Source organism: Colletes gigas, unplaced genomic scaffold (genome assembly GCF_013123115.1).
Source record: "Colletes gigas isolate AHSC1104 unplaced genomic scaffold, ASM1312311v1 Colletes_gigas_Sc00006, whole genome shotgun sequence".
Lineage (NCBI taxonomy): Eukaryota > Metazoa > Arthropoda > Insecta > Hymenoptera > Colletidae > Colletes > Colletes gigas.
Genome location: NW_025106635.1, coordinates 7601651 through 8178366, shown reverse-complemented (window position 1 = coordinate 8178366; position 576716 = coordinate 7601651). Strand labels below are relative to the sequence as shown.

Sequence of the window (576716 nt, the reverse complement as noted above, 5' to 3'; positions counted from 1 at the left end):
CTTTCTCCGCACGATTGGAAATCACGAGAAATACTGGATCCCGACAAACGGAGAACGTGAACTTTCGAATGCGTAGGTTACTTCTGCGTCACCTATCCAGATCGTTAACTCGAATGGCGTGCGCTCGATTCACCTTCGCTGCACTTCTAAACGCAGTCAAGCACTTGTGCCTCTTGATTTCAACTTTAATTGACTTCTTCCCAATTGTATTCCCTTCTACTTTCGTGAGGACTTGGACAGAGGCTTTGTGGAGCGAAAAGTGCCATTTTTACCATTTCTGAAGTTGGATATTTTCGCCAGCTCCATTGAATTATTAGATCATCTTCATATACATATTTCCATTTTATGAAAAGCTGTAATCTTCCTCTCGTGTATTAAATGTATCTTGATTTCAACTTTAATTGACTTCTTTCCAATTTTATTCCCTCCTACTTTCGCGAGGACTTTGACACAAGCTTTATTGCGCGAAAAATGCCATTTTTACCATTTCTGAAGTTGGATATTATCGCCAGCTCCATTTTATTATTAGACCATCAAGATTGTAATGAACTTTATTTTTTATTTCAACTTTAATTGAGTTTTTCTTAATTTTATTCACTCCTACTTTCGCGTAGACTTGGACACAAGCTTCATGGAGCGAAAAGTGCCATTTTTACCATTTCTGAAGTTGGATATTTTCGCCAGCTCCATTGGATTATTAGATCATCAAGTTTGTAATGAACTTTGTTTTTTATTTTAATTTTAATTGATTTCTTCAGAATTTTATTCCCTCTTATTTTCGCGAGGACTTTGATACAAGCTTTATGGCGCGAAAAGTGCCGTTTTTACCATGTCTGAAGTTGGATATTTTCGCTAGCTCCATTAGAGTATTAGATCATCAAATTTGTAATGAACTTTGTTTTTGATTTCAACTTTAATTGACTTCTTCCCAATTTTATTCCCTTCTACTTTCGCGAGGACTTTGACACAAGCTTTATGGAGCGAAAAGTGCCATTTATACCATTTCTGAAGTTGGATATTTTCGCCAGCTCCATTAGAGTATTAGATCATCAAGTTTATAGTGAACTTTGTTTTTGATTTCAACTTTAATTGACATTTTCTCAATTTTATTAACTTCTACTTTCGTGAGGACTTGGACAGAGGCTTTATGGCGTGAAAAGTGCCATTTTTACCATTTCTGAAGTTGGATATTTTCGCCATCTTCATTGGATTATTAGATCATCTTCATACACATATTTTCATTTTATGAAAGCTGTAATCTCCTTCTCGTGTAATAAATGTATCTCATTTTGTCTGGAAAGCTATTATACAGTCTTTATAAAGCTTCTTTGATATTTTAGATGCAAACTATAAATAGGTGCTTCAAATAAAGAAAAGAAATGAATATAATTTTCTAATTACCCTCCACGTCAAGAACCACTGATCTAGATCACTGAAAGCATCGAACTCAACAATTGCAACACAAAAACAATAAATCAAAATTTGATATTTTCAAATTCTGCAAATGCAAACTATAAATAGGTGCTTCAAAGAAAGAAATAGAATGAATATAATTTTCTAATTATCCTCCACGTCGAGAACCACTGATCTAGACCACTGAAAGCGTCGAACTCAACAATTGCAACATAACAACAATAAATCAGGAAACGAAGGAGCAAATGCAATACGACTTCTACGCACTCGATTGCGTTCTTCGATTTGCATTAGAACGAGAATGAGTAACGCGTAGACCGGGAATTCTGGCAGCGGAGAAAGTTCGCGTTTGCTTATTAAATATTTCAAGCGCGTTGTAATTATCGGCTCGCTTATGAGCTGTTTCTTACGTAAACGATCTGGACGAACTAAAATGGAATATATCTGCTGATCGATCGGTTAGATAAAGTGGCTCGAGATTGTTTCGTACGTAATAAACGTAACCGCATAGCGGGAATAGCTCGTTCGAGTTCATAACAGACGTTTAAAATTGAAGTGACGCAATGGAAGGTCAACGAAATGAGCGAATAAATCGAAATTGAACATGACTGCTCGACGATAATCCTAGTTATTGTACATGCTCGACTCTGGAATGACGCACTGCGGGCACGATGAACCCAAGTTTATTTCTTCGAGCTTGTATCTCTCGTAAAGAGTGACGTTTGAGTTTCTAGATACACTAGAAAAATTGTTTAAGCATTATTTTTATTTCACTTGCAACTTTGAAAAATGTTTCATTTAGTATTTTTGTTTTTTAGCTACTGCAGTGAACACCGTGTTTTTTATATAATTATTAATTTCTGATTCCTTAGAATGTTAATTAAATAACATTCCATAACCATTAAACCAAATTCGAGGACGAAATTTTGTCGTTCGGAGCCTAATTCGATAGTCTTGAATATAATAATGAAACGCCGTTATTTACGCGGAAGATTTTAATATTGTAATACCGGTCTTCGAGAGTCGGTTGTGGAAAAAGGACGCCAACGATGCCGGTTGAAAGGAACAGTTGTAAAACGAATTATTAACAGCGAAGGGAAGAAGTCGAGCCGCAGGAAGAAGGAACGAAGAAGACTGGAAGCAGAAATTATTTGACAGGAGGGTTCCCTGCGATCTAATCTAAATAAAACAAATGGTAGCAAAAATGCATACGAGAGGCATTCTCTAAGCTGCTCCGCGGCGTGTCTTCATCAGTTTCGTTCTTGGGAATTTTTGTTCTTGTTTCGAACCATCATCTTCTATTAAACAGAACCATAGGAGTGTTTGCGGGTCGAGCTCCATCATCGTGCAGTGTTGTCTGATATTCCATGGATAGTAGATACCCATCAGTGCGTAAAATAACGAGACGTTAAGAAGAGTCATGTAACAAAAGGACACAAAAGGATAATGAAGATTTCCACTTGGATAAAAAGGTGCGTTAAAGGTGACGCTGGAGATTTCTGCGACGTTTCAGACATTTTGTGAAACAAACGCTTTAAGAAAAAAATCATATTTTGGCAATGCACAGTGCTCCAGAGAACTTCTATTTTTCTATGGTTTACTTTGTTTTTTTTTTGTCTTCTTGTCTCCCGAATTTTGCTACGTTTAGTACATTTATTGAAAAGGAGACTCGAGGTTGAGAATAATAAAGACCATACTAATCTGATTTCAAATTCCACAAGCAATTATCTTTGAAATCCTAAACCCTGAAGATTCGTACAATCGCCATTAAAATAATTCCTGTTTTTATATCCATTTTCGCGTCGTTAAATTCCAAGTCTAAGGAATCCTGGTAATTAATTCCCACATAAATGTCTTTCCATAAACGAACGACGTCCACAGTTGCGAGATGTCTCCACTTTCCGGAGAAGCTAAGCAAACTAATTCTCAAGCTGTGACTTACAAAAATCGACAAATTTTCGTTCAATCTGGCATTGGTCCGGCGATCGACGCTGCTGGACAATTAAAATCTCAAAGGAACGAACGATGATGGCACCCGCCGGTGAGTAGGAACAAGATCGTCGGGACCAGCGGTGGACTATGAAAAAGAAATGAAGACGGTGTAATTTATACCCGTAGAAGTAAAGGGGCGCCGATATCGCCGTCGAGTCGAATCGAACAAGATATTCCTCGCGCAAAGGGTAAGCGACTGGGCTCTTCGTCGCTCCCGTTTCAAAGCTTGACTCTCGGCCGTCTAATTCGCCGGGGGCGAGAAGATGATCCCAGTCTATTAGCCGAATTTATAGGGGGCTTCGCGGAATCAAGATGCAATTTCGAGTCTCCTCCCGCAGCGTGGAGCGCGGCCACGAAGAAGTATCCCGGAGAAAGCACGGTTACAGGGGGCGCAGAAACGGTAGGAAAGGGAGAAGAAAGAGAGAGGAAGTCGAGGGACAGCCTGGAAAGGAAGAAAAGGAAGGACCGTGGTTCTAGGAACCGTCGTGCTCGCGCATCTTCATTATCCTCGTTCAGGGCCTAAGGGCATCCGTGTATACAACAGTAGAACCGTGCTTGGACTCGATCAATTAGCGTACAGACTTCGTGATCCGAAAGCGCAAAAAGGACCAAAACGAGATGCACGTACCGATGCACTTTCCGCTTATGAAAGCAGCCTCCGACGTAGCCGTTCCCCCGTGGCTTCGTCCGCGGTAGAGCTATATAGGGATGTTTTGTGAAGCTGTTTTCCACATACTGGTACGCTCGATGGACGAGGATCTACGGGGATACTTGTTAAACGTCCACGGTGAAAACGTTGGATATATAATTAACAAATTTCCTATATAGAAACGATGTTATTGTTAAAATAGAGAAACCGAAGCAACGATGGTTAATGTGATTAATCTTTCTCGTTGCTGTTGCACAATAAAATTGCTGTCCTCTCCACAGTTGTTCCTTCTTTTCGACAAACTTGTTTAGCGATATTATGTTGAAAATGCTTGGCGTCTCGTCTAGGAATGTTGGCGGACTCCTCGATAAGGCTAACCCAGCAAACCTTGCCTTAGACGCGACCCGATATAGCGACTGCTTCGTATAAGGGAATGCTAGTTTATCTTAACCGTGAGAAACGGTTCACGAATTAAATAATCCGTCGATTAAATGTTACAAAATGTATTACTAAAGATACTGTTACACTGACCATGACGAAAAGTTAATTTTAAATTACAGTACTTGGCAAAATTGGTGAAAAAGACATCCTACCTTTTTGTAGACCCTCAGAATTTGAATATTTTACAAAAAAAAACAAAAAATGTTAATTACTACACTGACCATGACGAAAAGTTAATTTTAAATTACAGTATTTGTCAAATTTGGTGAAAACGACGTCCTATATTTGTTAAGCCCCCCCAGAATTTGAATATTTTACAAAAAAAACAAAAAATGTTAATTACTACACTGACCATGACGAAAAGTTAATTTTAAATTACAGTACTTGTCAAATTTGGTGAAAAACACATCCCACATTTGTTAAGCCCCCTCAGAATTTGAATATTTTACAAAAAAAACAGAAAATGTTAATTACTACACTGACCATGACGAAAAGTTAATTTTAAATTGCAGTACTTATCAAAATTGGTGAAAAAGAGATCCTACATTTGTTAAGCCCCCTCAGAATTTGAATATTTTACAACAAAATATTAACGAGCAAGTATCTTAGATAAAGGATAATGAAAGAAGTCATTTCGATACAAACGACTGAAATTTCATATTTCCAATGTTTTCCTAAGAATAGACTAACTAGGAAGCTTCGTTTCCAAGTTCCCTCATTCCCAAGATACCTCTTTGCGGAAGTTTACGGTTTTTACAATTACGCTCGAGCACCACAGCTGTTACTTACGTCAGCGCATATAATTGTCTCGATGAAAAAAATCAAAACAGCAGTTATTTTTAAACGACGTCCATAAAAAGTCAGCGTGATTACGCGATGGCAACTCGCAGACGGAAAATTGCTCGCTCGAGTCGGGGATCAACGCGTGTCGCTCGATGAACTGGCTTACGGTCGTACGAAATGAGTCACGGATTCACGTGTTCTCTGAAACACACGGTGTACTTAACAGTTTACACGACACTGACCGCAATGTGAATCGCACACGACTCCGGTGACAAGGGACTGTCACAAAGAACGTCCTCGTGCCACATAATCCCGAAGAGAAACCATATTTTCACTCGCGATAATCAGTCGTTGCAGACAATCGTGAAGTAATAAGTGGAATTTGTGTAATACGCCCAACTAGTGTAATTGCCAACGAAGTACGGCGATTTATTTATTAAACGATAAACACTTCTTACCTTCCGACCGATAAAAGAGAAATCAGATCGTAAGAAAGAGAATTTTTGAATAAAGTCGAATCAAGAATCTTTATTACTAGTGATAGAGCTACTTTTATTAGTAATGAGAATAATGGCTCTCATTGTTTTACACGGAACAGAAATAATCGTGAAAGTTTGATCAAAGAATGCTCCTACAAGAAACGCGTTCGGAATGTCAATGGATACAGTCAGACCCATGATGCATCGATGAGCTCGGATAATGATGATATTCTACTCGCCTCGTATCATTTAAAATTCATAAAATAAAGTAGCGTTGATTCAGTGCTGACGTATACCGCGACATTTTTGTACGAACTTTCCGTTCTAAATATATTAAGTGCAATTTCAATTCCGTTTCATCGGTGTAGTTTTCGATTCAAGGACTCGACTATCCGCAAATAGAAAACAATTAGGTGCGCCACGTTCTTACATGCCACCGCGGAAAACAATTAAAACACTTAGGAAGCTTGATTTTTCTGTTTTCCATGTTTGGTAAACGATCGCGTGGAACGCGAGGCTAAAAATAGTTTCTTTGTAACGCAAACAAATAAACCCATATAAAGAGGACTCGATAGAAGTGTCTTTGAACCCGTAAGTCTCGATACTCCTCTACGCGAGGAACACAATACGTGTAATCCCGACTTTGTGGAAGTCGATACCGATGACTTAGGACTCGTGAAACCTGATATGGTCGACTCTAAATTCGTAGGGCCCCGATACGATCGACCGCAGCCTCGTAGGGCACAATAGCAAACTCTATAGACTCGAGAAACCCTACACAGAGACGACGATGAACTTTGATACTCGATGCAGACATAATCCCTGATGTCCACTGAAGAATTTTACTCTCAACAAACAAACAAACAAACAAACTAACAAACTAACATACCAAGAAACTATTAAACTAAGAAACTAAGAAACTAAGAAACTAATAAACTAATAAACTAATAAACTAACAAACTAACAAACTAACTAAAACTGCTATAAAAGTAAGACTCTCTAATGGAGACGATATTGAATGATATTCAAAGATATTTAAAAAATGACTATTCCTGATTTAATGAAATTTATATTATATTAAATTTTTTTTATGCTTTACATTTTTTCCATTACATTAATTTATAACTTTCGATTTAGTATTCGATCCTTTAATGTAAAAATCGCCGATAAAAGCAACTTGTCTGCAATTTTTCGATGTTCTATCAGTGTACTGAAGGTAATGAAGATTGAAAATTGTCAATTGAGCGATGTTACTTGTGAATCTGAGGGGTATTACGTATTCAGGGTCGTCATTGTCATATCCCACGATCCTCAGATTATAGTAATCTAATTCGTCTTTTCCGCAAGCATCTGCACCTAATCGCGTGACTCCGTAATCATCAATATCAATTCCACGTAGCCACAGTGTCAGAAATCGTATCCGCGAGACCTGCTATTCGTCATGGATAATATTGCACGCACATAATCGTGAGCACATTCCTTTCATTCATTTAAAATTCCAACTCACAAAGTTAAATCCAGTTAAAGAGATACTCTCTTCAGACTAAGTTTTTAAACCGTACCAATTTTGTAAAATATGTAAAAAATAAAAATCGACGTTTTGAACCCAAATAATGAAAATCAGTGTATTTTAATTATTTTAAAGTCATGAAGGTAGTGGCGGATCTAAACGACTGATACGGCATTTACCTTGCTATTTGGCTGTCTCTACCTTCATGGTCACGTACCAGCACGGCACGCATAGACCTTTTGCCCCTCGTGCCGATAATTTTATGAATCGCGATTCTACCTATAGACAAATAACACGGTCCAACCTTTGCGGCACCGCAACACGGCGATTTAAATCCAGCGGAATCGTCCAAGGTATCGAAAAGGAACGCCAAAACCTGAACTATCGATTGCAGACACGCTCTATTAATCTAGGAAGAGATCCTGCGAAGAATTACTCGGAGAAAATATTAAATGCAACGCTCTTGAACCGAACGATAACACAAGCTTCGATCAAAATATCTATCTGAATTTAAAAAGGTGAATATTTAAAGATTAAAAGAAAAAAATTTGATATTGCAATTGACAGATTTCTATACAATGAGGACCAATTTGAATATCAGAAAAGTGCTCTGTTTCCTTGGTAGTTAATTTATAATGATTGTTCAATCAATTTCACATCGAAAGATATTAGTTCAAAGATCTACAATTTTTATTTCATTTATTTAATTCCCTGGTACATATACGATAAAACCAACAGCCTGGTAGACGCGATCGAGTACGTTTTCCGGCAAATTGATTTTAATCGCTGATAAGTAGTACAACGGCGTACGCGACCGTAACATTACCGATGTCGCAGCCGCTTAAATTCAATGCCGCGGATATAATTATCGACGTACACCGCCAACTATTATTCACGCCGTCGTTGCCAGGCGTATGTGCGTGCGGGACTCTCGTTTCCACGCACTGTATTCAAGTTTAAATCAATCAATCCGACGCGTGTGCCACTTAGCTATAGCAATATCCCGCCACAATGAAATATCGATACAGGGACACGTGGGCGTATTAACGGCGCAGTCTCACGGCAATGGGGACCGTTCAAAGTCAATTGGCCGTTTCTAGAAACAGGTAGATGGATTTCTCGTTTCGAGCACGCGTGACCACCACGGACAAACGGGATCGATGGACATTGTTTAACACTGCGTTGCGTCGACGTCGATTTCATAATCGTGACCGCGTTAGCAGGCTCCTGGTAACTTACAATGGGGTATTCGAACCGAAAATAGTCGATTTTTTAAATTTTAATCGATCCATAAAACAATTAGTTAAATATACGAGGAATGATGTACTCGTTAGTTTTTGCCAGTTAAAAAATATGAAAGAAAGTTTAATACACGAACTTCAAGCTCTAAATGCCAATTTCGATAGAAGAGTTATTGAATGCATTCATGCAGTTTTTTATTTATCAAAATCGAATGAATTTTGAACAGAGTTACAGCAGCAACATACCTGCCAGTAATCTCTATTTCTTGTTATTACGCGTGTGTTTCAATTTTGAACAAAATCAAAATTGTACAGACCACACCGTAGTTTCGTAGACCACCGTGGCAAAGTACTGAATATCGAGGAATTATTCGTCGATGACGTGACTATTGAAATATGACCGGTATCATTACATCGCAATCTGTTGCAACAATGTACTTACGGACTAAACTCTTATTTCAATCTACGGTTCCCTTTCAATCGCCGCGCTGTAATGCACAATTACGGATCGATAATGCCGAAGAACCGATGACAAATCACAGAGCCGGGACAAGACACGACACAATCACTGGCCCTCGATGCCGACTTCGAATCTTTCGGTGTGCAATTGTACCGGTTACGGATTTGCAAGTACAATTCGTTGATAAATTTCCCATTTTCGTCGTAAACCAGCGAATGTACATCGAGAAATTCACGTCTGTAATTAACAATTGATTTACTGGAACCGTCAATTTGACGGATGTCTGGTTCCATATTTAAAATTAACAACTTATGTTGAATTTGTTTGATGCAATAGCATGAATACAGATTCTAATTAAAAGAAAAATCGTCAACATGAAAGGTATCAATGCCCGTAAATCTAGTGTTAAATAACATCCAAGGATGGATATACCAGTAATTCTTGCACAAAGCTACAATAAACTAGTCGATAGAAACATTCAACGATTCAACGATGTATCTGTTATTTAATAATATTAGGATTTTTTATAACCAATTTTAAAACACGCTATAAGATTGAATCGAATTTAAATGTACTCTCAAGACAAAAACTTTGAAATTACAGCCTTGTCACGGATGAATAATGCTCCAGCTAAAATTGTTCTATTAAAACGATACGTTTCGAACAGCGAAGCGTCAGATTAACATAGTTTATTTGGTCAATTAAATAGCCATTCGTTATAAAATAACATTTCCCTGGCAACGGGTGAAGCTTTTTTGCGATTACAAAATTTTTTATCGAGAAATTTATTCGGCGTTAATGACTCTTTAACGGCTTCACGGGCCCGCGGGTTTTAACGCAGCGAAAGCGAGAAGTTCGCTGAAAACCGAAGGCAAGAAAATCATAGTTTTCTCCATTCTTCGACGATGATAGACTATTCGCAATTTAGTTGGATGGTGTACCTCGCGGTATAATGATATAATTATCGTGGACAACTAAGAGAAACCGAACTTTAAATGTGCTGGTTGGTTTATGATCCTGAAATTGTAAGGCGCGAGGAAAGTACTTTCGTTAGCGTCGTCTTTACGGTCGTTGGTTACGGTTATGAATGTTAGAATTATGAGAGAACCGTAAAAGCCTAACTGAACTTGGCACGATGTGAAAATGGGACCAAGTATACCGAAAAGAACAATTTTTATTCGCTTCACAATTAACCTGAACCCAGAAATTAATTAACCTAAATTTTTGGTTTAGAATTTTGATAGATATTAAATTCGCGAAATGATAATTGTATAGGAGGGTAAATCTTGTTTCTGCACCTAATTGAAGGAGCGAAAGGAAATAGTCACCGTTGATTCAACCAGGAAACATGGTTCACTGTCGTTTGATTATGTTTATTTCCCACGAATACTCTGTTCCTGCTCGTTTTCCGGCGTGGTTTTTTACGAGCTCGTGAGATGAGCCTTGGCTCGGACGGTGGTGCACGCGTGCATACACGTCGGCGCGCATATTCGCGGTGCATCGGTGCATACAACCGTGTCGGAGGAGCTGCAACGCGCGGCGGCGGTGTAACAGCGGGCCCGTAGGTGGCTTAGTGATCTCATGTTTCATATTTATACTCTCATCTGCATATTACGAGCGGGGTGTGCCTAGGTGGCTGCTAGCCGCTCTCGAGCGCACTGACAGCTGGAATGCGCTGGATTAGATTGCCCAGAGCGTTTCTGTTATACCTGCTGCGAATACTGTGTTCTTCGCTCGCCATGACAGCCATATCCCCGAGGAGGGAGGAGGCAGTTTTCTCCAATGACAGCTTCGATGATAAATCTATTTAGCCTGGTCGATTCTAAATTTGAAAATGGCCCGATAACCACACCAGTCAGCGATCAGGTGTTTTGCGTGGAAATAAGAAAGGGTGATTAGTAGACTGCGGATGTTTATGCATTCATGGGGATCACTCAAAAAACTACAGAATGCATTTAATATGCAAAAATATAAGAGATACTTAAAGTAAGATACGAATTATTATATTTAGGGGTTGAGACAGCCCTCTGCGAAGCTTCCGTTTCATTAATTCTATTAATAAAAATGTGAATTTGCATAAAGATCCGCAGTCTAATGATTAGCTTTATCTATCGAGGACACGTACCATGGAAAAAACAGTTAGATATAAAATATCCTGATAATTGAATAATAAAATATTCATGCAATGGAAGATCTATTGGGCATCTAAAACTGTTTTTCCTTGAACCATATTCCCTGGAAGCTTCTCACCCACCAAAGGTGGTGAACTTCGCGAAAAGAAAAAAACTGAAGATCATCCTGCCCTCAGACAATAAAGACATAAACTCGATAAAAAGTCGACGCGTTTTATTAAGCGGTCAGACCCGATTTGTACGACTCCTAGGAACACTTTTTCCACGTTAGTTCGATTCAAGGAAACGCAGCGCGCGTTCTCGTGTGAGAACCATATTCTTAAAATGGTGCTCGTTGATGTTGCGAAACGTCAGTCGTCGACAAATTCAACGCCGCGTTTAATTATTTTCTGATTATTAAAGCATTACGGTTGCGTTTCCCTCTCGTTTCTCGCGACTAACGATTAACCTGTTTTCCACAATTAACGGAACCGTGCCGGGCTTTCAATTAACGGTCGTAGCAAGGGTAAGACTCGGTCGTCACGCAACCGGATAGACTTCGTAGCCTTAAAGGGAACACAATGTCGCGAGAGACCACTCTGGCCACGGTCTACGCTTGTTTACCAAATGAACGCATATCGCGTGCAATTACATCGCAATTTGCTGGCGGCGATATTACCACAGATTCATCCGACGGCTTCTGCTGTCTTCGATTTCAACGAAAACGAACACTCAGCCAGCATCGACGCTTCCGTTCGCGCGTATCAATTAAGACGAGAACAGACATTTTTATTTCGTCAACTTCTGCGAGGAGCAAAACTTCGTTCTAACGATAAATAATCGAGTCGATCTACAGCAAATCATTCGTGACTTTTATGAGGAGTTTGATTCCATTTTTATTAAAAATTATTTCGAACTTATTTAAAGTACCTTTTTCTGTGAAATTAACCTAAGAATTACTGGATTAAAATAAACTTGTACCAGATGAAGTATCATTGTTTATCTGTGCATTGTATTTCTCGAAAAATGAAAAATTTAATTCTTTTTTATTAAAAATTGTTTGAAACTTATTCAAAATTCTTTTTTCTGTCAAAACGAATTACTGGACTGCAACAAACTTGTATCAGACGAAGTGTCATTGTTTATCTGTTCATTGTGTTTCTCGAAAAATGAGAAATTTAATTCCTTTTTATTAAAAATTATTTGAAACTTATTCAAAATACCTTTTTCTGTGAAACTAACCGACGAATTACTGGATTAAAACTAACTTGTACCAGACGAAGTATCATTGTTTATCTGTTCATTATATTTCTTGAAAAATGAAAAAATTTAATTCCTTTTTATTAAAAATTATTTCAAACATATTCAAAATACCTTTTTCTGTGAAATTAATCTGCGAATTACTGGATTAAAACAAACTCGTTCCAGACAGAATATCATTTTTTGTCTGTTTATTGTATTTCTTGAAAAACGAGGAATTTAATTCCTTTTTATTAAAAATTGTTTGAAACTTATTTAAAATACTTTTTTCTATGAAATTGACGGTATCTAGGAATTATTCGATCGCAACAAACTTGTACCTGACGAAGTATAATTTTTTATATATTATATTTCTTGAAAAATGAGAAATTTAATTCCTTCTTATTAAAAATTATTTGAAACTTATTCAAAATACTTTTTTCTGTGAAATTGACGATATCTACGAATTATTCGATCGCAACAAACTTGCACCAGACGAAGTATCATTTTTTATCTGTTCATTATATTCCTTGAAAAATGTGAAAGTCCCTTCTTATTAAAAATTATTTGAAACTTATTCAAAATTCTTTTTTCTGTGAAATTAATCTGTGAATTACTGCATTAAAACAAACTCGTTCCAAACAGAATATCATTTTTTATCTGTTTATTGTATTTCTTGAAAAATGACAAATTTAATTCCTTCTTATTAAAAATTATTTGAAACTTATTCAAAATACTTTTTTCTGTGAAATTGACGATATCTACAAATTACTGGATTAAAACAAGCTTGTACCAGTCCAAGTGCCATTTTTTATGAAGTGTGCAACTGTTACGTGGCGTGCAACTTGTCCGACGAATTATGTTAAGTTATTCAACGCTGGCGCGTTGCGTTTAGACTGAAATCAAGACGCAGAAATCGTGGCCGAAATCGTATTAATGGCGGATCCAATTTCTGACGCGAGAAACGATTGCATCTAGAAGAATCATAAGAATATTACGGTCCGCGGGCGACCAGTGCATAGACCACAACGATTTTTCTGTTGGACTCGTTGAACCGGAGTGAAATGTTACCTCTCCCTTGGTCGCTCCTCGCGCTTAACCGCGGTGTAATGTTACTACGCAAAGGTGCACTCCATAAAGTCTCGTAAAAGTTCCTGCAACTAGCCTTTCGGAACGTGGATGGAAAATATTTTTTATTAAGCTGAGACGTGACACGCGCAGGAATCTTAAATATAGGTTGCAAGAGCGGGCAACAAATTTGCTTTAACAAGCATATACAATTAAGATTAGGTTTAAAAACAGCAATTCACATTCCATTTCTCTATACATCATTCCTGGAGACAAACAATATGATTAATTGTGATATAATGATACGTAAAGAAACAAGATATAGAAGAGGTGAGAGAACAACAAAATTAAGGCTTGTGTCACAAAATAAAATATAAGTAGTCACGACTAAAGCAATGCAGATTAATCATACTCTTCTAAATTATAGGATCAGACACAACGTTGATTTATTGTATTTTTTCAAATTTATATTATAATGGTAATTTGGGCTTATTGATATTCGAGATTAATGGCATAATATGTATATAAACTATCATTAGTATATTTTACTGTATTTTACTGTAATAAATTGTATAAAAATGATAATGAGATAGATTAAGTGAAGGTACACTGGAGAGAATTATTATATTTACAAATGGAATTCTGGACAGTAGGAAGTAATAAGATAAATACGATCTAGACAGATAGAATTTCCTCGACCAATAAGATACGAGGCACGTGAACCCTAATTTCCTTGAAACAGCATCGTCAAACGAAGAAACGGGCAATTAAAAACCATTAAATCCCGCGCTTGCCGTCCGATAACATAACGACGATTCCACTAACGATCGTCTTACAACTTAATTACCGTGAAAGACGGAATCCGAAGGAGAGCCAGACGAATATCGCGGAGATTGGAGAGCAAGACTGTCTTTAGCTAGAATCCTCGGATACGGCTATCCTCTCCCTTTCTCTCGCTACGATGACGCCGGCAGACATTTCTCTTTCATTACTTCCGAAACGACTGTAATTACGCGGAGAATATCCTTTGAAGAAGGAACAGTTCGAGGATAAAGGTGGATGCTGATTGTCCTCTCGTAGATTGAACCCTAATGCGTGTCTGTTGATCCGACTCTTAAAGGTGAATGCACTCGTCGTGAGATACACGGGAAAGAAGGAAGCGTCGAGAGTGGATATAGATAACAAAAACAGGAATCATAAATTACAGCGATTGCAAAGTGAAACGAAACATCGATCGAATCTGCGACGGAATATAATTTATAGAAAGTAATTCGAAAGGTAGGGGTATCTCTTGTTCTGAAACAAAATACCTTTCATCGAAGAGGTTATCAAAGAAAGTGGAAATAAATTAATAGAGGATCCCTCGAGTACTTAAAGCAATTTGCAAGAACGAGTAGCTAATGAAAAGATAAACCAACAAAAGTGCCGTTACACAAGGCGCTAACAAAGTTGAGAAAATTAACTTAATGGCCAGGTTGTTTCTGTTGGGAACAGGAAACGCGCGAGATAAGAGAGAAAAACGTTGCTGCGAATTCCAATGAAAAACGAAGATACGCCATTCCCCTTCGAACGAACCGCATTAATTGCCAGAAGCTGATGGAATTCTTTTCTTTCGCGACGCGTTCGCTGGACTCCGGTGATCGTCGCGGGAAAGGCCCGTTGATCGATCGCGCGAAATTAACGTGCTGACACGATAGATGCAATCGAGCAAACCTCTCCAAACGAGAGGATCCCTTTCACCGCGAATGGGATGAAAGTGTAACCTTTCCAAGCCTGTACACTCCTGGATATTGTGCTCCTGATGATCCACTTTATGCGCCATGCCTTCCTTTCTAATCATTTTTCGTTTTGCCTACCAAGCTGAACGTTATGCTCCATTTCGCCACTGGGTAAATAGAAACTGGGTTCTTCCCTTTCAGGTTCAAGCTTCAGAGATCTTTCGAAAAAGAGCTATTCTATAAATACGAGGATCTAAATGTTTGTAACAAGGTTTCTCGTTATGAGGTTGAAAGGTGCACTTTGGAAGTGAATAAATCGGTTCAAAAGCGATCGAACAGAGGTAGGTTACCGATATGCAACGTCTGAGGCGTCCAATCGAGGTTTCCACTCTGGAAGCTCGCATTAACGAACTGATTGTAAGCGACAGGCGAATTACAGTCGAACAAATCGTTGAAAAGGGTAACGCAAGCATTCGTCTCGTTATTCACGGCAAGTTATGCTTCCGTAAAACGTGTGCAAGATGGGTACACAGACAGCTTATAATCATAAGAAAAGATTTAATAAATTGTTGTTTTATAATCTAACCCTAGTTTACAGTAAGACGTTTCAATGGTGGAAATAAATTTGTTGATAGGATTAAACAGGACGTCAGAGAGGAGTAAAAATCAATGAGCAGAAGACGGAGGGGTACGAGTCAGAAGAGTCGAGGAAACAGACGACGCGTCGCGACGGTAAAATGTGGAGGTGTTCTTGCTAAGCAAACCATGTCAAGTGTCCTACGGTGGAACTAATGGCGGTACCATTAATATAACTTCGCCTCAGCTTACATTGGTGGACAAGCGTAACAATAAATGAATAGGACACACTCTGCACGCGTTACACGGAAATGAGAATATCGAAACTGTGGGAAGAAAAATGACACCGATGAACGTGACCATTATGCAATGAATTTTGTAAAGTGCTTCATTTAAAACAAATTGGTATATCGAAATTGTAGAAAGAAGAATGGAAGACACCGGTGAACGTGACCATTGTGCAATGAATTTTGTATAACTTACTATTTATAATTTCTAAAATACATTGTAAAGTGCTCCATTTAAAACAAATTGGTGTATCGAAATTAGAGGAAGAAAAATGGAAAATACTCGTGAATGTGACTGTTGTGTAATGAATTTTGTATAACTTACTATTTATAATTTCTAGCATATATTGTATTGAACTCGAATTAAATTTTAATTACGATAATGGTAGGAAAAAATTTTGCAAATTGCTGTTTTGTAATCTTACCCTAGTTCATAGATAGTAAAGTGTTTCATTTGAAATAAATTGGTATATCGAAATTGTAGGAAGAAAAATGGAAGAGACTGGTGAACGTGACCACTGTGTAATGAATTGTGTATAACTCATAATTTCTCGAATAAATGATATTGAATCCTAATCAAATTTAACGAATTACTATTTTATAACCTTACCCTAGTTCATAGTATACTAGATAGTGAAGTGTTTCATTTGAAACAAATTGGTATATCGAAATTGTAAGAAGAAAAATGGAAGAGACTGGTGAACGTGACCACTGTGTAATGAATTTTGTATAACTCATAATTTCTCGAATAAATGATATTGAACCCTAATCAAATTTAACGAATTGCTATTTTATAACCTTACCCTAGTTCATAGTATACTAGATAGTGAAGTGTTTCATTTGAAACAAATTGGTATATTGTAATTGTAGAAAGAAAAATGGAGAATATTGGTGAACGTGACCATTGTGTAATGAATTTTGTATAACTCATAATTTCTCGAATAAATGATATTGAACTCTCATCAAATTTAGTGAATTTTTTTATAATGTTACCCAAGTTCACAGGCAGTAAGGCGTTTCATGGACGGAAACAAATCGTTACGAAGACTACGGTAGCTTGGATCGATGAAGTATAGGACTGAAAATCAATGAGCGAAGATGGAGGAAGTGGAGTCGGAAGAGTCGAGGAAATGGTGGACGGTAGAAAGCGGAGGTGTTCTTGCTAAGCAAACCATGCCAAGTGTCCTACGGTGGAACTAATGGCGGTGCCATTAATATAACTTTGCCTTAGCTTAGATGCAACTGCGGTTTGTGTACATACGCATTTCGTACCAGCGAGGAGTGATGCATGGCACGGCGCGATTCACGGTCTTCTTAAACGTCACAATGCAACCCGTAGGATGGGGACATTAATCCTTTCGCCGACTTTAGCGTTCCGTTCCCGCGTTCCCTATGGAGTAGCTTAGACTGTTGCACGGTCTCGCGCAGTCCAAGAGTAAGGACTCGCTCCCGGGGTTCCGGAGTCTCCCGTATAAGAGGATAAGAGGAGTTTCGTTACTCGTTAACGTTTAAGCGCGTCACGAGAGTCCGGGGGAGCTCGATTATTCATCCTTATTATCCTCGTCAGGTATGATAGGCGTCCCCTCTTTTTCGGGATTTATCGGCCCACCTTTCAAACCATTTGCCCAATTACATTGTCTGATGTTTCAAACAAAAGATGGTCCCTCGGTTCAGTTTATAAAACTGCTCAAAAAAGAGAATTTTACACCCATAAAATCGTCGTAGACCCAACCGGAGACCTTTTGTGATTTTTCTGGATTTATCGATGCAATTTTCAAACCATTTGCCCAATTACATTGTCTGATGTTTCAAGCAAAAGATAGTCCCCCAATTCAGTTTATAAAACTTCTCAAAAAAGAGAATTTTACGCTCATAAAATCGTCGTAGATCCAACCAAGACCTTTTGTAATAATTTCATTAATTATGTGTGTTTCTGATTACGTACGAATAAAATTTGGTTAAAGCAGTGAAACAGAAATGTTCAGAAATAAATAAGGATCTGATATAGTACGTTTAAGCGCGTCACGAGAGGCTGTGGGAGCTCGATTATTCATCCTTATTATCCTCGTCAGGTATGATGAATTTTTCTGGATTTATCGGACCAGCTTTCAAACCATTTGCCCAATTACATTGTCTGATGTTTCAAACAAAAGATGGTCCCTCAGTTCAGTTTATAAAACTTCTCAAAAAAGAGAATTTTACGCTCATAAAATCGTCGTAGATCCAACATAGACCTTTTGTAATAATTTCATTAATTACGTGTGTTTCTGATTACGTACGAATAAAATTTGGTTAAAGCAGTGAAACAGAAATGTTCAGAAATAAATAAGGATCTGATACAGTAAAATTCTACACGTTTCCGTTTTAATATCGCCGTGCATGTAAACGGTTCCAAAATACTAAGATGGTATCCGGACTTTCGAGGAAGTCGGTATCTAGATTGCAGAACGGACGAGACACGGCTGAGAATACGCATACATTTCGTCTACGAGAGGATTTAATTCCCGGTGGGACACGAGTCCAACGAAACGACCAACACCGAATTGAAAAAGAAATCTCAGATACATCCTCGAGATAGAGCTTTCGGCGCGACATTTACCTCGCGAACCGAGCGTGAAATCCCATCGTGTACATGTCCCCTTGGTTAAACGTGCTCTTCTTCGGCGTCCCGTCCACCTCGAAAATCAGATAGAAACAAGTAGCCGCGTCCAGCGGAGCGTTTCAGCGAACCGTGAAAGCAAAAAGTTCGTCGACGACACGGCAGGAATTTCGTTTTCGGGACGCTTGACGCTAAAACCCTGAAATAGCGTGTCGCTGCTAGCCCACTGTTCACAGTTTTTTTAGATCTTGTTTCGCTCATAGACGTTTACGCGTCGTGGATGGCCGTTTAGCATCTCAGTAAATTATCCGTGTCGCCGACGAATGGCGAAATAATTCAACTGTGCAACGAATGGGCGATAATTATTGGAATTTCTCGTAAAAAGTTCGAGGAATTCGTACGTGAACTTTCACGAATATATTTACTGACTTTTAAATATATATCTGAATATTTTAACGCGGTATAATGAATATTTTAAACATTCCAAACTGCAATGTATTTCACGAAGTATAGTGATGATTGTAAATTTTTGAAAATGTCTTTAAACCCAAGATTATTCTGTAGTTGTCAATTTGACAAAGACTAGAGGAACAGGAGTAACTCCAAGAATAAAAATAAATCGTTCCTCGTAACATTTTCTCGCTAAGTCGTCGCCTTCGTTCGAAAGGAGGCACAATGAAAGCCTGATAGCGTCTTCGAATCACGTTTCAATTAACAATTTCGCGCAGCACGGGTACACGTACCTACAGAAAGATAATCGCCGTGTGTTCATTCCTAGAATAACGCGGACGACGATTCCCAGTCGTTGTGAACAGAACGCCGTCCGAGAAGAATCGGGTACCCCGCTATTACAAGAGAAGACGCTCCAGGCAGAAGGAGATATCTCTTGCATACCTAACCTAGGACGATCGAGTTCATTGTTGGACCTAACCTTCGATAAAGCCTTTGTCCCTGTCTCTTCTTTTTCAACGTCCGTTCGGAGCCATTGTTCCGAGTCACCGTAATTAGTGGACCTTGAGGGATAATCTCTTCGTTCAACGACTCGTGTCTTACGGGAGACACGATCCTTCATTCGTGACTGTTAAACCGTTTGACGAGGCAGATAAGCGCGATGGGATGGATGGAACTCGTAGCCTCGGGCTATCCGTTATTAGCAAAAGCACTGATTTTAATTTCCACGCGGGAAACAAACGCGTGCAACGGCGAGGAAACGTGTTTCATTCTCAGCGACGTACGTACGCATTAAAAACGATATTTGTTAATACTATTTCTCAAGCTAAATAGAATTTACACACAAACGGAAATTAATTATTTCAGTTTCGTGGGACGAATCGTTAACGAGGCGATTCATAGTCGCGTCGTGACAAGCGTGAATCGACGACGGGTGCAAGAATGTTTGGGACCCCGATAGAGGATCCGAAATCTGTGTATCAATATTCAGAAGTATTATTTCATTCGTTATCGGCGGTCGAATCGCCGCGTCGATGCACCGCCACCCGCCTAATTGCATTCTACTTTGTTCCTCCGCATCCAAAAGTATCCCGGCTTTGTACCCCGCTTTTGGATGAAAATAATCTATTCGCGGATCTGCGGCACGGTCCCACGATTTCTACATCGTCCGCCGCGTTCATTAGTATCAAAGATCCTCGCCACGAGCACGGTGCCATGAGAAAATAAAACGAGATAACGAAGGAAAACGGAAAGCAGATAATAGGGAGTCGAAAGAACGCTGGAAGGATCTGCGAATGGAAAGGAGAGTCCTGCGTGGAGATAACGCTGAAACAAGCCGCCTGCCACCGTATTATCAGGAATAATCGAACATCCTTTAACGGAGAAAACGATTCACAGAAGTTTATTATCTGGCTGAATCGCGCTGTCGTTCAACAGAAATTAACAGACGGAAACTTTTTGGGAGATTTCTTTACATTATACAGTCACAGATAAGATTCATTTACTTTATCTTACCGAATGTTTCTCAAACATTTAATGGGAGATTCTGGGGGCCAAAATAAGACGAAAATCAAGGATACTAATTTGCTGATTGGGGTTTCGTTAAAAAGTTATAAAAATATTTCCGGCCACACAATATATTTTCGATAAAGAATTTTTTTCTCGAAAATACGTAAGATTTGGGGGGTATGTGTATTTACCAAAAATGATTGTAATTGATCCCTGCAAGTAAAAATAATTTTTTAGAACGATTTGAAAATTTTTAATTGTGTAGGAAAATTTATCCAATTGTCGAATTTTTTTCTCGAAACTGGTTAGGATTTCGGGGGTATGTGTATTCACCAAAAATGATTGTAATTCAGCTCTGCAACTAAAAATAATTTTTTTAGAACGATTTGAAAATTTTTAATTTTGTCGGGAAATTGATCCAATTATTTAATTTTTTTCTCGAAACTGGTTAGGATTTCGAGGGTATGTCTATTGACCAAAAGTGATTGTAATTAACCCCTGCAACTAAGAATAATTTTTTTATAACGATTTGAAAATTTTTAATTTTGTCGGAAAATTGATCCAATTATTGAATTTTTTTCTCGAAACTGGTTAGGATTTCGAGGGTATGTCTATTGACCAAAAGTGTTTGTAATTAACCCCTGCAACTAAGAATAATTTTTTTATAACGATTTGAAAATTTTTAATTTTGTCGGAAAATTTATCCAATTATTGAATTTTTTTCTCGAAAATGCGTAGGATTTCGGAGATATATGTATTAACAAAAAATGATTGTAATTAACCCCTGCAAGTAAAAATAATTTTTTTAGAACGATTTGAAAATTTTTAATTTTGTCGGAAAATTTATCCAATTGTTGAATTTTTTTCTCGAAAATGCGTATGATTTCGGTGGTATGTGTATTCACCCAAAATGATTATAATTGACCCCTGCAAGTAAAAATAATTTTTTTAGAACGATTTGAAAATTTTTAATTTTGTCGGAAAATTAGGCACCCCTTGTCGATTTTCCTCAAAAATTCGTTTTTGATTTTTAATAATTTTGTTAGACGTCCTATAGAAAAATTGTCTAATACTGTTTTGTGGAATGAGCTCTACTTCAGAAAAAAATTTCATTGATATATATTCACTATTGTAGGAGTTATGGACGTTTGAAAATTGGGCCATTTTTATGGGTTTTTCCGAACATTCTTGGAATTTCTACATATTCTCCACTAAAATACGCGTTGTTTGCCGTTTTAAACATTAAAATCGACCTATCCGTTCCAAAGTTATGACGTTTTAAAGATACGTATGAAATTTCAGTGAAACATGTCAATGTATGGTCAGACATGAAATTTTCGGCAATGAATTTTTTTCTCGAAATCGCGTAGGAATTTGGGGGTATGTCTATTCACCAAAAATGCTTGTAATTGACCCCTGCAACTAAAAATAATTTTTCTAAATCGATTTGAAATTTTTTAATTTCGCTGAAAAATTCCAGCACCTACTCGAATTTTTTTCTCGAAAATGCGTAGGATTTCGGGGGTGTGTCTATTCACCGAAAATGATCATAACTGATCCCTGCAACCAAAAATAATTTTGGCCGAACACCCTGTATATATTTTATTATAATTTTAATTTTTAAATACAAAAGTTGAACAGCCAAAAATAGAATTGTTTCGTTACACAAATTATCTTTTATAGAATTAATATCAGGACACTGCTTCTGATTGTCTTATTAAAAATAAAAATATTCCAAATCTGACTACTTGGATTTTCCATATTTTATCTAAGACTCTTTGTCTAGATAATCACTAGTTGATCGTGTAGAATATTTTAGATTGTTCAATCAATTAATAATAATCTCTAAAAAAATGTTTAATCTCCATTAGAAATTCCTTTCATGAAATATGTATTCTCTAATAGTTTCTGTAAGAACAAGAATAAGAGGCACAATTTTGTACCTGACGCGTGTTCAAGCTCTCCTGGTTAAAACTCGTACGGAATTCGTATAATAAAGCCTCACGCGCATATAATAAGACCCATAAACCTGCTTCCTTGATCCGCATCTCCATAATAATTCGTTTCGTGGAAGCTGACCGGCTCGTTCGCAATTAATACTCGCTCGGCAGTCTCGGGTGAATAAACGATCCGTCCTAATTTAGCAATTTATCGAATACACGCGCGGCGTTACGTGTTCGAAAACAGCGCGCAAAAAATACCACAGATTGTCGAGTGCCCATTCACTGTGCTATTCGTACGAAAAGATCGAAGACGCTCCTCGTGTCTCAAAAAAAAGAAAACTTATAATAATATGCTTGGAAAGATATGCAGACACGCGATTAAATCCTGTCAATTTTTTAGAATAATCGTTCAAAGCGCGACAGCTTTATTAAATGAAAAATATTTTTAAAAAAGAGTATCACGCCACGAGACTTTATTTGTAAAAATGTACGTAACTAAGAAAGGTGAATTTCATGCAAATGACTCTTTTGTTTTCCGTTTTAATTGAACAAAAGTTGAGGAATGTTTCGCGAACAGGTTCGTTGGACGAAACAAAGGACTTTCAGCCAATTTAAAATAAATACTTTCAATATCGCGACCCTTATGCCCGCACAAAGAACAATGCTTACCAAGCAAAAATGCATCGTCGATCATTAATCAATGCCCTGAGAAAACATTCGAACCCATTGTTCGGTACCGCACAAATGAACTCGTTGGTTCGAAAGAAAGGGACGAGATAATGCAGAAAAGCATCAGGTAGTCTGAACAAACCTTGACTGATTTCGACGCGCGGATCGTCAAAAGCTTGAGTTACGAGCGTTTCGATGGGATTTATTGCAGTAATCGATCGGATATCGTCGATTGTTATAAATGAGCTACAATTCAAATTCTCGCGTTGGTTATCGACGATCGTACACTACTATTCAAAAGAGCTCGATCCTCATCCGATGCAACGAACAATTATTTACTAAAATATTATCTACGCGTCTTTGGGCTCACCACACATTTTTATTACGAACATTTACAAACATTTACAATAAAATTTTGGGTGTAGAACTTCAGATCAACATCCACAGCAGCGGAGCAGATCGAAGTATTTTAATAGAATTCATTTTCGATGATAATAAATTGAGTTCTCACAAATCACGGATCAAATCAAGATAAATTCCTGCGAACGAACGTAAACGTTAAGTTGCAACAAGGCACGGAGATATATCAGCGACGAATACAAATTGCAACGATTGTCCAGACGACACAGGAAATACATATTCATCTTGATGCTGCTTAATGCTGATACACGCTGATATATTATAATGAATTTGCAAAGAAATATGATTATAAACGTAAACATCGTAACTTGGTTTGGACAAGCAGGATTTTTAAAATGTATAAAAAATGAATAAATACCATGTACTCCAATGCGTTGTTTCGTGGGTTTCTATAAATTACGAGATTTATACGAAATCAAAAATTCTAATAATTCAGGAATTTGGATTTAAAAAACAAATGGACAAATTTTTCGATAAAATGCTTCTATGGTTCACGCTGTAATTTAAACGAATTACGAACAGTCAACGTGTCAAACGATCCGAACGAAACGATCGGTCTGGACACGAATCGATCGTTCAACTTGGATAATCGAACTGTTTCTGAATCATTAACAGCCACTTCTGAGACAAAATGCCAGGCGGATTATTGCGCCATCCCAACCTTCGCAGCGCGATGAAAGGAAGACGCGCGATCGAATCTCCGCGGAGGATCGGTACAGTATCTTGTTGCCGGAATACGGTGAACGGAAGACAGCTTTGCGAGAATGGAGTAGATCCTTGGGAGTTAATGATATAATCGAAGCTGACGAGACGATAATTGCGTGCGCGTTTGCTTCGCGGGGGAAATATCATTTATAATTTAACGATCGTTATATGATTTAATAGGTGTAACTGCTGTTGCAAAATGTTCCGAAGCGAAAGCCTATTTCTATGAAAATATAAATAGAATTCTCTAAGCGTTTACGATCGTTCGGGAATGTTATTATTCCAGGAAGAAATTTCGAATAGGTTGTAAAACACCTTTGTTCGTTAAACCTCACCTTTTCAATCTTTTTTTATATTTTTTACAGTTGTTAAATACAAAGATATCGAGTAATAGGTTTTCGTAGTATTGCAAATTTCTCGCGATGTTCTAAATCGAGATCGTGATATTTTTAATCTTTTTCTTTTTAACACTTTATACACCTTTGTTCGTTAAACCTCATCTTTTCAATTTTTTTTATTTTTTTTACAGTTGTTAAATACAAAGATATCGAGTAATAGGTTTTCGTAGTAATGCATATTTCTCACGAGGTTCTAAATCGAGATCGTGATATTTTTAATCTTTTTCTTTTTAACACTTTATATACCTTTGTTCGTTAAACCTCATCTTTTCAATTTTTTTTATATATTTTAAAGTTGTTGTCTCACGATGTTCTAAACCGAGATGTTTCTTTTTAACGAGCAGAGCAATTTTTATTCGGTAATAGAACGAAGGAGACGAAGCACAGCTTACGCGTCGTGAGAGTAGATTTCCTATCGATTGTTCGCCGAAGGAATGCACGTTTCCCTATTTACCGTAAGGCAATTTCCCAGAAAGCTTGCAGAAAAGTGCGCTCGTCTTGTTCGCGTCAAGCGTCGCAACGCTCCGCGATGCTATCGATTGAATACAATATCCGCGATTGCATTATCTCACGAAGTTCGTCTCGTGCAGTGTGAGCTGCATAGAACGCGTAAGATGCATTACTACTGGTGCAACACGCCATTTTTCGTGAAGGGATTCCTGACAAAGCAGTGGTTTCCAAATTCTTCGAAGAGCAGCAAAATTACAAATACAAAATTCGATAATTATTTACCGAAAGCAACGTTGAACAACATTAACAGAATACTTTAATCCACAACGATTTTAAAATAATAATTTTCACCAATAACAGTACTGAAGATTCATTAATTTGTCTATTTTCCCTTGATATAGAGAATTAAGAAATAAGTTTTCTATAATTTAAAATAAAATAGGAAAATTGATGAATCTTTTATATTGTTGTTAGTTATATTATTTTGAATTATAGAAAGCTTCTTTCTATATGAATGTATTTATTTATTTCTCAATATTCTATATCAAGAGAAAATAGACAAATTAATAAATCTTTTATACTGCTGTTAGTTATTTTATTTTGAATTATAGAAAGCTTCTTTGTATATAAATGTATTTATTTATTTTTCAATTTTCTACATCAAGAGGAAATAGACAAATTAATAAATCTTTTATACTGCTGTTAGTTATTTTATTTTGAATTATAGAAAGCTTCTTTCTATATCAATGTATTTATTTATTTTTCAATACTCTATATCAAGGGAAAATAGAAAAATTAATGAATCTTTTATACTGTTGTTAGTTATTTTATTTTGAATTATAGGAAGCTTCTTTGTATATGAATGTATTTATTTATTTTTTAATACTCTATATCAAGGGAAAATAGAAAAATTAATGAATCTTTTATACTATTGTATTCAATACAATACATAATTGATTTCAATTGGGACCCAAAAACAAACTGTTTTAAAGTTCACACAAGCCTGCTAGGCAAATGGCGTCGCTTGTTACGGACCGCTCCAGGCGCCAAAATGCCTAAAGCAATGGCCCTGACTACGTATCACGATAAAAAATTAATGAATATTTTATACTGTTGTTAGTTAAAACTATTATCAACGAAAGTCCAGAGAATCTCTGTCGTTGATTTCAATTGGGGCCCAAAAACAAACTGTTTTAAAGTTCACACAAGCCTGCTGGGCAAATGGCGTCGCTTGTTACGGACCGCTCCAGGCGCCAAAATGGCTAGCAATGGCCCTGGCTACGTATCACGGTCCACTTTGATCGTTCCCTCGCCACTGCTTGAATCCCTGGAGCGTACGCGAGCCTCGACTATCATTAAATGGTTGAAACATTACCATGGAAACGGCATGAGATCACGGTTAATTAGTAAGCGCGGCACGTAACGTGTCACGTTTTTCCCGGGAAATCGGCGCGCGCGTTAGGCCTGCCGATTTGCAATTCCGATCCGCCCGCCTCCCCCTCTGTCCACGTGACTCTTTTGCAGCTGGAATCCTTCTCTCCCTCTCGGCTCGAGGGGCCCAGAGGGGGTTTCGAGCCTCCCGCGGACAGGATCCCGGCGTTCGTCCATCGATCACCGCCGATTATGAAACGGTACCTTCTCCTACGATGATGGTTTCGATCCGATCGGCGATCATTAAACACCCCGCGGTAACGTCGCCCATCGTGGAACGAAAGCACCGACGCGATCGAACTTAACTCGAGGCATTAAGTCCCACAAATCAAGCAACGTATCATCTCGTTGCTCTTCCGCATAGTCAACGCCGCGCGATTCGCATTCTCGATTCCGTGCTTGCGTTCTTCTACGTTCCAGAGGGGGGTGAGGGGGGGGAGGCGGTCGCGACAAAGTATAACGATCACGAAATGATTTATCGACGCCGCGAACCGACCGACCGCGGGTCGCCGGAACCGAAGCACGAGCCGGGACGAACACGTCGGTTTGTACCGTATTGTCGCTTGTTTGTTGAGGGAAACAAGAGGAATGGGAAACGAAACGGCGAACGGACCACACATAAATACCCGTTAGACAGGGAGAATTTTGTCGCGTCGGTGAACGACAAAGCGAACGTCGGAGCGCCTCGGGTCCGGTAAAAAGATTAGAAAATCGAAAAATCGTGGGGCCCCCGTTGTAACACGGAGATTACAGAATTCTGACTGTAGGACTCTGCGGGAACCGTCCAAAGGAACCACAGAGTAGAAACTATTTTCATGATACCTATATTCATCATTAGTTCTTTTTATTTCTATTTTCTTGTTCGCAATATCCTCGATTTACTTTGATTTACTACTAAATCTCAAGCTTGTTCTATAATTACTTTCCTATTTTTCGTTGATACTGAATTTTTGTTTTCTTCCTGCACTTTACGGAATCCTTTAAGTTCTAAAATAGCTCTATTATTCGCTGAACCTCTTCTATGTACATTATTTTATTTGGAATTAAACTCAATCTTTGAAATATTAACATTTCAAATATTCAGTACTTGTTCCAATAACTACATATCTCCGATACGTTTCGTAGAAAGAAAAAACCAGAATTGTTGTCTATTAAGATAACAAAGAAAAGCAGTACACCTACTTTAACCTATCGTTCGAGATCAGAAATATAACGAAATATCAGCTCCGATGAAATGCCTATAGAATCTGATCGTAACGCTAAAGCAAGGTAACCTTTTCTACTTTTGTCGAGGCCAACAATGGCGATCGAAAGAATCGATCGATCAGGGCCCGTTGTTCAGCATTCGATTGCTTTGCACTAGCCTTCGACGAATATATTCCGAGCCTCGCTTTCAGAATCCTGTATTTTCGACGATCCTTTCTATTCATCAAAATTCAACGCGCACGGGTGAATGAGACTCTCGAGCTACCGTATTTGCTAACCGTGATAATTCTTGGCTGCATGAACGACATTCAGAACGCGAATTCCTAAACCGTTCCTCTGTTTAACTAATGTGTACTGTTTGAAAATAAATCATTACAAACCGTGAGAAAGAGCACTCGCTTCTCAACAGTATTTAGAGTGGACATTCGTATCTTCCCGTTCGCGAGAATAAAGTTTCTCGCTCAGTTTTGCATAACTTTCCTGTTCAGTACACCACGTGTAATAAACTGTTACGTCACTCTCGACACCGTGAAAGTGGACTCAACCTCGAATTGTAGTATTTGAAAGAATAACAGTATCCATCGTGCAATGGGTGGAGAATGTCTATTAATTTTTATCGATCCTGATTAGAGGATTTAACATATTAGTCAGGTTTTGCCACCGCAAATTAAGGTAAATGGATGCTATTAGTACTTCTTATGCAGGTGCAATTTTCGTTCCAACGACCCCATTCGTGTACATAAAAAATCACGACACCGTTTCGGGATTAATTTTAGTATAGCGTCGAAGAGCGAGACGGCCAATAACACCCAAACATGCTATAGCGTTTCTTTAAAATTACACGTTGCAGGGCGCAAAAAATAACGTGGTCCGAAGAAGAGCAGAAAATGGCTGGACGTACGTGCAAAGCTACCTGACGCAGGTGATTCACGGCCACTCGAGAGCTAATTTAGATCAGCAGATCGATAGGTTGCTCAGCCGAGGTGGACCTCACGTGCACGTTATACTGCTTTCGCTTTTTCGAAGCTGATCGCTGCGTGAGATAATACCTTTCGTCGGGAAAGAGGAGTCACTATTTGGAATAAGGTATCCCCATCTACGAAGACCCAATCCATCAAAATATAAAACCCAGAAACACATGCATCGAATAAAAGTTCTTTAAATTAAATCGTATTATCGAGTATTTCAATTTGAAACCATTCTGGAGTTGTAAGCACTCAAGTAGCATTGCAATATTAATAACAAAATAAGATATCACCCAAAATATTTAAATTTAACCTGTAACTATGCAAAATGTTACTCCACAATTTTATTCTTTTCTAGCCCCAAAAATATTCATTTTCTGTGTTTACACTTGAGATTCCTTAATTCTTGAAATTTCCCTGAGAATTTTAATTATCGTCGACATATTTTTCCTGCGATCCGTCCTGTTATAAAATTTAACTCTGACTCTCGAGACTCTCCATTCAAAATATAAAGTCCAAAATCACATGCATCGAATAAAATTTATCTTTTTTAAATTAAATCGTATTAACCTATTGAGTATCTCAATTTGAACAATTTCTGGAGCTATAAGAACTCAAGTAGCATTGCAATATTAAAAACAAAATAAAATATCACCCAAAATATTAAATTTAACCTTGAAATATGCAAAATAGTTATTATTTTCTCGTCCCAAAGATAAGAATTTTCTGTGTTTACACAAGATTCCTTAATTCCTGAAATTTCCCTGAAAATTTTAATCAGTATCACCATTTTTAATCTGCCCTATCATAAAATCTAACTTTGACTCTGGAGACCATTTTTCATTAAGTAAAGGATCACCGAACCCGTGATTAGAATCGTCAATGGAGTCGCAGGGGGCGCGAAATCTGAAAAAGAAAGGCCTGGACGTTGACCTTGCGACCACCCGTACGAAAGATCATTTTTCTACGATTACCGTGCAAGCGTTCACGGTAGAGCGGTTGCCGTTTCGTTCTCTCGAAATAAAGAGCGACGACGAGCGAAATTTTTTGTTCGCCTGCCGGTTTATCGCGATCGGAGGAGGCGGCTCGTAACCTCGCTGTTGCAGGAAAGAGCACGTTTCTCGAAACGGGGACGCAAACACAATGGATTACAAGCGAGCCACGCTTTCGGCTGCATTGTGGACGACGATGAAAGCAGCTCTTGCCGGATATGGGTGCCACTTCCCGTTCCCATCCAGGACTATTTCAGCGCGGGAGGTCATCGGAAGCGCCGCCATACCGGCGCTCGCGCGGGCGATGATGAACAGCACGGAATTAAATAAAAGGGAATGACCTAAACTGGTTTCGCGCGGGAACCACCACTCGACTCTTTGTGGAACGCCGTTCTTAATGAGGTAACGTTAACGCGTAATTACGCTGAATCGCGGCCACGAATCAACGAACCGCGAAACATTTCCAGGTCGATTTCTTCGCCGACAAATTCTGCGAACTGTTCTCTTTTTTCTTTTTTTTTTTTGGCAACAATAATGAAGACGAATGCTCGTAATATTTTATTTCTAGACGTCAGGGAGCAAATTAAGAACGTCTCGTCTTATCTTTTATTTGAGGATCGTAATAGTTTTCTATACACGATGGTCGTACGAAAACTATCATACTTGATTATGATGTGAAGATTTATACTGTATTAACATGTTTTAGTGATGATCTTTACTTGTTTCATCGGTGAATGTTACTTATTATTAATATATTCACACAGAAAAATAATCAAAATTAAATTGAAGACCTTGAAAAGTTACCAATAATTTTCAACGTGTTAACAATGACGACGACATCGAAAATGGATGTGCACAGTTTTTCGCATTTAAAGAACCCCAACATGGTACTTCAGAGGATTGTAATTGCTCTCTGAACAATGGCGAAAAACCATAAATCGTCGATGTTGAAATTAAGTTTTATTTCAGCTATTACCCTCTATATTAACATTTTCAAATACTCTAATAGTTGCATACCTACACATTATTTGCATTAATTTCGTATAAACTACAATTTCCATGCAATTAAAAATAAAATTATTTACTAATAGACAGGATGTCAATTGTTTTCGTTCATGGATCTTGAAATTGATATTTGTTTCACAAATTTAGTATATCTGTATAGTACACTCAAATGTGAGTAATTACATATGAATACGACCATGCAATTAAAAATAAAATCATTTACTAATAAACAGTATGTCAATTGTTTTCGTTCATGGATCTTGAAATTGATATTTCTTTCACAAATTTAGTATATCTATACAGTACACTCGTATCAAATGTGAGTAATTATATATGAATACGACCATGCAAAATAAAATCATTTACTAATAAACAGGATGTCAACTGTTTTCGTTCATGGATCTTGAAATTGATATTTGTTTCACAAATTTAGTATATCTGTATAGTACACTCAAATGTGACTAATTATATATGAATACGACATGTCATCATTATTTCCCCATACTCGTTACTTCGTGCAAGTACGTGCGTAGGAATCGAGGTGCAGCAAAAAAACGCTACAAGATCTAACCTCATTACAGTATTCGTAATGATCACGTCGCGAATAAAATGGCAACGCGCGATCGGAACGGGGCACAGAGAAGTAATTACATTGACCTTCGTACCATCTGACCTGACATCAGTAACGAGACAATAATGCAACGATCGTGCGAGTGCCACATAATTCGTGACTATTTCTCTCTCGGAATGATCGGAGCGGATCTATTCGGCGAGCCGATTTATCTCGTGCAACCTCTGACGATATAAATTACGAACATTCTCCGCGGAAGATTATTTATAACGCGACAGGCATAGCGGAGGACGTGATTAATGCCGCTAATGATTTACACGGGACGTCGTGAGAATAAGTCTCGTAAAAAATCCTGTCACTCGTATTCAGATCGTCTGGACATCGTTAGAAATCGCAGAAAAAGTTTAACGGTCAGCGTAAACGTGGGAACCTGCTATAAACACCTGTACCACGTACGATTTCGTTTTATCTTCTCAGCGTTGGACGTAAATAAAAATCGAACTCGGGATAATTATTTGCTCGAAAATTATTTACGACGAAAGGGTGAATACAGTGTGGAATTTATCGATTATACGAGCAAAATATATGACAGTAAACTAGTTACCGCCAATTTTCTTTTAGGTTCTTTTTAAACCTTTTACTTTCACATTTAAGTCCAATGATGAACTCGATTATTTAATCGAAATTGGTTCAATAGATTCTGAGTTAAAATAGAACGAATTAAGTGAACAAAGTGATTTGATTTAAACACCCTCTGAACTATACAAATTTTACAATTATTAGAATTGACTAGAACAATTATATATTCACTACAAAAGAATAGAATCTAATTTTTGTATGTATCTAAAGAGGACCATTCGTTAATCGTCGAAGTATTAATTGAAAATAAATATCGTACATTTGGTTCGTGCAACCAGCAAATTTTACATTGTTCCCTACGAATTAAATATAAGTGTTAAGTCATCGCCGCGTGTAACACCGCCCTATATTTTGTTCGCATTTGCAAAATTATAAGGAACGTTAACGATCACGTCCAGCAAGAACGCGATGCTCGCTGTTTATATTTTAAAATTCCGTCCGGGCTGCGGGCGAAAGAATTATCGCTTCCAAGGAAACACAGGAATCCCGCGTTTCCCAATTCGGTTACGGTCGATCCCATTACTTCGCGCGTATTTAATAATGGCGGTTTAAAACCGCCGGCCCGATGGAATTCCACGCCGCGGCGGTGAATACGAAATATCGTAAAAATTAGAACCAGTTCCACAAAGACCAATACCACCGCGGTATCGAGCAACGTACTATTCATAATATTCCATCACTTGGAAATACCTCATCCATTCCCGTCTTCCCTCGGGCGCCTCCATTATCCTTAATTATCCGTACCTAGCGACCGTGCAACAAAACTCTGAGGAACGCCACGAAGTACTTTGGCTTTTCCAGGCCCTTTAGCTTGCTCATCGTGAATGTTGAAGCCACGCCGCCGATAAACCGTGTTTCTAAGCATCGATAAATTTCGCCTCGTGAGCTCGAAGAATTAGCATTATTAGATACTCGTTCCCGAGCTTAATTGACGATTCTAATAACGCACTCGCTGGGATCGTTGCTATTACTTTTACCATCCTCGACGCTCGTACAGAGAAATGGCGATGAAATATAACGAGATTACGATTCGTGACTATTTGGAAAATAATTTTCGAATTGACCCCATTGTTCGCGCTTAAAATTTATGTTTACGCGTTGCTTCGAACTTGGAAAGTCCAAGCGCGTGTCGTAAATATGCAGAACCTCGAACGAGACTGTATTAAAGACTCAGCGACAATAAACATGTACGGATAATAATATGCTATAGGGAACGTAATGTATTCTACTGAATATTAATCGATATCGACCGTTGTTAATATTACCCGCGATTTTTAAAGACTGTTGAGCGTTTAAATCTAAAGATAAACGAGGCATAGGCGAGGCTTATCTTCCATGGCACGAGCACCGATGTGCATACGCGCGGTGTGCACAGGATACGCTTAACGATTATTTACAACATTTCGTTATTCCGGAACACCTTCCCTAACAGCTTATTCCCTCTTGCGCAAGCTCATTATTCTTAATTATCTACAACCAGTTACCAGCATAGTAAAACTTCGAGCGAAACAGGTTTTTCGGGAATACTGTAGCCTCCGTCCTAACTGAATAAATTAAAGGTCTGTATCGGTGATCTGAATATTTAAGGACAACCAGATCGAACGATAGCGGAGCAAACATTTAACCTTGACATTACCGTTCGAACCACTTCACATACATTGTCTAAAATTAATTATATCGTTCGAGTTGATCGATCGTAACAACTAGATTCATTTACGTAAAGGCTTTCGATCAAAAGCTTCTCGACGAATGCAACGTTACCAATATCGAAGCGGTCTCGAATCGTTGAATAGTTCCTTGTTCCAACGCGCGTGCACGCTAACGATCACCTTAGGTGTCGGATCGAATCGGAAAATACAACCTACTCGTAAGATATACATGTCTCGCTTTTCGCGTCAGATCATACTATCTCCGTGTAATGTATACTTTGGAACCGGGGAGTCTGGATTAACTCGTGCGTGCGTTTACTATACAAATTTTCCTCGACGCGGGTGTCTCGCCCCACGTAATGTCGGTAGTTACGATCAATTATTTTGTCAAGTTGAGTCACGTTGAAACAGTAAATCTCGAGTTAATTGCGAATTTTTACGAAATTACTACTTTTACTCAAACAAAAATTGGGTAAATAAAAAGGCAATCGTGTAATACATTTGAAAAAGTATCGATGCAAATATATTAACGATATTTTGCAATCCAGATTCTGATGTTCTGTATTTTAAAAAATGTTTTAGAGAAATCTTCTATTAGATATCTATAGATAATCAGAGAAAAAATTTCAATCTAAACTGTAAATATAACCACATTAAAGACTTATTTTTTTCTACTGGATATCTTTGGCATTTCAATTGAGCGTCGATGACATTAAATATGAGTTTTAAATAGATAAATTATAATAAATGATTGTTTCGAAATATTTTACGAGGGTTAAATAGCATATTCGTAAGAATTATTTCCAAACAATAGCTGTAACTTCAGGTGCAACCATTTTTCGACACCCTCGATGATACAATCATCCCTCTATCAGCTCCTATCATTTATTTTGTTCAACAATAATGTTCACAAACTCAAAACTTTGAAACACCAATTCTAAGTACAAGAATGGCAGTAAATGATTGTTTAGAAATATTTAACGCGGGTTAAATACCATATTTGTAAGAATTGCAGAATGGTTCGAGGAGAGTTCCCTCGGTCTTTCTAGGGTTAATCAACGCGATCGGGAATAGCTGTGGCTTCATTCAACGGAGTTTCAGGCGCAACGTCTTCGCGTACGGGGCTGCAAGAGTGCATCGCGGAGGAATCCCTCGAGTGTTACCATTAGTTTTCCGCGCGCCAATAAATCTGGCCGTGGGATCAGGTAGGCAGCGGTCGTGGCAGTTCCTTACTGCTCGGTTCTCGCAGGAGCGGAGGAGCGGCTCGATTCGAACGAGAGAAACCCGGCGAGTGTCTTTCTCGCGGTAACGAGCTCCCATGTACCACGTCGCTTACTTTCTAGGAGCGGTCATCCGTTTCCAACGCGCCTGCCGTGCCTGTACCCGTGGTACTGTTCGAATTATAGCGGCGGTCCGGCCGTAACGCTATCCTCGTACGTACGACACGAACTGACATCGCTCACGGGTCAAAGGTGGAGCGGGAATCTCGGGTTGTAATGCACGCTGTACTACGCGCGCGTCGCGTGCATCGCAAGAAATGATGAGCGGGTATGACGCGGTGCACCAACGGTCAAAGACCAGCGACATACGGTTGACGTTTACGTTTTCCGGGCTGGATTTATGGCACGAATTGAGACGTCTGTGTACCGGACGACGTGAATTTACGAGCTTTCGGATACAACGGTTCTAACTTTGACGAGAAACGTTACGATGCACGCCGATAAACTGTTTCACTCCCTGATCCACCAATCGCCCGACATGGACCGTGCAATATTTGTTGTAATCTTATCACAAATATATTTAACTCCCATCACACGTAGATAAAATGGAATTAGTATACGAACTTAATAAATCTACAGTTACTTAAACTTCATGTCTCAAAGTTATACTCTGATAAAATTAGCGGTAAGATGATGCTGATATATGTATATATTGAAACCAATTGTCCTAGTAATATAATATTTTTAAAAATCATGTAGAGAAACAGATTCTAGAGATGGTTATTTAACGATCCCGAAATTTGTCTACAAAAATTAATATACAGGGTGTTCAGCCACCCCTGGGAAAAATTTTAATGAGAGGTTCTAGAGGGCAAAATAAGACGAAAATCGAGAATACCAATTTGTTGATTGAGGTTTCGTTAAAGAGTTATTAACAAAATTAATGTTAAAAATTATTAATACAATTTGTCCATCTATCTAGATGGAAAGTGCCTAAGATTTAGAGGGTACGTCTGTTAACCAAAAATGATTGTAATTAACCACTGCAACTAAAAATAATTTTTGTAGAACGATTTGAAATGTTTTAATTTCGTCGAAAAATTTATCCACTTATTGAATTTTTTTCTCGAAACTGGTTAGAATTTCGAGGTTATATGTATGAATCAAAAATGTTTCTAATTGGTCCCTGCAACTAAAAATAATTTTTTTAGGACGATTTGAAATATTTTAATTTCATCGAAAAATTTATCCCCTTATTGAATTTTTTTCTCGAAACTGGTAAGGATTTCGGGATTATATGTATTAATCAAAAATGATTCTAATTGGTCCCCACAACTAAAAATTATTTTTTTAGAACTATTTGAAATGTTTTAATTTCGTCGAGAAATTGATCCACTTATTGAATTTTTTTCTCGAAACTGGTTAGGATTTCTGGGATATGTCTATTCACCAAAAATGATTCTAATTGATCCCTGCAACTAAAAATAATTTTTTTAGAACCAATTGAAAGTTTTTAATTTTGTCGAAAAATGTATCCCCTTATTGAATTTTTTTCTCGAAACTGGTTAGAATTTCGAGGTTATATGTATGAATCAAAAATGTTTCTCATTGGTCCCTGCAACTAAAAATAATTTTTTTAGGACGATTTGAAATATTTTAATTTTATCGAATAATTTATCCACTTATTGAATTTTTTCCTCAAAACTGGTTAGGATTTCGGAGATATGTCTATTCACCAAAAATGATTGTAATTGATCCCCACAACTGAAAATAATTTTTCCAGAATGATTTGAAATATTTTAATTTCTTCGAAAAATTTATCCACTTATTGAATTTATTTCTCGAAACTGGTTAGGATTTCTAGGATATGTCTATTCACCAAAAATAATTGTAATTGACCCCTGCAACTAGAAATAATTTTTCCATAATGACTTGAAACTTTTCAATTTTGCCGAAAAATTTTCCAGTTGATATGGAACTTTAAATGTTAATAACTTTTTAACGAAGCCTCATTCGACAAATTGTTATTCTTGATTTTCGTCGTATTTTGGCCTCTAGAATCTCCCGTTAAAATTTTTCCCAGGGTTGGTCAAACACCCTGTATATATTAAATACTTGAAAAAAGGAAAGAGTATATATTTTTTGATATGCTTCGTTCGTTGAGGATTTTTGTTCCAATCCCCTTGACGTGAAGTTCCAAATTAATATTGGGTAACTAATTTGACCTACCAGTACTGGAATCTAGTTTTGATAAACGTGCAATTGAAGATATATCGTCTCGAATTTTCTAAGTTTAATTTTCTGACAATGAAGGACGGCGTATTCTTCGAGAAAAAACGTATATGGAACATTTTCGCTAATTAAAAGGGCCGATTTCTAGAACTCGCCGGGCCGGTTGTCGGGGCTGACTCGCCCAGGGTGACGTTTTACAATTGTATTGTTCCGCGAGTCGAGAGGCGTACTCGATGGAACAAATATAATGACTGTCGTAAACGCAGCGGGGAGCCAAGACGATACAGCCCGTAAATCACTACTCCAGAACCGTGTCTAACCTTTCCGCAAAAAGCCTTTTCACACCTGTGAAAATTTTACTCGAACGCAAAGAAGTCACGCTATTCTCTACAAAATAAAGTTATTGTTCAAGGAAACGTTCTTTCAACCTTTTCAGAATTCTGCAATATTTATTCGTAACGTCGATGCATTCTTTGGACATAATGAAATCGTTATTTCTATATTTCTGTATTTACAGAACTTTATTACTGTCTACTGTAAGTAATACACACACCTAAATTCCATAACAATCGTTTCATCGTGGCACATTCTCATGATTACTAAACAGGAATACGAACGACTCAATATTACGATGCACTATTTAATCTTTTCCTCGTGTGTGCAACGAACTGAATAATTTACATAATGTTCCACGATCGATACGGTGTTACAAATTATACGAGATCATGAACAGCATGGAACCTACGATGCCCTGACGTGGAACAAGAGTTTGATCGTTGTCATCCATAATGCATACGTCACGTTTCATGCACGGAAACGAGAGTGATGCTACATTTTCATATAAGGCACGAGCTGACATCGGTTCGCGCGTCGAAAAGGCGGGGCAGTAAAAGTCAAATCCAATTTGAAAATCGTTCGAGGGAACGATAAGAGACAAGTTCTTGCGAAAGTAAAGGCCGATTTGTGCCGTGGATAACGTCAGCATTAAGTCAGCGGCGCGTCAAAGTAACTGCAAATATTCTCCGGTAGCAAGCGTACGTGTTCGCGTTAGAAATAAGTACGCGTGTATCTACTCGCGAACTAACAAACATTTTAGAATAAATCCGTCATATATATTCTTCTCCACTTATTCAATAGATATCAAAATTCACGTTCGAACCTTTTGATAAATAAAAACAATGAAACTCGAGAGGACTTTCTATTTACAAAATCATTTGCACTGCTTGAGATCTTCGTTGAATGTTGTTAAACGTGTTTGTTCGTAATTTGTGTTTCATCGAGAATAATATAATTTTGATGTAAAAAACCTCAGGAAAATGCAATCATTGATTCAAAGGAATCGGGGACACGACAACTCATACTGTGATTTTCGTAATGGCAGCATTTCCCAAGTAGCGTCTCGGCGGAAAGAAAGTACGCTGGATATCTTCTTCCTTCCGCCCCGGCAAGAAACTTTCACGGAAGTTTAGATATCGATTACCGAAAGGTAGTAGCAGTTTTCTAATAGAGACCTCTCGACGTGATTGCAACATGCTGTAATCACTGCGACAAATTCGCGTGTAACCGGCAATAAATGCACGGAGCTAAAACCGCGCGACAGAAATGCCAATGTTTTTCCATCGTCGCGATTACCTGTCCCCGTCTGTCGATAAGAAACTTTCACGGCAATTCTGGAACGAACAGAGCACAAATAACATCGATCCACGAATTTCTAAAATTCAGCTCGAGCAATGCTGCTTTTTCGAAACGAAATTAATCATTCAAGACTTACATACGTATCTCGTCGACACACTTTTTAAGCTGATTTTATCTTCTAACGTAACAAGATTCTCATTACCTGAAACAAATAAAAAAAACACACGTTAGATACGAGTGTTTCATCGTTTCGAACTATCGCGATTAAACTCGATCGAAGCTACGTGAGTTTCGTTTCTAAACACATTCGTTTGCAGCTTTGACATTGCAGTAATCTCAAGCGTGGAATTCCTATTATTATCGTCAACGTGCTTTCTAGTTAGCTCAGCGTGCACTTTCCATCCACTTTCTGAATTCGTGGAAAAAACATTTCCAAAGGCCATCTTTGGCCCAATTTAAAGTTATTTTTAATAATTAAAAATAATACATCAAAATATATACGTAAAATTTAATATGGTTTAATTGAGTATACAAAAGATAAAATTAACATTTTTAATAAATCGTTTGGTTAAGACTTTGATCGAAGGCCTACGAGCCACGCTAAAAGCGTTTCCAATTGGGCCCCACAATTTCTGAGGCCCGCCATGAACGTATCGTGTAATCTTCGTGCCCTCTAAATTCAGATTTCATAGGTCTACAAGAGTCCCTGTTCTTTCGACTTGTTCGCAGCTCCCTCGCCCTTTAAAAGCATACTTTATGCTGTCCAAGTCGTATGCAGAAGTTTAGAAAAGAGATGTGCATGGCATACCAATAGGAACACGATGCGAAGTCGAATAAATGTCCAAAGGGCTTCATTTATTCATAAGGGATTACTGGACAGCTGTATATCATGTGCATCTAAAGATTAGCATCAGCCTTTCTAATAATAATACATTTAAGAATAGAAAATTATCAACGTAAAGAATTTCGTAATATCGTGAAACTGAATTTTTAATTTCGAACTGTTTAAGATAATTCTATTTTGTTTGTACGTTAATTCATTATACACCAGTACCCAGTTTGTAGATTATTCAGAAAAAAAATAATACTGGTTTTAAAATATATTTTAAATTAAATTGATGGATTATATATCAAAAGGTAGAATTGAAAGCTAAGTTCGACGACAGGCTGGTCTAGTGACTGGTATGTATATCTGGTTCGGTAATTGTCTTTCAAGAATGTGTCAAAGTAGATGCATGTCTGCAAGACAAAACACTCGTCGATCAATAGGTGATACTGTTTATGATTTCCGAACAACGCCCACGTGAACAAAGGCGGTGTCAAGTATTCGAGACCTATTCTACTCCTACTGATATTTCTCCAGATCTCCCTACAATAACTTCCATTTCTTTACACTGCCAGACTGTCTCACTCAACACGTCCACGTAATTACAAAATTACATTTACCTCAAAATAAAACCCGACAAAATTACCAGTACACCTGAATACAATACCTAAACGCTTAAAATATTTCTCTAAATTCTCTATTTCCATTCCATTTCAGAGGTTATTCCCAATCGCATTTTTCTTTCTCAGATTCTGTATTACAGTGATTCCAAACGTCGAATTCCTGTTATTATCGTCTAGGTACTTTCTATTTAATTCAACGACCACTTTCCATCGACTTTCCGAGGAACAAAAGTCCGAGCTGTAATCCGCGAAGCTGTTGAAACCGTCCAGGCCTCGGTCGTCCCCTGTGTAGCTGCGTCTGGTTCACGGGCGCCCTTGCCCTTTAAGAGCGCAGTTTATGCTGCCTAAGTCGTGGGCAGGAGTTTAGAAAAGAGTTCCACATCCGGTGGCGATGCGATAGGAACGCGACGCGAAGACGGATGAAGGTCCAGCGAAACCGAGGAGGACGGAGAACGCGCGGTTGCCCTCGGCATCACCGCTTCCATCGCCAAAGAAACGGATGCTTCGCGTAGAGGCCCCGGTATTACCATATTCACGAGGCTTCCATCTCGAAGTCAATGTCATGGTCCGATGGAGGCCCCGGGCCTCCGCGAGACGGTCCTTGGAGAATGTCAGTGTCAGGGTCCCATCGGCCCCCGGGCGACAACGAAACCAGTTCGCAGTCACGTGGACCACCGTCGTGTTTTGAAACAATATTAATAGCCGCTCGCGATATTACCTGCCGGACCGAGGCCTCGGCGAAAACCGACCTGCGGGGCCCCCGCTAATGGACCTCTGTCGTCCTTTTCGCGCTACGGTCCCTCCATTGCGCCTCGAGAGCAACGCACGTGTGTAAATAACGAGAGCAATATAGGTTAACACGTAAAAATCATTTCAATTATTTTGTTGTACACGAGCGGACTTGTATCACCGAGAGGCGTGACGATTTTTGCGATGGCTTTATAGGACGAGTCGATCGAACCATTTTCGAGATCTGGACTACAGAAAATTCTAAAATTCGCTGCTAATGGACCTCTGTCGTCCTTTTCGCGCTACGGTCCCTCCATTGCGCCTCGAGAGCAACGCACGTGTGTAAATAACGAGACCAATATAGGTTAACACGTAAAAATTATTTCAATTATTTTATTGTACACGAGCGGACTTGTATCACCGACAGGCGTGACGATTTTTGCGATGGCTTTATAGGACGTGTCGATCGAACCATTTTCGAGATCTGGACTACAGGGTTTATCGAATGGTCTAAAATTCTTGGAAATAAATTGTAGATATTAGACGAGTGGCTTAGAAATGATTTTAACGCTGAAATAGTATCACAGCCATTGTAAAATATTGAATATAAATATTCGTCATAAACGAAGCAGACAAATTTCTTAGGTCTACTTAGGTATCGAAGAGCTCAGAAACGAGAGACAAAGTCGAAGAAACCTGAATTACAAATTGATTTAAACGACCGATCGATCATCGAATTAAATGCAGTTGCCAGTTATGGTGTAACGCGATTCCTTAAAAATATTATTGATCGTCGGCTGAACGAATCGAGTTCGACTGCTCGCGCATAAACGAGCCTGTCAAGTTGGTTCAAGGAGCACTAGAAATTGCGAAATTAATGTAGGAGACGTGCAATTCGAATTTGTTCATAAACTGAATACGGATAAACAAGATGCTCGTTTGCTCGAGAATAATTTTAGAAAAAGTTAAACAAGAGCGACAGAACGAAATAATAAGTCAGCTCGTATGTAACATTAGACCAAAAGGAAAACTACTGATCTATTAGCAGACAGGTTGTCATTAAAAGTAGTACTCAATACAAAATTTTATGAAGCGTCGTGAGACGTAATGAAAGTGAAAAAAGCGTTTCTACTCGAACAATAAATGATACATGTTATCGAGACTCTGATTGCTCTGATTTTGCTCTGATTAATATCAATTTTAATCTCCTTCTATTTCAGAGGTCACATCCACGTGGTCGTACTAAAATTGAAAAAACGATTATTCTTGACATTGGTCGCGGCTTACGTAACATTTTTCTCGCCTGAGATCCCCGCGAATATCCAACACGGAATATTTCACGCCGTTAGGCACGAAGAGAGAAAAAGTATCCAACTATTTGCCACCTAATTATCCTCGTTATAGTTGGCGAGGCTTTCTAACGCCATGTATGTGTACGAACAATTAGCTTGCGCCAAGTGGAGCGATCGGGCCAGTCAATATAGATAGGAATGCAAGGAACGAGGAGCGTGCATCGGCAGTGAACAAGAAAATCGGTCATAGCCGATCTCTAATTAACGACTCTCTACGCGCTTTTCCGAAGGTAACGATGAGCGTTAATAAAGTGCACGGAACCGAGAACTTTCACTAACGCAGCCGCTCTCACGTGCGTCGACGTCGGGACGCCTTCGAGAGCTGCACGCGTCGTGGCTCCGTGTTGTACGAGCCTCGCGTCACGGACAGCGGAGAATTCAATTTTTCTCTCCTTCGACCGGAGCTAAGGTCAGATCCGCGGTTCAGCGAAAGTGTATTACGAGAAAATGCGTTTCTCATAACCGGACGGGCAGATCGTGATATTTACGAAGTTACGATCGACCAATTATAAATAAATCAACCGTACGTTGCCGCGATTACGTAATCGCGTTCCTTTCTATGCTCGAGATGAAACGCCGGGACACGATATCGATTTACGAAACAATGCAAGAACTGTCGTGCATTTCGTACGTGTGGCATCGAAATTGAAGAGAAACGCAGAGGACAATTAATATGGTATTTGCTTAATTATTGGGTGACGATAATTGCAACGAGCGTTGGATAATAACTGGAAAGTATGCGTTAATCGTGACTTCGCGCTCGAGTTTCTAACAGAGAGTAATTACTCCGAATCACTGATCGAATGGTGAGAGACACTTTGCGAAACTGAGCACTTTTAGAAGCATCGAAATAAAGCAAATTTTCGAGGAAAACAATCTTGTGAATTTAAAGCGAAACAAAGATAAAACGTTTAAGTATTTCCAATTGAAAAATCTACTCAAAAGTGTGATAATTAGAAGTCAACATTTTAGAGTATTAATTGCTGTATTTAGTCATGAATTTAATGTATTCCATTTTAGGAAACGATCGCAGAGAATTCTGTAAGTTTTAATTTACTTCATTGTAAAATAATTGTTTCGTTTATTTTATGGAATTCTATTAATGCGATAAAATGTTTACTTGATGCATTCTTTAAATTTCTAAAGACTGGTCTGAGACTACAGTGCAAGTGAAGTATCCTGTCTGTTAACTTCTATCCTATACTACTGTCGTTGAGTGACTGGCGAAAGCAGTTTCAGTTTCATGCCAGTTTCACATCGTCCTCTCCATTACAATCCCTGTAATCTCTTTACAAGAGAAATAAAATGCCGAGTAATGCTCCATATTCCTACGCGCTGAGAAAAGCCATCGATGATCGTTTCAAACGTAATAAACAATTTAATTGGCTGTAAATATCCCTTTCTTTAGTGGAACTCTCGTAATAACCAACTCGTCAACGCTATGTTTTATCAGGCATAGTCGAGTTAAAAACAATTAAGAGACAGGGGAAAAAGAAACGCGTTGCAAATATTAAAAATTCAGTTAAAATAAGTTATTTTTTATATTTTGTTATATTAATACTGTCACGTGCGTATATTTTCACCGTGTCCGTTTCCCTCGAACGTGTTACACGCAGAGCGTAAAGCAGTCGCCAAATGCATCCTACTTTCGCCGGGGATGTTGTTTCTACACACTTGCGTGGGACATGAACGTCAAACGAGTTGTAAAAGTGATTCGCCACGAGATACGCTTACTCCCCGATGTCATGCCATTGAATTCGACGCGCAATTCTGGTCCGCTCGGGATTAAAACATGGCGACTTCGGTGGACGACGGAAAATCGCGACAGAGGCTGCTGCAGGACTTCGACGGAGATTGGCAAAATTTGAATTTAATTGTTCGATCGAACGAACGTTGGTGTGATTCGTATCATTCAACATTTTTCAACCCTTTCTAGTTCGAAACAGAGACATTGCTATCACCTGAGGAACGTCGTAAATAAATCATCGTTGAACCGAATTCGACTTACACTTGTGGTGATTGTCTCGATAAAAGATTAACAAGCAAGTAACATAAATAAATTGATCCATAATACCATCGATTACGTGCAAATTGTCCCCTTTGTATTTTCCTTGAAATAAAATTTTCGCGAGCCACTGTATTTTGAACTGTCCAATTTCAACTCTCTTGAAAGTTCCAAATATTCCCGAGAAACTCGAAGTTTTGAACGCAGCGGAGAAAGTGTACGTTTCTATGGTTTTATCTCGTCGCATATAAAGAACTTTCAATGATCCAGGAAGAGATATTTGCAACTGGGGATGCATCTTCAACCTCCATTGAGGATTCTACCTAATGTCGGGATCGTAGTGGACGGTGATTACTTCGAGAACACTCGGTATAGATTCCAAGAGCAGCTGAATCCAACAAACCATCGTAGAAGTTGCGCACCGTGAGAGAGTTGGCCGACCCGTTTACTTTCTCGCGCGAAGATGTAAGCCGAAGGAAAAAAATCGCGAGTCGCTGGCGTCTGCGGAAAGGAAACACGTCGAATCACTGTCCAACATCTTCAGACACGTGTTCGTCTACCGTGCAATTCGCGGAGAGGAAATATTGAACGCCGCTGACGATTTCTCCGCGGGAAAACACCTACGCCTCCAACAATCCATCCGTTATTAATATCAAAGTCTTAATATTAAAATACAATAACGATCGAAATATCAAAGAATTAACTCACAAATGCAATGGAAATAGAATGTGGACTCCGATCTCTTCCACGCTGAATCAAAGCTTTTTAAACTTTCTTCTCTCGTGGCCCCCTTTCACGATTATTAATGAATCACAGTTTCATCAAATTTACGAGACAAATTAATTTAATTTTGTTATATACTGATAAGATTTCCTACGACTTCTATGATTTGGAAACGTCGGTAAAGAGTGTTTATTCGTCATAATATTTGAAACATATACTATTTAATTTTGTTTAAGTTCGTGCAAGGAATGTCCACGAGAAAGAATAGAAGAATCTTGTGACATGTCAGACTCGTAATTGTGAAACAAGGGGTTAAAGAAACCACCACGTGTGATTATTCCAGCAAAGTATATACCCAGGATTCCTCTACTTTAAAGCTGTTGGGCGAATCGCGGCTTCGAACGATGCCAAACACAGCCTCGCGAACGTCAACACCTAGTCAACCTTAACTAACTCCGTTCAACGCTACAACCCTCTAAGCCGATAGTTCCATAGCCACGCCTATCAAAGACACGTTCCAACGTCGGACAAGCTGCACGGCCGAGCCAATGGAAGCAGCAAAACGTCCAAGACAGCTTCTCGCTGCTCGATAATCAACGAGCATCGCGCGAGTTTAAACTCCCGGGGGTCTAAGCGCAGATTCCTGTTTTCCCGGCCAGAGCGACCGACGACGATGTAATTCTACGAACCGCAAGAACGTGGCCTAACCGCGTACACCGGGACGAGGAGTAGTACGCCGGATCCTGATTCAGTGCAGCAGCGTAACAGCCCGATAGGGGAGCACCGTCCTTCCTCTTGTTCGTCCTTTTCAGCCGCGTTGCGTTTTTTCTTTTTTTTACGACCGCGACGATGCGTCTAGAAAGAAGCAAACGCCGGCTAGAAGCCGCCCGGCCGACTCACCGAGTCAATTTTACTCATTAAGGCTAGATTCCTGCACGAAGCGTGTGGCGAGCGCTGCGAGAAACTAGATCCCGTGGCGGGATAGGCCGCGGTGCCTCGACGTTGCCGCCCGTAAACAGGAGCGAGTAAACGATACCGTCTCGCGAGAACTCGCGTGAATTCTGTTTCTACGCTCGCAACGCGACCGGCAAAAAGGCAGCGCACGCGAGTTCGATCGGTACGACCTCGATTGCGCTCGGGAAAAATCGGGAGACCACGATGGATCGAACAATTTTTGGGGAACCAACCTTTGGAAGATCTTCTGATTCGTAAGAAGAGGCTACACACGATGATGACGATGACTGTGATTTAAGGGGGGCACCTGAGAACTACTCCAGAAGACCACTGTTGTATTTTTGATTATAATAAAGTGATGTATTTAACAATCTTTGAGTTGTACACTTTAGACTCTGTACTGTGTGTTTACCTCTCGGCTGACGAAACGAAAGTGAAGGACAGTACAGAGCTACCGAAATTTCCGTGCTATTTAGAGATCACGTGACACATTGAGTTTACGTTCATGACTATAAGAAACGATTGGCTTGATTCACAACAATCGCTTTGACCCGTTAACACTCGTGCCTCGAGTCTTTTAAGAACATCTGTTTAATCTGACCATTTGAGGGATGAAAATAGTTGTTTCTCTTGTGATTATTTAGCTTGGAAAGTCTAAGTCTTTTTACTGTAACTTGGAGTTGATAAAATTAAAATTTTGTATGAGTGGAACTTAATAAAATGAGAGTGTTACCTTTTGGAAAATTAATAATGGACAACACAAGGAGAAAATCATTTCTGCTATTTTTATTGTAATTTGGGCTGGATGAACTTAGAATTTGAGAATTATATAACCGCGGAGGAATCGATAAATCCCGCAAAAGTGAACAAAGATGTACCATTCCTCTATAAAATAATACGACGAGTCCGCGTATCTGCGCCTCTGGAATGAAATTGCTATCGAGAGGGGACGTACAATGGTCTTATCCGAGTCGTAACGTCGCGCGGAATGGTCGGTCGCTTCCTGACCTATCCCATAAAAAGGAAGACGCACGAAGTTATCGTCGAAATTCTGTTTTGTTTTTGCATTCGAGCGCTGTAAAAATCCTCACGCGTGCGGACAACCCACGATTACCGCGGACGAAAAGAATCGTTTTCGCCACGCAGGGGTCAGATATTACCGCTCCGGGAATCGTAACGCGAGACACAGAAACCGGGTTAGATAATAGGAGGCTGAAAGCGGAACGAAATTGGCCCACCGTGAAATCCGACTCGATTTTATTTACTGGAACTGCGCTCGCTCGAGGGTGAACTCGTTCGAAACCGATTTCAGGGCCTAGACTCGCGCGTAGGATATCTCCGACGCGAGCCCCCCCGCCGTAAAAACTTTAAGGGACGATATAGTCCGAATCGGTATTGCGCTTCTGCCTACTTTGTTTCAGGGGAAACGAAACGATACGCGACAATATCGTGTTGTGAACGATCTCGCGTATCGTGTAGGAGAGGAATGGAAAGAAATAGAATACGCAGCTGATAATGGAGCGCTACGTTCCGGTCGAACGAACAAACAAACTTGCTAACTGGAAATTACTGGAAGAAAGTGTTCTATTTCGGTCTGGTTACGTTGATACTTGCAACGAAAGTAAAGGTGATTTGAAGATAAAGGAGATTTATATCCAATCTATACAATTGCAATTATTATTATTAGTTTCTGAAATAACTTAATTTTCACGCAGCCTTCGAACTTATATTTGAAAAATGAGAATATTATATTGGAAAGTTATTCTATAATGTGTTGACTCTAGCGCCAATTTTTTTGAACAAACAAAACTATAATTTTCTGAATATTAAATTTGTAACATTCAACGCCTATTACAAGTTAATCGCAAAATAGAAACTTGAGTTATTTAATTATGGATACTTTTCATTAACGTTTTCATTGAACAAAGTATAATTTTGTAGCGAATCGTTACATGTTTATATGTATTCGGGCCATAATCATAAAGCATGTGTTTATTGAATCTGCTTTGCTACTTGCATTGACGCAACGTTGCACTGTAATTTTCTCCAAGCCGTTACGCAGGCATTAGAATTTAAAAGATGCAACAGACAACTGGCACTCAAGCACGTCATTGAGAACAGAAGTTCATGAATGCAGATAAGTGCTCCCTGCGCTCGGCTCAGCGACCATAAGCATATTCTATGGAGCCAGTAGCCTTCGTCTCATTTCCTTATTTGCTCCTGTACCGATTTCTTAGTTATCTTTCCTGTCTAACACACTACCATCAATATGCATGCCCAGTTTCCTTTCGTTCTTTCGTACACAAAATACGTTTTCTCATTTTATCTCGGGTATTTCCATTGAAAGTATTACACAATTCAACTGCTCTGTATTCAACGCTAAACCTACCACGACACTTCGCGAGAAAACAATTATTTACGAAAAAATGCTGGTATAGTAATTAGGCAAACATCCTGTTTACAAATTTCAATTCATTTTCAATTAAATAAATAATTTATAATCTAATTTTATCGCACACCAGTTTTATGATCAATAGGAAATGCTGAAACTTCCTTGGGTATGTAGCGTCAAAGAAAATGTTAAAATAAACATAAATTCATTTTCAATTAAATAAACAATTTACAATTCAATTGTATTGCACATCAGTCGTGTGATCAATTACTGAAACTTCTTTGGATGCTTGGGGTCAAAGCAGATATCAAAATATATATAGAAGATAGCATAAATTATTGTAGTTGTTACGTATGATCAATAGGAACTGCTAAAACAGCTTTGGATACATATCGTCAAAGTAAATGTGAAAATAAACATAGAAAGCAGCATGTATGATAATAGTTGATAGATTCATAGGATAGAGGATTAAATGCCCTTTAAAATGAGCGTTTGTACGAGTCGATAGCGTAATTAGTTCCGGAGATATGAAAATTTTTGTTTCGAGTCGAGGGTCAAAGTAAATGTCAAAATAAACATGGAAGATAGCAAAAATTATAGTATGTGATATGGTCATTGGATAGGGGATTAAATGCCCTTTAAAATGAGTGTTCGAATAAGTCGATAGCTTTATTAATTCCGGAGATATGACAATTTTTGTTTCGAGTCGAGGGTCAAAGTAAATGTCAAAATAAACATGGAAGATAGCAAAAATTATAGTATGTGATATGGTCATCGGTTAGGGGATTTAATGCCCTTTAAAATGAGCGTTTGTACGAGTCGATAGCTTTATTAATTCCGGAGATATAGCGATTTTAATTTCAAGTCGATGCGGTGGCTAGTTTCTGAGATAGGGTTTGTTTACGTTTCGTAGTGCGCTCGCGCGAGTTCATTCATCTCGACGCGTGACAATAGTAAACAGTGCGTAGTAAATTCTTGGAAATACTACGCCGGAACTAGGTCACTCGGTCGCGTCTCACGTGCGACAAAGAGATCCAGCGCGACGCGTCAGACGAAGACAGAGATAGTCAAATTAAGAAAAATACCCTTTTACATAAATTACGATATCTCGAAAACGGAAAGTCCGATCGACAAAAACCAAAAACCATTTCAAAGAGGAGGCTTTGCCGCTGCTAACGACGGCTCGATCATGGAGAAAATGCTAATAGTTTCGAAACTGCAGGTAATTAAAGTTTTTAGTAATTTAATGCGCGTTAGTAGTCTGCCGTAACACGGGAAGCGCCGTAAGAGAATTTTCTAAAAATTACCTATTTACATAAATTACGATATCTCGAAAACGAAAAGTCCGATCGACAAAAACGAAAAACCGTTTCAAAGGGGAAGCTTCACCGCTGCCAACAGTGGTTCAATAATTAATAAAACCCTAGTAGTTTCGGAACTGCACGGGTCTAAAGTTTTAGTATTTTTAATACGCGTTGTTAGACTATTCTAAGGCACTGGAAATTGAAAATTCTCTACTTTCATTTTTGCTATACATATATTTCCTATCTACATCGGAAGCTAATCATAATTTAATAACAAATTTTGTCCGGTTTGTTTCCAAAAAAATTTAAATCGTCCATGATAGATTTACTGTTAAAGTCTTAATAAAGAACTAAATACTAAACAATTATAAATTTTAGTTGTGTCTATCCGTTTGCTCATATATAAAATAAACCAACTTGACAGCTCGAATTTGTTGGAAATTTAATTTACACACATTACATAAACTTACGTATTGTATGATAAAGAGTTAAAGAACAAAGAAATCATCTCGTTCGGACCACCCACCTTAGCAACGGTAGCGCAAGCGTTATCAACTTATCTATCATTTAACGCGCATCTATCATTATTATCATAGAACGCACGGCGTTATTAGTTATAATGAAGCCACATCTGAACGCAAGAAACGTGCGTAAATGATGCAGAGAAAATAAAGGACCCACGCGTAGCATATGCGCATAAGCGAACGTGACTGGAATAAAGTTTACGTCGGCACGTGAATCAGATGGCACAGTTCCCCGGCGAAGGAAGACGTCTACGTCAAAAACGAGGTAGCTTCGAACAATCTCGATTTCATATCGGCGCACATAAATCTGTTCGGATGCGCGGCATTATTAAATTCGCGGATCCTAGACGCAACGGGAACCGACTGGCCAAATATGGCATCGCAATAAAACGCGAGCTCGTAATACATCGACGTCCGCGAATAGCAATAATAACGTTGCTTGGAAATGGGGCTCACATTCTTCGAATTGTTTATTCGAATATTTGCAAATATTTAAATGATGTGAACAAAAGTCGAAGTAACAAAAGTAAGTAACACTATTCAAATATTATTAGTCATATATTTGTGCAAGGTACATGCGATAGTTGGGATCAAGACGTGTCCATGGAAATAATTTTAACAATCGTCTAAAAAAATTCTGATAAAATTTTGCTCGAACGAAGAGATTAAGAACTCGTTCAGACTTCTTTGGGTCGAGAAAATAGATTTCTTTTGTACTTTCTGAAAACGTAGAGATTTAAGAATACTTTCCACGTTGTTAAGCATAGAAATTTAAAATATTCACGAAGATAATGCACTTTTACCTGAGTGCATATCGTGCGATAAAGATGAATATACTTGCAATTTCTATTTGAAAATAATTATTTAACTTCACTGTTCCCGAAACTTATTTCTCGTGATTATTATTAAGCCATATTATCCTCACTTTTATCAAAATTCTTGAAGCTATCTTCTTTTTCTATTTTCTTTTGCTTCCACGTTTCATCGGACGAAAACTCAATAATTTACCAACATTTTAAGCATATCTTTAGACTATAGTTTCCAAATAGAGCACCTGTTGGGGGCAAGGAAAATTCATATCCAATAATTTTTTTAGGAATAAATCTCGAGAATCGTTTAAGGTGAAATCGAAGACCGCTTAATTCATCGCCGCAGAATGAGCATGCAAGGACCCCGATCTTTACACCTACGTATCCAAAGGCATCTTGTCGGGTATACCAATGAAACATAATCGAAACGACCGCGAAGATATCGTGATAAAACTCTGTATCGTTGGTTCGCGGTCTCGACCGGAACATTTTGTACCGAGTTTCAAGAGCAGCGCGGGCTGCTTCAGACGAGATCGTTAGATACGAGGTACCTAGAAATACCAGGGGAAAGAAACGGCCAAGGGGAGAGGGAAAGAGAACAGTGGTTGCACTATAAGCCACCTGCAAAAACCTGGATGGCAACCTGTTCTTCGAGCACCAATCGCGCATCTACTCGGAGAGCTCTCTCGACTTCTGTGATGAAACTCGATAATACGTGCACCGGTAGGAATCGCACTCGTCGTTGGAGGGAAAAAGGAAATTCCTGTTTTTCGTTCCGTTCCGTTTCTTCGAGCTTATCCTTGGACCGGCGGTTTTCACTGCAGCCCCGTAGAAACGAGACGCGAGCCAGAGCATAATTAGGTGGCTATTCTTAACCGGTTGTTTCCTACCATTCCTCTGCTCAACGTTTATTTATATACTTATTATTAATATAAACCCTCCGACACTGTAGGAAATTATATAAAATGAACGAAATCGAGCACAAAAACAAGAACAGGCCAAAGACGATGCTGGTATCAATTTTTTAAATAAGAGAATAATTAATTTGTATACTGTTTAGCGATATTCAATTTAGAATTTCTGTTAATCTTAGCAAGCTCCTCCTATCTTGATAAAAAAGAAAACACTTTAAATATAGACCTAACTGAATGCAAAATAATGTAATAAAATTTATTCTTGTTCGAATTTTTTACAGAAAGCATGTTAAGGCATTTTGGATGTAAGACTGTTCTTTTTTATACTCTCAAAGCAACAAAAACCAAGTCTTTTATTAGATGTTCTGACTATAACACACACAATCACAAATTGAATTTATCACCAACCCTTTTGTTAAATCTGTTTAATCATCGCTAATTCCTAAAACATTTGTACCCTCTAAAAATCAGATTTAAGAAAGTACTATCTAACAGATACGATCGTAAACTGCAAATAAAAAATACAGTAATACTTTTGGACAATTCCAATCGTCGAAACTCAACGCTTTATATTTTGAAGGAACATTGTACTTTCAGCGAGCATTGGGATTCCCGAAGAGTCCCTACAACCTGGACTCGGTACTTTTTCTCTTTATCCTTCGACTAGCATCTCCCGTCGTGTTCTCCGTTTTTGTATCCCCGTTCCTGTTCAGAGGAAAAGGACATAACCTTCGGTATGATTGCTGCTCGAACGCCGGCTTTTTCTTACATTTGCGTGGTATTCCGCGTCGTGCTCTTACCGGGAGAAGAGGTTTTCTTCGAACAGAGGATTCTACGAAGTCCTCCGTGGTCTAGCGAGAGTAAAGAGCGATGCGCGACTCGCGTACTTGCTGGTCGTTTTAAATTCCGCTCTAATTTGAATAATTAATGAGGAACCGTGGACGAGCTTGCTCGGATCGTTAGCATCGAAAAAAATATACGAACCGTTTCCGTAACGGCTGCGAATGATTCACGGCGAATAAAATGATTTTATGTCGGTGATTTAGAAAAAAAAAAAGACAAAAATTCACGTTAATTTTCAATTGTCGGACGCTTCTTCGGAATATACGACACAACTCACTCGTAACTTAAGTTTGCCATTTCGCAGGTATTAATGTCCGAATGATGGAAATACGCATGGTTCTTGCGTTTATGAATATAAACTCCATAGGAAACCAGATATAGACTTCAATTATCGCAAGCACAGTAAATTATAATACCTATATACCATCTCTGGATCGTATAACTATATCCGATATTAAATGTATAGTGTACGACCAAACTGTTTAGAGTGTAGTAAAGCGAAACAAAATAATTAGATATTTCCCATTTTTTAAGATATTTCAATTATTATACTATTATAGCATACATAATAACGAATTAACTTTTGAAATAACTTCTCAAGGAATTACCTTTATAAAAACATGTTTAATCGCGTTTAATTTGATGAATAATCCTTGCACGTCGTACTTGAAATAATAAATTGAACGAAGAAATTGAGTAAGAGCAGATATTCCATTAGAATGGTATTTGTGTCATTCTTCGAGAGTATCATTTGTTAGACAGCCGGGGAAAGATCTAAGGCCTTGTCAACGTAAACACGATCGATCTACGCGGATTTCCCCGAGGCCTAAGTTGCACGACACGAAGGACGTCGGTTTAATTATCTGGAGACAACTCGGAGAAGATGATCACGTTCCTGTCTAGAAAAGTGAACACGATACGCTTCCTATCGTATCGGTTGGGTGCATGCTTCGGTGAAACCTAATCTAAGAACGATTGCGTGCCACGGGAGATCTTAATCAACCGCTGAAAAATTATGCGAGCGCGGCAAATTATTTATGCACCCACCTTGGAATCTAACATACTTTTCGAAATCTCAGAATGCGTTTGCAAATTGAGAATTACGAATTATAATAATAATGAAGTGCTTGTGATAAAAAAATAAAATTAAAATTATGTTTTTATGTTGGTATCTTTTTTAAATATCATCAAGCTGAATTTTAGTTTGCATAAAAACAGACAAGATCGAGATATGCACGTAGACCCTGACGCTCTGCTCTTGAACCGCGCTTTGTAATCTCGGGTTAGCAGCTTTCTCCGGTCTCCGGAGATCCTCATCTCTTTCCACGTCTCTGTAACGCTTAAATACACAAAGGTAATTCGTGTGCCACTTTTCGAACGCTAGTAACACACAAACGGGGAGACCTAACAGCCGCGATTATGAAATTTACACGCAACAACGAATCCAAAATTATAAAGAGTACACGTGGGACAAGTGTATATGACCAAAAGATTTGTGTGACTCAATATAGGCAGCTTTAGGTCTATTAAATTAGGTTGACACGTTAATCAAACCGAAAATATAGAAAATCAAAAAAGTCACTGTCTCAAGATTCCAAATACAAACAGTCAACGCGTTGAAACGATTCTGAACTCGCAGAGCTTGAAATTACATATTTGGTTCACAGTCGATGCAGAAAAATCGCATAATTCCCCTCCAAGACATTCCAGATTCGTAGAATCCTACATGGCCAACTCGGAAAGGCTTGGAAGTTGTCAGAAATTCTATGAATACAGAGAGATTTTACCTGTCTGGAACATGCTATGCTCCCAGAGTGTTCTAGAGATCTTAACAGTTGCGAGAGATCTTGGTCGTTCCGGAAATTCCATGTGTCTTTGGCGTTCTAGAGGTCTCGAGTATTTAGAAATCCTAATGGGAACTAGTATCGAATCTTGAGACTTGATTTTCGTCAGTTGTACACCGAGTTGCGTATATCGAATCTCAAGAATTCGTTTATACCGAGTCCTACGAGTTCAAAGCTTGTGTCAAGTTTAATCTGGAGTTATCATGCTCCACAGATTGGGAAATCTAATCGAAGAAGCTACTCTAGAGACCCTATGTTTATCTCCTACGAATCTATAATCGCCTCTATCGAGTCTCTTGCATCCATAGTCATCAGTTTCTAGCCCAACGGACCCAGGGACGTGTACATGTACGTTAGGTTTCGAGGATATTTTGACACTAACAAGTTCAATAAATCCGGGAGTAGTGCCTAGCCCCGTAGATCTTTCCACGAGTCTCTGGGTTCACCAATACCCTCAGCCCCACGAGTATATCCGGTGTCATCCGTATCGGGTAACAGAGTTTAGAAGAATTCCTATTTTTACACACCCTGGCACAATACTGAATCAGCGTGTCGCATAACTATAATACATCGAGTCTTCGAGTTACACGTTTATGGCCCACTTAACCCTTTATATACCAAGTGTATTTTAAGAATAACTAATCTATTACTAGATTATGTACTCGATGTCTCCCCTATTAGTGGCAATAATTATTTCTGCTCCAAAAAATAATTAACCGAACTCATCCCCAAGGTGTCGACGAGTACTCAAATTCGAAGCCCGATATAATCGAAAGAAAGCAAACGCGACTCGAGAAAGCTGCATCCGCGTCGTTTCCGGTGATCCAGAGAGATTCCCCGAGTGCTTGTTTAAATGCAGGCTGCATTCGGTCGCCTTGAAGCCACGTACCGGTTATGTCATGTCACCGCAAGTGGGCCACACCGTCGTCTCTTCCCTCGGTTGTTTTATTTCCACCCGGCCAGGATACTGAATATACGCATCGTCACGAACTTAACGTCTCCTCCGGTCGGTCTTTATCTCTTCTCGCTCCGAGTGGCTGGCCTTTTGTACGTAAGAGTTATTCCGTGGTTGCGGCCGCCTTGAAAAACCTGATTTCCCTCTTGTGTCACCGTTGCGACGTCGCGGCTGTCTTAGTTGCAGCAATGTCCAAAGGTCAGACGCACTATGTTTGTTTGTTTATGGGAAGTATAACAAAAGAAACGTCCCGCGGGACGTTTACGCGTGATTACAAAGGCTGAACTCTGCACGGGGACACGCTCTACCTCGACGCAGCCCTTTAAATTACTCTTATCGAATAGAACCGCCGCGACATCCTCTAGCCCCCTGTAAAATACCAGTTTGAACCCTTCCAAACAGAATGGATGACGTATCGAACCAGCTTTGGAGTTTGGTTTGCAATCTTGTAACACCCTGGGTCGATGGAACTAGAGAGATTAATCGATTACCGTGGGACTCTGTCTGTTGTTGGATAGCAACTGCTGATACGTTCATCCTCGACGCCTCGAATCCCTACCCCCTTTATTTGGTTACCCGACCTTAATCTCGGCAATCATCGGCCAGCGCTGTCGGCGTTATTACGTTACGAGCGAAATAATCATCCGCGGGCCCTCGCGCCGACTCGGACAACAATGTGATAGACATAACCCGTGACCCGAAACCCTAATGAGAGGACTCGAAGGCTCCGAGGGCTTCTACGCGAGATCTGGCCGTGTAGCGATGTAATCGGGACCGTTGTGTTCGGTAAATTGGATTCGATGATAGAGGGCTTTCTGCATTGTCCGCTCGTTGCCTTGGCTGAACCTTTGCGGTCACGTGCCCCGCGCGAATTGCATCGAGTTAACTCACGGCTTCGCTTGTAGGCGGTATTTGACACGTGCTTCCACCCGATGATGCCGGGTTTCGCGCTTAGGAAAGTGTCCCGCGACCAGCCGGGGTACACGGCTCCGTAAATTGGAGAAATTTTGAAATACACGGTTTCGACACGATCCTGGATAGAGCCGACGCGTGGAAAATTGCACGACGTGGAAGAATTTCTTACGGAAAGGTCATAACGGAAAGTTTGTACCATTGTTACGGACGATAGTCTCTGGTAACATCGTGTTCGAAAAAATTTTTTAGTATTTCTTTCTTATAATTTCAAATTGACGAAACGTTAGTCTTGCAAGCGATTCTTATTTATTAATTTCGACCAAAAAATAATGTATGAATGTAATATATAATAACGATGAATGAAAATCAAGATTCTGATCCGTATTCTTTGTTTACCCCAAAATCTGAGTGAACGATGGTCATTGTTGTTTTCAAATATTATTTTAGCCCTGGATAAAAATAAACCGTTTCGTATCTTTCGAAGTAAATATCTTTTCATGGTAAACATCTCCTTTTACTTCTTCCTATAAAAAGATATCCTTGGACTGCATTTTCACCGGGGGTAATCAAAAGATCATTACTATCGGTTCTCACATGTTTGAAGGCGATTACTGTTAAAGTCCATCAAGGGCGTAATCAGAATGTTGTCTAGATAAAAATAAAAATGCTAGTCTAAAATTTAATCAACATTTATTTAAAGAAAAAACTGAAGAAGGGGCCAAGCGATCCATGACTACGCCCTTGAAATACTGTTCGAAAAAATTAGGGAATTCGATTACTCGTAAAGATTGTAATCACCCTAAAAAGTGGTTGTCCATTTTCGATTACTCGACGCGTAAAAAACGGGGAATGCGTATTTGACGAAGAGATATTACTCTTCTGCGTATAATGTACTCTGAAAATTACAAGTCCAACAATCAATCACGGTCGTAAAACACCATTCACTCGCATACTCCTTTTGTCTCGCTGCATTATCTGCACGTAATGGAGTAGTTGATAGCAATGCACCTAATGTCACAGGTATTTGACACAGTCACAGCTATCCAGCCGACCGCTATCCGCCTACGCGGACGATGTAATGGCGTCGAAATCAGTCAATTTACTCCTTCTCTTATAGGGTATAACATTACACCCACATTCTGCACCGTCAAATAATAACGCAACGGGAATTATCTTGATCTTTAAACGAAGATAATGCACGCGTTGTTTATTTGTTTATTATCTAGGCATCGTGCGGCTGCGCTCGACAACGGTACGGCTAAACGGAGTTAGTGTTTACGCCATTGTTGCACTTCTAATGTAGGTGGCTTGCGAATGGACCGTGTCGGCATCAAATGCCTGCGACATTAGGTACTATTATCTATCGGCTACTACATTATTCCGAGCGATGAAGCAATATGGTTGTATTTCTCCGATTATTCTCACTCTGTTAAATGGTACTTCATGCTGCGGGATAAATATAGCTGGTGCCGTGTACGACGCGTCGATCGTGAAAGTTATCGACTTAAATTGCAAATTAGTCTAACAGAACTATTAGACTAGACTTAGTATCATTTTTTGTACTTGTGTATCAATTTCTGTTAGCTATGCGTTTCCTCATATTTTATAAGTTTATATAATTTTTCATTAATTCCTACTTTGTACCAAAATATTTGTATTGTTTTTTTTTTGTGAAATGTGCATTCGTATACGTCCATATAACCTCATCGTCCAACGCTGTGCAAAATAAATTATACCAAAATGTTGTTTCGCCTTTCCGGGGTTTGTTAAAGCAGTGGAAACATGGTAGCGTCTAACAATAAGCATAATTCTTCCTAGAGGCATGCGGAAGTCGTTACACGTGTGAATAAAGAAACCGAAGGAACTGCTGCTACTGACGCCACTGTCGTGAAGTGAATTCCAGTGGTTATGATTATGAAGAGCGAGGTACCTGCTCGGTAAGGACAACGCGTTGCACGTCATCCGATGCAAATCACGATTTATCCTTTGCCAGCGCCGTCTGGTCTTCCCAATTGCATCTCTACGGATTACCTCGCCATTAATAACAAACTTGCCACGAGAGCTATGAAATCGATGTTTCAGATCGTCCCATGGTTAAATCGATCGTGACGAAACAACAGAAATGTATGGAAATTCCTTTCACTCGAATAAAATTTTGCCCGTTTCGACATATTTATATTAAAAAGCACAATAATGAATTCGACAAGTTTAGATCGCTATACACAAATTTGTCACGACTTGAAAGACATTTTATTTCTGTTTTAAGCAATAGATATTTGTTGCTTCCCGTTTGCATGTCTTCAATGAAAAATCATTTCTATTGGAAAAATTGTTTTTACGTTATTGTCCTTCGTCTGCTATTTCTACCGCCAACGATCATTCTGTTAACGCAATGACATTAAGAAACGCATAACTAATACGGAATGAGATATTCCTGAACTATATTGCAAAATCACCGTGTCGCAAAACATCGTGTCCAATCAATCTTTTTTACTTCTTTGTAGCAAAGTTCAATAAAGAAATCATGGGACGACCTCATCAGGATCGTAGCATTAAAATAAAAATCATTGCTTTCTTGCGCGATTTTACCTTGTCCCTTTTTGCCGTTAAAAATCGTCCCGCAAGAAGCGTAATTATGCTTGAAACTGATTTCTCGCATCGCAGAAATTCAATAGAAATCGCCCGAAAAACATACTGTCGAACACACTTCCATTTTTATTAGACTCTCCGAAGAATATAAAAAGGAAGGATCGATACAAAAACTTCGATGCTCTCGCTCACAAATTTAAACTGTAATTATCAGCGTGAAAACATTAAATTGAAACTGTGTTACACCAAAAAATTCAAATAAATTATTCTACGTTAAATAAAATATATTTCCTCGCAAACTACGGACTCTTGCGATTACGATCAATTGTACGGATAACGAGATGCATTTAATAATTGATAACCGCCACTAGGAGCGAAACCGAATGCTAATAATTCGAACGACGTTCATTTGCCGAGCGGGATCTTTAACGAATCATTTTTGTGCCTGCGCGTGTACAACGAGACAACGAACTGCGTGGGTTACATGGGTGGTGAAGGATTATGGCCACAAGAAGGAACAGCAATTTGGGACTCCCCACGTCGCCTCTGCACTTAACATCGCCATTTCGTGTTCTCTCAGGCCGAGCCATAAATCAAAGGAGACCGCGGCTCTGGAGCAAAACCCTTCGTCTACTTGATTCCCAGCGGACTCGGTAATAAATGCAATTCAAGGTTTAATCATCGTAATCGTTCGCTATATTAGAAATCGTCGAGACGGATGGATAGAGAGAGAAGGTATCGATGAAGAAAACAGGAACAAGGAGGAGGATTCGCACCGTTAGGCAGCCGGGTTACAAGAACAAACATCGAACAATTTTCCACGGCGCGGCACGGGCAAAGAGTCGAGAACCTATTCATCGAACTCGAAACAACGAAGAAGCCGGTGGATAAGCGCGGTATACGCGTAGATGATCAATCTCGAGCGTAGGGCAAGAAGCGGTGGAACCAGGCCTCCACCGAGCTTGCTAGACTAGTCTAACGAGATGTTATCCTCCTTTCCTAGCATTTTCTACTATCCTCCTCTAACGATCTGATCGGTCCTCCCTGTCCCTCCCAGCCAACCGTGTTTTTTCATCCTGCATCCTGTGCTTCTTGTTCCTTCGTCCACGCTCGTGGACGTACTAATGCGCAGTCTCTCTCTCTTTATATATAGGGTGTATCCTAACATGTGGGAGCCACGTCAACGATGGACTGGGAACACAAAAACAATGGAAAAAGTTCGTACACGACGTTCATTATTAAAGCGACGATGTCCATTCATCTTTGCTACGGGATACTAAAGGTTTTGCATTTGGAACGACTGGAAAATACTGATACGTGTTAATTGGATCGTTGTATCCTTTCGATGATCGGTGATTAAGCAACGTAAATACTTTATTCGAAGAAATATTTGTTCTTTGTAACTGCAAAGGGAGTTGTACCACTTTCGTAATTATATTGTATATTTGTGTTCAATTTCGATGTTTTTATTCCTTCGTTTGTATCTTTTATTATCATCGTTTACCATTCAGATCAAACTTTTTGAAATAAACAGATGATATGTCTAGTAGTCTTTATATTTTGCTAATTTGGAAGATCGAGACACATTTGCTTGTATTTGGGTCGAATATGGCTATTCGAAAGCAACTTTCAACTAATTCAGGAATTCAGAAATTTCCAAACGTTGAAAAAGAGGCTCAAAAAAACACAACCATTAAATTGCACATTACCGTAATGCAAAAATGGCTGTAACTGAAGAACAAGATCAAATGGGGAGCAAGATTAAATGAACTTGTTTCATTGCTTTTGTATTGATCGACCGATGAAGTGGTTCCGACATGCGATACACCCTATGTACAGAGTGAGTCATTTAATCAGAGAACACCAACATAAGTGCATGTATTACATCCGACGATCGTATCCGTGCCTTAATCATTTTCTTTATGGTGCAATCTGTGCTTTGTTTGTATTGATTTTTAATTTATTTAATACATTTCTTTACGTATGTATTGTCAATCTGTGAGGTGGAAGGGAAAGCACTAACTAAGCTAATATTTGTGATGTTTTCAAGAAAGTTACAGTAATTTGGAATTAAAAATGATTCAAATGAAAGTCATATAATTTTTAGGATAAGAAATAACGTATAATTAGATTTTTTGTGGGTGAATAGAAACCATATGAATATGATTTTTTAGAAGATATTTTATCTTCAATATTGCAAACTGGTATTAATAATATAATTATTTTTTAAACTAGAAAACATGGTCTGAACACAAAGGCTCTTCTAACATGTCTGTAAAAATTTGCAAATCAAATCACAGTAATCTTTTCATTCAGCAAGAACACCATTTGACTAAAACCACATTCATTGTATGAGATAACAGACTCTACATAATATACAAAAATAGCCTAACCCAAACCACTAATATATTAAACAATGATACCAAATATTAAGGAGCCATCAACATTATGGAATCATAATCTTACTTATCTCATCTTGTCCTGTATCGAACTTGCAAATGAAGTACCATTAATTTCGATATTTTTCACAACTTCTTAATTTTAGTCACGCTGTCAAGGTGTAAACAGAAAAATGCAAGACACCCTGTATGTACATATGTATATATCTCCCTGTCCCCGTTCGATCTCGATCCTTTCGGCCAAGCGACCAAGTGCATGCTCCAGATCACAGCTGCTCGATATCGGCAGCAAACGAGAGCGCGCGGCACAGGAGAAACTGATATCGCGAGTAGAACGAGCGCACGGTCGTACGTTTAATGAATATCATCGAATGGAACGCCCACGAAAAGGTCCCTCCTCTCTCTCTTCCTCCGATTATCCGTTCGTTTGGGCTCCCCGTCGGTCGACAAAGACTGGTAGGCAACGACACTTCGTGATCGGATCACGCGTTAAATTGTGAACCTCTCCAGCCGTTCGATAAATCATCTTGAAAGATGGCCACTTTACGGGGACACCCTAATAATCGAGGCGGGTTCGCCAAGCATTTATAACCGAACGGAATTGATTCCACGGGGCGCGCGGTATCGTCCCAACATTTTTCAAGGCCGTGACAGTGACGATTCCAAGCATAATTTGACTTGGTATTCCGGGGGGCTCTTAAGTCGTCGAGCGCAATTACGTCCGGACGACTGGAAACGCTTATGTGTGATCGAGGTGGACGCAAAGAATTTCAGGGATGCGCAAAAATCTCATTTACTCGCGGAATAAAAATTGAGAATTAACTTATCTCGTTTGAGAATCCTATGGATGAGATGTTCTACCAATAATGGTGGTCTGCGAAATGTTTTATGGAAACCTGCGTCGTCCCTGAGCGTCGTTTCTGCGTGTATGGGTGAAATGGATATCGATCGCCGTTGATGATCAACAGCGTGAACGATATCACGCTGCTGATTGGCGGCACACGGCGCGATATAAAGCTCGAAAAGGCGCTGCTCGCGGTTCTCCGAGTAAGCAGACCCCCGGCGAGGTGGTGAATAACGATTGGACGCCCACCAGCTCGCCGTGAGGCGCGCATCGAGATCGGACGCCGCGGCGGAGCGCGTCAGACACCTGAACTTTATGACGACATTCAATTTTATGACACGCACTATCGCGAGTGAGCTAGAAACTATCGCGAGGGGGGAAAACCGTTTCGGTTAATTGAATGTCCGTTTGAAAAATAAACCGCGGACGAGAAAGTGTCAGCGACGTCATCCTCGTTCGAGCGGCTGAAAGAACCTCGTATCTCGTCTGGGAATTGTGAAATATTGAACCGGAAATCACAATCAGCCAAACAACGAGGAACAAAGAATGGAAGAAAATATTACGAGAGTCGTTTGAAAAGTTTGCAACCTCTCCCACTGATAGAGGACGATTCTTGAGAGACTTTACCCCATTTATCTCCAAACGATTTTCGCTTCTTTGTTTAACAGTTTCCTCGGAGAAAAATAATTTAAGAGACGGGGAAATATCGAGAACGCCTTTCAATAGTGTCTTTTTGTCAGAGATTCTAATTGGGAGAAGTTTATAGAACACTAGAAGAAACTGTGTTGACGTAAAACGTATAACTGGGATCTAACTACAGGGAGGCAGGATGAAAAGTAAAGCTAAGAGGAGCAACGTGCTCTCGGTACGATGCACTGAATTATGGCAGAGAGGAATTAGCGAGATCCCCAGAGGATAGAACGCCCACCGGTGAAAGATGCATTCCAGGATTAGTCTCTGCGAAAGCATATCTGACATCTCGCCGCTCAGTTCCCGTGGTAGTCAATTTCATAATAAGAGGGACAGCAGGGGAAGTCCCACGTTACTATCCACATAATCTACCGGCGTCTTACAGAATTTCCATTAACGTCTAGTTAGAAGATCGACGATCGCTGATGAACGACAATAAACGACAGACAAGAAAGGAGAACAATGCGTATACGCGGACCAACAAATTCACTGAAAAGGAAACGACGATTGCACGGCCACCGACGAAGCGGGCGTATCCTACTACAATTTAAGGAGGTTCCCTGGTTTAGAATACTAAAAAGAGACGTAATTTCATACATTTATTTCGCGAACATCTTATTAAAAAATTGTGTACAGGATTTAAAAAGTTCTTTGAATTCAAAGCGAAAAAATAGCATGGCTCTTTGCTCGATATGAGTGTGGTCATAGTTGACACTGTGATCGATCAAAAATATTAAAAATTCTTGAAGAGATGATGAAGAAATGCTAGTTGTAAACTCAGAAATAAAAATATATTTACTTTTTATGTGTACAAAATTTCTATTTTTATTTTATCATCAAATGTCTATCATAACAGTTTAGGAATGTGTTTAAAACCTATACTTATAAGAAAATAAAAATCCAAACTAAAAGATCTCCTTAACAAAGCTTGCCAGATTTTACAAGAATCTAGGATCTACGAGCTGTTTCGCAAAATCGTTTTCCACTTTTACGAAAATTCTATAAGCAATTCTATAATACATTCCAATCGTACATCGTTCGAAACGAGTTTCTGGAAGTTGGATCGAGACGTTCGTGGAAACAGCCTCGTAAATCTTACGCAAAATTGGACAAACTTTATGCCATTGCGACAGAAAGAATTGCACAGAGAATTCTAGAGACTGCCTTTATTACTCCACTATTAAATAAAAACTTTTATTATTGAATTAGTAAGAAAGTAACCAATAGTGACTACAAATGTTGATTTTTACCCATCGTAAAATTCTTTATCCAATTTTTGGTCGAGACAGATCAATAATTGCATAATTCGTATGTAATTTATCTACCACTCGTAACACAACAAATCAAATTTCACACACACATTACATTTTCGAAAAAGATTTTTTTTCTCGGAAGTACGTAGGATTTCGGGGATATGTGTATTCACCAAAAATGATTGTAATTGACCCCTGCAACTGAAAATAATTTTTTTAGAACGACTTGAAATTTTTTAATTTCGTCGAAAAATTTATCCACTTATTAAATTTTTTTCTCAAAACTGGTTAAGATTTCGGGGGTATGTGTATTCACCAAAAATTATTGTAATTGACCCCCGCAATCGAAAATAATTTTTCCAGGACGATTTGAAATTTTTTAATTTTGTCGAAAAATTTCGCATCTTCCTGAATTTTTTTCTCAAAACTGGTTAAGATTTCGAGGGTATATGTCTGAATCAAAAATGATTCTAATTGGTCCCTGCAACTGAAAATAATTTTTTTAGAAGGACTTGAAATTTTTAAATTTCGTCGAAAAATTTATCCACTTATTGAATTTTTTTCTCGAAACTGGTTAAGATTTCGGGGGTATGTATATTCACCAAAAATGATTGTAATTGATCCTCGCAATCGAAAATAATTTTTCCAAAACAATTTGAAATTTTTTAATTTCGTCGAAAAATTTCGCATCTTCCTGAATTTTTTCCTCGAAACTGGTTAAGATTTCGGGGGTATATCTATTCACCAAAAATTATTGTAATTGACCCCCGCAATCGAAAATAATTTTTCCAGGACGATTTGAAATTTTTTAATTTTGTCGAAAAATTTCGCATCTTCCTGAATTTTTTTCTCAAAACTAGTTAAGATTTCGGGGATATGTGTATTCACCAAAAATGATTGTAATTGATCCTCGGAACCGAAAATAATTTTTTTAGAGCAATGTGAATTTTTTTTTTTCGGGCACCTCCCCCCTGTCGATTTTTCTTTAAAATTTGATTTTCATTTTTAATAAATTTGTTTGAGTAATCGAAATGCTTCCAATCTATTACTAGCCAGTCAAACGGCGTCCAGATATGTTACGAACGCGCGTCGCGGAGCAAAAGCAACGAGCAAAACGCTGCAACAAATAAATCAAAGATCGGCCTCGATTCTCCGACGTGCCGTACAAATGATCACGCAACTACGTGGGCAATGGACACGAAGCCACCGCCACCATTAGATTTCCATTAATGATTGCGTTTAATAGACCCTTATGTAATTATGCACCGAACCACCCACGCGATGTCGCGCGAACTTCTCGAGCTACCTTCCGATCCTTATTCCTCTCTTTTGCTTTGCCCTCTCGTCCCCGTCTCTTTTCCATTTACTTTCGTTCATTTTTACACCTCACGCTTACATTTTTACATTTAAATCGAAAATTCTCTCCATTGATACTAAAAAAATTTATTTTTGAGACTTCATAGCTCGCGAATGCCTATTAATATAATTAATTATATAATATTTGCACATTAAGTGCACTCTGTAGTTTTTTGAGAATTAAAATTTCCCATAAACATTTTTAAAACTCGTAATTTGTACCAATCTCTATATATAAGTCGTATTCCCAATAAACGTAAGTGTTTGTCTGACCCAAGTTACGACGTCTACGTTTATAATCATATTTCTGCGCAGGTTCATTATAATACATCGGCGTGTGCCAGCATTAAGCAGCACCAGGATGAATATGTATTTCCTGTATCGCTTTACCAAACACAGAGATCCTGGACGACCGTCGTAATTTGTATTCATCGCTGGTACAGCTCCGCGCCTTGTACCAACCTAACGTTTACGTTCGTTCGCAGGAATAATATCTTGATTTGTGAAAATTAAATGTATTATTATCAAACGCCAATATTTGTAAAATACTTCGTCAAGAAACTTTTCTAACGAATCTTCTTCTGCTTTAAAATTTATCATTAACTCTGCATAAATTCAAAATGGAATGTATTGGTTCACCTGTAAGTATTTCTTTCAATATTTGAAAAACGAGAATATTCAAAAATTATCCGAGTTTCCCCTGTGTGCTTCAAGAGGCAGAGAAAGAGGTCTTTTTCTCGTTTAATTTCCTTTTTGTACGTCTCGTCTTCGTTCATTCTTCACGGTGAATGTGTTTTCCGCGCGGTGTGCTCACGCGAGTCGTTTGGTGAGGCCAAAGAACGTTTCGTGCCAGACCAAGATCCGGCGAGCGTCCATTGATAAGACGATGGGGGCTCCTTCTTTCGTCGGCGGGAATTAATTAAGACGATCGATGCGCCCCGACGACTAGCGCCCTTGCGATGTATAAAGTCCCGGGCTTAAGCGTGCCATCCTGCGTGCCTCTCTCCACCACCCTTATCTGGATCTACGTGAAATGCGACGTGCGGTGTGTGTCTTCGTCGTCAGATGACCGATCGCGAGGATTTACGTCGTTCGTTAAATTAAATTACGCCGACTTGTCTCGCGAGACTCGTATATCGCCGATGAAAGAAGTTACATCGACGCGCGGATATATGGCGTGCGTGCAAATCATGACCGCGTGATCGATGCTTGAGAATTTTTCTAACGATCGTTGGATTAATAACATTCAGAAATCAAAAGGGACCCATTTATATAATACTTCAAAGACCGCCATCTTAAGTCTTAAAGGCGATTTATATTATCCAGAATAACGTGTGTTTTTCTGTTTCCTAGCTTTGATTGAAATACATGTGTACACGTCAAAGTGGAACGAGATATTGAAAAAATCATGCATCAAATTTTAATTTGTCACTGGTTATTCAATGGTCAACAATGGTCAGCAATGGTTTAGTGAAGGTCCAGGGGTGGACATAACATTCAAGGTAGCTGACCACTAGTGACCACTTCTGACCAACTGCTAGCCACAATTTATCTTTAGTGAACTCTCTAACCGCTTTTGTTATATCACGAATGTTTTCTTACTTTACAGCCAAATTTGACGATCCACTGGTAACTGTTTGTCATCAAGATCGAACGATCATACTCGAAAGAAGTTAAATTCCTTCTACCTCCTCGACTTAGTCGTTTCTGTTCTAAGTGTAAGTAAAGCGAAACGAAATCGAAGAAACTTGAATTCCTTTTATCTCCTCAGTTTAGCACGTAAAAGGGAGATCGAAGGAAATTGGATTCCTTCTATCTCTCTTCGAGTCTCCTTACGCCAGCAACCTCCTCGCGGTGAGACCTGGTAATCGAAGTTGAAGTAGAGAAAAATCCATTGTCGCGAGTAACACCTAATGGCTGCGAACTTAGATTTATTTCTCGAGATACAAGAGAAAATCGTACGTGAATTGTAAGATTTAAGAATACATGGAACGTATTAACTACGTTAAAAATCTCTGCGTCCGAATGTTTCAATAAATTTATTCCTGCAAGTGGAGTCCACGGGCGTGGAAATTGCTTTTAGGATAAGACCGTCGAGCAGAATTTAAACTCAACTTTGATTTAGTATAACGGACCCCGGCCAACTATCGCGAACATGTTAAAGCATCTCACGGTCAATTGCTTCGGTCCGCTGGAAGGTTAGTACACCCCGAAGACATAAAACTTTCATGAATCTGCGATACCTGAAGCTTTACAGGCGGCTTCAACGAGAGACTGGTTTAACTTACACGTTCGTGCAATTACTTTTAGTGTTATAACAGTCCCAGCGTTGACGCGCGTATAACGCACACTGGGCTACCATATCCGACGTAAAAAGCTAGTTTTCTCCAGCAGCAAGGCGAAGCGAGCCGAAAGTGTGGAAGGTTGTAATACTCCGGGACCGTAAAGCAGAAATCATTAAGTGGTTCGTAAAGACAAGACCGGTGCACGGTTCGCGTTCAAGAACAAAGCCTTTATGCTACGTAAACCTCCCACTACTGGATCAGAATCGTTACTTTGCGGTCATCTGTATTATAGAACGCGATGTTACGTTTACTTTTGCTGTATTTATTTTTAATAATAATAAATATTCATTATTGCACTTATCATATTTCCGTTATTTTATTCATTTATCTAAATCTCTCTGAAATCAATTTTGTACGAATATTTGAAGTATTGTTCCACCCCATTGCCAATATTGTATTAATTGTGGTTTTAAAGCATTAATAAACAATCTGTTTGCAACAACTATTTTACAATTTATTACACCAGGGTACACTTGGAAGTTCAATTAAAATTAATTAAACTTTTCTTTCTGAACTTTATTTATGTATTTCATGAACACGATATAGTCTACTTAATGCACAGATAGTGGAAAGATTTTATAACCCTATGTGTTGTAATTTTGTGGCCTCAAATATGATTGAAACTGCCTTGACACGCGTAAATTTAATTCATTAAAAATTGAAAGAGAGAAAAGAAAGAAAGAAAGATCGATTAACTGGTTAAATTTCTCCATTGTATCGCATATTCGGTCCATCGGACCATGAATATTCAGAATCAGGTTTACGAAAGAGGGACGACTACGTACGCTTCCTTTGAATTCAAGTTGCTCGACGCATCGAAGATGCAATTTTAACGCGTATAAACAGATTGCCTCTATAGAAAAGAAAGCAAATTGACTAAACAAGTAGCACAATTTATAAATAGCCTGACGATAAGATTGGGTTAGTGGAGCAGTGGTTGGCGGACGACAGAAAAAGCAGTCCCCGGCAATTCGTTCTGGTTTTACTCAACGACTGGATGCTGCTGCATCATTGTCATTTAACGAGTTACTAACATCGAGAAGATTATAGAGCGAACTCAGCAACGTTCTTTATTTTTCCTCGAGGTTTCATTATACTAGACATGCTTTCATGAAACGAAAACATCTCGCGTGTAAACTATCCCAAGAATAGAAAACTATTTTCATCGTTTGAAAAACTGGATATTTTCATGGAAAGTTTTTACGATTAATTGGGTCGATTATCGAACGAATGGTGTCAATGGAATTTTACGTCAGAATGTCGAGGATGCAAGGAATGTACGAAATTATGTCATGATAATTGAAGTGTGACAAGGTGTTCAACTAATTAATTCACGACACCGGCGGCACGCTGCGTTCAATTGCTATCGAATGTGTCATCGTATAAATTTCGTATAGAAATATGATCGACAAAACGAGGATTCGAATCGAACATCTATAATATAAACTTTGGTACAAATTAGGCGTAATTAAGGGGGTTAAACAATAATGATGGCTATTCTACTTAAAATATTCGTTTCAATATTACGTTTCTTCAGAGTCGTCAGGAAATATTGTAAAAGCAGTTGCGAAAGTTATCAATGAATTTTAAGCCCGTTCCGTGTATTTTGAGAGGATTCAGCGAATCGTTCCCGCGTTACGCGATATCCTTAACAACGTTAATAAATAATAAACCGTTCGAAAGGCAAGAGTTCCGTAACCTCTTTTTCTTAAAGCGTGACGAAGAGGCATGCGCGGATGTCGAAACGAAATATTTAATGACGGTGTTGGTACACGATGACACAATTACACATACAATTAACTGCAACGGCCACGCGACGGGGAAGCCGTCGGACGGTCAAATAATAAAACGTCCGCGGAAAACGTTTTCAAAACCGTCGCTTCTCGGAAACGTATCGCCGGGACGTCGAAGCGAATCGACGCAAGAAAAATTGCACAAAACTGTTTCCATACGAAACGCGCAATGGACAGGACAGTAATACCTTTTTACGTCGCGAAATGATAATAAGCCGCGGGTCTACGACAGCATTTTCATCTTGCGTAAATGGCCATTGAGCGGCACTTTAGCTCGCTTCCATGGCTCTCGTAAATAGTACGTACAACCGCAATGCTCCTCGGAGGGGGGAAAAGTTTCGTTTAGCTACGCGTGTAACGCGAATCGCGCTTCTCACGCAACTCGCATGATGAAATTAACCCTTCCGATATTGCGAGGATGGCACGGTTTAATTAGCAAATACACTGAATCGATAACAGTTTAGTAGCAAACTGTGTCTATGTTTTCTACGTGACAAAACTTAGTGTTATTATATGCAAGTTGATATCTAGTTTCGTGTGTTATGTATTCGATTCATATACTATGTATCGTTGCTATTTAACTTTCTGAATTCATTCTATTTTCTATTGATAATATGTTTTATATTCGATGTGTGTTCAGACGTAATCTAGACTTCACTGTTTGAAATAAATTTTGATCGTGTATGGTTTAATTTTTATCTTATGGTATAGAAAAAAGTTATTTAATAATAAGAATATTTAGTTTTCATTTTGAATTCTTTTAATAAAAATTAATATGTAAATTTTTTAACAAAATTCCTCGGAAGACTCATTGTATATACGAATGATTAAATCTCACGGATAATAATATACAACTTTAATATCCAGTTTTTCTAACAGAATAATTTAACTACCACTCGCATTAAAGAAACTAGTTTTCATTGAAAATGATGGCGTCTTCGAGGTTTTTCTCGATACAAAAAATGTTCACCGCAGAATTATATAGAAACTAAGACTACCCCCTCCTATATAAATCGAAAAACAAGGACAAAACTTTTTAATTGCCCCTTATGTTCGTGTGAGCAAATTTTACCCGCGAAGAAAGCGTTATTTGCAGACATCTTCATTAAAGGGCGACGAAATGCGTTAATAGGATGGTCTGCTGATGGATACTATAAGAGAAGCTTTCTCACAGATGCGTCTTCAAACGATATCCTATAATTATCTTCTATATCGCGGTGGTTACGACCCAAAGCCAATTACAAACGGCGTTTACAGTCGCCATGAAACGAGAAACACTTCGAACGAACGCTATTTTTACACTCGAATATTATTCTTTGCGAAAAATTTCACTATCACGCTCTTCGCCCTCGAAAACGAAGGTCTCCGCAGTACAGAAGAGACAGAATTTTTTGCGTGCTAACAGTAATTTTAAACTCGTTCTCAGTAGCACCGTGTCTACATCGCAACTATTACAGAAGGAACGAAAAATTAGACCTGGGTTACGGGGAATGCAGTACCATGAGTAAGTAGAATGTGGATAATGTCGAGTAATTGTTGCATTCAGTCGTAGGTCTTACGAAAGCTAGCTAAAACGTCCGATTCGACACGCAGTTCCTTTCAGAACCAAGAAGCCATATGGCACCCTTTAAGAATCACTGGTCCGAGCAACGCTCGAATACCTTCCGCAACGCGAGAATCTAAAGCTTCAGAATGTGTCGGTGTGAACTCCATTCGCGTCAGCCAAACCATCCTGGGAGATAATTCACACGCCCTTTCGTAGGTCGTCCTACGTAGGTTTCATAAAATGAACGTAAACGCTGGGGAAAAAATCGCGTATAATTACGGGTCGTCCGCGTTGCGTTTTTCGTGTCAGCCACGCGTATTGATGCACAGTTATCCCTAATTGCTGGCCCATAGAAAACACTAAGCTCTTCGGTAAATTTGCCTGCGAGATTTTCTTTGACACTCTTATTCCCCCGACGAGAGTGCTAAAGGTCGTTACGACGCTCCTTTTCCTCCCATTCTCCCCACAATAACGTGGTCGAAACGACAACCATCAATCCAGATATTTACCACGCGTAAAAGAAGCCTACATTCCAAGAAAACGACATCGATAATAAACTTCCAGTATGCCCGGGACACGGACGCTCGCATACAGCCGATCCTATCTGCGTTCCTGGACACGCGTTTGCCGCGGACCGCGCACGAACCTGACGCGAGAAAAATGCCCGCGAAGATGTACAGAGTCGCGGGTTATCTGAAACGAGCGCGTCCGAAGTGAACCGTGAGACCCGCTCGGAGCAATCGGTTTAGACGAGTTTGAGCTTTTTGCTCGTCTGCCTCGATCCGGTTGATGGATGGTCCCCGGGCGTTGCTATAATATAGTCGCGTCCGCTAACATCGGCCCACTGCCCGTGCAATCGCGATCCTTTTTTACAAGGACTGGAAACGAGTCGTCAGTCTCCGCTCAAGGACGTCGAGCTGAAAAAAATTCCACCTCGCGATGAAAACACTGACGAGCATCGAATTAGGAGTCCTATCCCCCCCCTGGGATACCTGCGTTCCGAGGGAAAATTGTTTTCACGGACACCAAAGTTTGATAAACATATGTGGCTCCAAAACAAAGCTATTCTGAGTCGAACACCCTCTGTTAGTGGTGCACCAGGTGATTGAGAAAACTTGTATCAAGATATAATTTATATTATATTGCTAAAAACTTGTGATAAAAGGTTTTGTCTAACCAACCTAGTAACCGTTTGTCGTCATCTGGAATGATTAATCGTCCTAGCCATTTGATAGTTGTACGAGTTAAATCTTATCGAGTGTATTTGTCCAGGGAATTTTAGTATCGAGTCAAAATTTAAATGTCACGTATTATATTTTGAAGAGTGTTAGTCCTAATCTAAAAGCCTCGTGTTAGTGGAGGTTGAACATATTTGTGGACTCGGGGCTAAAGTGGTCGCAATGGCTTCTAGTCTAGGTACTTCCGAACGCTACGGCACTGAAGTGACACTCGCTGACGAGTACGTAACCTGTTTCTAGTTGTGAAACTCCAGAAAAAGCCACGGCGGAAAAGAGCACGAGGATCGCGAGTGCGGCGCAGCCAGTCTCGATTTCAAGTTCGAGTTCGATCGCTCGTGGATTCTGAGAAACACGCCGGTGTCGCGGTGATTTTTCATCCCGTGTCGCCTGGAAACCTGTTTAGAGTCGCCGCGATTATAGCCAAGCGTACCGGTTGACGCGCGACAGTCCTCTCGGGGAAATTGCCAGCCGATATTCTGATTAAAACACCACCGAGCGCGCAAGATAAGGTCAAACACGATGCGTCGTGATCCATATACAATCTGACATGTGCTATGTTAACGAAAAAAACAGGCAATGTTGCTACAGAACTGCTCCAATATTAGTTTGGAACTTGTCAAATTTTAACATGAAAAATTAAAAATAAAAATCTCTTTTCTTTTGTAAGTTTAATGATCTCAATGCCCCCCTTGTACAGAGATCACATTACAAAATTTCATGGTTTTCTAATAAAAAATTCTGAGATATAGAGCAATACACACACCAACCAATTTTAATTTCAGATTACACCAGAAAATCACCACCCTCGATAAGACTATCATTTTGAATAAAAAGATCAACTTCAGGTTGATACATAAATATTTTTTTAGACACAGTGTGATACGTTTTTTTAATAACCATGAATATTTTACACCTCCTTAAGTAAAAAGGAAAGCGAACAATGTAATACTTGAACTTTAATGTACCCGAGGAAGTTGCACGCAAGAAAATTGAACAGCCACGAATTCCACAATGCTAGAATTCCACAAAGCTCTGAAATTGTTGGCAATTACCGTTCCAAGAAAAATAGCTACATTAAAACACGCACATTTACCGTTCCTTTATAACGCGTACGGAATTGTGCCTTCAGTGTTTATGGCTTGTAATTTCTTCACGGCTACGAAACCTTTTAAAAACCCACGAAGGTATACAATCAGAAAGGGAAAAACTGTTTTTTAAATAATTATATTGTGTTCCAAAACAAAGGGATTCTATCTGAGAGAAACATCTATTTCTCTAAGACTTTCCGCATTGAAACGATGTTTCTTAATTTCTCTCCTGGGTAATGCATAATATTAAGATTAACGACTTTTTACAATCGCGGTCTAACCTTTTTGCGCTAATTGGCGGTTACTACACAGCGCTGAAAAAAGACACCTGTTGCGATTTAACGTTTAAATTTTTATTAAAAACGACTGATTTTTTCCCCCCTCCGGTTAACGCGTTTAATTGCACGCTCGAAATAAATCGCGCGCGTGAAACGCTTGCTTGACAGATACTCCAAAGAGCACGCCGCGGCGAATGAAATATGTTTACGAGGCGAATCTCCTAGATTCCCATTGCTCTTTAAATCTTGTTCAATAAATTTTCCGAGAAGAACGGAGGCCTCGCGAAAATAAATCTCCTAACGCCTGAAAGCCATCTCTGCAGGCGTTCTATTATAGACATACTTTATGTTGCAATATATTACAATTAGCGCTACCAGAAAAATGTCAGTTAAATCTCACTTCTGGATACTATTTCCTGTTTCACTGTCCGTGTTTAGAAAATATCCGAGTTACTTTATCGCGTTAAGAAGCAAAGCCCTTCATATTTTCGCGAAACATTGTGATGCAGAATATAAAACAAATTCCAAGCAATAACAGAAGCTTAGATTCATGTTTGACCAAATAAAAAAGACGTCCCCAAACAATTAATTGCAATCCGTTAGTAATAAAATATAAATAAAACTCTAACGATCGGTAACTTTACACAAATGGCTGCATATGGTGCACGGTACTTGCCAATACGTGATTCTACTAAGCCTTTCCCTTCTCCGCCTAAACCGTGGATTCGCGCAGAGCAACCTGCAACTAAGGAATCAGGAAAATCGAAGTACCTTCCTTCTGTGGATCTCAACGTTGCAAAAAAAAAGTAACGAACACGAAAAAAACGTTCACCTGACCAACGCTTAGCCGGAAAATAAAGCATCCACGGGAGTAGCAGACCCAGTCTGGCTATCTCGGCTGACCGAGCTGGTTGGTGTAATCATCAGTACCCCCCATATACCAGCAACCACCTTCAACAGCGGGACGTAACAAGTGGTAAGCCAACCAGGAGGGGGATATACCATGTAAGAGACTTTAATGCTTCGTATCACGAGAAACAGAGACCGTACGCGTGTATACAGCCGGGTATTTACGGACCGAGCGTTATCGCACGAATTTGAAGCGTTGTCGCGATTAAGCGGAAACCCCACGGTATAACGCGCTGACCCACAATGTAATTGAACGCGAAGGAAAAAATACTGAGACGACGAAAACACGAGAATCATTCGACCCCGTCGTATCGTAGATCAGTCCCATTGTTCCCAGAAACGGTGCAAGCATGCTGCCCGGAGACTTTAATGCGCGCACAGGCGGTGTTATCCAAGGTAACTGCAATATTACTGAGAGAAAAATACATAATGCTTGCTCGTGGGTACCTAAATGCATCGACTATTATTACTTTTTCTAATACACATCGGTATGGTTTTCGTAAAAAGATAGTCATGCAATTTGCTGATCAGGATTTTGTAATGGACCAAGCCAAAAGCTATATAAGAGGCATTGTTTCGAACGTTTTATAAAAGTGTTAAAAATTAAAGTTTTATCACATCTAATTTGAATGTAAGATATTGGTGGAGACACTAGGTTCTTTATAAACATTAAAAGTGAATGTAATTGAATCGAAAACGATACACCGAGGAGGCTCGACTCTCGATGGTTCGAACCTTAAACACAGATATGCGTGCGAGCCACGGAATGCACAGAGTTTCGTGGAATAAATGCATCATTCGTTTATTCGTACTCCGCGAGTCTAGCTGAATCGCGTAACCAGTATCATTGCGAGGATTCCCGGGCCCGCCAAGATGAATAAAGTAGACGACGGAAAAAGAAAGGAGGAGGAAGAGATTTTACACGACACCGCGGACCCGACAGAGGCTATTCCTTATCGTTGTCCAGGTTCGTAATGATGGATAATGACATAGGACGCGAGTGACCGGTATAAACCTTGCGCGTATTCAGCAAGAGGACCACGACGAAGGTAACCCGTATCATATAAAATGGCGAACGAGAAAACGGAAAGAGGGAGAAAGAGAGTGGCATCCGTTTACCACCGAGATACCGCTCCACCTGTGCAGCTTATACGCGTCGTGTACTCGGCCGCGCACGCTGTGTTATACAGCGTACGTAAGGTGCGCCGCATGGTCAACAGAGACCATCCTCTCCCCTTCGAACCCCTCTCTCGAACAACCAACACAGCCTTGCCAGGGCTCAATCTCCGTAACATGGGCGGAACATGTCGCGTGGGACCATTTTCCGTCCATAACTTAATTTTTTAAACTGGAAAGCTGTTCGAACCCCTCGAGACCCCGGGGAACGTTGAAATACTCTTTACAGCCGACCGTTGAGAATAACCCTTCAACGCGGAGCAAACGTGGCTGATAGGGCCTCGAACGTTATAACGTTAACCGGAGGAAATCTTCGTGGCTGTAATCCGAGGCAAATTGCAACGTTTAAAACACTCGTGGCAATTCAAGTCCTTTCTTCGTATCAAAATTCGAAGCGTGAATGGTTTAACGACGTCCCGCTAACCACGAAACGCGGATGGGTTTATAGTTTATTAATCGCAGTGATAAAAATCGTGATCGTACCATCAATTTCCCCGTTTAAAAATCGATTTCACGGGCGCGCGGAGAAAACCTGGAGCTCCTCCCCTTTGAGCGTCCGACACGCCAGGTCGACGTTTACCCGTGCACGTTCGTGATACCGACGATCTTTGTGTTTTATTCTTAATCAACGTGCCTGGCGTACGTCCCGGTGATTTGCCTGTAGCTTCCACGTCCATCGCGTGTCAGTGAATACGGATCGCGGATAATTGTAGTGTTTTAGCACATGGTACGGTTCTTCGTCGGTTTAATAAATAGGAAGACCTTGACGTTGCACCGGCCTCAAGAAACAGGACTGGTTATTATCGCGAGTTTATTATTTTCGAGTTTAATTACGTGCATGCAAATCGAAGATAGATCGACATTCTTCGTAGACACGGATTTCCACAAATAGAACGCAGCTGCGAGTAATGGGTGTAGTTTTACAGAAACTCTGTCGTTGGTCGTGTTTAATCAACACCATCGGATACTGTCTGTCGCCTAGACTTTTACGTCTATCGGTTATCGACCACAGAAACTAGGCGTGGATGTTGCGAACGTCGCGGCAGCCAAACACCAGAAAACCTAGACTTCGGTCAGCGTCAGGAATGCTATCGTTCGAGGTGTCCAGTTTTGCAAATCATTCGTCGTCTCGATTTATCCAGGCTCGAATAATTAACTTGTTCGTTTACGGTGCAATCATATCTGCCCTTTCGCGATACTAGAATTTTAATAGAATTCGAACCAGTCCCGACCGTCGTTTCATTTCCCCGCGATAAAAACTATCTTCTCGATAACAATGGCGATAAGCTATTGTAACGTAACGCTGAAAGATTAGCAGATAAAATGTACTCGTTCCTTCCCTACCTCAGAGCGAAATGCGGTCTCGCGAGCCGGGTATAGCATACTATTGCAGAACGTCTACCCTGCACGCCCATTTCTTTATAAGTATCCAGCCGTACGAGATTAGCGGGCATTACATTCACCTGTGCATACTCGGGTTGCAGCGCCGACCGATAATCGTCATTTTGCCTCCCTATCTTTTTAATTGCTGTCGCTGCCGTTTCTGCAAATCTCGTTCCTTTTAATCTCACTAATACCCGCTGCTATGCCGACCGGAATCGCAAATTCAGAATATCGAGAAACACGAACAGACGTGAACCATGATATACTCTTCGTCTCGTTTTCAGGTTTTCCTGGTTTAAAAAATTTAACCGTAATAAATTCTATAGTCACCGACCTTCGAACGAGTTCGGCCAACAAAGTATCGAGGCTTCACCGAATCGAAATTATAGTTATTACAATAAAATTCCGATTATCCGGCATACTCGCGACTGGAACAATGCCGGATAATTGAACTACACCTACACAGGAAGTGATAAAAACGAGGAATATCACAGACGAGATATACGAGTACACCTTACATCCAATGTATTGTTTACCATTTTTATGTTGGAGTCAAGGAACATTTACGGGGTTAAGGAACAACTTTCCCAACATTCTAAGAATTTCTACATATTCTACACTAAAATACGCGTCGTTTGCCTTTTGAAACATTAAAATCCTCCAATCCGTTCAGGAGTTATGATTTTTTAAACGTACACATGAAATATTAGCGAAATCATTCATTCATGGTCAGACATTGTATTTTCGGTAATGAATTTTTTTCTCGAAAGTACGTAGGATTTCGGGGATATGTGTATTCACCAAAAATGGTTGTAATTGACCCCTGCAAATGAAAATAATTTTTTTAGGACGATTTGAAATTTTTTAATTTTGTCGAAAAATTTCGCATCTTCCTGAATTTTTTTCTCAAAACTGGTTAAGATTTCGGGGATATGTGTATTCACAAAAAATTATTGTAATCGACCCCTACAACTGAAAATAATTTTTTTAGAACGATTTGAAATTTTTTAATTTCGTCGAAAAATGTATCCAATTATTGATTTTTTTTCTCGAAACTGGTTAAGATTTCCGGGGTATGTGTATTCACCAAAAATTATTGTAATTCACCCCCGCAATCGAAAATAATTTTTCCAGAATGATTTGAAATTTTTTAATTTTGTCGAAAAATTTCACACATTCTCGAATTTTTTTCTCAAAACTGGTTAAGATTTCGGGGATATGTGTATTCACAAACAGTTATTATAATTGACCCCTGCAACTGAAAATAATTTTTTTAGAACGATTTGAAATTGTTTAATTTCGTCGAAAAATTTATCCACTTAGTGAATTTTTTTCTCGAAACTGGTTAAGATTTCGAGGGTATGTGTATTCACCAAAAATTATTGTAATTCACCCCCGCAATCGAAAATAATTTTTCCAGAACGATTTGAAATTTTTTAATTTTGTCGAAAAATTTATCCACTTATTGAATTTTTTTCTCGAAACTGGTTAAGATTTCGGGGGTATGTCTATTCACCAAAGATGATTGTTATTGATCTCTGGAACCGAAAATAATTTTTTTAGAACGATTTGAAATTTTTTTTTTCGCCCAAAAATTTGAAAATCTTTGATTTTTAATAAATTTGTTTGACGCTCTACGGAGATGTTATTTAAGGTATTTATCCATAACATTCGACAACATTTATAACTTTCCCATGTCTATACGAATATTTCTATATCAAGCATTCAAGTAGGACGAAATGACACAAATAATTAGAAAATTATTAATCTAATTTCTATCCTCGTTTCTATACACACTAAGCTGGTTTCTTTGCTCGTACTGTTAAACTGAATTCTCAAACAGCACCATACGACTAAAACGATTCTAAAATTAACGTCCATCCACTGTATTTACTATTTTGCCATGTGCCTGTAATCGTTTCTATACTCGCTGTTTCCGATAGGATCTTAACCAACCTCCAGAATAATACGCTATTATGCGGAGTATAGGCTCCACACCTTCTCCTTAATAAGTATCGACGGTGTACCCGCATTTGCGTTCACCTGCACACGATAATCGTCATTTTGCCTCTCAGGTGCTCCGTACCTTCTCGAACGATACTGGCGAGTCGCCTCGGATTTCCAACCGAGGAATTTATTTTTCGGCTGTATCTCGAGAGAACGAGAGAAACTCGTCTCCCGATTCGCATAACGATGCACGCGTTGCTATGACGGCAGAATGTTGGCGGTGTTCGCGCGAGCGTCATTGTCCTGTCAGCGTTCTTAAAATCTTTAACGGCCCGCCGCGCAACGAGTGGCATCGAAACGTCAAAACGACGCAAGAAACGCAACATTCCGAACGAACGGGACCCGGCGGTAAATTACAAGGGGGCGAAAAGTATCACCGGGAACGATAATTACTGTCCACCGATGGCGATTTATTGCCCGACGACGGCCACGTAACGCTGGAAGTCGCGCGTTTTTCCCGCCCCAAGTACGTGTTTATTTACCAATTATACGCGGCGAAGGTGTTCTTTACGGTTTATACAGAAAGAAGTTTTATTTCCGTGCGTTCGTGCAATGTGCCTCGAGTTTCAGCAGGTGCGATCGACACTGAGTCATAATTACCGCAAGAAACGCGTGCAGGTAACGGGAGGACAGATTCGCGATCAAAATTCGAACAAAGACACCTTCTTTGGGTATTTGTTCGAGGAATCGTCTCGTTGGTCGAAAGTGTAAGCTTTCTTTATGTGGAACATTTTATAATTCTATTTTTTTACACGATCAAAAAAATTACATAAAACTAGTGTGTAAGATTTACAAGAAAAATTACATATATAATTAAGAAACTCGTGTCATGGTAGAGAAATGAAAAGTACCCTGTAGGCAGAAATGAGTTTGACATGCCTGTATTGGAGCGCTGTTAATTCCTTTGGTGCTTAATAATCACCGTTGTAATTAGTTTCACCTTCACTGGTACTTTCTCTCGAGTTAAGTCATTTCTTCCGACCAATTAACAAGTTCCTAGGCGCACCTATTTTGGGTGAGTTTCCATTCAAGCTTCGTGTGACACCGATGGTCCACTCTACGACTTTAAACTTTTCTAATTTATGTCTTATAATGCTTGCAAGAAATATTACCTAGCATCGAAAACTAGCTTAATCTCAATATAAATATCTCGTTTTGTAACTTCGTGGATGACATTTTAATTTGCTTACATAAGGATCATCTCAACCGTACGATGTTTTTAATATCAAACATGAGATGTTAAAATTCATAATAGTATCAAATTAATTTTCTTGATATTTGTACTTTAAGTATTATTTTTAAATGATAAGCCTAAACCTTTGCAACGCAAAATAATTTCTGCAAAAGAATGCGTTTTTAAAACTAAATACTCAAGATTATTGTGCTCGAATCGTTAAATTTTAATTCATCTAGAAGTTAACGACACTCTTCTCGATCGTGCAAATCAAAAAAATGAAGAAACACAGTAAATTCTCGGATTCCTCGAAACAAATACGAAAGATGAAACACCACGTCTTCACGAATCTTCCAAACGTTTCGAGGAACTGGCAATTCAGCAATAAAGAGATTTTCGGTACTCGTTGTTCTACGTACGATCAGGGACGAAACGACCATGAAAAATGCAAGCAGCGTTCGCCTGGCAAAAGAACTCGAACGAGTTAATGTCCCTAATCGTGATTGGTTGTAAAATTACACCCTTCGAATCGCGAACGAGCGAGCGTACGTATTCCGAGCAGCTCGTAAAGTCCACCGAAAAAGGAGAACTTTTCAGACGGGCTGAAAATGCGAACACGCGAGAAAAAGCGACCACTCGTTGTCAGCTTGTTACTAAAATACACCGCGAGAAAATGGTTCTTTCATGAGTCCCTCGTTCGCGCGTGATTTTCTGCGAGCTAATACGAAAACACGACAGTAAACACGGAACAAACGTGTAAATTGAATCATTTACAAGTTTACGCAAGCCTTCGATTACGATATACGCGTAATTCCGATGATGGAATCAATACATTCAACGCCTCGGGTAATATCTGTTTATTTAAACATTTCAATGTCAAGTAATAATTAAAAATTTTCGAGAAACCTGTTCAGAAGCAATATAACGTTTTGCTACTCGAAACACTATAAAACTTCCCATGATTCGAATCGAGTACCATGGAACGACAACCTTGCAAATGCTTTCGTGAAATAAGCGTGGTGAATCACTAACTAGCAAAATGTGCTGTAGAAGTAGTCGGAGAAATTTCGATTTCACGTATACGGTACGATAATTAGACCAATAAAATCATTGGGGAAAAAGCCAATAATGCTAGAGAACTGGTTTTGCCGTGCAACATTCAATGGCAAGTATGCATGATTTATTGCAGCTTCGTTTAAATCTTGTTCCAACCGTGTCCATGTGCGCGACACGGACGAATGGCAAAGCTGTCCATACCCATATGGGCGAAACCTTGAAATCCTTGCGTCGCGTTACACGACCATACACGTAACATGTACCGGGCAATACGCAACGGTTTAAGGAGCACGCCGCGACCGTGACAATTATTATCCTTAACGTTACACGCGTATGAAGCAACTACCGATTAAATTATTCAATTTTAATAAACCCGATCTTCGACGTTCACTTATTCCAAAGATCGAAACGTTCGGTTTTCTGGTCGTTTTTTAAAAGTTACTTAATTCATCATTTTTTCTTGGATGCCCTTTTCCAAAATATTCTTTATCACTAAATACTTGAAGAAATGTTCATTCATTCTCTTATAGAAAACTACGGAAAATTTTCAAAAATTCAGTACAATTTTTACAATTTTTATTAGAAATTACGAACGGGTCATTTTGTCCGCTTTTAAATTACTTTATAATTTAAAAACATTTTTTAGTTCGTCCAGAGTTCAGTTTTTCGCGGTATCGAATGGATCTAAATCGTAAACTTGTCGTTGCTTCGAGCAATTATTTATACTTCGCAGCTATTTCGTTAATAATTGCGAGCCGTGGTACTTCCTGGACCCGAGAGGACGAGATTACGATAAATCATATTTATTCCATACAAGTGCAACACTGTGTACCCGCGAATTAGAAGAATCATCCAACGCGGCGGGGTTAATCTTAATTAAATCTCCCTCGATCATTTAACATTGCGTGTACATTAATCTTCGAGGCTTCCTAGACCCCGGCACGAAACCTGCCCTTTTATTCTATTTTGCTTCTCGCGTGTAACTAGCTTCACATACGGTGAAAATAGATAAGGGCCCCGCTCACAATCTTGTACGTAGATTCTCTTATCAAATCGCAGGGGAACGTGACTATACACCGTGGTCGCATCACGGCGTTTCCATGGTGTTTCTTTTATTTCACTTTTGGCGCTTCCAAACACATTTTTTATCCACGATATAAAACTGTACCATACAGGTGGCTTTTTTTTTAAATAATTAAAGTCTAAAACTCGAATTTTCAGAAATTTGTGTTGGAAATCCAATAAATACAATACAAAACTGAAACGACTAATGTTAAATAGGATATTCTTATAAAAGAATTCACCCGATAGATTCAGGAATATCCAGAATCTAGATACGTATGTATATGTTTAAAAACAACAGACAGCGTCCTAATAACCGCTACAGCGAAGCGTCATTACTAATAAATGTTTAATATAATATCCAATAATTTGAAACGTAACATAGGCCAAGTGTTGACCGCCAACGTTCGTTTAAATCATTGAAAAGTAGAAATATTCGACGATTATTATTGTACAGCATCCCTGCTGATAATAGATTTATTTTTAATTTCACAAGTATATTAGAGTTTTTAGAGTTTAAAACAGGTTGTAAACTTTCTACACTGTTTCATTCTTGTTAAAAAGAAAAAACAATCCTAACTTTTAGGAAAGTTATTGAAAAGAAGAAGCTTTAATTTTCAAATTAATTGTGATTTTAGTCGTGAAAAAAATTGTTTGAAGACTTGACAACTCTTTAAAGGCGTTTGTACGATTATTTTTTTACAACAGCAATTTGAAGATTGTGAGCGTTAAGGGATAGGCTAATTTACTATATTTCACCTCGAATCTAATAAAAACTGTCCCAGAAAGAACTTAAACACGAAAAAATCTAGTCAATGGCTATTTTTTTATAAATACAAACCGATTATTGAGACTTTTCTTTTTGCAAATTCTACTCATACGATAACGCAACGGATCACGCAGCTGGAAAGAAAATTAATTGTAACGTAACGATACGGTCAAAGAGGAACAAAAAAACAGTCGCCTGTTATTGCCCGTTGGGTCTGCTGAAAGTGGTCCCGGAGTGATTTATTAACCATCACGGTTCGAACCGTAAATAATATTAACGATTCGTAAATTCCGTACCGTTAAACAAATCCTCCGGGCGTATCAGTCTCGGCACAGATAACCGTTGGCCACGTTCACACGATTCCTTCCTCTTAACAACAGGCTCGACACGTACACAGACACCATTGGCACCAAGGTTGAAAAAGAATTCTACGTTGGCAGCGTTTACCATCTCTACGTTGGTGCATGCATATGCATCGTATGTACCCAGACACTGTCGCAAAATTCTAAAGTAACTCGCGACGACCGATTCCGTTCATCGTCCACGGACGGTGTGCACATTTTTTTAATCGCGAATTAATTGGACACGCCCAAAACTCAAACTCAATTATTTATCTTCGTGGACCTTCTTTCTCGCGTACTCAATGTTTCAAGTTTTCTATAGAAAATTATGAAACTCTAAGACGAAAGGAACGAAATTTAAAGAGACAGGCGGGAACCTTAACCCTTAACCTAAGTCGAGTGTGACTCGACATCAATTTTTATCTCAGGAGCTCCTTTGTCGAGTCAAGGAGATATCATACACTCGAAAATTAAAAAATACAACAATAATGTAAATAAAACAGATATGTAATTGAATTTGTTTAAATTTGCCCTACTTTTTAGCTAACGTAAATTTCAATCAAAACACTTAAAAGCGTTGGAAGCTGCTGGTAACAAAATTCAAATACAATTCGGAGTGCAAAGGGTTAAATTTTCAAGTCCAAACCAAGAAGATATCATACACTCGAAAATTAAAAAATACAACAATAATGTAAATAAAACAGATATTTAATTGAATTTGTTTAAATTTGCCCTACTTTTTAGCTAACGTACATTTTAAACAAAACACTTAAAAGCGTTGGAAGCTGCTGGTAACAAAATTCAAATATAATTCTAAGTGCAAAGGGTTAAATTTTCAAGTCCAAACCAAGGAGATATCATACACTTGAAAATTAAAAAATACAACAATAATGTAAATAAAACAGATATTTAATTGAATTTGTCTAAATTTGCCCTACTTTTTAGCTAACATAAATTTTAAACAAAATGCTTAAAAGCGTTGGAAGCTGCTGGTAACAAAATTCAAATACAATTCGGAGTGCAAAGGGTTAAATTTTCAAGTCCAAACCAAGGAGATATCATACACTTGAAAATTAAAAAATACAACAATAATGTAAATAAAACAGATATTTGATTGAATTTGTTTAAATTTGCCCTACTTTTTAGCTAACATAAATTTTAAACAAAATGCTTAAAAGCGTTGGAAGCTGCTGGTAACAAAATTCAAATACAATTCGGAGTGCAAAGGGTTAAATTTTCAAGTCCAAACCAAGAAGATATCATACACTTGAAAATTAAAAAATACAACAATAATGTAAATAAAACAGATATTTAATTGAATTTGTTTAAATTTGCCCTACTTTTTAGCTAACGTACATTTTAAACAAAACACTTAAAAGCGTTGGAAGCTGCTGGTAACAAAATTCAAATATAATTCGAAGTGCAAAGGGTTAAATTTTCAAGTCCAAACCAAGGAGATATCATACACTTGAAAATTAAAAAATACAACAATAATGTAAATAAAACAGATATTTAATTGAATTTATTTAAATTTGCCCTACTTTTTAGCTAACGTACATTTTAAACAAAACACTTAAAAGCGTTGGAAGCTGCTGGTAACAAAATTCAAATATAATTCTAAGTGCAAAGGGTTAAATTTTCAAGTCCAAACCAAGGAGATATCATACACTTGAAAATTAAAAAATACAACAATAATGTAAATAAAACAGATATTTAATTGAATTTGTCTAAATTTGCCCTACTTTTTAGCTAACATAAATTTTAAACAAAATGCTTAAAAGCGTTGGAAGCTGCTGGTAACAAAATTCAAATACAATTCGGAGTGCAAAGGGTTAAATTTTCAAGTCCAAACCAAGAAGATATCATACACTTGAAAATTAAAAAATACAACAATAATGTAAATAAAACAGATATTTAATTGAATTTGTTTAAATTTTCCCTACTTTTTAGCTAACGTACATTTTAAACAAAACACTTAAAAGCGTTGGAAGCTGCTGGTAACAAAATTCAAATACAATTCGGAGTGCAAAGGGTTAAGTTGCTATATCCGCGCGTAGATCAAATTCGGTCGTCAGGCGGGAAGGGACAATGCAATTCTGTACAATAGACCGTGTCCGATCGCAACGACGCACAGGCGTGTACGCGAAGTTTCGTTTTACCGAATCAGAACACTTTTGATTGTTCGTAATCACTCGGTTAGAGTGTCTCCGAATCGGTCCCGTTGTAACCGAAGTTTCGACACGTTGCTCGTTGCATCACATCCTGTATTGTTTCGCGCCGGCGACCACGTACGTAGTTGAGCTACCCGGGCAAAGAATGCCCGACTGTCGATTATTCGCCGACGAATCGATCAGAAAACGTGCCCGGGGAAGCGAGTTTAGCGACGCCGGGCGTCAAATTCTATTTAACGCGACGCGTTTGGCCGCCGATAGAAAGCGCGATCGCGCGCGTAATTTGCACGCACAGTTAGACGCCTCTTTGAGGGTTCGTCGAGTTGGCACACGGGACACCTCGTTCGACACGCGCAGAAACGCATTTCCGCCTTTCTAAGCGAATGCAAATTAGGCGAGCGCGATTAAACCGATGGACACCGTCCAGCGACGAACGATCGACGCTGTGGGAAATTTTTATCCTACGAACGCGACCTCATTTTGGAAGAAGACTGTTCGATCGTAATAAAGGTGCATTGCATTTACGATTCTCAACGCAGCAAACGTGTATATAAGTATATTAAAGCGATTAAAATGATAGAATGTTTAGCAGGGAGTCCCAAGATTATGTTAGCAAAATTCAAACATGAATTTACGATAGACTCGTGGCTGATATTCAATGAACGATGTTTCTAAATGTAAACAATACTTCGAATCTTCGATTGAACATAGGACATCGTTTCGTACGAATATGACGAAGTAAAAATCACGAAAAGTATCGTGAGAAGTAACTCTACAGTGCATTGTTGATGTAACAGAAAATTTTGAAAATCAAGTAACTGTTGTACAAAGATTTCAACCGCAAATATGTATGGAAGAATGAAATTTAATATCGACGAACCTTTACGTATAATTTGAAACTGTATTTGCATTTCTTGCAACTGTTATTTAACGATATTTAATACCTGGGTATATACGACGGTCTACGTCCCACATAGTGAAGGAAAAATGAAATTTCCCCCTTGAAAACTAGGCGTGCGTTAGAAGACAACTTCGGAAAGGCACAAGGCCTCGCTCGGCGAACGTATAATACTTTCACAGAAGCGTTAGAGCAAAGGTCATTCTTCCTCGGCAAATCCGAGACGAATAACAAAGTTCAAGCATTCACCGTCGCAGTACTGATTTCGAGAGAACGCAACTGCGGCGAGCAGAGAACTGCAAACGTTTTTTTCTATTGTTTTTTTTCAACGAAAACTGCAGAATTTGTCGCGAGGAAATTGTCAACGTTAACTTCGACTTTCCTTTCGAACGAAAATGCTACGGGGCGATGCCGTATTTGTAAAACGCGTAATTAAAGAGGAAATATGTTATAGAAAATAGTTGATTCGATTAACATTGCTAATACCGCGCCAATAGTAAGGTCGTACGTCTCATAGAAGCATCGTGACACACATTGTGCAAGAAGCATAAACGACACTTTCGATAATTTAAATGAGCGGCGACATTCAATGCAAATCGTGACGCGTATAAAACCAACGCTGCGCAGACGTGTCGGATCTTTGGTCCGTTTCGTTTGTTTATAAACCGGGAATTGTAACGATGTAAACAAAAAATAGTAATTTCTATTTGCATAAAATTTAATAAACGCATTTTATCTAGATTTCATTTGTCGTGGCAAAAATTAATTTTATAACTCTATAGAAATGTTTCTAAAGATAACTTAATTTATCAGTATTGTCTAAGAAATTCTTAGGTGTGTACATATTCCTGTTTTTAGATATATGAAAAGAATGTTATGTATTAATATTATTATATAATAATTAATTTATCAGCGCGACATTAGATGTAATATACAAAATAAACGTGGTCAAGTTACTATAAAATACTCCAAAGAAATATTTGAATTTACTTCAAAATAATTTCAATATTTAAAAAACAATTTTCATCAAGATATTATTCGTGTCTTCATTTTTAGCACAGGAAAACATTTAATAATTATACCAAAAATAAGAAAACAAAATCTAATATTGTTATATTAATACACAGATAAATTAAATCCTTATCTAATGAAGCCGTAAATAAAGGCGAAATCACGTTTCTAAATTACGAAAGAACTAAATATAATAGTTCCTTACACATTGCAAAATTATTGGCACATTTCATCTAAGTTTACATTTTATTATAGTTGACATTTAGGTTGTCCTTTTTGTCTAGTTCAAATATTTGTTAAATGTCTAAATAATACATTCGAATAGTCCCAACACTAATTTAATAACAAATATTAAAATTCTTTGATCGTCAAATTATTACCTATGCCAATCATTTTGTTAATTGTGCTTCAAATCGTACAAGAATGAACTTACAAATCGAAATAATGTCTACGATTAACAAATTACTTAAAATGTCAAAATGGCGGGAAGCCATCGAGGGGAGAGGTTAAGCACCCCTAGCTCGAAACGCAAAAAGAACGAAAGAAAACAATGCGCACCTGTATCGACGCGATGCCGGGCGTTGGTCTCGTTCGCCGGAAGAAGGTCGTCGTACTCCAGTGTCGTCACATCCTTCGCGTGAACCAATACGATCACGGTGGTCACCAACATCAACACCATCGTCACCACCGATCGATTCACCGTCATTGTAACAAAAAAGCAAAAAAGACGCACTCGCCCGGCCACGAAGTATCCGTCGCGCGACAGAGGACGCTATCGATCACATTTTCGCGAATCGCGAATATCGACGCTTCGAAAACGAAAGCTCGAAATCGTCGAGCGCTCGAAGCGGGAATTTCGAATCACGGGGTGGCGTTCGTGCCGCCAAGTATCGCATATCATTAAAAAGAATGAAGGATAAATCGTAGGGAAGACGACAATCGAGAGAACTCGGGATCCCGGCGCGTTCAAACCGATCCGACGCGAAGTTAACCTTTCGAGGGTGCGTGCTCGATGCGTGCGCAGATCGGACGGACTGTCATAATTACTGCGCACGCAGGACCGCGTTCACGTTTGAGAAACGCAAGGGTCGACGAAACTTCGCGAATCCTTGTCGTTCCGTCACCGTCCCGCCACGTCCCTTCGTAAGGCTGTCAGTCAGCTGACATCGCACTGTCGTCGATTGTCACTCCCGTGATCGTAACCGAACGCGGCTCGCGGACGCGAAAATAAAAACAATTAGCCGGGGTCGCGCGTGCTACCTGTTTTAAAAGAAGTGTGCGCCTGCCGCACAAGTCCATGCCGCACTGCTAGGCAGCGGTCAGGTGTTTCTAGCAGCCGCCACGCGACATCCCCGCCATCTGTCGACCTATCACCGAACAAGCGCCGTCGCGCGTAAACCACTGCCGCGCTTTTTACGCACGCGCTCCTTACGTGCATCACGTGGTCGCTTCACTTCATTCATGGAGTCCACGGGTCCTTTTATACTACACGCGTAAGGGTAAACAGCTGCACACCGGAGCTGGACAAAATGACGATGGTAGAAATTAGAGATTATGGTTTTAAACGCGTACTGCATCTCGTGTATACGAAACCCAATGCCACGTGCATTAGCGAATTAAAAATTCGTGTTTTGAATACACGTGTAATTAGGTATTTTATTATTCGTAAACATAGACGTGATAAATGGGAATATTGTGAAAGCGTTAGTATTTTGTATCTATATCAAGATAGAACGTAAATTGAATAAAACTATTTTTAAATAATTAGAATACATTACTAATACAGACACTTGGTCGTGAGAAAGTTGTAACGATTAAGTGGAGATATCATACACGCTTGTTAACGCATTTTATACTTTTTGTCTGTTCTCGACTACGGTCGCAGTTTAACAAATATTGTATAAGAGGTAATACATTATGCATTTACTTGACCCGCGCGGAAACGACGTGTTAATAAACCGATTTCGATGCCCTGCAGGATCTCTTATAAGAATGCACGCCATATAACCAGCGTTTCTTCGAATCCGGCGACCAATGGGAAAAAATCGGTTCAAGAAGAAATCCAAAGTTCGCAAAACCAGACAATGGAAATACCGTAACGTGCAATACCGTGACTCGAACAAACGAATTACAATAATGGCGGCCATGACGATTGAAGATTTTAAAGGTTTCAAAGGTCAATTTCGAAAAATGACCTACGCCAAAATTATTTGGCTTGGAGGCTACTGGGAGAAGCGGATTGGAATCGCGTCTTACCACCTCTTTACCAAGGTGACCGTCCTTTGCAAGGTAAAATCACGGTTGCAGTCACGTAAGCGCGGCCCTCCGCGAAGAGGACACGGATGCCTCCGTCTACCGGTATTTAATTAAGCCCGGTCACCCGAGAAAAAAGTCGTTGGTACAGGAAGCGATGGGTTTCGAGTACGCGATCAGCGGACCGTAGTTCGAGCCCCGTTACGGGACAAACTCATTGGCGTAGCCGTAATCGGCCAACCGGTGGGCCATTTCGCGAAACGTCACGACACGATGTCGTACCGACGCTGTTGAAGAATGCCGGTGCAACTTCTCCCCGGTATTCCGAGGGATCGCGAACTATGTCGACCTTAAAAATTTTCGACACGCTGCGAGAGAGTAATGGTCAGAGCGGTCACCAGCCCCGTCTCTCTCGCGCGTCTCCCTTTTACGTTCCGTCTCGTTCTATCTGTCCACCACAAAAGGCAAACGATCTCCTGTTTTTCACCCCGACAAGGAAATGGACGGTCGATGCACCTGGAGTCGTAGGTCGATCGCGATACATGATCTGTGTTCGGTGGACTGTTCGGGTCCGGGTGCACGGAAGCGATCCCGCTGTATAATGCCCGCGTCACGACGAGTTCGTGATTCTATTGGGTTGGTCAAATAGTCCCCTCGCATTTTTTCAGGAAGAAATTCGAACATAAATCTTGCATACAGAGTGATTCTAGAAACCGGGACAAGCGAAGATACGAAAAGATTTATGAAGGAAAAACTTAATTTTTTCACGTAAATCGATTGCACTCATTATTTTGCACATAAAAGTGTAAAGTCACGACCATTGAAAACGCAATACTTTACGAGATATGTTATAAACGTATCACCATGATCGTTTAAACATTTCATTTGCACTAAACTTGAAGATGTTATGCCTACGTAAGCCCAATAAAACATGATAAAGAAATGATTTTTTATGCTGTTTTTTAAATCAATTCATATTTATCGTATATAAACAAGAGACGCGAAAATGCAGAATGAGATAGAGGACTTGTTTTGTATGGAAGTTAGGGTCACGCAATTTCGGTATAATGTCTAAACCCGATGCTACGTACCACCGAAATTCTTCTATGCTTCTTTACTTTACTCGGTTCTTTTTTCAAGCCTTGGGGGACATATTCTCCCGAAATCCGGTTCTACTGGTTTGGGGTTAGATACGAAGGTGAAGTTTAGCTGCCGTGGCACGAGAAATCGGTACTTCGACTGATTACTATACCGCATTACACCGTAATAGACTAGGCTTCCTACCAAGCTCCCATGTCGCAGATAACAAGACTTAGAAATTAATTAAAATCCCGTAATAACTTTAAATAACATTCTGCTTGAAGGACTGTTTATAGTATGAATTATAAATGTCCACGATATATTTTATAATATGCCATCATACCTGAAAACTGAATAAACATCTAACAATAAGTTCTAAACCACTTAAAACAACGTAAAACATATACTCCACGCTAACTCCCAAGGAAAATAAAAGTATCTTGTTTTTTTAGACCAAAGGGAAAGTACATGAATATACAAATGAAACTACCCAGTACATGCTAATTAACGTAACCCACATAGTCAAGACGCGTAAAAGCTTCGTGAATTAACAGAGAAATGATATGTAATCAATCATCCTCGTCGTTGCCTCGAACCTAATGTTATTTAAAATAAAAAAGCTTCAAGGAACATACACGAATCGTCAGGTGTATTTGTACGAAAGAAAAATAAATGAAATCGAAAAAAGTATTTTCTAACGCGGTTATCCGACAAGAATCAGTCGTTCGTTTTAAGATTCCCTTTCTCATTTTCGCCTGGAACGTACGAATAAATGAAGGGACATTAGCGGCGCTCACATTAGAGGTTGTCGTGTGCGTCGAAGGGGTGAAATTTATTACTTAAAATTGGTTACAAAATACGCCATAATTCTCGTTTAATTTATGACCGTACCGGCAGTGTTGACGACGCAGCCTGTGAATACTTCTCCCTCATATAATATTATACATACGAGGGCAATACGCGGGACCAACTGCGTTTAAATATTCATACGCGATGCATCATGATACCATGCATCAGTTCGCGGCTACGGCCATTATGGACACGAATTCTACGCAGTGTGTACACACTGTTATCCGTTTCTTTTAGTAAATTCTCCGGTTACCGTTCCTATTAATATTCTTAACGCGCGATCTGCCTAACTCTTGCATCGATGCAATGAAAAGAACATTTCAAACATAACGTTAACTTGCACCAGATCGATATAAACTTTACAAAAATTATTCTCACGCTTTAAAAAAAAAAAGGGGGAAACCTCGATTAACTGGTATCCAATTATTCGATTATCTAGGTTCTACTGTATTTACTTATCAGAATTGTCATTAATATGTAAATATTACACTTTTAATGTCACGAGACAAACGTTTCACCCTGTATACGAAAGCTTCGTGCAACGAACAATTTCTCCTCCTCAACAGGTTGTTAATTCCTACCTGTGCGTCCCTGCGCTGTAGGTTTAATTAAAAATCGAGCTTGTCGGAATATCAGAGAGAAGAATAAATTTAACGCGTACGAACCATTAATTAACGTCCTATTCGCCGACTCTCTTGTCGTACAACGTGAACGTTCGTGTACGCAAAACTTGCTTCCAAAAAACGTTTTCATAAGTGAACCGATTTGTATATTTTATGCTCGTATAGTATGTGAAAAGCGACAACAGTAGTGTGTAAAACATGCTTAATATATTTTCATTGGCACGGCAAAACTCGACTACATGTCTCTGCGAAAATTTTAATTACTCGTAGAAAGAAAGAGAATACGAACATAAGATCGTGTCTGCCTTTGTTTAGACTCGAATAATAAGGCTTAGTAATTAAAATCGACGTCTTAATTCTCCAAAACTATTGAGAGGAAATAGGAAAATACAAACACAAACTCTTTCTAATACATACAATGGCGACCATTTACTTACGTATCTAATTATAATCGACTAACGTAATATGATTTAAAGAAAGAAATATAAGAAAATCTATAAATTTTCGAAAAATATCAATGTACAATTACGTAATTACATAAGTACGTGATTTCAACTTGAAACAGGAAGTGGATACGGCGGACATAATCAAAGAATTTGATAACATACGGAAAATAATAACAAATGTATATAATAAAATATTTTAAATAATCAGTTCATTTCTCTGCATTTAAATCATTATTTTAAATGTTCGTGATTTGAAGATATATGTTAATATTAAATACATAAAAGTCATTAATTGACCTTTAATATGAAGATTCAAATAATCAGCAGATCTTAAATTACATAATGTAAATACTTATTATATTTGGTTTGCATTATCCCATGTATAAGAAATCTCTAGTTACATAATTATATGGAACCTTAAAACATCAAATTAATACTCAACAATACATAAAACATAATTAACTTGCAATATACTCAAAGCATATATGTAACAATGAATTATAATATGTGGCACTGACAACGAAAGCACTCTTTAGTACATTTATAAGATTTCATAAATTTAAGTTCTGGAGATGATTGTGCAGGACCTAAATTCAAAGAATCTTCACTTTCTTCGCTAAGTTCCTCGATGCTAAATGTATCAGTCAAATCTTGTTTGTGCTTTGAAGAATCTTTTGACTTGGATGTTGGAAAGAGGGTCATTTCACCTTCACTATGAAATAGAGGCATTATATTTAAAATACTTAATTGCTAATACTACACATGTATAAGCCTACGTTTACCTTTCACTATCACTATGCCAGTATTCGACAAGAGGAAGATGCTCTTTACTTTTAGTTGGTACTGGAAGCCTTTGAATTGATATCAAACCAGTAGTACCATTACCATCACCACATCCCTTATCATACTTTGACAACTTGATATAATCTGATTTACGCTGAATACGTTTTGCCTGCTCGATCCTTGCCTCTGTCCAAGACAAGAAATGTATAATAAAAACTACAAGCGACAATGTGCAAATAAACAATAAAGAAGCACAGTAACAGTAATACCGAGTTTTTTTTGTAGCTGTTTAGTAGTGGAATTATGTTGAGATGTTTGTGTCTGATTGCTGCTACAGCTACTATCACTTCCCTAAAATATTATGAACTATTTATTTGTTTACTAACTTCTATTCTGTTTATATCCTTTTAATAACTTTAGTTGTAATAACACGGTTGCTTAAATTTAAATACATATAAGTTATAGCAAATTATATATTTACCAAAAAAAGTCTTTCATCTTCTATACGACTAACACTTTTTGGGTCACTATCAATTCCGCTATCTTCCATCACAAAATAAAACTTTATATTAAACTAAAAACTTATTCTCTCTACTCATCTGGAATTAAATGCAAACCTTTTAACATTCAGATTCAAAAATTTGTTACACATAACCATATACAAGTATAACAATTTTTTATGAAATAACTAGAAAAATAATACCTCTGAACATTTAAACATTTAATAACAATGCACAAATTTCATTTATAGTTCACACACTGTCATATTTTGTATACAGATACATTAAGAAGGTACTTAAAAAACAGCAATTTATTCTGGAATATAATATAATGTACAAATATTATATGTTCTATCATATAATAATATACTTAATAACATATGGTTTCCAAATTTTTACTCACAAGTATTTGTAAATTATTCTGTCTTATCTACAAGGAGCAAGCATGCTTATATTATCATGGTATGTTCTATTATTGATTTTCTTTCATCTATATAACTACACAGAGTATCTTAACATTATTGCCTACAATTTCAAAAAAATGCACACAAACTCATAATTATTAAGCAATATTTTATACTTCACTATATATGAAATATATGTTAAACAATTTTTAAAATTTTAAATAACAAAATATTTTTTAACTTGTGATTAAGATTATTAGAAATGATTTTAAAACTTGTAACTTGTTTTGCAAATACTAATAGTATAATTACAGTACATTAATATGTTATAACATTTTATTTGAAGCAAATATTGTACAAATGCTACTATAGCATTGTTTCCTAGGAAACCACAACTCATTTCTTTACATTTTCTAGAAATAAATAAGACATAGTGAACTTCAGTTTATTTTTCATATACCTACATGTTTATTCTATCCAAACAGTGCTTTCTATTTGCTAAATATAAAAACTAATTTAGTACATACAACAAACAACTAAAAAATTCCATAGTCTCTTACACATACAAACATATTAACACTCTTTTTTTCAAATTGTAAGAATTTTAACAAAATCTATTTTTAATACAGAAACAAACATTCATATTATTGTAAAAAATATTTGAAATATATGAAGGCATAGATTAAAATACATTAGTGTTTTTTTTTTTTAAACTTAACGTTTTGAATAATCATGACTGTAATATGTGCATACTGAAGGGTGTTATATTTTTATATGCAGTTGAGTAATAGATAATTTGCAAAGTAAGAACAATGCGGTCATCATCAACTAGGAGAACAACTTCCAGAGCAGTGTCTGACACTCACAAAGACCTACCAAGAGTTAGTATTTCATAGTTTTTGTATAATTCAAAATTTGTATACTAATACATTGTACATATTTAGCACACAAGTACTATGAAGAGTCGTTATGAATTAGGTGGTGGTGATGTAGATTGGATGCGTGGAAGAGTTTATCTTAAGCCGGAAGATCAATTACAGTTATCAGAAGAAGTATGTTTAATATCTTAATGATCAATAATACCAATATGGTTTAAATTTTATCTATACTCTTAAACAAGTATTATAGTCTATCTGAACATATTTTCTATAATATTTATTATTAGTATCTTTTATTTTTTGTATGTGCTTATTATTAAAAAATAAAGTAACATATGATATTATAAAATTGTAGGAATTACAAGAAGAATTTGCAAGAGTTCTAACTATACATAATACGCGAGTTCCAGATTCTTTGGTTGAATGGTCATGGAAATTAAAAGAATTTATAAAATTACCTCCTCCACCACACTTAGTAACTCTTTTAAGTGTGCCTGGAATAATATTACATAAAGATTCTGAGGAAGCAAAAATACAATTAGCAGGTGGACTTGTTGGTAAGACTATAAAACATAGAAATCATTTATCATACTCATAATTTAATACTTTAGTAAACTATACAATTTTTTCTTTTTATAGTTGAAAGTCATCATGACGTAGTACCTGTACTACATGAAGATGAAGAAGAAGAAGGTGAAGAAGATGAAGAAGAAGGGGAGGAAACAGAAACTATGAAAGAGAAAGATGGTGATTTGAATGGCCTAAAGCATAAGAGAATGTCACAAATTTTAATATACATTTCTTACAAAATATTTTATAATTACAGATGAATTAACAAAAGCAGAAGAAATTGAACATGAAGAAGAAACTGTACAAGAAGAAGAACACAAAGAACCTGAACCTGACATTGAACCAGATGAGGAAGAGATGGAAACAGTAAAACCTAAAAAGATACCAAATCAGTTTAATTTTTGTGAAAGGGCTGCTTTGACTTATACTAATCCCATGCGAGTAAGTTTATAAAAATATAAATTTAATAAAATATACTTTCTATTGATTCTATACTAATTTCATAGGAAATGAGTACACAAACTGTACCTCCACCAACAGCATTATTTAATGCCCATGTTTTCCAATGGACAATCTTTGATGAATATCAAGTATGTATTTTTTATTTTAAATTAAACACGTTAAAATACATATATGAATGATATATTTATGTCTTAGAAAGATTATGCTCAAAAAGAACGTGAAAGAGAAAAAGAAAAAAGAATTCCGCTTCTACCATCAAAAAAGGAGGATTCCAAACAAAAGGCTCAAACAGAATCCATGGCATTAACATCAAGAATGTTACAAGCTGCAAAAACTTTAGAACGAATGGTGAACCAAAATATTTTTGATGATATAGCTCAAGGTCAATATTTTTCTTAAATAGTTATATTTCGTTGAATAAGATATACACGTACATATTTCTAGATTACAGATATTGGGATGATCCAAGTGATGAATTTAAAAATGAAGAAGGTTCATTATTGCCCTTATGGAAATTTAGTTATGAAAAGACTAAAAAGCATGATGTCACAGATTTATGTTTTAATGGCAGATATTATGATTTGTTTGCAGTATCTTATGGAACAAGTTAGTAAAAGTTAGGTAATTTTCAATATGCCATAACTACATATGTATACATGTATGATGTTTCAGTGTCATTTAATAGTTCAATAACAAATGGAAAAGTGTGCCTATTTAGTTTGAAAAATCCATCATATCCAGAATGGATCTGCCCAATAGATTCTCCAGTAATGTGTTTATCTTTCAGTGAACAACATCCACACCTTCTAGTTATTGGTAAGACATTCAAAAGACTCAACATACATATTTGCATAACAATAAAATTGATCTCCATTTTTATGATTAAGGTACCATGGATGGTGCTGTAGCTGTGTATAATGTCATGTTACCACCAACAACTCCACAATATAAGAGTAATGATGTTACTCAAAAACATGGGGGTATAGTATGGGAGGTTTGTTACAAACATACATAAAAATAGTATACTTTTTTATAATTATTCAAAACTTCTATTCATTCTTTGATTCAATATTTAAGGTATGTTGGGCACCAGATACAGAAGAAGGAAATTTGGCATTCTACAGTGTCAGCATTGATGGAAAAATAAATTACTGGATATTAAACCAAAATGATCTTGGTTTGACAACAGTAATGACACTGTTCTTAGACAGACCTCCAATAGCTGGTCCAGATGGTACTATGATTACACTTAAAGGTAATAATATTTAATACAAACATTCTTATCCCATTTAACACTATAAGTCATACAAACAGCACTTCTATATTTTTTCAGGATGTGGAACATGTCTTGCATTTCATCCTGCAGATCAAAATGTATTCCTTGTGGGAACAGAGGAAGGAACAATTTATAAATGCAATACAGCATATAGTAGTGTTTATATGAAGACTTATAATGAAGCACATAACATGCCAGTATACAGAATAGTATTTAATAAATTTAATTCTAGCATATTTGCAAGTTGTTCAGGTGACTGGAGGATAAAAATATGGGAAGATAATAGAATGTAAGTTTGTATTATTACTTAGCATAACATTTATTAAATTTAAGTTGACTATATCCTTTGTACATACAATAAAATATTCAGACCATCAAATATGAAATACTTCTAATTTATGCTAATCAATGTACACTAACAATATCATGTATGTAAAATATATTTTCTATAGGAAACCTTTATTTATGTTTGATCTTGGTGTACCAATTGGAGATGTTCAATGGGCTCCATACAGTTCAACAGTATTTGCTTGTGTTTCAAATGATGGAAAAGTTACAGTATTTGATTTAAATGTAAATAAATACAGGCCAATATGCAGTCAACCAGTTGTTAGTAGAAAGAAAAATAAACTGACCCGTATAGCATTTAACAATGATTTACCATTTATTATTGTTGGTGATGATAAGTAAGTATGTTCTAGATACAAAGTAAAATAATAACTTAAACCTTATACTGCTCTATTATCTCTTGATATATTTACACTCCTTGTTCATTTTACATTAACAGAGGGACAGTCACTACATTAAAATTGTCACCAAATCTCAGAATAAAAGTGAAACCAACAAAAAGGCAACTTCATCTAACACATCGAGAATTAGAAATTATGAAATTGGAGAAATTATTAAGTTTTGTACGAGAACCATCTATATTGGTACCACCAGAAGATACAAGAAAAGCAAGAAATTAAATGATTTTTTAAGAAAATAAAAAAGTTGTATGTACGTATATATTTTGTTTCGGCTATTCTTCCAAATAGCAACCGCGGCCGATCGACATGAAATTTAAAAGGAAATCTAACTACAACGATGCGAGGGTTATTACGCAATGAAGTTGTTTGTGTAGCGTATTGTATATGTTTAGGTGGTGGTATAAACAATTTCCAACATTTTTTTTTATTAATATCTTAGAACTATTTAATTTCTAAAGTTTATATTTGGCGACTATTCTCTCTGCTTCTTCGCCCCACCCTACCAAATTTCATATCGATTGGCCATGGGTTTCATTTGGAAGAATACCCTTTGTTTCTCATAATATATTTTATTTGTATGTAGAAATTTTATAGTTTTACTTATTTGTTGATTATATCTACGATTATAACATGTACATTTTTTAGAGAACAATAAGAAAACGAACATATGTTCGTTTAAATATTTACTTGAAAAAATAGTTCTCTAGCAAAAAAATATACAATACTCTCTTTTTGTAAACATCAACATTTTATTAACATTTGCTATAACAGAAAATACATGTTAATAATCTATATCTTTATAAACAAATTGGCACTAAATTTAGAATACATTAAAAATATTACTACAATTTACAAATTTAAATTTAGTATCTAGATTTACTACAACATGTGTTTCCTAAACTAGAAGCAATTATTAATGATTATGAACTACTTTAATTTACTGCTTTGTAAATAGAGTTATTTATGTTAATGTTTCTGCAATTCCATACATATACCGTATAACAGTACTGGCATAGCTTCATAATAGAAGACTACTTTAAAATATCTTTAAAGAATAATTTCGTGATTTCGAAAATGGCTTATACGAATTATATGCGAACAGTAAAATCGTTTACATATATCTAAGAAGGAGAACAAATGAAATGTATGTATATATGTAAATATAGAAATATAAATTTAATAAGAAAAATTTGTAATAAAAATATGGTAATGGTAAAACTGTACTGTTTTTTTCAAATAAAACAGTTTTGTATATGCATAAGAATCTTAAATTGGTGACACAAATACTTTGTATAAACTTAATAATATCAAATGTTATCATTACATAAATCTTATTTTCTGATATTTCAGATATAGTAAACACTGGTTATCACAGTGTCTCTCATCTCTTTTCAAAATATTAGAATCGTTATTACATAGTTATATAAGTTACAATCATACACAAATATTTGTTATATCTTACAGCAAATCCACTATAATCAAACTTTAAATATGAAATTATCTGATATTCAATTTAGATATGTGTTTAAATTAAATACTTTTTAAAAGAATGACATATATAGAGAGAAGAAGAATATATCACAGTAACATCAATCATCAACAGTTATAATTTATATAATTAGATATTAAAAGTATAAGATATAACAAAATTAATAAAATAACAAAATGTTTTTTATATCATTGAATACTGGTGGTTGTTATCAGTACTATGAAAAATAATACTTATGAATTATATAAAATAATATGTGCAACAAATTGAACTAAGAAACATATAAAAATATAAAAAATAAGAAATATCTTTTATAATATAAGAGATTTTTATATTTTTGGCACACCTGTGGTATAAAAAAAAAATTAAACTGAATAATTTGTTAATATTTTAACTAGTAATATACAAAAATGCATTTGCAAAAAATTGTAAATAAAATGCTACATTTCAAAGTCTATCTTTCTTATTACTTGTCAAATAACAAATTTCAATATTATGTTTCAAATAATATAAAATTTTTTTTAGGAACTTGTGACAATATCTGACAATTTATTATTAATAAAATGAAGTAAAGTGTAGTAAAAGTATTTAAATGCAATTCAAAATTTTAATCAATGCCTACAGAGCAATTATAAATCTGGGAAAATATATAACACCTACATTTTTAAGAACATTTCATTAAACCTTCCTTTTATTTTTATATTGAAAACCTTGCCAAATTAGTAATAACTCTTTACTTCGCGATACACTTGTATCACCTTTTATAAAATATCGGAAAATAATAGTTTTCATCTGAAAACACTACAATGCAGTCCTAACTTCATTTCTTAGTAGAAGATATTAATTCGGATATTTAAAGTGGTACGAAAAAATTGTAAAATCTTATTATATTTGTAGATAATTACTGCTTATATGATTTAAATTACATGTTAAGTAAAGAATTGTTTTGTATTTCTAGCTGCATTCATATCGTTTGCTATAAGATTAAATTTCAATAAATATAAAATCTAGAAGGAAATTTTCCCAGGGAGTTCTGGATTTTCTATCACACCTTTGAAATACTTCAATTCTAAAAAATCTCTAATATTGTTCGGGCATGGCACTTGTCTACCAGCAAATTCAATACTCGACATTGGATGAAGAAATTGTTCTGGAAAATCCCTATGATTTAAAAACCATGCATCTTTAACCATAGAACCGTTTCTTGCATAATATGGAAGTATGTTCACATTCAAATGATTTGTCTTTGAATACTGCACTTTAAAAAATTCTCCCTCTGTTGCCTTTATCCAGACAAAACCATGATTATCAACAATGGGTTTATTCATGGCTTTAATTAACCATGGTGATCGTTCGAGATCATCACGATTTACTCCTATTTGTACTTCATGATCCCATGGTAAAATATCACCGTTTCTCATAGCACCAAGTAAAGATCCTCCCTCTAACCAAAATCTGATACCAACTTCTTCTAAGTTATCAAACACGTGATGAGCAACTTTTCTTAAACCTGAGAGGCAACAAGGTGGTGTATATCGTTTTTGATAAATATATGATGGTACACCATTTATAACTGAACCAAAACATCTACTACTTTCCCTCGAACAACCATACCATTCTATGGAATTAGAATCTCTTATAACCTTCTTAATTCCCAAATTTTCAAACATTAATCGTTCGCGATTTAGGTGCAACTGTTGTACCTTCCATTGAGATTGTTGATTTCTAAACAATGACTTCCCTTCATCGAATTGATAATTTGTCAGTATATGAATCTGGTAACACGTAATATATCAAATAAATTGAGCCTTGCTTACTCCAAAATACATGTATGGAGTGTTTCCAAATAATATATAAAAGCGGGCTGGAGGCAATTCCTCATAGAAAAATAAGAAAAATAAAAATTTTTATTTTTCTTATTTTTTCAAAAGGAACCTTCACCCCGTTTTTACATATTATTCGGGGACACCCTGTATTGTATACAAGAAGTCCTCAACTTACAATATTAAGTCGTTCTGAAGTTCATTGCATAAGTAAAATTGTATGAATACCAGAGTACAGTTGAATTTTATTCAAATAATAAAATCCATATAACTCGAGGACTTATTGTACATATATAATAAAGTATATGTTATTATATACTTTCTATAAACTATCAGCAATCAAACATAACAAACACAATGTAAAGACAAAAAAAACGAATAAAAATGTTAATATTATCTAACATAATTTAGATTCAAATTTTATTTAAATTAATAAAAATGTTAATTTACGTTTTAGTAAAAAATATATCCATCTTATCATCCATTGACCATATAACTGACAAAAAATATAATTGAAACATTTGCATTTAAAAAATATTTTAAAAAGTAACTCATTCTTCATGATGTATATAAACAACAAAAAAAGATAGGAATGTGTAATGAATTAAAAAATAAAATTGAACATAAATTACAAACCTTTGCACCTATTGCAGTTGTCTGAATATATAATGCATCCGTGAATGGTAAGAGAAAAGGATCAGTTAATTTCCTTAATAGTTTTGTCTCCAGCATTGTAGCATGCTTTCCATTCACGCCATCGCATTCAGTGCCCTTAACTTGTGAAAACTTGAGACTCCATTCTCTTATTTTTAAATCTATGCCAATACAATTCAAAGTTATTCTTCCTACTGGTACAATTACAATGCCTAATTTTGCTACATGTGACACAGTCTCCTACAATAAATTAATTTTGTATGAACATTTGTGCACATATCGATAATTTCTTTTAGATTACAGTTTAATAAAATTAACAAGTTTCTTACTTGTATGACATCTTTAGTAGAGAGTCGACTAGCATCAGGTAAAAATAAAACATACTTTGTACGCACATAAAAAAGTGGATTTCTTTCATCGTATGAATTATTAAATTCTGGTTGTAAATTTATTAATTTAACATTTTGCATGCTTTCATTGGCAAAGTCCAGTCCCAAAGGAGGATATGGTAACTCATTGCATATTATTAAAATTGGTATAGTAGGAAAGAAATCTAACACAGACTCTACAGTGGAAGTCACATCGTTTTCAAAGGTTTCAAATTGTCGTATAACCACAGTTACCAAACGCGCTAATCGGCGATGAAATTTTTGCGGAGGATCAGGTGTTACCATGCTTGGTGTCAACAACCGCAATGTGTTTTGTGTTGCAAATAACCTCCATATTCTATGCCATAGAATGATATTACCTAATAGTGCAAGCACTAACAACGTTTTTACAAACTTAAAGCGCATAGTTATCGCGTAATTTTCAGTATCATCGTATGTCAAATTTTCTTTCACTTAATTTTCTTGTCATAGCACTTCTAAATAACGTTTGAATATTTGACAGGCCACGATACTTCGTACATGCTTCAATTTATTTTCACCCGGTGTTGCCAACTCACTTTGTACATACATGTATAGAGAGTTGGCTAGAACTGCTACTTGTGATACGAGCACTAGAGTGAAGTAAACCGCAGTTACTAACGTTAAATTGCTTCAGGTCGGTCGATTTCGCATTGCGTCCAAAGAAAATCAGAAAAATGTCGAAGAGGAATCCGGAGGACGAATATAGAAAAGGTTTTATTCATTTTATTTATTATCGTATCACTTGTATTAGGTGAAATAACATTTACTTTCTAATGTGTTAAAGCTGTATCGTGGTCTATTTTCAATTTCTTTTCTCTATTGATTTCGTATCTACAATCTTTAATGTGGATAAGGCGAATTTCGAATACATAATTTATAGAATCGAAGCAACACGGGACAATTGTAAGAGAAAATTGTACGTTCGAAGTGTATTTCACTACCTAAATCTCGTTTCTTACTTTTCATGTACCATTTTTGGGTGCACGCATCCTACAACCATGTGCCAAAGGATGTATCACATTAATAAAAACGGAATGAAAGTTAGCCTTATCTAATAAAATTATCAAGTAAATATGTATTGTATGCTGTATCATTCTAAATAACTATAGAACATGTATGTCGTTTATGAACTTATTTCTCTTCGTTTGTCTACTCAATTTATTTTAAATTTAATTCAGATGGCTAGAATTACAAGGATCTTGTACTAAGCATGCCGCTTATATATTTCCGGTTAAAGAAACAATGTTGTTTAACTTGATCTGAACTTTGCCAGTGTTTGACGTTGTCAGGGTCAAGTGTCTACAGAGCAGAGGACTCCAGGGGGGATGACAGAGGAAGAGATCGCTCTCCACTTAGATCGGATGACCGTTGCGAGACTACCAGCTACAATCAGACTGATGCAAAGAAGCAAAAGCTGGCATTTGCATTTGGGAAAAAAGGTGGAGCGGAACAAAAGAAGGGCATTCAAATAAAATTAGGTTCAACGTCGGTAAGTAAATAATATGCAAGTAAAGTTCTTCGTATGCATGTTGCATGTTAAAACAGTTCAAATATTTTTTTTCTAGAAACCTACTGTAAAACCAACACCAGTACAAAGGCCAACAGTGGCATCAGTATTTAACACTGACGAGGAAGATGAACCTGAAGAAATGCCAGCAGAAGCAAGAATGAGAATGCGAAACATTGGTCGAGAAACACCAACCTCTGCAGGTCCAAATTCATTTGGTAAAACAAAGCAAGGATTTTGTGACTCTAAAAAGATATTTGAAAAAACGCTCAAGAAAGCAATGGAAGAAGCAAATAAATGATTCCTTCCTTAATATACTATGCAATTATTGTTAATTGTATATTAATTTTACATGAAATGCAACAATTAATAGTGAGATTCTTGCTACAGTTATATGCAGAATATTTTTATCAATTTTATGCATCTTATTGGCAGAAACTAGATACAAAGTCTTATTTCTCATCTTTCACATTTCTCGTCCCGTTCTAAAATTCAATTGAACATTAGCTACTTGCTGGTAACAGCTAATATTATGTTTGCACTTCAAATGTATTGTTTTACCATGTAAATCGTAAACAAGTATACATATGTAATAAAATTATGCTACGTAATTTGTACTGTTCATTACCATCATGTTAATTCTGAATCAGGTAATAATTAATTAAAAAAGTTGATAAAAATGACTTCTTTAGATATAGGAAAGTAATGAAATAATTTATCTTGTAACATGTAGGCATATACAATACAAATAAAAGAAACCCCAAGTCGATTTTACTTTTTTATTTTTACTTAAAATTTACATGGTCATTACTTCCTGTTTTGCTGTCCTTGACGTAAATCCTATACCGAAGAACAAATACTGAATTAGTTCAATGAAGATTAACTGCTAAAAATGATTATTAACACTTCGAAAAATTAGAACAAAACCTTAATTTCTATATCAATATATTTCTAATAATTACCCTTGGGAAATTGCGGACTGGAGGAGTTCTAATGCGACGATTTGCTTTAGATCTATTACGGACCACTTTAGAGTGAATAGCACAAGAAACACAGTAATGTAACTTGGCATATAATTTTGGAAGCTGATATGCAGAATAAAAGCTTGCTTCTGTTATGTCCCTAACAGCAGCTGCTTCCACAATGTTACGAATAACAAACTTCTTGATCGCTTTATCTTTTGGCACACATCGTGCACAATTAGTACAACGAACAGGATTTACATGGCCACGACCATGTTTAGCACGTCCACCGTTTCTGCGCTTGCAGGTCTGAAAAATAAAAAAAAGCCAAGCGCGTCAAGTGTCTTGTTAAAACTTTGCAATTGAATATTTTTAGCGGTATTGCACATGGAGGTTAGGATCAGTAATTTAATGGCGTTTAATATTTTTTGGCAAAAATATGAATAACATATATGATATTCTATAGAAATTAAACATTATATTTGTATAATTTATAAATTCATGTTGAAAAAAGATATATTTTATATAAACACAATGACAACCACATGGTTCGCGACCATTCAACACTTGTATTTCATAAATGTGTCACAATTAATATTAAACATATTCTTCAAAACAGAAACTTCTTAATATTATATCAATAAAACTAACTATCATAAAACTATACTATGCACAATACGATAAACTAATGAAATTACGAACGATAAATAACCGTCAGTTACCATTTTGTATCGTTAGCTACAGAAGAAGGGTCAGGATCGGAACACGTTTAATGGTAATACTGGGTTTGCGAGTCAAATCAGTGTACTTCCGTTTATAAAAAATGTTAGTATTTAATTTTGAATTATTTAAACACATCATTCGTATGCTTTAATTGCATTTAAAGTAATTCAGTATAATATAAGACATTTGGATGTGGTTAAAATCTTGAATTATAAATTTAAAACTCTTCAATAATATTTTTTTATTATTAACACTACATTTTTAAATACATGTATATATATCTTTTATCAACAAAAAATTTATGTTACTTATTTATATTTATATATTATGTAATTAAGCTAAGGCATTTAAAATAAATATTGTGGGTTGCTGATAGTTGAAATGATTCGAATCTTCCGCCATTTTACAGATTCGAAGCATCAATCGAGTGTTGCTTCTGTATGTTACTTTGGGTCTTTGTCGTGATTCACGACTCGTGAATTCTAAATTGGTATATTGGGAGCTTATGTATTGAATTAGGTAGTTTTATATCGATCAAATAAAACAGAATTACAGTAATCGTGATTTTTTAGAATTCATTTATCTGTGTTTTAATTTTGCTTTGTACACTTTTACAATTAAGAAATTCCAAGTACTCCTTTAAAAAGGAAAGATCATGGCATTATTTTTTTGACCTATGTTTGTATATTCTTACAATTCAGTTTTGATTGCTCTAATTTGATATCTCGGTTTTTGAACATAATGGTGGAAGAAGTAGTTAACTCTACTAATAAACCGAAGGTATGTTAATTTTCTTGCAATATTAAATGCATAGAAATTTTTTTCAATCCCATTTTTGTACTTATTCAAAGCACTTTTGCATTTCTAAATACGAATTGATTTTATATTAAATATAAGCATCAAATATTGCAGAATAAAACTGCTCGACCTCGTCCAGTTTATCTGTGGAATGTGTTAGATGTACAAAAATGGTTAAGGAGGCACTGTAGTGATTATTACCAATTGTATCATGAAAAATTTTTATATGTAAGTATTTTGAGGGGAAAAATGCATATGTTCAATATTTGCTTCAAATACATTTTTGTATTTCTGACAGTAAATGTAAGATTAACATTATACATGTTTATTTAAGCATGACATCACAGGTAGAGTATTGTTAAGAATAAATGAAAATATTTTATTGAGACTCGGAATTGATAATGAGGAACACAGAATGGATATATGGCGGGAGATAATGAAATTGCATCTTAAGACTGATATGTTAGAAATTAAAGATATTGAACGACGTAATAATATGAATTTTGATTAGTACGATAAATTTGAGATCAAATATGGGCAATAATTTGAACAATGAAGCTTTATTTTTTATATTAATTTATACTAAGTGATATTTTATAACTTGTATTGTTAGTACTATACAATTAGCAATATGTAGAGAACTAAAATTATTGTATTAAATAAATAATTTTATACATATTTATAGGAAAGTATATTTAATATCCTAGTTATAGTTTGATTTCCAAAAGTATAAGTAAGAATGTATAGTTAAATATGAAAGACTAAAAGAAACATATTTTTGATGCCAAAAAGAAATAATAATAAGTAGAAAGTAATTAAAATTCGAATTGTTGTTATTTGTTCATAACTGGATCATTAAAATACTTAAAAATATGATTCTTTTTAAACTGTTGTAATTGTTTTATGTATTTTTTGCTATTTTTTTGTTTTCACTAGTGTAATATGTTGGATGGTTCTTGGTGTGAATGTGACAAGATGCGAGAGAAAGAGTGGTGTGGAATTGGATGACTCAGAAAGTGAATTTCAGAGAGTACAAGGGTGAGGTGATGCATGTCGAGGATGAGTGAAAAGAATGTAAGTAAATTAAGTTTGTTAATAAGTAATATTGTGTAGTAATAAGAAAAGAGACATGGAAAAGGAAAATGAGATGTAGGAGGTAATGTAATATACTTCATTTACGTATGTTGTTATTATGAGTTATTGATATATACTTTCCAATGCAGAAAATTTATAAAAACAATATATCAATTGTTTATTTAATAAGAAATAAAGTCTTTAATATTACAAATTTCTCACGTAACAATACAATATTTGAATACAAATTGACTTCTTGACCAGAAACATTTATTTATTACTTTAATGTTGTACATTTTGTCCTATCGATATTTATTTTCTATATTCGAATGATATTACATACATGTTATTTGTTATTTTTGTGGTATTTATGGATATTTGAAGAAGTAGATTTATACATTACAATCTACATTACCCTGTTCATTATAATTTTATAGAAGATGTGAATACACGAGCAATTGGAATACATTTGATAGTATACATATAATAGATCTTTCATTTGTTATGTAACATTTACCATTCTTTTATCATTATCATTTTATAACGAATTATATTTGTTGTAGCTACAATAATGATAATTTAGTTGCCCTATAATTTTTTTTACTGTATTATGAAACAGTTTTAAGATTATATCACATACATTGATAATGCTTTTTAATGTTTTTTCTAACTGCTAACTCGAAGGTGGAAAGTAATTCTGATATTAAAGATGTGTGAAGTATGCTGGAACATGTGAAAGTAATTTTTGAAAATTTGCATAACTGTTTAATTAATAACTAGGGGTGCATGAAATCCTAAAAATATCACCCGGAATTTCGAGAAGTGTTTATTTCTTGCTATTTTTATTCTAACCTCTATCTTGTCATAGCCTTGTGACATTTTTTCATTCACTTAGGTATTCGTCTCGATGATTCGTTTTCTCGTTAAATATAGGCGCAGGAAAGAAAATTGAATACATTATATAATACAAGCTTAAAATAGTATAATTTCTTTAAAAATTTTGCAAAGGAACATAATTACAATAATCCGTCGTATATAATTTTTGTATCCTATTCGTTATATCTTTCCTGCAATTAAATATTTCTACGTGTTTTATTATTATAGTCCATTGTCGAATTTTTGGTCATTTTACGTTAAGTATGAAGAGCGACTTAGATATAAATATTTTAAGTATTTTAATAAAAATTTCATGATATTCGTGATATTCACATATGTACAGGGCAAGTATATGTTATTAAAACAATAAGTACGAAGTAATTGTAAGTACAATTAATAATTATTAGTCGATACAAAAATTTTGTTTTTTTTTTGTCAGTGATGAGTATAAGCAAGAATCAAAATAAGTAGAATAAAATAATGACAAATTAATTTATTAATATTTCGTTAGCTATGGAAGAGATAATTGATGTATTTTTGTGTATCCACAATATGAGCCTTTCGTTACAAAAGTGGTGTAAAAATATAAAATTTTATATCGAGGGTCACCTATTTTTTCATAAAATCTCCGTTCAAATACATTCGATTACCTCACAGAGAGTGTAACAAATTACATACAACCTGCACCAGTGTCTTGGCTGAAATATTGTTGCAAGTTCACATTTTTAAAATTCGATAATCATGAAAGTGGCTGTAACTCCATTTGTAGTCACAAAAGACATTATTTTTCTTAATGTTTATACTTTTTAAACACTCGATCAATTTATTTATCTGCGATCGCCAAACGCATACAATAAGTAAATTAGCAGTCACCAAAACAGAGATAAATGGATTTACATCATTTTCATAACGAATGGCTTACATACACAAACGAATCACGGAGTTCACATTTTTAACATGCCATTTTCTTTTGCCACTGGCGCTATTTCATTCAATTGTTCGACTCATCTAATTTCTAGTTCTACAGGCACAATTCTTCCAAATCGGGATTTTGTGGTTGTCTCTCTGATGGAAAAACACATAATTCTTCGTTTTTGTTCGATGGCATCGAGCTATGATTCTCTTGGCTATCACGCGTATGATTGCCGATACCCTTTTTTCTTTGTACAGACGTTTGATGTTCATCGACGAACGAATTGTTTGATTTTCTTGTCGGTACGCCTCTTGAAAAAGATGACACGGTCGGATTACTGCCTAAAGTTGCGCGTTTCCACTCATATCTGTAAGGTTTTAAGGGTGGCTGTGAATGTATCACCTACATTGAAATTTCAATATCGAACATACCTAATGGAAGTGCGCGTGCTTTGCGTTTTATTCGTGTCTGTGTTATCGTTCGATGAATTCGTTGACCATTTAAGCAATTTGAAAGGATATCTTTGTTTGATCTCCATCTTGAATTTTTTCTGAAATATGCGTAATGGGATGTAGAAATGGGATCACGGTAATGTTAATTAATACGTACGTTATATATGCCATAGATGAATGGATTGTAGCAACTGTTCGACATGGCCAGCCAATGAAGAAAAAACCATATGTAATGGATATTTTCGTATCTGCAAATTGATTTCTATATGACATGTTGAGATATCGTGCAACGTGTTCTATATACATTAATATGATTAGCATTTTTAAGAACAATTTTCGTTACAATATTAGATCGTAGTGTATATTCGTCCCGTTTTTGTAGCGTTCCTACAATCTGTTCTACATTATTCAGAAATAAGTTTAACGAATTAAGTATGTGCCATTTTGCTCGATGGTCTTCTTCTATCTTTCTGGTAGCTGCATGATTTCTCTCTTGTAAAATTCCTGGGACTTATTAGTGAAGAACTGACCCAAGTGGTTTTTGTAAAACTTCGTGTTTGATGAATTTACGCTAAGAGTTCTACAAAAACCGAAACGTGTTAGATCCGGACTATACATGTTCGAAAAAAATCGTAGCGATCGTTACGACGAATATCCAGTATGAATATATTTATATTTTGCAAAATGTTAAATTTTCAATGTATTTCAACAAAATTTGTTACTTTATCGCAACGAAAAATTAGCCCAACTTAAATAAATAGTCAGTATGCGCGTAACGTGCGTTTATTTTCTATAACCAGGATTGTGGTGTAGTTTTCTGTAGCTCTTTGTAAATTACTCACAGGGTTATTTTTGGAAACAGATATTGGAAAATGCTGTACATTTGTTGAGGCAGCCAGCAAATTGCGAAAAGGGTCACGATAATAATCAACATTTTGATGACCTGAAAATGCGATAAACAACTTGTTTATTTAATAAAAAATGAAAACTGGCTAAATGATAGTAATTTAGTAAATATTTTAAGGAATGATTCTACGGGTTAAAATTAGGCGAAGGTAAAAAATGATGAAAATGCGTTTGAGGTTTAACATATCAGGAAAGTATTGTAATTAAGAAAAAAAATGGCATTTTGCATAAATTAAATTTAATCTCGTAACATTGTTAGTGTTATTGGTTTGGTATCTCTCGAGAACTTATTCGATTCAGTTTTTGAAATTTGGTATTCAAACAGCTAAGCCCCTGTGTCAGTTTCATTTATTTGTGTTGTTTCTCACATTTTATGGACAAAAATCCGAGGGGCCCTAAAGTGTACAGTATGACGTTACAGTTACTTTCACTCTAACTTTTGCGTTTGGAGATTTCAAACGAATGCAAATGTTCCAAATTTTCGTACCCTCATTTTATTCCTCAGCAGATTTGCATCTCGAGAATCTTCCGCGTTTCCAGGTGCTTTGTTGCCCCATAGTTTCAATACCACTCTTGCATAGACGTAGGATATAATTGAAAGCGGTATTAGATATTGCAAAACTATCAATGCTCCTGTGTAAAGTGTCATCAAAGGCCTGGAGATATTTATGTCCCGGCAGTACGGTTTCAATTTCTCTACATCTTCTAAAAAATAAGAGAGATTCATTAAGCACAAATGCTGGCTAATAATTACGCGACTACCCTGCGTGCAAGTTTAAATTCATTTTCAATTGAATAAACAATCTATAATCCAGTGTTTGTCAACATTAGGTACACAGTGTCAAAGTAAATTTTAAAAATAAACTAAGATGATAGCATAAATTATAATAGTTGGTATGTTTATCGAATAGAAGATGAAGCGCCCTTTAAAACGAATTTTGTTTCAAGTCGATCGCGTAATTAGTTCCGGAGATATAAAGCTTCGAAGCATTTCATTGCGCTTCATTCATGAACGTAGAACACTCGTCGAAATTCTTAGAAATACTACGACCCTCTTTACTCGTAGGAAATGCGTACGCACGCGTAGTAAGTAGTAAATAGTGTGCGTCGTTGACTACTGCGCAGGTCACGTGTTTGGGGTAGGTCAGCACGATGCACGTGCGAGAGAGAGGTCCGACGCGTTAGACGGAGACGGTGATAGTGGAATTCGAAAAATTATGCTTTTCTTTACACGACGATATCTCGAAAATGGAAAGTCGGATCGACGAAAATCAAAAACCATTTCAAAGAGGAAGCTTTGCTGCTTCTAACAGCGACACAGTTATTAATAAAACACAATCGACTTTGGAATTACACGAGTGTAAAGTTTGAGTGCTTTTAACACGGCTGTTTTATCATCGTATTATTGTTGAGAATAATTCTTAAAAGAAAAAAAGAATACGGCGAATATTAAAAAGTTAAATTCAACTTTTAGATATCTGGTAAACTTACCAGATTCATGATCTTTTATCATAATGACACGATGTGCAATTGCCGTTGGCACTGCCAAGCTTCCCGCGAGTACCCAAATTCCGACGATGATTTTTTTGGCCGTTAATTTGCTTGGCTTTGCTCTATTTGGAACAGTAATGTGCTTGAATAAGAGGAAAAAAATGATTATTAAGTTCGATGGTGAATTCTTCAAAAGAAGAATCGATACCCATTAAATGACAATTTCAAGATATAGTACATCTATATAATCTTCGTGAAAAATTGTTAATATCGGGGCTGCATTACTCTTGTCGCGAATAAACGATATGTTACATATTTCATATGATTGTAATTTTTCGCAGTAAATATTTAAAGAGGTAACACAGCTGAGTCATAATAAAGATTGACATTAATTAATGGTTAAATCGACCGGACGAAAGTAATGAAAAAGGGGAGTAAAAACAGTAATGCCGGTGTTGTGTTGATCAATAATAAATAGTAATGGATAATAACCATACCATGTTAAGCCGACGATGACTAAACAATAAATGGAATCATTAATCAACGTACCTGAGGGGTTTCAATATTGCACGATGTCGATCAATTGCGATTGCCGTCAGTGTAAAAATTGAAACGTTGATAGAGAGAGTTTGCACGAATGTACAAAAGGGGCACATAAAGTAGGGTAGATTCCATCTTTGTAGCAGGGCTGCTTGAAACTTGGAAAGAAACGACGTTATACAATTATGTTAATATGTAATATCTTTAATTATTACGATAAATTCAAAATTAAATAGAAAATTTAATAACATCTTTACTATCGATCAAATATCAATTTTAGCTGTTTTTCTTTCATTATTTTATTTAATTGATCGAATTGTAAGCACTGTTTATTTAAATTAAGTGATTCCTTATTGCTTAAAAGTTCGTAGTGAATAATTTTTTTTAAATAAATATACCTATGCTCAAGTGAATCTCTTACCTGAAATGGAATCACGAACAAAGCTATGACGATGTCCGCTAATGCTAGGTTCCCTATAAAAATGTTTGTGACACTCTGCATATGTCTAGTTGTTGCGATTATCCACATGATAAGAAAGTTTCCCAATATCGCTAAAATAGATATACTCCCGTATAGCATAATGAAAATGGCGAGATTAAGAGGTGTTACTTTGAAACCGTGCTCTGAAACATCAATGGAACATTGATATTAAATTAAATAATCGTGCAAAGCAATTGGGAGAATGTCAATTTCGTTATTTTTTCATTTCATTGAAGTTTAGTCACAAATAATGTAATTCGTACCAGGTTCCTCTTCAAGGTCCTCCCAGTACTCTCCGTACTCTGTAATGTTAATAGTAGTAGTCTCCATCTGCAACAAGCCCAAAAGAATGACTATTTAAAATATCTATATTAGTATAATAATTAACACAAATTTCCTTGCAAAACCATTGCTTTTGATTAATGTTTATAAACAAAATTAATTATTGCAGATAGTAAAAAAGGCGGTAAAATGAGTTCGATCGTGGGACAATATAAGCGACGAGTGGATTAAAGTTGAGAAGGCAGAAAACGTCGAAGGCATGATTTATTCATTGAAATCGCGTTCGCTTCGTGTCAGCAAAGTTTAGTAATTTCGAAACTGAAATAATTACTTTTATTTAATTCGTTTACTTGTTTTAAAGTTAGTAATAATAATTGGAACATTGGAAAATATCATTAATTTTATATTGTTGAAAAACCTTAGTCTTTTGGCTTTTCGACTTATATCACTTTCATAATCACAAGCAAGTGGTGTGCAATGAAGAGAAATTGGCTAGTTGGTCTGACCAGTTATAGTATAATCTCCTTGCTATAAACTCGAGAAGACCTAGCTCAATAGAAAGTAGATTATACTATAAATAATCAGACTTCGTAGCGAATTTCTCATTTCTGGACCGTAATTACACCGTAAGAGAGTTTAGTGTGGATTAAATTATAACATAAATGACGGAACAAACGAGTAGGTAGTGCTTGATACAGAATAGAACAGAAGAGGAAAATCGATTTATTTTCTGTTGTGCTATTAAATTAAAACTGCAGAATACAGAGTGGAACAAGTAATTAGAACTACTTCGATTTAACACTAAACCTATTACGACCGGACAAATGACCATTTTTTAAATTTCGTTTAGAATTTCTAACATACAATGTTGTTTTAACGCCATTTAACATTGCAACTTTCCTTGTAGTATAAATTAATTTTTTAATATTCATTTCTATTCTTAGCGTTTGTTTTCTGAGAAAAATATGTAGTCTGTCTTGCCTACCATGATCGATCATCTAACCGGTTGAACGATTTATATTTTTTGATAAAAAGCCGAACAAAATTTGGTATTAAATTCTGGTTAAAAGTACAAAAACTTTAGATACGTGTAGTTCCGAAGCTATTAGAGTTTTATTAATAATTGAGCCACCGTTAGAAGTAGCAAATCTTCCTTTTTAAAAATGATTTTTGATTTATGTTGATCCGACTTTTCGTTTTGGAGATATCGTAATTTATATAAAGGGGTAATTTTTGTTCTGTTTCGTGACCGAGTGACCGACTGACTGACTGACGTAACTTTTACTATTTACGAGGTCAATGCCCTCGCGACGTAAACAATGAAAAGTAAACAAACCCTATTTCCGGAACTAATTAAGCTATCGACTTGTATAAACAATCATTTTAAAGGGCTTTTCATCCCCTATCCAACGAATATATCAACTATTATTATTTCTGCTGTCTTCTATGTTTAAATTAGAAATACGTTGCCTCGTAAAAGAGAAGAAGAAAACCTCAGTTTCAAAATGGCTTCAGTTTTAATTACAATGGAATTCCCCAAATAGTTTGCATCTTAAAACGTAACTCTGACTGTATTTGTGACACTTGGAATGCAATTAAAATTACTCTGCTTTTACAAATACCATAATGTAAAAGTTTCGTAAATATCTTTTTATTCTGCATAGATGTTAATTAATTTCAAACGTTTATTGTTTACTTCTCTTTACAAACAGGATTGACAAATAGATTCCATTCAGCTATCGTTATATAAATAACTGTGATTAAAGTAAAAATACATCAGTAACTGTTCAGTGGCTGCTATTGTCATGTTCATTTTAATTTTACGATACATTGACGTATATGTTTCCAATTTAAGGGCGATCCATTTATATTGCTTTAATTGAAACCCGATCGAGGGATGCCAACACGAGATACTGCACATTTACGTTTAATAATTACTTCTATCGACGCGGTGCTGTAATTATGCAAAAATTACGAAACCATTTTTTACGTATATCTATAGTTATGCTTCGCAATGTATTACGTTGTGTAAAGAAATTTTTCAACTTTTTAGTCTCGATAATTTTTCGAGACTGGCTTGGAGAGCGCAGATATAATAGAAAATTAATGTGAGTTTTTTCTTCCCGCATAAAAAATGAGAAATTCTGGTATAAACTGAAGCAATTTGTCAGCTTTCCTTACAAAGGGATATGAACGGCAAAATGTTTATTTTATAAAGATTTTCCACGATAATATCGGTGAAGAGTCTGAGGGAGCCGAGACAAGTTGTAATTTTTCTCTAAGCGAATATACGAGAAATTCATACAGCGAAATGAAATTTAAATGCTTACAACTAGAGAATTTATGCACAGTAGTTTTCTACATCAAAATAAACATGCTGCATATCGTATAGTTGATAAAATGCCTTGAATAAAAGTGAAGTTTGAACGAGAATAATGAACTTGCAGAATTTGATTTGTAATTCACAATTTCTAGTCGTTTAGAGTTTAGTAAATGCAATTGATAGTTATTATTTTGCTTTGTAAAAATTATCTTAAGGTCCAAGTACATTACAATGTGCAACAGGTCTATAGATGTTAAGGAAAAATTCGTTTATGTTTTCGTTTAAGGGACGATCACGAAGAATGCAAGGTAAATGTAAGAAAGTTATGTCGATCGCAACATAATCGTCGCATTGGTCCGCAATGGTATGAGTGTAGAGTGTATCACGGTCACCAGAGATGCTTTGACAATACCTTGTTACTGCCATACCTCCTGTGCACAATATGCACTTTGTGCTTGATAACGTGATTATGCCATTTGGGCAACGTAACACGAACGTGCAAGGGCCACTTTAATATGTGCGACGTCTTGTCTAAACGGACCACGTAGAAGAAAAGAGATTGGGAGACTCAGACGTAAATAAGATCACATAGATCGCCTGAAGAAGTTTTTTTTAAACAGATTCCACGCGCAGAAATGAAAGCGAGAAAATTTGATACATTTGAAAATAATACTGGTAAAACGTTCTTTATTTTACTGAAAAATACCATCAAAAACTGACATCCAAACTAACGAGATCGGTAGTTTTTTCCTCACTTTCTTTTCAATTTTACGCGTATTCCTTTCGTAGAGTTTTCTGCCACGGACAACCCTATTTTTGCGTTTAGCTTTTCATAAATTCTTGAATTTTAGTAGGTTAATGGAAACGTGGTACCTGTTTCAAATATACAGGGTGTTCGGCCATTCCTGGGAAAAATTTTAATGGGAGATTCTAGAGGCCAAAATAAGACGAAAATCAAAGATACTAATTCGTTGATTGAGGCTTCGTTAAAAAGTTATTAAAAAATTTCAAATCATTCTGAAAAAATTATTTTCGGTTGTGGGGGTCAATTACAATCATTTTTGGTTATGTCATATACCCCCGAAATCCTAACCACTTTCGAGAAAAAAATTCCAGTAGGTACTGAAATTTTTAGACGAAATTAAAAAATTTCAAAACACACTAAAAAAATTATATTTAGTTGAAGGGGTCAATTACAAGTATTTTTGGTGAATACACATACCCTTGAAATCCTACCCACTTTCAGGAAAAAAATTCGAGTAGGTACTGAAAGTTTTAGACGATATTAAAAAATTTCAAATCACGCTAAAAAAATTATATTTAGTTACATGGGTCAATTACAAGTATTTTTGGTGAATAGACATATCCCTAAAATCCTACCCGCTTTCGAGAAAAAAATTCATTACCGAAAATACAATGTCTGACCATGAATGAATGATTTCCCTAATATTTCATGCGTATGTTTAAAAAATCATAACTCCCGAACGGATTGGAGGATTTTAATGTTTCAAAAGGCAAACAACGCGTATTAATGGAGCACTAGAGCCCCCGAAAAATGGGTCAAAAAAATACACTGGATGTAAGGTCTACTCTTACTTTGACGTTAATAACTTTTTAATGAAGCCTCAGTCAACAAATTCGATAGGTAAAACGAGTCAAAGTATATATTTAAATATCTCTGCTTTCGTTTACGAGTTTTTGATATTGGTGAATTTTTTAACTGTTCGTTTAATCAGTGTATGCGTTTTGGAAAAAATTAATGACCAAATCAACGTTATTCCATAATTTATTTCTAATTCGATTGCGACATGTTAAAATCTGCATACGTAACGAGAGGCAATCGAGTGGAAAAAACGAGGAAAATGTTACGTGTATCGATCGATTATTCTTATCACATGTTTCGTAATTTGTGTAAATAAACAGCATAGAAATTTTATTGATTTGATTTTCACCTTTAATCGAGCATTAACTAGACGCAGTCGATCTTCGAATCTTAGAAAGTTCTTGTTGCTTCTCTCAGAAAACATTCAATTGCGCGGTTTCGAGTAAATGGAAAATTTGAGTTTACGGGTATCTGTTATTCGTAAATATTTATCAATCCACATAACAATGCACGAAGGTTATTCAGTGCACGTGGAGTGACGCGAAACCTCACGCGTCGAATTTCCAGTTTTGCACGTTCCGCTTTTATTCCGATGAGAAAATTTTTATTCAATTTACACATACAACCGAAAGTGTACTGTAATTGATCGTTGAATCCGAAGTATGAACATTCCGATTTATCAATATTCACTGGAATTTATTCTCCAGCGTCTAATAATGATTTAGATTTCGTACTTCGCAGTTTAACTTTAGCAATTTACGAATATCTATCGCTATCACGTAATTATGCATAATTTTACTATTTCAGTCGCTATATCATCGTTTCCTAAACTCAGTGGCGTAGCTAGAGCTAGTGCAAATTCGCCCCTCCTCAAAATACGATACAATAGAGCATCGATTATTGCACGAGAGTTTCGATCATTGTATAGCGTCGACAAATGGAGGCAATAGTCACTAACAAGGAGGGTTCGAGAGCTACCGATTTAATTGAAGACTGGTACACTGGTAGCTTTCGAAACAATTTTTACGAAAGTATACTACGTTATGTAGGTAACGTGCAACGCGATGTTAGCATTATTGCAACCGAAAAAGGTAGTATAATGAAAAACATTCAGGTGTGCAGTTTTTACGACGCGTCTTTTTATGGTGGACATTAGGGACATTTGCATCAACCATATTACGATTCCCAGACTTACGAAATTACTTGATTGATTCAACATTGTATACACATTTTTAACGTTCCATTGTCTGCGAAACGGTGTCACGTATATAAAAAAGAAACCAACGAAAAATTAAATAGGCATCGATTTATCTGCGCCTTTTTACAAACGAATGTAGCGTTTTCCAAACACGTTCCCTTGCGATACAATAGTGCAATAATCGACACGACCGTGGAAAAATAAGTTTGATCCGATTGAAAAGATTTAAATCGTATAAGTCGCATAGCCTATGGAGTTGTCAGATTACATATGTATTCTTTGTGCTTCGGGATATTTTTAAAGGCGGGAGTTGCAAAGATTAACAAACCTGTAAAACGAACTTGATGAACTAGTTTCCTACAGTTCAAAGAGCGCCCCCTTAATAATCCTTAATCCTCCCTTTCGTTTTTTATTTGTGTGCCAAAGCATTTTACGGAATAAAAATGGCAGTTCGGAAGTGGTATTAAAAAATCTCGATTATCAAAATAATGAGGCTTTGCCCGAAAGCTTAACTCTATTGCAATCTGATACGTATACCTATTAACTTCACTAAAAAAATAATTATATATTGTTCGTTCTGAATACAATTGCTAAATAATTGAACTGATTAATTTCGCGAAGAGTTTAGAGTCTCGAAGAGAACTTCCTTCCAGCCTTCTGTCGTCAGTGCTCATGTTCTCTTACCCAGATCTACCGTTTCTAATTATTTTCTTTACGAAGATACGGCTTACTCGCATTAATTATGTTCTTCGAACGCAGTTTGTTTAATTTAAACGTCGTTCCATCGTTGCAACGGACAAAGGTTTATTTCTCCGTAAATTTAATTTCCGAGTAACTATTTCTCTCACTCTTTTCATCTTGAAATTAAATTTAAATTCCACTAAAAATTGTTGGGCTTTATTCGCGGTTTGTAAGTTTCTCAGAGATCTATATACATCATAATTTTAATAAATAATCTGCAACTTACTATTACCTTGCTTATTATAATTTGTAAACTATTAAGAACGGGGTGCTCTTTCGTTCTTAAAAGTTGTAATAAAATCTTGCACATTCATATTTCACGTTGTTTACAAATATTTCGTTTAGGGTAGAAACCAGTCAATCAGTCGTGTTTCTGTTGTTTCGCAGTACCATGGTACTCGAGTTAAAACGTCTCTAACGAAGGCGCCTTTACTCAAACGGTGTTACGGTTTATTATAAATTTAGATGGTGTTAAACGTTCGTGGGCAACGAATTTAGATACCTATACAAAGTGACTTTATGCACACTGGTCGCGACATTCTGGAAACTCGGCAGTCAGTATTGTTGATCTTAAAATAGTCTCTCGAAGAAAAACTGGAATCATAACAATGGTAATTGCCCAGTCACTCGAGCAACAGTTATCGTAAATTATACATATAATGTTATTTCATTAGCACAGTGAGTGTTCGCGTATCGACGTCTTGGTGTCTATACGATCATAATCCAGAGACCACAAGCACGTAATCTACATACGCTTTAGTCGTTTCATACCGAGTGGTGTTTAGATTCAAAATTACTAGCTCTCTCAGGGTATTTAAATGACCCAATCTTAACTCGAAATACGTTTTCTCTTCCTAGTTCTCTACTGACCTGAATCTATATTATTCCAGAAACTAGACCCGGGATTTCTTCTTTACAGTTCGTATTTTCTCTAAAAGCACAGCATTTACCTTCCGAGATGAATATTTCTGGCCCCGCGGTCGCTCGAATAACAGGAATGCAAGAAGTGCGCGTGTTTTATCTATTCCATTCTATAACTTCTCATTGCCATTATAAATTGAACTGTCACTCACTTGTTGCAGGTTTCAATAACTCAAATATTACGCTTTTTTTACATTAAAATAAGAGTTCGTAACATTTGCAAACAAGTAACAGCGATGCATGTTCTTCGTACGCGTGGAAAAAGAATATTATTTTTACGTTTTGATTCTGTTTTCGTTTAAAAATACATTTCTTTCTAAAACTGCGTGTGAAAATAACGTGCACATTATCGTCGCGATACAAGTGCAAGCATGAGAGAAACATGTGCACGTATCGAGGCTCATGTCCTTAAGTGAACAAACCACATCAGTCCGTGACAATCTCGCGTTAGACACTTGAGCAGTTAGCAAAGGAAATTTGATTTACCCCATTGAGGTCGATAAGATAATTATATAAAACTTGCACTCCTAAGCACCGAGTACATAATCGTAAACACAGTACATATATATCAGAGCTTGCAAACGGGACAAACAACAAATTTTCGCTTTTCAGTCGAATATATTGAAACAGATTAAAGTTTTAAAAATATCATCAATTCCGTTCCTCTTTCACTTCGATAATAATTCCATTCTATTAAATAAAATTAGACGAAACAATGAAATTCCATTTTATTTCAAACGCATTCTGAAAATATACGCGTAAACAAAATAATTAGTCCAATTTTGAAATGTGCTGTCTTTTTGTCCTGCGGTGTGTAGCGGATCCCGGTTTAGTCACGTTTTATCGTACGATCGGTTTTTATATTTCGAAGAGCTCGGAACAAACGAACGGTCGGAAAAAGGTGGTAGAAATTTCAAATAACTATGTGCAAAGAATATTTTTCAACGAAGTCTGATGCTGTATGAGACCATTAATAAATGTAGGGCGAAACACGATCTTCTTGTTAACGTTTATAGCCCGGTGGGAAGAATATATAAGGTTGTTCCTAGAATTTATCATGCGCGACAATAATTTTACAACGAAAAAAAACACTCGATAAATTACATCAGTTAGTGTTTTCGTAATTTTAAAATATATTTTCCCTGTTTTTTTATTATTTTTAGATTTAAAAAAAATAATTTCCTCGTATTATTTGCTTATATGAAGTGAATGAAACAAACACACGAAAAAAGCTACTCACGGTGGACTTCTCTGGATGCTCCTTCACGGGCGAGTATTTTCGTACAACTGCAACTTACGGTTTGTGAGTCTGGCACGTTACGAGCCCGACATTGCTTGCACCGTCGGAAGAAAGAATTTCAATTACGATCAATTGTTCTTTCACGATTTTCACTATCAACAGCGACTACACTCTCGTTCCTGTTACATTATTACCCGTTCCCAAGATACTGCGTTCAATCTACGATGTAAAAACGTTCGGAGCCGATTCATCAAGCGACACGCGTTACTGCTTATTTATTTACGAGTCGATCGCGAATGAAAGAACAGAGGATCTCCGATCTTGTCGCTTATCCCGCGCGACGTCAGCGACGTAATCTCCGGGACGTGCAAAAATTTCGAATACTTTTATTACGAGTCGCGGCTCCGATTCGACGCGACGACTGAGTTTCACGAAACACTGACTCGCGCGGGGTCCCCATTTGAGCAACGTGGTTGCAACGCGACTAAGAAATTCCGTAATTTCGCCCAAAGTTTCGAAAAGTTCGCCGTCAGTGTGCTCCAATTACACACGCGCCGCGTTGGCGAACTTCGTCCGCAGAACACACGTGCTCGCCTTTATTAAAGATGTGTCAGGCGAACCTGTTCCACTCGATAGAAAAAATTCGTGACTCGATCGGTTGTACGCGACGATTGAACGTTGACGGCGGAACGATCAAAGGGCTGCGACGTCACATCGATCTCTCAAATCAAATCAAGTTTGTTCGACCTCTGAAGAATGAAATTCCATTCGTTTAATTTTCTACGCGAAAGCTCGGAGGTCCCCGGTTGTCATTTCTGTTTATTTCGTCGTTAGAATTTAGATGTACGGGATAAATTGGATTTTTCGTATCGTACGGACGAAATTCGGGGCGTTTCGCGTCATTTCGATCGATGGTCACGATCGATCGCGATCGAAGAGGAATTCGGTAGATGCGCGCTTTCCGAGCACTCGCGACGAAATGCCGTGGATTTTCAGGATGTCTACGGTGGGGCGTGAAACCTCAGCGGGCTTTTCCCCGTGGAAGGAGTCCGTCGTCGAACCTGCGCGCTCTGTGACCCTTTTGGTATCGCGCATTGTATCGTGTGCAATTTGGTGCACACCTCGTGAACCTTCACCTTGCTATTTTCAGACGCACATCGGTTTTTCTACTCGACGATCGTTTTGCTTGTCGAGAGTATACACTCGAAAATGTACAACTTTTTCGATGGATGGTAGAACGATGAACAGTAATTGATTGCTCCATGATTACTTGTCCAATTATTTAGAAACAATATTTACAACTGTTATCGACACGATTGTCGCTAGAATATTTCTATTCGATAAAAGAATTTATCTCTGTAGAATTTATATTTAAGAAGAATTTTTGCAAAAGTGAGGATCTTTGTTAGAGTTACTTGTAAGTGCACCAAACACGAGTGAATTGAATCCTTCCTCGTTTATTGTATTTTATTGTTGAAGAAGAATTTAGATAATAACAGGCATCCATTTGTACTCATTTCAATACCTCGATACCTGTGGATTTAATTTTTAATAATCGCTTGGGGTCATTGAAAAGTTTATATTATGTTATGCTGTGGAAAAGCGTATGCAGTTAGTCGGATTTAGAGAACGGTACGAGGGTATTATTGCCTAACGAGTTCAACAAGTACGAATTGAGAATGCTTTAATAGATTTACGTATATTTTATCTAGATAAGTTAGAAATATAATCAGCTAGTAACCAGAGTTCGTATTATCTATCTAATAAAACAATTGCTATAGTAAAAGTTTGTTGTACCTCTCATAGGATCAAAAAGGGATCAAAAAAGGATAATGTTAAAAATAAAAAGAATATAGCAACAAGCCTAGTAAATGTTTACTGCTAAATTTAAACCAAAGTACTCTTCCTTATTTGGATCTATGCACAATATGATTATGGCTTTCAAAAAAGGGAATAGTTAAATTTCTGCTATTAATTCGTTTCATTCCCAAAATAATATTTATTTTTATCGATTTTATTTGTCTCAGAAAGTTAGTAAAAGCATAAAATATATGTCAGAACGTTAATAAAACTGTTTAATATGTAAAATATAAATAAATGATAGGTACATATTAGTTTTCCTCCATCGTCGAATATACACTTTGAGGGGATCAGCTATTTACATTGATTTATACAAACAAACCGACGAACAAGAAACTAAAGAATTTTTAATAATCATTGTTTGCAGAATGTGTTCTGCTTTGAGTCCAAGCGAGCATAACAAAGTTGGCGTATGAAAATAAAATATTGAAGTGAGGTTTAAAATGTCATGTAAATTCTGGAGCAGGCTTTAAAGTACGCGTATATTAAGTTGCGTGTGTAAAAAACGTATCAAAGAGCTAGCTTTGACCCATATGCATATATAGATAAAAGAATTGTAATATGAAAAATAAAATATTCTTAACATAAAAGTTCATACGATTCTAAGGATTTTTATGTTTGAAAGCTGATGTGCAAGTACGTCACACACCTCGAGCTATAAAATACACACACCCAAATCGTTGAATTTTCACATTTCGAGCGGTAAACAATCTTTCTGTGTTTTCCCCCATTTAATATAGCTAATTGAAATGAAATCTAATTCATCCACCATGTTCGTAAAGCTTCGCAACCACAGATTTTTTCTTGTTTTTTAGCCTGAATAACCGCATGAAAAACAAGACTTTTAAAAAGTTATTAAACCGCCAGCGGGAAGTTATAAAATATGAAGGTCCACACTATTACGATTATATTTATTTTAAAATAAAAATGAAAACTAGTACCCGAGTCCTAAATACCTGACATTATCATTCCAGGGTCTTAATTTTTATTAATTCAGTTTTTAGAGATTTTAGAATCCCCTTCCTATCAGAGACTAATCGCAATTTCTATGGGTTTTTCAAATTCGGATTCAAACGTGGAAGTTTGATTAGCGTCCAGTCACGGAGTTCCAATTTGAGAAGTAGTAAGGCGATTCAGGTAGAATCAGATTGGTAATCGAAACACTTCGGATAAATTGAGTGTATCGGGCTACGCCCAAACTCGAACTCAACATCGGATATCTGTACATGTTTCTCCAATATTGTATTAATATAAAATGAATTTTGTCCTAGCAATATCACATTTGCGCTTCCAAACTTGTTCTGTTATTAAATTCTACTAACAAATCATATCCATTGCGGATTAAATCAAAAGGGTAACTTAACTTCTTTAATTTCTGCATACGGACAAAGTCTAATTGTGAATTAATCAAAATTGATCGATCGACTTTACTTGCATTTCACCTGGGTTGCGTATTTTAGTTCAGTTTCTTCTTCTCTTGGTTTAACAACGAGCCTACTATAGTATTATAGTATTTGGAATCGAGTCCACTTTCGAATAAACACTTTTTTTCAATGAGGAACTCTTCTTTATTAATAATCGAGCGATTCATTTAATTCTTTAGCAATATTCCACCCGTGTAGAGATTTATTTTTATTTACCTCGAAATAAAATCATTCTGTTCGGTTTTCAATTTTTCTGTTAACAATATATTTTATTGTGGACTGTGACTTTCCAATCACTCCGAGTGATTTTTCTCGCTTAAATAGATTAATAATAATTAGCTGCCCTTCGCGTTCATATTTCCAAGTTTATTTTTCAAGATTGATATAACTCACTTTTTCATTTCTTTTTACATTTGAACGTCTGCAAAATTGTATTTTCTTTGCATGAAAACTGTTCTGTGCCAACGTCCACTCAAATGAAAATTATTTTATTCGATTCTTACCTGATCTTATTTTGGTTATTACGAACTTTCGTGTACGAAGTCTTTTGTCCTGTACATAAAAATACGAGTATGAATGGTATTGCAATCGTCGTATGGATGAAAGGTGTGCCCGTGTCATTAAATCTTGTACCACGATGTCGTTTTTGTAGACATTGTAACAATGACCTTATTTAGAGAGTGTTATCGCTATCGACTAAATGCTTTTTCATTGTAGAAAGTGGCCAATTTAGGAACTTAGACCTACTTTCCACTATACAGGGTAGTTTAAATTTCAGCTCACAAAACCGTTCGGTTTAACGAACTTCTTATGTCTCACAGAATTAATCGAAAGAGTGTGAATTTGCATTGCGAACCAGTTTTTACATTATTTCTTTGTCACTTCGTAAAGTGAACGATGCAAGTTAGCAACGAATAAAAAATATTCTTTAAACGATCTTTTGTAAAATTTCGTTAAAGGAGTAACTTTTTAATTAGATTTCTGTCACTTTAGCATATTTAAATGTTAAAAATACATAGATTTTCTGGTGTAGAGGAAAGCTTTGGTCTTCAAAACAATTACTAGTAATCAGTTTATTACAAATTGTAAAAGACAACGTTTCGATTATAGCTAAAATAGTGGATCATAAAATATAAGGTTTAAACTAACAGAAAAACAAATTTAAGACATTTTAATTTCGTGACAAATCTTTGGGTAAAGACAAAGATACGAATGAAACTCTTTAAAACAATTATCACTAATAAGTTTATTACAAATTGTAAAAGACAACGTTTCGATTATAGCTAAAATAGTGGATCACAAAATATAAGGTTTAAACTAAACAGAAAAACAAATTCAAGACATTTTAATTTCGTGACAAACCTTTGGATAAAGACAAAGATACGAATGAAACTCTAAAAAACTTATCTTTTCTCTGTATACGATGTTATAACAATTATATGTAAGAGAGAGAACAGAGTGAGAGTGTAAAAAAATAGTCTTATCTATTAGAACTTTCTCTTTCGCAAACACCAAGTCATCCATCGACGTTATTCAAGACCTTCGAAATCTTTATGTAAATTCAAAGAGTAGTCGGCCATTTTACAAAATTAACGTCTGATAAAAATATTAATAAACCTGATCGGGTATTTCATTATTAAGAATGTGGCGTCTCGAAAATATTCTTTAGTAGAAAGGTACAGTTGATGGTTTCTTGGTTCTCGAGGTTTTCATCAACAAACGATCAGCTTCCTTCATAATAACGTGGACAGCATGGTTAACTTGATCGGCTTGAAACGGCTTTAGCAGATCTAACTGGCTTAAACTTCTAGCCAGGATCGACTCTGCTGGTGCTGTCTTGGCATTCATAATAATTGTAACTTCAAGCTTGAAGTTAGTAAGCAAAATACTAACTAAAACATTCTTCTCAAAGGTAGTATACTGCAATAATTAAAACGAACACTTTTTCTCATCACAGCAAATTATTCATTAATATTATTTATTCAGATTAAATAATGACAAATGTCTTCATCACTTCGTCATGTTTCTACGAACGGTTTTTGGAAGCTTAGTTTTAAGGTTGACAGAAGTTCGTCGTTATTATTTTTAAACGTTTCGAGTTGTCTTGCTTATAATAATTAAAACTCCAAGCGAGAAGTATTAAGAAAGAAAACAAAATTGCCAAAATTTCTAACGGTCACAACTTCACTCATATAAAGTGAAGCCTTAATTATTAGTATCGATGCTAATAACCTTGTAAGTACTTGATGCAACTTTAAACATTGCTTAACCCCTTCTACGAAAGCCTCTCACGTGTCCATCGATATCTAAGAAAGGCGTATATACGAACAATAAATTTTTGTTATTTATTTTCTTCTTACGTGTATACAGTTATGAAAAGCTTCGGTAAAGCGAATCTCTGTATTAATTGGTTGGGGGGCGGAGGGCACAGATCGATACGAAACAAAGTATTTTAATTATTTGACTGGCCGGTGTTACCTCACTGCCTTATTTTATTTTTGCTCGATCAGCACGGTTCGTGAGAATTTTTTCTATTGTCGCGCGTGTCGTTTGAGTAATCGTCTAGATTGCAACAGCCTCGACCCGGTATTAAAATCAAAATGGTATCATTAACAAATCATCGAGGATCGCGTCCCCCGCGGAAGACTCTACTGATGCCCGTCAACTCTGTCCCGCCGATCTTGGACTACTTGAAGTCAATTTCACGTCCTCGTCAGATGACGTAGCCGAAATCGAAGGATATCGCGGACGCCGCGGTGTACATTCGAGTGCATACACGCGGACGCGTGTTCTGGAAGAAAGGAAACGGTGGTTTCCCATGAGCATGAACGCGCCACGCCAATCGCGGCTGGTTACAGGCGTGTCATGCAGAATGTCGGCCGATTCTCTTCAGCGGCCTTGTCAACGTCGTCTACTGAGTATGGCTCAAGCTTAAACAAACCTAGCCTGGCCAGGAAGACGAGGAGGGATACGCGAAACGCGTATATAGAGGTTTCGAATCGCGTTGCTCGAGCAGAACACCTTTGTTTCGTCCGGTTAAGGTGTTTCGGTGCAAAATGTCGATGGTGGAACCGAGAAAAATGGACGCATTTCTCCTCGTAAGTATAGCAATTCTCTTCTTCGGGTCGTGATCGCGTTTCCAGGACCAGGCGTGTGTATGGAAAAATAAATACTAGGAATCAGAATTAAAATTAGGATTATCACCGAGGAAATTAGCGCATTTTGTAAATCATTGAGCACTGTATTTTGGTGGAAAAGCTGACAAAATCTTGTATCAGGATCAGGCGTGCGTATGGAAAAATAAATACTGCCAATCAGAATTAAAATTAGCATTATCATCGAGGAAATCAGCGCAATTTGTAAATCATTGAGCACTGTATTTTGGTGTTTCTTTTTTTTTTTTGGAAAAGTTGACAATATCTTGTATCAGGATCAGGCGTGCGTATGGAAAAATAAATACTGGGAATCAGAATTAAAATTAGGATCATCACCGAGGAAATTAGCGCATTTTGTAAATCATTGAGCACTGTATTTTGGTGATTCTTTTTTTTTTTGAAAAGTTGACAAAATTTTGTATCTTTTAAATGTCTCTTTTTTAATATAGTGTGATAGAAATTTTTGCGAATGAACATTGTAAACAGTCAAGAGAAGGATATAATTTAGTGACGATATGTTTTACCAGTAAAATGTGCAATAACGAATGAGATAGTTCTGTTGGAAAAATCTTGGAGCCTTTCAATGGCAACTTTTTTATTCGATCGGCAATGCGATTGCAATTAATTATGTAAAAGGTTCTTACAGCAGTTCGTTACGTTACTAATAACATTAAAAAACTTCTTTTGATCGAATATGCGTGCATTGAAGGAGGGTCAGATGATTTATATTCTGGGTCTTTAATGAAAGTTCTAACGATACTTTTAATTTTTTTATAATTATGAATCCATAATGTTTGTGTGTAAATATTCATGGATATCGAATTACGTTTAAAAATGACTAAAATAGTACGAGTACAACTTTAAGTTTTTGTCAAGAATAATTTATGTAATCATACTTGAAGCAAAGAAAGAACTAACAATTTACCAAATACACTGGTTCATTTTCTTCGTACTGATCTCAATCCTAATTTTGTTTTTTATTGTTAGTATACACTTTCCGATATTAGTTTAAAATTTCTAAGTAGAAAGACACAATATTGAACTGTCACTTCGATCAAGTTAGTGTCTAATTATTTTAAAAGTAAAAAACATAGGAAACTCAGCATCTTAAGGCAGCTTGGAGCACTTTGCTTGCTTCTGATAGTGTTCCTTGAAATTATTGTACATAATATACTATATGTATTTATATATAATATATTATGTCTATATATGTATATAATATATTTTGCACTTTCTTGTTTCAGTTATTAACTTTCGCCTGTTTTTTCGCACTCGGCAGTAGTACTATCGAATCACCAGAGGCAAAGTTAACAGCTAGTATAACGCCAATAAACAGCGGAACATACGCAGATAAAGCCAAAGATTTACTAACATCTGCCAGTGATCGAAGTGAGTCTAACATTTCATTTTTAATGTTCGGTTGGAACGTCAATTCTTACGAAAATACAATATTTCGAAAGAAACCCCAACCCATAAGGGCTATTTGCTTTTATTAAATTGGGAACTTTGTGAAAATATTTAAATCACATTGTTATACATCTCTAATCTTCTTATATTATGCAAGAATTTAATTAATCCTATATGTATACTAAAAAAAGGAAGAAAATATAATTTATTGGGATGGTTTCTCTTTTTTATATACACATGTTCCTTTGATATAACTCTTTTCAAGTTTATCATATAATAATATTTTATAATTTAATGAAAATACCTTTCGTAATAACTATCATTTGGTATGGAGAGCAAATATTAAGTTTCCTTTTACCTAATTTGTTAACAAGTAATTTCAAAAATAAGGAAGTGAAATATGGGTTAAAATAGACATTCGTTAACGAGAAACTAAAAGCCCCGTCCATTGATAAATTCGTAAAGTCATATCGATCGATTCAATATGGGTAATCGATGAATCACGTATGGAAATGTTGTTTTCCCGTTATGAGGATCATTATATCAATGATCTAATGCAGAACAGTGATCACGAGTTGCACTAGAAAGACGCCGGCGGAAGTCGAAGGACCTTCGGGAGTCTCGCTGCATTAGCATGTTATTATATCGAATGTCACAGTTGAAGTCTGTTTGAAGCGTTCGATCGTGGGAACGGTAGTGACACACTTATTTAATACACTGGCGAGTGAAAATGTTGAATAACGATCGATTATATCTAAGAATAGTCGTAATTCTGCACGGACAATTAATCCACCTTTCCACGTACATGTTTAAGCAGTTACGAACATCCCCTCAATTGCACCAAATAGCCAGTGGAAGTACCTAATCTAGATCTGCACCCCCTTAATCAATACTTTCTCGTAGTATCGATCTTCTTTAGTATGAAATTAAATAATTAGATTAACCATCAGTTTTTGTACGAATTTATATTTATTTCGTACACTTTGGATTCCGTTTATCGCCAATTAAACGCATTCTCTATTGTTTACATTCGTAAATCACCCGACTCTATCACGTCACTCTATTCACAGACACTGAGAACTTCAGCAATCACTGTTAATTGAAGTTAAATTTGCGTTAATTTGCGGATTTTCTCCCGCAAACAGTACAGTACAGTAACCGATGATTCATAAACTCACCGTGCAAGAAAGCGTCATTTCCGCCACTAGGAAACGAATGGGTGGAGGACGCGTATGTGTGAAAAACCGAACCATTCACTAGCATTTGCCAAGGTTTAACTTATTACCTATTCTTCTGTACACAATGAGCCGCGTAAAACAATCTGTTTGAATACAGTATTTCTTATATTGGTAAAAGACGTTTCGAGACTTAGAGAAAGATCGTTAGTCAAATAAAAATGCTATTACCGTTTTTTATAATTGAGAATGAACATCAATGATAGAGATTGAACAATTAGTGGGCCTGACTGGCCATGTAACAGTTTTGAAACGATAGGGTATTTCGTGTATCGCGTTGAAAATTGTTTCACAGAAATTAGTTCCGTGATGTGGCTTATTGTTAGTATAATGTGTATGTAAATCGTTAAGAAATTACCATGCACGTGCAATAATACGTTCATCAGCCTTCGACCTTTTACAGTCAGTGTCAACGTAGACAAATATTGAAACAGTAATTCTCGCTTTCAAGCAACAAAATCAGGATACAGTTCGTTCGAAAGAGTGGTTCGAAGATAGCGATATTTGTTTCCAACCGGAGCTCACAAAGGGAAGTTATGGGCGTGGAAATTTCTTTTGGAATGACACTGTGTGGACATTGTTGTACTCGTGTAGCGTTACATAAGACTATTTCTTCGGAATGGACCTTCGTTTTTAAGATATTTTGATTTAAACTTTGCATAGATCTCGTAACACAGGATATAGCACGTAACTGTCGTCACGATTTCTCAGACAGTTTCGATGATCTGACGAGAAGAATGTTTCGAATTAAATCAATTTTGTAGCAGTCGATTTAAACGACTTAAGGTTGGCTTCAATTCTCGAAAGTTATTACAAGCATAAAAAATTGGACTATACTGTTTAGTTGATCATAAAAAACAACAAAACTTTTCTTTTGACGCGAAAAACAATGTAAACACCATCACAGTAATTAAACTCTGGGTAATCATTGTTTGCCCAGGGAAGAGAAAAACACTTCCCCGTTCTTCTTCCATTGTTCCTCGTAACCTTTTAACTAATGTTTCTTTCAAATATCTCGGATATTGAAGTCCTCAAGAGAAAGAGTCACTGTAGTTCGTGAGAATCGATGTGTTTTTCAAATTTGAAACGTGTTAGTAACAAAAGCATGGTATCGACATCCGCAAATTCACTGAAACTTTTGATTTTCTTAAAAGTTTCTTTGGTTCCAGCGTTTCATATTAGCAAAGACTATGGCCAGCCAGGGGGATACGCTGGTAGCTATCCTTACGGAAATTATTACGGTTCGATTTATGATTCTACGCGAGGATATCGCGGATCGAGCTTGAGTTCGGGATATCCCAATTTAGGATATTCGGTGGGTACGCCTGGTGGAATTGTCGGTGGCGGTCTTATTGGGTAAGTAGTCATACAACCTCGAGTAATGAAATTATAAATAAAAATTCAGACAATAGATTTAATGGGGTGAGGAAGCTTACGCTTCTGTAGTCATATTTTGAATTTAAAGAATCGAAGAAGGCAAATAAAAAAACTGTAGATATGTTATAAACAATTTGTGAACGTTAACGCGCGAAAGTTCCATTTACATCGCGACTGTAAATCCCACGAGATGGATCCAAAACATTTGCAACGAGATTCGACTTAAACTTTGAATTTCTTTATGTAACCAGTTTTATTTTTCGCATGATTACGGAATATCATCAGTATCTCAACTAGTTCGTAACAGTTTCACGTATCGCCTTCGTCAAACAGCTAATCATTCAGGTATTTCCGGTGACGACACTATTTGCTGTTCAGACGACGTTGGTGGATTTTAAAACAGAAATCATTCCAGGAAACTCGTTTCTGTTTCCATTATTAAAATAGATGCTCCTCCGAATAATTACATTTTATTCCAGAGAATCAACTACAATAGGTAGTCGAATTCAAATGTATAGTCGATAATCGTTTGATCGCAGGTACGGCTATTACGGAAATGTTGGATATACTCCGAGTTATGGAGGGTACGGTGGATCTGGTGGATATGGTGGAAACGGAATATATAATGGATATGAAGGATACGGTGGATATGGTGGGTCTGGAGGATACGGTGGATACGGTGGGTCTGGAGGATATGGTGGATACGGTGGTTACGGGAATGGAGTAGGCAGTTATGGTGGTTATGGTGGCAATTACGGGTCTGGAAGTTATGGTACAGGTGTTTACGGTGATAGATATGGCGGACGACCAAGTTATGGACGCTACGGTGGCTCAGACTATGGATACGGATACAATGGATATGGGGGTTCGAATTATGGATCCGCATATAGCTCGAGAAACACTTACGATCCATATGGTTACCGTGGAAACAATTATGGAAACTATGGTACAAACTATCCATCAGGGTACAGGGGTTACTCTTAAAATTTCCATTAAAGAGAAACTTGGAACTGTGCTTTTCATTGACATAACAAATATGAATCATTGCAGCAGTATTTCAGGATACTGATTTAACTGTACATGTGGCAGTCAAACTTTCATCTATTTCACACGATATATTGCATTAATATATGTAGTTTTTATAATGTTTAGTTATTAATAATGTTTCGTACAATGTATATAATATATTACTGATAATAATAAATAATACTTAATACGTTATTATCTCGTTCGAGTTTTGAATTCTATGATTCAAGGCGATCACGCTGTATTACCAGAACATTCATTTTTTAATGAATGTAAGCGTTATTATATTTAACTATAAAAATCAATTGTGTATTTTGTGATTAGTTTTATTTAATAAAAATACATGATTCATGCTCGTAAAGGAACATTGGATGAACGCAATATTAATATGTACAATTATGTATAATTTATTGGAAATTTATCGATCTCTACGCTAAAAGAAGAAGAATACATATTAGCTTAGCTTATATCCAATGTACAAATATAATCATTCTGTTATTCAAAACACGTGTCGAGCACGTACAGTTTCGCACGGACTGTTATGGTCAGTACTATACATAAATCGCCGAACGCGAATCCGATAAATTTCCATTCGGCTGAAACGACTTGTAAAACGAATTACATTCCGTATGATTTATGTAAAATATCTCACGAATCTTTCGCCCTAAGCTTTTTAATAATTCACGGTCCGAAAGTGTCTTAAATACGACAGCCGTTCTGTACGCGCTCAATAAGAATTAAAACACGTATTAGCACTTGTACGATCAATATTTAATCTCAAGCATACAAAATGAAGACGCGCCGTATCGTTTTCATTCCTCACGATGTTTTCATAACTTATATTAAACAATTTGCAATCGGATCGTGCAGGATACGTTACCCTGTTTTGAAATTGAAATTAAATACCAGCTAATGACAATGGTGTAATGAACTAAAATTTCTGTCGCGACGTAGTACCCAAATAAGAAGAAGAAACGTTACTAAAAATTTTCAAATCCTACATAATGCTCTTCGAAGCAACGATTTTTACGAAATTTGTCCGAAAGTAAAGTGGTCTCTTTTCCATGCATTAATTCTTGTAATAATTATCAAGTTGTTACAAATTTCGATGCAATATTACGCTTCTAAACCGACTCAGTAAAAACGAAGATGTAAACCCCGATTTCCACCGACAAAACACAGTTACCATTTAATCATAATAAATCTCGTACGACGGAAACGCATGGAAAAAGCATTACATTTCCCGCTATGCTACCTCCGAATAATCGTAGTCAGTCGTTCCGAGCGAATTTCACGAATCCCATTCGAGTGCAAATCGTTCTTTTCGCGTCGATGTAAGAACGCATACTACAGATTACAGTCACATTACAAGACGATGTTTCCGCTTTTCGATCGTGTTCTCTCTGGCCATCCGTCAGCTGTCCAGCAGCCGATAGACGGGCAGTTCGTCATTACGGGCTTGTTCCCTGAAAGCGAGAAATTTTCGTCACGGTCGCGTCGTGACTCGACGACCGTGTGTTACAATTACATTCTTCATTTGACGTTCCGGCTCTTGATTCTTCGCCTTTCGGTCCGGCTTCGAGCTGAAACATTCAAAAAGCCAAGTTTCGCTTGACGCAACGCCTCCCTTAGGTTCTCGATGTTGCCAAGCTGATTCAGGCTGAGAAGCTTCGTTTCTATTCGTCCGCTCTGCGCGCCACATGCATTGCATGTGTAGGGGACAGGCATTGCGGAGGGGAACATGTCTTTCATGTTTTGGCCGTCCGTATCGTCGCCCGGGCAATATGGTACAAACACCACGGGAATAAAGCCAAGCTGACCAATGAGAGGAATGGATGTCGTGCTCGTGGTGGTGACGGTATCGTTACCCGTATCGAGCAGATAACAAGGACAGGTTTGCGGATCTGGCCCTATTGATTGCTGGTAGGGTTTGTTGATTGGACTTGGAGGCTGAACCCCGATAGCAGCGAAATCTCGATTCGGTTCTAATGGTGTCTCAGACAATTCGTTTACCTGTTTGATGAACGTAGAACTACCTCTGCTCGACGACTGATACTTTACGTTCGCCTGCGCGTTTGCGTTCTGATACGCCGCCTTCTCCGTCTCTACCTCGACGATCGGATTGGTTTTATCAGGTTGGCTCAATTTCGTAACCTGTTGAGAAAATTTACGATGCCCGCGACTGGTGTGTTCGATCTGTTGCTGGCCAGCGTACTTCGCGTTGCTCGATGTTTTCACTTCGTTGTACGTGGTTTGAGGTGCAAGCTTCGTGACGCCAACGTACGCGTTTCCGTCTTCTTCGTCGGTATATTTTCGCGACTCCTTTCGTTGCATGTGCAACAAAGAATTAATTGCGTCCGCGTTTTGATTCAGTTGTTCTTGATGGTATCCAAGTCTTTCCGATTGATCTTGATATTGATTGTCTTTTGAACCAAACGGGCTGCTTATTTTGGTTGGATATCCGAAAGCAGTGGATTCGACGTTTTTCTCGTAATTTCCATCGTACGTTCCATTTTTCCTAAAATCTGAATTAAACTTGGAACTGGATGTCAATCGTTCTACTTGTTTCTGTCCGTAGTCTCCATAGTATGGTTCGTTGTATGAACTCGGTGTCGTAGGTTCGTAATACTTCAGTGGATATTGAAGTTTGATCGGTCCTTCGTATCGAGGTCGCGTTGTTGGCTCTGCTCCGGGTACGTAATCTGGATCACCAGGCCATGGACCATCTGGTCCTGGTGAACCTGTCGGCCATGGGCCGTCTGGTCCGTCTGGTCCAACACCTCCTTCGCCACCTACTCCTCCAACTCCACCAACAGGACCTCCAGGACCTTCCGGACCGCCAGGACCGCCTGGACCTTGGGGACCATCGGGACCATTGGGCCATGGGCCGTTAGGACCATCAGGTCCAACACCACCTACTCCACCTCCATCGCCACCTGGACTAGGAGGTTCAGTGGGATATCCGGGATACGAAGGATGCTGCTCGTTACCTGAAATTGCAGATAGAAATTGCAACTTAAAATATGTTAACCCACTATGATTTTTAGCTAATATAAAACAGTTGAAACCATCATAAATATACTACTTGGTACTATTATATTCTAGTATTGAGGTCATTGTATATGTGTTTATATGAGGTCATTGTATATTGTATATTGTTCTATAATATTTGTGAAAACCTAACTTAAATGCAATAAACCATGCAAAATAAGTAGTTTACATACCTGGTGTTGAAGTTCCAGGATGTGAATGATGCCCAGGGGAACCAGGTCGACCAGGTCTACCAGGTCGACCAGGTTTACCTGGACGTCCAGGGTGTCCAGGATGCGGTGGTATTGGCGGGGTTCCAGGTGAACCAGGAGTAACAGGTATGCCTGGTGTACCAGGAGATCCAGGTGTTCCAGGATACCCCGGTTGAGGTGGGTACGGCGGTATGCCAGGAATACCGGGAGTGCCAGGTTTGCCGGGTCTACTTGGACTGCCTGGCGTACCAGGAGTTCCAGGAGAACCTGGCGTCCCAGGAGCTCCAGGATATCCTGGGTATGGTGGATAAGGAGGAGATCCGGGCGTACCGGGTACACCAGGAATACCGGGCGAGCCTGGCGTTCCTTCTAGACCGGGAGCTCCTGGATATGGAGGCTGTGATGGAGGAGATGGACTGCCAGACCCATGGTGACCAGGCTTGCCAGGTTTGCCAGGTTTACCAGGTCTACCGGGCCTACCAGGTTTACCTGGTCTTCCAGGAGTACCAGGTTGGGAACCATCTGGGTATCCGGGAGTTCCAGGTGTCCCTGGGTATCCGGGTGAACCAGGCGTTCCAGGATATCCAGGATATCCTGGGTAGCCAGGTTGTGGTGGTAATCCGGGCGTACCGGGCGATCCAGGGTATCCTGATTGGGGCGGTATCCCAGGAGTGCCAGGCGATCCTGGCGTTCCGGGATATCCTGGGTATCCCGGTTGTGGCGGACTGCCTGGCGTACCAGGTGTTCCGGGCGTACCAGGCGATCCAGGGTATCCTGGTTGGGGCGGTATTCCAGGTGTGCCAGGCGATCCTGGCGTCCCCGGCGTTCCGGGGTATCCTGGGTATCCTGGTTGTGGCGGACGACCAGGTGTACCAGGTGTTCCGGGCGTACCAGGTGATCCAGGGTATCCTGGTTGGGGCGGTATTCCAGGTGTGCCAGGCGATCCTGGCGTTCCGGGATATCCTGGGTATCCCGGTTGTGGCGGACTGCCTGGCGTGCCAGGTGTTCCGGGTGTACCAGGCGATCCAGGGTATCCTGGTTGGTGCGGTATTCCAGGTGTGCCAGGCGATCCTGGCGTCCCCGGCGTTCCGGGGTATCCTGGGTATCCTGGTTGTGGCGGACGACCAGGTGTACCAGGTTTTCCGGGTGTACCAGGTGATCCAGGATATCCTGGTTGGGGCGGTATTCCAGGTGTGCCAGGCGATCCTGGCGTTCCAGGCGTTCCGGGATATCCTGGGTATCCCGGTTGTGGCGGACTGCCTGGCGTGCCAGGTGTTCCGGGCGTACCGGGTGTTCCAGGGTATCCAGGTTGCGGCGGTGTTCCAGGTGAACCAGGCGATCCTGGCGTCCCCGGCGTGCCAGGTTGTCCTGGGAATCCTGGGAATCCTGGTTGAGGCGGAGCTCCAGGGTATCCAGGATGCGGCGGTCTACCAGGTGTACCGGGTGTTCCAGGCGATCCTGGGGCTCCAGGCGTGCCAGGCTGACCTGGGTATCCCGGTTGTGATGGACTTCCAGGTGTCCCGGGTGTTCCGGGATAGCCGGGTTGTGGTGGTCTGCCAGGCGAGCCAGGAGTTCCAGGGAATCCAGGTTGAGGTGGTTTGCCAGGTGTACCAGGTGATCCAGGCGTACCTGGGTACCCTGGGTGTGGTGGACTACCAGGCGTTCCGGGTGTTCCTGGATATCCAGGTTGCGTCGGTGTTCCTGGTGTACCAGGCGTTCCGGGTGTTCCAGGCGTTCCTGGCGTGCCTGGGTATCCTGGTGTTGGTGGACTTCCAGGCGTGCCTGGTGTTCCGGGTGTTCCAGGGTATCCTGGCTGTGGCGGTCTGCCAGGTGTGCCAGGTGTACCAGGGTATCCAGGTTGCGGTGGTTTCCCTGGCATACCGGGTGTTCCGGGCGTCCCAGGCGTACCAGGATATCCAGGTTGTGGAGGTTTTCCTGGCGTTCCAGGCGTCCCAGGCGTTCCGGGTGTTCCAGGCGTGCCTGGGTATCCTGGTTGTGGTGGTCTGCCAGGCGTTCCGGGCGTTCCTGGTGTGCCTGGGTAGCCCGGGTATGGTGGGATTCCAGGTGAGCCAGGTGTTCCGGGATATCCAGGATGCGGTGGTGTTCCAGGAGATCCAGGTGTTCCAGACGTTCCTGGTGCACCAGGATATCCAGGGGTTCCGGGGTATCCAGGTTGTGGTGGAGTGCCAGGCGAACCGGGTGTGCCAGGTGTTCCTGGGTAGTCAGGTTGAGGTGGACTGCCAGGCGAACCGGGTGTTCCAGGTGTTCCTGGGTAGCCAGGTTGTGTCGGTTTTCCAGGCGTTCCCGGTGTTCCAGGTGTTCCAGGTGTACCGGGTGTACCAGGATATCCAGGTGTTCCGGGATATCCAGGCGTTCCGGGATATCCCGGTTGTGGTGGACCGCCGGGTATTCCAGGCGTACCGGGGGTACCAGGGTATCCAGGTTGAGGCGGTTTTCCAGGCGTCCCAGGTATTCCTGGCGTTCCGGGTGTACCAGGGTATCCAGGTGTTCCGGGATATCCAGGTTGTGGTGGCTGTCCAGGAGTTCCAGGTGTTCCTGGCGATCCAGGGATGCCAGGCGTCCCGGGATATCCTGGGTATCCTGGTTGTGGTGGACTACCCGGTGTGCCGGGTTTCCCAGGCGTTCCGGGAGTACCGGGGTATCCAGGTTGAGGCGGTTTTCCAGGCGTACCAGGTACTCCAGGTGATCCTGGGGTGCCAGGCGTTCCGGGATATCCCGGATGACCCGGTTGTGGTGGACTGCCGGGTGTGCCCGGTGTTCCAGGCGTACCGGGGGTTCCAGGGTATCCAGGTTGAGGAGGTTTTCCAGGCATACCGGGTGTACCAGGGTATCCAGGTTGAGGCGGTTTACCAGGTGTGCCAGGTACTCCGGGTGTTCCGGGAGTACCGGGGAATCCAGGTTGCGGCGGTGTTCCAGGCGTACCAGGTATTCCAGGTGATCCTGGGGTGCCAGGCGTTCCGGGATATCCCGGATGACCCGGTTGTGGTGGACTGCCGGGTGTGCCCGGTGTTCCAGGCGTACCGGGGGTTCCAGGGTATCCAGGTTGAGGAGGTTTTCCAGGCATACCGGGTGTACCAGGGTATCCAGGTTGAGGCGGTTTACCAGGTGTGCCAGGTACTCCGGGTGTTCCGGGAGTACCGGGGAATCCAGGTTGCGGCGGTGTTCCAGGCGTACCAGGTATTCCAGGTGATCCTGGGGTGCCAGGCGTTCCGGGATATCCCGGATGCCCCGGTTGTGGTGGACTACCGGGTACGCCTGGCGTTCCAGGCGTACCAGGGGTTCCAGGGTATCCAGGTTGGGGCGGTTTTCCAGGCGTTCCAGGTGTTCCAGGTGATCCTGGGATGCCAGGCGTTTCGGGATATCCTGGGTATCCAGGTTGTGGTGGACTACCAGGTGTGCCAGGTGTTCCAGGCGTTCCGGGTGTACCCGGGTATCCAGGTTGAGGCGGTTTTCCAGGCGTGCCCGGTGTGCCAGGCGTACCGGGGGTACCAGGGTATCCAGGTTGAGGCGGTTTTCCAGGTGTACCAGGTGTGCCAGGTGATCCTGGTGTGCCAGGCGTTCCGGGGTGTCCTGGGTATCCAGGTTGTGGTGGAGTGCCAGGTGTGCCAGGCGTACCGGGTGTACCAGGGTATCCAGGTTGGGGCGGTTTTCCAGGCGAACCAGGTGTTCCAGGTGATCCTGGTGTGCCAGGCGTTCCGGGGTGTCCTGGGTATCCAGGTTGTGGTGGAGTTCCAGGGGTGCCAGGCGTACCGGGTGTACCAGGGTATCCAGGTTGAGGCGGTTTGCCAGGCGTACCAGGTGTTCCAGGTGATCCTGGTGTGCCAGGCGTTCCGGGGTATCCTGGGTATCCAGGTTGTGGTGGAGTTCCAGGTGTGCCAGGAGTACCGGGTGTACCAGGGTATCCAGGTTGAGGCGGTTTTCCAGGCGTGCCTGGTGTTCCGGGTGTTCCAGGTGTGCCAGGCGTTCCGGGGTGTCCTGGGTATCCAGGTTGTGGTGGAGTGCCAGGTGTGCCAGGCGTACCGGGTGTACCAGGGTATCCAGGTTGAGGCGGTTTGCCAGGCGTACCAGGTGTTCCAGGTGATCCTGGTGTGCCAGGCGTTCCGGGGTATCCTGGGTATCCAGGTTGTGGTGGAGTTCCAGGTGTGCCAGGAGTACCGGGTGTACCAGGGTATCCAGGTTGAGGCGGTTTTCCAGGCGTGCCTGGTGTTCCGGGTGTTCCAGGTATGCCAGGCGTTCCGGGGTGTCCTGGGTAACCAGGTTGTGGTGGAGTTCCAGGGGTGCCAGGCGTACCGGGTGTACCAGGGTATCCAGGTTGAGGCGGTTTGCCAGGCGTACCAGGTGTTCCAGGTGATCCTGGTGTGCCAGGCGTTCCGGGGTATCCTGGGTATCCAGGTTGTGGTGGAGTTCCAGGTGTGCCAGGAGTACCGGGTGTACCAGGGTATCCAGGTTGAGGCGGTTTCCCAGGCGTGCCTGGTGTTCCGGGTGTTCCAGGTGTGCCAGGCGTTCCGGGGTGTCCTGGGTATCCAGGTTGTGGTGGAGTTCCAGGTGTGCCAGGCGTACCGGGTATACCAGGGTATCCAGGTTGAGGCGGTTTGCCAGGCGTGCCTGGTGTTCCGGGTGTTCCAGGTGTCCCAGGCGTTCCGGGGTGTCCTGGGTATCCAGGTTGTGGTGGAGTTCCAGGTGTGCCAGGCGTACCGGGTGTACCAGGGTATCCAGGTTGAGGCGGTTTTCCAGGCGTGCCTGGTGTTCCGGGTGTTCCAGGTGTCCCAGGCGTTCCGGGGTGTCCTGGGTATCCAGGTTGTGGTGGAGTTCCAGGTGTGCCAGGCGTACCGGGTGTACCAGGGTATCCAGGTTGAGGCGGTTTTCCAGGCGTGCCTGGTGTTCCGGGTGTTCCAGGTCTGCCAGGCGTTCCGGGGTGTCCTGGGTATCCAGGTTGTGGTGGAGTTCCAGGTGTGCCAGGCGTACCGGGTGTACCAGGGTATCCAGGTTGAGGCGGTTTTCCAGGCGTGCCAGGTGTTCCGGGTGTTCCAGGTGTCCCAGGCGTTCCGGGGTGTCCTGGGTATCCAGGTTGTGGTGGAGTTCCAGGTGTGCCAGGCGTACCGGGTGTACCAGGGTATCCAGGTTGAGGCGGTTTTCCAGGCGTGCCTGGTGTTCCGGGTGTTCCAGGTGTGCCAGGCGTTCCGGGGTGTCCTGGGTATCCAGGTTGTGCTGGAGTTCCAGGTGTGCCAGGCGTACCGGGTGTACCAGGGTATCCAGGTTGAGGCGGTTTTCCAGGCGTGCCTGGTGTTCCGGGTGTTCCAGGTGTGCCAGGCGTTCCGGGGTGTCCTGGGTATCCAGGTTGTGGTGGAGTTCCAGGTATGCCAGGCGTACCGGGTGTACCAGGGTATCCAGGTTGAGGCGGTTTTCCAGGCGTGCCTGGTGTTCCGGGTGTTCCAGGTGTACCAGGCGTTCCGGGGTGTCCTGGGTATCCAGGTTGTGGTGGAGTTCCAGGGGTGCCAGGCGTACCGGGTGTACCAGGGTATCCAGGTTGAGGCGGTTTTCCAGGCGTGCCTGGTGTTCCGGGTGTTCCAGGTGTGCCAGGCGTTCCGGGGTGTCCTGGGTATCCAGGTTGTGGTGGAGTTCCAGGGGTGCCAGGCGTACCGGGTGTACCAGGGTATCCAGGTTGAGGCGGTTTTCCAGTCGTGCCTGGTGTTCCGGGTGTTCCAGGTGTGCCAGGCGTTCCGGGGTGTCCTGGGTATCCAGGTTGTGGTGGAGTTCCAGGTCTGCCAGGCGTACCGGGTGTACCAGGGTATCCAGGTTGAGGCGGTTTTCCAGGCGTGCCTGGTGTTCCGGGTGTTCCAGGTGTGCCAGGCGTTCCAGGGTGTCCTGGGTATCCTGGTTGTGGTGGAGTTCCAGGGGTGCCAGGCGTACCGGGTGTACCAGGGTATCCAGGTTGAGGCGGTTTTCCAGGCGTGCCTGGTTTTCCGGGTGTTCCAGGTGTGCCAGGCGTTCCGGGGTGTCCTGGGTATCCCGGTGTTGGTGGAATTCCAGGCGTGCCAGGCGTACCGGGTGTACCAGGGTATCCAGGTTGAGGCGGTTTTCCAGGCGTACCAGGTGATCCTGGTGTGCCAGGCGTTCCGGGGTGTCCTGGGTATCCAGGTTGTGGTGGGGTGCCAGGTGTGCCAGGCGTACCTGGTGTACCAGGGTATCCAGGTTGCGGCGGTTTGCCTGGCGTGCCTGGTGTTCCGGGAGTTCCAGGTGTTCCAGGAGTTCCAGGTTGTCCTGGGTATCCCGGAGTTGGTGGACTTCCAGGTGTGCCTGGTGTTCCAGGTGTTCCAGGATATCCTGGTTGTGGCGGACTGCCAGGCGTTCCAGGCGTTCCGGGTATTCCAGGATATCCTGGTTGAGGCGGTTTGCCTGGCGTGCCAGGTGTTCCGGGCGTTCCGGGAGTTCCGGGTTGTCCTGGGTATCCTGGTGTTGGTGGACTTCCAGGCGTGCCTGGTGTTCCGGGTGTTCCAGGGTATCCTGGTTGCGGCGGCTTGCCAGGCGTGCCAGGTGTTCCGGGCGTTCCAGGTGTTCCAGGAGTTCCGGGTTGTCCTGGGTATCCTGGTGTTGGTGGACTTCCAGGCGTGCCTGGTGTTCCGGGTGTTCCAGGGTATCCTGGTTGTGGTGGTCTTCCTGGTGTGCCAGGTGTGCCAGGCCTTCCTGGTCTACCAGGTATGCCTGGATGTCCTGGTTTACCTGGGATTCCAGGATGGGCTGGAGTTCCAGGTGTTCCTGGTGTCCCAGGGGTACCGGGTTTACCTGGTATACCTGGTGTGCCCGGTGTTCCTGGAGCTAATGGTATTGCTGGTGTTCCAGGGGCACCTGGCTTTCCGGGATATCCTGTATTTTACAAATTTGTTATAAATTTGCCCTTATTGTCTTGTTTACTGTCATTTAATAGTGGCAAATTTTTTTTATTTTGCAGTTGCAGATTTAGGTAGACTGTGCTTTGTTCTTTTAGAAAAATAATACATACCAGGCCTGTTCGGATATCCTGTTTGTGGTGGATATTGTGGTTGACCTGGTTTCACAGGTGTCCCTCCACTAGCGGAACCGTCCGTGCTTGGTGCTGTACATAGTATTTTATACTTTAATTTGACCTGCTTTGATATATTTTTCTGTTGTAAAATCATATTATACATACTTTGGCCGGGCGGGAAGGTTGTACTTGGTTTCGAATTCGTTCCATCGAATTGACTACAAATATCTGGAAAATATAAGTCGGTCCATTGCGTAATAACGCCATGGTGATCGTGGTGTTCGTGGTGTTCATGGTCGTGTTCATGTTGATCTGATTCTTCAGGATGATGATGCTCATGTTCATGTAAGAATAGTTCAATTGCGTTGCCTGGTTGAACGACTCGGTATCCCCAACCATCACTTATGTAAAACGTCGTTTTCAATTTCCCAAATGGATCTATATATCCATAGCATCCATAGGTGATTTCGTCAGGTCCACGTGCTTCATGGTGGAATTGCCCATTTGGACTGATTTCATAACCGTAATTGTATGCGTCTGTAATGTAGTATATATTAGTAAATATATCACATCTTCGTAACAGTATTCGAAGTTACGTTCTGTAATACTTTTCTACACGTAGTGCATGATAAACGCATTCTCATATATTTATATTTTGTATCATAATCTTACTGGAATAGAAGTCTTGGTTTAGATATTGTGTTTTCTGATCATCACTGATGTTCAATATCACTTCTCTATTCTGCCTGCTTCCTTGCTGCTGAGTGTATTGCAACAGACATGTGGCAATCACCTATGACAAATGATCAATCGATTAGACGCGCGTATAATAAGTACTTAATTTTAAATAATTTCAAAAAATCCCACGTTTTTACAGTTGGTACAAATTTTGCAATGGATACATTGTAACAGAAGGTAAAGAATATTATATGGTATAATAAACATAAAATATTTAATTTTATGTAAAGTACATAACTCTACGTGTAAATATTTGTGTCACGTTGTGTACTCTTATTGATTCATACAGTCGTTTTCGTTTATTGATAAATAATAAATTCTGTGAAATGTTTCATTCCGTTAATATGATATACATATATGCATCCTAAATCATTCTGCTAACATTATGTAACGCGTCAGTTACATAGCAAATTAGCCAACATGGTATACTGATTTGTTCTTTGGGTAGCTACCTTTAGCTGGACTAATCTTGTTCACCTTTTAAAAGCCTAGCAAAGATTCACTAACAACATAGCATGTCATCTTAAATGTCAAATCAACCACTCAACCTATCTTGCTTGGAATATTCATGCAATAATATTCGTTCTACTCCAAAAATCGCTACTCTTATATTTTCAAATAGGCAATTGACGAACAGATTTATTTCGGTATGCTATGGCAAATATCTAAAATACATACAAATTTTAATCGAAGTCAAATATTTAAAAATTAATTATTACTTGAAATTGTCCGGTACACTTTTATTCTTTTTCATTGCATATCCGACAAGGTTTTTTAAAATAATATATTACACGTAGCCATGAAGCTATTAATGAAATGGAAGTTCTATCGCTTCTAGATAAACTTTTAATCTAGCATATATTTTCAATATTACAATTTTTCATTCTAGTGATTATACACGTAACAGAGAATTAAATTGTATTTCACACGTTCAACGTTTTCTACGTGCGTTGAGTTAAAAATGATGTAACAATGTTTACATAGAGATTCACAGAATTTCACGACCTCGATGCTCGCGAAAGATCGAAAGAAACGGATTTCTGGTCCACACAATTTCAAACATGTGTCACGTTTCTTAAACTTTTCCATTGCATGTATCAGTCGTACGGTCACGTACGAAACTCAGCCGTCATTGATCGTTGAGTATTACTCCCGAATGAAAAATTTTAATAAATTCGAAAATATCTTTCGCTCGTTACGAAACAGTTCCCCTTTATAAGCGTCCACGCGGTACCGTTTTATCGTTTGACGAGAAGCGAAAAGAAAAATGGAAATACTACGATTGTATTCGCGATCATCAATTCTACTTGTCTACTCTCTATAAATAACCAGTCCCATATTGGCGTAAGTGAACAGTGTACGACTTTTTGTAGCACAGCCAGCGTTGACGTGGCTTTTAATCTTCCCATGTCAGAGGCCCCGTAAAAGTCAGTCTTAGGAATCCCTGAGTTATTTCTCAGATGATTACACGAATGAAGCTTTTTCGTTCGCAACGCCATTTAGGGTAATTAAAACTAAAGGTCACGTACTCTTATGAGAGAGCATCGGAGCGTTTCGTAATTGAATGTCCGACAGATCTGTTACAAGACGTCGGTTATTGGCTTTATCGTTATCGTTACGGGGCCCCTGTCACTTACGGTTCCCCGAACGAATTTCATTTTCGTATCGGCGGATCATTGTCGTGCAAGATCGAACGATAATCCATTATAAGAAGCGGCGGAAGAAGAAGGAGATTAATCAATTTTATTCCATAACACTCCTTATCTTTTTATTCGACTTTCTTCGGGGCGCAGCCGCGCTTTCACGTCTTGTTAATATATTTGTGGTGCAGGTTTACGACCAAGTACCAGCGATGTATAAATTTTAAATAAATTCAGGCTTGACGCGTTACGGCTTTCTCATTGTGGCGGTACTTTTATTTAGTAGCTTTAGAGAGTATGGACTCTGCCAGAATTAGAACCATTTAATATTTCTGATAAAAGATAGTATCGAAGGAACTCTTAGGTGGGCAATTTGGTATCCAGATACCCACTTTCATATTTTCTTTAAAAATTGTTTGTGTTTTTGTGAAAATAGGACAGAATGCATCATATAAGCAAATTGTCAATATACAGGGTGTTCGACCATCCCTGGGAAAAAATTTTAATGGGAAGTTCTAGAGGCCAAAATAAGACGAAAATAAAGAATATTAATTTCTTGTCTGAGGCTTCGTTAGAAAGTTATTAAAAAATTTCAAATCACACTAAAAAAATTATATTTAGTTACAGGGGTCAATTACAAGTATTTTTGGTGAATAGACATACCCCTGAAATCCTACCCACTTTCGAGAAAAAAATTCCAGTAGGTACTGAAATTTTTAGGCAAAATTAAAAAATTTCAAATCACACTAAAAAAATTATATTTTGTAACAGGAGTCAATTACAAGTATTTTTGGTGAATAGACATACCCCTGAAATCCTACCCACATTCGAGAAAAAAATTCGAATAGGTACTGAAATTTATAGACGAAATTAAAAAATTTCATATCACAGTAAAAAAATTATAATTAGTTACAGGGATCAATTGCAAGTATTTTTGGTGAATAGACATACCCCTAAAATCCTACTCACTTTCAAGAAAAAAATTCCAGTAGGTACTGAAATTTTTGGACGAAAACAAAATTTCAAATCGTTCTAAAAAAATTATTTTCGGTTCCAGATATCAATCACAATCATTTTTTGTGAATAGACATATCCTCAAAATCCTAACCAGTTTCGAGAAAAAAATTCAATAAGTGGATAAATTTTTCGACGAAATTAAAAAAATTCAAATCATTCTAAAAAAATTATTTTTAGTTCCAGAGATCAATCACAATCATTTTTTATGAATAGACATATCCTCAAAATCCTAACCAGTTTCGAGAAAAAAATTCAATAAGTGTCTAAATTTTTCATTGAAAAAAAAAATTTCAAATCGTTCTGGAAAAATTATTTTCGAATCCGGGGATCAATGACAATTATTTTTGGTGAATAGACCTACCCTCGAATTCCTACCCACTTTCGAGAAAAAAATTCAGTACTGACGAAATTTTAAACGTTAATAACTTTTTAACGAACCTTGTATCAACAAATTAATATTCTTGATTTTCGTCTCATTTTGGTCTTTAGAATGTCCCATTCAAATTTTTTCCTGTATATCCATTATGCCTGTGTCAGATTTTATTTTGTAAAATTCAATAATATTTTCTTCCTGGTCCAGAACCAGGATTAAGGATAAATACAGTTGTTTTCACTCGTTACATTAGCACTTAACGTGCTTAATTCAGAATTACAATCTCTGTTTCATTCACTTTACTCAATAGTGGCAGAAACGTTATCTTAATCTCTTCGAGAACTGTCGGCGGATCTGCTGAGTCGGATGAACGCTATCTCGAACATTTGCAATTCCGATTTCGTTATCACAGGTGGAATGATTTATATGCACACGAGGGGAAACGCGAAGGAGCACGTTGGAATGTATTTAACAGAATCAATCAATATACAGCAACTGTATACAAATTCGACGAAAATATTTTAATTGCTTTTATACTCTTTAACTCTTTAACGATGTGGAATTAAAATTGAAAAAAGTATACTTTCCATTAAAATACTTTAGCTTCGAATATTACTTTTCAATACTTTATCTCGCGTAAAATCAAATGTGAATTCCAACCTGTTGGAACCAGCGACCGTAAGGTGTACGGATACATTTTTCACCGATTCCACGATGCAATTGGAACCGACGTTCTGGAGAAAAGTACTCGTAAAAAGTTTTCTAAACCCCTTCGACGTGTTATTATTCGCGCGTCGAAGGCGGCCCGGAACAAATTGCTTTTCAGTCGCTACCTTCGAGACGTGTTCGAGAAATCAATCGATATGGTTTTGTAGTTCTCGTCCATGAATATTAAAAACGAAACGTCGAGAACGAGCCTGTCCGGCAAGTGATATACACGTGGCGCGAAACGCGCTGTCAGAAGTGGCACGGTCGCGCATCCTGCTCGGTTAGGATCTCTCTGCCGCGATCGATGATCTCAGCCGCCCTGCCGTTCCACCCACGAAAAGGGAAAGTGAGATCCTACGGAGCTCTTCTTCCCATTCCGAGCTGATGGACGGTCGTTTTACACCGGCGACTTTCGTTTGTGTAGGAAAGGTTAATATATGCTAACGCTCGACCTGCCCTGTGTCATGAATCAACCGATGCTGGCAATGGTAATCCCTCTGGTATTCGTGCCACGATATTTTAGTGGACAATGGTAAATCAGCGACAGACCCCAGGCGGTAACCATACGCTACCACGCGTACCAATGATTCTCTGGATCACCATATCGCGTCGACGTTACCTTGACGATCGTGCAGGATCCACCCTGTTCCAGAACTCACGGATCAACCGAAACGAAACACGAATTTCTCGAATAATCGCTGTGAATCATCCTGAGGAAAGTTTCTGGAACGGTGTGTAACTTAGAAAATTTTGTTTCATTGCCTCGATCGATTCAAATTGAGGTTGTCTAGTCACAGGGGACCTTGGTCAGGTGTACACGTGGTTTGTGGAACGAGATTCGTTGAATTCTTGGTCAAGAATTGATGCATTGATGCAAGAATCAAATATTATAATTAGACTGCGGATGTTTATGCGTTTATAGGAAATTTAGATTTTCAAAAAACCACAGAATCCACTTAGTATGCAAAAATATAAAATTATTATATTTAGAAGTTCACTAATTCTGTTAATAAGAATATGAATGTGTATAAAGATTCCTAGTCTAGTTTTGACATTCGTAAACTTTATTAACTAAACTACGTTGAATATTAGAAGGATATTTATGGTCAAAATTTATAAATTGTTTCTTCATTAACACACTAGAATTATTCAGAGTTAATATATATATTTAATTGTTTTTTCTTTGACGATACTATGAATTGATAATACACTATGATTAGAAGCCCTAATATGTCCAACAGCGAGAAACATTTAAATTCTTTCTCTTGATCCATTGTAAAGTGCTTGTTCCTGTAAAGATCACTTGAAATTGCACCTAATATGACATTAGCATTGTCAAACTATCTATTATAGATTTTACAACCGCGAAGTAGAAATTACAAGTATACATATTTGACAGGGCATCTGAAATTATACATGTTTTTGATATTTCTTAACGCGTGGAACGAATGGTTTCAAAAGTTAACGATGACGAATTAAATTTGAGAAAACAAAGGGAAATTGATCGTGGATAATTTTCTCACAAACAAGTTTCGAATGTTTCGATTCATCTCAGCCCTTTCACAAACGCAAAATGTTAAATATGACGCAAGTGGCTAAGATTACGATCAGTAATATTCATAGATCGTGTAAAATCCGCAATTAGCTCTCGTACTGATAAATTACCCGTAATGCCATTTTACGGTATTATATTACCGATTACTTGACTTAATAAGCTCGTGCACTTTTTACTCTCAACAAATATTCATGCACGTGTCTCTTGTTTAAAAGTTCATCCAAATGTAAATAAACGTATTTCTCTGATTACGGATTAACGTTTCGTGCAAACAACAAATGAAACATGAGATATTGTTTTAAATACTCTCACTTGCATCTCTGTTTTACTATCTTCGATGATGCATTGGCGCCAAACAATTTGTCTCTCGACAAATATTACCAATTATCGTATAGCGGATACGTGACATTTATTACTTTGCGTTAAACAGTGATCATAAAATTAAAGCGCCACGCATTACGATCGTGCAACAGGTCTAAACAGGTCGAAAACTTGTTCAGAATTTTCGATGACGAAAATCAGAGCCTTCGTCGAGGTAATTGGACAAGGTAATCCCTCTTAATCGCTCCGGGGCAACCCTCATTCGATCCGAGCCTGACCGATGATCCGTGCATCGCAACACTCGAATCAGTTCATCATCTCGTCAGTGAAAGTCACCGACTGGTTGCGTAATATCGCGTCGATAGCACTTTGGAGCCAGACTTCTAGCCCAGCAATTACATATGTTTATTATACGATACCGTCGATTCGAGCAAATAGCTATTACTAAGATTTTAGAACGATTTAGATTAGTTTCTATTCGAAGATAATTCGTTCAACACTAGATTCACGGACACTCATTGCACGAATTTTTATTGAAATTTGTTATGTTGACAGTTACATTGAAATGTGGTTTTTTTTTAATTAGGACATTCGTATCATTATTTTAATCAAATTCGACATAAATCTTAGATTTACTTGCTCCTGATGATCTATGCGTTTTTCTTGTGAACATGAAAGTTATATTCAATCTTCTTCTCATGAATATTAAAATCTGATATTGTCTTAATTATATTATATTCAAAATACTGGTGAAACAAGTATTTTACTAGCCAAAAAATTCTATTTTGAGCTGGACTCGACATAGGATCAGGCTAGAATGAAATACAATGTCGAGTCCACCTCGATGTGGGACCTCAAAGGGTTGAGGCACCTCATGTGAAATGATAAAACGAGAAGTGACATTTGGCAATATGTTTAAAGCATAAGGGTTTGATGAAACTTTTCGTCACTTTTCACATACATTCCTCAACATTTCAAGATACAAATATTTTTCTTTTCGTTACATTTTATCGACTTTGGATGAAATAATAAACGTTATTCCTTACATCGACGTGCAGTCTAGCACCTTTTTCCTTTGATCCAAAATAAAAAATCGAACGACATTTTGGACTAGCATCCTTCATAATAAGAATTATTTAGACTGTGTTCATTGCATAATTGAATTAAAAATTTATTGTAAGAGCCGTGTATCTTCGACAATTTTGCATTTTATAAGGAAACAAAATGATTTGTATCTGGAAATGTTAGCCCTTATGCTGTAACAAAATCGTCAAATATCATTTATCGTTTCACCATTTTACACAAGTCTCTTCCCTTAAGCTCCCAGATATATCGCGTCCACGTTTATATTAGAGAGACTGTATCTTCTAAAAGTGATCTCCACATGCGATTGAATCACGCCTGTATTCCCATATTGTGTCATTCCGTTCCATCTCGTCCTTGAAACAGGAGAGCGTCGTTCCAAACATCAAGATAATTCGGGATCTCGCAATCGACTGTTTGAACGCGACACTTACAATTCACCCACACTGGCCCTCTTGCGCTCTTTTTCCCCCTCTGTCCGTCTCCCTTTTTCCTTGTTTCATCAACGTAATCGTACTAATTGCTCGACGAAACAATGGCCGGTTGCAGGGGGAAAAAGCAATTTAATATTAGAATGCTAGAATAGAAGAGGGGGTGGGGGTGGGGGGGATATTACTGAAACCAGATGGAGGCGTTTGCATTATTGGGAGGATTACGAAAAGAAAGTTGGCTCGATACGATCTACACGGATTCATTGTCAGGCTGGTCCGGAGGTCGTAGCAACAAGTGTGCGAAGGTTCGACGGTGTTTGCCAGCTTTGCTGTTTCCCCTCAATGAAAAGGGAAGACGCGAGCGCGAATAGGAACGTCCACCAGTCCAGACTTTCTTGTTTTCTAACCTTTTAACAATGTTGCCAGCCTGGACTTGCAGTCTCGCGGAATTGCTTAACGCGTCGTCCACTCACGTTATTGATCACGGCAAATTATGTATTCCTCGATAAGCTGCTGCCTTTAATAGGGTTTTGCGTAAAATTAATAGGTAACATCGTCCGCCATTAATGGATCGGTTACGTATAGTTTCCATCGATTGAATTATCTATTAGTTTGCTTCTAGTTTGAAATTTATAAGCATCGGGCTTGGTAAATCATTCACGTTGACGATCGATCGTTTCGTAGTACATTTGTACAACAGAATTGCAATTTAAATATTAAAGAACAAGTACGTGTAACAAAATTAAGCAACAAGATCAACGTATAGCAATTCATTTGTGAAATTTTATTCCTCTAGTGGTTATTTAAAAATTAAAAAAAATTTTTTTATTAATTTCAACGGTATAAAAGTATCCATAACTTTCATCAATGCTGTCGATTGTTCGTTACAAATTGTTCGTGAGAACGTGGGTGACATTAAATATAGAAATTCATGTGCACAGTGGATGGAACGTATTTATAGTTGTCTTCCTACGCGACGGAGGTATTAATTAAAAGCCTGCTTACGGTTTCGTTATGTTCGTTGGCAATGAAAACCAACCATCGATTACGATAAGCCGTAACGCGATAAACTAGACAAATAGAACCGCGATGAAGTTATTATCCCCTGTGACAAATAGCGACAAGTTGAACTAGACTGTCGTAAGGATTAAACGATTACGATCAATCATTTTTTTATTGCATGCACTCGGATAATAAAATTGTCGTAATATTAAAGTCGCGACGTGAAGTAACGATAGCTGTATCGTTATGAAATATTTCGGTGCAACGTATGGTCGACAATGCCCGATTTCCTGCTCGCGCTCGAGAGATTTCCAAAGCAATTTTTCAATTTCGCTGGCTTCTGAACCGTAATTACACCTTACCGCGAAGTCTTCGAATTCCTACGCTTCGTAGCTAACAGTGTAAAGTTCAATGCAGTCATTTCGTATTTTCCATCCAGGACTATACGCGAATCGATCATCCGTTACTCTATAAATCATAAAACGTGATTACTACCTCTCGTTATTAATCGACGCATTGACGTGCTCAGCGAGCGTTTCTTAAAGCCTCTTTCATTTCACAGCAGTGGAACAGGTCACGAATCTGTCATTCCATTAACACGCGAGCACGTTTCTTCGAGTGCTCGTCGCATAAGGATACGCGAAAGGCTCTGATAAAAGATTAGCGACCTACTCCTTAAATCGTGGAATAAAACCAACGTGCAGTGATTTATTCCTGACGTTCGTTCAATTTTAAAAGTTAATATTTTTATTTGAAATGTTTAATTCCATCGGTCGGACTCTAATTTTTATTTCACGAATAACGAAGGATTTATCTTTTGTCCGGGTTTGTTCGAAATTCATTGTGCACGCGTGCAATAGAGCGGATAAGTAGAAACAATGGGTAGCGGTCAGACACGCCAGAACAAGCTGTATTTTCAAATTCAATTATCCCAAATGAAAACATTTTATCCTCGATTTTCCATTTCCATATTCGCAAAAAGTCCGAGAGATATCCTTTTTTTTTATCACAGCGAAAGTTATTGCTTTATTTTTATACGTCGTTAGTCGACCCTGTGCGAAACCACGTGTTTGTTTGCGGGCTGGCACAAAGCGCGTGAAAATTAAAAATTTTTTAATTAAGATACTGAATTAAAATTTCACGCGTCGACGGAGAACTAATGATGGCGTGCTCGCAAGCTTCCAATTCGTTACTCGTTGTTAAAGTAAACCGCTCCGCCCCAATTATCGTCGCGTTTCGCGGCAACTTTGTTGTTTTATCGTGGCCTAGAATTATATTATCACGTTATTTATAAAATTATGAGACTCTAATGTACAGACAAACAGCAACGTCTCAATATTCTACTGAACGGAATCTGATACTTTGGAAACACATAAATCGAATCGTTCGTCTGTTAAAAGTTCATAATTGACCAGGAATTCAATGGATCGTTGGATAGTTTCTGTAATACTGTATTTATCAAAATCAAACAGGCGCCGAAACGACGGCCAGGCGAATTTGCAAATTGCCACTAACGCAGAAGCGCAGCAAACGAACAGCCGCGGACCGGAACAAATTAGCTGAGCTTTTGTATTTAACTAGCCGTATCACAGCGTTAAACGCTGTATCTCGCCGGATTTGTAAACAGTACAAACGGATTGCATCTGGAGATAATTTCTGCAGATTGAAGATAGAGCGCCGGGCACCTATAGTTCAACCGGTAGTCGTCAATCATTGCCAGACTTTCGATAGAAGGGGCTATTCGTAATGGAAGTACTCCGACAGATGAGCAGATCTTGTGTTAACCATTGACTGACTATCATTTCACAAGTCCCTTCTATTATGTGTATCCGAACAACCGGCTGATGGCACGCTGGGATATTTTGCTCGATCTCGCTTGGCCAAAATTATTTTCACATCGTTAGGAATCGTTAAAAAGTTGCCACATAAAATAAGGGGAATTTGCTCAGCAAAAAGGTGACTGTGATTTATAAAAGTAGAAACGAGGTTTTTGTCTATTTTGTCCGGCTGGTCTCGTTGGACGGAGCCGTAGATTCTATTTTTTCCAACTCTGGTCTGCCATGGCCCCGAAGAAGTAAGGCGTTAGTCACCGAGGGGGGCAATATGGCGCCCGTTAAGAGTCCCCGTGTGTCCTCGTGACAGTTTAACTTCGTTGGAAGCGTTCAGTAACAGCGGAAAGATGCTCGAAACGGTCGATCGAATCGACGAGCTTTAATTTATGCTCCCAGAAACAATAGCGCCCCGATGGTTTCGTGCTATTGGATTATCTCGATGGCTCGCTACCGATCGACGTTCGAATGTATCGAGGTGTGCACCAATGCCGTTGCTCGCGATGAAACATAATAGCTCGACGGCGTGGCATTGAGAGTTATGAATGAAATGTAGTGCAACGACATTCTGTTCGAGTGCCAAGATCAATGGAACTCTCGTGCACGAGCGTCCGCGAACACGATACACCGGCTATTATATTACGTCGATGCAATCATCGTACGCTTCGACGTGTTCGAATACAACAATACGGGAAATCCTTACATTAGCGCGTATCGACGTTTCGTATAAATCGAAGAAACGACCGTCGCCGGTACCGCGATTATATCCACGCTAATTGATAATATTCGCAATCAGTGGCGCACCCAGAAATTTAGCAAGGTGGACTGGCAATTAAAAATTAACAAAAGAGAATACGTCGCAATATATCCTGACACTTTATTAAATCTCATTAGAGAGGATCGAGGAGGAGTTTATTTAATACTAACGTATGAAATAAATTGTAGACAATAATATATTCTTTGTTTTTTAATTCCTATTACTTTTACTTTCTAATGTCAATGATAAACGCAGCGATGGAATTCGAGAATCCTATCCCTTGATTAATCATCGTAGCACTTTGTATTAAATTATTTTATAATGATTTTAAATATTTTTTTATCACAAAGAAAAGAATATGATAGAGGGTTGTTATTTTCGCGAATAAAAGTAAATTTAACGTCGTTTCGTTTAGATGAATTTGTCACGATACATCGTGAACGAAATAACGAGCTTGACGCGAACATTTTACGACCTGTTATTAAGCACGGTAGAGGTGAGTTTTTGTTTTGGATTAAAAAATGAATTTTTGTGTCTTGTGAAGGGGGTTGCAATTGTTCCCTTCAGGTACGTTACTGCTCATAAGGGAATTGTGCGACACGTTACTCGTAAATTTTAACGTGAAATTGTATAGCAAATAGGCAGAGAATCGAAAAATATTTTACAGCCGTTCGATCGTGCAAATACTCGTTAGTTTTCGAGATTATAATTTTCCATTGTTGTGAATTTGTCCTGTAATCGAACCAACGTTTAAACATCATTAATTTTTTTTAAAAAGACGATTATGAATATAAAGAAAGAAACGATTGCGTAATGTTATTCTGTGTTATCTAATTAATTCAATTTCCTATCTATCTACGGAGCCTAATTAAAATCGACGCGTAACACGTCATTTGACTTCCTTATCAGAGTGTTTTATAGATGTTTTCCAATTGAAAAGCATCATTGATACGTATTGGTTTCGTACAAATGAAATATATATACTACAATTTGTTTCTTACTATTATGAACTTTACGACTACATCAGTTTCAATGATTCATATTAGATTCATTCATAAGTTAAATAAATTTCAGTTAGGAAATGTTTGTGAAAGTCATATTCTTGATTTTTGTTCCCTGAAAAGTACCATATATAGTCGAAGTACTGAAATAAATAAAACTCGAATTTGGAAATTCGTAAAGATAATAAATATACGTAATGTTATAAATAATGTGAACCTCTGAATAGGACGAGAAAGTTGTTTGCAGATAAGAGCTAACCACATTTGCAAGTCTTAGAACAGGTAATACAAGAGCAACCCATATTCATCTCGAAAGGGCGGATCCACTTAATTATGAAACATGCTAGACCCGGCTCATGGTTAAACATATATGTACTGAGTGAATACAGACGGTATGATGCATCATGCAGGTTGATTCTCAGACAGAAACCGAGCACGAAGGATCTACTAACCACGGAGGTGACCAATGAAGGTGCTCATTAAATTCCTTAAAAAACATTAAACTGCCAGGCCCTGCAGCGAGTTCTTGTTCTCTTTGAAGGGCGTAATTAAAGTATCTTTTAATATATGTAATCAACCACTCTACAACGTACACGAAGATTATATACTATTTATAAACAAATTTTTTTGCTTCAATCGAGACCTTAGATTGAACGAATAATTCGTTGAAGAAATATCTGAATAGCATTATGAACAAAGAAGAATTTCTTACATTTTTTTAGCGTGTAACTGTTTGTATTTTTCGTATCATTTATATATACATTTGGAGTTGCTTCTGTTGCTTTTTGACTAAGCTTTTCCACTCGACATTTGGAGATTTTTTCACGAAAAATTAACGATTACTTCCCTTATCGTAGAAATGAAGTATTGCCCAGATTCTATTGTTATGCGACGATTTATTAATCCCCAAAATTATGGGAAGGATTAATAGTGGGCGACATTTCCATCGGTAAATAAATTACGACAATATTAATGAATTACAGGCTCGGTAAACTAGGACACCGGGAAATGAATATCGAATTACGAAATGCAGGCTGTGCCAGAAGAAAATCCAGAAGAAGACTTTATAATATGTTTGGTAAGTCATTCTGAATTAAAGAGGCTATGCACACTACGAGTCTTGATCTCCTCGTCCTCGAGATAATTATTATTTACTCAAGTATTACACAAGCAGAAAATTGTTTATAATACACAATACCAAACCAAGCTGTTTCTCGTAGATTCGGTCCAGCAATTCAACTGCTATTAAATACCTCGCTGGACGTTTAAAAATGTGTTTAAAAAATTGCAAAAAATTCTGTTTCGAAATATTCATCGAATTGAACGTCTCTATAAAGGATAAGAGACAGATGAAAAATAAAAAACCTACCAAACATATCGATAAAGTTGAAACTGGAAAGCTTCGTTTGCAGAATCCTATGAGAGATTCGATACTAAACACGCATTAGTATACTTTGCAACAAAATTACAGAATGTTCTGTGTCAAAATCGTTTGGAATAGCTTCGAAGTGACGCTTAAACGAGTTTGGTTTTCCCCTGCTTAGCGCGTACGTTGGAAGTAACAAGATTCGAAATCGATATTTTACGTTAAAATGGTTTGCGGCTTCGCGTGTCGACGATTCTCGTTCCGATTGTTGCGATTTTCTATTTGCAGTCGAATCGGTGTACGTCTCTGTTTCGCAATTCGTTGGTATTTCGTCGCGACGTGGCGTGAATCCCGCTTTCATCCCACAGACCGCGCAGGTGTAAACGCCTATCATCGCTATATTTACGTTCTGGCTACCGACGGAATATTGTTGCCGGGCGCCACCTGTGTGCCCAATTAATATATCCCATTTTTGTTCGTTTTAACAGGAACCGCGTGAAATCAACGAACGAGCATCGAAACTGACCGATCCTCGTCAAACGTTACGCGTTAAAGATCGTTTCAGCCTCGATGCTTCTGCTCGAAACGAAAATTACAAATGTCATATTAGAATGGATTCATTCGATGGTATATCACGCTGAACGGTAGTTAACGTCAACTGACCTTTCGATGATTTAAGCTTTTGCCGGTAACTTTGAAATATTATTCTTTGCCGATTCGTTGCGTTAAGAATTTCTTTTCAATTACGTGTACATTTATTTTTTTTATCGTCGCGTAAAGTGGGCAGGATTTCATAGCAGAAAGTTTGGAAACAGATGCGACTGAAAGTACGTCGATGCTACGTGCGCGGATTACAATCAATACGCGCGATGGGGACGTCTCTTTTCCCTATTTTCGGAATCAACAGACGTAGCTTCAATTTGCTTGCCACGACGTTACGTAAAATTGACAAAATTACTGTTACTTTTCATTTGAGGCTATCAGTAACTTATCTAAAAGAATAATCTCTATTTTCAATTGGTCTAAACACAAAGAGCACGTCGGTCTAAAGAGCGTTTCATTACCGGGGTTGTACTCGACACGCAACATTTTGTTTGCGTTCGGAACAACGGAGAATCGAACACGTGGATTCACATTGTACGAATCGAGTTTCCAATTAAAAAACGCGACGTCGGTTTTCAAAAAATCGCAGTTAAAGGCACCTTTCGACAAACGTTCGATGTTATCGGGCAATTTGCTTTCCGTCGATACGTGTTACAACCCTACGATGAGACCTGGGTTCCAACGCTAAAGCGGAGATAACGCGAGAGGAGATCCGATCGAACGTGTTCGTTCGTCTCACATGTGCCTAACCGCGTAACGCACTCGAATCTGACGCACTCGAAACGTAATCCTGACCGGTTCGGAGGATGTATATGGGGCACGTACCAGGCTGAAGAAAGCGGCGCGCACACGGCCGAGCATCCTGGCGCGTTGCTTCCGCTAGCAAGAAGGCATCGTCCCGACGATCTCAGTTTCGACAGATGATGATCTTCGGATTGTACACGCAGTGTGCCGTTCGAACTGTAAGACTGAAGACGTTGCCGGCAGAAGAAGGCTTATATAGAGGGTGGGGGTCGGCAACCAGACCAACCGACCAACTTGGTGCCCATCCTCCTTGGTGTCCTCTCTTTTCCCCATTCTTCTCCGTTTCGACTCTTCAGGGATAATTCTTGCGTGCTCTGGCCCCCACCAGGCCCAACTCTGTTCGGTGTCGTGATCCTTGCCTCGAGATCCGGAGGGCCCTTCCGTTCGGATCGACGATCGAGAAGGAGCAGATCGATCCTATCGCCCGGTCGTTACCGCGCGATCTTTACGATTTCGTTGCCGGAATGAGCTGGTAATATGGAAAGGTTTGCTGCCTCGACCTCCCTCGTTCCCTTTTTATCCTACTAATTAGAATCTCCGTAAAGAGATTATTTTAACGTGCAACATTGTACGATTAAAGCTTATGTAACTAACGCAAATCGTTATCCTCGCGTGGCATCTTAATTAGGAGCACGATGGTCTTAATGTCCTTAACCCGACCACGCACTTCGGGCCAAACCGCGAATTCTTTACCAACTTGTACGAGATCGTTTCAAAGGGAAGACCTGGTTTTTCGAAATCGTGTCGGTGTGAATTGCGAAAGAAATTTTTTTTAATTCTTATGGTCGTAAGAATGGTCTACAAATTTTTTGTCATTTAGCTCATTTTATTTCTCGATTATTTTGGCTCAAATCTACATATGTTATTATTCTGTACACACACTAACACTGTTAAAGTACACGTTTTCTTGTTTCGAATCGAAATACTAGAGTCACGATGAGTTTAAGTAATATTTTATATAATTTGGCTCTTGAAAGTAATATTATGATATCGAAAATATATTTTGCTATCGTAATTTAGTTCATATTATTTCTCGATTATTTTGGCTCAAATCTACATATGTTATTATTCTGTACACACACTAACACTGTTAAAATTCATGTTCATTTGTTTCAAATCGAGATACTAGGATCACGATGATTTTAAGTAGTATTTTATGTAATTTGGCTCTTGAAAGTAATATTATGATATCGAAAATATATTTTGCTATAATTAATTTAGTTCATATTGTTTCTCGATTATTTTGGCTCAAATCTACATATGTTATTATTCTGTACACACACTAACACTGTTAAAGTACACGTTTTCTTGTTTCGAATCGAAATACTAGAGTCACGATGATTTTAAGTAATATTTCATATAATTTGGCTCTTGAAACTAGTGTTACGATATCGAAAATATATTTTGCTACTGTAAGTATATGTTCCTCACCAATAATGAAATAAGCTTATGAAAAACTCTAATCGATAAACCTGAATTCTATGCATTCTGTTCGTTTCTCTGATCTTCAAGAAATTATCCAATTTGAAACTAACTTGGGGGAGGGACATATAACTTAGGAATGCACCGAGGGCCCTAAAATTCTGCTCGTTAAACTCGAAATCCGTTAAGTCGGGGTCCGTTAAATCATGGTTTCATTCTAATAGGAACTAAGAATATCTAAGAATTTAACGGAAAAATCACTGACTCTGAAAGAAATTTTTGTTGAGGTCTCCTGTTTTTTGGATGTTTTTAAAAAATTGAAAAAGCAGTATACTACATTGGATTTAATTAAGATCGTTAGGATTTTTGGCAAAATCCCCCTACTGGCCAGCATTTCTGTTTTGTTGTAATCAATCGCTCGTTTGGTATAGTGATTCTAGAATTCGCGTTGATTAATACAGAAAATAAAAAGAAACGCGAACACAAATATGATTATTAAAAATTAAATAGAAAAAATCGAATTATTTCTTTTGTGTATCTCGATTTGAAAACAACATTTTTATCATTTTCGCAATCCTCATTTATTTTTAATTGAAGAGCCTTTTTTGTTTAAATATTACTGAATAATTTCATCATAAATTCTTCTACCTACCTTACTATCATAGATTTAAACATCATTAATGGATCACAATTTGATCACAGTTTACTTAGTTATTCGCGAAAACAATTCTTAGACTAAAGATTGCTCGAATTTGATTCGATACCTCCAAACGAAAGGGTTTAACAAAAAGTCCATTTACATACTAGATTTCTCATTTTAAAAATAATTTTATTCGCTACATGTTTCTCGATTCATTTAAATAACAGTTTCTCAAGCTTGTTTATAAGTTTAAGTAAACGATAGAACCAAAATAATAGCTTTCTCCAGACCAGGAAACGGTCGATGAACATGAATGTCAAGGTTGGCTTATGCTCTTGATCTTCGGATAAAATGTGACGTAACGTGTCTGTAAACAAAGAAGAACAGGATCATAAATTTTCCATCCCTGAGTGCCATCGACAGAGATACGTAATAAAGACGATAATTAAGGCAATCTGGATGCATAACGAAGCTACAGTACAATAGCGACGGAAGATACATCTGCAACAGGTTAATCGTTGAAACATTCTTGCCATGTGAATGATCTCTGATATCGTTTTTGTCGAAGCAGCGTATTACCTGTTGCATACGATTAATTTATTCCCAGATATTACTTTAACTCGTTGGATATTATAATCTGCCTGCTGCAAGAAAGGCAAAATTAATTGTGCAGCTTTGAAAGTGATATACTATTTCACACTTTAATAGTTTAATTGTATACTTTAATTGTAAACTGAAAAGGTACACAATTTATTCCAATTGATACACATTAATACTTTCGTAGAAGCATCAGAACAGTTTCACACAAACTAAGTATTGTATCATTAAATACCATTCGATCCTATCGTAGCGATACCTACTTAATATTAGATATTATTGGTATCGATCAGTTTTCGTTTCAAAGGAGTCGATTAAACTTATCGACTATACTATCGATTATTACTTATCGACTATACTATCGATTCTTACTTATCGACTATACTATCGATTATTACTTATCGACTATACTATCGACTATACTATCGATTATTACTTATCGACTATACTATCGATTATTACTTATCGACTATACTATCGATTCTTACTTATCGACTATACTATCGATTATTACTTATCGATTATACTATCGATTATTACTTATCGACTATACTATCGAGTATTATCGATTATACTATCGAGTATTATCGATTATACTTATCGATACTACCCACTGAATATTTCAGTATCGAAGTTGATCGATTATCATCGATAAGTATCGTTTATACTAGAATCTTGAGAATGCAACGCTTTCTGCTCGAAAATTAGTTTTCTCACAGATTCAAGGATCCATGATATTTACAATAATGTCCAAGAATTGTATATAGAATTATGATAATATATTTAGCAATCCCCAAGTTTTAGTAATTTCTGACGATGAAGATCCGGCTGGCCTTATCGCGCGACCTATCAGCCAAACGTATCGGACGATTCGATAGCAAACACGGTCGATTATAAAAGGTTGATGACATCGCGATTCCCCCCAGGCGGTCCCTGATATTTACCCGTAAATCATTGACTTAATGAAGGCGCGAGGTGTGTACGAGACGCTTAGAATTATTACAGTCCCCTTCGAATCAGGGCGCGAAAATTCATACTTCCACTTCGAATCGAAATAAAGGAAAGAAATTACAAAGATAATTCGATACCCATTTTCCATTTGGTGGAGGAAATACAATATACCATAAAGCTTTTAACAAGTTTCACATTGCAACATATTACAATGATAATGGACTTTTTTCCCCTTGGGGAAAATCTTCGAAAGACTCCCTCCCACCTCTTTGGGGACCCACTAAAAACCCCACGGTGACCCTTCTGCACGATTTGGGAGGATACCCGGGATCGCTCGAAGCATACTTCCGGTATCCTCCCCAATGATAATGGGACTGCAACATAAGATTGAAACGCGAGATTTTTTACAAACTTATATTTGCAACAGATGCTGGTTTTTCTTATTCTTCTAAGGGATTTCTGAAAGTGGGAAGTATAGACAAAATTTAGAAGATTTCACAGAGGATGAGGGTGATTGGATGACGCAGAATTGATAAGGCAGTGATGACACGGTGTTTTCAGGTTTCTAGGTGATAGAGTTAAGTCGATTCGGTTCAGTAATGGAGGTCTAGGGGCCCTGAGGGCGAATCTGGCGGCAGTTCATCACCGTGCTCTTGACAGGTTGGGTGGGGGGGCTCGACTCGTCATTGCACAGCGGCTTGAGACGGTGGCGATGTGTGGGGTTATACCTTGAGGGGGGAGAATGTCATCTCTTCCCTCGGGACAGACACATTTTGAACGCGGAGAGGGACACTGGACGTAAGCAGCTGGCTATCCCCAGAGTCTCCCGAAATCGCCCGGAAGTAGGTCATCGATCCTCGAGAGTTCGATACAATCAAGATAATTGTTCACGAGGATCCTCCATAAGTGAAATAAAGAAAAACGAACTCGAGTATCGATAATAATTTTAAAACGAGAATTCCCGTTTTAACATCGTCCGAGCCAGATTATTAGTATCAGCAGATCGCATTATCGAGTACTTAAACCGTAACGAAGTAAGCGTGAACGCGATCAAGTTTTGTCATTCAAATTTTCGCTGCCTTCGACGCGGTATTTCGCTTCTCTTTGACTCAACTTTCGGTTAATTGCGCTTGATAAAACGACCACGCTCGGGGGATTTGCAAGAACTTGGCTCTTCAGTCTGTTGAAATTGCAACGGTGGAGTTATTAAAGTTCCAAGCGACAAAGATCTGAGCTTCGAATATGACGGTGAATAATACTATATATTATTTTCATCGGGAACTCGATATACCTTAAAGTGTTCAAAGATTATCTACCAAATATATTACTGCCGTGAGAAGATAATTTCTGTATATAAGGATCAAGATAAAAATAATGGTAATTCTAATGTAATAGAAATTGTCTCATTTTCTGATTGTGCAAGGTATACTTAAGGTTGGCAAAGCTCCGCAAGATCTTTTTTGCTTTCTGATTTTTTTTAGATAACGAAAACATGTTAGGTATGCGGTTTAGCCCTGCTCTTCCCTAGAAGAGATTTTCTAAAATTTTGTTATCCGTGGATATTTTAATCCGTGAGTTGTGGATATGTGACAATATGTTACGGAGGAATGCCCGGGGCATAAATTAAGATACACGCGAGCCACATCGACGGATCGACAAATTAAAATGCCATACATCGCTCTTTGGCGCATGTAGTAATGACTTGGCGGCAAGTGAAGTTCAATGTTTTGCGTCGGTAGTGCCCGTACTACCAGGTGTTCCCGCAACGAGTGGAGCATTAGAAAGTAACTACTATTCATTGATGTTCCCATAAGGTAATCGTTTCAGCAAATACCTTTCGATTTCTATTTGCCTCAAACTGCTGAACGTGTCAATTATCATAAATTGACGACGTACTCAATAACGTCGGGACCGTGTTATTTAATCATATTATCCGTTCATACACAAATCAATTCGAACAGTGTTATGACGAATAAAATAAGTTTAATATATGTTGTTGAATAAATATTCCTTTATTAAACGTTTCAATCAATTCAGAATGTAAATATAAATACAAACATATTATATTAATTTCGTGCAAACGAATTTATAATATGTAATTATTGTTCAGCGATAATTAAATTCCATCAATTTGAAATTAAACAATTTGAGAGAGTAACATTAAGCTTACAAATTGAAAATAATTAAACAATGTAATACCGAAATTAGTATAATTTGTTATAAAATAAAAACTAATAATAAGGGCATAATGTGATTAGGGACGTTTATATAAAATCTTACGATTAAGCAGTTGTTGCTTAAAAATTAAAATCAATGTCAGATCGTATCAATCTGTTAATTAAAACTGAACCCATTTGTCGTTTTATTAAAAACATTTAACAGTGTTTTGTAATTGCTTCCCCTAAGTGAACTCGATTTTAACGTTTTTAAATAAAATTTTGTAGCAATACTTTTTAGAATAGAGTCTGAACGCGAATAGAATTTGAGCTAGCTAACAATCGTTTCTTTACATAACTGTGAATCGTTTAATCGAACGAACTAGCAAGCAAATTTAATTCCCTACATTTTGTTCCGTTCTTTGACGTCAACGCAACGCGACGAGTAGTTTATCGCGCAAAAGTCGCGAAACCTGAAGTCCCAGATTGTCCGAGTTCGCAGGTTATTAAGAGTCGACCGATCGAGATAACAAATCAGAGCTAATTAAGATTTCGCAGAAGCACGGGGACAGCAAGGACGGCTCTAACAATTTTACGGAATCATTCCGCGCGAGTGAACAGTTCACTGACTTTCACCCTAAATGGAGATGTTCTTGAGAGGAAGGACGGTAAAAGAACTGTACACAACGACCTTAGGTATGACCAAGCGTTTAACGCACGTCACGGCCGTGATTTGTCGTTGCCATAATCAGGTGAGTTTATTATTACCGTGGACACGGCGAAAAAATGCGGGATCATTTCGGAATAGAATACCGGATCGTCGTTATGCCCGACCCTTTGTTATGCCATGCACGCATAACTCCGCGGTGCAGTGAAAAATACTTTGCATTGCGACTGACCTCGTCCGGATGTAGTTTAATTTCAGGTAGCCCGTGAGCACAATACTAAACCTCGCCAGAGAAATGCACTTCTGAAAATTGAAGGGATACTTTAAAATCGATTCGAACATTCTGTAATATTGTGGAAAGCATTTTGAAGCTTTAAGCTTTAGCTTCTCGATTCTATGGAGCAATTTTCTTGATGATGTTTCTGCATTCATATCGCTTTTAACCACAGATCATCGCTAGAACTATTAGTTTAATGTAAATGTAAATCCAATTCGACATAATTACAAAGATTGAAAGATTAAATTGTTAATTGAAATTGTTTGAAGTTCCTCAAGTTTTAAGTCATGCACAAAGTTTCTTTTTCAATTTTTATCAGTGTAATATTGAACATCAGAGTTATACTTTTAATGGTGGCTTTTTTTAGGGAAAAGTTATGGCGATTTAAAGCTGGACCCTGTATTTTAGGAAATCTGATTCATGCCGTTGGCATTAGCGTTACTCAGGGTATGATGCTACGAAGCGGTTGCGTGGTCGATTGGACTTATCACCCCCGAGGGAAACGTATGGTAGGATATGAGTGGAATGTGGAAGAAGCTTGGAATGAGTATGCATTGCTTAAAATACTATAATTTGTAAAAAAATTGTAACCTTGTTGAAAAAAGAATTTTTTTCTCGAAAACGCGTAGGATTTCGAGGGTATGTCTATTCACTAAAAATGATTGTAATTGACCCCTACAACTAAAAATAATTTTTTTATTATGATTTTAAATTCTTTAATTTCGTCGAAAAATTTATCCACTTATCGAATTTTTTTCTCAAAACCGGTTAGGATTTCGAGGATATGCCTATTCATAAAAAATAATTGTAGTTAACCCCTGCAACTAAAAATAATTTTTTTAGAATGATTTGAAATTTTTTAATTTCGTCGAAAAATTTATCCACTTATCGAATTTTTTTCTCAAAACCGGTTAGGATTTCGAGGATATGCCTATTCACCAAAAATGATTATAATTAACACCTGCAACTAAAAATAATTTTTTTAGAATGATTTGAAATTTTTTAATTTCGTCGAAAAATTTATTCACTTATTGAATTTTTTTCTCGAAACTGATTAGGATTTCGAGGGTATGCCTATTCAGCAAAAATGATTGTAGTTAACCCCTGCAACTAAAAATAATTTTTTTAGAATGGTTTGAAATTTTTTAATTTCGTCGAAAAATGTATCCACTTATTGAATTTTTTTCTCGAAACTGGTTAGGAATTCGAAGGTATGCCTATTCACCAAAAATGATTGTAATTGACCCCTGTAACTACAAATAATTTTTTTAGAACGATTTAAAATTTTTTTTTTCGTTACCTACCCCCTGTTGATTTTACTTAAAAATTCGTTTTTGATTTTTAGTAAATTTGTTTGTCTAATCCTTTTTTATAGGTACCTGTGAGCTCTACTTCAGAAATAAACTTCAGTATATACATACATTCACTCCTCCGATTTTTCAGCTTGAATTTTCCTGGATTTATGGAAGCCAGATTGGTCCACGAAGGTTCATAAGATGTAAGGTCTACTCGTATACGTCTGTGTTTCTACCACAGTAGAATGTTTATTAACGTTATGAAAATCTCACCGTCTCCATGGACGTTCGAGTCATGTTCAGAATTCGTATTGCATTTACGCTCTTTCCCCTATCCAAGTTTTCTATCGCCAAGCTCATTCTCTCGAAGATGCTGTTCTGAATTATTGCAGTAAAATTCGAAGTAATAACGGAGGTATAACGTGGAAGTTTTTCTCGCTGGGCGTTTCTGAGCCCTCGGGTAAGTCATCTGCGGTAATATAGAGACTATATAACGTTACGACTCCTCGTACGAGGCTTTTAACAAAGAAGAAATCTACGGGGCCTAGTAGTACAGAAAAACTTCCTGTGAAATTACCTACCGATACTGGTTGAGTTTCTGGAATAATATAGACTCGAACCAGAAAGAAAAAATCCAAGAGAAAGCGTCCTTGCATGCAATGGTACATACTTGTAGTCAAGATGGTGTCATTTACCCTTCTTCGATGTTACAAGGACACCCATAGTCTTTCTAAAAAATAACTCCGTGAAATCGAATTTATTGCTTCGTTCTATAATGCATCTTCCTCCTGATAATCACGATTTCTGCGTCAAAAGCAAAGCTATCAAACGTCAAGTTCAAAGATAAATCGCACAGATGACCTTAGTTTTCGACACCGTCGCGTCGATTAACCCCCTCGAGTCCCTATTACCGTCCGTCACGTTCTCGAATTAATTATGCTTTCCGAATAACTTACAACGTCGGTTGGTCCACGACACCCATAACTCGTTCGTGCCGTGATCGTCGAACGCTTTGCGCGCGTCAGTCTTTGCGTACCGTCTCTGACGCATCACCGAGGTTCCGGGCATTCCAATTCCTACCGGTTACGAAAGCCAACAAAATGACGGGAAATAAAGAAAATGATCGTCGGAGGTTCCCGATCGCCGAATGGAAATCGGCTCGCGGGTGAAAGATAAAAGGAGTGCTCGTTTCGGTTCACGAAACGAAGAAACGAACGATTCTAGGAGGCACGTATCGAGGTCGTTAAAGGTTCTAGGGGAAAAGGTTAATTATCCCGAGTCACCGCGAAGAATTCCGGAAGATGTTTGTGCAACTGTGCCTGCCGTGGAAGCGAAAGTCTTACTCCCATTGGGCTGCTAGAATCGGGGTTACTGGTCAGGCCGCAAAACAACTGTTCGATGCCTCTAGCCGGCCTTTCGGCGTGATATTGAATAATACTCGCGTTAAGCGTATACGAGTTAATTGTCGGTAATGACCGTGTTACGACAGCTTCCGCCTTCTACGGCGGACTTGCCTTACGCCTATCTCCGCCGCCTCTACTTTCCCCCCCTTTTTTTCCGCGCCGACGTTTCGTCGATTGTTTTCTGGCTGGTTGTTAAACCTGCACCCTTGACCCAAAAGTTCGTCCGGGTTTAGAAGCGGCCAGTGCAACAATTCTGGACCCCAAAAAACCTTTCATCTGGATTAGGGGTCTTCCTAACAGAGAACTAGATCGTGCTGTGTTTCAAATTCAAGTTTAACGTTCAATGGCGTGACAAAGTTTAAATGCATTTCTTGAAATAAATCGTTAAGCTTCGATCACGCAATTGAAGCCAAAGGAAAGATTAAATGAAGGCTATCGTACCAAATATTGCATTAAAAACAATTCTTTATGCTTGCACGATTGAACAGAAAAAATCCAATCATCGATAAGAAATTTAATCGATGTTTGGAACGATTTGATTTTGCAATATGAATAATACAGCATCAGAGAAAGTAATGTAAGTGTTTGAAGATTTGCAAGTTAAATTATAAAATACCAGCTTTGCCCTTAAAACTCGTGATAGATATTCTTGAATCGAGAAATGTGTTGGGAATCCCGGAGTCGGATCGACGCGAAATTTTCATGTTTCCGTACACCTCCTCTCACGCGCCACGAAATTTCTCACGAAGGTACTACGTAGTTTCGACACTGATATACGTGTATTGATATTTCGACTGGCGACAGTTTGCCTCGACATTGACATTTCGATCGTCGAATTTGGGTTGACCACGTAGGCTCGTTCCGAAAGCACCGGCCATCAAGTTCAGCGGTCTGTAACCGTGGGGTCAATAAACCACGTTTTATGCGGACACACACGCGGCGAATCGGGGAATCTGTTTAAGTTTGTTAAAAATTCACGCACGGGGGTCAAACGTGTACGGCATATCGCGACGTCTAGTAAGAGTTCTTTCCGGTAACGAAAACCAGCTATCCCTTACGACCCAACAGCGCCTCGTTGATCGACGAGGCATTTGTTTGTTTCAAACCAAATGTAAGCAGCGTTTGCAAATATTTTTTTTTAAGAAAATAATTTCCTATTACTGCATAGTGTTTATAGAAAACTGTAGATAAACATCTTATACAATTACTGAAATATTCTTCAGTGAAAGGTAATAACTGGACTGTGGATATTCATGCAAATCCATATTCTGATAAATAACAATGGTTAAAAATGTAAATATATCTTCAAGAAAAATCCTGGATTTAGTATACTATCTACATAAGTGATGAAACTACTGAAATGAAATAAACGCAGAATATAGAACATTTTTGGCTTGCAAATTAATTCTATTTGACAAAGGCACTAATTGACAATCCAGAATAATGGAAAAAATAATCGTAACATATCGTAATACAAGCAGTAGTAACTAGTGTAAATAACAGAATGATTTGCATGTAGTTTTCGTATTTTTTGTATATATTTTCCGTACCCCTGAATGTATTCCAGATTAATTTTGCATAAAAATTCACAATCTAGTAATAACTATGAAACTGCTGTTAATGAGAAATTTGTGCATTTCTAACTGATCCTCGAAATTACTGAAATATTCTTCAGTGAAAGGTAATAACTGGACTGTGGATGTTCATGCAAATCCATATTCTTATAAATAACAGTGGTTAAAAATGTAAATATATCCTCAAGAAAAATCCTGGATTTAGTATACTATCTACATAAGTGATGAAACTACTGAAATGAAATAAACGCAGAATATAGAACATTTTTGGCTTGCAAATTAATTCTATTTGACAAAGGCACTAATTGACAATCCAGAATAATGGAAAAAATAATCGTAACATATCGTAATACAAGCAGTAGTAACTAGTGTAAATAACAGAATGATTTGCATGTAGTTTTCGTATTTTTCGTACCCCTGAATATGTTCCAGATTAATTGTGCATAAAAATTCACAATCTAGTAATAACTATGAAACTGCTGTTAATGAGAAATTTGTGCATTTCTAACTGATCCTCGAAATTAAACGCGAAATGTTTGTAAACATGGCTGTTGTGGCGATCCAAGTTATTACGACCTAAACTAATATTAGTTTCGACGTGGAAATAACCATGGTAGGTAACCGTAATAATGCAATGCAGTAATAATGAAATGTGTGGTATGTTTCTCGTGAATGGTCCGTGCGGGGAAAATTTCGTGAGAGCGGAACGTTTGTATGCGGTAGACTATCCAATCCAAATGTAATCATCGCGTCGTACATCGCGGAGGCTTCATAAAAGGTTTGGATGAATTGGTAGCTTCGACACGGAACGCAAACGACGGAAACCTGCATGAAATGCTAAAAATACGTCCGCTGTTGATCACAATCCATATATCAGCACATGGCAAATATATCGTGGTTCGAAAATGGGTCACGGAGGTACACAAAGTATTTTATGGATTCTTCTATCGCGGAAATTTCATCCTTATCACTTTCTACTTTAGGAAAAAATGTGTGAAAAAGACTTTGAAAACAGCGTGCAGTTTTGACGGTGGTTCTTGAACGAAGTAAATAGAATCATATGTACTGATGAAGCTACATTTTAGTAATTTTTATATTTTATTTTATGGAAATTTCTGTAGAATAAAATTGATAATAAAGCGTGGGCACTTTGTTTTAAAACTTTTGATTCTACATCAGAACTCCTGGAAACTTCTTTCCTTGGAACAGTGTCCCTCTTCCCGAAGTTTGTCAAACTTTTGGCAATTTCCACGCCTGGACACTATTCAAACTGTCTTTAGCTGCCTCGGTGCTAAAGCTTTTGGGATTTCAACGTTGAAGATGAAATGTACAAATTAATTCTGGACACGTTATTTGAAAGCTAAAGTAAGATTTGTTATCTAAAAGCGTTATCAAAAGATGTTGTTTACGTAGAGTAACGTTCAAGTCTTGAGAATACGCATTGTAGAATATGAATGCTCGTGCAACAGTGAATACACGCTTCTTTGACTGAGTTTCAAAGAAGTTTCGAAGAAAGAATACGGAAGTGTATCGAAGTTCAAGAACACCGTTCCAAACAATTTCGAAATAACGAAAATAAAATTACAGAAAGTGTTCGAGCTATACAAGTTTGTTATTCACGAGAACACATCACTATTTGCACGAAAACGATTTAAAATTTAAAAAAAGGAAATTTATCTTCGAAATATCCAAATTGCCCTCCACTTTATATCGTTTCGACACGAGCGACGAATTTATTTCCCAAATTAGAAGTGAATGGACTATTCGTAAAAATGTCGAACGAAAGTACACGAAGTTATTTTACTTGATATTTTTGGAAGCAACCTAAACGAAGCTGCATTTACGCAGAGTATGTAGGGCAATCAGCACAGCAGGAAAATGCACACTCGCCTGCAGCATGTTAAAATATGAAATCAGAAGAATTCCTGCAGTTACCAGCATAGAAATACACGCATTTGTTTGTTCCAATACAAAACAGAAACCATACATTACGTAGAACTTTGTAATATTGACTTTATAGCTTACATTACAAGATACAGGATTAGATTATCAGATGTGTAAATTTTTTAATCATTTCTCGCTTAAAAAAAAAATCTTCTTCAACGAGGACTTTTAGAAAACGTGTTGAAAAGTGACTGATTTAAGAAAACGATTAGACAAGAAAAAAATGTGTTTGTACTGTGTGTGCAGGTTCGTTGGAAATTTTTCGAGGGAAAACAGATTTTTATAGGATTTCGTAGCGCAGAGGCGCACGTTTTAGGATATCTTCAGCCTTCTCGACGCCCGCATTCGCAAGAGATCCGGCTTTCTCGCGTTCCCCGAAAATTTGCGTGCTTGATGGCTAGCAGAGGAACGCGTAAAAGCAAAGGGAGAGCTCGTGCCAATACATACGAATCCCGCGACACCCGTGGGTCGAAAAACGGACCTCGTGAATAAAATCTTATCCGGGTCGTGAGACGTAACCTCGGAACACGCGGCGAATACCAAGCTAGGCCATTGTGATTTCCCGTGATTTTTTTGTTGAGGTTCGAGAATTCCTGAATCTCTCGTTTATCGGTTCCCGGAAATTGGCAATCTCGTTTGGGAACCGTTAACGTTATCCAAACAAGGAAATGTTATTCGACGAGACAAATAACCTGTAGCTTTTTAAACGTTGCTTTAAAAGAAAATATTTACTAATGAAAAAGAATAATCTACGGAGACACTCTGGTTAATAGAACGATCGAGTAGTAGAGCGCTCGGATAGTCGAACATTCGGATCACGGAGCTTCGTATAATGGACGTTCTACTTACTATTTGAAATGTAACGTGTCAAGATTGCGGAAGTTAGAAAATTTGGTCGAAAGTTACGCGTTAGCTGACTCGATACAATGCTTTCGGGCATATTAAATTCCAGGCTGTGGCTGACTGCTCGCGAATAAACTTTTACACGCGTTCAAAACGCAGATGTGAAAATTGTTGCGTGAGTTTAAGTCCAGATCAGTTAAAATCCAGACATTTCACGAATTCAGTAACTCAGATGGTTTCATTGTTAAATACGAGATCCTCGAAATATTTGAATAGCGTGGAAATGATACCCAAAATTACTTCAGTGGTACGTAACATCAAATCTAATCTAATCGAACGGTTGTATTCAAGACCAAATCTCGATAATCGCACAAACGCGTGGATCCTTGCATCGCAGAGATTTCTCTAAATTCAATTTACGTGATCTTTTGTCAATTTGAATGCTTGCTTTTAAACTGCACGCCAGCTAAAATAAGCTAAGGTATTTATTACATTCTCTTGTTTCTTCAAAAACAAATGTCCATTCTAAAAGTTTCCTTTAAAAATTCTTTCGAGAGATATGCTTTATGACGTTACGTATGTTGTCGCAGAGTATATATATTTCTTTTTTTTTTTACACATCGACAAATTGTAACTGAAGAGTTAAACTATGCTTGTACTACTAGCTGTTATTTATTTGTTTTCCACGAAACATTCAATCCTCATTTGAATTTTATCGCGCCGAGATGTCGCCGCGATTGGACGCCTATAACACAAGCACAGGATCTCTAACATCGTTGATGTTCGTTAAATCGCAGATTGTGATCCGATCGAAGTAACGGATTCGTTCACGGGACACAACGTAACGACCTAGAGTTACAAGAGATCGGGCGGTAAACAACATGTACCATTTCAAACCGGAAGAACAATCACGATAAAAAAAAAAAATACGCCCGCGAACTATTCGAAGCTGTGTTCGATCCTGGGAAGACACGAATGTAACGGTACGAGTATCTCCTTATCGTTCATCCTACATTTTTCTTCGATCTCGATAACAGGATATAACATTCGAGATTAACTTGCTACATTACAACGAACTTTGGAATCCTTTCGCGCCTAAACAACGTCGCATTCCGGGGGTCCCTTCGAATCGATAATTTATAGTGATATTTAGCGGTTAAATCCTGTTTAGTATACGGGAATTCACGAAAGAATTCGAACCTTCTCCCATCGTAATATCTGTCCCATTAAAATAGATAATTCTTCCTTTGGGCATATCCTTGTAAACAATTATTCTTTCATTTATTCGCAACATGTCCAATCTCAAAATAAAGTAGCGATAAAGTAGACAATTCCATCCCTACAGTTAGTTTTTTCTAATGCAAAAGTGTCACATGGAATCACGATGATCAACTCGACCGTGTGTTTGGATCACGGTGTCGTGTAGTTGTGTAATTGCTAGCAAAGTAACATTTCTCCCTAATTGTTCGGCACGCAGCATCGGTCGTTAAAGGATTTCTGCATTACGACACTTTAGTCGTGCAAACGGCTATTTGTCATCGAAATTGCAAATGAAGATCCTCCGCTAATAAGGTGCTATTCTGAGATCGACCACTTCGTAAACAATTTCTAGGGCAGATGCTTTCTGTGCATGACAATTGCATAAATAATGTACAGCAGATCTTCGCTATGCAGTATGAGTCTTGTAAGTTATTTATATGAAATAGAGTGTCAAACAAAAGTTGTGGATATCGGACGTAATGTCAAAAGTAACAGTTTTGTCAAGAAACAGAGCTAAGGTATTAATTTTAGTTCGTATCTCGATAAAAAAGCAAAGTTAAAAAAAATGAATTAAACACCTGTACGATTTACGTTCGTTCACCCTTATCAGATTGTCCTGTTATTCGTAGTTTTAATGGCGGTCGAAAGTGTTCGATAGAAATATGTAATAAATGGCCTTTTACGATCGCAACGTTATCCATCTTTTATTGGATGCTAAGCCAAGTCGCTTAGTCCACTGTTAATGCTACATCAAAGTGAACATGAGCTCGGTTCGCGTTCGACGTGGCCCTTCAAACGCCATGGCGTGGACATGAACATGAAATTCAAGATATAGACGTAACATTCATTGACATGTGTCGTTGGAATAAAATTCTGCAAAAGTCTAGACATGACATTTTAGAATAATATAGAAAATACAAGACGTGAAATTATAGAAAAGGACGAGGAAGATATAGAAGAGTGTGCAAAGAAATAGAAATGAATAAAACTGGTATTAACTAGTGCAATATTTATATTCATTATTGTCATTTTTATGTTTCTTGTAAATTACTGCCAATTACTTTTTCTCTTCAATATAAAGTTATTGGGTTATTCTTCAGCGAAACGTGATAAGGATAACATTTCTGCAAAGCATCAGTAACTCTAGTCTGATGAATCCCCGAATTCAAACAGGAAATGTTTATAAATATGACTAGCAAGACGGAAGTTATTTCTATCGAAACTAATATTAGTTTAGAATTTACACCGATATTACACTGTGGAAACGAACGCGGGTAATAACCGTCACGATGAAATTTAATAGTATTGGAAAGCGAAATACGATCTTCATCTATGGTCCATGCGTATATGGAAGCATATCCAAACTGAAGCCAACCATCGTATATATTTTAGATGTTTGGAGGAATTACAAACAATAGAAACCTTGTAAAGTGTGGGAAAACGAAGTAGTGTTTTACAAATTTATCATATCTTATGGATAGATCATTATCTGCACATTAGGCACAACAAGCTATTACAAAGGCAAATTCATAATCGATAGATCAACTGTGAAGATAAATTTGATGGCCATCTTTTAATCCGTTGATCTTCGTTATTTTCTTTAGAGATCTTTTTTATTTTCTTATCGAAAATAGATCGAACTGTAACGTTAGCGATCTATTTTCTTCGGGTGAAAAAACTAGGAAGCCATAAAAACAAGTTACTCTATAGTCTACAATTTATTCAGAAGAAAATGGGAAACAGCATCGAAAACCTTTTAGTCGTAAATTTAAAAAAATAAGCATTACTTTATTGGTAATTATTTGGTAGAAAATCTTGGTGATTTCACCCCTGAAACTAGCTTTTCGTCCTTCTTTTCGCGCGATTGGCACTGTAAAGAGTTATGCTCATTAAGTTAGGAGAATCGGTTGGATTGTGAAATCGTTTGCCACGTTTTGATCGCGATGTCACGTATGCAGCTGTAGAATTGCAGGCGACATTTTCCCCTAATTGTTCGAACTTGCAGCATCCATCGTTATAGGGTTTCTGTATTGCGACACCTTGGAAGAGCAAATGACCATTCATCATCCGAATTGCAAATGAAGAACGCCCTCCAATAAGGCGGTACCCTGGAAACACTGATTCGTAAACAATTTCCAGGGCAGAAACTTTTAACAAGGAGAGCGGCGTCGCTGCATTAATTACTAGAAGAGACACTGGCGTCTTTAATCGACTGTCGTAGAATCGAACCTAAAACCATACAGAGCCAGGTCAAAAGAGGAATGATTGGACTCGATTTGTGTAGTAGATTGATCAATCCCTACCACATCCGTCCTTACAAGTAGCGTCCTCAACTCGTCGTGACGCATCTAATCCGCGAATTCGCGTAGCTGGATTCTTTTCTACGACTTTTATCTCGCATGCCAAGAATACTGTCTCGAACAGAAGAAGCTGCAGCTGCTCCAAATGGCCGACGACCCGCATGCTTTATGATAATTTTGCTTTATGTCAACGCCGGTTGCTCTTCCATAAGAAGGTAGCGTTCGTTAGGGAAGGTGATGGTACACCTTTAAAAGGACAAGTACCTTCTTCGTTAAATGATCCTGCTAATTTTGTCGTTGAAACAGAATGTTTGCACCATAGAATTGGATAAGGGTAAACCTCTTTTGTTGTCAGGTCAGAGCAAAATAACTTTTTCTACGTGTAATTGCTTCACGTCCTTACAAATAGCATGTTTAATGTTTGAAGCAAATAAATTCTTTTAGATTCTACAGATTTTTAGACTGTTCAAGTCAACCACACGATTGGAATTCTTGCAATAGGAAACCTAAGGTTGTATGCCACCCACAGAGTTTTACAACGTTGGCGTGTTGTTATGTAACACTACCAAATATAGAGACTATAATTTAAAAATTTTAATATTGACTGATATTTCAGATACTTTTTAAAAGACACTTCTTAGATTTTTTATAGTGGAAGGTTGTGTAATTTCTGTGTTACTTGACTACAACTCGATTTATATTAAACTGCCCTACTACCATACTGAACCATACTTATTCTGGATTGTAACAACGCCATTTTATTTGTAGTCAATTTACATTACTATTTTCAACGTTCTTCTTCTATTTAATTGTAGCTTCTTCAGTCAACCTAATGCATTATGGATTTAGAGATAAAGAAAAGTATAGTCATTGGTAAAGAATGAAGCTGTATTTTTATTAACTATAAAAGGAAACAAACTTTGTAATTTGAAAAATGGTATTATAGTAATTGTAAGGTTTGAAAAGGTTAATATTCGTTATCTTATAAATTTTGAGAAACGTTGGATTAATTCGAGTCGCAATCCTATCCGTCGATACGACGATCGAGGAACAAATTGTTTAAAATATTTGGGTGTTTGGCGGATCGTATTGGTTCTTCGAAAGATTTCACCGAACCGGTTCGCCCACTTGGACATGCTGCCGGGCCTTAACCTTCCCACAAAGGAACACTGATTTAGGCACAGTGATAAGTCGCCGCGATACGCCAACGCATGCCCCGAAATAATCTCTGACGTCATATCAGCGAATTCCGTTCGCGCAGAAAAACCGTCCACGTGCACTCGTCAGGGGGGAAGTCGTAAATTCGTGACTTCGTCGCATTCAGGTAGACGATGAAGCATAAAAAAGAAATATCTCGACGGCTACCGTTCGGAGTTTCCGCGTGCCTCACAGTGTGACCTTAGCGATCGTAGTTATACGATATAGCTATTACCGGTAATACTCATTTAGTACGTAATACTCATTTAGTATCTCTTTTTATACCTACGCGAAAGTATCGATACGTGTTAATTGCAAGAACGTGTACATTTGGTATCAATGTTCGATACCAATCGATCGATTGTTATATCGTTTGGTAACAGTGTTCGATAACAATTGATCGATTGTTATATCGTTTGGTAACAGTATTCGATACCAATTGATCGATTGTTATACCGTTTGATATCGAATTATAACTCGAAAGTATCGATTGTTATATCGTTTGATATCGATTTATAACTCGAAAGTATCGTTTCTTATATCGTTTGATATCGAATTATAACTCGAAAGTATCGATTATTATATCGTTTGATATCGAATTATAACTCGAAAGTATCGTTTCTTATATCGTTTGATATCGAATTATAACTCGAAAGTATCGATTATTATATCGTTTGATATCGAATTATAACTCGAAAGTATCGACTGTTATATCGTTTGATATCGACTGATAACTCGAAAGTATCGATAGTTATATCGTTTGATATCGATTTATAACTCGAAAGTATCGTTTCTTATATCGTTTGATATCGAATTATAACTCGAAAGTATCGATTGTTATATCGTTTGATATCGACTGATAATTCGAAAATATCGATTATTATATCGTTTGATATCGAATTATAACTCGAAAGTATCGTTTCTTATATCGTTTGATATCGAATTATAACTCGAAAGTATCGATATACAGTGTTTATCATAGTATATTTCAGCGATGGAATGTGTATTATAATAATACTTATGACAATTTTAAGTACAATGATGAAAATGATTTCATTTCTTTATAGTGTTGCAAACGAGCTCTGTCCTGTAACGTCTCTGTAGCAGTGATTTTCTTATTTTGGTCGTGCGCGCATAATTGCACGTCAGCTCCACGGTTGGATAGTCTACTCATACGTTCAGGGAATTCCTGACCTTCTACTTCACGTGCAACAATGATTCTTCGACGGCCCGCGGCTATTAATTACCATTAACCTGCATACGCGCACAAGAATTGGTTTGAAGAGATTCAGGGCAGCGATTTAGAGAATTGTTTTTCACTCGAAACGTTCTTTCTCGGGTGACCATTAAAATTTAGTATAAAAAAAGGTATGAGATCTGTGCATTTTAAATTTAACACACGTATGTTAGCATACGATCATGTTTGAAGAAAAAGTACACAATACTGCACTTTGACTGACGCTATCACGTATACGTGACTTTGCCAGCTAGTCGATATCAATCATTGTCGCGTGTATATGATTTTACCGTTTCAGTCAACTTGGTTTGTTTGTTAAGATTTAAATTTCATCTCGTTCGTTCATTACGGTATCCCAATATTTATAATCCCCTGTAATAATGTTCCTAGCATCTTTGTGTGCCTCACTTTGGTCTACAATGTTAACATAGAAAGTTGTGCCAAGCTATTAAATTCTAACATGATGATTTTACTTAATATTAAAGTCTCATATTTTACGTGCACTTCAACAATTTTCGAAAAAGTGTGATATGAAAATATTAATAATTTCTCTTAAGAGATCGTCGTTACTGTATTCTCTCTTGCATACGCATAATAGATAAATAGAAGATCTTCGCTTGTATTGTTACAGTTGCAGTTACGTAAGTAAAGATCCAGTAATTGTATCCAACGACGTATTTCCCTATTACTTTCTCGAAATTCTTTTTCCTAGCCTACTGTCAATGAACACATTCACACAAAGATTATATCACAGTAGTTACAATGTCAGCAGCATGTCGAGGAAGCAGAACGCGCGCAACAAGCGAGTCACGATCACTGCGACTGGTTCTTTCCACTATTCCATCCGCGAAAGTTACACCACCGGCCGCGACAAACCAGTTAGCTCATGTAAATTACGTCTCCGAGCGTTATCAAGAGGATTCACGCGGAAGGTATTATTTCATTTGACGTTCACCACTCAGAGAAAGTGATTTGTGTCACATTGACTGATCGTTTGTGATTCACGTTGATCGAGAACCTCTTTCACTGACGTTCGTCTCGCGTTGCTTTTCCACTCACACCTACGCTAACAATCTGGGTCGAAAAAAACGAGGAAACAGAGTGACGAGCAAATACAATGCTATTATAACCCACGCTAAATGATACAAGCTATATTTAACAGAAGCATATGCATTCTATATTGCCATATATTGAATCTTCGCTTAAAAGAGAATGTTATAGAGATCTATCGACCTTTTCCTGCGAAACGTTTGCACAGTTTCAAGCAATCAATGCACTTGAACTAAAGTTTTTGTCTGTAATCTCATTAAGCTCAATGTAACTTCTGAATCGGTTCGAGAAGTTCTGCACGTCTCGTATTGTTATCTGAAACTTTCGAATTGAAATCCGATGTAAACAGCAAAGGAATGCCTTTTAACCATTTAGTAATTGAAGTCACGGACGCAGGAAGCAAATTTTTATTTTACACTAAATTTTCTTCAACGAGTCACACCTATTTTAAATTCGTCTTCTAGAAAATGTCTAGATACTTTTATATACAACGTACAGAGATGGTCTGTGTTAGGTATCTTTTGCTTTGAAAAGAATTATGTCTTGTCTCAGTTTTTAAGATCGCCCTCTGTATCACCTTTTTCGATCGATCGGTTCAGCGTTTCACAACGGAGATTTTTAATAAGAAATAACAGGTCCTCGACGGGCCATATTTCCGATTTGTATCGCGACGAAGTGAAAACTGCATTTCAGAATGTCGTCCGATCCAATCGGCTAATGAAAAGAAAAAGAAAGTGATTTGTTGCCTAACCGCGCCAACCCGCGTTGAGCTCACCTCATTCCTCTTCTCCGTTATTCTTTTTCTCCGCTTCCTTCTTCGGTTGCTTCTTTTCGCAATCCCCCGTGACCATCATCAATTTTCAGTTAAAAAAGGTAACGTGCCGCGAAAATCGGGCATAAATAAATAAAAGTCATCGCGGAGCGTACGTGGGATTTCTGTCGAGTGCAGATATGTAATTCTTTAAAATGTCTGAAACACGTTTCACGATAGGGAAGACTTTTCTAGTTGCATTTATAAATCGCTCGAATCTACATAGCTTCATCTACTTTATTCTACTAATGTATGAATTAACATATGTAATAAGAGTAGAAGAAGTAATAAGGGCAGAAGAATAAAATACTAAATTAAGATTGTAATTAAAAGAACTTCTCCAACGTTTAAAACAGTAAATTGAACTTTTAGTCGTAATCTAAAAGTATCTGGTGGTTCCAATTACAATAAATAATGTGTGAATTCTCAGTATATATTCACTGAGAAAATAAATAGAAGGAAACACCGAGAATCGATGGTTCTTGACATGGACTGCATTCTAAATTAATAAAGAAAACACTGTTATTATATTTGAGTGAGGCTTTTCATGGAAACTGATGGAAACAGAGACTAATACAATTATTGACGAGCTTTCTAGCTTAAAAGCAGGGAGTAAGTCAATTTTCAAAGAAATTTTGTTCCTGCTTGGCAAGCAATTTATACAATAATATTGTTATGCAATGTTGCAATGTTATTCAATACGTATTACTTTGAATTCAAAAACTTTAGTTTTTTTTTTTAAATTTGCATAAGAGTTAAAAAAGTGGCGCCAGACTTAAATCTTAACCAGTTAGAAACTCTAACGTAGTATGAAAATTTCATTGATTTGCATATTAAATAGAGATTATAGAATCATTCCTAATACTTGTTTCGACTTCGATTCTAATTTAGTAGCGTTTATTATCAAACGATTGAGGAGGTTAGAGGCAATAATTTGGCATTAAACTGTATTATCTTCGATTAGACATTCCGAATAAGCTGTTGACCTCTTGGATATTTTAATAGGCGGTTCGTCAGCATTCGCGAAGAATAATTTTCGAATTAACCGAATAGACAAATTGATTTGCTAATATACGAGCAGAATCTTTATCGAAATGGATTTTTGCGGGTAGATTTTAATACAGGAGAAAGTTGTCGCAGATATTATTCTTTTCAAATTTCTTTCTAAATTTATTCGCGTTGAACAGTCATGGCGAGCAGTGAATTTCGAATTGTGTTGTGTTACGCCCACGTAATTGTAGAAAGTTAATTCCTTTTTTCATTTAAATAAGCATACAGTGAAATCAAAATTAACTATTTGAATCTATTTTCTTGTCTAGATTATTATCCATGTAAAATTCGTGCAAAATCTTTTTCAAAGCATTTAATCGAATAAATATTTTGATAATTATAGTATGTTTTATAATAAATAATAAAGAAGGATGAGAATAATAAACCTGAAATAATTTTTAATGTTTAATGTATGCGAATAAAATTTAGATAAAAGATGTAAATAATCTTGTATTCGCCCATTTAAATATAGCGTGTTTATTTGTGGAGAAAGATTCTTTCGTTACTCATCAATAATTACCATTCGATACTAATTTGTAATTAATATATTCTATTGGTTGCATCGATGGTGGTTATTATTCCAAGAAAAAAGAACAGTGCTATTGCTTTTCATAAAATTACTGCAGTGTAATGGCACGCCATTTGGCTCATGTTTATTAATGAACGTTTCGAACACATTGTTTTTTGGTCCTCCTCGACGATAATTAATTTCACAATATAATGGAAGTTTTATCGGTTTATAGAAAATAAAACTGTACGCTCGATAAGTTATGGTATGCCTACCAAGGTGTTTACAATAACTTAATTATCACTAAGATACAAAATTTTATTAAAATTGGAGTCTTTGCTTTGCTTTTATTATTGCCTTTTCTTTGTCGACTCCGTGCAAAAACCGTTCGATATATACGTTCGATTAAAACGTATCAATTTTACCCACACGATCTCTGGCAGAGATACTCGTTTAAAATTTCCGTTTGTTTCTCGTTTGGGGACGCGTTAGGAAAGTGACCTAGCCATCGTTCGCTTCGCCACGCCGGTAATCGTATTCCGAGCAGGATTTCCGATAACTTAATTTGGGCAAAGCCGCGGGAAGGAAATTGGGACGGTTCGATGGTGCTTTTTTGATACCCAGTTGACTGCCAGGTGACTTTTAAAATGCATTAGTAGGGACCGATGAGTTTCATCATTTTTTTTCAAACTTTTTGGCCAACGTAATCAAATTCGAATTGGAAAGTTTTTCCAGTCTCGTCGATACGTGACCCGATACGTGATACGTGTATTACGTGCCTACTCGCGAGTTCTTCAAATAGCGATAGGACAATCGAGCATGGATGCATGTCCAATAAAATCGTCGAAGTCAACAAGAAATTGCGCGTAATGTTATTGTATTAAATCATTTCCACTTCCTGAATTTTAACCAGTTTTGCAAGAACGAAATGTGGTAGAACTCTATCGTGCATGGAATCACAAGTTACTTCTGATGTAGATGTATCTCTAAAAAATTCCAGCCCTTTGTAGAATTATTTGGCACGTTGGATGCGGTCGCGTAACTCTTTCAAGCTATTTATCCGCAAAGAATGCGCTGAATATGCTTTTCAAGTATCCCTATAAAGTTCAAAAGATTGGAATCAGGGGTTTGAGGGGTTCGTGCAACCTGTTCGCCACGTTCGATCCATTTTTTATCGACCACCGTGTCTAAGTGCTTTCTCACATTACATACAAAATGAGCCAGACCTCCGTCCTGTACCACATTGGTAATCTTTCAGCGCAAAATGCATTTTCTAAAAATCGAGGGGATGCATTCAACGAGGAATTGAGATAAGCACCGCTTGAAAGCCGATTTGGGAGAATTATAAGGCCTTCAAACGCGACGGAAGCTTAAGTCGATCGCGATTACTCGTTCATTTACTCCGCGTTGCCTGTTTAACTTTGTTTAATACCTCGAATAGAGCTTTCAACATTTTATTTTATTTCAGTCATTTGAGCATAAAAGTCACGTTGACTGTACAACGTTACTTGATTATGTGCATTTAAATTTAAGCGAGAGAATACTTTGAAACTGCTTGCCTTTTTGCTGCCCCACTTTGATAGAATAAGTGTCTGTGAGCGTGATTTATGACACCACAGCGACATCATTACTGTTCCTGTAACGCTTACAGCGCAAAACGGAACGGTATAAGCGGCGCTTATAAGATCTTAAAGTTGACTTTACAATATAGAGACAGCTTAAAGTATGCGAAGTGAAATTCAGCAGTTTGAAAAAATCATTTTTAAAATACAAGTGGCCTCATAGTGAGAATCATTTTAAATTACGTTAGAATTGCTTTGAAATATACAGCATTTTTATAGAAAGTCGTGTCTGCCCAGTTACTAGAATTAATCTATATTCTTTCACACATTTTCAAAGTTACTTCATAAATTTAATTATAATACTTAAAGAAGTTGTTCTTGTTGATTTTTATTATCATGGAACTTCCTGAAGAGTTACACCCACAGAAATTCTTTATTCGGAATGAAGATTGAGATTTTTACAGAAAATATTGCTTTCGTTCGCTTTCCAATCCCATGAATTTCGAATAAAACAAGACGAGAATGAAAGAAGTTATGTGTTTTTTAGAGATACTTTTTAATTCGATGTATTTCAAAATCGTGTCGTGATGCATAACAGAAAGTAAAATTATATCTAGAAGAATCTAATCTATCTTACTAAATTTAATTCAATTTTCTTTCGAGTATAGATGGTCCTAGCTTTAATCCGGAAGATAGCACTTAAGGTGATTGAGATTTAATGGGTATAAATTTTTTGGCAGTTACCCGCGAAAGAACATAAATTTTGCAAACTAAAGGCATAAAAGTTATATATGGTGGAGTGAACGTTAGAAAATTGCAGCGTTAAAACACAAAGTTCTAATGCTATTTCCAGCTTTTTCGTTCTAACCGAGAACTTCCTTTGAAGATTCTGAAACTAAATTTGCATGGACTCTACGCCCATGCATAGTGTAGATTAAAAACTTTGTGTCTGTACCCATACAATCTTTCGCCCTCGTTCACATCATGAACTTGCATAAGAAAATTATAAAAATTACATCCAATTTACAAGTCGAAGCCACAAATTTCACTGTTCTAATCAGTGACTTATTAACAATATAATAAGAATATTTGGATATCCATTTATAATATTATATGTTTGCTCTTCTCTCTATTTTGCTCATTACATGTTTGATCCCTATGCAACGCAAGATATGCATAATTAATAGTTAATATTGGAACACTCTAACGCACACGCTCAGCGTTAATTCCCTTACTTACGAAGAAAGTGCAGTTATTGGCGACATGCTGGTACCAGTTTTAAAGTCAAGGTTTACGTATTAAATTTCAATTATGCAAGACGCATACACCAGCGCGTTTAAACACCGTCTACAGTCGCCTCACTATTGAGTCACATCAACGAGTATCATTGAGCATGCTATGCACAACTGTTGACTTGTTAATTAACTCCTCAGGTACGAAATCTATACATCATATAGACCTTAAATCGGCTATCATACGTGGTAGAGATCAGAGACTTAGTTTTCAGTTCTTTTAAAAATTATTTAAAGCGAAAGGTGCAAATAAGATTGGTGGAATGACACTGGAAATTCCACATTCTACCAATCGGGAGTCACCAATGTCATTCTAACGATCGAAAGACTGCGTCTTGCAACAGATTCAATGACCTCGCGTACACATTTAATTAATCAACCGAATTTTTAGTCTAGCTTTCGTAAAAAAAAATACATAAATTCAAATTTCCGGGAATTCCGACGTTGTTAATTTTACCAAGGTCCTCGAGCGGCGCCTCATCGTCGCGGTCTATGAGAAATCACGCGCGACGATCAAAGATACGATCCGGCGCCATTTTTGGTACCTACTAACAACGTTACTTCCCTTGAGTAATGGGCATCGTCAATGGACTGAAACCTCAGCTTTGTCGGCCATCAATTGATAATTGATCTTATAAAAACGTTTATTCGTTGCTCGTTCAATCTCGTTTACCTTTGTTCATTGATTCTTTGCTAATTGTATTGGGAATGCGTTCAGTTAGCAGTCTCCTTCGACAGATGCAACAAAAACGTCAAAGCAATATCTCAATCGGGATTTAATTAACGATTAATTGTCTCTTGTCTACCCTTTGTCCGTTTGTTTGTTTACCCGTTTACGGCACGACATTTCCCACGATATTGTAACTATTTCATGGACGAATTGTCTCGAACCGTGAGACACTCGGATGCACCTGTGCGCAGAAGCCTCCGGTGTGGATCACGTCCGCGCAGAAGAATGCGTTCCTGTTTACCAGGTGAGGTCTAATTCGATCGAAGGTCGGATGTATCTCCGGCCTTCCCCGATTGCGTATCCACGAAACCCAACGAATCGATTACAATGTTCATATTATTTGAGAATCTTTAACAAGATGATTCATCCTCGACTCGCTTCAACGAAACTCCTATTCATGCGAGTCATGAAAGACCGCGTTGCGGGTTGAATTGCGAATCTTTTTGCAAGATCGAAGAAAAGAATCCTGAAGAAGTTCGAGTCCTTTTTATTTTGACCGATAGATAACTTGAAAATAACATCGAGATGTTCGACTAATTATTTTCGAAATTATTATCTGAAAGAAACAACAACGATTAACCTCTTCCCGTACTTTGAGACTCGCGAACAGAAAGTCGGGCCAAACGTAAACATCACGAGCCAGGCTCGCGGACAGCAAATCACGTTCGAGTTTTAGTTCCTATCAGTACGCCACAAGAGTCGGTCACGATTCTTACAACCTCTGTTACAAAGCAGTTTAGTATCAGTCTGGTCTGTTTACCCTGTATTGAAATTTCTGTCCATTCGTTGCTGATAAAATCATACTGCGGAATTAAACTCGTTTTTGTTGTATGTTTTATTGTTTCTGTCGCACCATCAAAATGATTCACATTCACACAGCTTATCATGTTCTAGAAAAGGAAGAAAAGGTAACTCTTAAAAACATATCAACCGAATTGTTCGATATCCATCTAAATAACAGTATGAAGGACACCGCATAAGTACCTTCCGATCCTATTCTGAGAGTTTGGCCCTTTATATGTGGTTAACTTTATCTATCAAACTTTATTCTTAATAAAAATGAAAAACATCATATAGATAAAGAAGATTTCGAAGTGTACCACAGATCGGACATCTGTGTGATAGATCGATCGATATACCGTAATTCTAACCATACATACGTACAATGTGTAAATATTAACTTTCGATTTAAACTTTAATCAATGTTTCTCTTTTTGTCAAGGACAGGAGACGAAATGTTTAATAAGTTAAATATTTTTCGTCTTTATTATTTGGTATTTAGTTTATATATTTTACTTAATAGTAAAAATTACCAAATAAGAATGCTCGTTTGTAGTGCGGCAAGCATAGCCAAAATATGGTATAGATGTCGCAAGCAGTGTTTTTTCATCTTAATGGCACAGACGATGAATACAATAGACATTACCGGCAGTGTTTTTGTGTCACTCGATACGAATTCGTAAGCCCATCTACAAGGTTAGGTCGAGCACGCGGCAGATGTGCATGTAAACACGGCCTGATCGAGTTTTCAAGATATAACAAGTGCATTAGACCCTTGCCACTGGCACAGTAATATCAGCTTAATTAAGAATAAAATTACTCTTACAAATATTCTAGAACACTCAAGGATTAAATGTAGACAAGTGATAGGTTAGAGTAATTATTTACTGCGAGTTAGTGTTAAAGACCTATTGACAATTTCGCGACTAATAAGATATATATTTTACACCTATTCACATCTGATTGCTCCTAATTGCTATTATTACTCTTATTCGCTCTGTCAGTGCCTTTATTCGTGCATTCTTATTACAAATTCAGTTGAAATCGCGATAAAAGTAGAATTCATTTTGGCGGTTTTTTCCCCATATCTAATCGGCATCAATTATCATATTTCTGAACAAAATTACGATCCTATGCGATATATTTCAAGTACAGTTGTTGCTTAATTACAAAATAGATTCATATTTTCATGCATTTGATCGAAAACCGTGGCGTATTACTGTTACAGTTTTCGATTGCAATTCGTGTTCAAGAAGTCGTACTGCCGCCTAGCAAACGACGCCATAATGCTGCGAAATATGGAATCGAGCGAATTTGAAAGTGAGTATTGGTAAAATCTAATCATAAAAAGTCATCGATGAATATATGATTGCATTATTTTTATTTTTTCATTGACTTGCTATTCGTTGTAAGTATGATACGTGATATAACAAGTGAGTGTTAAGACGAAATCGGAAAAGATTTAATCGAAATTTTATCCATCTTGAATTCTAACGGTCACGTAATTTCAATTGCGCGGGAGATTAGTAATGGCGTCGTTAGTGCTAACGTATACCTGCGTACTGTGAGTTTGAAATTTTTTAAATTATTAAGAAGCTACGATTAGTTTCGAACGTAGTCTTTTACATTAAATTAAAAATCCCTGTAATTTTAAGAACAAATTATCATTTTATCTAACTTTTTTCACAGTTTCTTTGTGTCTCATCACTGCACTCGTGGATGCAATAGGATTTTTGGACTTCGGGGATTTCGCCGATGACCTTCGCTGAGCAACAGCTTCATAATCGACTGATCATAGCAGCACTACTTCATCAAATTCAACAATTGGTGAGTTGCATGCAAAATTTTATTCTCCTCGTATAATTTCTCATAAATATAGTTTCTTCTCCAAATCCAAATGGATCAGCATTTCGATTGTTTTTCAAATCGTTAGTCTTGTCATAGATAATCGATCATTCCACTATACTCAAATTTAATTATACTCGATGCTTCGTAAATATTACTAAAATAACAAAAACAGCGACAATTTTAATTCTTCATTGTTTTTATGTTATGTCTCCGCTGTAACAAGCCTCATATTTTTCGATTACAGTTTGTATATCTTCTATCATAAAATTCTAGCTTTAAAATATCGTCAGGTCCTGAAAGATAAAAGCTTGAAGATGTATCGATTCTTGAAACGTTTCAAACGGTCGATGGAATACGTAGTCTCTTCAGTTTGTTGGATAATGCGTCGGAAGAAAAGAAGAATTCATTTGCCCTTGTTCCATGTTCAGCGATAAACCCTTGTCGCCGGTTCCGAATCGCGGCAAAGAGATCGTAAAAAGGAACTCACGACCGAAACCAGTTTGGTACAGGAAAACTCGCGACCAAGTGTTCCTTGCCGTTGCTTTCTGTTGGTTCGGATAAAAAAAGGACACGGCGTTCACTACCGGCCGGTGACCCACGAATTCGAACGAAATCTTATGATTCGTACCGCGAAACCGGTTAAAGCTCGTCCGCGTTGCTTCACGCTGCATTCAAGGTGTTACGGGTCCATCTGGAACCGCAACTTGCAAATTATTCTATGAACCGTTTCCACGTATTCTAAAAAATTCGTAGTTATATGTTATATGAGAGACGACTATTTTATACGACTTCGTCATCAGGCAATTTTTTATTCTCGTATTCATTCCATTTGTGATTCACCTATGTTCTAATTTTTCAGGATCTTCGGTACCTCTGGAATTTAAAAAATACGAAAGAGATTTGTTAATTCGTTGAGCTCAGTTCAATTTGTTTTCGTAAAGAACAAATTGTTATTTTCAACGAAATTGTAAAAAGTATGATGTTTGAAAGCGTGGGTCAGAAGTGGCCCGTCTTCTCCAACCGACCATCCACAATCCGACTGTTAAAGAAGAAACGTTTCAGAGTTGTAAATGCCAAACGTGCATCATACGCAGCTTTAAAGGATGTCGACCTTGACTTTTTACAATCTGACAATTACATTGCGATTTAAAAGACACGAATTATTAGCCGTACACTTGCAAAGATAAGGTCAAACGGGAATGTCGTAAACCTCTCAGGCCCGTGATCGATGCTAACTATCGATCGACATTGCGCGCTGGCTTCGTTTAATTGACAATTAAAATTGCAAGTGATTGAAAAGGCGTAAATTTTCTAACTAATTGCGCGGTAGTTTACCTTCGCCCGTTCGCGAATGAACTCTTACGCAAGCGCACAATAAACGCGTACTAATTTTAGGGTTTCATAATACAGCATTTATTTTATGACGCTTTTCAAACATAACCATTATTCTAATATTTTAATTTTCCAATTTGAAAAGAGCTCTTTATATACTATTTATATAGAGTGACTCACAAAAGTATTTAGTTTGAAAATACTTTCATTATAACAGTAACATGCAAGTGTGAAGATTTAATATATACAGAATAAGTTTTACATTGACCATAACGGCAAATAAAAGTATTTAAATAATTCAATGATAACAACTCATTTTTATAAGATAATTGAGTTGTAATGTTTGATTAATAACTTTGTGATATTTGTGCAGTTAATGTTTCCAAAAAATGCGTTGCAAAGTTTAGATATATAATTTTAATATTTGTGTGTCACTGATGCAATCAAAGTATTTTAAAAATAATAATACAAGTCCCATTTCTTCGAAGCTTCGTACAAAAGACTGTAGCGCACATTTTCAATTTCTTTTTCGACAAGAAACGACCATTTTCTTGAATTCTTTAGAACACTGTAATCTTCTAATGCTTCTCAAACGGCAGTTTGTATGTATATGGGAAGGTTCTATTTGTTTCCATTATTGCACAGCAGAGATGTAATTACTTCACTCTAGAGAGGAAAAAATATAGTCTCCGGGATTACTACACTGGGATTCGTACCCGGATCTTCCGTTTATCAGACAGTTCTTCCATTCAATAAATTATCCTAACCTTTGGTAAAATCTTCCTTATGGCTCGAATCCGAAATGACTATCCGCCCACAGCTACGCCAACATGACAAACGCGACATAAAATTCAAAATTAAAGGAGTATAAAAATTGAAGCTCGAAGCAGGAAGACATTTTCACTTCTGGACATCGTGTGGAAAGAAAGAATTCGACGACCAAACGGTTGGATCATTATTCAAACTCGAATCTCTCGTCCATCGTATGGTTCATCCATCAATTCCACTATCCAGACCTTCGACAAATTCTTTCTTCCCAAGTCTTATCTAATAATGGCTCTTCACTTTCAAAGTTCTTTATTCTTAATTTCTACTTTTAAAAACAAGATTATAAATACGTAACCAATTATTCTCCATTCGTGTCTTTATAATTTCCATTAGATAAAGTGAAATATTAAGTAAAGATATTTGTTCCTAAAATTATATTTCAAAGAGCATAATATTATTTAGCTCCATAATTCTCTTGAGATTCTCATGAATTATCAATTCCAAAAATTCAATAAAAAAAGTTCAGGAATTCCTGAACGTCAGTAAACAAAATATCCTTGCAAAACACGATCACTAATCTTGCTCAGACTCCTTTCGACGACTACTGAAAGACCGAATGTAACGAAAAGACGTTTTTTTATTTGGACTGATAGGACCATGTTTTTTAATATTTACATCCAGTCAAATGTTTGCATACTTTAGAATAGAACAATTCGTTGCACGACAAACGCAAGATACGACTCTTAGAGCCTCAGGGAGGTTTCTATTCCGATCTCCGAAATCGATCCGTTTCTGGGGGATTGGAAGTCTCATCTGCGTTGAGGTAACTGAAAACTGGCCGGTGATTAATCGCGAGGCTCGCGAAATGGCATTAAAGTATTACCAAGAGTAGAACAAAGAAGGGTGTACATTAATGTCACGAAAGAATGGGCCGCCCACCGGCTTCGATACAACGTGAACTATTGCAAAATCGTTAGGGACACAGTGCATATCCTGAATATCATCTTCGTGATGGAGATCGTGTCGGTCGATGAGACACGGACCGCTTGGGACCGAATTAATCACTGGCCTCTTATCAGAGAACAAATAAATTGCCCCGCGAGCGAACCTCCATTTAACTCTGTCCTTCTTTTTTCCCCCCCGTTGCCTCTGAAATGCTTAAAAGAACGGCACATGGTGTAAGACGGAACGAATAATGGTAATTAATCGAATGATAAATAGCTTTTTCGGTCACGTTACTTTTTATTAACGACGTATTCTCTTTCTTGGTAATGGGTCCTTGTAAAAACAGCTGTTTATGGGGAATGATAATTCTTACAGTGAATTCAGTGGTGGATGTTTACCGCATTCTTTGTTTATTAACGATTATACGGCAGCTGTGGCTACTTCCTTTTTCAGAACATTACGAGAAGAGTTGGTTCGTATCCGAACATCTAATCTTGATACTTTATCAACCGTGAGTTTCGAAACTAAATCCTGTCATCAATTCGTGTTGGGGTTTTTTAATACATCTGCACGTTGTATAAATAATACTGAAAATACGATATTTACAAAAGAAAGATAATAATAACATTATGTAGTAGGGTGTTTCCCTAGAGAGCCATTCTACGTGTCCAAATAAAGTTTCTTTAGTTCTTTTATTTTGCAACTTATTCAGAAGGTGTTGTAATCAAACAGAATTTTGAAAAACTTGTTTTAAAGATTCATTGAAATTCGTACTTTTAATTACGATGCCTTCTTTCCATATAAGTTGAGAAGTAATACTGTACAGGAGTAACGTCGAAAATACTGAAAGAAAAAAAGTAAAATTTGCCAAGCTCACGCTACGAAGCATTAGCTAAGCGCCATTAATCTTCAGCGTTAAGACTTCAACTTTTCTTTAATGATTTCGCACAACTCCACGGACGATGTACCAATAAATGAAGATAAATTTGACAGTCTTAATTGAGCTTTTACTACATTTCTATCCGCCAATTTGCTACTGCCTTAACAAGTACAAGAATAAATTTATAAACAGACAATAACCACTGAATTGGTTACTCAAATTTCATTTTCATCGAGATATAATAATTCTCGTGAAAAAGTTATTACTACAGTAAAGTCAACAGAAACGTTTTAGTTTGATAAATTCATTTCCGTGCTACGGGAATATATACATATATATTATTTGCCGTGCTGTTTGATCTGTGCTACAGATCGCAATAAAAATCTGCAGAGTTCAAACATTGAAATCACAGTAAAATAAATGGGCTCGTTACGAGAAACTCGAGACAACCTTTTTGCGGTTGTCCATCGCGCTAAGAGAATGGCGAAGAACGATTATCCATAAGAGTGCGTTCTACTAACTCTGGGACCACCTTGACACGGTTGTTCACATTTCAACCGAATGGGCTGCACTGCTCTTTAGTATCGTTATAAATAATTACGATTAAAGGATAATGTCATACTTCATATCGGTCGAGATCGAACGCCAACAGCTTAGGCACAGGACAATTCTCTGTATTAATTTAAATGTCATGCGTAAAATGAAAATCTAATATTCCGTTTGTCTAAACGTTATTCTATTCTGTTCAACCGGTTTCCGAACCCATGTGATCCTAAGCAATGCAATTACATAAACGTTTCTCCGCAAATATAATTACCTAAAAATGCACATATTGAACTATAAATTAAATTTTATTAAACACTGATTTCTATACAAGTTATGATCAGCTACTAAAGCAAGGAGGTTTCTCAATCAGTGTTGCTAAGGTTTGCAGAAAGGTATTTTAGAATAATTCAGAATATTACTAAAGTGTAGCAATGCTTTTCTAATGCGAATCACATGGAAGACAAAAGGGGAGAAGAATGGATGTAGTGTTTCATGTGTGAAATATGGGTACATTGTGAATGTGCTGAATATGACTCCGGAAATTACACCTGTGACTATTGCAAGTAAACTGAGACTTAGAACTGATATTTATCTAAGGTGCTTGTTTCTATGCTGTAATTTTCATGTCTGATTAGATCACGAGAGAAAATAATTTGATTATCTGCTTGAACGTAGACAAATTAAAATACCATTATTCCAAATTACTTGCCAGGGTGACATAATCGTTGCTTTGTGCCATTTATCAATCACCCCAAAGTTTCAGATATTCTTCTCGTTATCACTGAGAGTAAAATATAGAAATTTATTGGTCCCCATATTTTACATCATGCAGCTTTATTTGTTCCTATTTTTTACTCTAATTTTGTATTCATATTAAACAAGTGCAGCGTATCTGGAATACCAAAATTACAACAGAGAATGGAAACAAATGTGTACACATATCTATATCCAATTCAAGTATTTAAATAAGATTCTTAGATTTTTAAATTTTATTCACAGATTTTGAATATTTCTCAAGTACCTGAATAATACATTTTTTATCAAATAGAGAATTTCGAACGGTAGATTATAGCAAACTAGCAGTTTCGGTAATTTCGCAATACACTCTGTTTATTGTTTCGTAATTTCTCGTTATCGTGCAAGGAATTTTCAAATTAAGTCCGTTTTGAACGAGTTGCTTAATAACCACGGATACCATCGTGTATCCGAATCGATCATTCGTGCAGATTGCTCGGGGGATATGTAACAGGCGTCCATCATAAATCCTAAATAGAGACGGCTGGCCTTAATTTCTTTCACCGGAAGTCTTTCCACCGAAACGCAGAGTAAAGCCTCTCATGCGTGCATATCTCGCGCACAGGATGCATGAACACTTTACCTTCGTTAAATTAACACCGACTTTCGACGATGTCGTGCGTTCGAGAACCGGACGAAAAGCGTCTCGAGTTAAGCGATCGCGTTCGATGTGCACGCAAGAATTAATATCATCGACGCGAGCATTAATTAACCGGTGTTGCAAACCAGTTACGCGTCGCCTGTCCGTGTTTCGACGATTGGAAATCATTATTGCTCAATTTTTATTCCCCCTTAAATATCGTATCTTCCCGTAAGTACCGTTGCAGGCAATATTTCTGCATAAATTCGACGTTGCATCGACCGCAGATAATGTTTATTGACCGTAGAACATGCCCGGATCAGCGATTATCGTGTAAATCGATTTATTTTAGAACGGTTACACCGTTGTAAATTAATTTAACGTCATTAAAATTGTTATTAAAGTTTACTGCATCTTATTGAATAAAATGTTGCCGAATCGTAATTTCAGTCCTGATCCTGAATAATAAATCGAAAGATGTCGAGGATAATATTCAGTTCTCTTTACTTAAATTCTGGCCTCTCGCTGAAGAAAGTCTCTTTCGATCTTTTGAGTATGTGTTATTGCAGTGTGTTTCCATTCAGAGCAATCATTTTATAAGTTGAAACAGCAATGTATTGTGAGGCACGTAATTACGAATAAGTAAACCGATTACAGTGGAAGACAAAGTGTGCACGTTTCGTCTCTGATCAATTTCCCGGAATATGCATAGTTGTTTCAAAGCTTTGCAAATGCATGTACGATAGCAATTAAGTTTACTTACGGTGGAATACGTCCCAAATATTACCAGCGTTCGCTGTGGAAACAAAGGAAACGCTTGTATGCAAATGACTAAACAGGTACTTGAATACTGACGACACAATGCGTAGAAGCGCGGTCTAATGCGATTCAACCTATTATTTTGTTGCAATTGAAGCGACGCGACTACTACCGTTAAACATTGTCAAGTGTCTTAGACTCAGCACCATACGAATTGCAACAAGAAGCACCGTTCCAACTACGATCATTACATTATTATTAAATCCTTATACGTTAAACGAAAGTTAGAATTTGAATTACATAATGAAATTATATTTGAAGTCGAACGAATAGAAATTGATGTAACTCTGCAATCGGACGAGAAAATCTACTATGTCATGTTTTTTAAACATGGTCGTATGAAACAAACATTAATCGAATTATCATGGAATTATAGAGCCTCGTGCTGGAAAAGGGAAGGTGAAAGTTTCAAATCTCAGCCTGCAAGGTAGACCTTAAAATATGGTAGAGACTCCATCATAATATGAGAGTGTACAACATATGTGACAAGTACCATTCGTTGTATTAATGGCATTATGAATCAACATATGCGTAAAAATATTTCACAATGCTATTTTGCCAGAAATGGTAGAAAATGCGCCGCCCTCCGAAGATGAAATCATTATTCAACGAGACAGAAACTTCAAACAAACTCCAAAATCGGTTAAAAAGTGGTCAATGCTCATTGGAAATTTATGAACTCGTTTAAAAAAATATTACATTATAAATATTAATTCCTTTAGTTAGAGTTATGAAATTAAAAAAAAATATATTAATTACTCATTTTTTATTACATTTTATAAACGTTTTCGTGTATGCACTTGTGCAAATAAGTAATCAGTGAAAACTTGATTATTTAGGTTTTTATAAGATAAAAATATTATTAGAAAGTTATAAATAAATTTCTTCGTCCCTCGACTAATGCTTCTGGATCCGCCCCTGGTTTTACTCATCACTGTAAATAGAATAGATTTGCAATAAGTGGTGAAATACTCCATCCATCCTATTCCTCGTATAAACGCAAGGAGCGACGCGAATTATTAAAAATCAATGAAGAATTCATACTTGTATTGACATATGAGAAAAGTGTTACACTACGGGAGCTTCTTTCGCAATATTCTACAAGGTAATAATATTAATGACTTGACATCTAAATTAATAAATTACTAACTAGTAAAATATTATGCAAGAGGCCTTGGGATCGACAAATTTGAAAAATTTCCTCTACCGAGATAAAACAAACGAAAAAATAACAAATAAAGTTGCTAAAATGCAAAAATCGAATTTGAATAATTGAAAACCGAATTGAAACGTGATTGAAAGTACATACGTGGCATAAACTAGAAAATGGAATTTTTTGTTGCAAACAAAAAGGTAAAATGGATAAAAGTCAACGAATACACAGAAGGTTTAATAAAATTGTACAAACAGCTAGTATACAACAATGGAAGCTGTGCTTTTATTTATGAATGAATCGCAAGGGTGGTATACTTCCACTTCGATTCTTGATGATCAACACTGGACCATACACTGTACCGACATAAATTGATTAACTGATTAACGGACAACGGCTGCAGCGCGTAGTAACTACCAGTTCGATAATCGAAGTTAAACAGTGTTGGGCATGGTCAGTATTTGGATAAGTGTTCGTCGAGGAACTCCCGGTGTGTTGTTAACAAAATTAGTGGTAAAACTATAGGTCACCGCGTAATGATAAACGACTGGAAATGCCTTAAAAGTTTTTATTTGTTTCTTGAAATATCGATAACAAATGTACATAGAAAATAGAACAACAGTTGATAATTCAGTAAAAAGAAATTTACGTCCAAACGAATCAAGCCCTATGCCGTAAATGCTGCAGGAAAATATGTAAACGCGTGTTTCAGGCACATTACTATACATATAATTTCTCTAACTTGGACATGTGCCACCTCACATATACATACAGGTATATATCTACCGTTCGGATGAATTAGCTAATTAGCGGAAACATTTGAGATCCACTGAACGATTAACTGTTGATCCGGTTGCTTTTATATGCCCGATACGATGCAAAGTTTCGTCGTTCGAGTAAAGAAATAAATAAAAAGTATTTATACAAATACACCGTGTTCGTAAATAATACTAAAATTACAATGTAAAATTCACTACTATTGTATTGGCTGGTCTACCAAGTCTTTCGAATAGAACGTCACGAGATGAGTCGTAATTGTGAGCAAATTATACATACATACGTGTAACACGCGTTCCGGTAATAATTACTGTTTCGTCGAATGTTTGGAATAAATCAAAGGGTAAAAGTCAGTGCACAAAAACCGCGTCGAATTTGAATATTCAACGCGTAGAGAGCATCGGGCAACGACTGAATCTAATTAAAGCGTACACAATCGTTTGGTAACATTCTCGAAATGAAACGTACAAAAAACAGAACTAATTCTTCGTTAATAGTATCAACAGTTTTTAATAGAATTTTACAATCGATATAACTTGTGCAGAAGTTATTGTTAAACTTTTACACTTTAATTTATCAATTATTCCCCCAATTTTACAACAGTTGCCGGAACTTGCATATAAAGTTATACGTATATCACGATGCAAATTCTATGCGATGAGTATACAATACACGTATATTGGTATATATGTTTGGCGTTACAAAATTGAAAGTAACTTCTCGTCTTTCTTATTGTAAACACACATTATTGCGACCATAGCGGCAGCGAACGATAAAAAGCCCGAAATTGCTACTTTGCAACGCGAGGGGAACGCTTTGCTTCGGTTTGCAACGATAGAAGCACACTAATATATATATTTTAACCAGTGCAAGACCAATTGGTAGCTCAAGGCCACTAAGGATTCACTCCCACCACAGTATTTCGTTAAATAGATCAACTAATCAACCAAGTTATCGAGAAACGACCAATTTTATCGCGACGTCGCGCTTAAAATTAAGTAATGCTGCAGGAAGACTGTGAACCGACGAAATTGTACTTTAAATGTATTGTATCGGTGGGTTTTTTTAGTTTTGCGCAAATACGCAGGGGCGGATCTAATGTGAGGCTAAACAAGCTTCGACTTAGGGCCCCCGCGTAAAAGGGGTTTCCAAGAACACCGTATTTGTTTACTTTCTAATTCAACTACCATTCAGAAGCATAAAAGAAAAAGTTTGTACGTTTCTGAAAAATGGAGCGGTTCCTGTAAATGACACCCTAATTTTATTTACAACTTAATATTTGTAAAAGTATTGTTAACGGTACCAGGCGAATTTGCCTGGTTTAATGAAAAAGCGGAATTTTTTTATCAAATACGCGAAAAATTGTTTACGTGCTATTTTTCTCTATCTGGTACTGTATTTATAATTTTCGAAATTGATAGTCGCAGGACGGTCGTTCGCGGTTTTCATATTTTTAACATATTTCCTAAGAAATAGCTCGCTGATTTAATATCTTATAATGGTTGATTAGCCCAATGTTATAAAGCGTGTTCTCTTTATGCAGAATAAAAGCTACTTATAATTTTTCTTAGATACAATTCAGTTGATTTTATAATTTTGCGCCCTTGAGTCGACATCGTCTGCCAAACTTCATCATGTAAAGTGTTTTCACTGAACTCGTGGCACAGTTTCGGGTCGAAGCTGTTCCATCGATCAGTGTAAATTTATAACAACGACAATGCATCGAAAAGACAACTAATAGAAAGATAAATATATTTTCCCTTCAACACTTCAGAAAAGTAAAGGGCACAAAAGTAATTAGCATCAGGCTCCCGATATGTCTAGATCCGCCACTGCTAAGACGAATGAAAAATACGCTTGAACAACGATACATCAATTTTGCTTCTTGTATCCACTACTTCACATTTAATCGATTTTTACATTCCGCTTAAAATACAATATATGTATACATTGAAACTATACATATATCCTAAAAGTAACAATTTACGTCTATATGTACCAGCTTTATTTATTCATTTTATAGGTGCATAATTCGTGAATATATATACACGTAATGTATATACATATATATGTATGCATATGTATATATATGTGTATATACAAAAAATGTTCGACTGCAGGTGTAAAAAATTTTTAAGGAGCGAGTCTACATGCCAGAATATAAGACAAATTAAGAATGACAAAAGCGTGTATGATAGTTTTTTTTTACCATCAAACATACAAGAATGATATATTGGAACAGTATTTTGTATATTAAAAATACTATAGTAGATCAGTGTTATGTTTGAGTAGATATGTAAAAAGAGATTATCAACAAAATATCTTTTTTGAGAAAATACGTTTTTTTATACATGAATTTCTTTCCTTTTTATATAAATACATGTCGATACTTTTTTCTATAACATACTTGCTGGTAGAAAACTTGTAAGTTTGCAGTGGGGAAAGCATCAACTGTTTAAAATTCAGTTCATATTCAGTGATTACGCTCTGCATTCATTTCTGTGGGTATTACTTCGTTAAATTTACACGATACTTAGATTTAATAAATTGAATAAGTGTACGGGAGCCGCAATAAGAGTCTAAACAAGCCGCATGTTAGTATATGCGTATACACTTACATATACATATAGATTTCAAGAAACTTTATATTTAAGTTTTATATATTTTAACAAAATAGTACCATGAATAATAAAGGCTACTTTTTATAGTTCTTTGGTTTTTCTGATATACATATATTCGTCATATATAAACATCATTAAACGTATTTTAAATAAATCATCAAGCGAATTACATTTTACATAATAAAGTTACTTCTACAACGAAGAAGAAATTAAACGAAGTCTTAGTTTTCTCGTGTATTTTCAGCAATTAATAACTCGTATACAAAGCTTCAAAGGCAATTTCGTCGTTTTTTTTTCGTCTCATTTTGGCATGTAGAGGTATCCCTTAAAGATTCCCACACCTGTTACGAAATCCTCTGTATATTACACAAATTACACGTAAAGAACCGCGATGTATACACAAAAATATATTACATTACGTTATAACAATAATTTAATATATTCGTAAAACCGATTTCTATCGTAGAATCAAATCGTATATCGACGTTTTAAAAAATAAGTTACCGTATCGTAGGATTCGCGCAAATTATTCATAAGGATGAGCAAAAATATAGCGGCCGGTGTCGATCGACGTGAAACATTTAACCCATTCACCTAAATACGTTAAAAAAAAAAAGGAAAAACGACTACAAAAAAAATATCTTCGAGAATGTAAGCGTAATCGCGTGAGCAGTAGGTATGAAGAGGATTCTCCTTGAAATAGTACGCGCTAAGAAAGCTGCAAAGTTTCAAGCTAGAAGCGAAAAACTTCTATGTATTTCGTATTTAACGCGTACGATTATTTCGTGTTTTCCTTATCTAGGCGCGTAACTTCTTAAAACGCTAAGAACTGTACATAGTACGTACATAAATGTAATTTATAAAATTCTAAAGCTGAAAACTCGTTATCGAATACTACATCAGTACTGAACATGGAGATTAGGTACAGACTCACACCTGAAACGAGAAAAGGTGCGAGTCTTCACCTGGCCTCTCCGATACTGAACTAAATATACACGAAATGCATATCGATCACGGTGATATTTAGTATTCAATCGTGAACGATCGTGAGAACGAATTTTCGCTTTTAAACTAAAATTCTTGATATTACCTTATGAAAATATAACGAAACGTCGTTGAACGCTATAATATGTATACATTCTAACGCTCGTTGATGTGCCCTCGGCGTTCTGTGCAATATCTAACACGTTCGAACGGAATATTGATGATTATAAACCTTTATCTATAATTTAATGTACAATTGCTTGATAACAGGTTGCATTTTTTCCTAATTACACTGCATACAAATATCCTCTAAAACGTGTATGCATTGAAAATATTAGTTTCTTCGATTACGAGTTCTTCGTTTCTTACACTGAGAACAATCTGTTACAATGATCACTTTGGTTTCTCCCCTCACTGGTAAATTCGTGTTAACCAAACATTCACTTTACGCAATATTAGGAAGAAGCTTGGAGTACCGTGTATTATTATTCTTGCTTACCAACCTGTTGAAAGAACTTTATTATATTGGACGATTATTGTACGATTTCACTTTTGAGTCTGTTCTGCTGCCCGAATTCAATGTTTTAACGGCTCTAATGATCGCTTTTATGTTGTAATAATTATTTATCCCGTTTATGCTCTTTCTGCTCTTCCGGCGATTCTTCTCGAACGGCTGAGACCATTCTTAACATAAGAATGGCTAATAGTTTGTCCAAAGGATCCATAAAACCTCGTTGAATCCATTTTGGTATCGTTGTACGAGCATGAGAAAATCCTAACTTCTGCAAGATGTAGTCTATGCCATATGGTTCGATGCTTTTACCGGCCCATGAGAGCAATCTTCAACGTGAACAATAAAAATTAATGAATATATACAAACAGTAAATATTTTTCGTATAGTTCAAGATTAGGTGGTAGTTTTTCACTTAGAGACACTTGTTACGAGTTATGATACTGTAACAAATACTTTCCTACACTATATTATATTAAAAATTTCTTTTTTTAACGGTATAATTTCATAATGGAATGATCACGAGAATATTACCTTACGGTGGGTTCTAAGTGCCATGTTTTACACCTGTAGGATCGCCAGTCTTTTATAAACATTTCTGACGGATCAAATTGTTTCCGTTTCTTTTCGTCCTCAGAGGTAATCGATGTTGCAGCGAAGCTATTGGCCGTGGACGCAGTTCCGCTTCTTCTTCCATGAAGATCGGTACTATGTCCACCCATATCCTACAATGTATGATCAAACAAGATCAGAATTAATAACATAAATCTTTCTGATATTTAGTTTCTTAAAAGGCGTGTCAAAATTACCATTTCTTCCTTCACATATGAAGTAATCAAGTCGTGCAAAAAGAAAAAGGCTTCTGCATCCACCGTAACAAAGATATGGTCCTCGAATTCCGTTATGAAACTACATTCAACTAATGGCTTTTCACCTGTGAAACAAACACTTTTTGTATAATATATTTCACATAAAATTTCACCTAGTACTAGTCATAACATTACATTACAAATACGAGTTAACACGTTCAAAGTAATACATAAGTAATACTTTTCAATTATTACTATATTATAGTATGAATGGTATGATACAAGAAGTATGTTGAGAATGTGTTAATATCGTAAATGTTCTATCTAATGAATTCTCTATACGATTGTAACATTAATGATGTTTTGCATAATGCTGATACTTTTACAGTGAAATAATTTATTACACTATTCATACATTCACACACTGGTCTATTACATTCACCACAAATTGGAGGGCTTACTTTGGAAATTAAATATAAATGTATGAGTCTGATGTGACCGGTTCTGAGTTCATTTAATACTGTTTCTTCTTTTCAAGTAACTTTTCTCATGGATTTATCTTTATTTATTTTTAAATCTAAAGCAAATGGGGGCTTAGAATTGGTTCAGTAATTGTTCTACTGATTCAAAAGTTTGTACGTGTACAAAACATGTGCAATAAATAAAAGTACAATTACATAAAAGTGACTATAAATACTTGATAATCTTTAATACTTTTTGAGTATTTACTGAATATTTCATGCAGAGTAGTTTGTTATACAACAGACTATAGAAAACAAATTTAAACTACATCCAGTGTAACACATTCAAAAACCTAGTATATACTACAAATCATAATTCAATTGAATGAGAATTGAGTGCTTCTTACCAGACTTCAAATAAATCAATTTTCACACTGTACTTACTATATAAAATATGCTTAGGAGCTCCTAAAAATATAGGAAGAAAATAGTTGCAATATACAATTCAGTGAGAAATAGTTTCTACTTAATAAGATTGAGTCTTGTACACTCGTGTATAAATTACATGATTAGAAATGATTACATAAAATATTTTGTTACGGGTAGTTGTATATTGTATGTTATAATTCACAATTGTGATTTATAAGAAACATGTATGATGTGCACTTCCGTGAATATGGATATTCGTTAAATTTATGTAATATAAAAACTATTACTTACCAATGACATCGGGAGTTTTCGCCGTTTGAAGGTGTTCAGTTTTTAAATGTAATTGCAAAGACGGTAGTGCAAATATAACTTCCCTTGCATGAGAATGTTCTTGCAATTTTCCGGAAGTCGTAGATGTACTTCTTCCACGAGTCATGTTACCACTATCTGACGTACTGTCTGTCCGTTCCCTTTCAACGCATGGAAACCGATCTACAGCTATACATTTAAAAACTGATTAACGCGTTGAATTAAAAAAATTGTCTAATAAAATAGAAATGTCTAGTACACATATATCACATACCATCGATTTCACTACTAGCAAATGCATAATGAAACCATTCTTGTAACGACTTAAATTGGGGTGGAAATAACAGACTGCGACTCAATCTACAAACAGTAGCCATAGAATGATGCCTTGCATGTTGTTCCTGTTGTTGACCTAAACTAATAGTCAAAGTTTGCACAACATGGACGTCACATGTATTCGGTGCTGCAATATGCATATGATGGTTATATAATTTTCAGTGAAACCAGAATGTGAATTAAATGTTCTCAAACAATAACGTTTCTTACATTCAACGCTTGGAATCTCTTGAGCTTCTGTGGCAAAACTGATACACGGTTCCTTTAACGAGAACAGTGCCCAACTTTTGCTCTTAAAGTTTATCCCGTGGAAACAAGCTAAACTAATGTTGCATCCGTGAAGCTCCATTGTTCCACCGAGTACAGTCCCCGTTGATGGCAGAGAGAATCTTAAACTCCCCAATTGAAGACCTGCTACTTGGGCTAATACACCTTGCCAATGCCTGTGATGACGGGCATCTGATATCGTGGTTTGATTTATGTTGCACGGGCCTGAAACATGTCTTCATTCAAATTATCTACACTTCATACTAAAGGCATGTGTATTAAAAATTACCTTCACAGGTAGACCTGTGTTTCATCTGCCTCTTTCTGAAGCTACTATTATTTACTCTTTGATGTTTCGGTTGCAAAGAGCTAAATACTCGTTTGCTACTTTTAAATTGTTGATTGGAAAATTCATCTAACTTATAGTACATTTTTAATAAATCAGCTGTCGTTGATTTACTGATCATAACTTGCAGCTGATCCCACCCTAAATCTCCATGCATGAAGATTATTGCTGGCCTATATTAATTAATCAAGTGGTTAATAACTTGTTCAGTAGAAGCCTAAAAGACAGAAACATATGTATAAATGCAACCTTCTTGTTGGCATGAAAGCATCTCCGCTGTTACTTCGGTTAATTTTCCATTCATCTTTTAACGATACGTCCAATGAAGACACTCTGGACATTAGCACGCTCGTACCCATATAATCTAATCGCAATTCCAATGCAAACAGTCTCAAACCCAGTGTGTGATCAGGTTCTATTCCAGGTTCTTCTCTGATATGAACTACAAGCATGTATATGTGCAGTGTAGTTTACTTAAAGTGAAATATTCCTATTTTAATACAAAAATTATTATTGCTAACTTACTGAACGTATCGATTTTACTCAATTCTATGGTACCACCAACAATACCACCCTTTGCATCTAAACTGGAGCCTCCTAATCCGACACTTATATACAGATTTTTATGCCCTGTACTACCTATCGATAGTCTTCCATCGGACCTAAAATCTTTCGCCATCCACGTAACATTGCCCATCACGTTACTCATGTTCATATGAACATTTAAACGGGTGAAATTTATGGCAAACAATACCAGTGTTTCCCACGCGGCTTCTCTTAATTTAACTTCCGAGGACGTTTGTTTATCAGAGGTGAAACTCCATCCTCTGCCGATATCTAATACAAAGATAAATAATACAGTTAAAATGATATTGAAACCGGTAATTTAAGAAAATTTTTACCTTTCAAACGTGCATGTCTGGGTATATCACTTTCCAAACTCAATCTCAATTTATCTCTGTTCAATGTTGGACTTCGTTCCGGGGCACTTTTCGACAGCCCATCGGTACCGTGTCGATCGTAATGCTTTAACAGAGAACTGCCAATGACTGCTTCGTCTTGATTTAGGGAAGGGCTACAATCGCCTTCAGAATATGCGGTACCTGAGCTTAAATCCCCCAGAAATAAACGACGCATTATGCTACGTCTGTACCACGCTTTTGGAAAAGCCAAGATCTCACTTAATCTACGCATATCATATTTAAACGACGCGGATCCGATATCGACAATTGCTATAAGATTTCAAAACAATATTAATAAAATACATAAATAACATTACGCGTTACTTTTGTATGTTTGTTTGGTACTTACTAGAAAATCGTATAACCGCGCGACTAGTATCAGACATCTTTTTCGATAGCTCGCTATGAAAATTTATTTTTCGACTTCTCGACATATGGAATTTTACAAATTCAACGTTGATGCTTAGAGAATCTTTCCTTTCGCTGTCCGATAAAGGCGACCATTGTGCTTCTTTCAAGCCTGTCTTTTTCCCACCGCCATATGGGTGAAAGATATAAACGGAAAAGTCAGCGAGACATCCAGTGACGGATAATCCACCGATCGCTGAACTTGCTTCTTTCCCCGAGGACTGAATACCTGGGGATTTGTACTCTCGAAATTCTATGAGCTCTTCTTCCGCTCGCTTGGACGAAAACACTATGTCAAGGGACGGCAATTGAAGCATACATTCCACGCGAGAAACCGGTAAACAAGAAAACCTGGAATAATAAACGTCTCTTGTAACAATTAATATTTGCAAACGTATGAAAATCATTAAGGACTTACCTGAATGTAGAAGGTTGCATATGAAAATATACTATCACGTCAACAGGGAAACTTGCATAAACGTAATTGCTACTACTTGCTGCGGTAGCAGCCCAGGATGTGCTCTCCGTATTTTCCAACGGGAACACCGCGTTCGTATGTACAGTGTTGTGGAAACTCGTTTTGCTTGGTATCGGTTCTAATGTTTGTTCCAAAAATTCAAGAATATGCGGACTAATTATGGTTTCCTCCGGTATGCTCTGGAGCGTCATCCAAGCAAATAGACTAGCCTTCTTGGTGCTGGACTTCCTGAGCGAGGTTGTCGATGAAGGATTGAGCGTACTATTTTCTGACGACACGCGAGGAGACATAGATTCTTCAGGAAGCGTTTTAGATTCGTAGTGCACCTGAAAAATATGGTAAAAAAAAGATGGTGAAGCTAGAATATCAAAAATCATTTATCTAATGCAATGTTTTTACCTTCACGTCTAAACCGGGAATATGAAAAATTGTTAAATCGACTAAGGGTACATTCGTGTGTTGCAAATATCGCAATCGAGACGTGCTTGTAGTCGACGATTTCTCTTTACTACTTAAATGTTTTCTACTACTACTAGGACTGCTTGGTTGAAATTCAAACGTGCCTCCTGAGCACGATCGCTCTTTTTTCATTCTACTCATACTGCAATAATAGTAATAATTATTTTCGTCACGTGAAATGCGATAGAAAATTTAATAGCACAATATACATGTACATTTTAATCTCATCGTCTTTCCCTGGATCCTTTGTGTGAAGCACACATTTGCCACTGTTAATCAGAACTTTCACGTCGAGTTCGAAGTCTATATTGGGCTCTTGAGTTTTCTGTGGCGTTACATACGGCGACGAAGTCGACGACGATTGTTCTTTCCCAAACGAGTCGAGCAATGGAGCACTATAATAGGAAATAACGTAACAAAAGATACGTATTTTATGAATATAAATTTCGTATTTAATTCTCGTACGTACTTCCCTTCCATGCTGTCGTAACTTGAGGTACAACTAATGTCTCTGTTCTTCTTTCTCAATTCAACTCGTTCTCCTTCTATTTCAATAGTCTCTGGCCATTCTAGTTCCCCTTCCGGTAAACTCAATTCTGATCCAGCGCTTGGTAAGGACGATTGCCTTCGTGATAAAATAATATTACTCATCTGTAATACAAGAAATGCTAAAATTGTTCAAGGAACGTACCTGCCCATTGTATGTGTGTCACTGAAAGTAACTCGTGGTCCACTGAGTCCTCTTACACGAAGGGAAGCAGATCTAAAAATTAATATCCACATTCGAAAATAAAATTTATAAATTAGCATCTCATATCGAAATAAATATATATCCTACCGGCTTGGACCACTTCTAGGACTACTTTCGTAGCTGGCAGAATTTGCTGAATTGACTTCCATGTTTAGATCTTCGGGACTTTCAAGCTGATTTTCAAGCGTCGGTGATGGTACAATAAATGAACGTGATCGATACGTGTTTGGTTTACCACCAAGTCCCAATTTCCCTTTTATTCCAGATGCTTTAACCGACTGCCTTCTTAATTTCTGAATCATATCTCTGCATAGTTTATATAAAAGTATCAGTATCGATGTTTCATTTCATTACAATTTATTAACAATTATTTAATACACTTATACCTTCTAAAATCTTTAAATACCATAGCTTCTAATTCGTGTAAACGCTTCATTTCTTGTTCTATAGTCCCGTGAGAGGCACCTAGCGACCGTAGATCATTTATGATCTTCGCTTGTTCGTTCATTTCTTTTTCAATTAATTTCGATCTCTTTTTCGCGTCGAGCGTAGGATCAAAAACGAACGCTGGTAAACTGTCTGTCCAATTCTTTGACTTCTTCATTAGTATACTCTCCTACAAGCAAAATTCGATTAGCGAATAATACATACAATGGTATGCATATCTAAGTAACGTAAAGAAATATAAGGACACTAAGAAACAAATGAATTTTAGTTTATTCTTATAAAACTGCCTTGAAAACTATTATGTGGTTTGAAATACATTACCAAACCAAAGGGCCGAAATAGTATTATAGGATAAAATAAAGATAATTAAACCATACTTTTTTTTTAACCTGGCTAGTACTATTATCTGGCTGATCCGCGTCATCGCTATCATAGTCCGCAGGTACATGAATATCATCTTCCTCAGAACCAGTTAACATTGTCAGCGTGTGTCCAAGTGCTGACAATTGTTGCCCCACGTTAACATCCAAATGAATATCAACACCTTCCATTTGCCACTGTACGTTTAAAATCCATTTAGCGTTATCTGAAAATGGTTAAAATAAATTATTTATATTCTACAAAATTTCTCCACGGTGTAATTATATGGTTATTACCGGATTTGTCCTGTTTTTGCGCGATCGTTCTACTGCAGACTTCATAAGTACCTTCCGACACTATGCACAAATTCATGATACTACTATCAGTTGTGTCAGGTTTCCAATCATCCAAAGAAGTTTCAAAATCTTCAGCAAATCTTAAGCACAAACCCATAAATCTGCACAATATGATTAAAACATTTTGAATTTAGCTCATGAAACTTGTTAAGTATGCAGTGAATTTAATAGTAACATTCATACCTTCCTTTGCTAACTAAGCTACCACTGCTACATGCAGATATACTTGTGTTTTCCAAGGTTACCACCACAGCATCCCGTGATTCGCCATCATACAATCCTCTGTTCATGCCCCAAGTAGGTGGTAGAGGATTGAGGGGTAAACAAATACCCATATCGTCGACAGTTAGTTGCAAAAATAATGTTCCTAGGTGAGGAGCGCTAAGCTGACTCGTTATTTGGCCAAACGGTACTTTTTCAAACACTTGCTGTGTAGCCGTTAAAACCTCTTTATTCAAATTGGCTCTTTTCTCGTTCCAGTACTCATACGCGTTTTTGTAATTTAACCAAACAAGAATGGCTTTGTCGATAGCCACTGGTTGGACATATATCAGAGGACGCTTTAGTGTAATTAAAACTACTTCTTTATCTTCGCCCTGTGCCATCTCTTCTCGAAAGGCATTACGTAATCCCACTCTAGTATTGAAAAAAGCGAATTGCTGGAATTCCGGTTCTGCCTCTTCAAATAAGACATTCTTCAGCAACTGACCAAGACTTAAATTGATATCAACTTGTGCCTTTCCAAATAATTTCATGTACGGATTTGGCTGAGTAGCGCCAAACACATTTTGCACTCTGTTAGATAACTGAAGCTCAACAGCACCAGTTTCTAATCGTACTGCCGAATTTGTGGGAGTTGTTGCAGTCAATTGTATTCTCTACATATTGAATGAAAAGTGTTCAAAATCTTAGAACACGTGGTTTTATAAATATGAATAATAAGAAAATATCATACCTTGATGCGGATAATTAATGAGAATAATATTCTTTTAATAGTTGTATTATTGGGTTCTTCATCCTCTAGCCACAAAGGAACAGGTTTCTCCCCACCATAAACTTTCTGTACAACTTCGTTTACTTCCTTCATGAATACCTTTTGTACAAATACTAAATGGTTAAGAAGATCCGTAGTCAAAGAGTGTTCAAAGGTACCAATATCGGCCGTAGCACTAAGATAACTGCCTTGCCTTAGCACAACACCATCTGTGAATTACACAAAATTCATTTAAGTTACTTTTGTATAGTAAAATACTAGCTAACGGGACAATTTAAAAATAACACTTCTGTAATCGTAATACAAAAAATGATCTCTTACTCACCAGCTAATTTACTATCGTTCATATTACTACTGCCATCTTGAATATACTCTGCAGATACATGTACTTTAGGAAGTTCGATGCTAGCTTCTGAAGGTAAATTTGCTTCAATCACTTGAAGCTTTGTCGTAAAGCTCAACGTGTGATGAGGTAGATCTATCGTAAATTTAGCTTTGCTACCAGTTATACCGGAACTAGTGACCTGATCCATTTTATATTGAGCTTGTAAAGATGGTAACAGGGCTGCTGTTATACTCAAACTTTGAAGTATTATATTAAACTGCATGACAATAGGTTCTAACAGACTAGATACAACTTGTGGTTTTTCTAAGTCAACCGATGGCGCTGGTGCATAATGATGAGGACTACCAGGTGCGGCTATATCCGCTTCATCCTGCTGTTGACCTCTGGACATTCTCGAGGATGTCCTTGTTACTCTAAGTTCCTAAATAAAAATTGTTATTTGAGATCGCAACAAATTTAATTAGTACTAGTGGTATACGCAAAAAGAAACGTATATTTACTTGTAAGGTTGATGATAATTGTTTACTGCCTCTGGTCATCATACCATGTAGAGCTACTGGATGTTGAGGAATATCTATATTCACAGCGCCGACGGTCAACAAACCGCTATTCTTATCTTTTTGACGTCTACTAATACTAGAATATAAGGCCTGTGACTTCCCTACAGTTACTCTTACAACCGTTTGTTGACTAGGCGCTACCCCTTCCAGTAAAACAATCATGGTTCTACCAATTTGTCCAGTTAAGCTACATTCCAAGCTTGCGGGTTTTGACTTTTTACGACATGTTAAACTGGCATGAAGACTTGTTATTTCTGCCTCTAGTTTTAATCCACTGAGAGTAGCTAATAGTCTAGTTCTATGTATTCGGGCAACACCGAAGATAATTAATCTTGTTCGTTCTCCCGTGACAATACCTGCAATATAGTGTTGTTAAAGTATTAGCTAAAATTTAAAGATATTTATTAGAGATACATTATACCTCCTGGGAAAAATTTTAAAGGGAGATTCTAGAGGCCAAAATAAGACGAAAATCAAGAATACCAATTTATTGATTGAGGCTCTGTTAAAAAGTTATTAACATTTAAAGTTCCGCCTGTAGAACGACAACCACTGTCACGCGTGCGCAGCTGTTCGCAGATTGCCGTTCTACAGGCGGAACTTCAAACGTTAATAACTTTCTAACGAAGGCTCAATCAACAAATTGGTACTCTTGATTTTCGTCTTATTTTGCCCCCTAGAATCTCCCATTAAAATTTTTCCCGGAGATATGACTTTGAAAAAAAATTATTGTTTATCAAGATATTTTGTCCTCTCAAAATGAACAATCTTCTCCAAACTAACTTAATTCTCGTGGAAGCGGCACCGGTGTCGAGCTATTTTCAGCGTTCAATCCTTTCTCGATATCAGCATCTTTTGTTTCATTTAGTAATTCATACTTTCTGCCACTTTTATACTGTTCCGATGCATCCGCAGGTATAGAGAAACGATGAGTAATAGTTTTAGTCTCTGGTCGCGTAGCATACAGATCCAATAGATAATAAATTGTTTTCCAACAACGTGGCGTCATGTGCGGCGTGTCTTTACGTTTATCAGGAAGTACGCAAAATTTATCTAAGCCAGATCCACTAGGACTCGCCCCGAAATTAGGAGTTATGACCCCCTCGCTCAAGTTGATATATCCTTTCACGCTTTTCCCAGTGCTGCATAGTTTTTGAGCAAAGCTTTGTGGTCGAGATCGAACGTTCATTCCAGGTGAAGTAACTTTGGATATATCGGGTTCGAAACTGTTGCGAAGTAAAGGGACATCCATCTTTTTACCACCCAATAGAAGCTGTTCTTGTAAATCGGATGCTGTTGATCAAATACGAATACATTAAATTCATGTAAGTGTTATTTTAAAAAATGTATAACATGTGATACTTACTTGACGATGATCCATTTTTTACTGCTGTATCATTGACAATTAAGTTATTGTTTCGTTTACTTTCTGGTTGCTGTTCTTTCAGCTCCATTTGTGTCTCTTTAACGTTCTGATACATATTACTAATCTGATGCAATAATCTGAGAAGAGGCATATTTACTTGTTGGCTAATGTATCGTATATTTAGACTAAAATTCACAACTGTACTTGTATGCTTTTTCAATTGGCCCCGAGATATGTACAAAACGGTTTGCTTTTGAATCATATCGTCTACTGTCATATCAGCCATTTTCTTAACATCTATATCAATACCAATTTTCTCACATAAAAATGCCGGAGTTTCCGGTGGTATATCCAAATGGAATTTATTTCCTTTCTTCGTTTGGTATTTGTTTCCTAACATATTTAATAAAATTTATATCAATGCATAGAGCGATATTGTTCATTGAATTTCTTACTGGACATTTGTCACTGTACCTTTCTTCTTGTCTGTTAGTTTTCCAAATTCACTGACCACTATGTCAATACGCATTGTCTCCATACTTCCTACCAGAGACAAATTTGACCCTAATGATTCTAAGGAAGACACATTATTTACATTTCCTGAACCAATTGCGGATAGCATTTGTTGCGGCATAACGGATAAGGAAGACAAAAGCGGCTCAAAAATTAAATGTGCATCTAACAGCCTGAGGGAATCTTTCATTGGATATAGAAGAGTACCACTATGAACATCAGAGTCTTCCGTGTCATCTGTTGTCATTGTGTTAATTTTAGAATCCTGAAAAAAAATATGAATTCATTATATTCAAAGGTGCATTGAAATACACCCTAACGCGCACAGTATGAAATAGTAATTGCACGAAGCGGCAGATCAAATTCTAAAACGCATTTCAAATACCTTTAAAGATTTTTGCTCTGCGCGAAAGACCTAAGATAAAAGGTACAACAAAAGTAACCACTGTATAACAGATATTTTTATCTGATTCTTGTTTTAAACTGAAGCTATTGCTTACCCAATTTCCTTTCAAATTGCCTTTCTCATTGTCTTTTATAAATTCTTGCTGCTTAGCCATCCAACTGTACAAATCTTCACCAGTATTTAGAGGTTTATTGGAATGATGACTTGTGGGTGAAGTCACTTGATCCAAACTTCCAGTACTATGTTGACTACCATGCCCGCCTCCGGAATATATACTTGGATTGGAACCAAGTTGATGAGAATGAGAAATGTGAATTTGCGGTGTCTTTTCTTCGCGTAGCGTGCCATAACCTAATGCAAAACTTCATTTGTACTTACTTTAACTATAACTGATTAAAAGATTATAAGATTAGTTGAAAAAGTAAAATCCAAAGCAATGTTAAAGAAGAAATAGAAATACAAACATGAGACAGATGCCTAATGAGTGCTATGGTGAAATAATAATTAACAAGTATGAAGAAGGAAGTACTCAACACATACAAAAACATGTAGTGCTGTAATTGAAGTGCGAAGCAATACAAACTGCAGACAAATCCAATGTTATGCATAGTTGATATAGTTGAAGCAGTCTGCACACTGGAGTAATCATTAATGTAATATAAATTAAACTGCAGATAATTCTATATGTACCTTTTCATTCAATTTAATGGAGTGAAATGATTTCAATTCGGGTATACTATACCAATGTGTAGACTGCCAATACATAGTCTATGAAGTTTGATTATCTCGCACTTACTTATGTTATTTGGTTCCCGAGTTTGATTGAATAACCCGCCACTTGCAAGCAATGGGAAAACAATACTTGCTCGTGTACTAGCAGGCACTTGCGTGGGTTGTAGTGATTTTCCTTTCTTTGGATGAACTACTGGTGGAGAGGGGGAGGTTAATGAATCCGGACCTGGAACCGGTGTTGTTATAGGGGTTGTGTCTTTCCCCCGAGGAGAACTTACAGGAACCGTCAAACCATCACCACAAATACCTGGTCATTCCATATCAAGCCATGTTTTTTGTTCAGAAAGCCCAAGATTATATTATCAAAGTGTGTTTGAAGAAAGCATGTTACAGTCACAATGGTATTCGGTACAATGTTATTTACAAAATGCAGCTGTTATATCAATTTCTACAGATAGTAGCCTCAATGTGTGTTCAAAATTTAAGTACTGGAAAGACTTATATGCAGAGTCGCGTATAAGATCCTTTAAAGAATCTTTTCAGCCTCTCAAATATTTTTCAAACACCAAAAAAAAATAAATTACACCATTTAAAATATATTACGAGTTTATTAAATAATTATTAAAAAATTTTTAATCAAAAAAACTCTACATACAGGTCTAATATTTTACTATTACTGGTACTCAGGACAAAATCAGAGAATACTAGTAGAAGCAAATGGATGTTTATATAGCATAGAAGAAAATTTTTAATAGAATATTGATACTAATGCTTGTACAAACACTAATCCTAAAGGCACATGCTATAATGTGCCTGTACGAAAATGCAGAATAGGACATGAAGCAATTATTAAAATTACAATTTAAAGCAGATGCTAGAAAGCTGCAGGTGTATTAAGTTGAAGTTTCATAAAACATTGGATAATCCAATAAAATTGTATCAGTAGTACAGGAATACTGTCCAATGTATTTTTTGTTTCAACCTATTGTGTCACGGATAATGTAATTAATATTTCTGTTGAGTTTAACATATAGTACCTGTAGTTTTTTCTTGTCCACTCTTGACATGTGTATGCTTATGCATGTGGTCCGTATGAATTAACATAGCACATTCATCTGTGACTTCCTGATCATCAACCTCTCCTGCACTACCTTCACCATCTGTCAGCAAATTTTCCTGTGGACGAATAAGTCAAACCCGAAATATTTATTCAATATCTTTACCAGTGAAAGAGAAAATTCTGTATGTAATCATAAATAGCAATAAACGAAGTAAAAATCAATGTTTTCTACGTTTTTAATCAAACATGATAAAGTAAACGAATGATTTAAATAAATCTATTAGTAAATAGATGAATATCATTTTGGGAAGATTTTGGTTTCAGAAGTTTTGAATTTCACAGGAAGTCTTAAGATTATAAGAAAATTTGTGCATATATTTGTAATATTATAAATTGTACGAAATATGCACAAGCATTAGAGAACCTCCACCAATTACAATTTATACCAAAATGAAGTGTGAATTAACATTTTGTATCACATACAAAGTAGGACAACCATATTTTAGTCACAAAGTATGTTAATGACAACATGAGTAAGTAACTTTCCTTATTAACAAAGACATATATGCATAATAGCACTAACGTATTTGTTGTTAGAGTAGAGTTAATGTTTAGTTATATGATAAAGCTTGTGCGTTTATTAGTGTGAAAATATATTTAAGCTCTGTACTCAAGTATGAAAAGAACTTTTGAAGATGTTGTGTTAGGACTATTGCTGTGCATATATTTTAAAAATTCTTACTCCATTTTATATCGAAATCATCCTTCTGCATTTCCTTGCTTATTTGCTGAAAAAAAAATTGTCTACCGAATTATATTCCCCATAAAATGTGTTATGAACTTCTGAATGAAATAAAAAACTTCCTCTTTAATGGCAATATTATGCGATTAAAATGAATGAAATATTATTTAAACTGTTTCCATGAAAGAAAAATAACATAACTTCAAACCAAATATAAATTGTTAGAGAAAGAGATATGTTAATAATTATATCAGAAAAAATTAATAAGAAAGTTCAAAGTATTAAGGAATTTAGTTATTGTTATTTTGCATGGAATTGCATAGTGCTTCATTTAAAATATTTCTATTCTTATATTTATTATACAAATTTTTAATTTGCATAAGAAATAGAATATATTCATACCTCATCTGGATCTGAAACAGCAAAAGTAACATTCAATGGTTTCACATGTTTTGTTTTATAATTGTGTTCCAACAACAATGGTGTATAAAGGACATTTTTCCATTGTCTGCTCAATACTATGACACCCTAAAAATAAAAGATATACGCAAATGGATATGGTTTGAAAAATGAAAATTCTTATGTATATCATGTTTATAATACAACTTACTTGGCGAAGTGTAGACAACAAAGGTAAATCAGATTCTTTTAAATTGGCTTCGATAATTATTAGATCGTTTAATAGAACATAATTTTGTAAAATTGTACATAATTGACACGATGGATCTTCTTGTAGTGTTTTTGCCAATGGAGTCAATCTTCCATAACGACTCTATAGTACATAGCAATAATATAAACAGTTTTTTAAGACACAATTTTTCGTTATATAAAAAAAAACATATTAACACTAAACCTACCGCGACCGGTCGAATGATTTTTTTTTTTTGTAAAAAAACTGGACAAAATTTAAGACAAAATATGCGACTTCAAAACACAACTTTCTATACATATAATGAAAAAATTAGAGAAGAAGAAAGAATGGTCATTTGACCGGTCATGGTAGGAATGGGTATAGATGAAGTACCGGTAGTTTAAGTGTTAAATACCTTAGCAGGCATGTGAATGGCCTGCACATCCAACGCCTCTGCCATAAGACAAGCAACAATGGCGGTCGATCTTCTGTACATAGTTCTGAACATGTGCACGATTCGCATCGCGAACTTATTACTAGGATTCATCCAAGCATTAATGGCGGGTGATGCTGTGCTCAGTAAATTCCAGTCTAATCGAGTATAATCAATTTTTCGTGTTATTGGGGTGCGTGGTGGTGCTGCAAAATTGAACCATATTGTTTTTAATTCTATAATACAAGAGACAGTATTTCCATTCCCAGCTTTCGAAGCGAGGCTAGCACATGTGGCACTCGTATTTATTTGCGCTCCGTTGGGTACATTCGTTGATGTTGTTTCTGGTTCAGCTGCAGGCGCAGTAGAAGCTTTAATACGACAAATACAATACTTAGACAATATGTAAACGGTCGTGAATCATTTAGTTACGGATATTATATACCAGTAGCGTTGTCTAATTCCTCTTGACTTTTCACACTATCCGTATAAAATAATTCAGCATCGACTTTTTTATTATCGCTCCCGTTCTCTCCTGTTTCAAATTGAGATCTCTTCAGTACCTTTAGTTTGATACCTTCTAATCCACACTCAAACATTATAAAACCCAATCTATCCTCCCCACTTCCCAAAGTAAATTCTTCTGTTGCTTGCGGGGGACCAGTTTGTTTCTGTAATAAATATCGTGTAGAATGATTTAAACATTATTCACGTAATTCATATAAATAGAAAAAATAAAGAACATACACATTTTTCTTTATCATCCATAAATTGATGCAGATAATAATCGACGCATTTCAATGGAGAAGTTATTCTGGTGCATGTAAATAGTACTCTAGAATAATGAGCGGGAATAGCTGTTATAACAGCATCTTTCAATATCGAAGATTCGTTTCTAAGTCTACGTAACTGTGAATGAGCTTTGCCTGTTACAACAAATAGTTGAGTTAGTCCTTAGCAATAGTTGAAGCTTATATTGATACACGGAACAGTGTACAATTTACCTATATTTAATGTGACTACAATTTCTTCTTGTTGTTTCTCTGAAGTCTCTATATATACTGTCTCGCCGCTTCCAATATCGGCAACTACTGCAGCTGTTTGATGACCAGGTAAAAATGCCTTGCTGATTTTGTTAACTTTTTTCTGATTTGGTAATACAACTGGTTTATGAAACGTTTGCACCACTTCTCGAGCCTGTTTTCCGATGTAAAACCTTGCTGTTACATCGTCGAAGCAAACAGCAAACAGCGACACGCACGTTAAATCGCGAATATTCTCGAGCGCGGAAAAGGATATGATTTCTTCAACGACAGAAGCTTGTAATAAAGTTATGTTCATCTGCAATGCATAATAACATGTACTCAATTATACTGATGTAATTAATTTATATCATTAATTACCTTTGGTAAAATAATACTGCCTTGTATCTGAGTCATAATACTTTCTTCGTACACGTTTGTTTGTAGTGCAATTTTACCTGGTGTCAAAAAATAAAATGTTAGCAGCACGTTGATAGAAATACGAAGGGAATACATTCCGTATAAACTAACGTTTGTCGTCACCTTGACCATTTTTAATATTTTTCTCGGCGGTGGATCGTTTCGAACTAGTCTGCACTTGACCCCAATAAGACAAACTCTGATCCTGTTTTAAAATATTAGCATCCTCGACTTTCCCGATACACTCATGATGAAGATGATTCAGGATCGTTAACGGATGTAAAGTGGCCAATGTTGGTATGATAGCATCGATGAAACGTTGCAAAGATTCTAGCACCATAGGACTTAGCATAATATCTACATCTCCTTTAAATTTTACAATAATCGTTGTACGTGAACCACTTTCATGCTGTACTGTTAATAATTCTTCCTCATTATGGGCTGTATGGTCTTCTTCGCCTACGTATAATACAATTTTTAATTTCGTCACTTGTTTCATTATACCTAAATAATTATCAAATATTTTACCTTCCATTTGATTCAAAGTTGCACTGTCCCAAAGATACGGATGGGTAGGTGTTTTATTGGACGAACTAGCCACAGGCGAGCCATCGGATCGCGTGATCATTTTTAACGATGTAAAACCTTCGGTGACAGTTTCAAATTTTGGCACGTATCGCCCGCCAACGTAAACTAATCTACCATCCTCGGTACGCTGAAAAAGCGGCGTGGTAAATGCACCACCTCCAGCTGTTATCGACGATTGACTCCAATTCGAGCAACGTACCTAAGATCGATCATCCACCTCGTGTTAGTTAGAAAGGTTAAAAAATACAATACACGCAAATTTTATACTACCTGAGTTAGATGACTAACGTAGCTCGACAGCAATAGTGGGGAATCGACAATGGGTTTATTTACTTGCATGTGCAAATTAACAAGAGTGACATCTTCTTGCGAGGATACGGCGGATATAAAACTCGTGGAAGAAACGGAATGACTGTCGGACGAATCTCGTAATCCGCCGTTCTCGTTCGAATCGATGTCATTTTGAAAACTCGTGTTTCTGTTCACTCTGGGGCTTCGTTTCGTGCTTATCGTTTGCGGTTTTGTTCTCTCTAAAGTGTGAGCTTTCTCAGACACAGGAGCGTTTACATTCGCTGAACTTTCTACGATAGACAAGTCCGACGAGAATTTCTTTTTCATGCTATCGTTTCGAGCCAATACGGAACCGGATCCGACGATAGATTGGCGCAAGCTCGACGTACGACTTCCGCTTAATCCGTGACTCGTGTCTTCGTCAGCAGAGTAGAAAGCCTCCGAATGATTTTCCGAAGACATAGATATCGTCCGCTGAACCTGCAAATATAAAAATAATTTATAACGTCCACAAATATATTTGACCACGCTTAACAAAAAGGTAAATCACACGACTCTAAATCATCCTACCTCTTTCTTTAATTTTTCATCAGACTCTGATTTTATGTATAACGAATGGCGAGAGTCAGAGATGGTAATACCATCGATAGTTTTTGTACTTGTTTGCATCGAGTCAGACAAATTTGTTTCTGTAGATACAATTGGTAACGATTGGGGACTGTTTGACTCAAACGGTTCACCATCCGATGCATTGAAATAATCCACTGCTAATTTAGAATCAGACACGCTGCTTTTCGGAGCAGCCTCGATTTCAGGAACATTTAAAATGGATTTACTGCGCTCTGTATGCAGCTTCGAATCCGAATCTAATTTTTGTGGTAATTGCGCAACAGGACTCGCATCGACTAATCGAGAATATGGGACATCTTTTACACTGTTTCCACTGTAATAAAAAATATAGAGATGTTAGGACCTTTAAGATAACAGACATAAAAAATTAATAGTAAATATTGCTTGTTAAAAAGAAAATAAACGTCATAAAATAGCTAAACAATCATTGTTTCGACCATAATAGGTTTTGGTCCTCTTCAGTGATAATTGATTGATATTTTTCTCATGAAGAGATAAAGAAGTAAACAAATAAATTTTCAATATACAAACAAACAAAAATAGATCAATTGTTCAGATTTATTAAACCTCAGATAACTTATTAAAGATTAATTGTTTAGTTATTTTATAATTGCTATGTAAAAAATTTGTATCTAATCCTGCAAAATAAGGGACTTTGTCACGTATTTTTATTGGAATTGATGTTATGTTTTGTCATGATGCAAAGTACATTAAAAACAAACGTTTGCAAATAATAATTTTTTATGCAAGAAAGACGTGAAAAGCTTGCAAAAAGCAACAAATTTGTGTGAAGGCAGAGTCCACTTAAACTTGGGATACATTTAGAAAGTCACATTGACGAATAGCAGTGTAAATCATATGCAATTTTTACACTTTTGTTAGTGCGATTAATGTTTCTTGGGATTTTTATAGTTAAAATTGTAAATATCAGCATATTATACATTTCAACGTATTTGTGCAATCATGCAGTATTTAAAAAATCATTCAAATCATTAATAAGCCGGTTCAAAGCTATTCCGAAGATTACCGCATTGATGTATAAGAAAATCTTCTGCCCAGCAGTTTCCTTTCCCCACTGCATGCGAATGGACTTGCTGATGCAGTAATTAATTTTTTACTACTATTCTCTTCAATACCGGAATCTTTATTATGATCTGTCACAGACCTTGGACGTTCGACACCCTTTTTCGAAGTGTGCGATCCATCTTGAGTAGTGGTTAACTTTCCTTTAACTGGATGGTCTTGCAAAGATACATCTTGCAAATTATAAGGCGAAGTATGAAATACCAGTTGACCGTCGTGTAAAATAGACTGACCAAATCCTTTCTCTTTTCCAGACTCGTTAATTCTAAGATAAACAAATAAATAATGTATGCAGTTACTTGTTTATTTTACCAAGTGTAAGTTAGAAAACTTATACGCAGTTTTAATGTTAAATATTATATACAATTTACCTATACGCAGCGACATTAATACCGTCTTGAAAATCATGGTAATTTGGTTTAAAAAATCTCGGCCCGTTTCGATTATTTCCAAAGAATGCGCATCCACCTATACAACCACACTTTGTCGGCTTTATACCACTCTCTTGGGGCCATAAAAACCATAAGCGTTTAGTGGCCTCGTCGTGCAATTTTAAATATTTATTTTGTACTAGGTGTAAATTGTGTTCAGGGGTCGGAAGTGAAATTGCAGCTTCTAAAATAACAGGACCTAAAGCTACAGATCCTACTTCCAACCAAATGTCGGATCCATCGCCTGAAATAAATCAGAGATCAATAGAATAAATTGTATTTAATTTTGTGCTTTTGCTATTGGATATTGTAATTGTACTAGACATACGACTGCTTGCATTATTATGTGATCGTCCACTACCAGTTGTGTTTGTGTTACTTGTGTTTGCAAAATGATCAGCGACTGATACGAATTGTCGTATTAATATTCTGGGTAGTACACCAGTTACGCCAGATTTCACTTGTTGACCATGAAGATTACACGTTGAAACACGAATTGGAGATATCCAAAGATGTACTGTAGTTCCTACCTCTTGAAAATACAAATCAACTGCATCTATTGCTATTCTTGTCATTCTATACTTTATATCCTCAGAACTAGGACATCTATAACAATATCACAAGCGTGTTAATGTTTGAGAAAACAATGTATAAACTTAAAAAGTTATTGTGTACCTATAGTGATTATCAATGTCACTATCAGGACATTGCAATGGAGGAATGCCATGATGGCAATGATGCGGTAGATCTGGTGGTCGTAAACTATTTTCATTATTTTTCACCATCAATAAGAACGTTTCTAGAGACGTGATAAGGTGATGTAATTGAGGAGAACTCATCTTTCCAGTCAATTTTCCTAATTGTACTTCGATTAACCACGCGTACTCTAAAGTCTCTTGATCCAAACTTCTTCCTTCGTTACTGAACATTGCATGTCCTCTTACTTGCAACGCACTTAACATTAAATGTCCTTGATTTAAATGACGCTCCTTGCTCGACCGAACAACATTATCAGTAACTAACGCAATTGCAGGTGAGAGAAGCAATTGAAGTTCCGTTTCCTTATATCGTTTATTCATTTCAAATCCAAATCGTTCGAGAATTATAACTGGACACGGTGGATCATTCTCGCCGCAATTTTTTACTAGGTGAGCCTGAATATCATGCATAGTGATTCCAACCGTTACTTCCAATGGTCGATAATCTCTCGGGTCGAATGATTTTGATTTTGCATCCTCATCTTCTACAGACTCGATACTACTGTTTTGCACGTCTTTGTCTTTGCTTCTTTCCGTACTTATAGACGTCGGATTTGTTCGACTTTGTTGCATATCGGTAAACGTTTGATAATCGCCAAATAAATTTTCTTTTAAATGTATAAAATTTTTCAAGAGCGATCCGTACACGATCAATATAGACGAGCCGATTTCAAGATCTAAACTAACTTTGTCAGGAGCTATAGACTGTGGATCAAACTTTTGACTACCGTTTCTAGTCCACCGAAGTCCAGGCGACTTTCTACATCGAGGAATTCTCATTGGAGATAAAAGAATCTCTTCTTTCTCCGGGGTTGTTATATTTGCTTGCGGAGTGGGTCCTAAAGGTGGACACGGATGATATGTATAATTAATACTTAACGCCACAATAGGTACAGACCAACAGTCAACCCAGCCTGCTCCCTTCTGGCAAACGTTCCTCCATTTCTTAGTTTTATTCAATTCTGATAAATATATGTGTGAGCCATCGCGTGTCATAATTTTAGCATTTTTGTTCAAAGCTAACAAAATTGTACGACTTGTATTGACTTCAGGTAAATAAAAGGAAAGATCGACGCTTTCGCCTTGAATCCAAAAACGTAAAGGTATCGTGACAGGCAAATAATCCACAAATGGAAGATCAAACGACAATTCGAAGAATTCCCCGCAAAAAGCAATGTGCGCATTTTCTTGATTCTGTGATGAACAGTCGATCCAATTATATTCATTACATAACGTGATCAATTCAAATTCTTTCAATAATAAATTAAACTTCCACGTATAAGGTACAAAATGTAAAATATCAGGCCTGGCTTTACTGGCCCAATCATTAATCATATCTTGAAAAAATTCTTTGTGCGAATAAACTAAATTAGCAGTGGCTTTGCATCCAGTTAAATTTAACGTCCATTCCTGATGATCGTTCCATCTTATCGGATAGTGACATTTAACACCAAATTCTAATGTTTCGCTTTCAACTAAACTTCGATATTGTAAACTCGTAGTTGCTTCTAAGTGCAACAGTTGACCTGTTATCTTTGTTGTGTATCCATCTTGCAAAACTATCCAAGGCATGGTAATTTCCAGATAAGATCCAGGACCTACATTAATATGAACAGCGTTTGTTTCCCTGTTCTTGCTAAAGAGTATATCGATTGTAGCTTCATTCAATGTTGATAATCTAATGTCAAACGATTGAACTTGTCTTTTCTCGCCAGACACGGGTGATTTTGTAACTTTCAGTGGCTGATAATCATTAGGGAAAAAGAATTTAAATAAATGTTCTCTTTGTCTATCGGCCCAAGGCCCGTAACTAAAGTCAGTGCCCTTCCCGCATTTAACATCAATACCCCAGATTGGTGGCATAGCTTCTACCATATCACCATTTACCAGTTGTATCATTTCTGGATGCTCGGGGACAAATCCTGGTTCATCCATATAGTAGTAAACCTCCATATTGTTTGAGCTTAGAACAACAAATCCTTCACCCATGTATCTAGGTGGATCATCTACCATTCCTGTATATTTTGGACTAGGTGCTAAAATAACTTTGAAATTTTCTGCTTTACACTTTGTGAAATGCATGAAATGGTCATGTCGAGATGCTGCTGGTTTTGTAGAATATACGAAATGTGCTTCCTCCACGGTTATTGACAAAGTTGTTGGTACTAATCGATTACCGAACACCAGTCTCCCCTGAAGTAACAAAATGTTTTAAGCAGAGAGAATGATTGTTATCTATTAGGGGTGTGCGGGATTCCCGAGAATGTTCGGTAACTCCACACACACCTATTATTTATAGAAAAATAATGCGTAAACTAACTGTAGAAACATCTAATTTAATAACAGGTATTAAATCTCTCCAAGTTCGAGCTATAACATGAGCTTCTTTTTTCCTAATGTTATCAACATGACGTGAAACATCCATTGCATTTATTTGTTGACGAGCCTCACAAGCAGCATTACTATATGACTCTGGATCACGATCATCTATATTAACAGTATGATCTTCTTCGTCGGAAAACATTTGAGGTGTGAGGCCAAATGCTTTTTCTAGTTGTGCATATAGTTGACAGCGATTGTAAACGTGTAATTCAAAGCCATTTAACATGACGGAAAGTCGAGTGTCTGAATGTGAAAGATCTAAAAAGAAATATTTTCCATTTTTATAAATTCTTTAATGTTATTTTAAAGAAATATATACAGGGTGCTGGGCCACCCCTGGGAAAAATCTTAATGGGAGATTCTAGAGGCCAAAATAAGACGAAAATCAAGAATACTAACTTGTTGATTGAAGATTCGTTAAAAAGTTATTAAAAAATTAAATTAAAAAATTTCAAATCATTCACGGAAAAATTATTTTCGGTTGCGGGGGTCAATTACAAGCATTTTTGGTCAATAGCCATACCCCCGAAATCCTACGCACTTTCGAGAAAAAAATTCAGTAAGTGGGCAAATCTTTCGACAAAATTAAAAAATTTCAAATCGTTCTGGAAAAATTATTTTTGGTTGCGGTGGTCAATTACAAGCATTTTTGGTCAATAGCCATACCCCCGAAATCCTACGCACTTTCGTGAAAAAAATTCTTTACCGAAAATATACTGTGTGGCCGGAAATATTTCTATAACGTTTTAACGAAGCCGCAATCAACAAATTACTATCCTTGATTTTCGTCTTATTTTGGCCTCTAGAATCTCCCATTAAAATTTTTCCCAGGGATGATTGAACACCCTGAATAAATACCGTGATTCGTAAACAATTACTAACAGTATAAATATTTATGAATTATAGCTCTGTGAAAACGGAATTCCAAATAAAATAACATAAATTACATAATTGTATTCATTGTGTAGAATACCTTCAGATACATCTTTGGGAACATAACTCCTCCACCACCTAAATATAAGCCATCCATCCTGAACTCTGATACTATAATCTGTTGTGATATAAACTATATCTCTAAACATTATTTTTCCGCTTAGTGCACTTAGAGTAAAAGACCCTAAATGTAGAAAAACATGTTAGACATAATTGATGAATTATAAACAAAAACACATTAATATGAAACAAACATACATACTACAAGCACTTACCTACTTTAACATATCCATCTCTAATAACAAATCGATTTAATAATTTTGTTAATATATAACCAATAACTCTGCTATTATAATAGGCTATATAAATAATCCAGGAAATAGCAGATACTAATGAGCAAAGTAAATATATAAAACTACTATCCATCTTGAGATCATCAAGGATGACATGATCTGAATAATTCCAAAAGGCTGGTTCAATTCCAGAGAAAGATGGAACTGTAGCATTGTACAATTCATTCTCCTCCATGATGATGATGTTTAATTTTTTTTATTAATTGTGGAATCCAAAACTACTGTTCATTTTGTCATTCAATGCTAGAATCATAAAGAGAAATATTTATGAAAATAATAGCAATCCATTTGATTTTGTTTAACATATTCCAAATTCATTATTTATAATCATACATATGCACAAACCATGATGTATTATAAATTATTACTTCTCTTCAACTTTTATTATCCCAATCAAATTAAATATAATTTCTTACTAATTATCAATAGTTGTTCATAAAGTTATTGTAAGAAATATAAAAAGTTAGAGTTTGTAAACATAACCTAATCAATAAAGTGTATTTCAAAAATACGCTTATTAATCGGCTATAGTAAATAATAAAATACAGTCCATTACGTTTATCGTTGTTACTCATATTACTAATTGAAGAAATGTTATTTATTCTTGATTGGATAGGTAAAAATTTCTTTAAAAAGCTATTATCGTCGTAACAAAAATATTTATTACTGTTGACAATAAAAGACAGAAATTATGCTCAATTGTACATTTATTGACACTTTGAACTATTTAAATGATTATCTACTTATCAACGATAGCAGAGTGCCTATACTGTGTGTAATACAATGAAATGTATTTTTTTAAAGAAGTACTTTGTAAATAAATGCAAAGTCAAACTAATTTGTTTGACTGATTTACCTTTATTCGATACTTATATAAGAATTACATTCAATTTTTGTTGTGTCACTCATGGTTTTATGTTTATTAGTATATCAGTTTTAATAGATGTCATAGAACTGTCATCGACGGACAGCAACATACATAACCACTCCATAGTGACTACTGTCATTGACTATAAATTTAGTAATGATACGTTTCGATACGCTATTTTTTGTTACTATAAAGAGTTTAGTGTATTTCGGTTACTTTGAGAAAAGTGACATCTATACTGCTTTTTAGTTATTTTATAAATCGTTTAAATGGATAAAACAAATCAACTCTTTGCAAAATAGTACATATTCCGTCATTTCTTTCGTATATCCTTTGAAAATTATTACTTTTGACATATTTTCTATATAGAGTTGTACGTCTATGTTGTATATAAGCCGTGCACGATAATGGTACGCGCTTCAATGAAATTCAATTATACAGAATATAATCCTTACTTCGATAATCGTTTCTGTATTATCTTTTTTAATGATTCATCAAACAATTTCTAACGATTCATAATGTTTTAACTCGTACAAGTGTTTATATTTATTACATAGGGCGTAGTTTTTTAAATATTTTGTAAATAATGGCTGCATACACTGTAACGTTTTCTTCGAAATTAGTTTGAGTAGTCTCCTAAGTTTCTGTTATATTTATTAATGCATTAATCGCACATTTTATTGTTAATTGAAATTTTATAATCATGGAAAAGTATATAGACACGTTTGCATGGGGACATAATTTAGAAAGAGATAAAACTAATGTATTTTAAATCAAAGATAATTTCTTTCAAATGCTGTTACAACTTTCAAATAAATCGGGGACATAAAATAAGCAATATATTATATTAGAAATATTTCTCTTGTATGTGGTAAAATGTATAAAATAGTACATATTGTCGTACATATTAATAAAAATTACATTGTCTTGTATCAGTAGATCTAGAATTGTACATTTCAGTCAGGCAAACATCATTCACATTTTCATTATCAGTACAAAAGTAATGAATTTTGAGCTAATAGTAGATCCGTATTTTCGCATTCCTCTGTACACTAATACTATATTTTATTTGAAAAATTGTTATTAAAAATTACCTTTAAGGTAAGGAACTCTGTATTTGGTATAAAATTTTAAAATATGGCACAATATATTTAGCGAGGATTTCACAATATATTACGTAAAATGCCATGTATTGTAATACTATATTATGTTTTTTTATGTATTTATTGCAAGTGATACTTCAAAATGATATTGAAGCTTTAACTGAGTTACTACCATTAAATTCGACTTTCATGAAGGTGAATATGACTTTCATCACGTGAATGGATAACGTAATTATTTTCTACGATGATCGTAGAAAATCAATCATGTGGCTGTCGACCGAGAAGGTTATCGTTCGTTCCCAAGTCTTTGGATGCTCGCGCGAGTGTTTGCGTAGCGATCATCGATTCCGTCAATCTTTCCCGACAAGCTCTCACGTAACAACACATACCTATTACAAAACACACCTAAAAATAACATAATAACGATTGAAAATAATTCTTTAATTTTTTAATAAATTTAAAAATTATACTCTTACCTGTAATAATACTGCACACAATGCGAGTAGAAAAACGTGAAGGAGAATCGATCTAGTACGATTTATTACTACATGTTGGCAACCCCTTGCGTACATCGTGGCACAGATACCTTTATTATCATCAACATTTGAAAGTAGCGAGACGGTATCGCAACAAGACCAAGGAACTGCATCGTGATTATGATAATCGACAGGTCCGTTTATTCCACAACAATGTAACTAAAGAAAGGACAATTTTAACGTGTACCCAAGCCTCCTACTGTTAAATTAATAGTAATAATAGTAAATTAAATTGTTAATTTACCTCGGAGTGCATGTGATCCCAAAAAACTTTATCATCCGATGTAGCTAGGGCGAATGCTTTTTCGAGATACAAAGTTGGTAATATGTCCACTTGTTCGTGTCTAACAAGAGCCCAAATACCAGCGCTCGCGTTAACAATCGTAACGATTATTAACGCCATGGAAAGCTGCATGCAAAAACAAAATGTCTTTCAACACGTATCGTTCTTCCGCGAGAAAAAGGCGCATCGTGTTTGCATCCCCACTCTTGTTGCAATCCGCTGATTGGCTGTCGCCGATCTTCGTCATTCGACCAATACCTGTGAGTCAGCGGACTGCAACAGGAGTGGGGATGTAAACACGCTGTGCCTTCTTCTCGTGGATGCACAGTACATACTTATTTTGGCACGATAAAAAAAAATTCTTTGAAAATAACAATGATGATTGTATTTCTTACAATCGTGACTTGACTCGTATTCGTAAAATCTATGAATTGCCAGGCACACCATGCTATCATACATGTCATCAGGCCCGCCACTAATAAAGTTATCGATGAACCGCACACATTATTAGGCGTGAGAGGTGAATATTCGTACAGTTGATATATGAAATAACCAGCGAATATGCTCTCTATGGCACCGCATATCTGTGAAAGAGAAAAAATTTTCTGTCATTTTCCAAAGACAATGTAACGTCCAGTCGCCTATCAGGAGCAAGAATTCCGTCTTTAAGAAAATAGGGGGGGAGGGGGGGGCTTCGAGACGGATGAGAAACTTTTGTTGAGTAGATCGTCGTTGATATTTATTATATTAAACGTATCTGTTTGAACAATTACGCATAAGTTACATCAATTGTATTGCATGATTTGTCGGCATACTTCTGTAGTGCCGATATCATGGACAATATACTGTACGTTATCGACATCGCGGATCTTTTTCGATACACAGAGATATAGATAAGAAGCAAACGATAGAAGTTTATCTGATCAAACAAAAGTATTTGATTGGTTGTTACGAGTTACATAAATTGTATTGCTTATAATAATAGAATTGATTCTTTTCGACAACTGAAACGAGCATTCGTAATTTGTAGTGGAATCAAATCGATAAGCTTTTTGTACAATGTAAAATTAAAGTAAAAACTACAAGTTTACATATGTTGATAGAAATCGTCAACATTAACAGTAGTATCAATCAATAACAAAAATGAATAATAAATTGTTGACATGGGAGAGGGAGAGCAAGACATTATTCAATTACGATTCAAATACCGGAATATCGTAATTCTTGAAAGAACACCGTTCTAACATAGTATATTGGCGGTCGTCCAATTTTGCGACAAATCAGAGACCAGTCACCGGTTGCTGTACTTTTAATAATAGAACGTCCAAGAATCGAACAGAAAAGAAACATAATACTCTATGGTTATTCTGATAAGAGGAATGAAACGAATTCTCTTAACTGCGCCGAATACGTGGATCGTTGGGTGTAAACACTGAATAGTATCATTTATATGTAGTTAGTGGAATATGCACTTACACCGACGACAATAGCACCACCGATGAGAAAGTATCGCAAACAAGTGAGCATCCGTGCCATCACAGATTAAAAATTTTTTAAAAGAAGTATCACTTGAATAACATGTACAAAGAACAAACTTAACTGTAGAGAAAACAAGAAACGTCACGGTTGAACAACCATCACCACGGTTACCAAGCGCAAACCTCTGACTCGGACAGTCTTTCGTTGTATAGGGCACTGAATCACAAAATGCAACCGACTGCGTGCTATTTGCTTTATCGATAAACCGTGTTTAGTCTTCGCGACAACTCCTTCGCATGCATCCGACACCGTATTAATTTCCCTTTGATTGTTATTCTCATTTCAGCTACTTTCGTTTAGTGTGAATATAAACGCTATCGATAAAAGCGCGTACGAACTTGAGAACAAAAATGACGAAGGCGATAGCCTATTACATAGGCTTTTTCTGTGCTTGAACTACTCTAGTATCCGTTATCAATAGGCTATTTTATTTATAAGATTAGATAGTTCCAGTGAGATTAGAAGTAAGAAGTTCTAATGAATTATATACCGAGGGATCGACAGTTTTATTTTATTGTATTATTTTACCAAGTACGATAACCTATTAATATTGGGCATGTTCATCCACAGGAATATAAAAGAGGTAGGAAAGACGTAGATCTATAACAGAGATTCTCTGGTAATGCATACAAGGTTGAGTTCAAGTTACATTGTTGGTAACCAAGTTTTAACTAAATGATCGATAGAGTAGGTGGCCAATATCAATTCAATGCATATTCCACCACAGATAAGATACACAAGAGACGTTTCACACACATGTGACTGGTTCATTCGTTCGTACTTGTACGTTCAATGGCATATAAATCTAATTTTACGATGAATTTTATTTAATAAATAATAATTTACTCATTGATTTGATAACATGCTATAAAGGCTAAATAACGATGGCTAGTATAATCTAGCATTACAATCGCGCAACTACAGATCATAAGCTAAAAAGAAGGAGAAAGGATTACATTTAATTCCATTGGCATTACGTATTTTCCTAAAATGGAGTGAATTAGTGTACATATTCGTAATTACTTTCTGTTCGAATAATTCACCATTAAGTTTCGAATAACTCAAGCTCATACAATTTGTATTTCTATCTTTGGTTGATGTCCCAGATGAGATCTGTCAAAGTGTTTGTAAATAATCCTCTATAATTGCTACTTAGAGATTTTGCAAAAAATCGAATAATGGCCACGGATCCAGAAAAAATTGACGTTTCCGACTTATCTGACGTTGTTTTAAACGAAAGCAGTAGTACTGATACACAAGTATGTAACTTGAGAAATTGTATTAGGACTTTGTATTTGTAGACTTACGAAATGATTTTAGGGTCTGAAACCGAAAAAACGACCGAAGCGCATATTGCATTTTTCGGATGGTGATTTGGAAGAATATTCCGAAGACGAAACAGATGCTCCAGAAGAGAATATAACAACCAGTCATATAGACCCAGTTAAGTTTTGTTTATAACCACGCATTGTATTAACATTTCTAACCTTTACAATGATTAAGAGTTCCTGTAATATATCCCATATCGAATTACAAAATGAAATTTGCAGAAGACACTTAATTGGATGCCCTGGGCTTGGTATCAAACATCATGGTTCGGTACTAAACTGTTGGATGGTTGTGATTATGCAGGCGAATGGTTGGCTAACTTCTTTGGCATTACATCTCCAAAATATCAATTCGAAATTAACGAGTTCTATAGACTTCAGGCTCTTGAAAATGAAATGACACACAAACAGGATTTAGAAATGGGTGGATGGAACGAACAAAACAAAAATAATCTTATACATGATAATAGCAAACAGTGAAATAATAATTTATATTTTGCAATATTTATTCATAGAATTGTTCACTTCGTATTAATTAACATCATTTTGTTTTAACGTTACGTGTATTTAAAAAACGTTTCACTTTTTTTGAAGCTTCATAGGTATATCAATGTTGTTACATACATGTGTAATAGTATAAAAGATTTAAAAAATACTATCAAAATGTATTTGATCAATCGAAATTAATATCATAAACACATGTTCAAGTATACAAATGTTTTATGAATAGCTTAACAATACTGTGGAAATTTAAATCTTGAAAAAATATACAAGTTAGACTGAACTGCTTAGTTGTTTCATGAAGCAGCAATATTATTCTAAGTATTACTGAATGTATAAAATTATATCGTTTTAAAAACTTTTAGTATTAAAATACCCTTTTGTATAGATTTTGAATACATATTTTGACATGAAAGTCTTGTGTAAGTAATTAATATATTATAACTCGTTAAACACATATACATAATCACTAAATTTACTGGTATTTGAACAAATCAATTTTATAACTGTAATTATCACTTTCCACATTATAAGTTGGCATGAACAATACTTTTTTATCAAATTTCGTTAGACCTTGAGTATGTTCCCTTAGTACCATCTTCGTTTAACCCTCTGCACTCGAAACAATTATTTTTCTAATACGAGCGACTAGTAACTTCAAAACAATTTTATTGTGTCGCTTCCGAAAATCGAAAGCGCTCATTTTGCCACAAAAATGTGTAAATGCTTATAATTTAAATTTTACTCGTTTATTTCGTTAATTCAATTTTTATTACCAATAAATAAGTGCAAAGGTTTAAGTACTAAAAATTATTGAAATATGAAACCATTCGATCAGGAAGAAAAATTGAAATAGTATTTAAAATAACAGATGTGGCATGATTGGATTATTCTGTATTAACGAGTGTACTTTTAAAGGAACATTCATAAGCTCTATATATAATTGCTTTTAGCGCAGCACGTACCTGCAATCTTGTATAGCAGGAACTGACATTTATTACATATAAATATGAAAAGTCTTTAAAATTTTTAATGTTCAAGAAATTATTATTCTGGCACGAACCTATGTAAAGCACTAGTCAGAACTAATAAAGAGCTTTGAAGGCCCTGAGGTAAATGCCTTTGTAACCACGAACCTTTATATTGCTCTATATGAGCTAACATTTTATTCGCTACATCGGTTCTAAATGTAGGCGGCAGATTACATACTCCTAAATTAATTACTGCAAGACCCATATTGCTATTAGGATTAACACCAACGCCAATCAATGTCCTTCCGATTTTGCATGCCGTTAACATTAAATCAGCGGTTAATTGAAGTTCTTGTATTTCCATCGACGCAAATTTGGACGATAAATTGGCTTCATACAACGAATGCGAAATGCGTTTAATTTGTTTTGTTACTTTCTGTTAAAAATATTATTTCTTCTGTGTTTATTCTGAACTTATATTTCCTTTAATATTTATAGTTAGAATTTGTATACTTACTGCAAATAAATCAGCTGAAAGATACTCCAAATTTACATTATCCGGATCTGTTAACAATCTGTACAACGTTGATCCTCGATTATCAGGGATCTGTTGTAAATATTTTGTTCCTTGGTTCTTACTTAAAGTAAGTACTAAAGTATCTAAACGTCCCAATTCTAATATTGCGTTTCCGATCTTACATTCTGAATCTTGAAAAATATGAGTATCCAGCAATCTTGTAATACATTTTTGTCTAAAAAGATAATGATTTTATTAAGACAGTGATTTCTAAACTATTTTAGATACGCCTCTCGAATTATCAGTATTTAGTTAGATTATTACTTTGATCCAAAGACTTCGGACATTTCATAATTGTCATCGACCCCCATATCTATCTCACTGGCTGGATTCCATGCCAATCCTGCTGCTATTAAATATCCAATCCAAGCAAAAGGGTGTGGAGTAAGATGATGGCTCCCTGACCAATGTGCTACAATTATGCCCACCGAGTCTTGTTCAAGAGAAGTTTTTATTGCGTTCTTTGTATTTGCGTAGGTTGATGCAGGGCATCCCGCTAAACTATTATAACTGGCTGTTCCAGAACTAGATAAAACATTACCACCTGCTATTCTGAACGCTTCCGTCCACTCAGAGAAATCATAATCTGCCTGTACCATGAAATTTGATTAGTTAAAGTAACAGAATCACTTAAAATTTAATATTTCATAACAAAGCGAACAAATAAAAAACCGTGTTATTTACCTGAAATCCATATTCAACAAGAATAATGTTGTTGGGTATGTTATGAAATTCCGGCTTGGAATGTAAACCATTCGAACAAAGTAACAAAGTCGTACTCGAGCTCAAATTCAAAGTATGCCATAATTCTTGAAGACAAGAATACGATTTGAATACTTCCGACATATCTGTTTCTATAGTTTCATTAATTGACAAATTCAAATCAAAATTATCGGCTTGAACTAGCAAACTAGCTAATCTGGGCCCAACATGAACATAACTCAAACTTGGAAACACCGCTAGTAATTCTTGGAATATAGGCCACATTTGTGATAAATGATGTTGACCCACGTTGGCATCGATATCCAAAGTTGGAACTAAATTTAAATGTCGATCCCTGCAGTAAGAAATACACGTTTTAAAGTAAATGTCAGTGGAGGATATATTGTATCGTAAATTGTTACAATTTATTATAGTAATGAACGAACCTGCAGTAACGGTCAAGAGTAATCATTTCTGACTTTGAATAACAAAGTTGCCAATCACAGTTTGGAGTGAGTCTTGAATAAAGATGCAAATAGGATATTTTAAAGGATGACCACAAATCGATCATATGCAGTAAATATTCTAAAGTGGGGATGCGACCTCTTGGCGATATATCTAACAATATACCGCGATGCGAGAATCTTGGTTCATCTTTTATAAAAACGGGCTCGATCTCGCATACTTCCGACTTGCTATGACTTTTGCTCAATCGCAAAATCTGTACAAATGTACAAACTGCGTAATGTAATCCAGCTAAGCTTCCAGCACCAACTTTTATAGTGTTTTGTGAAATATGTAACTGATATCCATCAGGTTTATTAAATAATTTTTTATTTACTATACATTCGATTCTATTGTCGTTAAGTAATTTGCCAGAGCTGGGGTGTACTTCGCCAATTTTTACATCGTGTCCCAACTCTAATAAATGAGTCCTGCTAATTTCCCAAACATCTAGTATCTTGTGTATAGATTCACTACCCTATGTAACAATATATCATATAACAAAAAAATTCACGAGGTGCACAATATAACAATAATCATTATTTAGTTACGTTATATATACCTGTGTTATAGATATAAAAAGTTCTTTCCCAGCAATAAAAGACGCGGACAAATTTTTTAACTCGACAACAGTTTTCGGTTGTGGCCAGAGTAAACTATAAAGCCCATCTTTCTCTGTACTTTTAGTCGGGCTGTCTTTACCTGATTCGCGTAAAGGTATATCATATACGGGATCTACTGACTTATTGGATTCAATAGAAAGTTGACTCATATTACTTGAAATACTTTTTTGACAGAAGTTTCCTTCTGTGAACGATGCAGTTGGACTATGCATTGTTTCGCCTTCATTCGATACAAAGTTCGATAAGTAACTTTGAAGAAAACAGTGTAAAGGTTGTTTCCCTCTAGAAAGATCATATGGACTTTTTCCTGCAAAAGTTCTGTAAAATATTTCTTTTGAGTACGATAAAATATTTATTATCAGCAGGAGTGTGCGGGATCCCGAAAATTTTTTTCGGGATCGGAAGAATATCCGAGATTCTCAAAGATATTCGGAAGTTTCTAGAGTACTCGATAAAAATTATTATAAATTTTTTAAATTGTAAAAGGAAGGAAACAATTAGTATAAATCTTTTATTTCAAATTTTCGTGAATCCTCTCGAATTATTTCCCGAATATCTTCGGGAGACCCGGGCATTTCAGGATCTCCGATTTTGCGAAACCCCCGATTATTAGTATAGTATTGTATTATCTATATACCCTTTAGATGCTCGTACAAGAGGATTTGCACCTGCTTGTAATAATTCTTGACAAATAGCAACATCACCACGATTTACTGCATCATGTAATGGTGTAGCGCCGCAACCGTTTACAGCATTTACATCCGCTCCTCTATCTGTACAAAAATTTTATAATTTTTTACACGGTAAAAAATATAATCATTCTACTAAATAAATTCCAAAATTTTACCAATTAAATATGCGACAATATCTTTGTTTCCATAACAAGCTGCCCAGTGTAAAGGTGTATTTTTACTGCCATGGGAATCCCATGAATTCACATTTAATCCTGCATCTAATAATTGCACTACCCTGTCTATCCTTTAAATACAATAAAATAATACAATAAATAATACAAAAAACATCAATTACTAATAGAAAGACAAACTTATTCAAATATTATAACACATACTCAGATGCTGCAGTTGCTCTTAATAATTCTTCAATGTACGTACGACGTATTGCATCGCTTGATGCAACATCTACAGCATTGTGCCCATTACTGTTTTGAATAGCAGGATTAGCTCCACAACTTAATAACGTTCGTACAATATCTGGTTGATTGGTCTGTATTTTTAAATAAATTAATGAAAAATTCTTATTCTTTATAGTACATTTATATGCATTATCATTTTACAATCGGATATATATGTAGTTACCTTTGCAGCATATGAAAGAAAAGTACCTTCTTCTAAGAGTGGTTGATTTAAGATCTTGTCTTTTGTTATACCTTCGGCTGTATTGCCATTTTCGCCTGTCAAAAGTGAAGTAGAAAATTGAAACAGTTGTACCTACTTTAAAAGTTCCGTTACACGAAATATATCAAATTCAATGTGCCATGTTTTAATCTAATTTTCCAATATATTTTAAATACAAGTACTTATAGCATAGCATTATATGACGGATAATAAACAATTTTAAAGTAATATTTCTTACACGTACATGCATCTAAAAGGGATCTAATTATATCGGTACGTCCATGTTCAATAGCTGTACGTATATTTTCGCAAATGTCTTGCATTTCTGCTTGTTCTTATGTCATATCAGAGTTGTATATTGTACAACATTATACGGAAATTATTTGAATGTCAGCTACTGAAAATTATCGCATACATATCACTGAACTTGCTCCTCATATTGCTGGCGCTGGCGTTAGATTTTACATACTACATACACCGATGCAATGCATCGTGCATCGGATGCACAGATGTATCCGTAAAAGTATCGATACAATGATCAGTGAACGTATCGAGACATCGTTTATCGATTCAACGTAGTTTTCAAATATCATTCTTTGCAGTTTAGATTTTGCCAATCAGAGTTTAAAATAATTAATAATTTGAAATCCACTGTACAGTAAAAACAATAAATTGGCGACTTTATGATTAACAGAGTTTTTATTTGATTCTTAATTCTTTGAATTTAGGAGCATTCTTGTAATAAGCGCCATTTTACTTTACACTATACGTTATATTGTTGAAAGTTTATTTACAATAGCGTAACGTTAATAATAATGAAACAAATATGATTTAAAGTTTTTGAACGCTGAATGTTCACCATAGTAGTCGACTACAAAACATTACATAAATACTTGAAAACAGTGGTTGAAGATAATACGCGTCATGTAAAGTTCAGTGAAGTCGATGATTTCGTAAAATCGAAGAGTATATCGATTGCGAAGTGTATCTTTTGTGATTTAAAATAGGATTCTTCACTGATAATAATGACTTCAGAATTATTTTTAGGCTTATATTTAGACCCTGAAACATTTACCACGATTAAATTAAATGATGTTAGTTTTAAAAATAAAGTTAAGGAGCTGAAATGTGAGATAGCTGGAAGGGTTAACCTAACAAGAGAATCGTTTGGTAAAATGACATTTTACTTTTCAGTTTTTATCCTTTGTTTTGATTTTTACTATTTTATACATAACCCTCGAGTTTTCTAATACATAAACAACTTATGATATAAAGTTATCGTAATTTCGTTTACAGTATAATACTAACTATAATTTGAATAAAAATAATTATTGAATTATAGTCTAATATTCGTAATTTCTTTTACTTTTCCAGAACTGATTTATTGTGGGAGCATCCTTGAAGATGACCTAACTCTAGAATCTTATGGTTTAAAAGGTGGTGCAGTGGTACATGTTTTAAAAAAGAAGGAAACAGAGACATCAACAGTACCTAAATATATATCAGAGGATAGCATTTTACAGCTTGTATCTGCATTTAAGTCTATTACAGATAATCCTGTACTCCAGAGTACTTTGCATGTAAATGTCATATTTATTTTTTATAACATGTAAAACATGTATAACATGTATCATAAACTATATTTATTAATTTTAGCGTTTTAGCAAAAAGCCAGAAGTTTTAAGCAATATTATTTCATCGTTTCCTGGATTACACGAAGACACAATAGCAATTGCTATATTACAAAATGCTGACTTAATGGCACACTTTACCGATGTAGATACTGTTAGAAGGTAAATATTATTTTATATATGTATTGCAATTAATATCATTTATAATTAAGTTGTATATTGTTTACATGAATAGGTTTGCAGAGGTACATCCACTTTTAGTAGAAGCTGTGCATAATATAGCTGTTGCTGTTCACGAAGAGGCACACAACAATGCAACCGTTAACTCCAACAATTCAGTATCCAACTCACAACCTGCTACTTACTCGTATAATTTAGATAATTTGAGCGATGAAGAAATGGCTGGAGATTCTTCTCAATCCTCAGATTCTACGCAGCCACCAAATTTGAACACTAATTCAACAAATGCTACAATCATTGCTGCAGAACTTGCAGCAGCGGTTTCCAGAGCAAGAGTTAGACGTTTTCCCCTTTCCAATTCTTCCTCCTCTACTTCAGGTGGTGGTACAAATGCTGGAGTAATAACTACCGAAATGTTCACGCAAGCTATGCAACAAGCTTCTGCAGCAACACCAGGTTTAATCAGTGATCCTATATTGCCACCAATTTTACCACCCGTTTTACCGCAATTTACAGACTTGCAAAGACAGTTAGCACAGATGCACGAAATCGGACTGCAAAATGATACATTGAATATTCAGGCATTGCAATTTACGAACGGTGATGTTCAAGCAGCAATTGAACTTGTGTTCAATGGTTTTAGTAATAATTAGTTTATTAAAATAGCATTTAGACATAACAAAATTCGCAATTACATGTTTTATTTTTACGAATTAATTTATGTCTGCTATATAAAGATAAATAAGTGACAAATTTGTTTAATGCATTGAAGAAATTTTTAATTCTGTTTGTTTTTTGCCAATTCTAAAAGCATTTTGCAAACATGCTTAGTCATCAAATTCCAAAAGTAATAATATTTAATATAATTTTTGTATTAAATTAAAAAAAAAAATCGTTTACAGTTGTTTATATACTTTTAATATTAAAAAATATATTTTATACAATTCTGTTGATGTATATGAAGTATATACATAGTAAAAACAATAAAATTACATAATTAACAACACTTAGTGACACAATTTTGGTCGCGTAAAGGGAAAGTTACGAACAACTTCGCTTGTTGTAATCTGTCCTCCTCTTTCATAATACGCACTGTGGTTTCGCGTCTAGGCGCTTTATAGTTGCGCGATATGTATAATAGGTACGCAGCTTTAATACGCGTAAAAATGAAATAACAATGATGTCTTCGAAATATGTAAAATTCAAAATATCATTTATTAAATATATTTCATTATGTTTGTAGAATTAATTTTGATACGTGCCACTATATTGGGTCGTAATGAAATAAGAATAATATAATTATTTTATTGTTTAACATGTATACGGTTGCATACGAATAGTAACTTTGTATAGGCGCACTTTACACTGCAGTGCTTTATTAGTGTTCGATCGTATAATTTGTTTCAGAACCAAATATAATTTGTTTTATAGAGGGTTAAATCGTCTGTTATTTAAAATATTCCTGCGCATCTATTTCGCGCAGCTGTCAAGTGCCATGGCGCGCGAAACCAAGATGATGCCGCAAGTAGCCCCATACGTTTGGAGGATTATTGGAGATTTATTCACGGTTTTGATCGATTCTCTTTCTTGTGGAAAAGACGGTTGATCGAATTTACAAACATACATCTTGCAAATATCGATAGTCTGTAGATCGTTTAAAGTAGAAGGTATAGCGGAATTGGTGATTTTCCCCTTACGCGGTCAACATCCATTTATCGGATTACATGATGCGCGCGCGGCCGTGTACGCGCGCTCAAGCAAAAGGGAATTATGATTCGTGCGACGTTCCGTCAGTAGTACACGGGATATAGTGACGACTGGACGCGTCAAGCAGTGGCGAGTCTCTGAAATCGCACGAGTACGTATGACAGGAGTCACACGTGCTTGTGAACGCGTAAGTAGTGTGCTCCGGCTCCAAGAAAATTCTCGTTCAGTGCGAGTTCAGTGAAAAGGGACACGTTTCCATCGTGCGATCGTGGAAACGGGCTGAGAAGGCACCGGCTTTCATCCCACGTTGCCCCGAGATGCCGTTGGACATGTTTTTGAAAAGCTTCGATTGTTAGAGTCGTCAAATACATCTCGCGGGCAGATGTGAAACAGTTCGAGAGGCGTGAATATTCATGGCGTGAGGTTATGGGGGAATCGGATACCTTACAGAAACCCTGTTCTACTCGAAAGGACCCTTAAACGGGACTGGGAGGAAAGGTGAAGGATCAAATATTTTCTTTCTGTTTCGTCGGTTGAATACGACGCGTTTTTTGTTGGGAAAGACTCGTATAAAGACGATGTACCTATACATATACCGGTCTTCCCCCTCGTGCGAGAATAATGTAACGAAACGTAGGTCCGCGTTTGTAGCAAAGCACGACGACCGGAACGAGACTAGAACTGACTACCTACTATATTACATTTCTAATTTGATAAAGAAAAACTAACGCGTTCACTCTTTTTTTTTTTTAAATCACTATGTTCACAACTGTGGCAAAGACTCTTCCAGCGGGAACTAAACTAATAATTTCTATCATTTTAAGGGATGTTCGTTGTATGTAATTGTCGAAATAATTCTATTCGAATACTCAAATTGTAGTATTCGAATAGTATACAGGGTATTCGGCCACCCCTGGAAATAATTTTAATTGGCCCGCGCAATCGAAAATAATTTTTTCAGAACGATTTGAAATTTTTTAATTCTGTTGAAAAATTTCACACCTTCTCGAATTTTTTTCTCGAAAGTGGGTAGAAATTCGAGGGTATGTCTAATGACCAAAAATGATTGAAAATGATCCCCCTAATTAAAAATAATTTTTTCAGAACGGTTTGAAATTTGTTTTTCATCGAAAAATTTCACACCTTTTCGAATTTTTTTCTCGAAAGTGGGTAGGATTTCGAGGGTATGTCTCTTGACCAAAAATGATTGAAAATGATCCCCTTAGTTAAAAATAATTTTTTCAGAACGATTTGAAATGTTTGAATTTAATTGTTAATAACTTTTTAATGAAGCCTCAATCAAAAAATTGGTATTCTTGATTTTCGTCTTATTTTGGTCTCTAGAATCTCCCATTAAAATTTTTCCCAGGGGTGGCCGAAAACCCTGTATAATATCTGTTCAATTATTAGACCAGTCCAGCTATGGGTGAGGCAGCTGCATTCCTAGGCAACAATATCTTTTAAAATATACTCGCTTGTTGCGTTCGTGAGATGATAGACTTTATATAGCGTTGCGTCCAAGTAGTTTTCTAGAATATCGTACGTACACAATGTCGTTTTGAAATTCACAGCTTGTTTATTGAAAAAGAATTATTTAGTAGAGAGAATATTATATAGTATTTTGAATTTTAATAATAGAATTTCCAATAAATGCAAACATCTAATGAAATAGTATAAAAATGTGTATTTTGCAGTAGCTCTTTTAAAAACGCGTAAAAATGTACAATATTACTTGTAAATGCATACTGTAATGAAGTTCGAAAAAAATAATAGAAGATACGAGAATAAACATTCTTTCGACTTATTAATTACTAACTATACAGTTCTGACGACGTTAACGAATATTCGAAATAAAATTAATAAGAATATTGATTAATATTCATAAATACATGCACGTGTTTTATGTACCCAATATACGAAACAATATTTCTAGCAAAAGTTTTAATAAAAAGTTCTATTACGTAGGCGTGGTCCAGCAACAGTATTATATAAAGCACCATAAGGAATTTCATAGAGAATTTATTTGCTATTCCCGAAGTCTCATGAAAATTTCATCGTTTCATAAAATAATGAACAATCGATACGAAAACGAATAAAAATTCATCGTCGAAGAAACGGAATTATAATTGCAAAACAATGTGTTATTTTAGACAAAGCAAAGAGTAGTTAAAAGACACGAGTACGATGACTTCCGTTCGTTTCTCGCGGCAGAAGCCCGCAAAGGAAGACAACAATTTTCGATTAAACAGGAAAAAAATTATTTTTAACGATCGTCAATTGGCGGTACGGTTGAAATATTTTCTTTATCACCGTTGAACAGGTAATCTTTGGTGCCAGCGAGCGAATATTTTCTTAAATGTTACTAAAACAAACCAACATTTAAATTAATTTTTATTGGCCATTTGAAATTTCGTATTTGATTTTTTTATCGAATACGATATTTCATAATAATTTTACTGTACTTGATCAACTAATTTTTTATAAAATGATCGTGCATATGAAAAAGATTGTTTCTTCTTTTAAGTATCTGATTCTTTGAATCTCTGCGTTCGCTCTCGCGAAGAGAAATAAAGTTTCTCGTTCGTTCAAGCATCTTCTTTTTTTTTTTTACGGCGTTACGAGAAACAATTAATTCGATAACTGGATCACCCATGCATTAACCCGTCGAGAGCCAGTAATTATGTGTGGAGTGTTGTAAACAAGGGTAATTTCATAATTGACAAGCCTACGCGGCAGTTGTTAACTAATTGTGACTCGAGAGCCAAGGGCATCGGGCGCCGATCTTTTCCAACACGAACCGGTTATAGGGGATGGAACGACCGCTGACTTTGCTTTCAACGTCCACTAACGTCAATTTCGACTGTAATCGTCGAGAAAAGATAGCGCAGAGAACTATTTATATTATTCTTTCACGTACTTGTTCGGAACTCTTGGCGATTCGATCACGGGAGATATCGACGATGCAGGGACTTCCTTTACTACTTCGATTACATAAACGTCGCGAATATAACATGCTCATTCTAGAAAGGTTGAATTTTTATCAGTGTTTCGAATGATTTATCTTTATGTCTCGTATCATGGATAAATCAATTGTAGAAAATATTCGATAATATTGATACGTACAGTGGAGATTCCCATATCTGAATACAAATTATCCGATTACTCCGCCATTCGAAGATTACTGGCGTATAGGCATGGGAGGCTGTACTGTTATTCTGAAACGAAAAACAATATACAAAGTAATGAGAGATTTTTATGAACTATATTGCTTAGCATTGAAAACAATGGATACTTTATACAGGGTGTTTGGCCACCCCTGGGAAAAATTTTAATGGGGGATTCTAGAGGCCAAATCAAGAATACCAATTTGTTGATGGAGGCTTCGTTAAAAAGTTATTAACAATTAAATTCAAAAATTTCAAATCGTTCTGAAAAAATTATTTTTAACTACAGGGGTCAATTACAATCATTTTTTGTGAATAGACATACCCCCGAAAACCTACCCATTTTCTAGAAAAAAATTCGAGAAGGTGTGAAATTTTAACGAAAAAAAAAAATTTCAAATCGTTTTGGAAAAAAATTATTTTCGGTTGCGGGGGTCAATTACAATAATTTTTGGTGAATAGACATACCCCCGAAATCCTACCCACTTTCTAGAAAAAAATTCGAGATGTGAAATTTTTCGACGGGAAAAAAAAATTTCAAATCGTTTTGAAAAAATTATTTTTAACTACAGGGGTCAATTACAATCATTTTTGGTGAATAGACATACCTTCGAATTCCTACCCATTTTCGAGAAAAAAATTCGAGATGTGAAATTTTTTGACGAAAAAAAAAAATTTCAAATCAGTTTGGAAAAATTATTTTCGGTTGCGGGGGTGAATTACAATAATTTTTGGTCATTGCACATACCCCCGAAATCCTACCCACTTTCGAGAAAATAATTCGAGATGTGAAATTTTTTGACGGAAAAAAAAAATTTCAAATCGTTTTGAAAAAATTATTTTTAACTTCAGGGGTCAATTACAATCATTTTTGGTGAATAGGCATACCCCTGAAATCCTGCACATTTTCGAGAAAAAAATTCGGTAAGGGCAGAACTTTAAACGTTAATAACTTTTTTAACAAAGCCTCCATCAACAAATTGTTATTCTTGATTTTCGTCTTATTTTGGCCTCTAGAATCCCCCATTAAAATTTTTCCCAGGGGTACCTGAACACCCTGTATATCATCGTAGGTCAAATAAAGATTTTTGTTGAGAACTAACGTGATTTCACGTCAGGTTTGCTAAAAAAAGAATTCAACAAGGTCAACAATATTCGAAGAAACGGAAGGGCCTCTTTAAGCCCTTTCTACCAAGTATCAAAGATTCGTAATCTCTGTTCCTTATTGTCACCGGAACAAATAACCGCACCCTACAGTTTAATTAACATCTTTCGTCGTACAACGATTGTTAACAGGAAGCTCCTGCCCGAGGCTGTAATCGTTAGATCGGTGAAATCGTCGGATCCTTTGATCGTCTGCGGAGCAGTTCTTTCGATCGACAAACTACACCCGGACAGATCGAACTTGGGAATAGCGACGAAAGGATAGAGGGATATAGTTTGAGTAGAACAGAGGAAGCGACCAAGGAAAGCGAAAAAATGGCTCACGAAAACGGTATCAGCGGAGACATCGATCCCGAGACGGTGGAACTGAATCCCCTGAGGAGAACGAGGTTCCACGTGAATCGTGTCGATAGTCTCGAAAGTCGTGCGAGTCTTCTTGGCGAACAAGAGACGAAGAAGTCTCTCAGGCATATGACCAGGGAGGCGCTGCCCAGGCTGGACAATTACAGGAACATCATGAGCATCCAGGCTGCTCACAGGCCATCCTTGGACGAGCTTCACAATCCCACTCTGCTTAACAAGGTAAGGATGATGATACTTGACCATTAATAGGACCACTAGTTCTTTGTTTTACGATGCGTCGGTAGTCGTACTCATTACGCTCGCGACGGTGTACGTTGTTACGCGCTTGGTATTCTTTACGGTTGTAAAGTTATTCGAGCACGCGACGCGCTCGCGCGTGTTTCCTTTCTGTAATTTTTGTGGGAACCGGACATTTTTCCACCGCGTACCATCGATTTCCTTCACCCCCCAATCGCAATTTTATTCTTCCATTTCTTTGATCATTTATACGTTTTCGAGCTGATTAATACCGTTAAGCATCATTTACACTTTTTGATCACCGTATAACAGCTTCTTTATAATTAACCATTGCTTCATTGTTACAAAATGCACTTTAATATCGAAGATGACTGCCGGATTCCAAATCGGTACAATTTCTCGAGTGCTTCGCGTAAACTTTGCAGAAAGATTGATCGCGCGATCTTTGTTTATTCTGGCGGATGGTATTTCCCAGCTAACTGCCAGGCATTGTTATAACAAACTTGAAGTTATGTTCACCACTTATTGTAGAACCAGAAGCTACGATATCGACAAAAGAATGAATTATATCTTGCTTCAAATGAATCAAAACTGATCTCTATAATGTGCAATTAATGTCGCTAACGAATCAATCTATGTTCTTATTTTTCACGTATTATTCGAATAACATTTTACCCATTTCTACGAATCGATATTTATTGTGCCTGATTTCAGTCTTAATTAAACATTCAAAAATTAAACAAAAATTTTCATTCTTTAATTTATATTGAATTAATTTGAGATGTAATTACCAACACAGAAATTAAGAAATAGAGAAGAACTAATAAAGTCGTGTGAATGTGATCGTATTAATTCTGCCTATGAATTGATCGAAACGAGCCCGATTCGTAGAAGACACAAAGAAGGAAGTACCGCGTTCCACGAACTGGTATTAAAATTAATAGATAGAAACTAGAGGAGTTGTAATTAAATTACATCGTACGAATGTTTCGAAACTATTCACGCTCGAATTGTTCTCTAATTCGTATCTCCGAGGTCCAACATTATTGTTCCTGTTTGACAACAGCTAATCTGCGCCAATTGAAGAATCCTCCGACTCGGCTTTATCCGTTTCGACCCAACGGCGACTGTCGGCCACCATAAAATGTTTTTATAGAATACGATTTTTAGAAAATCCCACGAGAGCTAATTGTGGGCCCAGCTGAACGATCATTGGTTCAGAAATAAATAGATATCACTTACAACAGTTACTCATTAGCTACCCACCAGTCTCAACGATTATTCATTTCACTCATTATCTACTCAACACTATCATCAATTACTTATCACTTTTATCAGCAGCAGATGCAATGCCCCACCCCCAAGTGTTATGAAATCTTAAAATTATTAATTTTATATTATACAGAGTGTTCGGCCAATTTCTGGGAAAAATTTTAATGGGAGATTCTAGAGGCCAAAATAAGACGAAAATCAAGAATATAAATTTGTCGATGGCGGCTTTGTTAAAAAGTTATTAACAATTAAATTCAAACATTTCAAATCGTTTTGAAAAAATTATTTTCGGTTGCGGGGGTCAATTACAATCATTTTTGGTCATTACACATACCCCCGAAATCATACGCACTTTCGAGAAAAAAATTCGAGAAGGTGTGAAATTTTTTGAGGGAAGAAAAAATTTCAAATCGTTTTGGAAAAATTATTTTCGATTGCGGGGGTCAATTACAATCATTTTTGGTGAATAGACATACTCCCGAAATCCTACCCACTTTCTAGAAAAAAATTCGAGAAGGTGTGAAATTTTTCGACGGAAAAAAAAATTTCAAATCGTTTTGGAAAAATTATTTTCGATTGTGGGGGTCAATTACAATCATTTTTGGTGAATAAACATATCCCCGAAATCCTGCGCATTTTCGAGAAAAAAATTCAGTTTGTGCGAAACTTTAAACATTAATAACTTTTTAACGAAGTCTCCATCAACAAATTGGTATTCTTGACTTTCGTCTTATTTTGGCCTCTAGAATCCTCCATTAAAATTTTTTCCAGGGTTGGCCGATAAATGTGTTTGAACAATTGAAGTATCAATAAATATAACTATACTTCAAATCGTGCAAAAGAAAGTTGAAACATATACTTTCACACATTTCACCCTCTCCTATCCCTAAGCCTTTCGAATTTCTTTGAACATCGACTACACAACACTTTGGCAGCCACTGTCACGTGCACGTGACTTTACTGTTTCAATCGCCATATCTACTATTTATAATTCCTTACAAATGTTCCTAGTGTCCACATATGATTCACTGTTGCTCGTAATGCCCACAATGCCAACGTAGAAAGCTGTCTCAAACTGTTCGTATCGAATCGATCGACTCCAAAAGCTGTTCATCAAGTTACATTCACACAAGTTAACCGCCGCTGAACGAAAGGTCGTCCACGTTCGGAGGGAAATGGGACGGACACGTTTCACACGACGAAATAAAAAACTTTCCGTTAGCACGGTCGCGGGGAATCTTGTTTGAAGAAAATTCGTAAAGGTGTCACATAGCACGAGCAAGTATTGTGCAAGTGGTTACGTGTGACACGCTAGTGTCGCAAATGAATTTCATTAAAATAAGCAAGTTTCATTTCTAACTATACGCCGGTTCTAATAAGTTGCGTAACCGTTACGATCGTTATCTCCAGCAATTAACCAAACTAATCAAGTGCACATCTTTCCTAACTCTTTCTCCGTTCATCTGAAAAAAAAGCAAAAGTAAATTTTTATTTGCAAAACGAAAAATTAAAATTTATAGATAATAAAAGAAGCACTGAATTTATAATCTTAACTAATTTGCATAGTTATGTAGAATTTTTATAGGACGGGAAAACCACGTATCAAGATCTTAGAATATCTCGGGAGAATTAAGTTTAATTTAGCGAAAATTCACGGTTTATAACAGACTCAAATAGAGACCCCCACGTTCGGTTGGACAATTAAAGCATCACTTGAACAATCATAAATGCCACAAGTCTGTCTCATCCGCTGAAATATTTGTTCGAGAAGTTGGTATCGGGCACAGCCAACATTCTTGGCTAGCGATGAATTATGAATCGCGCCGGTGTTAAACAAATTTGAATAAATATATGTTAGGATACGCAACTATACTATTGACAGGCATTGTAATATAAATGTTTACCAACTGGTTGAATAATTCTACAAAGGTGGTCCCCTTGACCCGTGGCCTAAGTCGAGGTGCCACGGTTACAGTTAGGAAAACGTTATGCTCGAGAGCTGTTACGTAAACAATTTACGATTCGGATAAAATAGGAAATCGAAGGATGAGAAAGAAGTAGATTCGATAACGATCATATAAAAGTAAATGTATAGGCACTCGCGGGGCACTGAACTGAATCATAATTCCAATGAATTGCTATCATAGTCGAAGAAAGTTCTTTTTATACTTCTATGCTGTTTTTAAAAATAAACTTGTTAAGATTGTTATATTTATCTCAGACGAAATGAAAGAAATGAATTCTTCTTTAGCGATCATCACTGTGCATGTCTGTTTCCCTCGGTGAGAAAGGATATTTTAAAGTTGGAAACCATCGATCGACCACATGTCGCCAAAATCGGTCCCCCACATGTTACCAAAGTTCTGAGTATTATTATTGCATGGAAACTCTGAAAGGAGGGAACCTGTATTTGGTTTACAAAAGAAACGGAAACTTCGATTGGTCGCAAGAAACCCAAAAAGAATAATTATTTATGAAACATACAGGAGAAACTATTGTGTTGGACATCACGGTTACGAAGACCTTTGACATCGTAAAATACAACCGATACATATTTAGTTGTTTAAAGTTAACTACTTGGTCAACTCGAGTTTATAGAAATTGACCTCCACAACTCGAAACACGATTCCCCGATTTCTAACAGTTTAGATATCAATTTGTTTCTGTTCTATAAACGTGTAGGAATAAAACTGCGTTAAAGATTTTCTTCCTTTTGGTCCGTTCTGAGTTTTTATAAGTTTTCAAAATGGACGAGGATCTTATTAATCCCTTTCGCGACCGTACCGAAGACAGAGTCACGAGTCTACGCTTTGCATTAGTGGCTGTACAAGATTGAGCCTCGCTACTTAGTTGCATTATGCAATTTATTAGTAACTTATTCTCTCTCCTTACCAATGCAACAGTTCCTCGAGGCGAATATGTTGCGGCCGTCCATTATAACCATTATAGGGGCTGCTTCGTACGAAGTGGTTGCCTCGCTCACGGCCACTGAGCACACACGAGGGCACTGAATCTCTCTTTGGAGTCCTCCGTTTGGTGGTTTTACATCGAATAACGAAAATAAAACACGATCCATCGAGATTATTTATTACCTTTCGGTTTTATAAGAATTTTCGAGCGCTCTTCGATGTTTCCAAACGCATATAGCGTTGGTGTCGATACATTTATTTGATAAAACTCTGCAATTTCATTCGTTTTTTGCGCCTTACGCGTAAGAGTATCTTATCTGCTCGCGAAAGAGTAAAGTAGATAATTTACAACGACACGATCGGAGATTAAATCCCATCGAAACGGGAATTGAATACTAAGCCGTCCTTCCAACCTAAGCCACGCGATAGCAACACGAACGAAAAAAAAAATTATCAACTGACAATTGCCTATATGTATAGCAAGCATATTATGGTCGAGCGATAAAAGTCAATTTATATAAATTCAAGTTATAGGGGCCAAATAGTTTGCACAGGTTCTAGTTAACTGTTGTTTATTTTTCAAATTATCGACGATTTATCGAGCTGTGGAACCTTATTCGTTGAACTACTTATCGAACAATGAAGCAGTCCCAATTGTTATTCGGTTTGAATGTATGCGTTTTGGAGTGGAAAAATATAATAGAATATACCTGGAAGGGCCAGAGGGGTCTGGTAGGACCCTATTTCTAAACCAGAAGCCACCAACAATGGACGTCGAGTAAAATTTTGGGGAAAATGTACCTATGGTTCGTTGCTAGCCCGACACTGTTCTCTTCGAACGTCTAAAACTCCGTCGATTCTAGAAACTCAAATAAATCCTGTTGCTCGGATATTTTCGAAGACGTGTACATCTATATAATTGATAAAAAAATCAAATGTGCCGACGAACAACTGAATATTTCGATTATATTATATATTAAGTCCCTTTAGTTAGCTTTTGTAGCTTATATTGTATATTCTATCACGATGAAAAATTGAAATAAACAGTCCTCTTGTATAAAAATGATAGTTTGCAGGGGTTTCGTACGGTACAGTTTGCGACATTTTATTCAGCTCACGCTGTTATGTTCAATTTTCCTTCTTAATAATGGAAATCGCCTACGTCGATGCGAGAGTCAGACCATGGAAAATGCCCTTGGCGACGAAGAACGCGTTGAGAAAAGAGAGACTTGACGAAACGCAATTTGCTTCGATTGCACGGGTCCAATGATAAAAATCGATCGATCAAAACTGAGTAAACGGGCTCGCGAAAATCGAAATATGAATCGCAAATCCGAATTGTGGCTCATGCGTGGCTCAACGAGAGTGTCAATAGGACCAGTAAAACGCGTGCTCCGAATACATTACGAGTCGAGGGATAAGCGTTTGTTATTATTTGACTATTATACCACGTATTCTGTCTACGTGTTGGTGCTCACACGAGCGCGTGTAACAGTGCGTGAGAAGCGCTCCTTTCCTCGCCGTTCTTTTCTTTCATGCAACGCGCTCGTAATTCACTTACGCCGTCGCATGTACTTACATACGTGCATTCGTGGATCACATCCGACGTATGATCCACAGCAGCGTACGAGAGTCTCGTGAGAGTTCACGAGTCTGCAGTGCGCTGATTTGCAAACGGTACAAAATATCCCAAACGATCGTATCCGTACAATAGAACGCAGACATCAATTTTGTGAGAAATACGCGTATTAAAAACGCGATGTCATTTTTTTAAAATAAATTTTACTAGTTCAGCATCTGAACTATTTCTCCGTACAACGGATTGTAAATTTCTTCGTCTCGAGAATTTATTATACGACGCGCTTCTGGTCGAGGGAAGATGTTCAAGGAATCTGAGAAATTTTTCTCATTAAATTGTTGTTTACGCTTCTAGAGATACCTACGCGTGACATTATATTACTAATTAGTGCCTGGTTACATCGTTGCAAAACACGTATACATAATTAGCATATAAGTTTCCTCGGCGACGGTGAAAATAATAAAACGGATAAAAAGTTTCGTCGAGACACGGGAACATCGATTACAAGAAAATCGCGTTGCACGTTTCATGGATTTTCTCGCCATTTGCACGGTCAGATTTGTTTTTAGCGAGCAAAAATCTACCGTGTAGTACAGTAATCTATGTTCTATTGTATTTCTGTTAAATTATTGTTAAATTTGCAAAACGTCGATGAGTTTCCTTTCCACGGAGGGTAAGCTGCCGCGAGATCTGCTCCGCGCAGACGTGTAAGAATAATTTCGCAATTATAGCGGAGTCCAAGGCACGATATTCGAGGATATAACGGGGAATAATGGGATGAAATAATCGTCTCTCTAAGAGTTATAAGCCAGTTGAGAAGGCTTGCGTACCCTTGAACCGCCTGACGGTCGTGCTCCTCTTCTGTAAATGCAGTTTTCGTTGATCAAAGGGACCGGATATTCTTTCCTGCGAGAGAAATCGCGTTTCCAGTTTATCGAAAGCTTTGGAGAATCGACCTTGAGATTACCTGAATTTTATACGAACGATTCTCGTACCCCTAATCTCGATGACTTCACCATGACTTCTGTGAGAGCGTGATCCGATTATTTTCTACACGTTCGATCGTTTCTAAGGCTTCCAGAAACGTTTGTTTGGTCAAGATCCAATGCGTATTTAAGATCCATGTTGACTCGCTGAACGTTGCTTAACTCTCGCGCGAACCTTGACACTGAAAACGTTAAAGCTATCAATATTCTATCGATCGTGATCTTAATTGAAATACTTTTTATCTAAACTACTACCATTACTTCCGTGAATTTTAATTTTTATTCCAATTTTTTCCCGCTGCAATTTGGTGGTTCCTTGGCGTTCGTTTTTTCTGTTTTTCCGTGTAAGAGGAAAGCATTTCCCTTATAAAATTCAACTATCGTGTCGATTGCGTCGTGTTTGGTCGCGATCCCGCGAGATTTCCAAGTCGAATTCCTAAAAAGTATCTCAACATTGGGCGACGTGTAATGTACGACATGTGAGGCATTGTTACGTAAATCGTTAGTCTTCATTGGTCGACTGGCGACCCTTCCTCTAGACGAATCACCTTCAATGCCGATAACCACCTCTAAATCTCAATTTACGCGTAACGCTTACGTAGAGAGATCTGCAGATCTCTCGGGAAGTTCTGCAGTTTAATTCTATAAATACTTGTTTATCCGAATCATCGCCAACCGGACGAAAGTTTATACATAATCGTAACGAGCTTTCCTAGCTGCGGCGTGTATCTGGAACAATGATTTAGTTTGAACTTGAATGGTCTAGATCAGCGTTTACCAATCTCTTTTAGTCACGGAACACTTTCAATCTCACAATCTGTTCACGGAACGCGTACATTCTTTCGTCGCCATTTGTTTTTTAAGACGACGAACAAAATGAAAACATACGCTTACAAATGATGAAATCGTTCGAAATTCGAAGAAAAAATTAGTAAATATATACTTGCATATAAAATAGATTCTTTCGTGGCTAGTTGCTTTTTAAAACGACGAACAAATGATATAATCGTTCGAAATTCGAAGAAAAAATTAGTAAATTTAAAAATTTAATTTTTCTTTTATTATTCAATAATTTACTTGCACATGTTAATAAAATAAATTGTAAGTTTAATGAGGTGAAAATAGAGTCGATCTATTAACTTTTTAAAACGACGAACAAATGATAAAATCGTTCGAAATTCGAAGAAATTTCAGTAAATTTAAAAATTTAATTTTTCTTTTATTATTCAATAATTTACTTGCACATTTTAGTAAAATAAATTGTAAGTTTAATGAGGTGAAAATAGAGTCGATCTATTAACTTTTTAAAACGACGAACAAATGATAAAATCGTTCGAAATTCGAAGAAATTTCAGTAAATTTAAAAATTAAATTTTTCTTTTATTATTCAATAATTTACTTGCACATTTTAGTAAAGTAAATTATAAGTTTAATCAGGTGAAAATAGAATCGATCGACACATTTAATCATGAGTCTACGAATTTGTAAGTTTTAACAGCATTCTGCTGAACATAGATGAATACATCTGCAACGTTTGAAATATGTTTAATAATTTTCTCCAGAAAATTTGGAACGTACCAAATTAAACAAATGTTGCTTCTGACCAGTGTCGCGAGTCATCTACGTAGCCTAAAACGCGTTCATTTGTATGTCTTTAAGTTTACGATTACGAAAGTAGCAGCAAGTAAAACATCAGAAAATACAATTAGTCTTTTTCAATTGGTTATTCCAGAGCTCAGGCTCGCACACGTTGCCCATAGCACAACACGTGAAGCCGCCGACGTCAGGATTCAAATTCGGATGGATACAGGGTGTACTGCTGAGATGTCTTCTCAATATTTGGGGGGTGATGCTGTTTCTGCGGCTCTCGTGGGTCGTTGCGCAGGCGGGTATAGGTAAATTCTAATTCCCTTCGCAATTAATTCCGAGATCATTTTACGAATCGTTTCTCTATTCGTGCCTGGGCGCCATAAGCGAACGAAACAGTCCCAACGCACGAATACCGGGAAAGATTCATTGGTAAATTGAACGCGATCGACTAATAAATTAATAATTCATCATTTTTTTCCCCCCCCCCCGGGTGGTTTTAGGGCAAGCTATTTTATTGATTTTCACAACGACAGCAGTGACTACAATAACATCGCTGTCGATGTCGGCGATTAGCACAAACGGACTCATCAAAGGAGGTAAATAACACCGAATCGTTTGCTTCGAGGGAGCAATTTGATAATTTCGAATAAAACATTTTTTTTTTTTATTTTTTTTTAATTTTAATTTTTAAGTTCGCGTTGGTCGTTCGACGAGCATGGCGGATTGCAGTCGGAACAGAATCAATTGGTCTTTCAGGGTCACTGAAGAGCTGTCCCCCACTACCGTGTCTGGAGTCTTGCGCAAATCTGCACACTCACACGCGTTCTGTCGTCGTGTGAGAGCAGAGGTTCGCGTCTGGCACGGATTCACGGTCAGGGTGATGGCCTTGAGCGACCAAATGAGTTTGGACCGACTCTAATGAACTCGCGTCGTTACGGGCCAGATCGATGGGAATTAATTAAACGTTTCCCGCAGGTGGCACGTATTACATGATTTCCAGATCGCTGGGACCAGAATTCGGAGGAGCCATAGGGCTAATATTCTCGCTGGCGAACGCGGTCGCTTGCTCCATGTACGTAGTAGGCTTTTGCGAAAGCATGGTCGATTGTCTGAAAGCGAACGGGATCTGCATCGTCGATTGCGATAACACGGATATCAGAATCATAGGTCAATATATAGAAAAATCGTGCATTGCCCGGGTGTACGGGGTTTTCATTGTTTTCTTCCAACAGGTTGCGTCACGATAGTTCTGCTTCTGGTGATCGTGATGATCGGTTTGGAGTGGGAGGCAAAAGCTCAGATTGGTTTGCTCGTTATACTCCTGGTAGCTATTGTCGATTTCATGATCGGCACTTTTATTGGCCCCAAAGACGACCAGGAAAGAGCGAAAGGATTTATAGGATACAATGGTAATGGCTGTGATAATCATACACACGCGCCAATGAATCACTCTGTGATGTAATGATATCTTTGCTTTGATTCGACCATCACAATTTTATATTTTTCGCATGGACTGCAACTCCAACAAAATTTCTACCGTATTTCCTTCGATGTTTGCAGCCGATCTATTCACGGAGAACTTTTATCCGGACTATAGATACTTCGAAGGGGTGGAGCATAGTTTCTTTTCAGTCTTGGCTATCTTTTTCCCAGCGGCAACAGGTATCCTGGCAGGTGCGAATATATCCGGTGATTTGAAGGTGATTTAGTCCTTTCGACTATAGGGTATATCTTGACACTGTTATTATTAAGATTACGCGCGATTAACGTTTAAGATCAAGTAATTATTGTGTACTGCACGGATCGTTTAAAACAGGCCTCGATGTATACTTTCGCTCATCCGATTCGTTTCGATTTTTTAACAGGATCCGCAAACAGCTATCCCCAAGGGAACGTTACTGGCGATTCTCTTGACGACAATTTCTTATTTTCTTATGGCACTTATGGTAGGGGGATCGGTTATGCGAGACGCCTCGGGCGACGTTAACGATTTGTCGAACGTTTTCAATAGTTCGTACACTACCATATCTCCATTCAACGCAAGTAACGAGACCACAGAAAGTAGCACGATTGCCATTGTAAATACGAGCGAAATTGTTTGGAGCATGTACGGTACGAAATTTAATTGTACTGGCAGTTGTCCTTATGGTAGCCACAACAGTTTTCAGGTATTTCTTGCGACATCTTATAAGGAATAAACGCGTTATTATACTTAATAAATATTCCTTGATAATTGTTTAGGTGATCGAACTGGTTTCTGTGTTTGGCCCAATTATTTATGCCGGCTGCTTTGCAGCCACACTGTCAAGTGCTTTGGCGTCGTTGGTATCGGCGCCTAAAGTGTTTCAAGCACTCTGTCTCGATAAACTATACCCTGGGATAGCATGGTTCAGCGGTGAAAAAGACAAAGAACCGATTCGTGGCTACATCCTTACGTTCGTTATCGCCGTTGGTTTTATTTTAATCGGTAAACGTCACGATTCTTTTCTTCATTTCGTTGGTTAAATAGTTTCTCAACGTATAAACATGACTTCCGTTTTAGGGGAATTAAACGCCATAGCACCTTTGATCTCGAATTTCTTTTTGGCTGCCTACACTCTCATTAACTTCAGCACCTTTCATGCCTCGCTGGCCAAACCGATCGGTTGGCGACCAACGTTTAAGGTAAATATAGTTTCTTTTTTTTTTAATAAAAATAATCACGCTGACAACGACTTTCTCTGGTTTTAGTATTATAATATGTGGCTGAGCCTCGCTGGTGCTATTCTCTGTATCTCTGTGATGTTTCTGATCTCATGGTGGACAGCTTTAATCACTTTATGCGTAGTTTTAGCACTTTACCTAGTAGTCTCGTATAGGAAACCAGGTAATGATTTACATATTGTATGTGTTTGATGTTCCGTAAGGTGCATGAAAATGATATGTTTTTAGATGTAAATTGGGGTTCGACTACACAGGCCCAAACATACACTAACGCTTTAACCGCTGTCCAACAATTAGACAGAGTCGAAGAACACGTTAAAAATTACAGGCCCCAGCTCTTGGTGCTCACTGGTAGCCCAAGCACGAGGTCGTCGCTCGTCGATTTTGCGCATCACATTACCAAGAATAATAGCTTATTTATTTGTGGTCATATTATCGAGGTATGATTCGTATCGATTATTTAAAAAAAATTACAGTTACACGAAGCTCAACGAATTTTCTTTGGTTTCAGACGCCGATATCGTATAAAACGCGCAATTCCATGGTCATAAATTGCACCTCTTGGTTCAGAGCAAATAAAATTAAAGCATTTTATTCTTTGGTGGATGGGGCGAGTTTTCAGGATGGTGCTACTTCCCTTTTGCAAGCTGCAGGTTTGGGAAAAATGAAGCCCAATATTTTGTTAATGGGCTACAAGCAAGATTGGATAACGTGTCCACGGAAAAATTTGAATATGTACTTTAACGTGATGCAGTATGTACCTTTGCTTAGTATAAATTAGCATAAATTATCCTGCTCCTATTCGCGAAGATGAACATTTCGTTTTTTTTTATACAGTAAAGCCTTGGATATGCACATAGCAGTAGCGCTCCTACGAATAAGCGAAGGTTTAGATTACAGTGCGGTTATAGGAGACATTGAAGAGCAAAAAAAAAGTATGCCGATCTCGCTGCCAGGAAATCAAAGTTTCTCTCAGCTTAGTCAAGGTTTGAAAACTGTTTGTGACATCTTTTTGCATTTGAATAAAACGAAATTAAATGTAAATGATTGAAATTTCGCTGGAGTTTATCGTTATCGCGACTAGTCACTGGTAATTGATATTTATTTGCGCAGCTAGCAGCACATCGGACATTTCGATTCCTGGCAGCCCGGCACCAAGACGTTCCAAGATGATCAACGAGTACCCTAATCCAACAGCGGAGGATCAACGCGAGAATCGACAAAATATCATACCGATAGCGAACGATATACTTAACGCTGTAACAAAATTTCAACGTAAACAGAAAAGAGGCACGATCGACGTATGGTGGTTATACGATGATGGCGGTTTAACGCTTTTGTTGCCATACATTATCAGTATAAGGCGCAATTGGTCGAATAGTAAATTGAGAGTTTTCGCGCTCGCAAATAAACACTCTGAACTAGAATACGAACAAAGAAAGTAAGTAATGAAACATACAAGGTGTTAGGCCAACACTGGGAGAAATTTTAATGAGGGATTCTAAAGGCGTTAAAAAGTTATTAACAATTAAATTCAAAAATTTTTAATCATTCTGGAAAAATTATTTTCGGTTGCGGGGGTCAGTTATAATCATTTTTGGTCATTACAAATATCCTCGAAATCCTACGCACTTTCGAGAAAAAAATTCCTTACCGAAAATCTAATTAGGTGCCTTTTTTCAACGAAAAAAAAAATTTCAAATCGTTCTGGAAAAATTATCTTCGGTTGCGGGGGACAATTACAATCATTTTTGGTGAATAGACATAGCCCCGAAATCCTACCCACTTTCTAGAAAAAAATTCGAGAAGGTGTGAAATTTTTCGACGGAAAAAAAAAATTTCAAATCTTTCTGGAAAAATTATTTTCGGTTGCGAGGGTCGATTACAATAATTTTTGGTCATTACACATACCCCCGAAATCCTACCCACTTTCTAGAAAAAAATTCGAGAAGCTGTGAAATTCTTCGACGGAAAAAAAAATTTCAAATCTTTCTGGAAAAATTGTTTTCGGTTGCGGGGGACAATTACAATCATTTTTGGTGAATAGACATACCCCCGAAATCCTACCCACTTTCTAGAAAAAAATTCGAGAAGGGCGGAACTTTGAACGTTAATAACTTTTTAACAAAGCCTCCATCAACAAATTGGTATTCTTGATTTTCGTCTTATTTTGGCCTCTAGAATCTCCCATAAAAATTTTTCCCAGGGGTACCGAACACCCTGTATACCATCACAGACAAGGATAGATTGAACAAATTATTAATATCGCAATTATATCTTCTAGTATGGCAAGTCTATTATCGAAATTCCGGATCGATTACTCTGATTTGAAAGTTATATCGGACATTTCGAAACCGGCACAAGAGAACACGAAAAGTTTCTTCGATTTGTTAATAACAAATTTTCAACAAACAGATGACCCTAAAGCGACAGACGAGGGTATAACTATTTAAATAATATTACATTAGTTCCGTAATCAATATCGTACGTAATTTACCATTTATTTGCATTTCTTTCAGATGTCATTAAAGATTCCGAACTGCTTGCTATGAAAGAGAAAACAAATAGGCATTTACGTTTACGAGAATTGTTACTTGAAAATTCGATGGAAGCTAATTTAGTTGTTATGTAAGTGACGATGGATTCTTAGATTTTTATTGTTAAAATATTTATGAATTTATTGTATATGTTTCAGGACACTACCAATGCCTCGAAAGGGGGCTGTATCAGCAGCACTGTACATGGCTTGGCTAGAGACTCTAACACGCGATATGCCGCCATTTTTACTCGTACGAGGGAACCACACTTCCGTTTTAACTTTTTACTCTTAATGACGCAAAAGAAGGTAATAATAAGGAGACTTGTATATAATGAAACCGATGATTATCGAAATTAGTTAAAGTGTTCTATCAATAATGACTTAAACACTATAGATGCATTAAGAAACGACTCAATAAAAATAGAAAAAATTAAGTTGGTGATATACAACAATAAACACGTGCCTTTATATATATAAAAAGCACACGTTTGAATGATTATTCAAGAGCGTGTGTTTACCAAGGACCAATTCCCGAATATATTTGAAAAACAATAAAAGTCCAAGGATGTGTGTTTTTTTTTAAACACACGTTTGCTACAACAATTGTTCCTAAATTTCGAAATAACGTTTTCCATCCACCAAATATAAAAAGTAATTATATCTTCTTAAATACTTAAAATAAACGACCGTGTCAGCCATGTAATTTGATGATCACCAATAATATGTTCTGCATATTTGCTTACAATTATTTAAAATTTAAATAACATGACTCGATAATTTTACGATATTTAAATTTATATGACTATATGATCGACAATCATTTCACTTCATGTAAAATATTTTTAACGAAAATACTTTGAATAATTTTAAGCAAATGTGAATATTCTTGCTATGAAAAATTAAAAAAGGGAAGAAAAACAAAAAAAAAAAAATACTAGTCCCAGGTTTAATATTAAAATGAAATACTGGTATGTATTTGTATTAAACAGTAAAAGTATGTACAAAAGTTTAAATTTTGATTACATTATAGTTACTATATTAAGTCATTCATATAAAGCATCGTGAGTGTTTTGTGAGAACGTTTTTAAATAAATTAATTATTTTAGTAATTAAGTTAACATTGAATGTTTTTACACACGTTCTTCCATTTATATAGGTAGGGAGAGTCAAGTGGTAAAAACTAGACTATAACGTCTAGCATATATCTTTTATTTTGTTTACAACTTCGTAGCCTTATACATTTTGGAGAAATTGCAAAAGAATTACACAGAATGACGCTAAATCTAATGCTACAAATTGTGAAATATGTGCCATATCGCTGTATTCTTAACATACTTTCATATTAGAAAATAGGTCAAAAAATTACAGAAACTAAAGGAACGCTTGAATTAACGCGAAAACATGCATATCAAAATGTATAAAACTATAATAAAATTACTTAAAAATATTGTTATGACTTTAAACAATATTAAAAAACCACTTCATTATATTATTGCATTAAAAATCTGTAGACAATGTAAATTTGCCAAAACATTTCAAGCATGCTGTAATACATATTGTGTATAATATCAAGTTTATTATACAGAAATCTTGTCTTTTCTGTTTAGTAGACTCTTAATTGCGTAACTTTCTTTAATGTGAATCAGCACATTAACTCTTAACTATCAGTGCTTTTACATATCATTAACTTTGTAGTATATTATTGAATCATAGAAGAGCTCTATTTGAATTAATTAGGTGAACACTTTTTATAGACTAGTAGCAAATGCATTCAAAGGTGTCAGAATACTGATTATTAATTTCTAATTATCGATTCCTAATTATATAACATAACATATCAAAAGTAGAAGACATTAATTATATATTGTTATTGTACCTTATTAATTTTATGATTTTGTTTTTTTTATGCTATATTAAAGTCATTTTGATTTACTTGTACAGTTTATGAATCAATGTTTCATTGTGATAAATTCTTGTAAAGAAGAAATTTTGTGCAGTATTAATCACGATCATATTTTGATAAAGAATTTATAGCATGTGGAAGTTAAATGTATGAAATCAACGTAAAGCATAAAATATAAAGTCATAAATAAAAAAAACAATAATAGAATATGTCTGAAGTCATGAAAAAATATAAAATATTATTAACAGTAAAATATTATTATGTCATGTATCTACAAATGCAGTCAATAAAATTGTAGAATGTAAACAAAAAAAAATGCTTTTACATAAATGGCAAGATATAAACCATGATTTTACATAATATAGATCTACAAATTAGGTAAATTATTGAAGTCTCAATATATTATCTTTACTGTAAATATGTTGAAAACAAATATATTAATCTTTTTTAATTATAAAATCTCTTCTATATTAAGATAATCTTTTTATAAAATAATTATAAAATAATCTTTTCTGTTCATTAAAGTAATTATTAATGTTTTAAAGAGACGTAAATGCTACGTCATATACATATTATAGTATTTTTTTTGCACAGCATTTTGGTAATATATTTCTCACTAGAAATATTCAAACTCTTGATTTTGTGATTCATATCAATAACCGCTAGCAATTGAACACGTTTGCTAGGTATGTTATTTCCGGCTTAAATACTGCGAATATGTCTGGGTCTGCGTACCAATAAGCAACAAGAAGTTAAACCGGAACTGACCTTCGCTAATTCGGACATGTGCAATGATCTGGTCGGAAACTCGATTTTTTCTGCAAAAACTTTACTCGATTGTGGAATTTCATCTTCTGATCGATGAATTAATGTCCCATTCACGTAAAGTACATTAGCAGCAGCATCTTCAGGCACAGTTAATGTTTGATAGCCGTATGTTGCCTCCCTTTCGATTCTCTGCAATTACAAACAACACGAAAAAATTACAAATAATTTCAAGGCAATGTTAAGTCATAACACAAAGCAAAAATTACAATTAAATACCTTCAAAACTTCTTGAGATTCCTTTCCAGCACCAACACAAATAATGTCTGGGCCAGCCATTGTAACTAAAGCTTTAAGACGCTTAGATTCAGCAACCTGGAAACAAGAATTAAATAAGAAATACATGTTCTCAAGAATTATAATACCAAATGCATCAATTAATTTTTACTTTATCTTTATATATATTGTATTATTAGTATTTCTATTATCTTAGTTATATCTTATCAAAGAATTTTAATTTTAGTTGCAATAGTATAGCTATACAGGGTGTTGGGCCACCCATGGGAAAAATTTTAATGGGAGATTCTAGAGGCCAAAATAAGACGAAAATCAAGAATACCAATTTGTTGATCGAGGCTTCGTTAAAAAGTTATTAACTTTTAAAGTGCCGCCTGTAGAACGGCAATCTGCGAACAACCGCGCACGCGTAATAGTGGTTCTCACTCACAAAACTGTAAGGCTGTCGACACGTCACTAAGTACAGTTTCTCATGCTGAGTGAGAACCAGTATCGCGCGCACGCAGCTGTACGCAGGTTGCCTATCTACAGGCGCAACTTTAAACGCTAATAACTTTTTAACGAAGCCTCGATCAACAAATTGGTATTCTTAATTTTCGTCTTAGTTTGGCCTCTAGAATCACCCATTAAAATTTTTCCCTGGGGTGGCATAAGTTTTATCATAAGATAGTATTTTTATTTATTTAGGCAAGATGCACAAACTAAGGAATAAAAAGTATTAAATGAATCCAGCTTTTTGTGGTATTATATTGAAAAGAAATAGTTAACCAAAGTTGGTTTAAGTGCACTATTTTCATTTTACTTCTTTCAACGTATTTGTATATGACAATAGCAAAGAACAGTGTCACCTTCATCGATCATTAAAAGTATTTTCATACGAAAATAATTAACTATATTAAAATGCAGTCGAACCTCGATAATTCGAAAACCTCTTTAAGACGAATATTTCTCTATTGAACCTCGTTTAGTCGAAATATTGGTAAGAAAAAGTCCCTATAATTTGAAAATCTTTTTCTTTCCTAGTTACCAAGGTTCGATTGTATACGCAAAAATTGTTCGCAAATTGCAATATATCTTGGACAACAATCGATAGAAGTTGCACTGTACAAAATTCTACAACATGATACGTCTATGCAAATAAATACAAATTTGAATCACGTGCGGAAGTGAAAGAATGTGTCCTGTATATATACATGTAAGTGTGTTCCATGTGCAGAATTGCACCAAGCTATAATTTGCATACTAACACACTTCGCACGAAAGCATTTTGTTAACGTTTGTAACATAAAACAGCTATTCTGGAATAAACTTATTGAAATTGTGCCAAGTTGTGTTTCTAAATTGTGAACTTTTTTCAATGTAATATGCAAAAGAGAGTCAGTCTAGTACACCCAAACCTGAAGTGGGGCTGAGGTAAGACTTTCCACTATCACCTCTTCACCACCATCACCCACCTTAAATGAACATTAAAAAGTTTATTTAAATGTATTCTTTATCAATGATAGCTTGAACCCAGTGTATATACATATATGTAAATTAAATATGTAAATGCATATTTACATATTCAATACATATCAAGTGTGCTGTAAACGAGTTGTATTAATATTATACATATGGTAAAACATGTAAAAAATTGTTATTTAAATAACTAGAGAAGATACAATGTAACCATAAAAAAAATTGGTGGGTCATGATTAGAGTATCAGTTTTATGTTAGTAAATGTTAGTTATATCATTTTACATATAAATTAAGAGAAAACTTTAAAAGTTGAAGCACAATTAACTTACTCTTTATATTTACAAATGAATTTTATACATATTGCTTCTATTTTGTATATTATATGATCACATTCATTTACATATTTTACATATACACATTCGTAATTCTTTGATCATATATATACTTATTACAAATTACAGTATGTAACAAAAAATTCTGTAAAATTTTGAAAGAAAATATGCAAGGGACATGAAGCTAATATTTTAACAAATACTTTATTAAATGGTTCATGCATTTGTTTCAACTCTTATGTAAACATTTGGCAAAACAAAATGCTCATACAAAGATAAAACAGACTACTGTTTCTAGCCAATGAACATTTATACAGGTACCCCTCGAGTTACGCGGTTTTGGAGCAATTTTATATAAAAAGAAAATATATATATAATTATAAATGAATGTTTTTAAATAAAAAAGATAATAGGTATTTCACAATAGTTTGTATATATTTCAGAATATTTCAGAGACTAATTCTGAGTCGCGATTTACGCGGAACCAATTAACCGCGTAACTCGAGGAATACCTGTACTACTTTAAAACGTTTTCAACTTAATTGTAGGCCCTTTTTAGTGAAAAATTCTATAATTTGAATAAAAGTTTATCTGAAAGAATTAGGCCTCATAATTAGTAAATTTATTTGTTTTTTATAAAAAACTTGTTAAATAGATTATTATAATTATTTCTCCTATTTATTAATTTGAAGAAGACCTGCAATTAGATTGAAAACATTCTAAAATTTAATAAATTGCCTATAAATATGAATCCATTTTATTTATATCTTTAAAACAGTTTAAAAATTAAAAATTATTTCGTATAAATAGAGCATTAAAAAAGTAGTTTTGTATGGTACAATTTCATAAAGCAGAAAGGAATATGAAGTATATTGAATATTAAATACTCTATTTAATAATTAACCAACCTTGATAGGTACACATGGATATTCTGGAAATGCAGCTGCAACTGCTCTTGCACCTGCTTCATTTGTATAATGAGACAGTCCAACAAAAAATTCACGGCCTGAAATAATAAATATAGATAAGCAATTATTAATTCTCAAGAGTGAACTTCCAAATTACAAGTTGAATTCTGAAAATTGCAATTTTACCCGTAAACAAGACATCTCCACCATCCAAACGTGCATTTTTATCTGCAATTTCTATAAGTGGAATCTCCAGCTCCTTCTTTAAAACAGCTCTAATTGTCTCAATCTGAAATTAGATCATCACCTTTTAAGTTACCCGTGCACTTGCAATATTACCTAACACAACATGTAATAATACTAATAAAAACTAATCATTTAATATTTTTCGCTATATAAACATAAGTGACTTAGATAAACGCAATTGATAAATATATGTTAACAAACGTAAAGTATAACAAGTATACCTCCTTTAGGCGCGATGACTCGTTTGGTCGAGCTATTAGCGCGATGCCATTACAAACAACTGCAATGTCTTCTACAAAAACGCAAAGCGGCGAATTTTCATCCGGCGGCATTTCCACAACATCAATGTCCAGTTCCCGCAAAAGTTGCGCTAGCGCCAAATGTTGCGTTCTAGCTTCATCTAATGTGACCTCGCCTCTTGTACGAAGCGAAAGAGGAATTCTGCATAAAACCGCATGAGTATAACGGTGGAGAGGCATGACTTATCGATGTAACAGTTTTCGTGTAAAAATATGTCGAAAGTCCAATGTTTTTCCTTTTTCAATTAATCGGGAACAACCACCAAATAAATTACTCCTTCCGGCTAACTTTAGCAGAACGCCAAGTGCCCACAAACGAAGACTTTGATTTGACGTTCACATAAAAACAACAACCAGGCAGTATGCTCAACATTTATATTCATAATGTTTCTAGATTGTATATTGGATGATAACTGAAGATGGCGTAAAATGTCACTAACAGTTATCTATCACGGTGATTGTAAAATCACGATCACGGTTGTTAACTTCATTTACGATCATCATCGTGATTCTTTCGTTCTAAGTTACAACATGTTAGCAAATCTTGATCTTGATTGAATTATTTTTCATGAAAACTTCAATATAAACTTCTACATACTATAAATTTTTAAGTATGTTACGTTTTCTAACTTTTTAAATTAGCTTGATTTAATATTAAAAATGAAGAGTAATTCGATTCTTTTTCTCTTGTCTCATATCAGTATTTTGAAGAACACAACTTCATTATTCATATGAAGTGTTACCTCTGGTTGTTACTCTATGGCTGTACCACAGACAAGGTATTCAAGTAGACCTTACATCCAATGTATTTTTTTGGCCCATTTTTCTGGGGCCCTAGAAACCTGTTACCATTTTCGTATCACCCGTAAAATTACCAACAGGTTATAGAAATGAACTACAACCAAAAATAATTTTTTCAGAATGATCTGAAATTGTTTAATTTCGTCTAATTTGTAATACGATTTCAAATCTCGACTGGGACACAAACGGTTAATACAATTGAAAACATAACTTGCGCATTTATATCATAGTCCGTTTTTACTGTTGCATCCCGAGTTCTAAGTATCTCTAAGAAATGTCTTCCTTTCTCTCTACTTTCCCCAGCATGATCACTCACGTTGAAAAGCATACAATTGCATTGTTCATTATAATACGCTGTTCCGTTTAAATTTCGCTCTTAATTAGAATGCAGATGGCTCTGCACTCAACGGTGAGTAATCGGGTTTCAATTAATTCCCGTTGCGGCGCTATATGCGTTAAACCTACATTTACGTGATAGCGTAACACAATAAAAGTTTTTTTAGATTAGGCTGCACCGCTGCACCTAGTTTGACATGATCTGCCAGCCTGGCATTGACTGCCGCTAAGTGCTTTTGCACGTGAAGCTGAGTCACGAGTTGTATATCGTGACGGAAAAAATAGCCGGACCTCGGTGACTTTCCCCTTAAATGGCTAGAATTCATTTAACCTATTGTACAATGTCTGATACTGTGCTTGCATATATTTATTGAAATATTTCGGTCGAGGTAAAATATTAAAAGTCATTGAGAAAATTAACATTTAATGAAAATAGTAATAATGTGGGTGTTTGGTTATGGCTCGCTCATTTGGAAAGCCGATTTTCCGTATGAGAAAACTTTAGTTGGTCACGTCAAAGGATACGTTAGGCGATTTTATCAGAAAAGTACAGACCATAGAGGAATACCCAGTAGAGTATGTACTTCATTAATTATACGTCGAATTTTTTTCGAAAATTTTTATTTCCTTGGAACACGTTTAATCCTTTATAATAACATAATGCACAGTATAAAATAAATTATTATTTTGAAACATTTATGTACCTTCGCATTAGTCGAACGAAACAACTTTTTGTTTTCAGCCTGGGCGTGTTGTTACGTTACTATCTTCCGATGATTCTAACGATGAAGTATGGGGCATTGCATATAAAATATCATCACGAAACATAAATAAAGTTGTCAAACATTTAGACTACAGAGAAAAAGGAGGTTATGAAAGAAAAAGCGTTCTTTTTTATCCATCTTATTCGATAGAAAATATTGGATCACATTTGTTAGCAAATGATGCTCCCCAGGGCAATTTAAAAAATACAAAACTGTTGCCAACAACTTTGGACGACAAGCCATTTTACATTACAATTTACATAGGTGGCAAAGATAATCCAAATTATGCAGGCATAGAAGACATACCTACAATAGCAAAACAGATACTTGTATCTCATGGTCCTAGCGGAGCTAATACAGAATATTTGTACGAATTAGCCTCTGCGATGCGAATAATTGCACCAGGTATATACGACAACCATTTATTTACCTTGGAGTCGACTGTAAGAAAACTAGAGGCAGAACAAGATACAACAATAAAATAAAATTAAAATTTATATAAGAACAAAGACAAATAAGATATCTATTTATTAGAAAACTAACTTATTTATTCCTTAATAAATAATGTGATAAAATAAGGTTTTGTATTTAATGTGCAATAAAATAGACGAGTTACATGTACTATGTATGCAGCTAAGTACGAAGAAAAGTATTTTATGGTATGAAATGTGATATTTCTCCTAATGTAATTTAAATCGAAGTAATTATTGTAAAAGAAAAACATTATTGTATGTACTTTTTCTAATGTTATATTACATGTAACGATTGTTTTTATAAAGCATAATAGGTTTTTTTAAATGTTTTTTTATTTATGTACAAAAATGAAAATATATAAACAATAATATTGTGATAGATATACGGATTCACGGTTACAATTATTTTCATTTGCTGTAGTAACTGATACATGTAGTTCAACATCATCATTGACTGAAATTAGCTTATGAACTGTAGGTATTTAAATTTGAATAATTATTTGTATTTATATTAACAAGAATGCTTTAGTATTCGGCCTCGACTGGAAAGAAGCTTTGAACTCACTGTGTCGAGTCATTTAATATTCATTAAGTTGTTATACATTAATAATTTATGTGTCGTAATTTTCTAAAAATACAATAACCAATTAAAATAGTGAAATTGTTATATCAACACGTTGCTAACAGTTCTTTTTATTGTATAAAATTGTCGAAAAAATACATATAATTTCCGTACCCGTAACTTGAAATTCCTGTAATATTAATAAAATTGAAAACATAACTTGCGCATTGATATCACGGTCCGTTTCTACCATTAAACCTAAAGTTATCAAATTAGATTTTAATTCAAGCATAATTAGCAAAAGCGATAACATTTAATTGCGTACGAACTAATCAGCAGAAATAGCGTACAATAACGATAAGTTAGTAAATATTTTGGAAATGTTTACATTCATAAAGGGACTACTTGTTACGCACGAGCGTGCTTTGGCGCGTAATGATCAGCTGAACGTACCTAACTCCGCCATTTCTTATTGTCAGAGCAACTGTCAAACGAAGTGGTTCGTACGCGACCCTATTTCCTATCTATACCGACGAATACGACAAACAAGCCAAGATTGGGTGATCCATTGACGTGAAAGCGTTTCGGACGCATCCGGGTAAATGTTTCTTTGAAATTTTATTATGGTTTAGTACCTGTTTACCAAATACGACGTTCAAATGTCTAACTGAAACAAAATGGTGGTGAAACGAGAGAAGTAGATTTCATGCATTTTCGATTCTTCCGTAATTAACAATGCATTGTTTATAGAAATAATTGTGAATATGTAGGTTAGATTTAAATCACTCTATAATGCTATTACATATTCAATAAACGTGCTTACTTTTACACAAATTTAAATTATCAATTCAACAAATCATTGTGCATCTTGCGTCACTCTTTTCGTTGGTAAATATTGACAAACTCGAACAACATGAATTACATTTTCGTATTGTAATTTTGTTTAAGTAATATGTATATTTTGAGTACAATAATTGATAATTAAGACAAACGTAATATGAAATGAAGATAGAAGCAAATAAAGGGAAAGTACTCTACATTTCAAAATTCATTCGGCATACGAATACATTACACTTTATGAATCATCCATTGCGAAAATTTTATATTAGCCGCGGTGCAGGTAATCGATGAAACAAAATGAATATAAATTTTTAAAGTTTTTAAATATGTGTTTCCTATGGAATTTTTCAATATTTTTTAAAATATGTATCAATGATAAAAAGTTATTGAACCGGTATTATTAAGTAAATACTTGGAATCAATATTTATTATGCAGAAACGAAATAATGTTTGCAAAAGTAATAATATTTTTAAATGAAGTCCTTATCTATACTACCTTTGTATACATATCATTTCACTCTTTGTGCGAGGTCGCACGCGATCGTAACAGTTCGGGTATTGCTCATCTGTGACGATTTACAAAGTGGACGCAAGATCTGAACCCTAGTACAATCATCACACAGTCTTGTTCGAGTCGTGCGTAAATAACGTGTTTTGCTCTTCGCGAGAGCTCGTTGTTCTTACGTAAAGTAAAAAAGAAGTGTGTATAGTGTTTTTCAATAGTTCAATGATCTAACAACAGAGCGTTACTTGGGATAAATTGTACGTATTTTACATATATGTGCGCGTTTACAATTAGATACGAATAATCGGACTTGAAATATTTCCCGCCAGTAATAGTAAATTGGCCGATATCTTATAAAATTTTACCGTGTACATTATCGATAAATTCGCGCGTATCTACTGATCTGAAAAAATAGTAGAATAATTGAATTACTTTCGCGTTTAAATTCGAAAAAGAACACTATATTTATTCTATACGAGTTTAATTAATTTTAATAAAAACTTAAATTATATTTACGTTTATTTTACTTAATTTTTAACTCAGGTGTGACACAAATATTCGAGGGCAATCATAATGAATTTTATTACTTATCTTCAATTTTGACAGTTCGTTGCATCAGCCATACAGTATCCTCCTATAGCTTTCTTCGTCGGTACGAGACAATACATATAACTTGAAAGTTGTAATTCAATGCCATTCGTTTTTTTCTTTGTTTCTTATGCAAAAATGTTCTCTGGAAGGCCATTGTGCAAAAATGTTTTTACATCGTTTTACGTAGTAATTATATAGTTGTATTGGTAATTTCTTTCTTTTTTAATGTATACTTGAAATTTTTCATACATATGTATAATATAAATAAGTTTTCTATTGTTACTCTTATTGCAATTAAATTTATACGTATAGTTTTTAACATCATTTTTCTTAAATTTCGTACTATTTCGACAGGTTTCTAATGATTGCTTTAGTAAATTAAAATTTTATAACATTTCTATAATGTTCAATAACTTGAAACAAGGTATTCAAGAAATGAAAGTTATTCTCTTTGTGTTGGTTTCTAGACGTTTCTATAATCTACTAGTAATTATGTTCGATACCCGTAGTATCTAGGTTACATCAGATCATAATAACTTTAATTGTCACGGTATATTATAAGCAAAGATTCAAATTATTGAATTATATGCGATAACTAAATTTTGATTTGATTTCTAAACATCGGAATATGTTAAAATGATATCGTAAATATATACGAAGAAATCGAAATAATGAAATTGCATTTTTTCGCTTGAAACGCATTAAAATATTTTGTAACACTTTGATAACTAGTATATTTGATGTTAATGTACTGTTCAGAAGTAATGACACGATGGAAAAAGATTAAATACTCTAAATTATTTCTAATGAGTCATTTTTCTAGTACGTTCTTTAAAACTTCCGAGTTATCCGTTGATCGATATGCAGATGTAGACACGTGTTCATAGATCAGTAGATCATAATGAATGTGGAGAACAGACCAAATGTTTTTTTCAACGATGATTGTACATTTTATTAATCGATTAATCAATCAAGATTCATTATTAAAATAATAGTTATTTTATATTATAATAAAAATTTTTGATATCATATGTTATTGTTATTCTATGATATATTAATATTGCTGAATAACATGTAAGTCATTTTCATTCAATGTTTACTCATTGAAATATTTTTTAAATATATTTTATTGTAACTTGAACAAATTTTTCCCTTATTTATAATTGTATAAAAGATATATTTCTAATAATTAATTGACTAATAACAGTTAGAACAAGATTAATTTATACAATTATATTAATATCAGTATTATTTTATTTTTGCAGATACAAGGCTAGCCAGCTGCGCCATTCTTGTTGTGTGACACTCATATCATCAGCCACACTACACATTTTCTGTGTTACATTATCATTTCATTGGTGCTGTAGTTAGCTGCTGGTCACACATTGCAGGAATGGACACATCGGGCTTGCCTGTACCGGATGCAATCCACCCGCTATTGGAACAATTGCAAGAAGCTTTAGTTCTTGAAGTAAAATATCAACCTAACCTTCAACTACCTAGTATATCACAAGTAAGTGTACGAATTGAATTGTAAAGAAGTTAATATTTGAATTTACTATATATGACTGTTAAATGTACAAATAGCAGAGAGATCATTAGGTATTTTCCTTATATATAAAATATATTATATATATATATATCTTTATTTTTTAGAACGATGAAATAACAATTGGGGCTCGTGATGGATCAGCTCATGTTCTAAGATGTTTGAAAGTGTGGTACGATTTACCATCGGATGTGTTTTTTATTGCTATCAATTTAATGGACCGCTTCTTAACAAAAATGAAAGCAAGACCAAAACATATGGCTTGTATCAGCGTGTCTGCTTTTCACATAGCTGCTGTCCAATTAGCACAGTCCTTGGATGCTGATCACTTAGTTTCTATTTCCCAGTGCAAATGCACTGGTGGTGATCTTAAACGTATGTCAGAAGTAATACGCAACAAATTAGAATGGGCACCTGGCACCCAACCTGTTACATCCTTGACTTTTCTTCAATTATTCAATGCAATGTTCCATTCGGTTGCATCTCAGTTAGGATTGGGAAATATATATAACAGTATTGTTACGGTAAGATATTTTCGTGTAATTAAATCAGATACTATTGAATTAATGTACCAGTGTTAATTTATCGCGTGTTTTACTTCAGGAATCCGAGCTTTTTCTCAGGTTAGAGATGGTTGCTTGCGATGGCAATTGTGCAAGTCTAAGGCCATCAGAAGTGGCACTTGTTCTACTTTGCACATACTTAAATAGTGCAGTTAATCGGCTGGATACTAATGCAGATTCTATTGTAGCCACAACCACTATTCCTAGTTCCTCCATCATCAATACATCTATATCATCAAGACAGCAGATGCTTAGACTTTTAGAATTCGCTGTAGAGCTTCAGAAAATATGTAAGGTAATATTAGAATGATTTAATTATCATTAAATTTTTGTATTATGGTTATAAATGCAGTAACGTTCATTCGGTATGTTCTTTCGTATATAGATTCCAGATGCAAGTTTCTTCTCTACCCATGATGCTGTAGGTGCTATATTGAGCAAATATAATGCTCAAGAGCAAACTCCTCATAAACAAAGACTGATATGGAGATTGTCCTCTCGTACGGCGCGCCTTTTACGTCCAACTGATAAATTCACTTCTGTATTACCTGTTATCGCCGAACATGCTCCAGTTCCTTCACCAAGTAAAATTAGGTATATTTTTATGCCATATGCTAAATGTGTATATGCATAACTTCTCTACATTTCAAAAAAGATATCTATGTTAGCTAATTTTACAATATTATATGTGCGCTTTCTTTGTTTACAGAAAAAATCGTAAATTTGGTCGACGCTATGGGAACAAGAGACGTTAAGTGGCAGTATCGAGGCCTTAAAGTATGTTCCTATTCTAATAATTACAAATACAAGTAAGAAACAGAATGGAGTGGATTGGAATTAATACTGTGTTAAAATACTGTGTTTTAGCTGCTGGATTAGAAGTTTAGTGTTTGTCCGTCATACCAAGCAAGAACGGAAGTTTGATTTTAGTTTGAAGTTAGAAGTTTAAATAGAAAGTACAAATATTGATGTATTTACGTCGTATGAAGAACTGTCTGATTATCCCTTTTGTATTATACGTTGAAAAACAAAAGTCGCAAGAAGTGTAAATTCATATTTTCATTGCATTATTCCAAATTTTTTAAATGGAATTTATATTAGATACGTTACATATAAATTTTCTTTTAAATTGTACCATACGTTTTGTAAGGAAGGACGAGAATTTCCGTTCTTAAATTAATATTTTAAAGCGATTGCTATCATACAAAGCACACGAGTGCTGTGAAAAACAGAATTGAAACAGCAAATCGTATTTTAGTAATATTAAAGTTAATGTGATATAATGTCCATTGTAATTCGTATATTACGAATAGAACATCGTACTATATGCGTACGTTTGTGGAACATGTTGGAAACGTGAAGAAATCGATTATACGCGAGTATAAATAAAAAGTTTTAAAATTATTTAAAAAAATGAATTATAAAAATTAATGAAGCTAATTAGGATAATTAAAATGTTCAATAAATCTTAGTTCTTAAAATTATCGAAATTAAATTACTGTTTAACGTTTTGTCGTAAGACTGTATTTAAATTATGTTTTGTTTAAGAAAAGAATATGGATAAATGTAAATAGAATAATCTTCTATCACATGTTTTTATATGTCGATTGAGTGAAAGATGCAACGCATTTATATTAAATGATCAAAACTGCTTAACTTTGTGCACTTCGATTGTACTTAGTTTTAAAATGAGTACATTTTCCTCGGATCAGTATTTTCTCAATTTTTTAAATGTAGTTAGCTCGTAATATCTACACAAATTTCGAGTCGAATATACAGCAATTGTCATTAATCTAGATAATGTTTAAAATAATCTGCTGGCGAGTTAAATTTATGTAATGTTTGTATAAAGTTATTAAGGGAAATTGAGGAATATGGCACATATATGTGATTAATTAATACAAGAGCGCAAAAGGTTAATAATAATCTTAAATGCTTCAGACAAACTTCATAAAAAACGAAACAAAAAATGTCAGCTGTGAAAGTATAATTATATGTAAAGGTAATTTAAGGTATATAGTATTACATAATTACTTATAAGAATAACACTTACAAGCCACAATTTGTGATAGAATTTTTTACTAATGTAGTTTTCAAATGTGGCCATTAAATGGTAGCGAAATTGTCTAGAGCATTTGAGAATTAAATATTTGTCTATAACTATTTATTGTCTATTTCTCTCGTATGTTAGATTTTGTGGTAATCTCATGGTGTTTAAAAACACAAGAAAAATGATACAAAAATACTCCGAAATAACTATAACTAATTTATTATTTCTTAAATGTAAAGAATTATACAAAAAAGATTGATTGTAAAAAATATGAAGGCATTATATTATTATTCTATATGAAACGCCTAATTTTTAAATTACATACGTCTAGTTAATATAGTTATTGCTTATTATTTCAAAGCGACGAGTGACTGAAAGACAGAAATTCAGTTTTAGATGTCTGTGTCCTTAGCCAGTTTATGCTAGTCATAAGTCCATGTGTATGCTTAAAGTTTTTATTTCATTTAACTTTATTAAAATATTGTTTAATACTATGTTAATTTGAACGAATAGTAAAAAATAATTGAAATTACATATCTTAAAATAATACGGGGACACCAAACTATCATTCAAAAGTATATTCAAACAGATTATAAGTCAAGGGAATTATTGTAAAAAAAAAGAAACAGTAAATAAGAGACATTGATTCTCTTGCATTTTTCCTATTAGTACTTATTAACCAGTATTACATGCAATTCTTAAATTTTTCATGAATTTCTAATAAATCTCTTTTTGTGATAAAATACCAAACTATACAAAAAAAAAAGTGTAAAAATATTTTTTTCGTATAAAACGTATTGTATTTACGTGCAAAAACAATAAGACATTCGAATAGACGAGAATGTCGAATGTTCTATGGACCATCTAATCTTGAAATGTAATAATTACAAATTCATGATTTAACGTGTGTGATTTTATGAATTTCTTCATCTATTTTCATCTCCTTTTTCAAGTTATAATAGAAACGTTAGAAAGAGTTTATTATAATAATGTTCTTAATCGCATTGTTGTGAAAGGATATAAATAACATAGAAATTGTTATATTGTAGAAAACTATGAACTTCTGTTGTAGTTTAATCTTAACAAAATTAGCATAACAAATGCTGAAGGGATTCTATTGAAATTGAAATGTGTTAGCATTAAAAAATAAAATATGGAAATTGAATTTCTAACATACAGAATTTCTTTATAATAAAAATGAAAAGACATGTGCATTGTAAATTTGATTGTTAATAAATTTTTTTATTGATATAAGTTCCTACTATCGTCAAAGAAGTTTGGTGGTGGGGGTAAGCTAGTCGAATGATTCGACTCGAATCCACAAGTTGTGGGACCACAACATTTCTTGCACAGCGTAAATTACACCGCGATCTGTGCAACATGATGCTGTCTGTATTTAGTCTAATCGTGGATGATGTTATTAACTATGTAATCATGTTAAATGCTTACGATACGCATAAAATTTAGAGTATGTGAAGTGAGCAAGTTTCAGTTTCGTTCGAAAGCTCCGAAAAAACAAATGGTGTCCATATGTCAAAGCATTTACATGGGATAGTACGTGTTTCTTCTTCTATACTTGGTTGTGCACATTTTACAATTCGTGCTATGTCGTCTGTAGCACAAATTGATGGAAGCTTGGGTGTATGTATGAAATTTTTATTTCGTGAACAAAATTTTCTTTAGGTTAGGTTACAACAACAAACTTTTCAGCATAGTATGCACTACTACTAGAAAATCTACTAAAGAAATAAAGAATACCAGGTGTAAATGCTGCTAATGATATTTTGGACACCATTTGTGTATTTTAGTTAATAATTTTGTTGGCCTTAGAAAGGGATGTTTCTAGAATTAAACTTGGAAGCCAAGAGCTTACTCGTCATACAGAGACCGCTATAAAAGTGTTATTGTTTTCATTTCAAGTTGTGTGAAAACGAAGATATTGGTGACAATACTTCTTACACTTTAGATTGTGTAGGTTGTAATTATCAAAGCAAAAGTATGATTTAAATAATTGTATGTTTGATACAGTAATCAGTACTATTTAAATAGAAAAAGTATATGTACATATATTGATATGTATGCTACATTCGTGTTTTCATTTATTTTTTTAAATAAATTATGCATTAAAAATTATATAATGTCTGTTCCTCTGCTCCATTATCTCAAGTTATATTTTTAACTTTTTTGTTGGAATTGATTGTTCTGTGGTTTGATAGTAGCATGAGAAATGAATTAAAAAAATTCATTATTATTCGTAAATTGTTAATTTGAGATTAATTCTTTGTAAGAAGCAGTCATTCTTGTTTTTGTCTAAAAAACGGTTCTATCGTCCGTAAGAATTCCGTTTCAAATACTTCATCCGAAAATCGACTTACAGATGCTCTAAAAAAAGTTATTTGTTATTAAACATATTATTTACGAAATATTTCAGCAGTAACAGTAACGTTGACGTAAAAGTGACAGTACCTAGCAGCCATTCTAATTTTATTTCTGACTTCTGGACTCATGTATATAATATGTGATATAATTGATGCATATTCCTCAGGGTCTTCAGCTAAAAACCCGTTTTCCGATCCTGGCTGTGTTTCTATTATATCGGTTCTGCAATTATCAATAAAAATATTAACCGTTTTATTTTTGTTTCATAGATTAGACGATTTTAATAAGACTTTTACCTTGGACCACCGGAAGCATGGGCCACTACAATTAATCCTGCTGCCATACATTCAACAATACTGATACCAAAATGCTCATTCCACATTGTATGTAATCCTATTGTTGCTTTTTGAAGTTCCGAGAGAAGCTCGGAGTATGGTATATTTAATTTAAACTCCACATTTTTATCCAGTGCAAAGTGTTTCGATAAATCTTGCATGTCTTTTACACGCACTTCATCGTCCGCATTTCGACAAGAGCCAATAAGAATTAGTTGAATCTGACATTACATAATACTATATAAACATTTTTGTTGCAGATATTGAATTAAATTTTTATCAAACTTACTTTCTCCCAAATCTCTTCTTTAACGAGCGACCTAAGTTCATATATTACTCTCAACATTAACGGGTGATTTTTTTCTGGTCGAAATTGTGCAACCGAAACTATACGAATCTTATCACATTTTTCATCGTCGCTGAGAAGTGGTAGTTCCGTTAAGTGCTTTACATCGCACGGCGGATAAATTCTATGAGTTTTCAACGGACACTTCCAAATCGCGTTAATGTGCTCTTCGGTCCACGAAGAATTAACCATGATAATCTCTGCACACCTACCAACCCAACCATACATCTGAAACGATCGTCATTAATCATAATATCAAATTATAATTTTTTTCTTTTTAATTTTACTCAGCTTACAAACGCAAAGACTTTATAGTAAGCAATTTTGGCCGCCGATAAAAATGGATTTCTAGCTATAACTCGTCTATTATTATGCGAAACAACTCTTCTGTAAATATGCCTGAGCATATCTGTTGAAATTGTTGGGTAGTGAGTATATGTTGCTACTCTACATCCACCGATATATCTGAATAACGGATATGTAAAAGCATAACCCATGGTGTCGATGTAAATATCTGAAATAACATTTTACACACATGTTTCGATGATACATGCTGTATCTAATATTTAAAATAATTACAAAAATTACATAAAAAATTCATACCTGGCACAAAACTATTTAAAGCTTCGATGCCCAACCAAACTGATCCTAAGCTTTGTCCTAAAAGCGTAAAATAGGGGTACATCGAAGCTTCTACCCATTTACGCCTATGTAAGTACATAAATTCAATTTTGTGTCTAGCTTTAATATTAAATACTTTCTCTGTTTTATTGAGAATTTGTTCTGAATCAGCATCTAGGTCTCCTGTATAAACTATTATGTGTACATTGGAATATCTGCGAACAAATATTTAAACATTTAATTCTTTGGCATTCCAAAAATAGAGAGAGTCAGGACTCTAAGGTTTAAAGATTGTAATATGTATATGCATTGTTAATTAGTAGATTCAATTAAACACTTTATACCTGGTTTGTATGGCACTGATCACAGCCCAAAGTACTCTTTCACCACCACCACCAGCATTACAATACGGATGAAAGATGCCTACTACTGTTTCTTTTCTTAATCTCTCTGCCCGCTTTTTAGAATACACTTTTCTCCATGTAATTAATAAGATAGGCAAAGCAATAAACATACACAATAGTTTACAAACAATTATTATTAATAACATGTTTAACCATGAAAGTGCATGCGCTCTGAAAGAGTAAAATCATTAAATGCATATAAATTATTTACAAAAAATGCTGTAGGATATAAAATTTTTTACTAATAAGTATGAATCTTACGTGAAAATATCAAGATTCATGTCTTTCCTCTCAAAATGGCTCAAAATTGTACAAAGTTATTCTGGCACATGTACTTGTGTACTTTTCTGTAAAATGTTATTTATCCAAATTAATGTTACAAAGTTTCTAGATCTAATAAGCATTTACATAAAGGTGTTTTGTATGTATGATTAGAAGCGAAAATGTAATATGTTTTAAAAACGAATTTATTTAAATTTTATTTTTATGTTTACGTTACTTTACACCCGCAGAAATCGAATTGGTGATCGATATAGTTCAGTAAGTGATACGTTTAATTAAAATGGCACATACCAAACGATTATTTGCAACATACGAGTCTATAATTTCATTTATCGAATTATTGATTGGATTAGCGAGAATAACAGCTGTTAAGAGCAGTGAATTTTTCTATCAAATCGTGTTCAGGGCTGTCACGTTAAATTTTGATGTTTATTGGCGAGGAGCGTGTTAAGATTCATCCAATCTACGCGAAGCTCTAGAAGCTCCACATAATGTTACATCCCGTTCACATGACATGGTTTTTTGGTTGTTCGATCGTTCTACCGAATTGATAATAGCCAAGCCGAAAGTAACGTTCATATATTTCTGTATTTTCGTCACTTATTCATTTAAAAAAAAGAACAACATTAACTGCCATGTCGTCTATAAATGAGTGCCAAGATTTTTCACTATAGAACCAAAAAAGTTAATTCCCAAGTTGAGATAGAAATAAATGTAATGGGATTCATGAATTTTAGTGAGGTTACAAGAATAAGTGCAACGATAAATTTAAGATTACGTAGCTTACAGTTGTCTAAAATTAAAATTTTTTTCTTGTACAAAATTGTACTATTTTGAACTGGTTTTCGAGTTGCAAAGGTCCACACTGCGAGATCACGTACACGTGATCTATCATTGTGTTAAAAAAATGATAAAAAATACTTGGCGCCATCTAATATCGTGGATTCGAACTGCTAAAATCGTGCCAGGATCACAGAATACTAAAGGAGGTACGCGAAGTAAAGGTTCCTTGTGTTACACATAGCTTGATTATTCATTAATTACTCCTTTCTTGGGATTAAGATATGGATTTTTAGAATTGAAGAATATAGTATAGACCCTTGGCAACATTCAAGGATAGTTTTTAGAACCATTCCGCCCGTAATTAAGACGTTATTAACGAATATCGGAAGTCGGAACATTTACATTTATTTTTCAACAATAACACCTATATTTTCGCTATTGGAGAACCAAGTAGACATCCCTGGCAATATTTAAGGACCGATTTTGCTACGCTCCTTGCTCTGATTAATTCGTTATTAAAAAGTTCGAAAACGAGTGCCGACTTCCCGGTATTGACTAATAACTATTTAATAACACATGGTATGGTTAGAACAGGTATCCTTGAATATTGTCAAGAATCTCAGCTATATTATTAAATTCTAAAAGTTCATGAATTAATCCCAGGAAAAGAGTAATTCGCAAATTATCGAGCAGTAGTTCATTAAAAGCCGCGATTTATTGCAATGGCGGACGAATATCTATTGTGGTTCCACCTAGTGGCAAAGCAGCGTAATATTTCTCGACAATTTTAACGCGTTGCCGTAGATGGTGCCACAATAATGTATTCGCGCTCACTTCGGGCAGTTTTGGAGAATCGAGAAGTGGACGAGTGTCAGTTCGCTTTCTCGACTTTCCGAAACTGTCGAATTCGCGTATCCGTGACCTGGCGTAGTGTGGGAAAGTGGAATGGGAAGTTCTCGATGCACCTGGTGCCCGATTTGGTAACATTGTCGTAGGTTTCGATTTTGTTCCGCGTACCCTTGAAACTAACCAAACCTTAAAAGTTCGTGATGAAGTATGAAGCGTCTCGGTGAAGTATGTAATTTGTATACCAGTGATTCAGTGCAGACGCGAACAGAAATTCATTGTGTTTCCGTTGCTTGCGTAACGTGCACGTACCTCGTTATCTCTTAAACTAATTGTTCCTTTTCGGTTTAAAAAACCCTACTTAAGTTATGTGAAATTTACCAAACATAAAGTATCACAGTATTGTTGCAATTGCTGGTTCGACGATCCCCGACAAAGCACTTCGAAATAACAAACAGGGCTCTCAATCGCTATCTTTTTATGAACGTGCATTTATTGTGTGACTAATTTGGAGCTGATCTAAACTCGATACTTAATCGTGTGATTGGTGAACGTGAAAATCGTGCAAGTGATGCATCCTCTTTCGATGCTGGATAGTGTTCGTGAAACAGTAAGAAGATCAAAATATAAGTTAAATTTTTCATTTTGATAAAAACGATTGGGTTCGATCTGCAAGAGTCACTGGTACGTATTCTCTTCTCAATGGTGACAGTTATACACACTCCATGTCAATGAACATCACATTAGGAGATAATATATTTCGTGAAATATTTTTTATAACAGTATAAATATATTCTTAATACGATCGAATGTGAAAATATAAAAAAAAATATATACATGTACATATGTATGTATGTATATTTTGATGTATCATAAGTCATATGGCTTGCATTGTTTTTGTAATCTATGGTACATACAAGGTGGTCCACATAACTTGTGTAGCTTAATACTTTTCAAAATATGCGTTGCACAAAAATATTTTGTATACAAAAGTTGCATGGTTTAAAGGGGTACATTTATATAGTGCATTTATTTTTTTTTATTGGTAGAGGTGTTTCTAAGATTTGAACTTTGTTTTTTTTTAAATAGAATACTATATTTTTTATACCAAAATATGGAAGAATATCGAATTCTGAGTAAAAAAGTATTGACCTTTATTAACCCTAAACCTAATAGCTAACGAGTAGTTTCCCTTTAAACCATGCAACTTTTGTATGCAAAATTTTTTCGTGCAACGCATATTTTGGAAGTTATCAAGCTGCACGTGTTACCACATGAACCACCCTGTATATGCATCTATTTACATTATTATTTTGTAGGAAAACATGGAGATGGTTAATGCCAAGGAACTCATAGAGGATGCACGCCAACTTGATAAAATAAACACAGGTATTTTAATATTTTTTTAATAGTATTTTATTGAAATTCCATTAAAATTTATTGTATAATTTGCATAGGATGTAAAACTCACGTTTAACTATTCGTTTTTTAGGGCAAACTGATAGAGCAACAGTAGCAGATGTTGAGCTGATGTTTATAAAAGAAGGGTGAGTTTATATTAGCCATATCAATACCAAGATTTATATTTTCTTTCTCAATTTTCTAACTAACATCAAACATATGTTTTTACTTCTTTAGATCATTTTTTAACACATACTTGTTAACAGTATATTGTTAAATAAATTTCTTGATGTTACATGTTACCAAATATGCTATTAGAACATGTAAAAGGTATACTCTATTGAAAAAAAAAGAATTTTAAACAGTGGGTGCTATGCATGCACAAGGCTATACAACAGAGGTTTAATCTGTTAATTTATATGACCAATATTAATATTGAAAATTAATCAATACTGTTGCTATAACAGTAATTGTATCTTTTTGAGGAAATATTTATTATTGATAAAAATACAATAAAAGATAAACGCTTCATTATCAGCGGGTAAAATATCTCGTGAAGCGAGATTTTCTGAGATTAAATTTAAATAAAAATGTTGGCATACCTCATATTGGACGATTTAAGCGTTTCAGTGTCGTCGCCATTATTATCACACAATTTTAATTTTTTCAGCTATCATTATCGAAGGAAGGTCGGAATAATTTTCCGTCGAAATTGTGTATTGTTGTATTCATTATCAGTTTGTACACGTTCGAAGCTAGCGGAACAAAATACTTACATGAACCGAAAAGTATAAGAAGCGTATAAAACACGATCGAATTCGAGAAATCAATTACCGTATCGTTGTTTTGAAAATTGTACGGCGATTGTTTGAAAGGAAGACAGATTAGAATAGAGGAACGTCACCGGAGCGATCGTGTTTCAAGATGCATGTTAACTCACCGTAGCATTATTTTCTAATCAAACGGAGGGTGGATCGATTTTCGAAATTTGATCATCGCCGATCGATAGTTTGAATCAAGGGGAACCACACGGCGAACACGCTGTCTCTGCTTTTACTTTCAGTGTAACACCGTCTTTGCTGTGACCAATTCGTGAAATCGTGTTCTTAACCCGGTGCCTTTTAAAAACGGGCCGCAAAACGTGTAACCATTCGAATTTACTGTGCACTGTGTTTAGAAACGTAGAACGATATGACTATAAACCCATTTCGCTCCATAATGGAGAAAGTTCGGAATACCTGGAAATACAAATTACTGAATTCTACTAATTATGTTTGGTAAGTTTTTTTACAATATTACATTGCATATATCATGTAATGTTGCATACAGGGTGTTCGATCACCCATGGGAAATTCTAAAGGCCAAAATAACACGAAAATCAAGAATATCAATTTGTTGATCGAGGCTTCGTTAAAAAGTTATTAACAAAATTAAATTAAAAAAATTTCAAATCGTTTCGGAAAAATTATTTTCAGTTGCAGGGGTCAATTACAATCATTTTTGGTCGATAGACATACCCCCGAAAACCCACCCACTTTCGAGAAAAAAATTCAGGAAGGTGGACAAAAAAAAAATTTCAAATCGTTGTAAAAAAATTATTTTCAGTTTCAGGGGTCAATTATAATCATTTTTTGTGAATACACATACCCCCGAAATCCTACGCACTTTCGAGAAAAAAATTCAGGAAAATAGACAAATTTTTCGGTGAAATTGGAAAATTTCAAATCGTTCTGGAAAAATTATTTTCAGTTGCAGGGGTCAATTACAATCGTTTTTGGTGAATACACATACCCCCGAAATCCTACGCACTTTCGAGAAAAAAATTCTTTACCAAAAATATACCGTGTGGCCGGAAATGTTTCTATAACTTTTTAACGAAGCCTCGATCAACAAATTGGTATCCTTGATTTTCGTCTTATTTTGGCCTCTAGAATCTCTTATTAAAATATTTCCCAGGGGTGGTCGTATACCCTGTATATTAAATAAATTGAAAGTAGTCGGATTTGTCTTACGTTTGAATTCATTCTGTCGGATATACATAACTGGAGCACACCTTTCTCCCTCGTCGACGTGATATTCAGCCAAGCCGTGTGTAGCGGTATCTGGCCCCGTCGAAACTCCCATTTTCTTCGTAACGTCTAACCGTTGAACGTGTTTCATTATCGCGCGACGCAAGCTATAAACTCGTTCTACTATGAACACTTTCATTCGTTATCGACGATACTTTTATACGAACCACACAAAGTCTAGTGTCTTTTGATTTGGGTCAGCTTATTGTTTCATGTTTCTAATAAATGTGGCTTGTCAAGAGGAATACGAGGAAGCAAGATAACTAACGATTTATTAAATTATCGTCGATTCGAAGCAGTTCTATACAACAACGGACGCACGCGGTACAACAGTTAAATATCTGAATATAAAGTGCTCGTGAAATTCAACAGGTTGCGCTTAATTTCCATTGAAAGTAGAAAGCAGAAAATAATGTAATCGCGAATGACGAGAAAAGAACAGATAAACACCCGTTGAAACGAGAGAGACGACTCGAAGAAATGTTTCTTTTATATTATGACCGGAAGGTACACAGTGATTAATAAAAGTTTCGATCAATAGAGGATGTGTCCGTCTAACGTTACTACCAGAAGTAGCTTTCCTCAGTGTGTTTTTTGTGAAAGTGTTAGCCAATGGCAGCCATTTTCAAGGTCCAGGCTTTGGAAAGGAGAGTTAAGCGATTCGATTGATCTAGCCCAGTGATTTTCAACTGGCGAGGTATCGAGGTGTGACGTGAGTTTACAATCAAGTATTGCTACTACAGTTACGCTAAAACAAACAGATATCGATGGAAAAGTATCATTTGCATATCTTAACGCTACGGAAGAAGAGAAATTAAGAAGAGGAACGTTGTTTGCCAATTTTTCCAAGAGTTTCAGTTCGATGGAAATTTCCCAAGTGTTTTTCGATACGTATATACAGGGTGTTCAGCCAATCCTGGGAAAAATTTTAATGGGAGATTCTCGAGGCCAAAATAAGACGAAAATCAAGAATACCAATTTGTTGATGAAGGCTTCGTTAAAACGTTATTAACATTTAAATTCAAAAATTTCAAATCGTTTTGGAAAAATTATTTTTGATTACGGGGGTCAATTACAATCATTTTTGGTGAATAGACATATCCCCGAAATCCTACCCACTTTCTAGAAAAAAATTCGAGAAGGTGTGAAATTTTTTGAGGGGAAAAAAAATTTCAAATCGTTTTGGAAAAATTATTTTTGATTGCGGGGGTCAATTACAATAATTTTTGGTGAATAGGCATACCCTCGAAATACTGCGCATTTTCGAGAAAAAAATTCGAGGAGGTGTGAGATTTTTTGAGGGAAAAAAAAATTTCAAATCGTTCTGGAAAAATTATTTTTGATTGCGGGGGTCAATTACAATCATTTTTGGTGAATAGACATACCCCCGAAATCCTACCCACTTTCTAGAAAAAAATTCGAGAAGGTGTGAGATTTTTTGAGGGGAAAAAAAATTTCAAATCGTTTTGGAAAAATTATTTTTGATTGCGGGGGTCAATTACAATCATTTTTGGTGAATAGACATACCCCCGAAAACCTACCCACTTTCGAGAAAAAAATTCAGGAAAGTGGACAAATTTTTCGGCGAAATTGGAAAATTTCAAATCGTTGTAAAAAAATTATTTTCAGTTGCAGGGGTCAATTATAATCATTTTTCGTGAATAGACATACTCCCGAAATCCTGCTCATTTTCGAGAAAAAAATTCGAGGTGTGAAATTTTTCGATGGAAAAAAAAAATTTCAAATCGTTTTGGAAAAATTATTATCGATTGCGGGGGTTAATTGCAATCATTTTTCGTGAATAGACATACCCCCGAAATACTGCGCATTTTCGAGAAAAAAATTCAATACGGGCGGAACTTTAAACGTTAATAACTTTTTAACGAATCCTTCATCAACAAATTAGTATTCTTGATTTTCGTCTTATTTTAGCCTCTAGAATCTCCCATTAAAATTTTTCCCATGGTTGGCCGGACACCCTGTATACGTATACTTTAAATAGTTTTATATATTTAATTAAAGCCTTGCATTGAACAGGAGACAATTGTTCGTAATTGTCTCGGCGAACGAGACGAGTGCAACTTTATTTCCGCAACATTAAAACGTTTGAGCAAATAAGAAACAGCAGGGGCAGACGGTATAGTTCGTTCCGTCGACCGTACAGTGCAAAAGGGACGACAAACCGAGAACAGCCGTTCTTTACTTCGAGTGTTTCGTTAACGATCTCGAATCCTGCGAGATTTCCGTCGGCTGTGCAACGTGTCCCGAATCAGTCTCGCGTCGCCGGTTACACGGTAACGAGCAATCGATGCCGGAAGGTTTCCAAAGGATCACGAAGAATGAATCGAACCGGAACGACGAGACACGCTGTGCCTTCGGTGCACCGAGGGAAATCCGTGCGACGTATTTCGCTTAATTTTCGAGGAGGATCTTTCTCTTGGTTGCGTGCTCGCGAACACACCGCGAACGAAGGCATGAAACTGCTGATCGGGTCAGTACTTTTATCGTACTTGCGATATCCGAAACCTTTCGATTAAATATTTTATAAATATTAATATATTAACTCTACGCATCATATTATATCGTCGTAATTGTTAAAACTATTTAACTGAATTTTAGTCGATCAACCACCAGCTGCAATTGAAACGCGCGTAACCGCGTTATAAATCAACGGATGTTGACGAAACTGACGTTGATTAATAGCTTAAGCGGTCGATCAAACACCGGTGGAAATTTCATTTGCGTCGCCCGGTGCATTAAAATAATTCCAACGATCCGAAAATGCGAACGACAGTGACGCGAATTAATCGGATCGAACGGAGGTGAAAATTGGTCCTTGTTGGTAAATAACGAAGGTTTTTAAAAGGAAAGAATAAATGATGTAGCAAGAGGATATAGCCAACAGATCCATGCACGTAAATCGAGGAACGTGTCGCGGGCAGAAAGTGTAACGATGCGTTTTCCTTTCTAAACCATCGTTGTTCCGTTATTTTCACGAGATGTTTACTTTTCGAGCGCTCGATCGGATCTAGAAGCGGAGGCGCGCGAGAAACGGCCGTGTGCAACTGTATTATGCGTGTAGAATTGGGTTAGTCCTTATGAGTGCCGTGAGCAAAAAGACACGAGAGCACGGACCACGCGATTACACGAGTTATCAGTCGGTCAGTGATATCAAATCGAGCGGAGCACCACGCGGTTTTACGTCCCGTGGCCGAGAAATCGGTGCCTCGATTTCAACGAACACGTGTTTCTTCGTCCCCAAACCTTTGCATCCTTCAGACTCCGGCGATCTACGGAAGAACCTCGTCGAGCTGTCGCGATCGTTACGCGCGTCGTCCATAAACCTCACCGCTGTACCGCGGCGTGCTCGAATTAATAAACTTATTTCACGTCGCAGATAACAACGATGTAATATCCCGTTTCATAAACATTTATCGGAACAACATAATCTCTGTAGTCTATCGTTCGCGAACGTTCGTTCTTCTCGATATACATAACCGTGTACTTGCCGCCGGTTTCTATTAACGGCTCGTGGCACTTATCAAATCTCTAGGCGACCGTGGAAAATTCGAAATCACTATAGAGTCGCTTTAGAAGCGCGTTAGTTTTCGTTGAAAATGGACGAGGATAGGCGACCCCTGATCAATGGAACTTACGGTACGATGGATAATCTCTGGTAAGCTTCAAGGACTCTCCGGAACGTACTTCCACCCGCTATAAATGTTCTAGCTTTGACGATATCTTTTCTACATCTTTTCGTTATTTAACATCGGAGCAAGTAATTCCGTTCTATCGATTATTCGTGGCAAAGTGTAAGCGTAAATACACTGTATCAGGCCACTTAGCTAAAACGTTGTACATTCGATAGTTACGCGCAAAATAGAATATCATTTAAACGATCTACGCCACGATTTCGTTCGATGGAGCAAATAAACCCAATTTTTATCATATTATATTGCAATAAACTAGAAACTCAGCAAGATCTTGGTGGTCGAGTTAACAACTGCATTTCTCGAAGTAATCTTATCGTTGAACTTCGATCTCAATGGAGCGATAGTTTCAACGGAAGCATCTAGTAAAAAAACGTTTCACAGAAAGCTTTATTACGTTTGGGAAACGTAATGGCTATTATTATATGCATGTACAAGCATGAAAATGTTTCCTCTTCGAGGGTACGCGTCTCGATACGAAATATTCGTACGGATTAAAGAAAATCGTGTTGTTTAACGTTTGGCCGATCGAGTAACCGACGTAGGAGGAAACGAACGCGTTTCCGCGATCGTGCCTTGGTATTCGTAGCGTGGTTTCGAAGCTAAACGTTAACCGATAACGAGCAATTGTTTTTCTTCGCGTATGTAAAGTTACTGATAAGCGATTCATATTCACGGGGCCCTTATCTGCGGCACGATACTCGATGGCGGATAACGTATACCGTTCTCGATTGCAAATTTAAAGGGTAAAGTTTTACCAACCAGATAAAACTTATTTCAATTAACGAAAATTGTAATAGTAAAAAGTAATAAATATACACGTATTTCCATTATTTACGAATTTTTTACGAAACATTGGTCAAGAACAACAAAGAGAAATTGAGTTAAAAAAATATCGTCGTGGATTGTTTAGGGGTGGCGACGACGACGACGATGATTACGAGGGTACGACGCACCTGGTCCGCGTTCCACGAACACAGGACAATGATTCCTCGAGTCCCGTTTCCACGGTGAAGATTAACATCGAGGGTATGAGTTGCCAAAGCTGCGTGAAGAACATCGAGGGAACCATAGGCAGCCGATCGGAGATCGTGAATATCAAGGTCGTTCTAGAAGAGAGGATCGGTTACATCGAGTACAGAGCGAACGAGATCACGGTCGCGGAATTGATCGAAGCCATAGAGGACATGGGATTCGTGGCTTCTTTGCACCAGGACGATAGCAACCGTGACGACAGTAAACGGAACGGTTCTCCGTTAGAATCCAGCATCGGTACTTGCAGCATACACGTCGACGGAATGACTTGCGCGTCTTGCGTGAAAAGCATCACAGGTGAAAATCCTAAACCCTGGTTCGTACGGTAAATTTTCAACGTAAACGATTTATGCACCTCTTTCTCTTTGTCGCAGGCGTTTTGTCGGAGAAGCCGGAAATAAGGAAAGTAAACGTCAGCTTAGAGAACAAGGAAGCTGTAGTCTCTTACAATACCAACGATATTACGGCTGAGCAGATAGCACGGTGCATCGAGGAGATCGGTTTCGATGCATTCGTCAAGGAAGTGAACGGCAAAGTTCTCGAGACAGCGGTGACGATCGTGTCCAAGAATAATAATGTCAAATACGGGGAAGTTTCGTTGCAGCTGAACGGCGCCGGCGACGTTAATGTTAACGATAAAGTAGCAAAATGTTTCCTGCACATTACGGTGAGCGAAGAATGACTCGCGTTTATCGTACAACGCTTTGAGCTATCATTAATTCTGATCGTTTTCCATAGGGAATGACCTGCGCTTCCTGTGTTGCTGCCATAGAAAAGCACTGTAAAAAGTTGTACGGCGTAAACAATATTTTGGTGGCGTTGATGGCCGCCAAGGCAGAGGTCACGTTCGACCCAGAGAAAATAAGAGCAGCCGATATTGCCTCCAGCATATCCGAATTGGGCTTCCCTACTACTTTGATCGAGGAACCGGGGACTGGCGAAGGAGAGGCTGAATTAAAAGTAAGCAATGTCGACAACGAGTTCTAACAGGCCGACTCTCGTATAACGATTTTATTTTACGGCTTAGATCACAGGTATGACGTGCACGTCTTGCGTAAATAAGATAGAATCGACCGTGAAAAAGCTGCCAGGCGTTCATTCGGCTGTGGTCGCGCTGGCTACTCAACGTGGTAAATTCAAATACGACGTGGAGAAAATTGGCGTCAGAGACATCATCGAATGCATCAACAAGTTGGGTTTCACGGCGACGTTGTTCAGCAACAGGGATAAAGAAAACAGGGACTATTTGGATCAGAAGTAAGCACTAAATACTTTGTTCGTATTAAAACTAGGACAGTAAGACGTGTAGCATCTACATATCCCACTTTTTATTTTCATAGAGAAGAAATAAACAAATGGCGAACAGCGTTTCTGGTGTCTCTAATCTTTGGCATACCGTGCATGATAGCCATGACGTACTTTATGGTCGTTATGTCCGCCGGCGATAAATCACACAAGGACATGTGTTGCGTGATACCTGGTCTCTCTTGGGAGAACTTAATTCTTTTTATATTTTCTACGCCTGTACAGGTAATTATAAATACTGTCTCGTGGACGTATTGGGAGTACAAATTAGTTCGATCTGTTTTTTTTTGTAGTCAAGGATGCATTTATTCCATAAAAAAATCAATGAACAGATTGATCAAAGTTTTGTCCATCGCTGGCTACTACTTTTCCCCACCTCTCAGGCAATTTTCGAATTCCATCTCGTTGATGTTGAGGTCGATGGCAACGATTGACCAGGGATCTCTTGGGATTATCGTAGAATATCCATTTCTCATCCCCAGTTACAATTCGACGTAAAAAACCTTTTCTTTGTTGCCTTCGAATCAGCTGCTCACAGGCGAAAAATCGCCTTTCAACGTCTCTCTATTTCAATTCATAAGGCACCCAATTGCCTTGCTTGTGAATCATTCCCATGGATTTCAATCGTACGGAAACTGCTTGTTGCGTAACTCCTCTTGCGTTTGACTCGGATCTTCATCGAGTAATGCCTCCAATTCTGTATCTACGAATTTTTTTGGCTGTCCGGAGCGAGGCTTGTCCTCAACGCTGAAATCACCATTCTTGAAACGTCGAGACCATTCCCTACATGATTTATCAGTTGGAGCATTGTCACCATAAACTTCTACAGTAAAAAACAAAAGTTTTGTATGAAACTCAAAGCGACATACATTGAATAGTATTGGTAGATGTCTAACTTCTCTGAAACAACCGAAATCAGCTGTCGCTATGAAACACACATAACAGTCAGAGTCATCTTTTCAAAACGGACCGAACAAATTTGTACTCCCAATAATTGCTAACCGTTTGTTGATTTCGAACGATATTTATAGTTTTTCGGCGGCTGGCATTTTTACGTTCAAGCTTACAAAGCTTTGAAACACGGTACAACCAATATGGACGTTTTAATTTCTATGACCACCACGATATCTTATTTGTACTCGGTTGCCGTACTTACAGCGGCCATGGTGATGCAAGAATCCTTTAGCCCACAGACATTTTTTGATACTCCTCCGATGTTGTTAGTGTTTATCAGTTTAGGAAGATGGCTGGAGCACGTTGCGAAGGTTGGAATATTTATCTACGAGTACTATTTGGAACGTGACTGGGTGTCTTATTAAGTAATCAATCTTTCCAGGGCAAAACTTCGGAGGCCTTGTCGAAGTTATTGTCGCTGAAGGCAACGGATGCAGTTTTAGTTACCTTAGGTCCGAACAACGAAATATTGTCCGAACGTTTGATCAGTATAGATCTGGTGCAACGAGGGGACATATTGAAGGTAGTGCAAGGTGCCAAAGTTCCCGTTGACGGTAGAGTCTTGTCAGGGCACTCCACATGCGACGAAAGTCTGATAACGGGAGAAAGTATGCCCGTACCAAAGAAGAAGGGATCGATCGTGATCGGCGGTTCGATAAATCAAAATGGTCCGCTTATGATTACTGCTACTCATACGGGAGAGCACACGACATTAGCACAAATCGTTCGATTAGTAGAAGAGGCACAAACGAATAAAGCGCCTATTCAGCATTTGGCCGACAAAATAGCGGGTTACTTTATTCCCCTCGTTATAGCTGTCTCTATAGTGACTTTAATCGTTTGGATAATAGTTGGATATTTAAATATAGATCAATTGCCGATCGCGCACAACGGTTACATTAATAAACACAGCATGAACAGGGAGGAGACCATATTCCAGTATGCTTTTCAAAACGCTCTCTCTGTATTGGCGATAGCCTGTCCATGTGCATTAGGATTGGCCACGCCAACGGCTGTTATGGTCGGTACCGGTATTGGTGCACTGAACGGTATTTTGATCAAAGGTGCTGAACCGTTAGAAAATGCACACAAAGTTAAGTGCATTGTATTTGACAAGACTGGAACGATAACACACGGTATGCCAATGGTAACAAAAATAAGTTTGTTCGTGAATGAAAGAGTCTGCTCGTTAGCAAAATTATTAGTTATCATTTGTACGGCTGAAACGAATAGCGAGCATCCAATTGCGTCCGGTGAGTTTTAATGGTTAAACGATATCGTGTTTCGCGTAGTTTTTAATAACATGTTTTTCTTTTTTCTCCAAGCAATTGTTCGTTACGTAAAGGAAACGATTGACTCCGAAGCAGCCGGAAAGTGTTCCAACTTCCAGGCGGTCGCCGGTTGTGGTCTCAAGTGCAAAGTGTCGCACATCTCTGCTACATTGAACGATGCTTTAAAATCAGAAAAGATCGTCAACTATGTGAATCAGGCGAAAACATTGTCTTCCGGAACGTATAATTTAAACAATGTGCCTATCGACGTGTTGTCGATCCCGAGCATGAGCCAAGAAAGACAAAATTTAAATCTAGAATTATTGTTGAGTCCCGATTTCCACGGTGACCAAACCAGTCCCGACGATGTGTACGAAATATGCATCGGTAACAGGGAATGGATGCGAAGAAACGCAGTAAATATACCGCAAGAGGTGGAAGCGAGAATGACTAGCGAGGAAGATTTAGGTCGTACTACGGTCTTAGCAGCAATAAATAATGTATTAGTGTCTATGATCAGTGTAGCTGATACGGTCAAGCCGGAAGCCCATCTGGCAGTTTATACTTTAAAAAAGATGGGTTTAGAAGTAATTCTTTTAACAGGTGATAATAGGAAGACTGCCGCCTCTATTGCCAGACAGGTAAACAGCTATTGGATTACTTTCGGTTGAAAATCTGCAGTGGAGATTATAGATATGTACTTCTATATATTGTATAGGTTGGTATTACCAGAGTGTTTGCAGAAGTATTACCTTCGCACAAAGTTGCAAAAATTCAGCGTTTACAAAGCCAAGGCTTGAGAGTTGCAATGGTAGGAGATGGTGTCAACGACAGCCCTGCTCTTGCCCAATCAGATGTTGGTATCGCGATCTCCTCTGGCACGGACGTTGCTGTGGAAGCTGCCCATGTAGTTCTCATGCGTGTAGGTTGAGACAAATACTTATCTCGTTTAAGCAGTCTGACTTGAAATGTTAAATTTAATACTTAACAATAATTCCTTTAGAACGATCTCTTGGACGTTATTGCGTGTCTGGACCTGTCTAGGAAAACAGTTCGTCGAATAAGACTGAATTTTTTATTTGCCAGTGTTTATAATCTACTAGGTATTCCTATTGCTGCTGGAATATTCAGTTCTTTTGGATTCTTTTTACAACCGTGGATGTCATCGGCGGCGATGGCTTTGAGTTCGGTCTCTGTAGTTGGAAGTTCTTTATTGTTGAAATTGTAAGTATCGAAGGAGTGGCGTTTAGCGCGTTTGGTATTATATTCTGGTATTTGTACAGATATCGTAAACCAACAAAGGCTACTTTAGAAACTCCCGAGTATTTAACAGCGATGCACGCTCATTCCACGGCAAGAATGATCGATTTAGACACGATATCCCTTCATCGTGGTTTGGATGATTCTGTAATACCAATTATGCATAGATCTACCTCGACGCTGTCCAGGTACGCTCAAACGACTACAATGTTTTCAAAATATGTACGGAATTGTAATAACCCTACTGCTTGATGGAATTACAGTACAATTATCGTAACACCAAAAGGCGTTGTTATCTCCTTAATTGTAAAAATACTAACATCCAAGTTTTGGCTTTGTTTGATCTTTCGCGCTTGTTGTTTATCATTTACATTATTGATATTGTATTATACTAACATGGATATTACAAATTGTTAATTTAACTAATTAACAATAGTACGTAATACTACTAACTCAGTTGTAATCTGGTTAGCGGTTTAAATAACTCTTTCTTTGTTGAATCGGAATTTAGGTCATCTTGCAAGCGAATAAAATAACTCGTGAACTTAAAGCAGCTTTTACTGTATGCGACATTTATTTCGATTTTAACGAACAAAAGTTTATCATAACTTAAAACATAATATAAGACTGAACAAAATATTTTAATAGAAGGAAGAGCAGTTTTGGAAAATAATACATTTTTTTAAAGAATTGTAGATAATTTACAGGGACAATTGCCATTTCATATTTTTAATCTTAACAAAACAAATTGTAAATATTGTATTAAATGTAAAATAGTTGATGTAATGTTAGAGAAGGAATATTGGTTATTGTTAACTATCGTCGTATGTCTATTTCAATTATTGTACAAAGAAATTTTGTAAATAAATACTTACACTTTTTCAATAGACATGTTACCTGCTAGACACGTGACCTGATCCTGAAGATTTGCTCATCGTTTGGTTTTGTGGTTTGTACATATTTTTTGCACGTATTTGCAATACCTGTTTTCTGTATTATACATGTATGTTAATAATCTTAATTTTTTCGGAGGTTTATAATGTTAAAGCAATGTTTCAGGAAGCACCACTTGTAAATCTTCCTTTTCCTTAAAAGAGAAATGTTTCGTAATTATACTTTCTTCTTATCTATGCTACTTTGACAATTTGCCTGCTTCTATTTGCTTTCAGCAAGTAGTATTTACGTATGAAGTAGGTTGTAACTAATTTAGCTACTGGGATGGTTTATGTTTAATATGATATGTATGAGCATATGTTCACTTTCTCTATTGCTTTTCACAAATATTTGGTACATAGGTATTTGAATTGTTAGATGATACTGCAATGGTTACTTATTAATAATACTATATCTAATATTATGAATTGAAAACAAACTCATTTAAAGATTAAACAAGGTAATACGTGTTTCGCTATATATCGATGTTTTAGTATTTTTCAAAGTAGTTTGACAATGTCTTTGTATTACAAAATTTAATTACAGGCTGTTCAGAAGATCTAAAGACGATGTGGAGGGTCGACTACTCGGTGATGATGTAGACGAAATTGATCCGGTAACGGATTTCTCTGGATATCGCAAAAACGTAAAGGACCATACAAACGTAATACAACCCTTAAATACACCATACAAAACATAGAATCCTTTAGAACTTGTAAGAATGTCTTTCATAAAATATTTCGCTCGCCTATATACAGGGTGTTCGGCCACCTCTAGCAAAAATTTTAATGAGCGATAGTAGAAGCCAAAATAAGACGAAAATCAAGAATACCAATTTGTTGATGGAAGCTTCGTTAAAAAGTTATTAACGTTTAAAGTGCCGCCCTTACTGAATTTTTTTCTCGAAAATGCGCAAGATTTCGGGGGTATGTCTATTCACCAAAAATGTCTGTAATTGAACCCTACAACCGAAAATAATTTTTCCACAACGATTTGCAATTTTTTAATTTTCTCGAATAATTTCACACCTTCTCTATTTTTTTTCTCGAAAGTGGGCAGGAATTCGTGGGTGTGTCTAATGACAAAAACTGATTGTAATTGACCCCCGCAACCGAAAATAATTTTTCCACAACCGATTTGCAATTTTTTTTCTCCGTTGAAAAATTTAGGCACCGAATTGGATTTTCAGTAAGGAATTTTTTTCTCGAAAGTGCGTACGATTTCGGAGGTATGTGTAATGATAAAAAAATGATTGTAATTGATCCCCGCAACCGAAAATAATTTTTTTAGAACGATTTGAAAAAATTTTTTTTCGCCGAAAAATTTCAACACCTACTCGATTTTTTTTCTCGAAAGTAGATAGGATTTCGAAGGTATGTGTACTCACCAAAAATGATTGTAGTTGACCCCCGCAAACGAAAATAATTTTTCCAGAACGATTTGAAATTTTTGAATTTAATTGTTAATAACTTCTTAACGAAGCTTCCATCAACAAATTAGTATTCTTGATTTTCGTCTTATTTTGGCCTGTACTATCGCTCATTAAAATTTTTGCTAGAGGTGGCCGAACACCCTGTATGTTTTGCCACTGACGTAATGATTTTACATTTTACGAATATTCCATTTTTTGCCAGGAATTAATTTTTCATAATTAATTCGGTCTGTAATTTTTAACTGAGAATCAATGTTACGAAAAAATCAAGGTGAATGTCGAAAAGAATTATAATGGTGCTTTTATTATAATTTGCATTATTTCTTTTACATAAACTACAATAATAGTATTGTGATATTTATGTCTTTTATTTAATTGAAATGGAATTATTGACACTTTTGTATATTTTACTGTATGTTTTGTACTTAATGCATTTTACATACAAAATGCAATTATTATTTCGCGAAGAAAATATTACGAGACACAGAAAGTATTATGGAAGGTGATATATAGGTAAAAAGTTTACAGGGACCATGTTTCAATTCATGTTCATATAAAAGACTTAATTAGTTAATAAATATAATTTATTAAAAAAATATATATAGTTTATTTGTTATAAGCATCAATTTTTCGTAGCTTGTTTAAATTATAGTTAAGACTCTTAAATATAGTTCATGCCATTTATAAGTGAAAACAATAGACTGTAACAAAATAGTTAAAATAATCAAATTCGGTTGTACTTTTTACCTATTATAAATATCCTTAAAACATAAACTGGTACGTTGTACATGCTACAGCAATTAAATATTTTTGAACTTTCACAGGAGAAAATATAATATTTGTGTATATACTTATATTGCTTGTGCCACATCTTTAACATATATTAATGTATAGTAAATATTTTATATAATATATAATATATATGGTGATTTTGTTATAAGCAATTTAGTATTATATTTTTATAAAACCTTAAAAAGAAATACTTATAACAAAAGTAGAAAATTTGACATAGATTTAGATCACAAGTTTTGTATAGTGCCTTGCATATATTAATTTATGACAGCATATGGTAGAACTGAATTTGCTTGTGGAAGACAATTTTCAGATATAGCAGTTGTGTTGGAGGGGTAAGTATTAAAATCTTGTTGAACATTAATGTTATTATTGTTAGCAGCATACACCAAGTGTTCATTATTTACGAAAGGATACACATTTCTATGAACGTGTGGATTGAACATATCTTCTTCTGAATAATTTTTCACATTATGATAGAATTTCAAATTACTGGCTTGAGGAACTGAAATCGATTGTTCACTCTTACATGATTCATAGTTGCTGTTTCTGTTTATCAGGGATGTATTTTTATCCCACTCTTTCAAATGAAAATCGTAAAGGTTTGAATTTAACAATAAATCTTTATATTGGGCTGCACAGTGTGTATCATTTTGCTTTGTAAATTCATTGTTGTTCTGTAAATGTTCATATTGTAAAGGCGAATCAGATACATTCAAGATTAAATTTTTATTTGCATATCCTATATTCTGATGCCCCTCCAAATGACTGTTATATCCATTAATTAAATTGTGTGAAAAAAATTCTCCTTCCGTGTTAGAAACCTTATTAACATTTAAATCTAATTCTGATTGACCAATATTTTGTATGTCTGTAAATACAGTTCTGTCATTACATGTTTGTATATTATGGTTTGTTAGTGTATAATTATAATTGGGATCGAATGTAGGACTTCTTTCAGCATAAAGGTATTTATTTCTATCATCCATGTTATTTTTCCATTGATTTATTTTAGGCTTCCATGTCTCTTGCTTCAAAGTCTGCTGTACATTTCTGTACATGCTTAAGTTGTCCTTGGTATATTCACTTTCACTGCCAGAATCAAGATATGAATTTCTGAATGTATCTTGGTTGCTTCTACATTCTGGTCTTTGTACATTAGGAATGTTTGTATACTGTGTTTTATTATAAAGAAAATCACTTTCTTTAATTGTATCAAACATATTATCCAAAAGAGTTGCAAAAGGTGGTAAATTCTCATTAGTTCTGTAATGTCCATCTAATTTATATTTCACGAATAATAGTTTTAATTCATCCTTTGTAAGCATTGGTTGTTCTAAAGGTTGTTGTAAAATCTGATTCAATTTTTGAATTTGATTCTTACACATTTCTTCTTTATTTTCTAGCTGCTTGTTTGAAAGAATCTTATGCAGTTTTGTTGCTTTGCTTTGTTTTCTATTTTTTTTCAAACTTGCCTTCTTCTTATGCTGTAATGTGCCGCATGATTGTTTTTTTTTCATATTCTGAAAATGCATATTACATTAATCATTAGGATTAGTCTGTTTAATAATGGAACTTTTCAAAACATTATCTTACCATGCTTGTAGTCCTCTTTGTTATATTAATAATTTTATCAGTCTTGACCTTTGCTGTTAACTTCAACACTTTCTTCTCTTTAACCATTCTAATGTCTAAATAGAAAAGAACGTTTATAATGAAATAAACAATAATATTCAGTTTATTACATTAACTTACGAATAACGAATTTCTGAATTTAGATTAACGAATGTTTTACGTAAACAAAGAAAATGGAAAAATTTAATGTTCAAAATATGTTGCATATGCAGTATCTGTATACAATACGAAACGTGTAATGAATATATTCTTCCTAACATTTTCTGTTTAAGACAAAACTTTGTTTCTTAAATAACTGACTTACTTTCTGTCATTTGGAATCTTAAGACGTCACACGTGGGATGTACGATATTAAATAGATAATCGTCAGATTAATGTATGTATCTATAATTTTAAGAGATCGTTACGATTCCTTTATTCGTTTACAGAGATAAAATTCGTTATAAATGATTATTGATTTTCTGGATCATTTTGAATACATTGAAATTTTGATACTTCGTGCTATATAGTTTCCTAAATTTTACCATTTCGATGGAATTCAGTAACAACGATATTCTTTTGTTTCCTATTATTTTCGTCCTAGTGAGTTGACCATCATAACTTTTTTCGAATATTGTTGCAACGTTAATAAAGTAAATTTGACTTTACCGTTAAAAACATGAAAGAAGAGTGAAACGATTATGTTCTTTATAAATTAAAAAATCGTTTTGGAAACAGACATTATAATTGAAAATAAATGGAATCAAGTATTTATGAAATAATCCTCTTATTTTGTAGAAGGAGGGAATAATTTCTTCTAAATCATATAAAACAATGTAATTTCAGTTTCTTTATTTAAATTAACAAAACTGCATGCATAATACAAAAACTTATAATATATATATAGGTTGCGAAGAGATTGTATAAAATATAATTTTATTTGTAACAATTGAGGCACTTGTTTCGTTCTTCGTAATCATACCTGGAATTAAATGAACAGAAATAAAACCATAATGCTTTAAGGTATTGAAACAACGTAAACATATTAAGCTCGTAACTTACACAGGCAATGAACAGTTTTGACAAAATAATTGTGTGCAACCAGTGCATTCAAACAGGCAATAATTACACAAGACTTGATCACAGTAAGAACATTTATTAAACATAGTTTGGTCTATTACTCTACTACAGTCACAAAGATCATACTTGGGTCGATCATCCTTAAAAGAACATGTGAAATACAAGTTATTAATTTTATATTGTTATAAAATTCATAGACAGAATAAAATAACCAATGTTTAAGAATTGGAAACATTATTACGAGGATGTAATTTAAACGAAGTATATACTGTTGATAAAAAAATAACTTACTTTTATAGCTTCATCTGTTTTCAATAATTCTAACTTACTGTTCAGTACCATTTGTTTCGAATTACGTTCTTGTTTGATTTTGCAAGAGGACGATGCTTTCGGTGAAAGTATATCGAGATTCATGTCCATAGATTCGTTCAATTTGCGCGATAATGATTTCACACCGTCTTTTAATAACTCCATTGTTCTACCTGCATGGAAACAAACAAGTTCAATAAGAAAGTTCGCTTCGCTTATTTTTATAACCTTTGTACCGTAAACAGTTTTCATTCGTTCCTCTCGGCAAACACCGTTGTCAACTTGTTTTTGACCTACATGTATCTTTAGTTGGGGTGGTAAATCGTCTTCGAACATACACGGCCGTTTTGGCATTCTTTAACGATGTAATTATTAACAGATCTATTTCACGTGAACTAACGATTTCGCGACATTATCAACCGACGTGTTCAGTACAACCATGCATATGTTTTCATATTTAAATACTCACTACTCTATAACGTACGTCGAAGATACAGTGGCTCGAAGTAAAACTTGCACACTTACGTTTTTATACTTAACGAAGGGACTAATAATGTAAGGAAACAATTTAAACAAAACGTAAGATTATGTTCATTATCCTTATTCTAGTTTATATAAATTCATTAAAAACAGAAACAAAGACAAAAGTTACTTGTATTAATTTAAAAAGAAAAAGAAATGTTTTAAAATTAATGGAAACTAACTTCAAGCTAAAGTTCGGACAGTTGGCAATACTTCTTTATAGTTTGATTCTTCGAATCCAAAAAGGTTGGTTTATTAAACTTGTTCTAGTTTTACTAATTTTTCTTCGAAAATATATGTACAAAGTCATTTGATTAGAGTTATTTGGTTAGATTATACAGTTTCCAATCGTGTAAGAGCACAACGTTAACCTCTCGTTGACATAGATTTGGCGGGAACGTGTCAATCGACGTGTACAATTAAGCAGGAAAGGCATTTGTATCGTAAGTAGGATATTAAGTTAACAAAGAAGTTAGTAATATTTGTTTATTAGTAATGTTGCATTATTATTACTTTTATACATATTTGATATTGGCCATCAACAAATATGTTACAATTTTTATCTCCCCACCGTCCTCGTGTTTAATCGTTTCGCATGAAAACTAACGATATATTTTATAATAATACAGAATAATTCATAGTCATTGCGTGACAAGTTCCAGTAGTAATCGTTGGTACAATAACTGTACACTGTATAGCTCGCTTACACAAGTAAACTATACAAATGGCAATCGAATCATTGAAATAACTTGATTAAAGTATGTATAATCGAACGAAACAATCACAATCAATGACAATTACGTACGTAGGTGTAGCGACTGTTATTTCCAATACAATATTTATTCAAAGTTATCAGAAAAAAAATGACCGTTTGATTCGTTCGTGGGACCGTGAGATACTCGAATAATCACAATAGACGTATACGACGTTGCTGCGGTTCCAGGAATTAAACGATACGTTTCAAAAAGAGGCTAGTTTTTTTCGCTACGCGGATTACAGGGTTTCAGGTCAGATCATGATTTTTTTTTTTTCTTTTCTTTCCTCGTAAAAAAATAGTTCATTGCAAGCGTATTCGATTCTGGGCGAATCGCCAATCCCGCCAAAAAATCCCGCCAAAAGCTCACGTTTCCGATCAACAGATCTGGGCAATTTCGTAACTAAGCGAATCAGAAGCAACGAATTAGAATTTCAAACGACATTATTGCAATTAAAAGACTGGTGTGTTATTTGAAATTGTTGTCTTTTTATGTAATTTCAAACACGATTCACCCAGCTCTGCTGGTCAGTCGATTTTACGATCGAACCTTCGTTAACGTTTAAAGCTGCTCTATGGGATTCGCTTGGCGTATGGTTACGTCGTCGAGCGACATTTTCTAAATAAAACGAAGTATGTATTTTGAACGAAATCGTTAATGTTCCCAATGTGAATTGGGAATTTATCGTTTAAATCAATCGAAATTAATATCGCCCGTTTCGACGCAACCATATTTCATTGGAAGTGTTCTTTATTCATAAAATAAGCGACAAATGTTTTTATACATCGTCGTATTCGGCTGGACACGATGAGTACCTAAAACAGGAGTGACGAACCGAGTAGCCCCCTCCTCTACTTTTCTGTTCCGCGCATGCGTAGAACTGTCCCCAATATGGCTACTTCGCAGAGTCGGGACAGAGATCGTGGAATTCTTGTGGCTTTCGGCGGAAAAGAAGTTCGTCACCCCTGGCCTAAATCATTTGTTATACACGCATGCACCGCACCGGTAACATCGACCGAACAAATCGTAACTTCTGTCTTTAAAATTCTTCATGGACACCGATTATACGAACAGTCTGGAACAAATCCGTTGATCGACAATATTGTTTACGGAATGCATCGTAGCAAGATGCGCGAAGAGGTTTGTAAATAGTTGATCTTGTCGTGATCTTTGAAATAAAATTACTTTCGTGGTGTACGCGTATACGTGTTCGTATAGTCGCCTTCCACTAGAAATTTTCGATAAACTGAAGTTCGCATAGGCAAGTCGAACGAAACGATTTGCATAATTCTATTCGAAGCTTTGTGTATGTGTAATGTCATTTTAGTACGTACATACGCGAGCATTGTGTAGCTGGTGTCGTGTTATACGCACCGATTCGTTAAAAGCTGTCATTCGAAACGATCGTTTGTGCGATGATTTGAAAAATAATTTTTTACTATCGGTGTGGTTTGTCGAATAGGAAAATTGTATACTTCGTGTAGTCCTTGGACTACAAAAAATTTCTTCTAACGTAGTTTTATCCTAAAGTTACCGGATTAAAAGTTTTCTTTCAAATGACAGTTTTTAATTTTGATCCCACTGTACACGAGCTCGATGCAAACTCAGTACAGCATGTATAGAGGGAGACAAAGTCGTATAAGAGGCTCCACCGTGTACAGGACTGGTTTAATGAGAAATATTCTTCGGAGAAAACATCTTCGGACTCACAGCCGTTATTGTCAGTTGTCATGGACGTTACTAAATATTCGGTACATACAACGCGCAACTGGTAAATCGAATCGCTGTACGCCTGGGATCCTTTAACCAGAATATTGATTATGTATCTTTGATATGAACTGTTTCACTCGAGAGTACCGGGGGTCGTTATGATCGACCGAACACTCGGTTGATAATAACTCGTTCGCACGATGTAGTTTCTTGACTGATTCGGCGAAAGCAGGGGTCTACACAGGTCCACAGAGTTAGGGAAATTTTATTTCACGAATAACCAACAAAAGTGTTTCATTTTTAAGCAAATTGGAATTAGCGGTTAGCTTGTATAATTGAACTTGATGCAAATATGAGCCGTTTTCGAGTAAGATTCGATATTGCTTTCTATACTGACATTAATAGGAACATTATTACAGTAAAGTCTATTATCTATTCGGTAAAAATCACCGAATCGGTAAAAAATTGTGTCGTGTGAACGAGGTGTAATGGTTCACATTTCCGTGCGTCCATTATAATTATCGACGAGCATTCAATTTTTCTCTCTCGCAAGTTTCTTTCAACAATTTAGTCATAATAGTGATTCGAAATATTACGAATATTATACGAATATAAAAATGTTTGAAAACCTTAAAAGATTTAATAACATTAGCGAATTCAAAACGCTTCCAAGGTTTTGAACACGTCACAACATGGAATTTATTAAGAGTTTCTGTACGATTCTAATACGCGAATGATACAGTAGAACGTCGATTATACGAACTAACGGAGACAAATCCAAAATATGTGTATAATAAGTAAAATAATTTTGAAAGAAACTTTTTCTTTTATTATTCATATCGCGAATAGAACGTGTAATTTTAATAATTCGAAGTATAGAGAGTGTTGGCTCGTTACACTTGCGTTTCGATAATCGACCTTCTACCGTATCGAAATACCTCGTTAAAGCAATCGCGTTACTCGTTGATTCGTTCGAATGCTGTCGAAATTCTCTATCGCTATTTGGAAATTGTGAAATCCTCAACGTGTACTACGATACTTACCGCCCTCTCTTGGTCACTATGTTTACGAGCATTGATAATTCGTCGCTAATGTATTGCAATTTAAAAGCGTTGTTCGCTCTGTTGTTCGTGCAGCAAACGAACGATAACGTGTCGAGTAACGATTGCGCGGTGACGTTTCGTTATCTAGCAAGCAGAATTAGGATATTAATTTTAGCTGGTCGTTTACGCGCAGTCCTGAACATTATTTTCTGCCCGCGCTATTCTTTATTGCTTTATTATCCCGTTGTTTATCGCGAGTTGCAAGGCTGGTAACGTTTCGCCGAGCATTTCTGCCCAAAATCATCAGGACATTTTGAAAACTAATAAGCATCTCACGTTCACTATCGATGATCATCCAAAGCGAACAAGTGTGAATTGGGCTTAACAGCACACCTAAACAACTTTACCAGGCAACGTTTCTACCGTAGGGCAAATTGTTCCCTTCTCGTTGCTTATATTCTAGCGAATAATGCCGATTTCTCGATTTCGGATAGTTTCGTTACCAATGGATGGGATCGTCTACGACGCAGGGACTGATTCATTGAGTTTATTACTAGCCGGTTTGCGATTTAGACCTAAAACGAGGTACGCGAACATTTGCTTTCTGCTTTCTAGGCTCTGTTTCTTCGATAAATGAGATTGCGTTTCGAATCGTGGTGGATCAACGCGTTACTTATCTTACCGGTAGCGAATGAAACAGTCAAACTGGGAATATCGGTCGATCGAGTTCTGTTTACACGGCGGGGCGTGGGGCGAGGGGCGAGGGACGAGTGGTAGCGAGAGTGGGTGGAAGCAAAGCGGTAAAATTGTTCGAAATACCAGCGAAACGAAAAAATATGACGCGTATGAGAAGGCATCGTGTATAGTTTCGTAATGTTTCGTTTCTCTGCAGCTCCATAAAAAAATAACAATTTGGTAAACGTTCTTGTCTCGTTCCTCGCGGGAACATTTTGATCACAGTGTCGCGTTTTCTTTTGTAGTGATTCCCGTTCGTTCGCCAAATCGACTAACTCCACAGAGAGTAATGAAAGTAACATGCATACATACGTATTCTTTAGAAAATTTTTCTCTGTGGCTTCTTCGAGTATGAGATCCAAAATTGGTAAAATTGACTGGTTTTATACATAGGAAAAATGTTGAAAAGTAGAGTTAGTCGGTTTGCAAGTGGCTCGTGTGTCGCTAAGGATAAAGAAATTTGAAGGCGAAGCGGGTGATCGAACAAGGAACGAGGTGTTTCGAGGTGTTGGCGAGTTCTCGAAAGGTTCGCAGAGATTTTGTGCTTCTTGTTACCAACATTACCGATGTTATTTATTGGGAATCAGTTAGCATACGTTTTAATTCGGCTAAACGGATTTGTTGAGCAAGGCTGTCGCGATACATGCTCGAAAGCACAATTCGTCCGTGCGTGCGTATGCGTGCGTGCGTGCATTTGTGTGTGTCTGTGTGTGTTATGTGTATATAACAAAATGTCAACAAGTAAACGTGCGATAAATCAATCGATTGCAAATCGCCTTATAAATTGTATAAAAATCTCCTCTATCTGCCTAGCTTAATGCCTTAAGGATACGATGTGTCGGGAATCTGTATAATTCCTACGATTCTATGCCCGGTCAAAGGGATATTCTTGCAGCCTCTGCTCGTAGACTTGTTTCTATTCACCGGGTAAAGTACATACGCGTGCCCTGTGGCTACTCACCGACGACCATACGCCCAGAGTTTACGGGAAATTTAATACGCGAACAACGAATAAACATTTTAGATTCGTTCGTGAAGTAAACGTTCCCCGTTTAAATGCCCCCTTCTAAAAATACCTTGATGCATCCTAATTTACGCGCACACTTACAAAATGAAACGTAAACGGTAGTTGGTCGACGAGCGAATTTAAAAGTTTTATTGGTTATTCGAGAATAAAATTTCCCCGACCCCGACTAATTTTCTTCCTTTAATACTGCTGTTGGTATGCAATGTAATCTTAGACGAGGTATACGAATAGACCAAATGTAATTCTGGCCACACATATTTTCGCTAAGGAATTTTTTTTCTCGAAAGTGGCTGGGATTTCGAGGGTATGTGTATTCAGCAAAAAATATCGCAATTGACCCCCGCAATTGATAATAATTTTTTCAGAACGATTTAACATTTTTTTTTCACCGAGAAATTTAAGGGGAATAGATGTACGCCTGGTCAGGCATTATATTTTCGGTAATGAATTTTTTTCTCGAAAATGGTTAGGATTTCGAGGGTATGTGTATTCAGCAAAAAGTATTGTAATTGACCCCCGCAACTGAAAATAATTTTTTCAGAATGATTTGACATTTTTTTGCGCCGAGAATTTTTAAGGGGAATAGATGTACGCCTGGTCAGACATACTTTCAGTAATGAATTTTTTTCTCGAAAGTGGATAGGAATTCGAGGGTATGTCTATTGACCAAAACTGATTGCAATTAACCCCTGCAACTAAAAATAATTTTTCCAAACCGATTTGAAATTTTTGTTTTCCGTCAAAAAATTTCACACCTTCTCGAATTTTTTTCTAGAAAGTGAGTAGGATTTCGAGGGTATGTCTATTGACCAAAAATGATTGGAATTAACCCCTGCAAATAAAAATAATTTTTCCAAACCGATTTGAAATTTTTGTTTTTCGTCAAAAAATTTCACACCTCGAATTTTTTTCTAGAAAGTGAGTAGGATTTCGGGGATATGTCTATTGACCAAAAATGATTGCAATTAACCCCTGCAACTAAAAATAATTTTTTTTGAACGATTTGAAATTTTTTAATTTTGTCGACTTTCACACCTACTCCGTGTCGTAAGGTCTACTCGTACATCTCGTCCGTGACGTAACCCTAATCTAAAACAATGGTACCCTCTATAATGGTGCATAACAGATCAGAGTTGGAAAATTCTTGTTCCAAAACAACGAATAAGAATATTTGTTGAAAAGAATCCGTTGATAGAGTTTATTTTATAAAGGAATTTACGAACGAAACGTGCATAGAAATCGATCGAGAATTTCAACTCTGAAGTATGTCCGTAAAAGAAGAAATTTGCGGATTGGAGTTCTCCGTAGAGATCCAAAATGTTTTGGGGGGCGTTTCGCGTCGCCACAGGGTCACGGATCGCGCAAAAGCGAGTCGAAAAATAAATCGGAGACACGTGTGAGGGGTAGCGAGTATTGTTAATTATCCGTGCGGGGCTGTACAGGGTGTAAAAAATGGTCTTCGCCTTGTACTGTCTACGATAGCCGCGAGAAAACCTTTTCTTTTACACTTTGTACACGCGCGACAGTGAATTCGTACGCGTTAACACGTTGACCGGCCTGCGGAAATCGAATACATTAAAATTATGCTTTGCCTAAAGGAATCCGTGAACTTTTGGTAAGCAAGTTAAGAAAATACACTATTAACGGCGTTGATGAAAAAATGAGAGAATAAAAGTCTTCGGTACAGTGTGATGTGTAATCGTTTACTATAAAACACTGTTACAGATTATGTTTTAAAGGCCCTGGTAATCATCGAGGCGGCGGTGAACGTGTTAATCACGACGGGAAAAGAGGAGGAAGCGGTCCCGAGGTCGTTCGATGCTCGGGTACCGTGATCCATTCGTGTTCGCCGCAGATACCTTAAATTTCTCTTGATCCTTAAATTCGCACGATATAAAATCCTAGCTTAGTATGGCCGGTAATCTGTTTCACTTGCGTTCTCGTCTTTCTCTCTCAATCGGGTCACTTTCACCACTTCATCCCCTCGATTCTCTTTTCCCCCATTTTCTTCAATCATAACCCCCATTACTTACGTCGTACGAGTAGTTTTATTTTATTTTATTTTTATTTTTTTTTTGTTATATTTATCGGCAATCGGTAAATAGATAACCGCAAGCTTACGCCTATCCTCAATTTATAAATTAGTGTTTGTGTTATGTACGTGTGTAGCATATAGCGCCGAAGATTCTCGACCGTTTAACGACCATATTCTCTTCTTTTATTACCTCGCTCGCGTTACACTCTTTCCCTTGCTTACGGTCGCTAGTGTTTCTCGTTTATTTAGTATTGCAAAGCTCGTTTCGCAACATACGATCTCGTACCTTCCCTTTATTCCTATCTTTCTACGAATTATGCGCGCGAGGGATGCTGTCCGTTCAACGATTACAGCGCCTTGTTTATTTTCTACCTGCAAGCTTCTTAATGGAATGCTGTTATACAAATACGGGATATCGAATCCGTAAAAACGACTAACTCTAATCGCCTATCGATCCAGGCTTGATCCATTTTTTTCTCTATCTACACCGTTCGCGTTGTTCGTCGATCTCGTTTCATCGCCGACAAATCTTGGATTCCCGCGCGCGGAAACCGAGAACCGAACGATTCCCTCTCGAATCCACATTACGTAACGAACGTGACCGCCGTCGCGATGCTCTACGTCACTTTCTGTTGTAATCGCGATTTTTCGTAATACCCTGTGCGATACAAGAAAATTACACGAGCAAACGGGATCGTTGGTCGATCAAACCGTACGACTAGAAAAAGAATTGTGATACATATCTAGGAACGAGCCGCTCCGATGCACGGATATCGTACGTACGTACCTAAAGCGAGAGCGATCCGGGACCAACGAGACTTCGAAATTGCAACTTTTTTATTCGAGCGAACATTTACGGAACGAATCCTCTCGCCTACGTCTAATTAGCCGCAACAACATTAACGCGTCTCCTTGACTGCCGGTAAGACTCTTCGGATCGAAATAGCCAGAACGATTTGCTTTTACGTTTTTGGATTTTCTTGCCAAACGCCTGAACAACGAAAACGCAAAACGAAGTGTTTTCTGGAGCTAGATTCGTCTCGTTGTCGAACAACGTTTTCACCCGTGCGAATTGTTTCCGATAGATAATTAATTACGAAACAAAATTAACCCAGAGTTCGAGGATCGAGCTGTTTGATAACACGCTTTCTCAGCTGTGCTCTTTTGGCAGTTTTCTTTCGCGCAAAACGGACCCGCAGAGTTGGGCAAAGTACGATCTGACGTGTTTTTTTAATTATTACGATTTTTTAAGGAGACTATCACTCGTTACTAGTCGAATAAATGATTCTAACTTTGTTTGAGACCCATCGTTCGATAAACTCTTTGCAAATGTAACGAATCAAAAAAAGTAAATTAAAGAGTCGAGAAACGATGCCAGAGATTGATCGGTGAAATGTTGGAAACGTTCAGACAATTCCTGTGGATACAACGGTTTAACATTGCAGAGCGTAGCTCGTTCGTTGTATTTCTGGATCGAAAACAGTCTTGGCGAAGATTCTTACGATCGGCAGGATTCGACTTTGGTTACATTTATAACGAGCCTTTTTGTTAAAAATCGATGCTAATCGCGCTTACAATGCGTTCGCTGTTCCACTAAGAAGCTGGGACAATTCTCGAGATATGTCTCTCTCTTTCTCTCTGTCTCTGTGTATACTTGTGTGTGTGTGGGTGTGTGTACGTGTTGCGTGTCGAGAACAACGTGTTACGATAAGTATACTCTTTTATCGCTTAACTTGATATTCTACGGTTAGAAACTCCTAGACTCTAGTTTTTCCCCGCCAATGACTCGATTTTTCCTTCGTTTCCTCTATCTTTTCCCCCTCTCTCAAGCAGACAAGAAGCCGTACGCTCGTAACTGAAACCTACTTATTTATACGTGTACGCATGAAATGTACATATATACGTGTACATGTATATATGTACATTTAATTTATTCATTTATTTATATATATATATATATATATTTATATATATATTTATATTCGTATTTATATTTTTATATTAGTCTTTCGAAATGTTTTCCTCGTGCGTGCAAAAAATAAATCTCTCGACGCGATCGCTGCGTCGCGAGTGAATTTTCTTTTATTTTTAAACTCGTTTCGTCTCCCGTTTAGTGTCTTTGATCGTTCCTCCCGCGCGAAAGTTACGGTAACGCCGAGGGGCACACCCTCGATCGCTCTTGTTCGTGAAAATCGTCTATCCACGACGATACTGCTAGGAAATAAGGAACCGTCTCTGGCATTTCAACGTCGCGCTCTAAACGCGATAGCAAGATCGACGATACGAAGATTCGTTCGTCCCTCGAGGGTCCGGACCGTTTCAATTTATCCGCGAGCTTTTTCTTTCCTCCACGTTAAAAGAAAATTTGAATTTCCTGTTGGGTGAGTGAGTGTGAATCCCGCGGGCTGAGAATGGAAATGCGTCCGGTCGCTTTGGTTCACTTTACCACTAAATACGCCTGAAAGTTTCTACGTTTATTGCGGGGAGGGTGTAAAAATAGCGTTGCTGAAAACGTCGATCCGTCGCGCTGCTCCGATGTTTCCATTCTCATCCCCGCACGGATCGGCGGGAAGCTGCGTTTACGAAAAAATTCAACTTTTCCTTTTAATCGTTTTAGTTAGTCGCGCGTTGCTTAACTGCTCGATTAAGGCGGCTTGGGATCGAGTATGGCGTATTCTCGCGTATAAGGCATATCCGGCTGTTCGCTGTTCGCAATAAAACGTCGATCCTCCAACGCGAACAGAGAAACGATTCTTCCAAATCGGTTTTCTCGTCCGAATAATTCTATCTAATTTTTTAATTTCTCCAATTAATTTCAAGCAGGCAAACGATCTCGGAAAATATATTTTATCGAGGTTAATAAATACCAGATATATTTGTTAGACCTCGATACGGGAAAAAGAGAGATTACATGTATGTGTATCGTATTATACACGAAACGCAAGCTTTCACCGTCGAATATCCGCTTAAACAGGGATCAGAAATAAAATTTCCAAATCGATTGGTGTTTCATTCGTCGACGTTCGGATAATCGACGTTTTACCGTGTTTCGATTTCTGAAACAACGAGAATAATCGAGGAGACAGTTCGAGCCCATGAATCAGAATCGTTCACGATCGAATTTTTGAAACTTAACACGCGCGTGCAACAAAATTTTCTAAAGGATCGCGTGTAGGAGACCTCCGCGCGACGAGACTTGCCTCGATGCCTGGCGACTAGCGATGGGTTCGATACCGTTTTCGAAATTAGTTCGAGCCTCTAATTTCTGTACGTGTACAGTGTCCAACCGTGTTTACGAATCAGCCTCGTATAAAATTACGATTCTAAACGGTTCGAAACCCATCGCTGATCGCGAGATATACTTTGAGACGAGTCTCGTCGTTGAAATCAGGGCTGCTGAACTTATTCCCTCGGCGATCACTCTGGGATCTCGCGTACAGAGCCTGTACAAATTGGACCAGATAAATTCTATGCAAGATATTCGAGGGGATTCGACAGCCCTGATCCAGAGGCTCGTTAACGATGCAATTAATCGATGCCTATAACAAACAAAACCCCCTTGTCGAGAAGCGGGAATAATTCTAAAACTTAAAAATCCGGAGAGGTTAAATAAAAAAAAAAGTGGTATTTATCGGATGCAAGGCGAGCGAAACTTTCGTCAAGTTGTCGACGAGACTTGGTCGTCGGTTTAAAAAAATACCAATGCGAAACTTTGGCCACTCTTCCAAACGGAAGTCAAGGCTGTTTGGCGGCGATGAACTTCCGCTTGAACAGACAAATGCACTTGGCCGATAAGAACAATCGTACCGCGTCGAAATAACGAGGGAAACGTTGGAATAAATCGTGACTTTGAATACGGATTGTTACATTTACGAACGGGGGGGTGAACGAAACCTTTTTTAAACACCGTACGACTGATCTTATCGACCGATGTATGTTCCTTTGTTTATGGGATATATTATATATATGTATATATTTAAGGCGCGAATAGAAAAATACGCAAAGATTGATTTTCACTTAACTTCTCCGGCCTTAAGGATAGGCGCGATCCCGCGACGGTCGATTGCCAGTAATTCTCAAGATAAAATTTAGAAATCACGGTACGTGCTTTCGTAGCATTTATTTACACCGAACTCAATCTCGAAATCATACTCGGCAAAGATCAACAACGAAGAAGTAAGAGAGAAATAAATTCGAATCGCGTGTAAAAAAGTGCTGGAAAGATATGAAATTTCGTGATTTTACGCGAAAGATCGTCGTAGGATCGGCCGGCCTTGACTGTTCTTTCGTCGTTTATACGCTAGGTGAACAAAACGGCTAATTGGCGGTACACAACAGGATAATACGTACCAATTAAAACACTCTTGCAACGACACGATCCGGCGGTGTACACCGACATCACTATTGCACTATAAATTTGCGTACGCGAATACGAACGCGATCATCACTGGAAAACGGAATGCGAAAGACGAACGATCCACACGGTCGCGGCACACACGTTTCCCCCGTCGGTTTCCGGTCGGGCCATTCTTTGTGCACGAGACGCCACCGGTAGTCGAGTTTTAGGTCTTCGTGGCTCCGGAAACGCGTGGACTCAGCCTCGTTGCGAATCAGTTGCGTGTTCTCTCGCAAACGTTTCCCACCGATTTTCTCAGTCTTGTTTCGCTCAGAGGCGAATCGCTAGGTCCGCCAGCTCGTTCCCCTCGTTAGTCCTCCGGCGAAAGCTTCTTCGAACAACGAACGAACGAACGATCCTCGATAACGGAGCTCTCCACCTCGCGTTCGAAAGAACTTCGTCGGATCGGTTTCCATCGAAAGTTTCATTTTAGTTGTCGGTCGAAGCATCGTTTCAGGATTCTCCTCGTTTCCCGTCCCCCGTACCCGTGTCCCCGGCCGGCGTCGATGGCGACCATGGATCGCCTCTGCCGTGCAGGCTACATAGATATTCACCAGAATCTCTGAGCGCTGTCCCACAGATTCTTCAGGCTGGATCGAAACTCGAAACGAAAGTTCTGGTAGTATCACGCTATGTTGTTGCCGCTCATCGTCGTCACGCATTTCTTCTCCGGCGTGTTCTGGCTCTCCGAGTTGCTGCGCACCGCCTTCGTCGGACTTCCGGGCGTAGGCGTCGCGTCCCCCGGTAACGGATTATTGTTGTTCGTCGACGTCGAACTGCGCCGGCCGTTCTCCCGCGTCGGTGATTTCACGTCGAACACGGACGTGTCGGACTCCATGTCCGAGTCGATCTGCAATTTCACGTTTCAATTAGATATTTCTCTTTCATTTTATATGCATACACTTGGAATGAAAAGCCCCGGGCCTCGTACAGAAATGTCGCGGCTAATATCGAATCGCGTACATCATCCTTGGGAACCATACTTTAGAGGTGATTAGTTCGTACTCTCCAGATCTGTCCCCCAGCGATTATTATTTGTTTCCAAACTTGAAAAGGTTCTTCCAGAGAAAGAAATTTGGAGGACCGCTGAGTTAAGTGTATACCGAAGAATAAGAACGTTTTTACGGCAAAAAATTGATCGTTTCCTTGTCAGGCCCGGGACTTTCCGTTCCATGTAGTATGCAAATAGGGTGAACAGCTTGTACGAATAGCGAGGAACGGGTACGATGAATGAAATTGTGACGTCGATGACACGGAGATGAAAGATGATGCGCTACCTTGTTGAAACAGACTACCTGTCTGGTAGCTGGATGGGGGCTGACGAAGAGTCGTTCGCTGGTGTCGCTTCCGCAGCTGGAACTTTCGCTCATTTCCGTGGCGAATTTCCGCGAGGCACGTGGACTCGGCGGCGCCGCTCTGCTCTGGCCCCCTAAGCTTATCCCTACGTTTCGCGAGCAAACCTGCGACTGAATGTGCTCGCAGACCCTCCTAAATCTTCGTATATTCCCTGAAAAATCAGACAAAATTGTCCATTTATACAGTCACGTGGTATTAACGGTGGGAAAGAGCAACAGAGAGCAGACGTTGCGTAAAACAATTGTTCGCGAGAATAAAAAGTTTGAATGCAATAAATGCGACGGCAGGGCGTGAACACGAAGTTCGACCCGAGATTATACGCGCGCGTACATGCGGAGAAGACGTAAGGTTCGACTTGCCAAGGTAACATCGATCTAGTTGCGCTTGGAAGGTTGCCAAATGCTAAACGCCACCACCTTACGATCTACCGTTGTCCGTGGTTTGCTTCCGAGGGTGCTTTGTACCTCGAGCTTTTTTTTTGTCGATGCTCGGGACGCGTATCTCGGAAACATTCGTCCCTCGGAGACGCCAGGAACGTTTTTTCGAGCGCGACAATTACGTCGGAAATTGATATCGAAGACGAACGTGTCCCCGGTGGAGAGTTACAAAATACTGTGTAAAATACTCACCGCTCAGCAGAGTAAAAGTAATGGCGAACAACGGTTCGTTCGGTTGTTTAGAAATGGTACTGATGTCGACTTGGAAGCGGACCTGTCGTTGGAACATCGCCGGTGCCGTGCTTCCCCTTTTGTATTCCACTCTGAAGGACATAGGCGAGCTCACGCTGTGAGACAACTCCGCTATCTGTCGATCGAACCTTTTCGTTTTTATGCGCGCCATAATCGAGTAAGCGATCGTTTGGCACTCACCGATAAAAAAGCGTGAATCAAATCAGCCTTTACGCTGGCCAAGATCTTCCCCTTTACGAGAATGGTGAACGTTTCGTCCTTCTCCGTGGTCAACAGGCTACCGAACCACGATTTCTTCGTGAGTTCCGGGGACGAATCTGGCGTGAGGTGTACCTGCGATTAAGATCAGATCGTACCGTGACTCGCGTTCGTTCTTCTTGCACGAGGATTAAATTTTTAAATAATTTATGGGGAATCAGGGTTCGATATTTTTTTGGTTCTTACGTAACTGATTTCAACCCTTGATATACAGGGATGCGGGTACGTACCTCCTCGGTACTTGTGAGCAGCTTGCGACGATGAAATCGAGGACTACCCAGGAACGAATTCTTGATGGTGGTCAGCCTGGATCTCCAGTGATGGGCGCCAGAACCAGCTCCGGTGTGCGGCGATCCCGGCGGCGTAACACCGACCGCGACTACTGCGAAATCAACCGTTTTTTACGACTAACACAGCAGCGGTAATTGGTAAGCAGAAGTCATCCGAATATACCCAAACGAGCATCGTGTATCGTAACGCGAGAAGCGTTATTTAGAGCGTAACGTTAGAAGGTATCGTTTTAATAAATTAATAACAAGTTACAGCGATCGCGGCGTCGATCGATCGATCGTCCGGGCTGCGGCGTCGGTTTGCCGTGTGCAGCTTGAAACGAGAGCCAAGAAACGGTCGAACGCGTCGCATTGTCCCGAACAAAAGAGACGTATTTCCCGAAAGTCGGGGAAAATAAAGAAGAAAGAAGGAAAAGGAGCACGCAGGGACTTTGAGCGACGGATGGAGGCGCATCCAGCTGCATTAGTCCCTTTAGCGATGATTCGCGAGCGGGTGTGTGTGCTCGTTACTCGTCGTGTGCCGTGAGCACCGAGGTCAGTTGCATTTTTTAAAACCGTCCCAGCTAGCCCAGCAGCCCCTTGAAAATGCGTGCTCAGACATCGACGAGGGTTCCCGATTACCAAAGCCTTTGTTCCGGCTCTGTAAACACTACGGACGCGTGCTTCTTCGCTCGAGAAATTTTCTGGACAGTCGAACCGGTATTTGTCTCGTCGTAATTTTTACGCGATAAAACTGCACGTTTTGAATATTAATTTAATGGTTTTCGAGCCGAAGGGAGGGACCGCCGCGTGTTAGAGAGAAGTAGGTATTCGACTCACCCTGTTGAACATCGTTTATTTCGATTCCCACACTGGCCAGAGCGGGTACTGGAGCGACGACCGGCGGATTGGTCGTGTTTCCGTTGCCAGCGGCGGTTGTGATCGCGGAGAGCCTCTGAGGGCTTCCCGTCTGGGTCAGGTGAGAGGTCGGTGGTGCCCTGTGAGGACTCAGGAGTCCGGCGAAGGCATTCGAGCCGTGCAACGGCGAACTTCCCGGCGTCGAGGCGTGCGATTGCGACGCGTGCGTGTGGCACCCTGTGCTTGGCGATCGACGCGCGTGGTTCCTCGTGCTGCGAACATTTCACCCATTTTTTAGCCTGATCGAAACGCGCACAGTGGCAAGGAATCCCTAAAAAGCTTGGTCGAACCATACTCCGGACGTTCTGGTCTCTAATTCTTTCGTTTCGTAATATAATTAACGAGCGTAAAAATGGATAGGCCATTAATAGATCGGCGGTGAAGCTCCCGGTTAAAAGCACAGTTCGATCGATTGCTCGGATGAACAGAGAGGTTCGTCGCGGCTTAATGTAAGACGGTTTTAATCGACTGGCCGTCGAGAGCTAATCGTCCGCATAGAAAAGAGTAGGGGAGCGCACGCGACACGTTCAGAGAGTGCTATGCCGTTGTCACGCGATCGGGAGTACTCGACGAAGCCTACGGATAGCTTACAAGACTATTCACCAGGCCGTTTAACCGCTTTGCAACTCGGAACTTACCAGGACTTCCTCCTGGGGGTCAAAGGAGACCCGTAGCTGATTTCCCCGAGATTGAGGGCAGTGCTTCCGTTTACTCGACACGTGTCCACTCGTTTCCTCGGAGGATCCGCCTCCGATTGTCCCGCGGTTCCCCTCGTGCCGCTTCTCATCACTTCCAGCTCGTCCTCGCACGCCGGTCTTCTTCGTTTCCTCTCGAGCAACAGGAAGTAAATCACCTTCTCCGTGTTGTGGCTGCGTTGGACAAATCGCGGGATTTATTTACGAACCGTTATCGCTAAAATGCGTGATCTTACTACTGGCTGAGGAGCTCCTGAATAAGTTTGTCCCGTTCCTTGAAGCAGCCTAGGCTCGCAATCGCCTGCAACACGTCCGGATCGATCGCGTCCACGGACGGAATAACGTGCGTCTGCACCACGTCCATCATCGACAGTTCTAACTCTAATTCGCCCTTGCCCGCCGCTGTCACCCACACGTGCCTGTTTATCTCCGCCAGCTGCGGATACGTATCGGTTGGTCTCGATTTATTAGCTCGTGCACAGCGTTCTCTGTCTTACCGTTAGTCTCTTGTCCGGGTCGACCTCGATCATCCCTTTGAGCAGATTTTGGCACTCCGGCGGCACGAAATGCGGTATGTAAAACACGCCGCGTTTCACCTTCTCCAGCAGCTTTCTCAGGTTGTCGTCGTCGAAGGGCAACGCGCCTACCAGAAGCGCGTAAAGTATCACCCCGCACGACCAAACGTCCGCCTTCCTGCCGTCGTATTTCTCGCCCTGCGAACGCGCAATCCTTCCATATTTTTTTCCGTTCCCTTTTATCTTCCGCTTTAATTAAATTCCCCGCGAAATAATAAATCGTCGCGGTTCCTCAACGCGCCGCGGAGGAATACGACCGTTCTCGAATTCAAATCGGTCAACGCGCGTTTGGGTGCTCGATTTAGTCGGATCGAAGATCGATTCTTACTCGAATAACTTCGGGGCAGGCGTAATGAGGAGAGCCGCAGCTGGTTTCCAGCATGGAGCCGGCTGGTTGCAGCGACGCCATGCCGAAATCCGCGATCTTAATGTTGTTCTTCTCGTCCAGCAGCAAATTTTCAGGCTTCAAGTCTCGATGACTGGAAAATGAGAATCGCGATTCGATTACGTGCACGCGCGGGTAACGGATTAGCCTAGTCGCGTAACGAGGGGTGAGCTAATTTCGATGCTCGATCGATCGGGAGCTAAATTAGGTCCGTTTTTCTATTTATTCGATTGGGGTAGGTTTCCCTGTTGCAAGCGGTCGAGAACCCCTCTTGTTTTCTCTCGTCTCCCGTTATCGAGTCGTCGAACGCGTCGCGAAATTAACTAGAAGGAATTCGCCATATTTCTTCGCCGAATCGAGGCAAGAAGAGAACCTTGAAAGCAAGTCGATGGATCAACTTTCCCTCTAATACGCTCTCCGCTAGTTCTATGTAAGCACAAACTACGTTAAGTCGGATACTTTTGCGAGTTTCTCGAGACTGTATAAACGACCGTCGTGTACAGGGTGATCCAGAATAGGATAATGTTAACGGTTAATCGTTAGGTTACTCACCATATACTATGACTATGGCAAAAATCTAACGCGGAAATGATTTGTCGAAAAAATCTCCTTGCTTCCTTTGGCGTTAGTCTACTCTTTTTCACTAAATAGTCGAAAAGCTCCCCTCCCGAAACGTGTTCCAGAACAAGATATCTGAAAGGAAAAAGTGCAATTTCAGTCGGTTGGCATTCGTATTTTTTCAACCGTGCATTTCCCTGTCCGCCACCGTGAGTAATGGGACCCCGAGTAAAACACTTTTGTCTAGCGCGTGGAATTCGCTGCGTTTTTTCTTTCTCTTTACGACCAATTTTCTTTTTTTTTTTTGTCTTCACAGTGCAACGGATACGTTCGCCTCTTTTCGAGCCGAAAAAATAAAGGTTCAACGGACTCCTCGAGGTCGACGATCGGTCGAACTTTGTCCGGGAACGTAAAAATAAAGATAACTGCGTTTACTCACAAGTATTTCTTGTTCTCGTACACGTCGGAGAGGCCAAGCACGTGAGGATGGTCGATCAGTTTCATAATCGCGATCTCTCGCTCTACTTTCATCAGCACGGAATCCGACAGCTTTTCCCTGTTGATGATCTTGATCGCTACCTTCTTGCCCAACACGCAGTGGACCCCAAGCTTGACCAATCCTGAAGCAAACAGAAGGATTCCGTTCGTCCAACACGCTTGTATTTTAGTTCGAAGCCTGCAGAACGAATAAACTTTTCTCGAATCGGACAGATCGCGTTTCCGTTTCCGTTTCCGTTTCTGTTTCGAGGCATCGAATCACCGCGAAGTAGTTCGGCTCAAGTAGTACAGTCGTTTCTCGCCGGACAATCTCGCGATAGAAAATTTGTAAAGGCTGGTTGAATAGGGTCGTGGCAAGTGGCGGTTCTTATACGGAGAACGGCTCGTTGCGTTTGCCCTGGATCAGCGCGATCGCTTTTTCTTTTCATGGTTCGCCTTTCGTAATTTCTTCTTTGTTGACAAATCTTTTTGCGTGCAAAATGGAAAGGGACACTCGACTCGCCGACCGTGAAAACCGTTTATTCCATTAAGCGAGGTTCCGTTTGTTTGCTCAAACAATACACCCCGTTTATCGATTGTCAGTCGGTTTATAGAGCAGGTTGTTTTCTATGTTTCGTTTTATTCGAGTCACTGTACTCTTTGTAGCTTTAAATACACTCGTTTTATTTGTTCTTTCTTTCATCGCGATAACGCGTTGGAAACAAAGTATCTTTTGGAATTGATCTCACGCGACGAAGAAAGTTTGGCGAATCGAACGAAACGAAAACGGCGAAGGGAATGGACAGGTTGTACGGGGTGGGACTGTGTTTGAGCTGACGGAGATCCTCTTGGAGGTCTTCCGAGTCGCTCTTCGGGGACATCGGAACGTGTACATACACTGCTACTTCGACGAGCAAACACACAGTGGCTTTACCCGAGTGGTTTCGAGTTCCTTCCACTTGGTAAATCGCGGAAAGTTTCCAACCAAGGACCTCCACGCCGTCTCGTCGAGTCCTTGTTAACATCATGCGCGACAACTCCGATCTAATTTTTGCGATTTCAACGGGAACGTTCCTATCCCGACGCAGATCGATCCTCGTTACGGACTGAAGGTAGCAAGAGTAAAAAGAGAAAGAATAATTTGTTGGGAACGGCTCGAGGGGGTTCGCGTGGGTTTTTGGCGGAAGCAAAGGCTCGAAACGTTTCGACCCTGGAACCCTCAATTACCGCTGTTTCTCCGCGTATTTACCTACTCTCGAGATATCAAACGACCACCCGGACTCGCTTGCAGGGCGCATAATTAATCCGCGAGTACGCCCTCGTCCGTAAAATCAGTTTTCAGTCGAGAGATACGTTGGTATTAAATACTGGTTGGAAGCAGTCGAGTGGCCCGTGTCGTGCTTAATTTTTGCTTTTCGAATGTACGCCGACTCGTGCTCTACAGCTCGAAAGTGTCCACGAGTGTTTCGCGATTACGCGGAGAACAGTATTTGTAATTCTAGCGTTCCCGTGGCTCGAAAGCAATTATTACACGAGCAGGACTTTTTCACTATTTTCCCGATCGAGCGTTGCTTCTGTTTCGACGATCAGAGATGAACTTTTCGATTTCCTCGTTAACGCTTTAATGGCTGCTCGTTTCGCATCTCGTGTATTTTAAATATACTTTGGACGAAACTATCGATCGTTATCAATGTTGAAATAAAGAAGAACCGTTGTCGCGGGGGTTGGGTTGAATTATCGAAGGTCTCGATCGAACGGATGGGGGTCCTTGGAGATTTAGAGCCGCGGCGCGTGCTATTCGTAACGGGCGAACAAAAGGAGAAAATATGATGAAAGAGATAGGAGAGAGCGGGAAAGAAAGCAGAATTTATAGGAGCGAGTAAATTGGCTTAAACCGTCGCCGAAGACCGCAGCGACGCGATGTCTTTATCCATTTAAAAACGGCCGTCGCAGACTCTTCCTACCTTTTGTTCCCTAAGTAGATAAACGAACAAAAATAAAAGAAAATGGTAAAAGAATCCGAGCTCGTTGCGCCGGCGATGGCGCAGAAGAATCGAGCGCCCTTCGTCGATTAATTAATCGAATGCCCTTTCCGCGAGGCAGCTTTTACGATTTTCCCGGTGATTACAATTCCTCTTCCAATTTATTGAGCATTTCATAACGCTCCAGACGATTTTCCTTTGTACCTGGTATACACGCCGTGCGTTCGTTACGACGATGCACCACGCTAACGGATTAAAACGTTTCTCGAACGCGATGAAAAATTTTTTGATAATTCACGCACGATTCGGCAACTATCGTTCGAGTCAACGGTACAAAAACACTGGAGATAGAAAAACGAAACGCAAGCAATTGTTTTTATTGTAAAGTAAACGTGAAACGACGTTAGACCACCATGATGGCGATGGAGAATTTCGACGACTGTCGACGTGAACGAAAATTCCGCGAAGGGTGTCGACTGGCCGCTCTTCCGACAGATCGCTGGATAGGAATTGCATTACCATCGCTGTACGACGTTAAAGTGCACTTTCCCTAACGACTTGCATCACGCACGATTTACCAACATCGACGCTAGACGTACCCTCGTGGAAATCAATCGTTCGCGAGTCTCTATCCCGACCGTTTTGTCACGGTGTCGAACCCGACCACGCTCGATAATCAATCGTTTATATAATAACCAGATTCCCTAAAAAATTGTCAACGTTTGTTCGATCGAGTTGTTGCCTTGCTGTCTTCTGAAATGCTCTGTATAATAGTTGTGTTACGATGTAGAGCAGAGAAGCCCCGTTCGCGATCCTACATCTGTCAAGGTGCTCCTCCGATCTAATTCGGTGAATCTGTGTCAAACCATCGATCATCCGTGCTCGTTATTTACTGCTAAATTTGTAGATTATCGTACTGGGAACTAGAATCGATTCGACAGGGGTGGGTGACCAGCGTCAGGTTCGATCCATCGAGGCTCGAGACGATGGCGAATTCGAACCTGGGGAGAAAATTAAAAGAAAATGTTTCCCTTTTTCCCCCTCTCTCTCGCGAAACCGGAATTGTTTGATTCGATTTATTCGAGGAGCGAGGTTAAACCAATAGTACGTTCGGATTTTACATTATGTAATGTTTGCAGCACGAACATCGTAACATCAATAAGAGCAAAGATCCTATAAAGTAATTATTTGCTAAAACCAACGAAATAATAGCGGAACAATTTGCTTCGAATCAGACCTCTCGGTCGATGACCCGCGTCGATATGCAAATGTATTCGTCGAAATCCATTTTTCGCCGAAACGAAATCGAATTATATCGTCGTATTTTGCAGATTGCACCGCTTCATCGAATTCTGTTGCATTCGGCGAACGACAGGACCGTCTCCAGCGTCTGTTGGCCCGTCATGGGCAAATCATTTTCAACGCGAATCGGACGTATTTCAATTTCAAAAGACGCGTTCGCCACGCTTTATGTAATAGGAACCGAAGCAGAAAGTTTCTCCGTCTCTAGTTTGTTCTTGGAAAGAAATTGCTTGTGCTACCTGGCAGGAGGAACGTTTTAAATAAGATCAGCATTCGATTAGCTGAGAATTTGTTGATTCCAGAATACAGTTTTCCGCATTGCTTTGGTCCAGCGGTTCGAAAATACGAACGGCCGGTCTTTCAAGGATTTTTGGCAGCTAAAGTAGGTTGAACAGTCCCCCATGGGACGGATTTGGCTAGCAAGCAGATTTCATAACGTCTCGAAGCGTGCACAGTAAATCACAAAAACTTTCCGCGTATTCTATCATTCGAAATTTCCCTCTCCGTAAAAGAACCGTCGTTCCTGAACTTTCCAACGAAAACTTTTGGAAAATCCACTCTGTATGTCGCGCGCAACGAACGCGGAAGATCGTCACAGAACGCGTTGCGTCGTTATTATCTTTTATCGAGCGTTTGCAGTGCGGGAAACTAGTGTCACAGTTTTCACGTATCTTTGAAATCGTCGTTAATCGATTTGTTCGAACGAGAATAAGTAAGAGAAGACTTTACTTTTCCGGTAGCCAGCGTTTCCGGCCCGATTAATATTTCGCGCAAAAGTCTATTTCCGGATCGAAGATTGCATTCGTAATTAATGGCGGAAACTTGATGGAACTTGTGAAAGTTTGAAGGGTCGTCTGGTTTTATTTTTACGGTTCCGAATTTAGCTCGGATTCCGAATATAATAGTTTGAATAGGAGGCGGAGAGTTCACCGAAGAACGGAGTGTCGAGGTTAATACGGTAGCAAGGCTGGCGTTTGTTTACGCGGTGCTCCTTTGAATCAGAAAACGCTCATCAAGTATTCATCTCCCGAATACGCCTTCTTTACCTTGGAATTAGACGCTAATGGGGGACACTTGTCGTACGCGTGTGGAGATATCGAACTGCACGTAGCGCGGTGAGAAGATACAGCGATCGGGAAAGAAATGGTCGTTGGCGTGTCGCGAAACTCGAGGATTGTCTCTGGAGCTCGGTTTGCTCGCTTTGTTCGCTCGGGGCGAGTTCGCGGGAACGGTCTCGCGGAAAACTGTGCACACGGCGAATGAAAGGCGCATTCTTCGCGTTTCTGGCCGCTTTGGGGCCACCGGGAAACGTTGAAGCGCCGCGTAAAAGCGCCGAGCCGAACCGGAGGCCGGGTTGGCTCAGTTTCGCGGCTCTTTTCACTTTTCACTGGCACCCGGGACCCCGTTTCGAGCCGACCGACTAAATTCTTCCGCGTTGCGCTTCCTTCGAACGCGATCCGCTCGATGAATAGTCTCCCGACCGATTTTACGATCAAGCGATCGCGTAACTAGCTTCCCGTGAAATTGAAATTTATATTGCATTGTCATCGTTCGTATTTAACGCGTTTCAAGTAGAAACAGTGGTTCGTGGTCAGACGATTGCTCGAGTACTGTAATTCTATTAAATCACGATTTACATTAATCATGATCGTCGATCGAGTATAACGATTGGCGAACGAACACGTACACGCGGGTTTCAGCAACACGTGCAGTAATCGTTGAACGTCGAGCGCAAGAAGTAATTTAACGAACAACGCGGCGCGTCGTTTCAATGTTCAATAGAGAATCGTGGAAATCCTCTGAATAAAGGTACGGACGAGGAGGAAACGGTGTTTCAGATGATCGTTGCACGGGGATTGCAATTCAATCGACTCGTTACAAATTCATCCGAATTAGGGATTGTTAACGATCGTGGAATCGTAATAGGAATAATGCGCAATTATGCGTATAATAGTGGTATTTATCGATGGATTCGAAACGCTTGCGACCGTTTCGGTACGCGCGATAGAAATTGTTAATTGCTCTCGAATGTATCGTTCGAAATTCATGGCTCTGCGAATCGCGTTAACGATCTCGGATTCGAACAACTTTCGGTATTGAATAAAAGAGAAACCGTATTTTAATACGGACGAGTAACGTTAGGATTCGAACGATGCGAGTTTAGAGTATTAAAATATGGTTTGGTTAATGGTTTCTCCAGGCGATAGGAGTAAGTAAATAAGTGAGAGTCCACGCACCGGTCTGGCCCTTTCCCAAGGTTTTCTCGAGCCTGTAAGGGCCGACATACTGATGGGTCTCCTGGGTGTTGGACCCGACGGGGCTCTCCTTGCCCTGCATCGCCGCCGAGACAGCTTCTTCCTGGTCCGCCAGGTTGCTAGATTGTCCTAGAAAAAGAGGCTCGTTTGGGTTGGTTCCAGCCGCCCCCAGCCGGTCGTTTCTTTCACCTCCGGTCCTCGGTGTCGTTCAGTTTCTCGGGGTCGTTTCGTTCTGGGAATCAGTCCGACGTGGGGTTTGGTCGTCGGTTCGCGGCAGGAGAATGGTGGTTTCGCGGCATCGCGAGGCGACCGGGAGGATGCCTCGGATACGCCCGTAGGAATCCAGCCGGAAACTGAGGCAACACTCGGGTCTGGCACATCCACGCACTGTGTCACTGACACGACCGTTCCTTGATCTTCCGCGGCTGTCTCTTGCGGATCCTTTTCATGGTGGTTCGTCGCACGGGGACGAGAAGGAAGCGAGAGGATCGCGAGGAGGGCCGCCTCGATGGAAAGAGAAGGACCGCGAGGAGGTGTCGGAGTCGGTGTCGGGAATCGGTTCGATCACGAGGCGAGACGACGGGCTCGGTTCGTACCATGGGGGTGGGCTCACGTGAACCTCGCGGTCGTCCAACCGCCCTCGAATCCGCTCGAAACCGAGCTACTCCTCGGCGAAGGAGCCGCGTTCGGCGCCATTGCGACTCCGGTGACTTCTGCCTCGACTTTCCGAAACGCTGCAGTGCACTCTCGCGCGCTCCTCCACCCTACGGGCTCTTCGACTCGTCTCTCCGGCACCCCGAGACTTTCTTTTCCCGATTACACCCGAAACCTGCCTTTTGCCCGTGTCTCCGCGACCTCGTGATTTTAAAAACTACCAAGCATCGAGACGACCGCCTCTGCTCCGCCACTACCTCCACCCTACGCACTCGCACTCATGCACCACCACCACCGATATGTCACTACGTCGGCCAAACCGACGTTCCTCGGTCAACCGGAGACTCTCGACGCGGAGTTTTCGGACCCGTTGCAGCCCCAGGCTTCGATCACCACCAATTTTCCTTTCTTTCCACGTTCGCGACCGATTATTTATCCCCCCCGTTTCGCTCGCTCGTTTTTCCTCAAAGATTCAGAGCCCTGTCGTTCGCGGATGACGGAGCTGACAACGAACCGCGGCGCTCCCAGTTCGATTACGTGTTACACGGCCCTCCACGGAGGGGGTAGGTTGCGCGCGCACCTCCACACCCGCCACCAACCCTATCGCGCCCCACTGGACGAACCAGTGCTAGCGATGGCTTTCCAACGGCCACCCGAACCACCGAATCGCTCGTACCTAACGATCCTATCTTTCCTCCTCTCGCTAATTTACACCTAGACCTTAAACATCGCCAACGAAAGCTTTACTTTATCGCGGATCCAACGGAATATTTCGTTTTTGATCCACCTTCCAAGGAACAGACAGAGTCGAGGTGGTCCAAGGATCGAACCCATCGCTGAAACCGAGGGAGGGTAGTAGACTGGCTCCCTTAGTTTATCGTATGTACTAGAGGTTAGGTCTGTTCTCGTCGGTACCAGGGTAGCTGTTCGTGGTTCGTGTCCGAGGTGAGAACAGGACCGTCAGCGAAAGATTTCCAGCTACGACTTGACCGAATAGAAATTTAAATTCTGAGGGGAACTATCGTTAATTGATCAAATTAGCGACTCGATCGCAAATTGGTCTCCATTTGTCCATTCCTAAATTTACGAAACTCGTAATACGTAAACGTACGTTATTTTATCAACGTTACCGTACCGAAAATCTAGCGTGAAACGGACGCGGAGGATACTAATTTTAACGCGTGAACTTGAGAGGGCAAACGATACACGGTAGGGCAGTGTCGAATATTACGATAGGAGCAAACTTACAGCGACGAGATAAATTATTCGTGGCGGAATCAGACAGGTTAAGTCAGTCAGTTTGACCGGTCGGATGCTGGTTAATCATTCAATGAATTAATTATTGAGAGACCATCGTCGTCCCTGCCCTTATGTACTGAAACTTTCAGTCGGGGCAGATTCCTGCACCCGTTATTCGACAAATTTCGGCCTCCAGATTGCTTTAAACCAAATTTATCGAACTCATCGATACGATAATTGATCGCGAATTTGTTACGGACACGAGATATAGAGTTACTGGTGTATGTTTATTAATTAGTCGTTATATACTGTATAGAAGAATCGAATGTTTCGAGGATCGGTCGAAATGGTTCGCGATCACAGAACATCGAACTCTCCGGTAACAGGAATCTATTAAACGATGTGAACTCCGTACGAACGAGGAGGGGGAGGAACAGAGAGAGACGAGAAGAGAAGCATTTAACAGAGGCACTTTTCTCGATGAGACGTGCGTATAAATATGCAAGGAAAATTACCCTGAGCGTTATGGCGCGAGGACACCTCGCGCAGAGGGGTACGAATGCAATATAGATCGGGCCTGGAGGGACGAGGAGGACGAAAGGCAGACGAAAAGAGAGAGACGACAGTCGGATGGCACAAAGAGGAGGGTGCAGGCCGAGGATCGATAGGTATATAGAGCCAGATAGGAACACAGGAAGCGTCTGACACCGGAAAGCTCCTAGGGGATGGCTTCTTACGAGCTAGTTGCGACCGATTTACGAATCCGACGTTTTTTCGACTCCCCTGTTGATATTTTTAAACCCTTCGCCATCCGCCGTGGCGCTTCCTCTTTCTATCGATTCGGTGATAAATTTCTTATCGATAACCGGGACGCTTTGGTCAAGATAAATAAAATAAAATCTATTTAAATCTAGAGACAAGGAAAATTAAGAGTACATCAAGTTAAAATGGGTAAAATTATTCTTTATTAGCGTATAGTGAATACATAATATCAGGCCAATATACATAAACCATAAGACATAACAGACATTCTTCTCTATTACAAATTTTTATAATAGTGGTCGATGATGGAATTAAGCTGGGAGGTGCTTGATTCTTCGCTGTCGTGTACAGCCACCAGACGGCTAAACAAATTCGAAGAGGCTGCAGATAAGATTAGCCGTCTCTGTCCTCGGCGAACAGCGATTTCAATGAGCGAAACTCCAAGAATGGTGTAAACACCGAGGCCAGTCGTGGGTCGGGCACCATCTCCTAGTGCCGGTGGATGTTCCTGATCCGCGTGTAGGGCCGCGTTCACGGTCTACGGGGGTGCATTGACCTTTAAACCCTGGAGATTTAATGACCGACGCGTTGCTGGCTCGATCGCGGCTTCTCGGCTCCGAGTTTCTCGCGTCGACGCGTTACGATTTACGCGCCAGCTAAACCGAGTCTTCGATAGACATTAGAAAAGCAACCCCCGAAGAAGAAAACGTTCTCTTGCACGAACGATCACGACGGGAACCTTCGCGATACCAAACCACTCTGGAGGCAATGACCACTTCCGATGGTCCTGTGTCTCTGTAAAAATGATTTCGCTTCTGCAAAAGAAGCAGATGATTTTTCTCGCGGTTGTGATCGACGCAACGTGTTGCACCGGGAGTGGAATACTCTGGAGCAGGTTCGGGTCTATCGAGCCGATGGAAGTTGCGCGGCTGGAACGAGTAAACAGTGTTCGAGGTTGGCACTTCGCCTGAGCCTATTCACTGCACCGCAGACGACGCGAGACGGCCCGTGCAAAACTCCCGGAGACCGGAAACCGGAAAACGGAAACCGAATGCAGTCTGAAGCGTCTTGCGGGACGGCAAGTCCCCTGGGAATTCGCATTGTTGAATGCCGCCGCGAAATCTACCGTTTAATATCGACCTGATCGTCGAATAACTCGTTCCAGCTGTTTATTTCCTTTGGCAGTCGTTGTTTAATTGATATTAACGGAACGATGAGTCTTGCAAGGAACAGAAATCGATTTGGTTCTCCGTTTTTGAACAAAAAATAACACCGTTGGAGCCGAGAAAACTTATCGATCCTCTTCGGAAAGAAACGTCTTTTCAATGTTCGCCTATCGGAACATCCGCAGTGCAGAAGAACGTTGACACGCTGATAGAACGACATAACTATAAATAATAATTCTGAAATTAGAACAGCAAAACTTTTATCACGTTCGAGCGTATCTGCCGATGGAAAGAGTTTGAATAGAAATGTCTTCGGGAGTATAATTTGATCCGCGAGCGGAAGGTAGGAGGAATTTCTAGGGGTTTGGAAGTTTTTTCATTTGAACGGTGCACGGGCGTATTGCGTAAGAGCAGTTGCGGCCGTATTTTATGACTCAGACCGTCCAAGTTCATGCGAAACTTTTTTAAGCGGGGGTGGTAATACGTAAAAGGGAGGCGTGAAGTGTTAACACAGGGCAGAACAGCAGCAGACACTCGACGCACCCTTCGTCCTATCCTCTGGGCTACCTTCTTTTTTTCATTTTCGCCTCCCTCTTCCGCCTCCGTTTTCTTCGACCTCTTTGACGGTTCGTTCTCATCGGCGTTTTTGCTTGTTCATTCGTTTCTCCCCGGTCTCGAACCGACGTTACTTAACAAATTTTCCTTGATATTTCTTTTCTTGGGGGGGCAAACGACGTTTTTGTCAAAGCTCGAGCTTCCTTTCCTCGAAGACGCTTTTGCCCCAGAAAGCAGCGCGCGTCTAGACGTCTGCGAAAATATCGTGCGATAATTTTAAACGAGGAAAATTAAAAATACACGCGGAGGGTGTGGAACGTGACTCTTGCCACGATTTTCCAGCGAAACGTATGAAAAGTTTTCGGGAAACGTTGGTGGTTTTAAGACGGAATTGACCGTGCATCGACAGTCGCAACAGACGGGGGTGGCATTATAGTGGCGCATGGCGGAGGGATGTTTGCGACAATGCGAGATAGAAGAACGAGAGGCGAGGCTGACGTTGGAACACGGCTAGAGTACGGCTCGTGTGTTCGTAGTTTGATTTATGCAGCTGTAAATGCGATCTCTATTAAATGTGTATTCCGTACATGGACCCCGGAGCGTGGTAAATCACGAGGGTCTGCTGGGCTGTTCCCGCGGGGCACGATACAACCGCGGTTTCCTTTAACTACACGAACTTCGTCACGGTGTATCGCTACCGCGGGTTTATAAATAAATTACCACCGTGATTCCATTTAGAATAACGGTGATCGTAGAATCGCTCGCGAATTAAACAGCCGCTGATCGAATTAGGGGTTGCGGGCACGGCCCAACGAAAGTAAGTAAAAGTAAAAATTGGAACGTTGAATCCCGCGGTCTTCAAATTAAAAAGTAAAGTTCTCACTTTCCCCTCTCGACGAATTTCTTTAGCAGAGAATAAGGGAGTTTGGCAGAAGAAAAATGTCCGCCGCCTCGTTCGCGATGATTGAATCGAAATTGAACGGTTTCGCGACGGTAACGACCACCGAATACGGCCGCAATTACGCTCGTTTTGTAATAACTCGATAATTAGAGGCGTGCGAGCGTAACAAGCGACGAACGTACGGTAGAAAAACACGAGGCACTCGAGATGAAAGTAATTTAGTACGTTCTACATTCCGGTGTCTCGCATCTGCGACCCCCGAAACCCACCCCTTCTTCTCTTCCTCCCTCGGTTCGTCCGTTTTGCTCGTTCGCGTCGCGCCTCTTGCCAAGAAACAAACGTACCGAGTGGCCAGAACCTGCGAACGAATTGCAAAAATTGCTGTCGAGGCCTTTCCTTGTAATTTCTGTTTATCCAATACCGGTACCGCTGAATCCTGGCCGGGTTCCTTTTAATCGCTTGGCGAACGGTGATGCATCTCGAATAATCTGCAACGTTACGACATCGGTCTTCTACTTAATTACATTGGCGACGTTAACGTTATTTATTTATTAAAGGATTTGCACATAATACGGTTGCGTAATACGTGTAAAACTCTCATTAATTGCGTATGTTACGAGATACAGTGAAATGATCACAGATCTCTAACCACGCATTATATTTACCGAAAAGAATTCTTTTTTCGAAGATTATTCATCAATCATTCTCCACCAAAATACGCGTAATTTGCTTTTTGAAATGAAATTTCGGGGAACCATTTCTGGCCTCACATTCGATTTTCGGTAAGGAATTTTTTTCTAAAAAGTGGCCAGGATTTCGAGGGTATGTCTATCGACCAAAAGTGATTGTAATTAACCTCTGCAGCTAAAAATAATTTTTTTGGAACGATTTGAAATTTTTTAATTTCGCCGAAAAAGACACGGATAAGTCTAAATCGACCTTTATAGTTATTCGGATAACCGGGTGCCGGATAACAGGAACACTACTGTACCAGTTTTCTCGATTCCCCGATAAACCATTCTTGGCATAAAAAGCGTAAGATCGGTCCGCGACGACACCTTCTGCACTCGACTTCCTTATTAGTTCGGATAACAAGGTCCTCCGGTTTGATTTCTGTTTGAAAGATCGTAAACTGTAAGAGGTTTGAAGAAGGTTTGCCACCCAACGAGCATGTGTCGGCCTCGTCTGCGCCGGATATCGGAACCGTTGGAACAAAAGGGGGTCGGGTGTTCGTTGTAATCTTGGTCCGTTCGTTCGTAGGAGGGTGTCAAGGAGTAAGGAGAGTTTTCGAGGACCGAATCGGCTGGAGCCGTCGGCGAATCGACGAAGAACTGGAGAAGAGAGCGGAGAGGAGAGGAGAAGGTGGTTCTCGCGCGATAGCCCTAACACGAACGCACGAGACCTCGGGGAAATCCTAATATTTTAACCACTGGCGAGGAATGAAAGGACCCGGGTGAGCATGAAAAGGGAAAAAGGGGTGCGCGAATCATCCTTGCGTACCCTTAAACCCCTACTGGATGGGGTGGAACCTGCAAGGTGGATGGAACTGTATAACCCGTTGCGGTACCCCGAGGGAAGTACTTGCAATTAACGCGGTAAGACTCGGCTCTTGCATGGGGTAGTACACCCTTCGTCACCGTGTCTTTCTCTCTTCGTTGCTCCGGCGATCTTCCCTCGTCGTCTTTGTATACCTTTTTCTCTGTTCGCGGTCCTCCCTCTCTCTCCCTCTCTCTCGCGTAAGGTCCCTCGCGACCCCTTGGAGCGGTCGTAGGGGACGCCAGAATGGCTGTGTTCGGTTATTTGTCAGGGATACGCGTAATCGCGCGCACGCGCGTTCTTGCAACTCTTCTGAGAAATCTACCCTCGTTTGTCACCGTGTATTTACCTAGCCGCTCGTTACCTCCGCGTTTGTCGCGGAACACGCGCTTCGATGGCCCAGATTCCTCCAAACGCCAACCAAATTAACGACACAACGATGCTTGGAACGTTCAACGTCCTGACTCGTTAGTTTTCGTTGCAGCGTCAAGATCTGTTCCTTTCGACGATTGATTTCCCGTTTACGAACAACTCGTGGCCGTTGGTCGCGCGAGAACGTCGAGTATCGCTCGGAAAACTATCTACGAAAAGAATCGGGAACGTGGAAAGACGACATTCTCTCCCCTTGGGATCGAAAAATTAGGCCCGAGGATTTTTACCGAGCAACTGTTCATTAATCACGCGGTTGTCGGTGGAGAGCTGTACCACCAAGAGAATAGAAGATTTCTTCCGTATCCTGGAAACGGCGACGAGTGTCCATTGTGCTTGGCCGAGTGCACGTTCGTGTAAAATCTAATGTCCGGACAGCTCGTATGGCGTCCTGTCCGTTGGATTTCCCCCATAGAACGTGGTTTTGGGCCACCATTAGCATTCTACACCGTTAACCCGCTTCAAGAGAATTTCAATGCGTACGATTCGTATCCAGAAAGTGAGTCTCGATCTATTGTTAAGGAGAAATCAAAAGAAACGGCTTTACAAAGTGTCAGCCTCCCAGCGAACGTGGCTGATTTACACCGACAACTTAGTTTCTTTTGTTTATTTTGTATTTTGTGAGGTTCTTTCTCTTGGTTTACGAATTATTAATGTCTGCTAGAACTCTGGGGGCTATTCTGTGCCTACGTTGCGGTCAGGGGACCGATCGTTGACCGAGAAAATATTCGGCAGGCAATCTAGCGATCGATAGAGCCGAGAGTTTGCTATTCCTACGCGTTAGTTACGCGCGAGAGGGTGGAGATCTTGGGCCCGCGAATATCAACGAATTTCGTCTAATTAGCATCCGACGCTTCTATCGCGATTTCGAGCCGGTGATCCGTGAAACGCCGGCTCCGTCCACCGATTGCCTTTTCATCGATGGAGTTTGACGGCTGTCGATCGGTTTTTCCGTACATCTGCTCGTCGGCTCGCTGCTTTCCCGTAATTCGGGCACCAAAAGGAGCCCTATTCGCCGGCTGAAATCAATATCGGTACGCTTTATTAGGCCAATGCGACTCTTTCCGAGACTGTGAAACTTGCAATCGACGCAAGTTCGAGCGAATAGTTTAGGTCAGGGTTTCTCAAGGTTTCTCGTAGACTATTCGGTTCGGATCGATGAAACGAATAAAGGAAAGAAACGCGGCTGGAATTTATTAACAGAATAGGCGTCGTTTTCCAGCCGGATAATGGTGATCGAAGGGAGGGGAAAATTCATTATCGTTAGGATGGTAGAAAGGAGCGTCTTCGGATCTTGGATTTCCCTTTGGAAACGTACAAGCAACGCGTAACGAGGCGCGGTGGATCGAAACGAAGCGGAAACAGCGCAGATACGGAGTCCGATAGGATTGATTTGCCGCGCGGTAAACCGATACTTTGACCTTTATAGGCGATCATCATTCGACGTACCCTCGAAACGGTATATCACGATCGCTGTTTCCCCGCGAAACGGCCGGGGACGAGAAATACGAGCTATCGGAAGTCCCTTTCGAAGGCTTATTCCCAGGACTCCTTTTCCCGCGCGCGCCTTATCGTTTCTATTAAAGAATGCTCGAGATATATCGAAGGAACGATACCGAGGATCAACGTCGTATCTACGGGGCCATCGACAAATCGAACGGGAACACTGGACGTCGAAATGGCAAATGCGTTTTACCGAACGACTCTAATGATCTTTGGTTTGTTAGAAGCCTTCGACGTAGGAAAGTACGGAATTTAGATGTCACAGTTTTGCAAGACCGTTCGCCTAATTGTCCCGGACGTTCCTGTCACCTGCACACTGCTGATCCGTTACCCCGTCACTGGAGGGCCGCAGGCGGGGGCGGAGGGTTGGCAGAATAATTTCGGCTCGTGTATTTCGACCGATACAAGAACACAGTCTGGCACAGCGAAACGACTAGATTACACGTGGCAAGAGTATGTCACCGAACTGTAGCTGTTAATTCCAATGTACGATGTCTTAACCACTCGACGTACGATTTAAATTCGAATAATTTTTTAAACGTGTACCGTTTAATTTTGTTTAAATTTGCTCGTACAAGAAATAGCCACGAGAATGTAACGAGTCAGACTCGTTGATTGCTTTTCTATTATTAAGAAGCTCGGTTGATTTCGCGAACCGACGCTGGACAGTACGCGTTTAATATTTCGAGACCTTCGAATCCCTCAAGTATTTTCAAACTCTCTCCGTAAACACGAATAATGTGCCAGGCAATTCGAACGATTGTACGTCTAAGTTGCTTGGAAGTTTGCGGCCGGAGAGAATACGGACTACTCGTCGGTGGTCGACGCCTATTGTTCCAAGCGCGTATTGTTCCCTGCAATTTTCCTTCGACTTCTGAATAAAGTACTCGCGAAGTAGCTCAGCCCGGCACCGGGAAATAATGCGCTGCGAGCGACAAGTCGCCGGGAAAAACACCGATGATAAATGTTTGTTAACTTTACCGCGGCACCGCGATCGGCCCTCGAGACTTTAATTTGCATTTATTCGGTCGTTTGGCAAGCTCTGCGCTCGTTCCAAGTAATTACGATAAAATAGATACGTAATGGAAAGAAGGGAAAGATAGGCGTTTGACCGTGCGCATCGGTAAAACTGACGCAAGGAGGAAAACCGCAAGGAGGACGATGATAAGAGGCAGGAACTCGACGGTATAGCGTTAATTACAGTTTGTTCGGTAGTCGGCGGGCGTGACAGAAACGGCCTGTCGGCCCTAACAATGGAAACTGGGTTAAAAAGTGAAAGGATACAGAGATTGGAGGAGAAACGAACGACCGTGGACTTCTATTCGGTGTTCCTGTTCGGCTACAGACACGCGGAATTCGGTACCCCCCGTCCATTTCCTGCTTCTTTTCCCTATTTTCCTACCCCTTGTCTTCGCGATCGACGAAACCCCGATACGGTTTTGTTTCCAACCCCTGTTTTCGCGCCGTTTTCACCGTCGTTGAACAATGGCAGGCGATTGTTTCGAATCGAATGGTTTTTATCGTACAGTTGCCGTACGACGAACGATGTAAGCAGAGACCATAGGAACAAAAATAGCTCGTCTTTAGAAAGACGAACGAAAAGGATAATGGCCTGTGTCGAAGGTGTGAAACGTCTAAGCACACGGATTTTTCCGCGAGCCGAGAGCCTTGAAGTTCGTCTTGTATCTAGCGATCGTTAGTCAGGAATCCGCGAGGAATGATTAATAGAAATCCTTGACGCTCCTTCGCGATTCTTGGAGCACGCCTTCGTTCTTGCTACCTGTCTCCACCGCCGCCTCGTTTATCCGTCGTGGGCGTGTTTTCGTCGTGGTTCGCGCAATTAGCCTCGCAGTTCCTATCCTTTTTTTACCGCGAATAAAAAGCCCGGAAACTTGGGAAAGATTGCTCAAATTTGTACTATTATTAACCACGCATTTTACGTGGAAGAACAAGAATTTTTTATTACGCGATGCATATTATGTTTAAATATTATTTACAGCAGATAAAGTGAGTTGTATAATCGCGATTATACAATTTATCCGCTGGTCATCGGTGACCACCTGTAGACCGTTTTTGCGATTATCAGTTTTTCAAACTGTTGTGCTCCAGTTGCTAAGCAGCTACTCTCATTTAGTCTTGATTGAAAGCAGCTAGGGAGAATAAAAGGAAAGAATTGTACTGGTTCACCTTTTCTTTACCTAGTGTTTCGATGTAACTCATCGATATTCACTCTAATTGTGTATTTTTACTATTAATCACATCGCCGGTCACCGGTGACCCCCACGGCAGTAAACGCGTTAGTTAGTTTAAAGCGGGTTTTCTTTCGTGATCGAAGGACCTCGTTTCACCGTTGGCGGTATCTCGCTAGAAATCCCGAAGCTTCGAGCCGCCAGGGAGCGGCAATTCTGTTGTTTATCCGCAGCTTTCCCCACTCGTGGCAAGTGTTTTCACCTCTTTGGTGTTTGCTCCGCGTAGTGTCGGTTCAAACATCGCCAAGACAAGTAACGGTGCAACTTTGTTCCCGCCAGTTCGCGAATCATGTCGCGAATTTCGACCGTCTCGATCGTTCTTCTCCTCGCGACAATCGCGATCGCGATTGCGCACGCGAAACCGACGATATACAAAAGGAATCAGGACAACGTGTTCGAGCCAGGTAGGCGTCTTTTTATTAAATTCAACGAGACGAACAATCGCAGCGATTATATCGGTGAAACGAGTGGTGATAAAAATGACGGTGTTGCTTGAAAATGTTATTATACAATTGCAAACTAAACTGACTCTCGTTAAAGCACCGATTTCCTACGTGGGAACTTTAAAACGACCGAAAGATAAGAAGCTGCTCGGGGCGGTTTTAAAAAGATCGAAAGTCTCGGTTTCTCTTTCTCCGGTGCTGATGCAGATCGAGGTCTTGGTCGCGCGTGGATCTCCCAGAAAAACTTTCACCTTAATTGCTGGCATCTTCCATTGTCGGCGATTATGTTTCAAGGGAAACCTTCGTAGCCACGGAACCTTTGATTAGAACCTCTTCTCGACGAGTCCCCTTTAAAATTTCTACCTTCTAAACGATTTCATATCAAACTGAAAATAAATCATAATTCATATTCTTGCTACATAGGAATCTAAAGAGTATTCTATTTATACGAATGCGCGTATACTAATCATTTGACATTTTGCGCGCTTACGCATACTTCTCTGAATACGGTGAACAGGTGTCTCGATGACTAATTCCCGCGGAACATCGAGCCTTTTTTTTTTATTTTCTCGATCACATCTATCTTCGAGAAAAAGAGAGGGAACGGACGCGTATTTGACCAAATAAAGTGCGATCACGAAAAGTCCGAATTTCCTTGAGGCAATGTTTCACAGGCGAAAATAACGGGACGATGGCGTCACTCGCGTTCCGGGTGCGCTTCGCTTATGGCGGTCATAAGTAGATCGTATTCTCGACGTAGCGGCTCCTAGACGAACCGACAAACGATCATTTTTGCCTCTCATTCGTCTGATCCTAGTTTTCTACGATTAACACACCCCCTCGTACGGCTTACGTTCCTGTAAAAAAGATATTGGTTTGGACGTGTACTAAGATACACGTGGCACCCTAACCTAAAATCGGTTCGGTACAAAAAAAATTATACAGAAATGCCTCTTTTTAGCGTTCTGATCTACAAGATTCCCTTAACGCCATTAGTACCATTCAGTCGTCGGGTTAGGTATGAAAATTCAGTTATTGGATCGTTACCACTATCGAGTTACTGGGTCATTAGCTATATCGAGTTATTATCGGTTTCTTAATAACACCGAGACGTTCGATTATCAGCAATGTACATAGACCGCTGCACCAAAAACGAACACGGAATAAAAATTACAATCGTGTGACCGAAACGATGCTTCGTACGCCTTGTACCCTAACCAGCAACGTTCAACGTCTCAAAAAACTAATCACACGTAAAACGATAACAGAATTTTCGACCTTGACTGCCGTTAGAAAGCTGGAAAAGAGAAAATGAGAGACCGGTGATTGCGGCAAGGTGTGTGTTGTTGCACAAAGTGCAATCGCGTCACGCGATTCGAAAGGATATGCGTACGTTGCACTACGATAGCGGAACATACTGACATATGAAAGATACTCGTATTAATTTTTACGAACGCCCTTATACAGGGTGTTCGGCCAACATTGGAAAAATTCTAATGGGAGATTCTAGAGGCCAAAACAAGACGGAAATCAAGAATACTAATTTGTTGATGGAGCCTTCGTTAAAAAGTTATTAACGTATAAAGTTCCACTAGTACTGAATTTTTTTCTCAAAAATGCATAGGATTTCGAGGGTATGTCTATTGACCAAAAATGATTGCAATAGACCCCTGCAACTAAAAATAATTTTTCCAAAACGATTTAAAATTTTTTTTTTCCGTCGAAAAATTTCACACCTCGAATTTTTTTCTAGAAAGTGGGTAAGATTTCGAGGGTACGTCTATTGACCAACAATGATTGCAATAGACCCCTGCAACTAAAAATAATTTTTCCAAACCGATTTAAAATTTTTCTTTTCTGTCGAAAAATTTCACACCTCAAATTTTTTTCTAGAAAGTGGGTAGAATTTCGGGGGTACGTCTATTGACCAAAAATGATTGAAATTGACCCTTGCAACTAGACATATTTTTTTTAGAGCGATTTGAAATGATTTAATTTTGTCGAAAAATTTCACACCTACTCGAATTTTTTTCTCAAAAGTAGATAGGATTTTGGAGGTATGTATATTCACCAAAAATGATTGCAATTGACCTCCGCAACCGAAAATAATTTTTCCAGAACGATTTGAAATTTTTTTTTTCGTCGAGAAATTTAGGCACCAAGATTTTCGGTAAGGAATTTTTTTCTCGAAATTGCGTAGGATTTGTGGGGTATGTATAATGACCATAAATGATTGTAATTGACCCTTCTAGCTAAAAATAATTTTTTTAGAATGATTTGAAATTTTTTAATTTAATTGTTAATAACTTTTTAACGAAGCCTCAGTCAAGAAATTGATATTCTTTATTTTCGTCGTATTTTGGCCTCCAGAATCTCCCATTAAAATTTTTCCCAGGGTTGGCCGAACACCCTGTATAATCCGAGTAAATACCAACTGGATACGTTCGAGAGTGACATTCCAACTGACGGAATAGTTGCACGAATGAAAACCTTTCGAATGAACCCCAATTTTCCTGAATTCACAAGGTCGTTGAACTACGATACGCTGCATCGAAATTCGTAAAATTCAGACGATGGTCCATCGTGGATTTAATCGAGATTTTACGCCGACAGTGAGACAAGAGGTGTTCGATATAACATAGATTTTCACGAGAATGCTGCTTCGCGACCCGATTTTCACCCGACTGCCAACAGTCCATCGAGAGCCAATAATTAAACCGATCGACGTCGACGCGAACGCCGGGGGCCGCCTTGTATAATGAATCGATATTCGATTAAGAGTGATAAGCAAATATTTCCCATCGAGTCTGGGGCGGGTGAACGTTTGATAGATAGAGCGATATCGTTACGCTTCGAATCGTTTCTACTTTCGCTGCTATGTACACACGAGCGTGTATCGAACTGTCGAAGCATCGTGCACAGTCTGTTATCGTACGATGCTTGAGTTTTCCTCCCGCCAAATCGATAGATCGCGTTAAACTTTTCAATTGAAATTTTACTTCACAAGATTATTCCTTCCTTTTTCAGTGATGGTGCCAGTCTCATCCACGGTGATTCCTCTCCCCGTGTACAGAGGAGAGTACAGTTTAAGGCCTGTATCGAAAGATAAAGACGCGTTTAACCCGAACGACGGAGCGAAACTGATAACGAGTGAGTTGATCTTAAACATCTCGAGTTTGGCGGTTGTGCTTGAAAACGTTGTTTTTTGCAGTCAAGAAAGGCCAAGATAAGAAAACGTAATGTCGTCGACGCCAACGTGGACAGATCCCATCGGCGAACCGCCATCGATCGAACGGTGTAAATTTATTAGTGTCACGTTGTAGCATACGAGAACATTTGATAGCGTAAGCTGACTTCGTAAGTTATGCTTTTTACAGAGCCGCAGAAACTTCACACCAAAAACTGATTTACCTCTGTTACTTACTGATTTACGTTAGTTGATTAATTTTGCCGTTAGGAATTTATTAGCACATCGTAATACATCGCAGTAAGATCAAACGTTATGAAGCTGAACCATAGTAAGGGTGAAAACGTGTTAAGTTTTTGTATTTAATTCGAAATATAAAACATCGTTTCTCATATCGTGTTTGCTCGCAACACACTTAGTCGATACTCTGACAAAACTCGCTGATATTTCAAAGGAACATTATGGAATTCGAAAGCAAGAAATTGCAACGTATCAACGAACTGGCAGGTAATTAAAACGAATAATTTATCTATCTACCGTTACGATATTTCCATGGCTTCTTCGGCTGAAACAGAGGTATAAATGTAATGATACGAATTCGCGATCACGAAGAAATCGATCGCCGCAAGAATAAAAATTTACTTACGTGTTTCGTTGAACATGAAATCATCCTGATATTCTTTTAGAAATTGCGTAGATCTATTTTCATCGAGAAACAGCGAATAGACGCGTTTCACATCGTCGATATTCACCTTAAAATAAATGTCAACGAGTTACGTGGAATTTATTACTCTCGTAACAATAGAAAATAACTGTCCAATTATCGTACTTACCTTGGTACTCTTCCTTCGTCGACAGACAAGAGACGCGGTTGTAATTAATTGAATCGCGTATCTCAACGACGTTTCTAACGCGATTCTTGTAAGTACCGTTAAAGCATCGTCAGCCATTTCGCAGTCCTCTTCTTCGCACCTTATGTACAAAATTTCTCTTAATTCCTTTTCTTGGTACGGAGTCGTCGGAACAATGATCATACGGTCCAATAAATCAATAGGAATACCGTGTGGACTTTTATAGTTCGTTCCTCTGATCCTTGTAACACCTTTGCAATAAAAAAAATCATCCCTCGCATTAGTCGAAGTAAATTGTTACGAAACGAATACGTTCTACATGCGTGTATACCTCTGTTTGTAGCCATAATCACAACAGGTGCCATTTCGTTTTCGAGCGCTCGATTCAAGAACGAGAAGCATTCGATGTCGAGCATGTGAACCTCGTCGATGAAGAGGACACCCGGGACGATTTCCGCCTTGCCCTCTTCCCGCCATTCGGCAACTTTCGCATTTATTTGATCCCGTACTTCCGACTTGATCTCCCCCGTGTCGCCGGAGAACAAAGCCAGGAACCCGTGTGTTCTACTGTTTATAACGTCTACTTCGTGCAACGTTACTGTGTGAACCACCTCTTTGCGTTTCTGCAATTCACCCTCTGGGCATTGTACAAAACGTGTCTGGGAACCGGTAGCGTCGTAATCGCGAGCCCTGGTGAACGACCGTCCGAGTCTGTTAATTTTTCCCGTAGCCTTATCGATGGTAATTACGTCACCCGCTTGTACCTTGAACAAATTTATAAATTTACGAAATCGGAAAACAATATTCGGAATCTAGGTACCGGTTGGTTATTCCTACTAACTTTCTCCTTCATTAAACTATCGATCATTTTATTTCCCAAATCGTAGATCGTTTCCATCTCCGTCGTTTTCAACGTTAATTTACCAACTTTGGCACCGATTCCCGTAGCCGGTCTATCCACCTGGATTTCAACGACCTCGCCCTCTATAATTTCCGTTTCCTCTTTGATCCTGACACCTATAGACTTTCTGATAGCCTGTGTCAAAGCTTCTGTTTTACTCATCTCCAATGAGTATATTTCAGAACCTGCCATCGAAGTGAACGGAGTATCCAATCCTAAAGCTTGCGCCATTGCCATAGCAATGGCAGTCTTCCCAGTACCAGGTTGGCCTGCTAACAATACAGCGCGTCCTGCTATCTTACCATCTTTGATCATTTCCAAAACAACACCGGCCGCGCGACGTGCCATGAGCTGACCAACCATGCCCTGAGAGATCTACAAGATTACATTTTATTAATAAAATTAAATAGCAAAATAAATAAGACCTTTCGAGTCTTTTTTAATCTGAATTTATTAAAGTTAGGACTATTAGATCCTTCTAAATAAGTTGTATATCTTCCTAAAAAATATTTCAACAGTTTGGTTGATGAATTAATGTATTACATTACGAGGTTCCAAGCTATCGTCTAATCCTAAGCCTCTAATGTGGGAATGGGCTCCGATTCTTTCTATTCTAGTAATCTCCCTGACCTCTTGAACTTTTGCAGCTGCAACAGCCTGAAACAACAATGTACTTTTATTAATACAATGCGATATATATTTATATCCTATATATATTCCTATGGATACAAGAATGGATCAAGCAACGTGTTACCATAGCAACTTATCTTGCTTGTACTATAAAGAGAAACGAAGAATCAATTTATGGAATCAAATTGTAGTTTTTATTGTAACATACAATACAATGGACCGAAACAAATGCTTATTTTAAAATATATGTCCAACGTGTATAGGTTAACCGACGCAAACAAATTAAAGCTACGTGTGACACGAGTGTTGATGCCATTATTGACAATAATATTGTAAATTAACAATAGATGATAACATTAATTTTCATAAATATTATTTACCGCCATGTTTGTTGGTTTTCTTTGAACCCACGCCTGTTTATGTACGACACACTGCTTTCGTCGCACATGCGAACACTGATGCTAGACGGAGCCCTCGTTGCCAGTGATGCCAGATTGAGCACCGGGTGCACTACTCCACACTATGCCAGATCACGCGTACGTGAGCTCGTGGAGTTTCGGAGAGTCGACAAAGGCAAACTGACACATGCCCCCTTTCTCGATTCTCCGAAGCTGCCCGAAGTAATTTCGGACCGTCTCATGGGAGTCGAGAGAGGAAGGCTCATTTGCCTTCTCGCGCTTGAACAACTGAAATTCGACCTCACGTCGACGGCATACGATTCCAAGTCTCGACTGGCCAGGTATTTTTTACTTTCCGACCTATGTATGTAGACGAACATAAGCAAGATACTATAATGAACAAAATTTTGTGAAATTTTTCTTACGGAAATACACGTTTTATGATTACGATTACTACATGTTACTGCTTGCTCCTGCTGGTCTCTGCTTGCCTCTGCTTGCCTCTGCTGACCCCTGCTGACCCCTGCTGACCCCTGCTGACCACTGTTGACCCCTACTGACCCCTGCTGACCACTGCTGGCCACTGCTGGCCTTTGTTAACAACTTCTGACATGATACATATGTATTAAAACATTGTATAATGTAAATCTATGGCAATAAATTATATAATTTCAAAGAATTCTATCTGTTCTCATCATTTCTACACTTCTTTTCCTCGCGAAATCATTTCCATAGTTATAAGATACGTGCCCCCTCTTCCCATATCATGTCCTCCTAATAACAAAGTCTAAAATGAACCTAAAACCGTCACCAAAATTTTTGCTCGAAAATTTCGCCGATTTCCAAAATTTCAAGGAGTTTCAGGACTTTCCAGCTGTTTCAGGACTTTCCAGCTGCTTCCAAAATTTCAAGGAGTTTCAGGACTTCCGAGTTGTTTCAGGGCTTTCCAGCTGTTTCAGGACTTTCCAGCTGTTTCAGCACTTTCCAGCTGTTTCAGGACTTTCCAGCTGCCTCCAAAATATCAAGGAGTTTCAGGGCTTCCGAGTTGTTTCAGGACTTTCCAGATGTTTCAGGGTTTTCCAGCTGTTTCAGGACTTTCCAATTGTTTCAGGACTTTCCAATTGTTTCAGGGCTTTTTGAAAAGTTAATTTTTGATTTTGGCAGCAAGTACAAGAGCTGGACACTTCGGGAATCCAATGTTAACCGGAAAAACGGTCTCTTAAAACTAAGGCAATGATTTGGAGAGGAAAAGAAAGGTAAAAATGATGAGAACACATAGTATTCTGTTAAATTATATCATTTATTGGTATAGATTTACATTATACAAGGCTTGAATACTTATACATCATGTCAGAAGTTGATAACAAAGGTCAGCAGTGGTCAGCAGTGGTCAGCAGTGGTCGGCAGGGGCCAACAGAGGCCAGCAGAGGGATGCAGAGGCATGCAGAGACCAGCAGTAACAAGTAGTAATCGTTATACGTTGTCGGAAGCATCAGGGGTGGTCAGCAGAGGCCAGCACAGACAGGGAAAGGCTAGCAGTAGCCAGTTGTAATCGTTATACGTTGTCAGAAATACCAGGAAAGATCAGCAGCGGTCAGCAGAGTCCAACGAAGGTTGGCAGAAGTCGTTAGTAATCGTTGTGCGTTGTCAGAAATATAAGCGGTGGTCAGCAGAGGCCAGCACAGGCAGGGAAAGGGTAGCAGTAGCCAGTCGTAATCGTTATACGTTGCACGAAGTACCAGGAGTGGTCAGCAGGGGACAGCAGGGGCATGCAGGGGCAAGCAGTAACAAGTAGTAATCGTTATACGGTGTCGGAAGTATCAGGTGTGGTCAGCAGTGGTCAGCTAGGGCCAGCAGAGGCACGCAGAAGTCAGCAGAGGTTGTGAGAGGCTGGCAGTAGCAAGCAGTAATGGTTATACGTTGCCAGATGTATCAGAAGTGATATCTGAAATGATATACATATGTCCGCTCATATATAGGAATAATAAAAATGAATTTATTTTTTTTCAATAATTCAAATATGATCAGGGGGTCATAAAACGTGTATTTCCGTAAGAAAAATTTCACAAAATTTTGTTCATTATAGTATCTTGCTTATGTTCGTCTACATACATAGGTCGGAAAGTAAAAAATACCTGGCCAGTCGAGACTTGGAATCGTATGCCGTCGACGTGAGGTCGAATTTCATTTGTTCAAGTGCGAGAAGGCAAATGAGCCTTCCTCTCTCGACTCCCATGAGACGGTCCGAAATTACTTCGGGCAGGTTCGGAGAATCGAGAAAGGGGGCATGTGTCAGTTTGCCTTTGTCGACTCTCCGAAACTCCACGAGCTCACGTACGCGTGATCTGGCATAGTGTGGAGTAGTGCACCCGGTGCTCAATCTGGCATCACTGGGTGCCCCACAGACCCCTCACCCCCCTGCTGCACACTATGCCAGATTACGCATACGTGAGCTCGGAAAGTCCAAAAAGACAAACGAATATTCTTTCTCAATCCATCACATGCATTTCGAACCATCTGCAGACGAGAGAGAAGACAAATGGAAGCATTTTCTTCTTGCTCTCGAAACAACTGAAATCCAACGTGGCGTCAACTGCATACAATTTCGAATCCCGCCTGTCCAGGCATTTCTACGTTTCGACCTATGAAGGTAGATATGCATAAGGCAATTACGTTTTAAGACCCTCTGATCTTGATTTAACTGTTGTACATTACTAAATTAATACAACAGAAATGATTCATTATTTAGGGGCCTCACTGTTATCTGTAGTACGAAAGCATTGCGTCGAAAACGCAAGATGTTGTTACGAGGCACTTGAAATGGCCGGTCATGCTTGGGTAAGATTTGTAATACATTTCCAAATCTCAAAAAATTCTTTTTACTATGCCTATGTATGCAGGAGTAGGAGGAGTGACCTCCTCACACATTTTGTGATCCTGGCACGGTTTTCTGAGTTCCAATCCCTGATATTAGATGGCGACACTATACTATGGCACTTTTTAGCGCAATACTGAAATTAGAATCGCTTCCAGTGATCGTTTATAACTTATTAATTACATTGAATAACGTATAGAGAAATGGTAGAATAACTTAATTAGATTCGAATAATATATTTAACTTTAGAATTTATAAAAATTAAGGAACTGCTGGGATAGGTAGAGGAGTATTTAAATAAGATGGAATATATGTACTATGATTTTTATTTTTCGTCAATATAAACATAAGGAATGTTTTACACGTTTCAAACTTTGTTAAATAAAAATATGCGTCGAAATCTTGATAGCACGTTTTATAAATAAATTAAATTGATGAGTAATATGTTTTTATAATAATTGTAAAATGAAGGTATGGTGTATACATATGTACGCTCATACATAGCCATAGTAAAAAGAATTTCTTTCAATTACGTTAAAGATTAAAACAAACAAAGAAAGTAAGATGTTCGTTAGAAATATATCATAATAAATGTTATGGCCCGACAATACAAATTCGGGCCACACGAGTGGAAAGTACACATAATAAATCCTATATTGTCTCTTTAATTAATATCTTAGACGATGCTATTTAAATATTATACTTTATTACAAAGTGTAGCAATAATATGTCTGGTTTACAATTAGCGTAATTGTCGCTTTGCGTATGGTGGCAAGGAATGGTCAACAGGAAAAGACGATTGACCAAACAAATATAATAGATTTGTTTCAACTTTATTAAAATATTGTTCTTTGATTATTGAGATGCGTGTCGTATTCGAAAAATGCTCACAGCAGCCGTAAAAAGATTACAAATAAAACGCAAATATAATTAAATTACAAGGGGAAGATATCGTCGTTTCGATATAAGTCGAAACTGAACTAACCGGATGTTCATTCGTTGACGACGGTCAGCACGGTATTCTATTTTTCATTTTCTTACCTGAATTAGTTTCCGGTCGTGCAAGAAAAGCGAGATAAGATAGTTAAATAAGTACATGCATGCGCGTGACTCGATGGCGAGAACACGGATTCGCTGATTAGCGTGAAGCGTAAAAAATTTCAACGATATTACGACTATGTACAAATCTCAGCTATACATATTCATATGTATATGTGGGACACGCATAAGCATGTATGTAAGCATGTTATGTATACATATATATGGATATCTGTACATGTACATACGCATAATATGTTTAAAAATGGTAAGAACATCCAATGGAACCGATTCCTAACATCAGACTAAAAATGCCAATAGCCGAACTTGGAAATTGAGCAACTTTTCCCTGAAAAGTTTACGGCGTCAAAATATTGTTGTACATGTCTTCTTTTATACTTATCCTATATCACATTTGTAATTCGTAAACCAACGTCTTTCCCTTTTTTTTTTTTTTTTGTCGACTCTCCTTTATCCCCTGTTACACCCGTCCCCGTCCAGCTCTTCCCTTTCTCTCTATCCCTCCCTCTATCACTTTCCTCCTAAAGATCATAAAACACGTATCACAATTTTTGGTAATAAAATAGCGATACACCGCAATACTCTGACAAGATAATCTCGAGCACGTGAAAAAAGTAACGAGCAAACTTTTTCAGATTTCGCAGAGGAAACATTCGATGCCGTAACAGTCGAGCACTCGGTCTTCTCAATCGAGCACAGTTATCTTTCTATCGGTGAGGTCGTTGTCTATCGTCGGTGGACCGGATACTATGATCTTCTCTTTTAAGTATTGATAGTTTTTTAATCTAGAAACCGCATAATCCTGCAAGAAACACGTTAGTTACATCGCGAGTTACTGGAATCGTGATTCTATATGTGATATTTCAATACTATCGACGATACAAAAAAATTGTTTGTGTTTAAGGTTATGTTTAGGTAATGTTTAGGTTATTGTATACAGGACGTTCGGCCTGGGATTTTAATGGGGGATTCTAGAGGCCAAAATAAGACGAAAATCATGAATACCAATTTGTCGATGGAGGCTTCGTTAAAAAGTTATTAACAATTAAATTCAAAAATTTCAAATCATTTTAAAAAAATTATTTTTAGCTAGGAGGGTCAATTTCAATCATTTTTGGTGAATAGACATACCTTCGAAATCCTATCCACTTTCGAGAAAAAAAATCGATTAGGTGTCTAAATTTTTCGGTGAAAAAAGTTTTTTTCAAATCATTCTAAAAAAATTATTTTTAGCTAGGGGGGTCAATTACAGCCATTTTTGGTGAATAGACATACCTCCGAAATCCTATCCACTTTCGAGAAAAAAATCGGTTAGGTGTCTAAATTTCTCGGTGAAAAAAGTTTTTTTCAAATCGGTCTAAAAAAATTATTTTTAGCTAGGGGGGTCAATTACAGTCATTTTTGGTGAATAGACATACCCTCGAAATCATGCACGTTTTCGAGAAAAAAAATTCTTTATCAAAAATATACTGTGTAGCCGGAAATGTTTCTACAACCTTTTCGTTTACGCCAAAATAGAGATTCCATTTTATCCTGCAATTTACATGTACACAATTTTTTCGTATGATCAATAATTATTGAAATATCGCGTGGACGCCATGTATAAAAATCGAAGGCGCCTTACCCAATATCCAAATGGAATTTCTGACAATTTGGCGTTGACGATGCTCCACAAGCCCCAAAACAAGTGGCTAGCCAAGGAGAATATCTTGATTTCCATCATGATTCGCTCTTCTTCCGACGATCCCTCTTTCCCGACCGTCCTCAAGTAACTTTTTATGAAGTTGAGCTGCCAAAGAAAGAAAATTGTTAAACCGACGAAACTAAACGGGACTAAAAAATAATTAAACGATACGTGAAAAAGACAAAGATAGGTGGTACATGTACGCGTATGCATACGTGAATATATTATAAAATAAACAGATGTAGAAACGAATACGCATCGCAGGCAGACGGATACGGCTCGTGCCGTGAGTCATATGCACGTATGGACACGTGTATATGTATATTTATTAACGAAAAGATTGGATAAAATTGAAAAGAAGCTTTTCTGAAAAGGAAAAGTATAGAAATATCGCGAGAATGGTACGCAGTTACCATTGTTGGTATCTGGCGGTCCGAAAAATCGAGACAATTGTGTAATAGGAATAAATGCACGTTCGTAGGGGCATATTATACACATAGTATATACAATATATATACGTATGTACATACATACGTGGATAGATACGTACGCGTATATAAATTGTACATATGTATATTCTAATACGTAAAACAGATATTTAAATGCGGTGAGTGAAGTGTCTTAATTGGAAATAACGCGGTTTTACCACCCATAAGACACTGTACATTTATAGAGTAATGCAGATTATGGATCGACTATCGAGAGTGCGTGTAGAGGTACTCTAGGAGTCCTAGATGCGCAGGTACGAGACTGATGTTGCAAAGGTAGGTGGTGGCACCGGTCGGTTCTGGTTCCACAACGTACGGTGCGAAACAGGATCCATCATCGCACCGGCAGATCGATATGCCGCCCATTATTCCGATTAGCCGATCGCAGGCATCAGCCTTGTCTCATCGAATCGTGGTCCTGTGAAACTAATATATACACACGCAGCACACGCCAAGCAGTCCTCGATCAGCTCTCGGTATAACTCTCAAATTCGCTCGACCGAGTCAGTACATATAGCCACGTACGTACGCACGTGTGTTTCGCGCGTTCTTACGTTCGCGATTTTCCGATCGTCACGGAAAGAGCCAACGAAAGAGGAAACAACGGGCGCAAGGGCACGAGCAAGTCAGTCAGAAAGACAGAGAGAGTGTATACATGTGTGTGTGTGCGTGTGTGTATGTGTGTAGGTGTGTATGTGAACCGAAATTTCATCGCGGATCTACCATCGAACAACGCGTACGAATTTCGCCAAATATTCGAGAATTCTTTTTTTTTTCTTTTTATTCCGGAACCGGTTTTCTATTAGCATCGTTTCCCCCCTACAAAAGTAATCGTAACATCGGTAACTAGGTATATGTATATGTATATGTAGGTAGCACCCATCGTCGATCGTTTCAACGAACTGCTGATCAACCGGGTGTCATGGCAGCCGAAGCGGAATTCATTTCTAATCGATCGTTCCGTAAAAAAATTTAACCGCGTTGACGATCGTGTGTTCTTCCGTTCTAATTTGTCTCTACTCGAGGGCGCAATACGACTTTAATGATATACGTATGTATATGTACTAATATAATGGAGGATAGTGAAACGCAATGTCTTACCCGTGCTCAAATTTCTACGAATGTTTTGGGAGTCGTAGTCAGTATCCTCCGAAACATACCTTCTGTTCGTTCGTAGGTCCAGATCCAGCGCGCTCGTGAAAGAAGGGATATTCGGCTGCCGTATAATCGTACTGCCATTCCACAAAATGATTTGCTATATCGAATCCTCGGTAGTTGTAAGAACAGTATTCGAAGTCAATAAGAACCAATTCCGGTTTTCGCGCGTTTTGTCGCAACAGTATATTACCTTCCTGCATATCGTTATGACAGAAAACTACCGGATACTTCTGTTGCGTCGCGAGAGATCTGAAAACGAGACAAAAAATGAACATTTTTCTCCTTTACAGCAAATTAATCGTAACCTTAAGAGGCCAGTCTACTTTGTAGGCAAGAAAAATACACGTTTCTTTCTGATTGTTTTTTTTTTTTTTGGGTGTTGTGGATATACTATTGGCCACCCCTGGGAGATTCTAGAGGCCAAAATAAGACGAAAATCAAGAATACCCATTTGTTGATGGAGGCTTTCTTAAAAAGTTATTAACGTTTAAAGTTCCGACAGTACTTAATTTTTTTCTCGAAAATGCGCAGGATTTCGGGGGTATGTCTATTCACCAAAAATGATTACAATTGACCCCCGCGACCGGTAGTAATTTTTCCAGAACGATTTGAAATTTTTTTTTCCGTCGAAAAATTTCACACCTTCTCGAATTTTTTTCTCCAAAATGCGCAGCATTTCGAGAGTATGTCTATTCACCAAAAATGATTATAATTGACCCCCGCGACAGAAAATAATTTTTCCAGAACGATTTGAAATTTTTTTTTTCGTTGAAAAATTTCACACCTTCTCGAATTTTTTTCTCCAAAATGCGCAGGATTTCGGGGTTATGTCTATTCACCAAAAATGATTATAATTGAACCCCGCGACAGAAAATAATTTTTCCAGAACGATTTGAAATTTTTTTTTTCTGTCGAAAAATTTCACACCTTCTCGAATTTTTTTCTCAAAAGTAGATAGGATTTCGGAGGTATGTATATTCACCAAAAATGATTGTAATCGACCTCCGCAACCGAAAGTAATTTTTCCGGAACAATTTGAAATTTTTTTTTTCCGTCGAAAAATTTCACACCTTCTCGAATTTTTTTCTCAAAAGTAGATAGGATTTCGGAGGTATGTATATTCACCAAAAATGATTGTAATCGACCCCCGCAACCGAACGTAATTTTTTACAAGGCCACAAAGTAGAAAGGTTCCTTAAAAAAAAAAAACACGTGCTCGTGGTCCATTCTCACCTGAACCAATTGATCTCGTGATCCAAATCGATCGTCCGTATCGCGTTTACGTTCTTCAACTGTCGTGCGTCTATATCTTCCGTGTTTTCTAGTATGTCCGTGGTGGTGTCCAACCACTTGGCCATGGTGTCCCATAGCCAAGTTGGTTCTTTGCTTATCGGGACCTGCATCGTATGGATACGTCCCATTTTTTCGGCGATCATCGAGCTCAAGGTCGGATCCGCCAGTTCCTTGGTGAGCAACGGTCTGGCGGGTATGTATTCCTCTATGCGACCGCCGGGAAATATGCCGTGCAACTTTGGCCCGAGTCGTCTCTCCGACAACAACGTGAAAATCACCGACTCGGTGATCAGCCCTTCCAAGGCTCGTTCCCCGTGCACCTGACCGTACAATCGTAACAAAACTTGTCGCGGTTCCCCGCGAATCGGTACAGCCCCGTCCGGTAACTGGACGTTGTACAACCAATTGCTCAATCCACCGCTAAAAGAAAAAAAAAAAAAAGAATTAAACTGGCTCGTGTATACGCGAAGAACAAAAGAAAAGAAAAAGTAAAAGACGAGATCGACGTCGGGCGAAAGTCGTCGTTATTATGCACCTACTAACCTGATACGTTTCAGCGTGATGTTCTCCGCGGTAACGTGCTTCCAGACTCCGTGAAGGTAATCGCGACATATACGTGCTGCCATTTCACGCATCTCTGGATTCTCCTCGGACATCTGTTGGCCAAAACATCCACGACTAATAAGCTCAACGATCGTCGATGACCAAACGTTTTTACGTTAAATCGTATATTCGCGTATGTAAAGCGAAGAAGATAATTAAATTTCGGTCAGCGGTTAGTCTTGGAACGCGACCAGGAATCTCGAAAGGCCGTGATACACATATGCATACGCGCGTACGTATATCTTACTTGCCATTCGATCGGTTCATTTTCCAAGATCCCCGATCAACCGGCTTGTTCGCGATATCTACGCGGACCTATTGTTCCCTTACCAATATCGATTTTATGAAGTTTAGGAAACTCGACGATCCGAGTCAAAGTCTTTACCTTACGGCGGAATAAAAAAAAATAACAACCGAGTAAAATAGCGAGTATTTAGGAATTTCAGTGTATTCACGGTGGCTCGATCGACGCGGCTAAAGTACCGGGTGTCCGCGGATGGACGTGCGACCCGTTCGCGAAACTTCCATTCCATTTCTTTTTACTTTACTTTCCTTCCGAGTACGCGCGCGCGTACACATCCACGGATCGTCTCCTTTCCTAATTCCTTCAATGTTTACCGACGAGCATCCACGTTTTTTTTTTTCTCGATACGATACGTGGTGCGTCTCGTGACAACGGATTCCACGGATGCACCTTTCGAACATACAGCTACGTACGTGGTAAATGCACGCTCGCGAATATTGGATCGCATCGGCTCGTTGTCGTCGCTGGCCGACTCTGCCGAACAGTTCTCCCGAGACTTGCGCGAAAATAACGATCGAACATTTCCTCCTGTCTATACATGCAATACACCTTCGTATATTACACGCAACAGCGTCGTTCATCGTTCCTTGATAAACTTTATCCTGCCGCGAGCAAATGAAAAATCGAACCGCTGTCGACGATTCATCGTTCGAACAAACAAATTTACTTATTTGCGAACAATTACTTCCAAAGTTCTTCGATCGATCAAATTCTATACGAATAATTCTATTCTACGATTCTCTATTACTACGTACTATACGTAATGGCTCGAAAAATTGGCCATACTATCGCAAATATGTACGTCGACGCACGATACGTAATGTATGTATTTGAGCAAGTGGTTTTGAAACCAGTGTGCAAACCATACAAACGTTTTTCACGTAATCTCGTATATTTATATATTTTCCATAACCTATTCCGCCCGAGCGAGTGTTTCTAGTCCACCTAGAGATCGTTTTTATTTATGAATGCAGACTCTATCTGTTTCTTAGTGTTTACGCGACACGCATTGTGCCATGGTCATTGTTGAATCACTGGCCTCGTCGTGGCGACGATCGTGAAACGAGGTAACACGCGACGCATGCGCAACAGCTACGAAAAAAACAGTTGGAACAGTACAATTTCGTGCAACGGTCGATCGTCCTCGTGGTTATATTTTTATATATCGACTATCTTTATTGCAAGTCTATTTCACGACCAAGACGGTCGTTGAAACCTACGGACGAGCTTCGCCATATAAACCTCGAGTCTTCCTTTCGAAAATTATTTTAATTACGTACTACAATATCATCAAACGTTTCCGAATGTCTAACGAACAAGTCTACACGTATATTCGCTCGTTATCTTGTTTGCGTTGCACGCTACAAACCTTTCGATTTTGTTTTGCAAATAACAAAGCGTTCATTCTTGGATTACGCGCGTTATCGTTATCGTAGATCGTGCTTAGGAATCTACAAAAGTAGTCGACGTATGTCTTCGTTCCAGTTTCAAACATTTTTCTACCAATTACCATCTGTCAATTATGTAATCTTTGGACCTTCCTGATAAGCGCCCGAGCTCTCAGATAGAAATACCTGTTGTTCGTTGAAAATAACGTCGAGACACTGATACGGTACGAAAGGAAAAGGGTTTAAAACCGAACGCGACTATACACAGCACTCGTAGAGGGGAGGAAAAATGCTCGGTAAACCTAAATCAACCCTTTCGATTAACCCGTTCAATTAAATCCTTAAAAGGTTTCGATTGTTCGTAAAGATTAAATATTTTCTAAATGATTATACGCGAAACGTTACGATCGAACAAAGAAAATAATTTCATCAGCACAGGTTTTTAACAACTCGTACAACGAAACATTGGTGCGACGCGAATCGTTCCAGACTTTCTATTATTTTGCCCCCACATTACTATATTTTATATTTGTTCGAAAATTTCTAAACCAAACACGAATTTACATCCATTAAATAAGTTGGTTAGGTATTCGCGAAGCCTGCTTGTGTTGCTACTCCCCGCGCTTCTGCGATCAAATATGGAAGAACAGATTTTTACGAAACATTTAAAAATATTTTCTGATAAAACAAGTGACTTTATTCCGCAAAACTTGCACGTACGTACGCAAGTACACGCTATCGTTTACGTGACAAAACGTTTGTGTGTATACATGTGCCAAGGCGTACTTATGCGAGACCGTGACCCGTAAAACACGGAGGACATTTTGTGAAATGGGGAAAAACGAAGGAAAAAAGATTTAACGATCACATTCTGACAAAAGTATCGTTTCACGAAGAAAATTTACGTACCTTATTTCCCAGACCCATTGTAGAATTGGTAAGCGACGTATGAAAATGTATAGTGTCGATAGATCTTGCGTAGATCCTAAAACCACCAGGTACTCTCTTACAGACGCTTTAAAAGCCGCTTAAACGGTTCAAGCGTCGACTCCGCACTAACTCTCGTTGCTTCGTTTCCCAGATATGCCTCGATGCAACGAAAGCGAGGTTAGAATCACTACCGTGCACGCTCGTGCAAGTAGCTTTAAATAGAAACGATTATTGTATCGGAAGAAATTCACTGCTAATTCGAGCAAAAATGTGTTTCCTCGTATTTGTTCGATTTCGACGGTCGATCCTCCGCCGCTTATTATCAAGAATAAAATATTTTTTCGACAAACGGTTTACCTAATGTATTAACTTTTGAAGGAATTGCAAACAATTATCACAGCTACGGAATAAGTGAATTTGTTCGTAAAATTCGCCAACACTGCATAAACGTGTGATTTGCAAATACGCGCTACTTCCTCCCACAAATAAATAATTATTCTTAATAGAATGCTACACTTCGTGCGTGTTGCGAATACCCTAGATCACAGTTACAGAATAGTAACACTAACGCGTACGCAACTTGTGTTTATGCACAAAATTAATATAAATATATCAAGTAATCCACAAAACGATCTGTGACACGTAACGTGTGCTAACCAATAAGCATCCGAAATTCCCCTACCCCTGGATCGTGTTTCAACGACGACGGCGCCGCTACGGATAAATTGCGCACTATGATTGTTGTGATCCAAACATTGTTTATAACTACCAAACAAATTGGTTTCACGAAAAAAAAACTTTGTGTACACGTGCCATTTATTATCCATTCTAGTTTATTACATAACAGACGCGATAATAATGTAAATAAATACACAGAATAATAAGGGAAAATTGTATGTTATTTGAGCATTTTATAAATAGGCTAAAGTATTCGCACAGAATAGAATAAATAATATATCATCGACCTTTTTCAACGGTTAATTGAATTTACGCCGATGTTATAACATCAATGTATAGAGAAAAGCATTAATTTTTTTACTGACTAGGAGAAAGTTACCAGCTCCAACACTAACCAAGACGCCTATTCGTTTGGTGCTCGAATTAATGCATTTCTTTTGGAGTGGAAAGATGAATACTTCCCAATGTACATCGATATTATAATTTCGTCGTAAATTCGAACGGCGTAAACGTACAATTACCGAGTTGTAGGGAATAGCGGAAAATTATCGTGGCAAATTATACGTTTGTATGATCTTGTGCGGATACGTGCTCGTGCCCACACATGCACTACACGCGCATTTAAATGACGCATCGATAGAAATTTGTCGGTACATTTCTAGGAAACTATCGCGGTAGTATCAACGGTTAATTATTGTTTATTCAGAATTATGCGACATATGGTATCTTCCCTAAAGCTGGTTAACTATGATAATTACGAAGAACGAAATTACACGTTATCTTGAGAAGCAATTTAATGAGGTCATACCAGATGAACTATAATATCGAATTGTTATTAATTACTAAAAATATAGAATCAGCAATACGTACTTTGATTTAACTTGTTCCAAACGATAAAGTTCGTTTTAGCTAAATTCATTTTGTTTTCTGTCGGATGAATACGACGAACGCGACAATAACGTTGCTGGGCATATTCATCGAAAGAAATTTCTTAGGAAAATTTTAGGATTCCGTAGATAAAAGAAATTCGATGCGCAAAGATATCGTGAACAGACTGCGATACGTATCTCGCGCAGTGGATAAGAAAGATTAGATAATTTCACCTTTTTTTTTTTTTCTCATGAATATAAACTAAGCTACATACACCAAAAGTACAAAGAGCGATATAGGTAATATAATAAATTTATTTGGCGAGCTTGTACGAAATTATGAATCAAGCAATCTGTTCTTGTTTCTCGATTGTACAACCTTTTCCTCGAAAAAAAAAATGTATGCATCTTTTCTAAAAAAAACGGTGCAGATCGTGTCGATTAATCATGCACAAGTCTAACCGTACGAAGGACAGACGAGACGTTGCAACTACAACTTTCATTTTCAACAGATTTGTCGTGCTGCCGCATCGTGTCAACATACAGTTCTTTAGTTGCGTAGCGATAATGGCCTTTTGTTTACTCGGATAAGATTACTTAGCATTTAACTTTAGGGACATAAAGATAAGCGAGAGAAGAAACCGTAATTAATTACAGAAAGTGGGAATACACGTTAATAAGGAATCGATACCGAGAACTTGATACTACTAAAGTAACATTAAATCATGTGTTACATTTAACATGTGTCGGCGATAACGACGACAATGATAACAGCAATGTTTTGTAGCGCGTTATAGATCAGTGGTTCGCGAGACCATCGATACATAAGTTTCCTTTACGTTTAAAATTGTACGTGCATAGTCCTGCGGAAGAGGTATACGATAAAACGCCCAAGTTGGTCGAGAAATAATTCACTTTTTGCACACTAGATGGTGTCTCAATTATTTACGATCGAGTACTAGTTTTAATTTATTTATTAATATAACAATAGAGTACTCGGTAATTTAGATCACTTATAAATGCTACACTATTAACGCCAAAGGCTCAAACTTGTCAAGAACACTCTTTGACACTGCAACACATCATCCTAGTTTTTACGTTTCTTTGAGCAAAATATGAGACTATATGTACGTCAGTCTAAGTAATAAACAGTGTCTAAAGCTTATTATTATTATAATAACTACAGCATTGGCCACATAAGTGGCTGCATTTTTGCCCACTTAAGTGTCCGTTTAGTTTGCCCATTATCCCGAGCGCGGACAATTAAATGGGCACTACTCACGTAATTCACTGTATGTCTACAGATATCAAAACGACATCAACCATAACCGCTGCTGACCACTCCCGACACTTCTGACAACGCATAACGATTACTACTGGCTTCTACTTGCTTCTGCCGAACTCTGTTGGCCCCTGCTGACCACTGCGGACAACAGCAGTGCATTTCTGATAACTTCTGATAACATATATATGTATTAAAGCTTTGTATAATGAAAATCTATGGCAATAAATGATATAATTTCAAAGAACTCCATGTGTGTTCTCATCAGTTTTACTTTTCTTTCCTTCTCCTAATCATTCCCTTAGTTATAAGAAACAGTTTGTCGTGGAATAGTTCGTTACATCCAACGCTAGATGGCGCTCTTTTTCGACCTCGGGCCCCCTGGTGCTAAAACGCCCAAGTTTGTCGTCGAATAGAGCCATCTAGCGTGGACGAACTATTCGACGACAAACTTGGGCGTTTTAGCACCAGGGGGCCCGAGGTCGAAAAATGGCGCCATCTAGCGTTGAAAATAACGATTATTCCACGATAAATTCGGGCGTTTTATCATAGATGTAGTCTTCATTTATATAGATATACATTGAATCACTTAGTTACTATAATAATAAGAAGCTTCAGACACTGTTTATTAATTAGATTGACGTACACATAGCCTCAAGTTAATTTTATTAACAGAGACAAGTTCAGATACTAAAAGAAATACTGGTAATCGATGCTGTTAAGAAAGGTAATATCACAGAAATTTTCTGTAAAGCTATTCTTTTTCGTATCGTTTGGATCGATTATGGCTTCGAGCGAAAACAAGTCAATAACAGTTACACAATGGGGATCTATCAACGGACGAACCATAGATAAGTACACACTGAAGAACAATGCGAATCAAGCAGTGGATATTATAACATACGGTGCGACAATAACCTCGATCAGAACACCGGACAAACAGGGTAGCATAGCAGACGTTGTCCTAGGTTTCGATAAAATTGAAGGTACAATTGAAATAAGAACCTACCAAATCAAATCTCATTGCAATGATCTACAGTAACTTACTCTTTGGAAATTCGTTCCAAGAAATGCATCTAATATACATATTTCATTCACAGGCTATCTATCTACGAGCAATCCCTATTTTGGCGCGACGGTAGGACGAGTTGCCAATCGTATTGGCAAGGCGGAATTTATAGTGAACGGAAAAAAGTATCGCGTATCAAATAATGCAGGAAGGAACACTCTTCACGGTGGTTTCAAGGGCTGGAGTTCGAAAATATGGAACGCTGCAATTCAGGACGATTTGCTCGTGATGACGCTATTGAGCGAAGACGGCGATGAAGGTTTCCCGGGTGCTGCTATAGCTTCGATCAGTTTCAAATTAACCACCGACGGAGGGCTGCGCATCGATATGAAAGTTTTCGTTACAAAAGCCACACCAATCAATTTAACCAATCACAGTTACTTCAATCTAGCTGGCCATGTTCGTAAATCAATATTAATTAATATCTTGGATTTATATACACGTGTTAAATTTACAAATTTTCATAAAAATGTAAAATTTTGTTTATTTTTATAAAACGATAAAACGTATGATTCAGGGAGGCAACTCTACCGAACTGTACAAACATCAAATCACGGTGAATGCGGATCGTTGGACGGTCACCGATTCGGAAAGCATTCCAACTGGCGAAATTCAATCGGTTGAGAATACAATCATGAATTTGAGAACTTTGACTATGTTGGGAGATGTCATCGACAAAGTGCCGCGTGGCGGTTACGATGATAATTTTTGTTTACCGATGAACACTGTGAATGAGACACAGTTTGTCGCTAAAGCCATACACCCATCATCCGGAAGGTATTTGGAGGTTTATTCCAATCAACCTGGTGTACAATTTTACACTGCAAATTTCCTACCCCATCAAGATGACATAGGTATTGTAGGAAAGAATGGAACCGAATATTTTAAGCATGGAGCATTCTGTTTAGAAACACAGAATTATCCAGATGCTGTCAATCATGTAAGTATATCGATATATTGTTTCTTGCTTGAACAGTGTTAAATATCTTCCTTGAAATTTAGCAGAGATCTATGGTTACATTGTCTCAATGTTTTTTTTTTAACTTTTGCAGGAAAACTTTCCAAATAGTATACTTGAACCTGGGGAACACTATCGCCATATTGTTATTTATAAATTTGGTGTACTAATCTAGACAACCTATGCATATTCTTGCATACTAACTTGACACTGAGTTTTGCACCAACTATATTGTAATAACTTGATGTAATCTACATTAACCTACGACAAAGGTTAAAATAAAATTTATATAATGTTATCTTGTCTTAAACTGTGCCTCGAAACAATTACATGGATAATGAGGGGGGTAAATTAATTTCCAACGGTCGGTGTCCTTTTTTGCCTGGTGTAGAATCTATGTCCTCCAATAGCCTTTCATCGCGTTGCTGTTTTACTGGCATAGCCATGGGTGTATAACGATCAGATAACCATCCTTCGATATGATACCCAATAAAGCCAATAACACAAACAATAGGGAGTTGTATTTTAGTGCCATATCTACCTAAAACTCTACCCAAGAGTTGCCACATTGTCTGAAATCAAAGTATGACGAAAACTTATTTCACTCTTCTTTCATAATTATTTGTCTAGCTAAGATCAGAAACAGTAATAAAGCATCCATATTAAATTTATAACCGAATTTAATGTCTGAGTCTGTTTTTTTTTAATACTTTCGTTTCCTACGTCCTTGAATTTTATTTCGCATTCCACAGAAATAATCGCGTATGAAATCCAACACGATTGCACGGAAGGTAGGTTATAATAAGTTCACATAACGTAAAAACAAAGAATCGCGTACCTTTGTGAATACGTAGCAATTCTGAATTTCTATCGCCGTTTAAATAATATGTTCCGTACTTACATAAGCTGTTTTAAGTGTTTTCACAAAATACTTATCTACAAGATATACTCATATATCGGCGATTTCATTTGAAAATATAGCACGCTAGTAATTAGAACGCCAATTCATGAGAAATACAAATTAATGGTATAACTCCAGTTTAAGCGTTTTCTCATTTATATTTTTAATTGCAGTAAATAACACATAACACACTCACAAAGTAATAGACAGGCGCGATACTTCTGTCGAATTGTTTGATGTTCGAACTTCGAACCAACAGCTGCATACCATAGACAAGGTACACGAATAGACCTTAAACCTTATGGAGCTTCGTAGCCCAAACTGACTGCGATACAGATTTGAAAACTCGGAAGTTAAACAACATTTCCGTACAGCGTCAAACAAATTTATTAAAAATGAAAGACAAATATTAAAGAAAAGTCGACAGGAGGTACCTGCTGAAATTATACGGCGAAAAAATGTTTCAAATCGTTCTGGAAAAATTATTTTCGGTTGAGGGAATCAATTACAAGAATTTTTGGTGAACAGACATACCCCCCAAATACTACCCATTTTTGAGAAAAAAATTCGAGTAGGTGGACAAATATTACGACAAAATTAAAAAATTTCAAATCATTCTGGAAAAATTATATTCGGTTGCGGGGGTCAATTACAATCAGTTTTGGTGAATACATATACTCCCGAAATCCTACGCACTTTCGAGAAAAAAATTCTTTTCCGAAAATATAATCTGAGGCCTGCAATGATTCCCCGAAATTTTTGGTGGAGAATATGTAGAAATTCTAAAAATATTCGAAAAGTTATTCCTTGATCCCATAAAGTGAGAAAAACTCCCTAAAAATGGTCCAATTTTCAAACAGCCATAACTCCTATAACAGTGAATATATTTCATTGAAACTTTTTTCTGAAGTAGAGCTCATAGGTACCTATAAAAAAGTATTAGACAACTTTTCTGTACGGCGTCAAACAAAAGTACTAAATATCAAAAACGAATTTTTAAGACAAATCGACAGGGGGTAGATGCCTAAATTTTTCGGCGAAAAAAAAATTTCGAATCGCTTTGAAAAAATTATTTTTAGCTGCGGGGATCGATTACAATCATTTTTGGTGAATAGACACCCCCTTGAAATCCTACGCACTTTCAAGAAAAAAATTATTTTAGGTTACAGGACTTAGTTCACTGATGGATGGTAGGGAATCAATAAACATTGAAAAACAAACTGATTTGGTCACAGAGGAAATACTTAGAGGTTCAAAACAACGTTACAAGATTATTTACATGGAATGGTTGCAAGTGTTGATCCCTTGGTCTGCCTGCTAACTCCCGATTACTCGGGCCACAAGGGGTTAAAGACATCTTAACGCTAAAATGAACATTTCTGACGAAAACTAGCGCGTTCCAATCCCCTTGCAATGAAGTTCTTTTAATGGCTTTATACATTTTGTGAATAAGTCAGTCCTATTTGTTCGTATTATAATGCAATATAATGTTCTTTAATGGCAAAATCTCATTTCATTTAATTCAAATCATTGGAAATCAAAAATGGAAACTGTGATTGATTTTGATTTTTGAGCTTTAAATGACATTCCATGAAGGTCCAATAAATTCATTTTGTGCGTAGATGTCGGTAGCCGGGAAAAATGATCAGTTTCAATACAAAATTCTGCTAGTATATTCTTTCTCATCAGGAACTTAGTTTTGTTCCTAATAGCTGTGGTCTTAAATTACGTTCAATTTTTTTTTGTTGCTGCTCAAACAATCGTTGTTCTCGTTCTCTTCGTTTTTGTTCTCTTAATGTTCTTGTAGTATCTCCGAACTCTTTTGATGTTTCTTCTTCCCAGCCAGCAGTATTATCTTCCCACTCTCCAAGTTCATTCTGTACGAATATTAAATTTGTCTTTTACATCAGAAATAGTTATAGTGTTCCATGATAGAATCCAGTAGGCAATAATATTATTTTCAAATAGTACAGTGTATTATGTAATATTGTAATAGCATATATAACATGTACAAACTTACAGATGGTATAAGAACATCGGCAACAGCAAACTTCGAAGCATTCCATGATGCATTATCCGATGCCTTGTCTTTAACTAGAACTTTTGTCTGCATGGTGATTTTTGGTGTCATGTTCTATGGCAAATATGAAAGATCACGCGTGTATAACTTGATTTCCTTCTTAAAGTTGATATGAATAATTACCTCAAAGAAATTTGGTTGTTGCTCCTCCGTCAGTTCCAATGATTTAGATGCTTGCTGTCTGTATTGATCGATTTTAGCCTGTATTGTATTAACTGGCCTATCTGGTACGACCACAACAGGATTTTCCTCCCACTGATCCCACTGCTCTGATTCCTTGAGCAAGCATCTTCAGTGATTACTATTATCGGAGTCAGTGGTACAATAGGGTTTACACAATCTTAAAATCTTTGTGAATTATCGAATCGAAAAGTTAAATGTCGCATTTGAGACTCACTGTTGTGTTCAATGTGTTTGGTACAACACCAACTGCAGAGAGTGGAATGGAATCGCAGGATGACCTACGTCGACGACGAAGACAGCACATTGCTCGTCTGAATACGCTCAGAAGAAGTACGACAAGAGCTTTCACGCGGTTCACTATAAATTCAACTGCCATCGTAAATTACCGATAGAAACCTAACCTTGTCCTCAGTGGCTAACAAACTTTGTTTTCTAATGTGAGAAATTGAGACTGGTCAAATGCCATTTTGTGCAGAAATGCCCAAAACGAAGTGGTTTTGCTTTCGTGCCGTTTTGTTTCACGTGTAAACACTAATAATACTTTTCGCTCGGGTTGCAATTCTAGCCTAATAATAAAAAGGTTACGGAGAAATATCGATTAAAGTTACTCCGTCGGTTGTCGGCTCTCTCAACAGGTTGTAATCACTACTAACAAAAATTCGTTTGTCTCGTAAAGATATCAGTGGATATGTAGCAGCAGAGGCGAGATATAGGATAGAATTTGGTAAAAAAAAAAACCTCCAAAAGGAAATTTATCAACGGGAGTAAATACGGTATAACTGTAATACAGACAATTTCTTATCGCAGTACTTTTATTTCACAGACGTAATATTTAATCTACGCATTTATGTGCGTACGCATTTTTCCCGCTTTGTCTTTCGATCGAATTGACATTTTTGATACGGTCCGCATTTTACGCCCGCACAGTAAACGCCTTCTGAAATTCAAGAAGTTTCCTGTAGCTTTAAATTCGAATTTTGTATTATATTAGGAACAGGTTTATATGCGCAGAACTTGTGACAAAGTATGTCAATTTCCTTACCAGTCTCCGACCCTTTGTAACCATTACCAGAACTGACAGGACTGGCTTCTACGCACGACTCGCCTCCGCATTTATTTGGGCAGCATTTTTCATTTGCGGAACATTGATAATCGGTCACGCATCTAGGAGTGCACTTTGACACACTGTTTCTCAGTGGGCAGTGTCCACCTTTGCCTAAATTAATATACTATCATTGAACCACGAGCGACGAACTCGGTACATAATTTTTTATCGATATTCGCCCGTTTCTCTGGAAACAATTACGCATTCGAGCGATTGACTTACTAGATAGCTGAGCGACCACTGCGGTGATCAGCAAACAGACCACAAGCGACAGAATTGTTCCTTTCTCTGCGACACAAAACGATTCGTTAATTGCGAAGCGTTGCTACGAAATTATCGAAATAAAAATAATTTTGAAAAAATAAAAAAACAATCTTTCTTTATTATATTTGGTTTAAAAAAAAAGAGATTCTTATTTACGATTTACGTATTCGACAGAGACAAACAGTTATTTAAAAATATTTCACGATCGTTTTTGCAGAAACACGTACTAATCATTTTCGATTTAACGTTAGTCCGTTTATCACCGATTTTGTTCACCTTCCAGCGCAACTACCACTTTCCACGTTTGTTTCAGTTCGCGGATGAATCACGTCTAATCGATGCACGATAAGAACTCAGCTTTTTAAATCCGTCTGTCTCTCTTTCTCGTTTCCACCTCCATTTTCAGGGCGGCGAAAGGATATTCCCGCTGCAGAACACACAGGAAACCAAACGACTGGTTGATTCAATCATTTTTCCGGACACCATACCGCCTCGTGCGTACTTTAGCGACCGTTATTGACATCTTTTCTTGACCTATGACTCAAACGGATATTCGGGGAATTACGTACTTGGGTATTTCAGTTAGATCTGTGGATTGAAGTCGCCAATGATTCATACTGTCCTCAAGTTTCAGTACTGCACCGTGACTGATGCAAATTGTCATTTATGTCGAGATGGTTTCTAAGTAGGGACGAGATCAAGACCAATATGTATTCATGAATCCCCGAGTCAGTTTCAATAACCAAAGTTCGCTTCAAGAATTCGACTACTACTCATAGGGAACCACGTTTCATTTGTAGTAAAAATACTTGGTTCATTTTTATAATCAATTCCATCGAAACGACACAAGTACGTAGAATTATATTAAATCTTAAGAAAGATAATCTTTCTTTCAACATCGTTTTATGGCGATCATCCGCGATTTATCTGGAAGATTTTCGAGAGATTAAAACGATTCATCTTCTCGTCGCGTATACGATTTATCCCTTTTTGAATCTGCACGTGTCGCTGTATTCTTCAAGTTTCTATGCAAATGAGGTTCAATAGGTTAATTACGCAATATGTCACGTAAGCCTGTTTGCCAATAAAAATTGTTTCTACGAAGGAGCCTTTACGTATATTTATAAAATACGAAAAACGAGAAAATTAACAAAATTTACACGATATAATTTATTATTAAAAATTAGTTTCAGATTAGTCATATTATCGGTAAGGGTACGAAAGAATTAAAAGTAGGGGAATATGGCACGAGTTCAGAACTTGCGTCAACATGGCAGTCGTTGAAGACCAAACAAACATCGATCCTATCGAGTAACGATCTATAATTGTTCTATTCATTATTGTAGAAATAAAACGGATAGTAGTCCCTGGGAACGTCGTAAGGATTCCTGGGCGGGGTGTAAGGATTCCTAGGAACGTTGTAAGGATTTCTTGGGACGTTGTAAGGATCTTCCGGAAGCGGAACAACCGGAATATCCACGGATTCGACCACCTCGACGTCCGGTTTCTGGCATGCTAGGGCGCCGCAGCGATTTTTACAGCACTTCAGCGTTCCTCTGCAATCGTTGTCGACGCTGCAGGTCGGCGAACACACCCACCTTCCTCTCGGTACCGCTGGACAAGAGCCCGGTTTCTCTGAATCCGAAAAATTAAAATATAATTATAATAGAACCTAGTTCTCGTACAATCAGGGTTCTATTGTAACTGTTTCGGTATTTTAAATCAATCGGTTGCTCACCGGCCGAAACTGGTTGTCTCATGGTGACAGGTTTCGAGCAGACGGTTCCTCCGCAATTTGTCGAACAACATTTGCCTATTCCCTCGCAATGCGAATCGGAGAAACAGGACTGACTGCAGATCTGGACAGGCAGAGCCGGCGGGCAGGAACCTGGCTTCTCAGCAAACGGTTCGTATCTAGAAGCATTCCGTTAATTTTAGAGAAATTTTAGTCTAGACGGTTCGTATCCGTAAACGAAGCAAAATGTACCTGGATTGGCCGACAGCGGCGGCTAATGCTAGCGTCAGCACAAACGCTGCTGCAAGCAATTTCATTCTTCGATCGATTTTCGAATATCCACAGGAAACTGATACACACTCCCGGTACCGCTGGAAGCGAAACCAATCGATGCTTCACTGCACAAAACGAAGCTCTCAACTGTTCGTAACGAGATGTCACCAAAAGGTTGTCTTGCTTGAATGTAACCGACGACACCACGAAGAAGGTCTGTTCTCACTTTACCAAAGGTAGAGAAATTGCTCTCCTATATAGGATCGATCCCCCACTTGGACGATCGGGCGTGCGAAACACGTGGTCAATGCGCGGATCAGAGACCTCAGACTAGGGATCGCAGGTTCTGCCTCGGATGTCGAACCGCAGAGGCAATTAGTCAGGAAAATCCAATTAACAAGAAATCTCAATTGAGCGGAAGGTCGATAAGGAGTGGGAAAGGAATGAACGGTCGACCGGAGTCTAGACGATTTCCGGATCCCTCTGTCGGGACGTCCTATTCTGTTTTATCGTAACGCAAACCCTAGATCCACCGTAGAACGATTGAATTTCAGTGACTTTGGATGGAGATTCTTTTAAAGAAATTTTACTTAAACCATAGAAATTTCAATGACTGTACCTCTTTGGAACACTTTGACGCAACGGAATCACGGGCTGTCTGCCAAAAATAAGCGTGTCCTTCGGGTCCGTTTTGTTAGTCACCAACGCGAAGCTTTCGAGGACTTGAGAACGATTGGTTTTTCCTGCTAGTGATGCGAATGCTACGCGAGACGCTACAATACTGACGATGAATACACAATCGTATGATTTATTCAATAATGCAAACGAAAGTGACGTCATATATTGTTTAATAAACGTTCGTGCTTTCTCCGTTTCATAGTGCATTTCCTCCAATAACAATTGCCTGCCTTAAAAGTAATTTCTATATTAAAATCAAGCCAGGAATCTCCTACGTTCGCCGATGGACATCAGAATTGACGAAAATGTTGCTCGACGATGTTTCTTCTCACGGTTTTCGAAATTTACATAATCCACTAGAGTTTGTTGCATAATTCTTTGAAGCACACAATTTCCGAGGACGACCGGTTTCTGACGAGAACCAGGCAGTTCGTTTCTACGATTCGAGCTACGATTCCTAAAAGCAGTTAACAACCCTTAGAATATCTCCTAAAAAAAATGATTAATTAGATTGTTTTTTGTTGGATATGATCGGTGCACGATCAATGGTTTTTCATGTTTTCTTCTTTATTGCTGTAAACATAAATATAAAAAATGGATCCCGCAGACCCGGTAGAAAAAATTACGTGTAGCATAACGCGTTACAATTACGATTATAAAACGATAAATGCATTCTTGGTACTTGCAGCACATTCTGTGCGACAACTGTTGCCGAGAATTCGACGCCTGTACAGAGTATCATTTATTCTAACGACAGCAACGCGTGCAATTAATTGCGCGATGATTTAACGCTATTCTTCTAACGATAATTATTACCACGCGCGTCAAACTTGTCGCATTGGTTCCGCTTAATTTTAAGACACGACGATGTTGATAATAGATTACAATAGTTATTAGCGATTAAGATAAAGAGTAGGATAGAGAAACGCATATTTACAAATTCCATTTTGGCATTCCGCCAAAACGATGAAACTTTGATTTGGCGCTCGCTAGCATTGTATTCGCTGTTGGATCGAGATCCGAATTAATTAATTAATATACAACTTAACGGTGTAATTAAGGAGCCTCGAATGCATCTTAACCTGTGCTTTCCTATATTTCATACTTACATTTAACGCCATTTTCTAAAATAGATATCGATCGAACGTTCGGATGCAAATGAAATTCGCATCTCTTAATTATTCTTCTACAGTTTCTCGAAACGAGCGTAGAGACTTTTAAACTTTAAATCTATTTTCTTTCGAACTTCGTAGTTCGCGGTACTTTGAATAAATACGCATATACTCAAAGTAAGAGGAAATGTTAAACGATTATGTTCAAGAGACTCGAAGTTGTTTAAGGATCGTCGAATCCATGAATTGTAAAACGGATGCAAATATTTTTGCGACAAAAGGAATTCGCAGAAGCCTCCATCAAACCACTCGAAACATCTTTAGATTTATTTAAGCTAGAATAATCCATGAAAACGATAAAGCACGTAGGGTCTCCTAATTTTCATCTACGCCTCAATCGTCGCAAATATTTATTTGTTTAACTGATGTGCCACGAATATTATTACTAACGCATTCGAGGCAATTTTAGAATAATAACGAGTAAAATTATCGTAGAATCCTACCTAACGCGCGGTTGCATATTAACATAACAAAAGAAGAAAACGTATAGATTAAGTCGCATCTCCTTGAGTTTCTCGAACAGATAAAAGGAAACAAAAACTAATGTACACGGGAGGCACAAGTATAAAGAAATTGAGCCGTGCGCAGAATTAATTGTATGGCCTTCCTCTATTAACTGTCGCTTTAATACGAACAATTTACATTTAAATACGCTACTAATACTAACGTTTACGAAGAACACTGACGTCGTTCGATCATTTTAATTTACGTTCGAATATTTTCGCCAACGAAAAAAGAACAATCGTCGAAGGCGCGTTTGCGATCGACCCGTCGTTTATGTCGTGGACAAAACGAGGAGGAATTATTGTCTACTTCTTCGTGGACGCTGCAACAAAATAATTAACAAAATAATATAAAATTACTGCGTTTATTCCATAACAACGAGTATCATTATGTACCGCAATAATTAAATAAAAAAATAAAACTTTTAACGTGTAAAAGAAGGACGTATATTTTCTCTCATTTTTAGTTTTAGTTTCCGTACTTCCGTTTTTCTGTTTGATGCAATTTGAATGGATTCTATAAGAATATCAAGGAGTCGGAAAACAACCCCCGTCGAAGCGAGAGGTTGGATCGAAGAGATTGCTAAAGTTAAAGAAACTTGCCGTTTAAAGCCGCTTCAAGAAGGTTTCGAGAAGCAATACCGATGAAAGCCCGATTAAGTAACCAACCTTCGTGAATTCCCCGAGTAAAAGGGAACTGAGAGTGATTAGCACGAGAGGAATGTCAATTTGCGACGTGGACTTTGAAAGAATCTTTTGAATCACCCGGCTCGGACCCAGCTACTTAAGGACTTGCTTCTTTCAACGATTTTCCGAGTACGCTGAAAGCGTTCACCACGAATCACAAGAGGAGAACGATCTTTTTGTAATCGTCAACGGGATCTCGAGGGGATTTTAATGGCCTCGGTTCCAGAGCATCGAAAGAACCGCTTAATATAATATAATTGCGTTCCTCGAACAACGCTGGAGTATCCGCGTCTCAGAATGATGCAACGATTTCGGAATTACGTTACACCGTGCTACGAGAGTACTATATTTTCTGAGTCTTTCTAAATATGTATAAAAAAAGTTTACTCACGTCGCGGGGGCACGGGAGGCGCAGGCGTTTTCTTAGCGGCGGCGATCTTGAAATCCTGAGAGACGTCGACGTTCATGTAGTCCGGCATTTTGCTGCTGTCAGTCACGTCCACGTCGCGGCAGTTCACCAGGTCCGTTTCCACGTACTCCTCGCTGCCCTTGCTCGCGATGTTATTGACGATTTGACCCTGACCGTCGGCGAGGTCCTGCGTTTCCTCCGATCGAGCAGGCGTCTCGACTTTGGCCGAGTTTTTCGAGGATTCCGAAGCCGGTGCAGAGTCGGCCGGGTGACCGTGAACGTGTTCCCGGAACGTGGTTACGGAGGCGGGCGTCACGTTCACGTAATTCGTGGGAATGCACATTCCAGGAGGCGGCACGGGCGTTGAATTGAACGCGGTCGGGTCGATGTTGGCGTAACTGTTCCCCGGATGCCTGGGCACGTCCGGTTCCGGGGTGTCAGCGATCGCGGGGGCCGAGTTCTGAATCATGTCCAGGTACTTGGGATGGTCGCACGGTGAGCTCGGTGTCTTTGGTTCTTTCAGCGAGCCTTCCGTTTTGAAAGCTGTAACGGATCGTAACATTACTTCGTTCTATAACTGTTATTTTCGGATAGCAAATATTATAAAATGCATTTACAGTGAACGGGCAACCCCGAGGGTGGAAAGGCGATGTAATACTCGGTGTCCTCGGCCCTCGAGGGTGGCTGCGACGGTCTTAGATCGAGATCATTTCCGGTCGAGGAACGAGGCGATGGGGAATACCTGAGCGCCGGCGAATACCTACCCGTGAATGGTTTCGGAGCAGGTGGTACTTCGTAGGACATTACGCCTGGCTTGTCCTCCCTTGCGTTTTGAAGCTGAAACGATTTCGAATTTCATGGTTTCACGCGGTCGTAATATTAATGTAACGGAATCTAAAGACAGTTCGATGCGTACTCTTCTGTCTTCGGTGTCGGAGTGGGTTCCACTGTCGCCTAGACTGGTCCCGCTGCATCCACTTGCAGTACTCATTCTACCGGACGAAGACGAACCTAAGAAAACGAAAATATAGACTTTGAACAATGCTCACCTACGATTGTTTATATGTAAAACTGAACTATCGAGGTTCTTACTCGAAACGCTTCGAAGACTCAGGCTACTGACTGGTCGACGATCCGCCAATCCACCGTTAACGTTTTCTGGTTTGCTAGCCGTGGATGAATCGTCGCTTCCGTTCGCGGAGTCCTTGGTATCTATACGAACAAAAAATCAATTTCATAAGCGAACCTATTGATCGAAGATGGCGTGGAGCAGTTTATAAGAGATATTCACCTTTCTTCCCTTTCGAGAAGAATTTTCGGATCCTGTCGAAAGGAGTAGGCGCCTTCATTTCATCTTTGATCCTTCTCTGTATCCTTTCGTATTCCTCCCTCATCGCCGTGAGCTGTCTCTGCTTGTCCTTGAAGCTCTGCTGGACATCGTTGCGGTTCCTCCAGTTCTCCACGAGCCTCTCGACCTCGGTAATCGTGAACACGTTGTTCTTGAAGTCGTTTATGATCTCTAGAAGCTCGTCCTGGGGGCCCGAAGGCTCCCTCGACTTCGTGCTGGAATTGGACGTTGCTCTGCCATACGCGCACGACGATTGACTGTTCTCCTCTCGAGCAGAAATCGGGTGCTCATGACGATTCTGCGTGGGTGTCGCCGTTCTGGATGGCTGCTGACTCGTTACGTTTGACGTGGGTGTTTTTGGCCCTTGAACGTTCAAATTTCGGACACTCGAATTATACACTCGTCAATTTTATGTACTCGCTATCGTTGAAATTTGTTCGTGGGTCGAGTGTATATTTCTGATAGCAGATCACCTACCGGCTGGATGCATTTTCATGTAACCTTGAAGAGGCAGCTCAAGGCCGTTCGGGGCGGTTGTCGTAGTCGTAGGAGTTGATGGAGTGACAACGACAGGAGTCGGTGCTGGTACGATGGAGTAATTTGCTTCAATGGGGTTACTGGTGGTCGGACTAGGGGTTACTGGTAATTGGCCTGGCAAGATTAAAGACGTTATTGGTCTTGCGGCTGGTGGCACCGAATAAGCTTCGCTCAAAGGTCGTGGACGACAATAATCTTCCTTATCGTTATTGGTGTCGCTCGTCGTGTTTGTCGATGATGAGTCCGCGTCTAAAAATCGTTCGAATCTCGTCGTATTATCTCGTCAGGCACTAACGTATAATGCTTGAACCGACTGTAGAATACATCGAATCGTAAAATCGTATAACGATAAAACATTGCGTGCATCACGAATATATATATTTATGCTCACTTGTCGCATGATCTGCCGTTGTCTCGCTTATAACTTTCAGGTAGCTGTACATGTTTGTGAACTCGTTCATTTGCTGCGAACCCGCGGATGAGGATTCAAGGGGACGCCCGAAACATGCAACGCAAAAGCAAAATATCAGTTAGTTCGCTGAAAATCCTCCGAACGATCATTGCAAAACCTTCGTAAACTAATTGTTTGATACGAATATGAATGTCAAGGGCATAGGAGCGTGTGAAATTTTATTATTGCAAGCGGAAAATTATTCGATCCTCCAAGTGGTTTGTTATAAATATAGAAAAAGAGTAATATCGCGGAAGTACCGATTCCGCTGGACTAACTGTGACGTTGCTTTAAAGGTGATGTTTTTGTACCATGTAGCCACGAAGCTGATGCGCCAGTCTCGCGTGCCCTGCTTGTTCCGCGAGATCTGCCGGGGTCAGTTCCGCCACGTTCCTCAGGTCACACGCTATGTCGCCGCCTGGGCACTCGAGCAACTGCCACGCTAATCTCTCCAGGCCGAAACGAGCAGCGAAGTGCAGCAACGTCGGATTCTCCTCGGGACCTGAATCAACCAAAGCCTCGATCAACTTCACTTCTTCTATTGCATCAGTTTCGTTACTCTACTCCACGAGACATTTCATTATTCAAAGGCTGAAGGTGGTTTACAATTATATCAAAATAAATTCTTACCGACGAGCCTTCCTAACGACGCAGCAAATGCAGCGAACAATTATTTAAACAGAAACGGTTTAGGAAGCGAAGTCTATCTGTTTTCCTATTTTACTCACTCGAGTGAACTTTTTGCGCCGATACAACCCCGCTGGGCGTGGAGAGGAGATTGAAGTGCGGCGGGACGTTTCGTTGAAACGCGTGTACCATCCAGTTGTCCAACTGTTCGCGATCGCCAGGATTGAATCCAAAGGTCTGTAAACAGATTTCATCGATTGCATCTTATCCGGTTGGATGTCTTTATCGATCCTTACCTGGCACATGTACTCGAGAGGATTGTCGTGAGCCCTGAGAATCTGATCCAATTCCCGGAGTCTGCTTTCGCATTTGACCTGCCTGACACCGAGGGGACAACCGTTCCTGGATATTCTGACGCCGACCAGCATCGACACTTCCAGGCACCTCTCGGGAATAGAGAACTGCAGGGCGTAGGGATTTCTTCTTTTCACGTGGGCGATGTCGATCGCCTCTCCGCAGCGATCCACGATCACCGAGACATTGTCCTCGGGATGCAAGGGATCGTTCAGCAAGGCGATTATTCTGTTGTGGCCCTGAAACGATTATGTTTAGGTAATTTTCCCCGCGATATCGTGACGTCTAGACGTTCGAGTCGTTTTCTAATCCAGCATACCAGCTTAACTTTCTTCGGGTGCACCGAAAACGAGGTCTTGTCGCTCCTTAAAGCGGGGGGTGGCGTTGTCCCGAGGATGCCGACCGCTGCGCCCAACAACTCGCCGACGAACGTCTCGTCCTGGTCTTTCACGAAGAACTTCCTCCACTGATTGTACGACATCAGAATCGACTTGTGGGCATCGTTGATGTGGCTGTCGTGGACGCCCAGCATCATAGCCAATACCTTCTCGGCTACCAGGTGCCTGGAGAGATTCATCGCGTGTTCCGGGCGACTCTGAACGCGCTCCAAGAGAACGGGACAAACGACCACGACCTGCAAACGGGCCGATCTGATCCGGTCCTCCGTGCCCGACGGGATCGTTTCTTCGATCGTGATATGACGAACTCTGAAACGCGAACCTGCAGTTTAGGGAATGGGATGGTAGATAATCGACGACGTTCTATTGTGTTAGAACACACTGAGCGTTCTGTCCACGAAGCTGGTCGTCGACGCGTTAATAAAGATGTAATTACTTGAATGGCGGCCGGCCCTGCTGCCTGCTAATCTGTTCGAAACACGCAGTGAGATAGTTGACCCACAAACTCGAAATTTCGCTGTCCTTGCTGGACACGAAGAGCACATCGTCTTCGGGGTGCGACTCGACCTTGGACAGCCCCGTTGCCGAACGGGACCCTGAAAAATTCCATTTCCAATCAGCCAAAGGTTCGATAACAAACGACCCTCTAATATCGATCTAATTTTTGTTTAGTCGACGAAGGTTTAATCAACGACGCGGTTTATTTCCGCGAGCTATTAACGTATTACCGCGGAGACACACCTTGCTTTAGTTTGCCACCTCCCTCGTACCTCGCACGCGAGAACAGCAGCGTTCAATTTCATTTAATGCGACACGAGACACACGAGAACGCCCTTTCCCGGCGAGGTTAATAAAATAATGGCCCCCTAATGCGTTTGTTCCTCGTTATTCGAGAAAACGGTATCACGGAGATGTCTGAATACACGCGAGGGAACACGGAAAGCCAAACGTCGAAGAGGACTCGTTGGAAGCCAATGCCAGGATAATATTGCTGCCCTTGTTAAATCGAATCAATTGCTCGTTAATTAACGCACCGCGGATTGCAAGAATGGTCCGCGGAGGAGAAAATTTGTTCTCGCGTCGAAAAAGTATGAGATTTTCGATAACCTTGAATGCTACGCGAAGCCGTGAATGCACCAAACCAAGACGCTTAGATAAGCGTCTGAATGCAGCCAGGACCGCTCGCAAGTTTATCGAGCGTACAATGGTATAACTAATGGGGTCGTTCGTTTTCCATAACCGCGGTCTTTCTCGCACAACGGAGCTTTTGTGCCGGCGATATCGATATCTACCAGCAGCCGACTGGAAACACCGAGGTTCACGATCTCCGCAGCCCAAAATAACCGGAAAGAGTCACACTTCCCCCCTCCCCCCTCATTACAATAAACTCTCCATTATCAGCCACCGTTTAAGAAACTCCTCGAAATTGTGCCTTTCTTAGTAGTTCGATAAAGTATATTACAAAAAAATATTTCTTAGTAACGTTTTCGTCTCAATGTAGGCGAATAAATAGGTGTGACGTTAATGTGATAAATAACGTTAGATGCACAGCGTGTAGAGGTTGAATTTCTAGTAGAATTATAGGAGAGTTAAAAGGTTCATGATCTCCCCGGGGTACGCGGGTCCAAAAATAACCGGGAACGGGGTAAACTTTCATTTTCTCCCTTGATTCTGTACGTCCACTGTTTTCCGTGAAAACCGCGGATAAATAAACGCGCTGTTAAGAATAGAGGAAGACTATAGTCGGCGAGAAGGGTTCGTTTCCGGGTTCGTAACACGTGGTTTCCATCCGAAACGCACAGGGACCGAAACGTTTAAAGTTTTTACACCGTTCTTCATCGATCACTGGAAACCAAACTTCGTACTACCAACGGAAGGAAAATAAGTTTTGTTCGAAAAAAATCTGAACAGATTGGAGTTTTAGTTAAGCTCCTGTAAATTTCTATCTAAACGGACGATCGACGATCAGAAAATCTTCCTTTCCGTACTTGGGTTCCGTAGTCGCCATGGCGACGGCTCCTGCGTTTGCTACGTGACGCGTGTGGCTTCCGTTTTCGGCGCATCCGGTCTTATACCGAATTAATAGTCGCGAACGACTCAAGCCGCGACCCGTTATCCGTACTCTTCGTAACACGATTCTCGTCCCGTTGACAGGAAACGCAACGGCGATTCATTTTTCACAAAATAATTTCACGATTTTCCCTGTACGATTCCTCAGTGCCTTCGCGGAATTTTAATTTAATCGTTACGCGTACGTATGAACTTGTCAACGTTTAACAACATTTAAAAACATCGTAAAGATGTTCGTTCCATGGTGCAAAAAGAAGTTGTTCGCGTCCGTTTGAAAGAAGCCGGGTTAATAAAATACCACGAGTATAGGCTCGGTTCGTATTACGGGACGCAGGGGCACGAGGGAAAAGCAAGTAGAAAGAAATGTACATAAATAACGAATAAAACGAGACACTCACGGGTGATGTTGGACAAATCCAAAAAGGTTGGCCGGTTCCGTCGTCGCGAACGAGGCGTTTCGCACGTGTTAGCCATATTTTTCTGGGGGACAAACTTTTCGACCATTTCGCGCATCGTTTTTTCCGTCGAAATTTATACGCGCGTTAGCACTTTGAAAATCCGCACGGCCGTACCCTAAGAACGATCCGCGTTTCCTTTCATCGTCGCCAAAAAGGTAAGTCCACCGGTCGGGTTAAACGACACCTTCGATCGATCGTCGTCGACTGACCGGGGCTCGATCGGATCGATCGCCGATTCGATATAACTGAACGCGGAATGCCCATCGTCGAATTCGAAACGCCCCACCACCGACGCTCGCGTCATTGTTTTCACGCACAGACTCAGAAATCGGACGATGCCCATAATTAAGTTGGACGAGACTCGAATTTTAATTGCCGACCCGTCCTGGACTCCGTTTCATTTGGATTCGTTCGCTCGTGAATGCCGAGGACGCGTCGCGTCGTCGCGACGAGAGGTGTCGTGATATTTTTTTGCAACTGGCCACAGTGGTGAAAATACAACGCTATGTAGTAATTTTGCGTTTTTACCCATTAAACATTTATATTTATTTTTGGAATTATATTACAGAAAAGATGTTGCACAAGAAACAATTTCTTGTACCCTAAAATTTCGGTCCAATAGCAATAAGAAATGTGTCCAGTGTGACTGTGACTGGAAAATGTATGTCTGAACGCTGTTAACTAGAAAATATGTGAGAAAAATATGATAAACCGGGAAGATTAGTGGCAAGCGATTCGAAAGGGAAGAAGAGGCTAGGATGGTGCAAAGATGGTGGTAGCTGGGCCCCATTTGTATTCGGCGCGGTGCAACAGACCCCGCATACGATTAGCATACTGCATATCCTGCACATCGAGTGCATCAGGACGACAACGCGCTTTCGAATGCACGAAAATGTCTCTGTCGTGGAATTCTCGAAGGACGCTTTATAAATAATCCTCGCTGTTTCATCCCCCCCGTGTACAGTTGTTCTTTTATTTAAATTTCGGTGTTCGAATAATCGTTCTCAATACTAATCCGATCGATACGTTTATCTATACATTTTTCAACGACGCTGCCGCGATACGTCACCTATTCATTAAAATTTTTAATCCTCCCATTGTTGCGCACCGATCTCAGATATATTTTAATCCGTCCTTAAAACGATATATGGAACACTGGAGCACATTTGTAAACAATGCGCTCTCCGATTTAGTCCGATTGGAATTTCGCTCGATCGAGCGGCGATTAATTAATTTTTTACTGATTTGGATTAATAGGTTTAATAATTGTAAACTTTAAATACATACATGCAATAATTATTACTATACACGAACTTACTATTATTAAACTCTATATAGATATTAAATAAAAAGGGAATATTACCGAAATATTCGAGGCTTCGTTTCGCATAGTGGTTCTCCTCCTTAATCTTCATTTTTGTGAGTATTCGTCACTGAAATTACCAATCTCCGCGATCGTTGGATCTCAGCACGAACATTTCGCGAAAACTATCCTGCACTTAGGGCAAAATTTACTCTTCAAAGCGGTCGTGAATGTTGAACGACGCGGTGAAGGTTCGCGATGACGAGATACCGAAGTAGGAAAGGATCTTTTAACGAGGAGGAGAAGAGTCGGTGCAACGGTAAAAAAATGTTAAAAACAACGTCCGGCTGGAGCGCGGCGCGCCTCGTCACTGAACATCTCGAGGGTTGTTTCGGAAGATGCGTTCGGGGAACTCGGTGCATCACGCGCATGCGCCGTCGCGTACGCGGTGATCTGCGCAGATGCGGCGTTCAAATATTTTGGGAATCCACGTGTTCGCGGCAGACGCGGCGTGAGAATCGTCGCACGCGACACGAAAACATAAGGGACCTTTGCGCGTATGGTTTCCAATTATGCGAAACGCATTGCATTCGAAACCGCGTGAAATCAGTTCGATCATCTGCTTCGAATAGCAAGGTAAAATTTACATACGCTTAAAAATCATTATCTCGATTATAATGCAAGAAATTGAAGATAGCACGAGCGTTATCTTTTTGTCTAAGAGTATAACTCGCTGCTTCATACATGAAAGATGAACCGTTCCGTAGAATGGGCCGAAAGAAACGAGAAACCGTGAACGTAGCATTTAGTTCTTTGGCTGATTTTTTTTTGCCCCGCTTTATCGTTATTATCATGGACATTTTATACACGGCTTCTTCGCCGTATTAGATGCTCGATAACTTTAGAATTTCAGGGGCAACGATTCTCGAAAGATTCTCATCGACGTCCAATTAGTTAAAAATAACGAGCGATGCCCGATACGGTTAATTCATAAACTCGTTGAAAATCGCCGAGCGGGTATTTGAACCGTCTTTTCTAAAACGCGTGTCGATAGTCATCGCGACTTTTGTTGCATCAACGGGGTGGCTTAATTAAACGTTAATTGAGTTAATTTAAAAGTTCACGGCAAAAATTCCGCGCCATCGAGACTCGCTTTTTACAGCGAGTATTTTAAGTTTAGTTTTCTATCTTAAACAAACAGCAATTCCGTCGAGTAGAAGTAGCGACCGTAATCGCTGCACAAACATCCTTCAGGAATATATTTCCAGATTTTAGTATCGACGAAGGAAGGAAAAAGCAGGAGAACTTTTTCCCGAAACAAAAGTTACTTTCATGTTGGACACAGGAAACGCTTTCGCTAGTGACGAATTTGTTAGTCATCGCGGTTCGTTCGGACGAAGAAACGATTTCTAATTACGATCGGACAGTAATTTTTCTATGTTTTTCTGGAATCGAGTGCTGTTCGGGGCACTTGACACCGAACGTGAGTCACAAAGAGTCTCCAGTCGAAGTGCAGACCACTTTACGGGGAATTGTCGATCGCGAAGACCCCGCGACGAGATTTTCTCGGCGAAAACCCTCGAACAGGGGCCCCATTCACGAAGAAATCGAAATTCCAGCGAGCCGGTTTTAGGCGGCTTCCTTTTACGCGCTCCTATTTCCGCCGCCGCTTTGGGATCCGTTTACTAACAGTTCCGAGGCCGTTGACGTACGTACTATGTTTTTTTCGCATACGAACGACACGATTCGCGTGGTAATACGGATTTTCGTATGCAAGCCTCGTAGACGCCTGACGTACGATCGTCTCTCCATTTGCAGCTACCAGGTGTTGTTAACTATCGTTATAAATGTTTGTACCTCAAGGTCGTTAACACCCTCACTGACACGGTGGTCACTGGCGACAGGCGACGAATCCAACTTTCGAATCAAAATTTTGAAAATAACGTTAGAAACAGAAGAGAGAAAGGATCCTTTAACGACGCGGTTCAAAAGAATTTGTCCAATGTTTTGAAGGCGGCAACGTACAGATATACAAAGAAACGCGTAAAACGAACGTAAAAGAAGGGTTCAATGGGGGGAGAGGGGGGAAATAAAGATTCTAGCCAGTTTTTAATGGGCGCCAATTGCATTATATTGCTTCCGCTCGAAAGCGTTTCCCTCCATAGAAAATAAGCGGATAGATCGTTCGTAGTGTGCGCGCGGAATAACAAAGGACGAAGAAATAATTACATCGAAGTCCACGAGCCTTCGATGGACTGTACTATTCGAACGAAGGAAAACTTTATTCTGACCTCGGAGGTCGCGACGCGAGAAGTAATTAGGACAAGCCTTCTGTTGTTACCTTGAACTTAGATAAGCGCCCTTTGACCGGACCTAAACGCGTTTCACGGGCTGGGAGAGACGACTATTTTATTTGACAGTCGGAACGCAACGCGATAGTAATTCGTTTATGGTCTTTGGGTTGACCCTGGCGTGCCCTCTAATACAGAAATTGGGCTTCTCCAATTAGAGAGAGAGTCGGTACGATGGAAGAGGAGTATCGTCTCTCGTTCGGAGATTTCGTAAGCATTTTTAACAAACAGCGTGGGTGATGGAACATTTTAATCGAGGAAATAGCGAAAGCATCGACGCGACGGGACGCTGGAAAACTGTCTGGCAAACGCGATAATTTCCATTGCGGCGCATCGGCGCTTATAAACGATCGCGTGTAAACGTGACGCGTGTCGCGGTTGCGTGTTGCATGTTGCAAAACTGCACTCCTGTCTGCGCGGCGGACCCTCGCGAGGATGAGAGCCAGACCTTCGTCTGCCTGTTCCACGAATTCGCGATTTATATCTCCCGACGATGCTAAATATGACTAATTGCCACTCTCCCGACGCCGACCGCCATTCACCGTCCCCGGCTTTGTGCACCGTAATTGTCCCGACACTTTCGTTTAATTGCAACCAGGTAACGAGACGCGATTCTCGATTAAAGTATCTCCTTCAAAGTACGCGCCGCGCGCTTTGGTCAATCGCAATTTTCGCGAAATTTATTTCCCTCGGCTTTCCGTTTTATTTACGAGCCTCGTACAAGATTATTGGCAATTTGCATATTGCCGTACAGGTTGTCCCACGCAACGGAGACAGTATCTTTGAAATGTTTATAGAAAGAGAGCATTTCGCGTTAGTGCAACCGCATCGTTTAAGTAGAATAACAGATAAATTGCTCGCCGTTAATGCCTCGTTGATCGTCGGTTCCGCGTAAAGTTGCAACAAGACGGTGTCAAAGATGACACGTATCGCCTGTAACGTGAAAATTTATCTACCATTATTCCTCGGCCGGGACGTTCCGTCGAGAGATTTCCAAGAAATCGAGGAAACTCGCGACGTTTTATCGCTTTCAGTCCCTCGAATGGATTCATAAACACCGCGTGGTCGTGGTCGTCTACCCTCGTTAGAAACGCCGACAGTGTAATCGCGGTAATCGCGCAGACGTCCAACGATCCCGTTCTCATTTCGTTTTCCTGCAATCTACGATCATGAGAAAATCGCCCGAGACTCGAGCCGCGAAATCGTTCGTCGCCCCGCGCAAATCGACGAGACCGACAGTGCAACAAACAGTCCATACGAGACACGACTGTCGTCTAGAATGCAATTATTTTGCTGAAGTTTTGTTTATGCAGCAGGAACAATTAAAGGCGTTCGAAGCAAGTTTCAAACGCGTATTCTCTTGAAAATAATCTTATCCATGCTATCGACCCTTCCCGATGGGCGAAACTTACAATCTTCTTATGGGTTCCTAGCGAGCAACGATGCTTTCGTTTTGTACATAAAGCGTTATCGGTCAAGAATAGGCGACACTTCTGAAACGCCTATGAGAATAGTTTTAAAATATTCGAGAAACGAGTAACAAATTTGCCGTTAGAGAAAATGTATTTTCCCCGGGTAATAAATTCACGGTAGCGGCGTTTCAGGAAAAAAAAAGTCACATGATCGATGAGGAAAGAGACAGCTGATGTAAATTAGGATTATCTCGTCGCCTCTGATTGCGCGGTCGAATTGAACTAAAAATTACCGCGGCCCTTATTTGTTACAACTATCTCGCACGGGACGTTTAGATAATTTATCTTGTGGCACCCATAAATTTCTAACGCGATAATAAAGGGGCCAATCTTTCACGAGGGCTTCTATCCGTGACACTTTGATGCTGGCGCGCGATTACGTGAAACGAAATAACGCGTTTCTTCGTGTATAAATTCGATTTTGAAAGAAGCAATTTGCATTAACGATACCGCGTAAGCGCGTGTAGATATTTATTATAATTGTTTTCGCGACGCAAGTAAATCGCTCCACGAAACGAGAAGTTAGAAGGGAAGGATTGATTTAGCGCAGAAACGCGGAAGAAATTTTTACATCGTCGGAGGAAAGTGGCTCTTTTAATGGACGGTTTCGACCGCAAGGGTATCGAGTTACGCGTTCCACGATTAAACTCCGCCTGAAAATAGGCAGCCGAGCAACATCATTGTACAAATGCTCTGCTTCGTAAGGGGTTCTCTTTTTGCGATCCGCAATTTACAATGCATAACACGTGCGTTGGAAATAAAAGATCGCAACACAGACGCATAAAATTCAATTCCGACATCCGTTGACCGACATCCAGCGACAGGAATAATTAATACACTTCGCGTTGATCGGCTTAATCGACGATAATCAATCGGTAATTATCTCGTCGGGCCAGGCGACATCTGTTTCGACGAGGGATCAATAAAATCGATTGTCTCAACGTCTTTTGCATTAGAGACTTTTCGTGCTGGACGGTTCTCATTTACTTCCAAAGGAAATCGAATAAAAAATATATTTACTAATTTCAAAAGTTCGAAAGACTTCTATTTTATATGCCAGGAACTGATGGAGACGTTTCCATCGAATAAAAACTTTTCGCCTTCGAGTCGGTGCGCGTTAGCGCTGTAAGATTTGAGAAAAGTTTCCCAGGGGAGGCTGGAAAACACGAACACAATTTACGAGACTTGCGGACGAAGGTGCGTGGGATTGGTTGCCCTGAAACTTCTGTACCCTTCTTCTTAACGAGCTTAAAACTTCCAGAGTCATCGTGTCCGTGGGCGGTCGGCCCTTTACGGAAACAAAGGAAAGACTAGGATCGTTCGATTAGCCTCCGGACAGACTAGGTTCGTTAAACATGCTAATTCTCACGGCTTATGTTCCTTCTTCCATCATTTTTACAAGTAGCTATTATACTTTGTTAGCAAAAACCAAAATTTCGCGATATTCTTTTCGCCATTTTCGAAGACCCTAGAGTTCGAACGAAAAGATACATGGAAGAAAATAAATAGGTTTTTCCTATCGTGGAGGACCCTGAAAGAGCAAATATCTACGACCGTATGGATTTACCGTATCGCTCGGTCAAATATTCCTTCTGGTCGAACCACGGAAACTTATCAAGCTCTTTCTTCGAGGAACGGAATCATCGAAAGCGTTTCCACGACGCGAAATCCGAAGACGCCGAGGGTGGCATCGCGCGAAATTCACGACCCATTCGGGGACACTTTTTCACGGATGACGTAAAAATAGAGAAGACCCGGAGAATGTCGACGCACCGTAGAAAATGCATACGAACACGAAAATAAGCAGCCGGCCGCCAGATAAAAATAATAAAGGGGCGGCTGTAAAAACAGAAATAGGCACGACTCCGTCCACGAGCGACGCTTGCTGCACCGACATTTCACGCGGTATTTACTAATAGCAATTGCTGTTAAATCGCTTCGCAAAACAGGGGACCGATGTTCGTCGAGTTACTTTCTTCTCGTAAATTTATCACGAAACGCAACATTTTCAGATAATTGCCAGGGTTCACCCGATAACCGAGATCTACAATTTCTAACGGGGATAGAAACAGATTCGAACCTGCATTTGGTAATCACAGGTGTTTGATCTAAGCAGACGTTCAATTTCCTGCGTAGCTTCGTTGCATAACAGTGCCATTTGTAACGAGTTGCAATATTTGAACAGTTTCATTAATTTTTCCTTTTTCGAATATATTTTGGAAAAGTAATTCGCGAGTCGGATTAAGATGGGTGTAGATTGTTGAATCAAATCTGAGGTAAATTATTTACGCGATATTCGTACGAGAGATATCGACAGAGGAACAACAGTGAACTTCCGGTTCACCGAATAAATCGCAGTTGCCGGACATCGCGTATTGACCAATCAGGGTTCGTTTAGGTACTTGATGACCGTTCCAACTACAATCTCGAATCCCTGTCCAGGGCACAAATAAAAATTGGGTCTCGAAACCATTTTCAAACAATTACTCCCCCCTTCTCGCGCAATTAACCTTCGTTTCGAAGGGCCGTGTCTTCCGTAAGAGAATAACGAGGATTTCATAATTCGATACGAGCAATTGGCCGCTGAAAATAATTGCAATCACGATCGGAAAGAGCGGGCCACCTTTCGTGGAAAGAATTCCATTTAAAATAATACCTTAAGACGTATGAATTTCGAGAAAGTACTATTTCGAAGATACTAAAACGTTGGAAATGTTTACGAATGTTTATTTTAATCGCACGTTAAACTCAGATCTGGCAAGAATCACTCGATAAGAGAATTTACGGGCCGTTAACGCGTTATCCGGATGTTTGCGTAGCTCCTGGTGTATCGATAAATATTTTCTAGTAGGAAAACAAATCGGACACGATCGAAATAATTCTACGATAGACGGGATCGAAGGAGAGCGTAATAATTTTCGATTAAAATTCTGGATCGTCGTCGATGTGTCTGAGCTGGCGCGATTAATAAAGTCGGAGGTCCGTCGGTGGCTAATTAAGAATAATTATCCGCAGAAGGAAAAGTTCTTCTTTTTTTCCCCCTGTCGATCTTAGCATAAAAAGCGGAAGACGGCATCCGTCCCTAAGAGAGAACATTTAATTTCAACGTGTCCGGTGCAGCCGGTGGTCGTCATTAACGACGATTAAACGACGATCAATTTAAATTAATTAGCAGTCTAGCCGGCTCACCTACTGCCACGAAGAACTAGCCAATTTCTTTTAACGCGGAGCTTTTGTTTTGCGCTTAGAAGCCACTTGGAAATCTCGAAGACTGTTTCGAATACCAGGAAATGGTTAAAAGGTTAACAGATTGATTGGCAGACCAAACCCCTGAAATCGTACATGAGGTCGAAACTTTCTTGTCGCAGTCCTTCTCTATATGTATAGTCTCGTTAAAATTCAAGACTCTTATTTCGATTTATTTTCTTTGATACTAATGAAAAGTTACGTTTCGTTCGTGTGGGTCTTCACAGAATACGGAGCAGAAACAGAGGATGTTGAGTTGAAAGCGAACTGGGCAATCGAAAGGGAAGGAAATCGAGTCGTCGCGTTGCGGAAACGATGGCCCAGCAAGGGTGGGACCGGAAATCGTGCTCGACCAGCACCAGGAAGTATAACCGGTAAATATATACGCGGATGGAAAGCGGACTGTGCCGGCGGAATGCTTAATTTCACGGTTATTGACCGGCATCTTCCGAACAGATCTATACGACCTGATCTATCGTCTGCTTAACATGCCATCGGACGACCATCCTCACGCGAAACAGAATCATTAATTATTATCCCGCAACTTTGCACCTACCAGAGAATGCCGATCTCTGTTTACAAACCGGAGGTTCAAAAGCTTTCGAACAGAACTGTTTCAGATCGTTGTATAATTTTGTAATAATAAATAAAGAATTTTGTATACGTTCGATGGATTTTACATAGGCGAATAAGTGGGTTAGTGGACGATTTTCAGTGTGAGTCTACGAGCAATTTTCATTATCTATTACGTAATATTTTCGATTCGTTTGCGCCGGTAAATTTCAAATGTGGCCCACTGCGGGATCAATGGGTTAAGGCTGTAAAACGAATGAGCGACGCGTGTCAACACAGTTTGTTTTAACGACACCGAAGACAACGTGTCACGGCACTGTCTCGTCCGGATGCAACATGGCGCGGTTCTACATAGCCGGATGCACCGGTTCTTTCGACGGACTTGTATACAGTTTATCCTGCCGCTACGTGCCCTCATAGTCAGCCGAGAAAAATATAGTAAAGTGGAGTGTATCCTTTCGACGGCTCGTATGGATCGGACGACGTGACAGTGTCAACAAATGAACGAAAACTTCCGGTACGATCGCAGAACGACAATCTCGTCACCGCTGGCGTTAAACGGAAGCGTCCCGTCGTAAATTCTTCGCTCCTTGCCGCTAACAAATTCCAGCCATTTAAACGAAACACTTGGCCCAGCGTCAGATATAGTACCGATAGTATGGAACAGTATTAAACTCAGAAAATAATTTTAAAAGGGCGTCTTTTGATACTTTTTGTGAAGCTAGAGTTAAATTAGGCGAGATACAATGGTAGATGGAAAAAGAAGAAACTGTAGCTTTTATCCACGTCCACTCGAGCTTGATACCCAACTTTTTTCCCGACTTCTCGAGTTCTGTGACTAGAAACGCCGCTCGGGGAATCGACGATTCTCGAAGTCCGAACGCGGGGATATTCACGGTTCATTTCCGGCTTTAATTGAAAGCAGAAGGAGAGAAGGGTCGCGAGGTCGCCGCAGAAATGTCTCGAGTCCCAACTCGAAGCTAGTTCTCCGCTTACAAAAAACCAAAGCTAAATCTTATTTATTCTCGAGAATAAATGTTCAGTTCGTTCAAATTGATTCTAAATAATTAGTAATCGTGGTTAGCTACGCAGAGAACGTTCCATTCGTGTGGTTCGACTCGTGCTCCCAGGGAAGGTACCGTTGTTAATTAATCGACGACAAAGTAACACAGCCACGTGGACGACATAAGTTCCAGGGTCGGAATTAACGAACATCGGTGCGCGCCATCGACGAATCACGTAACGCCGTAAATTTTACAATCCGTCTACTGCGTTTCGGATGACACGATCGGCTACAGGTCGGAAAGCGTTGCTCGTTCGACGGAATACTAAGAGTACAGGGCTTCCGGGGACGTTCTGTGTCGTCTGTGTCGTCGACACACGTCCATCCAGGGCCCCGGGGATTATCTGCGAGCCGATCAAAGATCACCGGATATCCTTTAGGGTCGCGATTCCTAATTCGAATTTCAAGGAGAGCCTGGCTCGCTGAGAATCTCGCGGTCCTCTTTTTTTTTTTCACCACCGACGAGAATCGACGAATCTTTTCGAGTCGACGACCGTTCGATGTTAACGTAAGACGATCCACAGTCCCGAATTTTGACGCGTTCGAAAAAAAAAGAGGGTGGCCGAAGCTGGCCGCGGATCACGCGAGTTTCGTCGATCCGATCGACATCGAGTCAGCGGCAGGAATTCGTAACGAGGCTTTTGTACGTGATTCGGACGGTCATGCGGGCGTGTAAAGCGAAATCGGGCTCGTGGGAACGCGACGGTGACCCTGGCGTTCGAGTGGCGGCGATAATTATCGCGATTGATCGACAAGGAGGAAAGAATGGGCGCGGATTCGGTGGAAATTGGGTCCATTGGCAGCGACGGTCGTGAGAATCACAGGCGACATTCAGTCTTTCATTCTGGCATCTCAATCGAGTCGATTCCGAGCACTCTTAATCGGCCAATTAAGTTTCATTGCGTGCCCCGCGACGCAGTGCTTTCGCAATCAAAATAGGTACAACCACCGTGCACGAAATTTCTGTAAGAACGTTTATTTGCCATGATTTACTACCAAACGTTCGTTGATTATTGCGTATATACAGCGTGGTTGCTAATAACCCCGATGTTACCTTAAACACTAAATAAACGAAATTGTAAATGCCTAATCTTTCCTCGGTTCCAAGCGACACTGCTCACGCTTCGCCAACGTGCCCGATCGTTCGGTCATTCCCTAAAATATTCTTTGGTTATAATTGTTCGGCGCTGTGATGTAATTGGCACTGTTTATCGAGTTCTGTATCGATCTTGCTACTCGTACTCGAGCACGTTCTCGAAAATTCTCACCCCAATAATTAAGCAAACGAGGTTCGTCGACTCACCCCTGCTGGAGGAACTCCGATGCCGTCTACGCCTGGACCTGCTACAGGATCTTTCTTTCCTATCTTCGACGTGGACACCATCCACGGTGTCTACAGGCGCGGGTGGTGCTATGGTGTCGGGCTCTACCAGGGTGGCTGAACTTTGGGGTTGTCTCCTGGCAAGATTGTCTTTAGCGGAGCCTCGATCTTTGCCCAGAAACGTGCCGATCGAGTGTCTTCTTCGACCTGCTGCCGCTGAACCAGCCGCTGGCAGAGTGGCCGAGAGGTTGTAGTACCTGGAAAACGTCGGTGGTGTTAATTATTCGAATTTTTAAACAATGACCTATCGAATAATAGAAGCACACGGGTTACAATTTTCCTCGATGCATACAGGAGTATTTACGATTAATTTATACCCTTTCATTGAAAGTAATAGCGCGTTGAAAACGGTGTCGTAACACGACCGAGCGAGAATTCAGTTTGATTCGTTTCGATCACTGACCTAGCGTCATCGACACCGATGAAAACCTCGCTCGAATCCGGGTCATCGTCATCATCGTCGTCATCGTCGTGACGGTGGCTGTCCCTGGACAGCCCGCAATACACCATATCGTTGGAGAGGAGCTCGCTGGCAGATTTCAGAACCGCTCTGCTTCGTCCTGGCCGTCTCCTGTCATTCTCCGAGTGAGAGTGAGACCTGTCGATGACAACAAATTTCCTGTTACTTTACGATTCTTGAATTATCTCGAAATTTGAAACGATTACGAACCTGTGGGGCAGATAGGGCGAGGGGGGCGCGACGTCGGAGGGTCGTGGATCTCCCTTGAGGAACTGTTGCGTTCTCTCGTTCTCGGCGTTCGCGCTGACGGACCTGAAGAGGTTCCTGAAGCTTCGTCTTTGGTTGGATCCACCGTTGATGGCGTTCCTCGCCAACATCGGGGCGCGTTCCTCCGTAGGCGTCGAGGGCGTCGAGGCGCCGGATGCGCTGCTTCGATTGCTCTCCTGGTGCATCAGGGTGCTGGTCGTGGAGGCGGAGAGGACGCTCGCGGACGAGGTGGTGCCCATTTTACAGGGCCTGCGTCGGAACAGGGCCGTGAGGCCTGTGGGCCCTTTAGAGGGCGGCGAGAAGGCCACGCTCGTTGTCGACGTCGGCGTCGTCGCGGTCGACGACGACGCTGCACCGCTCGACAACGAGAAGTAAGAGGGGTTGTCTGTGAACATACGGACTCACGGTCATAGAGTCACTTTCCTCGATTCGGGGACCGAAGACGTTTTCGTCTCTAAACGTTTTGATTCCTGCGCGAACTCATCGGCCTACCGCTGCACTATCTGTACAAAGTCTTCGGGGAAGACCGTTTGAAGTCTCTGTTCGGGGGTAAACAGCGCAGGAAACTAAAGGCGGTTTATAAACACGACGCGATGCATCTTCGTTTGAACGTGTACGGTGGTCAAACACTGACTTTTATCGCGGGAGACCCGACACGCACTCGCAGTCGATCGTAAAGATTGATTTTTTCGTCGAGAACGGTGATCGTCACTGGATAAAACGAACGAACATCGCGCAAAATAGAGAAACGTTCGCGACTAGACGAATACGAGGTCCACCTGAGACTGCTCGGTCAGAGATACGCGATGTCTATAGGACGCCATGAACGAATCGAATGGTACTTGAAAGTGGGGGGATGGACCGGACGTTGTATTGTCCCCCACCCCATAAACCAGAAGCGAGGAACGAAGCAGACGTACACGGCACCGGAAGTTCGCCACCGTCGTTCACGATCCACGCGTTATTACTCTTCGAAGATGAATCGACTTCGCGAAGACGAACGTAGGAGCTAGGCCGAAACTTACGAGCCGAGCTTCCTGCGGACGAGTTTTGCCGCCAGCTTCCCGCTTGTGAAAATAGTTTTACGAACCACCGACCTTTCGACCCGTTTCTACCACTCTCAGCTGTCACAATATTGATCCTGCTCGGGTATCCTGGGGAGAAACCGATCACGGATTTACGAAATTTTACTTCCCATTTTTTAATACGGATAAAAAAATATCGTGTACGTATTTGAATGGGACGTAGCGGGTCGCTGAAAATCTGTGAAATTTGCCTGGTCGACGAGAGTTACGTGAGAGGAGTGTGAGAATCGAAACGGGAACGGTTCCCAAGTAGGTACGTTCGTCGACTACGAATTCAAGCCTCATCGATCGAGATCTTTCGACAGATTCCTCCTGTTTTCCCTGCATTCGTCGAACGCTTTAAAAACTTTCGCCAGTCGTTTTCTTTTACGTAAAGATCAGCTTAATTTATTTAAAAACAATGTGTCCAACAAAGAGAAAAAGAAATTTAATAAGCCGTGGTGGAACGAAGGACGCCGTCTAAAATGCGCGACGTTCACAAGAAAGAAAAAAGGTATAATATTTAAAATTCATAACAGTCGACAGAAACGTATTTTTAGCATGCATCGAGAGGTCGATTTCGAGAGGACAATCGAACAGATCGATGAAATTTATCGCCAGCTTACGCTACTGACTCCTACGAAATGAAAAACGAGAAACGCATCGTCAGGGCGGAATACGCGGTAGCCAGGCCCGCGATACGTGGTCGCGTGATTATGCGTGATTATGCGTGACTCGGGTGCGAAAGCGTCTACGAGATACGTGGCTACGGATTGGTCCAACAACGGGTAAAAGCTTACCGACTGCCATGCTGACCCCTTGCACGAGAAACCGCTGGTATTCCGGGCCTCTGCAACAACAGAAACGATCGTCAAACAATCTTAAACAGTAATTTTTTAATTTTAAAATATCCACGGTATCGAACAAACCGATATAATCGTACGTATGAAATAAACCTTCGCGCAGTTTTCGAATGTATATATCCGTTCTTCGGACCGAAAGAGTTAATTGTCGGAAAAAAGTCCGGAGCATTCGTCAATTTTCACGCGGCATTCCAATCAATCAACGGTCGCGTCAATCAGTTCTCAATCGAACCGAAAATTCGAGCGGAATTCTGGCGTCCGAGTCTCGACGCCAACAGTGGGGACGGAAGAGGTAAAAAAAATTGATCGTGCGAAATAAAATTGGTCGGGAAGCGAATTTTCATCGTGATCGAACCAGCGCGTAGCATCGTTTCGATTCGCCGGCCCGTGACGCTTTCATCGTTAGTTTCATTCATCGCTGAAAATACGCTCGAATATTATATTTAGCACGAGTGCATGGAGACGCGTGTCGCGCGACTATCGTGACAGGTTTATGGTGGTGGGACGGGGTGAAAAAGGGGGATGGGATCGTCTCATTCATGTTTTATCTGCGCGATATTGGCGTGCGATCTTGCCACTACGCCGTCGTCCGTGCGACCTGGCTTCCTACCTCGTGTTTCGTAATTTTCCTCCGTAATATTCCTGGCTATTTACGGGGCCGTTCTATCAATTTTCACGTTGCACGTACCGGACGGTATTCGCGAAACGATAGCGCTACCAAGTACAGGCTGATCCGAGAATGGTCTCTCAACAATTGACCCTCGATATTCTCTTCGAATAACAATACCAACATTAACGCTAAGGCGAGCTTTTAGAATCGACGATAATAAATTCACATTGTCCTCGAGGCTGAAGACCCAAATTGTAAACAGTAGACTCTCTTCTATAGTAAAAATTTATTTTAATGAACAGAACCATCTTCTTCGAGTCTGCCTTCCACGGACAACGCTGTACTAATTTCCGCAATTTTCTTACGGCACTTCCTCCCGCTCGGAGCAACGCTTCCCAACGTAACGTTGCTAAGTATAATTATTCCCAGATATGCTACGGTAGCTTCGTGCTAGGCAGTATTAAATGCACGCGCAACTGCACTTGCGCGGAAGGATACAATTTCGGTTGTTCCGGTTCTGCTTTTTCTACGTCCTGGATCGCTCTTCTCCCGAGTGCTGTAACGTATTGTTCCCCGACTAAGCGCAGAATTTTTTTCGCTTCGCGGTTAATGGCTGGTCCAGAGACTCCACGGAAATTCGTTTCGTCGAAACTCGTTCGAATTCCGGCTGCGGGTTCTGGTTGTTGCAGCAACCAGAAGTTGCTACTATTTTCGTGTGGCTTCCGACGAAGACGGAGAGTGGCGTGCCAGGAGTGGTAGGAAGAGAGGGAGAAGGAGAGACTCGGGTTATCGTTCCCATGAAAGCTCGAGCACTCTGATTTACTCCCTTGTCCAAATGGATCAGCTGATGAGACGAATCACGGCGTAGCGATGCGCGAGCTTCTCGCGTTCGTTGCAATGTTGCGACCACGTTCTGCATCTTCCTCGTCGTTTCTGTTTATCGTTGCTTCTTTTATCCGCGGGGTCTATTCAAAGAGGTATCGCGAGCAAGCATTACGCTCTAGAAACAATCCCTTAAAAACATGTTTTCGATATCGTTCCTTTTACGTCATATTGTCCAACGCGTTTCTTTTTACGCGTATAATTTTGTTGTTTCGATACTCGTTCCCGTGTCCGACGCGCGGTTAGGTGGTTGTTTCTTCGTTAACTAGCTTGATCCGCAGAGTGCAGCTATTATATTGTTTGAATAATCTCGACGATAGAACGAGACGTTTGTGGATGGAACTGTTGCGCGGAGGAGGCAAACACTTTGATTAACGAGCCTTTTCAAGGTCGTTCGTGTGGTTTCGAGCCACTTCTTTCAAGGTCGACGATTATTATATTTATTCGATGCGATTTTATAGTTACCATCGAGAGGAATCGAACGACCCACGGCTCCCGTACGGTCGTCGGTTTCTCGAGAAATAGAAAAGTGTCGAGAAATCGGGAACAGTGACGCGGTGAAATGGACACGCGCGTAAAGCGGTCGAAAACGGTTCAGCCGTGGCTATTTCTGCCTCAAGGTAAGAAAGAAGTTCGTCGATCGCTGGTGGGTCAACGAGAACTGCATTTAACTCATACGCGATGCACCTGCTTTTGTGCAGGATGAAAAAGGGAGTGCATCCGGCGGTGCACGTGCCCCCGTAAAGTACCGTGCACGCATTCGCTTTTTTTGCGATCGCGCGGGTCCGTTTAAGGGGGGAGTCTGATCTGAGACCACGAAAAAATCAATTCCTTTTTTATTTCATTTTTTAAAAGTATATATATTTAAGAATGTACTGTTAAATTTTGAGAGATAAATGTCAAGTATTGTGGTCTGTAAAACATTTTTTGTATAGTCCTTGCGGACATTACTGACATTACTGTGTCGAAAGGTTTACGACAGGGTCAAGAGACATCTGCTGTTATTAAAAGTTGAAATTTGAGCGTTTCTGTCATCTATATCCATATGTTCTATATGGAGATTGATGAGTATGATCTTGCTTTCTCTCGAAACGTTACTTTCTTAAATGGCGTAGGTAAAATCTCAAAAGCTATACGTTCGATTGTTCCACATATTAACAGTTCTCGACCGTATCAAAATCAAATTGTTACAATGAGTTTATCTTTTTTATTAAAAAGTTGCAAAAGAAACGAAATTTTGCAATTTTTACTTCAAGCTTTCACCATTTTGTCAATTTGCAACATAAATTAATTATTTTGGTACTATAAAAATATTTTTTGATTTACACAATCTTGAGAGCTGCAATCACCTACGCCAGTGTTTAAACACATGTTTACTGTGGACGTAATAACAACATTAAAAGTTATTAAAAAATTATCTTATACTCCCAAAGGATAGCTAAGTAAACTTCAAAAATGAATCATAAGATGTAACATTTCCTTAAAAAAAAAATGAAGAAAAATGGTTCAATTTTCCATCACTCACACGAGACTCCCCTTTTAAACGCGGCGCGCCCCGTGGATCGTTAATTAACACGGGACAGGTAAATCAAGCCGATTTGCAAATCAACGAAGCGTACTTATGCGTCTTACCGTGTTTTTCCCCTTTCGTAACACATTGCCAACCGCTCGGGAAGACCTAACGTAACGAGTCACACCGCATAGCGCTCGAAAATCTACGCTACAAACGTGTAACTAATTTATTATTTAATAATTAATTATGACTTGTAAATCTAAATCTTTTCATTCTACGCGCTTCCAAGGTGAAAATAGCGCCAGGAGAGTTTAACGATCGAGAGATTAACGACGTAACGAAGCGTTCTGTTAATTATAAGCGGCATCGGTACCTTTCGATTCGCGCGCGACGCGTAATTTTACGCGCATTGTTTGCCGCTTACGCAACAGATGGACGCTTATGGCACCGACGTCGCGGACCAACGGAGTGCACATGCACGTTCAATCAGACTCGAATACACCTTCCTTGCGTCTCTCTTCGCATCAAGGTCTGTCGAACGTATTTCTCGTAACCGTCGCCTAGCCAAAAATTCTACTCTGCGCTTTAGTTTCTCTTTTCGTACCGTGGTCGCTTTCGCCGATTCTGACGCTTGCTTAAAAAGGATCCCGATACGCTTACGTGTTCCAAGATTTCGAACAAAACGAATCTCAATCGTGCAAAAGACTGGTTTTCATTCTAAATTGCTAGTTGGTCTACGAGAAATAATTCACAAGATTTTTCCCTGTATCCTCGGAGTTTCCTCGTTTACGTCACCTAGCGTGCTATTATAGCTTGGAGTGTAAAAAAAGAAATTGCGGGGAATGAAAATAAATGTACAAACTTACGCAAATAGAACTCGCATCGAGGTCGAAGTTTGAAAGTCCGAAGGAAAGCGCGGGGAACGATTTCGCGCGTAACGTACCAGCGTCTGGTTAAGTTCGGCTGTCAGGTTCGATCTATTAATATACACGGTGAGCTGCCTGCCTAATTCCTAATGGAATATTCGTACAGATTTCTCGACGTGGACGCCTTAAAAGTATTCGTTGCCGGATCGCGCGCGGCGAACGCCCGTTTCAGAAATCGCTACCAAAATACGCCGAGGAAAACTCGCGAATAAAAAACAATATTCGAGCGTGGAGCGTAATTCTCATTTTACGTTCCACCAATATAGACTAACAGGGACCATCCATAAATAAATAATATTCCAAGTTGCGATTACTCGGAAATGCAAAGAACTTGTACGACACCAAGGTATGCAGCTTTCGGAAAATTGATAGTCATTCGATCAGCTGATCCGTCCACGTGCTCGATATTCTTCGAACAGTATTCTTCTCTAGTTCGAGAGAATGCTTTACGTTCCCGTACATTCCTAGCATCGACGAAAATAAATTCGTCTTAAGGCACTGTCAGAGCCGAGGAATTTTGATTCTAATTACGAAAGTGATCGATAAATATCGAAACAAATTCACTCTACCATAACACCATATTCGTCTTACCTTCTATTTTTATTTTTTTTACCAGCAGCAGGTCCAACTTGCATCCATTTTTTCTTTCAACATCGTCGAATCCGCTTCTTTGTTTCAACGATGTTTCTCGGTTGGATTCTCGGTTGCCTTTTTCTTCTCCTCGATGCACACTCGCCGGCCCGAAATGGCTATTAATCAGCCGGACAAAGTTCGCGATTGAGTCAAAGCGTTTCCTCGGAAATAACACTTTGAATCGCGGATGGTTTTATTTCTTCGAACGTAAGAGAAGAACGTATGAAAGGTGGCATTATTCGCCCGTAACGAAGCCCTACGCATGTTTCGATAACTTACTTTTTATTTCCTCCCTTCGTTCTCGAGGGAGCACGTCTAAGTACACTTCGGAGGTACGCGTTGGATCAACATTGAACGATGTTCCTGTCAGTTTCTTCGAACGTTCCGATTCCAGCTTCTCAAAGGACAGGTTATCATTCTTATTCCGAACCAAACTTCTTTTCTCTAACAAAACGTAAACGAAAATGAGTTCAAGGATATGTTCTCCAAGTAAGTTCTAATAACTTACGTTCGAGGTTCCTATTCCATCCCCGTCGAGCGTAAACAGGAAGTCGTGAGATATGCTTTCGAGGATCTTCTCGAGTCGTCCATAATCTTCGAGGGCTGATTCTGTTTTCTTGGACCGTTCAAGAGTCTTGGAACCTCCGTTCGCGTATATCAACTAGCTTCTTTTGTCCTCGTCCTTCGCAACATATGCAGCGCGTCGTTGCACTAAAACTTTGTAAGGTCGATTAAATCGGTCGAAACACTTTTGTACGGATGGAGTTTGGCTCGCGTTCTGGTTTGAACTGCGTTCGGTACCGTGGCGTAAAGTCGCGCGGGAAACGGAGCAACGACGAGGCGAGGATTTCCGAGCGGTTTCGCGGTCGAAAGCCACCGCGTGTTGTACGGGGTTGCGCTCGAAGGAGGACCGACCGCTGGCACGGCACAACACTTCACGGAATACTGACAAGCCAGGGCAGAAGAGGAGTCTCGCGACGATGCCATGTGACCGTCATTCCTGCTCTCCTTCTCTTCTCTTCACTGCCACCACCCACGCATCTGGCAATGCCCGAAGAAACGCCCATGTGCGCCAGCAGCGTTATTTCGAGATAAATAAGGAGGGCCCCCGTCGTAGGAGCAGACACTCTGCCGGCGCACGGAAACCGTGAAAAGGGAAACCGAGGCTATATTCCTCTAACGCGACAGCGACTGCACCGTTTCGAACTAGATATAATTAACCGCGCGATTCCGCCATTGGCTCGATCCGAGATGCCCGCCAACGCGGGAAAATCCGAAATCGTGCGCCAAGGGTTCAGTATCTCACCCGGTAGTCCATACCGTGGCTGGAGTTATGGTCCCAAAGGCTTGAAAGCTCGCCCCCCAAACGAGAATACGACCAGAGGAAAAAACTGTCGGCGTTCTTTCAAGATGCACTTGACGATCGCGAAGAAGAGGGACGCGTCGCGCGTGCACGAACGGCTGCAAAGAATTTTTGTTGGGGTAAGGTTAGTGTTGCGCGCGTGCACGCTTGCGTGTCCTGTCACGCATCTGCGTACGGAAACAGAGCGGATCGTGTATTTCCTCCGGCGAGGATAAGCGCGTTTCCTTTCGGAGTAGAGCAGTGTGACCCTTTCGACGTGTTCTCCATCCCCCTTATCGGCAACGAGATCGGCGAACCTCGGTAAAAATCTCTAACAACGCCCCTGCTTCCAACAATATTCAATCGCGCTTAATCTTTAATTCCGATAAACCAACGATAACACTATCCGTTTCTTTCATCTCTGACATTTACGGGGGACGAGCCTCCCGAAAATAGAGCGATCGATTTCTGGAACACCTGCCCTCTCAATCCTCGCGGATCGGTATGACGGTGGTACACGTGTACTTTAAAGCGATGCATTACGATTATCAACGACCCATTAATTTACGGGGCCTCGAACGTTTCGGTGACAATGCAGAACACGGAGAACAAAGTGTTCGAATACGGGACATATTCCGAGACTCGTTCGCCATGCAAACTATCGAAATCCGAGCGTGCCTCGCCTAATCCCAGGTGATTGACTAACCCGGTTAGGATTGACAGAAGTTGCGGAGACGTAACGCGACGTAACGAACTGTTATTCGATTGTCGCGTCTAATTGGGACTAATCCACTTTCGAATGCAATTTGAATGATTTTTCTTAGAATAGCAGAATTATTTATTAATATTAGAGAAAGATATCGTTAGGAATAAGAAGGGATTATTCTTTGCAATAAGATTCGTGCAAGGAATAAGGCGAAGGGACCACAGAACGATGATTTATTGTTAGCAGCTGTTCGAACGTCGCCTTTTCGAAATGTACTTCCATTCTTTCCGGAGGAGCAGAACACACGTTGAAGGCAGAAAAGCGAAATGGTTAAGCGACTCTCCTGAATTCGAAGAAGAAGCCTGACCTCTTGCGGTCCCGTGGCTCGTGCTGTCACGTGCCGGTTCGCTGAAAAATGTGGCCGCTGCCGGTTGCCGATTTACCGGGAGAAACGTTGACATTTGGCCGACACGTGTTTCACACGTTTCGACGTCGAGCCGTCTGTTTCCGGCAGTACTCGCCTGACAGAGAAATCCATCACCATTTTCTACCGAAATCCAATAGTGGAAATCCTTCCTTCGAAACCGATCGGGTATATAGTTATTCGAGCAGCATATCGGAGTTTCCTAAAATTTTGCAATTTAAACTGTTTCGAGGGAGCGTCAACTTATTTTCCCAACAACGATATATCGTTGCATTTGATACGTACCAAAGAAATACTGGCAAATTGAACGACGCGTTTTCAAGGAGGATAGACACCAATGATACACTTTGTACGAAATTGAAGCAGCGTAGCAAACGCCTCGTTACCGGGAAGCTTTCTTCGTTAAAAAGCTCCAGGGTTTCCCAAGACAATAGCTTTAACAGCTGTAAGCAGAGGTACCGATAATCAGTGCCGTCTTCAGGGGAAGCGAGACGAATACATAATGAGCTTACCGCATTCAGTCACGTTTTGGTGTCTTCTTCTCCTGTCCTCTCCCATAATCCCGTGGAAAATTTGAATTTCTAATGACGTACGAGGTTGGAGAGGATTATCCGCGAGACGTCGCCTCTTCGCGCCTTCTCGACTTCTGCAAATGTGTACCTTCCACTTGCGTCGAATTAAATCGAGTGGTTAAATATTTGCCAAGTGGAACACCTCCGATAGGAGTTTCTAGCTTTTGAAACAGGCTAACCGAGAGACGGTCTTTTCCCTACGTTCGGTTTCCTCGCGTTCTGCGACTAGCATAGCAAACGGAGACCCAATCCTCGACTTTCAAGATGCAATACATTCGCTAACGAAAGTGTTCCAACGCTTATATTTCTGCCTTTTCGCTTTAATACGAAGGCTGTAGTAGGAAAATTGGAGGATAATTCAATTCTGTATGTTGCATTTACTATATAGTCATTAGAAACGTGCACCACGAATAGGTAACAATAGTACTCGAACGCTGTTAGGTTGTTGATGTTTCTGCGTATATCTTAATCCTGAGTGTAAACATTAGCATCGAATGTAAACAATAGAACATCCGGTTGGCCGTAGGACTTCGTTTGAGCAATAATAAAATAGAATTGTGAGGCGTGATAATGGGTACGAATACGGAAAGGGTTGGAATAAAAAAATGTGAATGGGAAATAATACCGAAGCTAAGCAAGAATAAACTAACTAATGAAAACGTGTCGGTGTTCGAAAGAGGCCCCTGAAAGCATGCAACCTGTTTCCCCGTCCGGCGATGAGCATATGATCGAGATCTAGATCACTCTGTCGGTAACGTCGCGAGATAATGCTCGAGGTCAAGCATCCGCAAGTGAAAGCCACAAGTCTGTGGAATCTCCAGAGCCAAGACGCAGTTATGCGTCGACATTAATTCCAGTCGATAGTGTTCCACGCGATACATCTACCTTCTTCCGTTGAAAATCTTCTAGATCCCAAACAGCATCGAGAAAATAATTGTCGCGCGTTCCCAATTACCGGATACTCCATTAGGAGCGTTTGTGTCCCCCATAAGTGCATTTGAATCAGAGGAATCAGTGTGCCAACGTTTCAGGATGTTATCGGAACCGAAATTCAAAGGTAAGGGAGTTTAATCAAGTTATGGATAATCGTATTTAGCGATCGATTCGACACCATCTTCGTCGAATTTCGGATTTCAATAAACGAAATATAATGCGCAACGTTTCGTGCCGAATACATGACGTGGGCGACCGAATTTCGATTCAGGAATGTTAATTAATTAACTCGAAGTACGACCGGTCAATTAAGGGAGACAGGACCGATGCTATTATACGAATTTACGAATATATTAGTCGGGTAATTAAGTTAATTGAATTCTTAATGGTAATACAAAAGTATGGAAAAATTAAATAATAAACGCAGTGTTTCGGCAATAATAGTAATGATGATTGCTTTGAGATCGTCAACGGTTTGTTGACGAGGAAATCTAAGAGGAAATCAATGGCGTTAAATGGCAAGATCATGGTGGCCAGTTGACAGATGCATTTCTCAAAATAATCTTATCGTTGAACTTCGATCTCAATAAAGCGATAGTTTCAGCAAACGCGTGGCACGTGACACCATCTTGCTGAAACCACATCTCAGACAAACCAAATCCATGCTATCCCTCTCATTGCAAAACTCTACAGCAATTGTAACATTACTTTCAGAACTTGAGTTTAAAAGTTTAAGTGTTGGTACTATGTTTGATAAAAGTAAGGATTTCGAAATCGCGAGTTTTTCCCACTGTGCGTCGTTCTTTATATCCGAATCAGAAATTGCGCCCATCTATGAACAAAAACTACACTCCCTCGACAGGGATGACCGGCTGAGAGTGCGCAGGAGCTTCTGGAATCGACTCCCACAGGGGTGGAGAAGGTGGTAGCGGCTGGTTTGCGCAGACGCTCGAGATTTCCCGGGAATCGGGTCTTTCCGGGTCTCCGACACGGTTTTCCCTCGTCCGGTTCACTTCAGCGGGCGACGTGCGACACGGCAACAGGTGACGAGGACCAACTCCGCGCGAACATCCTCGAAACGAGCTGAGAAAGGATCGCGGAACGAGTGACGTGACGGTGACGTGTGGGGAACCACGCGCGTTACACTCGAGACCAGTCGACCGATATCCACGACACCGGCCAACACTGTCCCCCAGGTGTAACCGTACGAACCGCCAGGAAGAACACCGTCCGAGAAACAATCGAAAAAGAACCGGAATTAACGAGGGAAAATGAGCGTCGAGGACGCCATCAACTATAAGCCCAGCGAGGAGGAGGATTATTATGCTCTCCTCTCGTGCGACGAATACGCAACGGTAAGCTTCCGTCATTTTATTCGGATTCACCTCACATTTTCACCCGTGCAACGAATTTTTCACCAACTACCTCTCAAATTGCTTTTCTGTTTTTCTTGCTTCTCGTTAAATTTTTGAACAGAATTTACGATATCTTCTTTCACGTTCTCCGTGGCTCTCGCGCGCCCATAAAAACATATGCTATTGTTTACGATGCTCTGTTCCATTTCGTAAAAGGAACACGATTTTTCGTCATGATGCTTGTTCTTTTCAAAAACAGGTCATTTTGATCACTCCGGTAGAAGTAGGCAGATGCCAATTATCGGTAGTTGCAACGTTAATTCCCTCGGCGCTTAATTATTCGGTATTTCGCGCGTAAATTATCCGTCGACGGTGGAAATATATCGAGAACATCGCGGCGTATTGCATGTTTTATACCCGTTTGCACGAAAACGCCGACGAGCGCAATTATCCGGCATAATATCAATAATTGATGTTTACAGAAGTTGATCCTACCGGCGAGTCGATAGTCCGAATATAAACAGTTTTCTGACAGCGTGCATATTTAGCTTACCTTTGACTTTTCGTATTCGAGTGCCCCAGAAAATTTCAATTCTCCGAGTCCTAAAAATACGGCTTTAAATACGATCTATGGTCATCTGTTGTCGTTTTGGAAACAATTGCATTCTCGTTTGAAAAGTGCATCTTCTGTTAGAAACGATCGGTGAGGGACTGTAAACACTTGACGTTATAGTTTAAAACAGTAGAGTGTTGTTTGCAATAATTGCACAACCGCGGAGAAACTTTAAGGTTCCCCGAACGAATGAAACGAACAATGAAAGCTGAATCAAATGCAAGACACGTTTTTCGCGATCGATCCAAGAAAAGCTTTCCAACAATATATCGTAAAGTAACTAGAGTGTGCAATATTCTCTTGAACGTCCTGGCACAATATTGGATAAGTGCACAGTAAAATTTCCATATCCCTTGTTTCTTGTTCGACGTTATTGACAGAGAATACACATTTTAGCGGATATTTTTCCGCGATCACGATGGAAAGCGATGGAACAGGAATATATGGAATATTTTACGACCGTTGTTAATATTGTATTTATCAATCGTGGATGAAAATATTTGTAAAATTTGACTGGCAGATATTCAAATATCGCGCGTGCATGGATATTTGCATACGTAATAGCCAATGAATAATCATCGTGCGTTGTTACTTTTACTTCGTATCGCCTTGACATTGGAATTCTTGTTAATAGAATGTATGCATTTGATACGGTTTCCGAAGTTATGCAAAGTTAATTAGCTTCAGTGTCAGCCTCATCACGGGAGACTAACTGCATCAGTCGCAGGCCCAACTTTAATTAGTACTTTGTTCGAACTTCTCGATGTACATAGATCGATCGCCGTCTCGTCATCGAGACTACGCACGACGATGTCATTTTTTTGCTCGTCTACGATTCCACGAATGCAGCGGAAGTAGAATTTAATAATCAATTTGTCGACGTTTAATTCAATAGAGTATCGATACATAAAAATATTCCAGGGTTCTTTAAGAAATTAATTCGAGTTTGAGTTTCAAGCGCTCGGACAGCACTAAACGATATTGCTTGCGACGTTGGAGGACAGTCTGCAGAACAAATACGATAGTCAATGTCTACTCCCGCTATGGTTAACGTCAGTGTCAAAGTCGGTCGATGCGTCGATGCAGCGACAAATATTTTTTTCGAATGTTTACACGATTACTTTGAGTCAATCGACGCTTCAAAGTAGTTGTTAACACGTCGGGAATCACCGATGATCGACTTTCGTCGCTTTAGTTACACGCCCGAGCGTTTCTATTTTCCACGAAACGACGCGAAGAATTTGCTTGGCATTGAACTCGATAAAATGGTCGATCTTCTTTAAAAAAGGTTCGAGGTGAATCGAGCATAGAAGCTGTTTGCCCGCAATCATGTTAGAAAAGTCGATCGCGCATCGTTCGGAGCACTCGCCGCGCCCCGTGGTCATTAATGTCGCGTAAAAGTCATCGCTGACCCTTCCCAAGGAATTACGTTAGCGGTTATCTTGTTTTCCCATCTCTTCGTCGTCGTTCTTGACGATCAGCTAAAAATAACGCGGCGTCGCTTTAAATAAAGCGCGGGAGTTAATGAGCGATCGTGTTTGCTTGTTTGCCGACGGACTGCTCCCAGCGTTCTCCCATTAAGAAATTTTACGCCTCCCCCCCCTCCACCATCGCCACCCCATCCCTCCCATTAGGTGAATTCATTAAATTGCCTGACAAATATCGTTCGTTTCCATTAGTAGCGAAATTGATGACGAGGGCAATTCCCGTCTCGATTACGCTCTCGAAACGAGCGGACGCGCTACAATGCTGTACCGGAATCATGTTCAATAATACTTCGATATCATCTCTTCTGTCGATATCCAGACGAGCCGCGAAACTCTAGATCCGTATCGCGAGGATAAAATATCTTCAGCGACGGTTTGCTTGCCTTATTGCATCGAGTATGGCGCTATTTTTAAATGTTACTCTTCGCAAGTTCTATTAGCGAGGTAAACGTCGACCTATAATAAGTCAATGGCTCGCGCAGAGTTATTTATTTGTTGGAAAATGATCCAAGCCACCTGTTGGTCGCGCCGATAACGATAGTTTCGGATAAAACCAAGTTTCATTGCCGGGAAGTAAGTTAATGATCGTAGCACATAGTTCACTCATGGTTCCACCCACACATAATTGTGGCATCTACAGTTTTAATAGATACGTCATTGACTAAGTTAAGAATATGTGGTTTCAGATAGAACAAATCACAGCCGAGTACAAGGTCCTGGCTCTTCAATACCATCCTGACAAGAACGAAGGCGACAAGGAAGCTGAGAGGAAGTTTCAGCAGCTGAAGGTTCGTATTTATTCAGTTTTTACGCGGTCAGTCGATCGTCGCGAGTCACCGGGACGCGATTACGCGACTGGTTTTTTCCCTTTAGCGTCGTTTCGCCTTGCATTAAGACGCAGAGTCTCTGCGCGTTACGATCTATACCTGTTTCCGCTGAACGTAACGCGATTTCATTTTTATCGCAGCACGCGAAAGAGGTTCTCTGCGACCCTGAACGGAGGAGCAATTACGACAAATGGAGGCGTAGCAAAATCGGTATCAGTTACAAGCAATGGCTCGGGATGAAAGAACACGTTCACCAAGTGAGTACGGTTGATCGAAATCTCTGAAAGATCGTCGTTCGCGGGACAATAGAGAACAACGGAGAAATCCCAAGGCGTCTGTGCGAGAAATTTCCTGGCCCATCGATCGAATCTTTCGGGGATACGAAATTCTTTCTCGATATTACGAAACTCCGGAGTCCCTTTGAGGAAACCGTATACAATCTGTCGATAATACGCTCGAGACTCCTAAAAGTTTAATCAAACTACAAATTGACCGCGATATCTGGTCCGTACAAACTTTGTCTTTAAATTCAAGTTGGAAATTGTTATTTCTAACCGCGGAGTCTTCTCAAGAGGCTTTCCGTAACAGGATATTTTTAAATTTTTAATTTATCGTTTATTTCGCGCTCGTAAAGAGCAGAAATTTCTCGCAAGACGGAGGACGTTGTTGAGTCGCGTATGGGAGTTTGGACACAAAGGGCAAGGGTATAAATTTAATAGCGATTCTCGAGGCCTTCCGCCATTAGGGGAACTCGCCGTAGTTTGATAGATATTGTAAAGTATGTCGGATAAAAAAGCAATCGAATACGTCTTAGTCGATGCACTGGAGCACGCCGAAGACGAAGGATCGCATGCTTCCGGACGCGTCCGGGGAGGCTGGTGGTTCTCCGGGTCACACCGTGGGCCAACCACCGAACGCGCACAGGAGAGCCTCGGAGGGTGGTGCAAACATTTACTATGGTGCGCGTCGCGACCTCGGATGGGATTCCAAGGCGCCCAGCGAGGTCGCCAACAAGTTCCGCAACTACGAGATCTAAGTTAGTCGACGGAGGTTCGAGGGGGGATTCTTCGGAGTCCGCGTCGCCAGGACCAACAATCACTTACTGCGTGTCTACCTTGACGTATATCGAATGGAAAAACCATAACACGTATTATAATAACATCATCTCAGCATGAATTAATCGTTCGTCATTGTCCAACCGATGGGAGGAAGAGAGATATATTACGGAGTCCTGGGGGGGAAGATCCGGAATCCAGGATTCTCCGGAAATTATTTTTTTCGTTATAGAGAAGAACGGAGGAACACGGAGAGCTCGAAATTTTGAATGTTTCGCGAGGACAGAGACATAATTAACTCAGAGAACAAGTCGAAGAGCGTGTGCTGACAAGGTATGATTTACTTCGTGCAAATCTGATTTTGAGATCATCTTTTAGAAAAGTTTGGACGTTCCGGCGGTCGAGGGAAACCTTGGCTAAGGGACTATCGGACGACGGACGGGTGTCGTTGTTTGCCGCCTTTTTGTTAGATTTCTTTTCTTATTATCGTCGCGTTGTTGCGTTCCGATTTGCGAGAGAACAGGTACGGAAGATACGCGGCAGTGCTGCCTGGAGAAATCGGGGACGTCGGGAAGTTCGTTCTACAATCGGTTGGACGGTGCTTTGATGTCGTATCGAGAGAAGTTAAATTTTCACGATTCCACGAAGGAATCCGAACGTAAGAGAATAACTAGTTGTTTCTACTTGTGCGTTACTCGCAACGGAACACTTAAGTGGTCGCGCAGCTTCGTTCGCGAACAATCGACGCATGTTTTTTTACCATTGGTAGATTTTTGAAAGGAGAAGCAAGCGTCAATCCTATTGTTTTTTCAATTTTACTTTACTTAGAAACGATCCTCCTTCGTTAATGTAATTAAAACGGGGTGTTGTTTATACGGAAACAATGAAACACGAACTGGGATCTACCACTTAAGTAGTTCTTTCATCGTCGAGTAGCTAGAAGGATAAAAAAAGTAACTCGTTATTTCTACATTGAATGCTCCTCAGTGGAATGTTTAAACAGTTTAGACTTCGACCGGTATGCCTTTCGAAAACTTGTTTCGAAGGTCTGTTTTCAGACGGGATTTCTGGCGCGCTGAGGTAAACGAAATAAACTGTTTAAAGTTTAAACAATCGCTATTGTCCACTGTCGAGTAAATCGATGACGGCGCACTTGTACCTGTGTCAAACGCAAGATGTATATCGTTCTTTCTCGACGATATTTGAATGTTCGAAAGTCCAAACACTACACCATAGATTTTGCATCGCCCACTTCTGTACTTCCATCAACCCCTTCGTTGAACAAGCAAATCAACCCTGGTTCCCGTGAACAATGAATCTGTGGAGAACAAATATGGTTTTACCGGTTTAGATAAATGGATATACGCGACGGAGAGTGATTTATTACAAAGACAACAGGACGTATAGCTTCCTAATTAGACGAATTTACGATTAATGATACCGAAAATCTCATAGAAGGCGGTGTGCATTGTTTCTACACGATGACCACCGTCTACTTCCCGTGACAAATAGGTCAGCATCCGCAACAAAATTGCTATGATTTTAAAATAAACGATCCATGCCGTCCCAGCGAAGGGGTTGATCGCAAACTCGTCGTACTTTCATCGATAGAGTCCCTTCTCGCAGCAGCGAGTCACGTCATTGAATTTTGTTGTTAAACAGCGTACTCTTATCGTTGTATGGTTTGTTTTTCTCATAAAAGATCGCGATAGCTAGCGTCGTTCGGTGAATAATTTTCCAATGTAATAAAAATCCTTCGGTACGTTGTGTTCGACGTAATTAAGACATGCAGCTGTAGCAGCTGATGATTGATACCCCAAAATAGCACAGCTGACTCGTGTGTGTATCGATGTGACCTTTCGGTATTAATTTTAAGGCTCGGAGGCACGGCTTGACTCGAAAAGTCTCGTTTCTCTCGAATCGTTTATCCCTCGTGTCGAAAATATAATCTCGCGTGCAAATTTCGCTTTGAAAATTTTCACCGTGGCGAAGCACGCAACAACTACTCGTGAAAACCCTAGTTCGACATCGATTCCTCGCCCTCCCCTCACCCTCTCACCCACGACGTAAATCGTAAACTAAGAATGAAATGCGTGCGAGCTCTATGCATATCTACAGCGACGGTGCAAGGTTTTCGCAATAAAATCCAGAATCGTAGCAATACTCCATCGTCGGGTGTACTCGAAGCTACACCCACGCGCCCCATCGATCGCGGATATCGAGATCGGAGTTTCGAATTTTAATTGCGGTGAAACGAAACGCGATAGTGCGTACGCGTTGAAATTAGAGTAACGTCGGCTCCACTCTCGATATTTTTCGGTGAAAATTCTCCGCTAAACTAGGAAAGGGACGCCCAATTTGTGGAGCGCGTGGAGCCCCACGGCGTACAAGTCAATATCGCATCGGTAAAACGAGACAAGCTCGAAGGGCTTGATTGTTTTTACTAATCACTTACGGAGTAAAAGGGACAACAACCGAAGCAAGTAGAACATCTTTGATGCAAGGATTTCCTCAAAACTACGATTCCCTTCGAATCCCCTTGCAGCAAACGTGTTCTATTTTCAAGATTCACGGATCAACGATAGTTAGACAATTTTCACCGATCGACTAATAATTTCTAACACACCGAACCAAGTCGCGTGCATTTTAAAATGTCCATTAGCGGCGTGATAAATTGTCGAGTCCGGGAGAAGTTTGAGAATGAGCCTGAAGAATCTCGTCGCGGACGAAACTTCCAAACAATACTGCACCTATGTGTCCTACATCTATATTTTTCTAGACGCGTCTGCGAACCTTGTACCTATAATCTGTTTATCATTTTCGCGCGATCGATCTATCGACGATATCGTGCATTCGAGAAAGGGACAGGGAGAAAGCGGTCGCTCGTTGAATTTTCGCGAACAGTATTTCGCCTCGCGTGTCCAAGGAATTCAGCAAACGAGAATTTCTCCAGTCCCTCCGAAACGTGTGAATCTCTGTTACGTACGTATAAATATATAAATATATATATACACATATGATGTATAAAATATATATTCGTCACGCGCTGGACGACGCGACGACATGTATTCGTACCATTAAAGGTTCAATAAATGTGTTTAATTAAGAACAGTTTGCATCGTGTATTTGTTTACCCGCTCCTTAATCTTTTCTTACCGCAGGAAGGTTGGTCACACGATCGTCGCGCGAATCTTTTTACGATCTTCACCGAGTCTTCCCAAGATCGAAAAAACGATCGCGAAAAATAGAATTGAATTAACCGAGCGTAAACGCGGCGAACAATGGGCGCGCGCGATCCTTTGTCACCGTGAACAAACTTTCGCTATCTCTTGGGACATATTCACGGACACTGCACGGAACCGTGGCCCAATTTACATCACGCGAAACTTAATGTCGTTTACTCGACGAGCGAGCATTCACAGCGTTATCCAACGGGGATGCACTTTTTATTCGTTCTGCAAGCAAACGCGCGATCCGTCTTTGTCATTCTGTTTCGATTAACGAGAAATTAGTCTCATTTTTTCAAAAAGCAATTACCCGAACATTAATAATTCGAAATGTTCCCACGAGGTTACGCAAGCTGTTAGAGAGATAAAATGCGAATCTGCGTTATGATAGTTTCGAAACTGGTTAATTATCGGTGGAGGGAGACGGGGGAGACTTTAACGAAGCGCTATAAAGTTTAATTGGATTGATAGGAGGTTTAATAAATATGCGTTTAGGGGCCGGCATTCGGCACGTTGCTCGATTTCGACGCGAAACCGCGTTTACCGAAGCTGTCGACCATATTTTCCGTCTTTCGAATGAAACCGCAGCTGATTGGTAGTTCAGTCGGTCGAAATCACAGCGAACCGCACGAATTTCCCAGTTTATTTCGAGAGCCTCGGTCGTTGAAATGTAAACGAGGCAATTACGAGCGTGCGTAAACGTTCGATTCCTGTTTTCTAACGCCTTTGATAGACATTGACGCGATAATTCTAGATCCGCGCATGAAATCTTCGCGAAGGATCCTGCGCCTAAACGAGGAACAGACCGGCGATTTGTTGGGAAACGTTTTAATTAAAAGGCAAGGGTGAGGGTGGAACCTGTGTCGACGTATTTTATTCGCGTGGTCCCTCCCTGTAAACCATCTTCACGAACAAAAGGATCACAAACAGCAGGCTCTCGTTAGATAAACGACCGAAATTGTCGAGAAATCTTTGAAGCGCGAAACGAATGTCTCGCTCCAGTTCCCAATCATCCACCGGTTGGACAATATTCTGTATTGGGAAACAAAATTCTCCATCGTAAACTGCGACGTGTAGAACGCGTCGAATCGGCCAGAGCCACGGTTCAGGGAATAAAATAACAATTAGCTGCGAACTCTTTGCATCGACTGTACCGACTTCGGATCGATACAACCTCGTAATGTTCGTTATTTTGGTGAATGCAAGCTTTATCGGTTCCCGGGGCAAAAATAATTTTGTATATTTACACGTGCGACATTTTTACGACAAAAACAACATTCATCTGCCGCTCGATCGTCGTTCATTACGCAATATCGGACCGTCGATCTAACCCAGAGCTGGAATTCTATTAACTCTGGGTCCCCAGGTGTCCCCTACACCCTTTCCCGATGAGTCCTAATGTAATCCAACGCGTTGTTTGCTTGGACACACGAACCAGCGCGAATCCATCAAACCGAGATATAATAAAAGCGTTAAATTTAGCGATTTCGAGATCAATACTGTAGAATCTCGATTGACCGGATTCGTCGGGACCGGGACAGCCCGGACAAATGTCTTTTTATAGTATAACGTACCCGTCGATATACTTCTGCCTAATCGTGGAATTTCCACGAAATCGTTTCCTCCACCTTCGATACCCTTATTAGACTACGGCAGGGAATAATGCACGGACCGTTTCCTTTTATTCGCGTTCCTGCGGCCATTAAACTGAAATATCGGACAGCATTTTCGGGCGATGTGTGTCAGTGCACACCGTGTGGCGCGATCGCTCGCGTACAGAGCACGTAGATGCAGGTCGCGATGCACTTGGAGGTCCTTTAGGAGCCATTATCGTGAATGCATTCACCTCCGGTGGCCGGTTCAATTCCCTAATACGGTGAGCGTTGGCTGCGTTCGCCAGATAACGAGAGATCGCTGCCTTTCGACCGGCCTCAAGCATCGACGGTGCTTTAAACTTTGACCTATTGGCGTGTGCAAAGACGGGGATCAGGTTCGGTACACACTTATGAATTTCAATGGATTCGCCGCTCAACCATTCACTACGCTTCGTTACTATCGAGTGCTTGAAACGTTATTCATCGCGGAACGTTCGCCCGACCGAAGATATTGCGCGCGCCATTTTCTCCGGCGAAGAAGAATACCCGAGTTAATTCTCGAAGGAATAAATCCCGGAATGGTCGACGAGTTTCCTTTCGACAGCGCGTGAAAATAAAAATAACTCTTGCAAGTCGGTTCACAAGCTTAATATCCTGCGAGAGGGGACGCAGATGGCGGAATCGATGATCGACCAGAGTTCTCGAAGCAACGGGAAACTTGTTTCTATAATTGCGTTACGGGAAGTTACGTCGGAATCGTAGGCGGTCGGTTAAAATTTTAATAAGGGAACGCGGGGAGCATCTGTCCCCGGTTCGCGAGATCCCCACATTCCTCTATTTACTTTGGTCAACTCTATGCATGGCTAACTAACGCGCTTTAAATTTACAAAATGGAGTTACCAGGAAACGACGTTCTGTACGACGAAAGTTGAACGCGTCCCGGAGTTTAACATTTTTAATACGACGAAAAAATTACCGTGTTTCGCGAATTCCGTTTCGAGGTAATTATTCAGCTCGAAACTCCAAATTTAACGCTTATTATTTACGATGCTCCTCGCTGGATATTTTAATTATCCATAAAGACTCGTTTCCTGATCCCTTTCATCACCGTACTCATCGCGTGGCATTATTCCATTTACGAAACAACCTGAACCGTTTCGTAACGATGATTGTGCAACAGATCGCGTAACCCGCGCGTTTGGAAACAATTAAATATTTTCTATATCGGGAGCGACCGCGTTCGAATCTGTGCGCCGGTTCCCGTACCCTTGCGTTTCCTGCTCGTTCTTTTTATCAAATACCTTATTAAAAAAAAGTTTATTGAAAGCGTCAATCTCCCAGGTAGCGGCCTCGCCTGGCGAGATGAAAGGCTGGATAAAAAACGAACAGGAGCGAAACCAAAAAGAAGATTAAGAAGGATCGCAGCATGAGTAGCGAAAGTGGCCTGATCGAGCAAAGAACAGCGGCGAGATAAAGGGAGTAGCGCGTAGGAGGGCAAGAAAATATAGATTCACGGGGACGGAGCGAGACCATGATAGAAACGAGGAAGACGAACGGATATGCGGATCGATCCGAAAGACCATTCCGTGGGTGTTCGAGCTTCGTCTCTCTCCTACCGATGGTTCTGGCCGAGGATCAAGCAAGATAACAACCCCTACGTCTACGTAACTCGGTTTCGATAGGAAATTGCGATCTATGCATGCATAAGAATACTTTGGTACTCTGTAACGGATGGCTTCACGATTCTACCAATAGATGATAGAGCTTGCTGATTAGGGGTGCCATTTATCTCGTCATTTCCCCTGGAGAGTGCCGTCAATTTCACGGACAATCACTCGTGATCGTAGCGTGGAAGCTCGTGCATAAATGTCAAAGTTCACCCTGTGGGGGTAAAGTCGGGCAACTCCGTGATAAATTTACATTTCGTTTGTGAAATCCTAATATCAAACTGCTAGGGGGGACAAGTAATCGATGTAAAGACCTTTATGCGGACGGTAAATATAAAAAAAAAGTATGCTTGCATAAAAGAAAACACAGTTGCATTTTCAATTAGCAAATGAAAAGTTTTTGAACGTCCCTTTGTAAGAATCTAGGAAAGGATCTAGCATGGTATGTAGAGGCTAGCAACTTTATAAGCGATCGATAAATCTATTAATACGTCGCGTTTAGTTTGCTACGGATGATATTATAACATGAATTTGCGATTAAGGGGCGCAATCGGTGACACGAAACTTATTTATGCTATTCCAGAAGCATGGAAGGCGAAAGGCTTTCGATTAATAATTAGCGTTGCTTCGCGCGTCGACACCTTGCTGTACCTGAGGCTCTTTTGACCTTATACCATCATGATCCGGAGATCACAAGCATGTAATCTATCCCTTGACCGCTCCACACCGAGGGGTTTAGACCTACAATTACCAGCCATCTCAACCTTCTCTGTATAATCGTAAAAGGGTACTTACATACCACCACCATGATTTAAATTACCTGTTGATATCAACTATTATTGCATGTAAGCACATCTTCTCTTGGATCTTTTTTTCTGATCTGATTGTTCTGGCAACTCATCCAGAGAAAGTGCAAACATAGATTGCTACATCTAGGAATGCCCTATAGTTAGTATGGAAGCCAATGTGTTGATCAGAAACTTCTTTCAAAGAAATAGTACATCAAATGTTACAAGACTTGAAACTATAAAATCCAGTCATCACTCTGCATACCATGTTCTGAAAAATGACAAGCTTAGATATCTGTTTCTTTATTGGTTTTATTCCAACAAAAGTAATTAATTGTATGAGGAATACAACACACTTTATTTGTCCTTATAGTTTCCTTTTATCCAAATGGTAACACCAATATACAGATTTATAAACCTTTTATATAATGTAGCTATAGTTTATGATCGACAATAATAATACAACTACCAGAAATGTACAAATACATAACAAGTTGCAATCAGACCTACCAATCATGCCACCCCATGCAAACACAGTTTCTGAGTTGAGGAGAACATATTAATAATAAATTGATGTAAGATTCCTGAATAAAGTGTTTCTCAAAAATTATTACATTCCCTTATAACATTGAATTTACCTTTTAGCTTGTGTATCTATCATAATCTTTCATTCTATTTCATAAAAAGACCAATAAGAATTCTGCTTAATGATTGGAAAGAAACTTATGTTAAGGATGCAATGAGAAAATCAAATGATCTAGCAATTAGTATCAGAGATGTAAAGAAAAGTATTAGCAGAGGTTCTGCTTATAGATCTATTTAAAATATATAAATAATTTGCTTCTGTGCAACAGGACACCATAACAGGGCTATAAAATGTATCAACAAAACGACATTTCATAGTAAATAGGAGTTGATTTGATTATTTCAGGCTGATTAAATATCCGGTACTGAAATTTCGGGATTTGTAAACATTTATTGCATGACATTATATTACTATCAGCAGGATGAAGTAACGATTGTTATAAACAAACTTACGAGCTACACGTTACGTAGGAAATACAGTTGACTTTGTGATATCGTAACTTCGCGATTAGCTGATTGAGAATAATCGCTGTGATGTAAGTTACTTCAGCCTAATAATGATCATTAGGTGCGATAACAATGAACCGTAACAATGCGTGTTTCAACGTTTTATTTGATCTGAACGCAGATCGATGGTGTTTCCGATCTAAACAAAAATTGAACATCAAAACGAACGATATGATTCTTCAGACTCTTACAATAATTATTTACATCGCACTTTATTCATGATCCGTAATAAATTTCGTGTTTTATCTATTGACAGTTACAAACAATAAAGAGCTTACCAATCATATTTTATGAATTTAATTAGTCTGTTGTGCCACGTTGAATTCTATTAGTCGTTTAGTTTTCTTAGAAGGTAGCTTTCGAGTACAACAACGTGGAAGTCACGGGAATTCTTTCGAAATTGAATCGATCATCTTGTTAATCAATTTTCGTCTGCACTACCGACCTCACACTAACAATTATTATTAAAAAAACGTACGACGAAGACGAAAGCTTCTGGACACTTGATTCTTTTCAAACGCTGTTTCGTCACAGCCGGGCATCGATTACGCGTTTACGCGCCAAATTTAGTAAGAATAGATCTGATTGGTTCCAAACTGCAGTTGGTAACAAACAGACCAATCAGGGAGCCCGATATACCCGCCATATTTAGCGAGTCTACGTAGCGGATCTTCCTCCATATTCAAGCGATACGTGCGCTTACGTGTAAATTTTTATGCTTAAAAGAATTAGAAAATATTGTTCTAAAAAGAAGTATTTGATTATAAACATTAGATTTTTACGTTCACGTGCGGGCTGAACTTTGATAATTAAATATTATTCGTCTTCGTCGAAACGTGTGTCTTTTGTGCTCGACGTCCGATGTTAAACGGAAAGCCTACTAAAAATTTGAAACTGTAAGTAATTTCGCAATTGTTCTCAAACGTTCAAGTATCCAAGATTCGGGAAATAAATCTTTCGCAAGAAAGTACACGTGAATTTAATTGCTGTGCCCGCATCTGTTCAAATTTGTCACTCGAAATGGCTTTTTACGTGCCAATGTTCGAAAAGAACGTACAAGAAGAATTTGGGCGTAACAAGTAAATGTTTCAGGAGGATTTTTATCCGACGAGATCTCGAAAGAACGTTCGTCGAATTTCACGTGCATAGGGGATTGAAATTGCAGATGACGCAGGAATCGTGCGAAGAACGGCGGTGACATCTAAGGTACGTGTAATTATATAGTCCTACTCGATTATTTGAGTATCTTTTCTACTTGACACTTTCTATCAGATTTCTCGTCTTAAATGACCACTGATATTGAAGCTCACGAATAACGGCTTACATGCTAAGGTCAATATCACCGGTAATAAAGAAACGTGCATTCTCGTCGATAAACTCTAATACTTTATCTGTCATTCCTCTTCTTTTATTATTTTTTTTTTTTTTTTTTTTACAAGCGATTCGTATACAAGACGCTGTGGATCTCCAAGGAATCACTGATTCACTTCTCGATTATATCACTACTATTTACAAAAAGACCCGATCGAATAGGCGAAATGTGTCCGTAGAAGAAGGAACGATACGGCGAATATTTAATTAGAATACTCTTTGATGAACACAGGAATGTTTAATTCCGCTTCTTTTTACTCTCCGCCGAGCGAACTCAATTACGCCAATTAATCACGGTTCTCGTGCCCCGATACGTTTTTACTCATTTTCACGCGTGTCCTCGTACACGAGCATGAGAACCCTATGTCTAGGATGAACGAACTGGCCCAAACGTGCAATTTGTTATTGCTTTAATTTCTAACATATGCTATACCTAAACGTTGTGCTCCTGTAAAAATCCTACGGCTACAGATAGTTTATAATGAGTGACGCGGCGACGTTAGAACGAATTCATTCTGGAAACTGCCTCCTTACTTTGCCTCCTTACTTAAGAAAACGGGGGGAAAATGAAAGCAAGTCGAAGTTTAATTGCGATCGTAACGATCGATTAGTTTTAAACGTGTATAATAAACGGTGGCAGTTGTTATTAAGTTCTGCAAATATTCAAGACCATCGACATCCGTCCCTTGATTATTCTAACATTGACGTACCCAAAGGTCTACGTGACCGATACAAAAAATGTACCATTGTCGTATAATAATATCGTTTAAAATTTTTTGCGTAATTCGTCCACGTAACACATCAAACAATGTCCTAAGTTGTCGTTTCTTTTTTTTTTTTGCGTTTGAATGGTCGAACGGAGATTAACAAATTTATCTCTTTCTTTGTTCGTTTCCACTAAGGTTGCCGATTTGAGATCGACCGGTCGATTCAATGCCGGACATCAGCCTCGTCTGCCGCTTGGTTCTCGAGGGTGCAGGGTCTCAAAAACTCTTGACCTCTTTCGTGGAGCCATTTGTTCGCCACTGAAAAATAGCGCGTGACGATAGAATCGAACGGTTCCCTATAATCAGACTATTTTAATTGCTTCACGCACCCCACTTGGTTCCAGTGAGCACCGGGCAAGCCGCGTGTCTGGTCTTGAAATCTCCTTCCCCGTTGGGTTTCAGGTTGTACCAAAACGCGGCACTGCCTTTCTTCGGGCACAACGAAATGTTAATGGCCGTGAAAACAGTACCTCCGCCTTGTTCCACGTCACTCATCTGGAAAAATATGGAAGTAGAGTTTCGTAGGATCGAACAAACGTTTAGAAAATAGACGTAGACTTACGTAATACAGAACCGTGGCAATACGGTTCCCAGTCCCTAAGCTCTTGAACGCGTTCGTTTCCTCTTTCTAAATCGCAACAAATGGGGATCAATCTTAATTTAAAAACTGTTGTATTAACGTAGCTATAATGATCGTTTCGACTAACCCTCGCGAAGTCGAAGTGTGGCTCGTAATGGCCGCCGATACCATAATTGACTACTTGCAATTCCTCGGCGGTGTCGACGGTCATGCCGGTCATCAGTTCGACGCGTCTGCTCACCGCCTCCACGTGCTTGTGCTCGTGCTCTTGCAGCCATGCACTTTTACTAATTCTATAATTCGCTATCTCTAAGGCACCAGTTTTGTAATTCTGTACTGTGGCGCGTTTGAACTGCAACACGAAACAACACGAACCTCGCAATTAATCCTGCGCGTCGCAAAGTTATTTAAAATCGCAAAACGGTAGTTCCGTTACCCTGGGTTGCGCCAATCTTTTAATCGTCTCGATTTCCTCGTCGTATATCACATTATGATAAATGACTATCCTCGGGTCCAGATACGCCTCCTCCTCCTTGAACGGGCCCAGTTTCAGGAACGGATTTCCGTGGTCCACGTAGCGGCATTTTAGATCCTTTTTCATTTTCTGCGTGATCGAGACCTCGCCACGGCACAGCATCTCGTACCGTTCCGTTTCCGTCATCTCCTTCCACGGTTTCACCTTTTCCTCCGTCACGGTGAAGTGCTAAAAACCACGAGTTAGTCGAAGGTTTATAAACGTAACGATTTATTTAAGCGGTGGATTACTTGTTCGGGGATCGCTGTATCGTCTTGGCCGTCCTCGCCGCGTTTCTTCTTCGACTGACTCGCCTTGCTCTGAATTTCCTTTTGGTAATAAGCTCGGTTCCCCAATGCTCGCTCGTGAGTCGGTACCAGTTCCAAAAGCTCGTTCGTCATGCTTAAAGCCCGCGCTACGTTCCCTGTACAATAGAATAAATTTCATTAGCAAATCGAGTTACTCCGACTCGGGCCACGAAAATGTCGTATTTACGCAACTTAATATTAAATTCCCACCGACGCGGCGAACGGCAGGTATTATTAACAAACGACTACTTTTGTAATTCTAGGATTTCGGGGGCCCTCGGCGGGGGGGTTGAACGTCAGCAATTTGAATTCGGAAGATCTCGGAAAGGCAGTTCAAATGCGATGCATCGGGGAAAGTTTTAATGGAGCTTTAAATAAACTAACCGGCGAACTTGGTCGCCCGCCACGCAAAATTTCATGCCAATTAAATGCTCGTCGAGCTCTTTTTTTCCACCTATTCCCGCGGATCGTTCAAAGTAGATTTTACAAAAGAATTTTTCGATCCTCGCGAACTTGGTGCAATTTAATTGTTCTGTTTGTCTGTTTTTTTTTCTTTTTTTATATCGTGTGTCATTCAATTTCGCGAAACAATTTCGCGCTTCAAACGGCAGCGCGATCCCATATTTTTGTTATTTAATTTAGTTCGCGTCACGCGGCTCGAAGAACAGAGAACAGAACTGAAAACAGTCTCGAAAGTTTGTAACCGCAGAGTAACCGGGCGGAAACGCGAGTAATTTAGCTCCTAATTTATAATGCGCGAATTTTACGAAGCTGTAGAATTTTTCCTCGGGCTTCCCGCTCGCAAATCCTTTTCTGCCTGGCAACCGAAAGCCACAAACAATTGTTATTTTAATTCGCTAACAGAATTACCCCGGCGCGGACGGTTGTAAAGCTGCATTTGTCAAACGCTTTTACTTCTTTTTCAAAACGAATAATTAGAGTCTCGCCTCGTGGCATTCGCAGATATTCGGTTAAATTCGAACTTGAATTTTTGCTCGATAACTAGCGTATAAATTTGCCTTTAGTATCGAGCAGAATTTAAAAGTCCAGTTGCGAAATAAGTTTAAAGCTGGTATTAATCGAAATAGAAACCTTGCATGTACGTCGAAAACGCTAGGTACTCTAATATGTCCGGTTTCGAAGTCGTGGTCGCGTTTTGTTCTTCCTGAAGCCGATCCATGGCTTCCTGCATCCAGAGAACCGTATGATAGTAATCACGGTTGTGATAAGACTGCCGTCCCAGCTCGAAGCAATCGCCGGCTGAAAAGTGAAACGAATCACCGACTAAGAGCGGGAACAAAATTTAATTTTTCACGCGGGGAGCTTAATTCCGGGGAAAAATTATTCCCCGTCCATCTTACCGAGATTTTCTGATTTATTAAATCACTTCTTACTATTGCGTAGCGAAGAAAGAAACCTTGAAACGAAGGAGATTCTTCTCATAAAGGGACAAACTAAATAAATCAGGGTTTATATTTCTGAAACTGAAGCGAAATAATGTTTCCTCTCTTATTTTCTATTTCAGTGCATAGAAGTAAGCGAGAAGAAACCTTAATTGCAAAGAATACAAATCGTTGTTTAGAATTTGTTGACCCGCGTAATCGGAGCTTCCGTCTTCCAGGAGGGATTCCGTTGCCTCGACTGAGTTTCAAAGTTGTTTTTCTCGAAAATAGAACTCCGTAGAGAAATTTATTCCGCGATTTCGACTTATTTTTCCACGAACAGTCACCCTGTTCTTGATTGTTCCACGATTCTGAGCTCACTCTGTATAATTCATGACTCGATTATCATAATTACATTCGTAATAACAGACGGCAGGGGTTAGGGACGAAAGGATATCGAAGGCGTTGAGAATTTGAAAGTTAAAATTGAAAAACGCGAACGGAGGCTTCCGCGTTCTCTTCGAACTCTATGCCCGTGACTGAATCGAACGGTCCCGCGAGATGCGAAGTTTTAGCGAAAGTTTAAAGGTTTTTCACTGCCTTATTATGTATTCTAACTGGCTTCAAAGCGCGGAACTTCCTCCCCTTTCTTTCTTTTTCGTTTCTTCTCGCCGCTGGCAGGGTTTCCACGGGAAACTTGGTTCGTTAATTAATTTCTTCGCGTTTTTCGCCAGCCACAAAGGTTTCCCTACCCCTCGCGTCGCATTTATTCGAAGAGAGAGTTGTTTTTTTTATTCACTCGCGAATCGTATCGCGACTCGAATCGATCTTCGTAAAACTACACTGTCGCGAAAGTCGAACAAAATTCTCTACCCATCCAAGTCTCTCCATTTGTACGAACCAACCGTGGATGGTTCCAAGATGTCGATTAATGGATGATATGAAAGATAGAGGTACGCGAACAGATTATTTTCAAGCCATTTGGTATTCTTCCATTTCTCATCGTTTGGCTTTAAATGGACGGCGGACGTAAAAATCACTTTCTTGTCGCGGCAAAAAGCGAAAGCCTCGAGGTAATAAGAAGCATGGTGGAGCAGAAGGGGGGGTTGGAGAAACGATCGCGACATCAGAAGTTGCGAATTGCTGCGGCAGCATGAACCGCACGGCAGAAAATCAGAGGGGCCAGTCGCACGGAAACGAGGACAGGATCCTGATAAAGGAAATCGCGTAAATTATTCATACCAAGGATCTTTAAGCGTAGGTAACATCGGGGCCAATATTCCTGTCGATTCGCAACGTTTTGCCTCTTCCGTTAAACCCGCATAAATAATTCACGACGAAAAAGCACCGTGGAGCGAAGCTTCCATCCCCCTCCCTTCCAATCCCTACCCTTTTTTCCTCCCGCGTTTCTTTCTTTTTTTTTTTTTTTATTTCGGGGGCTAGACCAACACGATAGCGGGACGCGGATGGCCCGTAACGAACCATTTCTTTCCAAACACTTTGCATGCTGTGCGTGTGTCCTACTTTGCAATTCGTCGTGCGCACTGTTTAAAAAAAAAGAGGGAAATTCAGGCTTTGCGTGCATACGACATTCGGAAATTCATTCATAGTTGATGGACAGTTCTCTTTTTAATCGCAGCTTGACTCGACGTGCTAGACTGCTAAAATGGTATCAAATTTTAAAGCCTCTACTTTTGGTGTAATCTTGCGTCCAATAACACTCGCGTTGTTTAAAAGTTTGTAAGCGTTAGAGAACGTGTTAAATAATGGAACGATTCTCCCAACGACGGGAGAAAGGAGATGAGTTTGTTTCATCCGTTTAATGCAAGGCATTTTTCCAGCGGATAAATGGAATTAATAAATAACGAAACAGAGGCAGTGAGAAAAGTATGCGCCCACCGCTTAATCCTGTGCTGTACTGAACTCCATTCAGCACGCCTCTGGCGACTTGTGCAGTTTCGAGTTTGTAGGTGTCCTGCAGCCTCATCAGAGCTACGGCGGCGCCATTAAGGTCCTCGTCAGTGGGGAATTTAAGGTCGCTTCGTGAGCTCGTGATATTTGCGACGAAGGACTTGCCCACGTCCTGGGTTATCAGCTCCTCGACCCGTTTCCAGTCGGTAGTCAGTCTTTTCACCAGCAGATAAGCGTTGATTGGATTCGACAGGTACTGCTGAATGTTTCTCGACGCTTCCTCGTGTTCCCTCGCGTAATCCTCCACGTTCCTGAAACAACCAACGTTTTTACTATCATCCCTTTCCCATCAGATACTTAATTAACGCGAACGAGCAGACGCTGATTTATATTCGCTTTAATAAATTTCGGAAACTCAACGCGAGAAGGAGTCGTAGATTTTAATTTAACCTTCCGCTGCAAATGTTTCTCCGCGACCGTCTTGTCATTTTTCCAGGCCGCTTTAAAACAACGACCGTTTCATTTCGCGCCATCCCCTCGCGCGTTTACGTGTTAGCGTTATTTCGGGAGGAACGCGCCGTGCAATTTAATTGGCTCCGTAATTCGCGAACCGTCCTGTTATCATTTAACTGTACCTCGAAGAACGTCTACTCTTGGACCTTTCTTTCCTAACGGAGTCTATTTCGTATGTATTTGCAACTCCCTCGGGAGATCCTCCGATCTAGAACAGGAATTTCGGATGCGCGGCCACCGCGAGTCCCGCGGTAAACATGAAATGTTTTGGTACACGAACACGCGAAAGTTTGATTGCGCCAGCATGTCTGAAAGACGATCCGATCGAGGAGCCGCGGAGAGGTTGCAAAATAAGTAAAAGGAGCAGGAAAGTTGTTGCTTTCGGGAATTACAGCGCGCGAACTTTTCAGCGGTCAGGAGTCAAAAGTTGAGCCGCTCGAACAGCACTATTCGACGTCTCTCCGAGCGCAATGCGAGGCATTGTTAAGAAGACAGACTTCTTGCTTTTCCTGTAATTTAACTTCGTAACTTTGGCCAGGAAGCTTTCGCGTTCGCGGGATCCGCGATAGCGATAACTTTCCTCTTCGATCGCGAAACTTTGCGACCCGCCCCCGCTGGCTAAAAAGATTTCATCCCCGTCATTTGATTAATTTTCTGCTCTGTTTTCATACCGTGAACGACCAGTTTGTCCGAGGTCTAAGGCACTCGGACGGAATTTGTTTAATTTGCAACGCAAGCGTTTTCTCTCCAATCGCGATCGCGTTTTCCGACAAAGAGCGATGATCCACGCCGCACGACCACCGCCCTCCCCTCCCCAAGCTTCGTTTCCGGGGTTTAAAGAGAAACACAAAGGACTTGGCAAGATGACGAGGGAATTATTCAGTCCTGTTCTCCATTTGGCCGGGCAGTGCGCAATAGGCAATAACTGGCTGCCATAGATAACGACCAGCGGTATCCAAGCCCGGTCCTTCCACCCCCCAGAAGGGACAGAGATAATTCGTGAAGATCGTTCTAGCGCGCGGAAAACCCAGCGGGGATACCGGCTATCCCTCCTCGACGTAATAATACGTCGCTCGACGGGTGAGGCGCGTGGCTCGCATGCAGATTCACCGGGACTCGATTAATTCTCGTACGATTCCTTTCGACCCTCTTTTTGCCGCGTCGCCCGGGCGTGGACTCGAATTCTTGCGCGTTCGAACGTTTTTGCTTTCGCCCCGACCCTCTGGAAAATTCATTTCCGATGGTAATTTCGATCGATACGAAGCTCAACCGTGCGTTTTCGGACCTTTGGGTTAATCCTCTGTTTTTATTTCGTCACGATCGGTGTTTATTCCCCTGCCTTCGAGACTCCGTGAATTCGATTACCTTTTTCGCCAAGCTTCTTCCGCTTGGCTACTGTTTCGGGTTGTTGGTCAACGTAGCCAATTTTAAACGACATCGGGAATCAGAAATCGTCAGGATCGAGACTAACCGGCAAAGAGATTAGGGTGCAGTGGAGGGAAAGTTAGGAAGAAACCAGAAGGAGAGAAGATAGTGAAAGGGGTCGGATGGACGATAGGAAAGGACAATTTCATTTCGAGAGCCACAATGTATTCCCGGATTGGAGATCCCTCCCGGCGATGAAGCGGTACCGCGCGTTTTCTTTCGACTCTCGTTTTATCCGGTCGTTCAACTCCGAGATTGAGGACGGTGGAAGGGCGTAGAAGGGCCATTTGCGTGATCGGTTCGGCCGAGATAACGAGGGGAACGTTCATGCAAATGCGATCGAAATGGAAACTCGGTCGAAACAGTATGCTTTATCGGGACTTTAATTCGACGTAATTCGTATACGAGATGATGCACTGCTCTTGACGGACATCCAACCGATCGGTCAGAGCGTAATATTCTCCCCAACGTTCCCGTCATCTTCCGTTCTCGGTGAAATATCGGCTCGTTACACACGGAGATCGATTACCGGCACCACGAAACGGATCATTCCGAGCCAAATCGATCACTTTCTTCCTCGATCGAAGATATTTTCTTCAAATTTAAACGCACTGCAGTATATATGGTAATCAGGGACACTAATTGTCTCTTATTCACGGAGTCAACATTTTCAGCGCGAAATAAACACAAAAACGAACGCGCGGGCGTCTCTGTTGCCTCTGAGCGGGGAAGAATTAGTTGCATAGAAGCGAGGTATATTGTAGCTCGTAGTACGCTGCAACTGGAAATGCGGCAATTGTGATTAACGGATTCTACGTGTCTGCGATCCCATTCTGGTCGATACGGGCTACTCCAGGGGGGATAAATTTCTGTTTAAGTACATCTGCGTGCCAATGGTTCGCGCCTCGTCTCGTAATTCCCTTCGTGGACAATACCGCTCCATTTTACCCGAGAAAAGACGGGCACGCGATTTTCGTCGCAACGATTCCTGCGGAAATTGCAGAGAAAGGAAGCACGGGAGTGACAAATATAGATGATTGCGACAACGCCTCGTGATAGATGGTAACGTTACCCGTGCATTTACAAAATGCCACTTAAATATGATGCACCCAAGGGAATCTCTAAAGTGCAACGGAATAACAGGATTTTACAAAATATTCGTCCCTTCAACGATATACGTTGTTAAATATATCACATTATATACTCGGTATGGAATTTTTTTCTCGAAAGTCTGTAGGATTTCGAGGGTATGTCTAATGACCAAAAACGATTGTAATTGACCCCCACAACCGAAAATAATTTTTTTAGAACGATTTGAAATTCTTTAATTTCGCCGAAAAATCTGTCCACTCATTGAATTTTTTTCTCGAAACTGCGTAGGAATTCGAGGGTATATGTATTCACCAAAAATGATTGTAATTGACCCTGGCAACTAAAAATAATTTTTTCAGAATGATTTGAAAGTTTTTAATTTTCTCGAAAAATTTCACACCTTCTCGAATTTTTTTCTCGAAAGTGGAAAGGATTTCGAGGTTATGTCTAATGACCAAAACTGATTGTAATTGACCCCTGCAACTAAAAATAATTTTTCCAAGACGATTTGAAATTTTATAATTTTGCCGAAAAATCTGTCCACTCATTGAATTTTTTTCTCGAAACTGCGTAGAATTTTGGGAGTATATGTATCGACTAAAAATGATTGTAATTGACCCTGGAAACTAATAATAATTTTTTCCCAATGATTTGAAATATATGAAAGTCCATAAGGTGGTGAAAAACATAAATCGATCTTTCGAGCTGATCTTCGAACCACGTTGCTTGGCAACCAATTAGCCGTCGATGTCGCGGAAAGTTGGCCATTAGTTGATTTTAGTTCCGGGCCGGTCGCGGGCTGGTAGCGCGCCATTGAAATTCCCGTGCAAAATGTTCAATCGCCTCGGGTTGCATTAAGACCGATGAATAATTCCGACTGGCCCGCGGGCGATGCAAATCGACCGCGTCGAACATTGAAATTCTCCCGGTTAGGGGGTGTCGCGACGCGGTCAATTCGTTCTTCTTAAAGATAATATTTCAGCTGGCTCGCGGGAGGACAAACGGATCGGGCGAGGGGGGGTTCTGCGAGGTTGCGTTAGGCAGGAAGCAACCGAGAGAAACGCGGAGACGACTCGGCCGGTCAGGTTTAATGGCGGTTACAATTCTAATTAAGATAGTACGTATTCAACCAGCTTCCTTTCGAGGCATCGCGTGGGAGGGGTCGCAGGGAAGCCGTGGGAAAGTCTGCAAAAACCGCAGGCTACCGAACGACGTCGTCCCGGTCCTTACCAATGTCGTGCAACGTCTCCACGGAGTTGTCCTGCGACTCGTCCCCGATGGAAGCAATTAAAATAATGGCGTGTTCCACGACGACGACCTTTTCGACCCGACGTTGCAACGTGGGCTACGCGAAAGTGACCAAACCGTGCTCCAGCCACGGCTACAGGTATTGAAAGAAACGAAACGATCCGAAACGTTTGCGGTTCTTGTCGAGTTAAATTGCCACGATACGAGGATGCGTGTGATCGCGTCAAGCGGGACACCCTGTATAGACGGTTTCCGAGTTCGAAACAGTATGGCAGATCCTTTCATAACGGACCGCGAGAATCGATGGGCATTAATGGTCCCGCGGGTAACACGCTAGCACTCTCCGGTGGAACATAAATTACGATAAATCAAGGTAATCTGTACGGATAGATGACGGACGTGTCGCTCGGCTAAGTAGTTCGCGATGTTCGCGCCTCGGCTGGAATTGGCCTTGTCGCGGCCAATCCCACGATGGGATCCGCGCGCTGGGAGACCGCACCGAGTCTGGCTTAATAATCTAGGAAAGCTCGGCTCTCGAGCCCGATAAATTATTCCCCGCCATTAGATCCCGGCAGAATTATTCGATTAAATCTTGATTCAACCGGGACGCGATCTTCCTTGTACATCGGCCGCGACACGTGCTACCGCGCCGTCGGGTTTGCTTCCGCGAGAGGAGGCCTCGCCCCCTGTTGATCGGCGCACTTACGAGTGTCACGGGATAATTGACTGGACCCGGGGAATCGCTACGCGAGCGTCAGCTGTTTTTCGACGATGTTTCGAGGGTGAATTTTGACGATCATGCACTCCCGCGCAACGCACCCGCCGAGCATCGATCCGAGGGTAGCGTTTTATTATTATTTCATTGCCTCCGCGTTTCGGTGTTATTGTTTTCCACGTTGCTCGTTACCAACCAAACAGCTTTAATCTGATTTTTGTATCACAACAGTTTTTTCATTTAGAAACAACTATTTTATCCCGAAACGTCGTTTACGTTTCCCTCGCCTTGTTTCCGTTGCGGTGAAAGGTGTTCCGATTCCTGTTGTTTTTATCGGTGTCGTCGTTGTCGATATTGCTATCGTTTTCATTTTTCTCGAAGCAGTAGTCGGCGTCTGGGGTTGCCGGTAAAACGTATAGTCGGGAAATTTTCATTAGGCGACGCGGCCTTGCGAAAGCGTGAAAGCGAGGACGGAAAGGGAGAAAGTCGCGGAGGTACCCGCGGCGCGAGATAACGGAACGCGAGAAACGTCCGCGTCGGCGGCCATTGTGTTCCATCGAGGACAATAGCGTCGGGGATGTCCCTATCTTCCGCCACGAAGTTGATATCGCGATCGAATCGCGGTCCAATTGTAATTGGATACTCCCCCAGACACCGAACTGTCTACGAACAAAAAGAAATCCTCCTTCGAAAGCTGCGGCGGCGAGACTTTCGCCGCCGTCTTATCGATTCCAATTTTCCGCAGTAATTGAGAGTCACACGATGACGGACCAGACTTTATTGAAATATCGGCTCGAGATGGAAAACGGACGAGCCTCGCTCGAAATATGATTCGAACGTTAACAAATATCCACCATCGAACGCCGTACGTAACAATAATCGTATTCACGGATCGTTACGTAACGCGACGCGCACAAGATCGATCCTTACCAGTGATTTCTGTAGCGTATCGACTCTTAGAGTTCCCCACGGACGAAATTTAGTAGCGTGGGATCCGGTGATCCTGGACCTATCTTTGACGATAACGCGAACGTAGCCATTCCGTAATATGCAGAACAGCCTTGTAATTGCGTTTGCGATGGCGAGCAAACAATGGTACCGTTGGTATTGGTCGAATTTTATCGTACGGAGTAAATTTCAAACGTACTCAGAAGATCGAGGGTCGAAAGTTCCGGAAACAATAAAGCTAAACGAAGAAAAGACGAGGTGGATCTGGGTGCATTTCAAAGGAAATTCGGCCCAAGGTTCCCTTGCGAATTGGAAATTCGCGGACGACTTTGAACCGAGCAACGGAGCAAACAGACGCAAACGGTACAAGCGGGTGGATTTCCTCCATTGAAACCGAATCGCCGGTCCAAGGAGCGCAAATTTAACGTCCAGGTTGACCGATACGTACACACATCGATACGAGGGGAGGTATTACGGAATCGGAGGCGTTTCGGGGATCGCGCGATAATGCTGGCCCCGGGAACGATCATTAGGATCCATCGGGACGAAGCAACGACAGTCCGGTGACGTTCAGGAGTTGTCCAGGCCCGATTGGTTTCTACCGTAACAAGTGGACCAATCCGGCCGCGGCGGGATGTAAGCCTGTCGCACTTTGCCGCAGCTGCGGATGTCAGGTGAACGTTGTCGACCGTAGGGGGAAAGTCAAGCGCACCTGGCTCGTTTATTCCAGTAATTTATACGACGCCTCGTCACTTACGCTGGTCCAGCATGAAATCGATACATCCTTCCGAGCCCCCCTTCTACCTGTCTCAGTTACAACGCTTCACTGCCCGTTTCGGCAATTATTTACTTTGGCGATTCTCACCAATTTCGATGACCTTGATATATGTTGTGAAGGTCACTGTTATGAAGATTTTTTTTCTATACATATAACCGCGCCGCTTGGTCTTAGTTTCCTAGATTTTGGAAAACTCGATTTGAGTAGAAAGAAAATTTGACCCAGACCTAACTATTCTACCTAGTAATTAATATAATGGATTAGGTTTAGGTTAGATTTTCATCTTCTATTTCAATTTCCTTTATTAATATTATCCGATATTAGCTTGACACAGTATACATTATTTGTCATTGGTCGTCATGATTTTAATACAAGAATACCTGCATTTCTTGATATAATGGCAGACATTTTTCCAATTTCTGTTAACAATACCGATAATAATAAGAATAATAATAATTAAGAATAAAGTTTAATATTTTCTCTCCAACTCAACCCGAGGATAATTCAGATGGTATATTTCAAGGACATTGAAAATGGTGAGAAATCCCCACTTTTCACCTCCACCTCGGAGAACACGGTTTATATCACGCAATGACGAAAGCAAGACGCAGTTTGAACCCCCCGATTCAATTGGAAAATTGCGAAAGAAGACGCTAGTCGTCCTCAACGAACATCGTCGATTCGGTCTCAACGGTTTTTCTATCGTACATATTTTTCTTGTGCGCGGTAGTTATCGAAACGTGTATCTTGGAAGCTTTAAAAACACCGTCTGCGATCGAACGAAAACACGCCGCTCGCCAGAGTTCGAAGGAAATATCAAACGATTGCGGTGGCTCGCGTTCTACCTCCAAGGAATACTTGGGGGACACGGGAACAATTAACGAAATTCGGGAACGGGGGCGGAACACCGCTGCGATTTAAATTGCAAACCGGCTCTTTCTCGCCTCCCGATAATTTGCGACCGACGAAGGAGCAATTACCGCGATCTTGGATCATTTTTTTAGAGTTCGCGGAGACGTCGGAGTACAAGATTATTACGACGATGGTTGCGCAAGGGGTCAAGTATTTTGATATCGAGTGGGTGGGGAATATATTCGAGGGGTAATCGGATCGGAGCAGTCGCCTCGGTAGGTTAGGCGTCGTTTCGAAATACCCTCGGAGCGGATCAACCGCCCCTAACAGAAAATACGAGACAGAGGGACGTTGGAAGGGGAAAAAGAGCAGATCCTAATAACTGACTGATACCGAGAGCATTTGCATTTCAAGTCCCCCGGTCCGAGTGGCACGAGCGAGAACGTGTGCCACGAGACAGCACGGAAACTCGATTAAAAAGCTGACCGAGCTCCGGGTACGTATCCGCCCGCGCTCCTATCGCGCCCGAGGGACACGCCTCAGGCGCGATAACGACAGTTCTTTATATTCCACCTCCGTCCAATAACGAATCCTCTCGTTAGCGCGATTTCAACGTTTTCCCTCGTTTCTTGCTCCCGCCGTTCCCATTTCTCCTGTTTTCGATGATGCTGGACGCTCGTCCCCTCCCTCACCTTTTTTTACTTTTTACCCTCCTTTGGTCCCACCCTCGCGCTCCATCCCGTATACGTACGCGACAGATTTTAATTAGCGATATACGCGTACCACGACCGATCGAAGCTCGTGCTTTTTTTTTCACGCTCCCTCTGTTATGTTTTCGCCATTCTCACCCCCTAACTCCGTGCGTTCTTCTTTCTCCCGACGCCGATCCCCTGAAAAATGTTATCTTCGCGCCGACGACTCTCGCAGTTCGTTTTTAACCTGGCCTCCATTAACTCCGTCGCGTTTAATCGCGAATCCGAAACTTTTTCGAAAAGTAATACAACTTGCTCCAGTTTCGTGGACCACTTTCGATAAAGGGGCCTCGCATTAAAAATGCAATGGAAATAAAGACGCGTTTCCGTTCGATCGAATAGTTTAATTTGATAAACCGATCGCAGCCGCAAGGGCGAAACGTTGCGTGGAAAAAAACAAAAGGGCGAGGAATCGTCGAGCGTTGTTGGGGGGGTAGTATAAAGGAACCCTTTGCAACAGCGTGCCATCAATACAGACCGGTGAAACGAATTCACCACCGTGAACGTCGTATCAGATTTCCCATGGGGAAAGAGCGTTCGAAAACAGACAAATAGTTTATCTCGCGCCGGCCACGTTGGAAACTGGTCAGCGTCCATGACTGCCAGATTCTACGGCATTTTTTCCCCACCCCGTTTCGCGCCCGTCGAGGTAAATGGAATAGCCCGGTATCAAGGGGAATACCTAGAGCAACGCACGAAATGGTCGACGATTCGAAAGCTTTCAACCCATCGGGGCTAACCGCGATCCCACTCCTACGGTTCTGCGCTTCGCCCCCCTCGCGCTGAGACTCTTCAAACCCACCCCCCTCCGCTATCCTCTCTTCTCTATCTGTCTCTGTCCCTGTCCCCTCGTTCCCTCTCGCTTCGACTTCTTCGCCAGGCTGCAGGATAATGGCGATCGTCATTTAGCCACTTCCGGTGGTTCGATATCGTTGCGCGATTTACATGAGAATCTTCCCTGGAATTTCCACGAGATTGCGTGCCAGGAGAGGAGACCGTTCCGCGTCAGACTCGGCCGCCGATCGTTTTTCTCCGCTTGTTTATTTCGTTCTCGGCCTCCCCAGACCCCCCATTCGACGATCGTTCTTTTTTAGAACAGTATTTCCAACGCAGTTTCCTAGACCCGTTCCCCCGATAGATTTTATCCCACCAATCATATTGACAGTTAACCCTTTAATCTATAGGATTTCCCAATAAGAGTTACAGAACCGCCGTAGCAGACGTATTTGTTATTCGTTTGTTCGAGGAGCCATGATTTTCCTCCGTAACGCGTAATAACTCGACCCGAAATAGAAATATAACGAACTGCCAGACAAATCGACCGATGAATCATTTATTTTGTCCATGGTTGCGGAAGTATTGGACTTTTTAATAGGTCTCGGCGCTTTTAGCATGTATACAAAATGTAAAACGTGGGCCGGAAATGCTAAATTTCTTGAAAGCAAAGTTCGTGATCTTCGTGCAAACTGCGAACAAAAGCTCGTAAATTCTTATCGGTTGATAAACAACCATATATGTATAAGGTGTACGACTACCCCTGGGAAAAATTGTAATGGGAGATTCTGGAGGTCAAAATAGGACGAAAATCAAAAATACCAATTTATTGATGGAGGCTTCGTTAAAAAGTTATTGACGTTTAAAGTTCCGCCCGTACTGAATTTTTTTCTCGAAAATGCGCAGGATTTCGAGGGTATGTCTATTCACCAAAAATAATACTAATTGACCCCCGCAACCGAAAATAATTTTTTTAGAACGATTTTAAATTTTTTAATTTCGACGAAAAATTTATTCACCTTCTCGAATTTTTTTCTCGTATGTGGCTAGGAATTCGAGGGTATGTCTAATGACCAAAAATGCTTGTAATTGACCCCTGCAACAAAAAATAATTTTTCCAAGACGATTCGAAATTTTTTTTTTTCACCCAAAACTTTCACTTACTTGAATTTTTTTCTCGAAACTGAGTAGGAATTCGAGGGTATGTCTATTCACCAAAAATAATTTTAATTGACCCTCGTAACCAAAAATAATTTTTTAATAACTTTTTAAAGAAGCCTCAATCAACAAATTGATATTTTTGATTTTCATTTTATTTTGGCTTCTAGAATCTCCCATTAAAATTTTTCCCAGGGGTGGTCGAACACCCTGTATGTATACGAGATAAATAAAAAAATCGATACTGCGAACGATGGACGTTCTGGGCTTTGGCACAGGTTCTGAAACCGAATCGATGGCCAAAAAATTATAAAAACATTTTTGCATCGATAATCTAAGCAGACTCGATGCACATTTTTTCAAAGTTGCTAGACTGCTTGGAAATTGTTCATCGTTCTGTGGCATAGGTACTGCAACTCGTGCGGATTATTTGGTACCCGGTGATGCGAACCAGGCATTGCGTGCAGAACATTCCGCTTCTTGATGCAAATGGCTTAACTGCGGAACGCATCTCGTACGGAGAATATTGGAGAATCATAAACTGCTGTGGAACGCATCACATGAGCGCATGCTTTACATTTCTTGAGTAATTAGTTGTCCAACTTCTCGCGTGAAGGTTATTCGAAGATTTATAATTATACAAGCGTAACAACAAGTATGCAAATTTAATGACGCAGTCGTTGTTGGGCAAAATGTAATTTAATTAGAGCAAACATATTTTAAAAATTATTAAAATGTTATTGGAATATTCATTGGAATCTAATAATAATTTTATATTGCAAGAAACTTTGTTTAATTAGTTTACCAGAGACGAGTATTGTTTAAAAAATTTTACATTATTAATCCTCGTATTCTAAAAGTTGTAAAAGTTTAATTAAAACCAAGTACTAGCGTATAGTTTATAAAAAATGGGCGGCTGAGAAAGCGTTGATATTTGAATCCGGATCTTCTTATCCTCATCCGTCGATAAAGTCGCAGCGCCCCCGTAAATGCACGAGTGCAAAACTTCTCGCGAGGTGGCGATGAATGCATCGAACCTGCGCGTGCGATGCGCTTGCGTAGGTGGCATAGTGTTCTGTCAGAAGCGTCTCGCGTTCGTCGTAGATCGGGTGTAGCGTTAAAATGTAATGAGAATATTATTCGTTCTTTGTTTTGAAAACGTGAAAAACGCGACCGTGGTATAATGTAGCAACAAGTGTTCGAATTTCCGCGAACGTTCGAAACTTCAATTGGCGGCCATGACCGACAATCCGCTTGCGATCAACGGAGAGGTTAAGAACCTGTTTCCTTTCAGCTTCGCCGAAAAAGTGCACCGCGATTGGATCAAGTCAGAAAATCCTGACAAGATTGTCACTTGCAAACAGACAGAGGACGTACAATTTTTCCACGGTACGAATCTTTGCTGTCGGTCGAAGAACAGTGATACTGTTTTCGATTGGAATTTCCGGATTTTGGCGCGCGGTAAGTTCTAGTACATTGTGGTTTTTGGCCGTGTTTACACTCGTTGCGATTGGTCATAAGTCGATGCGCGAACACAAATAGACGATTTAATGTTACTCGACCTTTCTAAACGATATTGTGTTCCTAAACAATAACGATATTCTTTCGAAAATATTTGTCGATTCTGCGGCTGTTGTTATTTCGAACGTTGGCGTTTCTGTGGCGTTGTCGTAACGTGCGGTATTGCTTTTATAAATTGGCACAATGAAACATAGTACGTATTATATTTATCTAGGTAAAACTTTACAAAGGGTAGCATTAACTTTAAATCAAAATCTCAGAAATTTTGTTTTGAGATCTGTGCGCGACAGCACCAATGAGATTGGGATTACAAATGGTCAGGAATGGTGTAACGTAGAATTTAATGCAGCGAGCGAAAATGAAAGTAACAAAGTATATTTTGTGAAAATATGGTTCGCTGCCAATCAATACGGCACTTACCGGCAGAATATTATATTTTACTTTGGGGAGTATCCTGTGATACTACAAAGAATTTGTATGGATTGTTTACCCACCGAAGACTTCTTAAGAATTTACGCAGCTACGGATTATCAATTTTCTCAAAACCCAAAGACATGGGTGAACGAATCGCACATACATAGATTCGAATCGCCGTTTGTACCGCCAAAAGACCCGAAGGAGGATAAATTATCTGCGATATATCCATATCCTGACAGAACAAACTTTTTCTTGACTCAAGAAACACTTACCGATCCCCATTTAATGCCAGAAAATTACAGAGGTCGTCTCCACGAATTGATTACCGTGGAGGAGCTAGCTAGACACGAACAAATCGCCAGATACAATGTACTTACTTGCGTGCGTCTTGTTTCTCATTATATTTTGGCTTTGTCTGGCGATGGGTCTACCATTGCTAAGTATGCACCGACCGGTGAGCTCTTTGCCCAGGTGAGATTACCATTAGCAGTTATATATTTGTTTTTCTTTCTCTGCACCTTTCTTATACTGGAACTTAATGTTTGCTTACCACTAGTCGTACAACTATGCATATATAAGTTAATGGTAAACATACTTGTTCATTGACCAAATTCTCAGCAAAACCTATGACACATTTTTATCATAGATGCCACTAAGTCGAGGTGTCTCGGAAGATACAAAAAGTGGTAGATTATTCTTGAGAGGTTGCACTAGCGTGCTTCTCAAGAGTATAGAGAACAAATCGAACTTACATGCGATATTCGAGGGCCACATAGAGGACAAATGTACTCAAACCGTGTATATTAGATTGTCGAAAAATTGCGTGGATGCTTTAAATTTGGTAGCTAATACAAATCTGAGAGTGCAGGTACAATTTGTGTTAAATCGTTTGCCATTTTGCGAATGGCACAGAGCCGTAGATAGCCTTCCAGACATAGGACTAGTATTTTTAAACAAGGCTCACATGGAAATAAAAGATGCAGAAATTTTAGATCTACTGAACAGGGATACGTATACCGCTAGACAAAATTTGGATTGGCTATTACTGAATTCTCTATTGAACATAGAACAGAAAAGAGCTCTGGCTATTATGACAGCTTCCATAGAGGTTCCTTTACCACCTATTTTGCTACTTGGACCATTTGGAACTGGGAAAACGTTCACCATTGCCCAGGCTCTTCGTATATTGCTCACGAAAAACAGCGAGCATAAGATTCTGCTTTGTACGCACAGTAACAGTGCGGCGGATCTATACATTAAAGAGTTCTTTGACGTTTGGTACAGAACAGAGAAGTATCCACGATTGAAGCCTGTTAGAATCTTTTACAAGGATCGGGCTAAGAATACGGTACGTTCTCCATCGAGATGAAATAGTTAATGTTGGTCGAAACACTCCTTTCGCTTTCACTGCGCGATTTCAGGTACATCCGATAGTCCAAGGGTATAGTCTGATGAAGGATAACGGTACTTTCCGTGATCCAACCGAGGAGGATCTCCAAGATTGCGGTATAATCGTGACGACTTTAGCGGCGTCTAGCTCTCTAACGTGCTTGAACTTATCGTTCACACACATAGTAATCGACGAAGCCGCTCAGGCGTTAGAATGTGAAGTCCTGATACCGCTGGCGTTAGCCACTAGACAGACACGTTTGATTCTAGCGGGTGATCAAATGCAACTCGCTCCAGAAATTTATAGCGACCTAGCCAGTGAGCGTGGCCTGAGCGTGAGTTTTCTCGAGAGGATCTATGGAATGTACCCGCACACCCATCCTTGTAGAATACATCTTTGTCAGAATTACCGTTCTCACGAGGACATCGTTAAATTTACGTCCGAAATGTTTTACGATGGGGTCGTAAAGCCTGCTAATAATTTATTATTAAAGCATCCTGTATTAAAACCATTGACCTTCTATGCTGTTCAGAGCGAAGAAGTGCAGGTACGTTCGTCATCGAAACTGACTGGCTGTTGGAACGTTTAGGTGCAGTTGATATCAATCTACTGCTCCTTCGTTAGCACGAGTTTCGATCGTTTAAACTGCTTCGCGCGCTTCAGGGCTCTTTCAGACGATACGGTGATACTATTTTTTCGTTGTTTCGCTGTCTGATTCCTCGATGCGGTCGATTCTGAAGTCCGAAGGAGCCTCGAGAGCGCGCCGGAGCGTAATTTATATCGAACCGTTTCCTTTTCAGCGTAATCCTTGGTTTCTTTATCGACAGGATATACATTCAACGGGTTATGTCCACGAGACGGAGGCATACGAGGTAGTTACTCGTGTGCTAGAGTTGAAAAACAACTGGCCGGTAGATCGTTGGGGACCATACGGCGAGGAATCGATAGGAGTGTTGGCTTATTACGCGGAACAGGTGCGGAGGATACGCACGGAACTGCGGAAACGCAAACTGTCCGACGTGTCCGTCGAAAGGGTGCTGAATGTCCAGGGGAAGCAATTCACCGCAGTCTTTATCAGTACCGTTCGAACCAGAAACTGCTGCAGATATTCCGCGGAGAGGAACGTGAAAGATTACGGGTTCCTAACGAATCCGAGGCTCTTGAACACGGCCATCACGCGGGCGAAATGTTTCGTGGCCGTGGTCGGCGACCCGGTTGCGCTTTTAACGATAGGCTCTTGTCGAAAGCTCTGGCAAAGGTATCTGGAGATCGCTGATCTTCACGGCACCGACCGGGAAACCGTCAAGTATCATCTCGATCTTGTCCGCGAACTTCCGTTCACCACGCCGTTGAACCCACTGGCGGAGGAGTTCGTGCCCAGGAATCGACAACGACCTTACTTCGTCGAGTACGTGCCAGTATCGATTATGTATCCGGTGATTAATTACACGAATTACTGAAAGTAGTTATCGTCCGTCGCAAACGCTACCTTAATCTCGACTTTCAGTATTTGGTTTTGATTTCCATTTCATTTCTCTTTCTCATCAATTCTGTACATACGTATCAACCTTTTTTTTAGACCAGCCGTTTTTCTAGCTCCGTATTATCCTCTCCGATGAATTTTGTTGCTACGATCGGTGGAAACGATACAGTGAATTTACCCAAGGTGCGCTAGTGTGACGAAACCTTTCTTTTGGTCATTGTTATGCGATACGATGCGGTGTGTATTATAAGAATGTGATATACGCGAGTTGTAACAGAACTGAATATATCGATGCAATAAAAAAAAAGAAGAAAAAAAAATAAAACAAAATACTCCCTGCATGCGTTGTAATAGAAGAGCGTGGGCTCCGTCGATTTAGAAGAGATCCCTAAGAACGTGACCAGAGTATGATGTGCGTGGGGCGTCCTGCAAAGTATGAGTTTCGTAGTTGCAACGATTTTCAAGATATTGAACGTTGAAATTTGTAAAATTACTTTTAACATTTTTAAACCTGGCTGTAACCTTTAATACCTTGAAAACTACCACGGAGCAAAACTGACATTTTGCAGGAATTGGTTGCTTCAACGGTACACGGAACTTACCGCGAGGAAACTAATGGCGAAACTTGAGTTCTGGAGACGCGGGAATGGGACCAGGGCCATCGTTTTTTTTCTCCACGACAGAGATCTGTTCTACGTGATTCGTACACGTTTCGATTGGCGTTTCGACTGTCCTTTTGTATCGCGTACGCGCGAGATCCGATTTCACTTGAATGTTCAACTTCGACTATCGACGCGTTTTAAATGGTTAAGGCGGATGTGTTCGTAGACGATTAATAAATAGGCGTAATGTTAGGCGTTATTCGTGGAAGGTCTTTGTACTCGTCGTCCTGGGATTTCTCGATAACATTTGGCGTTCGCGCGAAACTTTTAAACGAATCTAGGAATCACCGATCGACGATGTATGCTCCCAGGCATCTTGCGAACAGCTTTGCTGTATCTCTTCCGCCGATTCTAGAACCGACGATCGATCTGTCCCATTATATATTAAGCTGGGCTATTGCTTTTTCGTTGTTACATTTCGAAGGTAGATCTGTTTAGAGACGATTGAGTTTTGTATTGCTACTCGATATCTATTATAGAAATATAGTTTTTAAATATATACTTTCTCAATTTTTATCGTTTAATCAATGGATCATGCACGTTCGGCCGGGAAATGTTCGTTTACTTCAGATTTAATTGTCGATCTTCGAACATTGTTAATCTTCGTTGTATAGAACGAAATTTTGTAATAATCTATTTTGTACATGAACAGATTACATACTTAAATACGTACATATACATATATATATATATATTTTTTTTTTCACCAAGCAGAATACGACTATTGCCGTTACTTTCGTCGTGAGTGTTTACATTTGTATGAAAGCCTTGAAATAAAGAAAATGTCTGTACGTAACGCTTCGCTTGTGGTTTGCATCCGCGACAGGAAGAGTCAAATGGTCACCGACGACCCTCGAACGGTTGAAGGGAGAACGTGAAAAGTGCTCTTGGTTTTTCTTTTGAAAACCACGCACTTTCAGCTTCGCGCGTCGAATGAATGCGGCCGACGACGGGTCGAACAAAGGCGCGCCCGTTTGCTTTTATTTCTATAATTAAGGACCACTCTGCCGAGCATTACGGCGAAGCATCTTCGGAGCAAAATAATTAGGAAAAAAGAAATATATACTCCCGCGTACACGGTTTTACACGCAAGCAATCTTTTGTTCGATCTTTTTCAAGAATCTTCCGTATTTAGAGAAATAAAATTATTCAACGTTTAACAGAACAATTTACACTTTGTAAACAATTTGTTGGACCGCGTTTATATTGAAAAAAAATTGCGCTTCTTAACTATTGATTGGATCAGTCCTTTGATCTTGAAACAACGCGTGGGAGGATCTTTGCGCGACGGTGTATAAAAGATCGAAAATAAAATGGAGGAAAAAAGGCAGTGATAAGGTCCCGCGACAAGAAGGGACTAAGCGAATGGGGCACTTTCAGTTAAACTCAATTTTCTACTAACAAGGGGTATATCGCCGAAGGCATCGACGGAATTCCAGCAATATTCTTGCTCCCTTCGATGGCTGGGGACGGTAAATCGACCAAGCGTATGGAATTTATAGTAGATACTTCCACGTTCGTGACATAGTAAGTTTTTAATTCCACCGTGCCTCTATATTAAATCCGGTGGACCGTGTCGAGGGATTTAAGACAGTTCATCTGGGTAAGTAGTTTATTTCCAACGACAGAAACGAACGTTTCCAAGGTAGGTGCGTCAAGGTTATTCTTCATTTTAAACAGAAACGATTTTATCGAAGCGTCCAGTCAACAGTTTCAGCTTCCACAAAAAAAAAAACGCGTTCGAAACGTAGAAACTTGTCAAGTTTTTTTTGCACGGATTTGTATCAGTAATTGGCAACTAGTATTACTACGCTCGATAAACATTTGCGTCCATCTGGATCGTTAGTCTGGTTAATCTAGCGTTTTCCGCGGTGCACGAAACCGATATCTATTTTTTCAACCGTTAAAATTTCTATTCGGTTAGACATCGAATAAAAAATTCTCCCAACGAATAGGCACGGAAAATTTTCGGTACCATCGATGCGTAATTAGAAAGAAAAAAACTACTTTACGAGAAATGGCTTCGATCGGCGAGGCAATAGATATCCCAGAAGGAGGAGATGCACTACTACGCGAACAATCTCAGAAAGCAATATTTTGGTCGTTTCCAGTCGATACCGAAGTAACGGAGAGATATTACACGGCTGCATTAGCGTGTTTCCAGTCGCTGGCGTATCGTTCTTTCTTATTGCGCCGTAGGCGGAAAGTTATATCGGCGACATTACGTCGTTCCCATCCATATTTATACGGGGGGGTTTGGAGGGAAAACGGATCGCGATATATCGTATCCGTGGCTGCAATAGTCCCCCGTGATTTCTGTTCCCCGCGAGAAGGCTCGCAAGACGCGTCCCGGTTAAGTCAGCCCGCGTGGCTGGCCGTCGTTCGTTTATAAGAGTCCATCGGTTTTCACGACCCCCAACAGCGGCGCGTAAATACCCGGGATTCGATTCGCCCGCCCTTTGTAACCTTTAATGTATCGTATTAGGCGAGTTGTACCGCGGAGCCACCGTTTCCGTCGCCCGGCTATAACGACGCGTATCCTCCAACGTTGCGGAAGATTGCTATACAATAATTTTCGTGGCTCGTTGCTTCGACATTTTCCAGCGGTGGGCGGCGGCGACACGCGATGGATCGCCGCCCCCGGCGACGGAACTCGATTATAACCCAACAATTTAGTCGGATCGAAATGCGCTACGCCAACAAAGATCAATTCTAATGCTCGCTTACCCGGCAAGGGACGAAGTGGTTTAGCTCACAAAAATCGTTCAATGTCGTCTTTTCACCGTGGGGGAAAAAAGATAATTAAAATAAAAAAAATAGATGGGGACGAGTTTACCCTGAACTAAATTCTAATGCTCGCTTACCCGGCAAGGGACGAAGTAGTTTAGCTCACAAAAATCGCTCAATGTCTTTTCACCGTGGGGGGGAAAAAGAAAATTAAAATAAAAAAAAATAGAAGGGGACGAGTTTACCCTGAACTCAATTCTAATGTGCTTACCCGGGAAGGGACGAAGTAGTTTAGCTTACAGAAATTGTTCGATGTCTTTTCGCCGTGGGGAAAAAAGGAAATTAAAATAAAAAAAAAAGAAGGGGAGAGAGAAAGGCGGGGGGGATGAGTTTGTCCTGAACGATAAGAAGTGGGGATTAAATATTAATCGAGAGGTAATTAAGGGCCGTTGGGAGGCGTAGGTGGATAATTGTATCAGGCAGCCGGCATTTCGGAGTTAATACCGTGGTTGATATCGGTCTCGAGGCAGATACGGCGATGACAGCCGCAGGCTGATATACATCCTGGGGCATTGTCGCGAACGCGGGACACGTAGAGAGGCGGCCAGGTCGGGGCCGGGGCCGCACACGGACGCCCGCTAATGCGCATCTTCGATGCACGTTTACATCTGTGTGTACATTTGACCGTAACTCCGTCGACACAGCTTGCGTCTACGGATTCTACTTGCACCGGCGATATTGTCTCGCTGCGTGTCAGCGTGTTGTTACCCCCGCGAACCTAGGACCGCCGACGATAAAATTATGTGCAAGACGAGTTACGTTAACGGGCCGAACGGGGACGTCGCGATACCGTTGGATTATGGTAATTTCCCGTCACGCGGAAACCGGGAACCTGGGTGTTCGTGGTACTCCCGGCGATTTCGGCTAATAGCGACCGGTACCGAGTTCGACGGACGAGTTTTGCGTGGGAGGACGCGATTTCGACCCTTTGCATTGCCTGAAAGATTCCGCCGGAGGGAGAGTTACCCTAAAACCGAACAGTAGATCGTTATTTAGCATAAACGACAATAGGGATAGAACAAACAATGATCGAGTTTCGCCATATTGTAGTCAAGCGTACACGGATAGAAAAATCAGTTGATCGTTGCGTCTAATTTGAAGCTAGTGTATCGTACAAATTATAAACTGTTAAAACAAACTTTTTTTTATGGCTTTGTTGTCCCCTGGTTACGGAGAGATCATCGTCCCCTATTACCGGGCACTACGAATCTAAATTTTGCTTATTTGTATTCGTACTAATATAATGGAGTTTATGCAGGTTGTGAAGTGACAAATATTCCATAGGAAGAAATGAGGAATCAGCAAAATCTCACTTCCACGATGGGATATGAGCAGCCATCTACTAGTTTTGCTGAAAGTATTACCCTCACCTAATGCCAAGAAAAAGGGAACTGAAGAGCAAGAAGATGCGAAAGTAAATAAATAAATTGACCAAGTAGAAAGTGAACGAAAGAAGAATGAAAAAACAAAGAAAAAATTCAAAGAAATAAGTGTCAATGAAACTGTTGTGTTACGTTCTGAGCTATGTTCGGTACTAGTGGACACTTAATGATCTGTTTTTATACCAAAGTTTAATAAGTATTATTTGTTTTGTTGCTTTATATTGTATTCTAATATTGTTAAATTATAAATAAAACAGTATAAAAGGCATAAAATATGTTTCTAATGATTTGAAAAAATACCTTAACCTCCCCCTAATCCTTTTCAAGAATTGGGTGCGATTGGAGCCATCGACGATACATCGAATTTTGAAAATGTACCCGGTAATATTGGGATTGTAAAATGCAAGGTAAGTTGGCTATGTCGCATCAGACAAACGCTATCGATATAAATTCGTAAATCATCTATGACGCTCTGTCGTTTCTACGGTTGTAACCAGAATTGCTTTTATTTGCCATGAACAATGCTACGTGTAGTTTTCAGATACCGAATACACCGATATTCGTTTACAATGTTTGCAATGGCTGGACCGTGCCATTTTTTGCTACTCGACGCTGCACACCGTGTTCGCTGCGGACACGGATAGCGTTGCGTTTGCGGGTGAATCGAATCGAAGAATATGTTTAAACTCGCAGGGACAACATATTTAACCGTGAATAAAATCGCGCGTGTCCCTTGAATACCGTTGAGAATCGATGTTTCAGAAATTTCGCGTCGCGAAAGAGCAACGCTGAAAAAAAATGTACGTCAAGTTAGTTTCGAGTGGCAAATTGCTGATACGTGCTATCCTTTTCGCCGTTTTGAAATCGCCAAAGGCACGGCAAATTGTTCATCGATACGTTCGACCGTCCGTAACGGAGCGAAAATTACGACGCAACGTGGCTCCGTTTCGCGCGTTCGTTCATTAGAAATTGAAAATCGAGGAAAAAGGAATACCGACCAACGCGAATGCACACTCTCGCTTTTACGTGCATCGCGCACCCCTCTTTGCCCGTTCGATCGTTGTTAACCCGTTAACCGCGAAAAACGAAACGACTCGTTGGCAAAGTTTCGTAATTACGGATCGTTTAAAAATTTTTTAATCGTCTGTCCCCCTTTCTCCCTTCGTATTCGTTTTCCCTTTCGCATGTGTCTTCTCCTTTATTTCATACCCTTCCTCCATCGTTTTCACATAATTACTGCTTCCAGTAATTATTATTTATACTCCCTTCTTTACTATCTTAAACGAAAGCCAAGATTTTCATTTTATACCCCAGTAACGCAGCCAATAAAGCGTTAACGCGCCCGAACCAATTTTACACGCCATTTCGGCGCTTTGGCGGTCGCGAAAAATCAACGAGGAGTCGACGGGGGAAAAAAAAGGAAATAGAAGATACGATCGTGTCACAGACCCCCCCTGGTACACGGGAACAACTTCGTTCGACCTTTGTTCGTGCAGTGGGGGGGGGGGGTGGTCGGTGGGTGGGAGGGTGTTCGACACGCGTTCCCAGCGAGATTCGAACGGCGAGTTTAATCGAACGCGTGTAAAGCGCGCTACAAGCTTCGGAAAATTTCAGCGGGCTGTCGGTCGCTGCGGGGAGGGAATTGACTTCGGGTATCGCGTCGAGAATAATTTGCGATCGATCTCGCGGTATATCTGTTCCCGTCGGGGACGACCAAGAGCCGCGTTCGTCAAATTTTTACCGGCGTCGAAATTTCCAATTAAGCACGGCGGTCCCCGGGGAGGGCTCGAAATTCGAAAGAACGCGTAACTGCGACGTCGATTTCGTTCGATCGCGATGACAAGGGGAGCCTACGATCGTGGAAATCGCTTGCAGGATAAGATCGAGTCGCGATAAGAGTCGATCGTCGCTCAAAATGGGCCTTCTTTCTTTTTGGGAAACGTTAATGGTGGTTTCGAATATGTACGTATAGAATGATTTTTCAGTTTTGGCATTCGGTCCGTGTACTTTTAATTACACAGAGTGGCGAACCAGCGGCAAGGTCGCTTTTGGAGTTCCGTTCGTTTTCGTGTCCCGTAAATTACCGTCCATATCGAAATTGAATTGAAGTTGCGCCGTTGGATAGTTTGTAACGGATCCCGCGTTAACATTCGGTCACAATTTTAACGAACGCGTAACAATTCAATTAACACGCGCCGCGCGTTTTCGAAATATTTCGAAAACGGTCTTTCGAAATTTGTCGAATCAACGAGCCGACGAATAAATACGCTCGATTTCATTGCGTTTCGATTCGATCATCGGTGAATCGAATTAAATTAAATTCCCCCTCTCTCTACTCTGCTTTAATGCGACGTATAATTCGTCTGTAGTACGATAATGCAATTGCAGACGAAATTTCTTCGATCCTTGGGGATTCCATCGTGTTTTTCATTTCACGCGACTACTTTTGCTGTATTCGCTAAATGTTCCGAACGTTCGATCGTACAGCTGTATCGAGGAAATAATAGTTATTGTTACGATCGTTCCGGACCATAATAAATACAAAGAGGTTATTATTAAAATACGAAGCATTGTGCTAGTTCCTCGCTTTGTGAAACCGGATACTATTCGCCGAAATAATCGTTTAAACGAAACAACGTTTACGTAAATATCAAATGTTTATCGTCTACACATTTTCAAAGAATTGATAAATCGGTATGAATTACGAATCGACGAAGAAATGCACAGTTTCTAAACTTATCCCTCGCGCTCAATTGCATCCCGATGCTTTAAATAATTAATAATTATACAGAAATTATTTCGCGACGAAGATGTTTCAACGAGTTCTTAATAAGGATGTTCCGCATCAAGTTTGCGTCGCAATCGCGTCGCGTTTAATTGTTCCTTTCTGGTCGAGAATCCGGTCATTCGGAAACTCGATTCCGCCTTTGATAAGGATAACGTTGAAACTGAGATTCGAGGAATTGGTTTCGAATGTTTCCTCCCAAAGGACTTATTTCGTATTAACCCCCGAATGGTCGTTATTATTATTGATTAAACGCTATCGACGGTTCGATTTCTCTTTGGAGGCACCCTGAGAGATTTTAATGCCGAATATAGCCATTTTGTTGGACGTAAGGCGAGTCGGACACGTTAAAGAGGAAGTACCGAGCTCCGATTCGATCAAACCGCGGATCGATCGCCGCGCGTTCCCCGGGGAATATTGCTCGGCTCGAAGAAAATTTCGTAGCGCTCGCCGATCAAGAGATAAGTTATCCGACGGCGTTAGTCGGCATTAACGCCAGTTGGACGCTTCCGATCGTTTCGCGAAGTCACGCGTGAAACTTTCGGACACGAAATTCCGATCGGAACTCGGACGGTTTCCTGGATATTAAACGGGAATCCGCTGTTGCTAGCAAGTTTCGAAGGAATCTGTTCTACGTGGCGTAGAAGCTACCCCCCTAGCACGAACACACTTTCCAAACCGAACCTCCTTCCATTCCGCGCGATCTTCTTCGATAGTTTCGCGATAATTTTTAACCTCCGCCATTCAAAAATCCTGGAATCATCCAAACAACACCGTTATCGTTTTACGATTCGCGAAGCAATTTTTCTTATTCCCAATTGCGATATCGTGAATTGCGATTTAATATCAATTTCACTCGCGAACCATTGAATTCAACGTCGTCCTCAACAATTTATCCGATAAACTATTGGTCGCTGATTTTCGCGCGACTGTTCTCCTTTAATCCCTTACGGCTTACAGCGCTGCGTGTCACACGATTGTTTTTTTGTTATTTTATTTTATTTCTCGTGCCTCGTTTTTCAAAGAAAATTTATCGCTCGAACGTATCATAAAATATTATACAACAAGTGTAATGTACATTCGCGACTGAACGAAGATAGAAATTTTTATTATTTATTTCCCGCGTACTGCAATCGTTCGTTCGATTTTCGAGCGCGAATTTACGCGACACAGTCCATAACCGTCGGAAATATATATCCTATTGAACGTAAAAAATAATTATTTCGGTATCGATATTTTCCACGCCTAGGAACGTTCTTCTTGACGAAACAAAAATTCCTTCGTTCGACGTTTAAAAGCAAGAATTATTCCGAGTAATTTTTATTTTCATGTGGATCGTTCGTACGGAAAACATCCAGCATCGAGCATGACGCGTTCTAGTGCCCTCCAAAGAGGTACAGAGGACCTTTCAGAAACATTCTGCACATTTTCAATCAATGCTCCGGCAAAAAAGAATAATAAAAAAAAAAAGAGAATCGAGAAGGGAAACGTGCATTCAATAAAAATCGTGAAATCCTGGAAGAAATATACGCGTCGATAGTACATGCTGGTTCGATAAATTCGTTTTTCAACGGCGCATACTTTGCTTGAGCTTCGGTTTCAATGCTTTTAAAGAAGCCAGCGTACGCGTTTGACCTATTTAAATTGCTACGTCCGCTTTAAAACAGTTTTCCGAAAGCGTAGCTTGTTCTAGCGAATTGAAAAATTTCTTTTCTCTAAGAGCGTTTAATTTTTTCCTCTTTCATCGTTCGCTGTTTATACAGAAAATTTAAGCGAAATTTCCCCCACCGTTCTGTTCTAAGCGCGCGCGTACAGCGGGGCCGCAATTCGACCCGAATGAAGCATAATCGAATCGCGTTTCGATCAAGATATTTTAAACACGATATTAAAAAATTCGTGGCAGCCTTTTTCGAAATACAATTGCTTTTGTCATTCGGTGATTTCTATTTAAAAAATATACGAGGAATTACATTTTTACTCTGTTTTTTTTTTAAATACTCGTAACATTCACTGAAATTACAGTACTCTCGTTACAGGGTAAATGAAACTATTTCGAAGTAGACTATGGTTCTATTATGATACGTAATATGTAATACTGTGCATAATATTCGTAAAGGGTTCTAGCCCTAGGGGCTTAACGAGTCCAAAACCAACATTAGAACTATGAAACGCGATTCGGACTTTGTTTATTTATTATTATATTCGAAAACGAGATCATTTTGGAAAAAATTCAGGAAGGTGAACTAATTTTTCGTCGAAATTAAAAAATTTCAAATCGTTCTGAAAAAATTATTTTCAGTTGCCGGGGTCAATTACAATTATTTTCTGTGAATAGAGATACCCTCGAAATCCTGCGCATTTTCGAGAAAAAAATTCAGGAAGATGAACAAATTTTTCGTCGAAATTAAAAAATTTCAAATCGTTCTGAAAAAATTATTTTCGGTTGCCGGGGGCAATTACAATTATTTTCTGTGAATAGAGATACCCTCGAAATCCTGCGAATTTTCGAAAAATAAATTCAGGAAGGTGAACAAATTTTTCGTCGAAATTAAAAAATTTCAAATCGTTCTGAAAAAATTATTTTCGGTTGCGGGGGTCAATTACAATTATTTTCTGTGAATAGAGATACCCTCGAAATCCTGCGTATTTTCGAGAAATAAATTCAGGAAGGTGAACAAATTTTTCGTCGAAATTAAAAAATTTCACATCGTTCTGAAAAAATTATTTTCGGTTGCCGGGGTCAATTACAATTATTTTCGGTGAATAGAGATACCCTCGAAATCCTGCGAATTTTCGAGAAATAAATTCAGGAAGGTGAACAAATTTTTCGTCGAAATTAAAAAATTTCAAATCGTTCTGAAAAAATTATTTTCGGTGGCGGGGGTCAATTACAATTATTTTCTGTGAATAGAGATACCCTCGAAATCCTGCGCATTTTCGAGAAAAAAATTCAGGAAGATGAACAAATTTTTCGTCGAAATTAAAAAATTTCAAATCGTTATGAAAAAATTATTTTCGGTTGCCGGGGGCAATTACAATTATTTTCGGTGAATAGAGATACTTTAAACGTCAATAACTTTTTAATGAAGCATGCATCAACAAATTGGTATTCTTGATTTTCATCTTATTTTGGCCTCTAAAATCTCCCATTAAAATTTTTCCCAGGGTTGGCCGAACACCCTGTATATGTGGTTTGTCAGGCGTAAATCAGGCCGTTGGTAAAGTGTTAACTATCACTGGATCGAAACGTGAACATTTTGGGCCAGGGTTTGGGTAAACCTGCGGCGTATACCTGCACGTGTCACCGCGTTACGCACCGCATCGTCGCGCTTCTCTCGCCACCGAGCAATAACCGATCTCGTCAAACCTTCAGTTCCCCGAACGGTATAAAGTAGCATGTCAAGAACATTATTCGACTTTATCACCGCTAGCGTTCTATCAACAACTTTACGAAGTACTTTGCCTCCAAGACAGGACTCCCCGTTCCAAGCGATCTTATCAATCGAACCGACTGTTCTCGCGCTCCACGTATCGTATCGCGTACACGTTTCAATACGCGGGGGGTGGATAATCATTTCGAAAACTTTAATGGATCGGCCATCCATCGATTCGAAACGCGTTGGATAGAATTTTAAATGTTATTATATAGAAGATATTTCCTAATACCGAAATGAGTTTACCGTTCTAATCAGTGGTATCGCGAGGCGCGATTGATAAACGTCTCCGATTATTTCCGGCCTCGAGAAAGGAGAAAGAAACTGAGTAGATGGTATCGTTCTTTGCTCCTCGGGAAAAGTAATTACACCGTTAGCGGATTAAAAGTAGAAGGGACGGCCCCGAGCCACGGAAATATTGCACCTGCGAGGAAGAGAACGAGAATCGTCGCGGCGGAGCCGGTTTCCTCGGGAAATTCAAGATAGGGTGCGGCGCCGCGTCGGTCCAAGCCACGTTCTTAACGTTTTTCGCCAGCCACCCCCCGGCCCTCTTATTTCCCCGTTGCACCCTCGAAATGGCCAAGGCATCGGTATCGGGCCGGGCAACCTGCCAAATCACACCCCGGGGAAGATAGAGAAAAAATGAGCCCCTGGAAGAAGAAAGTCGGCCGACGAATAAGGGTTGCTGCTCGGCCTCCGGAGGAAGAAAGCGTCGGGGAAATCTTTTTTACGCTCTTGCCGGCTATTTCCTTTTTTTCTCTTCGTCCACAACCCCGGGGCCGAGGAAATATCGACGGGGACGCGACGCGAATACGAAATTGCGGATCGTCGCGCTGACGGCGCGGCAAAATTGAAAGGAAAGCGTCGCGTTGTTTCGATTAATCGTTCGTTTACGGGGTAAATAATGAAAAATAAAAGGTATCGACGGAGTATAAGTAGAGTAGACCTTTCACCCAATGTATTTTTTCGACCCATTTTTCTGGGGCTCCAGAACTCCCATTACCATTTTCGTGTCGCTCGAAATATTACTAACAGGTTACAAAAATGAACACGAGAGGAAGTGAGACAGAAAATTTAATTCCAGTTATTATTTTTTAACGGAATGAAAATCTCTGCGCCTACTCGAATTTTTTTCTCGAAAATGCGTTGGATTTCGAGGGTACATGTATCGACCAAAAATGGTTGTAATTGACCCCCGCAACCGAAAATATTTTTTTCAAGACGATTAGAAATTTTCTTCTTTCGCCGAAAAATTTAAGGAGAACAGGTGTACGTATGGTCAGACATATTTTCAGTAATGAATTTTTTTCTCAAAACTGGTTAGGATTTCGGGCGTATGCCTATTGACCAAAAATGATTGTAATTGATCGTTGCAACTAGAAATATTTTTTTTAGAGTGATTTGAAATTTTTTAATTTTGTCGAAAAATTTCACACCTACTCGAATTTTTTTCTGGAAAGTGGTTAGGATTTCGAGGATATGCCTATTGACCAAAAATGATTGTAATTGACCCTTACAACTAAAAATATTTTTTTTAGTGCGATTTGAAATGATTTAATTTTGTCGAAAAATTTCACACCTACTCGAATTTTTTTCTCGAAAGTGGTTAGAATGTCGAGGGTATGTCTATTGACCAAAAATGATTCTAATTAACCCCTGTAACTAAAAATAATTCTTTTAGAACGATTTGTAAGTTTTTAACTTTGCTGAAAAATTTTCCGGTGATTATGGGAGTCAGATTGGTCCACTTTCAGTCCATAATGTGTAAGGTCTACTCGTATACCTTTATAGGGTCCATTGAATCTGGTATACCGGGGCAACCGAATCGAAGAATCTAAAAATTGTCGAGAATTTTATCGAAAAGCGATACCGTGACATAAAATTTAATATCGGTCTGTTTCCAACAGCATCCTCCAATCAGTTCGGAATAACCGAATCCGCGAAAATCTGCGTCTTTGTCGCAGCAATGTTTTTAACGATTATTAAAAATGGATTAGTTTTGATCCACCGTTAAATTAGAACGATTAGCGATTCGTTTTGTGAAAGGACGCCGCAAACAAACGCGAGGAAAATGTAAACGATTCTCGGCGTATCCGTGGAAAAATCGCGGGGCTACATTGCCGCGTTTCAATTTGCCCTGATTCGCGAGAGATTAAAACCGTCGAATCCCCGGGCCGGTGTTCCATTAACTTTTTAGAGCGCGGCGGGTAGGAGCAAAAATCCGTAAAGCCGTAAATACAAAAATCCATCCGGCCGTCCCCTGTGTTGACCGAATTAGGTTTCTTTCAACGCTCCGGGGATTTTGGTTCACGCCGTGCGAGCGCGTGCGTCGTCGAGTGCTCCGGCCGTTAATTATTTCCCGGGCCTCGTTCAAACGCAAACACCCGACGGTCCCTGGAGCCCGCAGAGATATCAGCGCGTCAAAGACAACCACTCAAAGGACTTGGATCTCTCATATCCGGAACGCGCAGCGAACGAGAAACCGCCAGGACGACTCTCTTTGGCTCGAGAGGACGCCCAGACTCGTCGAAATTTATTGGAAACGTAAGAGCGCGAAGAAAATACAGAGACGACTCGGTCACGGGTCTCCGGGTCCCTCGGTGTTGAGCAAACCTCGCGCTTCGACGGTAAAACATTTTCACACCGGTCATGGGAAGTCTCTCCTCTCGCGTGAGAAACTCCTACCCTCGATTTTCCTTCCTCTCTCCGCTATTTAAGATCGCAGACGTCTCGAAAAAATTTCTTCCCTTTTCTACGCTGCGTTTTAGATAGTCTACTTAGTATCTATATCTCTGAATCCATTGAAAATAAAGTTATGTTGGCTCTAATCGATACTTAAATTTAATCGATGCAAAGAATGTCGTCCGGAAACGCAAAAAGTGCGCCTGGTTGGCGTTGACGTTCGATATGTGCCCTTTGAAGGTTGTCGAGTTAGTTGTCTGGTTACCGGAATATTTGAAAAAATGAAGTTATTCGAAAAAGGAAAGAACAGAATTAAAAGAGTTTCCCAGCGGAAAGAATCCCTGCAAAGGACTCGTAGGTTTACGTTGAACATTCTTTCGTGTTAACAGTTGTTAGTCTATCTAGTTCGAAGATTTAAGGAAAAGAAAAAATGCATAGAATGAGGAGACAGAGGTTTGGTCGTCCTACAGAAATGGCCAATGTACTGGTTGCTCCGATATATATTACATTAAATCGCTAGAATCAAGTTTCTAATGTAAAGACTCGCTGTACTCACCTTCTGAGGGTAGCCAGACGATGCTCCTGAGCTTTAATGTAACCGTTGAGCGTGTCTATGAGGACCGCCTCGGTTTCCAGTAGTTCCTCCATATCCGCCAGCGCGGTATAGAGCTCCGCGACGCAATCGGGGAACGTTATCGTCGATATCAGGATCGCGAGGACGATCGTCAGTATCCTCCTGGCCTTCATCCTTGGCGAGCTTCTGCAACCGAGAGGAAAAAAAGATCGTAGAGCAGCTGCGTGTACCGGAAACGGTAATTCGTTTCATGGATTAATCGCCGCGATACTCGATCGATTCTCGTTTCCCGTTGTTTTTGCTCCTTTTTCGTTCAATTTTTTTTCTCCCCCCTCCCCACCGTTACTAACTCACCTTTTCGCCGGAAAAGCGACACTAACGAGGATCAAATGAAGATAGATGGCTATCAATTAATCACCCGTTGGGAGAAAAAAAAAAATAAATCTTGGTCGATCGATCCGCGCTCGTCGACGAGGCCTCGCCCGTTCGGGAATAAAATATCGATTGGTCGATGGATCTCGTTGGCGAAAGTCGCGCGAAACTTAATCGCGACTCGGTTTATAGCTATTCGTCGGCTGCTCCGGGATGTTTCGAACGATCGTGGATTCTTTTCTTTCACTTTAGGCGTTCATTTTTTTTCTTTCTACTTTTTACCCCTTCCGAGCGTATCCAGTTTAGCGACGTTATATTCTGCGAAGAAGTTCGATGAAACTTTCGCGATTGCATTAGCATTCGAAGTTACGAAGAAGAGCCGCGGCTCGTCTCCTCCGTCCGTCTCTTTTCGGCCGCCTCGGGTTCCGGATGAACTTTCCGATAAGTCTCTTTCCTCGCGTCGAGTCTCGTTGCTGTTTGCCGATTAAGCCGGCTGCAGTCGTCTAATTAAACCGAATATGCAAACCTCCAGGACAAATTTTTAAACATTCCCCATTTCTACGCGCCCCCTAACTGCACATTTGGGGAAAGTTGACAACGTTCTCAAGTGACGCCTTCGTTCAGACGTGATATCTACCTCTTTTCAAGAACATGGTTGCAAGGGTGTTTGGAAGGGAGGAGGCCAGAGTCGAACCAAACATCATTCACTACATTCTCACATCGTCAACCAAACACATCATACATCGCTCATCATCGTGTGCAATAAGTTTATAAACTAAGTTCTCACAAATCTCAATTCTCACTACCCTCCATCCGGAATATTAATTTATTTCGAAAAGACTCGAGAACAGACATTTTCTTCTCATGATTGGACAGTGCCCCAAAAAGGACCCCGCACAGATCTCATGGAAAATGTCCCCCATTTAAATTATCTGAACTTTTGATATGATGTGGTTCATGATCTCTTGATGAAAAGTTCCAATGGGCCCAAAGGTCGTAAATTGAGTTTTAAGAGGTCAAATAAATGGACAGTGTACAACAGTGCTTCTTGCACTCAAATATCCTCAAACATGATAGCCAAGAATAAGGTGCACTATTATTGACTTCTGATCCCCCGTATCTCGGAAACTGTTCAATTTACAAGCTTGGGCCCATTGGAACTTTTCATCAAGACATAACGAACTACATCGTATCAAAAGTTCAGCTAATTTAACCGAGGGCCATTTTCCATAAGATCTGCGCGGGGTCCTTTGTCATAGTGTCTCCGTTGTTTCTGAAAAAAGTTCCCAGAGCTGAGATGGTCGTGAAACGGTTGGTGTTTGAGAGGCACTGGCGGAAAGGATTGGCCTTTCGGTAACCTCGTTTCGACAACAGTTGAAAACGTTATTAGCGTTGGTTTTGAGCGAAGCGTGGATCCCCTGCATGGCCCGCGGCCACAGGATCGCTCGGACACGGGGGATAAGTGGAACGAGTGTTGGTCAAAGTGCGGTCAGCCGCGGTGAATTACATAGAAATTATTAGATTTACGTTCGGCCGACCGACACCGGAACCGGCGCGGCCCGGTGCCCGCACATCCGTTCGAATCCTCCTGAAACCGTATTTTCGCGAGCAAGTGCCGCGAGCCCTTTGTCCCGTCGAAACGCTCCGCTCCGCTTCCACCCTCGTTCCCTCCTTTCTCCCGGATGAAAAAGCTTAAAGAAGGGCCATTGAAACCGAAGAAGAGCCGTTTCCGAAAGTTCGTAAAACGTTAAAGGGTCCCCTCTTCCTCTCGCTCGGCCGACCGATGGAGGAGGGATCGTGATTTTTTATTTCCCCGTTTTCCTCGTCCCTCCCTCGCCCAGGTGATATACTGCTAGCGCGATACGACTCATTGGCATCAACCGACTGCGATTTCTCGAAGACGATCCAACCCCTCGGGCACCAAGCGATTTTTCATCACGAACGATGCAGCTTTCAAATTTTTTACTCGCTCTTGGAAGAACATCGTTACGTTGGTAGAAATATTCTAAAAAAGTCGCTTTACACTTCTCTTTTAATTATTAAATTTTCGCCTCACCGTCCTCGTGAACGTCCAACGAGACAGACACATCGCGCCAACGTTTCGTTTAAAATTAAAGGGCTCGTACGACGAAATTATTAAGAAATATCCGTCGCGAAATCCAAGTAAAACCTCCTCGAAAAGTTTGGGAATATATCGGAGCCTCCGGACTGTTTCCCCTCGATTGCTCCGGGGAGCTTCGATCAACATTTATAATTTGTTTTCCCCGGAACTCTTTTTAGTGGGCTCAGAAAGGCTCTCGTGGTTCGCGAGGTGCTTTCGCGTGCTCGAGCGACCGCTTTTGAATTTTCGAGTGCCCGTGAAACGGGAACAAAGAAGGCGAAAGGGTGCACGGCTTGGGCAGAGAGAGGGGGGACGGGGTGATGGAAGGGGAGGAACCGAAGGTTTCGAGTGGAACGATAGGGTGGAAGTTCGCGATCGAGCACCGTGACGGAATAAATCGTCGATCGGGCAGGTGTAAGTCGCGTGGGCACCCCTAAGTTTAATCCTTCGGCTTTGGAAAACTTTGAGCGTCGAGACGGAGCGCACAATCGCCTCGAAAGCTCACCGACGACCCGTGGAAACGGACCTCTGGGAAAACTCGATCGTGGAATTTTTCTTTAATTCGCGACTCCCCTTTTCACTGCGAACGACGAGCATAGTCGTCATCGAGGGGCGAAAAAAAACCAGCTAGATATTTTTGGTGCAACAAGGAGAGCCTCCTAATTGGATTGATCGAGTTTAAGAAAAATGTATATCGCTCTTCGAGGCCTTTAAAGCTCGCGCGCAAAGTCCGCTTTGATTCCGTAAATTTATGAGCTCGAAACTGAAACTTATCTTCGCAATGCCGGCGCAAGTAGTTGCAAAACTTTACGAAGTTTAAGTTTCGTTAACTTTAACTGAAACGAATCATTCGCGTCCAGATTATTCTCCGTTTATTACCGATTACTTTGAATCAGGTTGAATATCGGATAAGAGGGTTTCTCCGTCTTCTCTTTACGATTTTTGACGCGAGAAACGTTTCAAATTAAATTAATTTTCCAGCTTACGGTTCATCGAGGCTTCAATGCGTTGTATCGAGAAAACTGCAGCGCCGAATTTCCCGATACAGTGAAAAAATAGAGAAGCAACGATCGTCTCGTAAAAATGATCCATCAATGACACGGTTATTGGGTCGAACGTGCAATCCAGCATTTCCAATTAGACTCGTTTGCAAAAAAACGAAAAAGTGGACATTCAATTTCGCGGTTCGGCGTCGTTCCCTGTACCTAATTGAGTGTCAAGTCGTTGAACTCCGCTCGACTTTCCCGGCCCTCGGAATGGCCCCCGGGGCAGCAATTAAAAGCTCGAAGCCCGATCGAGGCGAGGATTTTTCGCAAGGAATCACCCTCGGCGCGCGCCACTACATATTAAATTAATTCTTATAAATTCTCCGGGGCTCGGCCTCTGGGGATTAAAAAGGCCGCGAACGAAACGGAACGGAAAGAGGCGAAAGACGAAGCGAGGACCCGGAAATCTCGCTGAAACGACGGCGTTAATTAAGCGCCACCCCGGAAGAATAGGCGCTTAGGAGGAGAGCGGCGCGACCACTAGCGGGAATTAAGGTGTAAAGGAGACGAGCAGCACCGGAAAAAGGACTCGCAAGAAAAATCGAAGAAAGGAGCAACGCGTTAAAGCTGCGTTCATCCACGCAAAACCGTCCCCCCTGAATTTCTCGACTCTTTCGACGCTTTCGTAGTTGCAAGATACGTGTGAACTTTAACCCCTTTACCTGGAATAAATATTGCTTTTATTACGACCCTCGTTTCACATATCTCAGCGACACGTTAAAGAAAACAAGGACTTTTTCGATCGAGAATATTCAAACTTGGATTATTGCTTCTAGTAATTAATTACGGTTGAATAGGAGATCCAGGAGTGGAAACGCGCCTTTAACCGGGCTCGATCCGCGTCTCGACGACCCCTCAAGGGTGTGATCTTTAACCCCTTTACCTAGAATAAATATTGCTTTTATTATGACCCTCGTTTCATACAACTCAGCGACACTTTAAACAAAAGAAGAAGGACTTTTTCGATCGAGAATATTCAAACTTGGATTATTGCTTCTAGTAATTAATTACGGTTGAATAGGAGATCCAGGAGTGGAAACGCGCCTTTAACCGGGCTCGATCCGCGTCTCGACGCCCCCTCAAGGGGCGGAGAACGAGGAAAAAGAGCAGCTCGGCGGTCGGTTTGGGTCACCGGCCACTTCGTCTTCCTTTTTCTCTCGGATGCGTCCGAGACACTGCCGGTGAACTGGGATGGAATGTGCGACGATTGTTCCGGATTCCCCGAACTTGTTACTCCTTCTTCCGCCGGTTGTTTTTGGTTTAATTGAAACGGAGCATAAAGTACGCGCGACTCCGAGCGCGCCGGTTTCAATGCGGATTGTTGCGCGGAGACTCGTTTCTTTGGCTTTCCGTCTCATTTGTCTCTCTCCCGGCTTATCGAGGTGTCTGGGACTCTTGGAGCGACAAAATGAAGGTGTTTTACTCTGCTCGGGATTCGAATTCCTCCGCGCTAATCTCCCGAATTTCTTGCGACGCCGAGTTTCTGGATTTTAGAAACACGGATCTTAGAAAAGATACGATATATTTCAATTCTCAGATCTTCGGATTTTCGGGTATTCATTTTTCGGATTTTAGGAATTTCTCTCGCGAGCGATTCGGTCGTGGAAATTAAATGATCCGAAAGCTGGCCAAAAATCGCAGTCTCGGTCAAAAACCGTAGAAACGACCGACCGCGACGAACAAAACGCGAAATAGAAAATTTCGTTGAATAAATCGCGTCCCCGCAAAGATACGCTCGTCGAACTGTGAACGAGCATTCTCCCCGGCGTTTCCCGGTTTACCGCCATCGAAAAAACGTAAAATAACGAACAAAAGACGCGCGACAGGGGGACAAACAAAAAAAAAAGAAAAAAAACGTACACAAAATAACAATCTGTTTCCCCGACGTATCCTATTTGGCGACGCGGGACGCGGGCGTAAAAAAAAAATACGTGGAAATAACGACGCGTTCGGAAACGCTGGTTGCGAAGGAAGATTCGGGTAAAAATGTGTGGAACCGTGGATCTCGTGGGAGGAAATGTCGAAAGAGCGGATTTACGACGAGGGAACAGCTTCTGTACGCGCGTGTCCGCCGCGGTCACGTTCAATTTGCTCTCCAAGTTCGCTGGGAACGCCTCGATTGCGAACGGGCCGGAAGCTAATTTGCGGTCACGCGTAATTAGTGTCGTTATGAGGAAGGGAAAAATGGATGAAAGAACTTTATCGGGTGGCGCGTTAAAAGGCAGCCCTTGCCCTTCGAAAACCCGTTTCCCCGCAATTTTCCAGCCAAAGGAAGCCATCAGCCGCGCAGCGTCGCTCGTTTCGAAACTTTCTTCGCGCGTGATTCCCGACTTCGTTGATATTTTTGCTCTTTTCCAGACCAAACCATCGACCAGTTGATCTTATGGACGTTTTTTGGGAGTACAGAGTGCCCTGGGAAAAGCCATGGCTGTTAAATCTGAAACAGTGCGGGACCTCAAAGTGTTCAAACAACGTTTGAAACGTTTAATCGAAAACCTCGATCGTCGGATCCCCGGCTTTTCATCGCGCGAACGTATCGCTCGTTATTCCCAGGCGATATAGGAAAAACTTAATTCCAACTGGGAATGAAAATACAGGTGTTCGAAGGGCTGGGCGACGATAATAGAAAAGTCCACGAATGTCACCAATAGGGGAACTGCTGTCAGATCGTGCAAAAAGATGGCTTTGAAACCGGGCGCTCGCTTCAAAATGGTAATTTCACGGTTTCACGAGCATTTTGCCCGCGGCCAATTTAATTCAGGACGGATGATCCACCCCTCTACGCTCACTCTCTCTCTCTCTCTCTCTCTCTCTCACCCCTTATGTTTTCCTCCAGTTTTCTTCGTTCATCGTTCCCCGTGTCATCCAATTCCGCTTGTTCGAACTCGTTAACCTCGACTTTCCTAACTTTTTACCTCCTCTTACCCTTTTTTTCCGCAACGGTTCTGCCCATCATCTTCTATTTCTGCTTCTGGCTTGTCGGTTTCGAACCACCCGCCGTAAACTCGAGCCAAATAATTCCTAACACCGCGGCAAATATTTCTCCGGGCTAGATACTCGTCAAATACTCGTGTCTAATTAAAAAGTTGCCGCGAAATTAATCCACTCGGTCCAGCAAAATCGGTAAGGAACGTAATTCGCGGAATTTACTGGCGAAGTTCGTAAAACAAAATTGGAACATCCCGCGCGGGACCGAGGAATTAAAAGTAGGTGCGGGGGCAAAAACAACTCTCAACAAACTGCCCCCGCGAATTAAGATTTAACACGAAGTTTCGCGGGCAAGGAGCTTCCGTCCGCTCTTTTAGTTCGCCCGTTCTTCGACCCCTCCAATTGTTAACGCGACAAAGGGATTAAGCGCCCGAACGCTTAGCTGGCAGTCAATTTAAATCTAATGTCCCTTTTGCTCGGGATTTCATTTTTTTCCCCCTCTTTTATTTCGTCGTCGCGCCCTTTTTTTCCCCGATGGTGCCCTCTCGTCTTTTATCTCGACCGCGCAGCTTCCAAATTTCGCGTCCTCCATCTCGCCCGCGAATAAGAATAAGCTCCGGGCTTACTACGCGAGTCAGCGAACTCAAAAATGTCCGAGAGATTTACACGGGAGCCCCCGATTCCACCTGAAAACCGCTATCGCTACGCGCCAATTTTTAACAATTCTCGAAAGGATACTTCACACATCGAACAAAAACAATCACGCGTTTCGATATCAACGTTCGCCATGTTAGAAGCGCGGAAATAAGGGACAAAATAATACAGAGTGGACAATTTTACAATAAGTTTGTGAATCTAAAGATGGGGGCCAATGTTAACGCGACCCTGTTGAGAAGTTCCTGGGTATTCGACAACTTACGATCCCTGCACAGCGGTTGGAGTTTTCTTGTCATTTCCCGGCAAACAAAGGCCATTCTAATTTATGCTCCTCCATCGTTATTACCGTGAAAATAAATTGTTACGGTAAACGAACCGGGGAGTTCTCACTTGGCTCCGTAACGTCGCGACGAAAATGAAGTCCTTTTGTTTCAAACGAAGAATGCTCTCCCGTTTCTTTGCATAAGACACCCACCTAACCCAGGCATCTTTCTTTTCAACTTTTCCTACTTTTCACTGAAATTTGGACGCATCTCTTCTCCCGCGCGAGACCATAAAGTAAAAAGTTACTCGCTTTTCTTCGCCCCGCGTCGACATCGCTGTTTGATCTTCCGAGATCCTTAACGCTCGTCCCTTTGATAATTTATTTCGATCGATTCCCATTGTTATTACCCGCGAGTAAACAACTCGGGGAAAAAGTAATCTCTCTGCGTCAGCGACTTACCGTCTCTCGGCTCCAGGATTTCGTGTGTTCGAAAATAGAGAATTACGCGAGGCGCGATGGAAGTTTAATTATCGTGCGTAAAATGAGGCGTTGATGAACGTCGCGTGGAAGTGTTGTTTGTCGAGAAGATGACGTTAACGAGAGGAAAAGCGTTAATTTTTCTCCCTTATTCGTCGTTTTGCGTCTGCGTTTCTTTTCCTCCTCTTTGGTCCTACTCGATATTTCGAGCACCGGTATTATTCCGTTCTCGTTCAAGTTCTTGCGCGAGAAGCCCACTCTCGACTAATTAAATCGATTCTACACCTCGTTGGGACTTAAAGACTCGTTATAACAGATCTCTGCCTAAAGATCCACAAGATCACGAGCCTCGTAGAAAGCGATCCATCGTGCAATCTGTGGAACGTTTCTTCGGTTGTTTAGAAAATAATCGATGGAGTCAATATCGAACTTCGGTCCAAACGACTTGCCAACTCGTTGGGACACAACGAAACAAGTCCAACCCTCCGATCGCGTAGGAAACAAGGGTTCGGGACCCTCTAAGACTCTACTCTATATTCCGCAGTTTATGTAAGACCATAAAAACTTCATAGCTGAGCGACGCAAGCAATCTTCGCGTAGCAATTTTTTACCGATAGAAAGAAGATTCACTGCTCCGCAAATCATCGCCCACGCAAAATGCACTGGCAAACAATCCAATCCCCAAATTACAAGTAGATTTTCATCTCGTAATTATTACGTATTGCAATTTAGACGAAGGTTTAGCACGCGTTTCCAAACATGGCGGCGGTCGGCTGGTTACGAACTATTCGATGCATCGAAAAATTTCCGCCGCCCAAACAATTCGCGATGAATTTTTCAGCGCGTCAAAGCATTCGCGCCGAATATTTCAACATCGAAAGGAATTCGCGTCAAATTTTTCAGCGCGGCCAAAAATTTCCGACGTGTTTTCCCAGCGCGTCCGCGCGTTCGTTGTATACTTTTCAACGTGGTAAAAAATTTCCATCGACATCTTCGCTCGTAGGGTGTCTTCTCCCGACGGACCATCGCAAGCCGGCAATTTCATTCGTCCGGCGAAATCTCACCTCAGATCCCACGTTGTTCTCCTCTTTCATCGCGTTCCACTCTCCTCCAGGAGTTTTGCTCGTCCAATTTTTTAATCGCCACTCCTTTTTCTCACCCCTACGCGCGCCACTTGCCGCCCGTTTTTCTCTTTCTGGTTTCAGTTATACGAGCTTCCATTCGGTTTCCTTCCTCGCCGCTCGAGCGCTCTTTTCCGCGTTCCTTTTTTCCTCTCCTTTCTTTTTTTCCGTTGGCTCCATTTTCCAGCCAGTTCGCGTCGCCCGCGTGATTTACTCGTTGCGTGCACGGAAGGGCGGGAAGAAAAAATCTAAACCGGAAATAATGATTTAAGCGCGGAACCCGCGAGTGTCGATCCCGGGCGCGAAACTATTCGCGGTTGTTTTTCGGTTACAGAGCTCGCGCGACGCCGACTCTTTTTTTCGCGTTTTTCCGCGGCCTTTGTTCCCCGGTTTTTTTTTTGTTTTTTTTTTTTTTAATTTTTGGTTGCGTTCGTTTTCGTTCGCCGAGGGACGAAAAAAAGACTCGGCGGTCGCGTGCGATACGGCGCAGGTGAACACCCTTTTTTCCCCCCTATTTTTGTTCCGTGCAGTTTTCCTAACAGGTAGCGCGGTGTTTTTTTTACCCCCGAGTCTGACGAGGTTGCGCGCGGTCGCCGAGCATCAGTGATTCCATTAAGAAACGCGCACGAGTTTTCGAAAATCGGAGAGTGTAGGAGAACGGATCGTTTGAAAATACCCGCGTAAAGCTCTCCGGGGTAACGAACGGTCGCGCGTGCCGTGACCCGCTCCGCGAATAAAAATTATCCCCTTTCCTGGAATTCACTTTGCCCCAAGATTACGGGAACGGGTCACGAAACCAGGAATTTATGCTCGACTTTTCCGTCCGGGCCAACAAACGCTAAATCCGACGCAACGTATAATTTTCCATCGCGTTTACGAATTTTTCTTCAAACGAGAATAAGGCACGGAGCACAAACGAACTTCCGCGTAGAAACATTGAAATATTTAATCGTTCGTACAAACAGAGGAAGCTGGTGTACGAGCAATTCCAACAAGTGGCGGGAGGCGACCAAACGACGGGGATAAGGTCATTACTGCACGTGTGTACCTTTAACAGTACACATTTATTTTTCAACGACAAACGAACGACATTTCTGAAATCACAAAGGCGTTGTCTCCTAAATTTGTATCGCACGTGGCTTCCACGTATCCCGCTTCCCGGTTCCCGCTTTTCCGGCCATCATTACCGTGGAAAGTTTGCCCAAGTTCCCGGAGGTTTTAATACATTCCGTGGGCTTCCTCGAAAGTTGCAGTGTCCACGGTCATTCGCGAGTGTTTCCGTAAACAGCTCCCGACCGTAGCCGCATATCAGCCAGTAATTAAACTTAAACTTCTTGGAAAGTGATACCGCGATACCTGTGTGCGTGTTCGGGGACCGTGTGTACGTCCACGTGTACGTATAATAGACACCGGACGCGTATCGCCGAGTATTCCGTACGAAACTCCGTGCACACCGCGGAGTTTCAGATTTCAGTTTCCCGGGTGTCGATAAGCAGCGTGGAAAATTTAAACGGGCCAGAAAGTTTCGGCCGGTACCCTCGTCTCGTTCGAATTTTTCTAACGATTTCTCACACTTCTGCTATTTAACGTTTCGACGTTTCTTTTCGATCCCTCGCGCTTCCGTACCATCCTATTTTCGGGTCCCGGTGGAAATACGTTCGTTGCACAAGATTTCGATAGTTTTTAGGGTATTTTGTTGGACCTCTCGACGCGGAGGTTTGTTCACGAGGAAATCGACTTGGAAAATTGGGTGACGGCTCAAGATGACAGCTATGGCGCGCGCGTACCCTATCGCGCGACATCGATTTTCTTGGAAAATGGAGTCTCGTACGGGGAAAACCTCGCTCCCCATATTTCTGTCCCAAGGAATCGGTCTGTTCGTTCGGTTCTCGCATCGATAAACCCAAATATGAATTTGCAATACGCGAAAGTAGTTTTGACGATTATTAAATCTCAACTTTCGAGGTAGAACAGGGAAGGAAGAAAATAGGGGAACATTCATTCAGTAAAGAATTTTTTCCTCGAAAGTGGATAGGATTTCGGGGGTACGTGTATTCACTAAAAATGATTGTAATTGCCCCCCCACAGTCGAAAATATTTTTTTCAGATCGATTTGAAATTTTTTTTCGCCGAATAATTTAAGGGGAATAGATGCACGTATGATCAGGCAGTACATTTTCAGTATTGAATTTTTTTCTCGAAACTGGGTAGGATTTCGGGGGTATCTCTACTGACCAAAAATGATTGTTATTGACCCCTGCAAGTGAAAATATTTTTTTCAGATCGATTTGGAATTTTTTGTTTTCGCCGAAAATTTAAGGGGAATAGATGTACGTATGGTCAGACATTCTATTTTCAGTAATGAATTTTTCCCTCGAAAGTGGGTAGGATTTCGGGGGTATGCCTGTTGACCAAAAATGATTGTTATTAATCCCTGCATCTAAAAACAATTTTTATAAAACGATTTGAAAATTTAAATTTTCTCGAAAAATTTCACACCTACTCGAATTTTTTTCTCGAAACTGGGTAGGATTTCGGGGGTATGTCTATTGACCAAAAATGATTGTTATTAATCCCTGCATCTAAAAATAATTTTTATAAAACGATTTAAAATTTTTTAATTTTCTCGGAAAATTTCACACCTACTCGAATTTTTTTCTCGAAAGTGGGTAGGATTTCGGGTGTATATGTATTGATAAAAAATGATTGTTATTGACTCCTGCAACTAAGAATAATTTTTTTAGAACGATTAGAAATTTTGAAAAATTTGAGGCTTAGCCAGGAATGATTTACGAACATCCATAAGGTTTAAGGTCTATTCCTATACCGTGTCTGTGGTGGAACGTCCGCGCGACAGCGATAAAAATCATGGAACAAAGGCGCGCCGATTTTTGTTCGGTAAGCTGCTCCCGTGAGCATTCCCGTTTACTTGTTCGATCCATATTTTTGCCAGGGAAAAGGGCTCTCGTCGCAGTCACGGTGTAGGAGAAGATAGGAAAAGCCTGCGGGGGAAAAGGGCCTGGAACGAGTAGCTTTCAAACAGAGCCGACGTTTTCTCGATCCCCATCGGACGTTGTATCGGTTTCGTTCGCTGAAACAATCGTTGAAAAGTTCGGACGACAATGCGAATCGTAGCTTCAGCCACGCAACAAGCGTAACAATCGCCGTGGCTTGTTTCCGTGGCTTTCTCTATTCTCCGCTCGTTCCCGTCCGTCGTGTCTGTCTTCTTTCTCCGCTGTCTGGCTTTCTTTCGAACGATCCACGGGCCCTTGGAATTAAATCGCGCGTGCGATTTCCGCGGAAAAGTTAGCAGCACGGATCGAGTCCTGCCTCGTTCGACGCGTCCATCCATTCGTCGTACACGCTTTCAACGATATTTGCGGTTCGTCCGCACACCATCGTGGTTTTCCGTCTCCTTGAGGCACGGCGTTCGTGTAAGTAATTAATTCCAAACGACCGAACAGGATCGAAAGGGATAACGCCATCGGAAAGCGAGAAATATAAATCACTGGTTTCTCTTTTCACAGATCGACGAGTTCATTGGTTCCGGGTACGCGTGGTATTTTTAAAATACCGTCACCAACGAATTCAGAGATCGAGGGGGAAAATCTCGGTAGGTTCGAGGGTAGTTTACGGAGTGGAAACTCCGGGTTAGAGCGCACCGTCGATTGTTTCCTCGGCTCTAGCGCGGGTAGGTTCGCGAGAGAAGAAAAGCAAAAAGCTCTTCCCATCGCGGCGTACCGTGGTTTCTGTTTTTCGATTCGCCCGGTAGGTTATTTTTGCCCGGTCGTTGCAGCCAAGTACCATCGTCGTGCTCTACATACCGCGGCGAGGTAATGTAATATACCGACGAACAAAGGCTGTCATGAAAATATGACGCTCGGCAGTAGGGCCGCTATTATTTGGGAAATTATTAATGCCGCTCGCGGCTGGCTGTTATTACCGGAACAATTACTTGCAACGCGGCTTGTTTAATGTAATAAGCCGCGATACGGCAACGAATTGTACAGTTCGGTAATTGCAAACTTGTTGACGGGCCGTTTCAAGGTATCGGATTCGGATTCGGTATGCTGTTGAACGCGGGTACGCAAGTATCCGAGCGTCGCAGTTAACAGTTTTCACGTTGTTGCTGGGGGAGGGGGGAGGGATTGTTAATTACAGGAGAAACGCGAAAGTTGATCCACGGTTGAATTAAATGCCGGGCGTAATTCGGTCGAAACTTGGCACCGGGCATCGTGATCGTTCGGTAATCCTTTTTCTTCGAGCATCGCCGCGACGATTGCCAAATGCACGACGGAAAATTTCGCATAAAAAAATCGAGTCGCTGGTAAACACAGGATAGAATAAAATAAACGGGCGTCCTGGCCGCTCACCAGAACGCGGGTGCAACGACAAAGGGTCTTCGCGTTTCAATTGTCGACGATAAAACCGGCTTTGGGGTCGTCCGGTGGAAATGACGCGCTCGTTAGCTCGTTCGTCGGTGTTATCAGAATTTTCCAACGGCCGTTTTCTCTCGGTTGTAAGGTTGATTTACAAGCAGGCGAATCGATCGCGAGACGCGGAAGGGCAGACCCGGCTCGCGAGCAACGCCGTAAATCGCGGCACGGTCTGGGATTGCGAGCCTCGGAATCAGCGAATAAATTCCCCCGGGCATCACACCCCCCTTTTATTTATTCATTTGTTTGCTTATTTATTTAGTTGCGCGGGACCAGCGGTCGTAACCGAACCCGGAAGCAGTAGAAACCGCCGCGGCGGCGCGCGCAGGTGCGGATACGCAACCGTGCTGCAATCTAAAATTCATTTTCGGGATGAATCCGAAATGAAGACGCGCTCGCGGGCGCAACGGGCGATACGCCTCGCGGGACCGCGTTACCCAGACCGGAAGTGGCCGCGTACCGAGCCGAGCTCCGCGCGCAGAATTCGAAGCCAGACGATCTGAAATTCCCGTGGAGGATTTAGAGACCCGGGGCTTTCCCTACCCCCGTGAATATGCATTCGCGATGCTTAGCGCCCGGCAGTTTATTTTTCTCGATCCTTTCGTCGTCGTTCCGTGTTTTCTCCGGTGACGTCACTGCAATCCTTAAACCACCCCCCGCTCCCAGACGCCGATTTATTTCCCTCCGGATTTACATTCTTCCGAATACCGCTCGCGCTTTTTCCTTTTCCGTAATTCTTCCATCGTCGACGCTCTTTTTTCCGCGACTCGCTGGACGATTCTTGCAAAATTTTCAATTTTTTATAACATTTCGCACAGAACGGGTCTCTTTGCGTTCTCGTCGCGTCCCGACCATCGTTCTTGCGCGCGAAACGATCGCGAGGATTCGAACTTTGGCCAGTTTCGTTGCACCCCCGAGACCCCGTCCACGGTCTCCTTTATTCCGGATACTTTTCACCCGCGTTACGATATAAAAGGTGTATCGAACACCGTAGCGAAGCTGTTTCATCAAAGTTCAGCGGAGCAGTCCGACTTTGGACCGATCGAGGCGCGAAAATAAATTTCTTCCCATCACTTTGCAGGAAATATGGAGACGCTTGTAATCGAGCACATCGAAAGAGAATTGTTACGTACTCGCCGCGGAAGGGAACAGCCTTCGTTGCAGCAATATTTCCCTCCCGCTTTCTGCGTTCCGAAGAGAAACAACGCCAACGAGGAAAGTTACTGCATCGAAAGTACGCAGTCCCGGCCAGCACGGTGAATATCAATTTAAAACCACTTTTCGACGCATCCCTCGAATTGCTTATGCGTGCAACGGTTGTTTGTAATCCCGTTCTCCTCCCCCCCAGGGCCGCTGTTGCTTTATTATTTCCTTGGTTCGTGCCGTACCGGCACTCTTTTCTCTCTTTCCCTCAGTCTCGTTCAAACCCTCGTCGTCCAATTTGTCTCTGCGCGCTCCGGCATTATGCGCGCTGCATAATGCACTGCGCCCGTTCATCCCCTCGGTCACCCCTCCAAGACACCCTTGCGGCACACGTTTATCAACCGGGATAAAACGGCTGACCGACGCCGCTCGACGCTCGTTCGAAAACTTTTCAAAGCGCGGATCGATCGCGGCCCGGATAACACGATAACGGGATTTCGAAACGAAAACGCGAACGCTCGGGATCAATTCCTCCCTGGCCTTTGTAACGCGCACCGCCGCGGGATTCTGTTACCCCCCCTCCCCCCCCGTTTGCGGTTACACCCGTTATTTTTTCACCATCCGGCCACGCAGCGACGCTGCCTCCACGATAATCTCGATACCCGCGAATATTTCAAAAAATCGACTGTCTTTTTCACTTTCTGTTGGTTTTTCTCTTCTAAAAGGGAAAGTTTTCTTTGTGTGAGAAAAACCATCGACGCTGCCTCGACAGTAATCTCGTTACCCGCGAATATTTCAAAAAATCGAACTTCTTTTTCACTTTCTGTTGGTTTTTCTCTTCTAAAAGGGAAAGTTTTCTTTGTGTGACAAAAACCATCGACGATAATCTCGATATCCGCGAATATTTCAAAAAATCGACTGTCTTTTTCACTTTCTGATGGTTTTTCTCTTCTAAAAGAGAAAGTTTTCTTTGTGTGAGAAAAACCATCGACACTCCCTCGACGATAATCTCGATATCCGCGAATATTTCAAAAAATCGACTTTCTTTTTCACTTTCTGTTGATTTTTCTCTTCTAAAAGGGAAAGTTTTCTTTGTGTGAGAAAAACCATCGACGCTGCCTCGACAGTAATCTCGATACCCGCGAATATTTCAAAAAATCGACTTTCTTTTTCACTTTCTGTTGATTTTTCTCTTCTAAAAGGGAAAGTTTTCATTGTGTAAGAAAAATCATCGACGCTGCCTCGACGATAATCTCGATACCCGGAAATATTTCAAAAAATCGACTCCCTTTTTAACTTTCTGTTGGTTTTTCTCTTTCGTTGGGATTCAATCGTCCCTTATCTAAAGGGGGTAAGCTCGAAAACGGCACTTGGACTGCACCTTGTCCCCCTTTACCTTGTTTATACTTTTGTTGGTTTTTCTCTTGAAAAAGAGAAAGTTTTCTTTACGTGACAAAAACCATCGACACGTGTGTTGCGTTTCACGTTTCGAGATGCAAGTTGTGGGCGCTGCTGACTGTGGGTAGGATCTCGTGAGGGTCGTAGGAGGACAGAAAAGAAAAAGAGGGGGCGCGTTTCGTCCGTGCCCCTGCTAGTGGACTCGTCAGTAAAGCTTTCTTAGACTGGGATATTGGGAAGCTTTTTCTTTTTTTTTTTTTGTTATTTTTCATGATTGGTCGCAGTACCTGGGGGGCTGGGGCCCTAATAACCTGCATTTAGAATGAGTGTTAGTGACTTAGTATATTTATGTTAGTGTAGGGTTGCGGTATTTCTTGTGTTCGGGCTCGAGAGAAAACTTTCAAAAACCTCGTTTTCATGCATCATTGCGGTGAGTATGGTGATGGGGGTTGTTAGTTTAGGATGAGTCTGGGTGTTTTTATTCGCGTTTTTAGTGATCATGATTCCCTAGAGTGGCTACCAGGGGATTTGAGTGTTGGGAGGCTGGAGGAATATAGTCTATTTGTGCTTCCTTGTGCAACGAAGCAGTTGAGTGGCGATTTTCTGGTGATAGCCAGAGTTAGAGAGTCTGGTGATAGCCAGATGATAGTTTGTTTAATATAATGCAAAGGTACTTATTTTGTATTACCTGAATCTTGGACAATTGTGTTTTGGCTGTGGTGCACCAGATTTCTGCTCCGTATGTTAAGATTGGATATTGAGAAGTTGTTTGAGGAATGTATATATAGCAACCCGTGGGGTCGGTCGAGCGCTTGTGAGAGTGCGAGCCCTCTGGTGGCGAGTATGGGAGGCGACGGCCACAAAGTCAAGAGGGTGCAGCTATATCCCTTCCTTGGCTTGTTTGGACAAAGTATAGGACCGATTGGGTCTGAATTTTTCGTCACTGACCTTTTCATTCTGTATGTTTCTTTAAAACCGAGCAGACGTGCCTTCCAAGTGTTTCTAATAAAGCTCAGTTAAAAGTTACATCGTCCTAATTGTTTTTTTATTCCACCACCTATTTCCAACACTTTCTTAACCCTTTGCACTCCGAATTATATTTCAATTTGGTTACCAGCAGCTCCCAACGCCTTTAAGTGTTTTATTTGAAATTTACCTGTTAAAATATCTGTTTTATTTACACTGTTGTTGCATTTTGTAACTTTCAAGTGTACGGATATCTCTTTGGTTTGGACTTGACGAGGGTGCTCCTGAGATAAAAATTGATGTCGAATCACACTCGACATAGGAGTGCAAAGGGTTAAAGAATATACTTTGGAAAACGTATTTGCAGAAGCTCCTGTTGGAGGAACGTCGATGGTCGTCGAATCCGATTTCTTCGAGCATTGCTGGGACATTAAAAGGACCGTTTGCACTTTTGAAACGCAGCAACCCGGGGATGCGAGAGCGCGCGACGCGTGACAGGCGATGCATCGAGTTAAGTGCACCGTGCACGCGCTGGGACGCCGGTATAATTTAGTTAAAAGCACCGTAATTATGATACACCGGCGGGACATTATATTTGTAAATATATACGGTCGTAGGTAGACAAGGATTAATCGAGTTTAAAGGAGCGTCGACTTACGTACGGGATGAAAAAATGTCCCAAGTCGACTGGCCCGATAAAAAGCCAGTCCCGGTAACAAAAGTGAACAGTAACCATAGTTACAATAAGCATAGTACCAATAGTTGGACAAGGATTATCGATATTTCATTTGTCGAAGGTTACGCGTTATCGTATTGACTGACTGGAAATCAAGAAGTTTATTATCGAATTACACGCATCATTATACAACGTACTGATTATGCGTACAATTAAACGATAGAACGGACGGAAAATGCGCCCGTATTTGAATCAAGCAAAATATATAATGACGTACCGTACGTGTTTCGTAAAATGTACAACCGTCGAAAATGTGATCCGCGACATCGACGTTTCGTTAACAATGCCATCGGCAGCAACGCCTCCGATGCATCGAATCTGATTTTCGCTTACGGATGCAACATGGAGGCGATATACAAAATGACCGTCGCAAAACTGAAATATAAATAGAATTTTTATATTACGAACCACGCACAGTGGGGTCATTGCACCTCAAACGCGGTAAAAATGTACCCACAATGAAACAATGATTCACTAATAGTTAATGGGACACATGGGCCATGATATAGTATGATTTTAGTATGATTTTTTTTATTATTTGTCGATTTTTGATACGACTACATGATTTTCAAATGTTCAATTTTAAAATCATCGTTTATTGTTGCTTTGATTCTTCAAAGTAAATGAAGAGTAATTGAATTAAATTTACTTGGTACGTATTTAAATTACACCAAAGTACACTTTTATATCTCTAACATTTTTTGAGTTTATAATTAATTGAACATGTTCAGTTTTCATTTTATTTTTTGATTATGAATGCAGTTTGATGCAGTTTTCATTTTAGTTGCTTTCTGTAGAGTGAAGCCTTACCTTTTATTTAAAAAAAAAAGATTGGCTGCTACTAGCTGCACAACTGTTTTGGCACGCGTGAGCGTCGGCGATAGCGAAAAATAGAGTAAATTTAATTAATTTAATGTAATTTAAGTAAATTTAATTCAATTACGATTTTAAGATTGAACATTTGAAAATCATGCAGTCGTATCAAAAATCGACAAATGATAAAAAAAAAACATACTAAATCATGGTCCATGTGTCCCATTAATGAGTCCCATTATGTGAATCATTATTTCATTGTGGGTAGATTTGTATAAAACCACTTTTTACCGTATTTGGCGTGCAATGGTCTCACCGTGCGACGATCGCCTACATTTTCAATGCAAAAGAACTCGAAAAAAGCGAGGATCCCCGAACGGGCCGCGAGATCGATGATCTCCCATCGGAGGCTCGTAACGCGGACCGGTTAGCATTGTCGGATACGTGACAGACCGGTCGCGCATCTAGTTAAACGCGTCGCGCGATCCGTCCATGACGCCGGACTAATTTATTCAGAAGCGTCATAATTGCGATATCGCACGGGCTGCCATTGCGGATTACCGCAACGGAGTTCTCCGTGCTGAAATTGCAAAACCGTCGGCCTGGTGTCGCGAGAACGGGGCGCGGATGGCGGGAAGGGGAGGGTGGCGGTGTTGGGCGAGCATGAAAATCGGTAACGGCCCGAGGGAAATGCTAATTTCGCGATTCGTGACGCGCGTCGTTTTTCGTTCGATGATCGACCGGAGATACGTGACCTTTCCGCGCACCGAATAAATCGGCCAACAATTTTTTCCCGCGTGTTTCGCCCGTTCATCCCGTTTTTTCTACGCGCGCATCTCCTACCCCCTAACCCTCTTTCGTCCGTATTAACCGGTGCTCTCGTTACTTTTCGACGCACCTCCGCTGTAATCTGCGCAGTCGTTTGTGCTCTTTCGCTCTTCCCATCCGCTTTTTTCCTATTTTTATTTTTTTTATCGTTGCCGAAAAAAATTCGTCGTTCCGCGAGCTTCCCGGGCGGAATCCGCGCGGTCGTTTGCCGCGTAGTTTACGAAGTGTTTGCAAGGCGAATTAAATTTCGCGGATGCCTCGTCCACGCGCGGTGCCGTTTCGCCGGTCAGATTTCAGGGAATTAGAGTTATGGTTCACCGGGACGAGGGGGAAGCTGTGATTCACCCATCGAATCCTTGTACTATACGGGAAGTTCAATATTTACTGGAAATTATCTTCTGTACCGGATTACCCGGTTCGAGCAGTCGAATGTTGCTACAACGTAACCCGCTACGATATCTATCGAACAATACGATTCTCCCCGGGACAGCTGTAAACGAAATCATTCCCCGCCGTTGCTTGTATTTATCCAGCGTGCACGGTTCGTGTATTAATAAAGATTAACATTTTTATGCCGTTTACGTGCGCGGCCTAATCCACTTCCTGATTGCGAGCAATAATGTTTCGACACAACGGTCAGAAATTGGCTCAATGCATATTTTATTACCGTGTACGTTCGAAACCATCGGGCGTACAGTATCCAGCGTATAGACGACCTCTATTATATTTTCGTTTTCCAATTTTGGTTCCATCAATTTCAACAGTAGTGCCTTCTACGCCTATTTTGTTCGCTGGTAATTTCGATCCATTGAACACACGGCTATCGAATAGAAAATGAATTCCAGGGATCGTACAAATTTAATTTCAATTAATTCTTATTCCAACACAAAATTTCGTAATCGATATTATAGATACGTCTCAATAATACAAATACATTTTTCGAACTATAATACCAACGAACGTTAAAATTTGAAAGGATCGTTCTAGGTACGTTTAAACGCTGCGAATGATTAGAAAATCGGTGACGTTGCTCTAAAAAGGGGTTCGACTTGACGTGGAATACGTCCAGTGGTTGACACACCGATCGCCGGGGGCGTCGCTTTGAAGTTACGGCCGCCGAGCGGATGTAACGCGAGACTGGCTCGCCTTTTCTTCGTCCCCCTTTGTCGACCAGCGACACGACCGTGGCCAAAGATAAAAGAGTCCGGATCCTTGGAACGAGATCTCGACCATCACCGGTTAAGTGAAACGCCGCGGTACGAATCTTTTCAGTTATTCGGAGGCTATCGCGTGCCGAGCACGAGATCGCGTCCATTGTTATTTCGTAAAACGTTCACCCTTCGCTACAAATCTACACCGACAAGGCTTGGTTCCCGGCGAACAAAGGATATTCGAAGAGTAACCGGGGAAACCGTGGAAATTATGCGGGTAATTACATTTCCGGGGACATCGACAAAGTGCCCAGAGACCGAGCAACACTTATATTAATTATTATATTATTCAACGGGGCAATGCTTTAAATCAGTGCCGTCCAATATAAGCTCGGGAGATTAGGGGACTTCCCCTACTCTATCTCCATTAGCATAGCGCACGAACGTCGGTTAATTTCCCATTACGTGTGCGTGCCGCGTACGAACGCAACACGGTTCTTGCAGGGGTAGAAAACTCGACGAACCGATTGGAATTTAAAAAATAATTAAAAAAACATATTCATCGCTTAACTAAAGAATTAGTCCTGTTTACCAACGCGATAGGAATATCACCCATAATTAGCGACGCGGGGGCTCGTAATTGTAAGAAATAGTGGATACATGTGTGTGTGTTCGGAGAGAGCGGAAATGTCCGAAGGCGGTCGAGAGGAGCCGAGCGGGAAAACAGAAGAAGTGCGAGAAGAACGGAAAAAAGAATTGGAAAGGAAAGCGTGCACGCGTGGCGAGAAGAAATAGTCAATAGTTATTAATAAAGATATTAGTTAGTGGTTGAATTGTGATTAACGTGAGTGTTTTATTAACCATCCTCGACCAAGAATTACATAATGATCCTCCGAAGCAGGCGAACAATGGCCGAATTTCTACGTAGGAAACACCGGTGCCCGCGAGGACGTCGAGGTCGGTCCAGGGCGCTTGATAATAATTCGTATCAAGCTTTTTCCCACGTTTCCAACGCCGACGGCCGCTTTTATCATCCTGAAAGCGCTTTCCCGTCCAGCGACAGGTAGAAGAAAGCGCGACGAGGGGCGAAAAGGGCAGAGGTTGATGGAGAAAGCGGAAGCTGCGCGTAAACCGCGGCTTTGGCCTGGCCGCGATGGCCGTTCGCGAAAACAACGACGCGTCTTCGAGCATTTCAAAATCCCTCTGTCCTCCCCCGGCCGTCTACCCTTGGCCTCCTCTTTTTTCACCAGCAACCCTTCCGGTCGCGGTTTTGCTCCTTTGCCTCCCTCGCGGTTTTTTCGTCGCCCGGCTTTGTACTTGCCTGTCTACGCCTGGGATTTGTTTTTGACGTTGGTAATTCTTCCTTCCATTATTTCCTTTTTCTTTTTCCCCTCCCCGTTGTTCTCCAACCCTTTCCCCGTCGACGCTCCCCGCATCCAGCCGGGCCAAAGGGTCGCATCGGAGAATTATGGAGAAACAATTTCCTGGGAGCGACAGCCGTTATCGAGATTTCGGGGGGAAATTTTAACAACGCCGTGCGCGGACCAGACGTTTCCCGATCAACATTTTCAGCTCCCTCTCCGCCCCCTGGGTGTTCGTCTCGCATTCGAAGCTGGTTATTTACTTGGAACGCCGGAAAAATCGGGAACCAACGAGACGACGTCTCCATTGTAATTTCCGCTTTCGGGCGATAAAATCGCGACAGCCAATTTTGCTTGAAAACGGGCCGCGATCGCTCGTATCGGGCGTATTTGCAACGAGAACTTTCCCCGCACGCCTGACCCACCAGCGCGTTTTCTTTCCCAGCGATTTATTCCCAGTCGCTGGAATTATGCTCGGACGTTAACGCGCGGTACAGAAGCGTTAAATGTTTGAATACGTTCCCGGGCACTTTGAAAGTTTATAAATTTCTCATTTCCTCCACTTAGAATTTGTAACGCGTCGGTTCGCGGCAATTTCAAATAACAAACGGTTAAAAGCGTGACGTTTTAAAACAAACTTCGCAACTTTTGTACTTGTTTTAACGACGGAGACTTCTGGCTCGCGGCTTTAAAATTTATTTATCGGACGCGCCTCGCTGTTTCAGGTACGCGACCGCAGAGGCATTAAACGCTACGACGTTGAAATTTGTTTAAAAGCCGGGCCCGCTAAATTAAAAAGAATCGTTGTCGTTGTTACGCGCTGCGCGTCACCGGGTAACAGGTCGAGTTTCGGGTTGAAACAGAGACACGGTCGAAGCGGAATGCGTTTAAAATCCGGCGGAGTACAAACTAGGAACGATATTGCTACAGTTTCCTTCCACCGTTGAGCCATTCTAACGTGTAAGAACGTCCTCTCGTAATCGGCTCTCGTCGAGTTCGAGGAACGCGGCGCAGTAAAGGCTGGATCTTGGTGGATATCCGAGATGGCGGTCGCCACGGAGAACGGACCGCGACTGGAAATAGTTTAATAAGAACTCGAGGATGGTGGGACGGAAAAGCAGAAAAGGGGCGGCGGGCGGGCACGCCTTTGTTACGGCCGCGCGGAAGAAGAACTGTACGAGGCGGAAGATTATTTTGGGTATTCTGTCGTGGCTTTATAAGCTGCCGCGCGGGGATAAGGCGAACGGGAGGCTGATATTAAAGCGTCCTACTCCCGTAGGATCTTCCTCCTGGAACATTAACCCTAGAAATACCTAGAGCCGTCTGTGTGTGTCGGAATGTTCTTAGCTCCGCTTATTAAATTTCTCAAGTTTTATACACTCTCACCGGGCTTTATCGCTTTGGTAATACCGTGGATTTCTTTGATTCTCGCCCCCCTCCGTGACTTACGATGCCTCACGGACCGTCGTAATAAACAATCGCGAGAATCGTCGCCGTCCGCTGGTCGGGGAGCAAGATACGAATTTAATGAACGCTCGACGCATCGTGTACGCTCAAACCGCTCGGAAATTGAATTAGAAGAGTCTAGGGTGATTGTGTAAACAGTTTTTAAACGGACTCGAGTTCCAGGAGCCTCCCACCGACGCTGTTTATATTAACCCTTTGCACTCGATTGTCCCCTTTGAAGGAGCGTCCAACAAAGAATTTAGATGTACCCTCTAAGGAAATACTACGGTATTGTTGTTTTGAAGTAATTATACAGGCTGTTCAGCCATTCTAGGGGCCAAAATAAGACGAAAATCAAGAATATCGATTTCTTGATTGACGCTTCGTTAAAAAGTTATTGGAAAATTAAATTGAAAAATTTCAAATTGTTCTGGAAAAAATATTTTTAGTTGCGGGGGTCGAGTAGAATCATTTTTGGTCAATAGACATACCCCCGAAATCCTACCCAGTTCCGAGAAAAAAATTCGTTACTGAAAATATGTCTGACCATACCGTACACCCATTCTCCTTAAATTTTTCGGCGAAAAAAAAAATTTCTAATCGTCTTGGAAAAATTATTTTTAGTTACAGGGGTTAATTACGATCATTTTTGGTCAATAGGCATACCCCCGAAATCTTACCTGATTTCTAGAAAAAAATTCAAGAAGGTATGCAATTTTTCGACAAAATTAAAAAATTTCAAATTGCTCTAAAAAAATTATTTTCGATTGCAGAGGTATATTACAATCATTTCTCGTCAATAGACATACCCTCGAAATCCAAATCATTTTCGAGAAAAAAATTCTTTTCCGAAAATATAATTTCCGGCCAGAAATGTCACGCCAAAATTTCGTGCTTATCTTTAAAGTGTCATAACTTCTGATCGGATTGGACGATTTTAATGTTTAAAAATGCAAATAACGCGTATTTTAGTGAAGAATATGTAGAAATTCCAAAAATATTCGAAAAGTTGATCCTTGACCCCGTAAAGTGAGAAAAAGTCCATAAAAATGGTCCAATTTTCAAATAGTCATAACTTCTATAATAGTGAATATATTTAATTGAAATTTAGTAGGGAGCTAGAGATCATGGATGCCTACAAAAAAGTGTTAAACAACTTTTTTGTACAGCGTCAACCAAATTTATTAAAAATGAAAAACGAATTTTTAAGAAGAATCGACAGCCGACATTTTCGGCGAAATTGAAAAGTTTCAAATCACTCTGGAAAAATTATTTTCAAGTGCAGTGGTCAATTGCAATCATTTTTGGTGAATAGACATACCCCCGAAATCCTGCGCATTTTCGAGAAAAAAATTCAGATCTGGCTGAACTTTAAATGCTAATAACTTCTTAAGGAAGTCTCCATCAACAAATTGGTATTCTTGATTTTAGTCTTATTTTGGCCTCTAGAATCTCCTAGGGGTGGCCAAACACCCTGTATAGAACAAAATACATAAACAGAGAATGTAAAAAAAAGATATGTTTACTTAGATAATTAGTATCTATTTGGTAAGAAAGTGTGTTTAAATTTGTGATAGATGGTCGAAGAAAGATCTTCGAGTGCTTCAATGGGTTAAAAGTGTCGACTGTAAGTGGAAACATCGAGTCATGGTTAGACGCGCTGTCGGACGGGAATCGCTCAAACCGGGACGCGTAAATGCAAACCAGCGTTGTCCAAGTTCTTTCGCGTGTTTGAACGTGAAAATAAGGGGGGAGGGTGGTAGGAAAAAGCGTCGTAGACACTGGTACCGATGAATAATACATTCCTGCGCGGTTCCCGGTGATACATTACGCCGAGTTCTTCGTCTTCGCCAGACCGCGGAAGACCTTCGAGAATCATATCGGAGCTTTAACACCGCGAAAAAAGTACAAGCACTCGATCGTGTAGACTCGTACGGAATGGAAACAGGGGAACAGCGTTGCGCGAACGTTCCATCGCGGAGGCTAACAATGGCGATTCATCGAGAAGTTTATAGAGGAAAAGTTGCGAGTTTCGGGAAACTGTAACGAGCTATTTTGGGCCGGATATTCGCGAGGCCGGGCGACGGAATAATTCAAGCCAATCAACACTCGGAACACTAACCGCGCGTTCGTCGATAATTTCGATCCGGGCCGCGGATCGAAAAGGTCCGACGGAATATGCAGCGAGTGTTCATTTCCGGCGGCCGGCTATCGATCCCCGGCCAATTCGATTAGCGTCGTCGTACAAACGCGCAAAACTGTTTCTCGGCTAATTAATCTGATTATCGGGGAACCGCGCGCCATAGGAGAAATTTACTTTTCGACGGTGGACAAAGCCGACCGTACGGCGCGTCGCGCGACAAACAAATCGACGCTCCACGAGGTCGTCGGGATACGATAAGGCGGGGCGAAAATTAAAAAGAAACAATTAAAAACCGACACGCTCGGAAGGAATCCAACCGATACAACCCCCGTTCCGCGGCGCTCGTCTTTTTCTGGCCCCTTTTCCACCGTCGTGTCGTAAAACCAGGAGTCGCGTTCACCCTTCCCGTTCTTTCATCCCCCGTCTGTCTCCGTTCGAGCCTCCAAACCCTTTATTACCGCGGTGCAGCTGCGTTTTACGATTCCGCGTTATCATCCCCCATCGTGGCTCGATTTCATTCATCTTAATCCCCGAGTCGTTCAACTTATTAAGCGACTACGGGTGCCGCGCGTGTGTCACGAACAGGGTTTCGCGCCACTAAGCAAGGTGATTCCCGCGGAATATGAGACGCCCGATTTATAGACACTGCGGCGGTAATAAATTCGCAAACAACGAGAAGTAACCTTGACGGGAATACTAGGAGGCTTCCCACATCCTCTGAGGTGAATTTTCAAGGCGGACGATAACTCGTCGAGCACCGTAGAGGGACGAGCACAATTTGTCTAATTAATTCCAAACGAATATCCCCCGTACGCGATACACTTTCGTATTTGTTAATATTTTTTCTACGCCGGATATTGATTATTCGATGTTTAATGCATCAGCTGTTCCATATTCCATACCCGTCGACGTGTTGTTTGCTTCTCGTTATTCTATCCGTTCGTTTGTTATTTATTTTTCAATACGCACGCCGCATTCGTATTTAAAATACACATTTTCTATTAGGTCCGGGAAATTAATTTTCAATCCTTAATGGCGTGTTTCGAAGTTAGTTATTTCTCGGGGGGGGTGAAAAAAGTCCATTTCGAGTAAACGTTACAGGTGATTTAGCGTAGGAGGGGGTTTGAGAATTAATTTGCAGACCTAATATTTGCGAAAGTCATTATTGCGGGGCATCACGGCACCGTAGTCGCTACATTGTACCGAACTAACCGCTGTTAGGACAAATTAATGGGGGGATGGTCGAAACGGGTGTCACGCGACGACGTATTTTGAGGTATGCCACGCGGCCGAAAGTTGTAACAACCGCGATGTGTTTACGCGACAAGAATAAATATTACACCGGGAGAATGCGTGCGCCTTCCAGAATTCCACTTTGCAACGTTTCCAGTGTCTCAGACACGAAAGTCCTTTGGATGATTAATCTGCGCGGCGACGCAATTAACTATGATTTATCATATTTCCCGCGCTTGTTATTCGTTACGGCGTACCTCTATTGTCTCTCGAATTTCGCGATCGTTACAACTTTCTTACGGAATGCTAGAAAATAGCCTGGAGATTAATGCTTTTGGTACAGGTGGCGATCACAATCGACCATTCGGAAATCATTTGTAACGACCAGCGACCCAGGTGCGGTAGCAAACGTAATGGCCGATTGACGTTTCGGCCATTGGGATTCAATCGTCCCTTATCTAAAGGGGTAAGCTCGGAAACGGTGCTTGGACTGCACCTTGTCCCCCTTTACCTTGTTTATATTTCTGTTGATTTTTCTCTTCTAAAAGAAGAGGTTTTCTTTATGTGAGGAAAACCATCGACGCGTATTTTGCGTTTCACGTTTCGAGATACAAGTCAAGAGGGTGCAACTGTGTCCCTTTTTTGGCTTGTTTAGACAAAGTATAGGACCGATTGGGTCTGAATTTTTCGTCACTGGCCTTTTTATTCTGTATGTTTCTTTCAAACCGTGCAAACGTGCCTTGCAAGTATGTCTAATAAAGCTTACAAGGGGAGGTCACGACCTGTCAAATCTGGGATTTGAACCAAATTTGGCAGAGTTGTAATCTGTAAAATACTAGACGTTTATGGCCAGCCATTCTTGAAAAAAATGACTTAAAATTTTAAAGTTTCGAAGTTGTCAGATCGAATTCGTTTTTTCCTTAAATTTCAGGTCTCGAGAAAAACACAAAAGTCGAATACATTTTTGTTGTACCATCAATAGTTTAGCCAAAAATTTGAGTTTTTTGGTAACGGGATAGATGCATATGTACCGTGTAGTTTGAAGGTGTTTTTCAATTCAGCTCGAAAGATTAGGATTCGTATCCTTGGAGTTAGTGCATTTTGTTTTTTTTTCTTTTTTTCGCTTATTTTTTAATTTTAATTTTTAATATTATGAAAATAGTTGGCTGGCCATAAACGTCTAGTATTTTACAGATTACATTTGGACATCAGCCCCTACAACTCTGCCAAATTTGATTCAAATCCCAGGTTGACAGGTCATGACCTCCCCTTGTTAGTTAAAAGTTATATCGTCCTAATTGTTTTTTTATTCCATTACCTATTTCCAATAATTTTTCACGGTGGACCACGTTGCAAACACCGCGCGATCGAGTTTGTCGAACAGATAAAAGTGCGATCGGATTAACACCAGAACTACCGACAATTATAGTGTTTATTTGTATCAAAGAAATTAAAACGATAAATACATGAAAAAATATATGATGCAATAGAAATAAGTGTTTATTCATTCCCTTATAGAAAATGACGGTAAATTTGCAAAAATTCAGTCGAGTGAGGCAATCGATAACGTCGATGGGGAGAGCCCCCTCCTCGCAATTTGAAAGACCAACGAGCGATACGTAGAAGAGAAAGAATGTGATTTCAACCTATTATTATTATTATATATTTCTTTTACTCGTAATAAACTAATTACTAATCTTGTAACGCGAGTAAATTTTTTACAGGTTTTATTTGAACTTACAAATGGGTCATTTTGACTGGTTTGGTAGTTCCAGTGTCAAAGTTCGCCCAGGACTGATAAAACGTTACGACAGCGTAGGAAAGAACAGCCCGCGAGGCTCGCGCGCGGGGATTTTTAGTGGAAAACCCCCTCGAACCGTCGTTGAAAAATGTCTTCGACGCGAATATGGTGTCGAGCGCAGACGAAAATGGACGGTTGTCTGGCAGCCCCTCGCAAAAGATCTCCGTTTGCCGGTGATGCGTAAGAAAAGCTCCATTCCCGTTCCTGTGACGTCTGTTCGATGACAGACAGCGTTGATCCGTCCTCCTCCTCCAACCCCTCTGTCTTTCCACCGGTTTCTTTATCAACCACCTGTCCTGTTCCCTTGTCGCCTCTCTGTCTCCGTCCTCGTCGTGTGCAAATGCGTTTCTGAAAAGCCTTGCAGCCTGTCTGCAGCACGACGTGCGACGAATTCTCCGGGCAGCTTGTCTACATCCAGCTACGCGCGACGCGTAAAAGGAAAAAACGGCGAAGGGTGGGACGAAGAAACAGCCGGGGACGATCCGTCGGGGGGTCGAAACGCGAGGGTTCTGCTACCCCTACTCGTGGAGGGCGAGGAAAATATCGCGCGTAACCGGGAAACGCAGTGATTCGACGCACGTGTACGGAATGCTAGCGACAAACCGCGTATTTGTATCTCGGGGTCCCATAGTGATCGCCACCCTCTTCCCCGGCGCGTCTTTATGGCCCGACGCGGGGAAGAAATATTTCGCGAGTCGAACGACGGGACGTGTTACGCCTTTACGAGACGTACGCTGGATTACTCGGCGATACGGGAAGATCGCGCGAAAATACGTGCTCGAGCGATCATCCCCCGAGCCATCGTCTATGCTACGCGCCGCAACCCTTATTTCATCCCTCTCGATCGACTCTTTTTTACCAACAATACGAATATCTCGATGGTAATCGTTGTCCAGGTTATTACTAGACTGCGGATCTTTATGCAATCACATTTTTATTAATAGAATTAATGAAATCAGAGCTTTCTAGAGCTCTGTCTCAACCCCTAAATATAATAATTCGTATCTTACTTTAAGTATTTCTTATATTTTTGCATATTAAATGCATTCTGTAGTTTTTTTGAGGATTAAAATTTCCCATAAACGCATAAACATCCGCAGTCTAGTTATTACTACTGTGAATAGAATTTACAACGTCTCGACTAGTTGCTGCTAATTGCCACGAACGACAGAGATCGACCTCGTGTAATGTCGGTTGAGAGGATCGAGTTTTCGGTGTTAAAGAATAATCTTAAAGTCCAGATACACTAGGATGCACGGCAGGCCTGAAGAGGTTAACTATTCCATAAACCATGCATGTCCAAACTAAGCCCCGGAGCTTAAGCACCTACCTATACTCCGTTTCGTTACCATGGCATCGCAACGCCAGCTGATGCCGTGCTGTACGAGGCGCGGCCAATACGCACGGTCACCGTGAAAATTAGCGTGCCGTCTTTTATTACACCAGCGACTTCGTTCGAGCAAAAAGCTCCAAACGTGGACGAGAGAACCTTCAATTCGGTTGTCAAATCCTGGAAACCTGCTTTTCGTAAAAATAAGAGACGTCGAGGAACACGAATAGAACTAATTTGAAATTATTTCTGGATTTCTGCAGCTTTGTAAACACCATTTTGAGGGCAACTTTTTTATACGAGCAGTTATCGATGCAGCTACAGGGCCGCGTGTTTCGTCGACGATATTGGAACACGTTTCCCGTAAAAAAAAACGGCTCGTTGGTTTTTTCCAGAAAGAACGCACCACGCGTTTACGAATAATTTTACACCGCGGCCGGTCCGTTACGAGCGCACAGAGCGCGACTGCAACGCTGTAATTTTTCGTAGTTCGCGTCGTTGTTTGAAGTTTTCGTTAATTACTGGCCGCGACTGAAAAATGCGCTTTAATTATTCGGCCGCGGAGATAATAGCCGGCAGAGATCGGACGGAGGGTAAATGTGAAATACAAAAACGTATGTTACGTGTCGGGGCTTCCTGTCCGGACAAAACGCACAATAAATTCCTCCGTGCCTCCTCGTATTACCGCGCACGCACGGCACACACGGGGACGCGTTGCACATTTTTCGACCAAACAAAACCACCGCGGTCGCGAGTTCTCGCGAACAACGCTCGAACAGAATATTTAACGCCACGTCCATCTTTTATATTCGACGGAGAACGTTGACATTTCGATGTTTCCCGGACTTTGGGAACAACCGGGGCGGAGTTGTACACGGGGTGTAAAAGCGAACAGTTTCTCCGCCAACAAGTTGCAGGAGCGGCGCGAAACGTGCAACTACGCGCGATTTAAATATTCCCTTTGCGCCCGGATCCAGGTGTCCCGACTAAATAATTCAGCCGGACGTACCGCCGGCAACCGAATTGCTTTAAACGGCGAATCAACGAACGTTCGCGTTCGAATTAATCACGCGCGATTTATGGGACCAGCGCGGGAACCAGCTGCGTTGAATTCGATCTCTTTCATATTTAATCTCAATTTTTGACGCAGGAGTCGCGGGAACGCCTCGGTGCCTGTCGATTCCGAGTCGACGAAGACAAAGGGAAGCTCTCGGAGGCTGAAACGTCGCAGAGAGACTACCAGATGCGAAAGAAACGTCGCTCGGGCGAGCTTCGGTGAGATTTATCGTTGCCTTGGACGAGACGCTCTAGACGACTCTCAAACGGCGTCGGAAACTTTGCACGCGTATCCTGGAACGGGAAATTAACACTTAACCAAATGACCAAGTCAAATGATCAGTCTTTCTTTCTCTCTTTTACGAGGCAACGTACTACTAATTTTTGCATTCTTCTAATTTTCAATTTATGGTCCAGTTTTATCGTACACTAGTCGTAAGATCAGTAGGAATTACTGAAACTTCTTTGAGTATGTAACGTCAAAGTAAATGGTAAAATAAACATAGAAGGAAGCATAAATTACAGTAGTTGGTGTAGTCATCTGATAGGGGATGAAATACCCTTTAAAATGAGCTTTTGTACGAATGTATAGCTTTATTAGTTCCGGAGATATGACAATTTTAGTTTCAAGTCGAGTGTCAAAGTAAATGTCAAAATAAACATAGAAGATAGCATAAATTATAGTAGTTATTATATTCATAGGATAGGGGATGAAACACCCTTTAAAATGAGCGTTCGTACGAGTCGATAGCTCTATTAGTTCCGGAGATATAGCGATTTTAGTTTCAAGTCGATGCGGTGGCTAGTTACGGAGATATAAGGCTTCGAAGTTTGTTTACGTTTCATTGTTTACGTCGCGTTATCAATGGCCGCACGTGATCGTAGTAAATAGTAAACGTGACGTCACTCGGTCACTCTGTCAGTGGGTCAACGTGCGACAAGGAGCTCCGACGCGACGCGTTAGACGAAGACAGCGAGAGTCGAATTAAAAAAAATTACCTTTTACTTAAATTGCCATATCTCGAAAACGGAAAGTCGGATCGACAAAAACAAAAAGCCATTTTAAAGGGGAGGCTTTGCCGCTTCTAACAACACCTCAAAAATTAATATAGCTCCAATAATTTCGGAACTGCACGCGTCTAAAGTTTCATGATTTTTAATACGCGTTAATAGGCCTTTCTAAGGCGGCGAGCGAGATCGTAGACGAGTTAAAAAAATTACCTTTTACATAAATTACGATATCTCCGAAACGGAAAGTCGGATCAACAAAAACAAAAAACCATTTTAAAGGGGAGGCTTTGCCGCTTCTAACAGTGGCTTAATAATTAATAAAACACTTGTAATTTCGGAACTGTACGTTTCTAAAGTTTAACTATTTTTAATACACGTTGTTAGAGTGTTTTAAGTGAAAACTGAAGCTTCTCTCCTTTCATCTTTGAAAGACTACATATTTTCCTCGGAAAACGAACACTAAAAATAAAAGTGAATATTGTAAAATTCATTGTACGTATACTAGAAGAAAAGTCGCAAAGTTAAATGGCGCTAAAATAATATTGCATGTTAGAAACTCTATACGAAATTTGAAAAACAATCATTTGACACACGATTCAGTTTTCTAGTGGAAAGTCATAACCGTGCAATGAGATTGCAATGCCTTCCTTGTTTAAGGATCCTTCGGATGTTTGCTTGATCTATCGCCAGTGACCAACGGTGTCGAGCGTTTCCAAGCTTCGAAAAAATAGAGAATTTCGAGCGGAATTTACTGGTCGTTGCACGCGGAGAGAAGGACGCGGAGGCAAAACCGATACGCGTTTTTGCGTTGGCGCGTTTCTCTTCCGCGGCCCGTTTATTATCTCCGTGGTCGAATAATTAAAGTGCGTTTTTCACTTGTGCATTGTAATTAATGAAAACTTGAAACACCCCGTCGAAAACTCCCGGGAAAATAATAGCGTTTTCGTTCTCGTTCGTGCTTTTCCAGCAGACGGAACCAACGCGCGCCGCCGTGCCATTATATTTTTCAAACGAACATAGTGAAATCTGTGTCGTGCTATATTTTCTGTTTATTACTTATGGGATATACAGGGTGTTAAAAAAAAAACCATTCGATATTTATAGAGTATATAGGATACATTGTACTGAGCAAAAAAGCTTTATTAAACATAGGTCGAAAGTACATCATGCATGTACCACATCGATAATCTTTCTGCCAAAGGCATATCATCCAAGTACTGAGGTAATGTATTCACCAAGAAGTTGAAATAAGCAACTAAATCATGATACTAGCAAACAGAAATGTTTATATCTAAAAAACGGTTGACCCTTCGACCTATGTTTCCTAAAGCTTTTTTGCTCAGTACAGTGTATCCTATATACCATATAAATATTGAATGGTTTTTGTTGAACACCCTCTATAAAATACGGACAAATGTATTTAGACAGAAACGTTCAGAATGTATGTTTTTGTTACAATTAGTCACACTAGCGCGATTCTTCGTTTCGTTGGGGATAATCGACTCGTTCGAATCTATCCGACCGAGAATAGTCCCGATTTCGCGTAATTAACACCACCCGGGGGCCGGGACGTCGATAAAACGAGACGTTCGAAGTTTACGAGAAAACCACTAAAAACTCCCCGAATGCAGACACATCGAACCCCCGAAGGCACAGAACTACAATCGTAAAGACACTCGAAACTCCCCCATGAATCTCTTCGCGCAATGTTATCGCGAACAGACACGCGCCCCTCGCTCTTCCTCGAACCATCGAGCAAAAAAGACAGAAAAAAAACGAGAAAAAAGAACGCAACGTAGCAGCAACAATAAACCAACCCTCTCGAGACAAGTTTCCAGCGGCGTAGCGTTTAAAACGCCGTAAAGCAGAGCGTCCGTCCGAAAATTTCCATGAATTTTTTCCACGGGGGAGTATTACCTTAAATAACCCTGTACACCGGTTGTAAGACGCACAAAAGGGTCGCCGGTTTGTTTGCAAATTCACATTTAACCAGTGGCCTGGCCTCGTACCGTATTTTCTTTTTTCTCTCCTGGCCAGTATCCACCCTCTGTTACCACTAGCGATGGCTTCGAGGCGATCGGGGTTTCGAGTTCCCTCGAACGTTACTCCTCTCGTACTTTGTTCCGTGATTTTGACTTTAATTCGCGATGGTATTCGTTTTGGAGGATTATCGTAAGGGGTTGGAATTGTGGAGAAGACTCGAAAGAAAGATCGTTTTAACCCGACAGCTCGCAACAGGCGGAACAGGAATCGCCGTCGCTACTTTCCACGTAGTATGGACCGTTCTCGGGGAGTCTGTGATCCAGAAGAAAGGCGGACGAAAGTTGCCCGGTCCCGAGTACGCGGGCGTGTATTATGCCGAGATAAAAACTTTGCCACTCGTTGCCAGGAAATAAAATGAACCGACCCCGCCCCCGTTCCACGGAGTTTCCCTTGAAACCAGTTTTGGAATGCGCGATTCAAGGAGACGTTCGCCGGTTGCATCGCGACTCTTTTATGAAATAAACTCGTGTCCTCGCCATTCACGTTACAAGCGCTATTGCACGAGCAAGAGTATCCTTAATATTCTACAATGGGGCGTTCGCGATGTTTTTTTTAAATCATCCGGAGTAATCGTAAAGAAATGACTTCCGAAACGGCTCGCGAACTAACACGGTTTCGACAGTTTTACTCTGGCCGGGCGTTCGTAAAATTGGAGAAATGAAATGCAGGAATGTTCCCGTTCCTCACCCCGGGGGCGGAAAAAGCGCTAGATTATAAACTACCGAAAAGAAAAGGGAGAGAATGGAAAAAGGCGAGTACCCGGTGGCGTAACTTCCGACGAAAGGTCATTCGGCAGCAACGTTATCTCGGGAGGAAGTCGAGGGAGTACGGTCACCTCGTAAGATCATTCACGACCGAGAGAAAAAAAAAGAAGCTTCGCCGGCACGGAGATTAGTATCTTGCGCCGTGTATCGACCCCCGGGTTATACCACATGCACCGCGAAATTACACTTTCTTCCATCGTCCGTCGTCTCCTTATCTCCGTGGCTCTTCCTTCCCGGCTGATTTTCTACCTGTTCCAGGTCGCGGAGTAAGCTTCTAATTATGAGGAATTAAGAGGTAGGCAGGGGATACGGGCCGGTCGCAATTAGAACCGCGATTCGTGTGCTTGTTTTCGAATAAATCAGTCTCGCGTAGCTCCGGGGGACTCCCGGGGGCTCTGATGAATCGGGTTGCCGGGAAAGCCGTGTAATTAAGTGAAATCGTTGTCCGGAGCCGCGTTTATTCGATAATAATGTTCCACGACTTTGTCGGGGCCCCTCTAAATCTCGCTGAAATTTCTTTAAACCTACCAACGTGTGGTTAGATACTGGCACGGCGCAGCTCGTTAAATCTGGAAGATCTATTAACGCGTTATCGTTTAGCGTGTAAGGCGATCTGCAGGCGAATAGATCGATTAAATGGCTATGTACATAGTACATAATGAGTACGGTAACTACAGATACACCATACGTCACGTGTCTACAGATACGTCATACAACATTACTAAAAATCAAAAACCAATTTTTAAGAAAAATCGACAGGGGGTAGGTGCCTAAATTTTTCGACGGAAAAAAAAAATTTCAAATCGTTCTGGAAAAATTATTTTTTGTTGCAGGGGTAAATTATAATAATTTTTGGTCAATAAACATACCTCCGAAATCCTACCCACTTTCGAGAAAAAAATTCAAGAAGGTGTGAAATTTTTCGACAAAATTAACAAATTTCAAATCGTTCTGGAATAATTATTTTCGGTTACAGGGGTCAATTACAATAATTTTTGGTGAATAGACACACTCCTGAATTCTTACCCGTTTTCTAGAAAAAAATTCGAGAAGGTATGACATTTCTCGTCAAAAATAAAAAAATTTCAAACCGTTCTAAAAAAATTATTTTCGGTTCCAGGGGTCAATTACAATAATTTTTGCTGAATAGACACACCCCCGAAATTTTACCCGTTTTCTAGAAAAACTTTCCAATATGTGCGAAATTTTTCGGTGAATAAAAAAAATTTCAAATCGTTCTAAAAAAATTATTTTTAGCTAGGGGGATCAATTGCAATAATTTTTGGTCAGTAGACATACCATCGAAATCCTAGCCACTTTCGAGAAAAAAATTCCAGTGTGTGTGAAATTTTTCAACAAAATTAAAAAATTTCCAGCCGTTCTAAAAAAATTATTTCTGGTTACAGGGGTCAATCACAATTATTTTTGGTCATTACACTTAACCCCGAAATCCTATCCACTTTTATGAAAAAAATTCATTACTGAAAATGTAATATCTGGCCATACCGTACACTTATTCCCCTTAAATTTTTCGGCGAAATTAAAAATTTTCAAATCGTTCTAAAAAAATTATTTTTAGTTACAGGGGTCAAATACAATCATTTTTGGTCAATAGACATACCCCCGAAATTTTACCCGTTTTCTAGAAAAAAATTCGAGAAGGTTGAAATTTTTCGACAAAATTAACAAATTTCAAATCGTTCTGGAAAAATTATTTTTGGTTACAGGGGTCAATTACAATCATTTTTTATGAATAGACATACCCCCAAAATCCTACGTACTTTCGAGAAAAAAATTCTTTACCGAAAATATACCGTGTGGAAATGTTTCTATAACTTTGTAACGAAGCCTCAATCAACAAATTACTATCCTTGATTTTCGTCTTATTTTGGCCTCTACAATCTCCCATTAAAATTTCTCCCAGGGTTGCCTGTACACCCTGTATAAGGATCCACTATTATTTAGTAACTGTTGCGGATGCTAGATCCACGGTTCGATAACATCGCTAGGACACGATTTCAATATTCAATAGGCACACTGGGACGTACAGATTCTCTATTTAATAGCCAAAGTGACGGTTAGATACTCGTTAATAAATGGTAGCATATTAATATTCATTACGTGACATAAACGCGATCGATTGGTTCTATTTACATTAGATATCGTTAATGTAACGGTGGAATTTTCGCGAGCATTTGATTTTCAAGTTTTTAATAAGCATTTCAGCGAAGCGCGTTCTACGATCGGCCATTCACCGCTTCCGGTACAACGGACGGTTCTCCGTAAAGCGTCGAATTACCTGGAACTGAAACTTCTTCGCGATGGAAACTAGCGCGGAAGACGAAATCCCGGGTCAAACGTAATTTCGCAAAAGTTATTACGAATATAACGCGCTCGGGGCTCGCAGGTTTCGCGGGTTTCCCCGAGATTGAAATTCTAGGCTAAACTATCAACAGCAACGAGAAATAAGCAGGGCCAATGAGAGACGTCGTTCATTTTCGCCAATTATTATTCCGTCGCTACTACTTGCGCCCAGGTCGACGTCAAGAAATTGCTTCGTGGTTTAAATAAAAATTGCATTTTTATAGCGGTAATCGCGTAGCCGCGATTGTAAGTTTTATTCCGACGTTATTGTGTTCCCCGTCCGCCGGGAAGAAATTGCTTCGCGATTTAAATAAAAATTGCGTCCCCGCGTTCGTTGTTATAAGAGTCGCGATTGTAATTTTACGCGATTCGTTCCCCGGCCGCGAGGTAACGCGATGAAACACTCGCGTCCAGGCATTATTTCTAACTCGTCGCCGCGCGAAAGCAACTAACGACGCGCTTCCGTACGCGGAAAACGAGACGGACGATACCTTTTTCGCGAAACCACGAATCTTTCGCGTTTTTATCGAACGTAGACTCGTAATATTCCGTTATTAAGTTGTACAGGGTTTTGGCGAACACGTTCGAAATTGCAGCTCGCACAAAGTGTAAAGACGTGACCAAATTAACGCGATCACTGGCGAAATTTCAAACAGGTATTATACAGGTACGGGTTACCGGAAACCAGCGCCTCGAGCCTCGGTCATCGTTATCACGACCAGCGAAAAATGTTTGCCCGCTCGGATCAAACGTGTTTGAAACTAGTTGGACGTGTTTGGAAGTTACGGTCAGTTTTATACGAGTCCTCGGTCGTCGAAGAATGCCATCGACATCGATTGTTCGCCGCCGAACCGGAACCTGGTCCGTCCCTACGGGCGGGTCGCGAACTCTAATTTCTCTTTCGGCAATTAACTAAATCAAGAGGCAGGGGACGAGTCGGTTTTGGAATCTCTCGAGTTTGAACCGTCCCTCGTAAATCGAACGGTCGACTCTGACCCGAGTCACGGAATTTATGTCGGACGATTAGAGACCGCGCTTAGAAATATCAGAGGTTTCCTTAATTTCCGCCGGTGGTTCGAAGGTCGCGCGTCCCTGGGGACAATTTTCGAGGGCTCCCACGCGCGTTTTGTGCACCGTGCTTTCCGCGAACAACCTTTCCAGGTACGGAAAGAAGACTCTGTCTCGGTTTTTCGTTCTCTGTCTTCCGCGCACGCAACACCGCAGTGCGGAGAAGCGCGAACCCGGTTAATCGCACTTTGCTCAACGACCTCGCGTGGACCGCCCCCAACGCGTGCACGATCGCAACCTTAAAACTCTCCTAACGACCAGACACTGCCTTCTGACTCCGGTTCTTTACCCTCGCGGGGGGGGAAAAAACAATCCCACGATACTAAATCATACGGATCTTCCTCGCGAAAAACGAGACGTAGGGGAGGAGTGAAATTTGTTTCGATACAAGTACTATGCAGCGATTGACATTGTCGTTATTGGCTGAGTCGCTCACAACACAATTCCATCGCGTCATAAAGGACGCGAACAAAACGTATAGGGACAACCATACGCTCAAAATACTAACCATGAATAGAACAAAAGTGTATTTCTCGTGGTTATGGGGACCCTGCTACTATGTAGCGTAACGTCAGAGCGGGCCTCTATGATGGGAATAAGACGGCGCGTAGACCTTCCCTCCTTGCCCTTGCCCCGTTTAGTTTGTTAGCGTCAACTCCTTTTCAATGGGTGACACGTGCCAGGGTCAATGCATTTGGGGCTTTGACCTGACTCTCAAGAGTATCGTAGGTGTCGATACCGGAACCATAAGTCCGTCATCAGACTTGGGTCGACGTAGTTGATACTCGAGTTGCGACGAATTCTAAGAGTCGCGGATGTTTTGCAAGGCACGTGTAGCAAGAGAAGGATTCTCTAGAAAGATCTGGCCACGGAGTGGGGGAGGCTTTACCTTTTGGTAAGAGTACTCTGATGAACCCCACGGAACTTACCCCGGACTCTTCGAGCCGAACGGTGACCACTTAGAATAAAATAAAAGTTATTAGCAAGTTTATAGGTGCCTAGTCAACAAGTCATCTCTGGATACGGCAAGCAAAGATCAGACGCAACAAGTTCGCGGAAAAATGCGAATTACTCGAAGGGCGGCGTGTGTCGGGACGATTAAGAGACACGGGGGCGCGAAGAGGAAAGTTGGTAGACCGAAGAAAGAGTAGAGTACTTCCGGGGTACATAGAGTTCGGGAAGTACGGGGAGCAAGTTGGAGAGGATCAAAGAGTTACGGAGAACAGAGTGCCGGTCGAGGATCAAGGGAGTACAAAGTGTCGGAGCGAAGGGTATCGGAACGTTGCCGAGTAAAGGTCCTGCGGAGTACGTATCGGAGTGTACGATCTATTAGAGAAAACCGAACAGTTGCCCCCGGAATCCGGAGACGGACGAGCTAGAAAAACCGAGAACTTGCCGGTAACGGAGTACAGAGTGCGAGGGGTGGAGAGATAGAACGCGGTAGAACCGGAGAGCAACGCGGTTAGGGGTTCAAAGGGCAGACTGTTTAAAAGTTTCATACGTTACGGGAGACCCGAAGATCTACCGGAAGCCGTTCGAGCAAGAGTGCTCTTCCAGGGGGGTGGAAAGACAGGATTATGGAACATAATGCAAAATCTGAATACTATTGTATGCTGCTTGAACAAATGCCTCGAACGGAAGGCGATTCAAATACTGTTTAATATTTCAAAGTTGGTCCGTAATGGGTTAACCCTTTGCACTTTTCCTTACGAATTAGATAGCAAATATCCAAGTAAACGTTGCAAGGATTGTCGAGGATGGTCAGAGACGTATGGTCGGAGTCAAACACGTGGACAATAAACGTAACTGTATAAATTATAGTATTTGATATTTACTAACTATTTCACAAAGAGAACATAAAAGAAAGACATAAGTAAAACATAAACGTAAAACTGTGACTGCTCTCGAGTAACCCTTCTCTATTCCTATCTTATAATAATGATCTAAATAAACGTATTTCAGCTTAAACCTAAACACCTCACTCGATACCTATTCTAGCTTAGACTAAACATGATCGACGCCAACGATCCCACAGTCCAAACACACAGTCCTCCTCTTTAAGGTAATAATATCGTTGCGTTTCCTTAGAGCGTGCAATCGAAATTTTTTGCTGAATGTCCCTTCAGAGGGGACGCGTCTCCAGGAGGATCGTTGGATTCCATTCGCCTTGTGTTCGAGTTAATAAACCCGATATATCGAGGAAGCCCGTTGGCGCGACGCTTTGTCGCGTCCAAAGACCCGGTAAAAACTAATCTAAATAACGCCAAGCATCGTTTCGATTCCCGATCCGTTTGATCTGCGGACCGCGACGAAGCAATCACCGCTCGCCCCTACGGGTCTTGGTGCACCTTTTTTCATCCCCCCGATCGTCCCTCGTTATTTTTTCGTTTGCCCCGCGTGCTCGTCTGCCATCGACAATCTTCATCGGTGCGCAATCATCTTCCGAAAGGTATCGGAAGGTCACGTTTCCCGGGGACTGCAACGCGGGTTGCATACCAACTGCAACCCCCTGCCGGTAGATAACCTTTGACTACGGCGAGAATCTCGACCCGACGCGAACAGACCGGGCTTTCAAAGGAACGAAACATATCGAGCGTTCCTTTCAGGCCGTTCCTTTTACGCCGCGCCGGAATCAGAAATCCACCGAGTTCGACAACACGCGCGGCGCCCTTCGGCTCCCTTTTCCGCATAGCCCGCGCTCGCCCTATCGATCCGCCACTCGTGTTCACCGTTCCGACGATACTCTGTTTCGCAGCCACGCGATCTTCACAGATCCGCGACGATCTCGACCATTTCCAACCCCGCGCGCGGCTCCGATGCTTCATCCGACTTTATTTCGTGTCGATAATTTCCCTCCAACGGGGCTATCGACGCGTACAGGACGCTTCTTAACCTCACAGGCTCCAACGGTTCTCGAAACGAGATTTACATGTTAGCGACGGCTTATTTTTAAGGGGCCATTCTACCTTGTAGGCACGAAAAATACATGGTTGTGATTTTTTTTTTGGGAGGTTATTAAAGAGCGAATAATTCCAGGTTTTGTGGATATATTTATTATATATTTAGCTATATTTACGAATTTTTGCAACGCATAATACCCATTGATTACGCTGTTTTTGTTGATCAACGAATAAGAGGATGCGACTGCGACTGAGTATGTGATATCTTGCGAACAAGTTATTCGAAATTAAAAATACCACCGATATTCTTAATATAGATGAGTGTGGTTATAGCATGAACTAGGATCTTTTCAAAAGAACAAAGAATAGCAAAATGGCAGCTATTTTACGAAATACTGAATATTTTCATATATTCGGCTGCCTTTTTGTTAATAAAAGAAAAAGTATTGCAGATATCGCAATTATCCTAGTTGATGCTATAGGGAGACTAGTTCTAAAGATACTGTATAAATTTCATAACGATATCTTGAATAGTTTTTTTGTTATCACATACGAAGTGCCGAAAAATGTAGTTTCGAGAAAAACAGGTATCAGCAGGTTATAACTTCGTTAGTTTTCCGAATTTCAATTCAATATTTGGTAGATATATTCTCGAGACTACATACTAAAAGACAATGCAGAACAAAAATTCGATTTTTTTAATCCCACAAAGTAGAAAGGCAACTTAAAGTTTCACGTTCAGTTATATATACCTGTGCGTGGTACATTACAGCAGGCTATAACTTCGTTAGTTTTCAGAATTTCAATTCAATATTTGGTAGATACATTTTCGAGACTACATACTAAAAGACAATGCAGAACAAAAATTCGATTTTTTTAATCCCACAAAGTAGAAAGGCAACTTAAAGTTTCACGTTCAGTTATATATACCTGCACGTGGTACATTTCAGCAGGCTATAACTTCGTTAGTTTTCAGAATTTCAATTCAATATTTGGTAGATACATTTTCGAGACTACATACTAAAAGACAATGCAGAAAAAAATTTGATTTTTTTAATCCCATAAAGTAGAAAGGCAACTTAAAGTTTCACGTTCAGTTATATATACCTGTGCGTGGTACATTACAGCAGGCTATAACTTCGTTAGTTTTCAGAATTTCAATTCAATATTTGGTAGATATATTTTCGAAACTATATACTAAAAGACAATGCAAAAAAAAATTCGATTTTTTTAATCCCACAAGATAGAAAGTCCCGTTAAGGGACGTCGAGGGCGATATTTCGCCTGGCTCGATGATATTTCGTTTTCGAATTCATGATAGGGACTTAGCCTGCGTGGGGCCCAAGAGGGATGGTTGCAAGGACACAATTCAAATGCCTGTCGATGGCTGGTGACTCGAAGTCACGCAGCTATCGGGCGCCATAGGATTGCTTATCCAAAGGAAACGTCTTTTAAGGAATTTTAGAAAAAGTCAAGCGACCCGACGTTGTCTTGCTTTAAAGAATAGGAACTCCGTTCCTGGAGGATCTGGTCAGTGAGTGGGGGGAGGCAAGCGTGCCTTTTGGTAAGTGGGCTAAGCTTGACCTCTTGGCACTTACCCCAGAACCGACACTGAGCAGAGTTCTTCTTCCGATATTTCTAACATACATTTTTCCAAACATTTCGGCGCGAATGCAGGCGCCGCGGGATCGGGATAATTAAAAATCGATACGCGCGCCAGTTTTTCGGATGACAGGGAACTCTCGACGGCGTCGGTATTTATAGCCCGGGCTGCACTGTCACGGTAACGATCCTAATAAACTCCTGAGCGTCGATGTTGCTTCGTTGCTTCGCGAAATTTGTCGCCGCGGCGCACGGTAAATCGTAGTTAATTGGCACTATCGCTTACGGATATAAAATACGTTTAGCGGCAGCCTTTTATTTTTCACGAAAGCTGCCGTAACCCTACGGGACGTGGCTGTATTTCACGTAACGGGATTAAAACTTTTCGTCCTTGGGAAAAATGGAGACTCGCGCCGCGGCCCAATATATTAACATTCGAAAATATACGCGTCGATTCCTTTCGCGACGAAACAATACGATCCCCCTAATCGCCGGCGGGGACTCCCTCGAATATCGGAAACGACTGGCACGGAAAAAGAGAGAAAAGCCGCAAGTGGCGCGCAACCAAGGGAAAAAGCTTCTCCCTTTCGTTCGCTTCTGGTCGCCGAGATTCCGCGCGTCCCTTTCGTCGCGGCGCCCAAGGAATTTATGGGAAACCAACCGCGCATAAACAGTACCGGTCGTCCAATGAAAAACGTCTCTGAATTTCTTCAACGTCGGAACGCGCGATTCCGCGTCGCGACGCCGTGGACGCGCGGCTGCACGCGGAGAAGGATATTCTTTTAAAATTGCTCGAGGGACACGCCCGATACGGAGTCTCCCTCCTTCGGTATCGTTGCACGCGGAGTCGAAGGGCTTCGAACGCCCTCCCCGGAAGCCCAAAGATCGATCGAGATTCGACGAAACCAGAGAGAATTAACTTCGAAGCGAGAGGAACCCTTTCCGGGCGCGGATAAATAGCTGGAATTTCGCCTGGACGGTTTCCTTCTGATTGGAATTAAAACTTAAACATCGTTCGATGGTAGTAATTCTTACGCGACGAGGATGCTTCTCGCGCGATTACTTCGTCCAGTTTCACGGTAGGTTGAACGAACGTCGCGCGAAGATCACCGATTCCCGTCCGGAAGTCAAATTTTCGAGATTGGAGAATCGTGATCGTACGCTCCAATTGAAATAATTAAAAGAGAACGGTACCATAATGGAGGTCGAACGCGCTCTCCAAGATGGCGAACCGCGGCGGCTAATGAAAATTATTTAACGTAACGAAAAACAATACGATGCCCCGGCGTGTTCCTCTGTTATAAAAATATCCGAGATACGTGAATAAAATAAACGATACGAAAAATTCGATAGCGTCGGTGGCCGATCGGTAGAACGTTATTGTTTTTCGGTTATAGAATTGTTCGAACTGGCTTGATTACAATATTCACCGCATCGGCAGGAACAAAAGCAAAAGTACACGCAACGAGAAATACATTAATCTGCCCGCAAATAAATATCGGCCCCGACAATATCGAACAGCTGTTCGTCGGGGCTGAACTTCAACGACAGGGATTAATGACGGTTATTTTAAAAGTATATTTAATATAAAATGAAAAATAAAATACAGTTCTGTTCTCACAGTCTTCTCGCACGTTTTTCGTCTTTATTCTCATGCAACTAACTCACTTTTCTTCCGCCCTCACGGCACTCTTGCTTTCCTAAAACTCACTCTATACACGATCACGTTCAATCACCGATTCGTACACAGATGCATTCTTATTTCGAAGAACTGTCTCACGGTCCAAACACTCTATTCGCACCTCACTCAATGCGACAGTCACATAACCGAAACACTCTTCATTGACGCCTCACTCGATCCAACTTTCGTACTGTCCTAAACACCCTTATCTCACACCCCACATTATCGATGTTGAAGTAAAAAACCTCTCTATCCAACAATGTACGGCGTCTGGGTTTGTCGCAGGTCAAGCGTACCTGGAAAAAGGTTGACTGTCGCTTTTGTTTTTTGTTTTAAGGCTGCCATTTTTTTCGGCAGTTCGAAGCAAAGAGTCGGTGAGGACAGGACACGTAAAGTCCTGGGATATTTTTTACCTTGTACACTCAAATTACATCAAATATATATAAGTTATTTTTTCGGAAAACTGTGCCTTTTATTAAACGAAGAACCTGCTTCCATGAAATTACAACAACACCCTCAACAATCGATACGTTCTACAACCGAACTTGACCGCAATAGAGATAAAAAGCATATTACGTAGGAACATTTTCCATTGTTTTTCGAACCCCACGCTCCGATCCTAATGATCAGAGACTCGATCGTCGCATATTAAATGTTGACGTTCGTACGTGCACGCGAGCGTGGTTATGTGCGTTCGCGGTGCTTTGACGTGACAGTATCGAGCGTGAATGGTCACGCATGCTTAACGAACGTCTTGATCCGCGTGAGCGTCTATGCCCCTGAACGAAAATACATGCCCACACCCACGCGTGCACGTACGGCACACACCTGGATACCTTTCATGCATGCGTGACCATTCACGCTCGATACTGCCGCTTCCAAGCACGCAAACACGCTCGTACGCGTACGCACCAGCAAATATAATCCCCCGCGTAAACGTCAACGTACGACGTTCGATGTTCTAGTCTCTGGTGCATCGTCTTTGATAGATTCTCAAGAACGCGAGAGACGCGGCAAGAAACTTTCCGACGCGACAGAAGCGTTTGTTTGAAGCAGGATAAGAGACGACGTTACCAACGGGATGACCTAATAGCAGCAAGTTCGTGGTTCGCGTGTATTCCCCGCGCGGAACGTATTAATTCCGGGAAGATTCTCGAATTAAGCATACGGAAACGTTAACGTTGGGTCTGAGGTTTCGAAGTCGTTCGTGGATCCAGAGCGCGAATTACTCGAGCAAACTTGTCCGCGCAAAACGTAATAGCTGGCAACGCGTGCAGCTAGCAAAAAACATAATTATACGTAGACGGTATAAACCGAACCCCACCGTCGGAGTTTCAACGACGTTCGAGCAACTTGGGAGCTGATACGTTGCGGTGTATATTCCAAACGTCTTTGTTGTCTGCTTTCGAGCGAAATTGCTCTATTGTTCGTTTTTCAGATTATTCTTGGTCCTAGTTGGCGCGAGGTTTTTGAAAAATGATAGTCCAGGGGGTGGTAGTACGTCAACGGTTCGCCAAGGATGCGAGCGAGACCACGGTAAGGCGTCAGAAACCGCAAACATTCGTAAAGCGCAATGTTCTCCGGGAAACTTGCCGCGTTTCCGCCGCAATTTACTCGTCGTTCCGCGAGCAAGTTTCGTGGGAGGCGGTTGGGGACGTCGGGTTAACGGAAGTTCGCGGGGGTCGTCGATGGATTCGCGAGAATAAATTCGCGAGGTCCCGCGTGGTGAATAATTCACGTGGGAGCCCGGTTCTCCCCCCCGTCTATGATCCGCCGCGAATCGGCCGTAACGCGAACCGATACGCGCGTCGCGACGCGGAATGCATTAGCGGGCGTCGAAACCACGCGGGACTCAGCCAGTCTCCTTCCATCATCTTCCCGGTCGACGCGGGAAGGTTGTTTTCCGATTTCGCTCCGTGGTTTCACGCTTATCCGGATCCGCTTTCAGTCCTCGTCGCGCTTCCTGCGGGAGAAGCCACCCTCGGGCCATTCTCCGTTTTCTGTTCGTCGCACTACGCCGTTGCCCGACGACAGACGCCGCGCCGGGGCGGAACAGACTGCGCATCCTCCCGGTTTTCTATTTGTTTTCGAGCCATCCGGCCGATACGCCGCAGACACGGTATTCCGTTCAACGCGCGTCGCTTCCGCTCGCGGATCCAAGACGACCACGGGAAACAGGCGTCTCTTCGGGCGACTTGTTCCCTGTTCGGGGAAACTGTCCACGGTGATTATTTACTTTAGCGATTCCTCGCCAATTTCGATGATCTTGAAATATGTTGTCAACGTCATTTTTTCTCTCTATATATTGTTGGATTATTAATAAATAATCATTACAAAACTGAATCTAACAGTGAGAAACACTGTCCATTGTCTGCATACGAAGCCTGGGTCTATTTTGTCATCGAGGGCCAGGGAAATGAACATGATGCAGGCAATGGTTTCTTTCCTTTTTAAGCGGACGCCAGATTTTCTTTTAGGGGATCTGAGCGTCGCTTCACTTCTTGTTCAGTTTTAACAGAGTAAAGACGTCCTTCCAAACCACAGAATAAAGTTTCATTTTTACTTACAAAGTGTACTGCTTTTTCACCCAATTCCAATATATATAACCGCTGCTCGGCCTTAATTTCCGAGATTTTTCTTCAAAAAGATCGCTGCTACTGCAATGAATTCTGTCTATACGTACGTGACTGTAGTAGCGTGTGTGTAAGCGTTGAATCGCCAATTGTTTATTGTTTCTATAGATACATTAAGGCTGGCAATGGATACGTATAACGGATGTGTTCTTTTTTTTATAATTATAGTTACTGTCAATAGTAAATGGACCAAAAAGAAAAAATCGTCCCTGAAGGGGTTGAAAATCGATGTGAGTAACCGGCCGCCTGACTAGTAGTTAATATAATGGATTAGGTTTAGGTTAGATATTGCAATTTTCTTTATTAATATTATTCGATATTAGCTTGACAGTATATATATTATTTCTCGTTGGTCGTCACGATTTTGATACAAGAAAACTTCCATTTTTTTATACAATAGAAGACATTTTTCCCATTTCTGTTAATAATAACGACAATAATACTAATAATAATAAAGAATAAAGTTTAATAATAATTAACTCAGACCTAACCTAGACTTAACTCAGACCTAACCCAGATCTAACCCAGACCTAACCCAGACCTAACCCAGATCTAACCCAGACCTAACCCAGAACTAACCTAGACCTAACCCAGACATAAAATTATTTATGCAAATATCTCGAAAACGAAGGTCGAGCGGCGGGTAACATGTATAAAGAAAAAATCTTCACAACAGTGACCTGGACAACATATTTCAAGATCATCGAAATTGGCGAGAAATCGCAAAAGTAAACAACTACCCTGTCCATCCTCAAATTCATCCCGTTTCCCGGGAAGCAAAAAGTTTATCAATTAATCGAGGGTCGAGAATGGTCATTTTTTTGGGTGGCTCGGGGTAACCGTGAGCTAATTGTTTCGAGCACGATTCGCACCGGGAGAAAAACGCGGAACGCAGAGGGGTTCGCAGGGCGTAACGAGGAGAGAAGGGGGGACAGGGATTACAAGAAGGGAGAGAAGCACGGGACCGGAACGAGATAAAGATTAAAATAATGGAAGAGCAGAGAAGAACAAAGGAAGTTAGTGCAGGTCATAGACGAGACGGAGAACGAGCGAGCCTAACGGAGGAAAAAGGGTCCGAGGAACCGGTGGGGTGTAGTCGTTTCCGACGTAATCGTAAGAGCTGGTTCGCAACACGCGACGACTAATGGAATATCCCTGTACGACCGGGAAGAAGCTGCCGTGAAAGTCAACCGCGGACCACGAGACCTCGAAATTCGAATTAGAGGGGAAAAACGATCCGCGATGGGACGCGCTAATCCCGAAATTTATAGATCCTCCGACCGATAAATCGGCGTTAACGTTTCCGGGCCGTTCCCCCGTTGTTCCTGAATAAAATCTCCGGGAGCTTCGTACGAACGTTCGCGTATGGTTCGGAACGATAATGACGCGATATTGTTAGAAGGAACGTTGAACTATTCGGCGGCACGTTCACGCACGAGAACAGCGTTATAACGGGCACGATAATGTCCGAGAATTGTATAATAATAATAGGATAGGGATGTACAATGCTGGTACACGGGATAGAACCCCCAACGATAACAGAGTAATGTAAACGACGCTGATAAACCGTAATGTACGGAACGATGTATCGACAGTATCGATATCCGATCGACAACAAACGTTGAAACTAGAAACCCCGTCGCGTTCCAGGGATTTTCCTGGGCTGTCTCGTTGCGCGAAAATGGCCGCGTCCTTCGGCGGAACTGCCGAGAAACCCCGAAAGGTAAACGACGTTTTCCGCTTATCGGACGCGTCCGCGGAAATTAGCGCTCGAAATGGAAAACGCGGCCACGGAAACAGAAGCGTAAAGGAGGGTATAATTTTTTATCGTCCCCTATTACCCGATACCATGGACGGCGAACGATTTCATCGGGTCCCCGTGTCCCACGTTCGGGCCATTCCCGCGAACAGGAACGCTCTCACGAGCTCTAATTTTCCGAACACGAAAACCTAGGCCTTTATTTAAGATATCGAAAAAGCACTTTCGGGCCATTTCCGCCGGGATCCTATAACGGCGTCTGTGTTTTCTTACGTTGTAACGGACAAAACGCTGAATCGGTGCCGGCTTATCGCGCTGATGAAGCTGGAAACCGAGGGAACCGACGATAAAGGAACGAGAGGACTTGGGCGTTCTCGAATTGGCTGGGAATAAATTCGCTCGAATCGTCCAAACATCCCGCGTCCCGGAAAACGGAGATCTGATTTCCACATCGACGAATTCGCCGGCAAGTTATCAAACGATCGCGATTCTCCGAGGTTTATGGAAAATCGTGGCAGAAACAACTCTTCGTCTGTACAGATATAACGACGAACCAAAACGAATGTTTGCCAGCGTTTTGCAAAATCGTAGGGATCGAAAAACGATCCAGGAAATTAGAGACAGCGTAGCAGACTCCTCGTTTCCGTTCAACGAAACGAGAAGACGAGGGGTGCTCGAACGAGCCGCAAAACTTTCCGCAAAGTGAGTGTCTCGAGGAGTCGCGTCGCGGCCTGGACGCGAAAAACCGGAAGATTGTTTACAACTGTTTATAGCCGCTTCGTCTCGGCCGGCGAAATGATCGCGGAGCACCCGGAGAGAGCAATTTAACTTCCGTTCTCAAGACTTTCCGCCGACACACAGGGACAAGCAGCCACTCGCTTTAATACTCCCCGTAGCTGTACATCTTTCTGAATTTTTCAAACATTCATTTTGCTACGTTAGCCTCGTTATTAGAGGCAACCCGTGATAGACGAGAGTGAAATTGGTCCAATTCCATTTATCTGGCAAGACGGACGATCGAAGTATGACTTGGCTGTTCCGAAACGGGGACCCTTAAACGATCTAGATCGACGGACGATTCGAAGGAAGAAGCTCGAGCTTGTTAGACGCGAGCAATTTTAATCTAACATTAAGAGATTGATGGTTATGGAAGCGTCTATATCGGGAACACTGATGGCAGACCTCGGAAATCTGTGTTAAAAATTTCGCGAGCCCGACCCGCGCCTCCAATAATATTAATTGATTAATTCCACGGGTCGGAGCATCGAATAAAAGGGTAGAAAACTGATAATTGAGTTTGGTTCAAGTATTGCTGGCGAAGGCGTAGACACGTTCCCGATACAAATGCTCCCTGTAACCATTAATCTCGAAGTCTTTTCGTTTACATCGCCCATGGAGCAAATAATGGTTTCCGATAGTGCATTATTAATCGAATAACTACTCGTTTCGGCGATTTAATCTCGAATCTGACTTGTACGCGATTTGTTAATCCCACCGAGGCGCGGTTAATTCTGCGAAAAGTAGGTATTTCGGTATCGCGCTAAATACTTGAAACGGCCTCTAATATTCTAGCTGGTGATTGCTACTTGAGAATTTATGCGTTTAGCGCGGTCCACCCCAGTGGGCCAAAATCACGAGGTAAGCACGATCTGTCGCAACCAATCGAAGAGATTAAAAAGATTATTTCGAAACGTGCAAGAGTAGCGGAAGACGTACGAATTTTATATATAAATTAACGTTGATACTCGCCGTGTCTGTCCTGCTTACACCGTCGTCGGCTTTTCTCGCGTAATACTGCAAATTTCTTTATCCTTTTAAAAGCGTTTCTGTATTCCGGCCGAGGGGTGCATTCAAGTTTAATTTTACCTCAATTATTTCGCGACCTTTACGGCGGTCAAACGGGTGTCTCGTGCTCGCAAACGGCCTCGAATTTTAATTACCGCGAACTATCCCGCGTTCCGTCTCGCATAATACGTGCCCGCGCCCTCCAGCGTGCCACGTGTGCACAAAAAGAACCAAGTACTGCAGAGGGCAGGAAGACAAAGGGATTCGTAGCCACAGCAGGGGTGGCAGGGGGGAGGGACGAGACTTTTATATCGAAACGTCTCCCTGCAAGAACCGCGTGTGTCAACGCCAAAATTTATTTACCGTACCCACGGACAGACGGCAGAACAATATTATTGCCGCGACAGAAATAACCAGGGACTTCCGGGTTTCTCGTAAAATTAATTTTTTCCAAGCGCTTCCACCGTACGCAAAGACAATTTTATTTGTCCCGGCAGTTGACCGCGCGAGCAAGCGACGATGGAAACGCAATTTCGATATCGAATTCGCGGCTTCCTTCTCTCCGTTCGTTCTCACCCCGTTCCGTGTGTTCGTGCATAAAGTATGACGCAATCACACGCGCGTCAGCGTAATAATAATAAAAGGGGCGTCGACGCGGGCGGTTTCGCGCGTGTCACGCGTGGCCACCGCCTAGCACAATGTAACTTCCTCCGAAAGCGGCATCGTAGAAACAAAAGATTCAATTTTACAGAGACCCACGTTCCATCCCCCCACACCTCCCGGTAGCTCGACTCTTCTCGACGAGGGTAGTTCACGGCACTAACGAGCTACCCCCTTCGACGCGAACGCGAAACAAGCTCCCCTTCTGCTCCGTTTTCGGGTGGTAATGCGCGTTTCCTCCCTTCTGGCTGACTACGGGTGCGTGAAGGGACCGAGGGGGTGTCAGCGACGCCAACCGAACGAACAAGGGTCGCGAATGTTTTTGCTCTTATCGAGACGAGGACCCGAAATTCTACTCCTTCGATTTTAATCCACTTTCGTTGGATTACGCGGCCCCGGTTGCTGCCTGCCGAATACTGAACCGAATTTAGGCTCCTCTGGCCCGTGCTTGAAAGAAATAACGCAACACCGAGACGCGGAGACGTTGAACGATGATGGGGGTAGCTCGCAAGAAAATAAAGAGAAAGAGAAACGCAACGAAAGCCCGTCGAGTGAAAAATGAAAGAAGACAGGCGTGACGGGGGTGGAAAAGGGTATGCAGGATAGAAATAGGAATGTCGAGGAGGTCGTGAAGCACCGTGGACGGAGGCAAAGAGAACCAGAGGCGTATAGAGAAATCCCGATGAGGCGCGACGCGAGAAAAGGGAAAAGGTGGTGCGGCGATACGAAAGAGTTGCTCGAATTATACCGGAATAAAGTATGCGGGACGCAGACAGGTGGAAAGTAGATTACAATGGTCCTCGAAAAAAAGAGCGGGACGCGAAAGGTGGATCGAGAAGGACGGAAGCATAGACAGGAGGGATCAAAGCGGACGGGGTCGGTGAGATCGGAGATAGAGAGGCATGGAAAAAGCTACCTTTCCGTGCAAAGAAACGTCCGAGATGTCCTGCAAAGAACGGACAAGAAGAAGAAACAAACGAACAGAAAAAAAAAGAAAAAAAAAGAAAGATCGCTACGGGGTGGGTAGCGACGGGGAAAAAGAGGGAATCCGCCCTTGTGGATTCGACACAATGGGACACGCACAATGCGACGTCGGATAAGGGAGACAGGGTGGTTTAGGGCGAAAGGAGAAAACGAGCAAGTGGCGACGAAGGGCGAGGCACGCACCCTTCGCGTTTACTGCACCGCTCTTCGATCCGTGGATATTATCGACGAGATTTCAACCCCCCGTCTCGTTCCTCTCCCACTAATAAATAATAAAACACGTCGTAACGCAACACCCTACGAGAAAAGAAATCCGTCGACGACGCACGTCTGTGTGTGTGTGTGTGTGTGGGGCTGTTTGCCTCGAAAATTTTACCACAGGACCCTGTCTGTGTTTTTTAAATATAACATCGAGGAAGATATGGTCGCCAAAGGCATCGAAATATGGGAAAAATTTTAATGCAAGATTCTAGGTGCCAAAATAAAGAACACCAATTTGTTGGTAAAAAAAAAATTTCAAATCGTTCTGAAAAAAATATTTTCGGTTACGGGGGTCGATAACAATCATTTTTGGTCAATAGGCATACCTCCGAAATACTACTCACTTTCGAGAAAAAAATTCGAGTAGGTGTGAAATTTTTCGAGAATATTAAAAAATTTCAAATTGTTTTATAAAAATTGTTTTTAGTTGCAGGAGTCAATATTAATTATTCTTGGTCAATAGGCACACCCCGAAATCCCACCCAATTTCGAGAAAAAAATTCGAGTAGGTGTGAAATTTTTTCGGAAAATTAAAACATTTCCAATCGCTCTAAAAAAAATATTTCTAGTCGCAAGGGTCAAGTACAATCATTTTTGGTCATTAGACATATCCCCGAAATCTTAGCCACTTTTAAGAGAAAAATTCATTTCTGAAAATATACTGTCTGACCATACGTACATCTATTCCCCTTAAATTTTTCGAGGAAAAAATTCGTGTAGGTGAGCAAATTTGATTAATAATTTTGTTAATAACTTTTTAAGGAAGCCTCAATTAACAAATTGGTATTCTTGATTTTGGTCTTATTTTGACCTACAGAATCTCTCATTAAAATTTTTCCCAGGGTTGGCCGTTGTATATTATTTTCGCCGCGTTTCCAAGATCTACGCTCGGAACAGGAAGGCGCGCGGGGTCTCTTGTTCCGCTCGCGAGCGTTTATAAAAGTAATCCGGAGGATCGGAAGACCTCGTCCATCATGCGTGACACGAGACCATTCACGGAGCAGTCTATAAAGACAGCCTTTAGAGCGGACAATGCGCATTATGTACCCCCCTGGACGGAGGTTGATTTTATTGCTTCGCATAAATCTCCTTTCATCGATGCATACATTGATAATAAATCATGTAGGTCGGGGAAACGGTACACGGGCTTAAGAGTGCGTGAAAAATTCTTTGTCGGAGCTAGGACTAGGACTCGGCTTTGATAATCTCGTTGCTCGTGAAGATATTTTATTTAGACGCCATGTTTGGAAAACAGACGGTCCAAAGCACGCGTAGAATAAAAGAACGCGCGGGGGAGAAGCGGACCATTCCGTGGTCGATTCGAAAACGAGCGAGAACGGTGGCTCCGGTAACCGGCAATGAATTATTCGAGTGGAAAGCTTAGTCTTTATCGTGGAAGTCTATCAAATCGCGGCGATGCACGGAAGCGCATCGACGAGGGGACGCGTGCGAATGCTTGGACCAGGAGTTCGTTGGCAGCGTTCGAGATCGAGGCACGAAAATTCGCGATAAATCTCGCGGCTGACTGCCGGAACATACACGAGGAACAGTCATTTCCGGTGAATTTCTGGTCGGCGGACCAAGAATACTCGAGAGAGAGCGGAGGATCGATCGATTTCTGTCGCGTCGGAACGATGGCTTCCTTGTTATCGACGTGAAGCAACCCCGGCGGGGTCCGTTCTCGAAATAGCCGCGAAATCGCCAATTTTTCCAAACCGTGGAGAAAACAATGGTGTGGGTGGGGAAGAGAGTGGACGCGCGAACGCGAGTACTCACCGTAATCAAACGGATGAAACCGGCGAGACGGAATCACGTTGTCCTGCGAACAAACGAATAAAAACATTACGATCGCTGTTTACCCAGTGAAACCGTGTAAACGTTTGACAAACCAATCATAAATTTGAAAATTGAATCGTCCAAAACCCGTTTATTCTTTGAAACGATTGGTTTCGCGGATTTCGCGACGGAAGGCGGCCAGCCGTACGATATACCGTAAACGGAATTTTAATCGAAGCGCCGCAAACAAACCGAATAAATCGGCACGTTGAGCAATTTCGAGAAGGTGGCCGTCGAAACGTAAAACCAAAATTGAGAAATGCCCGTCAAGCCTGAAAAATACATTTTATTCTACATACCCTGGATCAACAGTTATTAGAGAACCTTGGTCTCTCGATTCAATATCGCGACGTATTCGAATATCAAACAACGATTTCGTGGAAGCAAGAAGCGAATATTACTTGAAAATTACGCTTTTTCTCCCCGGGGGACGAGCCTACCCGATTCGACGAGGGTTTCCTCGAGGGCCTTCCTTCCTATTCCCCATTGGAAACTTATAAAACGCTGAGCCAGCACGTTTCACGCGGCCAATTTATTATCCTGTTCTTTCCCGTTTCTCCGGCTATCTATTGTCTCGCGTCATAAGTAATTGCCGTTTCTTCGCTTCCCCTTTAAAAACAGTCGCGGAACATTTTTACTGTTCGCCAGTCCGTCGATTCCCGGACGATCGAGTGGCTTCTTTCGATTTTTATCGATCGTCACCGAGCTTATTCGCGCGTTGTCACCCTCTGGATCTCCGTCGGGATCGAAGCGACCGGTTGCCAATATGCAAAGCGCGACAATGCGTTCGAAATTCATTTTATCGTAACAACCGCGTTATGCAACGGTGAAATTTGCATGCCATGATTATTGCACGGAACCGTAGCCATTGAGTTCGACCGTCACGGTGCGCCGTGCACGGATTGAAAGGGCGACCGCCCCGTTTTCCTCATTTTCACTCCGCGGACTCTGGAATTCCGGCGATCCCCCCCTCGACCGCGCATTACGCGCTCTGCTTCTTTCGCGGATCGACGGAAATTTATTTCTCGACTCGAACCGGGGGTGAGTCGGGGACCGCGAAACAATTTTTCTAATCGATGCAAACCGATCGAACCGGGGAAGGATGGGAGGAGCAGGGGTGGATTTTTACGGGCTCTGTTTCCCAAGCAGGCAAATCGCGACAAATTTCGGCGGGCCGTCGATGCGGAAAATGAGTTTCCGCGCGGCCGGGAAGTTCGCTGGTTATTCGCGACTCGGTCCGGAAAAGTCGGAAGAGATACGGTCCTCTCTCCGTTCGACGAACAACGCGAGTTGCACGGTATTATCGTCGGCCTCTAGCGACACCCCGAACAATAAAGAAAAAAGGACCGGCTGGAGGAACGTCGGGCATTAAAACTTTCGAAATAACAAAGTTTCGCGAGCCTCCTCCGCGGAACGTCCGGACATCGACGAAATACCGTTCACGGGCAGCCGGAAAACCGGTGCTTTCCGATGCACGTGCGCGGGACGCGTCTCTGGACGTCCGCCACGGCGAGGTATAAAAAAGTATCGTAAAGGGCTCCCTGTTTTTTATTTATTTCGAGCAGAACGGAACGGCGCTGCTTCGTTCCTTTGTTTGTTCGAAACGATTAGTTTCAGCGCGAAATTACCGCCGCGGAAATTACGCAGCCGGATAGAAATCACACGTTGCAGCCGGGGCGTTTCGCGGATCGCGTCCAGGGTTCGTCAACAAACGAATTACAGGAGCTCGTTTGAAAGGAAGATCAGCCGGAAAATCGGTTAACGTCGATGCTTTTGCCACCGGGAAATCCGATTGCCGCGGGAGAGTCATTCTCGTCTCACCTCGTTCCGAGTCCGTCGACGCGATTCTTCCGTAATCAGATTACATACAATTACGGACGAGGTTCGATTCGTTGCGTTCGCCGGAAATTCATCCCGGCGAACAAACGAAAACGTTTCGGCGAGCCTTGGCTTTTACTTTCCGACACGGCTTTCACGGTCAAAATCGTATCAATATTTTCTATGGCTCGAAATTGAGAGGAATATTATGACAAAAATACGATATATTCCCAGACGACGGGGTTCGAAAAATAACAATCGCGAGAGGAGACTGTAAAAAAGTTGTGTAACTGGCGCCGGGACTTTGAGCACACAATGTTTTCTATTTCGATTAAACGAACCGGCGCGAATAATATTTGTCGTTCCGTGAATTTCATCCAGATTCTCGTCGTTTAATTTTTATACCTCGATCGAATCAATTTACAGGGGCTGGATTCGGTGTTTCGCGCGCAGTCCTGAAAAATAACGGGCACGGTACCGTCGTTACAATTAAATTAATAAATCGCATTGTTGCCCGGCAAAGCGATTCGCTTTATACCCTCCTCATTATTCGATTCCCTTTATTAACAATATCGCGTTACAAATGAAACCATACTCGATAAATTCTCCCGGCGCTGCTCCCATATTGCGTGCATCGTTCGCTAAATCATCCGGGGAGTGATTACGAACGAACGAATGACACAATGGGAAGGTGTAAGGGTACCGAATTCGGACGGACACAGGCATAATTCGATTAATAAAAGTTAATCGACGGATCGTCGGTGCTCCGCGTTCCGTCATGCGTTCTCCCGCACGTGAAATTCTTAAATAAGCGCTTTATTGTCTAGAAATTTTCGATGAGATCGGAAAATACGTTAAGCTGCGTCTCCATTGCGTCGACACGGCACGGCTACGTGTCAAAGCCATTTCTTTTTCATTCCATTAATAGTGAAACGCAAAATCTCTTTCGTAAACGGTGCTAATTTTTCTCATTATACAGAGCTTTTTAAAATTAAGATCGACTTAATTTTGTTAGTAAAATTGTATTTTTTTTTTCATAAATCGATGCATCCTTGTATCCTTTTGAAAAAAGTATTAGAGGCTTTAGGTTGAAAATTGAATAGTTTAGGAGTTATTAGTTTTGTCCTGAACTCCCATATACAGGGTGTTCAGCCTTGGGTGAAATTTTAATGGGAGATACTGGAGGCCAAAATGAGACGAAAATCAAGAATACCAATTTGTTGATGGAGGCTTTGTTAAAAAGTTATTAACTTTTGAAGTTCCGCCTGTACTGAATTTTTTTCTCGAAAATGCGCAAGATTTCAAGGGTATCTCTATTCACAAAAAATGATTGTAATTGAGCCTTCTAGTTAACAATAATTTTTTTAGAACGATTTGAAAAAATTTTTTTTCACTGAAACATTTAGACACCTTAATCCCTGCCGATTTTTCCTTAAAATTCGTTTTTGATTTTTAGGAAAGTTGTTTACTACTTTTTTGTAGATACCCATGGGCTCTACTTCAGAAAAAAATTTCAATGAAATATATTCACTATTGTGGGAGTTATGAATATTTGAAAATTGGACCATTTTTATGAGGTTTTCCCCTTTTTTTGGAGTTAAGGAATAATTTTCCGAATATTTTTGGATTTTTCACACATTCTCCACTAAAATACGCGTAGTTTGCATTTTGAAAAATTAAAATCGTTCAATCCGTTCAAGAGTTATGACATTTTAAAGATACCCATGAAATTACAGCATTGCTGGTCTCACATTAGATTTTCGGTAAGGAATTTTTTTTCTTGAATATGCGTAGGATTTCGGGGGTATGTGTAATGACCAAAAATGATTGTAATCTACTTCTGCAACCAAAAATAATTTTTTTAGAACGATTTCAAATTTTTGAATTTTGCCGAAAAATTTCACACCTTCTCGAATTTTTTTTTTTTCTAGGAAGCGGCTAACATGGGAAAAGGGCTGGAAAATCGTGGGGGCTAGTTCATATGTCTCACCCTGTTTAATAATAGACGAATCGTATCTTCAATCAGATAGGAATACTGACTCTGATTCAGATGTCGGCATAATATAATATACAATTGATTTAAAAAATATATTTAATGAAAAAATTCAAATAAACGTTAATTTTTTATTCTTTAACCCTATATTCCATGTACTCCAGTGATTAATTCAATTTTTTCAAGCATTCCTGATAAACTGACAAAATTTTTCAATAAAAGTTACTCAAAACGAAAAAATCGCGAAAAATCTTCATAACAGTGACCTTCACAACATATTTCAAAGTCGTCGAAATTGGTGAGGAACCGCTAAAGTAAATAATTACCTATAATTTTCACGGAAAAGTAGCCCCTTTATGAATACGTAAGAGAAAAAATTCCGGTGTTTCAGAGGCGTGTCGTGTATTTTATTAGACAACGAGCAATGATAATTTTATAGTTGTTTGCGGTAACGGGCTTCTCAGGTGACCCAGTGTTCGTAATTTTTGACAGAACGGACAATCGTCGTCGGTTGCGAGGAAGGCCGTGATTAAACGTGGCGCAATTCAATTTGCGCCCGATAATTTTTGCGCGGCGAGAGAGCACCGGCTTAACCTTTCGCGCGGCGGGCGTTGAAAAAACTGCTCTGTTCGTTCCGGGCGCGCGAAGAAATTCCACTCGAAAATTACGCGAGAAAGAGCCCGAGCGTTTAGACCCGGCACGCCAAAGAGGGAACTTTAAAGCAAGGGGAAAAAGGCGACGTGGAAACTTGGAGGGCGACGAGAAAATTGCGAAAATCGTCCTTCACCCCCCCCCGGGGGATCGAGCAACCCATCGATCGCTGGACACATAATTCTCACGGTCTCGTCGCGGTCTGAAAAAATCCAGCCGGTCACCGGTGACCACCGTGTCGGTGGAAGGAAGAAACGAGGCGTGAACAAAGTCGCGGATAAAACGGGAGAATTAAGTGGGACATCGCGCCGCGACGGGGCACAAAGTTCAGCGTGCGATAAGATGCGCGGCGCGATATTGCCTTGATAAATTGCGGTCGTTTCAAGCGGTATGACGAATACCGGGAGAAAATAGAGGATCGGGAATTGAAATATGGAAGTAAGAGGCCCCGTCGCGCGAGGGGGGCAGGAGTCGGGGTACGCGGCGTTTCGCCGAAAGAAAAATAGAACATCGAATACGCTCAAAAGCGAATGAATGGAACGAGACAAATAGCACGATTGAAAAATTCGAGAACAGAGAGAGCGGCGCGAACGACCGAGGGAATAATAGAACGGGAAATAAATTATACGATCGAAAAATGTAGCGGAAACAGGGGGATCGACTGGTCGAAGGATGCAGAATTGAATGAAACGCGGGACGGCCGAATGGGAAAACGAATGACTCGACTGTACGTAAATAAGGGTCCGGTTGCGTAAAAACCGGCGAACCCGAGTCACGTTTGACCCCGCGCTGCGAACTGTTTCTTGCGGACCAGAACGCGAGGCCAGGTATCCGACTTTCAACCCGTCCTATGATTTATCCGCGACTCGTTCCGTTCGACAGTTTCCTCGGAGGGGAACGATTTGGGAATCAGCGGGACATCGAAACCGCCTCTCAGCAGTTTCCTTGGCCCCGGAGATCCCGGATTCCTACGTAAACGGAATTAATTCTCCCGCGGGAACACATTCGTAATAAAAATATTGAACTTCGAGGAAGTTAAGTTTTTAAAACGGTCGGGAAGTTTCGATGTCCGCGTTTAAGGGGCCATTTTACCTTGTAGGCACGAAAAATACATGTTTGTGATTTTTTTTTGGGGCTATTAAAAAGCGATTAATTCCGGGTTTTGTAGGTACATTTATTATATATTTAGGTATATTTACGAATTTTTGCAACGCATAATATCCATTGATTACGCTGTTTTTATTGATCAACGAACAAAAGTATGCGACATCCAAAAACCAACGATATTCTTAATTTTTTCAAAAGAACAAAGAATGGCAAAATGGCAGCTATTTTACGAAAAAATACTGAATATTTTCACATATTCGGCTGCCTTTTTGTTAATAAAAGAAAAAGTATTGCAGATATCGCAATTATCCTAGTTCATACCATAGAGAGACCAGTTCTAAAGATACTGTATAAATTTCATAATGATATCTTGAAAATAAATTCTATTGAAAAACAGCTTTAAAGTTTCACGTCCAATTGTTATACCTGCACGTGAACAGCAGGCTATAACTTGGTTAGTTTTCCGAATTTCAATTTAATATTTGGTAGACACATTTTCCAGACTACATACCCCTTAAGGAAACAAAACGAGTCGATTTCCTAGCCTGGGAACGAAAACCTCCGGCGGGACGACGAGACGCGGGTGTTCCCGAGGATGGAGGGAGACGGTACACCCGATGGAGGAGGAGGAAAGCGATAGACTGGAAGCAGAGGAGGGATCGAGGGGGAGGGAAGCAGCAGAAAAGTCACGTAGGCCGCTTTGGTCCGACCGTGATGACGGAGACCAGGTCGCTGTTGCTGCTCTTGCAGTCGTCGAGACATCGAATTATCGCAAAGTTTCCGACAGGGCCGGAATATCAATGAATTCGACGGTTCCCCATCCGGCCGATGGGAGAATATCGGGGCTGCCCGGACCCGGTCGGGGCCAGCAAAATGTTCGATCGCCCTCTTTTCTCGTTCCTCTATTTGGAACTTTGCTCCCAAGGAAGTTCCTTCGAATCACCGCCCTCGTTTCGGGACGAGCAGCGTTCGAGATCTCCTGGACAACGTCCTCGACCTCGAATCCCTCTCCGGTTCGCGCCTCGTTTTACATTTACTAACCCCTGACGCTCCCTCTTTCACCTTCCTTTTTCCCTTTCGAGGATCCTCCCCATTGTTTCCTTTTACCCGGGTCTCCGAGAGTAATCGCCCTCTCTCGCGATTCCGCTAATTTTAGAACCGTTTCGCGCCCTCCGGAGCCCACGTTTCCGTAGAACTTTAAACCGAAACTGAATTATTTCGTCCTTCCAGCTTTTGGCTCTTCGAGGAGATCGAAACGTTCGAAAATCAGGGACAACTGTCGCTTTCGCCGGTGAATCCGTTAGGGTAATCTCTGGCAAAAAAATTCCGTTCGACTCGTTCGCGTACAAGCCACGTTCGCTATTGGCGAAACACCGCGCCGTCGGCATTGAAAGTAGCTTCATCAGGCTCCCCGACCAAGACGGTAATGCTAAACGCAGCCTTTGGATGGCGCCTCCGCGTCGTGCTTCGTTTAGCTGATCCGCCAATAAATATTTCCCCTCCATCCGTTGATCAACGTACGCAGCCAACGCTACCCATGTTTGTCTGGTACATCTGCTACGCGTGCAATTACCGCGCGAACCCGCACACGCTAATGCGCAGTTTCGCAAGGAGAGAAACTCTCCTAATGATCAACCTATTCACAATATTGCAATTTCTTGTTCCCGCGGAACCGAGTCTCGACGACGCGGCATTGAATGCTGTTTGATAAGCTCGCGCCCTAGTATCTGGCACATAGTACGCGCTGCAACGATACGGAGCGTCGACGGACAGAGACCGGTAAAAAAACACGTGAAACTGATAACGAACGGAAGAGAGGGAGAGAGGATCAGAAGCGCCGAGAGATAAATAGCGTCAAGTCGGACACGGAGAGAGGAAAAATCATGCAACCGTGTTCGGGGGAGGGAACAGAAACGGAAGCTGGGGGGGAGAGAGGGGGGCCAGAGAAAGAGAAGTACGATCGGATTAATTTATCGCGTGGAAACGTTGCGAGGAGGGCCCATTTCCTTGGGCAGCTCTTTCGCTCGTGAACCAACGTTTGTAAACTTGTCTGCGAATTAAAACTCCGTTGATGGGGATTTTTAAACGAAATTTAATGCACGCGATCCAATACCTCGTAGAACGCGATTCGATTTTGCATTCGCGAAGCTTTACGCCGCGACAAAGCGTTCGCGTACGCGCTTTGTTTTGACGGGCTGCGTGTACACCGTGTGTACCAAGAATTGGCGAGGCGAACTCGATTATACGGACCAGTCAACCGCGAAGAAATTCGTTCGAACGTGCTCGACCGATCGGCAAAGACCTTTTTGTCCAAGGCCCTGCACAACGCGAATGCAAACTCCGAAACGGCCTAAAATCCCTAATAAATAATAGATTGACGAAGCGGGGTTATCAAAGTGATGAGTGTTTGCTACAATGCACAGTGATTTAGCTAAAAATTTGTAGGTAGGGGGTTTCGAAGTCGCTGATTACGAATTAAAAAACAAAATGGCGAGATGTAGGAATCACCTGGAATTTGATGCACAGTGGTTTCTAAGATTTGAAACCAAAGTTTGGATCGCAATTGCCATCCAGGTACAAAAATATGATTCATTTCATTTTCCCTACCCTAAAGAGACATCATTAAACTGACAATTCCAACAGGAGAAACCTCCAACAGTGAAAAATTATTTTTCGAGATTTTGGCCACTATTTTGCGATTTGGAACCACTATGCATTGATTGATCGTGTTTATATTCATTTTCATCGGGGAAAATTCTACCTCGACTATGGAACGATTTGAAGAGTTTTTTTATTAGACTGTAATTTATAATATCGATCGATTTCGAGCAGTTTTCGTTCGCGAATGAAACGACAGTCGCTGGATTTTTCGCTTTCGTATCGCGTTGTCCTCGTTTCGTGGCGAGCCTCGCGATATTTCGACGGGACGAGCGATAGTCGGAGGAGGTGTTATCGTAATCTGCTTTCCGAACGTATCGCCCCGGTTGTCGACGGCATAAAGTGATCGTCCAGCAGTTTCCAGTCACGTCAGCCGATCGGCAAAAAGACGCCGGAAGGTTGCACGAATCCGCGATCGAAATGGCCATTAGGGTAATTCGGATAGTCGCTTGGAACGTACCTCCAGATTCCCCTCCCTCGATTGCACCGGGGTCGATCGCGATCGAAATCTATCGTACTTCCGGGTTTCCTCCCAATTTTAAGCCCCGTTGGATACAATCTAAACTTGTTCGTACCGTGGCAGAGTTACAATTATCAGAAGAAACAACGAGAGAGGTGCGCGTATATTAAGCGCGGTTACGAGTACAAGCGGAACAAAGGGAAAGTACTAATTAAAAGTATTGTTTGCGTTACTTTTATGTTCGTAAAAACATTATGGCAACAATCGTGCCTTGTTAAAACATTTGTGCTCCTTCCCGTAACGTGCTTAGTCGAAATCTCTGATTCTAACTTCGTACATTACCATAATTAAAATAGTTGGCATTGCACGGGAAGGAGAACTGAAACTTTTATGAAATCTACGCGGGAACAAAAGAGATTTACGATGTCTGCCCGCCGTTGAACATTTCGCCTGTTTCTATTTTTCAGATTACTCGATTACGGCAACGCCGATGCAAATAAAATGTTTTCCCCGTAGCCTTTCATCGAACGCGAAGACCGATTGCATTTGCACCGACTATATTGAAATTCAATCACTGTAATCATTTCGCCGCGCGATTGACACTATTCCACCGAGTTACAGATTAATTTGATGCGCCCGTAGCACCCAATTACATTAGAATAGGTTCCCGGTGAATTTTACATATTCGGTTATTATGTTTCCGGATTATTAGAATTTACAATCGACGGACGACGCTGTTGTATCCGCGTTATCGCCGAAACGATTTTGTAACATGTCGATGCTTACGCGTCGTCGAATAAGCAAATTAATATGAATGCAATTACCTTTTATTGGCTCTGCGCGTTAATAAGCTACGTCACGAGCGATGTTTGGGCTTCGATGAGTCGACCCAGTTTATGACATAGGATCCCTCTTTGTAAAGGTTCGTCAAGGCCAGCGTGGGCAAAAAATATAGAGTTTCGTCAAGCAAAGGGCAAAGTGTCATAAACTTGGTTGGCTAAGGTAGTCTCGAGTGGTTGTAGGGTTGTTGGATGGCCCACACGTGCCTTGGGCCTCCCTTGTTTCATCGATGGTGTTTGCACGCGGGCCCAAGGGCTCACACACGTGGTGGAAAGTCCCCAGAGTTGTCAAACGTGGCATTCTTCGCATTGGACCCCCGCCATGAATGAAAACTCTCGGTGGAAAGAGGGTGCAAGACGTTAGCAGCTTTAAAACGGTGGAATGCGGTGATTTCGCGTTTTTCTCCAAAACAGAAGCAACTATATTCACTCCCAAGAGACTCCACAACCCCGACACACTCACAATAAATAGCCACTTTATTAACTGGTCCACAAAAGTGAAATACCTGGGCATTTGGTTCGACAACAAACTAAAATGGCAATACAACACCAAAGACAGGGCTTGCAAAGGCATAGGAGTACTCTGCACACTATACCCACTTCTAGCATGACATAGTCCACTTCCAACAGGCTTAAAAATCTGGCTCTACAAAACCTGTATCCTCCTCATCCTTATGTATGGTGCACCAGTATGCAACAACACACATATCCAAAATCCAAATCGTACAAAACAAATACCTCTGCATCTATCTTCACTTCCAAGAGACTCTACAACCCCAACACACTCACAATAAATAACCACCCCATCAACTGGCCCACAAAAGTTAAATACTTGGGCATCTGGTTCGACAACAAACTAAAATGGCAATACAACACCAAAGACAGGGATTGCAAAGACATCGAAGTACTCTGCACACTATACCCACACTTCTAGCATGAAATAGTCCACTTCCAACAGACTTAAAAATCTGGCTCTACAAAACCTGCATCCACCCCATCTTTACCAGTATGGTGCATCGCTGCAACAACACACATATCCAAAATCCAAATCGAACAAAACAAATAAAGCAAAAATCGAGTATATTCGTGAACATGTCATGAAGCTAACCGTTGCAGCTCAAGTTACTAAGCAGCCAAACCCCTAGTAGCGACACTGGGGAATTATGACCCCAAAGATATACCATTAAAGATACGAATGCAAACTCCCAGACTAATCATCAACTAACCATCCACATCACCACACTCATCGTATGATGCATGTAAACGAGGTTTTTGAAACCTTTCCCTCGAGCTCTAACCCTAGGAAAACCACAATGACACATCTACAGAAACATTAGACACTAACAAACACTTTAAGTGCAGGTTATAGGGCTCCAGAAGCATTTCAAACACCATATAGTTCGCTAGCCTTACAACCTATTCGGTGTATAGACTTGATCACGTGTGTATTCTTTGTTGAATTCTTAACAAATCAAACCACCAATTCGTCTAGTTAGTTCCCTGAAAAGGGCTGGTCCTCCGAACCTTTCGTTCAGTCGACACACCACGTGCAATTTACAAGATCCCAACGAGCCTTCTCAACCACGTATTAAGCGGAGTAAATTTTGTGTTCCGTCGAAGAAAAGGTTAAGCGTTCGGGGCTGAGAAATATCTGGGGCGGTAGAATCGTGGAAAAAGGTTCCAGGTCGTGGTAATAACGAACGATCGGGAGACAAAAATCAAGCGTATGGATGGAGCTTAGCATCGTACCGTCCCGTAATCCTAACCTGGTGGTCCTGGCCGAACGACTCAGACTTTAAGCGTAATCCTTGGCCGAAATCGAGCTCGAACCGCTCTTCGTCACACGGGCCTGAGCTATCCCGGAGGATACGAGCGTCGCGACGCCCGGACTTGGACCGTAGGACCTTTCCTGCACCGTAAATCCATTCTCGAACCCCGAGATCTCGACGTCAGAGAGCTCTCGCCCTTATCCCGGACGGAGTTTCCTACGGGACGTGCTTATCCCTGCTTGTTTACCCGGCGCATCGAGATCAACGAAATAATCAATTTAACCAGGGGATTCTACCTTAATTATTTACTCGTTCGCTACCAGTTGCATCCCGCGCTTCGATAATTTTACCGTTCCGGACTTAAAGTCATCGAGTTTTACGGCGTACGTTCGCAATAATAACACTCCTATCGTTTCCGCGCGTCTCGCGATAAACGAACGAGAAGAGTCAGCAGGCGACAGTAAAGAGGCGACTATTTCGCGAGAAGATAGCCCGGAAGACCGAAAGACGTTTAACGAGGCGATAGATTTGTTCCCTGGAGAGCCGGGGGAGATAGAATAACTCTCATCCGGGAAATATAGACGCGTTCGATCCTGATCGCCGCAGCAATCAGTAAATTCTTACGGCTGCTGGTACGTGCCACCGATAAGAAAGAGGGAATCTTCGATATCGATTCGCTGTGGTCGCGAATCTTCCTTTATTTTTCAAACAGAGACGGATGTTCTTAAATTTCACCCATTCTTATTCGCGGAATATTGCAACCCCTCATTGATCTCTTTACGAAAGACAAATTCTCGAGACGACGAGGATCGCCACGATCTCGTCGTCGGGATATTATTTCTCGAAAGAATTGTTAATTTGCAAGCTATCGCGAGCGACTCGAGCATCGATCGAAGATCGGTGGAAAACCGGGGAAAGAGAGGCGTCGAACTGATTTTCCCTCGAGGACAGTTTGCACGGACGCCAACGAGGAGCTCTTCAGACGCGAGAAAATGATTTTCCAGAAAACGGATGCGAATTGTTAGGGGGAGGTTCTTGACGATTGGACGGTCCTCTCGGACAACTTTGGGAAAACTTTCCTTTCTCGGGCGTCGCGACGGTGGGACGAGGCCGGTAAACTTCGATATCGGTTCACGGACAATTAGTCGCCGTAATCTCGAATTAACTTTCAGCGAGCGAAGATGAGAATCTGGAAGTTTCGCGCACGGCCCGGTGATCGAAGCGTCATCAGCGAGGGTTGATCGTAACCGCTTGAAGATACAGCCGCTGGAGAGATTGATCCGGTGTACGCGTTTAAAATTTCTCTGGTCACGATTCATTTAAAATGGCTCGTCTTTTGACGCGAGGGACTCGTTGGAATTTCAGCCGCGGACCAGGAACGATCGATCGACGCTGCCCCCGGGTGCACAAGCGCGCGCGTTGCATGGGGGGGTGGTGTAGCTGCAGAAAGAGCGGAACGAAAGCGATTACGACGGGGAGCGGCGGAAATTCTTCCCTGTCCGTGGCGACTGAATCGTCTCGCGACCGAGTCTCGACCGTGTCCGCCCCCTCGCCTCGAAAAATCGGCCGTGGAACCCCCGCCATTGGTCACGGAGCTAAGAGCAAACGGGGGGGATTCTTCCTCGAGACACGAGACGCCCGTGGATCGCGTACGATCGATAATCCGATCGCAGCTGCCGGATCGGCGGGAAACGTGAGGCCAGACGAGAAGGGGGAGGGCGGTCGTTCGTCTGCCCGGTTTAAAAATTAACCCCCGACGCACTCGCGAGGGGTCGCCGGAACAGCCAGAGGAACGCTCGTCGATGTCACCGGCGATTTTCCAGCAATCCAGCCTCCTACAGCTATATCTCCCTTCTTCTCTTCCCTTTCTGTTTACCCTCCGGTCGACGCTTCGTTCCCGAACGTCGTAAATCTTGCAACGAATCGCCTTCTTTTTTTATTCCTTCCGACCCCTCGACCCCTCGGCGCTTTTTCCCGCTTTGCCGTGCGTACCGCGCGCCCCCGAAAAAGCTTGCCACTCGCCAAAGTATCTCACGGGTAAAGAGTATCGCATGCATGGTTTCCGGGGTAAACGCCCGGCGCCTGATAAATATTGCACAAACGTCTGCGGTGATACGCCGGATGCCTGGGCTCCGACGTTTCCCGAACTTCCTCGATTCGTTAAAAATCTTCGTTCCGCTTGCTTAAAGCCGCGTTAATAATTTCCACTCCAAGTACGAATTGGCTCGTCCTGCGCCCGCTAATAGACCGAATTACTGACCTGGATCGACGCCGGCCGATCGACTGGAACCGGATCGTAACTTGGACGCGATTGATTCGCGTCGTGGGGAGGATATCGGTGTTTTAGTCGTCGCGAATATCCATCGCGTCCCATTGATCCCGTTTCGGAATAGTCGGGAGACAGTGACCGATGGCGATCCCGTGGACGTTTCCTGGCCGGTGTACCGCGCACGTTGGAAGGAGTAAACGGATAATATTCGCGCGTTATCGATGCCGGGGGTCGTAGGTAAAGATCTCCCCGCGGAGGGCGGAGGGCGGAGGGCGGAGGGCGTCGGTAAAGTCTCGAAAGGCAGGTGGATCGATGAGTAATCGCGGCACGTTCGGGCGAATACATTCGCGCGTAAAGCATAGGAACGACGGGAATATATCTCGGTCGTTCCTTGTCGACTGTACCTAGCGGGTTTCCAGGAACGATGTTTTGCTAGCGCCAGCTCCAGACTACATTCACTTTCGAGGGTTATCAGCGGGCTCCCTTGGGAGAGGGTCGCTTTGTCCGGCGACTCCCATATTTCAACGGAGACCCGGTGAAAAGCCCCGTGTACCAACGCGCAAACTACGTGTTGTACCGGCTCGCCCTGCGAACGACCATCCTTGGACACGGTGTGCCTTTGACAAATGTCCCCGGGACCGTTTCGATCTTCGCCCGGGCTGTCTCTTTTATGAAACGTTTCGCCTTGTCGTCGATTCTATTTTACTTCCTGGCCCCGGCGCCCCTCCCGCCCTCCACGACGCGAGATTTACCGGCCAAGATCGATGGATCCCCGTCCACGCTTAACCGCGTTCCCATGGACGCGTATTGTTTCCTCCGAACCGCAGAATCCTTGCAGGAACCGACAGAGAATTATTCCCCCTTAACAGCCCTTGAGCCGACGAATTTCTCGTGGCGCAACGAACAGAGAAAAAATACATTTCGATTGGATATCGTGTTTTGAACAAAAAGACACGCGCTCGGCTCCCCGCTAATTAGAGCTGGCTAATTGTGAGAAACGACCACGCCTATTGTCCGGGGCATCTCGAGAAGATGGATCATGCTCGCATTGTTCCCGCGAGTCGAGCGGTACAAGACGGTGGATCGAAACTTTTTCTGCGACCCGCGGTCCTTCGTGACCATTTCGAACATTTAAAGAACTAAGAAATGCTCGTTATGGAACGCGTTAAGCGAGATAAATTTCATTTCGGTGCGTTTGGTTATCGTTGAAAAGTCAGCTTTCACCGAGCACACGAGCCCTCCATTGTAATTCGGAATTTTCATCGAAATTATAATCGCAAATAGGGGACCGTGGGTTGCGGCGATTTCTTCGCGGAAAATCATCGATCGCCCTCCCCCCTCACCCCCCGTTTATCTCTGTTTGTTCACGCACAGTCCGCGGAAAACTGGCGGCCGGCCGAGCCTGTTTTCGTTTCGGCTGTAATTTATGCGAAATCGATAATCGATTTGCCGGTACAAGAAATTTTTCGTCGTCGGAGCCCGACGATTTATCGCTTTCGTTGCACGTGTTAATTGCGATACGCGGGGGCTCGTACGACCAATTTCCCTCCTTTTTCGACGCACCAAGGCCCCATTTCAACAAATAAAACGAAGTTTGCCAAACTACGTGATAAAAAGAATCGAGAGAAATCGCCAGTCTTTGGTGAACGTCAAGACTCGTGTATATTTCACTTTCGGGTACTAATTAATCGCGGAACTACAAAAGGCAAACAAACAACAACGAACTACGGACCAGTCGCTTTATATTTCGTTAAACGCTCGCGCTTCAACGTTTTAATTCGATCGCGACGCGGTGTTTATTTGCATTTTGCTAATTAATGTTGCGCGTCGCTACGACCGTATATAACATTCATCAACGAAGTCGATGCGTAATTAAACTCGCCAAAATATATTTTCGAAAAGATCGGCGCCGTGTGCAAATCGCCACCGAACGAGCGTTGTAATTTTCTAACGGCCGGGTAAGTACATGAACGAAAAACAAGAATAATTAACACGTAGGCGGCGTCGATAAATCGGATAGCGTTTTGTAAACGGGACAGCGGGAATAACGTATCGGGGGGTCCATTGTGCCGGAACAAGTTTTCAAAAACTCGACCGTCACGGGATTTATCTCGCGCGTAAACAGCGTGGCGAAATCTGCTCGATTCAGAAAACGCGAGAACGCCCCAATAAATCGCTAACAACCGGTAATATTTATTTTCTAGCCGTGCGATTATTGTCTACGTCGGGACACTTTATGGATACACGCCGCGTTTGCATATAAATTAGGCGATTAACGCGCGAACGTAGATATCCGCGTCGATAACTTCGGCTTCGTTCGTTAACAACGAGGGACCGTAATGCTGAAACGATAAAATAATACAACGAGTAAACCCCGTGACGAGACCCGATGCTTTTAATTCGTCCCGTTCGACGGCATAATTCTTTTATTGCCTTTTTTTACGTTGCCGTGCGCGTTTCAAACATTTTTAACACCCGACTTTTATCATTTTCCATACGACGCGACACCAGGTTGATAATTTCGCGTTTAATCCGAACCGCGACCGGAAACAAAACGAAGGACACTCTCGCGGCAACAATTTCTTTGCGCCCTTTCGCAATTTTCATTTAATCGCGCGATAATCCGAACTTTCTGCGAGGAATCCGAGACATTCCTCGTTTAGAATCCGTTTGAAACAATATTTATCCATGGCTTTTCGACGCTAATTTCCTTCATCGGAGTTTAACCCCTTAACGCTCATATTTTTCGGGTTAATTAAGAATAATCAGTTTTCTTTATTGGATTTGTTTCTAAAAATGTGGTTTCCGTTAATTGCAATGTTGTATCCAACGTATAATTTGAAGGAAAACAAATATTATCATCCCTTAAACCATTAGATTAAATAAATATTGTTTTTCAAAGCAGTTAGACTCTGGCATGAACGTTAAGAGGTTAAGACCATTTCTCGAGGTAACACTAGGACTGAATTCGATAGCTTATCTTGGAAAGATAGTACTATCTTTTTTTATTAACAAAAGTGATGGTGTTGGTGTACGACCTATTTCCCTCACATGTGTAAAATTCTCGAGAAGATGGTTAAGCAGAGGTTGGAATGGTGGTTGGAGTCCATAAGGTTTTTTACCTCCTCACAAGCTGGTTTCAGAGCTGGTAGATCCTGTTTCAACAATCTTGCACTCCTTGTCTTGACTATTCAAGAAGCTTTTGCCAATAAAGAAGAAGTTCTTGCTTGCTTTCTAGACGTAAAAGGTGATATTCCCTCTGATATCCTCATTTCCAAACTTGTTCAACGAAGCTGTTCTCCTCTCATTTGTAAGTTCACAATTTCCTTCATAGGAGTTTAAAACCATTTCTCTAGGTAACACTAGCACTGAATCCGATAGCTTTGAGTTTGTTAAGATCGAGGTATTATTTAAATAGCAGATTTCCCCTATCTTGGAAAGACAATACCACCTTTTTCATTAACAAAAGTGATGGTGTTGGTGTACGACCTATTTCCCTCACATCCTCTATGTGTAAAATTCTAGAGAAGATGGTTGAGCAAAGGTTGCAATAGTGGTTGGGAGTCCATAAGGTTTTTTACCTCCTCACAGGCTGGTTTCAGAGCTGGTAGATCCTGTTCCCACAATCTTGCACTTCTTGCCTTGACTATTCAAGAAGCTTTTGCCAATAAAGAAGAAGTTCTTGCTTGCTTCCTAGACGTAAAGGGTGCCATCTGATCGTGTTCTTCCTGATATCCTCATTTTCAAGCTTGTTCAACTAGGCATTTCACCGAATTCCTAACTTATGAGCGCAATGTTTCATTTGTTGAGTGCTCTAACCAGCTTGTGAGTCGCAAAGTCTACAAAGGACTCAAGTTGGTGTGCTCAGTCCTTTGCTTCAACTAATATACGTTAATGACATCACTCGAAACTTAGACAGCAATATCAAAATCTCTCAATCTGCAGATGATATCGCTCTAATGACCCTATTGTATCCAAAAAATCAATGGAAAGAGCTATTTCTCTAGTCAGTAAGAGGCTAAACTTGGGTCTATCCATGTTGGATTTCCTAACAGTCTCACGTTGTTACAAAAATCATCTCCAGTGACGATTGTATATGTCTGGAGTTTTAGCCATGGGTTCTACGAACTCAATGGTGTTCATTATAGAAAGATTAAGAGTTCGTCGCTAGGGCGAACTGCGCTTCACTCTCGTCTTTCTTCTGCGGGTGAAGTCACAGTCTTCCAACAGATCTCTTAGAGAACAGAACTGAATTCTTAGACATACCTTCTATATATCATTAATAAAAAGTACATTCTAGCCAGTAATTATTGTCGTTTTATTCGAATCACACGTTCCATAGCCCTACCTTTTCCAATAATCCCTTTCCCCTGAAAAAAGCGGTTCTAATTCTATTCAACAGAAAAGGAATTTCACCTGGTTCCTGCACTCATAAGCTAGAAAATTATGTAATTCCATCAAAGCCGAGTTTCTCAATTTCTAAGTTATCTTTAGAATTCAGATGAATCTTTGCTCGTTTAGATCGTGTCGATTTAGCAAAGGGGCGCAGAAATGGCGCGGCAGAAGCATCACTGCGGAAGTCGAGCCGTGATATTGTTCGGTTGGCAATATCCAGGGGTGTACCGTGAAAAAGAGCCGGCCGGAATTAGAACGGCCGTCGCAGGGAAGCGTGTCGTTCCCGAAAATGTTCCTCGCCGGGACAAGGTAGAAATGAAACGAGCTCGCGAGGCGCGAGAGGCTTCTCTCTGTTTGTTGGTCCATCCGGTCGGGCCGGACGAACGGAACCGGGGATGGACAAGGACGGCGAGAGGTAGTCAGACTTGGCAAGTTTCAACAGATTGCTCATCCTCGGACCGTCTTCCGCACGAATGCCCGGAGAACCAACACCCGTCCCTCGAAGTTTAATGAGAGACGATCAAATTGCGCAACGCCAGACGGCCGCGGGTGTAGAATCGATTCCCCGGCAACGACCAAAACCGAGATTCGTTTGTTTCGTTCGTCAACGCCGCGGACGAAACACCGGCAGCGTGTTCTGAATGGGCGGGCTGATTGCTTGCTCCACAAATCAGACCATTTTTCCTTTTTGTTTTCTTTGTTTAATTTCGCGCCACCGTTCTACGCCCGGAACTTTACCCGTTGCTGATTGTTCCACGGCTCGAGTTCGCTCGACCGGCCATTGTTACGCCCGCGCGTGTTGCTTTAACGCACCGTACCAACGCACCCGCGAACTTGTAACGCACCAATTTCTATTGTCCGTTAGTTAGTGTCCATTTAATCCTACGTATTAACCCCGATCGATACCAATTCGAACGTTAAACCTTCTATATTAAACGCAAGTATCTGGATTCGTTCGCGTCTGCTAGAACGAGGTTGTGCACCACTGATTTAGGATTTGCTGCACCGCGCGTCCTCTCCTAATTTCGCCTCGTTTTCTCTGATAAAGTAATTGCTTGGCAGAGCTAAACTGGGAGACCGAAGGAACTTTGATTCCCTCTATCTCCCTTGGTTTAACATGCAAAACGGAAGGAGATCGATGAAACTTTGATTCCTTCTGTCTCCCTGGTTTAACGCGCAAAACGAGAGATCGATGAAACTTTGATTCCATCTATTTCTCTTTGGGCTTCTACCCTCGCGCGAGTCCTTCGACGCTTAACGAACGCAAAAATATTTCCAAGTTACCCTGTTCCCTCGTGTTACCGAGAGATTCTCCACGGAATTGGGAAACGCCAACATCAGTAACGATAATACGCGCACGAGGAACGGACGCTGGGAATTCTAGTGAAAATAATTCGCGGTCTCGGGACCGGCCAAAGACAAACGCGCGCAACAATATCGTTTCGTAAAGTTCCCGACAACATCGTTGTACCTGGCAAAACACGATATAGCCGGGCAACCTGCGCTAAATACGACGGGACAAAAGGGTAACGAGATAACCAGCCTCCCTCGACCCTGGCTAAACCACTTATCGCCGCCAAAAGAAACTACCTGAATTTCATTCGGGGGAACCGTTTCCCGCGTTTCTCGCTTCCGTCGCCGGCGGTCACGACGTTTCCACGCTTCGATCAAATTCAAATTAAACCCCGGATCTAACCGAGCACGACCAAAGGGGTAATCGGTCGTGTCGAGCACACGAAAGACGAAAGAAATCGACTCCACGCGCGCGAATTCTCAGACTTACATCGCATTCTCGGGCTCGATAAATATTTCAGACACTTTGTTGCATTATTTAAAACCACTGTAAAAACCTGAAATAAAGCGTTTTTTTTTTTGGATGGGTGGAAAAGTAAGAGATTATTAACCACGTTGTTCAGTGTTAAAAAAAAAATATTTATTCAAAAATAGTGCAGAATGATGGAATGGCTGAAACCATTCTCACGAGGCTGTGTTTTGAATTTGACGCAAAAGGAAAACTTTTCTCTTAATCTACATGAGTATAGTTAGAGAAATACGTGGGGGATTTTTGAGACATTAATTTTTGTGTGATTGGTGGGCATTTGAAGTGGAAAGTTCAATATTGTACAGAAAATGGGGCAATCATTTGTCGATAAATAATGTTAAAATTAACTTATCGAAGATCTTAATTTTTTTAGCTATGCTCATGTAGATTAAGAGGAAATTAATTTTTTTTTAGATACAAACGTCAGTTACGCTCCAGCGTCGTCATTTTGCATTATTTTATTTTTAATACTTAACGACATGGTTGATAACATTCTTGAATATTACTATCCTCTTACTTTTCTTAAAAATCGCAAAAAAGGGCTTTATTTCAGGTTTTTACAATGATCTTACCCCTTAAAATCGTCAGAGATTAAGAAACAAGTATTACAATCTATGGTCGAGTTCCGAGCAGAAATTTTTTACCAGTTTTCAATCCTATCGGACACGTTATACTCTGTTTGAAGAGGTCCCGACGTCGCGACGCTTGTACATCGAATTTTTCAGCCAAGTTTAGCGGGACGATGCTTCATCGATGACGTATTCACGGTGTACCTTTTCAAAGGAAACGCTGTTCCATCGAGATTATACGTCGAATCGCGGTGTCTCCATTGACGAAGCGTGTCGGGGCGTAAAAGAGATTCGACGCGACAAACACGTGCCGGGGGAAAATGTTGGAAAAACGATGGGAATATTCGGACAAGATATTTTAAAGTTGGAACGCTTCCTCGTGAGCATCCGAGACGTTCTCGAGATCGAAAGGATATAGAACGGACGAGAACGCGTTCTTTAACTTTTCAGGTCCTCGTCTATGGCTTCCGTTCGTTCCTCGAAGAATACATTCTTAAAATGGAGCGCGACGGGGAACGGACGTGCCGTCAAACGCAGTGGGTTCAAAGTTCGATGGCGAGGGAATCGATCGCAGTCTAAATCTACACCGGACATTATCACTGAAATACACCCTTCGATAATCGACAGTTTCGAAGCTGTGTAATTATCCACGACGCCAAAGATCTGTTCTTCCACGGATTGAAAACTACGAAAACCCGTTATCTCGAGAATTAATTTTCTTATCTCCCCGTAGACCCAAATGTTTATTTACGGACGCGTGTGTTTTCCATCCCTTGTTTACTAGTTCCTTTCGTTACTCGCGAACGATAAATCTATATTTCTCTGACCGATACTTGGCTCGCTTTTACAGCCTGTAGCGCCGTGTTCGCTCGCCCTACGTTTTCTCATTTGCTATTCCTGCCGGCGGTATATTTCTCTCCCACCACTATGGCTAATATTTTCTTATTTTTGTCGCTGCGCTATTTACCGACTCGTCTTTTTTCCTGCGTTCCCGTTCCCGTTTCCATGTTCGCGTTCGCGTGCTTCTGTTATTCTGATTTCCCCTTCCTCCGATTTCCACCGCTAGTATTTCCTCGTTTGTAGCGCACCTTTCTTATACTTTGTCCCTGCGCTTTTCGCTTGCGTTCGTTTCCAGCTGCCTCGCTTAATTACTTCCTATCGCGCATACCATGATCTCGATATCGTTTCTATTATCGGGGCCGCCGTCGATCGACGTGGCCGCTACTTTCCAATTACACGGGCTAAAAGCTTCCCGAACACGCATATTTCCACGAGCTTTTGCGAAATGTACGGTCACCCAAAATACCATTCGATGCATGTCCAGTTCCGACCCTTCAAAGTTCCCAAAAATTCTAAAATCCTTAGAAACACGTACCAGCAATAAACTCGTGCGTCAGTCCTTTTAAAAATTATTTTTTTGGAAGTCACAGAAACTTTCTCCTTTACGATTTTTACGGTCTTGCAAGCATGATTTACGAATCTAGCGAACCTACGATTTTATTGCGTACGTCTCTGTGGTACTGGTTGACATAGATATGAAGCTGCGTGATATTTTGTATGAGAGATGAGTGTGACACGAGTGAATGGTCTATTCAGACTATTTAGTTCGTATACTTTATGATTGAAGAGTGAACGAAAGAGCGACGTGTGTGAAACTGGTCACTCGTAAGCGAGCATTGAGTGTGAGAAGACGTGTGAGGCAAATCATTGTTATTGTATCGATTTCTTGTAAAATAGTTTTTACCATTTTTACCGTTATACAATTATAATAAATACGTTCTAAACAGGTTCAATCCGTAACAACAAATTCAAAATAAGTACCTCCAAGTACGAAGGCGGGATCCTCCCTTAGAAGACACCCCCAAATTTTGACTCCCCTTTCAACGGGAATTTTCGTCTAAAATACCACCGACAGACTCAAAACAGATTCGTTGCAACCTCGCGTTCACAAATTCAAAAATATCTTTAACCGATTACTCTGTACAAAGTGTCAAGTTACTTGTTATTATTTAAATAAAATTAGATTGCGTGTAATAAGATTATTCACAGTCCTTCCGTCGTGGAATTCGCGGAAGTGAATGTACAACTCGTTTTAATAAAAATCGCAATCGGTAGGACAATTAAATAGAAATTGACGAACTTGACCGTACGAAACGGCCATTAGGTAACGACGTAACGATACTCTATTTAAATCCGCAGCGACGTTTGATTCTACGGTCAAACTCTTCGGCTCATTTCGCGAACGCGAACTCCTGAAATTACATCGAACGTTGTACACCGAAAATCCAGCGTGGTCTGCCTCCAGTTAACGAATTACGCCCGGAAACTTCGGTCAAACACTTTGAAGCAGTCGGTACGTTACCGCTACCCTGGATGGTTCTCTCGTTACAGTTACTTCTCTAATTTCTGTCATTATTATTCTCCAATTTCGGCCATTATCGTCTTCCCGTATCCTATCAGGATACCCGTTATCATAGTTTCCCGCCCGCCATCGCCGTTATCGTATTATCGCGAGACCCACGGCGGGAGAAAAAGCGCGGAAAATTCAAACTAATTCGACGGAACGGAAGTTCGAGCTGGTTAATTAACGCCTCGTTTCGACGAAACGACCACGCGAGATCGATCCTGATCGAAGTTTCTCAATTTTAAATAACGTCAGTTTCGGAAGAATACGAGCAGAAACGAGAGGATGCAAGCCAGTTGTCAACAATGCGTTCGAATTAACGCGACGAGCAAGAAACGCTGGCGAAGTTCTGTCCTGAGGGGCGGGAATTTCGGTCGTCGGCGCGGTCCTGATGAATTATCCGCAATTTTCTCCATGATTTCCACGATTACCCGGAATCTCGGGGATACGTACTCGGCCCCGACGCCGGAGGATTTCGTAATTGGCCCGGAAACAAGCGCGATGGGACAGCGATCCTAAGAATTTAATTAATAATCTGCGGTTCCCCGACGAATCGAGTGACGCGGAATGCTGCCAGCGACGACTACCGCGATAACGAGATTGAAATCTTGTTAAAACTATTGAAATCGCGCTACCAACGGGAAACCGTCTCGTCGCACTTGTACCGGCAACGATTATTTCTAAGGAGGTTTTCTCTTTTCGAGCATTATTTGCACGACTCTTCCAGACGCGAGGCGGAAGCGCTGCCTAACGGTTGCGTAAGAAGAAGCATCTGTTGCTGAGCGACGCAGTTTCTTCCATATTCGAACGACAATCCCCCGTCTCGTCGTGTGGCTGTTACATCGGGGACCATAGTCACGTTAGGAATATCGTAACCGCGTGAAATTGTTCCTCGCGCGGCTATGTAAAACCGCGATAAGCGAGCGTGTAAACTACAAGCATGTAAATCGTAATACGCGATTGTGTATATTAATCGCGAATAATGCGAGTGACGCACGCATATTCGTGCGACTGTATCTCGGTATGATTACGTTATTACGCCACCGGGTTATTACAGTAACTGGAACAATCGCGTGGCCCGTATTGTCAACGATGTCAATATTGTTAATAATACGCCGGGAGTTTCAGGCACCGTGGAGAGTCGCTCTCGAAACGAGTGCCTCCGAACAGCGATCCGAGTTCTACGGCGATTACCCTTACCCAAACGCGATTTCTCGTTTTAATCGAAAACTCGTATCGACGCGTTGAAATTTTCACGTTGCGGAAACTCGCGAAACATTCCGTCGTAACGCTGACCCGGGCCACTGTTAAATTCCCCGTTAGGATTATAGCCAGTTTCCCCGGAATTTCGACTTGTTGTTTCCTTGTGCCTCGTTCGTCTTTCCTCCTACACGTCGACCATTCTAATTTCCAAACTCGTAACAACTTTTCATCCACGTTCGTAACAGCATCCGGAAAACGTACGTTTCGTTTCGATAATGTGGAATTTTTGAAAAGAGCTAGCTGAAATACCAATTTGTTTAAAAAGAGGAAAAAAGCTATGGCAGAGGATGGGAACGAAACCGTTCATGGGGAAATTGATGAACTATCATATTTCAAATTCTCTGGAATAACGGGCAAACAAAAAATATCTGAAACTCTGTATGGCGTTGCCTCCTGTGCTCGCCACCAGAGGGGTTGTGCTCTCACAAGTGCTCGACCGACACCCTCGAAAATCAAAAATACCAATTTGTTGATGGTGGCTTCGTACTGAATTTTTTTCTCGAAAGTGGGTAGGATTTCGTGGGTATGTCTATTGACCAAAAATAATTGTAATTGACCCCCATAACCAAAAATAATTTTTTTAGAATGATTTGAAATTTTTTAATTTTGTCGAAAAATTGCGTACCTTCTCGAATTTTTTTCTAGAAAGCGGCTAAGATTTCAGGGGTATGTCTATTGGCCAAAAATTATTGTAATTGACCCCTGTAACTAAAAATAATTTTTCCAGGAGGATTTGAAACTTTTTAATTTTGTTAAAAAATTTCGTACTTTCTCGAATTTTTTTCTAGAAACCGGGTAAGATTTCGCGGGTATGTCTATTGACCAAAAATTATTGTAATTTACCCCCATAACCAAAAATAATTTTTTTAGAACGATTTGAAATTTTTTTTTTCGTCAAAACATTTAGGCACCCACCCCCTGTTGATTTTTCTTAAAAATTCGTTTTCGCAAAATTCATTCCTCGAACAAGTTTCCAATATCTCAGTTGTCTAATGCAAAGCCTGCTAGAAAGCTTTACTAATGAGTCCACTAGCAGACCTGGATGAATCGCACCCCTTTTCTGTCCTTTTCTGTCCTCCTACGATTTTCACGAGTTCCTAACCGCAGCAAAGGTTCGATCGAAAAAATGACGCAAATCAATCGACTTTGTTACACGTAAATGTTAATTATTTAGCGATTGAAAAGCTGCGCGAGGCGAGTAGCTGATGAAGATCTTTCTTTGCCACCCCCGCCGACGAATTCGCCGGTCGAACTCGCTACACTGACTCTGATAAGGGTCGTTGAATTGTTTCGAAGTTCCCGGCTCGTAGTTTCGACATTGTTAATTTGCATCGCGAACGAGGACGTTGATATTCCAGGAGTGGGCTCCTCCACGGTCAACTCGCAGAATTTTACTTATTTGCACGTCAAAACGCGAGCCTGGATGGTTAAAAAATGGTAGTTCCCACTTAGCAATTGGGTGTTTATGGTGGACGCGTTAATAATGTTACGGAGCCGCGTGCAGGATCGCCGTTAAAGATTTGTTGGTGGGAGGAAATTAGGGCGAGTGGACGAACCGATGTATGGCTAACACGGGGAGCCACTAGGTAGATAATAGACAGGATTGTCGTCGACGAGTCGATGTATGGCCAACGCCGGGAGCCACTAGGGTAATAATAAACAGGATTGTCGTGGATGAACCGATCTATGGCTAACAACGGGATCCGCTATAATGGAGTGATCGCTAAGCCTCCTAACTTTCTAATTATATACTTCGAGTAGCGAAATTAACTCCTCCCGAGCTATCGTTAAACGTATCGTCCATCAGATTCGGAGATTTTAAGTCGCTCGAAGCGAATTGTTTATTCTATCCCGGGCGGAATAATAACGAATGCACCGATTGTTTTTCAAAGGGGGTTAACAACGACTTGTCCAGCAGCTGCTGTTAATCGCGTTTCTACTTACGCTCGCAATCCCGCGCTCGGAACGCATGTTTGAGCACATTTTACCGCGTAATACCCGCGAGATTTATTATTTACGGAAAAGAGCATGGCTCCATACGCGGCACTCGTCACTCACCGCCGCAACGGCGGTAATCCGATATTAACGATAATAATCGAAACAAAACAATATATGCGCCCGTGATTCTACGACCGAGCCGATAACATTATCACGTCCCCTCCAGCTTTACGGTCTTTCTCGCGAGTTTCATCCGGTAATTGGATTGTCGTGCAACCGGCTGAAAACAAAAACAAATATCAAGGAGCATGGAAGGGGACGGCGAGAATTGTATTGTACGAAAATACAAAGAGAACCGCTAACTTCCGGAAGAATAAGCCGCGCGCATTTTATATTAACGGGCGACGTAACATCCAACGGAACCGTCAAACCGGGGGGAAAAACACGCGAAACGGCCAACGAAAGGGAAAGCCTCCTATTCGATACTGCTCCGCGCGGATGATGAACTCGTTCGAGTAATAGAAATGACGAAAATTCTAAAATCAATCCGCGTCAGCGACTGGATACAGTCTGGTTCATAAGAGCGTTGGAGCTATACCTAAAAAACAAGTAAATATTTTGTAAAAATTAAAAATGTTTACTTATAATACTACATCGCAAGTATCTAGTATTGTGTGACATCTTCTTTATTTTGTAGTATAGCCTCACAGCGTTTTTACATACTATTAACACTTTGGCGGCCGCTATCACGTATACGTGACTTTGTGAGCTAGCAGACGGCCACTGTCACGTGTGCGTGATCTACTGTATCAGTCACCATACATTCAAGTTCTTACTATTACGTTTGTTAAGGGAGGTTACATTTATAATTCCTTATAATAATATTCCTAGCATCTTCGTGTATCTCACTTTGGTTTACAATATCAGTGGTGATTGGCAACGGTCTTCGCGTGATACTTGCTGCCATTAAAGTGTTAAGCGTATTCCATTGGTAATGATCTCCATAACATTCCTATTCGATGAATTTGAAAACAATTTGAAATTTTTTTTCAGTCGAAAAATTTCACACCTTGTCGAATTTTTTTCTAGAAAGTGGGTAGGATTTCGGGGGTCTGCCTATTCACCAAAAATGATTATAATTGACCCCCGCAACCGAAAATAATTTTTCCAGAACGATTTGAAATTTTTCTTTTTTGTCGAATTTAGGCACCTAATTAGATTTTCGGTAAAGAATTTTTTTCTCGAAAGTGCGTAGAATTTCTGGGGTATGTCTATTCACCAAAAATGATTGTAATTGACCCCCGCAACCGAAAATAATTTTTTTAGAACGATTTGAAATTTTTGAATTTTGTCGAAAAGTTTCACACCTTCTCGAATTTTTTTCTAGAAAGCAGGTAACATTTCGAGGGTATGTCTATTGACCAAAAATGATTACAATTGACCTCTGCAACTAAAAATAATTTTTTTAGAGCGATTGGAAATTTTTTAATTTTCTCGAAAAATTGTACACCTTCTTGAATTTTTTTCTCGAAAATGGATAAGATTTCGAAGGTATGTCTATTCACCAAAAATGATTGTAATTGACCCCCGCAACCGAAAATAATTTTTCCAGAACGATTAGAAATTTTTGAATTTGATTGTTAATAACTTTTTAACGAAGCCTCCATCAACAAATTGGTATTCTTGATTTTCGTTTTATTTTGGCCTCTAGAATCCCCCATTAAAATTTTTCTCAAGAGTGGCCGAACAGCCTGTAGGTATATCTCCGAATCGTAGGGCCCAGGGCCTTAGAGTTGCACAAGAAGTCTACGGGTGTTAACGCCTTGTCCAAGAGTCAAATTCCATTGCAAATTCCGTTATTCTTCATAGTTGAATTTGGTGTGAGTTCAACGTAATTGAATAAACTCTTATAATACCAAAGGAGCATTACTTGACCACCCGGATTCCAACACAATCTTAGAATCACTTTATCCTGTCGCTCTGTAGTTTCAAGTTTCTTCCCCCTTCCTTTAAGATCATCAACGTTTTTCACTGTTTTATATCGATTCACCCACTTTTAAGCGAACTCTGTGAATTTCCTTATATAACGACCCGTCGTAGAAAAGCTTATTTTTGAAGCATTTTCAAGCATTCGGTTGCTCTGGCTGACAAAAGAACACTGCTTGAGAATGGGGCGCGAGTCAAGTAACGCGACACTCTTTATAAACATATGAAGTAGATCTGGTAAATGTTACCGGCTCTTCTGGCTCTGTAATTCGAAAAATCGCCCCAACGCTCTTATAAAACAGACTGCATAAGAGCGAATAAACGAAATATCGATCGAGCGACCAGCCATAGCGATAGGGAGGGTGTTTGAATAGATAATTCTGCGTACGAGCCCGGCGTATAGCATTATACCAAAGGGAAAAAGCAAACAAATTAACGCGTACGCGAACGAACGAATAAAGAAAGGTGTACGTGTAAATGCCCGGGCGCGAATAAATGAAGGAAACGCAGAAGGGAGCTAGTAAACGAGCCGGCGACTAACAAATCCAAATATGACGCGTGCGAGCGAACGAATTTCCCTAAGTAAACAACCGTAAAAATGAGAGAGACGACCGAATCGAGTTTAAATTATCAAGGGTGAGCGCGGGTAAACGAGAGAGGGAGCAGTTTTCATCGCGAAGCACCATAAATGGGAACGCAAATATTGAAGATAAACGCGCGAAAGCGTTCAACGGACGCTAGACCAGAGAATATCCTCGCCGATTTGTCATTTTATTTTTCACTCCTCCACCCCCTCCCGTTAATTTGGAAACGAAGATCGCGTGCTGTGGCGGAGGGGGATGAAAAATTAAAAATTATATTTCGCGAGCGGCGTGTTGCCGTTATCCGATCGCGATCGCGACACGCGCGACGATTCGATAAACGCCCCGGCCCTCGAAAGCGTAGCGCGATCCCGCGCCCCGATTCGACCGCGCGAAATTTCACGCTTTCGCTCGAATATCGAAAAACGCCCACCTGAGAAATAACGAGCGCCAATTCGCGAAACGAACCGGCACAATTAAAACCGACGGTAACTCGATTTCGTAAACGAAACCGTATTACTTACGACCCTCGCGATTACTCGCGTAATCGACCCAAACTAAGTTACGCTCTCGTGCTTGTTGTTTTCGTGCCGCTGGGTAAAAAAAACACGAGTATTGCAGTTTGCAAATGCACCGCTCGACGAGGGAAACCAAGTCGCGCGGAGACGAATCACGTTTACTCGACCGTTTTCCTCGACCGTCGACGACTCGTTAAAAATATTCTTTTCAGGAAGTCGCCGATAAAACGCGTTTAATTTGTCCACTTGTCTCGTTCCCCGGCTCTTTCCCTCTCTGTCTCGCTGTCTCTACGTAGGCTTATCGCCCCGAAGAAGAGCGTGTTAGATAATTTATACCGAAGCGCCCGGGCGAACGGGACGAACGACTTTATCAGAGCCGAGCAGACGGTTTCTTCATTTGCATCAGAATCAGCCTACCTATAAATATACGTGATTTTGTAGATCGTAACGCGTCCGATTAGCCCGGAACACACGGGCAAATTTCGTGCTGTAAATTTCAAACTACCGCCGACTGCTTCCATCCCCCGAGAACCCTTAACGCCTGCCCCCCGGCAACATTCCCACCTTTTTCCTAATTTCATCCGCGCCCATTATGGCATTTCCAATTCCGTTGATCGCGATCACACCCCACTTTCGTCTGTTTCACGCTCGTTTTCTTTTACTGCTCGTAACGCGCGCGAAACGCGTAATTCCAGCTGTGTATTTACGTCCAATATTTGCAAGATAGTAAACTGGGGCACTCGAACGATAGCAACGTTCCGATAATCGGTCGGTTCGGCCAATCAACTTCCCAGCCCCGTTAACGACGACTGATTGCAGATTTATCTTCGTCGCGTAAAATTCGCTACACGTTTACCAGATAAGCAACTTCAACCTACATTACACGAAGCCTCGGAATATCGCTTCTTTCTCGCGAGATTCTCCAAAAACTCTTCCGACTATAATAAATTCGCGTTCTTTCTCGAACAGAAACTTTCGAAAAACCAGTACTCGTTTCGAGCACGCGTTTCTGTCTATCGTGATTCTAAAAAGCAAAAAAATAGTTACGAGTACAGGTATAATTTAACGAGTCGATAAAGCTGCCACGTAACGACGCGGATGGTTGGAGAATAGGCGAATACGTGTACGCGGAAAAATGACCGGTCGACCGAACGCGAACAAGATTAAGTTCCTTCATCGACGAATAAAAGGAAATGCTTAGGTACGATTGCACGAGTTGCCAACGGGGCACCGTGGTGTATTTCGATCAAATCAACGAGCAGGAGTCGCGAAAGCTCGCGCAAATAATTCATGGAACGAAATACCAAGCGAATATGAAGAGACCGAATTATGCGATTTGTACGAGTGGTATTTGTTCGAGGAAAAAATTTAATAAGGCAACAGTGCCCGTCATTCCACGATTTAGTCTTTTTCTTAGGCGCTACGATGCGCCGGGAAAGAGCAATAAATCGATTTCCGAGTGCAGATTCTTTTTCTGTTTTCTTTATTTAACAGTTTTATGCGCCGCGTCAATCGCGAGGTTATTAGCGGCGTCGATTAGATTTCTCTCTAGCGCATTTTATCGATCAGATTAGTTTCTTTGACGGGCTTGTCTTCAACCCTTTCGCCATAGTGGACGAGAGATATCGCGAGTACTTTTATTATCGATACAAAGTGTTAGTTCGATTTACAATGCAACGAGAGTGTACATCGAAAGCAAGTAGGTTGATTTGGAAGTGTGTAAATCCTGTGGACAAGCTTGGCCCTATGGGGTTACGTTTGAAAAATCTTCGGAAAGAGCCGGGGGAAATTTACAATGGCGAGTCGTAGTTAGAACGTAACGAACGAGAAAACTTCATATGCCGTTGGAACTTTTTTAATTAAAATTTTCCTTCCGAACGCATTCGATGAACACGCGTACCGATCGACGAATTTATTATCCTAGCTGCTTTAGGCACGATCGATGATCGATGGTGCTCAACCGATTAATTTTGAACGGTTCTGATTATCAGCCACTGCCTCGTACTTCCAACAGAAAGAAATCCAGTGAGAATAACCCCGTCAAAGTTTCTGGACACGTAAAGAATTTTTTTTCTCGAAAGTGCGTAGGAATTCAGGGTTATGTCTATGGGCTAAAAATGATTGTAATCGACCCCCCTAGCTGGAAATAATTTTTTCAGAACGATTTGAAAAAATTATTTTTTGTCAAAAAACTTCACACCTATTCGAATTTTTTTCTCGAAAATGCGTAGGAATTCGGGGGTATATCTATTAACCAAGAATGATTGTAATCGACCCCCCTAGCTAGAAATAATTTTTTTAGAATGATTTGAAATTTTTTTTTTGGTCGAAAAACTTCACACCTATTCGAATTTTTTTCTCGAAAGTGCGTTGGAATTCAGCGGTATGTCTATCGACCAAAAATGATTGTAATAGACCCTCCTAGCTAGAAATAATTTCTTCAGAACGATTTGAAAAAATTATTTTTCGCCGAAAAACTTCACACCTATTCGAATTTTTTTCTCGAAAATGCGTAGGAATTCAAAGGTATGTCTATCGGCCAAAAATGATTGTAATAGACCCCCCTAGCTAGAAATAATTTTTTCAGAACGATTTGAAAAAATTATTTTACGCCGAGAAATTTCTACTACTCCATGCGATTTTTCTTAAATATTCGTCATATTGGGCCATTTACTCGTATACCTCGTTTGTAGCTAAAGAAGAAAACGCGGAGCAGCGTTAGATGCAAGGTTCAATCTCCTTGTTCGATCATTCGTTGAATTTCAAGTTACATAAAAGTCGATAAATAAGGGTTCGACGTAATTTACTTTAAAATCAGCTTCCTGGAAAATCTCAACGGCCCGGAGCGAGTAACGAATCAACGTCGGATCTAATTATCCACTCGCTCGAGCCTCCGAAACACACAAGGATAAAAGGGTAAAGGAGACCGGGACGACTCGTAGAATCGCAATTAACGATCAAAAGAATCGCGAAACCACTGGGATCGATCCATCGTCGGATTCCGACGGTTTTCAAAGTCAGTTCCTCCAGGAAGGTCGAAAAGCTCTCGTTGCCTCTCGTAACCCTGAAAAATCGTTCAGGAACTTCCGCGCAAATTCTCCGGACAGCAGCTCGATAGTCGGGGGCAATAACCATCGCGAAACATTCTTCTGTTTTCCTCGAACTTCTTCACCGTACTTTACCTCGACTCTTCTCGCTTCACGACCTACATCCGTACACACCATTGCAATTTTTCTTGATTTCTTCATCCTTCACGGATCCCAAATGTCCGTTGGACCGTAACTAATCATCAACCTGGTGTTCCTATCGCTTCTAACAATAATTATCGTTCCAGGCTTTGGTCATCCGATCGATACCGATTTCCCCTAACTTTGAAACGACCGTTTCGCGCAACATCCGCGCAAACGATCGCGCAATTTCCGTGCGTGCAATTCCCCCCCCTCTCTCTCTCGATCATTCTTTTCCGCCGCGTCCACTTTCCGGGCCATCGAAACTCAATAAAGAGGAAGTTCATCGGCGCGAATGGAAAGTTCGTTACCGGACGATAACTATATTCGAATCCATCCTAAGCACCGGGAAGCACGGGCCGCCGCGAACCGTACAAACGATACGGTAACCGTGTCCGCTAACGAGAGGATTTTCACCGGCCACGGGGAAACAGTTACCGACGTTCCTCGGAATTAACCGCGGTAATCGTCGCCGTGGACACCGAGACGAGAGGATTACCCGCCAAAATTTCCATAGTTCTCGCGACTACTCGCTGCCGCGGCTTCCTGCCCGACTTTGCCCAAAACTGTCAGTAACACCGCCCTACTACCTGCGCGAACAATTTCAATTATAATTCCTACGTCGACGAATAATATCCGGAAAACTTGATCGCCGATTTTTCGAGCAAATAGACGTTTCACGATTCCACGCTGACATCGCGCGTTCTCCACGCTGCTAACGACAGAAATTTATAAGGGTTGAATTTCGTAACCGCCACACGATGTTACAAAAATCATCTCCGAATATCTCAATGGAATCAAAAAGATTTTCTTCTAGCAGCTGAACATATTTTGCACCCGTAAGTAATGGCTAAATTGCCTACATTTTCTTCTGTTCGATTTTAATTCAAACTTGAATTCGTCACTACAAATGATCGATTTCCAGAATGAAATTGGTTTTTTATAATAATTTTTCTTTAGATAGTGGATAAGATTTCGAGGGTATGTCTATTCACCAAAAATGATCGTAATTGACCCCCGCAACCGACAATAATTTTTCCAGAACGATTTGAAATTTTTTAATTCTGTCGAAAAATTTCATACCTTCTTGAATTTTTTTCTAGAAAGTGAGTAAGATTTCGGGGGTATGTGTAACGACAAAAAATAATTATAATTAACCCCTCTAGTTAAAAATAATTTTTTTAGAACGATTTGAAATTTTTTAATTTTAGTGACAAATTTGTCCACTTACTGAATTTTTTTCTCGAAACTGGATAGGATTTCGAAGTTATGTCTATTGACCAAAAATGATTGTAATTAACCCCCTTAGTTAAAAATAATTTTTTTAGAACGATTTGTAATTTTTTAATTTTAGTGACAAATTTGTCCACTTACTGAATTTTTTTCTCGAAACTGGATAGGATTTCGAAGGTATGTCTATTGACCAAAAATGATTGTAATTGACCCCTTCAATCAAAAATAATTTTTTTAGTACGATTTGAAAAATTTCTTTTTCTCCGAAAAATTTCAACACCTATTCGATTTTTTTTCTCGGAAATGGGTAGGATTTCGGAGGTATGTCTATTCACCAAAAATGATTGTAATTGACCCCCGCGACCGAAAATAATTTTTCCAGAACTATATGAAATATTTGAATTTAATTGTTAATAACTTTTGAACGAAGACTCCATCAACAAATTGGTATTCTTTATTTTCGTTTTATTTTGACCTCCAGAATCCCGCATTAAAATTTTTCCCAGTAAACACAAAATATGCAAATCGTTAGAATTTACGAGTGAAGACCGAATATTCTACAGTGAAATATCGTTGTTCAATTCGATTATGCAACCCGTAGCCCCACAGTTCCAATAAAAATAATAGGAAAGGCGCAGCTATTCGCGAGGAAACAGCTTCGCGATAAACGAATAACGTATAAAATATTTAGCGGTCCGCCTCGGACGATCTGCTTTCGGATAAATTAAACGATCCCCGCTTAAACCTCGTTTCGTTTCTCCCGCGGTACTGCTTGAACCGTAATCCTATAAACTTGCTACCGGTTCGCGTCGAAAACCAGCGCACGGAAACAGCGAAACAACCCGCGGTGACTCGATCGATTTCATCTTTCGACGTCCGGCGTCGTCTCGTTTCGAATTCAGCTTTTGTTCCGCGGTCCGGGGTTTATTCAATGTCCTTTGTCGTTGCGACACACATTTTTACGGTCACGTAGATTTTTTTGTTATAACTCACCGATGGTTTTCGAATGAAATTTCAATACAGACCCCTCGATCGAGCCTTGATTATTCGGCGCAGTTTCGGTTCCCGGTCGAACCGCGACGGTTAACGCGCGGATCGTAAAAAGGAAAATACGGGAATATTCTGTCTCTGATAGCTATATCGTCGGTTGCTTGAAAAGGATCGGTGGCTCCCGGTTAATTCGAAATATTCAAACTAGCTCCGTCCCCGAAGTAATTTGTCTCGCTCCGTTTTCTGGATCCCCTTTCGCGATGGTCGTTCGCGTGCCCTTTCTTCCATTCTCGGCCCCGGAGTTCCGTTAATTCAAGTCCGAGCAACTCTTTCCGGAGTTCAAAGAGTTGGAAGATTTGTAAGACACGGGCGATCTCCTTTGAAATCCGCCGGTTAAGTTGTTCAACGTCTGTCTTCGAGGACGAGCCAAAGAGAATGTTTCGCTACGACGATACGCTTATTAATAGTTCGCCTTTACTCCGGGGCTCCGTTACAGACATTCTGCTTTCGACTTACGACGCTGAAATATAGATTCTCCGATCGATTCGAAAATACAAAAATTCCCCAGCGGGTTTCTCTTGGGTAGCCTCGTTAAAATGCTACGAAGAAGGTGGTCAGTTCCGAACCTTCAGTCGGAAAAAGATTCCCCTTTTTCTTACTATTGGAATTGCATAAAATTAACAAAATTTCAAATCGTTTTAAAAAAATTATTCTTAACCAGGGGCGTCAATTACAATAATTTTTTGTCGTTACACATACACACGACATTACGATTCCCCTGAAATTTCAAAAAGTTTCAAATCGTTCTGGAAAAATTATTTTTGGTTGTGGGGGTCAATTATAAGCATTCATGGTGAATAGATATACCCTCGAAATCCTACCCACTTGCTAGAAAAAAATTCGAGAATGTGAAATTTTTCGACAAAATTAAAAAGTTTCAAATCGTTTTGGAAAAATTATTTTTGGTTGTGAGGGTCAATTATAAGCATTTTTGGTGAATAGACGTACTCCCGAAATCCTACCCATTTTCTAGAAAAAAATTCGAGAAGGTGTGAAATTTTTCGACAAAATTAAACAATTTGAAATCGTTCTGGAAAAATTATTTTTGGTTGTGGGGGTCAATTATAAGCATTCTTGGTGAATAGATATACTCCCGAAATCCCACCCACTTTCTAGAAAAAAATTCGAGAAGGTGTGAAAATTCGACAAAATTAAAAAACTTCAAATCGTTCTGGAAAAATTATTTTTGGTTGTGAGGGTCAATTATAAGCATTCTTGGTGAATAGATATACTCCCAAAATCCCACCCACTTTCTAGAAAAAAATTCGAGAAGGTGTGAAAATTCGACAAAATTAAAAAACTTCAAATCGTTCTGGAAAAATTATTTTTGGTTGTGGGGGTCAATTATAAGCATTCTTGGTGAATAGATATACCCTCGAAATCCTGCACACTTTCGAGAAAAAAAATTCAATACGAGCGGAACATTAATAAATTTTTTTCTCGAAAGTGAGTAGGATTCCAAGGGTATATCTATTCACCAAAAATGATTGTAATTGATCCTTGTAATTAAAAATAATTTTTTCAGAATGATTTGAAAGTTTTTAATTTCGTCGAAAAATTTTCGAAGTCGGTATGGAACTTTAAACGTTAATTACTTATTAACGAAGCCTCCATCAGCAAATTGATATTCTTGATTTTTGTCTTATTTTGGCCTCTAGAACCTCCCATTGAAATTTTTCCTGAATAGTTTTTGGATTTCGAATAACTTGTTTGCAAGGTATCACCCACGCAGTCGGGCGTCGTTCATAAAAACCGTTGTTCGTTGATCAACAAAAACAGCATAATCAATAGACATTACGCGCTGCAAAAATTCGTAAATATAGTTAAATATATAACAAATACATCCACGAAACCCAGAATAAATCGCTCTTCAATAGACCGCAAAAAAAAAATCACAAACAAACACGTATTTTTTAAGTGGCCTTGCACCCATGCAATTAAAAAATTGCGCATAACCGGTACGGGAGGCGCGATACGAGCGTTTTATCGAGGTACGCGACGGTGGGAGGTCATTTGTCGGAACTTGGAAAAATGCTTGGGCGTTCGAGGGGGGGAAAAAACGCGAGGAATATCAGCGTGGAGCGTACCATTGAGCGTTAACGAGAAGCTAGCCAACCGGCGGTCACGTTGCGAAACATTCAGCGTGGAAATTCGAGCCGATTCGTTTGGACCGGTCGAAGAGTCAATTCGCAGGCTACCGGTCCATTCGTCTAAATATCGCAACTTTTTCACGCGACAGGCCGCCGTCTATTCAGGCTCGAAATATCGAACGAACCGAGACTCGTCGATTCCGTTTTCCGGCTACCCGGCGATCCCTTTGCCAGCCTTTCTCCCTTTGTTGCGCCAAGTACAGCGCCCTTTGTTCTCCGCGGCAATAACCGATTTTCTTCTTTTTCCGCGGGTCTCGCACCGGCCCTGTCATTGGAATATTCGTGATTTGCGAGGGAGTCCAGAAAAAGCTAGGCTCTTTCCTGTACTTAATAATCGACGACTGCCAACTTCCCTTTGCTCCTCTCCCTTCCGTTCCAATGTATATACCACGGGAAACGCGGAATTCGATAAATCCATTCGGGAACCATGAAACGAGACTCCATTGTATTTAAGGGATTGTTTCGATGCACCGTTGCAGCTACGACCGATGTCAGGGATCGTTCGGACCCGGAGTTGCTTCACGGTTCGTTACGGAGAACCTCGTCGATCAACTTTACCGAGGAACAAGCATTTGTTTTCTGGTTAGTTGGACCGAGATCTCTATATTTTCTCATACTTTTTTAATAAAGCTTTTTCCCATTAGATTTCGTATGAGATTCAATTAAGAAACCCTAAAGAGAGGTACTTTTCCTTATCTTAAAAGGTAAAGCCTCTGCTTTGATCTTGGATTCAATTTTGTTGTACTCAGAGGCAAGAAAAGGAAAATTGCTCCTTCCTCTCAAAGATTTCGCGATTTAGCGTTTGGTTGGCTCATCGACGAGTAGAAAATAGAAATTTACGAGACGTACCTCCGTCTTTCAACGAAGACTAATCCAAATTGCACGAAAACGCTCCAATCTGTAACAAAAAATGATGAGAAAATTAATTATCTCGATAAAGCACAATGTACAACGGTGGTGGCCACAAGAAAGAAATCTTTCGGCCAGTGTCGCTGTATCTACTTACCATGTACTTGCGGTACATGAGATCGATGTCTCGCGTGAATTTACGATCTTGGCGTATCGCGAATGCTACGGAGAACCGTACTTGCAAATTCTCCGTTGCGATTTTCGCGCGTCGCGAAAGAAGGTAGTCGCGGAAAATGGTCGCAAAACCGAGACGGAGCCACTTTAATTTCGAGAACGGAGAGAGGAGTCGTCGTAGCGAAGAAAATGTTCCCAATTCCGCTCGTCTCCGCGGGACAAAGGCAAGAAAGGGGAAACGGTGGTGCAGAAGGGATCGCGAACACGACCAAGAAAGAAAGCTCGAGGAAAATTTTAATTTTCCACGGGAAATATGACGGAAACAAAAGGGGGAGCGCGGAGTGACAATTAGCGAAACAACGCGTGCAAGAAATGCCAGAGTCCCGGGAGCGATTCGCCGCTCGTTTACGGAACGCGTGGAAAAGGGGAGTCGGGAAAGAAAAAGGCTCGAGTTTCCTTTGCCGCCGCCCACGCTTTCTTCCGTTACTTCGAACTCCTCCGGTTTCGACTTTGTCGGTTTTCCACCCCGCTCGAGAGGCTGCGCGAATCCTTCTGAAACTTCGGTTTGTTTACCTTGACCCGAACGCGCGATTGTTTGCACCGCGACTCCTGTGTTCCCTCTGCTCGCCATTTCCGTACACGCGTCCCTTGTTTTCCCAACCATCGAGCGATAAGACGCAGATGGAAACGCCAGGAGGATACCCAGACACTGTAATCTCCACCCTCTATCTTATAACAGTCGTTGCTTTTGTCGACATTTATTTATGTTCGACCAACACTCGCGCTGCACGGTATACAGGGTGTCCACGCTAAAACGTGACAGTCGCGATATTTCAATGACTATTGATGATACGAAAAAATCGTTTATATATACATTGCAGGATAAAATGAGATCTCTATTTAGGTGTAAACGAAAATTTTGATTATGTTATTTATTTAGAAGATATGATGTTTCGTTTTTTAAATGGAACTTTACAGGGTGATCAGCCACCCCTGGGATAAATTATAATGGAAGATTCTAGAGGCCAAAATAAGACGAAAATAAAGAATATCAATTTCTTGATTGAGGATTCCTTAAAAAGTTATTAAAAAATTAAATTAAAAAATTTCAAATCATTCTGGAAAAAATATTTTGAGTTCCGGGAGTCGATTATAATCATTTTTGGTCATTACACATACCCCCAAAATCCTACGCACTTTTGAGAAAAAAATTCGGGTAGGTTCTGAAATTTTTCGGTGAGAAAAAATTTTTCATATCGTTCTAAAAAAATTATTTTCGGTTGCAGGGGTCATTTACAATCATTTTTGGTCAACAGACATACCTTCGAAATCCTATCCAGTTTCGAGAAAAAAATTCAGTAAGTGAACTTTGTCGATAAAATTAAAACATTTCAAATCGTTCTAAAAAAATTATTTTTAACTAAGGGGGTTAATTACAATTATTTTTGGTCATTACACATACCCCCGAAATCCTATGCACTTTGGAGAAAAAAATTCCTTACCGAAAATCTAACCTGAGACCTGAAATTATTCCCCGAAATTTCATGCGAATCTTTAAAATGTCATAACTCCTGAACGGATTGAACGATTTTAATGTTTGAAACGGCAAACAACTCGTATTTCGGTGGAGAATATGTAGGAATTCTAAAAATATTCGAAAAGTTGTTCCTCGATTCCGTAAAGTGAGAAAAACCCCATGAAAATGGTCAAATACTCAAACAGTCATAACTTCTACAATAGCAAATATATTTCAATGTAACTTTTTTCTAAAGTTGAGCTCGTGGGTACCTATAAAAAAGTATTAGACAACTTTTCTGTAGGGCGTCAAACAAAATTACTAGAAAAAAGGGTTAGTTGTCTAAATGTTTCGACGAAAAAAAAAATTTCAAATCGCTCTAAAAAAATTATTTTTATCTAGGAGAGTCAATTACAGTCATTTTTTGTGAATAGACATACCCTCGAAATCCTCCGCATTTTCGAGAAAAAAAATTCAATACGGACGGAAGTTTAAATGTTAATAACTTTTTAACGAAGCCTCGATCAACAAATTGGTATTCTTGATTTTCCTCTTATTTTGGCCTCTAGAATCTCCCATTATGTATAGTTCCATTTAAAAACGAAACATCACTATCATATCTTTCAAATTAATAAAATAAACAAAATTTTCGTTTACGCCAAAATCAATATCATGAATAGTTGTTGAAATATCGTGACTGTCATACTTTAGCGTGGACATCTTGTAGAAAATTGCCGCACGAGGAGCATCCGTCTGTACAGAACGAGGCAGCAATCACGGTACGATCGAAAAAGTGGCGATTTTCCGTGGAAAAGCAAAACGAAACTATAAAAGTCCATTCGAGGCTTCGTTCCGGCGAAAATTGGGTTTGAAAACTCGTCGAGTGCAAAGTCTTTCGTAACGCGATTATTATTTAAATTACGCGACATGCCGGAATTGTAGTTTCGAAAGGCTCGAAGGAAAACTGGTTCCTAAAAGGCGTTCAATCTGGCGCGGGCTCGTCGATCCGTGCGATAAAGACGCGTTTATTTTCAATCGATTAAACCGATTCCGGCTGCAATCCGTCGTCGGCGGAGTCGAGACTCGCGTCCGATGGAAATAAAAGTCGTCGAACGGGATGAAATCGAAACAAACTACGCTAATTTTCCGTCCCCCCGGGTCCGGCCACGGCCGTTGAGCACGGTTTTCCGCGGGCACGATACGTCACCGGGTCCGCCATCTCCGTTCCGTGCTCGTACATCAGCCAAGACAGCGGCTGAATTTAACGCAATAGCGAACAGGCAACGATAAACAAAGTAAGAACGATATGCGTGCCCGCGACCAGCTTCATTTCACCGCTTCCAATTTATTTCGAACGATTTTCATCTCGTCCTTTTTATCGCGTCGACGATTAGTCGCGTTTTCGCTTGTCTCGTAAAAATTTCAATTGTTTTTCTTTTTTTGGTCAAATTTCCTCTCGTTTTAAATCGTACGTGCTGTAGGTGACGTATTCGCACCGCTGCCAATTGACCAAGGGCGCAAGATCGAAATTAAATCCACGCGCTCGTTAGTTAAACATCGTAACAATTTTCTATGGCGTGTAAATCGCGAACAGAAACTGTTCCGCGTTGTTTCGTAGCATAATTTCCGCTCGGACAGAATACGGAACCGCAAAGCGCCGGGGAAACGAATTCTGTCACCCGCACGCGCGGAAATTCAATTTCGATGCAATGTTAATTTTTATCCCCGCGCCCCGTTACATCAAAGTTCCATTTTTTGTTTGCCCCGGTGGTGCGCGCGCGCGCGGGGGGGGCGGCGATTTAAATTTTAAATTAGGCAAATGGGAAACACGACGCTAACAAACTCGAAGGACGCAAATAATTATCGCGCCGGATTGCCGCGCCGAGGCGGTCCGAAACCGACGTGAAATAAAAATTTATCATGGTTTCAAGTTAATACCCCCCGAGGTCCGGCAAAAAAATAACCCCCCCTCTCTCTGGGAAAATCTGCTTACCGCGTCTCCAACTTCTTTCAGCCTGTACGCGGCAAGATTAATGTCCAGCCCCGGGAAAATAAAATAAATCGCTTTAATTTGTCAACATCCCTTCCACGCGCGGACGTTTAACCCCGCTTTTGCATGTGTAGTGTCGCGGCCAAAACCCTCTCGATCCACGGTGACTTTTTTCAGCTCGTACATCAGGGGTGGTCCCAACCCTCGCCCCACTATTTTTCGCGTTTACAGGCCGTGCACGTGCTGGCGCGCGTATTTATCGAACAATATAAAAGAACAATGCTCGTGTTGCGCGAGACCGACCGACGGCGAAACATTTCGCGTTTTTCCCCCACCTCTTGCTGTCCACGAATTTGGATTTTGACGATCGTCCCTGTAAATGGTCCTGTCCGAAGCGTGCTTGTAATTTACACTATGAAATATTCCCCATTCCGCGTATAAATAAGTCGAACTCGCGTATTATACGTTCGAGATTAGATTTACGATCATCCCTCCCAGAGGGTGCACGTGTCGTTTTATAATTAGCCAAATTCTGGGATCACTTTGTCGATGGATAAGATTTCAGTCTCGAGAGGGAAATTGCACGAAAGATTGCGGTGAAACATTTCACGCTTTTCCCCCAACTCCCCGCTGTCCACGAATTTTGATGATCGTCCCTGTAATGTTCCTGTCTAAAGCGTGCTTTGAAATTTACACTAATACAATAATTTACACTATGAAATATCCCCCCATTATGCGTACAAATAAGTCAAACTCCCGTATTATACATTCGAGATTAGATTTACGATCACCCTTCCCCGGGAGGGTGCACATGTCGTTTTATAATCAGCCAAATTCTGGGATCACTTTGTCGATTGACAAGATTTCAGTCTCAAGAGGGAAATTGCACGAGAGATCGCGGCAAAACGGACACAATTACAACAATAACGATAATGGTAACGAACGTCCGGCCACAGGGGGTGGAAAAAAAGGGAAAACATCCGACGCAGGTTCGTTCCACGCGTAAGCATTTAATCACACTCCCGCGTACGCAGCGCGTCGTGTCGCGACAAAGCAGCCACCCCCTTCTGCCACCCCCATTTTCGAGCTCGTACATCAGACCGAAGCGTCCCCTTCTTCTACATTTGCAGCGTCAGGTACACACGTGTATCCACGTGCCATCGCATTGAATATGCAATGAGAGAACGCGCCAACCCCCCCGTTTTCCGACCGCAACTTTTACACCCCACCACTTATTCTACGGCCACGCGCGAATCTCGTCACTCGATAATCGCGATATTACGACGATCCAACGAAAGGAACAAGGCGCTAGGCGAGTGTTCTATTGTTTTTGTTCCTAGATTCCAGGCGATACGCGCTCCGACTGAAATTAATGAGACGGAATTTACGTTCGACGATGCAAGATCCTGGTTACGTTACTCTCGATCGTATCTCGCCATCGATGATCGTGCATTTACCGAGAATCGACGCGCGTTCAATTTCATTACGCAACTCGAAATCCGTCCATTAAACACACGGTTAATCGAGCGTCTTATTCATTATACGAGCGATTAAAATTTGTTGCAGGAAATGCTAACGACTTGATTGCACCCTGGTAAAAATGAGGAAACGTCTGCACCTCGCGAAGCCGGTAATTCTAAACTTCGAACGCGCAAACACAATCGATCTAGTCGAGAGGTTCTGTATTCGCTTGCAACTAATTCTGGGCTCGCGAAGGGTCTCGAATACGCTCGGCGAGGTTTAAGGCACTGCTCGCAATATCCACGGCGCCCATCGGCGGGATTCACGGTGCTGGAATCTCGAGGGAAAACTGCGCGAGGGAACGCCGGGAACGCTTGGAATTCCTCGTTGGCCGGGCCACTTTATGACCAACGCGGCCCTCGATCGACGAAATTTTCGCGACCCGGAACGACCCCGTCGGGGACGAAAGAACAGAGGATCGACAACAGGGGTCTCATCGACGGCCAGGCGATTTCCAGGGCCATTGAAACGCGATCGGCTGGCTCTCTCCGCGCGAGAACGAAACGACGCGGTGAATTACATACGTACAAACGCGATACCCGGACCGTGAAAAGCTTCTTTTCGGGGCCACGGTTCCAAGTAATTCGAATTTATGGCACGATCTCGCCTGGAATTCCATCCATCCGGAGATACTCCCGCATCTTCGTCGCGATACCAGCCACGTTTAAACTGCGTTGAAAATTCCCCGTCGACGTCGTCTTTTAAAAATATTCGAGATTCCAGAAAAACAAACTTAGCTACCGCGTACATTTTCCGAACCTCACGACGCCTCTCGCGAGCAATATTTTCGCGAATCAACGGAGGCAACGGGGCGGACAAGGTTCGCGAGACACGCCTGTGCGCATGATTTAACTCACGGGGAAAATTTCAGCCCACAAAACGTTCGTATTACGTTCGTCGAACGTTCGAGCGGTGGAAAATGACACGCACGGTCGGAGCACCGGCAGGGAACCGGAAAAAATCAGTCACCGGCAGGCTCCAGTCTTGTTACGCGTCCGAAATACGCAGAAACAGTTGCTCGAAGCCGTGGCAACGCAACCGTTGGACATTATCCTAAACGGAGGGCTCAAATGGCATGATAAATGACCGCGAACAACGCGAGCAGCGCGGCTGACACGAGACCGAACATCGGTAATAACAACGAAGACGAGAAACGTCCAAAGCCCATACAGGGATTGGCTTCGTAACGAAAACGTTATGTGGCATTGGTCGTCGATGAATAGTATCTCTCTCCGTCGTTACATCCTCATTAACAACGCGCTATAAATTATTGCACGGTACCGTAATGATTTTCGACGCAGCGATATTGCGTAGGAAATACGATATTTTCAGCTCTGTGTTATTCTTTTACCAGCGAAATAATCATTTCATTTTCTAACACCGTACGCTGCTCGAAAACAATTATACTTGGTGAGTATCTATGTGCGTTTAATGGGAGATTCTGGATGCCAAAATAAAACGAAAATCAAAAATAACAATTTCTTGACTGAGGCTTCGTTAAAAAGTTATTAAAAAATTTCAAAGCAATTTAAAAAAATTATTTTTGGTTATAGGGACTAATTACAATCATCTTTTATGAATACACATATCCCCGAAATCCTACCCACTTTTGAGAAAAAAATTCGGGTAGGTTCTGAAATTTTTCGGCGAAAAAAAATTTTTCAAATCGTTCTAAAAAAATTATTTTCGGTTGCAGGATTTAATTGCAATCATTTTTTGTCAATAAACATACCCCCGAAATCCTACCCAGTTTCGAGAAAAAAATTCAGTAAGTGGACTTTGTCGATCAAAAGTAAAAAATTTCAAATCGTTCTAAAAAAATTATTTTTAACTAGGGGGGTTAATTACAATTATTTTTTGTCGTTACGCGTACCCACGCAATCTTACTCACTTTCTAGAAAAAAATTCGAGAAGGTACGAAATTTTTCGACAGAATTAAAATATTTCAAATCGTTCTGGAAAAATTATTGTCGATTGCAGGGGTCAATTACAAACATTTTTGGTGATATACATATACTCCCGAAATCCTACGTACTTGCGAGAAAAAAATTCTTTACCGAAAATATACTGTGTGGCCGGAAAAGTTTCTATAACTTTTTAACGAAGCCTCAATCAACAAATTAGTATCCTTGACTTTCGTCGTATTTTGGCCTCTAGAATTTCCCATTATAATTTTTCCCAGGGGTGGTCGAACACCCTGTATAGCCAGAACATGGGAAAAATGGAATAACGAGTATTCGGTAACGACTTCCGTGGACAAACGAAAACAGAAGGCTCGCGAGAGAGGTTCGTTTCGCTGGTTATCGGCAAACCATAAACGATTACGCGTATGCATGCTCGTATAGCCGGTGTCTCGTCTACGGGTGTACACGGAATTTCGATGGCGCTGCTCGCTCCCGGTGCATTTCGCCCGCCAAAATCGATAAAATAACGCCACCCTAAACTTCGTAAAGTGCGGTCATTGCGTAACCTTTATGATCCGAGCTGGCGCGTATAATGCTACGGATTATGACACCGGCGCCGAGCTGAGACGCCTTCCTTGGGACGTCCAGCGTCCAACGCTGCTCGAGCACCCATAGGATCTCCAACCTTAATAATAAAACTTCATTCGATCTATTTACGAACCTTTAAGAGTCTCCATCGAACGTTCGTTTCGTTAACTTCCAAATTAACGTGTAATTAGAATGTCCAGTCGTAACGCAAATATTACGCGGAATGTACACGATGGAAAATGTAATCAGATTACGTTTCGACCATCGTCGATGCCGTAATCCGAACGCGCGATCGACCGACTTGCACGTCGAGCCCCCCCAATCCCGAAATGGCCGGCATCTGAATTTCATCCGATTAAAACGAAGCAAACCGTAATCCATTAGGGTGATCAGAGGCTGGGTGTCGCTTCAAAGACGCGCGTGGGAGGCGGGCGTTAACGGTCCACGCGTCGCGACGCACACGGCACGCAGCGATCCCGAGTACGGGGCGCCGTGGTTTCGAATCGCGATGGAATTCTCAGCATCCTTCGTTCGCAGCGAAGAGCCCTCGAAATTGAACGGGGGACGCCAGCGCCCGGAAGCTGAGGGCTGCGAGCTAGAACCGTTTCCTGCTCGACGAGGAATTCGATCCAACGATCGCTCGAAATCGCGACGCGAGGCCCTCCCCACTGGCAACCCTCTTCCATCGAGTCGGTTAAAACGCCCTTATCTTTTCCCTTTTCTCTCCGCTAGGTAACGAGAGATATCGCCAACGCTAAGGAGGCGTTTTTTTTATTTGCCTCCGCGTCTTTCGAGGGAACGATCGATGGGCCAAACGAGAGAGCCTTTGACGTTGAAGTTGAATTTTCGGGGGTCGCTTCGTAGCTCCGCTCCCGGAGAATCTCGGAAATTTGTTCCATTTTCCTACTTTGTTTTCACGAGCCTTCGTCGCGTTTTGTTACGCGCTTCCTCTTTGGACGCGAGGACCGAATACAAGAGCTCCTTCCTTTGGAGTCCCGGAATTCTTTACGCTCTTTTTCCCATGAATTTATGAATTTCGTACGTTCCCGGCCTTTCGAGAGCCACGCTCGCGAATCTGTACGTTTCCTGCCTTTGACATTCAAATTTCTCCTACTTTTTTCCCCTCGCGTGTTTATCAACGTCCATGTTTCTTGCATTTTCTACGGTTTTTTTTCTCTTTCCCTTGGTTCTGCAAAGATTTTCGTCGCACGCGACGCGACGATCAACCCCGTGGGGTGGGACAAAATTCTAGCACGCTTAACAGTTTTGTTTATAATTAGATGTACGGATTACTAAAATACGAGGAGAAAGTTTACGATAACGAAAAATGATCTTTCGCTGGTAATCGAGTTAAAAGACTCCGGGAACTGTGCTTCGTAGCCGCCCCTCTGATCCGACTAATGGTTTCGTCGGTCTTAATCAAATAATCCTGCCGCGGCCATCGAATGCACGCGAGTGATATTAAGTTCTTAATATTTGAAATCAGCCTTCCGTCTGAGGGGGTTGCAACTGCCTCTCGACTGCAGCTCTTAAACATTAAATCCTGCGCGGAGATTGCGCGAGACCGTTGGAAGTCTCGAGATTTCCAACCAAAGTTACACATACAGTAAGATATAGATATAGTTACGAGAGTACGCGACTCAACAACCTTCCCGGCGAAATCCTACTTTCGTTGACAATTTCAATTTTACAGCGCCGCGGTCTAATCTTTCTTCGCCGTATCTCTCGGCCAACCAGCCCGGATACATTATTTCCCGGCGTTTCGTTCGACCACTATTCTCCTCTTTTCTAATTCTGCTCGATTGGCCTCGAATCGACCCGACCCACAGGTTCCTCTCTTTTTTAACCGTATGTTACGCGATTAACCGGGCGGGGGTGAATCCGGGATCAACCAGAAGCTCCAGATAACGCTCTTGAAATTTTTCCAAGGAGTACGAACAGAGATTTCGATCGTACGAGTTACTGAAATCGCTTCGGTTTCCAGAACTGTCTAACAATCCGTATTAAAAATAGTTAAACTTTAGACCTGTGCAGTTCCAAAACTAGTAGTGTTTTATTAATTATTAAGCCATTGTTAGCGGTGGTAAACCTTCATCTTTAAAATGGCTTTTGAATTTTGGCGATACGACTTTCCGTTTTCGAGATATCGTAATTTAAGTGAAGGGGTAATTTCTTAATTTCCACTACGATCGCGCTCTCCGCCTTAGAAAGGCCTATTAACGCGTATTAAAAATAGTTAAACTTTAGACCTGTGCAGTTCCAAAACTAGTAATGTTTTATTAATTATTAAGCCATTGTTAGCGGTGGTAAACCTTCCTCTTTAAAATGGCTTTTGGATTTTGTCGATCGGACTTTCCGTTTTCGAGATATCGCAATTTATGTAAAAGGTAATTTTTTTAATTCGACTATCGCTGTCTTCGTCTGGCGGAGTCGTACCTCTTTGTCGCACCTGCATCGCGTACGTGACCGCCGTGACCTAGTTTCGAGCGTAGTATTTCCAAGAATTTACTACGCACTGTTTACTATTGACGCGCCCCCCGGATGAATGAACTCGCGAGCGCAACAACGAAACGTAAACAAATCCTATCTCCGAAACTAGCCACCGCATCGACTTGAAATTAAAAACGCTATATCTCCGGAACTAATAAAGCTATCGACTCGTACAAACGCTCATTTTAAAGGGCATTTCATCCTCTATCCGATGAATATAATAACTACTATAATTTATGCTATCTTCTATGTTTATTTTGACATTTACTTTGACACTCGACTTGAAACTAAAATTGTCATATCTCCGGAACTAATAAAGCTATCGACTCGTACAAACGCTCATTTTAAAGGGCATTTCATCCTCTATCCGATGACTATACCCACTACTATAATTTATGCTCCCTTCTATGTTTATTTTGCAATTTACTTTGACACTATGCACCCAAAATAAAATTCTGTGCAATTTTCAATGAGTTACTAGTCCCGGAAGTTGAGGGTCGTGGAATTTCGTGGATTCTCGGGCGGAACCAGCGCGTAAAGTGTTTACATTATTAATATAATGTCGCGGTGGGTTTCTATCTCGTTGGGAGAGGAAGTAGCCGGGCACGTAGGTTGTTTAAATTCTACCGGTTGCTCTTTTGGCATAAATTCGTCGGTGGCGCGCGTACGCGGAGGAAATCCCGAGCGGTGCGCGCGACGCAAGACACTGGTTTCGAGCAACGAACAGGAAACGGCTCGCGGAATGCGTTCGGTGCAATTGCATTTGCTGCATTTAACGTACTGTACCCGGCACTGTTGCACGTGGCTTGTACGCATTTCATGGAATTTACGTAATCGCGATGGCATGCTACTAGCATCCGTGATTTTCGACGGATTAACCATCGTCTCGGTGTTCCATCTCTGAAACGGATCTTGCTTCTGACTAGCGATCTTTGGAACGTCAACCAATCTTCGAATACTTGCTTGGAACTTACGACCAAACTTCTGTGGTCTATGTTTTTTAACAGACTCGATTTAAGCGCTCCAAGCTTCTATTTAAAACTTTGACTGACTTGACTGACTTTTCCTTAAGCACCGACTTCGTTAATTAGCCGGACAGTCTCGGCGAACGTAAGCGCGGCATTAGCGACGCGTCAGGTGCCGGTGAACGGAGAAATACTCTGATTTTCGGAGTTCTATTCTTCTTCCTCGATTACCAGCACCTGACGTGCCGCTTATTTCACGCTCGCGGAATCTAATCGTTCCGTTTAATCTCGATGAATTATAAATTCCGTCGTAAATCTCGAACACGGCCGGCTCTCGAAAACAGAACTTTTCGCAGTTTCGTAACAACGAAATATTTCTCCTTGCCCGGTGGCGGGTACCGCGAACAATCGTCTAGACGATGCAACCGGCTGATATCTCGATTACGCCGAGCGTTATCTATAATTTCAATTCATACGGTCGGCAAGCTTTAATTTCGCGGGGAAAGGGGGCGAACAGACGGGATCTTAATCAACCTCCAGCCACCGAAAATCCCTTTTCGGCTCTCGAAAGCCGCCTCTCTGCTTTCACCCCCCTCCTATCATTAGACATTGGCCCCGGAGCTCTAGGCCAAATTTTAATGAGAAAACTTAACGAGAGTGCTGCTCCCGACACGCATTTCCCCGACGAATTATGCATCCGATGTGCCTAAAATTATGAATAAGAAGCGGAACCGCGATGCGGTTTCCGTCCGCGTTTAATAAAACTACGACCCGTGAAATACCTCGTAAACCAAGGGTGATTCTAATCGTCCGTACGCTCCTTTTTCTGGGAAAAATAATCCAATTTTACGGTTCTACGTTAAAACTGTCTGACGATAATTTCGAGATGCGATCTTTTGCTGCGGAAGAAACGAAACTTGTTTTTTCTATGAGTCGGTGATAGATTGTAACGAAGGGATCGACGCGACCGGGTACATATTGAACTCGATCCGATCGGTAGCCAGCAGTGGCGTTGGGTTCTCTGGGCACAAAAGCCCAGTTGAATTACGTTTCGAGCAACAGTCTATTCGTCGAGAAGTTCGGGGCGAAAAGGAGGCTAAGAGCGGCCCGAGCGACGCTTAATTTCCGCTTTAAATGCGGAACAGAAAGTGAACGAGCCGAACGGACCAAGATGAAAAACCGAAATCGAATGAGGCAGCGCCGGCTGCCCGGGAAAATGGTTACACGTGTTGCCAACGACAGACTTTTTCCGCGAAATCAAACTAAATTTTACTTCCCGGCCGGAAAACCGACATCGTAAATAGCGAAACGACTCCCATCGTTTTTCTAAATACATTCATGTCCGAAGCAAGGTACAAATGCTCGTTCACGTGCCCACGGAACCGATTCGTTTGGGAAATTTAAAGACACTGCTCGCGAAGAACAACGACTCGCGATTAATATGAAATTTCGTGCTGGTTCGATGGCCAGTGCAACTATTCGAAACAATTCTTGTCGATAATTACCGTGCCGTGGCGGACAAATATTTTATCGCCCAAAGTTCCATGAATATTAATAAGGGAAACACGAATTAATGGTTTACCGAGTGAAATATTTATACCGCGTCAGGGTGTAATTAACCGTTATCGAACGAAATTATATTTTGACGCCACGCGTTGCCAAGAATTAGCTCCACTATATTTTTAACTACGAAAAATAATCCAGGCTTCCGGGGTGCTCCAACGCGCGAATTGACTACGGGCAAAATTTGCTTCGAATGATTTCGAATAAATAAATTTTTATTGGAAACAACGTATTGGTTCGTTAGCAACCAATAAACCTTCGATATCCTATCCACTTTCGAGAAAAAAATTCAGTAAGTGGACAAATTTGTAGATAAAATTAAAAAATTTCATATCGTTCTAAAAAAATTATTTTTAACTAGGGGGGATAATTACAATTATTTTTTGTCGTTACACATACCCCCGAAATCTTACTCACTTTCTAGAAAAAAATTCGTGAATGTATGAAATTTTTCAACAGAATTAAAAAATATGAAATCGTCCTGGAAAAAATTATTTCCGGTTGAGGGGGTCAATTACAATCATTTTTGGTGGATAGACATACCCCCGAATTCCTACGCATTTTCGAGAAAAAAATTCAGTACGGGCGGAACTTTAAAAGTTAATAACTTTTTAACGAAGCCTCCATCAACAAATTAGTATTCTTGATTTTCGTCTTATTTTGGCCTCTAGAATCCCCCATTAGAATTTTTCCCAGGGTTTGCCGAACATCCTGTATACGTTGTATCTATGGTGCAGTATTATTATGTCGGTTTGAAAATTTTTAATTTGTTGTCACGGACGTCGCGCGGTAAGAAAAACTGTCTGTAATTTAAAAGTTGTTCGCGTCTCGTCCTTTCGACCAAAAAATAGTTATCCGTAGCGCGGTTATCAGCGAAATAATTTTCGCTCGCGTTGCTCCTTCAGAAGACCTTTTACTTCTACCTGTCATGCATAACCAAGCATCCCAGGACTCAGGATCTAATTGCAGATGGTTTGCATTCAACCCGAAACACGAGAGCCCGGTGTAAACGTTGTACTACAGCCTCGTGATTCAGCAAGGCGCCTTATTTACGACCCTACGGGCGCACTCTGTTCCATCCGCGCCATGTTTAAAATTTCCCCTCGTAAAACTTCGATATTTCCCGTCGTAAAGACGACTTACGAGATTCTTTTAATCCCTCGCGTATTTCGCCGAAAACCTAAAGTTACAACTGTGCAGTGACACTTGGGTCTGATTTCCCCCTGTGTACGAGGTCGGTTTGAAAAAGTAGCCGAACTTTATTTTTCTAATTTATTTGGGCTTACATATGGGACTGTTGGTCCTTATCACTTTCGAAGTATCCTCCTCTGCTGATACACTTATCCGGTGTTTCCACTTCCGGAATTCTCGTAAGCAGTTTGTGGGATGCCTTTCAGAGGCATTTGTTCTAATTCCTTCAAATACGTCAAAACGTTTTCTTTGCTTTGCAAGGAGTTGTGCATTAGAAATTTTCACCTCAAGGTTAAACAGTTAATTGTCATTATTACGTTGAATGTTTGAGGCGTTTAAGAGAGAGGGTGCACCATGACAATGCACCTCATCATTCTGCCTTGTTAATTTGGAAATTTCGTACGAAAAATCATCCACCCTGCTTAATGTTCCCCAAAATTAAAATCAGTGTTGAAAGGGCGACATTTTGGTACAATTGAGGAAATTATCCCACAAACTGCTTACGAGAATTTCTTCCGGAAGTGGAAACACCGGATAAGTGTATCAGTAGAGGAGGAGTATACTTCGAAAGTGATAAGGTCCAATAGTTCGCATGTAATCCCAAAATAACTAGAAAAACAAAGTTACCTCCTTGAACGGGAGAATTGTAAAAATTTAAACAGGTATAATTCGCGAGAAAATACGTAGATCGCGTCCGGAGCTCCTTTATCGCCGACAACACGAAAGTGTGAATCGCGTGCCCAGAAATAGCCGGAAAGTGTCGTAAGTCCGGATCGTCGTAAACCAGCCCCACCCCTTTATTACATTATGCGATATCAGTATTAAATTCTCGAAACATTCGGCCGCGTGTTTCCTTATTTTATCGACAAAGCCCATCGGGGCAGGCAAGAGAAACGAAGGTGGAGTTTAAACGTGAGATATCTCAAGGTACAACTTAGAGTCGGAGATCCAGTTACAACAACACCTGCCTCTAAGCTATACTCCGTTTCGCAGACGTCTACGCAGACGCGGGTAAGCGATAGTTGCAAAGGACGAGGGTTCACAATGAAATATTAAAGACTAATCGTGTTCGTATCCAGAGAACGAATCGTTCTCTAGATGCATTCTATTTCGGGCAATTAAATGCAAGCACTCGACGCGTATCTCGCGGGAGCTTGATCAACGAGAAAAAGCACAGTAACGCTGAGTCATGCGTCCGTAACACGACAACGAGCACGCCAAGACCAATCTCGCCTATCGATAAAGCTAACGAAGCAAATTGCAACGCTCGCGAGCTAAAATTATTCAGTCGACGAACAGAGCTCGCGCGTAAAAAGCCCGGACTGCCGTTAGAAGCGCTGATCGAAACCCTTCAAAGGACCCTATCTACTTTTCACGAGGGCTAAAGGGTTTCCGTTCCCGATCCTGGCATTGTTTCGCCGCCCGAACGGACGAGCAATTTTCAAAATTGAGCAATCACGGTGAATCTCTGAAACAGCTCTTAAGAACTACGTCAATTATACGACCAATAAAGCAAAAGAACAAAGAGCTTCGAAAGCTCCGGAGGGATTGTAAATAAACACCTGCAGTATAGTAGCAACACACTGTACAGTGTCATCGAAGATCAGAATCTCGATTATGGTTAACGTTTAACGTCGAACCGCGCTGACAAATTGTGCCCCGCGGGCAAGGATATCTGCGAGTCCGTGGAACCCAGGTCGCAAGAAATTAGGCCATTCAAGGTCGCCTCCCCGACCATACATCACTCCGGACATACCTCCCATTCTCACGCTTGTCAGACGCTGTATACTATGACTGCATGATAACGTAATACATATTCAGAACAATTAGGGGACCGTTTCTGGGTAATTCGGAAGCGTAAATCAAACTGCCCTCTTGGTTAAAGTTGTTCCGTGAGGACTTCTGTAAATATAATAAACGTTTCGGGGAGCCGAGGCCGTGGGACGTGTACAAGTATGCACTCGCGCGGGCGGACGGTTTATTTGAATTCCGTGCGGGGATTCGTTTTAACGAGAGTGGCTGTATTTTGTTCCCGGAGGGGGGGGGGGCCGACGAAATTCACGGACACCTTGCAAGGAGCGGAATAAAGGGAGTCAAGGAGGCGCGCGGCGGAACGAACGCCTGTTGGACGGACGAGGACTCGACGAAGACTCGGCTGGATAAGTAGGCGTGGAAGGGGTGAAACAAGGTGAAAAAGGGGTGTCCTGGTCGGCGGATGGGACAGAGGGAAAAGGGGGCACGCAAGGTTGCGAAGGGCGAAGAGAGAGACGAAGGGGGGGTGGGGTTAGGCGAGGCGCCGGAGGAGAAAGAGAAATAAAATGGCAGGGTAAGCAAGGTCTCCGGGAGGATAAGAGAGCAAAGTGGCGGAGTTCAGTAGCTCGTTTCAGCCCGTATCGTCGGGTTTAACATAAAAGAAAACGGCCTTAACTGCGCCGAACGACCCTCTCTCGCCCCGTGCGTCGAGAATTTCGAAACAATTTCGAATAAAAGGGCGCTCGACCGAACAATTGGCGACGCCCGAGTGGTCTCAGACGCCTTCCCGACGCTCTTGGAATTAATTTTCATTCGCCGTGCCCTTAACGGCGCTCGCGAAAATTCCGTTTCGAATTCGAGACGTCGCAAATTCGTTTCTGTACGCTGCAGCGAACTTTTTTCGAATTCGAGGGTTCTTAAATCCCGTTGGCGCATCGAGCCCTTAAAAGCAAGAGCAAACCGGTCGCAACTCGTGCGAAAAACTTTGGACGTTTCGGTGGGGAAAAAGTATCGGCAGCACGCGAGAACACAATCGGCGGTCGTTCGTTCGAGCGACTTTATCGTTCGACGAGTTTTCGAGGATCGAAGTTTCGGCGAGGGAAGCCCCGGAGATCAGCGACCGTTCGCCAGCTGTAACGCGACGACTCGTTCGTATTATGCATCATCGTGGATGCAACTTATGGCTGGCTGTACCGCCCACGGACGCCCCCGCGTCTTCACCAAGTTCCCGTAATTCCGGTGCGAATATCGTCCAAGGTTAACCGCTTCCCGATAATCGCAGACGCTGCAGTATCGATCGAAAGTCCAATAAGCGTGCTCCGAGAGAAATCTATCATCTTTCTATTTCAACGGGCTTGAGAGGTGCTGATATAAATAAGGCAAATTTTAATATTTGTTTTAAAGAGATATCGATGGGCCATTCAACTGCCGAATTGGACGTTCCGACGATCGTCGGGGATTCTTTCTGCGGTTATTACGAAAGCGTGGAACGAGGGAGCAGCGTGACTTGGCGCCGACGTCCTGAAAACTCCCCCTCGAAATAAAAATTTCCAACGTTCAACCGTCCGTTGGTCGCGCGAACGAGAGTCCCACGAGAGGAAACATGGTATTGGGGGACGCGTGTCACCCGCGCGATTAACGTCCAAATAAACGGTGATGTTTCCCATCGCGTTCCACGGACCGTTTAAAAAGCAAACGAGTTACCAATTATTGTCAATTTCGCCCGGGAAACCGAATTACAGAAACAAGAACGAATCCTTTCGCTGCTGCTCCCGCCTTTCGTTTTATACGTCGAATAAAAGTGCTATTTACTTAAAGTATCGGTATAACGTTGATAGACCTTTGTTAACTGTATCGCGGAGTAATCGAACAAGTGGGAGCTGACTCTGAAAGGCATTCTGCGCAACGTCAACGTACAAAGATTCGAGCAATACCTAACGAAGTTTACGAGTCGTAAATTTCTGAAGTAACGACACCGTCGCACGGCGCAATTCGCTCCATAAAAGCCGTAGAACGACTTAATACAATGAACGCACGAGTATCGAACCTGTGTCGATAGCGACGCGCATCATCGGGCTCGGAGAACGAGCAGGCATTTCCAAGCTACGTCAGTGTGAAACGCGAAGTCGGTTCCGCTATTCGCAAAATACTCCAATTAACGTTCAAACGAGGTAACCAGCAAAGAGAAAGAATCGTAATCGCTAGATTAACACTAGATTTACGGGCACTGATCGCACGTATATTTATCGATACCTTTCATGTTGACGATTACCTCAAAATACGATTTTTCTTTTAATTAGAATATGTAGTCATGCCATTGCATCAAACAACATCAATATAAGTTGTTAAAAGATAATATTTACGCGCTTTTGCAATTTTAAATATGGAATCTGACATCCGTCAAATTAACGGCTTCCGTAAATCTTGTGTTAAGGATGGGCTATATTAGGATTCCTCGTAATTTCATCCTCGACAAATCAGAACCAGCTTATCATGTAACAAATCTCTAACAGCCAAACATTTCTTATACGAATGTAGAACATTTTATGGCGTTAATATCGATTTGGAGTCAAATGATATATGTCTCATGCTCGATCGATAGAATTTCTCTGGTCATATGATATATGTATTGATTGTAGTGTGACAAAATTGATCATATATGTTGTTTGCCAAAAGATATCGTCCCAAGAAAGATATTGACCGCACGTCCATATCTGGTATGATATATAATATTGAAATACGCAAAACTGTAAGAGGCAGACATACTATGTGATGTATCAATGAATTCAGAAAAAAAATTCTGTTCTTTGTTATTACGTAAATTGTGATTGTTTTTAAAATAATGTTATAAACAAATTATTTTTTACAACATTTATGACCAGCATTTATATGTATATAAAAAACCATGAAACTTTTCCTTAAGAAGTTTTCTTCTATGATAGTTTTTGAGATAGCCTATTATAGCTGAAACTTTGAGAGTCGTTTCATACTCTAAATATGAAAATTAGCTGATATAAAAAAATACGTTCTAATTTTTCCTCCTTTAACCCTTTGCACTCGAAGCAATTTTAGTGAAAAGATTATATTTACATATAAGTAAATGATATGCGGATTAAAAGAAAAGTCATCGTTGTTTATTATTTTTTTAATTGATTATGAATACAAATGTTATTATATATAAAAAAAACAAAAAATTATTACGTTTTGTAATTGTCCAAGGTGTGATACCTCTCGTAGCAATCGCCAATTATTTGCATTGTCTCCATAGCGAAGCCCTCGAGTGCAAAGGGTTAAAACAGAACAATCAGAGGGGGATACCTAAAAAACCTTGTGACCAGAAACAGCCCTAGTATTTTTGAGGAAAACCAATCTGCTCTAAAAAATCTCAAACAACTGATTTCTACGTTGCTGATGACCAAGATGTCGATAAACGAAGAAGGAAATTGAACTAAAAATTATTTAAAGTAACAATCACTATCGTTAGCGACTGAAGGGAGCGTGGATTCAGAATGCGTCGAAGATAACGCAGAAGACCGCACTCGAGCCAATAGCAACACGTGACGTGAGTTTCTCATGCGTGGGTGCGACGAGCATTGACCGAATAACCGAATGCATGACAAGTGACCGATAGTTCGATAACTCACTGCGCGGAGTAGGGCTTAAGATGTGCTCGAAACCGACCGTTTCCACGACTAAATAACTCCCCTTCGACCCGAGGCGCGCCTTATCTCTCCAACGTCCGCGATAACGGATTCAATTGATCTTGGATTCCTGGAAGCGATCGATTCGAGCCGAGTTAGCAAGCAGTAGCAACAACAGATTCGTCCTTTTCCCCAGTACACGAACAAATCTTTGCATATTTCGATCAAAAACCTGTATATACGTCGAATCATCGTGCTCGTTCCGAGGAAGGGCTCGAAGGTTGTTCGTTCCAGGGTCGAAAACTGTTTTGAGAGAAAGCAACGCGCGAGACGCTATCGTCCGCGGGGATCCAGGAACACCGGCCACGAATAAAAAAGACCAACGACCGGCCGTAGCCCGAAGTCTGAGGGTAAAGCGGGTTCTTCAATCGTTCGTGGGAGTCAACGACACCGCCGCGAGAAACGTTTCACAGCCTTAATAGGATGACGCCTACTCAAAACTTCTCAAGATATAAGAATCTAATTATCCGCAGCCGGGCCGGACACCAATTTCTCGCCCCAAGTATTTCCAAACTCGAAAGAGGTATTTGCGATACGTTAATGGGCTTCCTGCGAATATAAAAGCTCCTGAGCCAGGAAACGCCGAAGAATCGGGGACGAAAAATTGAAAAACACAACCGAGACTGAAAAGTTATTTTTGTAAACTTTCTAAAATTGATATTTCGTAATTGTAATGGGGGGAATATTGCATTCTGTGTATTATCATTTGGAACGTAACAACCTGCCGTATTGCTCGGGTTACGCAGGCAACACGATCCACCGCGGAACATGTTCGAAAAAATGTTAACGAAACGCGTATTCACGTTAAGGGTTTCCGAAACATTGCCCCGGGGCATCGAATGTACATTGGACGGGTCTGCGTGAAACGAAACATGCCAGAGCTCTGTATTTTAAGACGCATCACTGGAGCCTATGTATCGAAAAACGCGAGTATGTGTACATGGAGCCGTGGCCGCGTGTTCTGGCCCTGTTGAACGCATCGCGTTATATCACCGGCAGGGGAAGTCACCAACGAACGTTGAAATACGTGGGTCGACGTATCTCTCGTATGACGCTACCCGGTGACACAACGCAATTACAGCGCCGGCTGTCACTCTACCATTTATGAAGTCACGCCGCGTTCCGAATCAACCGGGAGCACCGAATTTCTTCGAAACCGCGTACACGTTGCAACGATCCCCCGTGGACAAGTTCGAACATTGGATCCGAAACGCCTCGCGAGCAGAGACACTCGCGATTTTACGAGCGTGGGTTCACGCGTTTAACTAATATGCCCCTGGTACGCCTTTGACACACATCGAACGCTACGAACTCCGAGGCCCCACTCGTTTCGCGTTGCTTTAGCCAGCGGGGCAACTCGCGACGCCGTGTCCCCGTTTATAACTCGTTCGCACGAATCGAAACTAGTTGTCTTTGGTAAAATATACTTCGTCAGCGACTGCACCGTAACACGGTCGTCCGCGAGCAGCGCAACGAGTCGAGAACTTTCGGCGGAAGGAACGAAACGAGCACCGGAGTTTAACGAGGCAATTATAACACGTGAAATCGAGACGCTGACTCACCGGTACGCTTCCTCGTACAACGGATTCCCTCGGCTGTCACGTCACACGGTCCACCAATGGTAACGTCGAACGCAGCTGGTCGTCGTGTTTAAAACACCCACTGTACGTTCGCTCGACGACGATAACGAATTACGGCAGACGCGCACTGAATGCTCGGATAACCACGCGGTTTGTGGCGTGTGTCCTCGTAACGGACGATAAGTGACGAGACACAGTTCTCTGACCCACGCGCCACGAGATCCGACAGCCGACTGACTTCACGCGGATGCTGCGGCAAGCGCGTTGCCACGCGTCCCCCCTCCACAAGCCTCGCGTATCCCCACCACCGCTCGCGCGCCGTCTCTCTCTGTCGCGATTCCCTCCGACTCGTGTTCTCTTTCTCCCTCTCTCTTGGATTTTGCTCTCTGCACGTGCGAGCGCCAGTTGACTCCGAGCGACTCCAATGTTATCAAACATGCAAATTCAACGTTGCCCGAGTTCTAATAATTACTTAACCGGCATAATTATTCCGGAACGTTCAACTTTTTGCGTCTATAGTCCTAAGCATCGATGAATTAATTTATAAATTATTGCCCCGGGGCTGTCGGGGAATCCAAATACTCAAACACCCAAGCCACTGACATCATTTGGAAAAGGGGAGGGGAGGTTCTTACTTTTAAAATCCTTCAAAAAATTTACAATGGAGTGATAACCGTAAATTACTGCACCAGTGCAGGTCATCCCTGCACTGAACAAAGAAAACCACATATACATGTACACTTTATTTTTTTTATAAAAATCAATGCGTGGGTCAACCGTCTGACCCGTGGGGTCGTAGGTTCGTCCATCGCTGCCCTAAACGTTAACCCAACGGGCACTACGCGGAATCGATAAGGAAAGCAAATACAATAGTAGGTTAAATTTGTAGTATCGGAGAAATGATATTCGGCGAACGATTCGATAGACGGATAAGAATGGGGATGATATCGAGCTGCAGAGAGAAAACAAACAAGACGACCAAAGTGGATACTGGAAAGAAATACCCACCGTAGATTATGGAGGATAATTCTAGGAACTGGGTCAAGCTTCATGGAGGAACGATAAAATTCATTACGTAGGTAATTATTGAAAAAAGCTCGTTTTTCGAACGACAAACACGAGGGTATTCAATGTTCGTTCGTCGTACGGTGCAAACAGTACGCGACGAAGACAAGCAAGGAAACGTTCGCAGGTGTAGCAAATTGTTGTTTGCTATCGCCCGGCGAGATCGTTTCGCCGTAAACTCCCCCGACTGATCCAAAAGTCAGATCCAACGATCTATACGGAGCACCGGAGCGATCGCACGTGTCCAGCTTACCGGTATCTGGTGTTCTCTCGAGCTTTCACCCAGTTCCGTCGGTTCGTTTTATCCTGACGCTTTTTTTTGTCCTTTTCCAGCGACACCACGTCCTCCCCCGTTTCTTCCTCCCCGTTCTACCCCGGCTTCCGTTTCTCAGCCTCCTCCTTTCTCCACTCAGGCGCACTAGATTTCTCACTCGGACGTTTTTCTCTCGTCAAGCGGTCCCGCGAACACCCTTCGCGTCGTCTTCCCCGTCCGGCTCATTTCGCCGTGCTTTTCGCGACGCCTCATTTTCCTCGTAATCGTTTCATTTTTTTGCCCCATCCCGGTTCATAATAGTTTCCTCAGCGGCGGTTTGCTTTTCCACGCGCCACCCCCAAACGTCTCCGTTACCGATTCGTTTCGTTTCTCTCTGCCACACCACTCCGCACGGAAGGCCTAGGGTTTCACCCCTGCCGCGTTGCGCACTTGCGTCCCGCGTTCGCGTCGTTGCATTAGCATAAACTTCCCTAAACCCTTTTAAGTATCAAAAATTCTAGTCTTAGAGGTGCCACGAGAAACGTAGCTGCATCAACGTTTACCCTTACATTTTAATTTACAGTCTTTCTTTCGGAAATTATCATTCGCGTTCTCGCGAGCAACCCGTATCCCCGCGAGTCCAAACGATCGCGATAAAAATTTTACTATCAATATTTCGTCCGCGTTTTATCGCCGCCGTTACGATTATTGTTTCCTTCTCCCCGCGCGCTGTCTCCTTTTTTTTATTCCGCTCCTTATGGAAATGGCCGCATCACGCGCCTCTAAATTCTTGACCCCGTTCTTTGCGCCGCGCGAAAGAAAATAAACCCGTTCGAAAGCTACGTAGGCGCTTGCACTTATCCGGAATCCGATTTCCTGGAAACTGCAAACACCTCTCCTCGATCCTCGGAACTTTCTCTATAGGGTGCAAAGTTGAGGGGTGTTATGGGACAGTATTTCTGGAACTCCAAGACTCCGGGAACACGATTACCGCGTTTTATTCGATACGAAATTTTCCACGCTGTAAATTTACACATTATCGTCGCGCGATGGGACAAACGGAAAATTTCCGGGGTCATCGAACCCCGAATTTTGCGTCCATTTCCATCGAAATGGAGCTCGTCCAGGTCACGGCCTTCTCGCTTTAGGCCGATTTCGCTTAATCCTCGACGCGATCGTACGCCACGCCACGTGGATCAGAGCGGTTTAGACTCGTGAGTTCCCCGAATGCAACACAACAAATATCGCCCCTATGGTCGAAAGTCGAAGAATCCGTTTTCACAGCGCCGCGAAAAGGTTGTCTTAACCCTTTTAGTGCCTATGCGAAGAATACCGAGCCAATTTGACGAGTTTGTTATGGTTAGAGAAAAAGCTCATAAAAACCAAACTAAGAATGATATTTACAAAATTCAAAAAGTAGCATATTACGAAATAAAGTAATGGCAATTGCATTTCAATATTTATTGCAAATCATATAAATAACATAATTATAAAATATGATAAAAACATAGAAACAAGTTTCTCTTCTACAAACAATATTTACACATAAGAATAATCATTGTTTGATCACAGTTTTATGTAGGTCACGTAGCATAAAGTATAAGTATTTGATTTTCAATGATTTTTTAATAAATACTCAATTCAAAATATGATGAGGCTTTGTTAAAAAATTATTAACGTTTAAAGTGGAGCCTGTACTGAATTTTTTTCTCGAAAACGCGCAGGATTTCGAGGGTATGTCTATTCACCAAAAATGATTGTGATTGACTCCCACAACCGAAAATAATTTTTCCAGAACAATTTGAAATTTTTTTTCCCCCTTGAAAAATTTCACACCTTCTCGAATTTTTTTCTAGAAAGTGAGTAGGAATTCAGGGGTATGTGTATTCACCAAAAATGATTGTAATTGACCCCCGAAACCGAAAATAATTTTTTCAGAACGATTTGAAATTTTTTTTTTTTCGTCGAAAAATTTAGGCACCTTGGTCTGAGTTACGTTTGGATTAGGTCTGGGTTAGGTCTGGGTTAGGTCTGGGTTAGGTCTGGAAGAAAAATTAGATTTTCGGTAAGAAATTTTTTCTCAAAAATGTGTAGGATTTCGGGGGTATGTGTAATCATCAAAAATGATTGTAATTGACCCCTGTAACTAAATATAATTTTTTAGTGTGATTTTAAATATTTTAATATACATATGATATATCGTCGTTCGGCACTAAAAGGGTTAATAGCTCGAATTGACGTAGAAATTAATAGAAACTTTGAAATGGTACTTCAGCGTGCCTTTTCAGGGGCAATTTCAGTTTTTCCACCCGCGATAATCGCCTCTGTTGCCTGCCATCCCGTTGGTGTCTCGAAACAAAGGAGAAGCTGGAGACTACCTTTGCCGGTTAACTCGCGCTTCCCGTTCCCCTTTCTCCGGAAACGTGCAAAAATCTCGCCGGAGCTCGGGCAGCGCCGGTCGATTTATTTCGCCCGCAATATCGTCGCGCGGGGGCCTGGACTTCCGGGCGAAACGGGAACGCGGCGAGATCACCAGGATAGAGAGAGAGAGAAAGAGAGAGACTCGGAGCGTAGGACGTCGACGACGCCGGAGAACGACTTGCGGCGTAGTTCCGCGAAGAAACTTTAATTTCTTACGAGTTCGCGAAAGTCTCTCCAGCCGCGGCACCGTCCTCGCCACCTGCCGGGGGAAAATGCAGACGAAACCGAAAAGTTTCTACGAGCCGTTGCATACATATAAACGGCGTATATATACGCGTCGAGCGTGTATCGAGTGCCCAACGAGTACCCGTCCACCGGATGCGGAATTAGCGAGCAGCCGCCGGTAGAAAAAATAAAAAAAAAAAAAAGTGACCCGCACGACGGACACCCGAGAAAAAAATCCTTCCGCCTCGTGGAAAGTTCTCCCGGCCAAAAGAGTCTTTTTCTTGCTAATCTTTCGAAACGTACACCCTACCCGACGGTTTTGTTAAGCTCCCGGCACTCCGTTCCGACCCCGGCGATCGTGCGTTCGCGATTTTATCGGACCGGATGAACAGAGAGGCGTCGGTTAATCCCCTAAGTAACGCGGTTTTCCCGGCTACCTGTAAAACTATACTAGTGGTAATTGCACGCCGGATGCATTCCTTCGCCTTTCGCGATTCTACGGTCGAGTAGGTATATCTATCGACGCTGTTGTATTTCTGGTATCGGCGATATTGTTCCTGTTGAGAATAAAGCATTGCATCCTTTTATTTTTAACACGTTCGCCGCCAGATGAAAACCGTGTAATATTCCGCGCAAGTAAAATTTTAATTTTAGACCATTGTAAGCTGCATAACCTAAAATTTGTTTCAGTACTTATTTCCGTAACATTGTTAACACGTTCACTGCCACGTGAAAATTGTGCAATTTTCTGCAAGACTACAATTTCGACTTCAAACCATCGTAAACTGCATAACATAAAATTTGATTCGGTACTTATTTTTGTAAGTTTGCTAAAATTCATAAATTTTATCCAAATTTATTTCCCTCGACATCCGAAATTGAGAATGAATTTTTCTAGTTTCACAGTGGAAAATCCTGTCGCCCGTATATGGATGACGTGGCAGTCAAAATGTTAATACAACGTTTGGATCTCAAAATTGTGAAAACAGAATGATTTTAGTCATGCAAATTTTGTACACACTAAGACATACGATTGAACAATTATTAGAAAGTCTAAAATTATCCTTGCAACGTAAATCAATTTATTTTGTTAAAATTTGATGAGCGACGATGTTTGACACATACACCTTTTGTACTAAAGGGTTCATTCCCCTTAATAAATCAATAATAATAATAATAATAAATATAAGATACCTACCTAAAGATGTCGATAATGAAGAATTTAGTCTAGGTGCATATTCCTAGAATATTCCACGTGTTCTAAATCCTGCAACGCGGAGAGTTAATAAACCGTTAAGAGCAAAACGTATCGACGCACGTAAATCTGAGTAAATTTATTCTCGTTAAAGGCAACAGCAACGTTCGGTAAACGTAGCGAACGTACGGAAGGGGTACACGCGACACGCGACGATTTCACGAATCGTTTGATTCGCGGGAAGAAAGGGGGGCGGGGGGTTTTAGGTGTAAATTAAGGGGCTGCCGTCGGAGGAACGATTTTCTATGAATCTCAATGCGGCCTGAACGGAGCGCGTAAAAGCGCATAAATATGCATAAACGCGCGGAGCGTCGAGAGCAACGGAGTGGAAACGGGATTAGCGAACGGAACGCCCGGGCCCCGCTCTGTCTTGCTCCTGTTTAATGAAACGTCCGCGATAAAAAGTGGGAGATTATGGTTGTACTTAGCCGCGCGGCCAGCCACGATAATTGCGGTGTCGCGGCCGCGGACCCGGCCCTCACCCGCCGGGGGTGGAAAAGAAACGAACGGGCAAAGACGGCGAATGATAAAGTTGCGACCGGCATGGCACGCCAAGATTAAGAACCTCGCCAGCCACGATTCGCGAGCCTCTGTGAACACGTACCCCCCGTTAATGTCCCTTGAAAATACAGAAGCTTGAACACCGGATTCTGCGGCTATCTCCGACCGTGCAGCCCCGCGGAACACGTACCACGGAAAATATCAACCGAATCGAAGATAAGGGCATCCTGGTCTCCTTACAGAATTTACCTTTTTACTGTGAAACGCGTTTTTCTATGTTCTATTTAATATTTTCTTATGAAGAATATTGACAAATTTTTACAACGAAAAATAGTGAAAATTTATTGGTAGAACGGAAAAAGTGTTCTAATGGCTTCCATGATTCCAGCCTTGTAGAAAAAGATTGATAATTTTTTGTCAGTTTACAGTGGAAGGTCCCCTTGAAGTGAATTCGACGAGGAAAACAAATTAATCGCGATGGGGTGGTACGGAGACAACGGATTAAGAATATTAACCGCGGAGGGCGGGGGGTGGGTAGAACGTCGGCGCGTCTTCCCTTCCGTCGTTCGTCATCGGTGCGCAACGCGCGTCTAATTATCACTAATTACACGTCTCCGTGAGCGTTTCGCTAAACCGGCCGGAGCTTTCCCTTTCGGCCACTGTTAATAATCGCGAATTACCAGTAATAAATTAAAGCTCGGCTTAATTACGGGCTCGCGTGTCATAGCCAAGTCGCGATATATACACGTAACAATTTCCGTGCGCGACAGGAACGTGGAAAAGAGAGACAAGCAACGTACGAACGTGGGCGGTGGGGCGGCGAGGGGGTTGGAAAAACGAAGAAAAAGTAAGGAACGTCGTGTGTACGTGTCTCTCCGCGTGGTCGGGAGCGCGAGAGGTGTGGGTGGGTCGAAATAAAGTGTCGGACGGCAACGCTGAAACGTTGTTTGCACGAGCTTTTTTCATCCAACAGGATTAATGCGTAAACCGAGTACCTTATAAAGAAGAGGTGAACTGTCCAGGTGACAAATCGCCGGTGGGTCCGACGTTGATTCAACGGAACACACCTTTTTCTAAACCCTCGACGGCCGCGCGACCGACGCCCTCCACAAGAGAAATCGTCCGCAGAACGACGGAAGAATTAACGAGGATAATCGATGGGGAAATTGAATTTCTACTCCACGTAATTTACTCCTTTTTTTTTCTACCCCCCGTTCGTCGTTCGTAATTCGCTTCTTCCTCGTCGTCGTCGTCGTCGTCGTCGTTGTTGCGGCCAGATTAGGATCGCCGGAGTTTCGAAACGCTTCGGGTAAACGGGAAACTCTTTCGCCCGATCGAGACCACGTCGAACCCCGAAATCCAGCTGGACTATTCACGATTTAAACCCCTTTCTTTCCGATGGGGGAGTTTAAAATAAATTATTTGAAGCCCAGTTGGAGCCCAGGCAAATTACAGATCTACTCGAGTTCCCAGATTTTCAATTCAAGGGTACTTATATTCGTCGTTACCTGGTCCTATCTGACTTGTTTATTTTTAACATAGCTATTTTTATAGAAACTGGTCTACAGGGAAAGTAGACCCTGCATTTTTCAACTTCGAATTCCTGAATTAGTAGCATTTAATTACAGTACCCGAAGGTTCAGCGTGCAGTTCGCTCCAAGAGGATCACAAATACTTGATCGATGAATAGTGTATAGGAGCAATCTTCGCGACTTTCGTCCGACTCTCAATGGTCCTCTAAATTCAAGTACTTTGGGATATTTTTGTCGAGCAATTAACGTGTAACTTGGCGTAATTCTCGGGAGTGCACGAGAATTTGGCCAGGACATTCTCGAAAGAGTCATCTTCCAGCTTTTTCCCCAGCAGACGATCAACGACCATCTTTGCATCTGGGTCATCGAACCGATACAAATAGCCAGCTAACAACGTCGTCGGATAATATAATTTAAATCCGCGAGCATCTTTCCTTCAACCTGTTCATTACTCTGTCTGGAGAAACCCGCGTCGATATGACACGTTTCGCGGGAAATTAACTTCACGATCTATCGATATTTATAGCCCCCCGTCGCGGCGATTTCTCTAAATGACGATCCATCAAATCGGTTGGACTGTAAGAAAGAATTCTGTCGACAGGAGGGAAAGACAGAATCTCGAAAAGTTGAAATCTCATTAATTCTAAATAAGATTAGTCGAACTTTACAGCCACACACCCACGCCCAGAAGAAAAATAATTTTAGCTCTCGAGTAAGAACCACTACCGATCGACGCATTATTTTTGCAAACGTCGATTCCATATCGTTGGTCTGGTCGATCGATACGGATTTCGATCCCCGGAGAAGACGTCCACGGCTGACTGAACGCAACGATTTCAACGGGACCCGGTGAATCTTTAACGAAGGTAAATATCATCCAGGGTTATTGACGCAAGTACGGGAACAGTGCATCGATCCTACGAATAGAAACGACGAACGCGACGAAACGAGTCGCTTCAATAATTTCTTGTCGTCTTCGAAAACGTTCGAGTCTGTTTGACGAAAAAAAGATCTACGGACCGTACGCGATCTACGTCGCCTGTTTAGATAGAGAAACGCTTGCGCGTGTATTAAATAAGCTCGAAAGTCGCGCCAAAGATCCGATCAAGTAAAAGTTCATGGATCTTTGATATTAACGAAACGTCGATTCCAATGTCGATTTCCACCATGACGGTTATTGATCTTGAATATGTATATATCGAGAGTTAAACGGACCGTGACAACCGCGACGTATATTCGACGATATGAATATTATAAGGTAATGAATTATTTAGTCGAGTGCTTACGTCGTAATGTTCCCTATTGTATATTCGATGATGAATATTTCAGGGAATCGGCCGGCAGTAAACGGTTTTGCATTAATAATCGGGAACACTTTGTTTAACGGTAACATTCCGCGCTATGATCCGCGATAAACATTCCCTGATTCCACGGCCCTACGGTTTAAAACAAATAACTCTGTAATGATATCTCTGCTCCGCGAGCAACGAGCACCTCTGCTCGCTGATAATATTGCGGAATAAATATTTTGACAATAACCGTTCCCGTTTCGAAATTAATATCGTCGATGCGGCCGCTGCAAACGGTTCGATAATTGTTTTTGTTACTGTCACCGAATCGACACGAATTTTATTATTCTTATTTTTATCGTTGACTAAATTTGCAATATTCGCTCTAGGAAGTATCTCCGCGACTAGAAACACGGATTAATAATTATATTCTTGTTCCTTCATAATTAATTTATTAAAAATTTTATAAGCGATAATATAAAATCCACATTTTTAGTTCTTCATACAGGGTGTTCAGCCAGCCCTGGGAAACATTTTAATGGGAGATTCTAGGAGCCAAAATAGGATGAAAATCTAGAGTAACAAATTGTTGATGGAGGCTTTATTAAAAAGTTATTAACGTTTAAAGTTCCGCCCGTACTGAATTTTTTTCTCGAAAATATGCAGGAATTCGGGGGTATGTCTATTCACGAAAAATTATTGTAATTGACACCTGCAACCAGAAATAAATTTTTTAGAACGATTTGAAATTTGTTAATTTTCTCAAAAAATTTCATACCTACTGGAATTTTTTTCTCGAAAGTGGGGAGGATTTCGAGGGTATGTCTATTCACTAAAAATTATTGTAATTGACACCTGCAACCAGAAATAATTTTTTTAGAACGATTTGAAATTTGTTAATTTTCTCAACAAATTTCATACCTACTGGAATTTTTTTCTCGAAAGTGGGGAGGATTTCGAGGGTATGTCTATTGACCAAAAATTATTGTAATTGGCTCCCCTAGCTAAAAATAATTTTTTTAAAACGATTTGAAAATTTTTTTTTACTGAAAAATTTCAGCAGTTACCCGAATTTTTTTCTCGCAAGTGGATCAAATTTTGAGGGTATGTGTATTCACAAGAAATGATTCTAATTGACCCTCGTAACCAAAAATAATTTTTCCAGAACGATTTGAAATTTTTTGTTTTACTGAAAAATTTCAGCATCTACTCGAATATTTTTCTCGAAAGTGGGTCAAATTTTGAGGTTATATGTATTCACCAGAAAGGATTCTAATTGATCCTCGTAACCAAAAATAATTTTTTCAGAACGATTTGAAATTTTTTAATAATTTTTTAACGAAGCCTCAGTCAAGAAATTGATATTCTTGACTTTCGTCTTATTTCAGCTTCTAGAATCTCATTAAAATTTTTCCTAAGGTTAGCCGAACGCCTCTTTTGTACTAAAGGGTTTATTCCCGTTAATAAGTGAATAATAATAATAATAATCGACGGAGCTCGTTACTGTCGAGGAATCGAACCGAATTCGATTTTATTATTCTTATTTCTATCGTCGACTAATATCCACTCTACGAAGCATCTCTGCGACCAGAGGAACGATTCCAAGTGTTATTCTCGCTTTCGAAAGTGTCTCCTCGCGTTTGGTTTCCGGTGGGAGGGAAAAGAAACCGCCTTGATGCTCGATGCGCTCCCTTCCGAAAACGCGAACGCGAACGCGAAATATGCCGCTGTCAAGTACAATATTAAGCCAGTGTGCACCGATCCGACGAGTCTGCGATTCCGGCGCGTTCTCGTCAAAGTCCCTCTGCCGTTGCTATCGCGTTTTCCACAATTTTGCACCTTTCATCTCGCGCGCGGCGCTCTCGAATTCCCGTTGATACCACTCGATTTCACGGCGACGCGTGCACGAGAACCGCGCGATGCGTCCGCCTAAATACCGCCCCACGAAACAGTCTAGACCGATACTCGAATGTGTACCTTCGCTCTTCGTAATAAAGATAAGACTCTACGTTCGCTCAATCTCGAAACACGCCGCCGTGCCTCGTCGAACCGACCATTCGGAGTGAACGGTTCCACGCAGGATGACCCAAAACGGCTGGAAAGCGACATTCTTTGGCCGATGACGGATCGACGACGGCAAGAAATTCGCGTTATATTCCAATAGGGAGGACGTTCATTTCCATAGGCGACTGTGGGACAATGAACGGTTAAACGGATCTTGCTCCGGGCCATCCAACGTTGGAGCGACGTGCGTACACGTCGCCACGGTGACGTATATACGTACGTCGTCGGTGTACATGACGCGCCCCAGTCGCTTCGTGCTCCCATAATCAGATGCAGCAACGAGCATTCAATTAGCTTGGACGAGCAATACCGTTCGTGGGCGGATGTTTAATTCGCGCGCTGACCCCGAAAAAATTATCCTCCCCGAAATTACGTTTCAATTTTTTTTTTTCCAATAACCGGTGCATCCACCGACGCGATAGGAGTAAGCTAGAAAAAATAGCGAGGTTTAGGTTAATGGTCCTCGAGATGAAAATGCCGCTTTGCGACCCCCCTCGCGAACTTAATAGCGGGATATTAAAAAACAGAAGTGCAACAGGGAACGAGCGTTGGAAATAAGGGAAAGGAAGGGTAATGTTATCCACCGGCGATGCTCGGTGTTCCATTATAACGCCATTATTGCGCTGGATTAATTAAAATCCGAGGAAATCCCCTTGTGGCTGATACGTCTACCTTCCGCGGGAAATTCGATGCGGAATCTTCGTTTAATGAACTAACCATTATCGAGCGGGCAAGATGAACCGACCGGCTATTATCGGACCATCATTGACAGCTATTTGCTATCCCGCGTATGATTATTCATCGTTCCGGCGACGACGGTCCGGCTCTCTGCCTTTGTCCACTTTGATTTATCCTTGATCGATTCGCCCCAGAGAAAGACAATAATTTACCGACGAGTACCTCCCTGTTCCTGCGCCGACAGCCTCCGCGTGAAATACTCTTACCCCATGTAAATTACGACTTTACCCCGTTTCGTTGCGAGTCTCCTCGGCGATCTCGTCGCGAGAGCGAAACTTTTGCAATCTACTTTCGACGAAAGCGAACTTCCCCCGTGTAACTGAAACGCGGTCGTTCGCGTAACTGTCGGGATAGGATAAAAAAAAAGAAACGGTCTGATGGGGAAACGACGGCGTATGAAAAGGGCCGTTCGAACGCGGCGAGAACGCGAAGGGAAACACGATTCCACGCTTTCTGTATTCGGAAACGACCGGCTGCCGGTATTTCCCTCCGCAGGATTATTATAATCTCCGTTGAAACGGAGTCTTCTCTAATGGAAGATAATGCAAATCCCGTGGCAATTCCGTCAGGAATCCAACAATGAGCCGAAGCCGCCTCGAGGAGCTACACAACCGCCCTTGGAAACAGCCGGTGTGCCAGAGTTGTACAACAATGTACCCGTCGCCGGGCCGGTGTGTATAGAGACGCGCCAGGATGGATAACGGGTATCCCGTTCTACAATCCAAGCAATGGGTGACGGTGGCCGACTTAAGCTTATCTCCGTTTACCAAGCAATCCGCGACGCGGTCTTCTCATTAACCGGCCACCGTCGTCGTCCCCCGACACTCTTAACCGTCCTGCCGGACATATCGGTGTCCACCGCTGCTCTTTTCGCTCCGCTCCGCGACAAAACAAACTCTCCGAGCCCGTACAGACTGACGTTGTTCGCAAACAGTCCGCGAACCACCGCAACAGAAACAAATAGCGGCCTGCAGTGCCTTCTACCTCCAGCTTCCTTCGAAAGTCAACCCCTTGACGTACAATTCCATTTCAAATAATTCCTCGAGCGTGTCCAAGCCTCAATCAACAAATTGGTATTCTTGATTCTCGTCGTATTTTGGCTTCCAAAATCTCCCATTGAAATTTTACATGCCGGATAATTGGACATCTACATAAGAAGTGATAAAAACGAGGAATATAATCACAGAACAGTGGTCAGACATTATACTTTCAGTAATGAATTTTTTTCTCGAAAATGAGTAGGATTTCGGGGGTTAGTGTATTCACCAAAAATGATTGTGATTGACCCCTGCAACTTGAAATAATTTTTTTAGAACGATTTGACAATTTTTAATTTCGCCGAAAAATTTAAGGGGAATAGGTGTACGTATGGTCAGACATTATATTTTCAGTAATGAATTTTTTTCTTAAAAGTGGATAGGATTTCGGGGTTAAGTGTAATGACCAAAAATAATTGTGATTGAGCCCTGCAACCAGAAATAATTTTTTTAGAACCGTTTGAAATTTTTTAATTTTGTCGAAAAATTTCACACATACTGGAATTTTTTTCTCGAAAGTGAGTAGGATTTCGGGGGTATGTCTATTGACCAAAAATAATTGTGATTGACCCCTGTAACCAGAAATATTTTTTTTTATAAAGATTTGAAATTTTTCAATTTCGCCGAAAATGACCACATTCCTGAATTTTTTTCTCGAAACTGGTTAGGATTTCGCGGGTATGTCTATTCGCCAAAAATGCTTGTAATTAACCCCTCTAACCAAAACTAATTTTTTTATAGTGATTCGAAATTTTTTAATTTCGCCGAAAATGACCACATTTCTGAATTTTTTTCTCGAAACTGGTTAGGATTTCGCGGGTATGTCTATTCACCAAAAAATGATTGTAATTGGCCCTTCTAGCTAAAAATAATTTTTTTAGAACGATTTGAAACTTTTTTTATTCACCGAAAAATTTCTCACATACTGGAATTTTTTTCTCGAAAGTGGCTAAGATTTCGAGGGTAAGCGTAATGACAAAAAATGATTGTAATTGACCCCTGCAACTAAAAATAATTTTTCTAGAATGATTTGGAATTTTTTAATTTCACCGAGAAATTTTTCCACCTTCTACTATAGTTATAGATAATCCGAACACTATCGTACCAGTTTTCTTGATTTCCCGATAAATCATTCTTGCGATATAAAGCGAGTAGACTAATGACTGTGAAACTTGTAACGAGTCAGACTCGTCACTGTACGACACGAGATTAATGTTACATGAAACGACGTTGGAACAAGCGTCCCCGGTTTCGTCCCCTCGGTAAAAAGAAATATTTCAGCGGTGAAGAAGTGTACGCGCTTGGTATTACATTTATTACTTCTTATCTTTGTTTATTTATTTGGATATTTTTAACGGAAACCGTGGAGACTGGTTTTCTCGAGTTTTCCCGGGCGATTTGTATGCGCGCGTAGTCGGCCAAGACACCGACAAACGACACCGTTATGAAAAGGAGAGATACGAGTTGTAGTTTCGTCTGTAACTGCAAACAGTATTAGCCTCGAGGGCCTGCCCTTGGGTTTAACGTTGCCTCTGATGGCGCGATTTTTCTAAAGCCGCATTAGGAACGATTACAAATGGAGGGATTTCCACCCCCCACGACCCGGTAGACTCCGGCACTGAAAGCGAACGGGAACGTTAACCCGTTTGCCCCCTTTTCCGTTCCGTGTAAATTGAACGCGGCGCTGTTTATAAACTGAAAAATTCGCGCGAGCAACGTACACGCGCCAACCTATTAACCCGTTCGCGATCGTAGACTGTTTTTTACATTTCTTTCAGAGTCCACGTAACCCCGATTTACGACGCCGATTAAATACTTCGAATACGATTTTCCATATAACGATCGCGACTCGTTTGCTCCCGTAGGAGATAAAACGAACGACCACAATTGATTTTAACGAGAAACGAAAAAGTAAATTTTACCTTCGACGTCGAGCTTTTATTCGCAAGCGCGCTCGAACGAGTAATTCGATGAAAGTGGATCAAGGGTCCGATATTACCTCGAAACTGCATTTAAGAGTAAAAAGAAATTCAAGTGCATTTATAAAGTATCTATATCGCGTAATTTTATTAATAAGCTACTTAAACCGGGGGATTTGATCGTACACGGGGGGGTTCTATCGTTCTCATCTGCTATTCCATTTTACCTCGGCACTCGAAGCTTATTGTTCGAGCCGCTTCTGAGTTACTGCTTTGATTTAATTGAAGTTTCCCCCCCTACCGGAACACAACGAGAGGGAAAAGACCTTCTTGCCATCGACGGCACAGAAAGCCCCCCCCCCACCCCCCACCCCCCTCCCGTCGATCGATCAAATCCAAATCAATTACGGTGTTTCGCTTTGATCTACGTTTCTCGCTATTCAAGCTTTATCCGTGGAAAAATATACGGTCTCGCGACACTTGCGAGACTTTAATTTACGCCGGACATTTACATCCCTTTAAAGGCGAAAAACTCAACGGATCGCGAAACGGTTACGGTACTCGCTATTTCACCGATTACCTTCGTCGGCTGCCTCCCGCGGCAAACGAACCATCCAACCAATTATCAATCATCAATTTATTTTACGGTTTCTTAGTTGCCCGATACATCGATACCCGATCGCAGCCTCTGGTACCGTCGCTTTGCAAACACGCTTCGATTTCTACGTTCTGTTGCCGTGGTTTTATACCGGGGATTCAAATGTTTATTTAATCAGGTGCAATTTAAATTCAAGTTTATTCCTGTCGATCGCGTCGAGCATCGTTTATCGTTTAGACGAACCTTTTTATATCTCAAGTAATGTAACACTGACCAGACCTGGACAGGTCTGGGGTTAGGTTCTTCCTCGGTAATTCTAATATCCTAATGGCTGCCAGCTACTATAACGCAACAAGGCGGTAGAATTGGACGCGATAGCCCGGTCTGGTCCTTCTAATCGAATTCAAGAGGCCACAGGATGTTTCCTTTTTTCTCGTGAATTTACAGCCTCCAACGGTGACCACGAGAGAAAGTCCAAGTTTGATCTTTCGAGCAACCATGGACGATCGATTCTTGGTCGTTTTTGTTCCCCCCGGTTTGGACAAATAGAAAGCACACGGTGTGCAGGGGAAATACTTGCGCCGTCAACCTTTTCCAGGCGCGTGAGGTCGCGTAAGTTTGCGCAACGCGTTGCCATTCTCTCGCGGCAACAGACGGCCGCAGTAAGCCGCGAATACATAGTCGCATAAATTTCAAACGTCGGATTTTTCGAGGCTCGTGCCACGAAAATACGAGCATCGTCGTTGTATCGCTGCCGCGGGCGAGGAGGAATTCCACCGTGTCTCCTCCCTAGCCCACGAAACGCGACTTTCTTATCTCGGGAGAACGAATGGCGCGAAACAAAAAAAAAAGAAAGAGAAAAAAGAAGTTTTAAATCTTCGGTGTACGGTATAATTCGCGGTACGAAGACGATCCCCGCGGAGACAACGAATGGAGGTTCGCGTAGCTTGTTTTCCCGGGCTGTAAAATTCGGACGTGCACCTGTACTCGTACATATTTTCGAGCGTTTGCTAATTTAATTGGTCCGTCGACTGGCAAACTATCGAGAGTGCCCTGCACGGTGACGCGTGCAAACTCGAACGTGGTTGCTTGTGGCCTGATAACCGTCAAAGTTTCCAAAGCTCGCGCGAACTAACGTCCCGAACGAAGACTGATACGTATGAAAGTCCTTTGATATTAAATGCATTGCGCGGGGACGCGGTAATGGTCTTTGGGGAACGTCATCGGAGCGGCTTTGCTGGGCTCTTACCTGCGCTCGATTCCATCATAATTCCTTTTCGTTGAGAAAAATAAAATGCATTAAAAAACTCTGGTATCCTTTTTATAGTGAAATCCGGTAGTCGAGTACTTTTGGGAGCAACTGTATCCACCGCAACGTTCTCGCTGTTTGACGTTAGGCAGATGAGCGGGGAACAAAGAGGCTCGTTAGCGGAGAAAAGAGCGTCGCGGCGTAGGCAAAGGTCGTCGATGTCGAAACCCATCCTCGACGATTATTGACACATCGCCGGCAGCCAGTAAATTCTGTCCAACGTTTCTCTCTGGCCTGTCTTCGAGTCGCGGCACGACCAGCTCGCCTAACCGCCAGCCTTACGTGCTGTCGTCTCCAGCGCTAATACCTCTACTCTCTCGTTTCGAATCCCGAAACCAGCCATCCGACGCGCCTAATCCTCTCCCTGCGACGCGTTATGAATTATTCTTCCGTGTTCGCCCAGAATTTTGCCCGCTTCGAGCATTCCGATACACGCATCAATCGTATAATATTCAAATATAGCCAAATAAATCATCAAGATACTTAAGAAATCACTCTATTTTATTCTGAAAGCTACCGCGTAACCTTTCGATCTCAGAATTCTGTAAATAAAATGCAAATTTTGTACACGCTGAAACTGATATAACTGAACAATCATTGGAGTCTAAAATTGTCCTTGCAAAGTATCGTAAATTAATTTATATTGTTAAAATTTTACATATTTGTAGTTACTTACGTATTACATCCTTTGTACTGAAGGGTTTATTCCCGTTAAGAGACCTTTCTACTTTGTAGGATTTAAAAAATTGAACTTTTTTCCCATTTTCTTTTAGTGTGAAGTCTCGAAAATATATCAGCTAAATATTAAATTGAAATTCGAAAAAGTAACGAAGTTATAGCCTGCTAAAATATACCACACGCAGGTATAACAACTGGACGTGAATCTTTAAAGCTGTTTTTCTCGAAACTACATTTTTCAGCACTCCGTGTGTGATAACAAAAAAACTATTCTAGATATCAACATGAAATTTATACAGTATCTTTAGAACTGGTCTCTCTATAGCATGAACTAGGATAATTGCGATATATGCAATACTTTTTCTTTTATTAACAAAAAAACAGCTGAATGTATGAAAATATTCAGTTTTATTTCGTAAAATAGCTGCCATTTTATCATTTTTCGTTTTTTGAAAAGATCCTAAAGATAGTTCATGCTATAACTACACTCATCTATATTAACAATATCGTTGGTTATTGAATTTCAAATAACTTGTTCACAAGATATCACATACGCAGTCGCAGTCGCATACTGTTGTTCGTTGATCAACAAAAACAGCATAATCAATAGATATTATGCGTTGCAAAAATTCGTAAATATAGCTAAATATATAACAAATATATCCTCAAAACCTAGAATTAATCGCTCTTTAATAGTCCCCACAAAAAAAATCACAAAGAAACATGTATTTTTCGTGCCTCCAAGGTAGAATGGCCCCGTTAATAAATCAATAATAATCGACGTGGCTGTAAAATTATCGTATGATCGCATATCGAAGCAAGAAGTATGGAGTAGCGCGATCTAAACGCGAACGATCGATCGAGATCGCGGAATATCGAGCCTTCGTCGATGAATATTGGTAACGGTCGAAAGTTCGTCGATGTTTATTTTGCCGTAAGCATCGCGGGCCCGTTCTTCCGTCCATTGGGATGCGGGAGGGTTCCGCGGGGCGCCTCGCCGGCGGGCAAATTTCCACGGTACGCGAAAATTATGCAAGGAAACTGCGGGCTGCACTGGTTTCGATGTACTTTGGCACTTAGCAGCCACGAATAAACCACGAGGAACGAGTAACGACCCACGCAGCTGCTAAAGCGACCGACATGAGTAAGAGCCCGTGCTTTAACCCACCTCCTCGACCTCTCCCGCCGCCTTCTTCGTCTTCTAACGCGGCACTTTTCAACTTCCACTTCAAAATATACCGACGGACCGCGCGACGGAAGTCGATTCCGACTGCTTTTACTTCTCGCGGCTGGGAATTCCGTGTCGCGTCTCCGCTGCTCCAATCTCCGTTTCTATACCGCGAGCGGCACGGTTATGCGAATTTTAACGCGTCCTCCCCACACCATCAGGTTCTCTTCGCGTCGAATCGAGTCGTCTTTTTACGCCGTGTCAAGAATTCGTTTGAAAGGAACCGTCCCGCGATTCCACCGACAAATTCCACCGTTACTCGCGTCATGATCTTTCAACCGTAATGGCCGACCGTGAAAAGTCCGCGCTGGTTTTACGGTTCGTCTCCAAACTTCCCGTGTCGTCGCTTTATGACCACTGAACGCTAATAACAACGTTTTCATTCCACCGTTCTCTACACGGACGCAGGTTTTAAAACGATAACTCGGAAGATTGGTACGTTTAACCCAAGTAGGACACGACTGTACGTATTAATCGAATTTCTCGCGTGCCGGCGTAGCGGCGAATCCGTACTTAGCAAGTTATGCCCGCGAAGTTTAGTTAAAATCAATCTCTCCCGGTGACACCGATGAAGTTAGTTCCGGAACTCGTAGTAAGAACAGGAAGGGAAGGCGGTGGTAATTGCGCGGCACGACGACGGACAAAAAGAAAGAAAAAAAAAAAAAAGGAAGAAAAGGCCGAAGCGGAGGATTAACGATTCGCCTGAAAGGCAACGGGTCTCTTTTCAAAAGCTGCGACCGGCGAAACTTTCAAAGAACTTGACGCGCCTTCTAAGAGACTATAATCGAATTCTCGTGTCTCTGCAGCGTAAAAATAGAGGATGGAACGCGTGTTCGGAGGGAAAAAGAGGAACGGGGCACGAGGGAGGGGAGAGTCGCGAACCGTTAGAATACCGTTGGCTGAACGTTCGCTCGCGAGAGGGAAGTCGAGCAACGAGGACAAGCAATTTCCTCGCGCGCGTAGATTACGCGGA

The 576716-nt window shown here is 40.2% G+C and overlaps 36 protein-coding genes across 69 annotated transcripts; 15 read left to right on the top strand and 21 right to left on the bottom strand.

Annotated features, from left to right (window-relative positions):
• Nucleotides 1–93492: 93492 nt before the first annotated feature.
• Nucleotides 93493–94755, bottom strand: LOC122395841. Its single transcript, XM_043393739.1, has 6 exons — nucleotides 94681–94755; nucleotides 94481–94593; nucleotides 94259–94376; nucleotides 94047–94128; nucleotides 93777–93963; nucleotides 93493–93706 (listed from the first exon to the last, which is right to left on the bottom strand). Exons 3-6 carry the CDS (start codon nucleotides 94325–94327, stop codon nucleotides 93493–93495), a joined length of 552 nt encoding a protein of 183 aa, XP_043249674.1. The 5' UTR covers nucleotides 94328–94376; nucleotides 94481–94593; nucleotides 94681–94755.
• Nucleotides 94756–95493: 738 nt separating this feature from the next.
• On the top strand, nucleotides 95494–99181 carry LOC122395791 (dynein intermediate chain 2, ciliary). Its single transcript, XM_043393649.1, has 14 exons — nucleotides 95494–95562; nucleotides 95626–95733; nucleotides 95915–96116; nucleotides 96199–96306; nucleotides 96404–96570; nucleotides 96636–96719; nucleotides 96787–96973; nucleotides 97036–97197; nucleotides 97264–97407; nucleotides 97479–97585; nucleotides 97669–97846; nucleotides 97925–98156; nucleotides 98320–98553; nucleotides 98655–99181. Exons 1-14 carry the CDS (start codon nucleotides 95494–95496, stop codon nucleotides 98833–98835), a joined length of 2163 nt encoding a protein of 720 aa, XP_043249584.1. The 3' UTR covers nucleotides 98836–99181.
• Nucleotides 99182–100772: 1591 nt separating this feature from the next.
• On the bottom strand, nucleotides 100773–103487 carry LOC122395788 (fukutin-related protein). The gene is made up of 3 exons (XM_043393645.1): nucleotides 102912–103487; nucleotides 102565–102822; nucleotides 100773–101880 (listed from the first exon to the last, which is right to left on the bottom strand). Exons 1-3 carry the CDS (start codon nucleotides 103374–103376, stop codon nucleotides 101113–101115), a joined length of 1491 nt encoding a protein of 496 aa, XP_043249580.1. The 5' UTR covers nucleotides 103377–103487; the 3' UTR covers nucleotides 100773–101112.
• A 129-nt stretch (nucleotides 103488–103616) lies between these two features.
• On the top strand, nucleotides 103617–105237 carry LOC122395543 (PEST proteolytic signal-containing nuclear protein-like). Of its 3 annotated transcripts, XM_043393194.1 has the most exons (4): nucleotides 103641–103703; nucleotides 104102–104106; nucleotides 104266–104481; nucleotides 104558–105237. In XM_043393194.1, exons 1-4 carry the CDS (start codon nucleotides 103667–103669, stop codon nucleotides 104798–104800), a joined length of 501 nt encoding a protein of 166 aa, XP_043249129.1. In that variant the 5' UTR covers nucleotides 103641–103666; the 3' UTR covers nucleotides 104801–105237. The 3 variants fall into 3 exon arrangements, with proteins under 3 accessions (XP_043249131.1, XP_043249129.1, XP_043249130.1); XM_043393196.1 differs by lacking the exon at nucleotides 104102–104106 and having other exon boundaries at nucleotides 103617–103703; nucleotides 104282–104481; nucleotides 104558–105235; XM_043393195.1 differs by lacking the exons at nucleotides 103641–103703; nucleotides 104102–104106 and adding an exon at nucleotides 104002–104032.
• A 29-nt stretch (nucleotides 105238–105266) lies between these two features.
• On the bottom strand, nucleotides 105267–106229 carry LOC122395542 (40S ribosomal protein S26). The gene is made up of 3 exons (XM_043393193.1): nucleotides 106184–106229; nucleotides 105462–105770; nucleotides 105267–105339 (listed from the first exon to the last, which is right to left on the bottom strand). Exons 1-3 carry the CDS (start codon nucleotides 106184–106186, stop codon nucleotides 105307–105309), a joined length of 345 nt encoding a protein of 114 aa, XP_043249128.1. The 5' UTR covers nucleotides 106187–106229; the 3' UTR covers nucleotides 105267–105306.
• A 423-nt stretch (nucleotides 106230–106652) lies between these two features.
• Nucleotides 106653–107535, top strand: LOC122395818 (protein aveugle). Its single transcript, XM_043393696.1, has 3 exons — nucleotides 106653–106964; nucleotides 107097–107210; nucleotides 107317–107535. The coding sequence occupies exons 1-3, from the start codon at nucleotides 106926–106928 to the stop codon at nucleotides 107491–107493; spliced, it is 330 nt and encodes a 109-aa protein (XP_043249631.1). The 5' UTR covers nucleotides 106653–106925; the 3' UTR covers nucleotides 107494–107535.
• Nucleotides 107536–108361: 826 nt separating this feature from the next.
• Nucleotides 108362–122987, bottom strand: LOC122395548 (RYamide receptor-like). Of its 3 annotated transcripts, XM_043393206.1 has the most exons (11): nucleotides 122899–122987; nucleotides 122024–122242; nucleotides 113979–114045; nucleotides 113656–113858; nucleotides 113244–113392; nucleotides 112695–112816; nucleotides 111691–111908; nucleotides 111140–111240; nucleotides 110455–110545; nucleotides 110277–110395; nucleotides 108362–110212 (listed from the first exon to the last, which is right to left on the bottom strand). In XM_043393206.1, exons 3-11 carry the CDS (start codon nucleotides 114043–114045, stop codon nucleotides 109954–109956), a joined length of 1329 nt encoding a protein of 442 aa, XP_043249141.1. In that variant the 5' UTR covers nucleotides 122024–122242; nucleotides 122899–122987; the 3' UTR covers nucleotides 108362–109953. The 3 variants fall into 3 exon arrangements, with proteins under 3 accessions (XP_043249141.1, XP_043249140.1, XP_043249142.1); XM_043393205.1 differs by lacking the exon at nucleotides 122899–122987 and having other exon boundaries at nucleotides 122024–122306; XM_043393207.1 differs by lacking the exon at nucleotides 122899–122987 and having other exon boundaries at nucleotides 111691–111905; nucleotides 122024–122306.
• A 5204-nt stretch (nucleotides 122988–128191) lies between these two features.
• On the top strand, nucleotides 128192–133587 carry LOC122395798 (shematrin-like protein 1). Of its 3 annotated transcripts, XM_043393663.1 has the most exons (5): nucleotides 128192–128405; nucleotides 129707–129851; nucleotides 132259–132460; nucleotides 133021–133239; nucleotides 133294–133587. In XM_043393663.1, exons 1-5 carry the CDS (start codon nucleotides 128364–128366, stop codon nucleotides 133463–133465), a joined length of 780 nt encoding a protein of 259 aa, XP_043249598.1. In that variant the 5' UTR covers nucleotides 128192–128363; the 3' UTR covers nucleotides 133466–133587. The 3 variants fall into 3 exon arrangements, with proteins under 3 accessions (XP_043249598.1, XP_043249596.1, XP_043249597.1); XM_043393661.1 differs by having other exon boundaries at nucleotides 128199–128405; nucleotides 133021–133587; XM_043393662.1 differs by having other exon boundaries at nucleotides 128245–128405; nucleotides 132274–132460; nucleotides 133021–133587.
• Nucleotides 133588–135040: 1453 nt separating this feature from the next.
• LOC122395903 (collagen alpha-5(IV) chain-like) lies at nucleotides 135041–139834 on the bottom strand. The gene is made up of 2 exons (XM_043393817.1): nucleotides 136732–139834; nucleotides 135041–136497 (listed from the first exon to the last, which is right to left on the bottom strand). The coding sequence occupies exons 1-2, from the start codon at nucleotides 139832–139834 to the stop codon at nucleotides 135041–135043; spliced, it is 4560 nt and encodes a 1519-aa protein (XP_043249752.1).
• A 28-nt stretch (nucleotides 139835–139862) lies between these two features.
• LOC122395902 (collagen alpha-3(IX) chain-like) lies at nucleotides 139863–140422 on the top strand (the record flags this gene model as incomplete). Its single annotated transcript, XM_043393816.1, has 1 exon — nucleotides 139863–140422. A coding segment is annotated over one exon (351 nt), but the record flags the coding sequence as incomplete, so codon positions are not given.
• A 1266-nt stretch (nucleotides 140423–141688) lies between these two features.
• LOC122395901 (collagen alpha-5(IV) chain-like) lies at nucleotides 141689–146010 on the bottom strand (the record flags this gene model as incomplete). Its single annotated transcript, XM_043393814.1, has 5 exons — nucleotides 145873–146010; nucleotides 144446–144566; nucleotides 143939–144310; nucleotides 143771–143863; nucleotides 141689–143634 (listed from the first exon to the last, which is right to left on the bottom strand). Coding segments are annotated over exons 1-5 (2670 nt in total), but the record flags the coding sequence as incomplete, so codon positions are not given.
• A 51539-nt stretch (nucleotides 146011–197549) lies between these two features.
• On the bottom strand, nucleotides 197550–225947 carry LOC122395972 (transmembrane protein KIAA1109). Of its 5 annotated transcripts, none has more exons than XM_043393995.1 (48): nucleotides 225815–225947; nucleotides 224881–225201; nucleotides 224646–224789; nucleotides 223611–223930; nucleotides 221208–223483; nucleotides 220861–221138; nucleotides 220473–220776; nucleotides 220046–220366; nucleotides 218959–219331; nucleotides 218368–218868; nucleotides 218038–218296; nucleotides 217621–217968; nucleotides 217471–217547; nucleotides 217072–217408; nucleotides 216815–216993; nucleotides 216513–216738; nucleotides 216050–216438; nucleotides 215614–215775; nucleotides 215406–215531; nucleotides 215004–215049; nucleotides 212564–212820; nucleotides 212025–212328; nucleotides 211551–211943; nucleotides 210968–211477; nucleotides 210125–210540; nucleotides 209604–210045; nucleotides 209240–209487; nucleotides 208468–209162; nucleotides 208225–208385; nucleotides 207946–208154; nucleotides 207508–207737; nucleotides 207209–207427; nucleotides 207062–207133; nucleotides 206840–206995; nucleotides 206586–206765; nucleotides 206311–206512; nucleotides 205852–206237; nucleotides 205375–205784; nucleotides 204966–205295; nucleotides 204589–204900; nucleotides 204313–204505; nucleotides 204007–204236; nucleotides 203661–203942; nucleotides 203389–203577; nucleotides 203097–203303; nucleotides 201916–202040; nucleotides 201641–201831; nucleotides 197550–201435 (listed from the first exon to the last, which is right to left on the bottom strand). In XM_043393995.1, the coding sequence occupies exons 2-48, from the start codon at nucleotides 225131–225133 to the stop codon at nucleotides 201216–201218; spliced, it is 14688 nt and encodes a 4895-aa protein (XP_043249930.1). In that variant the 5' UTR covers nucleotides 225134–225201; nucleotides 225815–225947; the 3' UTR covers nucleotides 197550–201215. The 5 variants fall into 5 exon arrangements, with proteins under 5 accessions (XP_043249930.1, XP_043249927.1, XP_043249929.1 ...); XM_043393992.1 differs by lacking the exon at nucleotides 215004–215049 and adding an exon at nucleotides 214239–214377; XM_043393994.1 differs by lacking the exon at nucleotides 215004–215049 and adding an exon at nucleotides 214239–214377 and having other exon boundaries at nucleotides 207958–208154.
• Nucleotides 225948–226693: 746 nt separating this feature from the next.
• On the bottom strand, nucleotides 226694–229348 carry LOC122395822 (23 kDa integral membrane protein-like). Its single transcript, XM_043393701.1, has 5 exons — nucleotides 229225–229348; nucleotides 228144–228332; nucleotides 227710–227874; nucleotides 227406–227624; nucleotides 226694–227334 (listed from the first exon to the last, which is right to left on the bottom strand). Exons 1-5 carry the CDS (start codon nucleotides 229282–229284, stop codon nucleotides 227188–227190), a joined length of 780 nt encoding a protein of 259 aa, XP_043249636.1. The 5' UTR covers nucleotides 229285–229348; the 3' UTR covers nucleotides 226694–227187.
• LOC122395823 (protein FAM177A1) lies at nucleotides 229057–231197 on the top strand. 5 transcript variants are annotated; one of them, XM_043393706.1, is made up of 4 exons: nucleotides 229057–229267; nucleotides 230444–230546; nucleotides 230608–230730; nucleotides 230838–231189. In XM_043393706.1, the coding sequence occupies exons 2-4, from the start codon at nucleotides 230466–230468 to the stop codon at nucleotides 231093–231095; spliced, it is 462 nt and encodes a 153-aa protein (XP_043249641.1). In that variant the 5' UTR covers nucleotides 229057–229267; nucleotides 230444–230465; the 3' UTR covers nucleotides 231096–231189. The 5 variants fall into 5 exon arrangements, with proteins under 5 accessions (XP_043249641.1, XP_043249642.1, XP_043249637.1 ...); XM_043393702.1 differs by lacking the exon at nucleotides 229057–229267 and adding an exon at nucleotides 229885–230070; XM_043393705.1 differs by lacking the exon at nucleotides 229057–229267 and adding an exon at nucleotides 229885–230292.
• Nucleotides 231198–231303: 106 nt separating this feature from the next.
• LOC122395821 lies at nucleotides 231304–236312 on the bottom strand. Its single transcript, XM_043393700.1, has 11 exons — nucleotides 236093–236312; nucleotides 235810–235904; nucleotides 235563–235717; nucleotides 235341–235471; nucleotides 235131–235266; nucleotides 234433–234811; nucleotides 233813–234348; nucleotides 233349–233721; nucleotides 232929–233254; nucleotides 232605–232839; nucleotides 231304–232523 (listed from the first exon to the last, which is right to left on the bottom strand). Exons 1-11 carry the CDS (start codon nucleotides 236169–236171, stop codon nucleotides 232164–232166), a joined length of 2805 nt encoding a protein of 934 aa, XP_043249635.1. The 5' UTR covers nucleotides 236172–236312; the 3' UTR covers nucleotides 231304–232163.
• Nucleotides 236313–236626: 314 nt separating this feature from the next.
• On the top strand, nucleotides 236627–238401 carry LOC122395789 (ubiquitin-like protein 7). Its single transcript, XM_043393646.1, has 4 exons — nucleotides 236627–237018; nucleotides 237223–237428; nucleotides 237505–237641; nucleotides 237715–238401. The coding sequence occupies exons 1-4, from the start codon at nucleotides 236874–236876 to the stop codon at nucleotides 238310–238312; spliced, it is 1086 nt and encodes a 361-aa protein (XP_043249581.1). The 5' UTR covers nucleotides 236627–236873; the 3' UTR covers nucleotides 238313–238401.
• Nucleotides 238402–239475: 1074 nt separating this feature from the next.
• On the top strand, nucleotides 239476–258557 carry LOC122396004 (bumetanide-sensitive sodium-(potassium)-chloride cotransporter). Its single transcript, XM_043394062.1, has 18 exons — nucleotides 239476–239864; nucleotides 243827–244276; nucleotides 252773–252935; nucleotides 253131–253226; nucleotides 253606–253797; nucleotides 253863–254039; nucleotides 254191–254330; nucleotides 254496–254798; nucleotides 254872–255097; nucleotides 255173–255294; nucleotides 255361–255496; nucleotides 255562–255773; nucleotides 255845–256086; nucleotides 256171–256319; nucleotides 256447–256774; nucleotides 257618–257772; nucleotides 257853–257961; nucleotides 258029–258557. Exons 2-18 carry the CDS (start codon nucleotides 244010–244012, stop codon nucleotides 258162–258164), a joined length of 3153 nt encoding a protein of 1050 aa, XP_043249997.1. The 5' UTR covers nucleotides 239476–239864; nucleotides 243827–244009; the 3' UTR covers nucleotides 258165–258557.
• Nucleotides 258558–260369: 1812 nt separating this feature from the next.
• On the bottom strand, nucleotides 260370–264401 carry LOC122396003 (N(G),N(G)-dimethylarginine dimethylaminohydrolase 1). Of its 2 annotated transcripts, XM_043394060.1 has the most exons (6): nucleotides 264004–264401; nucleotides 263723–263825; nucleotides 263537–263634; nucleotides 262235–262291; nucleotides 260820–260915; nucleotides 260370–260732 (listed from the first exon to the last, which is right to left on the bottom strand). In XM_043394060.1, exons 1-6 carry the CDS (start codon nucleotides 264259–264261, stop codon nucleotides 260478–260480), a joined length of 867 nt encoding a protein of 288 aa, XP_043249995.1. In that variant the 5' UTR covers nucleotides 264262–264401; the 3' UTR covers nucleotides 260370–260477. The 2 variants fall into 2 exon arrangements, with proteins under 2 accessions (XP_043249995.1, XP_043249996.1); XM_043394061.1 differs by lacking the exon at nucleotides 262235–262291.
• A 1025-nt stretch (nucleotides 264402–265426) lies between these two features.
• LOC122396002 (putative glutathione-specific gamma-glutamylcyclotransferase 2) lies at nucleotides 265427–266610 on the top strand. Its single transcript, XM_043394059.1, has 2 exons — nucleotides 265427–265794; nucleotides 265961–266610. Exons 1-2 carry the CDS (start codon nucleotides 265645–265647, stop codon nucleotides 266465–266467), a joined length of 657 nt encoding a protein of 218 aa, XP_043249994.1. The 5' UTR covers nucleotides 265427–265644; the 3' UTR covers nucleotides 266468–266610.
• Nucleotides 266611–267303: 693 nt separating this feature from the next.
• LOC122396001 (cyclin G) lies at nucleotides 267304–274226 on the top strand. 5 transcript variants are annotated; one of them, XM_043394054.1, is made up of 7 exons: nucleotides 267304–267615; nucleotides 270219–270466; nucleotides 270610–271026; nucleotides 271106–271360; nucleotides 271451–271659; nucleotides 271775–271842; nucleotides 271933–274226. In XM_043394054.1, the coding sequence occupies exons 2-6, from the start codon at nucleotides 270347–270349 to the stop codon at nucleotides 271818–271820; spliced, it is 1047 nt and encodes a 348-aa protein (XP_043249989.1). In that variant the 5' UTR covers nucleotides 267304–267615; nucleotides 270219–270346; the 3' UTR covers nucleotides 271821–271842; nucleotides 271933–274226. The 5 variants fall into 5 exon arrangements, with proteins under 5 accessions (XP_043249989.1, XP_043249993.1, XP_043249992.1 ...); XM_043394058.1 differs by lacking the exon at nucleotides 267304–267615 and adding an exon at nucleotides 267887–267905; XM_043394057.1 differs by lacking the exon at nucleotides 267304–267615 and adding an exon at nucleotides 268120–268137.
• A 27-nt stretch (nucleotides 274227–274253) lies between these two features.
• Nucleotides 274254–278351, bottom strand: LOC122396000 (GDP-Man:Man(3)GlcNAc(2)-PP-Dol alpha-1,2-mannosyltransferase). 2 transcript variants are annotated; one of them, XM_043394053.1, is made up of 9 exons: nucleotides 278270–278351; nucleotides 277462–277547; nucleotides 277141–277371; nucleotides 276779–277011; nucleotides 276472–276689; nucleotides 276119–276403; nucleotides 275791–276050; nucleotides 275582–275716; nucleotides 274254–275497 (listed from the first exon to the last, which is right to left on the bottom strand). In XM_043394053.1, exons 2-9 carry the CDS (start codon nucleotides 277479–277481, stop codon nucleotides 275410–275412), a joined length of 1470 nt encoding a protein of 489 aa, XP_043249988.1. In that variant the 5' UTR covers nucleotides 277482–277547; nucleotides 278270–278351; the 3' UTR covers nucleotides 274254–275409. The 2 variants fall into 2 exon arrangements, with proteins under 2 accessions (XP_043249988.1, XP_043249987.1); XM_043394052.1 differs by lacking the exon at nucleotides 278270–278351 and adding an exon at nucleotides 277774–278170.
• Nucleotides 278352–279154: 803 nt separating this feature from the next.
• LOC122395792 (copper-transporting ATPase 1) lies at nucleotides 279155–293851 on the top strand. Of its 5 annotated transcripts, none has more exons than XM_043393651.1 (15): nucleotides 279155–279339; nucleotides 280431–280500; nucleotides 280604–280658; nucleotides 287205–287623; nucleotides 287701–287993; nucleotides 288065–288286; nucleotides 288354–288583; nucleotides 288667–288856; nucleotides 289663–289896; nucleotides 289968–290838; nucleotides 290911–291497; nucleotides 291575–291778; nucleotides 291860–292080; nucleotides 292140–292304; nucleotides 293596–293851. In XM_043393651.1, the coding sequence occupies exons 1-15, from the start codon at nucleotides 279322–279324 to the stop codon at nucleotides 293747–293749; spliced, it is 3933 nt and encodes a 1310-aa protein (XP_043249586.1). In that variant the 5' UTR covers nucleotides 279155–279321; the 3' UTR covers nucleotides 293750–293851. The 5 variants fall into 5 exon arrangements, with proteins under 5 accessions (XP_043249586.1, XP_043249587.1, XP_043249588.1 ...); XM_043393652.1 differs by having other exon boundaries at nucleotides 279155–279795; XM_043393650.1 differs by lacking the exons at nucleotides 279155–279339; nucleotides 280431–280500; nucleotides 280604–280658 and adding exons at nucleotides 281663–281789; nucleotides 284619–285072.
• Nucleotides 293852–297732: 3881 nt separating this feature from the next.
• On the bottom strand, nucleotides 297733–298738 carry LOC122395830 (apoptosis regulatory protein Siva-like). The gene is made up of 4 exons (XM_043393719.1): nucleotides 298513–298738; nucleotides 298259–298449; nucleotides 297950–298107; nucleotides 297733–297869 (listed from the first exon to the last, which is right to left on the bottom strand). The coding sequence occupies exons 1-4, from the start codon at nucleotides 298628–298630 to the stop codon at nucleotides 297824–297826; spliced, it is 513 nt and encodes a 170-aa protein (XP_043249654.1). The 5' UTR covers nucleotides 298631–298738; the 3' UTR covers nucleotides 297733–297823.
• An 11588-nt stretch (nucleotides 298739–310326) lies between these two features.
• On the bottom strand, nucleotides 310327–323287 carry LOC122395985 (serine/threonine-protein kinase BRSK2). The gene is made up of 14 exons (XM_043394020.1): nucleotides 322408–323287; nucleotides 322201–322347; nucleotides 316642–316822; nucleotides 316197–316337; nucleotides 315588–315738; nucleotides 315182–315397; nucleotides 314921–315120; nucleotides 314628–314858; nucleotides 313912–314201; nucleotides 313033–313184; nucleotides 312725–312877; nucleotides 312485–312659; nucleotides 311777–312006; nucleotides 310327–311349 (listed from the first exon to the last, which is right to left on the bottom strand). The coding sequence occupies exons 2-14, from the start codon at nucleotides 322298–322300 to the stop codon at nucleotides 311125–311127; spliced, it is 2445 nt and encodes an 814-aa protein (XP_043249955.1). The 5' UTR covers nucleotides 322301–322347; nucleotides 322408–323287; the 3' UTR covers nucleotides 310327–311124.
• A 10021-nt stretch (nucleotides 323288–333308) lies between these two features.
• On the top strand, nucleotides 333309–337234 carry LOC122395987. The gene is made up of 3 exons (XM_043394022.1): nucleotides 333309–333616; nucleotides 336683–336805; nucleotides 336867–337234. The coding sequence occupies exons 1-3, from the start codon at nucleotides 333502–333504 to the stop codon at nucleotides 336893–336895; spliced, it is 267 nt and encodes an 88-aa protein (XP_043249957.1). The 5' UTR covers nucleotides 333309–333501; the 3' UTR covers nucleotides 336896–337234.
• Nucleotides 337235–337278: 44 nt separating this feature from the next.
• Nucleotides 337279–339679, bottom strand: LOC122395986 (ruvB-like 2). The gene is made up of 7 exons (XM_043394021.1): nucleotides 339605–339679; nucleotides 339138–339251; nucleotides 338535–338969; nucleotides 338025–338457; nucleotides 337676–337944; nucleotides 337489–337594; nucleotides 337279–337407 (listed from the first exon to the last, which is right to left on the bottom strand). Exons 1-7 carry the CDS (start codon nucleotides 339608–339610, stop codon nucleotides 337382–337384), a joined length of 1389 nt encoding a protein of 462 aa, XP_043249956.1. The 5' UTR covers nucleotides 339611–339679; the 3' UTR covers nucleotides 337279–337381.
• Nucleotides 339680–342974: 3295 nt separating this feature from the next.
• On the bottom strand, nucleotides 342975–352050 carry LOC122395833 (choline/ethanolamine kinase). 4 transcript variants are annotated; one of them, XM_043393725.1, is made up of 6 exons: nucleotides 351384–352050; nucleotides 348723–348835; nucleotides 348120–348599; nucleotides 346889–347135; nucleotides 345181–345345; nucleotides 342975–344358 (listed from the first exon to the last, which is right to left on the bottom strand). In XM_043393725.1, exons 1-6 carry the CDS (start codon nucleotides 351399–351401, stop codon nucleotides 344242–344244), a joined length of 1140 nt encoding a protein of 379 aa, XP_043249660.1. In that variant the 5' UTR covers nucleotides 351402–352050; the 3' UTR covers nucleotides 342975–344241. The 4 variants fall into 4 exon arrangements, with proteins under 4 accessions (XP_043249660.1, XP_043249659.1, XP_043249661.1 ...); XM_043393724.1 differs by lacking the exon at nucleotides 351384–352050 and adding an exon at nucleotides 349500–349854; XM_043393726.1 differs by lacking the exon at nucleotides 351384–352050 and adding an exon at nucleotides 349113–349132.
• A 2748-nt stretch (nucleotides 352051–354798) lies between these two features.
• LOC122395507 (galactose mutarotase-like) lies at nucleotides 354799–356584 on the top strand. The gene is made up of 4 exons (XM_043393123.1): nucleotides 354799–355219; nucleotides 355334–355701; nucleotides 355820–356242; nucleotides 356355–356584. Exons 1-4 carry the CDS (start codon nucleotides 354946–354948, stop codon nucleotides 356433–356435), a joined length of 1146 nt encoding a protein of 381 aa, XP_043249058.1. The 5' UTR covers nucleotides 354799–354945; the 3' UTR covers nucleotides 356436–356584.
• LOC122395508 lies at nucleotides 356295–357476 on the bottom strand. Its single transcript, XM_043393124.1, has 3 exons — nucleotides 357358–357476; nucleotides 356591–356832; nucleotides 356295–356521 (listed from the first exon to the last, which is right to left on the bottom strand). The coding sequence occupies exons 1-3, from the start codon at nucleotides 357424–357426 to the stop codon at nucleotides 356512–356514; spliced, it is 321 nt and encodes a 106-aa protein (XP_043249059.1). The 5' UTR covers nucleotides 357427–357476; the 3' UTR covers nucleotides 356295–356511.
• Nucleotides 357477–357848: 372 nt separating this feature from the next.
• Nucleotides 357849–360136, bottom strand: LOC122396012 (receptor-binding cancer antigen expressed on SiSo cells). The gene is made up of 4 exons (XM_043394074.1): nucleotides 359639–360136; nucleotides 359365–359517; nucleotides 359182–359295; nucleotides 357849–359038 (listed from the first exon to the last, which is right to left on the bottom strand). Exons 1-4 carry the CDS (start codon nucleotides 359798–359800, stop codon nucleotides 358847–358849), a joined length of 621 nt encoding a protein of 206 aa, XP_043250009.1. The 5' UTR covers nucleotides 359801–360136; the 3' UTR covers nucleotides 357849–358846.
• Nucleotides 360137–360218: 82 nt separating this feature from the next.
• Nucleotides 360219–361835, bottom strand: LOC122396014 (waprin-Thr1-like). 2 transcript variants are annotated; one of them, XM_043394077.1, is made up of 4 exons: nucleotides 361021–361835; nucleotides 360752–360817; nucleotides 360467–360640; nucleotides 360219–360361 (listed from the first exon to the last, which is right to left on the bottom strand). In XM_043394077.1, the coding sequence occupies exons 1-4, from the start codon at nucleotides 361025–361027 to the stop codon at nucleotides 360270–360272; spliced, it is 339 nt and encodes a 112-aa protein (XP_043250012.1). In that variant the 5' UTR covers nucleotides 361028–361835; the 3' UTR covers nucleotides 360219–360269. The 2 variants fall into 2 exon arrangements, with proteins under 2 accessions (XP_043250012.1, XP_043250014.1); XM_043394079.1 differs by having other exon boundaries at nucleotides 360219–360358.
• Nucleotides 361836–361939: 104 nt separating this feature from the next.
• LOC122396013 (WAP four-disulfide core domain protein 2-like) lies at nucleotides 361940–363568 on the bottom strand. Of its 2 annotated transcripts, XM_043394076.1 has the most exons (5): nucleotides 363421–363568; nucleotides 362986–363324; nucleotides 362781–362899; nucleotides 362532–362707; nucleotides 361940–362428 (listed from the first exon to the last, which is right to left on the bottom strand). In XM_043394076.1, the coding sequence occupies exons 3-5, from the start codon at nucleotides 362843–362845 to the stop codon at nucleotides 362124–362126; spliced, it is 546 nt and encodes a 181-aa protein (XP_043250011.1). In that variant the 5' UTR covers nucleotides 362846–362899; nucleotides 362986–363324; nucleotides 363421–363568; the 3' UTR covers nucleotides 361940–362123. The 2 variants fall into 2 exon arrangements, with proteins under 2 accessions (XP_043250011.1, XP_043250010.1); XM_043394075.1 differs by having other exon boundaries at nucleotides 362781–363324.
• A 508-nt stretch (nucleotides 363569–364076) lies between these two features.
• LOC122395506 (phosphoinositide 3-kinase adapter protein 1) lies at nucleotides 364077–392032 on the bottom strand. 4 transcript variants are annotated; one of them, XM_043393117.1, is made up of 21 exons: nucleotides 391902–392032; nucleotides 391609–391817; nucleotides 391380–391544; nucleotides 391059–391299; nucleotides 386474–386523; nucleotides 384553–384994; nucleotides 384286–384480; nucleotides 383805–384079; nucleotides 370402–370561; nucleotides 369887–370274; nucleotides 369510–369806; nucleotides 369315–369450; nucleotides 368898–369088; nucleotides 368527–368599; nucleotides 368076–368384; nucleotides 367542–367961; nucleotides 367343–367462; nucleotides 367167–367261; nucleotides 366868–367087; nucleotides 366233–366793; nucleotides 364077–365477 (listed from the first exon to the last, which is right to left on the bottom strand). In XM_043393117.1, exons 4-21 carry the CDS (start codon nucleotides 391100–391102, stop codon nucleotides 365461–365463), a joined length of 3993 nt encoding a protein of 1330 aa, XP_043249052.1. In that variant the 5' UTR covers nucleotides 391103–391299; nucleotides 391380–391544; nucleotides 391609–391817; nucleotides 391902–392032; the 3' UTR covers nucleotides 364077–365460. The 4 variants fall into 4 exon arrangements, with proteins under 4 accessions (XP_043249052.1, XP_043249055.1, XP_043249056.1 ...); XM_043393120.1 differs by adding an exon at nucleotides 369217–369228 and having other exon boundaries at nucleotides 391609–392008; XM_043393121.1 differs by lacking the exon at nucleotides 391059–391299 and having other exon boundaries at nucleotides 391609–392008.
• A 2933-nt stretch (nucleotides 392033–394965) lies between these two features.
• LOC122395992 (J domain-containing protein) lies at nucleotides 394966–403518 on the top strand. Its single transcript, XM_043394032.1, has 5 exons — nucleotides 394966–395201; nucleotides 395940–396432; nucleotides 399219–399320; nucleotides 399500–399616; nucleotides 400174–403518. The coding sequence occupies exons 2-5, from the start codon at nucleotides 396349–396351 to the stop codon at nucleotides 400393–400395; spliced, it is 525 nt and encodes a 174-aa protein (XP_043249967.1). The 5' UTR covers nucleotides 394966–395201; nucleotides 395940–396348; the 3' UTR covers nucleotides 400396–403518.
• Nucleotides 403519–408536: 5018 nt separating this feature from the next.
• Nucleotides 408537–557852, bottom strand: LOC122395950 (prolyl 4-hydroxylase subunit alpha-1). Of its 2 annotated transcripts, XM_043393953.1 has the most exons (12): nucleotides 557614–557852; nucleotides 536697–536745; nucleotides 499088–499130; nucleotides 444971–445174; nucleotides 415605–415927; nucleotides 413416–413583; nucleotides 412267–412439; nucleotides 411938–412204; nucleotides 411629–411853; nucleotides 411484–411549; nucleotides 411251–411416; nucleotides 408537–411179 (listed from the first exon to the last, which is right to left on the bottom strand). In XM_043393953.1, the coding sequence occupies exons 4-12, from the start codon at nucleotides 445159–445161 to the stop codon at nucleotides 411085–411087; spliced, it is 1674 nt and encodes a 557-aa protein (XP_043249888.1). In that variant the 5' UTR covers nucleotides 445162–445174; nucleotides 499088–499130; nucleotides 536697–536745; nucleotides 557614–557852; the 3' UTR covers nucleotides 408537–411084. The 2 variants fall into 2 exon arrangements, with proteins under 2 accessions (XP_043249888.1, XP_043249889.1); XM_043393954.1 differs by lacking the exon at nucleotides 499088–499130.
• LOC122395949 (probable helicase with zinc finger domain) lies at nucleotides 426965–431014 on the top strand. The gene is made up of 5 exons (XM_043393952.1): nucleotides 426965–427332; nucleotides 427607–428280; nucleotides 428456–429157; nucleotides 429231–429746; nucleotides 430027–431014. Exons 1-5 carry the CDS (start codon nucleotides 427110–427112, stop codon nucleotides 430657–430659), a joined length of 2748 nt encoding a protein of 915 aa, XP_043249887.1. The 5' UTR covers nucleotides 426965–427109; the 3' UTR covers nucleotides 430660–431014.
• Nucleotides 557853–576716: the final 18864 nt, after the last annotated feature.

What these genes read in the sequence shown, in the direction of transcription:
- LOC122395841 (XM_043393739.1), bottom strand. Translation starts at nt 94,327, where the DNA reads ATGGAAGATAGCGGAATTGATAGTGACCCAAAAAGTGTTAGTCGTATA. An exon ending in AAGATGAAAGACTTTTTTTG is followed by an intron (nt 94,129 to 94,258) that starts GTAAATATATAA and finishes ATAATATTTTAG; the next exon opens with GGAAGTGATAGTAGCTGTAG. An exon ending in ACAGCTACAAAAAAAACTCG is followed by an intron (nt 93,964 to 94,046) that starts GTATTACTGTTA and finishes TGTCTTGGACAG; the next exon opens with AGGCAAGGATCGAGCAGGCA.
- LOC122395791 (XM_043393649.1), top strand. Translation starts at nt 95,494, where the DNA reads ATGCGGTCATCATCAACTAGGAGAACAACTTCCAGAGCAGTGTCTGAC. An exon ending in AATTACAGTTATCAGAAGAA is followed by an intron (nt 95,734 to 95,914) that starts GTATGTTTAATA and finishes ATAAAATTGTAG; the next exon opens with GAATTACAAGAAGAATTTGC. An exon ending in ATGGGGGTATAGTATGGGAG is followed by an intron (nt 97,586 to 97,668) that starts GTTTGTTACAAA and finishes TCAATATTTAAG; the next exon opens with GTATGTTGGGCACCAGATAC.
- LOC122395788 (XM_043393645.1), bottom strand. Translation starts at nt 103,376, where the DNA reads ATGCGCTTTAAGTTTGTAAAAACGTTGTTAGTGCTTGCACTATTAGGT. An exon ending in CTACTAAAGATGTCATACAA is followed by an intron (nt 102,823 to 102,911) that starts GTAAGAAACTTG and finishes AATTTATTGTAG; the next exon opens with GAGACTGTGTCACATGTAGC. An exon ending in CAACTGCAATAGGTGCAAAG is followed by an intron (nt 101,881 to 102,564) that starts GTTTGTAATTTA and finishes ACGTGTTACCAG; the next exon opens with ATTCATATACTGACAAATTA.
- LOC122395543 (XM_043393194.1), top strand. Translation starts at nt 103,667, where the DNA reads ATGTCGAAGAGGAATCCGGAGGACGAATATAGAAAAG. An exon ending in TAAAATTAGGTTCAACGTCG is followed by an intron (nt 104,482 to 104,557) that starts GTAAGTAAATAA and finishes TTTTTTTTCTAG; the next exon opens with AAACCTACTGTAAAACCAAC.
- LOC122395542 (XM_043393193.1), bottom strand. An exon ending in CAGTCCGCAATTTCCCAAGG is followed by an intron (nt 105,340 to 105,461) that starts GTAATTATTAGA and finishes TCTTCGGTATAG; the next exon opens with GATTTACGTCAAGGACAGCA.
- LOC122395818 (XM_043393696.1), top strand. Translation starts at nt 106,926, where the DNA reads ATGGTGGAAGAAGTAGTTAACTCTACTAATAAACCGAAG. An exon ending in ACTCTACTAATAAACCGAAG is followed by an intron (nt 106,965 to 107,096) that starts GTATGTTAATTT and finishes CAAATATTGCAG; the next exon opens with AATAAAACTGCTCGACCTCG. An exon ending in ATCATGAAAAATTTTTATAT is followed by an intron (nt 107,211 to 107,316) that starts GTAAGTATTTTG and finishes TGTTTATTTAAG; the next exon opens with CATGACATCACAGGTAGAGT.
- LOC122395548 (XM_043393206.1), bottom strand. Translation starts at nt 114,045, where the DNA reads ATGGAGACTACTACTATTAACATTACAGAGTACGGAGAGTACTGGGAG. An exon ending in GATAAAAGATCATGAATCTG is followed by an intron (nt 111,909 to 112,694) that starts GTAAGTTTACCA and finishes CTTATTTTTTAG; the next exon opens with AAGATGTAGAGAAATTGAAA. An exon ending in AGCACGCGCACTTCCATTAG is followed by an intron (nt 110,213 to 110,276) that starts GTATGTTCGATA and finishes AAAACCTTACAG; the next exon opens with ATATGAGTGGAAACGCGCAA.
- LOC122395798 (XM_043393661.1), top strand. Translation starts at nt 128,364, where the DNA reads ATGTCGATGGTGGAACCGAGAAAAATGGACGCATTTCTCCTC. An exon ending in AAATGGACGCATTTCTCCTC is followed by an intron (nt 128,406 to 129,706) that starts GTAAGTATAGCA and finishes TTCTTGTTTCAG; the next exon opens with TTATTAACTTTCGCCTGTTT. An exon ending in GTCGGTGGCGGTCTTATTGG is followed by an intron (nt 132,461 to 133,020) that starts GTAAGTAGTCAT and finishes GTTTGATCGCAG; the next exon opens with GTACGGCTATTACGGAAATG.
- LOC122395903 (XM_043393817.1), bottom strand. Translation starts at nt 139,834, where the DNA reads ATGCCTGGAAAACCTCCTCAACCTGGATACCCTGGAACCCCCGGTACG. An exon ending in TCCTGGAACTTCAACACCAG is followed by an intron (nt 136,498 to 136,731) that starts GTATGTAAACTA and finishes CTGCAATTTCAG; the next exon opens with GTAACGAGCAGCATCCTTCG.
- LOC122395972 (XM_043393992.1), bottom strand. Translation starts at nt 225,133, where the DNA reads ATGGAGGAGAATGAATTGTACAATGCTACAGTTCCATCTTTCTCTGGA. An exon ending in AACTTTGAATCAAATGGAAG is followed by an intron (nt 217,969 to 218,037) that starts GTAAAATATTTG and finishes TATTATACGTAG; the next exon opens with GCGAAGAAGACCATACAGCC. An exon ending in GCAAAAACAGGACAAATCCG is followed by an intron (nt 208,155 to 208,224) that starts GTAATAACCATA and finishes AACCATTTTCAG; the next exon opens with ATAACGCTAAATGGATTTTA.
- LOC122395822 (XM_043393701.1), bottom strand. Translation starts at nt 229,284, where the DNA reads ATGGCACGGATGCTCACTTGTTTGCGATACTTTCTCATCGGTGGTGCT. An exon ending in ATACGAGTCAAGTCACGATT is followed by an intron (nt 227,875 to 228,143) that starts GTAAGAAATACA and finishes TTTTGCATGCAG; the next exon opens with CTTTCCATGGCGTTAATAAT. An exon ending in GGGATCACATGCACTCCGAG is followed by an intron (nt 227,625 to 227,709) that starts GTAAATTAACAA and finishes TCCTTTCTTTAG; the next exon opens with TTACATTGTTGTGGAATAAA.
- LOC122395823 (XM_043393702.1), top strand. Translation starts at nt 229,997, where the DNA reads ATGCATATTCCACCACAGATAAGATACACAAGAGACGTTTCACACACA. An exon ending in TGGTTCATTCGTTCGTACTT is followed by an intron (nt 230,071 to 230,443) that starts GTACGTTCAATG and finishes ATTGCTACTTAG; the next exon opens with AGATTTTGCAAAAAATCGAA. An exon ending in CAACCAGTCATATAGACCCA is followed by an intron (nt 230,731 to 230,837) that starts GTTAAGTTTTGT and finishes TGAAATTTGCAG; the next exon opens with AAGACACTTAATTGGATGCC.
- LOC122395821 (XM_043393700.1), bottom strand. Translation starts at nt 236,171, where the DNA reads ATGCAAGACATTTGCGAAAATATACGTACAGCTATTGAACATGGACGT. An exon ending in ACTCTTGACCGTTACTGCAG is followed by an intron (nt 233,722 to 233,812) that starts GTTCGTTCATTA and finishes TTCTTACTGCAG; the next exon opens with GGATCGACATTTAAATTTAG. An exon ending in TTTCAGCTGATTTATTTGCA is followed by an intron (nt 232,524 to 232,604) that starts GTAAGTATACAA and finishes TATTTTTAACAG; the next exon opens with AAAGTAACAAAACAAATTAA.
- LOC122395789 (XM_043393646.1), top strand. Translation starts at nt 236,874, where the DNA reads ATGACTTCAGAATTATTTTTAGGCTTATATTTAGACCCTGAAACATTT. An exon ending in CCTAACAAGAGAATCGTTTG is followed by an intron (nt 237,019 to 237,222) that starts GTAAAATGACAT and finishes TTACTTTTCCAG; the next exon opens with AACTGATTTATTGTGGGAGC. An exon ending in GATGTAGATACTGTTAGAAG is followed by an intron (nt 237,642 to 237,714) that starts GTAAATATTATT and finishes TTACATGAATAG; the next exon opens with GTTTGCAGAGGTACATCCAC.
- LOC122396004 (XM_043394062.1), top strand. Translation starts at nt 244,010, where the DNA reads ATGGCTCACGAAAACGGTATCAGCGGAGACATCGATCCCGAGACGGTG. An exon ending in CGTTGCGCAGGCGGGTATAG is followed by an intron (nt 252,936 to 253,130) that starts GTAAATTCTAAT and finishes GGGTGGTTTTAG; the next exon opens with GGCAAGCTATTTTATTGATT. An exon ending in TTTCTCTCAGCTTAGTCAAG is followed by an intron (nt 256,320 to 256,446) that starts GTTTGAAAACTG and finishes TTATTTGCGCAG; the next exon opens with CTAGCAGCACATCGGACATT.
- LOC122396003 (XM_043394060.1), bottom strand. Translation starts at nt 264,261, where the DNA reads ATGCCTCTCCACCGTTATACTCATGCGGTTTTATGCAGAATTCCTCTT. An exon ending in TTACCTCAGCCCCACTTCAG is followed by an intron (nt 260,916 to 262,234) that starts GTTTGGGTGTAC and finishes TCTTGTTTCCAG; the next exon opens with GTTGCTGAATCTAAGCGTCT. An exon ending in AATCTCAAGAAGTTTTGAAG is followed by an intron (nt 260,733 to 260,819) that starts GTATTTAATTGT and finishes TTGTAATTGCAG; the next exon opens with AGAATCGAAAGGGAGGCAAC.
- LOC122396002 (XM_043394059.1), top strand. Translation starts at nt 265,645, where the DNA reads ATGAAAATAGTAATAATGTGGGTGTTTGGTTATGGCTCGCTCATTTGG. An exon ending in ATAGAGGAATACCCAGTAGA is followed by an intron (nt 265,795 to 265,960) that starts GTATGTACTTCA and finishes TTTTGTTTTCAG; the next exon opens with CCTGGGCGTGTTGTTACGTT.
- LOC122396001 (XM_043394054.1), top strand. Translation starts at nt 270,347, where the DNA reads ATGGACACATCGGGCTTGCCTGTACCGGATGCAATCCACCCGCTATTG. An exon ending in AACTACCTAGTATATCACAA is followed by an intron (nt 270,467 to 270,609) that starts GTAAGTGTACGA and finishes TTTATTTTTTAG; the next exon opens with AACGATGAAATAACAATTGG. An exon ending in AGCTTCAGAAAATATGTAAG is followed by an intron (nt 271,361 to 271,450) that starts GTAATATTAGAA and finishes TTTCGTATATAG; the next exon opens with ATTCCAGATGCAAGTTTCTT.
- LOC122396000 (XM_043394053.1), bottom strand. Translation starts at nt 277,481, where the DNA reads ATGAATCTTGATATTTTCAC. An exon ending in ATCAGTGCCATACAAACCAG is followed by an intron (nt 277,012 to 277,140) that starts GTATAAAGTGTT and finishes ATTTGTTCGCAG; the next exon opens with ATATTCCAATGTACACATAA. An exon ending in ACTATAAAGTCTTTGCGTTT is followed by an intron (nt 276,404 to 276,471) that starts GTAAGCTGAGTA and finishes CGATCGTTTCAG; the next exon opens with ATGTATGGTTGGGTTGGTAG.
- LOC122395792 (XM_043393650.1), top strand. Translation starts at nt 284,921, where the DNA reads ATGAATCGAACCGGAACGACGAGACACGCTGTGCCTTCGGTGCACCGA. An exon ending in AGGGACTATTTGGATCAGAA is followed by an intron (nt 288,584 to 288,666) that starts GTAAGCACTAAA and finishes TTATTTTCATAG; the next exon opens with AGAAGAAATAAACAAATGGC. An exon ending in TATTTTCTACGCCTGTACAG is followed by an intron (nt 288,857 to 289,662) that starts GTAATTATAAAT and finishes CGATATTTATAG; the next exon opens with TTTTTCGGCGGCTGGCATTT.
- LOC122395830 (XM_043393719.1), bottom strand. Translation starts at nt 298,630, where the DNA reads ATGCCAAAACGGCCGTGTATGTTCGAAGACGATTTACCACCCCAACTA. An exon ending in AAACAGATGAAGCTATAAAA is followed by an intron (nt 298,108 to 298,258) that starts GTAAGTTATTTT and finishes TGTTCTTTTAAG; the next exon opens with GATGATCGACCCAAGTATGA. An exon ending in CAAAACTGTTCATTGCCTGT is followed by an intron (nt 297,870 to 297,949) that starts GTAAGTTACGAG and finishes ATTTAATTCCAG; the next exon opens with GTATGATTACGAAGAACGAA.
- LOC122395985 (XM_043394020.1), bottom strand. Translation starts at nt 322,300, where the DNA reads ATGCAGGGCAAGGAGAGCCCCGTCGGGTCCAACACCCAGGAGACCCAT. An exon ending in TACGAGAACAAGAAATACTT is followed by an intron (nt 316,338 to 316,641) that starts GTGAGTAAACGC and finishes TTTTCCTTTCAG; the next exon opens with ATATCTTGTTCTGGAACACG. An exon ending in AATAAACGATGTTCAACAGG is followed by an intron (nt 313,185 to 313,911) that starts GTGAGTCGAATA and finishes TTGATTTCGCAG; the next exon opens with TAGTCGCGGTCGGTGTTACG.
- LOC122395987 (XM_043394022.1), top strand. Translation starts at nt 333,502, where the DNA reads ATGTCGCGAATTTCGACCGTCTCGATCGTTCTTCTCCTCGCGACAATC. An exon ending in GGACAACGTGTTCGAGCCAG is followed by an intron (nt 333,617 to 336,682) that starts GTAGGCGTCTTT and finishes TTCCTTTTTCAG; the next exon opens with TGATGGTGCCAGTCTCATCC. An exon ending in CGGAGCGAAACTGATAACGA is followed by an intron (nt 336,806 to 336,866) that starts GTGAGTTGATCT and finishes TGTTTTTTGCAG; the next exon opens with TCAAGAAAGGCCAAGATAAG.
- LOC122395986 (XM_043394021.1), bottom strand. An exon ending in ATAGTTTAATGAAGGAGAAA is followed by an intron (nt 338,458 to 338,534) that starts GTTAGTAGGAAT and finishes AATTTGTTCAAG; the next exon opens with GTACAAGCGGGTGACGTAAT. An exon ending in GATTATGGCTACAAACAGAG is followed by an intron (nt 337,945 to 338,024) that starts GTATACACGCAT and finishes TTTATTGCAAAG; the next exon opens with GTGTTACAAGGATCAGAGGA.
- LOC122395833 (XM_043393724.1), bottom strand. Translation starts at nt 349,667, where the DNA reads ATGAACGACGCTGTTGCGTGTAATATACGAAGGTGTATTGCATGTATA. An exon ending in CGCGAGCGTGCATTTACCAC is followed by an intron (nt 348,836 to 349,499) that starts GTACGTAGCTGT and finishes TTTGGCCAACAG; the next exon opens with ATGTCCGAGGAGAATCCAGA. An exon ending in ATCACGCTGAAACGTATCAG is followed by an intron (nt 348,600 to 348,722) that starts GTTAGTAGGTGC and finishes TTTTTCTTTTAG; the next exon opens with CGGTGGATTGAGCAATTGGT.
- LOC122395507 (XM_043393123.1), top strand. Translation starts at nt 354,946, where the DNA reads ATGCTGTTAAGAAAGGTAATATCACAGAAATTTTCTGTAAAGCTATTC. An exon ending in AGGTTTCGATAAAATTGAAG is followed by an intron (nt 355,220 to 355,333) that starts GTACAATTGAAA and finishes TTTCATTCACAG; the next exon opens with GCTATCTATCTACGAGCAAT. An exon ending in ATCCAGATGCTGTCAATCAT is followed by an intron (nt 356,243 to 356,354) that starts GTAAGTATATCG and finishes TAACTTTTGCAG; the next exon opens with GAAAACTTTCCAAATAGTAT.
- LOC122395508 (XM_043393124.1), bottom strand. Translation starts at nt 357,426, where the DNA reads ATGCAGCTGTTGGTTCGAAGTTCGAACATCAAACAATTCGACAGAAGT. An exon ending in TCGCGCCTGTCTATTACTTT is followed by an intron (nt 356,833 to 357,357) that starts GTGAGTGTGTTA and finishes CTTTGATTTCAG; the next exon opens with ACAATGTGGCAACTCTTGGG.
- LOC122396012 (XM_043394074.1), bottom strand. Translation starts at nt 359,800, where the DNA reads ATGGCAGTTGAATTTATAGTGAACCGCGTGAAAGCTCTTGTCGTACTT. An exon ending in AACAACCAAATTTCTTTGAG is followed by an intron (nt 359,296 to 359,364) that starts GTAATTATTCAT and finishes TATTTGCCATAG; the next exon opens with AACATGACACCAAAAATCAC. An exon ending in CCGATGTTCTTATACCATCT is followed by an intron (nt 359,039 to 359,181) that starts GTAAGTTTGTAC and finishes ATATTCGTACAG; the next exon opens with AATGAACTTGGAGAGTGGGA.
- LOC122396014 (XM_043394077.1), bottom strand. An exon ending in AGTGGTCGCTCAGCTATCTA is followed by an intron (nt 360,641 to 360,751) that starts GTAAGTCAATCG and finishes ATATTAATTTAG; the next exon opens with GCAAAGGTGGACACTGCCCA. An exon ending in TTACAAAGGGTCGGAGACTG is followed by an intron (nt 360,362 to 360,466) that starts GTAAGGAAATTG and finishes CTTGAATTTCAG; the next exon opens with AAGGCGTTTACTGTGCGGGC.
- LOC122396013 (XM_043394075.1), bottom strand. Translation starts at nt 362,845, where the DNA reads ATGAAATTGCTTGCAGCAGCGTTTGTGCTGACGCTAGCATTAGCCGCC. An exon ending in GCCGCTGTCGGCCAATCCAG is followed by an intron (nt 362,708 to 362,780) that starts GTACATTTTGCT and finishes GAATGCTTCTAG; the next exon opens with ATACGAACCGTTTGCTGAGA. An exon ending in GAGACAACCAGTTTCGGCCG is followed by an intron (nt 362,429 to 362,531) that starts GTGAGCAACCGA and finishes TTTCGGATTCAG; the next exon opens with AGAAACCGGGCTCTTGTCCA.
- LOC122395506 (XM_043393120.1), bottom strand. Translation starts at nt 391,102, where the DNA reads ATGCAAGTTGGACCTGCTGCTGGTAAAAAAAATAAAAATAGAAG. An exon ending in AACGGCAGATCATGCGACAA is followed by an intron (nt 368,385 to 368,526) that starts GTGAGCATAAAT and finishes AACGATTTTTAG; the next exon opens with ACGCGGACTCATCATCGACA. An exon ending in CATGAAAATGCATCCAGCCG is followed by an intron (nt 367,962 to 368,075) that starts GTAGGTGATCTG and finishes TGAACGTTCAAG; the next exon opens with GGCCAAAAACACCCACGTCA.
- LOC122395992 (XM_043394032.1), top strand. Translation starts at nt 396,349, where the DNA reads ATGAGCGTCGAGGACGCCATCAACTATAAGCCCAGCGAGGAGGAGGAT. An exon ending in CGTGCGACGAATACGCAACG is followed by an intron (nt 396,433 to 399,218) that starts GTAAGCTTCCGT and finishes ATGTGGTTTCAG; the next exon opens with ATAGAACAAATCACAGCCGA. An exon ending in TGAAAGAACACGTTCACCAA is followed by an intron (nt 399,617 to 400,173) that starts GTGAGTACGGTT and finishes AATACGTCTTAG; the next exon opens with TCGATGCACTGGAGCACGCC.
- LOC122395949 (XM_043393952.1), top strand. Translation starts at nt 427,110, where the DNA reads ATGACCGACAATCCGCTTGCGATCAACGGAGAGGTTAAGAACCTGTTT. An exon ending in CCGGTGAGCTCTTTGCCCAG is followed by an intron (nt 428,281 to 428,455) that starts GTGAGATTACCA and finishes TTTTTATCATAG; the next exon opens with ATGCCACTAAGTCGAGGTGT. An exon ending in AGGATCGGGCTAAGAATACG is followed by an intron (nt 429,158 to 429,230) that starts GTACGTTCTCCA and finishes GCGCGATTTCAG; the next exon opens with GTACATCCGATAGTCCAAGG.
- LOC122395950 (XM_043393953.1), bottom strand. Translation starts at nt 445,161, where the DNA reads ATGAAGGCCAGGAGGATACTGACGATCGTCCTCGCGATCCTGATATCG. An exon ending in CGTCTGGCTACCCTCAGAAG is followed by an intron (nt 415,928 to 444,970) that starts GTGAGTACAGCG and finishes TGGTTGTTTCAG; the next exon opens with GAACGTGGAGGATTACGCGA. An exon ending in ATACAGCGATCCCCGAACAA is followed by an intron (nt 412,205 to 412,266) that starts GTAATCCACCGC and finishes CGTGGTTTTTAG; the next exon opens with CACTTCACCGTGACGGAGGA.